This window comes from Podarcis tiliguerta (genome assembly GCF_965153285.1).
Source record: "Podarcis tiliguerta genome assembly, chromosome: 5".
NCBI lineage: Eukaryota > Metazoa > Chordata > Lepidosauria > Squamata > Lacertidae > Podarcis > Podarcis tiliguerta.
The window spans coordinates 79053485-79598055 of record NC_139538.1 but is presented as its reverse complement, the minus strand read 5'-3'; the positions used below and the strand labels follow the sequence as shown (position 1 = coordinate 79598055).

The 544571-nt window shown below is 42.9% G+C and overlaps 1 protein-coding gene and 5 long non-coding RNA genes across 26 annotated transcripts; 2 read left to right on the top strand and 4 right to left on the bottom strand.

Moving 5' to 3' along the window:
* Window positions 1-24385: 24385 nt before the first annotated feature.
* Window positions 24386-48006, bottom strand: LOC310677575. The gene is made up of 3 exons (XR_014511292.1): window positions 47411-48006; window positions 46487-46695; window positions 24386-24716 (listed from the first exon to the last, which is right to left on the bottom strand). It is a non-coding gene; the product is annotated as an uncharacterized lncRNA (long non-coding RNA).
* Window positions 39420-42403, bottom strand: LOC310677554. The gene is made up of 2 exons (XR_014511270.1): window positions 42239-42403; window positions 39420-41764 (listed from the first exon to the last, which is right to left on the bottom strand). It is a non-coding gene; the product is annotated as an uncharacterized lncRNA (long non-coding RNA).
* A 71606-nt stretch (window positions 48007-119612) lies between the features above and the next one.
* On the bottom strand, window positions 119613-144228 carry LOC310677545. 2 transcript variants are annotated; one of them, XR_014511259.1, is made up of 4 exons: window positions 144133-144228; window positions 132266-132428; window positions 131463-131595; window positions 119613-119727 (listed from the first exon to the last, which is right to left on the bottom strand). It is a non-coding gene; the product is annotated as an uncharacterized lncRNA (long non-coding RNA). The 2 variants fall into 2 exon arrangements; XR_014511260.1 differs by lacking the exon at window positions 119613-119727 and adding an exon at window positions 130853-131288.
* LOC310677593 lies at window positions 127750-132096 on the top strand. Its single transcript, XR_014511312.1, has 2 exons — window positions 127750-127799; window positions 131593-132096. It is a non-coding gene; the product is annotated as an uncharacterized lncRNA (long non-coding RNA).
* A 30851-nt stretch (window positions 144229-175079) lies between the features above and the next one.
* On the top strand, window positions 175080-543403 carry ZMIZ1 (zinc finger MIZ-type containing 1). Of its 20 annotated transcripts, none has more exons than XM_083440351.1 (26): window positions 175080-175467; window positions 257929-258046; window positions 295814-295920; window positions 339146-339227; window positions 380503-380597; window positions 397621-397731; window positions 415397-415510; window positions 424453-424558; window positions 489814-489949; window positions 504058-504126; window positions 508399-508513; window positions 509808-510025; window positions 512345-512543; window positions 514565-514852; window positions 515969-516151; window positions 519043-519217; window positions 520823-521009; window positions 523808-524018; window positions 524452-524557; window positions 524731-524891; window positions 525256-525323; window positions 526292-526360; window positions 526780-527027; window positions 529046-529212; window positions 535817-536065; window positions 538335-543403. In XM_083440351.1, exons 6-26 carry the CDS (start codon window positions 397672-397674, stop codon window positions 538440-538442), a joined length of 3237 nt encoding a protein of 1078 aa, XP_083296477.1. In that variant the 5' UTR covers window positions 175080-175467; window positions 257929-258046; window positions 295814-295920; window positions 339146-339227; window positions 380503-380597; window positions 397621-397671; the 3' UTR covers window positions 538443-543403. The 20 variants fall into 20 exon arrangements, with proteins under 20 accessions (XP_083296477.1, XP_083296481.1, XP_083296466.1 ...); XM_083440357.1 differs by lacking the exon at window positions 175080-175467 and adding an exon at window positions 190957-191168 and having other exon boundaries at window positions 520868-521009; XM_083440355.1 differs by lacking the exon at window positions 380503-380597 and having other exon boundaries at window positions 514583-514852.
* On the bottom strand, window positions 416296-419794 carry LOC310677584. The gene is made up of 2 exons (XR_014511303.1): window positions 419346-419794; window positions 416296-416415 (listed from the first exon to the last, which is right to left on the bottom strand). It is a non-coding gene; the product is annotated as an uncharacterized lncRNA (long non-coding RNA).
* Window positions 543404-544571: the final 1168 nt, after the last annotated feature.

Sequence of the window (544571 nt, the reverse complement as noted above, 5' to 3'; positions counted from 1 at the left end):
ATTTACTGTATTCATTTCCCCCAATTAGAACTATAAAATGGTGGTTTTCTTGAGTCAAAATGAGAGTACCCCTAAACATTTTTTTAGGGGGGGGGGGGGGAGCATTGGTCATATGAATGAGGAAAATAGGAAAGAAGAGCTGATTCATATATTACATTCGAGAAGGAAAGGTCCCTGTGAAGTAGCCTTGCAAATAAATCCACAAAATTACTAGCTGTTGATTTTACTTACCCATTTGTGCATACTTGGCAATGTAAGTCATTGGTGTCACCAACAACCTGAAAAGACACCAGGTGCCAGAAAATGGAGGCTCAGGTTATATATGTGTGTGTGAATAAACCATATACCATAAAGGCACTACAGTTTCCACTGTGCCTCATTTCCAAAGGAAACATGAACCCTGGATAAGTGCCTGGAACTCCTGGGATCTTGCACCACTTAGAGTTTGAGGAGGCGTGTAACAGTATTTTGACTGATAATAAGAAAGAGAAGCATACTATGAATGTAATTTCTACAACTACCCCCAGGTGTTAAGCAATGGGGGGGGGCAGAGGTGGGAGTTAGCTACTTCTTGGGGGACTGTTTCACCTGACTCAATTCTACTGTCCTGAGAAATAAGCGCACCCCCAAAGTGAACAATTGGTGCACCAACTTGTTCTCCAATTAATTTGATTCAGAAACAAAGCACTTATAGGGTAATATGCAACCCAAAAACTGTTGTGTATATAGAGCACTGTTCCTTTTAAGTCATTAGGCATAATTTGCTTTGCTTACAAGCACAGAGAGTGTGCTTGTAAGCAAAGCAAATTATGTTTTGCATTTTGCCTTAGCATTTGGAAGCTTGGAGAAGAGAAATCTTATTTTACATTTTTTAAAAAAAGATGGCTCCTGTAGGTTTTCACTCTGCGATACTTTTTTTTAACCTTTTTACTTCATCAGCTCTAGCACCGTGAAAATACTAGTATAGGTTGATTAATGCAAGTGAGAATTTCCTTCTTTAAAAAGGGCAACTCCTGGAGCACAAAACAGTTAAATACAATCACTACCAGCTTCATAATACTGTTTAATCAAGGCTGCAATGATGGTATTTTTCTTCATGCAAGATAAAGTGTTAGTTAAGGGGTAATCTCGTTGTTTTACATGCTTTCTGGTTTTAATAAGCATTAAGTCTCTAAGATGGCTGCTTTTCAGCATGTCTTAAGCATCTCAAGTGGAAATTTCTAAGGGTACTTTCAGCCATTTGGATGGAGATAGATATATATATATATATATATATATATGGCAGCTCCCTAGACTCGTCATCCTGTTTTTTTCCTCCTAGCTGCAGCTGAGCTGGGTTGTTTCCAGTATTGCCAGAAACAACTTAATTTGTTTAAAAGTGACCCCCGATGTGTCAGTCTGAAGCCTGGGTTCAGCAGGGTAAACTGCTGGAGGTTGTTTTGAATGGCTGAAAGGGCTGTTTCATGCTCCTAGGCTATAGAGGCAGCCTTTTCACAAGCATAGTGGCAATTAATGCTGTTTGTATAATGTCTGTTTATTTGCAGATATATGCAAGTCTTCAAAGCAGCAGAAATTTCCCCCAACCTGGAGAAGTGAAGAGGGACTCCACCTTAGCCTGGGTGCCTGCTTGCAAGCTAGCAGCAAAACTTCGGCTTGATTCTCCTTTGCTGGCTGATCAGTCAATGTCCACGGAGTAGAGCTGTGTTGCATAGCCAGTAGCTACCAGACAAAAAGGCTGTCCAAAGGGAGTGGGTGGGTGGGGTTTAGAGGACCTCTCTGCTTTGTCTGAGCCTCTTTGGTGCAAGAGCAGGATCCACAGTAGGGCAATGGATAGAAGCAATGGGCAGCATGGAAAGGAGAGCCACAGGAGAAGCAGCAGCCCTTTTGTGGAAGTGGCAAGCTGCTGGCTTCCCCTGGTGGCCAGTTCCCTTGGCCCTGAGTGAGACAACCAAATTAGTGATAGCCTGTTCACAAGTCAAGGCCTCTAGTATCTAAGCATAAGGAAGGCAAAGGAATGTCAGGTTTCGGGGAATCGGATCCCTCCCCCAGTGGCAGTAAATAAGCAGATCGAACGAAAGGAGTGTTCTTACCAGTTAGTTTCTTTAATAATCACAGCAAGAGTCAAAGGAATGCATATCTCTCTAGAAATGGCGTTGCTCCCAGTAAAGGTTCACCCCCTCCGACCTCATTAATTTACGTCACTCCTACGTAGAGACGGGAAGGACTGGGGGTGGCGGAAAAATTGGGGGGCAGGTTTTTTCCCTTTTTTCGTTTTTCCTGGAAAAATTGGGGGGGGGAGTGTGTGGAATATTCAAACTATATCAAACTGCCCCCCCCCCCATTTTTCCAGGAAAAAACGGCTTTGGGGGGAAATGGGGGAAGCGGGGGGGAAACCTGGTTTTTCCCCATCCCCCCCCGGCCTTCCCATCTCTACTCCTACGTTGGGTAATCTGAGCTTGTTGCTGCTGTGCTCTCTATCATATCTAGTCTTAGGCGAAGGGGGGGTCAGGAATGCAATCCAAGGACACTGAATCTGCCAGTTATTTCTCTCCTGGTGTGTCCTCTTCTAGCTGTTCCTCACCCAGTATTTCCTAGCTTTTGCCCTCTGAGCCATGCCCCTCTACAAACCACTGTTCTAAATCAACACTGTCTTCCTGCCCTTGGGAATGTTCAGCAGAAAGGGGGGGGTGGCTCCCACCATTCCTCCTCAGCCCAGCCCCTGACAAGGAAGCAGGAGACAGGTGAAGCTGAAGAGCGAGATAAGAAAGGCAGAGGACAAAGGGGTTTTTTGCTATGCTGCATGGAGCTGATGGAAGTTGGAGTTCCATAACTTATGGGGGACCACAGGTTCCCCACTCCTGCAGCAGACCCTTGCACCATCCCTCCCCTGCCTCCACCCCAGCAAAGGAAAACAAACATACAAACAAACCTGCATTTGTAAATTGGGAGCATCCAGTGTTAGGATGAGACCCCCACCGCATTCCTTCAGACAAGGGGTATCTAAATTGTCAAGCACCTTTCCAGCAACTGATCCTGACCTGCGTGAGTCTCGGCTGACTTGAAAGGGGTTGCGACTTTTCAGACAGCTCCCCTCCCCAGCCCTGCAATTCATATTCTTGCCCCCTCCCTCGCCCTTAAAGAGGCTCGTCGTCTCCAACGCAGAAAGAAATATTGTGAAACCGAATAAAGGCTTCTTTGCCTTCTGTGCTCTTCTGGGAAATAATACGTCTCTGAGGTCTGCTTGTGGAAAGAAAAGGCTTAAGAAGAAACAACAGAATTGGCAGCGGTTGTGAATCCTGGAAAGTTTGTCTCAGTTCCCAGACAGAAGGAACTGATTTACATCTAGGTGACCAGAAGCAAAGCTGCAGTCCCTTGAACATTTGCATTTTGGATGGTGCAGCTTGTCTTATAGGGGAAGAGAAAAGCTATACCTCCTTGAAATCTGGGGCAGATGGGGCTCATCAGCCTGGAAAGGTGGCCCATCTAGGAGAAGGAAAACTCTGGTCTAAACCTCTGCTGCCCTACAGCTATACTTATTCATGAGAAAGGCTTTGGGAGTACAGTGGTACCTCGGGTTATAGATGCTTCAGGTTACAGACGCTTCAGGTTACAGACTCCGCTAACCCAGAAATATTACCTTGGGTTAAGAATTTTGCCTCAGGATGAGAACAGAAATCGTGTGGTGGCGGCGCGGCAGCAGCAGGAGGCCCCATTAGCTAAAGTGGTGCTTCAGGTTAAGAACAGTTTCAGGTTAAGAACGGACCTCCGGAACGAATTAAGTGTGTAACCAGAGATACCACTGTAAACCGCAAAAACCTGTACCTGCTGCCTTGCAAGGCATCTTCATGAGAAGAAAGGGCAAAGGAGCAAGCCCTACACAAATCTAGAGTGGAGTCCCTAAGAAAGTTGGATGGCGTCTTGTACACCTCCTTCTGGCAACTCCTGCAGCCAAGCTGGTACCAAACATATTGCTCTGCTTTCCTTTGGACCACATCAGTGAGGCTGAGAGGGGGGTCTTGTTGTCTGGGCAGGACCTCCATACATACTATGCAGGTTCATGCGCCAGGGAAGTCACTTTGGTGATGCTAACCAAATACCAGGGAGGGACAGCTCACTCTTGCCAGAGGTCTGACTTAGTCACTTGTACGGGATTCCCTCCTGCTTCCTTCCAGCACACCTTCTACTTCAGGTTCCCTGTCCTGCTTTCACTCTCCTTCCTCCTCCTCCTCCTCCTCCTCTTCTGGGCCCACCTCTATAAATTCGGCTGAGGGCTACATGCATCACCCCTAGCTATATGTTGCCCAGTCCTGCCATAACTGATCACTATAGCATGATGATAAGAGACACCACATTTAACACAGACCATGCAAACCCACCCTTTTAAAGGTTGAATGACACCCTAGTTTTATTGCAATGGCATTTTGATCTCAAAATTACCTCATGGATGAGAGAAAGATCTCAAACACCCGTTTGCACTTTATTAGGGCACACAACATGGGGAAAGCAGTTTCTATAAATCACAAACTTGGGAAGCCGGTCCTAGAATGTATGAACGCACTTAATGTACGTCCAAGTTCCTAAAACTATGCCAACAGTAGGAGAAGCACACACAAAAAAAGCCCACCAGGGGAGGCAATGAATAACCTGATCTTTGCCTATTTTATCTTGCAATATTAGGTTAGTCATTATTTCACTTGGTGCTCTTCCAGAAAGAACTGACGCCATAGATCTGGCTTCGCTGTTGACATCTGTGGAATCAGTTGTACTATCAAATGCAGGCATTGTTGTGGCACTGAAGGAGGCAATTCTCGCAAACTGGAAGGTCCCAGCATCACATCATATGGGCTTCCGGTCTTAAACAGCTGCACAGTGTTAACTGCGCCTTGCCCAACAGTTACCACGTCCAGTTCAGGGACAGCCTCATTCTCCTGGAATGGGGAACCACCTCCATCAGTATGCAAGAGCCTTGCTTTCTATGTGAGAGGGACATTATAACTGTAGTTTTCAAATGTTTTCCTAATGGATTCCCTCGGTAGCATTTCCGTGTTTGATTGGAACCCACCCCTCAATTTCTATGGAAATTTACACAACCCTTAGGGATCTATTCAATTCTGCTAGCAAGAGCCTTAATTGTGAGATGTGATCTGAATGAGCAACTCTTTCCAGGGTCTTCACTGGAAGCCAAAAATGTTCCAAAGTGGAAGTGTTCCCTACAGGGGAAGAAACACGTCTCTGTCTTGAAGCTTTGCTGAAACAGACAAGAGGATAAAAGAGATTTTATTCACAGCTAGCTAGGAAGTATTTTCCAAAGTGCATTGTGAGATATATTTTCCAGAGAGTGCGTTACTGATCTTCAATTGATAGGTTAAGACATCTAGGGTGGGTAGCACCTCTGACGTCACCGGGACTTTTTTGTGTGTGTTGTCTAACAGAGGAGAAAAGAGAGAGAAAAGCAAAGGCGAGAAAGGAGGAGAAACAAATTTGGGCAGGGGGAGAAAGTCATAACAATATCTTTCTTTCTATATAGTAAAAATGCAAGAGTGTCATCATGCAGCCCCCATTGGAAGATGTAGTGCCACATCACAATCACTGCATGAAGTCAGGGCAGTGTAGGTGAGCAAAAGGGAAGGCAATGGCTGTGGCAAAGGAGTGAGAAGGGAAAGAGAGCAATAAAGGTGAGTCCCCAGTCTGGAAAAGTTAAAGATTACAGATGTAATCTGGTAGATCAGAGCCTTGGGCGGCCACACCCATGTCTACATTTGGAGGGCTGGAGCGAGAAGCTGGAGTTGCAGAAAGCAGAATGGAATCTCCTGTATGGAATGATAAACAAGAGCATTCCAGAGGCCTCGTGCAGCCAGCCAATCACGGAGATTGGCTCATCTCAGACCTTGAGGATCCTCAGAAAATGGTGTTTCTGCTGGTTCAGACTCAGGTTTCCTTGAAAATGGAGCATAGGAAGCTGTCTTATACCAAGTGAGTGCATGGTTCGTCATCTGGGCTGACTGAATGAACCTGGGACCTCCCGGATGCAAAGCATGTACTCTACCACCAAGCTCTGGCCTTCACTCATGCCACACACAGCCATGCTTAGCCGTTAGTCAGGCATTAACAATGACCCACCCAAATTCTTCACTTGATTGGCCTCTGTTATTGCTCTTAGTCCAGGGGAAAAAAACCACCACATTCTCTTCCCTGCCTAAATTGCATTCTAGTTCTCTTTCTTTCTCCAGCTTCTGAACCAACAGGGAGACATTGTGTGTGCTGCCATGCAAAGCCTTGCCTCTGAGGAATTGATGTTGACCTCGTGTTTCTCCCTCAGCTTGCACAGGGCCGCCACGGAGAAGCGATAAAGCTCGCAGTGAGAGCTTAAAAGCTGGGGAGTTTTCATTGTCTGTCTGCAGTACGGCTATCTCGCAAAAGGCCAGAAAGAAAGGCAGCCTCAAAAGTGCACCTCATTAAGGGAGAGAATGTGAAGAAGCATATTTCTTGCCTGCTGTGAGAGCCAGTGGGGTCAGGGATGCAGGGCTAGGAGACAATTCCATCCATAAAATGGGAAACAAAACCAAATATGTTGCGAGGATTTGTTTCATCACTGGATAGCTGGAAAACATTTTCTAATGACCAATTAGACTTGCCTCTGCTGTTGCCAGATCTCTCTGATAGTGCCACTATCTATTATAATAGTATTCATTCATCACAGGGATGACATTAGACATTTTTCCTCGCTGCGTGGTGCTTATGCACAGATACTTTGGAAGTCAGCAACCTCTACTCTCAGCATATTGGCCATCCGGTGGCATCACTGTTGTCAAGCTTGACAAAGTGAAGACCATAAGAGAGGTTGTTTATAGAGTTTTGGAGTCAGGTGCTATCAGTACACGGATGCCCGCAATTTCCATCTTTCTTTCTTCATCAGATCCAGGTGAGGATGCCCAGAATAGGTGCTTGGAGTCAGTAGCAGACAGGATGAAGGCTGGCAGAGGAAAGCTCAGTCCAGACACAACCAAAGTGCTTCTTGTGCTGTTTTATAATATACTGTCTATCTAGGGCAGGGTTGGGGAACCTGAAACCTTCCAGATGTTCTTGAACTGCAACTCCCAAACTTCTGGCTGGGGCTGATGGAAAATGAAACCCAGCAACATAGTTAGGATCACTGGTTTTATTTTTATTTTTGTGTGTGGTTTTAATTGTATATATATATCATTGTTGCAAACTACTTTGATATTTTTTACAATACAGCAGTATATAAATATTTCTATGACTATAAATGAAATGAGTAATACCTGAAGGCCACAGGTTTCCCATCCCTGGTCTAGGGAAGTGGTATTCAGCCTGTTCTGGTGGGGGCTTCAATCAACCTGGAGACTCAGGTGGTGCCTGTAACCGCTTGTAGTTCCTTCCACCAGCTTTGGCTAGAATGCCAGCAGCGAAACGCTGTTGAAATTCTTTTTGTTCTTCTGCAATTCTTCAGATGTTTCACCAGAGGAACCTGAATCACTTTGAATTTTACTTTAGGCAGAATCTGGTGACAACCAAGTAATTTGTGGGCCACATTACTCTGTGGAGCTTCACTAGTCTTAATGAGATTGTGTCCAAACCAGAAGTTCAGAGCAAGTTGAGAACCAGTGTGGTGCAGTGATTAAAAGTGGTAGAATCGTAATCTGGTGAACCGGTTCGCGTCTCCGCTCCTCCACATGCAGCTGCTGGGTGACCTTGGGCTAGTCACACTTCTCTGAAGTCTCTCAGCCTCACTCACCTCACAGAGTGTTTGTCATCACCTCACAGAGTGTTTATCAAATCCAAACTCCTCTTCTTTAACATTTGGCTCAAAATTCGCATGAGCCACAATCTAAAAGGTGGGTGAAACCCAACATAATTATGGTAGCAGTGGCAGACCCTCCAAGTGTCCCTATCTTCCAGGGACAGTCCCGGATTTGCAAATTTCCGATTTGATCCCAGAATGTTCCGCTTTTACTTAGGACATCCCTATTTTCATCTGAGAAATGCTGAAGGGCATAGTTGGAGATCCCTATTTTTATTGAAGAGTTTGGATTTGACATCCCACTTTATCACTACCCGAAGGAGTCTCACAATCTCCTTTCCCTTCCTCCCCCACAACAAAGGTCACCCAGCAACTGCATGTAGAGGAGCAGAGACGTGAACCTGGTTCACCAGATTACAAGTCTACTGCTCTTAACCACTACACCACACTAGCTCTCTGTTGGAGAAATGTTGAAGGGTATGGAGTTATGCAACTCTCGAGCCAAGGAGATAAGTAACCATAGAACCTTTAAAAGACATCTGAAGGCAACCTTGTATAGGGAAGATTTTCATGCTTAAAGTTTTATTATGTTTCTATATATATGTTGGAAGCCACGTAGAGTGGCTGGGGCACCCCAGTCAGATGGGTGGGGTATTGTTGTTGTTGTTGTTGTTAAGGCCATCCCTATTTCCAGCAGAGAAATGTCGGAGGGTATACATTGGCAGTTTTGGTGCATAATTCAAAGAGGGCTTACTGGTAACTGATGGTAGAAGCAATGTTCTCTCTTTTTCTCTCTCTCTATAATTTCTTTTTGTCTCACTTGTTGTTGGAGGAAGAGTGACTCACAATATCTACTACAGGAGGTTTCTCCCAAAACAGGGGCACCAACGAGACTTGCGCTTTCTTCCACAATTCAGGCTCCCTCCCCAAGTTTAGCCCAGCACAAACTTAAACTCTTCTGGACCCCTTTGAAATTTCTCAGGTATTTGCCTAGGGAGGAACCCTAGGCCAATTTTCTTTGAACTTCAGTTAGAAGACATTTCAGTGGCAACACTTAACACATATTTTCATTTTGATCCAAGCAAAAAAGAAATTACAACAGTGATCCTAATAAGGAGCATCAAAAGATTTAATCAAATGTATCAAATCCAGTCAGTTTTGAATGAAATTGTTCCTCCTCAAGGGATATTAGAATTTAGGAACTTGAGGTTTGGGGAGCAGACAAAATCTAATTTATTAAATGAGGAGACAGTAAGATTTGTTTCTAATATCATGTGTGGTAAAGGATTCCCACCTGCCGCCAAATGCATCAGGATTTTATGACTTCAATTAAGCCTTGGCTATAACTACCTGAATCACTTTTGTCATTTTTAGTAAGATCATGTTTTCTGGCTGCTCTGAATTATTCAATATTAGCTTTCAAGAACCAATGTATTTTAAGTTTGCATTTTTGATATCTTCCTCATAATTATGGCAATTTGATCAACACAGGTCAAATACTCATCCTTTTCCATGGAGAAAGGTTTTCTGCCTTTGACAGGTATTGTGAGTACACAGGCTCATTTCCATGGTCTCTCAGCATGTAGACCCAATGAACCCACTAAGCAATATCAGTGGTCCTGGAAGATATCCATCTGTGGTCTGCAGGAGAAATGGAAATGGAAAAGAACTGTTCCCATACCTGCCCTCCCTAAATAGCACCATTCCCTGTTTGTTAGAATTTCACTGCCTGAAAAAGACTTGTCCAACCTGAGAGTTTCCCTTTGGCTACCTTTTCCCCGATAGAGACGGTGGTTGCTTGATGGAGGGATGCTGGCTGTATGCTGGCTGTATGCTGACTCCTTTTTTCTGACTGAGTATATCTACCCGACAAGTTAACAGTTCAGGGAAAACCTTTGGGTGTCTGCAAATAACATATGGTTTTCATAGAGCTGCTGTATCAAAGATCTCCTGGCTGCTCAAATCGCCATCACATATATGTCAGATGACAGCCTGCCCTTTCCAGGAAGACACTTAAGAAAAGAAAGAGGGAAAGCATTCTCAGAAACCTACTCATAGATTAGGTACCACCTGATTTACACGCAGACATGGGTCTTGCAGCCAAATGCATGTGTGAGCCCCAGTCCACTCTGACGTTCATTCACATTTTCCTCTCCATTCCACTGCAACTTTTTATTTTGTACGAGTCTCTCTTCCATTTCATAGCCCACTGATGCAAAAATATACATGTCTTTTTGTGTGTGTGTTTTAAGATATTGCAGACATGCATCTTAGTCATAAACAGATATTTACAAATCACCATGTGCTCTACAGGGAGCCGGTTTGAGACACCAGGCAACTCTGTATTACAACAATGTCTGCTTACATGACCTGAACGCTGGCTACATTATTCTCCCCCATGTGGAAATCCCTTGCATGCAACCACAGTGTGTGGCAGAGGCAAATTTGGGGAGGCACCACTGGTTCGCCCGCACTGGGTGCTCAGCCAGTGCCGCAGGAGGTGCTGCAACCATGACGAACAATGGAAGGTGAGAGGTGGAGGAAGGGAACCGAATTTTGCCATCACCCAGGGTACTGCTGAAAGTTTGAAGTCCAAAGTCCGTCACTGTGCCTGGAGACAATCAGTTAGGTCATGTATCCACTGCACTGATCAGAGGAGGCATGACTGCTGGGAGGAGCGCAAAAAGAAGAAAAGTCACGGTGTATCTGCAGCAGCACAACTGGACACCTTTACCTGCCCCAGCTGCAATGAAACATGAAACATAAAATTATTCCATTTTCTCAATTAACGTTTGGCTGGCTGCCTGTTCATGATTTTATCTGTTGCTGCTTTTATAATGTATTTTGGCCATTGTATTGATTATATATAAAGGGGGGGGGATAGTCTCTGTGTATAGTACCTGACCTAAAAGATGGGCGGAAATATATTAAATAAATATGTAAACAGAGGCTGGTGACCTAGGAGACTTTTGGGGGTACTGAATGTGAAGGATGTTGAACTTTGAGGGCAGCTGTTTACTCACATATCCACTTAGCAGCTGATGCAAACAGTACAAACAGTTCATCCTCACTTGTAAAGCCGATAGGGCCGAGCTGCGTGGCTAGCATTGTTTCAACATTCATAGACTATTTGTGGGAGCGTATTCAACCCCAGTGCATCAGTGGCCATTCACCAAATGGTGTGTGAGAGAGCAATTGAGATCAGCTCGTTGTGTGCACATTGATGGCCTCATTTTCATCATGCAAGCAAATTGTGCATTGCCATTGCGAAATGGCTGCAGGTGCAAATACAAGGGATTTACAAGGGAGTGTCTGGAGGCGGTTGGAGGATGGATGGCGGCTAACAGATTGAGGTTGAATCCTGACAAGACAGAAGTACAGTTTTGGGGGGACAGGAGGCGGGCAGGTATGGAGGACTCCCTGGTTCTGAATGGGGTAACTGTGCCCCTGAAGGACCAGGTGCGAAGCCTGGGAGTCATTTTGGACTCACAGTTGTCCATGGAGGTACAGGTCAATTCTGTGTCCAGGGCAGCTGTCTACCAGCTCCATCTGGTATGCAGGCTAAGACCCTACCTGCCCGCGGACTGTCTCGCCAGAGTAGTGCATTGCTGTAGTTATCTCTCGCTTGGATTGCTGCAATGCACTGTACATGGGGCTACCTTTGAAGGTGACCAGGAAACTACAACTAATCCAGAATGTGACAGCTAGACTGGTGACTAGGAGCGGCTGCCATAACACTGGTCTTGAAAGATCTACATTGGCTCCCAGTATGTTTCCGAGCACAATTCAAAGTGTTGGTACTGACTTTTAAAGCCCTAAATGGCCTTCACCTAATGTACCTGAAGGAGCGTCTCCACCCCCATCTTTCTGCCCGGACACTAAGGTCCAGCTCCAAGGGCCTTCTGGCGGTTCCCTCACTGCAAGAAACCAAGATGCAGGGAACCAGGCAGAGGGCCTTCTCAGTAGTGGCACCCGCTCTGTGGAACGTCCTCCCACCAGACGTCAAAGAGAAGAACAACTACCAGACTTTTAGAAGACATCTGAAGGCAGCCCTGTTTAGGGAAGTTACTTTGTTGGAAGCCACCCAGGGTGGCTGGGGAGACCCAGCCAGATGGACAGGTTATAAATATATTATTATTATTATTATTATTATTATTATTATTTATTTATTTATTTATTTATTTATTTTAAACAAATAGAGCTGCTCATTTCTGCTCTCAGCCTGGCCTCCCTGAGAGCCCGGCGTGCCCCACACCCCTAGCGCCTATGGGAAAGATGGCCCTATGCTTAGTTCAGCTGTCTCCACACTGTCAAGGAGTGGGTAGAGGAGGAATGGTGGAGACCGCCTCCCCATCCTGACCCTTCCAGGGAGGAGGAGGAGGAAGACAATATAGATTTACAACAAGGGTTTGAGGAAGGTCACAGCTCAGAGGCAGGTGAGGGGGAAAGTTGGGAGAGCCAGAGCAGCTGGCTGACACGTTGTCATTAGGAAGCATCCCAGACCCACCATCTCCCAGAACCTGGTGGGCCTTAAAAGTAGGCGAGCAAAGAGCTCAAAGACAGAAGGCACATAGCAGCACCCATAGAGGAGGTGATGATGATGATGATGATGAATGAGGAAGTGGGAGAGACAGGGGGTGGAGATTCACTCAGGACAACACCATTATCCAAGAGGCTGGGTTCTACAGTCTTTCTCTGTAAAGTTTGAAATAAGACGGTAAGAAACTTTTCCTTGTCTTTATACTTTCCTGGGCAACCAGCCAGGAGCCGCTGACAGCATCCTGACACACAGAGAGAGAGAGCAAGCTCTTTACAACAACTAGCATTTTGTTGGTGTGTTAAATAGTAATCAAATCCTCTTCTTTGTATTTCTTCCATACAGAAATATCCAGCAGGTGATCTCTGGGCAGAAGGTGTGGCATTGTTCAGGGGTACTGAGAATGACAAACAGTCAGAGCATTCTCCAGGCGGAGAGGCCTTCCGTGTGTTGAGAAATCACCACAGCCTGCATTCCCGCAAGGGATTAATCCCAACCAGGGGGTGCATTTTAGCTGTAAAGACTGAACTGCCAATGTTCTCAGCTCCTGCAAGCAAGCTGCAAAGATTATATATGAAGACAGATTCAGTATAAACCACACCAGATAGTCCACAGACAAACAGGTTTGCCTTCCTTCTCCACCCCATCTCAACATGTGTCAACTTTCGCAGTCACTATATACGTCAGCAATCCGGTGGAGCTTAGTTGTGTTCAGAGAAAGCCTTGCTTTAAAACTCTGCTCATAATAGAAATTATTATTTCTCCAGTCTGCTATCAGACACATGGCTGCCATTTTATATCTGCCCAGCTCAGTGGACACTGGAGTTCAATTTAGAAAGTAGAAGATCAGGAAGTGGGGTTCATAACTAGATTTGGGGGAAAGAGGACAATTGGGGTAGGATTTTAAACCAAAGATTCTGTGTCTCTCACACAAAGATTCCTGTACACGTTCTGCAACAAAACACAAAACTCAATGCTTGTGGGGAGGGCTCTGCGTCGTAAAAATAAAATAAAAAATGTTGTGCTAAATTCCTGAACAAGAAAAGCTGCCTTTATTCGATAGATACACAAACCAAGGCTGAATTTTGTTTGGTATTTCTTAATCTGCATAATTTGCTCTCCAGTTTTTACTGTTTTACATAATTTATTCTGGTTTTGCCACTCTTGGGGAAGGGCAAGGAACTATACAGCAAAATGAAGCCCTACTGTTAGATATCTTGTTTAGACCTTGGTCTGACCTCTGAGTGTTTTCCAGGAGCCACTTTCAGTCCTTCTTGTGTATCTTAGAATCATAGAATTGTAGAGCTGGAAACGTTCTCAAGGGTCATCTAGTCATTGCTCCCCTTGCGATGCAGCAATCTCAACTAGAGCATCCAGGACAGATGGCCACCCAACCACTGCTTTAAAACATCTAAGGAAAGAGAGTCCACAACCTTCTGAGGGACTCTGTTCTACTGTCAAACAGCTCTTACTTTCAGAAAGTTCTTCCTGATGTTTAATTTGAATTTCCTCTATTATAACTTGAATCCATTGGTTTGGGTTCTAGGCTCCACAGCAGGAGAAATCAAGGTTACTCCATCTTCCATGCGATGGTCCTTTAGATCTTTGAAGATGGCTATCATATCTCCTCTCAGCCTGCTCTTTACCAGGTTAAACACACCCAACTCTCTCTACCATTCCTCATAAGGCTTGGTTTCCTGACCCTTGATCATCTCAGTCACCCTCCTCTGCTGTGATGGCCTGGGACTCGGGCTCAGACTCAGAACCAGAGGAGACTCAGTCTGCACCAGATCCTTTCCTCAGGCATCATCTGAACCAAGTCTGGGGCCTGATCCTGAAGAGTCCCAGTCCGCACAGGTTCCCCTTCAACAAACACCAGCTGGGCTAAGTCAGGGGCCTGAGCCTGCCCTGGCTCCAGATGCGGGGATTACCTTGTTGCCTTCAGCCGGGCCATCACTTACAGCTGCTCCACTACTGGTTTGGTCAAGGGAGGCTGAGGGGGACCCTGGGTCTAGTAACCCACAACGTCCCCTGAGCTGCAGAGACGAAGGTCTGAGAGAAGGAGAGACCCGAGTACTCACAGGAGGAGTGCTCGCCTTCAGGCAAAACAGGGAGGTGAGTTGCCAGGGGATCAGGACTGGCCGCTACCCCGACAAAGATAAAAGGCTGTCAGACCCTGCCCCAGGCTGCGGGAGCAACATTGCTGTATGCTAGATCCTGCCTGAGATCCTGTACCTGTCCTTGCCTGGTCTCCTGCCTTGGCCCTGTCGGACTGACTCCCAATGGAGCCTTCAGATTCTGGACCAGTCCTGGACTGCGTTTCACAGGTTACCCCTGGGCCCAGCGCATCTGCACACGTTCCAGCTTGTCAATATCCTTCTTAAATTGTGGCGCCTAGAACTGGACACAGTATTCCAGGTGAGGTCTGACCAAGGCAGAATAGAGTGGTACTATTACTTCCCTTGATCTGGACACTATACTTCTGCTGATGCAGCCTAGAATAGCATTAGCTTTTTTTGCTGCTGTATCACGCTCTTGACTCATGTTAAGCTTGTGGTCTCCTAAGACTCCTAGATCCCTTTTTTCATGTACTACTGGCAAGCCATCTTATATTTGTGCAGCTGGTTATTCCTGCCTAAGTGTAAAATCTTATATTTCACAACCATGGGGGCTATAAACTTTTTTTATCACACTTTTAAAAAAAGATACCTTCCAGCTTATGGAAGTAAGAAGCAATTACAACAGTAAAGCGAGGAATATTAGGTTGTATTCTGTCAGTCCCACCCAGGGCAAACCCAATGCAGGACTAACTCAGGGCCATTACCTTCAACTGGTCTACTCTGAGTAAATCTTAGTCGACTACAAGTCAAGGGAGATTTGGGGGATTTTGGAAATTATTCCATCAGCTAAGGGCCAAGTTAAATATGTCATAATTTGGATTCTTCTTATTTCTTTTGTAAGCAGTTACCCCAAGAGAGGAAAAGAAATGTGTTAAAGAGATAGCTGTATACAGCTGTACTGAAAATTATTTATATAATGATTTTATACAGTAACAGAAAAATGCTTTTAGTTCATTGAGTAGTATTGTAGGCTTGATATATCAGAGTATGTTCATCCTTTTTTGTCATAGAATGTGGAATGGGTCTTAAGCTGATGGATTTCTATGTACATGTATTGATGTATATGAAAAGGATCCTTTCATGGATGCAAGAATGAGATGTTACTGCATTTCTTAACATACTCCAATGCCTTTGTTTAAAACACACACACACACACACACCTTTAATAAGTATTACATTAAGCCAATCGAAAAGCCCTTGAGTACAAGGTTCTCTTTATTTAAGCTAGAGCTGCATTCTTTCTGCATAGATGAAATTCCCTAGAGTTTATTCCTGGGAACCTGAACCGTTTCTTACCCTCACAACCAGTTTTCACAGGTAGTTTCCAGAGGGCTAAATCTGAGGGTGGGAGCAGTCAGGGCTATCCTGTGACAGCTGATAGATATAAATTGTCCCAGTTCTGTTTACACAAGCGAGGCGATGCCGATTTCCAACTCACCAGTATCTGATTCATTCTTTTAAGTACACAAACAACAGTGAGCTCACCACTGGTGAGTGTTCAGGGTTCCCCATCCACCCACTCCTCAGAATACAAACGACTCTCTGTAACGTTCACAAAAACAAGCCAAGATGGAAAGAGAAAATCTTGCCATATGCCTTTCCCCCTCCCTTTCAGATTTGTTTTCTTCCTTTCGAGGGGAAGAGGAGCAATTTTCCAACAACTATGGAGCCAGGCTTCCAGAATAAATACAGCGTTGGACACAAATACAATATTGGGTAATGTTATTTACGGGCCCTGTTTCAGAATAACCTGATATCAATCATGAGTGCGGTAAAATGATGCGAGTTACTTAATGCTCCCATTTGTCACACTTTCCTTGCGAAATAAATGACAGCTGGTTAATGCAGGATTCTGAACATTTAATAAACAAATGAGGACGCTGCCAGCGCCTGTGATGTTGATCCCCTTTTTTGCTCGAGGGGGAGAGGAGACGTAGTGCAGCCCAATTAGTGGAGTAATGAATGTAAAATCTAGCCTGAATTCATGGGCTTTCTCTGGGTAGAACTATACATTACACAGTGCAGGGCTACCACCCAAACCATCTCGGGTTCTCTCCATATTTCTCCCTCAAAGCATAATCACACCTACCCATACTGTGGCTTCACCCCTTTGAGCCCCAGCTACTGGTGAGGAATGGGTGCTAGAAATTCCCTGAAGTCATGATGTGGACCTTTGCATTACAGAAAGAAAGGGGATGGAGAAAAGGTTTAAAGCAAACTTAGGTTCCTCAGATGTCCTTGGAATACAATTCCAGTCACCTCTTTCCATTAGCAAGGCTGGCTGGAGATCATTTATTCATTCTATATACCACCAAGGATCTTCCAAGGATCTCAAGGTGGTGGACATGGTTCTCCTCCTTGGTTCTCCTCCTTCCCATTTCATCCTCACAACCTTTTGAGATAGGTTAGGTTGAGAGACAATGACTGGCCCAATGCCACCCAGAGAGCTTCATGGCTGAGTGGGGACTCGAACTTTGGTCTCCCAGATCATAGTCCAATGCTCTAACCGTTATGCCACACTGCAAGCCCTCTGTGATAGGGCTTGTAGTCCAAAAATATCTGGGAACCCAAGGGGTTGGGATAAGTTTAGATTGGCCTTCAACAACCTGGTGCCCTTTATATGGGAACTGAAGGGCAGTGATGGACTTTGGCATCTCAAATTTCAGTGGCACCAAAATCCTGCGTCCTTCTCCACCTCTTGCCTTCCATTTGACCCCATATTTATGGCACCTCTTGCAGCACCCCAGAAGCTCTGTGTCCACACTCCCATAGATCTGCCTTTGTGAAGAGAGTCATAGCCCCAAACATACCTGGTTGGCATTACTTTCACATTATTTTCTGGGGCCTAAAAGTGGGGTCCTATACACACTTACCTACAGGGGGGGCCAACTTGAATAAAATATTGGGAGGGCAGCTAAACCCCACCCCACATAATCACAAGATGTGGCACACATATACCATTTTAATGGCAATACCCATCAATTTGGGGGACTGCCCCCTCAAATATTTTAGGGGGGGGCGAAGGGACCTCAGCCCCTCGGAGGTGGCTCCTATGCTTACCTGGGAGTAACCCCCATTGACTTTACTTCTGAGTAGACATGCATAGGATTGTGCTGTTTGAGCCATAAAGTTGAACCATGTGGGCATGTCCACCATTTGGGTTCTTTCTCCTTGGTTACTCAACATTTGAGGACACTAAGGGCTCCTTCACACTTCATGCGAAACAAACCTGTGTCTGATCCTGACTCCTTGAGAAGGATAAACTCTGTTCACTGATGATGGTATATTTATGTTAAATGTCTGCACATGTTTTTCTCACAAGCACACATTATATTTAACATGGTCACATAAATCATCTTAGATGTACATTTAAAGTGTAGCGTTGGAGGCAGCCCTCAGCTAGAAATGTACTTAAAAAACAACAACCACCCTACAACATCTATATATAAATATAAGAGGAACACCGAGCCCTATATATTTTTGAGGACCCTGTCATATTGCCATACTGGAGAACTTACGCTGGTTAATCAAAAGAAAATAATACAAGAATTATCCCAGAGTCCATGGAGGCCAATCAGATCAACACTTTTATTTGCATAATCAATAAAACCAAAGCATGTTGCATAAAAACTGTCTGTCTCTGCTTGTCTTTTGGGCGCCTGTATTTGTTTAGTCAGTTTTTCCAATAAGGCTATAGATTTGTTGATGCCATCGCTCAATAGATGGTTCAGTCTTGGTTTTTACGGTTTCTTGCTGTGATGAGGTGTGCTGCCCCCACCACTAAAAATGTTAATAGTTCTTTGCATTGTAAATTTTTATTGTTTCCTTCAAAAACAGAAGGCGGAAGTAAATTCAGTGGCCAGCGCTACAGGATTAGTAAGACTGAGCAGCCGAGCTGTACCATTTTTGCACATGCCTAGTAATTTGTTGTGTCCAGTTTGAAATGTGTATGGAAAGGTCTTATTTTAACCCTTTGGTCTCTACCTGGCCAGCAAAATGCCCAGTCCTACTACAAAATGGGTGTTTTAGTTGCCAAATCTATGCTTCGGCAGCCACTGTAGCTCTTGCTCCATGTTGCTCTTTCTTTATATAACAGAGAACATGTGATAACAGCCAATCAGAGAAAGATGCATCATGACACACAATGTTAAGATACATGGACCACCATGTTGTTTACAAAGTTATTGTAGTACCACCCTTACTGTATGCTTGTGAAACATGGACCACTTATAAACACCATCTCCAACTCCTCGAAAGATTCCATCAATGGTGTCTCTGAATTTTTTTTACACATCACTTGGGAAGAGAGGCGAACTAATGCCAGTGTACTGGAAGAAGCAAAGATCACCAGTGTCGAAGCAATGATTCTTCAACATCAACTTTGTTGGACTGGTCATGTTGTTCAGATGCCTGATTATTGTCTTCCAAAGCTATTCTGAACTTTAAAATGGAAAGCGTAATGCTGGTGGTCAACAAAAGAGGTTTAAAAACTCTCTCAAGGCAAATCTAAAAAAATGGGAATTGGGAAACACTGGCCTGAGAGTGCTCCAACTGGAGAACAGCCTTTAGCAAAGGTGTCATGGGTTTTTTGAAATATATAAAAAAATGTCCAGTAGCACCTTAGAGACCAACAAAGTTCATTCTTGATATAAGCTTTCGTGTGCATGCACACTTCTTCAGATACACTGAAACAGAAGTCACCAGACCCTAATATAGTGGGAGGGTGGGGTGGGGGTTTTCTCAGGAGGGTAGTAGGAGATGGGTGATTGACTCAATGGGTATGGTAAACCTGTTGACGACTGTTAACAACTGCAATTAGTCCTACAGGAAAAGCAAGGGGTAGTATGCAGATGATTAGCATATGTAATGAGACAAGGCTTTGAAGACTCAGGATGAAAGGGAGAAAGTGCTAAGAGGAAGGAACGCTTGGCAAACCCTCACCATGATCAGCTCCCACCTGGAAACAAATGTCCTCACTGTGAAAGGACGTGTGGATCCAGAATTGGCCTCCACAGTCACTTATGGACTCACTGTTAAAACTGTGAGTCTTACGCAGCTTCACCAAATAAGAAGAAGAAGAAGAAGTTGTGCATAATATGGAGGACGCAAATGCACACAAATTGTACTTCCAAAAACCTTGTAGCAACAGAGAACTTCCATCCATGTTTATATAACATTGGATTCCTGACTCTATGAGCACATTACAGATTGTGAAGGGGTCTGTTTGCTCATCGCTAGCTCAAGGCTCTGTGTTCTGTTCACACAGAGTGACAGTGAAGCACACGGGGCCTGGTCAGAGATTCTGGGAACAGAATGTGCTCCTTCAAGACTTTCCTTCAAGACTTTCCCTGTGCAAACGCGCAGGGATTTCCTTGACAGAGAAGGCAAAGCCAAAACGTGTGAAAACTATTGTTTAAACATGCGTGGAGAAGCCTGGGCTTGCAAGGCAAACTTGTTCCCTCCCTTCGCTTTTGATAAAGACAGTGGGAGAGGTATGGATTAAGCTGTAAGTGTAAGTGAGGTAAGATTTTTATAGGTGGAACTGCCTCCCCGCCTCTCCAGCTAGCAAGAAGCCACAGATAAAGGTGGAACAACGTGGCCTCCTGAGGGGGGTGGTGCCCAACCAGGGAGGTCAGCCAGAAATCTTGCCATGTGCACATATGGGTGTACACTCTCCAATTGTACCTGATCAATAGTTGCTGCCCTGTTCTCTCTCATACACTGTGTACCAGATGCTGGCATTCATGCAATGTGTGCCTAATCCTGCTGCTTACTTGCCAAGCGTACTTCTTGTCTGGCTGGCATAGCATCACCCATAGAGACAAGAGAAATGTTCCTGTTTCATGTGAGCATGCTTCCCTTGGCCGATAAGGCTGTGTGTATTATTTTGAAGTTCATCATTCAAAAATTCTTTGGCAGGGGCCCATGGGAGCGGCCCACACATTTGGCTTACTCACACTCTCATACTGCGTAAGCCTTGTTCACTTGATATAAAATAAGCATTTCCCTCTGACGAATGTTGAAGAAAGGGATATAAGGCAGGGAGTGGCATTAAGACTTCCACCAACAATATCCCTCAGTTCACTCATTTGCTTTTAACCATATGAAAAGATTATGATACTAAGATTCAGATTACTATAAACCTTTGAGGTTCAATCTCAGATCCGATCCATTCCACCACAGGGCACCCATCAGCGATGATTACTAGCTCCAGCATTGTTTAATTCATGATTTTATTTTATTTTATTTTATATACTGCTCTTCATCACAAGATCTCAGGACGTTTCACAGGATAAAAATACAAGGTAAAGGTACAAGTAAATAGTTAAAACAAAAACAGCAAAACATTTATGTCAATCCTTTAATAACTGATTTAAGTAACAATAATAGAAGAAGAAGAAGAAGAAGAAGAAGAAGAAGAAGAAGAAGAAGAAGAAGAAGAAGAAGAAGAAGAGTTTGGATTTGATATCCCACTTTATCACTACCCAAAGGAGTCTCAAAGTGGCTAATATTCTCCTTTCCCTTCCTCCCCCACAACAAACACGCTGTGAGGTGAGTGGGGCTGAGAGACTTCAAAGAAGTGTGACTGGCCCAAGGTCACTCAGCAGCTGCATGTGGAGGAGTGGGGACGCGAACCCGGATCCCCAGATTACAAGTCCACTGCTCTTAATCACTACACCACAAAAAATGGGAATCCAGGAGAGTTGCAGTACTTATGTATGTTAATGACACTATTTTATTTTCTCAAACCCAGCAAGGGTTAAGAAGATTTTTGAAACCTCTTTATCAATTGGTAGAGCAAGAAAAACTAAACATTAATTAGGAAAAGACAAAAGTTTTCGTTTTTGCTAATAGATTTTTAAAAAACACAAGCGGCAAATTGATGGGCACCCCATTGAGCAGGTGAAATCCTTTAAATATCTGGGTTTATGCTTTTCTTCAGCTGGGAATTGCAAGAAGCACTTTGTGAATACAATTAAATTGGCTACTAATGCTGTGAACACTTTATTGAGGTTCTGCTGGAGTAAATGTGGTTGGCAGATTCCTCCAGCCCTCAAAATTTATGAAGCCAGAGTCATCCCACCAATCTGTTATGACACACAAATATGGGGACCTAAAAGCAGGCAGGAGCCAGAGAGAGAGAGAGAGAGATCCTTGATTTCTGATTGAATCCAAAAGCCTCTTGGGGTGTTAATGCTGTGAGTCCCTCCATCGTAGGCTCAGGTTATATATGTGTGTGTGTAAATAAACCATACCTGGTGAAGACATCACAGTATCTGCTGTCCCCCATTCTGAGGAAACTGAACCCTGCGTAAGTGCCTGGAACCACTGGAATCTCACACTGCTCAGAGATTGGGGTGGCATGCAACAATATTTTGGGTGGGGAAGGAAGATGAAAGGCAGGCAAAGGGCAGGATGGATTGCACCGGATTAGCTGCACAAATTCCACCCAGCCACCCTCTCCAAGAGGCAATCAAATAAACACAGAACTGCACTTGAAAGATTTCTGAGTATTTATCAGCTGACTAGCTGCCTTGCTTCCAAAAAAACATTTGCAACCAATGTTTTCGGTTTCAGGGCACACATTTTCCCCTTGTGTCTTTTTTTTTTTTAATACAACGCTCCCCTATTTGAACAGCCTGTTAACTCATTTTCTTGAACTTCTCTGGTTCTTGGTTTCTGTACACAAAGAGTTCAGCCCAAGCCTGAAGTGAACTAAATCTTCCATATGTTCTCTTCATTACTTCTTTTCTCAAATATCGCCTATTCCTTCAGTTCTATTATCTCTCATTTGGCTTGAAAGCCTCCTGGAGACGAAAAGTGTTGCTTCTCTGCTCAGACCAGCTCTTGCTACAGTCAATAACCATAGTACAGTCAATAAATCTTCAGTACTCCTTAGAGAGGTAGTAATAGCTCAAAGTGCATAAAAGAGTCCCCGGATAATGAAGGACTCTTTCCCTTGCCTCCGTTTCCTTTGTCTCTGTCTCATGCTGCCCTGTTTGGGTGACATTTTTCTCCCCTCCAAAAGAACCTTCTCACAGGAGGGTATACAGTATGTCATTTGTCAACATTAGGTAACATGCTAACAGCAGCTCGCCCTGTGCAGTTAGAATATTTATGACCGTTCCATCACTTCTCTGCAGTTCCGTTTGAAACCGGAGGGACACACAGACAAATCAAGTGTGCATCACTCTCTAAATACAGTAGAGATCTCAAAGATCCTCTATGAATAGTGTAATGGAAGAGGGCAAAGAATGTTTTGCTCTTGTCTACAGCTGGCAGCATCTAGCTTACCTGTCCTTGGAGACCCAAGCAGCTTCTATTTCTACGCCAGACCCCAGCATAGGCACACAAGCAGTATGAAACCAAAATGGTCTAGCCACATGAGAAGAAAAGTCCCTGAGAGTCTGGAAGAAATGCACATAAGACCCCCCCCCCCAACACCAATTTTATGACAGGAGGAAAAAGGGAAAAGTAGAATGGTACTTTAAAATGTGATGAGGGGGGGTGAATCAGGTCCAATTGCAGCAGCTTACAAAAAGGTTCCTCACATATACTGAACTTTATGGTCTGTTGAGAAAGGTTGAAGGACAAACGGCTATGTGGCAGAAGTTCACTTTTAAGATTCTTGGCCAAGGTGGGTCTTGATTGGCGGGTGACATTGCCCAGTCACTCACAAGGCAGTCAGTAGCCAGGAGGGTTAAATATGCTTTCTGTTCCTGTTTTTGAAAATGCAATTTTTTTTAATAAAAAAAAAGATGAAGGCCACTATGGCAGACATTTGGCTGGCTGTTCTGTATTGACCTGGCAAATTGCATTTTGGGTGTGCCTTGGGGAAAATGTTTTGTTACTAGGTCTTCTGTGCCATGATGGTCTTGTAGAGTAGAGCTGTGGTTATCAGACTTCCTATCTTACTGCTCCACTGCACACTGAAGGGTTTACTAGGGAGCCCCAGCCCATTACAAAGGTTCGAGGATGTGTTCTGAGCTATTGTGAAGTCTTATTCGAGGTGGTGGGAGTGGATTGACAGGCCATAAACTAGATGAAATGTCATATGGACCACAGACTAGGACACATATTAAGGCACATACTCAGTTTCTGGATGGTACTGGCCAAGACTCAACAACCTGTGAGAAATGAGAGTGTTCCTTTGAGCACCTCCCCTACATTGCCCAAGAACAACCCCCTGCAGTCCTTCATTGCAAAGTAAGATCAACAGTCATGGGCAATCTGTCTTTCGTGGACTGTGTTCACCACTGCTCTCCTGCTCACGGAGAAATCTCTGAGAAATTTCCAAGGAACCCTGGAATCCCCCAAAAGCACAGTATGAAAGCAACTGCGTCTGTCAAGAGGAGGGAAGATGGGATTTTGTGCTTCTTCTAAGCTCCTTCAGCTGTCATTCAATGAGCTAATCACCACCGGTATGCCTGAATGTAAATATGCTTTCAAACATTAGACAGATGAGCATGCTCTATTGTCTCTTACCTAATTACCTGTTTAAAGTGCCACATAGCTCAGAGGGAAATAAACAATTAAATGATGGCTGGCCATTTCTCTGTGCCTGCAAGGAAAATAGTGGTTGCTGAGGAAAAAAATCAGATAGACACAGTTGAAAGCAAATCTTTTAAAAGCAGTCACATATAAGGAGGCAGAATAGCTTCGAAGCACAGTCAAGAGGAAGATCTAAGATGTGTGTGTGCTCATTCATGTGCAGACTATGTCTTCATCTTTCATCTTTTCGGAGCACTTAGCAGAAGTGCAATTTTCTTGGGCTGAAATAATTATGTAAAGATTGAAAACGCGGATCACCCCTAATCTGAGAACTTCCTTCCTTAGAATTAACTGAAGCATTATAGACAAAAAATTGAAGTCGGTAGCATCTTCCCCCTGAACATGATACTGCAGTTCTAGAATTCACACCATAATATAACAAAATGCAGTATGAGAAATAAAAGCAAGAAAATACAGAAACATATATTAATCTTTAATACAACGGATATGCCATCTCCCATCTTCAACCACAAGTCCATATGCAAATGCAGACCACCATGAGGCTCGTGGATCACAGTTTGGGGACCACTGCAATAGACTATTCAAAAGTTCTAATCTGTGCTTTAAATTTAAAAAAAGGTTGTGCATCTACTGCACATTTCGACTAAGGGTATGGTCTGGACTAATTAAAATAATTATCTTTTAATCATCCAAGACGCCACTCTTCCTCTCCTTTTTTCCAGGAAACCTTCCATTCATTTCTGTACACAGAGCATCTCGGTCCACAAAGGAGTTTTGTTTCATTCTGAGAAAGTGAAAATATATAAAGAAACTGCAGCAGCAGTCTTAGACAGCACAATTTTACATATCCCTTTTCTAGGACACACATCTGAACACTAAAGAGAAGGAGAACAGTCTTCACTCAGTTATACTTAAAAGGTAAATCATCATAGTTTTTAGCATGTACACAGTGGCCAAAGCACTTGGCAACTATTACGTTGCTAATCTTATAATTCTTATAAGCAGTGGCGTAGCGTGGGGGGTGCAGGGGGGGCCGGCCGCACCGGGCGCAACATCTGGGGTAGGGTTAGGGGGCGCAAATCCACGGGTTAGGGGGTGCAAATTACTTGCCTTGCCCCGGGTGCTGACAACGCACGCTACGCCACTGCTTATAAGATGCTTTTCCCATATTAAAGAAAGGGGTCACAGACACTGAGCAACAGGAACTCGCCTAAGGTAAACTTATGAACAAAGTGAGATTTCAGCCAGAGGTGGCGCAGTTTCTTAGGGCTACACTAGCCAAAATATTGTTTATTTAAAGAACTTAAAGGAAAATATCTAACTGGTGAACAAGGAAATTGAAAAATACAAGAGATAAAAAAACAGTAAAAAACACAAAATTATATGTACAATAAAAATTCTTCATTGTAGATTGCATGGGCTGCAGACTAAAAACTAAAACGTATCGGTAGATACAAAGATAAGGAAAAAAGGAGGGTTTTCAGAAGAGCCATACTACAAACATTCACTTTGACTGAGTGGAAGTAGAATTTGCCAAATGGTTTAGGGGAAGTATTGATTTATCATATACAAAAGACTAGTTTGGCTTGGGGTTCATTCATAATTGTTACTTGCTTCTATGGAGTGGATTGTCACCAGATCATGTGATCATATAGCTACATTCACTCAGGGATCATATAGCTACATTCTATAGCATTCACCACGCAGTAATTTAATTTTAAGACCCAATAGTTGTCATTTGGCAAAGCACAGGGATCTCCAGCCTTTTAGGCCACCTTTAACCCCAAACTTGCATATGGGATTCCTGTTTCATTTTTTCTTCCTCTTCTCCCCCATCCATATCTTTATTCCTCTCTCTTATGAACTCTACTTCACCTTAGCCCTTTCTGTCCCCAAAAAGATCCCAGTGCTGATAGGACAAGCCACCTGAGCTAAGGTTGCAGGACATCAGTTGCAGGTCGATGTTTGCTAGTTAATTATCTATAGACATCACTTAGAAGTAGGCTTGTGGTTATGAAGAGGTAATCAGAAGAGCACAGCAATAATATGTCCCGAGTGTATAAGCCCTCTGTCTTAGTTGACGTTATCCACACAGTTTAGTACAAATGGAACTACAGTGGTACCTCCGTATAAGTCCGCCCTGTCCAGCGTCCATTTCGGAGGACATCCACGGCAAACCCGGAAGTACCGGAACAGGTTACTTCCAGGTTTGCTGCTCGTGCATGCGCAGAAGCGCAAACCACTCCACGCACATGCACAGAGCGGTGCTTTGTCGAGCGTCCTTTTCGCTGAGCGTCCGGGGCTCCGGAATAGATCCCAGACTCATAACAAGGTACCACTGTAAATCCTTAACTGCTCAAGGACATATTGTAGCATGAAAAATGCTCCGTTGGTTAGAGCATGGTTGCAGGTTTGATCCCTGTATGGGATAGGTGCATATTCCTGCATTGCAGAGGGTTGGACAAGATGGTCCTCAGGGTTCGTTCCAACTCCTACAATTCTATGATTCAGAAGCAAGATCTATTGTGACCATATAGAAGCCGGACTGGAAGCTGAATTTTATTTCATTGCTGGCAATGGGACAATCTTCTCCACTGCATCTGAGGTCTGCAAACTAGCTCATAGGGTACAGGGCAGGCCTTGTCGTACACATGGCTGTGCTCCAACACCTCACTGCAACTTGCTCACTTCTCTGCATGGCTATAGTGCAGCATCTGTGGCACCAGTGTGTGTCATGTGAGTGGAGCAACACATGTACAAGCATCACTGCCACTTGGGCACCGGTTCAGGAGGACAGGAACATGTGCAGGACTCAGAGGAAACAGCTTGGGGTACTCCTATCACACAGAGACACTTCCAAACTTCCATTGCCTGAGGCAGCTATCTCAATCTACCTAATGTTAAGGTTGACCTTGACAATATGTCAACAAAGCCAGCTGTAACAGCAGCCTCATCTGAGCGGTCATCCAGTTTCTGTGGACACTGTGAAAGAGATGTGCTCACTGCACATTTGTATAAATACTCCAAGGTCATTGTACTTGCAAAATTGGAATATCACATTGCCATGCAAGGCAGTGAAGGAGCATGGCAGTCGTTCCTTTGATCTGGCTATATCATTCATATCTCATAGATGGTGTGTTTAAATTTAAATGCCCAAATATTTCTTGCCGATCCAAAGGGGTATGTGTCTGTAGATAGATAAACAGAGCCTGAAGCTCTTTTCATTGGACTGAACCCTGCTCCAGATATCCAACCAATGAAGAAAATTAAATTGCAATGTGAAGAGAATGGAGAAATTCCTAGCAAAAGAAAGCAAACACTGTTGTTAGGTCGTGCGTCCCTTCTAACGTCGGGCACTCCTGATAAGAGAGAGCATATATCATGTACAGACAGAGGACAGGAGAGATTGTTCTCGTTCCTGAATTCAATTAGTCTGAATGTTTGTTTTTAAGCAAGTGTGAAATTCTTCTTGTTGATTTTGCAAACAACCTATAAGGGGCAGGTTGATATCAATTTCACTGTGGCCGCAACAGGGCTGAGTGGAGGGGGGAATACTGTGGGGAAATGCTGGGCGAAGCAAGATTTTGAATGTTAGAGGAACAGCTGTGTCATTTCTGTTTCTTTAGGAACATTTCCATTGGCCAAAGAAAATATCTTCCTGGTTTTGTTCTTCTTCCACCCCACTGTTTTTCCCTCTTCTTCCCCATAGATTCCAGCACTCCTGGAATTTAATTTAATTTTTATCCAGAACCTAAGGGTCTTCATTTCTGCAGTTCTTGACCTTTCTACTAACTGGTGTGGTGACCTTTACAATGTTTGGCTCCTGGGAGATCTGCCCATGCCACATTTGCCACAGAGACTTGGCACTGTGCTGACCTCAGACCACTAATTCTTGGGGACTGAATCCTTCCATGAAAGCAGCTCTGAGGAGATGAATCAGTTCCATGGTCTGTCCCATGAGGAGACATGAGCACCAGAGCCTGAATCTCTTCCCCTGAACCCCACGGATACACCTCTGCTGCTGAACTCTGATGAATGGTCCACAGATTCCTCAGAGAACCAAGTGAGCCCTTGTATCCCCACTCCTTGAAACCTAGAAGAAGCCAACAGCTGCAGAGGAAGTCACTGACCAGATTCAGTATTTAGGAGGTGGGGCCTCTGCTCTATGAATTCCTACCCCAGGCTATAAAGATCTGCCAGTTGCTCCAGGACGCTGCTGAGATAACTGGTATGTTCTGCCTCATGGGGCAGGATAACTAACTCTGGTCCTGTGACCAACACCCTGGTCCCTGTCCAGGGTGCTGATCCTCACCTTGCCTCCCTGGATCTACTGACCTCCCTCTTGCTTGGGCCATCACCCTTCCTGTGTGATCAGCATCTTCACCAGGACAGGCACGTTGCTGAGAATTCTGGAGCACAGCTGTAATTTACCTGCAGAACTAGCCAAGTGCATCAAGCATTCATTGTTATTGCTCTTAAATTGGGTGCAACCCGGAACACACCCAGCATTCTCTGGCAGCTGCACATTATGGGGGATGGGACTGATAGTGGTAAGCAAGCTTGCCTTTCAGAGAAGCTTGTTTCCCATTACTGATCTGCTCATGGAGAAATCCCTAATAAGCTTTCAAAGAACCCTAACATTCTCCTGAGCACTTTGAGAACCACTAAACTAAGGGAGTGACTACTGAAGAACAATAATATTCCCCCCACCAGCAACAGACATCTGAGTTCAATGGATTATCCACCCAGCACCCTTGACAATTGTCCCAGCCCACACTATTAGTTTAGTTCCCAGGATCATATTTGGGAATCAGTAAGGGGGAACCAAGGTGGTCATCTTGTGTGAGAGCTGTACCACTTTTTTTTCAGGGACTGACACTACTGAGTGCTCTGTTACTCAACAAAAACAAAGCACATATGTGAAGGACAAGACTCTTGGCCTAGCCTTCGTTCTGACATGCTGGTTTTCTATGTGTAGGAATCTCCCCTCCCCCCTAGTAGTGGCTAGGAGGGAGGTGGCAGTTCCATCCCATGACCTACAGTCCAAAGTGGAACGGCCCCGACACAAGTTTACCACTTCAGTAAGATCTAGGCCTTAGACTAAAGGACTTCTCAACGAGATTTTTCAGACTCTGGGGGAGCACAGGCTGGAAAAAAGATTCTCTCCTGCAAGGAATCCTGTCAACAAAGGCACCTTGTAAGCACCAGGTGCAAAAAGCCCAAGGTAATTGTCTCTAATTGTGAGCTTCTTGTTAACGCTATAGTTAGCTCAGCCAGAGTTGCTCATAGCATCCTTTCATGTCAATGGGAGTTACATGCATGAATTGCGTGGAGAATGGGGCCATTTATGCTACACTCCCTTGATGCACACCGTATTGAGCTCGTATGCTGGGAGGTGGTTGTTTTTAAACAATATCCAACATTTGCATGTGTTAAAATGTGGCATTAAGAGTTTTCTTTCTGCAAGTTGTTAGAAGTCCAATTAGATTTCTACAGAGCTGTACCTCCTTGGAGATAATTTCCTATTATCAGAGGAAGATGCATACGATGAAATATTGGTTTTCATATGCAAATTATCTCACCTACTTCCCACCCACCACCCTTTTTACTGCTTTGGGACTAAATGCTTTTGCAAACCTAGATATTTCCACTAGAAAAGTTTGGTGTGATGGACTTTATTTAATTCCTGTGCAGCCTTTCAGTCCAAATGGATCTCCGAGGTAATATGCATAAAATAGCATTAAATCGGATTGGGACGCAGGTGGCGCTGTGGCTTAACCACTGAGCCTCTTGGACTTGCCGATCGGAAGGTTGGCGGTTTGAATCCCCATGACGGGGTGAGCTCCCATTGCTCAGTCCCTGCTCCTGCCAACCTAGCAGTTCGAAAGCACGTCAAAGTGCAAGTAGATAAATAGGTACCGCTCCAGCGGGAAGGTAAACGGTGTTTCCGTGCACTGCTCCCCAGAGTCACCCGAGACTGGAGTTAATGGTCAGGGGTCCCTTTACCCTTACCTAGCATTAAATCTTACAGTGGTACCTCGGGTTACAGGTGCTTCAGGTTACAGATGCTTCAGGTTACAGACTTTGCTAACCCAGAAATAGTACCTCGGATTAAGAACTTTGTTTCAGGATGAGAACAAAAATTGTGCGGCGGCCACATGAAAGCAGCAGGAGGCCCCATTAGCTAAAGTGGTACCTCAGGTTAAGAACAGTTTCAGGATAAGAACGGACCTCCAGGATGAATTAAGTTCTTAACCAGAGGTACCACTGTATTTAAAATAAGCAATAAAAATAAAAGCCTAATAATATGCCCATAATAGAGAGCGCACAAATGTCAGGGTTAAAATAGCAGCATTTAATCCTGAAAGCTTTACAAAATAAATGTGTTCAACCAGTCTCCTAAAAGCTAGGAGAAAGGTAACTTGGCAGTCTTCTTTGAGCAAGGCGTTTCATAGAGCCTTGCTGAAAGAGCCACAACTGAAAAGGTCCTGGTGGCTTTTAAAGCCCTAAAGGCGCTTACAAGAGAAGACCAGTGGACTTTAGTGACAGGCAGACCAATCCTGTGGGTCCTGGTATAGCTGAAAAGAGTAGTACAATGAGGCACACGACAGATGAGAATGAGAATTGGATCCCATCTCTGGATGATGGAAATACTGTAATCCCAATAAAAGCAAAGCCTACCTTGTGGGTGTAACTGAGGACAATAATAACCTGAGATGAAGATAGAGGACTAGGACCCAGATTGCTCACTCTGAAAGGTGATACCAAACTATGAGAACAGCCAAAAGAGAGTCTCATGTGTGGGGCTTTTGAAGCCCATGTCAGTTCAAGGTAAAAATTTCCAGCCAGGCCAAAAAAACAAACCAACCACTTGAGGAGGGTGCAGAGCAGAACTAGTAAGGGATGAAACCTAGGAGCCTGGGAGGAGTCCTGAAAGGCAGATAGAGGTGTCTGGAACCCTCTCTGAGGTTGCACATATCTGCAATGATCCATTGTGGAGGCTACCAAAGCATGAAGTACAGCAGTCAAGTCACCTCGGACTAGGATGGACCATAGTTGCCAAACCAGCTGTAGCTAGAAGTAGACCACCAAGGTTACATGTGATCCACGAGTACCCCAAATTACACAACTGTTCCTTCCTCACCCTTTCCCAGAATTAGGATTTCAGAACACCTAACACCTCTGTCTTGTTCTGATTCAGTTTCCCATTTTGGGGCCTACCTCCAGCCTGTTATTGCCTCCATACAATATCCTGTCTTCAGGAACAGCTACCGAAATCCAAAGTTCACACTGTTGAGACAGTTACTGCTCAAAGCTATTGGCCAAAGCATAGGCAACTGCTGCCGCCCAGTGCCACCTATATCTGGTTGTTGTTTTTGACTCCTTTCCCACCAACAATATTCCATTGCTGAATGTGCTTTCCTAAGTTAGACTGCTGCAGACACAGGGCCAATGAGAAACAGCAAGTGTGCCCCTGTGTCAGGGACCATGCTGAGGAGGACTGCACTGAGGAGGAATGGTGGGAGCCTCCCCCTCTCCCTGAATCTTCCCAGGAGCAGGAGGACAGTATACATTTGGAACAGTGGTTTGCAGAGGGACATAGTTCAGAAGGCAGAAGCTGGGAAATACTGGATGGGGAACAGCTGGGGGGGGACAGGAAGAGAGAGGGTTAACACATTCACAGTCTCTGGACAGCATCCCCCCCCCTTTCTCCAAAGTCACAGAGAGCTCAGAAACTGGCAGAACAGAAAGCACAGAGGGTTCAAGCTCAGATTATAAAACATAGAAGTGATGTAGATGAATAGGGACAGAAGGGGGTGGTGTCCTTAATTGGGAGCAATGCCATTCTGGGAGATGTGTTCGCTGCGATTACTAAAGTTTCTAACTGGTAAGAAGACTCCTTTTCCTTTATTCTGCTTATCTACTAACATGGGGGAGGAAGCTGATACCCTGAAACCCGGCACCCCATGTACCAGGCCTGCTGCCCTCAATCAGACTCTGAGTAAGCTACTACCAGCTTTTCTCACCTGACTGATCCATACTGAAATGCATGCCACATCATTTAGCATTGTTTTAATATCTGGGGACATGCTGCAAGATCTTAGATGCCCACTTTTGGTGCCTCTGCCCAGATTGCGCCCAAGGAAGATGCCCCTGTAACCGTACCCTGTTCTTGTTATCACTTCTAGGGCTGAATTGTGGTTGTTAACCTCATTTCACTACTAATAAAAACAGAGGGAGGGGGAAGGAGGAGGAGAGAGAGGGGAGGAAGGAGTAAAAAGTTGTGTTTAATTCATCTACCAATGCCCCACTGAAGGCAATATCACAGATATTAGCCAAGAGCTTCGGCATAGCAGGGTGAGCTCAGGACAAACCAAGAGACTCGATTTGCAAGTTCCTGGATTTTGTCAGCTTGAGTTACAATATTTAGGGAAGACTCAGACACACACTCACATAAGTGTAAAGCGGAAGGAAGGAAGAGAACAGGCAGGCAGAAGAAGTGCCACTGGTCATATCACCTCAGGCTGCGATCTTGTCAGCTCTCATAAGTTAAGAAGGGTCAGCCCAGGTCAGTTCATGGATGAGAGGGTGCCTGTGATTCTCATCTGTTCAACCCAGACTCAGAGCGAAGAGTACTGCAGCCTTCCTGCACGGGACAGGATGCAGCTTTCAGTGAATGTAGAACCAGCTGCATTTGGGGGGAGAGTCTAGACAAAACACCCTCCATAAGCCCCTTTCACTTGGAAAAGGGGTTTGCGTACAAACTAGTCATTCTCCCACCAGCTTTCTTGGGACCTCAGGCAAAGATTATTCCATAAGTATCCATAGGACTGCAGCCTTATAATTCTTATGTCTGCTTTTCAAAGGCATCCCCAAACACTCCAACATTTCTCCAATGAAAATTATTTATTTATTTATTTATTTATTTATTTATTTATTTTATTACTTCAATTTATACACCACCCTATACCCAGAGGTCTCAGGGCGATTCACAGAAAAGATCACAACATATATAATCAGAATAAAAACAACAACCTAATAACACACACACACCCCAAAAAGAGCCACATTTTAAAAGGGTATAGAATGTCAAACAGATCAACCAAAGGCCTTAAAAAAGAATGTTTCCGCCTGGCACCTAAAGGTGTGTAATGAAGGCACCGGGCAAACTTCCCTGGAGAGACCATCCCACAGACGGGGAGCCACTGCAGAGAAGGCCCATTCTCGTGTTACCACCCTCCAGACCTCTCAAGCAGAAGGCGCGTGAAGAAAGGCCTCAGAAGATGATCTCATGGTCCAGGTAGGTTCATATGGAAAGAGGCAGTCCTTGAGGTATTGCGATACAGGGATATCCAACTCAATAATAATATTATTTATACCCCGCCCTTCTGACCAGGTTGCCCCAAACACTCTGGGTGGCTTCCAACATATATAAAAACATAATAAAACGTGAAACATTTTAAAAAAAAAAAACAAAAAACAACAACTTCCCTATACAGGGCTGCCTTCATGTCTTCTATAGGTTATATAGTTATTCATCTCCTTTGGCTTGGGGGCCACAGAACTCCATACCCTCCCACATTTCTCTGACGAAAATAGCGATGTTCCACTGGATTGACTTTGGCACTATTGACCTTGCAGTAGCAGAAAGCCTTCCACTAATGCAAGGCAGGGCACCTACAAGAGTGTTCCATATCATATCTTATACTGTTCTGGAGGGCTGCCACCCCCATCTTGAATCCTTTGAAGAAACCTTTTGGGGAATGAGCAATCCACATTGGGACCTACAAAACCGGATGCCCCACTGCGTAGGCGTACGTGGTGTCCGCTATCATAATGCTGCGGTTGGATACAACCTATTGTAACAAAAAATAGTATGTTGTTGTTGTTGTTTAGTCGTTTAGTTGTGTCCGACTCTTCGTGACCCCATGGACCAGAGCACGCCAGGCACTTCTGTCTTCCACTGCCTCCTGCAGTTTGGTCAAACTCATGCTGGTAGCTTTGAGAACACTATCCAACCATCTCGTCCTCTGTTGTCCCCTTCTCCTTGTGCCCTCCATCTTTCCCAACATCAGGGTCTTTTCCATGGAGTCTTCTCTTCTCATGAGGTGGCCAAAGTATTGGAGCCTCAGCTTCACGATCTGTCCTTCCAGTGAGCACTCAGGGCTGATTTCCTTAAAAACAGATACGTTTGATCTCCTTGCAGTCCATGGGACTCTGAAGAGTCTCCTCCAGCACCATAATTCAAAAGCATCAATTCTTCGGCGATCAGCCTTCTTTATGATCCAGCTCTCACTTCCATACATCACTACTGGGAAAACCATAGCTTTTACTATACAGACCTTTGTTGGCAAAAAAATAGTATAGTGTTGCCAAAAATGACTGCAGCAGTTAGAGATGGTTGGCAAAGCTATATAGAGCCTTGGCTAGTCTCCTGTGATGAACAGGAGTTGCCTCAAGACGACCAGGCAGGGAAGCTTCTGTAAAATTCGTTCCTTTCAGACAATCAAGGTGACTTAAAAAAAAAAACTTAAAGTGATACGTGGGTGAGTAAAAACATGGCTTATAATTTTTGTGCTCATTAATATGGCTGAGTTAGTGGGAAGGTTTGGCTTGAAACACAGGGAAATAGAGATAGCTCATCAGATAAAGCGGGGGAAAGCGGATTTTAGTAAGATTATGAATGAACAGAGGAGGCAATGTTGAGAGAGGGCAGATATATTATCAAGTCATTAGTAAAACAGCATATTATAGTGCGCTTTATCTTGTGTGGTTTTAGATCATTAACATCAAGGGCTTGTCTGTGTTTCTACACGACACAGAACCTACCATTCTAACACAATGAAAGCATGAAAAAATATTATGGAGATTGCACACAACCATCCTACTTAATGACTACATAATATATGTTTAGTGCCAATAAACATCATGAAGAGTATTAGTTGCTGAGTCTGGCCTTGCCACTGTTTTTCTAACATTAATAACTCAGCTGTTTTGGATTTTTATTTTTTAATGCTAAAAGCAGCATGTCTGCATTATTGACTATGGAATACAGGATTTCATTAAGCAAACAACACAGCCCATTTCAATTGAGGGATTGATTTCCAGAGGAGAGAGAGCATCTGGAAGTGGCCTGCCGACAGTTCCTATTCCTCCCTCTGTAATAGAAATTGCCAACTGATTTAAATTAGGTTTCTCCACATTCACTCCTGGGCTGTGAACTTGGAGCGCGAGTTAATAAGTCCAGAGCAGACAAAAGGACGCGCATCACCTCCTCAAAGTCAAGGAGGGGAACGCAGCAGGAAAATCTGACACAATTTTGGACAGCGTTGGACAAGGGTGGCTTCAAGCATTCTGCTCTCAAACTGAGGTGAGGTTGCCAATTCTTCTTTACCAGCTTCTGTTTCGGGTCTTAGCAGGCCTTAGCAGGTGAAAGTGCCTATCGTCATGCCCTGATGTGCTCCCTTCAGCTGCTGATTTCTGGACCTCAGTGTGATCTGAAAAGCACAGGAGCAGGCCAGCTATTTTTCCCCTCATCAATTGGCAACCCTACATGGAAAGCAGCAATGATCAATTCCATATACTAGTGTGCCATCAGGGGGCTACACTTTGTATGTCACAATTCTGAGGGAATGAAAAAAGAGGCACAGAATTTGGGACTTGTCTGATACTGAAGCAGCCAAACAGAGGTTTCCAGGCTAGCCCCCATGCCATGGAAGGAACCATGAGGAGGAGAGGAAGTTGGGGACAGGGAATAAGAGGAAGACTTGGGAGATGTGTTCAATGGGTCCCATGGGTGGTACAGAATTCCACATATCACCCATGGGTGATCTAGAAGCCCAGAATGCCAAACTATAATAATGTCTAAGGAAAGCAGGGGTGTAGCAACACCACCAGTGCCGGGGCAGAGCTTTTTTTAAGAGACCAAAGTTGTTGAGCTTTTTTGGGCAGTTTCCAACATAATAAAACATTAGACATTAAAAACTTCCCTCCACATGTCTTCTAAAGGTTGTATAGTTACATATCTCCTTGGCTCAGGAGTCACAGAACTCCATAGCCCCCCCCCCCATTTCTCCGATGAAAATAGGGACAGCTTTTCAATACCCTCCAATGTTTCTCCAATGAAAATAGATACGTCTCCTCCAACATTTCTCTGATGAAAATAAAGGGAAACTCCTAAGGAAAAGCAGAACGTTCCAGGATCAAATCAGAAATTGGGACAGCTTCTGTGAATCCGGGGCTATCCCTGGAAAATACGGACCCTCAGTGGGCCTGGTTTCCTATGTTCCTATGTGCTGGTTGGATGACCCATAGCTTCCCCCATCTAAAGAGGTCTCTCCTGTGATGTATTGTATAACTAACAAGCACGGCTAGCTTAATTTTTCTGTTTCCCAAAGGACCACAACAAAAACGGCTTTCCTACCATGGTACACAGTTCCTTTTGCGCAGGTGAGTGCAGGTCGGGAGTTCTAATTATGCAGGGTGATTGCCCCGCGTAGGTTTTTCATTCATGTTGAAAATATTCTCTTAAGCATGAGTAATAAGAAAAAGACAGCCCAACATCTCTGGGGTTTCCCCCCACCTTGTTGCTCTAATCTTAATCTTACCCGTTGCAGCAAAATGTTTGCTAACATGTTTGATCAAGCGCCTGTTAAAGAGAAATATTGTGCTGTTGGTGCCAACCAGACCACCTCGACTTGGGTGTCACTGTAATTATTGTCAAGCATTATTGTTGCAAGGGTGTACAGAGCACATAGATCTTTCTTTTAATATGGAGCTGGCCAATTTAATGGAACATTAGTAATGCAGCCAGCACAGAGTCTGCTAACAAAACTTTACGTTACTGCTGGATGAATTACACCATACCTCTTGAATGTCTAGCAGCTGGCAAGAGGCCAGAATCTTTTACATCTGAAAATGGAGCTTGTTTCTTCCTCTCTCTTCCCCCCGCCCTCCCTCCCTAAAGAAAACAGAAAACAGAAAACAGAAGAACTGGCCTTGGTGCGCTTCATATATAGCAAAGTTTTCCAATAGGCAAGAAATGTAAAACATCAACCCTAAAATAACATTGTGTGTTATTTCATTGAGAGGTGCACTAATTCTTCCTTAGTTTTGATTTTAATGTAAAAACTAAAGCCAGCCATGTTGAAGGGATAGAAAGTTTCAACCAAAAAGCACCTAGATTGCATCTATATTCAACTTTCCTCAATCCTCTTTAAAGCCATGATTGTCTTTGGATTTGTACCATTTTTCTCAGTTGGTGCTTTGCCACCATTTCTAGATTAATCATAAGTATGATTCCCCCCACCCACAAAATTCAACATTAGGTACCATACTTTGAAAGGAGTGAAATGAAAATGTAAGTTTGCCTACAGAAAGCTGTTGTGGAGGGCAAGTGAGGGCAATGGTGAGTGGAGACAAGTGAAGGAAATATAATGAAATAAATGAATATTTTTTGTAAAGGGAAGGCACTTTCAAACACTGCAGAAAATGCAGTAGGTTTAGCTCTGTCTCTAATTTACTTTTACTAGCCTATAAGGATTTTACATATGAACTGGTTTTGAAAGGAATATTTTTAAACCTCAGTGACCTGAGCTTGGTTTGGAACCCAATCCAAATTCCATCATCACCTTTCACATTTGCCTAACACCCTGGCTCAGTGCGCCCAGGAAAATGCAATTTCTTTTTCTTGCAGAAGTCATTATGACCCATGAGAACAAACAAAGAAAGCTGCAAAACTGAAAATGAGCAATAAAGCCAGCTAGACCACGAAATCTGCCATCTAGCAATTTCCCTCTAAAGCAGAAAAATCAGGTAAACGTGGCCTTGCTTTCCCTTCACCTTATTATTAGCTCAGTAACATTTATCACATAGGTAGTAAATCTACAAAGGTTATAGTGCATTTGCCATATAAGGCTTCAGGGAGGTTGCTTGTTGTGCTATAAACTGCAATCAACTAATCCATTCCAAATGAAAAACAACAACAACCCAATTTAATTTTTAATTTTTGCGCTCAAGGAAATTGTGGCATCTGTTGGGGGAGTGCAAAAAAAAAAAAAAAAAGACAACATGAAATCCTACACATGATCCTTCTTCGCAACTCTCAAGTGGATGACTGAAAACCAATGACTTTGAGAAACCAGTGCTGTTTGGGAGCTACCAAAATCTCACTTATTCGCCAGTCTCTGCTAGGAGTTGCTGGAGTAGAAACATCACCATCTATTAAAGTGATTTTTAAACCTCATGTTACGTTATTGGAATTCCAAATTTGCTGCGGTAATAAAGTTGCATTTTAGAGCATTCAAAGCACTTGACATACATTCTCTCACATACCGGCCAATGAGGGGCCACCATTTCCTCCCACAATGCCCCTGGAATTATGCTCTATCAGCATCATGATACAGCATCATTTCACGGTCAGCGTTGAGATGGGAGGTGGCAGCCACTGGGCCTAGATAGGAGCTCCACTGTTAGCACCAATTATTTAAATTTCTTATTCCCCAACAACAACAAAAAGCCCACAATGCAGCCTTCCACCTTTGTACTTCTAAACAAATTCCTATCCCACCCTTCTAGGGCTGATGTACTACCAAGGACAACTTCCATCAGTTTAACCTTTTTTCAATAGAAAAACTGGCTGTTCGACTGCATTACTGCGACATGCTCCATGTGGGGCTGCCCTTAAGGCTGTCCTGGGAACTGCAGCTGGTGCAGCTTGGATGCTGTTAGGGGCAACTTACCATCAATATGTAATATAGCTGCTAAGGCAGGCTTCCTCAACCTCGGCCCTCCAGATGTTTTTGGCCTACAACTCCCATGATCCCTAGCTAGCAGGACCAGTGGTCAAGGATGATGGGAATTGTAGTCTCAAAACATCTGGAGGGCCGAGGTTGAAGCCTGTACTAAGGGATCTGCAGTAACTACCAATTAGCTACCAGGCCAAGTTTAATGTTTTGCTGTTTATTTATTAAATTTCTATCCCTTCCTTCCTTCCTTCCTTCCTTCCTTCCTTCCTTCCTTGGGAGTTGTTGGTATACAAAGCTGTAAACAACTTAGGATCTGTTTGCCTGGAAGGCTGCCTTTTTATCCTGTTCAACCCTTTTCTTTTCTTTGAATAATTTCATTTATAAGAAGATAGTGTGAAAGAGAGAGAGAAGTTAGTGAGAAAGAGAGAGAAAGAGAGGAGGAAATACGTCACAATACAATCTTACTTGAACCTTTAGATCATCAAGCGAAGCCCTAATGTGGGTACCACATGCCCCAGGAGTCTGTTTAAGGAGTTCGCAAGGCAGAGCTTTTAGTATGGTGATATCCGTAGTATGGAACGGACTCTCCCTGGAAATTAGAATGGCACCAACAACTTACTCTTTTAAGCAGCTCCTTACTCCCCCCGCTCCCCCCAGTCTTTTCCAGGTAGCACTGCTTAATGCATTTTACTGCTTTAAACTGCATTTTGTATTTTGCCTTTTTCTTCTTCTTTACAGTATTTTTCAATATTGGTTGGTACATTTTTTTAAAAAAACAACAACAACTAAATAATCACTCCAATTAGATACTGGAGTCAAAGGCACCCCAAGGAAACCATACAATCAAAACATATACTGGTAGCTATTAAGGACGACACAATTGGTTGGTTAAAAAAAAACAACGCAAGCAAACACAAACCATGTCTTCCAGTTTTCCAGTAAAGGCAGTCAAGTTGCAGTCAAGTCCAGTAAAGGCAGTCAAGATTGGGGTTAACCAATCTCACAGACTTTGCAACCACAACAGGCACTATCAGAGCATCCTACGCAAAGTCACCAAATTTCAGAAATGTATGGCGCCTATGGTCTGTATGGTCTATGCTTTGTCAGACTACAGTCTGGGCAGACAGCATGTGGGATTCCTGGTGGAAATAGCTGGCTGGCCACTGTGGAAAGAAGGATGCTGGACTAGAAGGACTTTTGATGCGCTCCAGCATGAAATCATAGAACTGTAGAGTTGGAAGGGGCCCAACCCCCTAGTCCAACCCCCTGCAATGCAGGAATCTTCTGCCCAACGTGGGACTCAAATCCACCACCCTGAGATGAAGAGTCTCTTGCTCTTCCAACTTGTTTTGTTCTTATGTGGGGTGCTCCATGTTGATCATCTCCACATCAAGAAGCTAGGCATTTCAGGAAGAAAGGTTCTAGAGCAGCCTTCTCCCTGTCATGCTGGTTTTCTGTGTTTGGGGATTCATCTATTTTTATTTCTGCAGGAGCATTCATGTATGTGGGCTGGCCTTCTTCAGTCTCAGACTAGCCTAGCCAGGCCCCTTCCCCTTCGTTTCGGCCACACAAATTACTCTTGGATATTGCAGTCCTGTGTTTTAAATCTGTCTCTTGACCCAAATTGTCTGGCATGTCACCGTAATTGTCACTTGGTCCTATTCCTGATCTCCTGTCGCAAATGCTGTGGTTTTTCAGGAACATAACGCGGAGCCCTTTCCATCTCTCAGCTGGGCCGCTGTGGCAGCAGGCATATACAAGAAGCCCGTTCCAATGTTCCAGCAAGCTCCAACGTCACACTACAGCATGACCAACAGAACACAGGATGGGGCTAGGTAGGTAAAAAGGGAGAACTATGCATCTAAGCATAAGGTTCATTCCAAACGGCTAACATGACCAGGGCAGATGAAGCCCCACGGTTCAATTTCCAATCAGGGTAATGACAGCAATGAGGATAAAATCTGCATTGCACCACAAACACTGGAGCCTAATTCATAGACATTGCATGCAGTGGGCTTCTGTGCACAAAGTACACAAACCAGGGAACCTCCAAATGCACAAAGTCTCCCTAGACACACTCACACACGCGCGCACACACACACAAACAAACCCCATCATAATGGGCTGCATTTTGCTAGCCCTGAATAAATGGGCTTAGGAAAAGGATTCTTGCACATAAGTGTTTTGATCTTATGCTAATTTGCAGCTTGGTTTTCTTTAATAGTCCCACTACCAGGGAGACAGGAGAGGAGGGAGCAGGTCTACTGGAATGAAACTGTTAGGCATTTTCCTCTAGATTTTCCATGTCAGAGTATGACATCAGCATAACCCTTGTCCTTCCTTTTCAGTCTAGACGCTGAATGTCACTTGTTGTGTTGAATTAAGGCTCCAGCCTACACAGATGGGCCCTTCACATTCATTCAGAGTAGCAGTGTGATGTCAGATGGAACTTCATACAGGCATATATCTCTCTGAATCTGAGCAGCAGAGGCTTTTGCCAAACGTACCATGGCTCTGTTAATGCCTTTATTGATCAGGCTGGAAAGTTATCATCACACCATATAACAAATAAAAACCCATTTTTCCTTGGCAGTTCCTAGTGCTTTTCGGAGAGAGGGAAGGATCTCTCTTTCCCTGTTCTTACTTCATTCAGAATCAAGCTCAGGGCATGACAAATGCTATATTCTTCAGCATAGGCATTCCTAAATAGGAATGCAGTCTGGAACCATGCACCCATTGCTACCATCTTTGCTTGCTTGATTCCTCGTCTCTATGGTTTCCCGAGCACCAGCCAGCAAATATATTTGGGATGGATCAAGAGAAAAGGATGTTAAGAGCTTTTCATGACCCACAATTTGCCCAAGGCAAGGAGCAAGAAGGTCTGATTTGATAATGGGGGTTTCTTCTCCCTCTTTCATATAAGCTGAATGTTGGAAGAGTCAGGACAATGGGTATTCCACAAAAAATGAAGGGTATCTTTTTATACGCAGCAAGAGTTCTTATCATGGCAAAATGGAAGAGTATTGAAATTCCCTCTGTACATGAATGGACCCAAAAGCTGACAGAATATGCCGAATTAGATGGTCTATCAGAAAAAATAAAGAATAAATCAAAACAGGAATTTGTCTCAAAATGGGAGGTTTCCAAAGAATATTTGAAATCTAAATATAGTAGTTTAAACTCTGTTGCAGCATTTGAGGAACTTCAATAACAGTTGCAAGTTAGACATAAGAGTTAAGATATATTAAGAAAAAGTTAAATTATGATAAAAGTGTGTATTGGCAAGAAGTAATATGAAATTGAAATAAGGAATAGATGGGAGGTCGGGTCTATAGTGTTAAGACCAACTTATGTTTTATTGTTTGTTAAGAAAACATTGTGTTTATTGTTATTCCTGTGGATATTTCTGTATCTGTGTTTACTTTTCTTTTTTTTCTTGCTGTATCAATTAAAAAAAAAAAAAGGAAAAGTTAGGACAGAAGAAACAAAGTACTTTGTCACACAGCACATAGACAAACTATGGAATTTGCTACCATAAGATATATTGATGGCCACCAACCTGAATATCATTAAAAGGGAAAGTTGAGAATGACAAGGCTACCAGTGGCTACTGGTTTTGATGGCTATGTTCTGCCTGAATTGTTGAAGGCAATATGTCTCTGAACACCAGTTGCTGGGAATCAAGTTGCTGTTGTTTGCGGGCTTCCCAGAGGCATCTAGATGGACAATGTGAGAACAGAATGCTGGACTTGGTAGATCTTTGGCCTGAAGTCACAATGCTGATGTCACAAATCACTGTTTTGTCAGCTGCTGCTTTCCTAGCAACCACAGTGGATATCCCATTAACATAGTTACAGCTGATTGGCTGAAGAGAAGAGGGGGAACAAGGCAGGTTCCTCAGGAAAGGATGTGGACAAGGCAACAGACAAAAACAGAAATTGGGCAAAGCCGACTGGGAAGGGATTAATTACTGTAACAAATATGGTGCAGTTATACAACTAAGTCACGCTCTGCTTTTCTTCCAAAATTAGGTTTTTCAATTAGCACTTCCATCTTCCCTGCCTATTGGCCATTCTGGCTGGGAGTCAGAAACATCTTGAGGACACCATATTGTCTGCCCCAATCCAAGGAATGGTGTTTCAAGTGTTTGCTTCATCCTTATCCTCTCTTATTGTGTGGGAAATAATTGGATTACAACATGGGAAAAGAGCTGATTCAACAAAGACTGTGATCACTAAGGGTGTCCACCAACTTTTGTATCAATGAATTTTAGAATGACGTTATAAATAATATGGCTGTTGTGGTCTCGGCATCACCGTAAGTCAGCAAAAGTAACTCTGCACCTGAATCATAAAAGTATATCAGCAAACAAGGTGGAATTTCCAGTGTTTTTATATGCAGGGAGGAGAAGTATAAGCCTGAAATCTGTCTTCTTCTAGCCAGACTTAACATCACATTTCTCATCCCAGAAGAGCTTCTAACTTTATAGATACAAATTCCAGCTGAGTAGTCGTGGTTGTTGTTGTTTAGTCGTTTAGTCGTGTCCGACTCTTCGTGACCCCATGGACCAGAGCACCCCAGGCACTCCTGTCTTCCACTGCCTCCCACAGTTTGGTCAAACTCATGCTGGTAGCTTCGAGAACACTGTCCAACCATCTTGTCCTCTGTCGTCCCCTTTTCCTTGTGTCTTCAATGTTTCCCAACATCAGGGTCTTTTCCAGGGAGTCTTCTCTTCTCATGAGGTGACCAAAGTATTGGAGCCTCAGCTTCAGGATCTGTAGTCAAGGTAAAGGGTAAAGGGACCCCTGACCATTAGGTCCAGTCGTGACCGACTCTGGGGTTGCGGCGCTCATCTCACTTTATTGGCTGAGGGAGCCGGTGTACAGCTTCCGGGTCATGTGGCTAGCATGACTAAGCCACTTCTGGCGAACCAGAGCAGTGCACGGAAACGCCATTTACCGTCCCGCCGGAGCAGTGCCTATTTATCTACTTGCACTTTGAGTTGCTTTCGAACTGCTAGGTTGGCAGGAGCAGGGACTGAGCAACGGGAGCTCACCCCATTGCGGGGATTTGAACCGCCGACCTTCTGATCGGCAAGTCCTAGGCTCTGTGGTTTAACCCACAGCGCCACCCGCGTCCCGCAGTCAAGGTAGGCCTGGCCAAAAGTACTTCTCCCTGTGCTGCCAGCGGAGAGGCATGCCCACTTGCTCTACACTGGGGGTGTGGCTCTGCAGATGTTGCTGGACTATAACTCCCACCACTATTGGGACCTTTGGCCCTGCTGGGTAGGGTTTGATGGGAGTTGGAGTCCAACAGCAGCAGAGGGACCACAGGTTCCCCATCCCCACCATGGAGATGCCCAATCACATGGTTCCCCAATTTGTACTACCCTATAAAGGAGAAGAAAGGGATGAACTGGGCAACCATGTGCAGTGCCCTGCCCTGTTAAAGATATCAACTCTAACAAGCCCTCCTAAACACACATGGTATTATCTGGATGGTAGAAAGGGGGGATCAGACCCAGTCATCTACCACCCAAAGACCCTTATTGCCCAGGTAAAGTCAAGGGCTGGTTGGATGCAGAGGAATGGTGGAAGGAACCAGCATAGGTGACCAGTCTATTTATAGGGTGAAGGTAAAGGTAAAGGGACCCCTGACCATTGGGTCCAGTCGTGGATGACTCTGGAGTTGCGGCGCTCATCTCGCTTTACTGGCTGAGGGAGCCGGCATACAGCTTCCGGGTCATGTGGCCAGCATGACTAAGCCGCTTCTGGTGAACCAGAGCAGCGCAAAGAAACGCCGTTTACCTTCCCGCCAGAGTGGTACCTATTTATCTACTTGCACATGGTGCTTTAGGACTGCTAAGTGGGCAGGAGCTGGGACCGAACAACAGGAGCTCACCCCGTCGCGAGGATTCGAACCACTAGGCTCAGTGGTTTAGACCACAGCGTCACCCGTGTCCATTTATAGGATAGATGTGCCCAATTTATAGGATAGATGTGCCCTATTTATAAAACAAGAAGCTAGACAAACCCATTATGGACCTAATAAAGACCTTCAGTTGTATAACCTTTTCTTTAAAAAAGCAAGCAAACAAACAAGTTGACTGTTGCTTACATAATTATTAGTGGTCTAATTTTTATTATTCCACTTTCTCCCACCTCCCTTCTTGGGATTTTTAAAAAAATTGTGTGGTGGGATATAAACCTGCCTTTTTCCAGTAAGTGTTCTTGCAAGGTCATGAAAATTATCCCAGATGCAGAATATCTATGAGGCACCGTGCCAGAATGCTTGCATTCAGCAAAATTGCAGATGTAATGTCTGTAAATAAGGCTGACTCCAAACGTCTAAACAACACATGTGATAGATGCCTTATAAATACTTAAGCAAAATTGAAATAACACTGGTTAGAATCTAGATCATTTCCTATAATATGTGGATTTGAGAAGTGTCTCCCCAATGCTCAGTGTAGCTCTTGCCTGAATTCGTAAAATCACCTACAAGGAAAACCATTCGGAGTAGAAATCAGGGTTGGGGGTGGGGAGTCTGGCTGATATTATTTTATGAGGAGAGTTGCCTTGCTGAGTTTAGCCCTGAAAAGCAGCATACAAATATACTTATAATATTCATATACCTTGCACCTTTTGAAATATCACAGCCAGGGAAGTAAGTGGCCTTGGCTGCAATTATGGGGGGCAAGCTAATTCTCAGTATCAGAAGAGAATTAACAATTTCCTCCCTGTTGTTGTCTTGAAGAAAAATGTTCCTTTGAAGCTGCCATTTGCCTTGGGAGGAAATCCCCCATTCATGTCTCCCATGGTGCTCCAGACGCTTTGCACCTCACAAAATAGGCTGGTGGATCTCAGAGATCTAGTAAAACAACAACCTAAAGTAGATCCTGCAAACTGGAAGTCAGCCCATCTGGTCTCTGTACTCCTTTCTGCTTGCTTCCCAGTTTGATGAAGCTGACTCGGAGGAGAACTCTTGTAGCCTCTCTGCTTGAGCAGGTCTCCCTGGACACAGCACCTCAATCACCCATCCGCTCGAACCAGGACCTTGGCAGGCTGAGCAGAGAGCTTGTTTGAGCAGCAACCATCATCATCATCATCACCATTTTTAATTTGTATACCGCCTTTCTATCTTACAATATTCAAGGCGGTTTACAAGCTGAAGAAACAAAAAATGTACATCTTATAACAATCTAATGCAATACAAAAATGTGATAATAAAACTTAACTTTAAAATAGGCAACCTCCATCAAAAAAGTAGCATTCAACAATCATTAGAATAGTATAAAATAATAATCAACATATAAAAGTTAAACAGAAATCCACTCAACAGTTACAATAATATCTAAACTATAATCAATAAAACAACGGCAAGCCACAGTACATAAAACAATACAATACACATTGAGAAGCAAAGGGTAGAGCAAGGCAGGTGGAAGGAGGCCTTGCCTGATGGAGTCTCTCCCCTCAAGTTCTTCCTCCAGGCACAGCTTCCTTATGAGGAGACCCAGGGCCGGAGGGTGGGGCAAGGCAGGTGGAAGGAGGCCTTGCCTGATGGAGTCTCACCCTGCATTCAGAGCAAGCTTCTACAGACCCTCTGCTGGAATGAGATGCTTTCTTGATGAAGCAGAGATGCAACTACGGTGGCTGTTCCCAAATACAGAGCCAGGAAGTAGTGGTGAGAGGGAAGAGGGAGAGAAATGGGTGGAAGCTCTTTGCCATGTTCCTTGCTGCTCTCCATTTTTTTCTGCTGCTCCACATCAAATTTCTAACCATGCTAAAATAACCACCATACTAACCTTGCTTTGAACGAACGTGGCTCAAAGTTGCAAAAAACAGAAGAGCAGAAACTCCAGAGTCCAAATACAGTCAGATGCTTGATTTCACAGATGCCTTTAGGGTTCCTGAACACATTTGGGAGAAGGGATTGCTAAACACACACAACTCTTGACCACTGTCACCACCATCAAAAGGCTCCTGGGATTCATCAAGGTAGGCTGCAGATGGTCTGGAGGGGGAAATGGATTTTTCAACATTACGCCTGAAGAGTGTGTTTTCAAAGCTTTGGAAACTAAAGAAACGCTCCGACATTCTGTCCTTTGTTTCCCCCGTTGGGCCTGTACGATGGGGCATCTCTGAACAGCGGGTGATCATCAAACCATATGTGCCACAATGCTTAGGTAAAACGAAGGACAGTGTCAGACTGCAAGCAAGGAAATAAATTAAATTGACAATACCATCTGGAAAAGTCTTCACAGAAACATTGCCTTCTGCTTATTCCCTTTTCTTGGCCTTTTTCATTTCACAGTCTAATCTTTCGTCGATCCCTTTAGAATAGGGCTGAGGAACCTTTAGCCCTGCAGATGTTTCTGGACCCTATCAGCCCCAGCCAGCAGGGTTCATTGTTGTTGTTGTTGTTGTTGTTGTTGTTGTTGTTGTTGTTGTTGTTGTTGTTATTGTTACTATTATTATTATATTTTTTATTAGTTAAACTTATTACCTTGTTACCTATAGGGTCTCTAAATGACTTACCTTTAAAAATATATACCTATACATTATACCATTGGCGAGGGAGAGAGAGAAAACCATATAAAACATTAATATTTCATAAAATATATAAAAATGGCGAACAAGGCCTTTCCACAAATAATAGGAAGCTTGGGCAGCACACCAAAAATAAAACAGGCTCACTTGAGTTGAAAGGTTTTGGTGAAGATGTTTACCTCGTCTTCTTTCTATGGCGATCACTCGTAGCTGAGTAAGATTGTCTTCCATGAACACAGATTTAACAGTGAGTCCGTAAGTGACTGTGGAGGCCAATTCTGGATCCACGCATACTTCCACAGTGGGGACATTGGTTTCCAGGTGGGAGTTGATCACGGTGAGGGTTTGCCAAGTGTTTCTTCCTCTTAGCACATTTCTCCCTTTCGTCTCTGGTACCTGGTACCGAAACTATGTCAGCCAGGGTACCATATGGATTTCACTGAGGAGGGTATTCCACAAGGGTTATATCAGAAGTGGAGAAGCTTGGGCTGTGGCGGGGGTGGGGTGCAAATGTGATCCTCCAGCTCACTCTCTCTGGCCTTGCTAGGCAACCTCCTAGTCCTCCTCCCAGAGCTACAGTTGCCAGTGTGATGTAACAATCAATCCCTCTTCACAGAGGCTTCTGGAAATCGTAGCTATGGACAAGGAATAGAGGTCACCTAACAGCTCTCAGCACCCTTCACCAACTAAAGCTCCCAGAATCCTTTGGGGGAAGTCATCACTGCTTAAAGAGGTGTCCTAGTGCTTTAAAGTAATGTCATAGTGTGAAAGTGGCATTTGCCAAGGCTCTTCTTTTCACTCCGGATCACACGTCTTTTGGAGAGAAGTAGATGTCCCTATTTTCCAGGGACAGTCCCAGCTTTACAGAAGCCATCCCAGTTTCTGATTTGATCCCGCAATGTGCTGCTTTTCCTTAGGACGTCCCTATTTTCATCAGAGAATTGTTGGAGAGTATGCTGGAGGGTATGGAGTTATGGGACCCCTCTGAGCCAATGAGATAAGTAACTATACAAACTTTAGAAGAACATCTGAAGGCAGCCCTGTATAGGGAAGTTTTTTATGTTTAATGTTTTATTATGTTTTATAATGCCACCCAGAGTGGCTGGAGCAACCCAGTCAGATGGGCAGAGTATTATTATTATTATTATTATTATTATTAGACATCCCTGCTTTCATCGGAGAAATGCTGGAGGGTATGGAAGCACTAGCAATGGGGTGGCACACCTGGGACAGGTTTGCTTAGGGGCACAGGGGACAGTTCTGTCCTCTTGCCACCTTTCCACCACCCCCTGTCCCAAAGCAGTCCCCCACTAAGCTGTCTCACTATATCTAATGTTAGAGGTGGCCTGCAACAGAGAAAATGAAGGCGGGCAAACAGAAAAAGAACACAAGCTATTTCGGTTGCTTAAGCTTAGTTAGAGTCGGGCATGTCTTTCGTCAGAGAATGCAAACAGCTGCCCAAACAATTAAATGGGCGAAGGGATCTAATATGCCACAAGAGGAGTCCTTGCTGTTCACAGCGCGCAAACAGCACCTATTTGGATAAACGGTGGCACTGCTGCCAGCTTCCAGTGGCGCCTGCGCTGTGCAAATTGATATGCCACCTTAAATGCTCCAACATTGATTGAGCACTTCTCTGCTTTTATTTTCACTGCCGCCTCCTCTCGGGAGACTATTGCCCCTGGCCTGACCCCTTTTGCTTCGCACGTCAAGCAAAGGAAAATCACCTCTTGCTACCCTTCTGGGGACAGATATTGATCTGAGTCCCACTGATACAATTCCACTGAAGTTGGCAGAATTACTTTAGGCTTGCGCTCTAGGGAGCTGGGAACAAAAGCCGCCCCGTGATTTCCTGAACCAAACGCCAAGAAAGACCACTCTCGACACATTAGCTGTATGGCACATGCAGGGCCAGAAATGAGGGGAATGTATGATTAGTTACTATTGACACTCATATTGCAGAACATTGATGGATTTTGCCCTCTCAATATATTTTCTTAATGGCCCCATCTATGCCAAATATCCCAACGATTCTTCAACATATTAAGAACATAAATATCAACATTTAATTTTCATAAAAGCTTTTTAAAGGCATCATATTGAGACTCCTCGTAACTTAACTACCACCCTCCCCATAAAGAAAAAGCTTTATTGCACCTCCTGTTTAGAATCTGCTTCTACGTTTCACAAACAAAAATTAGCAAAGTGAGTTTATGCACTTGGCGCTATGGGAGGGGGAGAAATCTGATTCCGTTTGCACTTAAAGGCAAACTCACCTATTCTGCACAGTGCGGATCACATACACAATGCACAACACACAAACTGAAACACAATCATCCTTTGAAATTCACACTGCTCCAGGTTTTGCATTGCAGTTCTCTAGCGAAATCACATGCACAAAATGCAAACACTACAGCAATGTGTGCATTAAAATGCATGTATTTGTGAAAATAACTTACAAAAATGCTTTCCATCAGGGGAAAAAATGCTTTGCAAAATTGTGCACATTAGGCAGAAATGTGTACATTAAAGAAATTCACAATAAAATGCTGGTGAATTTACATGACTTTTTAAATAAAAAAATCCCATGTGTATGGAAATGTGGGAAACATTTGTGCATTCTGTCTCCTCAGGAAATGCTAATAACCTAAGTTCTTTGAGGGGAAGGCTCTGACATGGCCAAACTAGACCTGACATTAAATGCATGAATGCAACTAAAGTACATGTTTTTAAGAGGGTGAGCAACTTCAGAGAGCAATAGGTTTGGAGGGAGAGTTTAACCCTTTCCCTCCTCTACTTATGAACCCTCTCCCCAAGCTGCTGCTTGCCTTGGGAGGGAATTTCATGGACCGGTGCAGCCCCACTTCCTTTTGGCTCTCTCCAACCACTGAAAATTCAAGCTGAAAAACTGTGGCTTGCATTTGCTCTCTAGATTTGCTGTCGCCCTATCAAGTTTGGCCCCCAGGCTGCTGCTAAAGGTGCAAGAGGGGGGGGGACAGTAAAGTAAGGTTACCAGATTTTTTTCAAAGAATCCAGGGACACTTTTTTAAAAAAAAAAAAAAAAGAGGGAAAAAGTATTTTTAAAAAACTTAATTTAAAAAAAGAAAAGAAGTAATATCTTCTCTTCTGTGGTCTCCTCTGTCGTGTGGCCTTCCTTTGGGCCCCGGCCTGCTCTCCTGGAGCACTAGCCTCCATGGAGTAGGCTCAGGTGGGGCCTGGGCTCAGCCACATGTCTTTGCCCTCTCAATGCTCTCCTACCTCTCTTCCTCAGCGGCGGCAGTGGCGGCGGCAGCGGCAGCGGCGCAGCAAGGTCGAGGCTCCATTCTTTTTTCTCCTTCCTCTTTCTCTCTCTTCCTTCTCCTTCTCCTCTCCTCCTTCTCCCTGCGTCGGGTCCAGGGTTTTCCTGGCCCCAGAGCGCCACTGGGCAGTCGGCCGGGTGACCGGGCGCTCTTGATTCCAGCTCGATTTGAGTCGCAGGGTGTATGTGTCAGCGGTTCCCCCAGTTGACGCGCCAGGCATCCCCAGTTCCCCCTCAGTAGTGGCGGCAGTCTCAGCAGCCTAGAGCCAGCCTGGTAGCACAGTTTGCTCTGGCTGGCTTCAGGAGCTGCTCGCTGCCGTGGCGTCCACCATTTTGCCTCGCCAGAAGTCCCCATATGATGTGTCTTGTGCCATTGAATCAATCACGCAACATTCATTCCCTACTAATAAATCTACAACACTTAAAATATAAATCCGGGGACATTAAATGAAATCCAGGGACATTCCAGGGATGGATTTTGTCCGGGGACATATTTGTAAATCCAGGGACTGTCCCCAGGAAACAGGGACGTCTGGCACAGGGACAAATCTCAAGTGAGATATGCTACTTAGCTCAGTGGTACAGCAGTTGAGTTTTGTATGATCAGGTTCCAGGTTCAATACCTGACACCTTCAAGTAGGGCTGGAAGTGATCCCTGTCAGTTAGATGGATCTGTGTTCTGATTCAGAACAGGGCTGCTTCCTATTCCTTGTTATTTGCTCTAATTTTAAAAAAGAGAACTTGCTCAGGGGACAGTTAAAACCACATGAGATGGCTGGAAGACAACAGAAACACACACAAAAAACCACTTGAGTTGCCTCCACTGTTCTTGCGAGCCCCAAACCCAAAGAAGCCAAGCAGCTACAGCTGGTTGAGGTCATTCCCGGGAAAGGAGAAGTAGCCAAAAGCTATAAAAGACTGTTTGGCGGAAGCAAGTGTGGTTTTTAGTGGGGTGGATGCATCTGGTGTGCAGTAATGGTGGTTTCTGTAGGCTCATATGCTAAGCCCCACAAAATATGCATAGCTGCCTTTTCATTTCAGATGTTTGTGCACCCAGTTAATGATGCCTTGATAGGACTCAGGAGGCAAAACACCTTTAAGGTTCGCTGCAAAAACTCATTTGCGATGATCAAACTGAAAAGGAGGTTGGTGAGGGAGGGTGTCTGAAAGGAGCACCCGCCCTTGACATGAGGAACAGGCAGCTAAGGTTGCTGGTTGTCATCCAGGCAACCTTAGCCAATGTTGACATCGTTGGGGCTGACTTATTTATCGGTTGCATTTGTCGCCCACTCATTCCCCAAAAAGCTCAGACCGGTTCTTGTAAGGTTATCCCCTTCTATCTTCACAACAACCATGAGAGGCTGAGAGAGTGAAGTAGTGTTCAAATGTTCATCTAAAGGTGCATTCAAGGTGGACGTGGGGCTGTGGCTGCTGGCCCTACCCCACCTTGTACACAAATTCAGCAAAAGCCATGTACAAGCTATATACACACAAGCCTAGGGACGCGGATGGCGCTGTGGTCTAAACCACTGAGCCTCTTGGGTTTGGCGTTCAGAAAGTTGGTGGTTCAAATCCCCGTGACGGGGTGAGCTCCGTTTCTCTGTCCCAGCTCCTTGCCAACCTAGCAGTTCGAAAGCATGCCAGTGCAAGTAGATAAACAGGTGCTGCTGCAGAGGGAAGGTAAAGTGTTTCCGTGCACTCTGGTTTCCGTCATGCCAGAAGCGGTTTAGTCATGCTGGCCACATGACCCAGAAAGCTGTCTGAAGACAAACGCCGGCTGCCTTGGCCTGAAAAGTGAGATGAGTGCCACACCCCATAGTCACCTTTGTTTGGACTTAACTGTCCAGGGGTCCTTTTACATAAGTCTCTATGCCAACCTAAATAAATGGTTTGACCTTGAAATGCATATGTAGCAGATTTATCTAAATAAATACAAATACTTGATCCTGTTCTACTGGAATTACTTTCAGTGAGGAACATGAGTTTCATTGAGGAACACTTCTGAGTCAGGAGAATGTGAGTGGTACAGACCTTTAGATCTGGAACTGGAACTAGGTCAGGATGAGAAGCATATTTATTTCTTCTTTGAATTATCAGATGTTGGCAAACATGACCTGGGCCTGCAACAGAGTAGGGACCAACTATGATGAAATTAGATGGGCTTCTCCCACTATGTCTGCTCATCCAACTCCCTTAAATTGCTATATTTTAAAAGTAGGCTTTTCAGCTGCGGCCTGGAGCTTACCAATCCCCCAATATGCATAAGGAAAACAATGAGGTGAAATGCCAAAAGTTTGAGCACAAGCTGAAGAGGCAAACCCCTTGTTCGTTTCCCATTTAAACGGGAAAAGCAGCTTCCTTCTTCACCTGTGCAAGAAGCTGTGATGGAAATCTCGTGCACTCTGCCTGCTTCTTTGTTTTTTGCGCATCTCGCTTCATTAGATTGCAGTCACAAAGGGCAAAATGTACCAGCTTTCATTTGGAAGCCTTTCAAATAGTCTCTTAGACGAAGGCTCTGAATGTGGTGGTTTGCAAAGAATGAGCAAACAGAGGGACAGTGGCCTTCAATACAACGAAGTATAAGAATGCCCGTAAATAGCTGCTGTTACCTCATCAAACTAACAGAGGAATATTAGCTGTGGTCTCAGCTGACATGTATTTTTAGAACATGAGTATGCAATTTAGCGTGCGAATGAAGGGATGAGTGCTCAGTACGAAAGCTGGTTTCAGGGCAATTGGTCTTTGTGTGTGGCTCTTGGATTCAGGGAAAAGTATTCGAGATGATGCTGGTAATGTGGGCCAGGTGGCCAGGGTGCCTTATGTGTGTTAGAAAGCACTTTGGGTGGTAGCTTGGCCTAGACAGACAGGCAGAGAGTTAATCAATTTATAGGCCACCCTATAAGTGCAAGGCTTATGGGATGGCATGCCATTTAGAAGATCAACAAATACCGCCAAAGCTCCGAATAAAGCAGAACTGCAGCAAAAGCCATAAAGTAAAATAAAAATCCAGGGTTGTTATCAAGACAATATTAAACCCAGTTATAAAACATTCTGAAAGGCCAGGGCGACTCATATATTTTAAAAAGTGTTTGCCTTGTTCTAAAATGATATCAAAGTTGGTCCCAGGCAAGCTTCCCTTCAAATATGAGATGTCATGTCTTTAAAAATGTGGTCACTGCTCACCAAACAACAGACAATGAGAGAGGCAAGGGTTTGGCCAGGCACATGCAGAAAAGGGCATCTTTACCAGACTGCGAGACACTTAAGGCCTTACAGAAGCACTTGGAAATATGCCTAGAAACACAACAGCCAGTGCAACTGTATAAGCGGGAGTTGGTAGCCCCCAATCCATGGACCACATTAGGCCCAGAAGGGATGCTAATTTGGCCAGTGAGGCTATATCCCAAAAACAATTCTCACCCGCCTGACCCCTGATGCCATATATGACCTCAGTTGGGACGTTTTACCATGCCAAACAAAGTGCCACCTTCTGAATTAGGGCTTCCACTTTCTTGTGTTCAAAAAGTCTGGTACCTCTTTACAGTGCTTTTTTCGGGGGGGTGCGCGCGGTACGCATACCCCTAAACATTTTGTGAATCTTTGTACTTTTGTGCATTTACTGTATTTATATTTCCTGATGTGAACTATAAAATGGTGATTTTCTTGAGTCAAAATGAGAGTACCCCTAAACATTATTATTTTTTAGGAAAAAAAGCACTGTCTCTTTACAAAAGTAAAAAAATCGCTGTTTACATTTTGGTTACAGCCATGCCTACTCACCCGGGCTTTTGTATGGGGTTGATCTGATGTGGTCGGCTGTAAGGTGGTTAGTTGTGCATCTGATGTACCGTGATATTGTCTTTTTCCATTCAATGTTTTAATTGCTTTATTTCTGGAATGGTTGTCATGCTAGTCTTCCACAGAAAAACCCCCCAACGAAGAGTCTTGTGGCACCTTAAAGAGTAACACATTTATTGTGACATATTACCTTGTCCCATGATAAATGTGTTAGTCCTGAAGGTGCCACAAGACTCTTTGTTCTTTTTGTAATGACTTTACATTTTAATAGTACAGTGGTACCTCAGGTTACATACGCTTCAGGTTACAGATGCTTCAGGTTACAGACTCCGCTAACCCAGAAATATTACCTTGGGTTAACAACTTTGCTTCAGGATGAGAACAGAAATCACGCAGCGGCAGTGCAGCGGCAGCAGGTGGCCCCATTAGCTAAAGTTTCAGGTTAAGAACAGTTTCAGGTTAAGAACAGACCTCCAGAACGAATTAAGTTCTTAACCTGAGGTAACATGTATTTGTGTTTTATGTTGTAAAACACCCTGGGAACCTGGATTTGAAGAAAAGCGAGCTAGAAATTGAAATAAATAAGTAAATAATAGATGCCTCTGAGTATGTGGAAGGTTAATTTTATTGAAATACATTTTGAAGGCTCTAAGGAGGAAATGTTTCTGGGCATGTGATAGTTACTTTAACTGCTGACAGAAAGCATTTTTTTATTTTTATTTTTATGAATATGAGGATAGAGTGCCAAAGAGAGCAAACCCTCCCGACACAAAGGTTACCTTCTATTCTCTTTCCAAAGCTCATATTGTAGAAAGTTAGGAAATAACAAAAACAATGAATGCACACATTTTCTCTGGCTTTGCATCCTCCTGTTCCAGCAGGTTCCAAGAGGGTTAAATTCTTGTTGGGTCTCTAAAATTCTAAGTAGGCAGCAAGCCTAGGTGTGTTTTTTTGCATCCGGTTTCCACTACTCAAAAAAATGAGCATTACAGAAGAACCCTGACAGTGTTTTCCTTGTTCTCTTGGTAAACTCTGCAGATTTGATTTTATTTAAGCCAGATATCTTCCCAGCCATTTGCAAGGTAGCCAGTTTGTGAAACATTGCAGCTTTTCATTAACGTGTGTTTGCCATCTTGAAAGCCCTCTCACCTAAAATACGGAACCCTTTTGGCCTTCTCGCAGCACGTGCAGTAAGCATTTTGAATGGAGAGATCTTCATCAACTTTATGCCGATGTCTTAGATTTAATCCTCTTGGCTAAATCACTCACGTTTTTAAGAGAGAGGGTCTTCGGTTGACCTCCACCTTACATTACACACTTTAAAATTGTTCCCTCAGTAGAAAAGCCACCATCCTTCTGAGGTGATTTCCCCTGCTCGATGTATCCTAAATTGTAGGACTCTTCATCTAAGCCAAAAATAATCTCTAGTCTGGGGAAGCAAGGAGGAGTTGTGGATGTGATTTGGGACAGGGTAGTGGGGTTGTGTTCTTGCACCCTGCTCCAAACAGGAGAAACCCAACCCACCAGGAGCCTTCTTGGTAATTTATGTATTCTGGGGCATTGGGTGGCTTCTAGGCTGGTCCAGGCCGCAAGAAGCATGATGGGCTTAAAGGTCTGCATATCTTACAGAGGTCTGAGGCACAACTGTCTCTATTAAGAAAGAACAAACTAGGGCTGGATCTACACAGACCTGTAAGAACGTTACAAAAAGAACGTAATATAGCTCTCAATGCAATTTCCCATTGACGACGGATCGCTGCTCTACAGCGCTCTCTGGTGTCACCTTTTTATAACGCATTTTTAACATTATAACTGACCAGTGTAGATTTGCCCCCAGTAAACCAGGAGAGAGAATGAATGGCAATGGAGAGGTGAGGAAGAATATTGGCAGGTCATCCAAATATCATTGCCACTTTTTAACCTAGCAAGTTACGGACAATCAACCCAGTCATTCTGCCAGCAGGGCAAAAAACAAACGGGCCATCAAGGGACCTATTGTCACTACAGCGAAAGTATTTGTAGCTATCTAGTCACATGGTTTTAACTAGTAAATACAGGGTTGAAAAGCAGGTTATGCTTGCAACTCATGATCTTTTGTTAAAAAAACACACCATTATATATCTATTATTACATCACACACACACACACCTTTTCTTGTGAAACCTCAAGAGTACTGAAACCTTAAAAGTACCTCAAGAGTACTGGTTCTGAAGCAAAAGGTCTGGCATCCTCAGTCATAGACCTGCATGTGGGCTGCTTTTACTTTAAGAATGCTTAGGACAAATGTCTGAAGGAGACTGCTTTCAGCACTGCTTGCTTAATATAATCTAACTCCTTAATGTAATCGTGCACAGGAAAAAAAACGTATAATGGAAATAACAATATTGGCTATGCAGACACATCAGGAACTCACTGGACTTCAGCTGTCTCTGTAGCCTACGTTAGGTTGTCAGTGGACGGACCACTCTTATCTCAGAGTTGTAAAAGCACAAACCGGAGTTTGCTCTCCAGGCCTCATTTGTACATTTCCTTCCTGTAATTCTTGCATTAGAAAGGCTCTTAAGCTTTCACACTTTCTCTGATCTCTCCCTCCCCCCCCCCCCCAGCTTCCTTTTCTTTACACAGAATTCCTGGCTCAGGGTGAGCTGCCTGTTCTTTCCTGAGAGATTAATTTCCTCAGAGAGATGCGTTTAGAAGAAAGAAAAATGGGTTCAAAACAGCAGGACTCGAGAACTCTGCTAAATCAGGTTTTTATGTAGCTCGATAAAAACAATTTTCAGTAGGGCTCAAGGTTTGTCGTTGAATCTGAGCCCAGCTGTCACAAGGGCTCAGCAATCAATATTTTGTTCTGCTAGTCTATTTAGAAGCTTCTAAGGGCAGAAATCAAGTCTTGTGGGTCTAATCACTGTACAGGCCTCAAACAGAAGGCAAAGCCACTTGTGAGCACATAAACATTGTTAGTTCCACTGTGGATTGGGGCTGATGCCCCCCATCCGCCCCACATTGTACCCAAATGTTAGCAACTATTATAGCATTCATATTATTTAGTAACTACTACTGGAAATGCATATAAACTGCTTTAATACTTTAAACTAACCTAAAATGGTATACAAAGGAATAAACAGCACACCACACTTAATAAAACAATATAAAAACAGCATGAAATGCAGTTCTACTGCTTCACAGTGGCCAATCATATAAATGACCAGCGTCAATACTCTGACAATGCTCGAGTGAACAAAAAACAGTTTTAGTTTAATCCAAAAACATGCCTAATTTCCAAAGTGAAAGTGCTCTGCTTGGCAGGTGCCGCCACACAAAAGGCCCTACTACTCCATGTAGCTGCAAGATGGATCTCAGGTAGAGATCTGACCACCCAACATCTTTTCATAGATTATCTCTTTATATGTATTAGGGGGTTGCCATGCCCTCAAGATGTATCTGTATCTAGAGCATTTAGAAGCAGTCCTATCTGCTTCGGATCTACCCTGTGCCGTCCCAGGGATGGGTCCAAACCTGATCCGTTAAATCTGAAGGTCTGTTTTGCCCCTATTAGATTCCTGAGGAATCTAAGAATGAATATTTTTCTTCCCTTTTAACGTGGAAAAACCAAGACAAGAGACTTTCCAGAAGGTTGAACACCCTCTGATCTGCCTTGGTAACAATGTGAACCAACTCAGCGATGTGAAAGAAACCCCCAACATAACTCTGATTCACCTCATTATTCAGGACACACAAATTGCAGAGATGAACACCCCTAATATCTATTGCACCTACATCATCTGCATGAGCTATCTTTGTCACACTCAAATAGGACCAAGAACACGGTGTGAGCTATGCAGAGCAACAGAAAGAGGGGTGAGGATATGCCGTTCAATGGGTGGAGCTATCATATGGGGCAGAGGGGCAGTTCTCACATAGATCTCGGGATGTGGAGGAAATAAGTGGAATCTGGGGAAATGTTGGGGTGGAGCAGCAGTGGAGCAATCCTTCCAGGCACCTGGGGCGGGGCGATCCACCCATAGGGATGGGGCATGTGGCGCACATAGGGGCAGGGCGCTAGGCGCTCATAGGGACAAGACTGTGCCCCTAGGGATGAGACGGGGCGTGCGGCACCCATGGGAATGGGGTGCGCAGCGGGGCCTCAACCTCCCTACAACTGGGGGGGAGGTGGGCGGACAGCGCAGAGCCTGCGAGTGATGAGATGCGTGGCTTGTGCATGCTGCGGGCCCCGCGGTGACGAGTGCTGCTTGCCATTTTGTCACCCCCCGTCAGGGTGGCACATGGGGTGAACTGCCCCCTTCCCCCCCTTCGTATGTCCCTGGGATGGAGAACTTGACTCGTGCCCCACCCACTGCTATCAATGGGTCCCTGTTATATCCAATCGAACACTTTCCTGACTCTTCATAATGATGGACATTTCATTAGCTAGTCATATGGACCACAGTGCAAAGCAGTGCATACATTGTGCCTCAGACCTGCAGAAGAAATGCAACTATCTCCTCAGGCCATGTCCCTCCCCAGACCACACTCCAGACTGACCCTGCTGCACACTATCCTCCAGTGCTTTTGCTGGGCCCTGAGGAACTGAGCCAGACCCTGCCATCATCATCTGAGATCCTTCTTCAGGTGCTTACTTCATGAGAGGTCCAGATGGTAGCAACACAGGAACAGGCCTTTCCTGTGGTGGCTCCCCATTTGTGGAATGCTTTCCCCCGGGAGACTCACCTGGCCCCTTCATTACATATCTTTCGCCGCCAGGCAAAAAAATTTCTCTTCAACCAGGCCTTGGGCTGATTAACATTCTGTGAACTTTTAAATGTGTCTGTGGGAGGGGTGTGCGTGTTTTGCTTTTGCTTTTATGTTTTCATTTTGTATTTTTACATTGCAAACTGCCCTGTGAAAGGCAGTAAACAATAATGATGATGATGATGATGATGATGATAATAATGGGTCATTGAAGTGTGATAATACCTCTTGCTAGTCTGAATGTATGATGGAATGAGGTGGGAGGGTCCATAGAAACGTATGTCTTTTGTGTGGCTGGAACGTAGCCTAGGGTTGCCATACGTCCATCCAAAACAGTGACTGGGCGGAAATTGTGTAAATGTCCAGGAATATCTGGACATATGGCAACCCATGTCGGAAGTTTCCCAAAAACAAAATTTCCCAAAAACCAGCTCTAAAACTTACATATTTTAGATCTAGCCTAATATTGTACAAAAGTATGAGCCATATACATTGGTCTATCCACAGTCAGGCTTCAGGGAATCTGATCCCCCTCCCTCACAGCAGTCTGCCAGTAATGGAAAGACAAGAAGCTCTTACCAATGTCTTTGATTCAATATTCACAGAGACGTAGAAATGCCAGCTCTCTTGGATAATGGCATTACTCTGAGTAAAGCCCCACCCCCTCCGTCTCTCCTATTCTATGTCACCCCTACATTGGCTGATCTGTACTTTCTGCCTCTGAGCTTTCTGTTCTCCTACTTTCAATGCCCGCCAAGTCCTGGGAAGGGGAGGGTCTGGAATGCTTTCTAAAGACATTGGGTCTGTCAGCTGTCTCTCCCCTTCTTCTTCTTCCTGCTCCTCTCCCAATATTTCCCAGCTTCTCCTCTCTACAGCCTCTGAACTGTGACCTTCTACAAACCACTGTAAATCTATACCGTCTCCCTCTTCTCTGTGAAGTGCGGGGCGGCAGTCTCCACCATTCCTCCTCAGTCCAGTCCCTGACATCCACTTTCCCTCGGGCCCTGCCCACCGCTGGAATTTGTGCTCTTAGAAGGTTGTCTGCATTCTGTTGTGGGCGATCTTCACCCACAACAGAATGCAGTCAACCTTCCAAGAGCACAAATTCCAGTGGTGGGCAAGGCCCGAGGGAAAGTGGGCGAGGGTTCTTATCAATGAAGCTGATCCTGACCTATCAGTTTAGTGAAACGGGGTAGAGACCCATTCTAAGTTTCCCCAGAGAAGCTGTAGCCCTTGCTAGAAATAAATTCCCACCCGACTCTGATAATTTAGTCCTGGTGGCTGTTTAGTGTGTCAAAGTCAGTGTCAGGCTCCTCTTAGGCATGAGTGTGCAGAGTTCAGTCCCACTGATTTCAATGGGATTTGCTCGTTCTAAATAAACGTGCCTAGCATCAATTGGGAAGTTTTTCTCCTTGCCGTCGGCACAGTACGTCACCACTTTGACTAAATTAATCAAGGCAGAAAATTGCACGAATGATCATTATTGCACTTGCTGAAAAGAAATGTGTCAAAAATATGTATTATACAACTTTTTTGGGAAAAATTAGTCTCTCTAATTTTTGATAACTGTTTTGACAGAACCCATAGGTAGCTTTCATTTAACCATGTTGCTTTTTTAAACGGAGCAAACTGAGATCCTTATGTGGGAAGTGCATCTTTTATTCAAGCCAACCTTGTTTAGCACTACACCTGTCAGCTTCCCTTTACAATATTCTGATTGTGCCGATTTTCCTTTCCAGCCCTGAAAGTGGGCGGCTGTGACACCCTCTATGCTCCAATCAGAACCTCGTGCAGTCATATCACCACTAAGTAATGACACCCTCAAGCTGACAGGCTTCCAAAATCCCCCCCTTTCTTTAAGGTCTCACAACTGGTGCAAATCCTCGTAATTGATTTGGATTATGGGGCTGGTAATACAGCACTGACTAGCAATTAATGCTAACATTTTAGTCTCATTTCGTGCTGTCAAATACTTTTGACACTTGTTTTATGTGCTGGATTGTCAAGTATGGAGCCACTTGTCTCATTATATGCTGATTGGCCTCCTCCCCTTCAGATTGCTGTTGCAAACGACGTTCCTATTTCTTTTAACACTTTATTGAGGGGTAGGGGATGCAAATGACAGGCAGGGATAGGCAACAGAGTGCCCAGCGGATGCTGCTGGACTTTATCTCCCATCGTCCACACCCACTGGCAATGCTAGCTGGGGCTGATGGGAGTCCAACAACATTCAGAGCACAACAGGTTCCTCATCCCTGCTCCAAAGGGATCTCGCAAGTCATGTAGTGTTTTTGCAATAGCAGGATTCCCTAATACAGAACTGGCGCATTCTAGTGGTGAGGAATGTTAGACAGGACATGGCCAGTCATTAACTCATCAGTAGCCTTAAGTATGGGTGGCACTGTGATCTAAACCACTGAGCCTCTTGGGCTTGCTGATCAGAAGGTTGGCGGTTCGAATCCCCGCGACTGGGTGAGCTCCCATCGCTTGGTGCCAGCTCCTGCCAACCTAGCAGTTCGAAAGCACATCAAAAGGTGCAAGTAGATAAACAGGTACCACTCCAGCGGGAAGGTAAATGGTGTTTCCGTGTGCTGCTCTGGTTTCAGTGTTCCGTTGTGCCAGAAGCGGCTTAGTCATGCTGGCCACATGACCCGGAAAAACTGTCTACAGACAAACGCTGGTTCCCTTGGCCTGTAAAGATAGATGAGCGCCGCAACCCCAGAGTCGTCTGCGACTGGACTTAACTGTCAAGGGTCCTTTACCTTTACCTTGAGCCTTAAGTAAGCCAATCTATCCCAGCCTCAACGCCTCGTTTGCAGTATGAGAATTTTATTTATTTATTGTTATTATTATATTTTTATTTTGCTAAATATACATAATTCCTAGATGATTTACATGAGATGTTAAAACCGATACCGTTACTCATTTCCCTTCCAGCAGGAGCAAGCCAGCAGGAAATCACACCGAGCAACTTGGAGTCAACTCTTTATTAGCAAAAACAGGATCTGCACAGGAGTGTCAGGCCTAATGAGCACAGCAACTCATCTCCGGTAGGTCTGGCCCTCTTGCTGAGATTGAAGGTCCCTGCCTCCCCACAGCTGCCTAAGTCCCCTCCTCTCCAGAGTTTTCTCCAAGCAATCTGAGATTGTGCCTGCATAAAGCTAACTTCTCCTCCACCCTCTTCATGCCTCGCTTGGTTCTGGGAGAACGGAGGGAGGGGAGCTTTTCACAGTAGGAGGGGGAGACACTTGTAACTCTTCACCAGCCGGACTCATTGCTGCCTCTTGGCCTCCCTCCTCTCCTGCCTCTGATTCTGGACTTCCCTCTGCCACAGACTCTCCCAGCTCACTAAGCCCTGTTACCTCTTCAGCTTCTGACACATCCTCCTCCCAGTCTTCTTCCTCTTCTCCCTCAGACCACTCATCATTGTCCCACCACCAATCCCCAGGCTCTGAGCCTTCATCCCTTCAGGGTTCCCCAGCTGGTTCCTCCTACTATTCTTCTGTATCCAGCCAGTCTGTGACACCTTACAGAGTACCTTATAAAACTGTTCAAAACCAATTTTGCTGGAAGCCGCATTGACAGTGGCGTAGCGTGGGTTGTCAGCACCCGGGGCAAGGCAGGTAATTAGCGCCCCCCCAACCCGGGGATTTGCGCCCCCTAATCTGTGGATTTGCGCCCCCTAACCCTAACCCCCAGATGTTGCGCCCGGTGCGGCCGGCCCCCCTGCACCCCCCACACTACGCCACTGCGCATTGAAGAGGGGGTTGAAGGAGAATCAACTTTCTCCCCCATGCACACTGCCAGTGGGACCCTGATTTCATCGTGTTTGAATTATTTTTATTTATTAAATTTAATGCTTGTCTTTTTTTTTTTGGCCAAAGGCAACTCAAAGCACCTTACAACCAAATAAACAAACAAAAACCCACATAGATACATTACATTCCCCCCAGTACATTAAAGTAATACATTTAAAATACATTTAAACCCTATAATGAAGAAAATCATGAATCTCTTGGTACCTTTTATATGATTTGGCATTCCTTTTGACATATACATAGGTGCCGTCATTTTAAAGACAATGATCTGATAACCTTGGATTTTGTTATTTTATTATTATTTTGTTATTTTATTATTATTATTATTATTATTATTATTAGGGGGATATGGGAGGGACGTGCACTCCAGACCTTTATTTTTTATTTTTATAGTATTTTCATTAAGTTTTCAACAAAAGTAACAAATGCAATAACATTCATAAACAAAGAAAAATATACATAAAACCATATCACTTCCATAAAGTGGGATTCTCTGAATCCCATGACTTCCCTCCCCCACTCGCATTCCTGATTCCCTAAATTTCTTATCAACTGCATATCATTTCTACTCCATTTTTTTTCTAACCTCAGATTTCCTATACTATTTCTAAAATTACAAGTGTTCTTAAAATCCTACCAATGTACAGTGGTACCTCTGGATGCGAACGGGATCTGTTCCGAAGCCCCATTCGCATCCTGAAGCGAATGCAACCTGGGTCTGCACATGTGCAAGTTGCGATTTGTCGCTTCCGCACATGCGTGTGACGTCATTTTGAGCGTCTGTGCATGTGCGAGCAGCGAAACCTGGAAGTAACGCGTTCCATTACTTCCGGGTCACCACGGAGTGTAACTTGAAAACGCTCAACCTGAAGCATCTTTAACCCAAGGTATGACTGTATTTAAATTGGGATTTTGCTATTTTGACTCGCGTGCAACTCGTGTCCTTGTTATATAGTTTTCTTATTATATTTTCAATTTTTTCCTGTTGCTCTAATTGTTCTCTCTGTTTTATATACATTATAAAATAAACTAATAATAATATAAACTTTTTTTAAGAGAGAAGCATTTTAAATTCCCCGCCCACTCCAAGAGGCCACAGATGGTTAGAGGCCAGAGGCCTGGTAAAAGAGGAATGTTTTTGTCTGGCACCTAAAGATATATACGAATAAGATAGGGCAGCTATCAAGGCAAAAACACAGAATGGAGCAGGAGATAAATGAAAGAGGAAGAGGGGGAAAGTTGGCAAGGGAGAAGACTGGCACTGTAGCAATCTGGAGTGTAATTGCAGCATCAGAGGGCCATGTTTGGGAGTGGACATTTTCAATTTGTTCCATGTTGCAAGCGATTTTCAGGTTCATTCCCAGCTGAACCTTTCCAGTAACCTTTGCTGCTTCAGTCCAGACTATGCAAGCAACTTGAGCTATATGATAAACTAAATCACATTTAAAATTGGCCATACTCTACTGTCTTCAGGCTAAACTTCCTAATATGAGCTCTTTCCACTAAATGTGTTGGAAAGTCTTCCTGGCTGTTTCTATTGGAATCAATTTGCTTTCTCTTCCAACATGACGAAATACATTTGGGGCTGCTGTAATACAAACCAAAAAGATATTTCAACCTCCTATAATTTGCTGGATTTTAGCATTGGATGGAAAAGACACCTTCAAATAAAATGTCACCGTTTTGGACACCTCCCACTTTGTCCTTTGCCTGTGTGGTATCATTGACAAGATATCTATATCATAGCTTTGTTGATGGCTTACTCACATATACTGAGCAACATGAATGGATAAAATGTGCACAAATTATCTAAGGAGGTGTGGCAGAGAGAAGGATTAATTGTTATGTAATTGGGAAGTCTCCCTGATTTCCTTTCTTAGTACAAAAGCATCACTGTGTTAGAAAATTCACAGTTGAGTTAAATGGTGTTAGAGAAGATGTAGTAAAAGCTTAATTTCTTGCTATTAAATCACATTTTATTTAAACAGCAAACACACCACAAAACATCACTAACATGACATGCGATGTGAATACTTTGAATTTGCCCTGCTCCCATTCTATGTATGTAACATGCAAATCGGGCCTCTTACCAACTAGCCTGCTATATATAGTGAAGATATATTGCAGCTTATTACGATAACTCTGTATCTTCCTTAAAAGCCAGGCTTTTCCCCTCAGACAATCTGAAGCCAGCATTTATTAGTTTTATATTCCTTTAATGATTCAAACTTCCCTCCACCCCAATCCCCTTATTTGGTACATGGCATTTTATGAATTTAACAGTTTTTATTAATTTAAGAGGCTTCCATTGAGCAATAAAATGGCTCAGCGTGACAACGAAAGTGTCATAAATGAATTGATTTGTCACCTATCAGTGGTGATTTCATTATTGCGGCTATTTCCTTTCAATTATCTGCAGATGGAAAGATGCTGGAATAACATCCCCATTATCAATTGAAAGGGATAGGGAAATGTGAACAGTTTCCACACACATACATTCCCCCCCCCCCTTCTGATTATTGATGCCTTCCATTAATTTTTATTCCTAGAGGCAGAATCTTCCTGGAGATAAACAAGATATTTTATTCAAATGGGTTTGTGTGAGAGCTGGTCTCCAAGGCAAAAGGGAGATAAGCAGCGGAAGATTTCCAGCACAGTGGCTGCATCCACATAATAATGCTGCTTGTGGGGGGGAGGGAGTGGGGGGGGAGTTGTTTTGCTTTTCCAAGTGGATGGCTGATGCTCAGCAGGTACTGGTCTGCCATTAAAAAGAAGGAATAGGGATGTTGTTCCTATTAGAATGCAATCTGCTACACTGGTCTACAGCTAGTGGGCTGTGACTTGATCTACAGTGGATCATACTAGCAGCTTTGTGGCCGTGTTTTGCAGAGTGGAAAAAGAGGGAAAGAGGGAGATGGATGCAGAGAGAGAGGTGAGGAAGGGGGTGGGTGGGAGGTGTGTGTGTGTGAGAGAGAGAGAGTGAGAGAGAGAGAGAGAGGAAATCGTATTATTGTGGCCATCAAATGAGATTATTCTCTCGTCTTTAATAGCTAAAGAAGCTTCCCCAGAGAGCATTAATGACTTAGAAGATATTTCTTTAATGTAAGTTGGTGGCTGGTGGGTACTAACAAGACACACACTACCTGTTTGGCAAAGTAGCCATATCAGAAGCTCATATGGCTGGTCACCACCTCTCACCTTAACTTAACTCACAGGCTGTTGGGAAGATAAATGGAAGGGAGCTCTTTTTGGGATACATAATAAATAAACTCTAAACTCTGTTTGAAGGGACAACACCATTATTGCCATACGCTGCTTCTATATTTCACTGGCAGAACAGAAGGTTGAGGGGGGGAAACAGCTTGAAGCATGGAAGACATTTATAAAGCTGGCATAAATTCAAGGTGAATGGCAATTTCAGCTTCTGCCTTGAACATGTCATTACCTCACTGACCTCTAATTGCTAATAAAGGTTTATTATATACCTAGTATTAAAAATAGCCTGTCTGGAGTGTGTGCAAAGAATCTTCCCTCATGTTAATTCTTTGACAAGTCATGAATGTCTCCATTAGGCAGCTTCTGAATGGGAGAAGGATTTTTTTTTTTTTAACTCAGCTGGGACAGTCCAATTGCTCTGGAATCTGTCTTCCACAGAGTGCTGAAATAGAGGAAAAAAATTTTTGCCAGAAGACATCCATCCACCCATCAGTACTTTCACAAGTCAACCCACTGAATCCAGACCATAACGAGCTGCAATCAAAGAGCAGGACCTCTGTGCTTCCCAGTGCCCCCAGCAAGTAAGCTAATAGGACACTCTAGAAGAGCGAAAACTGCCATGCCCGTGAGATATCCTCAGATCCTTCATTGCATCTGTCATGAAAGTCATCGGCATTCTCTGCTCCCATGTCTGAGGCTGAGGGTCACTTCTAGAATTTTTGCCTCCAGTAAGAGACATTGATTTACAGGCATACCTGCATTGATCAAGAAAGAAACACACAGCACAAACCTATATAACAGAGGTGGCAAATCTTTGGCTCTCCAGATGTTGTTGCATTCCAATTTCCATCAGTCCCAGTCAGTATGGCCAGAGATTAACCACACTTGCTAGCCATGGTTAAGCAGAAGTAAGTACCATTTTGTTCAGTAGGACTTACGCACAGGAACACATCTCCTGCCTACCTAGCACGTCAAAGTGCAAGTAGATAAATAGGTACCAGTGGGAAGGTAAACGGCGTTTCCGTGGACTGCTCTGGTTCATCAGAAGCAGCTTAGTCATGCTGGTCACATGACCTGGAAGCTGTACGCCGTCTCCCTCGGCCAATAAAGCAAGATGAGCGCCACAACCCCAGAGTCAGTCATGACTGGACCTAATGGTCAGGGGTCCCTTTACCTTTACAGGAACACATGCATAGTAGAACTGCAGCCTTAAGCACCTGACAGAAGAACACAATTTTTCAACATAACAATATCTGTTAAGTTTAGCTTTTAGAGAAATTCATTTGATTATTTCTAAGGAGAATGTATAGTCTTTGTTTATTAAATGGGGGAAATCTCCCCAGCAACTCAAGAAAGCACTGGCTAGCTTTTTTGTTATTGCTTCCCTAAACTAACAAGATATCCTGCGTCAAGTAACAGGATGCATTCAGCGTAAATGATTGTTGATCTTAAGAGAAATATGGATCACTAGCAAGAGCCTCTGGGTATTTTTCGTTTGCGTTCTAGGATGAGCCTTCAGCAAAAGGAAGTTAGTAATATCAACAAATTATATACTGTTGGTTGGTGTTCCACCACTGCGGACACCCCTCAGCACAAGAACCCCAGCTGGATGGAAACACTGCTGGAATTCAAGGGTGCATTGCTGTTAGTGTGCAGCAGCCCCAGTGCATATCTCCTGTCTCTAGTAAGGAGTAGCAAGGACATTAAGCCAGGAGAAGGAAGGGCACCCAGGGAAGAGATGGACGCCAGAGTTGCAATTGGTGGAACAAGTCTCATCCAAAACTGTCACCCAAGGCTGGGTGAGCTGCATCCCAAATGCCACTGGGATTTTAAATTTATGTATTCATTTATTTATATTTATTTTCATAAAAAATTATACCCCACTGGATTGTAAAAAGCCTCAACACTGTTTACAAAAAGAAAAAGCCAGTCTTCCGGGGAGGATCGCGATGCTATATAAAGGTCTCAACTGTTCGCAGATTTAGTCAAAGGAGCTGTTCCCAGCAATAACTGCTAGAAGAATTACCCAAGATATTGAGCGCTACCATAGCACTCACTGCTCCCAGACAGTGGTCTGAAGGCATATGAAGCTCAGAGGGGCTGACCCTGGATGCTGCCTGGATGGGAGATCAAAGAAACATGTGTAAACTACTTTTGATCTTCTTGGAATGGTTCTTGGTTTACAAATGAAGTAGGTACAACAAATATGTTTCAGGAAAAGTACTAGTCTTTCTGGGTGCCCAGAATCTGTAGCAACGCCATGGGTTCCTATAGAACCAGGCCTTAAGGCAGGATGGACATTATAATTTAATAGATTTTGTAATCTATTTGTAATGTAAAAGATTTTACAAACTTTGACTATTCTGGTCATTGTGCACACATCCCGACTTAATTTTGCACATATAAATTCTGGGTCCTTTCAGACCAATCAATCTCTTTCGGTCAGTAGATTTGGCATATTCCATTATTTTGATTAGATGAAGCCAACCACTGGTGGCAAAGATTCTGTATTGAAAAAAAGCATAGATGCGTTCTTGTCTACCACTGGGAATCCACCTCACCAGATCAAAGTATTGTTAAAAGTACGTAAAGGGGAAGGCCATGTTTGCAGAGCTTGCTGAAACCATGCTGAAAACCTGGGAAAAAATCAATGTGTTTTTCAGAGCTCACACCAAGAGAGGGGAAGAAAAGTGTTCTTTGAGAGCTGTAAAGTCACTATTAAACCACCACTGTCACTCTTACAATGTTCCATCTGTCTTCGCCCTCAGCAGGACGCCAGTACAAGGGCTAAGTGTGGAAGGTTTTCTGAGGTAACCAGCAATCAATAATAACCAAGCAATAAAAGTACTATGAAGTCATGGGGCAGCTAATGCCACTCCATGAGCCTTGTTTGCCATCTCATGGTAAATTTACCATGAGCACACTCCACTTTTAGGTGACATCTACTGTCCTGTGAATGACTGGAGCTACAGACCCCTCCATCAGCTGCAGAAGAGGAGAGAGTCTGCATCATTAATCAAGCGTATTTATGTAGCAGCAGGACATCGCCTTCCTGTGAAAGTTTCTGTTCCATGGCCATTAAACCCTTAAATGCAGCAATACTCCTACAGTAATCTGAGAAGGACACACAGCAATTGACTACAAAGTTGTCATTGAAATTATTGCCACCGACATTTTAAAAAACTTAACTGTATTTATCCATCAATATTTAATTTGGGGGGCTTTGCCACATCCTTTCAAAAGCTGCAAAATGAGCATTGCTTTCACTTTAGCCCCACTTCGTTTTGCCATGATTTCCTATAACCTTTCACAAGAACTGTTTACACTTGCCCACGCTTTTTCTCCTGTACTTTTAGGGTTGCCATACGTTCGGGATTTCTCGGACATATTGGGAATACAGCTGTCTCTAGCAGTGCCTGAGAGGAAATCTGCTAAATGTCTGGTAAATTTGGGACATATGTTAGCCCATGTTGACAATGCCCTTTTTGCCGATTTCCCATAAAAAATAGCTCAACTTTGCCCGCCCCCCCAAAAAATCTCAACAACATTTCTGTCCAGATTTTCACTGTTGAAATATGGCCACCCTATGTACATTTGCTTCATTTGTTTCCATTTAATAACTTAGGATGCAGCCCTCCAAAATGGCAAGTCAGATCCTACTAAAATTAATAATAATAATAATAATAATAATAATTTTTATTTATACCCCGCCCTCCCCAGCCAAGGCCAGGCTCAGGGCAGCTAACAAGCAATAATAAAAACAAGTTGAATGATTAAAAACAACTTAAAAACAAAAATTAAACTTAAACTTAAAAACAAAAATTAAAATACAACATTAAAATATTGAAACATTAAAATATTAAAATGTAGCCTCATTGAAGGAGAAAGGAAAAGAAAAAAGAAAGAGAGGGAGGGAATCAAATTGGCTCCAAGCCAAAGGCCAGGCGGAACAACTCTGTCTTACAGGGCCTGCGGAAAGAAATCAGATCCTGCAATGAGAGCAACACAAGAATATTGCTGAGCTCCCATTCCCCTTCATCAAATTTGTACATAACTCAAACCTCTCTGCCAGATTTGAGGAATCTTATCAACCACACAACCATTTTTGGCCTACTCTAGACCATACAAAGACTAGGTGTGGTTCAAAGGTGGTGCAATGTGTCAGTGCATCTTGCTGTTAATCAGTAGGTTGGTGGTTCAAGCCCCCGCAGGGATGGCTGTGGGGATTCCTGCATTGTAGGGGGTTGGAAGAGATGATGCTCTGGATCCCTTCCAATTTACAATTCTGTGATTGGGCCCTTAAAAGACTCTGGACTCTCTGGAGAAATACTGCATATATGTCTGATTATGGCTGTGCATGGAACAAATAAAAATTCTTGGAACTCTGGGACTGTCACAGTTTAAGGCCTTGTGCTGTTGTGAGAATGCAAGCCTGCTTAGTAGTAGTTCTCAGTGACATGTTCTGACAGGAGAGAGAGATTGTTTTCAGAATTTATTAGGCAGGGCTGGATCAGGTAACTGCATTCTGATTGGTCAGGGTGACAGCAGGCTCTGATTGCCTGTAACTTGACGGTTGGGGGTTTGTCAGCTGAGGAGATTATTATTATTTATTTCATTTCTATACCGCTTCACATTTTAAAGAAAAATCTCAAAGCAGTTTACAGCAGATTAAAACGTCAATAAAACAATCCAGAATCAAACATTTCTGAAGAAAATCAGATATAAAGTATACAGCCAAAGCAACATTATTAACAAAAAACTAAAATATTATCTTAAAGATTTCAAAATAAAACATTACAAAGGAGGTCAAGTACAGAATACATATTTAACACAAAGTTAACATTTCAAAAAAAAAAAAAACAAGCCCAACATTGCTAAGTGAAGTCAAATATAAAATGCACATTTAAAACAGCATAATTAACAAGAGAATAAAATATTGTCATAAGCATGACATGGCTGTTTGTCAGGCACAAAAAATATACTATTATGATGGTACAAGCAGAATTAAGTCCTGTTGATTTCATTGAGGCTTACTTCCTTGTAAGTGAGTATAGGATCACAGCCAAGCTTGAGGTTTTGTTTTGTTTGAGCACTTGCTTGGGATTTACTCAAGGGTAGACCTTGCCGTGTTGTTGGCGAATGCAGAAACCATTATACCAAACCATAAAATAATGCAAGACTAATTTTCAACAGTCTCCAAAGTGGAGAAGCTTCCAACTTTCTAAAAACATATTTATAATGCTTTCCCCTGAGCAAAATAAGGAACATCAGTTGAACCTGTTTGTTTTCAAAGCTGCTCAGAAACCTAGGCATCCTGACCTTCGTGAAGACTCAGTAAACTGACATACTCCTTTATTTATTTATTTTTTAGCATCGTTTTGATCCAGTTGTGCATATTACACACCCTTATTCATTATTTTTTGTTTTTTTGTGACACACATTTCTGACACAACTTGTGAATGGGCATAACGGAGGGGGGAAACGGTTATCATAATTTGGTGTACAATGCAAGTATTGTCACTTCAGACAGACAGCATCTTAATGATAAAAGATGCAATCGTGTCCAAGTTTTGAGCATATACATACGCCCTATTGATTCGACTCTGCACCAACCCCCGCTCCCTACTCCCCTTTTCAGTTACCAGCAGTGACTTCCATGTTGGGAAAACAAGTGAGATGGAGGGAATAAGGGGGTTTATTAGGAATAGCTGAGGGAAAAACTCAGGCCTATAGATGAATACCCAGAATGTTATTAATACGTGACTGGTGGATATCAGAAGGGAGCCAGTAGTTGAGTTAATCTGAGAGGCTGCCCTGTGTAAAAGTCTTGCCAGAGGAAGGTTACATAAGTGGAAATCCTAAATTGACTAAACTGTCCAAAGTAAAACAAGAAAAACTTTGGGCTTCGGAAGAAGATTGTCCCTGGTATCTGGACTGGATTGTGCTGTATTTTGTTGGGTTTAGGGAATTTGGCCCAAGGTAAAAACCGCTTAGAGGCTGGTGCCAGCAACAGTGTGTCTTGAATCTTCAAAATCTGTCAACAAGCACCTTGAAGACCCTTGTGATATTCCCTTATGTGTATAATATTCCTTAAAAAAAAAAAAAGGCCCCACCAAACTTAGTTAAAATTTCATCCTGTCTCTAGCGCTGGTGTCCATCTTGCACCTAAACCTAATGTACCAGCCATTGGGAGGTTTTGACAACGTTCTTAGTGAATTGGTGGCTGCAGAAAATGAAACAGTAAATACACAAATTTGTGTTTATCTGAGTGAGGCTGAGGAAACCAGCGTATTCCTGACAGACTCCCCTCAAATGGGCAGTGGCTAGAGAATGAAGCAAGCAAGGTGGCAATGGCAAGGAGAGACAGTTAGACAGCAACCTTTCCAAAGTGTGCCTATGTGGAACGTGATCCTTCCTCCTGGAGAAAATGGAGGACCAGCTGGGATGTAGGAGAGTGGCACAGCTGTGGCACATCATCATCATAACCACCACATGCCATGACCCAGAGCCCAAACATCTTCTTCAAACATCACTGTGAATGGAACCTGCCAAACACTTGTCATCATAAAATAGTTTCCAGAGGTAGAGGATAGCTTCATTCATGGCAGACGGAGGATCTTGTTCATGGCTTCGCTATGCTACTACCCTCTCGAAACTGGACAAAGTGAATCAGCCTTCACTTGAGGTGGCAGCAGGAGTTGGCAGTGGGAATTGAAGGTAAGTTGTATCTTGTAAAAAAAGATTGTGTGTTTTTAAGCATTGCTCAAAGCTTTAAAAAATGCTATTGTTTTTAACACAATGATTTTAAACAAGCTTAATCTTTAAATGAGCTTATTTTGATTTTAGTATTTCCTCTTTACTCAAGTAATTTCTGAACATTTGAGCTATCATCACTGCGAAAAGATTAACGCATAGATAAACATGACTCATTTTCAAATAAACTAATGTTAAGGGGGAAGTTTGCCTTTCTGAAATCAGAAGTTCTTTGGATTGCAGCAGAAGCAAAAACGTTGTTATTGCTTTTAAAAAGTGATGCACAAATTGCCTGAAATGAAGCACTGACAGACACAAGTGTTTGCTGTAGTGGGAAGAAAGGGGAGGAATGTTATACTCGGTGTGCGTGTGTAATGAGCATGTCTTTCCAATGATCCTTTTGCTGCTGTAAATCTTCCACAGAGCGGTTTAAGATTCTTTGTGAATGTAAATGCATGGGTGGTCAGGGTCAGGAAAGTATCTTCCCTCCTCCTTTCCCTAGACAATTGAATACTTTTAAGAAGCCCTGCCCTCCTAGTTACATTTCAAGATCTGCTCTTTTTACATCCCTCTCAATCCAGGAGGGGAAAAAATAAATGTTTTTCTGAAATGAACAAAAGCTTCAGCTAAAGAACAGTACTACTCCATAATTGTAAAGAGGGAAAGAAGGTTTTCTTTTGAGGCCCGAGAAAAAGTATGTAGGGAATGCATATAACTACCTATAACTATAGGGAAATTGTACTTATGGCTGTGAAGCCTCTGTCACCAACTGGTTCAGCTGATGTGCTTTGGAATGTCCAAAGCTGACCACAAAAAATATTCAATATTCAAAAATATTTGGCCTTCTGTGGGAAGGCCAAATTGTCTGTTTGGTGGGAATTAAATCATTCCACAGGCTTATAGATAGGGGTATGTGTGGAGCGCTGGGTGGGTGGCGCTGTGGGTAAAAGCCTCAGCGCCTAGGGCTTGCCGATCGAAAGGTCGGCGGTTCGAATCCCCACGGCGGGGTGCGCTCCCGTTGTTCGGTCCCAGCGCCTGCCAACCTAGCAGTTCGAAAGCACTCCCGGGTGCAAGTAGATAAATAGGGACCGCTTACTAGCGGGAAGGTAAATGGCATTTCCGTGTGCGGCTCTGGCTCGCCAGAGCAGTGATGTCACGCTGGCCACATGACCCGGAAGTGTCTGCGGACAGCGCTGGCCCTTGGCCTCTTTGAGTGAGATGGGCGCACAACCCTAGAGTCTGTAAAGACTGGCCCGTACGGGCAGGGGTACCTTTACCTTTTTTATGTGTGGAGCAAGCTAAAAACTGGAAGGAGCTCCCTGAGGGCAGTGAACCTCAAATACTCCAGAAAGGGCAGGGGGTGGCTGAAGAAGAGAAAGATATTTTAGTAACAGCAACATAACCTGTTGGATCAGGCCAATGGCCCATTTGGTTCAGCATCCTGCAGGGGGAAAGTTTCAATGCTAAAACCTACAAATTCTTTTCAAATACCCCACTGGCCAAGTTAGGAGTGTTTCTGAAGAAACCTAGCTCTTGCTTTCTCCTGGCAAGCATTATTGGACACAGACCCACATCTTGGTGAAGGTGGGGCACACCGCCCAGCACCCAAAGACCTTCCTTCTCTGTCAGCAATTCTGAGATCACAGTGTTTCCCCCAGTCTCATGCTTCACCCTGTAAATTAGTTTCTCCTGATTGTTGGTGGGCAAGAGTGTGTACAAGAGAGACAGAAAGAGAGGTACCGGTAAGTTTTTGGAAAATCTTTTCAGATCAGGAATGCAGACAGTTGGAAAGGTTGCAAAGTGCTAGATAATGTTTACAGAAAAGGAAAATGCACACATACTACCCACAGTCACTTCCCAGCAAAAAGATAAACTCAAAACTGAAATTCTAAAGAACTTCTCAAGTAGAATGAGGAGGAAATGGAAGCCTTTTTCTCAGAAGAACAAAACTTTTGAGAAACTGGAGGTCAGATTTTGAAAAAGCACTAATCTGCACTCCTCCAAGGAACTTTTCTGTGGTGACTTAGGGTGCTGCTGTTGTGAGTGAAAAAGAAGGATCCTGCAGAAGGAGGCTATGATGGACATTTCCAAAGTCCACTTGCTCTCTGCTTCCCCACAAGAGGGCAGAGCCAAGCCTGAGAATTCTGAGGCTCTAGGATTCCAAACAGAGAACTTGACAACACTTCCTCAAAGATCCTGGAGCAACCAATATCTTTCTTGGATGAATGCTTGGGTGATTTTTTGTTTGTTTGTTTTGGAGTGGGGGAGATATGAGGATAACTGATGCAAAAGCAAAGAAAGAAAGACCTTAATGAGGGTAAAAGACAAGTATTATAGAAAGCCTACCCCAAATATCAATCTGGTCTGGGCAGAAATTTTGGTGGTGTTGCAAATGTGCCAGATTAACCGTAGCAGATTGTGATGTGAAGCTATTAAATTGAACACGTTATTCCATTGCTACTGCCCTGCAAAGGTTTTAGCACATTCTTGGGTAAAGGGGTAGTCTTCCCCCACCCACTGCCATTACCTATGAGTCACAAAGCAAAAGCTCCATTCATAAAGAGGGGGAAACACCTCACGTGGCACGCAAGCTGTCATTTAGGCAAGGTGGAGAGAAGAGCAGGCTTCAGAGCAAAGACAGAGGCAAGGGAACACCCAAAGTGTACAATAAACACAGGAACCACTTAACACATGCCCAGTCAAGTTAACATATTTATACCAATTTATGAACGTAAGACATGTCATCCTGAATCAACCATTAATCTCTCTGGTCTCATTGCTAAACATCAGTGGAGAAACGTATTATCAGAAATACAGGGCAATTTCCCAAAATGACACTCCCATGTCAAGTTCATCTCCCCCTCTGAACTTAGCTTACTTTGGGCCCTGACATCAGGACACTGAGCAATTCCCTAGCCATCACTCCACATCACCTGTTGCCACATGGGACGGCAAGGAAATACTCGATATTATGATATCAGTTAGATCCTGGCTGGGGCAGGTGGGGGCAACCATTACTTTTGGACCAAGGGCTACATTCACTCTTGACCATCCCTCTTTGAGCTACATGCCACCAGTGGGTGTTACCAAAAATGCACATGGCCACCCCACATTTGCATATGCTCATTCTTCCTCTGATCCATGCAAATTAGGAGTAGGTTATTGTTGCCTCCTAGCTCATGAAATGATTGCTACGATGACTAGGGAGGGGATAATTTGCATCTCTATCAGAGTCCTGGCTTGGGTTGAGAGGTTTCTCTAAGCGCCTCAGGGCTGTGTCTAATTTTTTAAAAAGTGCATTTTCCTGCTGCAGCCCAAATACTAGGATCTTTGGGGTTCAGGGGGGAAATTGTACTGGAGGCGGGGGTTATATCAGTCCCCTCGGCCAGGGTTAGCCACTTCTCAGTGAGACCCTAACAATAGGAGCTGAAGCGTACTGCTACCCAGAAGTCTATGCCAATGTCCTTTGTGTGTTTGGGATGTGTGTGTGTATTACATTTTAATCAGCCCCACTGGAATGTCATTTTATAGGCTTAGCCCTTGCCTGCTTTAGTTGCTTAGCATGGATCAGTGCCCATCTGGGACATCAGATCCATGATTTGCATTGTTTCAAGCCATATCTCTGCCCAATAAGGAACAAATCCCAGGAACTCTGCTTTGGAGTGCTGTTACAACACTAAGACATTATACTGAGGGACACATTTCGCTCTTTTCACAAGCAAAACTGTTGGCATCCATACAGGAGGACAACTTACTTATTTAGTTCACATCTTTTTAGGCACTTAGGCAGCAAGATATTGAACTGGCTTACAAAAAAGAGAGAAGATTATATTACATAAAGCAAAATATAAAAACCTAATAAATACAAATTTCAGAGATAGTCACACTACTTGTTGTAGACAAATTAACAACAATACTAGAATAGCCAAAGTGGGGGGGGGGGGACGACAAAAGTGCAGCTATTGTGTGAATTTTTAGGGGAGGAATTCCCTTTGGGAGAATGACAGACAAACAAACCTAACTCCAAACCTCCTCCCAAGGGGATAATGCAGTTGCCATGGCATAATTTGATGCAGAAACATGAGGAAAACAAAATGTGTGTTAGACATTGAAGCACAGAAAGGAATGTGGATGACACAAGAGAGATGCTCCATAAGGAATGCAAACCCAAAACAATTTGTAGAAAAGCCAGCTCCCCAAGGAGTCATATTCATGACCAAGAAACAAAACTGACAGTGGAGGTATATAAGCCTGGGCTAGACTGGTTTCCAAGAAGTTCTATGGAACAAAGTAGGTGAGCTGAATTCTGGGATGGGGGGGGGGGTAAAACTCTGCCACCTACAATACCAAGTAGGTTTCCACATCTCATCTTGTTCGTACATTTTTAATTTTTCTTTATGATCTCTTCTGATAATCTCCTTAAGCAGATAAGCACCAATTATATCCTGTGTGGATTTTTCCGTTCGACCAATCCTCATATCGTGATGGTTTCCATATATCATCACTTTCATAAATAACATCGCTCTTTCCATCATTAATCTCAGGATCTGTCGTTTTTGAGTCCCACTGAGAAGTCTCACCCACAGTATAAAAACAGCTCTTTTCCTCCTCCCAGACTCAAGTCCTCCGGCAGAGCTTACCAATATGGCGACGGTATTTTTAACTGCGTCATTCCAGAGCTCTTAAACTTTCCACGCTCTTCTTAAAACATGCTTTGGTTAGAAAAATTATCTCCACACAGACGTAAATCCACAGCTTAAGTCATTAAAGCGGCATTTCTGACTTGTGAGGGGGGGGTCTTGTTTTATCACATAGAGGAAATAAAGGTTTTTTTTCCCCCTCCCCCATCAGTCCCTTTGCCATGCCAAGTCCTAGCTGTCTTCTCATGATTGATTCTTGTTCCTCCGACTCTTCTTGTTTATCAGAGAACTCTTCAGTTAGCAGTCTTTACTCCCCCTCCATCCTTGAAATATGTGCATTCGCTTCTTCCTAATTGTTCCTTTTGAAGTTCTTGCAGCTAGCGGCGCGAATCAGAGACGGCGTCCACAAGCGCCGAGATCCACAGGGGGACATTCTGCCTAGTGCCCCCATCCCCTCAAATTCAGGGGTGGTATAGGGCACAGCAGGCACGGGCAACCCCCCCCCCAATCCTGGGGGGGTAGGGAAGCTATTTACTCCCATCACAGCCTCCTAATTACCCCCTGTGGGTCGGAGAGATGTTATTGTCAGCCATCTTCCGATGTGCCCCTAGTGGCCCCTCTCTGATGATCATCCTTAGGGCTCGTCCACACTTCACTTTTCCCACACCTAGGAAGCCCTTGGACTTGTTCATGCCTTCAAACTGTTCCCTGGAAACTGCATTGTTCTACCTGTGTAGTTAGAGCTGATTGCCAGGTCATGAAGCACACTGGTGATTTGCCATCAACTCAGCCTGGTATCATCAGCACAATATGTCATCAATCACCATGCAACCCACCGTGACCACATGGGCAGAAGAATATATGTTACCATGAGCCCCGTGGGAGCAGCCAAAGAAGGAGCATCAACCATGTAACATGTAAAGGCAGCCTTAAGAGACAGAATGGACTATAAATCAGAGCTAATAAATTTTATCTCTTGTAATTTGCTAGAGGCTTCCCTCTCCAGTTCATAATTTCACAGTGTCTAAATTTAATAAAATTAAAAATTTGGACTTCTCCTGGTCTTTAATCATGCATATTCTATTATAACTTCTACCCCTCTGAGGCGTCGCTTGGATGTTTTCCCACTGTATCCATCCTCTTTCTCCCTCCCTTCTTTCCTTTCCCAGGTTGCTGAATCACTGGACTTTTTCATGATTACATTAAAATCATATGTCAAACCTCTTGATTGAAAAAGTCATCTGGGTTATAAAACTGTGGTATGGTGCCAAAAATAAGAGAAATATATAATTTCCTCTGTCGCCTTTCACCAAGGATGTGTATGAAAAGCTTTTTTCTTAGGACTTCCTCATATTTGGAAGTGTATGTGTGTGCAAAGAGAAAGAGAAGGAATGAGATTGAGACAGAGGTGGTTTTCGTTTTCACCCAGGTGTATTTCAGGAATCAAATGGATGTAGGACCTGCAAAGCAACCAGATTACCTTCTTTGTAGGTAATCCTACAAAGTGTAGCTTGGTAGCTGGAGATGCTAGTTTTAATTGGCCTTTGACAGTCAGTGGCTACAGTGCCAATTGCTTGGGTAGGGGCTGAAGAAGGAGGCTAATGGAAAGAGTTGTCCAGTTCTAATCAGACTGCCAACACTGGAGAAGAGAGAAGAAACCAGAGTCTGATTGCTTCCCAGGGAGACTAAGTGTTGCAAGACTAGTTTTACCTGAATGGGTGCATCCCTGGTCATCTCAGATATGTATAAACAAACAGATATAGTAAAAATGTCTCAAGTTTCCAGTAATCTCTACTGACAAGGAAAGCAGATCCCGGTATTTCAGACCAGTTATATGAGAACATGAAATAATACTGTAATGAAAATGCTGTTGTCTATTGTCAAGTGCAGAGATATGTTTAGGCTGTTGTCTGGCTAATAGCTAAATATGCTTTATTAATGGACACTGATGGCTAGAAGTAAGTTGCTTAAATGTGCATTAATAGCTATAGGGGCTAATGGCTACTAGCTAGAGAAAACTGTAACTCGCTCCACCTCCATGGGGGTTTGGGCACTGGAAGGCAGTCACCAAAGGAGACAGAAGCCAAAATTATTTCAGCTGACGGCAGGATTCCTAGTGCATGCTGTTTGCTTTTGGAGGGCTGATGCTGTTTTAAAGACTAGCATTGTCAAGCTAGGTGTCTGCCTGCTCCTTCAGTTCAACTTGCATGTTTGTAAATAAACATATTACAATAACACCCACTGGCACAGCTCTTTAGTACAATGTGCAAAAGGATCCGCACAAAGCAGCTACAATAGGTTGGTTATTATGTTTTCTATGGTAGCAAATTCCTGAATAGCAGGGAAATGTGACCTCCCAGAGTTCAAAAAGAATTTGGCACACAAAAGTCCATTTTGGAGCTTCTTAATGAACTCTCAAGTTTATTGGAGGTTTCCTTGAGAAGTGAAGTGTGGCTCTTGTATATGCCTGGCACACACTCAGAAGGCTTTCCCCCATTCCAAATTATAGCAGACCGTACAAAAATGCAGACACTGCTGCATATTGTGCTGCTGGCTAAATTAAAACAGGATTCATATCTGATATACTGCATCAACACTAGAAGTTTTCCCTCCATTTTCTTTCCATTTCCTGTCACAATATAGTTTTCCTTCCTTCCTTCCATCCATTTCCTCCCTCCTTCCCAGGAAGAGCATCAGGACCACTGACTGACAAGGGAACCAAGGGCCACAGAGAGGTGTTACCGGAAAAATCCGAGGGCTCCCTTGGACAAAAAGTAAAGACACCAACCAGAGTAAATTGGAGCAAATCAGCAGCCTGTAGGCTTGGCCTTTATTGAACTGTTGCAACAGGGTGCTCCCCTCACTTGCAGGAGAGAGGAAAGACACAGAAAAATGGTGTGCAAGGCCTTATAAAAACTTTTGAAATTCCCATCCTGTAGGTCAAGCCCACCCCCAGAAACATCATGCATACATCACAGAAAGGAGGGGTTGAGGGAGGGGTGGTGGTTGTAACCTGAGTGTCCTGTCACCTGGCTGGTTCCCTTCTCCCCCTCCCCATGAGTCATTTTCCAGGTGACAGAGGGGACTTTGCAGTTTCCTGCCCCCAGAGGGAAGAGCTGATTATTGTCCTTTGTTCCAGTCTGTGCTGAATCCACTCCCATATGCAAGTTCTTTGTGATCTTGATTGTCTTCTGTCTGGGACCATCAGGGTTGGCATAGCAACTGGGCAGGGCTCCTGTGGATGTGCTGGTATGGTGAAGGGATTATGGTGCCCTGTATCAAACCTTCCCCATTTTGTACTCTTTCCTTCATGGAGTAAAATAAAAGTGGAACAGTGCAAAACCGAAGTATGGTTGATTTTCTATGAATTTATAACAGAAGAGTAGCGTATGTAATGTGTGAGTGTGAGTGTGTGTGAAGTTTGTACAAACTGAATGATTGGGGGGGGGGGGTGTTTCCTGCTACAGTTGTCTTCCCTTCCAGGAATAACATTATGGCAAGGGGGAGATCAGGTTGGCCTCACTTACATTATGATTATGATTTGGATTTGGATTTCTTGCCTGCCCTTTACCATAAGATGATAAAGGATTTTACAATATAAGAAATCAGTTCTGTCATGACTTCCATCAAAGGTCACAGCATAGAAGATAGCAGCCTTCCAAACTAAGTTGAAGCTTAGCTTGGTGGTAAATCTACTGAACACATTCTTGAAAATCTTGGTTTGGAATCTTTGCTTCCATTGTGCCACCTTCACTCCTTGGCTCCTTATTTGCGAAACCAGATTAATCAGTATAATCCTTCTTTGGACAACACTTGGATCTGCTGGAGAAATGGTGTCATAAAGACTTTGCTGCTGTTTCATTTATTTAAAGTTTTGCTTATAGGATGTAGTGCAAGGAGAGAGGGTTAGAATGGCAGATGTACCGTATTTCTTTGAGGCTGAAAATACAGTTTAGTTTTATACAAAGTGTTGGCATTAAAAGAATGGGATTTCTGAGCCCTTCTTCCAGTTGCATCACCTGACTGTGTCAGCTGATGACCCAATTTTTCTTCTCGTAATCAACACAACAGCTTTTTGTCTTGTAGTTTGCCAGTGTGAGTTCTCTCCTCATACAATACATACTAGTAAGAGACTGAAAAGCAATCATTCTGCCAGCTAATATTGTTTTTAATCCATCCCTGCTTATTCCATATAATTTATTCTTATACATAATAATCCCTGCCTCTAAACATAAGGTTTGTCCTGTTTGCCTCAAACATTTGGTAAATAAATATCTTTTCCCCCAGGCTTTCTTGGGCCCATAAGATGGGATTCTGATAATACTGAATTTCTGTTTTTATAGTAGTGTTTTACTGGTTTTTATGTTTCATCTCTGTTTTTCTGAAACCATGCTATTGTTTTTATATGGTATTTTTGTATACTGCTTAGAAATTGTTAAATATTTAAGTGGTTTAGAAATCAGAGACAGTCTTCCTCTGAACACCACTTACTGGGGATAGCAAGAGAAAGCTATTGCCCTCGTATTCTGGACTTCCCATAGGCATGTGGTTGAACACTGTGAGAGAACAGATCACGAGACTAGATGAGCTTCTGGGCTGGTCCATCAGGACTTTATTTTATGTTCTTATATTTGCTAAGGAAAAACTCAACAGCCCAGCTGGTCGGGGTCCAAGTCCCCCACGGGTCCATGTGGTCAGTAAAAGAAGGAAGTTCCAGCCAAGTAATTTGGAGCAAAACAGCGGTCAGTAGACCATTATCTTTATTGTTGCGCAACAGGTCCCCACAGGAGTAAGAACCCCAAGCATGGGGTGACATTGGCTTTTAAAACTTCCCACAATCACCCAGAATACAGTTCGTGCAGCATCACTGATACATCATCTTTGCATCACTGACATGTCACAAAAGGGGAGGGGTGGACAGGGGTTACACTAGTTCAGCCTTGGAAAACATGTCCAGACAAGTCTCTTAACACCTGTCAAGTACCTATCACCAAAGAACAATAGAACTCTTTACATATCCTTGTCCTGTGGCAAGTCCGGGGATGATCTCTTGGGATTTTATGGTCAGCTATCAGCTCGGAAATTGCCACCCTTGGGCACTCCCTGGGTGGGGTGTTGTGGATGGATTATGGTGGGAGAGAAAGGTAAAGGAGTCATTTTCTCTAAGGCTAAAATGGCGTTGGAATGAAGAGAATCGGTCAAACTACTGATTTTATATGAATTTATAAAGCACGGTATCTTCCCTGAGCTGTCAAGTTGAAAGGATACATTCAGGCATAATATTGGTAACATTGTAATATCTTTAAAGATGTGCCCCCCTGTCATTTCTGTAACATATTTAAGAGCAAACCTTTCTACTTTGCTGAAATTGCCTTCACTAGCGCCTAAGATCTAGCCCCCTGTGCAGAAGAGCTGTCAGCAAATGGAGGTCAGAATTGGGCATCATCTCCACACACACATTCACTCATGGATCCATGCATTCTTTCCAAAATGTCACCTCAACAAAACAATAGTTACCAAGCTTATGGATACTGGAGTAAAATGTAAGGTTGGGAAGACTCTGGAAGACAAAGAACAATATGGATGTGCTCTAAGGATACTTCTGGCACACAAGGGAAACACAAAAACACATACACACAGCTTGCTCTGATCCAAGTCACTGATGAAGTCACAGAGCGTTCTTGGAGCTCCACGCAGGATAGTGGTCTGTTATACACAGCTTGTATCTGTCGTCTGCCTTTACTAATCATTTCCTTCATTTTTTCATATCTGGTAGCAGTTAGTACCTAAACATATCAATAAAAGTTTTGGTATGACAATTAAAAGCCTTTTTGTGTAAATGTAAAGTATTAATTCAGTAGTGAATTAAAGATATTTTAATACATCCTAAGTTCTGATAGGTTATAACCTACTTCTTCAAGTGCAGCAATGGAATTACAGCAGTACAATGGAGTTAGCAGAATGTTGGCTGTCAACATTCTGACTTTTTAAAGGGAGAATAACCCTATACAGCACGTAGCATAGGGAATAATGTGAAATGTTTGAAACAGTGCTAAAAAAAATAAGATCCCATAATCTCCCCCTTTTTAACATCTGTTTAACACAGTCAAAGGTTTGAACGCAGTCTCAGCCTACCATCTCAGCTTCCATCTGCCCATCAGAATTGATGTTTTAAAAGTTTCAAATGTTGCAACCTTCCCTCATAGGAAAGTTGATCTGGCACCTTGATCATTTTGGTTGCCTTTTTCCAGGACCTACAGTATACTTCTTGAGGTGTGGTGACCCAAACTGTACACTGTAGTAGAGTTGTCTCAGCCTGGGGGGTTGTCTATGTGCTTTTAAAAAATAGTTTGTTTCTCTAAGCATTATTTGCAATGTTTATGTGTGTTGCACAGGAAGAAGCACTGCTAAGTCCTGTCCATTTGTAAAAGGATTGATTGGCTTGGCTGTGGAAAATCCATCTGCAAAGATGTATTAACATGTGCCTGGTAAACAGTGAAAAAACACTGGCTAGGATCAGAGCGCTCCAGGCAAGCACCCAGAGTCTCTCAAAGCTGACAGGGTTCTCCATCCCTCCAGCTGAAGGCTTCATCTTGCATAAGCTTTCACAACAAAATATTACTTATGCTAAAATCCTTAATGTGAGATGCCCTTTTAAAGAGGTTGCTTCATTTAATAACATTCATTGTATTAGCTCCCCCTAAAGTAATCACTGACTTTGATGAGAACATGCTCCGTGTTCCTTTATTTGATCTGGGAATAAAATTAGCACGTCTTTGCTTTGGTATCCGCTCCTTTCGCTCAAATAAATAAACATGAAGCTGTCACTGACAGAGAAAATCCAAAGCTTCTCTCTCTCTCTCTCTCTCTCTCTCTCTCTCTCTCTCTCTCCCTCCTGTTACACACCTTTGATTTTATGTAAAGAGGATTCTCCTACAACACAGCACTCTCTTTAAAGTACATTAAGCACATTGTGTTTGCTTTCTTCTGCTGCTTGTTTCCCATGTAAGGGGAAGGGGAGGGGCAGACACAGAGTCTCCTGTCCCAACAGAAGAGTCCTCTTATCAAGTATCCTTTCCTTTCAGTACAATTGGCTATATTGTTTACTGTGGTTAATAATCAGAGGTATTAATAGCGAAGACCCACCCAAAGCCAACAGGGTTCTAGCAGTAAATCTTGTCAGAGGCCTAAACTTGCACAGACTCACAGGCATGCTTGACTTGGCTCCTTTTTCTTAAAGTGCTCCTAAACCATGCTCTTGATATGTAACACATGGGCATAGTACTGCTGCATTTCAATTACAACTATGTTTGGAATGCAGCACACAGTTCTGGCTGGCCCATCTCAGGATGGATATAACAGAGCTGGAAAAAATACAGAAAGGGCAACCAAAATGATGAACTGGATTGAAGCACTTACCTAAAAGTAAATTAACACAAATCAGATATTTTACAGTTTATTGTTTTATTTATATCCAAGCACGTCAAAGTGCAAGTAGATAAATACCTCCCAGCGGGAAGGTAAACAGCGTTTCCGTGTGCTGCTCTGGTTTCGCCAGAAGTGGCTTAGTCATGCTGGCCACATGACCCGGAAGCTGTATGCCGGCTCCCTCGTCCAGTAAGGCGAGATGAGCGCTGCAACCCCAGAGTCGGCCATGACTGGACCTAATGGTCAGGACGAGATGGTTAGACAGTGTTCTCGAAGCTACAAACATGAATCTGACCAAACTGCGGGTGGCAGTGGAAGACAGGAGTGCCTGGCATGCTCTGGTCCATGGGGTCATGAAGAGCCGGACACGACTGAACGACTAAACAACAACAACACCTTTCCTTCCAGGATCTCAAGGCAGTACATATAGTTTTCACTCACCCAAGTGTGCCTCACAACAACCCAGTGAGGAAGATTAGACTGAGAGAAAGTGACTGGTCCAAAGTCACTCACACCTGGCTGAGAAGAGATTTCAGCCTAGGTTTCTTTGAGGTAACTACTATACCACACTGATCTTCCAACCAATGAAAGATAAATAAAGGTGTGTACAGATGTAGCTGCAACAAAGAAATAGTTATGTTCATTTTTTTCTGCTGTGGGATGAGCTCTGCTTGAACTAGACTCTTCAGTATTGCAAATCCCATGAGTATTCTTTTACCTGTCTGGAATGGATCCTGGAACTCTGATAATGCCTCTTTCTTGCCTAGATGAAGGATCAAGAAAGGTGCGTGAGTGCATGTAGAAACTAGCCCACTGTGCAAGGGCTAAATCTGCATTCGTTGTTCTGTCCACTTGTGCCTCTGGTCCCACTCACCACTGGCATGTGGTCCTTCAAAGGCCACCTCTGCCCTTTTTGTTAAAACCATCTATCTTTCCTTCAGATCACTCTTTCTCAGTTAATTTCCATCACCTCATGTCTCATTTCTTCTGGGTCTCTTGGCTCTGTGTCCCAGGAACTATTCCCCATCTTTAGCCTGCCCCTGTGTAAGGTTTCAATCCCAGTCTAACCAACAAATTTCCTTTCCGTCACAGGACTGAAAGCTATTGAATCCCCTGAGCAACTGAATACTTCACACCACCACCCCAGCACAGTCAATAAATGGAAGGAGCTCCCCTGCCACACCCACAATATGGATAAGACTATGCAAAATATTCACATGCAGACATTTTAACCAAAATTCTCACGGAATTCTCAGTGGAGCTAGCTGCCTCCTTTAACATACAACCAAGCTAAAAATGGAAGACTTCTCATTCCATGCTTCAACCAACTCCCAGTAGCAAAATTTGGCACTGAGCCTCTTAGGAATAGTTCTGCTCTTTTAAGATATTGCTGCTGAAATTCAAATTTTTCATTGATGAAGCAGACTGCTGCCATCCTTTGTTTCATGTGTTAATCTGCTTTATAGAAGTATGCAAAGAGTATTATTTTAATAACTGTCAACATATATGCCATAAAATATGTGATACTCCTGTCTAGATGGGGTCTGGGGCAGGTGTCGCTGTAACCCTTCCCAAGCTATTCTAGGGCTATCTCCTTTTCCTCCTAAAATAGCAGATATGAAGAAGACCGAAACCTATTGTCTTCTCTCACAGGGATCAGACTGAAACCAGGAAAAGCTGTTGCATTAGGAATTACGTTAAGTAACATGGTTTCACTAGCATGATTTAGCACTAACATTTTTGCTAGTGAGTACATGTTTCCTCTTGTCTCTTAAGATCCTACATAGACTCCCTCTGGCTGCACTGGGATTTGGCAGGAACTCTGCATCAGGAAGAAGGGGTGATTCTGGGATTGGAAAAGGCCTCTGGGGCCAATATATCTCCTGACAGCGTACTTATGTAATAAATTGTTAGTTAGTATAAGCATATGCAAGCATAACTCTAGCATGGGAAATTGTGGTTGTTCATTCTTTATCCTAAGCCTCTTTGAAAGGAAAGCTCCAGGGATAGTGAGTACACATTTCACATCATTCTTTTCTACTGAAGTTGGGTGGAGAGGAGGGCGGAGATCTACTTCCACCTTCAACCCAGGATAAAATTGATTATTTCTAAACCATTCCCTAGTCCTTCCTTCATTTCATTTATTTAGATCAGTAGCCACACCTACACCCCTGGAATGCAGGAAGCAGTGGCAGACCTTGGAGTCTCAAATTTCAGTGGCGCCCTGTGCAACACTAAAATTCTGCACTCCCCTCTCACCCACCCCATTCTGCATCATAATTGCGGCATCCCCAAGGCTCTATGCCCAGTGCAACTGAACCAGTCCTGCTCCCCTAAATCTGCCTCTGCCGGAAGCCTCAGGTTGGGTAGTACTTCATTTTTACATGGGTATGGGGAACCTGTGGCCCTCTGGATGTTGTTAAGACTACAACTCCCATAATCTCTGGCCACTGACCACATTGGATGGGGCTGATGGAAACTGGAGTCCAATAACATCCGGAGGGCCACTGCTTCCCTGTCGGTGTCTGTGAATATAAACCTTAAAAACAGAACTTAAAATACTCTACCCCAGTCACAAATTGGCAGCTTAAAGGATTTGGAGCACTTATAAAAAATACTTAAGCCTAGACTTTTGTAGATCTCTCAAGGAAAGAAATTCTACAGTTTTGGAGCAGCCAGCGATAATGCTTCTCTTTGGTCACTTCCAAACAAATCACATTTTGAACAATCATCCCAATTTATTTTTACACAAAATTAAGTGGAGTTTATATGATGTTGACATGAAATGGTTGTTATCCAGCATTTTCCACTGTAGTTTTCTATTACTTTTCTTATTGCAAAATGCCCTCTCTTTTTTGATGTGCATTTGAGTGCACAAGTGCAATGTAACTGTTGCTGTTAGCTAGCCCTGGCAGGAGCATTACGTGATCCAGAAGAGCAGCATATGATCAGGCAGCACACCAGGTGCTGGGATGAAATCAGGCCAAATCTTTTATGGAACGCAGTAGGCGGGATAAGGGTTGCCATAGCAGTAGGGTCAGGATCAGTTCCTCATTAAACTCACCCCAAGCTGGTGGGATGGGATCCGCTGTGGATGGACCCCACCAAATGCATTCCATGGGAGTCAGCCAGTGCTGAACCCTGTCGTGGTACAAGGCAAGCTTTCAGGGTCTCACTGGGCAACCAGGGTGAGGATTCCAGCCAGTCAGAGCCCAGCCCAAGCTTCTGGGATGCCATGGCCAATCCTCCTCTCAGACCACTTATGGGGGCCCACCTTTACTATGTTGATCCTGCCCAATGCCATTTCTGCCTTTATACAAAGACAATGTTATTCTGCCTAACAAAAGAAAGCAATAAGTTTTGTTGAGGGAAAGGCAAATAAACCCCAACCAAGTGCCAACTTGACCTGAAGGTGGGTGGGCAAGAATTTCACAGGACAAAATGACATGAACACCAAAGGGAGACCATGTAACTAGACCCAAGGGAGAAGGCTTCTTCCCCCTCTCCCCCCTGTGGCAGTCCACAGGAGAGCTTTCTCCCATAGGTTCCTGCAGAATCCAAGGTGTGGGCAAATCTTCCCCATTTCCAGCTCAGTTGAGCCACACGCCACGAGGCAAAGACATGCTACTCAGATTTGGCCCAGAACTAAGCTTATCCTAATGTACCCACTTCCTTTGTGTCGGTTATGAAGCTGCTGTCTTATTGCACAAGAGTATATACCAGCATCTACCTGAATGTGTGAAGATCTGCATAAACATAAACATAAACTAGTGGGGGGGGAACCTAGGTTCATAGAATATTCTCAGTAAATGTATGGAATGCTCTTGTTGCACTTTAGGGGCTGCAGTGGAACATAGGAAACTTCTTCATACGGAATCAGACCATTGGTCCATCTTGCTCAGTGCTGTCTGCACCGACTAGCAGTGGCTCTCTGGATTTTCCTACCTGGAATGCCAGGGAATGAACCTGGAACTTCCTGCAGGCAACGGAGATGCTTTTCAACTGAGATATGGCCCCTCCCCTAATGGGACAAAGGACAGGAAAGCAGTCTGTTAGGTATGCTGTGTCCAGACCATTCTGGTTTTTATAGGTCAAAAGTGCTTGGCCTAAGGCTACCTGTTAAGGTTACCTGAGTGAGGCAAGAGATGAATCAGGAGTTGCTAGTATGCACCCAAACCTCTTAGGTAGACTAAACTGAACTAGGTTTGGATATATCTATAATGTCACAAAGCCCCAGCTAGTTCTAATTCCTTATTTGCTTATTTTAGTAGCTGTTCAAATATCTCCTCTTCCCAGTTGGTGTCAAGGTTGCCAGCATTTATCCTGACAAATTATGGACAGTCTAGCTGTTCACCATGTCAAGGGGCAAAATCAAGGGGCTTATTATGATGAGAGTATAACCATGGATTACATTGTTTTAGTTTTAATTGTTAAATAAGGAGTTGGAAAACAGGTCACTAATACCTAGTGATCATTGTGGCCTATTATCCTGAAGAGCAATTTTCATCTTCAAAGCAATTGCATTAAAATAATTTCTACAAATTATACTTATTTTTCAAGCATGCTTGCTGTTCAAGCATCTTTGCTGCCCCTACAATTTTTGTATTTCTACCTCATACACATTTTAAAAAAACAAAACAGAAATGGCAGAACGAATTGAAATTTGTGCCTGCACAAATAAATATAGGCAGACTGCATCGTAATCATGTGTTTCTATTTATTATCTTGAGAAATATGATCATGCAAAAGGAAAAATATTGGAAAGAAAAACACGAATTTATTTACTAATCTGTTTCTTTAAAAAGGTGCCCTTCATTTTCAACCCACAAGATTCTCAAAGCAGCTTACAAAAGATAACAATACAATGAAGTTTGTCACAGTAATAAAAAAAACCCAGAATCCAAGATCAACCAGTTAGTGCTGGGTGGACTGTCTAAAATATAACGGCCAAAAGGTTATGGGTGGCAACCCAGCTGGCAAACAAAATATTCAGGAAATGTTCCTCCCTGTAGCTTTGTGCATTCAGGAACTGGTCTTCTGAAAATCTGGCAATCTTCCCTGGCACATCTGTGAACACTCAATGATCATAACAAGCACCATCATATTATGGGCATAGAAAACATCAAAGGCTATTGAATATCAGAGTCCCAGCTCCCTCTCCTGGCAGAGCACTGCAGTGGTAGTTGAGCTGAGGGTCTTTGAATGCTGAGAATACCCCCAACACAGCCCATCAGGAGAACTGGGATCGATCAGAAAGCAAATATGTGTTTGGCTCTGCCTTTCCTGAGCAACCGAGTCTCTCCGTTAGGGCCCTACCAATAATAAAGCCAACATAGCTCTACTGGCAGATTAATACTGGATTAGCAAAAGCAGACTCTAGTCTAGTGCAAGACATCTGTGACCTAGCTTTAGCTGAATAACTGGATACGAATTTGAGGTGTAATAGAACGTTTTTTTCTGTACACGACTTGTAATTCTTAAGAGTGGCAGATATTTTAGTTCCTAATCATTTGATTCTTAGATGGGTGTGAGTGTGTCTGTGTGTGCACAGCACTATCTGGTCCTGAGTCCTCATGGTCTCCCTTTACTGCCTAGTTTTACAGGCAGGAGGAACTGTTTCCCAAGGTGCAGAATGCTTTAAGTGCTTAATATTTCACAGATGAAAAAAGGTACACACTAGTAGCGTACTTGTAGCATCCCTTGCTCACATCAGAGATTACTGCCTGGGCCTTGTAGCTAAAATCTGTTTTTCACCTGCCTCTTCCTGCAGCAATTTAAAGCAGAGGGAATTTGTTCCTTGGGTTAAAAAGAAAGCTTTTTAAAAAGAGCAGCTTGTAATATGTAGTCAACAAACTGAACCATGCTCATATCAATGTGTGAAAATGGTAGCTAGCATGTGTATGCTCTAGACAAAATACATTTCATCATGTATATTTTACACAGAGAAGTTCAGTGGAGTTAAAGTTGTAAAAGGAGACCTTATTTCAGTGACATTGCACCCCAGCAAGCATAAAGAAAATGTTTCGTAATATGATTTTAAACATCATGCAAATGAGATGTCATACAAAAGATGCAGATACGTTTCCCCCATATTGATCACTGCAAAAATAATAGTTGATCAAAAGGGAGAAAAGAGAAAACAGAAAAACCTTTGTAGATTCAGCAGGCCTGGTGGTGTGGGATGCTACAACAGTTAAACAATTCTGGACAAGGAGAGAGAGCACCATTGCATTACTGGAAAGATGAAAGCTATTTATTCCATATCCAAATAAAATAAAATGAAATATTGTAATATTATTTATTTAAACACAAGCACCATGGTGGTGAACAAAGGGGCACATTCCCTCATAGGCAACTTTCCAGGGGCCACATACCTGTTTTAGGAGAGGCCAAAGGCAAAAATGAGCACAGCGATGAATGTGATGTACGTTGGTACAGATAACATTACAGCACTGCAGAAATGGGAGGTTTCTACACATACACATCTCTATCCTCCTTCCAAGCAAGCAAGAGTTCAATGACACATTCCTACCACCAGGCAAAAGCACTCAAGGAGCTGATGCAGAAAGTGCTGTGGCCTGGGGGGGGGGGTGATCTGGGGAGAGCCCTGAGGGCAAAGTCAAGAGGCCTGGAAGGCCTGAGATTCCCCACCCCTGCACTAGCCCCTTGATTTCAACAGAGGCACTACACTTCCAAATTCCCAATTGGGTGGATTGGAAACTGCATTGCAGTCCTGTGCACATCATAGATCCCCTTTTGATCCAAAGGCTGGGGCTGCATACATTATTACGCAACTGCTACCAATCCACTGTTTAGACATTTTGAATGGGTAGCAGGGCTGCAGCAGGAAGTCTTTTTGATCAGGACACAGGAGATAGGCCATAGAAGAAGCAGATGATGAAATGTTTCTCCCTTTTTTACACATGCATTCTTATTATAAAATAAGATGTAAGATGCATCCATCACTCACTCACTCACTCACTCACTCACTCAGATTCACATCTAGAAATCTGGGAGAAGTATCTAAAGCCCCAAGAATGGCAGCTCTAGCATTCCATCCTAACAAAATGTTGAAAGGGATGTCCTTTCTCAAGCAGACTGTGATTTACCTGGGACAGGTAGCAATAAATAAGGACTGTCCCTACTTAAACAGGGATCCCTGGAGCTTGTGCAACTCCAAAGTGCTGCCTCTTCAGAATCTCTCTTTCTACTATTTGTGGCATGGGAGACAGGCTACATGTGGTGAGCATTGCCATATGTTCAGGCATCTGCTGTTGATCCTGCCTTTTGGAGAACATCCACATACCTGCCAACGTTTTGAACACTGAAAAGATAGTTGCCTTTTCTCTCCTGGGTAACACTCACTATCCACTGATGAACAAAGCAGCACCCAGGCCTGAGAGCTAAGCCATAGGGAGTAGCTACTTTTTAGGGTTCCCAACCAGTGAAACAATGCTTAGTTGCTTAGTGATCTCTCCTTAAACCAATTTATTGAATGTATATATTGGCAGAACTTCAATGTGTATGGGGATTTTTAGATTAAGGTATGAGATAGTTGCTTTGTTTATTTCAATATCAGTTACCACTCATTGGCAGGGCAGGAAAGGTCACCTTTTTCTCAAGTATTCAAATCCTTTTGAATACAATATGAATTACATGAATTAGACATGATTTGATTCTCACTCCCTTAAAAAAAACAACTTAGGGTAGTTCCAGAGGCACAACTGTGGCATGTAAACTAAATAATTTGTTTAGGGCTCCGGAATTTAGTGCCAACCATATAGCACCCTGAAAGCTACCTCTAAGTAGGATCTATTCAGAATTGTGCATATACAGTACTGAAATTCTGCAAGAGCAAAGAAAAGCCACAGAACATGACATCGTCTACATAGTTCAGTTTCCTTAGAAACTTAGTTCTTTTTAAAAGGAAGTTTCTAGTGCTTTTATGACTACACTGCACATGGGCAATGCATAGTAAAATCTTCAGAAGCCAGAAGGTAGAGTGAGAAGGATTTCCAGGGGTCAGAGGCTGAGGCATTAGTATTTTAAGAAATTGTGAACATTTGGTTTGAATTTTCATAATTTACAGAAGTCACAGAATTAAATTTTTCCTTTTGCAGAATGTGGCTTGCCATGGTGCATAATTGTAAGTTTATTTTATTTATCATGCTCATTCCTAGAGCTGGCGCTGCAGCACATCAAAAGGAAATTCCAGTTTGAAAAATAAGTGCATCCCTGGTTTCTCATAAGCTTAGAATAATGGTTTAATTTTCAGTTTCATTCTCTCTTCCCACAACCTCAATTTTTTTGTGTCCTTGAGGTTTCTTACAGACACTTTAAAAAAAGAAGAAGCTTTTATGGTAGTGATTATGTTCTTGCAGTAATATCATCTTAATGTATTTTGTCCTAAAGTATGCCTTGGAATTGAAAATTAAACTTTGCTCCAATGTTATCTCCTGGCAGAAGTCCACTGTCGTCATTTAAGTTGCCTCAACAAGCCATTTGGACCATTTGCTCTCTTCTTTTCTTTTCTTTTTTAAAAGTTCCCTTTTAAATAGGTTTCTGCCTCCCTTTTTCCCGTTCCTTCTTCAAAATGTGGACACCGTGTAGAATTCTGAGTAGGCTTTACACTTTTTCTCAGTGCTTTGTTTTTGAATCAGTATTTAATTGTCCATGTTGACCCTGCCCTTTCCATTTACAAGGAGCACTAGGAAAAAGCAAATGATAGTACCTGGTAGCATTCTCTTCTCTAAGCTAGTGACATCACCACCATTGGAGCAGTTCTCTAAGTGAAGCTTTTATTCACTTCTAATCTCCTAAACCTGTCAAGCTACGAGGGATGTAGCCAGGCTATTAGGAAACAGTTTGTGGTGTCAGAAACCAGAAAACATGATTCAGTGAGGATGAAAACACTGAAGTGCTTGTTCCTAAGGAACCCTGTCACTCCCTCACCACAAAGCATAATCTTCCCAAACCTGATTTGGGGTTCGGGTTCTTTCGTCTCTGAAGCAGTCGCAGAGACAACCAGCTGAGACAACCACTAATCCTACATTATTCATGTAAAAAGGCCGTTTTAATGAAACAGGTCATGTCTGCCCTGTATCTTTGCAGCAGGTCTGGTGCTAGTTTAAGGCATCTTGGATCTGACCTCTGTACAGTATGATGCACATCTTGCCTGTCGTACTTCTAACACAGGCACAAAGCTAAGGGGGGGGGGGGAAGCAAGAATGACATGCAGACTTGACATCCAATACCAGATTGAAAGTTGCCCTGTTTGTGACATAGCCGTGATTCTACCCCTGCATCTCTGCCAAAAGGCATTTAGCACCTGCCAATGGTCACATTTCAATATAATCTCAGTTCATTTGATACTGGGAATGCCAATCAGTATGTTTTAGGACAGAGCTCCCTTGGCTACAAAAGCCCTAATCAGGTACTATGAGAACCGGTATTAAATTATTATTGTAGGGGCTTGGGGCTGCCCTTTCTGGCTCCATATCTGCCCTTCACAAGTAGGGCTAATGGCATGTGGGAGGCCAGGTGTCACCATGTGCTGCAATCTATGTGAATTTTTTTGTCTGGATAAATGGCCCCATACAGTCTCCCTCTGCTTCCAAAGTGTATGTGATTGTGAGTAGCAGTTCCACAAGTTGACATTATGATAGATGACCCTTGTCCATTCTTTCTTAATCAAAGTGTGAGGTTTGCTGTTCTAGTTTTGTTTTGCAGTTCGCCTTGTTAGAAGGATATACCAGGGCAGCTTTGTATCAAATCATCTTCTTGTGGGGAGAAAATATGAATTGTGACTTTTGTAGTTAACCTTATTTGCAAATATACAGGTGTAGCAGATGGGAAGCAAGTACACCTATAGGCAGTTTTAATCCCAAAGCAACATCAGTCCAGTGCCACAATATCCCAGGCAGGCTGCTTTTGCGAGCCACAAAGCTTTGAGCAACATTTTTCAAGCAAGTTGCAATCTCATGCTGGGTTTTTTCTTGTTTACATTCAAAATGCAAAAACTGTTTCTTGCAGCCCCCAGCCAAACAGCAGGTAAGATGTGACACATGTTATTAGAGCTCAGGGTAGTAGCCACTGGTTGTCAATGACTATTCATCATGACTATCAAGTGCCAAGCTACATTAGAAAGAGCCATTCTGCACAGAATCTAGGTACATGTTTACAACTGTGTGTCTCAACTTTTGATGTCATTGTTGATTTGGCCTCAAAACCATAGAAAAATAGTAAGAAGCGGGCATAATGGCTTCCTTTAAAAATGCTGCTATGCAAATTACTTGGCGGGTTGCAGGGGAGAGTCCTAGGAGGAAAATAGATAAAAACTACATCTTTCATATCTTTAGATTATTATTGCAAGGTGATTGGGCTGTCCATACTACATTGTCTAAACTAATAACATATAAATTGTACAGTGGTACCTTGGTTTGCAACCGTTTTGGATTACAACCATTTTGGATTACAACCATGTCATACCCTGAAGTGTGTGTCCCCTTTTTTTTTTTTTTTGGATTACAACCCTTTTTTTATTACAACAATTATTATTTTTTGGGAGGCCCCATTGGCGAAAGCGCACCTTGGGTTACAACCTGTTTTGGTTTACAACCAGATCTCCGGAACAAATTATGGTTGTAAACCAAGGTATCACTGTACCTATTCCCATGGGGCAGAGTACTTCCTATTCCCATGTTGCAGAGAGAAGAGCTTTCCTAGCCTGCATATCAGTGGATAATGTCCTGTATATCTGGCTGGTTACTAACCAAATAGCTGTGCTTAATTGAAAGCAGGAACTGATGATGCAACTGCATTGAGACAGGACCTCTTGGCCTCTAACTCAAAAGACACAGGATGCCTATAACTAGAGAGTACAAGGAGCAGGAGACTGGATACCAACATGATGTACACACACTATGAGTTATGAGAACCAACACCACCCCTTGTATATCAGGAATGACAAACCTCTGTATTATTGGGAACCAACATTTGACCAAGTCTTGGTGGTGTATTATTCTCACAGATGATCAGGATGTAGACACCTTTGGCAATTAGTGAGTGATAGCTAGTGGTTGTGCATTCCTCCACTCATTTCCCACACACTTTGTTCCTGTACCACTGGTGAGTAATTTTATGCAGGAGGACTAGAAACTGCTGCCAAATCCTCAATGCTAGACATACCTCTTTTTAAAACAAAGTTGTCAGATCTCTAACTCTATTCTGCACAATAGCATTTTGCCCTCAGCATTGTTCAGATTTCAGAGGCCTTGTTTTCGTTGGCAGGAGGACATATTGCTGGATTTATGGATTTTGACCAGCACCAGAACGCTAATGCAGAGCAGCACCTTGGTTATTCAATTCTGAGCCATGTGTTATCTAGGAAGAAGTCTCAACAGTAACAGCACCAGCATCAATTGCATTTATAATTAGTAGGAAGCATTTGTAATCATATTGCGTATCGAGGCCCCGTGACCACCCTCTTCCCCAAGATGTAAATAACTAGACACCACACAAGATACTTGGTTTAGGATCAAATAATGACACACTTTATTGGTTACAAATATGAGGTTTGGTCATAGGCATTGTGGTAAGCAACTGTGCATGTCACTCCCTCCTGTCTGCTGGGAGTGTTTTGAAGGGTGAAGCGGGGGGGACGGGACATGCCATATGACCTACATCAAATCTGGGCCTCCCCCAAGTGGTTCCCATTGGAGGAGAGGTATGGCCCTAGCCCCCATCTGGGCATCGGACAGAAGCTACTCCTCCTGAATCCTGTTAATAAGATCCCCGTACCTGTGGAGGGGCAGGCAGAGGCTACAACCTCCCCTCCAACCAAGACTATGCTTACCCAATGCCTATCTGCCAATTGAGGCATTAATGGCTCGCTGCCAAACCACTCGCATATTTTGACCACCATATGTTTCAGAGAGCGTGTCTGATTGCAATTGGTCGGTTGGTTCCATGCCCAGGGGAACGCCCCCTTACTCCTGCCACCATTGACCCGTTTGGCAGCAGGAATACAATCTGGCCTGCGATAGGCTGGTTGCCAGGGAGGCCCGGGACCTACCTGCAAAGCTACCCGCCTGAAGAAAGGGGCAAACAGACTAAACCACAACAACTGTATCACAAAGCTAGCTATTTGTGTTTTGTTTTTAAAATGAAATGTACATACAGGCAGTGACTGTTTTAGGCAAGTTCGATATGTGTTCAGCAGCACATGCATGCATCAGGCAAAACCTGGAAGTGACCCAAAAAGGTCACAAAAAGGGGGGGGGGACAGGGCAGAGGCAGAACAAGGTGTCTGTAGACTTTTTCAGTGGTGTTTCAAATATATGCAGATTTGCTTAAACACGTGGTGCCTTGGAACGTAACCCCCACATAAATTGGGAGTTGCCTGTATGTAATGTAGGGAGAAAGTAAGCTGTATGTTTGCTGTAAACTGTGTTGTATCATGGTCATTAATTGAGGAAGTAATGGTTTCTCTAGTCTTTGCTTTGCTAATAGGGAATGAAAACACTATTGGCTTGAAGATGGCTACTTAAATGAGTTTAAACCATGGACAGTGGCTGCAAGCTACTGAACACACCTACCAGGCAATATGGGGAACTGAAAGCATAGTGAGTAGCACACTTGTGTGGAGCTAAACCAGAGGTGAGAAAACTATGCCCAGCTACAACTACCATCATCCCTGAAAATGTAGTGGGCCATTGGTCTAACTAAGGACTGGTTCACTGAGGATTTTTTAGGTGTACACTTAAAGCTGTTTAGTGTGAAGGAGAAAGTTAAATGTACTTAACAAAGAGTTAGGACTAACTACCACACCCTGTCAAACACACACACTGTTGAAAACCAAGGTTTGCTGCTGTGTTATGTGTAGAACAACCTTTAATTATACAGTGGAACCACGGGTTGCGAACATGATCCGTCTGTGCAAGCGCAGGTCACGATTCAGCGCTTCTGCGCATGCACAAGCGTCGAAACCCGGAAGTAACCCATTCTGGTACTTCAGGGCTCGGCGTGGTGCGCAACCCGAAATTGCATAACCTGAAGCATCTGTAACCCCTCAGTTTAAGAACAGTCCAGTTTAAGAATGATTTGGCTTACGAACTCTGCAAAACCAGAAATAGTGTCCCAGTTTGAGAACTTTACCTCAATCTAAGAACAGAATTTGAACAGTGGAAGGGCACTGGCGGCAGGAGGCCTCATTAGGGAAAGCACGCCTCGGTTTAAGAACAGTTTCGGTTTAAGAACGGACTTCCGGAACGGATTAAGTTCATAAACCGAGGTACCACTGTATAGCACTTAATGATACTCTAGGACAGCCTTTGGCAACATTGGGAGGACACCAATCAGTTTTAGGAAGAGGGAGTAATTGTTCTCCCACTTTTGACCTGGCATGGTTAGGGCATGAGGAACCTAGAAAAATCAACAGAAACAGAAAAGAGGTTATTATTGTACAAGTGTTGCGCTTCCTTCCAGGCAACAATAAATAGGTATATTATGAACGGTTGGAAATGCCATTTAGTATGAGATGAAATGCCTGGAGTTCCATAAATGAGGACTCATCTCTGCTGCAGCCTTGGACAACTCATTATTTGAGAAGGATGTGCTGTCCTTCCACAAATCTTTAGCACTATGCTCAAACAGTGGTTCCTCAGGAAGGCACTTTATCACCTTGACCATTGTGATGTTGCCTACAGACAAAGAGCTAGCTTCTGCAGAAATAGCTTTGTTACTTCATAACAAAGGAAAAACAAAAATTCAATGTGTTATGAACCATCTTATCCTCTGCTCCAATCCCAGCCAAAAAAAGATTGTGTTTTCAAAGGCAGAAAATGAACACTATAATATGTTGAAATGGTGGATCTACTTGGTGTTGTAAGACTTGTCAGGACAGCAACAAGATGGATAAGCTGGTAATTAGTTACGCCAGGCACTCCTGTCTTCCACTGTCTCCCGCAGTTTGGTCAGACTCATGCTGGTAGCTTCGAGAACACTGTCCAACCATCTCATCCTGTCGTCCCCTTCTTCTTGTGCCCTCCATCTTTCCCAACATCAGGGTCTTTTCCAGGGAGTTTTCTCTTCTCATGAGGTGGCCAAAGTATTGGAGCCTCAGCTTCATGATCTGTCCTTCCAGTGAGCACTCAGGGCTGATTTCCTTAAGAATGGATACGTTTGATCTTCTTGCAGTCCGTGGGACTCTCAAGAGTCTCCTTAATTAGCTCTTAACATTTGCCAATTCTGGGGGATTAGGTATCATGCATACAGTTTAATACAAAGGGGGCTAGCTTAATACACACTGGCTCAATATATACTGGTCTGGCACCAATTAAACACTTACTAGGCCCAGGAATTTAGGGTGTCTAGCACCCACCAATTCATAACACAATATTTAGCTGAATGTCTCCCTGCTGCGTACAAAGCCTGATCCAAGAAAGACAAAAGCTTCTCAGTTTCTTTCTCTTCAAATTATACACAGTTTTCGTTCAGTTTGCCCAGCAAATGTCATCAGGTCTTTTCTCTTTGGCATCCCTCTGTGCTATTTAAGTGACTTGTTAGGAGTTCTGCTCTAAGAGCATGAGAAGAATCATGCAGGATCAGACCAAAGACCCATCTAGTCCAGCATCCTATTCTTACAGCGACCACCAAAGTGGCTATGGGAACCCTAAAAGCAGGACCTGGGTGTAATAGCATTCACTCACCATTTGGATGATCTAAGAAACATTTCTTCCCTTGAGTCACATCTTGGGCCAAAATACCTTCCCTCTGACTGAGTTAAGCATCCTGATTCACTGATTATGTAGTAAGCATTTTCAGCTATTCAGTATATTCCCAAGGAAACATAAACCCTTGCACTTCCATGGCAGGAACCTGGCTGGAATTGGAACAATTTCGCATTTACAAATCTTCTATAAGCAATAGATTTTAAAAAGCAAATTTCTAGCAATTATGGCTGCAAAGAGATGAGCAATGCCTGCTGAAATGAAATTGTAAAACCCTGAAGGATGGCTTGCAGTCCCCCTGCATAGTTGATATGCTTGTTCTTGGGAGCATCCTTAAAACTTAACTGCTTTCTTATCCACTTGTTCAAAGATGAAGAAGTCTGCAGACTTTTTGCTCCCATTCAATACTAAGTAATTGTGGAAATTCACTAGGTGAGCTGCAGTAATTTGCACATTGGGAAATAGTAGGGGAAATGCAAAACATGCTTACTTACAAATTAGGTGTGATCCCAGCCCACAGATACTCAATTGCATTGTTCTTAACAATATATTTTTAAAATAATAACACAAAAGGAAGGAAAGACTTAACAGACTGATGGAAACCAAGCCATACCCACACAACCCTAATTGCCGGTAATAATCTACATTATAGCAAAGGATGGGTAAGGGTGAGACTAAAGTGCAGCAATCAATACAATTTTCTACATGTCAGGAGCAGAGGACACTATGCAACTAGAATGAAGCACATTTAAGGCTGCAGACCCATAGGCAGCACTTAAACGCAGTGATGGGCTCACATCTGCCTAAACATACATAGGATTGTGCTGCAAGTCTCCTTGGTTTCAGTTAAAAATAGGTAAGCACATTTTTAACACACTGAAATCAAAGGTGTTTTCTTTGCCTGGATTATAGTCAAGGTAAACTCAGAGGCTCAGAAAATGATAGTTCTCCTGTATATCTGGACTAATATTCTAAGATTTTAAATATAATTGTTTGAAGCACAGGGTATAAACAAAGTTCCGGTTGTTGCCATTTCGGTCTGGCTTTGCAAATGAGAATAAGTAATGGGCTCATTTTTCAATTAACAATGAACTGGAGTGTTGCATTTATTAATGAAATATGTGGCCATAAATAGTTATAAATCTAAAATGATTGCATTTCAAGTCCCACAGTATCAATTCTGGCAGAGCATTTATTGAGATAAGTAAATGTTTTGAAGGAGAGCTCCAAGGATTGTTGTTGTTGTTGTTGTTTTGCCCCAGTGAAGGAGTTCTGTTATAGGAAACACTCCCCCCCCCCCCAAAAAAAAACCCCCACCTCACACAAAATCCAAATTGAGAAAGTAAGCTTCTTGGAGATTTAATTTTTGCTTATGTTACCTCATAAAGTGCTGTGCACACTGATCATATTATAAAAATAATAAAAAATAATAATTTGCATCAAATCGGAGAATACTTTACCTAAATTGAGGAATGCCATAACTCTGCATCAGCTATGGGCTTCAACTGATTTGAAGTGGGAGAAGTGTTGAAATCAGTAAATGCTTGTGAGTGAATGCGAGGATTGCAGAAATTTTCTTCCTGCAGCAAATCTTTGAGAAGTGTTTGTCTAAAGACGTTTTCCTCATATGAGATTGAAGTTAGGAATGTACCTGTATGTACAATCATTTCCTAAATGCATCAGCTTGGGATCGTTGCTATTAAAATTAACAGCATTCCAGCACATGTACATTTGGTTTCCTGGGATAAATTCCTAAAGCCGCCAAAGGGAGTGGGAATTCTGCCATAAGAGCAGGATTGCCCTCCCAGTGTTTGCAGGGATTATTTAGTTGCCTTGGAAACTAGAATTGCCAACAATTAGGTATTGGTTCTAAAAACTGGCACCCAAATTAAAAATGTTTAGGAGCTGATAAGAATTCCTTCTCATGTTTGTACATGTAAAGTGAAAGTAGGACAGTGGCAAATAGACAGGATTGGATCAAACCACATCAATCTCTCTTGAAGTTAGTGGGGCCATTCTAAATTCAGTGCAGATAACTAGTAGCTATGGGGCTCTAGGGTCTTCCCATCTGGCCCTAAGGAACTTTGTATTAGCAACTTTCTTCTGCAAGAGCTAAAGTATAGGCCAAGTGCTATTTAACCCACTCTGATCCCATGTGGCTAGACCCCACCTCAACTGCTGATTCTCATTTGTCACTGTCTTGGCTCATAAGCAGCTGAGATGCATAACAAGTGGAGACCAGGGAGCAGCTTAACCTGTTTTGTTTTTTGTGTTTTAAGTTCATGGTTAGTTTCTGAATGAGGCTCTGGCTTTCTCCCTTTAATTTGCTCCTTTTTAGGATCTGAACATGCAGCCATCCATAGTGGGCAATTGCAAGCCCTGGATCAGGAAGCATTGTACTTATTTATTTAACAAAATGTCCATATCAGTTGGTTGTAATAAAGCATCCAAGTGATCTAAAAAAAAAAAAAAGCAACCACACACAACATTATCAATAAAAGACAGTCAAGACAGATATTTTAAAATATTCAAAAGATAACTAAAATCAGCGTAACCTGAAAAGAGATTAAAACGCTTGCCAGCATTCTACATTAAAACACAAGTCAACATTATGCTGTGTGCGACATATTGCAAATAAACTGGTCAGTGCTGCAGCCACCATAAGGGACTGAGCTTCGGCCATTTACTAGTCAGTCAATGAAGAATGGTTAAAGGGGCCGTGGCAGCCTATCAGCAGCCTGATGAAGTTGCAGCAGGTATGGGACATGGCAGCTGTCCTGCGGCACAATGGCAGAGGTAGCTTGGCCTCCACCCGCTTGCCCTGAGCAGTGATGCGAGCCAGCTGCCATACACACCAAAAGGGCTGCTGCACAAAACAAAGCAAAAACATCTCTGGGGTGCATGCCTGGGCAGTATGCATGGAGGTCTTGGGCTGCCCAAGGGACAAGGCAGCAGCTACAGATTGTTCCTCAGGGTTTACTTCTGAAGTCTTCCTCATGAATGGGTATAACTGCAAGGCAGCAGACGTTCAGGATCAGTTTTCCATCTCCTAGGTGGACTTCCTTCCCAGCTTGATGAGCCCCATCTGCCCCTCATTTCCCTCAACAGCACATGCAGAAACCGCCTTCTTGACTGATGGACCCGCTATTGGTCTTAACTGCTCAATTTGCCAGAGCATGTCTTCACATGCAGGGGAAGTCCCTAAGTCGCCAAGGGTTTAAGACCCATCAGCTACACTCAGGGCTTTGTTTCAGCCAGAATTTGCAGGAATTCAAGATATTTTGAGCAGAGGGTTTTTCATCATGGTACTATATTATATCACTATAGAATATTAATAATTATAAATAACATCAGTGAAATATTTTTTCTTCTTTAAAAAGAAACCCCTTACCTAAACAATATTTCATCTAGGCAAAACATGAAATGAACACAAATCATAACAAAACTGGATAAGTAAACTGTCAATAAATGAGAGCAACAACTGATGAGATCAGAATTATCATGAAAACAAATACAGTGGTACCTTGGGCTTTTGAACGTAATCCGTTCTTGAAGACCATTAAAATGCTGAAAAATACAAAACCCAAAAACTCAATAGCCAACATCTAGGTCTCAGGATCTTGCACTCAGCGGAAGCCACGTGGCATGTTTGACTCCCGAGGTGTGTTTGAAAACCAAAGCATTTACTTCCAGGTTGATGGCGTTCGAAAACAGAAATGTTCGTCAAAAGAGACGTTAGAAAACCGAGGTACCACTGTACCAAAAATACAACTGTAAGACTTGACACAGCAATTTTGTATAAACTAGAATTATGTAAAACACTTCTTTTTACATTAATAAGATTGTCTATGTAACTATCACAACTTTACCCAAACTCAGAAATTTCAAAGATCACAAAATCCAGATCGCAAAGGAAGTGCTTAAATGTGGAAGATATAAAGATGCCTTTTTATTTTTTTAAAATTGCAAGCCTTCTGCTCTGCCTCCCCATAATCACCTGTCCAAATAGTAACTGCTTGCTCAGTTCATTTTTTGTTTTTCAAAATCTAAGAGCCTTTCATTTTCCAAATAATGATTTCAAGGTGTGAAATATACTCAGAGTCACAAAGTGATTTCATGCTCTTTATTCAGCTCATAGTGGTGAGGAGGAATGAATGAAAGTCCCCTCAAAGTATCTGCTTTATATACATTATTTACACAATGGGCTGCACATGATTGGCTAATTCTGGAATTCTACTGTAAGCCAATCAGGTTGTGGATTCACTTATATCTGGAGCATGATTGGGTGGTTCCAGCCAACCAATCATACTACTGCATTGTTCTAGGACCAATCAGACTGCGGCATTCTGAATCCTATTGTTCTAGGACCAATCAGACTGCTGCAGTTTGGATCCTATTCAACTCAGTACATAACAAGGTGGCTTACAAAACAATACATTATACAATATTTTCAAATATTTATCTATTTAGTCCATTTATAGACCACAATATTGAAATAATAATAATAATCTGTAAGTTGTATACAAATGTAAAAATACAAAAACAAACCCATAACAATCACAAAGCTAGAATACCAATAAAATGAAAATACATCCTGTCAATAAAAATCCAAAATCCAAATACTAAAAATTAGCATATAACAAACAACACTCCTAAAAACAGCAGTCAGGAGAGACCAATATTAACATAGCAGGCTGGAGAACAAACTGGATGTGTTTGAGTTGCAGCTATTCTGAGGTAAGTGCAGTCAGCTCCACCGGGATATTGAACACTCTATTAGGCATTCATAAACTGTTTTTTTTTTTAAATAAAAAAAGGAAATTATTACAGCCAGTTTACTATCACAGCAGGATAGGCTGTTGCAGAGTAAACAGTTACAACATACAGACATTTTAAGAAAGGCTTTCAGTAATGTGTGTAGCAGGTGGGAGTGGGGGCTCAGATCTGCGGTGTGGGACTAGACCTGTGTGAATTACTCAACAGTTGCCCCGCTTTCCTTTGTGAGAAGTTGGCAGGTTTGCTTTGCATACAGTAGTCAGAGGAGAACCGACAGCAATGTCTGACTAAGTGTGGTGCTGAAGGGCTCAGAGGGAGATCATTAGTATAGCAGAATACGGATGATACAAGTACCTAAGCGTATCCCTGTTTTCAACTGTAAAATGTTGAGGTGTGTATGTATGTACACACACACACACATACGCATGCACGCTGTGCTGCGAAATAAAAAGGGCTGGCCTAATTTCTTTTCCATGTGCATATTCAAGATGAGAAAGGAAAAAGAGAAAGAAATCGCATGCTTTCCGATGAGGACTGGCGAGATGAGCATTCCCCATTAAGAGGGAAGTGATATGGATTTGATGTGTTCTGTTTCCTAGTACTGTGAGCTGAGCGCTCTGGAGCTGATTAGGTGAACGCTGCTTGGAAGAAGAAGAAAGCACCAGGGCTGGGTTTTCGCCTCCCTCCCTCTCTCCCCCTTTAACTCTGGCTCTTTTTATCCGTCTTTCCTTTCCTCCTCTGTTGCCGGAGGGTACAGTTGGCTTTCTGAATGCACTACTTCCTTTTCCCTGGGCCTGCTTTGATTGCATCTCCTATTACTAAAAGGAGAGGGGCAACGAGAGGGGGGCAGGTGGTGGGGCCTGCTTCTTTTTTCATTTTATTTTTAAGTCGGTGGTCTTTTTGGGGAAAGGAAAATCATTAATAAAAGAAAACCAGCCGAGAGGCTGTGCAGCTCCTGTGCAAAACCGTTCCCTGGCAGCTGACTGTGTCTGTTTTCTCTCACCTCTAAAGGGAATCAATACAGCTTTAACTGATTTCCCTGATGCCGACTATTCTTGTGTGGCATGACTGTCACTGCAGTCATTCTATTAGCCCATCATTCCTACATCCTCTCCCTCCCTCCTGGCCCCTCCTGGCTGTTTCCTCTGTTACAAACATGCTCAGATTCCCTTACTTTCACATTCCCATTCATATGCTGTTTCTCCTTTTCCCGCGCTTCCCCTTTCCCTCGCTCCACAGTCACAAACACAAGTTTGCATAAAAACTGGCCCGCTGGATCAGGCCAAAGGTCCATCTAGCCCAATATTCTGCTCCCAGCAGGGCCCACTGGAAAACTCATAAGCAGGGCCAAAAGGCAACATTTCTGGTCCCCGCTATCTGCTATTCAAAGGTACACCATCTCCCGACTCGAGGGGAAGGGATTACAGTGGTGCCCCGCAAGACGAATGCCTCGCAAGACGGAAAACCCGCAAGATGAAAGGGTTTTCCGTTTGCAGAGGCGCTTTGCAAGACGAATTTCCCTATGGGCTTGCTTCACAAGACGAAAATTGACGAAATTTTTTGAGGGTTTCTTTCCGCTCCAAAACCCCTTTTTCTGAAGCGCTAAGCTGCTAATAGCATTTTAGCAGCAAAATCGCTAATCCCTTAAGCCTTTAATAGGCGTTAATAGCCCTTAAACTGTCAATAGCGCTAATCCGCTAATGGGCTTGCTTCGCAAGATGAAAAAACCGCAAGACGAAAAGACTCGCGGAACGGATTCTTTTCGTCTTGCGAGGCACCACTGTATATGATAAGCAGCCTCCAAGGAGTTCAGAATGACATTCATGTTCTTGCATGGCTAAGTGGCAGTGGTGGCCAAAGGTGGCTTTTTACCAATGCCAGTCTAACTTTGGTCATTCATGTTTCAGAAACATCCAGATTGGACTCTATAGAGCTGTGGGGTATTCAGCAATGTCAGTTGGTTCAAAACTCACTGTCAAAATATGAACAGGAGCAGACTAGTTGGTACCAGTGGTATAGCATGGGTTGCCAGTGCCCGGGGCTGCAAAGAGGGGGTGGGGTGGGGAGGGAAGGAGGAAAACGTACAGAGCATGCATGTGCATTTGACTGCCTAATGCCACAGAGATAAGAAGAGTTATTCCATTGTCTGGAGAGGTCACTTCCTGGTTCGCATGGAGAAGCTGTTTTCAACAGAGCCCAGTGATGGAAGCGTTCAGCTGTATTGAGGCAGCACCGGGTGTTGAAATTTCACGCCCCTAACAATTTTGTGTTGAGGACAACCACCCCTCTGGGGGGCGGGCCCACGCTACGCCACTGGTTGTAACATACGTTACCCCAACTTGTATCTTCTTGTTTGGCAGACAGCTTGTTCCGAAGCCCATTTCAAAGCACTTGTCCCTATCTGTAACACCCTAAATAGCCTGAGGCCAACTTATCTTGCCTATATAGTCATACCTGTATAATTAGGTCTACATCAGAGGCCTCGTTCTGTGTCACTCCCATCATCTGATATTTGGCAAGCAAGGATGCAAAAGGGGCCTTTACAGAAGCCTAGGATTGGAAGAGGCCCTAAAGGTCATATAGACCAAACCCCTGCCAATGCAGGCATTCCATTACTTTAGCATTTCTGATTGGTAGTTTTTATCCTTTTGGCTGCTGCACACCAGAGGTGGAATGGCTTTTCTGAGTCCACTGGGCTCTCTCACAATTGGCTTCCTGATAAGTAGTCAAAACATGGCAGTTTAGGAAGGCCTTTGTGGACATGGTATTGATCATTTGCTGTATTGAACGGAAAACAGGTTTTTTGCTGTTTCAGTTTTCTATCTGTGTTGGTAGTTTTCAGTTCAGGTTCATTTTGTTTTATTATTTAGTGATTGTTTTGTGATAATTACTATCAACTGTACTAAATAGTCTTTGAAATTAAAAAGGCGTAGAGACATTTTAAAAAGAGGGAGGGGGAGGGTGCTAGCTCAGCCTTAAGGTTACCAGATTTTTTTTCAATGAATCCTGGGACACTTTTCAACTTCCTACTAAATAGATGGATTTTGTCAGGGGACCGATTTGTAAATCCAGCAGCTGTCCCCGGGAAACGGGGACATCTGGTAACCTTAGCCTAGACCCCATCCTCATCCCCTTCCACTTGGTCTACTTGGGGAGGCTTCCCATGCAATTTAGAACCCTGGTTTTTTTCTTCAGAAATTGTCCCTCCAACTTGTTGGAGTTGGGCGTGGGTGAGGTAAAGCTAATGTGCTTGTTCCCACTCTCCCTCATTACATTTTGGAAGGATCACCTGAATGCCACATTTTGAGAAACACTAATACAGTAATATGGAGAGTTTGAATATTTTGATGTAGCTGTCATTCCCGCACAAAGATGTGCAAAATGAAAGGACAGTTGGACTTCCAGATAAGTCTATGAAATTCCAAAACAAAGTGGTTTTGAATTCTAGATTTTATGGGTCTTACTGACCCATCAAAGCAATAGCATCACACAGTAAGCACTGAGCATGCGGTACTTATCCTAACTAGGCCAATTTTTTACTAAAGGGAATAAAATAGCCTAGGGAGTACTCTTGATGGGTTATTGCTTGCTTGATTCTTTATGCATTTGTTAGATGTGTAAAATGGTTGGGGTAGGAAAAAATGCTTAGAAAAACAAAGATATGTCTAAAGTAATAATTAAGATCAAAATCTGAAACAGAAATAAGCCTGATTTATACATTCACTTGCTTTCTCTTCACTTGACTAGTGCCTCAGTTCAAAATCTTTATTGTGGAGCAGCCTATTACGCAGTGACTCCAGGCAGGGGCATCTCTGTGAGGGCACCCTGCTGTGGAACTTCCTCCCTTTGGAGATGTATCAATCACCTTCATTATTGGGTTTGTATCACCAGCTCAAGACTCACCTGTTTACCAGGCCTTTGAGTGATATTGATGGGCCATCTGTATTGCATTTTTCTTTCTTTCTTATCTAACGTTCAGTGGTTAAGGGTTTATATGTACTATTTTTATTGCCATTGCTGTATTGTGAACTGCCTTGTGATCCAAAATGAATGAAAGGTGGTTTGTATATTAATCAAATAAATACAATTAAAATAAAGAATTATCCTGGTAGCCAAATGCATGAACTCCATTGAAAATCATTGTATCTAAGGAGATATAAAAGTCATGCATGTGTGAATCAGTCCTGTCCGGCCATGCACACTCTCCTGGCATGTGCACTGAAACATTACTAAATCTTTCTTTCCCCTACCTCTATGTATTATACTGTATTTCTGGCCCACCTTCCCCCCAAGTAGTTCAGGGCAGTTTATTCCCCTGTTAACTTAATCCTTACAACAACCCTTGAAGGTAGATTAGGCTGAGAGATAGCAAGTGAGGATTTTATAGGAATCACGATTGAGAGGGAACTATTCCATTTGTCCATTTACTGGAAACCTCATTCAGTCCATAAAAACCACACTCATTTTCATCATTCCCATTCATTCCCATTCTTCTTTTGCTTTTAACGGGAGACTGGGCTGCTCTTCGGCTGCCTTTAAGTGCTGTGTTTTCCATCCAACTAGTATTATATTTTTAGGCATTTTGCTGACTTGCAAAAGGGTCAGACCTGTCAAATTTCAGACAGAGAGGTAAAGGAGTCCACATTTTATATGCAGTCAAAAAAGCACACAGACATTAATTAGAATAACTCGTATCTGAATTGGTAAGCTACAAACAACAAGTAACTAACAACTAATCACAAGGGAACGTATCTGAGTTTAAGGCTCAACAGTTTACATGCCAATCCCCACTTTCCCCACTCCATCTCTCCCTCCTTCCTGTAACCTTCAACTGACCTATCCCAGCTTCTAGAGGAAAGCAAAGGAGAAAAGAATGTGTTCCAAAAGGATAATGAATGTATAGAAGATATTCTGAATTCATTCATGACTCTGGCATTTGTTTCTTAATTAATAACAAATGGACCCCATTTGTTTCACGTTTTCATTTCTTAAGAAACAAATGCACATCCCTTGTCCGATTTGAACTCAGGCCAGAGTTGGCATCAGCACCAGGCATTCTTGGGCAGCAGCTGTCACACCAGAACCCAGGTAGAGCCAACCCTTAATGCGTGCCCTGAGCCCTACCATTACCAGGTCCTGGCAGCCACCACCTTTGTTTTCAGCTTCCAGGACATTGTGAAGCCAGTCCCCAGCCCCGTGTCCCCCTTATGTTCCAGACAACAACTATGGGTTGCGTTCAGTGCAACACTAAGCAAAACCTTCTGTCGGTGCAAGAATCTCTCCTTGTGCAAGGAAACTTTCTTCCCCTCTCCTCTCCCCATGCACCCCCTAATTTGATTCTAGGTGTTCCCCAAACCTTCTGGAGCAAATTTAGGGACAGACGGGTCATGCACAACAGGAAGAGGGGGGGTACTCCATCACATTAGTTCTAATCCTTGCACTAGTTGAACTATTTAGTTGGATACTGTCACGAAAAAATATGACCACCTGGAGTTTCTGTGTCCACCAAAGTACCGTATTTTTCGCTCTATAAGATGCACCAGACCACAAGATGCACCTAATTTTTGGAGGAGGAAAACAAGAAAAAAAATATTCTGAATCTCAGAAGTCAGAACAGCAAGAGGGATCGCTGTGCAGTGAAAGCATCAATCCCTCTTGCTGTTCTGGCTTCTGGGATAGCTGCGCAGCCTGCATTCACTCCATAAGACGCACACACATTTCCCCTTACTTTTTAGGAGGGAAAAAGTGAGTTACAGAGCAAAAAAATACAGTAAATCCCCATCACTCAGCCTCCGTCAAACCCACTGTAGTAGAACAACCACCAGACAACATCTTGCCTTGGGTCTCCTCAACCCTGAAGCTGGCCCTGGCCGGGTCTTCCCAGGCCCAGTGGCTCTAACCACCACATCACATTGTCTGTCATTGTGAATGGCAAGCACTAGGAGAGTCATCCTTTCTCTAGAATTTTAACTGAAAGCATTTGGTTGCTAGGATGATAACAAGAGCAACAACAACAATTCAGCCTCATTCTAAAAGCTGCCAATTTCTGGCTTGCCTCTATTCCTGCCACCCTTTTCCACACACATTTGTTTGCCTGCAGGCAAGACTTTTCTCTAATCCTGTGACATCATTCGAGAGATGATGCTCTCCTCTTAAAGGAAGTCAAAATCACCTTCAGATGTATCTTCCTCATCTTACTTGCTGCGCCTGTATGTTCAATTTTTTATCGCGATCCCAAAAATATTTAGGTGGAAAGAAGAGATCCATTGATCTTAATTAAGCCCGTCACTGGGTAACATTGCAAGCCTTAGCATATTTACTTGGAAATTAGTCCCAGTGAAATCAATAGTATTTACTAAGGAGTAAACATTGGTAAGAGGATAAGGATGGAATTGGACTTAGGATCTCAGCCTGTCTTGAGCTACAGTTCTTTCATGGGCAAAGCCATCTGAATTGTCATTTCAATTCCATTATCAGCTGCTCATCTTCTGCAAACCAGTTCACTGAATTCAGAATTGACAATGGATAGCTCATTGACAACAGGATAGACAGGCATTTGCAGAATGTGTGTAACCATGCGGGAACTGGGAGCCAGCAATTTGCAATCGTTGTCTACTGTTGGAGGCAGAAATGTTTCTGAATACCAGTTCCTGGAAACCACAGGTGGGGAGAGGGCTCTTGTGCTTGAATCCTGCTTGCTGGTTTCCCAGAGGCAACTGGTTGGCCACGATAAGAACAGGATGCTGAACTAGATGGGCCATTGGCCTGATCCAGCAGCCTCTTCTTATGTCCTTAAGCAAGAAAGAGAATTGTACATTTTCTCCACAGTACTTCCCCCTTAAAGTTGCTTCTTTTTACCGCTTGAGTTGTTGGCAGCATCTGAACTCGCGTATATTTTGTGAGGGAGAACCCTGTAGGAAAATTCCCCTTTGCTCTTGTGCAGCTCCCATTCATTTCAAGGAGACTTAAGCACAACTGATTTGTGCTGGGTTGGGTGCCTAGTATGTTACCTACATCCCTCATTGGCAAATGGTGGTTGAAGCATGGCGATTGCTGAAATCTTTGAGCTTTGGTTACAGGCTTCCAAGTGCTCGGGCCATAAATGAAAGCCACCTCATGCTAATGGCCACGGTGCCCACCCTTATCACACAACTGAAATATTAATAAAAAATAATTTATGTCATGTGACTGCTTTTTAACTAGCTGCTTTCAAGACTTTAGATCAGGATTATAAAAGACACACATTTATAAATTATTGGCCTGGAGCACATAGGCACCATATACTATGGGGAGCACTTTTCTAGCACTTTAAATTAATTTATTGTTATTCATTCCAGCTGTCTGTGATGTAAACCTTTAGCTATAAATTTGTACCATCATCCAACACGCCATTAAACTAAAGTGGTGCCCGTGCTACAGCATATAATAAAACATATGAATAAGATTTCTGTGGGGACAGAAATCTCCCCACCCCACCCACCCTCTGCTTATGCTCTCCTCTTGGTTAATTACACAAGAGAAGTGAGAAATAATGTAAGTCATTCTACAGCTGTGCATCCACTAAAATATGGCAGGGGAAGTGTAGTGAGAGACGCACATACTGTACCACAGTACAGCTGGATTTTGACCCTCTGGCAAATTGCTCCAGTTCAAATCCTAAATCTGAAGCTTGGGCAGAATTCCTCATGAAATTGATGACAAAGGTGGTGCTCACACTAACCCATTTGTAGCACAAAAATGTCATTTTTCCTCCATCCAGAATTGTTTGTTCTCATCCTCAACATTCAATTTAGATTGATTCTAGATCCTTCTGTCCACAGGAGTGAGTGTTGTGTTTACTCCATACCTGTTTGGACTCTCTCTACTTGATCAGGTTATCTGCGCCTTTTCTTCCTTGCACATTCACCCAGGGTGAATGAATGGTGGTTGTGATCAGGGAATACACCCACCCACAACATCATGGGTTTTGTGTGGATACAACCCTCATTTCTAGGACCCCAAACATCCATTTTCATCTGTTTTCAAATAATAATAATAATAATAATAATAATAATAATAATAATAATAATAATTTATTTATACCCCACCCATCTGACTGAGTTTCCCCAGCCACTCTGGGCGGCTCCCAATCAAGTGTTAAAAACAATACAGCATTAAATATTAAAAAAACTTCCCTAAACAGGGCTGCCTTCAGATGTCTTTTAAAGATAGGATAGCTGCTTATTTCCTTCACATCTGAAGGGAGGATGTTCCACAGGGTGGGCGCCACTACCGAGAACGCCCTCTGTCTGGTTCCCTGTAACCTCACTTCTCGCAATGAAGGAACCACCAGAAGGCCCTCGGCGCTGGACCTCAGTGTCCAGGCTGAATGATGGGGGTGGAGACGCTCCTTCAGGTATACAGGACCAAGGCTGTTTAGGGCTTTGAATAGACACACTTGCATTCCTACAACATACTGTGATCTAATCCTGATGTAACTAAACCTTGTTTGTGCCAGTTTCTCCTTTCCTACAGCTTATACTAAGAATGGTTATGCCATATCCCTATAGAGAAATTATCTATGGGCTTTTTAAAAGACATGTTGTGAATGGGGCCACATTCACATTAGACATTTAATGCACATTCTTTGCCTGAAATAATTCTGGGCAATGTAGTTTACCCATCACAGCTACAACTCCCAGCAACCCATAACAAACTACAGTGCCCAGAATTCTTTGAGAGGAAGAATGTGTTTTGGATATGCTTTAAAAGTATACACAGCCTTTAATTTGCCTTTGAAGAGATAGATGGTTACTCTGATGCTAAAATCACATATGCTGAAGTAAGCTGCAGTGAAATTTGTGGGGCTGATACCCAAGTAAACATATTTGGGACAGGACTGAATGTCATACAGATGTCAGCTTTAGCACTGATTCCTCTTGAGCTATTTGCACACTTCCCCAACCCGGTACCCTCTATATTTTGTGGTCTACAAGTCCCATCAGACTGACCATTGCCCATGCAATGCACAGTGCAGATGGGCCACAGTATTTATTATATTTAGTTTAGATTAGGGATGGGGAACCTGTGGCCTTTCAGATGTTCTACACTCCAACTCCCATCAACCCCAGTCAGCATGGCCAAAGGTCAGGAATGATGGGAGCTGTAGTCCAGCATCTAAAATGTTCCTTTTCTCTGGTTTAGACATATATGTACCCTGAAAGAACATGCCAGAATAAAGCTGTTGGTCTAAGTTGCCAGTAGACCATTTGATGTTACTAACAACACTTCAAGAATATGCATGTGACAGAAAATTATGAGCTAATTTAGAATTCTCAGAAAAGATCTTTTTTTTAAGGGGGGAAAATCGTTCTCAGAGAAAGCTCATAATTAGTAGCCCAGATAGAAGTAAAGTGGAGTAGAGCTTGCACATTGCTAATGGAAACAAAAAAAAAATGCTCTGCCTCCCAGCCAGGCAGAGTAGCAAGGCTTGAAGCAAAGAAATCTCACACACACACACACACACACACACACACACACACACACACACACTAACCCAGAGAGGTGAGGTAGAAAAGGAATAAGGAAAGGATGCATAGTATCTTATCAGAGGAAGAGCCTGGATGGCAGCAAAGTATCAAAGCTGGAGATACATCCTCAATGATTTCATACTCAAAGTCACCACTGGAAAAGAGGGGGAAATGTATATGATTTGTTTTTGTGGTGATAATTTAAGGACTATTAGTTGGTTCCTATTGCAACTAGTCATCACCTTGCCAACAAAGGTCCGTATAGTTAAAGCTATGGTTTTCCCAGTAGTGATGTATGGAAGTGAGAGCTGGACCATAAAGAAGGCTGATTGCCGAAGAATTGATGCTTTTGAATTATGGTGCTGGAGGAGACTCTTGAGAGTCCCATGGACTGCAAGAAGATCAAACCTATCCATTCTTAAGGAAATCAACCCTGAGTGCTCACTGGAAGGACAGATCCTGAAGATGAGACTCCAATATTTTGGGCACCTCATGAGAAGAGAAGACTCCCTGGAAAAGACCGTGATGTTGGGAAAGATGGAGGGCACAAGGAGAAGGGGACATCAGAGGACCAGATGGTTGGATAGTGTTCTTGAAGCTACCAGCATGAGTTTGACCAAATTGTGTGAGGCAGTAGAAGACAGGAGTGCCTGGCGTGCTCTGGTCCATGGGGTTATGAACAGTCAGACACGACTAAATGACTAAACAACAACAACATTGCAACCAGTAGTTACTGACCTTCAGGTTGCTATGAAAGCCTAGATTTTAGAAGCTGGTAACCTAGGGCAAAGAAATATAGTCTTGCTGACCATCCATCTAGACCCTTGTCAGGCTCCAGCTGGCTTCCAGCCAGCTCCCTATATCAGCTCCCTAGATGAGATGAAAACCTGCAGTATGAGATGTCTTCAAATCAACACTCCTATGGCCTTCTGCTTTGTACAGTATGTCTCACTCTTACTGACATTTCTATTGCTGCCTAACTGATTGTTAAAGCCAACTTGGCTTCTTGAGTCAAATGCTTTGTTGCTCTTTAGCTAACTCCTCAGGGCTAAGGACAATGGGGTGAGCCTCCCAGACCTGAGCTGAGTTGAACACTGACAATGAGCTTGTGCTGAGAAGGGTACTAGCATTTAAAAACAAAAATGCCCACTTATATAAAAAGATCGTGGCATCAAGGGATAAGAATGGTGAACAGGCATACGCTAGTGTTGGCAGCATTCTTAAACTTCCACAACACCTTGAGGCCTGTTTCTTGCAATGCGCTCTTTCAGATTAGGTGCCAGGAAATGTTAATTACTGCAGTGCAATTTCTTGTTTTCTGTGGAGCAATAACGATTAATTTATGCCGTTTGGGAAAACACTTTCAACTTATACATTTTTTATTAAAGATCAATAAAAGTAAGTCGATATGGTGCAAAGCGTACAGTACCAAAACAGAAAGCTCTTGTTTTATATACTTGCGATGTAATAAAAATTCGGTGTTGATATAGTCAATGCCTCTCTGCTCTAATGATAGGCCGTCATGCTTCTCTTTATAATCAAGAAAGCAATTAAAAAATGCTGGCCCTTGCACTTACTAAAATAATTAGCAGTTCTTTTATTGAGTGCTAACACAATGGGGTAAGACTGATTGGGTCTTACCACATGAACTGAGTACTCAATAGGAGGTGTTCTTTTTTGAACTGTTTATTTATATCTTGTTTATTTAAAATTATATTTATAGTAAAATAAATGTTTATAAGCTGTATGTGCAGCTAGGTACCAGGCTGAACTGCAGCCTAATTTCACCTGATGACGTGTACTGAGCTTCAAAGATGGGGTAGTTGAGGTATGCAAGTTGTAATACCTCTCCAAATTCAGGCTGTGCTAAAGCAGCAGCATGCTAGCATGACAAGAATGAGAGCTGGAGCTCCATTCGACATTAGTAGCCCTTAATGGATGTTACCATGTATTAAACAAATCACAAATGAAAGGATGTGGTAGCCTAACGGTTAGTCTTCACCTCTGCAGGAGAGGTAGTAGGCTGTTGGGGCAGAGCTGTTTTTTTAATTATTATTATTAGTAGTAGTAGTATTATTAAAGGCAAGTTTTTAGCAGATGGCTGTATGTCTCCTGCCTAGCAGAAGTTTTGTGTTCTGCATCTTCCTTGCAACCAGGCCCAGCTTTACAAAATATGTTCTGCTAAATGTAAACAGCCCACAATGTGAGTGTTACGTTGTGCAGATGGTGGTTTCCACCTTAATGGATCTCCACCCTCAACTCAAAGCCAATCTGCATGCCTGGAAAAGATATCTGAGAAAAGAGCAGGGATTGGGTGAATGGTGGCTGATGTCATAAAGGTACTGCTTCTTCTCCAACTATGACTACATTTCCATATTCATTCCAGCCATTTGGTGAAATGACATCCCATTGGTTTGGGCATAATGCTTCTTGGATTGGAACCTAAATATTTCAGCTGAACCAATAAAGAGGATACTTCAAGAGAGCTTCCTTTTCAGGAAACGGAGTTAGCTCCAAGCTGATAATGTCAAAAAATAATATTCAGAAAATAACAGATTCTAGCTAGTGTGTCGGCTCCGCTAGTCTGCTTTAAGTGGAAGCTGATGATCAACTGAGTGGAGAACAGGAAAACAGCCAGTGCAGAGGTCAGCATCACTTCCTAGATCCAGCTGTTTTGGTTTAGCTTTTTAAAATTAAGTTTGGCTCAAATTAATGATGACAGTTTAAAGGGGACTCATTCACCTATTTAGCTGACTTTCCATCTGAAACCAAGTCCCTTCTGTCTCCTTGTATTTTGTCAAAGGATTTGCGGTTGGGATCCCAGAAAGTCCACTGATTATCCCAGAATATATATTCCCCCCCCCCTGTCTTTTTGTTCTGTGGTTATTTCCCTCTGCCCTTTCTTCCCATTTCCAGGAGAGTGCTGTGGTTGCTGCTACTGCGATAAGAAACAAAGTGCTGTCTAATTGATTTTTAGGAGTGGCTTCAGTTTGAGGATCATTGAAACCAGCAGGCCAGGCGCGTTTGCTCTCAGATCCTGGGTCAAACCCTAGCTTATAGCTCTTGCAAATTGGCACAGCTCCTGAGAGTCAGTGGTGCTATAGAGGTTTTACATCTGTTGAAGGTCTGGACAAAGCTTGATGAGCTGCTTGAAGGCAGCGTCCTGGAACAAGGTAGACCAAGAATAACCCTGTGCATAAGACCATCTGTGTTTACTGAATGCATGGAGGGGGGAGGTTAATGGAAGGAGTTTCTGACCCTGACTTACTTATGCTTGGTAAACTGTCAGAGCAGGTCTTGTGTGCACTGTCTTATCTATATGATCTGGAACACGTTTGGAATACATTAACCCATAGCGTGGGTGGCGCTATGGGACGCGGGTGGCGCTGTGGTCTAAACCACAGAGCCTAGGGCTTGCTGATCAGAAGGTCGGTGGTTTGAATCCCTGTGATGGCGTGAGCTCCCATTGCTCGGTCCTTGCTCCTGCCAACCTAGCAGTTCAAAAGCACGTCAAAGTGCAAGTAGATAAATAGGTACCGCTCTGGCGGGAAGGTAAACAGCATTTCCGGGCACTGCTCTGGTTTGCCAGAAGCAGCTTAGTCATGCTGGCCACATGACCAGTAAAGCGAGATGAGTGCCGCAACCCCAGAGTCGGTCACCCCTAACGGTCAGGGGTCCCTTTACCTTTACCTTTAACCCTATATAAAATCGACACTGCTTATCAGTTTGCTTCCAAAAACAATTTAAGGTGCTGGTTCTTAAATTTAAAGCTCTAATTTATGGGCCAAGAGATTCCTTCTAGTGCCCCTGCAATCCATAAAGCATTGTAGAAAGCCCTGCTTGACCACCTAAATTTAGGCTGGCAGCTCAGAGTAGTCATCTCTGTAGCAGCACTCATTCTGTGCAACTTCCTCACAAGGGAAGCTACCAGGCTAATAATCTATTTTATCTGGGTTATAACTGCTGGTGACAGAAAGCAAGGAGGGTCCCTGTGGTAATTCCCGCTCCCCCCCCCCACCCGGCGCATCACTCACAGGGACCAAATCACACACAAATCACTTCACAAGCCCTCAATAATCCTTACAACGGCCCTGTAAAATAGACTAGTTTTATTATCTCTAAGGCTGAGATGGCGGTTCGTCAGAGGCTTCCCAGTGAATTAGGGATGAAGCAAGATTTGAACCAGGAGTTCACAGAGCATTCTTATTTCCATAGCAGCTCATTTTCTCTACTGTACTAGACACCTTTGAAAACACACAATAGAAGTCACAGATAGATGGCATTCGAAAGCAGGACACATAGCCACAAATCTAAAACAGTAACGCTGACAAGCATCAACATCCTCAAAATCAATTTGTCCTGCATGTAAGATGAGTGGCGGAGACCTCGCTGGTGGAATTTCTTCTTCCCTTGCTCCAACAAGCTACAGATTTCATTGTTGCACAGAATCAAACTATAAATAAATAAAGCAAAATGCATTCCCTTCTGGAAATGGTTTAATTCATATGAAGATAATCGAATGGGACGTAAGCACTGAAGCCTTGTCGGCTCTCAGGGCTCCTTTCCTATGAGCCATGTGTGGTGTATCAGCCTTTTAAACAGTAAGACAGCAGGCAGCACAACAGATGGATCCAGCATCCATCCAAATAACTATGTTAACGAAACAGACAACGGACAAGCATTTATGCTCTTTCTGTGCACTGGCAATTTCTAAATATAGGCAAAAGGAAGCTCCACTTGTGGGGCCTCATATAGGCTATTAAAAGGAGTATTTGCTGGTTCCTGCAGGGTCTAAACAGCCTTCATCTCTTCTTTTCTGTGGCAAATGCACACCCTAAACTAAAAAAAGGCTTCCCCTTTCAACTAATAATTGAATGAAATCTAACAGGCCACATTGTCTCTTGCAATAATGGTGTTACATACTCCCTCCTTCCCCAAGCAGTGAGAAGTTTCAGAAGCAGTGCTACACAGAATTTAGTTGCCTTGTGAGGAAAGAGCACTGGAGACGTGTGCTGTTTTTACGATAACTGTTTATTTATAAAGAGACATGCTGAGCATAAAGAAGCAGAGAGGCACCCAGGCAAGCAGCGCTGGTCCGTAAATCAGCATAAGCTCTCCATGGCAAAGTACATCTCCTTGGGGCCTGTAAGGCTGGAGGTGTTGACCTGGAGACTTTGGCTGCCAAGCCCAGGCGTCTCTCCCCCCCCCCCCCCAGTTTAAATACTTTATTGAAATTCATAGTTAATATACACAATATACCAAGATGAAAACAATCACATACTAATAATCTTATATATGTTTACAAAAATTAAATTTAAATTGAATTTATGCAATCTCTTTTTTCCTATCTTTTTGCTAACATAGAATAGACTTCCTATCATTTCCCGATGCATATAACCTTTCTGGTGATGAATATACTTATCATTATTACCTTACTCTTTATGTAATTTCTAATACTTTCTTACAACAATTCGTACCTTTTTGCTTGTTTCTTAACAGTTCGTTTAGACAAGGGTCATTCAAATGCTGCCACAGATATTGTACCATTGTTATTCTGTAAATATCTCTTATACATATCCCAATTTTGAATAAATGATTGTCTTGTATCTTAGCCTGTTAGTCAATTGCGCCATTTCCGCATATTCCAGTAATTCCAGTAATTTGCACTGCCAATCGAAAAAGGTTGGAACTTTCCCCCCTTTCCAATTCATTGCGATCAGTATTTGGGCTGCAGCCGTTGCATATAGAAAATTTTCTCTTAGATTTTTTGGAATGTCTTTACCTGAAATTCCAAGCAGAAAGACTTCTGGCTTTTTTAAGAAGGTTAACTTAAAGATCTTTTTCAGCTCATGAGATTCCAAAACTCTCTATGGGGAACTCACCTTCCCCATACAGCCAACAGTTGTTTGCTATGTTTTTATATATATTTGAAAGTTTTGGTGGGGTGAGATACCATCTATATTGCATCTTTAACATGTTTTCTTTAATGGTGTAGCATGCTGCAAAGTTCATGTTTATTTTCCAGAGTGTTTCCCACTCACTCATCAAGATGTCCAATGTCCTGAGCCCATCTAATCATAACTACCTTCACCTCCTCCTCCTGTCACCACCATGGCAGCTTGCAAGTCAAGGGAATGCTTGGCTTGGTTTCTGCTGCGCTAGAATGTCCTCATCCCTGATGGCCAAATGATGGTATTGAAGAAGCTGGTTCAGAAGTGATCCAAGTACTATAACAAAAGGAGCAAGTAGAGTCCCAGCAGTTTTTGAAAGGCTGCTGATTCTGTTCTGTTCAGGGGCAATTTCCTCCAGGTCTATCAGGGCCATTCAAGATCCCTTCTTAACAGGCTTGACACTGGTGCATAAGAAACTGTCATACATTGAGTCAGACCATCATTCCATCTAGCTCAATATTGTTTACTCTAGGTGGCAGCTGCTGTCCAGAATTTCAGACAAGTGCTTTTCCTCACCAAACCTGGAGACACCAGGAACTGAACCTGGGACTTTCTAAATATAAGGCAGATGCTAAGTCACTGAGCTATGGCACTTCCCCCTGGCCCTTCGTCACCTTCCTGGTGTCTTCTCTCTAACTCGTGAAACTAGCCAGTACAGAATTAAAAAGCAGTTCGTTCTGCATAAATCAGTACTCTTAAGATAAGTCACTAACTTTATATCTGTACTTGACTGATGACTGATGATCTGATGATCTTTCCTCATTGACCAAGCATGGCCAATGGTCAAGGATTATGGGAGTTGGTCGTTCATCAGAATCTGGAGGGCAGCAAGTTCCCCAACCATGCCCTAACACTTCCTTAAGATGCTTCCCTGTTTTACACATATCTCTCTCACACACACAAACAAACAGCCAAACAGCTTTTCCTCCCACTCACCTGAAGTTAAGAAGAGGGATAGTAAAGAAAGGAAGTGGGAAAGAAAAAGGGAAGTGAAATGACCCAAGAACTTTAGGATAGATCCAGGCTAAGTTAGTTGAAATTAGTTCTCGCAGAAATGACTAAGTTCTATTGATTTCAATGGGACTAACATTCAACTAACTTAGCTACATCATAATTTAAAATATTCTTCATTATAGGGGGCTGAATGAGATCACCCTTCGGATCCCTGTCAATTCTACAATTCATGGTTCCCTCTTTCTTCCCCCTCATGTTTTAAAGCAGTGATTCCCAAACTATGTGCTAGGACATACTAGTGTACCAAGAGAGGGGAACTAGGCTGCCTTGAAAAATGAAGGCCACAATGTTATACACACCTACCTAGGAGTAAGTCCCATGGAACTCAGTGGGATTTCTTTCTGTGTGGATACGGATAGGATTGCATCGAAAGCCACTATGCTGGGTGCACAACTGCTCTTAACTGCTGATGCAAGGAAGCCCAATACCATATTGATTACTCTTTCTCTGCCAGCATATGAGCATTGACATCATCCTGAGAAATACAGTAAGGACACACAGGATTCCTTGATGCAGCCAATACTTCAGCTGACAGGCACAGAAGTGTCCCTGAAGCATCACCATTGCTCAGAAAGCAAATTAATATCCCTGAGCTGTGGCAGGACAAAAGGACAGTGAAACACCAGCAGGCAGTGCTATCTGGACAGTTGCAAGAAGGATGTATCCTGCCTATAGTTTTGAGAGCTAATCAAGACAATATGTGTGTACTTTATTTTATTTTTTTAGTATGGGGTAGTGTGTGCTTCCAATTTTTATCCAGAAAAAAAATGCCCCAGATACCAAAATATTTCAAAGATTCCACCGCAGTTCAGTGGAATTCCCCCCGCTTCACCAGCAGAATAAACCTTGTGTCAAGTCACAGTGGAAATTTATGGGAAGGAAGGGGAGGCATGAAAGCAAAGGAAGTTTGAAGGGAGCCATTCCAGTTCTTGTGTAACAATCTGACAGTTTTTAAAATAAAAAAAAGCAGAGGGATGTGGCTCAGTTAAAAATTAAACTAAAATAATATTCCAAGTTCAAACTAGGACAAATGTAATCTTCTTTAGAAGCAATAATAAAATAAGCTGGAGTAAATTTTAAAAGGAAATCTAATGGAAAGAACATCAGCATGCATATGTGTAGATACACAAGCTCTATTGAACTCTTGTCCGGTCAGAGATTTATAGATGCCTTTCTTCACAGAACTGTTGGCAGAAGAATGGTCCCTTCCCAAGTTACTAAATGGAGCATATGCTCAGCTTTAACAGTACGAGTCAAAATGCTATTTATTTCATTGTTATACCACTTGTCCCGCTGCCTGTTCACCCCATAACCCCCCAGCTGAATAAAAACATGGTACAGGGCCTACTACTGACTCCTGAACTGCCTCCTTACTGTGCCCCATGTTTATGCCCTGAGAGTGAAGAGACAGGGTTGAGAATCAACTAGGCAAAAGTGACCAGTATCACCAAGGGGATCTTTCATTACACTCCAGTCACATGAGTTTCATCACCTACATAGAAGAACTGAACAATTAGTTACTTCCAGGTAAGTAGAATTAAGAGGTGTGAATGGAAAAGATTATCCTCTTCTGTTGACGGATCAGGCTAGTGAGGGAAACTCCACCCTGGAATGCTTTGTATGTGACAAGAGGGGAAGTCATTAAGTTAAAAGTAGAAGATTTTAAAGGAAAAGGTACTATTATTCCCAAGGCTCTTCACACTTAAAAACCAGGATATGGAACCAGAAACTAAGAGTAATTCACATACAGGAGCAGCAGAGCAACTCCCTCCACAGGCAGTTAATTCTTGCTCTTCCGTATTAAAGGAACACTTTAGGGCAGCCTTTGCCAACCTGCTGTTCTCCAGTTAGCCAGCATGTGTTTACTGGGGCTGATGGGAGTTTTAGTCCAAAACATCTGGAGGGCACCAGATTTGGGAATGCTGGCTTAGGTGCAGGAAGAGTGAAGTACAGCTCCAATTTTAATTCGGGGGGGGGGGGGGAGTGTGTTGCAGCTATCAGAAATTTTGCCCTGTTGGAAGGCAGACCTGTGGAAGTCCTGTGAGATTTGTATGGCGGAAGATGATCTCTTAAACAGACAGGTCCTAAATGGCATAGAACTGAATAAAAGTGGCTATTGTGCTTAAAAGCATAAAAAAAACAGTGTTTAAACTACATCCATGTCATGCGCTGGGAATGTCTGTTGAGTGAAGGGAGTCCTGGAGTTTCTACAGGCTGCTTTATGTACCACCATGATTCCAACAGGATTCTGGCTTCTGTTCTCCCACCTCATCTTTTGTCAGATCCCTGCTTTTGGGAAACTGGCCATCAGACATTTGCCAAAAAGGAGAAAATGCCATTAGCGCACGATACTGAATCTGAAATGAGTATTCCAAAATAATGAAAATTTACTTAAAATGTGAATGGCAAAATTTGGAATGTGGCCAGGCTTTGCATGTGACATTTTGCCTGACAGCCTGAAATTCAAAAGCTTTCCACTGGAACCTCTTGAAGGCTTTGATTTTGGCAAGCGTCAACTTTGAAATCTCGTAAACTGTCAGCTGCCAAAACACAATTGCATGTCATTTATCAAATGCTGTCAGTTAGTAACACAGTGATTCTGTCCTCAATGTACACCTGTAGTGAGTGGAGGTGAGATACAGCAACCTAACAATACCGCTGGGGCTCCACCAGCTCAAGGGGGAAACGGGACAGAATTCAGGATGTGGTGGAACCAGAGTGGAAGTTAGGCTTTGCATACACACCCATTTGCTCCTCATCCAGTGCACTCCCATTGCTGGTTTCGGAAGTGGCATACACATGCCATTAGCCACAATCAATATCTGTCCTGTTGTTTCTTGTGAAATACTGCATATTGATGCATTCCCCCCCCCCAACAGTGCTTAGATCCAAATTGCGTATAAGAACCACCTTGCTGTGTTTTAAGCCAGTAATGTGTACACTGTCTTAGTAAGAATCCTTTCCTTGTGTTAAGCATATCAGACAACATAGCGATTCTTCAAACAGCTCTTGTTTATTCACAGGCCAGAACAGAACTGAACTGAAGGGTTCAGCCAGCCTGCTTATATAGAGCTCCAGTACAACGTAACTGTAACAACTTTCTGTAACTATCCAATCACTGAATGTCACTTTGATCCCTTAATTGCATATGTGGACCTGAACTATCTACAGTATCCCCCTGCTGGCCCAGGGTGAGAACTTCAGTACATTACACCTTGCTCAGGGGTTAGATACTCCTGAACAATTGCACCTACAAAAAAGGTTGCATGGCTTTAAACACTCTGATGAGGTCAATGTTACATGTAGCCCCAGTGTAATTCCAGATGTAAGCTTCTCCAACAAATAGGAGTGCCAACACAAAGTACCTCTAGGCATGTTGATACTACAGACGTAAGCTAGTACAATGGTCATTCTTCATACGTAATGACTAGAGATTACTAACAGAATTCCCATTTCCTTGCCAAACTACAAGGCCCAGGATTCTTTGCAGGAAGATCTGCCAGCTAATAAAATATATGTTTGCGGATGAGGCCGCAGGATAAGTATTTCCTGCAACAGGGATTTATCTGGTAAGGCATATAACATCACTATGCCATACTTGCAGATCCTGTTAGAAAATCTGGACCAGTCTTAATCAGACACTTTACAAAGTAATCTACATAGAAGTGCCCCAGCACCATTCTAAGCATATTTCCTTGGCAGCAAATCCTGTTGGTTGAAACGGGATATTTAAAAGGAAATAAGTTTAGGAGTGCCTATTTATCTAGTAGCTTTGAAAAATGCAGCCTTCCAAATTCTATTGACATGCCTGTGAGTAATATAGCAGGGGAAACACAATGCAACCTATATTATCATCTAGTGGATGTTATCCAGACTCTGCAAGTTGTGACTTCAGCAATATTTGCTGAAGAAAACCCTGTTTGTGTGGAGTTGGTGGATGCAGAAATACTGGCAATTGGGAATGCAGGAAGTAAAATACCGAATGTGACAATGGGAGAGAATCTTCCAGGCTACCCTGATCTGTTTCTGTTTTCATTACGCTAAAAGACAGCCAATTTCAGCAAACAATATAGTAGATTTATTCATCTGCAGAAGAGCTAGCCGCGTAGGGGCCTTGAAGGGGTGGAGAAAAGGAAAGCAGAAATGGGAAAAGGCTGATTAAACAAAGCAGTGGGGGAGAACACTCTGGAAGGTTCCTGCACGCAAGTCTGCTGCACTAATGCTTTATGTCACTGCAGAACATTAAACGAGCACTTAAAAAGGTAATTAGCACCTTTTCATTGGACCAGAAATCAAAGGTGTAATTTACCAAAAGTCAGTGAACAATGTAAGAGATCTAATTGAATCATAGTGTACAGCTTAGCCAGGGTGAAAAGTCAGAAGAACATCTTTGGTGTGCTCTGTGGTGGTTACATTAAAGCCACTGTCCTCCGAAGCCCACTGCTACTACCAGCTTGCTCTATTCCCAACCAGAAATGCCATGAATGTATTCATGAAGAGAGCTGGCCCAGCCATGATCCTGGAGTGTTATTCTATCATTGATTCTGTAATTGGGGGTTTTCTACAGTCTGCAGCTGAACCCCTAATTTCATGGGCAAAATTTAGTTACCTAATGGTGCTTAGCACATCATGGAGGCTTAAAAGATGTTAAACATCAGCCGTAGCACCGATGCATTTTGCCTTCCTGAACTGCCCATAACTGTCTCCTTACTTCCCCCTTCTTGCTGTTATTCCAGGTGGAATAAACCAAGTGGAGGCTGTGGAGGGATGCTCACTTTAGGGATGGGTCAGGAAATGCAGTCAGGAATTGGACTGCACACTCCACTTTAAAAACTGTCATGATTTTTAATAATAATAATAATAATAATAATAATAATAATAATAATAATAATAATTTATTTGTACCCCGCCCATCTGCTTGGGTTTCCCCAGTCACTCTGGGCGGCTTCCAACAAAGATTAAAAATCCTTGCACTCTTGCTGCCACTCCTCATTATTGCTAGTCTTCTTCCTCCTCTCTCCATGTACCCCACAGACAGGCAAAAGTGCAGTCACAGCCCCAAGAGCAAAGGAAGGAACAAAGATGGGAGGAGGGGAATGCAACATGGCCTTCACTATTAGCTGGCCACCTTACTCCAATGACATCCCTCACTCCTCCTCTTTTCTACCTGCAAGCTAGATCTGTAAACACCAGCTGATCCAGCAGCAAACAGAGCAGGACAGCTCTGATAGCAGCAATGCGGCAAAGAGCCCAGTGCAACCTCTTCCCACCCCGCTTTTTTAAAAAAGCACAAATAAGTCTTTGCTGTGCTAAGCCTCCATTCATTTCCACTGAAATGTCATCTACTGGACGAATGTGGGAGTGGCAACAATACCAAAAAGTCATCATATTGCTGTGACACCCTAGCACTGTAGCGCAACAAAAGTGAGATTTTTTTTTTTAAAATGGAACATTTGGCTGTGGTTGAGGGGGAACTACAGACCACACAGAGATGCCATGTGACCATCGAGAAAGATGTGAGGGCACAAATCTAAAAGCGGAAGCGTGTATCACCATCTCAATATCCTCAAGAGCATAAATTGCCCTAAATGCACATTAAAAGTTTTGTCTAAAAGGACGCCAAGTTGCCCCATCCTATCATCCTTTCCAGCCATATGAATTTAGATTGTAAGTTCCTTGGATTGTAAGTTCCTTGGATTGTAAGTTCCTTCATTTGCTGAAGTTACTCTACATAATGTACTATATATCATTACCACAGCTATTACATTTACACATAATAATAATAAAAATAATAGCATCAATAATAATAGATGACTGGCTATGTATGGCCTGTTAGCCATGGGGGGTCTCCAACTGAGGGTCCATGAGGTGACTTGAGCTAGTTGCAAGAATTTAATGTGCAGCAAGCAGAATACACTGTTCTCTTGTTCAGACTAGGGCTGCATAGACACCATACATTTAAAGCATATGGTTTTCCCCAAAGAATTATGGGAACTATAATTTTTAAGGGTACTAGGATTTGTAGCTCTTTCTGGGTGAACTACAGTTCCCAGGATTCTTTTGGAATAAATCATGTGCTTTAAATGTATGGTGTGTGTGCAGCCAAAGGCAGAACATTAGGCTCCTAGTGTTTATATTATAGTCCAATCCAGATGGTTCATACTTCCTGCCAGTCACTTTGAGGAGGGGCACTATTGTGCACCCCTAGACTTTTCAGTATTCAAAGTGGGTTCTTAGTACAGACTTTTCATAGTAACTCACAGCCTTAGACACTTCAAGCCCCAGAGTCCCTGACAGTAACCTTATCAGAAAATACTGGTAGACCTAATCCACTTGAAGGACTTTGACAAAATTGCAGATTCCCTCTTGTGTAGCAGATCGCTTTAGATAAAAGTTGGATTCCACCCAAAGGCAAGCATTTATTCCCTTATTATTTCATAACTGTGGTAGATTTTACAAGTACCAAATGATAATGGCTGTTCAGTTGATCTTTACAGATGATATTGAAGTAATGGCTGATGGTGAGGAAGATTCAGTTTGGATGATTAATGTCTGTGGCCTCAAACTAAATAAAGACCAAGGCCATGTAAGTGAATCATATGAAGGAAGAAAAAGGCTGAAATTTCTGAAAGCAAGGAACGAAGTTTCCTCTGTTTAAACTGTTAAAGGGCCTCTTCTCCATATTTCCTTTGTTCCATTTCACAGGTCTCTGAAATAACATGAAAACCTGTTTACAAGGGGCAGAATAGCCCAATATAAAGACAGCAAAAAAATGCAAACTAAAATTGTGTGTGTGTGTGTGTGTGAGAGAGAGAGAGAGAGAGAGAGAGAGAGGGGGGGCCAGCTATGAATGCCTCACTCTTCAAATCAATCCTATGCCTGTCAGCTTGTAAGTAAGACTGTCTACTGCATTCAGTGAGTTTTATTCTCAGATAAGTGTGCACAGAATTGCAGCCACCATTAGTTGAGCAGCCGGCAGCATGGAGGAGCAACCAGGGGAACAGGGAAAACAACAGTCCCACTTTCAGAACACCCTTCCTCTGGGGGAAACAAAACCCTATCATCTCTCTCTCTCTAGCCTATTTAGCATGTATAAATATTTATTTATTAAACCATACATATGGAGTGGAGCTGACTGGATGTGAAGCGTGGGTGACAGAAATGGAAGAAGGGAAATCGGGCTCAAAATGTGCTGTTAAAGGTGAATGGGTTCCTTGATGAATTTTACACAAACTACACAGATTTATTAGCACAAGCCTCAACCAACTTACAGTGTGATTCTGCACATGTCTGCTCATTGGGTGATTACCATAGGACTTACTCCCTGGTGTATAGGGATGTGTCCATGTTCAACTTACCGTATTTTTCGCCCCATAGGGCGCACCGGCCCATAGGACGCACCTAGGTTTTTTGGGGGGAAATAAAGGGGGGAAACTTTATTTCCCCCCCAGGCACGGGTCTGGGGCGGGGGATGCCCGAGCTTCCCCCGACCCCAGCCCCCAGAACAGGCTGCTATCCACAAGCCTAGGGAGCCCGGCAGGAAGTCGCGCCGGTCTCCCCAGGCTTGCGGATATCTGCCCCCGAGCTTGTGGGGCTGGCGCTGGGGAGAAGCCCACTTCTCCCAGTGCCAGCCTCCAAACCAGGTCGGGGAACAGCGGGATGGCAGCGCTCCGCCTCCCCACTGTCCCCCGAGCTTGTGGGGCTGCCCGATATCTGCACAAAGCCCGGGGCGCGCTGTGCAGTGCGCCCCAGGCTTCAGGATGTAGGCTGCTATCTGCAAGCCTTGGGAGCCCAATGGGAACTCCCGTGGAGCTCCCAAGGCTTGCAGATAGCTTCCTGAAGCCTGGAGAGCGAGAGGGGTCAGTGCGCACCGACCCCTCTCGCTCTCCAGGCTTCAGCGAAAGCCTGCATTCGCCCCATAGGACGCACACACATTTCCCCTTCACTTTTGGAGGGGGAAAAGTGCGTCCTATAGGGCGAAAAATACAGTAATACTCTTGCAAGGTACCGTACCAGACGCCTGCTCAGATGTGAACATTTATGTATTTGTTACTTATTGACTTTCACAGACTCAAAGAACTGTAGAATTGGAAGGGACCATAAGGATGATCTAGTCCAACCCCCTGTGATGCAGGAATATTTTACCCAAAGTGGGGCTTGAAGCAACGACTCTGAGATGAGTAGGAGTCTGAGCTATCCCTCCTTCCTCCCAAAGAAGCCCAAAGTGTGGCAAACACCAAAAAGTTAATACAATTTAAATAAACACAGATGTTGTAGATATAAAGTAGCCATCAAAAGCCTGGGGATTGTTTCTTTTGCAAAAAGTCTTTACCAGGCCCCTACACTTGGTGACGCGGGTGGCACTGTGGGTTAAAGCCTCAGTGCCTAGGGCTTGCCGATCGAAAGGTCGGTGGTTCGAATCCCCGCGGCGGGGTGCGCTCCCGCTGTTCGGTCCCAGCGCCTGCCAACCTAGCAGTTCGAAAGCACCCCTGGGTGCAAGTAGATAAATAGGGACCGCTTACTAGCGGGAAGGTAAACGGCGTTTCCGTGTGCGGCTCTGGCTCGCCAGAGCAGCGATGTCACGCTGGCCACGTAACCCGGAAGTGTCTTCGGACAGCGCTGGCCCTTGGCCTCTTTGAGTGAGATGGGCGCACAACCCTAGAGTCTGTCAAGACTGGCCCGTACGGGCAGGGGTACCTTTACCTTTTACACTTGGTGAAACTAGGCACTAGGAAAATGTTCCAGAGTTGGGATGCCATGACAGAGGAGGTCCTCATTGCCACGTGGCTAACCTCAGGTGCTGGGTGCAAAACAGATTTTAGGTTGCACCAAGGATTATTGGGAGTGGAATACAATGGCTGTTCTTTGAAAATATTGTTACATGCCACCCCAGTCTCCAAGTGGTGTGAGGTTCCAAAGGAACCAAGGCGCTTACCCAGGGTTTGTGTTTCCTCTGGAAATAAGGCACAGAGGAGACTGTGGTGTCTTTATGATATATGGTTTATACACACATATATCCAACCTGAGTCAATGATGGAGGGGCTCACAGCTTTACACTCCAGGAGGTTCTTGCTTTTCCCATGGCCTCAGTCTTGGGGAAATCAGCCATGGCCCTCTGTCTCCTTGCTCAGCTTGCTACGTTTAACAGACTGCCATTTTTCCTCTCTAGCTTACAGCATCCTCAATTGCAATCCTAAAAACAACTGCCCTCCTTCTAACTCTAAAACTCCTTCAAAGGCTTTTGTCTGTGTAACTAATTCTGAGTTGAGAGAAGAACTCCTTCCATTTGCCCTCGGGCATAGAGCCACACATCCTTATGGGCCATTACCAGGCTGGCTCCTGGCTTATAGTTTAACATGCTAAATCCAGTGTCTGGAACCCAGAAATGAGAAGCAGGGTCCAGGAATTAGAAGGGGAGTCCAGGCACCCCATAAACTCATAACAGTATTAAAAAACAGGAGCAGTTTGGATTCGCCTCTTGTACTGATCGGAACACATGGGTTTGAAGGACACAACCTTTGAACAGACATGGTATATACATGAACTTCCACAGTTTATGTCATTAGAAGAAAACAGTGCAGTCTGCTCTCCCCCGGGCATATCCTCCATCATAATACATTTTAATTTCTTGAGCACCGGTTTGAGACTTTGCCTCTGATTTTACCATTCCATTGTTATTTGCTGTTGTTTTGTTTTCTGATGTTTAGTATTAGCAGGATTTTTTCTAGTTAGAAATTATGGCCATTAAAACAAATGTAAGCAGCTTAGGGAATTTGTAATTGCTCAGGCAGGGTATACCATTTCTTAAAGAAACAGATAATAAGCCATCACTAGCAGCTTTTCTAATAATATATCACACATCTTACTCTACAAGCTTAGGGTCTTCTTAAGGAAGGAATGTTATATATCTTACTGATGGAATGTGGATTTTGTTTTTTGTTTTTTATAATATTTTTTATTCATTTTCAAATACAAATTTATACAACCATATCAGAATTTATCACAAATTCTTCTTTTTTTGACTTCCCTCAGTTTCTCTGCCAATCTTCCATTTTAATTGTTTTGTTTACGCATTTCTTAATTTTACTATTGCCTTTAAATATACCCTCCCCAGTCTTATTCCCTTTTTTACAATATTCCTCATATTTTCACAGAACATCTTGAAAACCTACAAGCGTTGTCTGTTCGTCACATATACTTTTCAGATAATCTGTAAATTTTCCCCAGTCTTCGATGAACTTATGGTCTCGCAAATATCGAATCTTCCCTGTTAATTTATCCAGTTTTGCAAAATCCATCAATTTCATTCTCCATTCTTCAACCGTTGGTAATTCTTCCTGTTTCCATTTTTGGGCCAGAAGTATTCTCGCCGCTGTTACTGCGTATTGGAAAAGTTTACAGTCTTTTTTATTTATTTCATTTCCTACTATTGATGGAATGTGGATTTTGAATGTGAAAAGACTCAGAGACCACAAGCACCTAGAAGACCCACTGCAATCACAGTACTGAATCTGTTGCACAACTGAGTCTGATTTAGTGCTACATAACTCACCTCTTCAGTTACCTGTGCCTCTCATGCAGAAAAGTGGTCCATGCCATAGAAATGGTCCGTTCATTTCTTAAGCAGTCATCACCTGTTCATCATAAATCATTCTACTTATCTTTCTCCCAATTTGTCACAGAACCTGTCAACAACCAGCATAGCATGAATGCTGCAACTTCCTTCCAAGGGCTCTTCACAATTATTTATCCTGATGACGTAAGTGCCTGGTACTGCCTGCACCAGATGTTAGAACTCGGAAGACATGGAGAACCTTTTTCCAGAAGCAGGATTTGAACCAAAGGTCTGATTCAGCAAAAAGAAACAGATTCACCATCAACACAAGGACCCAAGCATTGGATAGCTTATCTTTCTCTCTGGGCAGATCCTTAGTTGCAAACCCCTTCACCATGATGGAAACATGGAGGCTGAACTGTGATGAAAGTTGTTTATATTATCTTATTTCCCCACATGCACAAGCTGTCTACGGTCCCTACCAGACAGTCAGGATTTTGCAGGAAATATTCGAGCACTATCCTGGGAATTTAGGTTTGCACAATTAAAGTGGATGAAAGTGTTCTGTCTCCCTTGGGCGACAAATCTACTTTTTACTTCTTTTTTAAATAAACTTTTTATGATTGGGAAAGTGCTGGCAAAATGCTCTGAAAAATGTGGAATGAATGAATGTTTAATGGGGAGACATATAAATGCCATGCAGGCAAATCAGAATTAATGCAGGATGAATGCTCATCGCCATATAACATCTCCGCAAACAAATCTGAATGAATTCTCAGTGAGGATGAGACATAGTTTACCTTCCGTATAAGCTCTGTGCAAGCAAATCAGGATGAATGCTCAATAAGCAGGTCATCTGAAGGAGCCTCAGATCTTGGAAGAACTTGCAAGATTTGCTGGAGCCACTCAGAAGTGAGATAACAACACAGCAAACAATATTCAGAACAGCTAGCTGCTGGTTGTCTGGACGAGAGGAAGAACAACTTTCAAGGGCCCCTTAGAATTTTTAGCTGGAGAGGCAGGAAGAAGGGCACATCCCTGGATGTCCCTATACTAACCTTCTGGAATAGTTCAGAACAATATTTTAAAAGACTAAATTGTTCCTGTGTCCCAAGTTTAACAGTCGCCTTGGGCAAAAGCTGTTGGAAAATTCAGAAATGCATCGGATTGTTTCATGATGCAGCTCCAACTTATCTTGGTGGTGGTAATGCAAGAGAAGGTTCCTTGCTTTCATGTGCTTGCTAAATTGTTTCATGAGCACTCAAATGGCACATGCATTGAGCAGAATAGTAAACCATGAGAAAAGAAAATATTTGCTACAAAGGCTACAGAAAACATTTCTAATGGTGTGAAATGATCTGACTGGTCATCACTTGTAGGATTGTGATACTGTTGCTCATTCCACTTCCATGCAATGACTCCAGGGCCAGCTGGACAAACTTGTAAAGTGCAGGGAATAGGACATAGCCTTCCATAGGAGTCAGCTACAGTGGTAGCTCTGGTTGCAAACGGGATCCGTTCCAGAGCCCCGTTCGCAACATGAGCAGAACGCAACCCGCGTCTGTGCGGGTCACGACTCGCTGCTTCTGCGCATGCACGTGATGTCATTTTGAGCATCTGCACATGCGCGAGTGGCGAAACCCAGAAGTAACCCTTTCCGATACTTCCGGGTCACTGTGGGACGCAACCTGAAAAGATTCAACCTGAAGCAAATGTAACAAGAGGTATGACTGTACTAGGGGTGATGGTGGCTTCAGCCCCCACAATAAAATATTTGAGTGAGCTGGGCCCCCACAAAGTTGATGGGCATTCCCATTCTAATAGTGTGTGTTCACTGCATCATGTGATTGATTATGTGGGGCAGGGCTGACCTGGACACCCACAATATTTTATTCAAGTTGGTACCCCTGTACCCTTCCATTTCAGCCCTACCCCAGTTGCTGAATCATTTATTTATTCCATAAAGAAAATCAGAAACAGCATGGAAAGTGTGGGAAAGGGAGCAGAAATCAAGAATGGAGGCATGTGTGGTTTAGGGAGGTTCAGTCGAGAATCGGGCCCTCAACTCCCCAAATCTTTCAAACAGACACCTCCTCTTCTAATTCTTCAACCGAAACCCATTGCATAAACTTTCAAAATCAAGAAAGTCCCTGTTGGATCATGTAGCATCCTGCTCACATAGTGGCCAACCAGAAGCCTGCAAGCAGGACATGAGCATAATGGCCCTCCTGCAAAATAGAAAATGCAGGAATCTTAGAAAATGATTTCAGAGCTTGTCTGCTTCTGGGTTCATCCTGGTTCCATGGCACAAGTAAACTCCAGATCTTCTGAATACATACATATTGCAGAAAGACTGGTTAATCCCTTAAAGCTAATCATTTCCTTCTTTTGTTTATGGAAAACATTTGAAGACATTTTGTCCCTAATTCTCTGTAGAGGACTTCTGTTCCTGATTTTAGAGGCGCACAGCATGAGAGAGGTATCGGGAATAGTGCAAGCCAGAGCAGTGTCATCACCCTGTGTGAAATGCGAAGCCGGTTTTAAATTGGGCAGGAAAGGGAGAGGAAGTCAAGCAGCAGTGGAAGCAGACAGAGGCCAAGTCAGACCTGGAGCCCCAGCCTGCTCTGCAGAGCTTGGTTTTCATTCCCTATCAGGAAAAGTCAAAAGAAAACAGCTGACTATGGAGTAAAATCAGAATTGGCCGGGCCGCTTTGGTAGATCCTTAGCAGGAAGGATCCTTCCACCATGCCTATGGCTGTTCTTTATGCAGCTTACCTCCTCTGCACTTCAATTTAAGGTTCCTAGAATTGCCAGCCAGCAGGTCAAGGGGGATAAACTTTCACCAGAAAGAGAGGGCAAGATCTCAGCTGAGGCTAGTCATACAGCTTTCCTTAGCAGCAGCAAGAGTTTCCAAGAGAGTCTTCCAGAGAAGGCAGATGAAAAGAGGCCATTGTGTGTGGCTTTTTCTATGAAGAGCAGAAACTCGCCAGAGAGTTGGGGCTCAGTGATTTTGAAATTTTCTTAAACTGTGAAACACGAGTCCTTTAATTTTTCAGGAATGCTTCAAGGGGGCAACAAATCAGCTCTACAGGATTCTGTTAACCATAAATCATTTTCTTAGCATGCAATGAAGGCCAGTGTCTACTCCTTACCCTGAGCTGCAACCAAAGTAACACACGTTGCATACGAAAGGATTGTAACAAAACTCAGGTGATTCCAAACCACTCCACGATGCAAAAAAGCATTGATGTGGCCTCACTTCAGGGTTCTTGCACATTTTGCAGTCCATTGTACAGAGTTAACTTGGAACTTAAATATAGACATCCTGCTTTTCAGAATTGTGAGAGCAGAAGAACTCCTACCTTGGCCGTAGTCTGTTAGATTTTCAGAGATTGCACTGCAGGACAAAATCACTATACTATCAGGCAAACAAACTATATAGAGAGATAGTATCATTCTTGGTGTCCATTGTGTGGGAGACAGCAGAGGACACAGCAAATAAAACATCAACTGTGAAACACCACGACAGGCTCAAGCTAAGTGGGATGCTTTCACCACAATAACTATATCCATTAGCCTGCATTTTTCATCTATATACCAGCAATCAGAAATGCTAGCAGCCAGGTCACTGTACAGAAAGAAATGGAAATTGGAAAACTGGAAAGGTGGCCTCACAGGAAAGTAGGGAAGAACACAGATTAGAGTAGGATGAATTCTGAAAAAGGAGCCTGCCCAAATCAAAGCAGTGGTTTGTTCAATTGGACATTGAAAGCTGCAGTCCTAGGGATACTTGACTGGGAATGTTGTTGTTGTTTAGTAGATCCCTTTAAATGCAGTGAGATTTACTGCCATGTAAACATGCATCAGACTGCACTGTAAAAATAATGAAATGTAGAAAACTTGAAACAGGTTGCCTGTGTTTTGCAACACAGTAAATTTGTCAGTTCATACTTTATTTCAAATATGGAAAGGACATCTTTTCACCCAGAGGTGGTTACTATCTGCATGCATTGAAAAGCTGTGATGGAGAGAGCCTGGGGCTGCTGACAGTATTTCTAGAACCTTCCTTTTGAGCATCATCATATGTATCAAGTAGAAATGTCAAGTTGTTAGAATTCCAGCAACGAATACTATATGACCGAATATTCTTGGTGTGAATATTGTCATTGACTCTTTACTTCCCTGAATAGTAAGAAGACCAAGCGTACCACGTTTTAGTTTCCTTTGGATGAGAGACTGGGGACTGGGGACTTGTTGTGTTGTCTTTAGAATATCTATATACAGTGGTACCTTGGTTTATGAGCAACTTGGATTAAGAGCGCTGAAAACCCAGAAGTAGGTGTTTTGGTTTGTGAACTTTGCCTTGGAATAAGAACAAGTTTGGCTTCCTGTTGAGTAAATTGAGTCCCCCGCTGCTATGGGAAAGCACGCCTTGGTTTAAGAACACACTGGTTTAAGAACAGACTTCTGGAATGGATTAAGTTCGTAAACCAAGATACCACTGTATATGTGTGTGTACATGTGTGCAGCTGTGCATTTATTTACTAGCATCAACTGCTGGTTTTTAAGCAGAAATTGGATGGCCATCTGTTCCGTATGATCTAGCTGAGATTCCTGCAATGCAGGGGGTTGGACTGGATGACCCTCGGGGTCCCTTCCATAAGAATGCAAATTTATTATAATGTCAGATAAATAGAATATCTTGTAGGAACCCACCCACAAAAACCTATGCTTCTTTGGGAGGAGGGGTGGGGTATAAATTTAATAAATAAAGAATTAAAAGATGGCAGGAGTCTTTAGTATGTGCCAGAAAAAAAGGCTGCATACACATCATGCCTGTAAAGCACATCCCCCAAAGAATCTTGGAAACAGCAGCTTTTTTACGGGTGCTGGGAAATGTAGCTCTGTGAGGGATAAACAACAGTTCCCATGATTATTTTAGGATGTGTTTGTTTTCAATGTGCTTTAAATGTACGATATGTATGCAGCCAAGGTTGGTATCTAAGGGGAAAATAACCTGAGGTCGTAGCTTTGCCTTCTTTGGAATGGCTATTTGGGAAGGTATTCTGTTGATTTTGATTTTGGTTGATTTCTGAGTCACACTTTTTGTTGATTTGTGCTCAGAGTTTGAGCTTATATATTTTACCACAGTACATAAGCATTATTACCGAAATGTAGATCTAGAAAATTTCCACTTCCTGCCTACCTTGAGAAACACCATGCGCCTATTTATGACCTTTAGGTCATCAACCCTCCCATCTCGACTCATGGAGATAAAGGATACCCTATGGTGGCTCCATTCTCTCCGCCCAGTGAGGGTATTTAAGGACGAAACTAGGAGGCAATTGGTCCCTTGCATAGAGTCAAAGCTAATGCGGATAAAGGAAACCAAGCTCAACACTAGAAATACTAATTGCCCGAAGGAAGAAAAGAACTTTGTAAGCCTAGAATTACAAGACCTGAAGAAGAGGCTAATGAGTATAAAGACTGAGATTTCTGCCCAAAATATAAGGACAGTAGAGCCTAGAGCACAATATTTAAAGATGTCCAACAGCTCTTTATCCCATAGAAAGACATCAGTGCAACTCCCTGTTCCCTTTTTAAACGACACCAAATTAGATGAGGAATTTGGCGCCTCCAACATTTCTATGGCAACAACACCTAAAGAACTCTATGTTGCTGACAATCTGGAGATACCCAGCACCAAATCTACATCTGGACCTTTGCCTAATGTTCCAAAAACGTATCAGAATGATCAGCCTTCTCTACTGTACTCCTGGCGAGACAGGATGGACAGATCTTTCAAATTTGAATCTGGCTCTTTGTTGGCCAGTGATCCACATTTTATAATACATACCTCATTAATACTTCCACAGCCACAGATAGAACCAACAATCCTCCAATTAACCCAGGAGGGAGAGGGGGATTGACAGTTAATGAAACACCATGGGACTGTCCCCCCCGCTTGGGGTGCGGTTGGTTGGGTTTTATCTTCTAGGGATACTTACCCTATCAGACCTCCACCTCTTTCCCATACCATTTTGACCCAGGAGTCCTGGCCCAAGGATGACTTGTTATTGAGGGGATGTTACCCATCTATTGAGGAGGCTAGTATGGGATCTGGGATTTCCACAATTGAAGGGCTAGGGAAGAATGGCGGTGGGGCTAGATATCTCTATCGGCGAAGGGTTTCGAGATGCAGTGATCCTCGAACCCTTTCCAATCTACGCCCCATCCCAAGGGATAAGGGTAGGGAGAGCAAGGATTACACACCTCCGTCATTGGTGCTGTGCAATGCCAGGTCCGTAGGCAACAAAACCGCCACCATGCGTGACTTTTTTGTCTCGCAGGGGATTGACCTGGCTTGCGTGACGGAGACCTGGGTACGGGAAGGCGAAGTAGTCTCCCTACATGAGATAACACCCCCAGGTTTCTCTGTCCTCCATCAATCGTGGACTGTGGGTCGGGGGGGAGGAGTAGCGTTGTTATTCCGGGAGGATTGCTCTTTTAGAGCTCTGCCATCACCGGCGATCTCCGGCATTGAATGTGTTGGTCTCGTGTGGGGCACCAAGGGGAGCTTGGCTGTCTGGCTGGTGTACCGACCACCCAGCACACCTGCAGCCACCCTGTCAGACCTGCTGGAGGTGGTGGCGGGCTGGGCCTTGGAGTTCCCAAACCTACTAGTTTTGGGAGACTTCAACGTCCATGCCGATGCCACTCCCTCCCCACAGGCTCTGGACCTAGTGACTTCCATGGCAACACTAGGGCTCTCCCAGTTTGTTTTGGGCCCCACTCATCAAGCAGGCCACACGCTGGATCTGATCTTTGGGGCTGGCATAGATGTGATCATGCTCCCCGCTGTGGAAGTGCCATGGTCTGATCACTACGCTCTGAAAGCCAAGATTGACTTCCCGCTCCTCCCTGGCTCGGGTGGCGAACCTATTTGGGCTCGTCCGCGAAAACTGATGGATCCTGATAGATTCCGACAAGCCTTGCGAAACCCTGCTCCTCCTGGCGACTCATTAGATGACCTTGTTGAGGACTGGAATAACCGGCTCTTGGCAGCCATTGATGAGATCGCGCCTAAGCGCCCTCTGCGACCCCGTCGAAACCGGGCACCTTGGTTTACTGAGGAGCTCCGGAAAATGAAGCGGGATCTCAGACGGCTAGAGCGAGTATGGCGACGAACTCGTGACGGAGCCTCAAGAACATCTTATAGGACGCTTATGAAAGCCTATGAGATGGCTATGAAAGCTGCTAAGAAATCTTACTTTGCAGCTTCCATTGCATCCGCTAGCTCTCGCCCGGCACAACTTTTTAGAATAATTAGGTCAATAACGTCCTTAGGAGGACAACCAAATTTAAGCACAAATTCGACCCACAGCTGTGAGGCATTTGCGAGCTTTTTTGCGGAGAAAGTCCTGTTGCTCCGTCGTGACCTCCCTGCCAATTTAGATACAGTGACTGAACTGGAGGCCCCTCGACTGACTTCAGGTCCAGTGTTGGACCATTTCGATCGGATACTCCCTACTGATGTGGATAGATTCCTCCAAGTTAGTAGGCCCACCACCTGCCTCCTTGATCCGTGCCCGTCTTGGCTGATTAGGGAGTGTCCAGATGTTGCGCGGACCCCCCTGGTTGAAATTATCAATTTGTCCCTTGACACCGGGACATTCCCAGGGGAACTGAAGGAAGCTGTGGTGTGTCCACTCTTAAAGAAAACTTCATTAGATCCCTTAGACCTATCCAATTACCGCCCAGTTTCAAATCTTCCATACCTGGGTAAGGTAATTGAGAGAGCGGTTGCTGAACAGCTTGGTAGGTTTCTGGAGGAAACATCGGCATTAGATCCATTTCAGTCCGGTTTTCGTCCTGGTTTTGGGACGGAGACGGCTCTGGTTGCCCTAACAGATGATCTCCGTAGACAACTAGATCGAGGCGGGTCAGGACTGCTGATCCTTTTAGATTTGTCAGCAGCCTTTGACATGGTCGATCATGATCTTCTGGACCACCGCCTCACAGACGTGGGGATACAGGGCATAGCCCGTAACTGGTTGTGCTCTTTTATCTCTGGTCGGGGACAGAGGGTGGCACTAGGGAGGGAAATGTCATCGCGCCACTCCTTGGTGTGTGGAGTGCCGCAGGGCGCAATTCTCTCCCCGATGCTTTTTAACATCTTTATGCGCCCCCTTGCCCAGATTATCCGGAGCTTTGGGCTGGGCTGTCACCAATATGCTGATGACACTCAGCTCTATCTGCTGATGGATGGCCACACCGACTCGGCCCCGAACACACTGACCAGATGTTTGGAAGCTGTAGCTGGATGGTTTCGTGGGAGCCGATTGAAACTAAATCCTTCGAAGACAGAGGTCCTATGGCTAGGTCGGAATGGCATGGGGATGAGGGACCAACTCCCTTCTCTTGCGGGGGCCCAATTAGTGCCATTGCCTTCCGTTAAGAGTTTGGGTGTAATCCTTGACGCCTCCCTTTCCATGGAGGCGCAAGTTACAGCAACAGCCAAGGCGTCATTTTTCCACCTTCGCCGCATCAAGCAGTTGGTCCCTTACCTTTCCCGCCCCGACCTGGCCACAGTGATCCATACGACAGTCATCTCCAGGCTTGACTACTGTAATTCGCTCTACGCAGGGCTGCCCTTGAAGCTGTCCCAGAAACTCCAGCGGGTACAGAATGCTGCAGCAAGGCTCCTCACGGGGTCTCTGCCATGGGAGCATATTCACCCAGTGCTTTTCAAGCTGCACTGGCTCCCGGTGGAGTACAGGGTCAGATTTAAGGTGCTGCTTTTGACCTTTAAAGCCCTTCGCGGCCTAGGACCCTCGTACCTACGGGACCGCCTCTCCTGGTATGCCCCACGGAGAGTCTCAAGGTCCATAAATAACAACACCCAATGGTCCCAGGCCCTAAGGAAGTTAGATTGGCTTCAACCAGAGCCAGGGCCTTTTCAGCTCTGGCTCCGGTCTGGTGGAACGCTCTGCCTCATGAGACCAGGGCCCTGCAGGATCTGATTTCTTTCCGCAGGGCCTGTAAGACAGAGTTGTTCCGCCTGGCCTTTGGCTTGGATTCAATTTGATTCCCTCCCTCCCTCTCTTTCTTTTTTCTTTTCCTTCTCCTCCTACAATGAGGCTACATTTTAATATTTTAATGTTCCATTATTTTAATGCTGTATTTTACTTTTGTTTTTAAGTTGTAATAATTCATCTTGTTTTTATTATTGCTTGTAAGCCGCTCTGAGCCCGGCTTTGGCTGGGGAGGGCGGGGTATAAATAAAAAATTATTATTATTATTATTATTATTATTATTAATCCAACAAGACTCAGAGCCTAGCTGGATCCACGTGACAATGCTATCTCATATAACTCCAAAATATTTCCCCTCATCCCCAGAGGGATATGTCCACACTTCATGCCACAAAAGACTCTCTGCGCCATATGGATATCTATAATTCCTGTCTATAGAAGTTTTTACTCAGAAAAAAACTTAACAAAGCTAAAATGCAAAACATAACCAGCTGTAACATCCGGCACAGTGAGGTAATTCACCTCAAGCAGCAGATTTTAGGAGACCATTAAAAGGCAGAACATTTATTGTTACATAACAAATATAACAATAAAATTATTTGTTAAATTTGTTAAATTTCTGGGTTGGGGAATCCACAGCTCTCCAGATACTGGGCTCCAACTCCCATCAGCCCCAGCCAGCAAGGCCTGTGGTCAGAGATGATGAGAATTGTAGTTCAACAACATCTGTAGAGCTACAGGTTCCCCATCACTGAAACAGAAAGACAAGGCAAACAAGAAATACGATGGGTTTAAATTTTTAAAGAATAGAAGGGACTTTCAAAAAACCTCAAGCTTGAACCAAGTGTTTGCTTCAGGTGGTCACTTCACAACTTTAACTTTTTGATCTGTGACTTGTTTCACTTCTTAAATCATCTCCGATTATGCCTTTAGGCCTTTCCCTCAGAACTGTGACAACCAGTGCTATTTTCTAGAAGAATAAGTGCCGGCACTCAGTGTGAACATCTCCCTCATTCTTTTTGAATGGTAATGGTCCCACCTGATAGGTGCCAGAACTGAGTTCCAGCAAGTTCCAGTTGTAAAAAATCTTGTTACATCCCATTACCTCTGAAAGAACAGAAGGGTTTTGCTTAGATGTTAGCCTTCTGCACTCGGTGAGGACCTAAATTCACCTCATGCATTTGTGCTTCTTGCTTCTTCGAAAACCTCCCTGTGTATATGTATTATTTATACCAGTGTGCTAAAATAGGCAAACTAAATGCTCTGTGAGTGCCTTACACTCCTTGTCAAAAACTGTGGGGAATATCTGTGAATCCCTCCTTTCTGACCATTAGCTAAATGTTACCAAACTCTTGGCATTGTGTAATATTTGAAGACCGACATAGTTCCACTGACGAAGGGGGGAAGTGTTGTGAAGGTCGTTAGAGAGAAAGTGTCCTCTCATTAAATCTGCTATTATGTCATCCTGCAGCAAGAAAAGGTGGCTGTGCAACCAGGCTACCTTCAAATGCTGAGGCTGGAATTCAAAATAAGTTGTCACCAGGGAACCTCAAACACACACTATCCTCTAGATTGCTTTGGCACAAGACTGACAAGTGCACCTTGTTGTTGGGCTGGTCTTATGTATACAGTAAGTCCCCAACTTACATGGTGATTACGTTCCGGGGATTGCGCCAAAAGCAAAAATCGTGTACAGTGGTGCCTCGCAAGACGAAATTAATTCGTTCTGCGAGTTTTTTCGTCTTGTGAATTTTTCGTCTTGCGAAGCACGGTTTCCCATAGGAAATGCATTGATGGTTTCTCATAGGAATGCATTGACGGTTTTAATAAAAAGGCGCAAGACGTTGTCATCTTGCGAAGCAAGCCCATAGGGAAATTCGCCTTGCGAGTTTTTCGTCTTGCGAGGTACCACTGTATAGTCAAAACACACTAGGTTCAATGGTTGGTGGAATAGCCAAAGTCATTTCTCCAAAACCTCACCACTTTTCACTCCACCTTTTTTGGGGAGGGGCACATATGTAAAGCTGAATGCACACAAGTTAAATGCACATACTGAACTTAACTGGGCAACAGTTGTTTGAACTTGTCTTGGCTCACTACATTCCTGAAACTGCAGGTCCCGGTACAACCTATATCTGACTAGAAATATTAACATTAAGTACAGTTCTTAGGATTCTTTGGGGAAACAGGTGAGGTGTACACAGCCAAAACATTTATCTGAAAAGAATATGCATTCTGGATGGGAGCTTATGACTGTGTCAGTCCTAAAAGGTAAAGGGACCCCTGACCATAAGGTCCAGTCATGACTGACTCTGGGGTTGCAGCTCTCATCTCACTTTATTGGCCGAGGGAGCCGGCGTACAGCTTCTGGGTCATGTGGCCAACATGACTAAGCCGCTTCTGGCGAATCAGAGCAGCACACGGAAACGCCGTTTACCTTCCCGCCGTAGTAGTACCTATTTATCTACTTATCTACTTGCACTATGATGTGCTTTCGAACTGCTAGGTTGGCAGGAGCATGGACCAAGCAATGGGAGCTCACCCCGCCGCAGGGATTCAAACCGCCGACCTTCTGATCGGCAAGTCCTAGGCTCTGTGGTTTAACCCACAGCGCCACCCACGTCCCTCTTGTGTCAGTCCTAGCTCCACCATAATTGGGAGCCAGGACCATCTTTAGCCACCAAGAATAGATCTCTTTTCTCTAAGTAAGCAAATCTGAATTAGAGGAGTAGGGGTGGGGCTTACTTAGCCCACTTTTGTCTGATTTCATTGTGCGGCTTATCTCCCTGCAGTCCCCCGCCCTTCCTTTAGTAGAGCAAGATAGTGGTGGTTATCAAGCTGAAACTCTGCCCAGCGTCCCCCCAAGTCCAAGACCCCACTGAATGTTCCTGACATTGTGAAAAAAATGTGAAAGGGTAATGAACTCAAAGTACTGGCTGCCATTCAACTTACCTTTACATTATCCTTTTTGGGAAAACACAGTAACCACCTGATTCATCTATCAGTTCTAAAATCAAAAGTGTTATTTACAAGGTGTGAACCTTAGTAGATAAAATTAATGGATAAGATTAGTACAGTTAATTGGTAGATTAAGCAACCAAAGTTTTAGTTGATTAATTGCTTGAGGTAATTTTAATCATCAAGGGCAATTTTTAATCAGTGCGGTTATGATTTAAAGACTATTATTTTTGGAAGCCATTTTCTTCATGTGCTATTGTAATAGAAAATAAATGGGGAAGTAATAAAATGTAGCTTCTGTTTTGTTAAATTATAAGTTACCTTGCATTTCTTTCAATAGCTCAAACCAGAATTAATATTAAAATATGGTAATGTGCACATTTGTTTACACTTAATTGATTGGTTAGACAGATAATTAATCAAATAAAAAACTTTTAAATGACTGACAGCCATAATGCTGTATGGTCAAAACGATTCAAGTCTGCTTAATATTTCCTCTTTCAAAATGAGTGTTTCCCACTAACAGCCAACCCCAAAAAATGTACTTGGGTGAAACTGCAGGGAAGATTTTCTTATTGACTTAAGAGGGAGTATCCAAATAACGAAAGAATCCTGCGGTGCTGCCTATTTCTACACACATGAACTCTCACAGATCTTGGTACACAAATACTCACAGGAATTAATGGTGGATTAGAAAACCAGTGTGCTTAGTCAGAACCTGGCCTGTTAATTCCTTGGTTCTGTCGCAACAGATCTTAGGTTCCCAGTGTAGTCAGAAATGATTTGCCATAGCAATAAAAGCAGAAGATTCTTTGGGTGTCACAAAGGGAGAGTCAGTGGTTGAATGAGACTTTGAAGCCCTCTCTCTAAAGGGCTCTCTTAACAGCCATGCCTTCTTCATTACTAGTGTTATAAGAACTTAAGGTGTCATATACAGTGGTACCTTGGGTTAAGTACTTAATTCGTTCCAGAGATCCATTCTTAACCTGAAACTGTTCTTAACCTGAAGCACCACTTTAGCTAATGGGGCCTCCTGCTGCTGCCGCACTGCCAGAGCACAATTTCTGTTCTCATCCTGAAGCAAAGTTCTTAACCCGAGGTACTATTTCTGGGTTAGCGGAGTCTGTAACCTGAAGCATATGTAACCTGAACCGTATGTAACCCGAGGTACCACTGTGTATAAAATGAATGCTCATAAATAGTATGGGAGAGCAATCCTGAAACCATTTTGACTCTCCCAAATTGACCTCAATTTTTTCTCTGCAAGGAGGAAGGAAATGGGAAAGCCTCACCATTGTTTTTTGCTTACCTGTCTTTAGGGCATCTTTGTGTATTAAAAGGGTGAGCCTGTGACCTGGATTCAGGAGTTAAAGTATTTACCATCACAAACGAATGGCCAGGCTGCCCAAGTAAGCAACCACTGGCCATTGTCAGGTATTCTGGCAGACAGGATTTCTGTTGTAGACCACCTCCTTCTGTGATGTATGTATGATGTTTTGTGGGGTGGTCTTGAGCTACAGGGTGGGCAATTTCAATAGTCTATATAAGGGCTTGCACACCATGGTTCTGGGTTCCTCCTCCCTCCTGCATGTGGTGAGTGAGGACCCTGTTGCAACAGTTTAATAAAGATCAGGCTTACTAGCTGCTTTGCTTCTCAATATTCTCTGGTTGGCCTCTGTTATTTTCTCCTACCGATAGGGAATCCACTTAAGGACTCTGTGTGGGCTCTTGGATACCCCATAAGGGAAAAGGAGCCAATGTTTTCTACATCACTACGTTGTCTTACAGTGCAATCCTATACAGTGGTACCTCGGGTTAAGTACTTAATTTATTCCGGAGGTCCGTTCTTAACCTGAAACTGTTCTTAACCTGAAGCACCACTTTAGTTAATGGGGCCTCCCACTGCTGCCGCGACACTGCTGCGCGGTTTCTGTTCTCATCCTGGAGCAAAGTTCTTAACCTGAGGTACTATTTCTGGGTTAGCGGAGTCTGTAACCTGAAGCGTATGTAACCTGAAGCATATGTAACCCGAGGTACCACTGTACATGTCTACGCAGAGGCAAACTCAATTCAATTTAATGGGGCATATGTCCCAACTAGATTTGTATAAGATTGCGGCTTTTGTCACTGTTTCTGATTAATGAAAATAGGTTGGTTTGTTTGCTTTTTAAAGTATAAGAAGTTTCTTATCTCTTTTAATATCTGTCTAGGTATTTGGGCAACTGCATCTTACTTTGCAGATGCTCATGGTACCTCTGTCCTCCTCAGTATCTGGTCACCTGATTTTCAAGCAACACATTTAGCATCACATACAGTTCAGCCCACAGTTATACATCTTTTGTAAATGTTTAATTTTCCAAGGATAAAAAGCAAAATCCATTTGCCGTATTTTTCGCTCTATAAGGCGCACCAGACCACAAGATGCATCTAGTTTTTGGAGGAGGAAAACAAGAAAAAAAAATATTCTGAATCTCAGAAGCCAGAACAGCAAGAGGGATCGCCGCGCAGCGAAAGCAGCAATCCCTCTTGCTGTTCTGGCTTCTGGGATAGCTGCGCAGCCTGCATTCGCTCCATAAGACGCACACACATTTCCCCTTAGTTTTTAGGAGGGAAAAAGTGAGTCTTATAGAGCAAAAAAATGGTATTTTCTGCCTTCATTTCTCTTTCATAGAATTGGCTTTTCCCCTTTCTTGAAACAAAAGCTGAGAGAAAAATCTAGAATTAAAAAGGCAAAGGGACTTCAGTGCTATCTATCGTATATCTTCTCGTTTCCTAGAAGGGAAAAGCAATAGCTCATTGTTACAAATACTTCCAAATATTTTAGGGTATGTCTCTGAGTCATAGTGCAAATATTCATGGTACATGATTTTTTCCAGGGAAATGCCAGGATAATGTGTGAATTTCTTACTAATTGCCTACATAGCTGGGGTAGGTGTGGTCGCATTTAAATACAGGAGGGGAGAGAGAGAGAGAGAGAGAGAGAGAGAGAGAGAGAGAGCAAGTATATTCTTACTCCCTGCATGAATGAATTTAATTTTGCTTGTTAGATGATACACAGTGAGGAAGGTGAAAGAGTGGTCACATTAGGGCTGGTTCCATTGTTTTCCCTAATTGCATCTTTAAGAGGGAGCAAATTTGTCTGGAAAGAGCTGTGAAATCCAGTGTCTCCGTGTTTAAACCACAGCTCTCCATGTGCCTCAGAGGGAACACAGGGTTGGTGTGAAAAGCACGTCTCCCAGATCATGTTCTCCCATCTTCTCACCATAACATGTAGTTATGGAAATGTGTGAAGTGGTATCTTCAAGGACTGTATTTCCTAACAGCTGCTGTGGGGCTGGCACTCTCATGAAACAGTCCATGTAATATTACATGGAGAGGAGGGGAAACCCAGTACTTGGTGGCCATTTTCAGCTGCAATTCCGTTTTGTTGTCACCTCTAAAACCTGTTCCAAGTGGGCCCAAAATTAGGAACTTCCTGGCACTGGCAGAGGAAGAGGAGTGCAGAGGGAGCGCACCGCCCCCGGCAGCACAATCCCAGTGGGGTGCCATTGCGGCTCCCTCCCCCCCCCGTGCTGGGCGCCATGCCCCCACAGGCGGCATGCCATGCCCCCAGGACGTGCGCCAGCCCCGCCCCCACCTGCTCTCCTCCCCCCCCCCATGCCAGAGCATGAAGCTCCGCCACTGCTTCCTGGTACCTACGGGACCGCCTCTCCTGATATGCCCCGTGGAGGACCTTAAGGTCCACAAATGACAACATTTTGGAGGTCCCAGATCGCAAGGTGGTTAGCTTGGTCTCAACTAGGGCCAGGGCCTTTTCAGTACTGGCCCCAACTTGGTGGAACGCTCTGTCACAAGAGACTAGGGTCCTGCGGGACTTGACAACTTTCTGCAGGGCCTGCAAGATCAAGGGAAGTAATAGTGCCACTGTATTCTGCTCTGGTCAGACCTCCCCTGGAGTACTGTGTCCAGTTCTGGGCACCACAGTTCAAGAAGGACACTGACAAACTGGAACGTGTCTAGAGGAGGGCAACCAAAATGGTCAAAGGCCTGGAAACGATGCCTTATGAGGAATGGCTAAGGGAGCTGGGCATGTTTAGCCTGGAGAAGAGGAGGTTAAGGGGTGTATGATAGCCATGTTCAAATATATAAAAGGATGTCATATAGAGGAGGCAGAAAGGTTGTTTTCTGCTGCTCCAGAGAAGCAGACACGGAGCAATGGATCCAAACTACAAGAAAGAAGATTCCACCTAAACATTAGGAAGAACTTCCTGACAGTAAGAGCTGTTCGACAGTGGAATTTGCTGCCAAGGAGTGTGGTGGAGTCTCCTTCTTTGGAGGTCTTTAAGCAGAGGCTTGACAAGCATATGTCAGGAGTGCTCTGATGGTGTTTCCTGCTTGGCAGGGGGTTGGACTTGATGGCCCTTGTGGTCTCTTCCAACTCTATGATTCTATGATTCTAAGACAGAGATGTTCTGCCTGGCCTTTGGTTTGGACTCAGTCTGACCCTTATGTTTCCCCGCCCCCCTTATGGTCTTGATTTATCGGATACTTTTAAAATGAGTCTGCATTTTAAATTGCATTTTAACCTGTATTTTAAATTGTCCCCCCCATTATGTTTTTACTGTGATTTTATTGGTGTTAGCTGCCCTGAGCCTGGCTCTGGCTGGGGAGGGCGGGGTATAAATAAAATTTATTATTATTATTATTATTATTATTATTATTATTATTATTATTACCTCTCCTTGGTAAATTACCATTCCTCTTCTCTCTCTCTCTCTCTCTCTCTCTCTCTCTCTCTCTCTGCAAATAAGAGCTTCTAGCGTTGCCTTTCTTCTAATTTCAGCCCCTTCCCTGTGGAATCTAGAATAATTCACCAAGTTGAGTGCCGAGTATAAATTTATTGCTTGTTCACATACATGGAACTGCACCTTCTTGAACACAACTAGCTCACCATTCAGAACCCAGTCTGCTATTTCACATGCTGCAGCAGGGAAGGCACATTTTGAACTGTAGAAAAAAATAGGACAGCGTCTCAGATTTCAGCCATATTTCTGTTCTTTGGGTTAAACACCCTCTGTCTTTCTAAATATTTTACTGGGGTTATAATTTTTAACAATGCATACTTAAAATATATATCTTCTCATGCATATATTCTCAGCTTCCCAAATAATATGGACTTCTTTATAACAACTTAACCTCTAACTAGAATATTCTCAAACTGCAGTCTGCAAACCACAGGGCGTTTGCAAGCTTTGCTCAGGTGGTCTAGACTCCAGAGACACATTGTGGAACTGAAAAGGATATTTGTACCTAGTCATATGTTCATTAAAACGCGAGCTATGTATGTGACTTGATTTGTACAGTGGTACCTTGGGTTACATACCCTTCAGGTTACATACGCTTCAGGTTACAGACTCCGCTAACCCAGAAATAGTACCTCGGGTTAAGAACTTTGCTTCAGGATGAGAACAGAAATTGTGCTCCGACAGTGCAGCAGCAGCAGGAGGCCCCATTAGCTAAAGTGGTGCTTCAGGTTAAGAACAGTTTCAGGTGAAAAACAGACCTCTGGAACTAATTAAGTACTTAACCTGAGGTACCACTGTAGAACAAAACATATTAATTAAGTGGCCCACCATGATCCCTAGCAATTTTCAAGTGGTTAGGTGGGCAGCTTGAGAACCACTGATTGTGCTAACCTGAAACTCGGATTTGGGTGGGGAAAGGTGAGTTTGTACTACAGGTGAGAGAGGGTGAAATCAAATATAGGGCAAGAAATTCAGGTTAAGGAAGAATAAGGAAGTGGGTTGCTGGGAACATCACTATTTATGCTGCTGCTTGATCTTATAATTGCTGTGTTTGCTTTTAAATCAGTGCTGAACAGGGTTTTGCAAGATAAATAAATACAACCATGAGCCTTCAGCAATATTTGATAGTATGTGCAGGGGGGTGGGGTGAAATTAGGTTGGAACAAGCACAAAAGAATGTCACTGTTTTCATCTGTGCAATCACAGGTGGAAAGTTGCTCTGTAATGGCTGGCTATAAATCTACCCCAGATGACTCACTGAGAGCAAGGTTACTTCAGTCCACTGCTTTTTTTGGTTGCAGCCAAGAAATCCAGGCCCATGGGAAGGTAGGACAAGGGTATCTTCTAAAACTGGACATGGAATTGCTACCTATAGGAAGAGGTGCTTTGGCTGGTCTGTGGCAGGCAGACCACCTCCTCTCTCCTGCTCCTTCCTCAGATTTAGGCCTGGTACTAACACTCTGCACCATTTCCAGCCATACTGTAGGTGTGGTCACTCATAACATGGAGGTATCCGCTTGCCTCAAGCAGCTCAGTGCCTCATATAAATTTGTGGGGGGGGGTGGCAGAAAATGAACAGTGTCTGATCATACTACATGTTCTTGAGTCCTGCTCAAGAATTGGTAGACTTCCTTGGAAGAGATTTTTTGGTGGTATGGTATAATCATTGGGGTGTGGAATAATCTGTCCATGTAGGAAAATGACAGAAATCAAGCAGCGTAAGTTATGTGTATTTTGCAAAGGGGGGTGTATTGTTATAGCAGTAGATATTTCACTTAACAATTTCTGGGGGGGGGGGCATGGTAATAAAACGTCTGCTATATTTAGACTGGATATTTCAGTACTGTTTGAGAATCATGACTTGGGGTTCTGGTTTTGGTGATGATGATCACCAAAAAGTATCATTGAAATCATTATTTTTCTGCATCCTAGATGCTTCTAAAGAAAGGCAGCATTAGTAGCTACAAAAAAAGAACATGGCATCATTAGAGACAGCGTTTAAAATTCTATTCTTGATGCTACCAATTAAAATGTTGCAATGGCCTCTATATAATAATAATAATAATAATAAATTTTATCTATACCCTGCCCTCCCCAGCCAGTAGTAGCCATATGATCATGCCTTAGCTTTTCTATAACAAGAGCTATTTTGTGTTTCTTAATTTGTGGTTTTGTAGAAGTCATTTGAGAAATTGCTGCCTCAAGAGGCCAGCTCCAGAGGTCAGCTTCCATACCAGCAGTGATCACACATCTATAAGTGAAACAAGAGATATCTCCTGGATCTGAAAGGTGGGATGTAATCAGTGGCTGGAGTGTGGAACTTGGGAAGAAACATACATATCTCAACAGCCAGTGTGGTGTAGTGGTTAAGAGCGGTAGTCTCGTAATCTGGGGAACCGGGTTCGCGTCTCTGCTCCTCCACATGCAGCTGCTGGGTGACCTTGGGCCAGTCACACTTCTTTGAAGTCTCTCAGCCCCACTCACCTCACAGAGTGTTTGTTGTGGGGGAGGAAGGGAAAAGGAGATTGTTAGCTGCTTTGAGACTCCTGAAGGGGAGTGAAAGGTGGGATATCAAATCCAAACTCTTCTTCTTCTTCTTCAGCCATAGACTTTCCTACTGACCTTAGGCAAATCAATGTCTCTTGACCTCTGTTTTTGTAAAATGGGAATAAAGGTGACTAACCTGATACAAAAAACTACAGAGTCTTGTGGCACCCTAAAGGCTGATGAATTCATTAGGGCATAAGCTTTTGTGGACCATAGTAATCAAATGTGTGATGTGTAATCCAGAGTTATAGGTATATGTACACTTGGTTTGAAATTCAGAATCATATGGACAGTGATAATTATATGATTAACAGTGGTAATTCACAGAACAATTCTTGATGATGATGCCATCCTTGCATTGGCAAGGCAACTCACACATGTAATATGCTTGAAATCCTTTGTCTTGGATAGTGTTTAAAGTGATAGGGTTTAAACTCTTGATGTAGTATAATTCAGTGGTTTCATGTTGCTGATAATTAACCTGATAGTATTACTGCAAGGATAAAAAGTACCGGTAGATGCACAATATCTCTTAGCTATGGAGTAGATAGCAGTTTTTAATTGTGTTTACTTGGAGAATTTATAGTCTGGTTTTCAACACTTTTTTCAACAAAACAAAGTATCAATAAAATTAACACAGTAACAATAAAACACTACAACGATAAAAACAGAGCAGAAGCTTTAAAACAACATGTTATAAAAAACATTCTTGAGGAGATTGATGTCGGCAACTCGTTTAAAAGGTCCATGTCACAGAGCCTGCTGTGTGCTTCCAGCCTGCAAGGGGGTAAAGTGTCAACCTCAGCTCCAAAATTTGGGTAGTACTACCACCACTCCACATATAAGCCTCTGGACATCCAGACTCAATATCTGCCAGCATGAGCAAGTTAGGATCCGGGCGACTCCTGGTGCAGCTGAGCTACACTGGCACAAGGCCCCATATCCCTGGTTGGCCAGAGATACTATGGTGTAACTCCTTCATCCTAGCTCAGCCAAGACAGCCAGCTGAGCCAAGTTGGCAGATCTTGCTGGCATAAGCCCTAGAAAATGAGTGCCCCAGGGGCGGGGGATGAGACTGGGCAGGGGGTGCTTAGGCTGGATCCTAAGGCCATTCATCTTGGTCATGTGACCTGGCAGCCAAGTAATAAATAATAATAATAATAATAATAATAATAACCACCTTTATTGTCACTACACCACCTGTGTGCAGTGAAATTAAACAAGCCCCGCCCCCTCCATACACTCAGTCTTGTTCACGCTCGGAAGTCAATTACAGCATTTTTTTCCATTCAGCAGCCCAACAGCCCACGGATAAAAACTGTTCTTTAACCTGTTTGTGCAGCTGACTATACTTCTGTATCTCCTGCCCGAAGGTAGGAGACTAAAGAAGTGCCAGCCAGGGTGTGAGTCGTCCCTAAGAATTTTCCTCGCTCTCCTGAGGCAGCGGTCTCCTGCGATGTCATCTAGCGAACTCAGAGGACAGCTCATGATGTCATGTGCTGTATTTGCCACCCTCTGTAGGGACTTCCTGTCCGGGCTGTCAAACCACAGTGCCACACTGTTATACAGTATGAAAGGACACTTTCTATTGTGGCCCGGTAGAAGGAGATCATGATTTTTTGTTTGACATTGTTCTTTCGCAAGACCCTGAGGAAATGGAGTCTCTGTTGGGCCTTCCTAACCACCTGGGTTGTATTGATTTTCCAAGTGAGGTCTTCACTGAGGTAAACTTCCAGGAATTTAAAGGAAGAGACTCTCCCTCCACACACACACCCCTGATATACAGTGGCGTAGCGTGGGTTGTCAGCACCCGGGGCAAGGAAAGTAATTTGCGCCCCCTAACTCGTGGATTTGCGCCCCCTAACCCTAACCCCCAGATGTTGCGCCCGATGCGGCCGGCACCCCCTGCACCCCCCACGCTACGCCACTGACTGCTGCCCAGATGACAGCCCCCCTCTCGGCCTCACTGATGAAGGTGTTCCAGGTGCCATCCAACCATGTTGGGGACTCCACTCGGTATTTGTGTAGTGTTTACTCCTGAGCCTTTTCTTCTCTCATAGAATCACAGAGCTGGAAGGGACCCAAGGGTCATCTAGCCCAACCCCCTCAATGCAGGAATCTCAGCTAAAGCATTCATGACAGGTGGCCAACCGACCTGTTTAAAAACCTCCAAGGAAGGAAACTCCACCACTGGGAGATCTCTCCCAAGGCAGCAGATGTTTAGGATAAGAGTTTTCTTTCTCCTAGGTGGGCTGCCTTTCCAGGTGGACAAGCTCTTCTGCCCAACCAGAGGCTACTCAGGAGCAAACCACATGGAAGTTAGGGTCAATGTGGGGGGTCGGTGCCCCCTGGGACTGGTATGGCAGGAGGGAGACAAGCGGTAGGGGGGCGCCAGAGCCAAAGAGACTCCGCAGAACCAACTCAAACTAGTTTTGCCCTTCTCCGCTGAGTTCTCCAAGGGGGAAGGAAGACGCGGGCCGGCAGGCTGTAGCCGGCCGCCGGCGCCTGTCGAACCGGAGCCCCGATCGGTCCCGAGCATCGCGCCTCCTCCTGGACGGGCCCGCTCTCCTCCCGGCTTTGCTGCTCCACCTCCTCCTCCTCCACCTCCTCCTCCCTGCTGCTGCTGCGCGGCTCTTTTCCCTCCCGCTTCCTCGAGGGGGGCCGGCCAAACGGAGATGACGATCCCTCACCCCAACCAAGCCTCGATTGCTTGTCCCTTCCCTCTGGACTTGCGCCCCCCCAAATGTTGCGCCCGGTGCGGCTCGCACCCCTGGCACCCCCCACGCTACGCCACTGCTGATATACAACGGGGCTAGTTCCTCTCAAGTCTGAGTTGAACAGCAAACATGGTGATATGAGGGCTTATCCACACTTACCTTTTGCCTCACTCTTTCCAGGCATGGGCCCACACTTTAAAGTTCTGGGTCCAAGTGCCCCCTTTTTCTTTTGCTCCAGAACTTCCCCTGCAAAAACTTGCTCTTTAAAGTTGAATTGGAGCAAAGGTCAATTCAAGTTTTCTGCGGATTGCTGTATGCTCCAAGTCAGCTTTAAAGAGTGGGCTTTCACAGGGAAAGCTCCAGGGGGAGGAAAGGGGGCACTTGGACGCAGAACTTTAAAGCGCAGACCATGCCTGGAAAGCAAGGAGACGTGGGCTGTGTACTCGGCATATATTTGGTGCACATGACTCCTCCTCCCCCGCCCTGGGAATTGTAGTTTAGCCCTCACAGTCCCAAGCACCCTTAAACTACAGTTCCCAATATTCTTTGCAGGAACTCATGTGGCCACTCCTAACTTGCTGGCTTCCCACTGGAACTATTTCAGGTTTGTAGTTGTTATTTCCACTTGCAGATGGGAAAGAGAATTGAAGGAGACTTGAACCAATGAGCTCAGGATTGAGCAAGGATTTACGCCAAACCTAGGTATACTTATACCAACCCTAGTACTTGTCTGACAGATCCATACAGCCTGTCTCAAAGTAAGTGTAGATCCTTCAGACTTCACATTCACATAAGCTGAAGATCATGTACACCTAGCCTTTTCAGTGGCTACTTTCAAAGAATCCACAGTAATGAAGTTCCATCTCATAATATCAAAGAGCTTTTCTTTTCTTCAGCACCCTCTTTCTTTCTCCTTCCTTCCTTCCTTCCTTCCTTCCTTCCTTCCTTTCTAACAAAAAGCAAGCATATTCAAGCTTGCTTAGGTTGGTGTTCCTCCTTTGGGAGTAGAGGACAAAGGTCAAATTGGATTAGATAGCATGAAGTGTGTGCCTTGGTTTTGTGAACTACATGGAAGAAAACACACAAAATAACAGCCAGCAATAAAATCATTACAGACTTCAAGAGGCACAAAAGGCAGAAACTAAATGTATATGCAATACATAAACATAGCATGGCCATATCCAGGAAAGATTTGTGCATGGTTAAACCCATTGATTTCAATTGACTCCTTAACCATGCTTAGCTCCATGGGGTGAGGCCTGATGTGATATTGAAAGAAAACTCTCTGCAGATTCTTCACCCATGGTGTGAGCTTGGTTTCCTTCTGGCTCTACAGTTTTCATTACAAGCTTCGGGTGAAGACAGATACAAATTTCTAAATGGGATGGAAATGGCTTGAACACACTTTCTTTGCCCAGGAAACAAATTCCTCAGAATGCAGTGTACAAACCACTCCTGACACACTCGGAATATATAGCTGTCTTCACACTTCCATTTTAACAAGTTGAATGCTATGTTGGCTATTATCCTTCCTCACCCAATGTTTTAGACAGGTTTGCCTGCTCCATTGTATTGCCACTAATAATAATATAAGTTGCACATACATTTACCAATGAGAACATTTTCAAACCACCCCAAATGCTCTACAAATGTTACATCCATCTCCACTATTTTGTTGGAATATGACCCTTGCCTCTTATTTCAGAAGAGGATTAAAATATTTTTATTTTTTTAAAAAAAGATATACAGTATTCATTTAATAGCCTCATCCATGTTTGTTGGATATGTTGTTCCACATATACCATGTGACAGCTTTAAAAAAGAAAGCTCCCTCCAAAGAATTTTAGAAAAGGCAGAGTGGCAAAGAAGTGCAAAAACTCAGGAAGTCATCAATTACCCTCAAGGGAGCTGCCTGGTTTTCTTTCTTTTTATTCTTGCTATTGCAAGAAGCAATAGCATCAAAAATAGCAAGAAATAAAATGGTCTCCTATGTTACAATGCAGCTCGCAAAATAATGTTTGGTTTGGTTTGTTACCTTGTTTCAGCGTAACTAAGAAAAATTCAGTGAAAGAGTTATTATGATTTGATTTCACTTATTTATGTGTTATGGCAGTTCTTAAGGAAGAAAACGAAATGTAAAATTTCTACTTGGTCTTTCTTCTCCAATTCTCTTTCTGCAAAGGTTGAGGGGAAGCAACAGCTTTCCCTAAGAAGGCAGCAGGGAAATACAACCATCTCTGCACAATATTTTGCAATTGATCAGTGCAAGCTTCTGGAGCAGGCTCCCTCAAACTCGGCCCTCCGGATGTTTTTGGCCTACAACTCCCATGATCCCTAGCTAGCAGGATCAGTTGGCAGGGATAATGGGAATTGTAGTCTCAAAACAGCTGGACGGCTGAGGTTGAGGAAGCCGGTTCTGGAGGTTCCACCAACTCCCTCTGCAGGCCAGAGCATAATAAGACTTTTTACTGCCTAGAAAAGCTATACAGTAGACCCTCCGGATATGAATTAAATATGTTCCAGGGGTCTGTACCTAACCTGAAAAGTCCATAACTGGAGGCACCGCTTCTGTGTACACGCGTGGTGTGATAGAGCGCTTCTGCGCACACATGCAGGGCGAAACCCGGAAGTATACACTTCCGGGTTTCCCACGTTCGCAACCCGAAAGTTACATATCCAGAACAGTACATAACTCAAAGGACCACTGTACATGCTAGCTGGTACTTCGCCTCTTCCATACTTGCCCTTGCCCTGCCGCTTTCCCCTGGGGAAACCCAATTGTTACCACTGATTCGGAGCAAACCTCAATTGGGTTTTCTCTGGACTGACGTTTGCTCCCGATTTATTGCTAAAGAGTGGGTTTTCCTAGGGAAAGTGGTGGGGCACAGGACTCAAGCCCAAGTCTGGATGAGCCCAACTGAGTGGTAAAATGTTGGTAGAGAAATAGACTTTTTTGTCACAGATTAGGCTCTAAAAAGGCCTTTAATCTCAAGGGGTTTTTTGCCACTTGCACTCTAGTCACTATCCTTAGAAAACTAGAGAACTGATTGAACTCTGTGGCTATGTTAGCACATCCCACTAAACCAAACCATGGCTAAGTGCAAACAGGGAAACATACTGGTTCCTAAGGTGGAGATGACAGCCACCTTGCACCCCCCTGGGTTTTTTAGGTCAGTGTAGTGTGGCTACTAAGCTAAGGCTTGACTTAGCATGTTGTTGTAGCCAGGATTATGGCCACGGTCTCTCCTCCTCAATCTGTTTTTTCCTATGGTTACAGGTTGTGGTTGAGAGACAACCACAATCCCAGGTCCGGGCAACCTTGGATTAGCTGCTGTCTCATGCTGAACTAAAAAGCCTATAGAGGAGCAAAGTGGGTGTGAGCTGTTATCCAGGACTACCATGATGGGAAACTTGGCCTAGTATTTGGGAGAGGACACCTAGGAGTTACTGAGTGGTATCCAACTACATTTTTCTCAGAGGAAATATATTGAAATTAATGAACATGATGAAGATAGGTCCATTAATTTCAACAGGTTTACTCTGAGTAAAACTTCATTGTAACTACCACCAAGGCTAATTCCCTATTCCCGAATTTGACCTTGGCATCAACAGAACCAGCAGACATGTCAGAAGGAAAATGCCCCAAAGATGTCATCTGAATCCTTTGATGGGTAGGCAATCCAAATAGGTATCCTACCCTTGCAGCACTCAGATTGTGGTGAAAGGTGGAAACTAATCATATGTTTATCACCCCACTAAAAACTACTAGGCTCATATGTGGCACATATGTGGTTATCTGAAGGGTCTTTCCCACGGTCTTAAAAAAAGCATGTTACAGAGAAAAGCCCAGTGCCCACATCGCTTAAATCCCAGTTTTAGGCTTAACCGCAAACCACACTTCCAATGAATTCTGGCCATTAAGCATTTCCTTACATAACTCATTTGAAGAACAGATACACTCAGCGTAAAATGACTTTGACATTTTCCGCATTAAAATATTGTTTTTTCCCTCCAGAAAGAATATTGTAACATCTGTAAAGGACAGGTGTACAAACTCGCTCGTTCCTTTCTCTTATATAGGGCCAATGCAGAGGAAATTTCACGTGGTACATTAATTTAAGGTATACCTAAGATGTGCACATTCAGACATAGGTGTACACTGAAATATAATGTGCAGATGAGACAACTGAACTTGTATGTGTGCTCTGCCCCATCCCCATGTTTTGCATGTTTCTTCCATACAATATAGGGGTGTTGTCTGGGTGCTAAAAGAACAGTGGCCCCAGCATAAGGAGAAGCACCATCTTCCAGGAAATTTCCCTTCTAGCGCCTGATCTCAATGACACTGCTGTTTACATAGCATTTTTTGTGTCCAAAGCACTTCACATACATTATCTCAGCCATCTCCACAACAACCTTGTAAAGTAGGTCAGCATTACTGTCCCCATATGTCAGATATACCATGACCAGCTAGTGTGAGGCAAGGTTTGCACCACAGACCTCTCTTAGCCCCGGCACTGCACCAACTCTAGACTCAGCTATGGCTGTGTAGCAGAGCCTCAGTAATGTCATTTAGTGACCAACAATTATGATTTTTAAAGTGGCAGTGCAAAAAAAATAAATCATTGGCAGTAGCTGGGATGAAACAGGCCAGAATGAAATCAAACCACATGGAGCCTGATAAGATTCAAAAGTGGCAGACATGTGAATTAGCCTTAGTGGAAAACTGTAGTCAACTTTCTAGAGAAACAGAACTGGGTGGTCTGTATCTCTAGAGCCAAATGTTTCATTAGTACAATGCTATCTCTTTAAAACTGTTTTAACATCTTAAATGTCCACCTATCCCTCATCCCATTTTCTTGGTTTATTTTATTTTTTACCAGCATTCCATGACAATCCCCTCCGCTCCAGTGACAAATCCATACATATTCCAGAAATCTACCATGGAAAGCCCTTAAGTAATTATTGTGCATTTACATAATTAGTGCAAATACATGCAATTATCATGTGTGCCTACACAATTACCAGCTACAATAGAGTCCTAATAATCCTTTAGTAAACTTTATGGCAGGGAGGGGATTGAACATGTCCTTTCATAAATAATATTTAAAGCACTCACCCCGTTGGCAATTTGCTAACATAGATTGGCCTCGCAGATAATAAGAAAAATCAACCCTCATCATGAGTTGGGTATCAAATACATTGGTACAATGGTCCTTTGTGCCTGGCTTTACCCACAGCTGATTTGCTGGGATGAATTTATGCCCAATAACCATGAATTAAGCAAAACTGGTTAAGCAAAACATAGCGATAACAAGCAAACTGGGATCAGAAAAAAAATGAAATGCTGTGCTGCCAATATGAAAAAGAAGATTTATAAAACAAATATAAACATAAGACCCCCAAACATAGATTATTTTTTAAAAAACAAAATGTGTCTTGACCAAAAGGTCTTATTCAGTGGTCACAAACATGGGGTTTTTGTCATATACATATGTAATGCAAAAATATTCCCAACAATAAAGCAAAATTATTTAAAATAGCTGCATTTTTGTTGTTGTTGGCAGACAGTGGAGAAATCTGAAGTAGCAACCCATGATTTATTCTAAATCATAATAATTTAGAATAATATGAATTGGTTAGGGGGGATCAATGTGCTTATCTTTTATTTAAAAACCTCACCCAGTTAGAATAATTGTAATCAACCTTATCAAGCCAAATGGTTGCCCATATATATATATGTTAGTATATCAAAAATTACTCTGAATTGAAGGTGTGGGATTGCAAGGAACTCCAAAATAATCTGTCCAAAGTGGGGGAATGGGTAGCAAAATGGCAAATGAAATTCAGGGGGAGCAAGTGCAAAGCGATGGGCATTGAGGCAAAAACCATTCCTAACTTCATAGGTTATGAACTGACCAGGGCAAAGATCTTGGGGTCCTGGTGTATAGCTCGATGAAAATGTCAACGCAGTGTGCAGAAGCTAGGACAAAGACTACCGTAATTTCCTGTTAGGGAGCAGCAAGAAAGGGATTGAAAAGAAAACTGCCAATATCATAATGCCATTATACAAATCTATGGTGAGACCACACTTTGAATACTGTGTACAGGTCTGGTTGCTTCACCTGAGAAAGGATATTGTGGGGCTGGAACAGGTCCAGAAAAGGTTAACCAACATGGTTGAGGAGATGGAGCAACTGCCTTATAAGGAAATACTGCAATATTCGGAGGGTTTTAGATAGAAAGAAGGCAAGTAAGGAGGAACATGGAGGAAGGCAAGACCTCAGTCAGGGGTGCATCCATATTTCATTTATTCCACCGCTCTCCCCATGCAAATCTATGTTAAAGGGTTAATAAATGGGTCCCCAAATACCTGTTAGGGTTAAAAGTGGGGGCTGGGTCTGAAAATGTTAGAGACTCCTGTTCTAACCAATATACCACACTGTCTCACGTTACTCCTGGCAGGGACCTTGTGCTTTTAAAAGCCGCATGATAGGCAGAAATTAAACAGATCTGTCTTTCCTCCATAAGAGAGATGCAGGGGTAAGAAGTGCTTCACCTGTGGAGCTTCTGACCGCTCTATATCTATTAAAATACACAGGGGTATTCTCAGGGGGGGAAAATGGCAACCTTAGTTTATTCATATTTTAGACCATTATTTAATCTAAAAAGTAATTGAATCATGATGCTTATTGTGGCATGCATTTGAAAACATAGCCACAGACACCTTCCTTGTGAACTAAATCTGTAGTTCAATAAAAAGAAGCATGTCAAATTGTTCTAATATTTTCCTTGGCTTTCTTGCTGCTGCTGAATCATAATGTGTGTGTGTGTGTGTGTGTGTGCTTATCTGGAATGAGATGATCTTCACCACAAGGCCTCTTTAGCTGTAATTCACTTCCACTGTCTGTCCTCTTAATAATCACATGCCAGATTGGGCTGGGCCTGCTTGGTTTGGTGTCACATGTAGGGTTGGATTGCATAATTTGGGAGAGATTAAAAGGAAAATTCTGACTCTTGAGGTCACTAAAGCTCACCTGACACTTTTGGTGTGTGCACAAGAACAGGCTTGTTAACAAAGCGTATTTTCAGATTAGGCTAATCAGGCTCTGAAAGTTCTCCTGTAAATGTAACAGATACTTGCCTGTTCTTTTTGTCCTGAACTGTTGCTTAATGTTGTTACATACATGCCCTCCCACATTTAGCAGATGGGAATAGGGATGTGCCTGTATTCTTACACCAAGGATCACAGGCTGAGCTCCCTTCCTCCCACTGTTACATGTTGCTGAAGCTTTTCTGCCTGCTGTTCATGTTCATTTACTGCAATGTTTACTGACTGGATCAGCACTTATGGGGGGGGGGGTTGGAGGAAAGGAAGCAGTGCCCCAGCATTTTGTATCTGCATGTATACCTTTACAGCCATACACATGCAGGAGAGGAAGAGGGAGAAGACTGAAATCTGAAATGATGATGATGATAATAATAATAATAAATTTTTATTTATATCCCGCCCTCCCCAGCCAAAGCCAGGCTCAGGGCGGCTAACAACAATAAAATAATACAACATTTTAAAATCATTTCATTATAAAATTAATTCAAATCAAATTGATGGCAACCATTGGGCTAGATTTCTGTGAAGATTGTCAAAGGAGGGAGTCAGGCTGTGCCTTGGCCAAAGGCCTGGTGGAACAGCTCTGTCTTGCAGGCCCTGCAGAAAGATGTCAAGTCCCGCAGGGCCCTAGTCTCTTGTGGCAGAGCGTTCCACCAGATCGGAGCCACAGCCGAAAAAGCCCTGGCTCTGGTTGAGGCCAGCCTAACCTCTCTGTGGCCTGGGACCTCCAAGATGTTTTCGTTTGAAGATTGTAAGTTCCTCTGTGGGACATACCAGGAGAGGTGGTCCCGTAGGTACGAGGGTCCTAGGCCGTATAGGGCTTTAAAGGTTAAAACCAGTACCTTAAACCTGATACTGTACTCCACCGGGAGCCGGTGCAGCTGGTATAGCACTGGGTGAATGTGATCTCGCAGCGAGGACTCCATAAGGAGTCTTGCTGCGGCATTCTGCACCCACTGGAGTTTCTGGGTCAGTCTCAAGGGCAGCCCCACATAGAGCGAGTTACAATAATCCAATCTGGAGGTGACCGTCGCGTGGATCACAGTGGCTAGGTCAGGGCGAGAGAGGTAAGGAGCCAACTGCTTAGCTTGGCGATGAAAAAATGCTGCCTTTGTTATAGCTGCAATCTGCGCCTCCATGGAAAGGGAGGTGTCGAAGGTTACACCCAAATGATGATGAGCTGAAGCTTTAAAAAGGCACCCCCAAAATCTTTTCAAAAGACAAAATAAAAACAATGATTTTCCAGGGTCAGATACCAGATATTAGGGCAAGGCTCACCCAGTCAGATGGGTGTGTGTGTGTGTGTGTGTGTGTGTGTGTAATCATAACTGGCAGTCATGGGTGCAGCAGTGCTCTTGAGATCTTCACCTGCCCCCTGTGAATTTTACGTTATCATTATATCATTATTATAAAATCCTCATAAAAATTCATCAGCATTGTAGTGCCAATATCTTCTAAAATACACATTTTTGTATGCAATTAATTTTGCCCATTATACATAATTTTTGCAAAGCAATTTCCCATAATGTAATGCATTGTTAGGCGCTCTTTACCCTTGTATGTGCATTTTAATGCACATCACTTGACCAAAGAACTACAGAATTTAGAGATGTGCACATTTCAAAGGATGGCTGTGTTTCAGTCCACATATTATTTTGGAAAGCATGAACTACACCTTTAAATGTGAACTGAATCAACTTTCTCCCCCCTCCCTCCCCAAGTATACTTGTAATGCAGTCAAGCGTGCATGGAAAATTAGCATCTATGGACATGAGTGCCAAGAAATTAGTATCCTCCTCAAGTCTTGGTGAGGGTGTCCTCAGGAATGGTTGACATGTGATCCTGAGCATGGCTACTCTTCCATAAGTTCCACTACTGAATGCCGTGAGACTTCCTTCCTAGCAAATGTTTTTCGGCTTGCAGCAATAGCCATTGCGACAAAGCTAGAATATTGCGCAGTTGACTTTACTCACTGTTACTACAAGCCCAGAATTCATTATAATGAGAGTGTGCACAGCCAAACAAATAACTTAAGACTGCAGCTGGTTAGAGGGGGTGGCTGGCGGGGGGGAGAGGTTAAAGGGAAGCTCTGGTTTAACGCACTGTTCTCTAGGGAGAAGGATTCCAATCTGTCTTCTGTTATATGAGAGAAATGAGTTTAGCAGAATCAGCCGGGTCCCCTTGTGGCTAGACCCACCGCAGAGTGCAGCTTGATTTGGCACCGTTGTCTGTCTCTGCTTACTCAAGAGGGCCTCAGTCGTACCACACCGACAGAACACTACTGAACCACTAGTAGTGCGGTGCATTTGAAGCCTGCACACTGGCTAAAGGCTGGCTGCAGACACTGCTATCGGTTACAATCTTTCAGACAGGATTGGTTTGCGGAGATGACCTCTGATCCTTGTAAAAGCCAGTTGATCTGGCCTAGCAAGGATTCTCCTTGCAAGGGAAAACCTTTGATTTGCCTTTGCAACTACATTGACTCCTAAATTGCCCCTTTCCCTAAAAGTGTTGTTTCAGGAAAGCTGTTCTGATGTGTCTGTCCCTGGTTACAGGTTTTATTATCCCTTGTGGCTATCATCTGCTGCTCCAATATAAACAAGGCTGGATCTAGGTTTGAGGGGAAGGGGGTGGTCAGGGGTAAGGGGTCTTCTAGGGAGCTCTCTTCTCCATCACTGAGCCCTGGCGAGTTAACTTGCCGCCACTGGACAGCAGCAGGCGTCAACAGTGCTTGCAGCAGCACCACATGGCTGCTTTGAGCCACCATTTTAATTTCCCACAATGCACCAAAGCAACACTGTATCACATGCATTATGGAATATTAAAATGGTGGGTAGGTTCAGCTGCTTCATACTACTCAGAATGAGAATCAAGACAGGCAATAAGATAAACAATAAAATGTTTGCTTTGCCTTGAGAACATAAGAGCCATGCTATATCAGATAAAGAGAAACTGGTAGTCAGAAAGAGACTGCCACTGACCATGGAAGCAGAGCTGAGCCATCATGCCTAGTAGTTATTGATAGCCTTACCATCAGTGAATTTGTCAAATCCTCTTTTAAAGCTGTCCAAATTTGTGGCCATCACAACATATTAAATCCCATCCTACTGAGAGAAGAAATGCCTCCTTCTGTCCTGTGTTTTCCAACATTCAGCTTCATTGCCCTTATCATCATCTTTAAATTCTAGGCACAGTCCAGTTGAGGGCAACTCACTTCTGAGTAGATATGCTTAAGTTTGTGTTGTGTCTCCCATTGAAGACTGTGGAATGAGATTTAATTAACATGGGATTCCTAACTTACAGAATGTACTGCTACAAGATATGAGGATAGCCAATACATAGGTTTTTTGTTTTTGTTTTTCAAAGGATTGGGTATGGAGTCAATAGCTGCTAGCCATGACAAGCTAAATGGAACCTCCAGGCACAAGGGCAGTATATCTCTTGAAAATGACCACCAGCTTCATGATCTGCTTATGAACACCAAGACACACCTTATTGGCTACTGTCAGATACAGAGTGAAGGACTGGGTGATGATTCAGCATGGCAATTCTTAATTTTCATTGGGACTTCAGCCTGAGTAAGTGTACAAATGATTGCAGCCATTCATGATTAACTTTTCCTAGACTATGTACTGGGGATAGGGGAGTAATTTGATTCAGTGCGTATTTAAAAGCAAACTACCTAATTTGTACTTTCCAAAAGAATATGAGGAGAACAACAACCCCATATCCATCCATCAAAATCTGCACTTCTCCAAATTTTGCAGTGCTGTTTTCCAGCCACGTAGTGTATAGAAAAATGTGATTACTGAGACAACGTGTTCATAACAATGCATATATTAACAAAATAACATTCCAGAATGTTACACATATTTGCGCAAAGCAATTTCTCCTAATGCTTACTAGGCAAAATTGCATATAAAGTGTGTAAATTAGAAGATACTTATACTAAAATGCAGTAGAATTTTCATAAGGACTTCAAAAAGAAAAAATCATAAATGATGTGGAAATGTGGCAAACTGAACCTAGGACTGGAAAAATGAGAAACAGAAAGAAACCAAAATGGACAGAGTCACCCATCCCTACTAAATACCAAGTGAAAGTGTGCCATCTAGTCTTATAAACACATCTAAGAAACGACCATTTACTTATCAGACCTGCAAGTTCCCCAGTGGAAGTCTTTGCAGAATTGTTGAGCCATTCCCTTAAAGTTGTGACTCGTTAGCAAGTTGATTGTTCAATAAGAAAAGAAAATTAATTGCAAATTAATATGCTATTAAGGTGAGATGCTAATGGCATATCATCTGTGTTATTATAATGAAATGACTGCATGGGTACAATGTCATCATCACTTACTTAAGAAGGCTGGGTTTATTCATCCCACGCTTTAATAATGGGCACCAAAGGCAGTGATTTATAGCTCACGTTGACTAAACAGTATCCATCTTTTTAATCTCTGGACTGCTGGGTAAAATTATTGGGGTTTATATTCATCTCAAAGGAAGGGCAATGAAGTGTAAAAATAAAAGGGAAGGAGCCACTATACTTCAGTAAGATCTGGCTGCTGTGATAGTGTTATCCCAACACTCCCGGGGCCTCTTGAAAACATTGATGGAGAACCTGAATCAGATATGGTCTATCCATAAATTACTGGCATGCTGTCACTAGGTTACAAACTTTGCAGAACCATCCAGCATAGGAGTAGGATTGCAAACTTTAACCAGTAGGAAGGTGGTTGAATTCAAAAGACGACAGGGCTCCTGCACTTTTAATGATTGCAGCAAAGAAGGAATTTCAGCTGACTTCCCATCTTCTTGACAACTGTGGAAGGTGCAGGAGCCCTCCTTCACGCCTGGCCACCCATATACATATATATTCACGTTTGAATCCAGGGAGGAAAAAATCTTTAGATCAAGTAAGCATAGGATTTATTTCTGAGCTCTTGGCAGTGAGCAAAGTTTTGCTTCCCTCCTTTCCTATCATCCTCTTTCTTCTTGTTGTTTAGTTGTTTAGTTGTGTCCAACTCTTCGTGACCCCATGGACCAGAGCACGCCAGGCACTCCTGTCTTCCACTGCCTCCCGCAGTTTGGTCAAACTCATGCTGGTAGCTTCGAGAACACTGTCCAACCATCTCGTCCTCTGTCGTCCCCTTCTCCTTGTGCCCTCCATCTTTCCCAACATCAGGGTCTTTTCCAGGGAGTCTTCTCTTCTCATGAGGTGGCCAAAGTACTGGAGCCTCAGCTTCATAATCTGTCCTTCCAGTGAGCACTCAGGGCTGATTTCCTTAAGAATGGATAGGTCTGATCTTCTTGCAGTCCACGGGACTCTCAAGAGTCTCCTCCAGCACCATAATTCAAAAGCATCAATTCTTCGGCAATCAGCCTTCTTTATGGTCCAGCTCTCACTTCCATACATCACTACTGGGAAAACCATAGCTTTAACTATACGGACCTTTGTTCTTCTACACAACTGTTAAAGGTACAAGAGCCCTCTTGTCTTGAACCTGGGCATCCTTATTAGCAGATGAAGTGAAATCTTGTATAGTGTGAAATCTTGTATAGCCCTCCCGTTCCAGTTCATAGCTACAAAGCAGGCATGGAGCATCACTGTTTGGCTCTTCATTCCAAGGTTGAGGTGGAACCTTGCACACTTTACCTACAACCTCTGCAAGCTCATGCTCCCTCATGCTTCTGAACTTCTCTGCCTGAGAGTAGATTTCTCCTGTGTGAGAATGAACCTAGGAGTACAGTGGCACCTTAGTAGTCAAACGGCTAGGCTCCTGAATAAATCTACTCCTGAACGCCACAAACCCGGAAGGGAGTTTTCTGTTTTGAGAACGTTTTTTGGAAGCCAAATGTCTGACGTGGCTTCCAGTTGAGTGCAGGAAGAACCAAGATACCACTGTATCTGTAAGGGAGGCACAGCAAAGCCTGCCACATAATGAGTACTTTGGTGGATATTGCTCTACTTAGCAGTAAGGAGATGGCCCTGCCAGTACAATGCCCCCGGAGTACAGGTCATGATTGGACAGTATCATACACTCCTTTCAGTGTGTGAGCGCAGCAAGATTGTACCTCTAAAGTTCTGACCAATTAATGGCTTGACTAACACCAGTTCTAGCGTAATTGTGCTGACTGCCCATGTTTCCAAGCCTAATTACCAATGTTGGTTTTAACCTGGGCTCAGGACCCCAGCATCTAATGGAACACCATTTGCAGACTGAATATATCCGGACCCTGAATTCATCATCTGAAGCCCTTCTCTTGTTGCCCCTTCTGCGAGAGGTTTAATGGAAGGATAGGTGCTACCACTAAAGGCCCAATTCCTCCATTGTGTGGAACAGCCTTCCTGATAAGATGGTATATGCAGAAGGCCCACACCTGAAGTGCAGTGATCAGTTTGGGTATATAAGGGATGAGATGATATTTCAGATATCCTGGTCCAAAAATGTATAAAGCTTTATCCGCAAAAACAGCACCTGGCAGCCAGTGCAATTCTTTCAGTATGAACTAATGGAGCTGAGATTAATAGTCATTTTGGAGGCTGTTGTGATTCTGGTGTGTTTTTTCAATAGGGAACAAAATACTTTGAAAATTCCTTTTAACAATGAGTAGCAGCATTAATTAGCCTAATTGTACATTGTTTCACACTTCCTCAAATATCTCAATAGGGCATTTATGTTGAAGTTTTCTTAATATGCAGATTTATTTAAATTAAATCAGTTAATTTATTAAATGGCTAAGAAGACAGGTGACAAATCACCTAAAATTAGAGATTGACACCTCCAACTAACTAGATTTCTGTAATAGTGTTATAAGGAACTATACTAGGAAGGAAAATGATCAAAACTTGCTCATTTAACTAGTGCTTTAAAACTTTTGAATGTACCAATAGGCCATTTCACTAAAATGACTGGCCTGATGTACAGTGGTGCCCCGCAAGACGAATGCCTCGCAAGACGAAAAACTCGCAAGACGAAAGAGTTTTTCGTTTTTTGAGTTGCTTCGCAAGACGAATTTCCCTATGGGCTTGCTTCGCAAGACGAAAACGTCTTGCACCTTTTTCTTAAAACCGTCAATGCATTCCTATGGGAAACCGTCAATACACAGTGGTGCTTTGCAAGACGAAAAATTCACAAGACGAAAAAACTCGCAGAACGAATTAATTTCGTCTTGCGAGGCACCACTGTATTCAAATCAATCCTTATTATTATCATCATTAAATGGTATATAGCATGCACAGTTAGATAGGGACCAACATAGAACATACCGTGCCCAGAATCCTATTAACAATTGTAGGTAATTCATGCTTGATGGAACTAGTAATCAGTCAGTCAATCCAATCACCACCATCCCTGATCTTCTCTTTGAGGAACCCGATTAACTTCTGAGAAACCCAAGGGCTCCCAGGAGCACAGTTTGAAAACCACTGTGCTAGGTCATATGAGTAAGGTGAGGGAAAATAATCAAGATAGTTATTCCAGATTAACCCAGAATAAGAGTTTCATCTATCTGTGCCATAAGAGATCTGTGTACCCCAGCAAGAGTGCTTCATGCTGGAGGTGAAACATGATGGGTAGGGGGAAATAGGCACTTAACCGTATCAGTTTTGTTCTTAGATTGAAACTTGTTGCTAAGCACTATGCTCATTAAATAATCACCTTGTAAACTTGCGGCACTGCACGCAAATGCTTTGAAAATGGTAAAATGGCACACAATGCCATTTGCATTTACCATTAAAAACTGATTATATCTGAGGAAAAGAATAGGTCTTCCATAGATGGTAAAAGGGTTACCAACTGTGCATTGCTTATATTAGACACTGGTTTTCTGCACACTGCTTACATTGGGCAAAGGTTTCCTCGAACGTGTTTGGAAGGCAGCGATGGTGGCTGCTTCTGCTCCACATTGCAGTCCACTGGCTTTGTTCACCCACCACCTTTCTGGGCAAGCAACCAAAGAGCAAGGAGGAGAAGCAGGAGGCACCTCCTCTCCACAGGTGGCAGCACCTATGAAGAGGACTCCGGAAGGTATTTTGCTGAGAGTGCCTTAAAAGAAGGAGCCAGTAGAGGGCAAAAGGAGGAAACTGAGGCAGGAAGAGAATTGATGCTAATGAATGAATGAATGAATGAATGAAGAATTCTCATGGTCCTTGAGACCAGGATAGGGCTTTATTTACTTATTAAATTTCCATCCCACCCTTTGCAGGGAGCCCAGGCACACAAACAACGCAGCAAAATGATACAAGTAAAAATAAAATAAGTAAACATTTTAAAAAATGTTTTAAAAACATTTTTAAAAATGTCTTTTTAAAAAAACAACAACAAAGCAAAACATTAAGAACAATTTAAAACGGCCACATAGTGAAAATTGTCAGCACAACTGGTTTGGCAACAGTGGGTGCTGACGTCACAACAGCGATGCAGAATGAAGTGCAAGAGGCAGGGGGCACCAAAAAGTCGCACAGGGCGCCACTGAAATTTGAAAATCCAAAGTCCGCCACCGAGTCTATGTTATGTGTGGAGGGAAAGGAAAGTCCGGGTGGGCTGCTTCAGAGACAGGGTGGTTCTGAGGACAATGGGTGGTGGAAGCATGGTGCTGAGGAAAGGTGGCGCCCAGTTGAAAGCAGGACTCAGTCAAAAAATGCAACACAAGGTCTAGGGGCCAGGAGAGGTTTTGCATTGCTGGCAGGAAGTGAGTAGGCAGGGGATGTTTGGAAGGCCTGTTCAGAAGAGTTGCAGACCAGGGAGTCATCATTACATAGCTCTAGAGCAGCCTTTCCCAACCTGTTTTTTTAGACTACAACTCCCATCAGTCCCAGCCAGTGTGTCCCATGACCAGGGGGGATAGAAGCTGTAGTGCAAAAGAGCTGGAGGTCATTCATGTTGGGGGAGACTGCTCTAGAGTTTGGACCCTAACAGGGAGGTTTCATTTATTTATTTAATACATTTAGATCCCACCTTTTCACTTGATCATCAAAAGGAGATCATAGTTAATAATAATAATAATAATAATAATAATAATAATAATAATAATAATAAATAGATTCTGCGCATTGTGGCATCTGTTATCTTTGTACACTGCCAGCTGTAAAGGGGTGATGAGGTCCAAACTTCATTTAATTTTATTTATTTGACAAAAAATATTTAGATTCCTATTGCAGGGGGTTGGACTAGATGACCCTCTGGGTCCTTTCCAACTCTACAATTTGTGACTCTACAATTGCAATAAAACCTCAATGCAGTTTATCAAAATGGGCAGCGGGGGCAGATGTCACATATTAATTTGAAGTACCCAGCTAATTATTTGGTTTCAGGCTACTTTTTAATTAAACAATTAATTACTTAATTAGTTGGCAAAGGCAAGAGTTCTGTGGCACCTTAAAGAGTAGCAAATGCTATTACTGCCTAAATTCTTGTGGACTAGTGGACTCCAGTCCCTGAAAGCTTTATGTCAGAATAACATTTGCTAAGTCTTTTAAGGTCTCACAAGACTCTTTGTTGCTTTTGTTGGGAGAGACTGACAGGGCTGGCCCTCTGGAAATCAATTACTTAAGAATTACTTTTAGGCTCACCAAGTTCTTTGGAAAGAGTTTACTCTCTAAAGCTCAGCCATCACGTCTGGGGAAAGTTGCAGGACTGAGAACTTTTAAATATCTATTTAATGGTGAAAACAACCAATCTGTAATTATGTCTTAATACAGCATCTTAACTAGGCATATGAAAAAGCAGCTGTCTACACACACACACACACACACACACCCCAGACGAAAACAATATCCCACTGTATTTTCCTTTGGGGGTGGGGGACATGTCCCCACTTAACACACAACTTCGCCTGCATTATTAGTGGCAAGCGAGGTGGCGATTCAAAAGATTAAAAGCAAGAGCAGCAGCCAGGCTCAACTGGCTGGCTAAATAAAGGGGAAGGAGGTGGGAAGAGCTTGCAAAAAGAAGCTCCTCTTTGGAGAGCCGAGGGGCATAAAGGGCCAGTGTCCCTTTAAGGATCTGCATCTCCGAGAGCAGAGCCCTGTTTGTGTGACCGAGGAGGAGCTGCTGTGTGTGCGTGTGCGAGTGTGTGCGTGTGTGGCGAAGAGGGAAAGCTGTTGGCACAGGCATTGTTCCCTGACGTCACTCAGCCAGCTCTGCTGCTGCTGCGGCTGCGGCTGCTCTCAAACTTGTCTTTGTTATTCAGAGCTCTCCATCTGACACGGCGGTTGCCTGCAAAACGCGGAGCCCGGGATAGCGCCACAAGCTCCGGATCGGAGCCGTGGCAGGCTGCAGTTAGCATCGGGGAACTTTCCCTTGCTTTAAGGATGGAACAGGGCAAGGGAAAGGCACTTATCCTTCCTCGTGGGTGGAAAGGACACGCGCGCACACCCTTAACGCGTTACTAGCGAACGGGGCAAGCCTGTCCACCCCAAACAACCCTCCAGAAAGCGATCCTGTTCATGTTTGCCTGAAAGTAAGAGCAATGGGGGTTTGCCTTTAAGTAAATTTGTAGGATTGCAGCCCAGCTCCTTCCCTCCTTACTTGAGGGAAGAACCCCTGGCACCATTGGGACTGCCATAGGAGCAAGTCCTAGAGGCAGAGGCCCCTTCGGCACCCCCAATGAAATCTTTGAGCTCCCCCCTCCCCATTAATGGACATTGCCACCCAAATAGTGTGTGTACACCTCATCGTATGATCAATTATGCGGGGCAGGGCTTCCTTGCCCCCCCCCCCAGTATTTTATTCAAGATGGCACTCCTGAGTGCACGCAAGTCAATGCCTATTTAGTAATGAGTAAGCCCCACTGAATAGGGACGTGGGTGGCACTGTGGGTTAAACCACAGAGCCTAGGACGTGCCAATCAGAAGGTCGGTGGTTCGAATCCCCACAACAGGGTGAGCTCCCATTGTTGGGTCCCTGCTCCTGCCCACCTAGCAGTCCGAAAGCACGTCAAAGTGTAAGTAGATAAATAGGTACCACTCTGGCGGGAAGGTAAACGGTGGCCACATGACCCAGAAGCTGTACGCCGGCTCCCTCGGCCAGTAAAGCGAGATGAGCGCCGCAACCCCAGAGTCAGCCATGACTGGACCTAATGGTCAGGGGTCCCTTTACCTTTTAAGCCCCACTGAGGTCCACAAAACTTGCTGTGGAGTAAACAGACACAGGATAGGAACCTAGGAATCTGTCTTCCTCCGTGTCAGGCCACTGCTCCATCTAGATTTTTTTCTAGATTTTTTTTCAGTGGCTCTTTAGGGTTTCAGATGGGGTCTCTCCCTGGAGATGCCGAGGACTGAACCTGGGACTGCCTTCTGCATGCATAGCAGATGTTCTTCCACGGAGCCAAGGCCCTCGTGTATCACTCACACATGATGGGAGCTGTTGAGTTGCTGGCAGTATTTATTCTTTATTTGTGTAGACCAGAAGACCTGCGTAGTCCTAACTCAGCCACTGGTCCTGCAAGAGCTCACAGCTTAACACACAGAGACACACAGCCCTCTTTTCTGGTGTAGGGCTTTTCAGACACCCCTTCACAAAAGCAAATGGGAGGCAGAAATACTGGCGTTGGTCTTGGGAATTCGGGATTAGGGTTAATTAGGAACATAGCAATCTGTACCGTAGAGCCTTCGGGGTGAATGAATAGTAGGGAGGCGAAGAGAAAATAAAGAACCAGTACCCAGTTTTCCTGAAATGTTGTTATTTAAATTTGTATACCACCCTTCCTCCATAGATCTCAATATTTGAATTTAAGTAGATTTCTAGCCTGATCATAAGTATTAATCTACTCAATGGGGCTCAACTTCTAGCTAACAATAGGAAGGATCTCGGTGTTACTCAGGACTTAGATTCAAGCATTTCAGAGCACAATATCCAGCCTGCTGTTTGCCCGGAGGTTCCACCGAGTGACGTGAATTTTACTGCCAAGTAAAGATAACGCTACGCCTTTTCACTTGGAAATCTCTTTTAACTCAGTGGGACCTCCTTCCGAATAAACACCGGATCGGGCTGCACATCAGATTGTTGCGTGGGTAGGTAACTCTTACCAAAATTAAATCAACAGGCGCTCTCCTTCGGTTCGGGTGGCATCCAACTCTTTAAATGGCCATTATTTTGGAGGGGTGCAGAGGACTTAGGTTGGGGGGGGGGAGGGGGTTGCCAAAGAAGAGGAGTCAGATTGTATCGGTTAAAGGCGTCTTTAATTGAGGGGAAAGGGATGCGGTGTCAGAGAGCACGGGGAAACCCGGCCGTCGGCAACCTGGCGCCCTCCAAATGTTGGGGACTACAACTTCCGTCTGCTACAGCGGGCGGGGGGGGGGCGCTAGGTTTGCGACGGCAGCTCTAAAGGACCCCCTGCAAAGAGGATTGAAAAGACGCCTCGAGATTTCTTTGATCCATCTGCGGAAATTAAAGCGCAGCGCTACCAAGATGTACCCTAAATGCAGAAGTCCCGCCGGATCATATAAAGAGCACTATAAAACTCCGCAGCTCTGGGCCTCCTTCCAAGTGTGAACGCTGCGAATCTGAACCTCGGAGTAAGCCCACCCACCGTGAGACCCACGTCTGGGATCCGGACCCCACGTACCCGGGGGTAAGGCCCCTTGCGTTCAATAGGACTTGGCCCTGAGCTCTGTTACTTTCGAGTAAAGGATGCACCGGGCCCCGGGTCTGTTAACCGGGATAGCTGGGTGTATAATTCCACCCCCCCCCCCCATTTGCTTCAAAATCAATTCCTCCCTCCTTCCCCCAAGATAAACGGGGCGGAGCCTGCGCGCTCTTTAAATCGCTTCTCTTCAATTGCATAATCTAACAAGCCCCGTTGGACTCGACGGACGTGGAATATATATTCGACTTCTTAATAGCTCGTCGTAAAACGTTGCTAGGCCTGCAAATATTTTGTCAGGGGGCGAAGGGATGGTAAGGAGGGTCGGGGCTCTTAGAAGACAAGGACGATTTGGCGTGGTCATCTAAATCAATCTATCTATTGGAGACCCGGCTGGAATCCCCCCATTTGGAGCTCATTAACTCCTCGCTTCTTCCGCTGATCCGAATCCGCCAGCTTTTCAGGGCAGCCTGATGGTGGTATTGTGCGCCTAAGCTTGTATGCAAGCCCTGTGTGTGAAACGCGTAAGGGGGGGGGGACAGAGAGCAAGCCCCACTTAAAAAAAAACCCGGCGCTGACTTTCGAGGAAAACGTGCGCTAGGATCGGGCTGCTGCTGCAAAAAAGGGGACTCGCGCCAAAAATACTTTTAAAAATCGGGGGTGGAGGGCGAGAGGAAGAGAAGAGCCGGTTTGCCTGCTCCCCCGCCGCCTAACGGGGCATTGGATCGGGTTGCGAATTTAAAGGCAAGGAGGACGAGGGAGCCCCAGCGAGAGCTCTTGTGTAGTCGGGAGATTTTCACAAAAAAAGGCGCACATCCACAAACCTCTCTTTCAATTAACATCGAGACCCAGCAGCCTCCTCGCTACCGGGGCTCTGCTATTAAAACACACACACGCAGCTCCTCCTCCCGGGATCTGGTTTCCACTCCCCTCTTCTCCCCGCTCCCGGTTCTTCTCAGAGGAAGATCCGGGTGTTGTGCAGATTTAGGGACATCCTCGCCTCCTCCTTCCGCCTCTCTGTGCTGGGCGTCTTGCAAATCCCGCTTAAAGGATCGGACTTTTCCTAAAGAGGAAAAAATACATTTAAAGTCAACGCGTTTCCTGCCATTGGCTACCCCCCCCTTCCGATTTTATTGGCGCTTACTCAGAAGTAAATCACAGCTGGGTTCAAGTGGGTTAAATTCCTGGATAGAAGGGGGGGACGACGACGGGTTGCTCGTCTTACCTGGGAGGAAGCCCTATTACACCTAAATGAGATTTACCTCCTAGTAAGTAGGTCCAGGCTGCACACACCGTGCGGGGCTCGTGGATTAAGCTGCTGGTTTTCTATTAATTAAAAAAAATACAAACCCACAAAACTCCCTCCTAATAATGTATCTATAAAGCACACACACACCCGCGCGCAAGGACTGTGTCAAAATACAAAATGTTTAGAGCGCACTGGTTTCCATTCACACGCAGAGAGTAAAACAATGGTCTTAAATGGCCGTGTAGACTGGGAAGCGTTGCCAGTTTAAAAGTGCACTGGATTATGGACGTCTTTCTATGGGGGGGGGGGCTTGGAAATTGCAAAAGGGTGTGTGTGTGTGTGTCCCTCCACACCCCCCTTCATTAATTTTTATAAACAGTCGGGCAATGGTGTGCGCGCCGCGCTCGGTTTCTCTCGACAGGAAGTTCTTCCCTTTGATGAGGGTGGCGGGGAAGGGAGGGGGGAATCTCGAAAGACAATTATTTGCGTTGTTCAACTTGGCTCTTAAAGATTTTAACTTTAGGTGGTCAGAAGGTGCGGTGGGAAGCGGGGTGGCGGGGAGGGGGGAAGAGGAGACAGGCACATGCAGGGAGAAAAAGCTTCCTTCCAGGAGAGACAGCTCCCTTTCAGATAGGAATCTGGGACAGATTTTGCCAACAGCCAGAAGCAGGGCCCTTTGGTAATAAAATAGCCAATGTAATTTGACACTTCAACTTGCTCTGCTCTCTGCTAGTTGATTCACTTATTCTCCCACTAACACTGAGCTCCTTTTCACTGTCTGTGAGAGGTTTTTTTTAAATTTAGATTCTATATATATATACATATATTAAAGGCAAGAAATAAGAGATTTTTTTAAAGTAAAATTTAAAAAGCCACCTGAACCAGACCTGCAGCAGATCCACTGGAAAGAGGGAATATTTTGCTTTGCCTGCTTTCTTCCGTGTGATTTTTTTCTCCTTCTTGCAAGCCTTGCTCATTCCCCCCAGTCTGTAGGTAAGTTTCGTCTCTCAGTTCATTTACATCTCCTTGTGCTTTTTTTGGAGGGGAGCGGGGGTTACTCCGGCCAAGGTTTGTAGAAACAATGGAAGTAAATGCGAGATAAGGAAATACACCGAGATCCATAGATATGTTTTATGTTTGGTGTGAAGATTGGAAGCGGCGGCGGCGGCGCGGGTGCGGGGGGGGGGGGGCAGAGAAGAAGAAATCCAGGAAAACAGTGTGAAGACTTCTTAAAGGGGCAGCTTGTGTTTCTACGTTTGGCAATGTGGGGGGTTCGCGAGACAGAGGCAAAACCCGGGAGATCCTGGGAGAAAGGCGGATGGACTTGAATCGTAGTTTGCTGTATTAATATATTGCTTTATCTTACGATCGTGAAGGGGGGGGGAGGCGTGAAGAAGCCAGACGTTTACCGGGGGTCGCTTTTATTAAAAAAAAAAAAGAATCGAAAAGCGGTGCGCACGTTAGAGCGTGGGTGGGTCGGAATGAGTGCAAAAGAAAGGAGACCCATACAATTATATACATCTAGATCGGCAAAAGGTGTTTTTTATGTGCGCGCGTCTCAAGTTTGAAGAGCCCAAACCACGTTCCTAATTTCGGGCCCCTTGACTGGCAGGGGTTGGAGCCGCGATCTTGCGCCCTAAAAACAAAGGAAGGTTTCAAATAATCCGGAGAGCTTCTGGTTCGGGGTTTTGTTTTGTTGTCCTTTCTCCCTGCCCTCCCTCCTTGCCTCCCTCCTCCCCTCCTGGCCGGCTTTTTATTTTTATTTTTTTTACTTTTGCTAACTGGTTTTGAGAAAAGGCGATTCCTTTAAGATCCTCCCCGGCGAGAGCCTAATCGATCGATCCGGAGGAGGGTTTGCAGGGGAAGATGTAAGAAAGGTGGGTGGGAGGGGGAGGAGGGGGCGCCGAGCTTCCTTTCCGGGCGGTGGGAAGCCGGAGCGAGTGCAAATTCCTTGTGTCTGGATTCTGAAAGCCAGTTGGGACTTGGGGCCTCTCTCGCCGGGCAGGAGGGGCGCGCGGGGAGGGTCTCCCCCCACCTCTCCCTCTCTCTGCCTCCCCGGTCTCTCCCTCCCTCTCGCGTTCATCTGTCCAGGAAGCCAGTGGAGGAAGGTGGCGGGCGCGGGGGGGGGGGGAAGCGTCTAGCCCCTGCTTTCTTGGTACTGTGAATCGAGGGTGGGCGCGCGGAGAGGGAACGAGGGAATCGTTTTCAGGGGAGAGCAGTTTGGGCTCTAGCTGGCTGCAAGGAAGAAAAAACAAAACCCGAAAAGCAACATGGCAGTTAAAAGGCACTTGAGGAATGTAAACATTAAAAATAGGAGCCATCTGAGTTGAGCCTTGGATTCCTGGCCACGAACTTTTTGGGCAGGTCTCCTAGGCCGACTTCCAAAGGAAGATCATGGGAGGGGACCTAAAAGTTCCTTGGTCGGGTTTCTTCTCCTGCCCTGGAAACTTTTTTGGGATATAGGTGTGTGTTGGGCGCACGTGTGAAGGTTCTAGTCTGGTTGCTAACTTTGGTTGTAGGAGGGAGACCTTCTGAGATGCCTGTTGCCTTCTTCTGTCTTAATAATTATGAGCATCATTAAATAACTGAGGAATGAGGAGGAGGAGGAGGAGGAAGAGAACAACCGCACACAATATTTTCTTTTCTTTGCCTGATTGTGGTTCTACAGCCTGTGCAGCTGGGAAATGTGTAAGCCTGCAGTCACAGAGGAAATTGAGACGGTAGCCAGTTTTTAAAGTCTCAGCCCCCTGTCATCACCACAGTCTGCTTTTCTGCACTGTATATACATGTTGGTCTTTAGTTACTGATCTGAAAGGGCTTAATGATTCTCCAGGGCCAAAGTAATAGTGTGTATCTGTGCATTGGCTTCAACAGGCCTAAGAGACGCTGGGTGTTCTGACTGCTCCCCCCACCCAGACTGACATGAGAGTGGAGGATTTAACTTGGCAGCTTGAACAAATGCCCTCTCAAAGGTTTCCAGGAGACAGTAAGAGAGCAGGAATAGGAGTAGAGGGGTGGGGGAAGAGATGAATGCCTGGGTATAGTCTTGGGGTGCTACCTAGCTGTGCTTTCTTTCAAATATGAAATGGCTATTTAGGCACCGTGAATACAAGTGTGTGCCTCAGTGAGGCAATGGGCTTATCAAATTTGAAAGGGCAAAAAGCCTGTTCAAAGCTCTGGCGCCCCAAGTTCTAGATAAGTGGGGCTTCCAGCTGCCAGTTTTTTCTTTTAAGCGTGTTTAGCAACTCATAGCTCACCTTTAAACTGCAATATGGGACTTGGCCTTTGGAATTGGAAAGGTTAATGATGGAGTCACCTCCACCAAGTTGTAATGATTACTTTTTAGATATTTGGGGGGGCGGGTGGGAGTTTACAAGGGAGGATTATTGGGATAATGGAAGCCCAGCCTGGTGCTAGCCTTAAAAGGGCTAGAGTTGGACCAAGGTTCAAGTGGAAGCTCAGCCGTGGACTTGCTGGATTAGGTTGCTGTCTCTTGGCTTCTGCTGCTTTTCCCTCAAAGCGATACCTTTTCTCAAAGAGTACTCGTGAGGATGTATATCATAAAAGGAAATGTGGCCTGCCTTGGGAATAAAGCAAGAAACAAACCATCAACAATGAGGACTAGCGGCTTGACAGTATGGGTGGTTTAAGTTATATTACTTCCCCAGTTAGTGTAACCAGGCTTGTAAATAGCCACTTGCCTAAATGCCTCTGGTGAGTAAGAAATGCCTCCAAGCGATCAGACAGGGAAGCTTTTTAAAGATTGGCTCTCATTCTTCTTTGGCCACAAACGTCTAAGGCAGGAATGTTTATACATAGGCTGGTAACTTCAGTGGATGTTTGCAAGGCTGCTGTGAAGTATTTGTTACTGTATCTTTTTCTACAGGAGAAACTTCTTATTTATATTATTTTAAAAATGTGGCTATCACCATGCAGGAAAGTTTTGAGAAAGATCTTCTCCTCGCTACTTTCCTTTTAAGCTAATAAGTGATTGACACAGGTCTGTGTGACTGGCTTATAAAGAAAAATGTAGACCTATTTGCAAATCTGCTGTAGCTGTTTCCTCCCCCCTCCCAAATCTACATATGCACATATCACTGAGGGAAAGGTTTTGTTGAAGGGTCTAGCTAAACCACATGCTTCTAAGCATTATTGTCTCTCCCTTTAGGAGAGAATTGAGATTCATCTTGCAAAGTTGGTTTCTGCCTCCAACTGTCCCTGCTTTTGATCAAGGCAAATTTACTACAACATCAATCTTCCTTTGGCAGGGCCTGATTCAGGTTTATGAATGCCAGAAGACTAGGGCTGACCTTTTTCTGTTCAGATCGAGGATGTTGAAACACCAGCCATCAAACAAAAGACACATTGAAAGCAAGGTCTTGCAATGGAGCACGTGTGACTTTCAGACTGGTTGCAAGCCTTTGGTTGATCGTTTTCAGAGTATGGAGGCTATTGGGGGAGGGGCTGCAAGACACTTTTTAAAAAGCTGTGTAAGGTTTGAATCTTCTTGAGGGGAGGGATCTTAAACAAGAATGGGCTATCATGAGTGTAATAATTACTACATTTAGTGATTGGGCCCATAACTTTTAAAAACAATTTCCAGCCACTACAAGCTGTTTTCATTTGCTTTACTGGCTCATTTGGTGATTTCAAACCTAGAAATTAGCTTGGGTTCTTTCAAGTCTTCTTTGTTCAGGTTTTCTTCCCTGTCCCTGTCTAGCAAAAAAGTAAAAATAAAAAAGGCAGAAAGCAACACCAGAAACACCAAAGTCCTGTGGAAGCCAGGGTTTAGTTGCCAGATCTAGATATCTGTCATAAACAAAGACAGTCTTTTAAATGATTTCAACTTGAAGGGAAGATTTTGCTTTCGTTGTAAAAGGGCAATTGACTTTAATGTCTTACTTGATGAGGAAACTTAGGAGAGAATCCCATTGATTTGCAGTGCGTGTGGTCCCTAACACTTGATATTTGTAAAAAAGCAAAAAAACAACAACACCCTTTAATAATATTACTGAGCTTGGTATTAACTGAGTATTGCTTAGTGTGTCCAATATGCATCTGTGAAAGAAATTTTTCTCCAAAAGGAGTTTGTTGCTGCATAAGCAACAAAAGTGTGTTAAGTTTGTTGCTGTGCAAGATTTAAGCCTGTGCACACTTTTAAGATCACGCTGGGCAAACCAAAATGAATAATGCTGTGTATCTTGCTGAAAGGCAAGACACAAGTGTCTTCTGTGGATCATACCCCCCCCCCCCGCCCCAAAGAGGGGATACTATGGAATTCTAAGTAGTAAAATTCTGCTACATATGTTTCTACTCAGAATTTTTTTCCGGTGTGTTACATTTGCTCTTGATGTAATGCTTCTTCCACTGCCAGAGTTCTCAAAGATTTTTGTGATACTACTTGCACCTCCCCTTCTTCAAGTGTTTGAGAGGGGAGGAGGAGGGGGATTGCATCAGTGGAAGCCCTGTGGAGCGAGACTGTAAGGTCTTGTGCAGTTTTAGTATGTGTTTCAAATAATAGGATAGCTACATTGATGCAAACCCGGGACCATATATACTTTTCACTCTCTCAGTACAATAATGGGATGAGGCACTACTGGTCTTACCACACCTGCTTTATTTTTACAGAATGATTCTCCACTGTCAAATTTTGTAATCTTGTGGGGTTTTGAGCTCTGACATTTGATGACCAGAAAGATGGGAGGTATCATAGGTCTCAAAAATGGGTTCTTTGGATTTTATTATTCCTAAACTTGGGTCTCTGTTGTCAGGAGGCTTTGAAAAGTCTCTTTAGATGTAGTGGTAGCTGCTACACTCAAGCTGCTTTTCCATGGACCTGCCACCCCACATACATTTTTGGCATCTTAAATGGTTCATTAAGATAAATAAGTTTGCAACAGTTTAGTTAATTAGAATTTGCAAGCAGAGGCAGAACAACAACCATTATAAAACATGTTGCCATCTCTGTTAAAGGCCCACCAGTGGAAGATTGCATTGCATTTGTTTTGAGTGGCACCCTAGGAACTCTTGGGAGTTGGAGGTGCAAGACATAACTTTACCACATAAAGAAATGTATGCACTTTGATGTACATATACAATTTATGAACTGAGTGAGTGCAATGACTAAAAAAGTACTTGAGCTAATTTGATTGGCTTTGTTTTCAGTTTAGGTGAAAATATATGGGTCAGAGGACAGCAGAAAATGACTTTTCGGTATTAATGTATTGACCAAGTGAATGTGCTTATATATTCTGCACTCTGTGAATATGAATCTCTGGTTTCCCTGGGACTGTCAAAGATAATTTAATGGGGAAAATCTGTAGAGGTGAGTTTTGCTTTAGATTATTAAAATGGGATTTGGTCACAGCTCTGGTTGAGAAGGGAGGGAAATGCTCTGTCACCCCCCCCCCCCATACTGGGAGATCAGATGCAAAGGACAGTGGGACTATTGTCCCTTTTAAGAGTTATGTCACACCTTACATTTAAAACACTATTATACCACTTTTAACTTTCATGGAGAATCCTAGGAACCTGTAGTTTGTTAAGGGTGCTGGGAACTGTAGCTTTGTGAGGGTAGCACCCTAAACAAGCTACAGTGCCCAGGATTCTCTATGACTGCAAAGAGTGATATAACAGTGCTTTAAATGTATGGTGTGGATGTGACTTTAGTGTCAGCCCAAGGAGACCTGGGCTCCGATTCCTTTCTCAGCCATGCACCTCACCTATTGCTCAGCTTGACATACGTTGCAGGATCATTTGTGGGTCACATCATATATGCTGCCAGGAGCATGGAGAAATAGTAGATGAAAAAGAAGTTGGGGTGGGAAGGTGTGCCTTGTAATGCCTTGTAATGCCCAGGTGTGGGCAGAGAGATGCACCTGATTAAATGCTCTTCTACTTAGTAGTTAATGGTACAGAAGCGCTCGTCTCCTTTGCATCTAGTCACATCTGTGGTGTTGTTTGTTGTTTAGTTGTGTCCGACTCTTCGTGACCCCATGGACCAGAGCACACCAGGCACTCATGTCTTCCACTGCCTCCTGCAGTTTGGTCAAACTCATGCTGGTAGCTTCAAGAACACTGTCCAACCATCTCGTCCTCTGTCGTCCCCTTCTGCTTGTGCCCTCCATCTTTCCCAGCATCAGGCTCTTTTCCAGGGAGTCTTCTCTTCTCCTGAGGTGGCCAAAGTCTTGGAGACTCAGCTTCAGGATCTGTCCTTCCAGTGAGCACTCAGGGCTGATTTCCTTCAGAATGGAGAGGTTCGATCTTCTTGCAGTCCATGGGACTCTCAAGAGTCTCCTCCAGCACCATGTATAGTGGGACAAAAATGCAGCCAGCACTGGTTATCCAAAGCTTGTTGGGGTTTGGGATTTCATGTTCTTAACAACTGCATGGTGTTCACATGATGGGTTCATCCTCTGGCGGCAACCATTTCCCGTCTACTCACACTGACTTCCAGTGGCATCAGCTTGTGGTGAGGCAATTGTGTGCACACAACCGCCATTGAATACAGCCTGGGTCAGCTTTTTGGCATGGCATTGTGAACCTACAGCTAGACTTCCAGTAACATGCCAAAAAAAGGGAAATCAAGCCATGGCTGTTCTTGTATGTAAAAGGGCATGGCGTTGGGACTGACATGGCTAGAAGTTAGCATGAGCATCCTACAGCTTCCTTTAGCTGTTCTAGTTACATGAAGGGGTCCTCAGGTGAGTGGCCAAGAGTGCAGAGAGAAATCTTTGAAGTTTGCTGCAGTACTGTACTCCTTTGAATGAGAGAGTTCCTCCTGTTTGGGTTTCAGAAAGCTCACCAGACCACTGTTCAGTCTGCAGATTTGTTTACTACTGTCATCAAGTGAAGGAGAAAAAAGCAGTGGGGGAAATGGTTTCAGAACAGAGTTAGGTTGTATGGTAAAAATGCTTCCTAACTGTGAATACAACAGTAGGCAATGCTTTCCACAAGGAACACTGGTTATAGGAGGGGTGGATTCTGAAATTTGGTCTCGTACCCCCCCCCAAAAAAAAACCCCAACAAGCAAATAAGTGTTTTATAGCACAGAAGAAATAAAACATGTGTCCAAGTAATTGCCAAAGCAGTGTGGAACACTAATCAGCTCTTAATTTTTCTCATAATCCATTTTTTTTTTACATGTGCCTTCTTAAGAGGGTATGCAGATTAAACCAATAACTGGCTAAACATGAAGATGAATATAAAATCAACAAATACAGGTGCCCAAATAGCAAAAACATAGCCTAATAAAAGCATTCATGAACTAAAGATCTAAGTGAACAAAAATATTTTCCCAAGCTGCCTAAAACTCTACAGTGAGTGAAAGCCTGGTGGGTTTCCCTGGGGAGGAAGTTCCACAGCTGCAGTGCCACTACTAGAATGACCCTGCTCCAAACAGCAGAATTTGTCCTTTTCTCAACAGGAGAAATTCCGGTGCACAGCCTCTTCTGATGTTCCTAAACTCTAGGACAGGGATAGCCACTGTGGTATCTTCCAGATGTCTAGAGTTGCATCTTCCATCATCTTTTGGCTGATGGGAATTGCTTTCCAGCATCAGGAGGGCATCTTATTGGCTACCTTGTGCAAGAATTATAGGTGTAGAATGTCTTCTCTGTGAAGGTGCTGGCATGCGTCTTGACTCTCATGGTTAATATACAGACAATTCTCCCTGCATTTGTCCACTTTATCAATTTTGTCCCCCACCAAGACTGCTCTGTTTACTGCAGAAGGGGGAATCAAACATACTGTTTAGGAACCGATATGCCAGTTTTCTTTCCAAGTACAATGTTCGCCAGGAAATGTCCCCCCCCCCCATTCCTTAACAATAACTGATAAACTTGCCTTCCTAATAGTGATGCTATTGAATCTGTTCAAACGAGCAGCAGTGAATTCAGAGCCTGTGAGATTTGGAGGTGTTGTGCCCTAAGCTCTTCTCTCCGCCTTCCCAAAAAGGAGAACAGAAGCTTCCAATGCTGATTTGTGGGAAACCACAATTTGCCAAGAAAGCAGAAACCCAAAGCATGTTTTGATGCTGTTTTTGCTCAAATCATAGTTAGTCAGGTTTAGGCAAAATGGGAAACTATGGTTTGCCACAACCCAGCACCAGAAGTTGCTAATCTCTTCTCCTTGCATTCAAGCCTGAGCTTGTGTTTGTGATCGGAAGTGGATGGTTTGCCATATTGTGAACTTCCCTGAGACCTGCGGATATAGGGAAGTATACAAATTAAATCAATAATAATAATAATTCTACATGAATGAGGTCCACATAGAATTGTAAGGGATCTCAAGGGTCATCTAGTTCAACGCCCTGCAGCACAGCAATCTCAACACGGGGTCCCCCATCCAATTTGAACCATATGTGCTATTGGTTTTGTTGCTGCACCACTAGGAAGGCTTGGTCCATTTGAAAACGTGCTGTATATCTGCCTTGGTTTGCAGTTCGTAAAATGGGAATAACCTAAATTTGCATAGATATTGTAGGAATATGCAAATTCAAGATTGGAGGTCATGCCTGCACATCTTGTGTCCCACTAAGCTGCATGCTTCCCCGCAGAACACCTTAATGAATCTTATTTTGCTATTTCATAGAACTGAGGGAAAACTGGGTGGATGACTGGGGGTAGGTTTTCATGAACAGGCCAAGCAAGACTATGGTGTTGTGGTCAGCTTGGTGGCCTGCAGGCCTGCAAATAGGTGTGTAGTTGTGCTGACAATGGCCTTGCTCCGTTACACAAGCAGCAGAATGCAGGGTAGGACAGACTATGCCACTTTAGAATGGAAGTGGATGCCGTAAATGAAATAATAATTGCAATGTTGCTATTCAATACTCCAGTATCTTCTTCCAAGGAGGAAACTAGCGCAGCGCGCACGCACACACACACACACACACAGGAACAATAGAGAGTTCTCACTTTCTTTCTCCATGGTTTCCTTGAAGAGAATCAGCGATACCTTCAGGAGCTGTAATCCATGGACACAGTGCTGGCCTGCTTGGGCTTTTTTTGCAGTAAGAATCAGAATGATTTTGTTACTTTTAAATGTTTGCTACCTCTGCTGACTTTAAGAATGAAAGATTTTAAAGTGGCGGGCGGCGGGGAGGGACTAGCACAGCAGAGGGATAGCTGTGTTAGAGGACTCCTTGCTGTCTTGGGAGATTTGGGCTTGTTAATTTTGCTTTCAGGGAATTCTTCCGGACAGGCAATAATAGTAATGATATATAAAAATGCTGCAATAAAAAAGAGAAAAAACGCTGCAGTCTGAAGTGGCACAGTCCACTCTATCACCTTAGGTTTATAGTTCCTCACTTCCACTGCATGCATAGATCAGGCTAAAGTCTGCCCACAGGAAGGAGAAGTTTATACCGGGACCAGAAAGGGTGGTGACGCTACATGGGGCAAAGGTTCTTGGGCTTTAGAAGACCTGTATAGTTTTCTGCAGATAGGCAGTCTTTGTGAGGAGGGCTTGTGGTTGATGCTTGATCATGGCTGACAATCCTGACAGTTTGTCTGCATAAGGAATTTGATTTTCCTCCAGCTAAACATTTATGTCGGGGGTTGGTGGAAAGCTGATTTATAAAACAGATGTCCTCATCCGAGGACATCTTTTCTGCAGTCCTTTATAGCCTGGCTTGCTGAAATCACACACCACCCATTCTGTGATTTGCTCCCTGCTTGGCACTGGAATCTTATCTCCCTTTCAGAGGCAGCATTCAGTTCCTTCCCACTTGATATCTGTTACAAGGTCAGAGACATTACTGTTTGCTCCAAGCCTGCTTTGCAGGAGTAGGAAAACATTCAGGTAGTACTTGCTCTTGCCAGCCTAGCCACCTTGTGGGAATCACAACCAATCTTTCAGACACTGTATTTGTTTTGAAATGGGAAGGGTATACGTTTCGTCTTTCCATTGTCCATGACACTCATTGCTCCCTCAAAGGCTAACATAAAGTAGGGACTGAGGTTCCGGTTCCAGTCGCGGACAGCGAGGAAGCGCAGAAAAACCCCTGGGGGTTTTTCTGAACAACGCGGAGGCTTGGGGGAGTTGCAAGGGCACTGCACCCCCCAAAAATCCCAGGGGGGGTACTGAGAGGTGATCCTGCACTGATCCCCCCCCCATCCTAAAATGGACTCTTACCATAACTATTTCTTAGCAAATCATAGTTTGGGAACAAGCTGGCTGCAAAACAACATCATGTAATTGCACCTTAATGAAGTATCCCATTAATATTGTTAAAAGTACCAAAATAATGGTTAAGCACAAACACAGAGACTCAGTTCTGTTGTTGCAGGAAATCATGGTTTCCTGCTGTTCAAACAACAACAACAAGTTTATCCAATGCCTTTTTCCTTGATGGGACTCAAGACAGCTTACAGATTAAAAGCAGAACCTCTAAAAACATAGAAAAATTGCAAGTCTTTAGGACCTTCCCCAAACCCTCACGTGTTACAGATCTGAACTACTGGAAGTTCCAAAACCATGGGATCACCACAGAGAAGCCCCCGTCTCCGGTGGCCATCCACTCCACAGACCTATGGGATGGAGACACCAAGAGGGCGTCCTGATATTCAGATTCTGTCTTGTTTTCACTAACACTCTGTGGTTGGTTTAAAATCAGAAGCAGATACTTCTCCTCCTGGGCATGAAACAATGTTTCCCATGAATCAGGCAATAATGTGTATTATGAGACAGGCAACAATCTTTAGTCTAATTTATCCGTATGCATTTGTCTTTTTGATTAGTATTTTAGTAATGAAATATAAATAGGCATATTAAGGAATATTAATATATAGACTGAAATGCGAACAAGAAATGTTCCAAATTGTCCAGACTGTATAGAAAGCCACTAATGCATTGGTCTTCAGTTGGTGGGTCGCAACAGGAGCACTCCCACCATGCAAATATATGGTAAAAGATTAAGAAATAGGTTCCCACATGCATGCTTGGGTTAAAAGTAGGCATTGGGTCTGAAAAGGTTGAAGTTAAATGCACTAGTGGATGGTGGAGAATGTACACAAATCAGATGTATTTTGTACATTCTCCAGATTGGGAGTGTCTTGACCTGTGGGTGGACCACCACTCCCACTGTTCTTGACCATTGATTATGCTGGCAGGGCTCATGGGAGTACAACAGCATCACAGCTTAGCTTCCTTTGGCCTAAATGATATGCATAGATTCCAAACTGGCTGGGCAAAATTCATGTCTCCTAAGATGTGAGGATGTATACCCTGACCGGGTTACAAGTAGATACTCTTATGCTCATTCTTGGACATCACCTGGAGACCAGGCAATGTGCAGTAACCTCTGCACATGTTCTCAGTTTGCGCAGATTTTCCAACGTGGACTTGAACTGGTGACCTGAGCAGAGATTGAGCCTGTGTCCCAATTCTGCTTTGGCCAAAAGATGAGAACTGCCAAGGAACTCTCCTTCCTCCAATAAACCAGGTCAGGTCAGGAATATTTCCAAGTCAGGCTTGGTATTTGGGCTCTGAAACCAATACATGCTCCTGTTTCCTGTTTTTACCCCTGTCATCTGCTGCCTGGGAAATAGGTCTGACAACATGATTTTGGTTGGGTGTGTGGTAGTTCTGCCAAACATAATGAATTGTGCATGTTTGTTTGTTTCTTTTAAGCTCAGAAAGATGGATGTTGGCAGACATTTTTATCTTGTGATAATTTTAGGAAACGTTTAGCATGTGTGTAAAGATGGAATAAGCGCAATCAAATTAAAGGAGCTTGTCTTACCTTGAAGATGCACTATAATTTATGTATGACAAAGATAATGTTACCGTCTTGTTAATGACTTATGTAAGACGAGTACGGTTTGCTTTTGGTCAGAAACAGACACTTGATTTCAGAAACGTTTAAAGATGAAGAGCTGCTTGCTGGTTGTGAAAGTTATGACAGTTGGTTTCTGCTGATAAGAATAAGTGTACAAAGATTAGTATGGCTTCTTATTTTGATAAAAGTATTTGACTGTCAAAGCTGCTGCTGAGTTTTTTGTTTGTGAGGATTTTTAATATAATACCTCTTGCCCAGAAAGTAACAAAATCAAGGTTGCATGTTTCATTATTCTTCCTCACAAGTAACACTTTTGTATGTGTGTCTTCATCTAATGGTTCTTAATCTATGGGGAAGCCCCCCCCCCCTTTGAAGATGCAGGTACCTTAAATTGGGAGGTGGTGGAGGAAATCCCAGAGCAGGATAGTATCTTGAGACAGGTGGACACTTTTTCCTCCCTACCAGTTACAGCCTGAGTGGGTTAAATGCCCCAAGACTTGTGGTATTGACTATATCACGACTGCCCCGTCATTCCAATCTTATATTATGAGATGCACATAAACCTGGTAGTTTTTTTTTTTTATTAAACAGCAGGTTTAGGGGAAGGAATTGCTCTTCATTTTGTTCTCTACATAACTAGCTGCCTCTTCTTCCACTTTCCCAGTCACATTCAGGTTTTCTACGTTTTGTCCACCTTTATTGCTAAAATGAGGACTCCGCAACTTTTGGTTGGCCTTAGTAGCCAATCTAAAATTGGTAGTTACCAAGACCCTGCTTCTCTACTGTCTGGTCTCCACCTTCCCTGCTCTTCCTCTTTTCTGAGAGCCTCATCAGCACAGAAGCCAAGGAATCCCCTTGCTCCAAAGCAGGAGAGGGTATCAGTCTTTCAAGAAATTTCAGACCGTTTTAGGAATCACAACAGCTCAGTTGAGAAAACATGTCAAGCTAGGCTTATGGGAGCTTAATAGTTTAGTATGATGATTTGATTTCATTCAGTGGACAAACCAGAATAGTAAACTAGGGTTTGTGCTAACTGTGGTTTGTTATGCTGTCTGAATTGACAAACCATAGTTACAACCACTACTCTGCTTTTAGAGGTATCTGAACCTAGAAGCTGGATTGTTGAGCAGGGAAAAATAAATTATGGTTAGTAAACACCATGGTTTGGCATAACATCTTAAGCTAAGCTCTAAATATATTAATCTGGAAAGCTGTTTAAATCTGGCATTCATCCTTCTGATTGCTTTACTGGATCAGACCAAAGGTCCACCATAATGTTTTCAGCTCTCACCAGTCAGATGTTTTGAGGGGGCCCAAAATGAGGCTTTACTCCAAGGTACACAAGTTATAGGTTTGTGGTCTAAAAAGGTCAAGACTTTCCATAAAGACAACAACTGCCTTCTGTGAGTTCTGCAGCAGCAACTATTCAGATATATTGTCTCCAAACACAGAAGTTGCATTTAATTATCTTGGCTAATGAGCATTGCCAGGCCTATCTTCCACGAATCTGTCTAATACTTTTTGAAAGCCATCTAAGCTAGTGGCCATTGCAACATCCTGTGGTAGTGAACTCTGTAAGTTAATTGTGCATTGTGCTAAGAAGCACTTTTTTTTGTCTTTCCTGATCCCTATACTGTCAGTCAGTTACACTGGATGACTCCAGTCCATGTTCTAGTGCTGTGAGAGTGAAAAGCCTTTTTGCATCCACTGTTTATACCTTTCTAAACCTCTATCATGTCCTGCTTAGTCACGTTGCAGGGTTCGGGGCAGGGAGTGGACTGAATCTCTAAACTGAAAGTAAATCATCATCATCACCATAATTTTATTTGTATGCCGCTTTTCCACAATTAAAACAATGCTCAAGGCAGCTGACAATATGAAAAATATTATATAGTTACAAACATAGCAAGGTAGTCATAAAAATAAATAAAATTGCTGTGGTTTTTTAGGCTGTAACACTATACCCACTTACCTCATTGACTTCATTATGATGCTTGTTACCTAATAATTCCTGACACTGAATTTGCCCTTTTCACTGTGGCAGGCCATGCAGTTCTTGGTTTTTTATTTCCTGTGAGCTTTACACTATCTTATATTTTTATACATTCACTGTCCATGGAACTTGGGGTACTTCTTTTCATCTACTCAACACACGTGACAGGTGGACTAAGGCTGCAATTCTGCACTCACTTCGCTGGGTGCAAGCTCCATTGATAGCAGGGGGACTTAATTCTGAGAAGCAATGTCTTGCACTCCATTGTGAGGGTGATTTGTTCCTGTCTACCCTTACGTTTCATAATTGAGTAGAGATTTGTACCTGGTTTCTCATATCTGATCCCAACCGAAAATCTCCTCCCTGGGGTAATGAAAGCTGGTATAAGTCCCACCAGCAACTTTCTGTATCCTAGGTTGTATCCTTTTGCACTTTGTTTCCTTCTATTTCCAGGATCCCTACGAAATATATTACTTTGAACACAACAAATGAATGATTTTTGTTGTGTTGTTACAATATATACACTTTAGTATTTGAGTTCCTTCGGAAAAGCTTTGGGAGTGAATGCCATCTGGCTTTGGTGACTTATTTGTTTTTATTTTGTCATTAGTGTCATTAGTTGTTATATCCATTGTAACCTCTTTGACATTGTTCTTTTGATGTAGATGCTTGAATCTATTAAACATTTTGGCCACGAACACTGATGCAGATAGTTTTTCCCATGGGGGATGTTAATTAATACAGGAGGCACACTCTATCTTAATACCTGAAAAAAATGTTTGAATTTAGAGTGTGTAACGGTATGGATTTTGCACGCTTTCAGAAGAACCTGCCCTATGGAGTTTCTGCTTGAAAAGAGAGTCAGTGTGGTGTAGTGGTTAAGAGCAGTGGACTCGTAATCTGGTGAACCAGGTTCAATTCCCTGCTCCTCCACATGCAGCTGCTGGGTGACCTTGGGCTAGTCACACTTCTCTGAAGTCTCTCAGCCTCACTCACCTCACAGAGTGTTTGTTGTGGGGGAGGAAGGGAAAGGAGAATGTTAGCTGCTTTGAGACTCCTTAGGGTAGTGATAAAGTGGGATATCAAATCCAAACTCCTCCTCCTCCTCCTCCTCCTCTTCTTCTTCTTCTTCTTCTTCTTCTTCTTCTTCTTCTTCTTCCTGGGTCACTGTTAAAGATGTTTGGCCCATGTGGGAGGAGGCATGTCCACAGGAGTGACTTATGCAGAGAATCTATGGTCATCTCATATGAGGCACTGGGAGTAATTGAATTATCTTATTATACGTGATGCAGAAATGTGGCAGGACTACGTGTTCCCAGCAAAAGAACCTGATTGGGAGGGGACTAGGCAACTGGTACCTTCCAAGTCCAAGAAGCTCTGAAAGTCATGACACAGGCTAAAAACAATTTGACTTCTCCCCCCGCCGCCCAGTGAACAGACTATTTGGTAGAGCCCTGAAGGGCCTCCAAGACCCAAATCAAGGGCTGGGCATGAGTGGCAAGAAGCATTGTCAATGTCTCTTTAGCCTACCTCAGCTATTCTCTCTCCTGTATGAGCCAAGCCTTGGGCAATGCCAGATAATGAGTACTTGAGAGGTGGAATGACTCTGCTGCAGCTCACACTCCGTGGTGTGGGAGAGCAGGGACTGAGTGTCACCACTTAATTTCACAGTGTGGTTTACGATGTCATGTCCCTGAGCAGGATTTGCCAATCTTTCTTGGAGAGAAACCCACCAAAGAAGCTGAGCAGATCAGCTGACGCTTAGCAGAGCGGAAATGGGTCTAAATTAATCCCCATGGAAGCAGTTCTTACAATCTTTCTTATGACATATCCACAAACACGGTGGGGAGAATGGGTGAAAAATCCTTTATCTCACCGGTTCACAAGATTTCTGAAGAAAAATTCTTAAAAGTGCCATGTCGGGTAAGGATAGCTTCTAGTTTGCAGATGTTCCCCTGTGTCTTCGTGACTAGTAGTTCTTCCTAGCAATCCTGTTGCTCTTCCTTATTGCTCAAACTTTACATTGCTCAAACTTCCCTTTTTTGTTGTATAAGAAGGGATGTGGCTATGGGAATTGCCATGAAGAGCGCCTGCATTTCAGAATTTGATGTTGCGTCACTGCTTGCTGCAGGGTGGGTGGTCCAAAGAGAAGTTTGCCTGTGTTTGGCATGCAGTGAAGTGTAAATGTAGCCAATATCGCTGTCCCTTTATCTCTCATGCTCAATTGACTGAATGCACAATTGAAAATATATCTCCTATTTTTAAAAACCAGTTGCCAGCCAGGGCTCTTAAGATCAAGCAATGCTCCCAACTTCCTCCCCCTAATTCGTTCTGCAGTCCAACCTGCTGTTCTGCCTCATTGCTCCACCAAGTTCTTACTGAGGGGTAAATTTAGTCTCTTATACATGGAGCCTCTTATACATGGAAACCCATGTGGAACCATAAACACAGAGGATTAATTTCTCAGGAGAAAGGGTTGCAACCTAAGTCTTCTCACCATCACACTAGTCTTATATGTGAAGGATAAGAGTATTCAGCTACATGAGACCCCCCTACAGCCCCAAATGGGAAAAGTTAAAAACAGGTTAACTACCTTAAGTGAGAACTAGGCTGCCTTCTCTGCTTCCTTCCAGAGCAAGCTGAACAATCCCTTCCTTCTTGACCTGTTAACTCCTTTCTCTCATTTTTAAGTCTCTGCCTTTCTCTTCACCCACCAAAGGAGTAATGGTTTCTAGCTGATCTTGGCTGATGTCACATTGGCTTATAGGCCATTTGTGACCTACACTGGCACCCTAGCAACAATGACATCACAAAACAAGGGTTAATGCTTGGGTTAACACTTGAAACCACATGTGAAGCTGTGGGGGGTGAAAGTTGGGTAGGCAAGTATAGCTCTGAGCCTGTACAAAGCATTGCATTGCAGCCAATAGAACATGGGTTGCAATGTGTTCTTGACTGCCAGTTCTCCAGGTTGCAAATAGGCCCATGGTCCCCCCAAAAAGGTTGGCAACCCAATCCCTGGTGTAGAAATTTCTCTTTTATTTTTTTATATCTTAAGGTAGTTTTAGAGTGGAATTTATTGATATTTAGCTTGGGCTGAAGTTATAGATTAATTAGCTTTAGATTATCATAATCAGTGGGGGCCAGCTTTAATCTCTGAAAATACATTTTGAACAGGTGGGGCATTGCATTAAAGGTACCCTTGTTTTTTGAGGTTGACTTTGTTACTGACATGTACTGTTGTACTGAAGATAGCTAACGTACTGAACAAAATGTGAGATATAAGCCAATACACTTAGAGTTAAAAGCTTAATTGGTTAAAATGCAGGCACTCAATAGAAATTACTTAATTGGCTGGTAGCCCTAGGTCCTCGAGAACTCTGTGCAAAGTACTTCCTAGTCGTCCCCCGTTTTAGTGGGCCTTGTGTGTTTACTTGACATCAGTGCACCAGGCAGCCAATTCGAGCTGCCATTTAAATGTTCCACAGTGCCCCAGTTAAATCTCCCACAATACTCCAGAGTTAATGCCACATTGAGAAAAGTAAATGGGGGCTAGCTGTGGTTGCCTAGCACTGACCATTCTGCCCCCCCCCCCCCCGGAAAAGAAAAAAATAAAGGGAAACCAGGGCAGGAATTAGCAGTGGACTCTGCCAATGTACCAAGGCGCTGGCAGCTGCCCAAGGATACCAGTTGCTAACACTCATGCAATAATTTATGACAGGGGTCATAAGTTATAAGGTCTTGGTCATGTGATGGGTCTATGCAAGGTTTGACAAAGGAGCTCTTTTCAGATAATGCCTGAGTGATAGGTCCCTTAATGTTCCTCCATTTGTTGCGGCCTCTTAAAATATAATCTGCCTATTCTGGTGCACATTGATTGCTGCTTACTTCTTTCTGAAGCCTTCTGCGACTTTTAAGTGAAGCTCCAAGGATAGGGATAACCCAATGCACATTGTACAGATTCCATTGCAATGTTGCCTCTGATATTGGCTTTGATCTGTCTGTCCCCCCTGTCTGAAACTTCCCTCGCAGCCTTGTGAGTGGATGCTGGTTGTAAGTTCAAGCAGCTAGTTAAAATAATCTCCTTGCTTTCAGCTTTACGAAGGTAGGGACGTGTGGCTTACCCTTGTTGAAAAGCTCCTAGAAAAAGACAGGCCAGGATATCTTGACTACTGACTCTCAGTGCTTCCTTCCTGAGAGCTTGTGTGGGGAAATGGTGCTTTTGGTCCAAACAACTATCTGCAGGCTATCTTCAGCCTCCTCAGTGCTGAGATGCTGTTAAGCCTTCGCACCACTGCACAGCTCCAGTGGCTTCTCTCCACAGCCCAGGGAAGGCTGAGAATCCTGCCTAGCTGGTTCAGACACGACGTGTAAATTTATCATTTATGAGCCAACATAGCAGCACCTCTGCTTTCCTTGGGCTAGAATGGGGGAGAGATTTCAGAGAAAAATAGAGAGAGAGAGATTATAGAGCTGTGCAGTAATGGAGGCCCCCTTAGGAAAGGAGTTGAAAATAAAACTTTGTTGTGCCATTATACTAATTGATGGTGCAAGTGCACTTCAAATATCGTCTGCTGTTCTAGTTGCCTTGCATTGTTGTAGAGTCAGAAAAGATTCAGAAAAAGGCAACCAAAATGACAAGGAGTTGGCGCAACTTCCCTATGTGGAAAGGTTGCAACATTTGAGGCTTTTCGGTTTAGAGAAAGGTGAATAAGGAGGGACCTGACAGAGGTGTATCAAATTATATACAGTGTGGAAAAACTGGTTAGGGAGAGGTTTCACTCTCTCATAATACCAGAACTTGGGGACATTAATGAAGCTGAATGTCGGAAGATTCAGGAAAGAGAAAAGAAGGTGCTTGTTCACTCAACACATAGGGAAACGATGGAGTTCACTCCCAGGTGATGCAATGATGGCCACCAATTTGGATGGTTTTAAAACAGGATTAGACAAATTCATGGCGGATAAGGCAACTAGACTGCTTTAAAAGGGAATGGGGTAGACACATTTGTGAAAAGGGGGGTTGCCGACTACTTCTAGTCATTTTCCAGTTGTGGTAAAGTTCCTAACAGGCCCCAAAGCCACCTTAGAACCATAGAATGGTAGACTCTCCAAGGACCATCTAGTCTAAGCACTTGCAATGCAGCATCTTTTGCCCAGCGTGGGGATCGAACTCACGAACCTAGGAGTCTCATCTTGTTCAAGACAGGAAGGTTGTGGGTGGAGCTTATGCTTCTACACACTCGCTTCTGTTCCTACTCACTTTTTGGCCTCATGTACTGATACAGACTGGGACGCGGGTGGCGCTGTGGTCTAAACCACTGAGCCTAGGGCTTGCCGATTGGGAGGTCGGCGGTTCAAATCCCCGCAACGGGGTGAGCTCCCGTTGCTCGGTCCCAGCTCCTGCCAACCTAGCAGTTCGAAAGCATGTCAAAATGCAAGTAGATAAATAGGTACCGCTCCGGAGGGAAGGTAAATGGTGTTTCCGTGTGCTGCTCTGGTTTCGCCAGAAGTGGCTTAGTCATGCTGGCCACATGACCTGGAAAAACTGTCTGCGGACAAATGTCGGCTCCCTCAGCCAGTAAAGTGAGATGAGCATTGCAACCCCAGAGTTGTTCGTGATTGGACCTTTACCTTTTAAAAGGGGTCCTTTACCTTTACCTTTTTTAAAACTGATACAGAACAGCTGAGGAAGTTGACTTCATAAACCATAGTTTAAAATTGGCATGCTTTGAAACAGTCCGTAGTTGGTTTTAAACCAGGAGATCAGTTCCTCTGATATGCCATGTTACGGTAAAATCTGGGTGCGAGGCTGCTCTGCCACCCAGCTCATCGGACCTAAGTCCGCGGATCCCTGCGGAGGAAAATGAGCTCAGCCGGAGACAGGAGCAAAACTGCAGAAGATCCAAGTTTATTGCGCAATAGCTTCAAGGCGAGATTGAACAGCGAGAAAGGGGTGACATGAACTTTTGAAACTTCCCTCCATGTCCCAGAATACAGTGCAAAATACATCCCAGTTACATCACAAATACATTAAGAAGAGGTTGGGTTCACAGGATTAACATATGGAGGAGGGAGGGGGGAATATGCAGAGCTGGAGATATGCGCAGATAAGCACATCCTGAGAACTGGTGATGAGAAGACAATGGTCCATGTATGCATAGTCTGCCACCTGGCATTGCCCAGAGGAAAGGCTTGGCAGAGTGATTTGACAGGATTAGGGTCTTGACACCTTGCTTGAGGGATTATGGAGGACAGGAGAGGTGTCATGGAGTTCTAGAGAAATTGAGCAAATTGGCACGTTGATTTTCTATGAATTTTATAGATTTTAGTCCCTTTTGACATTGACAATTGGAAATAAATGGATATATTGTAGTGAAGAAGGAGGTGAAGAAGACATGTCCCCCCTTCCGTATCAGCCAAGACAGGATTAGTGGGATGTGAAACTAAACTCTGGCAAAGTCCTCTTCAGCACTGTGGGAGCAGAGTGTATGTAAGTCCAAGGCTCTGTTCTGGCCCACAACACTAAACCATAGCTTAGTAATGCATTGCCAATGCATGTTCTGTGAAAAAACAGGCCTGTTCTGTGCCCTACACTGAGCCTGGTTTTAAAATTACTCAACAGTTCATGAAACAGAAAGGGGCAACAGAGGTTGCATTCCCTGCTGTGATGAGAAATAATGTGAGAATAAAAATTGGAATTGATTTTTTTAAAGAGTGCTTTGACTGTATACCTGGCTGCTGGTATACTTGCTTAACCACCAGGACACTTGGCTATTCTGTTGTTTTCTGATTTCCCATTTCTCATGTATATCCTGGCTCATTAAAAAAATAAAAATCAGATATGCCAACTGAGCTCAGTTAAGTGGCACAAATGAGCTGCTGATGGTGGGGGGGGGGAGGAAATATGCACATTTATTGTTCACTGCTTTTTTTATATACTTTGAGGTGAGTGATATACTGAATTAATTAATGATGATTGAACATGCATGTTGCTAGATTTATTGACCATCTTTTCACACAATCCAATGCTCATAGGATCACGGTGGCAAGACCTGCCATATGCACACCTGCATAATACAGTGGTACCTCGGGTTACATACGCTTCAGGTTACAGACTCCACTAACCCAGAAATAATGCTTCAGGTTAAGAACTTTGCTTCAGGATGAGAACAGAAATCGTGCTTCGTTGGCACGGCAGCAGCAGGAGGCCCCATTAGCTAAAGTGGTGCTTCAGGTTAAGAACAGTTTCAGGTTAAGAATGGACCCCCGGAACAAATTAAGTACTTAACCCGAGGTACCACTGTATCTACATGGACAGGCTTGCATGACCCTATTCAGATGTAATGCTAAACTATGGCATGTGCTAGAGGAGGAGACTGGAAGCACTTGCCGGTCCTTGCCCATTTGTTACTGTGTCTTAACTGGGAGCTGCGACTGGTTTATGGTGGCTTATTAAAATAAGAACAAACCAGTATTAGAAACCACAGGATGATCTTGGCTGGTTTGAGTGAACAGTAGCTTAAACTAAATACATTTTGTGCTTGTTGGATATAGCAACAAACCCGGTTTAGTTTAAACCTTGGAATTATTCTTTGAGTCTTCTCTTCCTCCTAGTGTGTGCTGCAGGCAGAGGGGAAACGCTGAGTATATAGCAGGCCCATTCCTGTAATGCTAAAATATGGTTTGGCACTGTATCTGAAGCAGCCCGTTCTGTGAAAGCACAGTTCCTGACCACATACATGTGTAGCATTAGTATACACAATACTGTACCACATTTCAGACAGGCCTGTGAACTTGCTGGGTCTAAGATGCACTGCCATGATCTTGCTTTGCTGTCAAATGTGCTATCCTTCAGAATGAGGGAGGATAGTTTCTTATAGAAAGATGGTTTTTATTGCTTGGGTAACCTTAATTCGTATGTATATGACATCAGAACTAAATTAAATAATGAATAAAGGTAAAAACAACAACAACAGATAGCTTATATTGCCTAAGAAGCAGAACAGCAAAGCATGGGTATGGTTCAAAAAGTCAGCGATAAGCTGCTGAAGCCCATTTCAGTTGTGACATCATTTTTATGGAAAGCAGTTCCTGCAAAAAATGGGCTTGAAGTCCACACATAGGCCTATGTGATAAATAAAAATGAAATTTCCGAGTTATGTCTCTCCAGCCATTTTGTGACCACTTCCCTTCTCGAAATACAAAGTGAACTCAGAATTAGCCATTGGTAACTTTGGCTGCGGCAGCAGCTGCTTTCCATTTTGTCTTTTGACTGCTCTGCAGTTCCTCGTCTAGCTTGTGATGATATCATCACTCCACTTGCAACCTAATAAGTGTGTTAATTGTCTAATGAAGATTGATCTTTACTGTGATGTGACACATTCTAAATGAATTCCCCATGATGCTCTAATGAAATCTCCATGTTTAGTGCTTGTTTTGAGACTAAAAGGTTGTCTTGTGTGAAGTTCGCTGCAAGACGGTTGGGCTAGAATGAATGGGTGCCCTTCATTTTGAGGCTTCAGCCCTGTCTTGCTTCTGCTTGAGAGATTGTGAGCTTCTTGGGGCAAGGACCTGTCTCTTTGTTTATGCGACTGGCTAAAGCAGCCTTATTTGCTCTCACCCCAGAAGACAAAAAACTCAGAACTCGCTTGCTCCCACCTCAAGGGTCCCCTCTGTCATGTTCCAGTGTTTGGAAACCGTATCATTCGCTAAGTTAACCCTGAAACCCCTCAGTATGAAACTAAGGGCTATTTCACAAATGTACATTATATTCCGGAGATGGCCATCCTGAATTAATGAGTTACCACAAGCAGAATTTTCACGTGGCCTCAAATACAGGGATTTTACTTGGCTTCAGTTTGTGCATTTGGCTGTGGAGCAAGTGGGGTGAACCTGCCTTCAGAAACCCATTTTGCTTGGCAGTGCATTCACAAATGTGGCGCATTTCAGCTTTATTTAGTTGCAGAGACGTGAGGGCTTGGGTGGCAGACGGTGTTGTTGCTGGGGAACACACACACCAGCCTGGATTTTTCTGTCCCCTCACCTCTCTGGTTCACCCTTAGTGATGTAACAATTTGTAATATTTTAAATTTAATATGGAATATTAGATTAAATGCCTTTAAAAAAATGAATAGAGTGCACGGGATTCATAATGAATGTGGCTAGTAGCCTGGTCTTGCCACGCACACCCTCAAAAAGTATAGCAAAATTGTGTCACTTTGAACTGTAAATGCAATAGGCTGCAAAGTAGGGAATAAAGTTAGATTTTGTTCTACTCATGGGTTAAATTGTATTTCTATCTGAGTCTAGTTTGAAATACGATTTTTTCCCCTGCCGTCAGATTGGCAATATTGAAGTCCTCCTACGCCCATATTAGTTTAATGTAATGATTGGCAGGTGTTTGCGATTCTCCTTTTGTTGTTTTTAAGTAACTAGAATAGGGAGCGCAAGAAACGCGGCAAGCACATTCTAGCGCTGTGTTAATTTGCATTATTTAAAACAACTTTTGGTAAACATTTAAGCAGAAGGCCATGTAATCCCATGCTTGTTTACTTGAGAGTAAGATGCACTGAACACAGCAAGACTGATTTCTGAGTGAACATGCTTAGGATTTCATGCTTAGGACTGTGGCAAAATGTTTATCACAAAATGTTATTTTTGAAATGAAGATGCTTATCGGGCAACAAATGGGAGGTATGCACATGATGGTATAGCAAAGATTAGTAATTAAGAGGAAATGAAGACACACTGACTGTGTTAGCATTTAAGGCTAAACCATGGTTTGGTGTTTCATGTGCAAAGGAGCCACTGTGAGTCTTGGGCTCACATGCTCCCCCTTCCCTCATACAGCTGGAAGGATAACTTCAGCAGAGTTAAAATTCACTTTCCATGAAACTTGGCTTGTTGGTACATACAAACCAGAAATTCTGGTTTAAAAGGCACTCTGTTCTGCTTCTCAGCAAGCCATCGTCAAACCATGGTTTATGAAGTGGGCTTGTTTAAGTAACCAGGGTTTGTTCGAAACCAAATAACAAACTGGGTTTCCGGGGAAATGAAACTAAACTTTGCCGAAGCTCTCCTCACATGTTCCCCATTCCCCTCTCCTCCTTCTGCATGACCAGTCTTGTGGTGACTCCTTTCAGCTCATGTGCACAATGCTAAGCAATGGTTATGCATGGACCAGGCCACTGATTACAGCGCTTAATATATCTTGAATAAGCTTGTGAGGCCATTAAAATAATACAGTATAAGGTGTTTGCCTCCAGGGAGCAAGGATTGATGTCCCACAGAAGAAGCAAGGAGGCTTGGGCTAAGCACCGGAAAATCCGGATGTATGGCAGCCCTAGGCCTGACTCCATGCTGAGGGCAGTCATGGGCTCCTCCTCCTCCTCCTCCTCCCCAGGTGTGCCACAATATCTCTTTGCATGCATTCCTTGTGGCACGGTTGCTGCTTGCCCACCCACAACACCACCAAAGCCGGAGAATCATAGGCTCAAATCCTTATTGGCTGCTGTGATTTCCTTGGGTGGCCTGTTCCCCGGGTGGGCTTGTTTGAGTTGCTTTTTGATGCCGCTGTTAGGCTTGAGGAAATGGCAGTTCTTGGCAACCTGCTTTTCTGTAGCTGTTGTAGGGATGCGGAAACAGTTGCAAATGCACTGTGCTTTTTTACAGCTAGAGAGAATCTCAGTGAAATGATGGTTACAGGTGAAGCACCCTCTAAACATGCTATTGAAATTTTATTATCAATATTAATAGGCTTCAGATGGGTAGAGCACTTCCTTTTCGATCTACCTGACACAGGAAATGTTCTTGCTCTTTTTGCACATTGCAGTGTGTATAGTGTTGTTTGATGGAGATATTTAGCTGTATTTATATAGCATTTCCCCAGTAATCATTAAAACACCCCTGTAAGGGAGACCACCATTGTTTCCTTTCTGACGGATCCCTTGGTGGAGTGGTTGTTGTGGCTTGCCTAAGGCCGCCTAACAAGTTTTGAATTGGGCACTTCCAGGCTGAGGCTGCACAGTCTTGGCTGCTGCGCTTGCGTTTAATGTCTGCCCAAATTTGTGGCTGCACTCTGCAAGTCCTTCACACCACTTAATGCAGCCTGCCGATTTGGTTTGATTAAAACGGTGTCTCTGGGTGTGTGCTCTAAATACCTTTTTGATTTTTCACCTACAAAACCAACTGTGGAATTGCCGATAAGAGTGACAGCTGCAGGCAATAAATGAGAATAGTAATAGAAGGTTCAGTGCTGGATAGAACATCATAAATCATGAGGAGAGAGCGGTGTGTGTGCTGACAAATCGCGGAGCAGCTGCAAACAGCACTTTCCAGGTAAGAATTATTGCTCTAGCTTCTGATCTGTTCAGAAACCACCTTTCCCTGCGCATGTAGGTGACTTTCCCCATCGCACAGCCAGGCACGGCTAGGCAATTAAGAGAAGTGCCGTCGCTTTGGGGCTCGATGTGGTGTGCCTACAGGATTATGGACTTTCATTTTTACTCGTGGTGCATTTAATGGTGGCATTTCCTTTCTATTAGGTGCATTGACTAAATCGAGACTCTTTTTCATTTGAAAACTTATTTCAGATGATTGTCTAGGAAGCTGGTAGAAAACAGTTCTCAGCAGTTGGGGCAATTATGGATTGTTTTCAGCTGTCTTTAAAACAGCTTCTCTCTCTCTCTCTCTCTGTGTGTGTGTGTGTGTGTGTGTGTGTTTGTTTGTTTTTGTGTGTTTTGTTGTGCTGTCTGGGCACAAACGACCAGGAACATCTAAGCAAGCTCCATTGTAGGGGTGGGAAACCTGCGGTCCTTGAGATATTGCTGGACTTCAGCTTGCATCAGCCCCAGCCAGCATAGCCAATGAGCAAAGAATGATGGGTGAAGAAGCCTAACAGCATCTCGAAGGCCACAGGTCCACCTGTCCCAGCATTTCAATTATTTGGTCAGGGTGCAGTTGTGGCTGGGAAAGAGCAAATAATATTGGTGCCCTCCCCTTATTGCTTCTGAAACAGAAACGTCAAGAGTAAAGAAGAAATGTCAGTGCTTAAATGCTAAGCTGGGAATGAGCATGGCCTTGACATTGCCTAGGTACATGCCTGGGGCAGCCCTCCTGCTGCAGATGGAGAGGGCTCTGCATTCCTGGCTCCATCTTAGTCATGGGCTGTGTGTAGTCTGCGCTATAAATTTAAAATTCTAATTCCAGGCAATATAAACTTAACCTGAACTCTGTGCCCTGTATAAATTATACAAATCGAGCACATTTTGTATAATGTCTCTTAACTTTGCATAATGCATTCCTCCATTTCTGCTGTTTTGCATCCAGGTTAGTTCTGATTTTGCCAGTCGTGGGGGGAACATCAAGGGCCCTGAAAGCCCTCTCCCAACCACTGGGGGGGGGGGATAGCCATTATTCAGGCTTCTGAGATTTCAGCAGGTGCTACTCCCACAAATTTTCAAAAGACGCATGACTTAACTACCACAAAGTCCAGAAACTTGCTCTTTTTCTGAAAAGAAATGACAGCTAAGATTCCCAGGAAGCTGAAATCTATGTATAGTGTTGCGCTGTCTGCCAGCTTCTGCACTACTCCAGAAATGCAACCTGCACATAGCCCTGATCTTTGTGAAAAGAAGTAACACAGAGCTAATTTTTGAGGGAGGGGCTGCTAGAGGGTCATACTTAGGGGAAGTGATACAAGTAGATAAGGATGGGTATCGGGTTCACCCTAGTTGCTCTGAAGGGTGAGTAAAGGGCCATTGTACAGGGAAGCAGACTTAATCACTTCCTTCTGTCCGTTTTTCAGTCAGACAACATGGGAGCTGAAGATCAAGGCATCAAAATCAGGACATGACAAAGTTGATTAGGGAATTGTTTTCCCCACTATGCCCAGCCTCCTTTTCTGTCCCTTGACTTACCACATTGGGGCTCATGACTGCGATGCTCTGGAGCTTAGGCAGCGGGGAGCGAGCAAGGAAGCAAGAGAGCCACCTATGGAGTGGAGTGGTGAACACAGTGCAGTGTTTTGTTCCCAGTGTTTGAAATTTGCCAGGCGCATTTTATACCTGGCTATTGGCCACTTGCAACCAAGTGAAGATGCCTGGGTGCCAGGATGGTGCCCGACAGCTCCACCATTTGAAGGTGCATGCCTGAGGATCATTGGATCTGGACTGTTTTCACACACTCGTATCACATCCTGTAGGAATAGGCCAGTCTATAGGTGAACTGTCCCTGGGTAAAGTGAACTTTCTTCTTTAAGTTCTCATAGTTCTTAACCTAGCTCAGTGTTGGCACCTGAACTAGCCAGATGTTTGACTGAGAATCAACCACAGTCAGTCCATCATTTGAAAAACAAGGCTTTAGAGCTGTCTTGCCCCAAAATGGCAACTAGACATTCCGCTTTGGTGATTGTAATCTTGGTTTAAGGAGCCATTTGGTGCCTAGCTTATATATCCTGTTTCTAACACCTTGTTCCCCAGCTTTTATACTTCTCCACTGTGTGTATGTGTGTTTGTGTGTGTGTGTGTGTGTGTGTGAGAGAGAGAGAGAGAGAGAGAGAGAGTGTGAGTGAGTGAGAAAGAGATGGATGTGATTGACGTTCTTATAAGTATGGTCAGAAAGCTTGCTGCATCTATTGCTGAATTTTTGTTGCACATCTTAATTATTCTTTTGTGATACATTGTGAGAAATTGAGAGCACCTTTTGGGGATGAGTGTGGGATGCAATTTTTTAGATGCACAACTTTATTGCTTACGTTTAAACGTTGTTCACTTTTGGAAGTACATGTCTGGTCCCAGCCCCCCCCCCCCCCAGTTAAAGACTCTGGTCCCCCCTCCGCAACAGGGATTGTTAAGTGGCTTCAGATATATTCTTAAAAGACAAAGAATGCTTTATAGATAAGCACCTAACTTTCAGATGCACCTGCCTTGGCTGAAGAAATAGAAAGAACTTGCTCTTGGCAAATATTTCATTTAAGATGTTTCAGAAATTCTTGAATTGAAAACGTGGATTGAATGAAGTCAAATCTCACTGTTGTTTAAAATGAGGGTGTTATTTTTGTTCTCACAATGTGTGATTAAAACCTTTTTATATATCAAAGTTTGGGTTTTTTGGAGTTTTTAACCAGGGGAGTTGCTACTAACATCTGCTGTAATGTAATTGCTGCAACAACACTTGGTTTGTGGAGTAAGCAAATACTGAAAATCTGTAGGTGCTGGGAATTTTGAAATATTATACAGCAGAGGTCCATTTCATAGATTCCACAGAGGCAAACCTGGATTTCTCCCTATGTATACTTCCATACATCAAGGAGCTGCAGCCCACCATGACTTCTGGAGAAGTGTATCTGTATAATATAGATGCGTGCAAACACTTAGTATTACGTTGGTGTCCATTTTTTTAAATGGTCACGAACAAGGTGATGGCGACAGCAAAGGAGCAATGAACCATGTTCTCCAGCTTAGTGTTTATGTCCAAAATGGGGGGGGGGTGGTTTCTTTTTCCTCAAATAAGCATAATCAGGAAGCTTTGATGCAGGAGATTCAGAGCTAGAGCATCCCCAAGAGATCGATGGCTGCCCAATCTCTGCCTGAAGGTCTGCAAGCAGTGTTGGCTGCCTGGAGGTACTCACTATGGTTTCGAATGTCTGCAGTAGTGGTCCTGTTAGGGGGGTCTGTTGACACATCCCTGATCATCACTCAACAGCTTCCATGTGTGAATGAGTCATCACAGCTCAAATACCACAGAATTTCCATATTGTCTCATGGAGCTGCTTCACACAGTCATTATGGATGTATACGCACATTTGAATCAAAGGGTGGAGTGTTTGACATGAACAGGATTACCCATGGTGGTGGTGGTGGTTTTTCTGTGGTCGAATGAGGTTTAGTAGACAGTGCATTAGATCAGGTACCCCTGGATTCAAATTCTACCATTCCCTTCCAGCGAGTTATCTCAGGGGGGGCAAATCACCATTTCCGAAGCCTCAGTTTTCCATTCATAGGCACAGGCATACTAATAGCATCACACTCAAAACGTAAGGCACATTAGTGTGTCAGATACAGTACTGATGATAAAATACCTCGAGTTGAAGCTTTTCTCAATTAACAAACATGTATTTTTGTTCAAACTGCTTGGTCATTGTTAGTTATTGTGATTTTTTAAAAGCGCTTTTGGATATTGAGTAATGTAATTGCTTGAATAGGTCTGTCTCCTAACCTGTAACGTAAATGGGTCAAAGCCACTGATTATTCAGGGGCTCTTATCCTTTATTTTTTCTGCAGCCTCAGTCCTCCCACACTCTTCACTGGACTATAAATCTGGGAGAGGTGGAAGGAAATTAAGGGGTGCTTAGGAGGAGGAGGCAGCTGGTTATCACATAATGCATATTTTAAATATTAAGTTTATTGCCACAAGAGATGGTAATGACCTCCTAGCTGAGATTGCTTTAAACAAGGATTAGGCAAATTTGTGGAGGATAGATTGAACCACAGCTATTAGTAACGACTGCTTACTGCAGCCTCCATATTTGGAGGTGCTATACTTTTATCAGATGCTGAGCACAAGCAAGAAGGAATGGCTTTCTCTTGTCTTACTCTCCTTGTGAGCTTTCCAGGGTCATCTGTTTAGCTGAAAACTGCTGAACTATTTATGCATTTATTTATTACATTTATAGCCTGACCTTCCTCTGAGATTCTCAGGGTGACCTTATGGTGAAGAGTAAGTAATAAATTGAAATATTGTTCTTGTTATTATTGGTAGTAAATAATAACACATGGTTCTCGCCCACCCTGCCAAAATCTATCCTCACAACAACCCTTTGAGGGTGAAAGAGAATGACCTAAGGTCATGGCTGACTGGGATTTGAACTTGGGACCTCTCCGGTCCCAGCCAAATGCTCTTCAAAACTACACAACCCTAGACTAGATGTACACTTGGTCTGGTCCATAGTTCTAAGCATGCATGGATTTGGAGCTCCTGACTTGAGAGAGAGAGTGGTGTGCGTGTGTGTATGCTTTCTCATTCATTTCTTACCCCCCACATTTGTTTTCCAGGGTTGGGGGCATGTATGTGGAAAGAGAGCCTGTTGAACAGTGATAACTGGCCTCTTGCTCTTTTCTAGCAATAGTGGATTCAGTGGCAGAGCTTCATGCTCCGGCACCGGGGGTTCAGAGAGCAGGTGGGGGTGGGGCTGGCGTGTGTCCCGGGGGCGTGGCACCCAGCGCGGGCAGGGGGACAGCCACAATGGCACCCCACCGGGATCATGCTGCCGGGGGCGGTGTGATCCCCCCGCACTCCTCTTCCTCCGCCAGTAAGTGGGTTCAATGTACCTTAACAGTGTAGCAACCCAAAACAGAAATGAGAGGGTAGGAGAGGTTCTTGGGAGGGTAGAGATTGTGTAGGGAGCAAGAGGGAGAAAATCTGTTTGTTCTGTGCTGGGTAAAAGTGGAGGGATTAATCTGGAGAAATGGTCTCCTTGCCAAAGTGCAGCATCTTCTCTCTAGTCAGCTCCCCCAGAAGGACCAGGGCTCCAGAGGAAGGAGTTCAGAGCGATGCAGAGAGGTTGGTTGTGCACACAGCGCATCTGACAGAAATTCAATGCAGGCAAAGAAGAGCAGCTGGTTCTTAGCCAGTCTGCCTTTAAATGCTTTTTGCCGCACAGCTGGAAGCTGAATTGAGTTTGCTTCAATGGAAGAAAACTCACCCTTGGCACTTGTGTAAACACAGTTTGAGAGACAGCGACCTCAACAAAGGAGCTGCAAATGTATCTTGCAAGGCAGGAACATGGAGCGCAGGAGGCCTGATATACACAAGTTGGGTTGCCAGGTTTTCTTTTTACAGATGTTGGCCATCACCCTGGAGTAGAACCGGGGTAAAAAAATGGGCACTTGACTCTTGTCTCAGTTCTCGGCTTGGGTCTTTTAGATGAAGATGATGGATCATGACAGAAGAACCTCAGTCACCTGCTAGACTTCTCAAAATGTGTGCTGCTTCACAGTTGCCAGGTTTGCATATATTTAAACCATAGCCAAGCATAGCTATATTTTGAAGGGAAGCATGCTGCTTGCTGGTTCATGGGGCTTAAATTGCAATTGCCTCACACCTCCTGCTGGGAAACATGCCATATTCTAGCTTGGTGTTATGTCTGAACTTGCAGCATTCATGGTCTATGTCTCTCTAAACAAACCACGATCTGTAATCAAGGTTTGTTCCTGGCTTACTGTTCATGGCTTCTTTAGGGGAAACAATCCATAAACCCAGATTTGGATGCCAAACCATGGCTAAGCTCTGAGTGGTAGAGGAACAAAACAGTCACCATTTTAGCCCATAGCACTTTCATGCTGCTCGTTCACTTTTAATCTATTTTTAAGCTTAGCTGTGGTTTAAAGTGATTTGTGCACCACTCCACCATGTTTGGCTACAGTGAAGTTGCCCTCTGCTTAATCATTAAATAAACATATACCTATGCCTGGGAGCCCCAACTGGGCTGCCTCACGCATGCCCATTGCATGTTCCGAACGTGCACAGACTTTTCACACTTTCCATGCTTTGCATGGTAGCTGCAGCAAATGCAATTGTCATGGAAAGGGGCCCTGAGCTTATGGGGCCTGGAGGATAAAATAGTGTCAATTCTGAGCCTTCTTTCTCGCACCTTAAAACACCTCATTTAAAAAATGGTACATAATAAAAGGAAGGGAAAGCAGGGTTCATTCTCTCCAGGGCACTTTCCTCCCCCCTGCCAAACAACAACAACAACAACAACAACAACTGTCCTGGAGAGTAGGCAGCTGGCATGCATATCTGGTTTGCAAAATGGTGGGCACTTCAAGAGTTCTGGGTGTTTTGTTGTCATCCCCACTGATTTAAGTGGGGGGAACTTAAATCTGCAATTAGCGCTTGAGTTGATTGATTGCTGTATTAATTACAGCTTGCAGCCCAAGTAATAATTAGTGATCTTATTGGTGCTCTGCTTTTCTGCTCCATTTATACAATAGCCACTGTGTAAATGGCTATTAGTCAAGGTAGCTGAAGAGCATTTGCATGTTCGGAGACAGCATACCAGAAGCCGGGGAGAAAGGATGGGAAAGGAAGGTTGCCGTCATGTCCTCCTTGAAATCATGGCAGAGGCACGTGACTGGTCTCTGCCAGGAAAAGGATGCAGGGACCAGCTGCTCTGATCCAGGAGGGCTGCTCTTGTATACAAGGTATGCAGTGTTACCAGATCAGTAAACCCAAATCACTGCAGCAGGTTAATTGTAAGTACGCCGTAGTATGCATTTTTATCTAAATGGGCTGTGCAGAGATTGCTAAATTCCAGATTTTTGTTTTCTACAGGCATACGGCTGTGTGTTTTGCCCACAGAAATAGCTTTCATGGGCTGGCAGATTTCTCCTCTCTCCCTCTCCTTCTCCCCCCGCCTCTGGCCCCACTTCCCTTGCCCCATGTTGATCCAGCTTGTGGGGAGTGCGGGTAGACATGGTTACATTGGTTCTGTAGCGCCCTTCCTATTGGTGTATGTTTCCAGCCATAAAAAGGGTGAGCGGTAATTTTATTTATGTTGGTCTCATTTCAAGCTGTCACTGTAAATCTATTTTACTTGTCACTTTGTAAATCATTATACAGGATTAAGCCTTTTACCAGCTTTTAAGAATTCTGCAATCATTTTAAGCACCTCCCCACCCCACCCCCAAGCCTGGTTCAAGTGCCTGGTTCTCCTATTACTGCTCCTTTACAACTCTGACAATATTGTACGTGCTTAAGAGGAAATAGTTTGTCTTCAGAATGCGGCTGACATTCAGGAGCAGAGACTGCAACAAAGGAGGCTTTACAAGTTAAATAATATTTTGAATGTTAGAGTTGTAGTGTTTTTCCTATTGTTAAGGGAGATTTGGCTCGCGTCCCAGGACTGCAGTTAACTTTGCCAACAAACCTTATTTATCACCACTCAGAAGTTCAAGTTTTGAAAGTGCCGCTTGCTCACTCTCTCTTCTGCCCTTCGTACCAAACAGCAGTGAAAGTGAATGCCTACATTCAGGTGTAGAAAACCAGCACAAAGTTGTTACAAAGTAGGTGTCTGAACCAGGGCTTTTTTTTTTCAGCCAGAACTTGCTGGAACTCAGTTCTGTGCCTCTCAGGTGGGCGCCATTGCCATTCTAAGACAACAAGGGAGAGTTCCAACACCATTTTTCTAGAAAAATATCACTGGTCTGAATCCATATGCATGCCCAGCACTCATGTGTATTCATGCACACACTACCAAGAGGTTTGGGATCTTTTGCTAGAGTATGATGTGCATCCATTATGTGTATATGTTTGGCCTTAACAAGAAGTTCCGACACAAAGGTAATAGAGAAATAGGTTTATTATATGAAATGAAAGTGATGGAATATATAAATGCTGCCCAAGACAGCCAAATTACAATTTAAATAGGCAGCAAATCCTATAACATGCAGCTTGATCTAAAGAGTGAAAGAATGCCTAACTATTCTCAAAAGCCTATAGGATGTGAGCATGACAATTTCCCCACAGAACTCACACTAATAGTCAATCCAGAAATGGAGGTGGGGGAAGGGAATACCTGTCTTTAAGGTGGAGTGGATATTGGTTTTTTGAGGGCACTGGGTAAAATTCTTGTTGGAGCTTTGAGAATTAAAAAAACATTTAGAATATATGGTTTTTAATCCTAAAGTCAGCCAATGCAGTAGGAAGGATGATGATGATGATGATAATAATAATAATAATAATAATAATTTATTATTTATACCCTGCCCTTCTGGCTGTTTCCCCAGCCACTCTGGGTGGCTTCCAATCGAGTGTTAAAAACAATACAGCATTAAATATTAAAAACTTCCCTAAACAGGGCTGCCTTCAGATGTCTTTTAAAGAGAAGATAGCTGCTTATTTCCTTCACATCTGGTGGGAGGATGTTCCACAGGGTGGGCGCCACTACTGAGAAGGCCCTCTGTCTGGTTCCCTGTAACCTCACTTCTTGCAATGAGGGAACTGCCAGAAGGCCCTCGGCACTGGATCTCAGTGTCCAGGCTGAACGATGGGGATGGAGACGCTCCTTCAGGTATACAGGACCGAGGCCGTTTAGGGCTTTAAAGGTCAGCACCAACACTTTGAAGGATAGTTTTACTGTTCTGTTGAATTTATTTCAAAGTTTACTATCTATTTCCCACTTTGTCCATTTGCTCATTAACAATTGAAGAACGTGATACTAGTGAAGGCGAATAAACTGGCCATCCTTTTCTGCCTTCTGTCTCAAAGTTATCCCACCATTATCTTGATGGCGTCCATTCAGATGTTGAGTAGATTTAAGTTAGCTTATCCTTATATAGGTTGCAAGGAACTCAAGATATCTCCTGAATTCCTTTTAGGACATGTGTTTGAGATCAGACTGGTACCAGGGTTAAGAAAGTTCATAATGGTCTCCTGTCATGTTACGTTATCAGTTATTGAAAACTATTCAAGATACTGCTGAGGTTTATGAGAGGGTGATTAAATTTGGAGAAAGGTAGCAGTGCTGGCTTTCCACTGACACCTTTCTGATATTGAAATTTACAGGGAATAATTGCCTGGTTCAGATGTGGTCGTCTCCCTTTCATAACACACAATTTTCTGGCCCAGGAACCAGCCATGTGTCCACTTGCCCCATTCCTCTGGCACCTCCCCTCAAAGACCCAGATTCAGCAAAGTTATTGTGGTTTCTTAAACTGTGATGTCTGAACCAGAAAATTGTGGTTTATGGCCCCCTCCAAACCAGGGTCCCATCCTGGTTTCATAGTTTGGAAGGGCTCTTTAAATTAATTTGTAAGTACAGACATCCTAGGAGACTGACAATGATACCATGGTTTCTTAAGCAAAACTCAGGTGCCTAAGAGCACTAGGAAAGGGCAAGGAGCTGCAGAGGTCGATGGCACACTACAGTTTATCTGCTCTGTATTGTTGTGTGTCTGAATCAAGCCAGTTAGACATGTTTTGGCAAACTATACCATCAATTTGTTAAGAGACACCAAACTTCCAAGGTGCAAGTTTTGTTTTATTAGTATTGCATCAGTTATGTGCTGATAATTAAAATAAGCAAAAAGATAAACCCCTGCCCCAAGGAGCTACAATCTGAATGTTTGAGAGTGGAGATCATGAAGGGTGGAAATACAATGGTACCTTGGGTTAAGAACTCAATTCGTTCTGGAGGTCCATTGTTAACCTGAAACTGTTCTTAACCTGAAGCCCCACTTTAGCTTAACCTGAAGCACCACCACTTAACCTGAAGCCGCCATGCCACCACCGTGCGATTTCTGTTCTCATCCTGAAGCAAAGTTCTTAACCTGAGGTACTATTTCTGGGTTAGCGGAGTCTGTAACCTGAAGCGTCTGTAACCCCGGGGTACCACTGTACAGGCTTGCATGCCATGAAGGTGAGCAGATGCTGCTTTTAATTTAGGTGCATTTGACTGCTGCTGCTACTACTATTTATTAAATTTATATATCACCCTATACCTGTAGATCTCAGGGTGGTTTACATAATAAAAACAGCCCTATCATGCCCCCTAGGTTTTATTGGTATCAAGCCAAAAAGTTGGCAGCATTTATGAGTTTTCAGATATCTGATGGGGGGGGGGAAGAGGTGGGAAATGTGAAATGTGTACCTAGGAGGGAGTTTTAGGCAGCAAGGGAGAATGGATGGCACCAATTAAAAGAGCGTGAGACTTTTGGGTAGCTGAGGAGGGCTGAGTTGAAGTGTGGAGGTCATACACAGGAGAATACTGGAAAATGAAGGAGAAAAGATAGCGAGATGAAAGACCTCAGGGAAGAGGCCTGAGCTGGTATAAAGGCAGCTTCCTGTGGTCTAAGATTTAGGCCCGGATCCAAGCAACTTGGTGCACTAGGGGAAGCCAGTACAAGGGCTGTCTGCTAGCTCAGTGGGGCTTCCTCCATCCTTCCCCCGTGTGCCCCACACTTTCCCCAATGCACCATGATGGCAAGTTCACGTTCAGCAATAACCTTCCAGCATGTGGCAACTTCTTTTCTTGCCCCCCTTTTTTTAAAATGTAGACCTGCTTTCCAAGTTTGCTATAATGTGTTTATAGCATTGCATGACTTAAATGGAAAATAGGAGTGTCACATGGATTTAAATTAATCTACTGATGGGAAGTAGTGCTGAGCACATTTCTTACGTCCTTGTAGAATTCATGTCTTCAGATAATTAGCTGCTTTTCTTAAGAAGCCGTTTGTTTGACATAAGCTGTCATTAATAAGATGTCTTCTGTCTGACATGGTGTCTTCCACACGTGGTTGTCATGACAGCATTCTGCACTTGCAAACTTCGAGGATGTGGGTCTTGGACTCTTACTGGCTTATGATACGTCCCCTAGGTCTTATTTCCTGTCCATTCCCTGGAGTCTAATTGTTATTGCCATTATAAGTAATAACGGATTATCAGACCAGATTAAGGCTGTGCAAACTTTCTTGAATGCGTAGTAAATTGTAAAGTTGTTTTGAGGGTTGAAGCAGAATGAAAGGGGGTGGGGGAATCTCTCATATCGGTCACTCACTCTGGGTCAGGGTTAACTTTTTCAAACTCTTAATCTTTATCAAAGAGCTGAATTGGATAAAATGTTGAAGAATTGTCATCAAGGATTGACATGATAGGGATTTAGGGGCAATATTCTCTCTTTCACTCACAATACTTGAATTTGAGGTTGTTCAATGAAATCGATTGACGGGAAACTTAGAACAGTCAGCCAAAAGAAAATACTTCTTCACACAAAGCACAATTCACATATAGAATTCACTGCCACCAGTGTTAGAAACTCAGAAACTCAGTGTTGGTACCTCAGGTTACATACGCTTCAGGTTACATGCGCTTCAGGTTACACACTCCACTAACCCAGAAATAGTGCTTCAGGTTAAGAACTTTTCTTCAGGATAAGAACAAAAATCGTGCTCTGGCGGCACGGCGGCAGCAGGAGGCCCCATTAGCTAAAGTGGTGCTTCAGGTTAAGAACAGTTTCAGGTTAAGAACGGATCTCCGGAATGAATTAAGCACTTAACCCGAGGTACCACTGTAATCTAATTGCCAAATGGCACCTTAAACATAGGTTGTGGTCGCTACAGTACAATGTCTAGGTGCTGTTTTTTGTTTGTCTTTTTGCAGTGCAATCTATTGTTGTTGTTATTTTCATTGTTTTCATTTCTCTGCTGCTTTATATTTTAAAGAACAAATCTCAGAGCAGTTTACAACACATTAAAACATCAAATAAAACAATCCAAAATAAAACAAATTCAAGCTTCAAGGAAATTTTTCCAGATCCTTCTCTAAGTGACATTTTGCTTTCCCCAGTAACCAACCTGGCATCCAGGGACCTCCGTGTGATCGCAATTGGATCCACACCAGTTGCAAAATGCTCCTAGCTCCTGGCTGCTTTCTAACACTGGCTGCTGCAAGTTGTTGTGACAACCATTGGCTGAACTTTAAATGGGGACTGGACAAATAACTGGTGACAATGATTAACCAATAGAGCAGAGGCATTATGTCCCAGAATGCTAGTTGTGGGGTCACAAATACATAGCTATTGTTTTCATGGTGGGCTTGCAGGTTTCCATCTAGCTGGTCATAATTGGAAATGGGATGCTGAGAAAACATTCTGATCCCACAAGACAGTTTTTATTTTTCTAAGGTTGTGGAGTAAGAGAGCTGAAAAAATGCCAATATATTTAACATCTGGCAACCAGTAATTTGGTTTCAGCTAGTACATGGGTAGACGAATCCAAAAAGCCTGGGACACAAATTTCCACGGCCCTCTGGTAGCTATGGTGCTCATTTACCAAAAGTAATTATTTAGTGTTAACTGTGGAAGTATATACTCAATTCTGACCAAAATAAGCCTTCTGATGTATATTTTGCTCTAGGCAGTAGATTTCAGGCAGTAGATTTTAACATTGAAGGAGAACAGGAATGACACCCAGTTATTTTAATTAGGGTATAATTGTAAACTGTTTATTATTGTTGTTATTGTTGTTGTTAATATTGGTTTCTATTGATTTATTGGTTTGTGTAGGATATTTTGTTTTTTTAATGTTTGATGTTTTGTTGTGTTTATATACGTTGTAAGCCACCCAGTGTGGCTGGGGAAACCCAGCTAAATGGGTGGGATATAAATTAAACCATCATCATCATCACCACCATCATCATTATTAACAACAACATTTTGGTGTGGTTAATATGATTAAACACACCTTTGTAATAAACCAGAGGTGTGGTCTGCAGCATTGTCCCTCCCTGCTAGGTTCATTTGCTTGATCTTTACAACTGACTGGTCCTGTCGCTGGGGGCACTCCCATGGCACCCTGTCGTCTTCCCCATTTCTGTGGGCTCCAGGGGGCTCACTGTTTGGAGGGACCCAGAATTAAAGACACAGATTGGATGAGATAACCTTCAGGTGCCTTTCACAGCTATGTTTCTAGACGGTTGTTTCAAATTCCTTTGTCTATAGTACTCGGTGTGCTAAACATATAACAGAAGGCACCATACAGCTGCTTCTTGAACTAGGTAAAGATCCAATAAATCAAACATAGGGGAAGAGAGAAACTCATCAGATGCTTAGCAGGATCTCATGAATATTAAGTACATTTGCAGTTAGGCTGCCTCATTCTATGTTTTTTTCCCGTTTAAGAAAAATCCAAAACAATAATGTGACTGGCTAACACCACTCCAGCTGTACAGGAGAGATAAAATATTTGACTTAGGGTGATTTTTATCAATTTACTCCAGCTAGTGTTTGATCGACAGGAGAAGACCTTACATCAGAAGGATTTGTAGTGCCTAAGAATTGGTACCACTAGGTTGGACAATGGGCAGCTGTTAGATGTTGCAAATGTCCAAGATGGACTGGGACAATTGACTGGTTTGTCACGTATTTATTGCAAATTTCATATTGAAATGGTCTCATCGTGATTTGGGATGTGAGATTACATTGTCCTGAACTGAATATTTATCCTAAATGACCCTGCCATACTCACAATAATGTTTATTTGTTAAGAGTAGCGAATATTGTTCAAAAATATGCACAGCTGCTGGAAGAGGGTGGAGAGTGTAGATTCCAGAATGGAAGTGCATGTTATGTTTTCAGTGGGCATTCTCCTGAAAACTGCTCCTTTCCCAAGATCCTCTGGGAGACAGGGAATATAAATTTAGGGCCCATGCACACTTTCATTTGTCCTGTAATTCCAAGTGATTTTAAGTCATGGGTTCAAGAGGATTTTCACTGGGAAAATCTGCTGAATCGTAACAAACATCATTCAAATTTTCTATGGATTGCAATTTGATCAAGTGGCAGGACCATAAAAAAAGCAACCCTCTTGGACCCATGACTTTGAAACCATGAGACAAATGAAAGTGTGGATGTACCCTTAGTCATAATAATTCATCTGATCTTTTTTCCTGCTTCTAACTGTAGTATGAATTGCCAGCATCACATCACACATTTCCACGCTTCTTTTCCTTTGACCACACTCAAAGCAAGTGGTGGTTCAGTAAATAGAAGTGTTGGACTGGGGAGTTCTGTGTTCCCATCAGTATGATGTGAGGCTGTTTCTCTCCATACTATTTTGAGGATAAAATTGAATAATTGCATGTGCAGCCTTGATCTCATGGGGCAGGGGTGAAGGCCAAATGCGACAGAAATTTCTCTGAGTATCCCTAGAGTGAGCATTGGGTTCCTGCATAGTTTTTAAGGACTATGTAGGATTTTACAGAGGACGGTGTAGTATTTTATATGGATTGTGTATAGCACTCTAAAGTGTTCAAAGCATATCACATACATTATCTCAGTCTGTACAACAACCATGTAAGGGAGACTAGGACTATCATCCTTTATTGCAGATGTGGGAGTGCTCTGTTTGAGATCATCAGCTGGGTTTGTGGCAAAAGTGAGATTAGAAACTACTGTATCCAACTTGCTGTTAACACTCATGGTCTCTAGACTCACATCAGTTCAAATCACACACACAGGCCTAATTGTTGTCTTGCAATACCACTTTTAAAAAAGATCTCGAGAGGTACCAACTGAAACTCAATTTAAAACGGGGACTTGATACTCCTGAGTCGTACTTTGGTGATTTGTAGAAGAGAAAGCTTAATTGTGGGAGGAGGGGAAATCTTTCAGGATCCCGCCATACCTCTGAAGCATTATTATTAAAGACAACTACTGCCTTATTGTCCCTCTTCCTTCCATTCCCTTATACATGCTACAGGGTGAGTTCTTATTTCAAGCCACACAGAGCAACCTCTTACCATTTGTAATTTATACTGGCTTGCTTTTACAAGAAACAAGATCTGTACTTCCTGCTTGACCGATAACGATGCAGTTTACAACCAAGAAGTTAAGAGCACATCCGTTAAATCGAACAAACAAGAGATGAAATAGATCCCCTCATCCCACATTACCTTCTAGAGGCCGTGATTAGCACTTCTGTGACTGGGGGAGAAAAATCTGTAGGGAAATGTTGTATTTGCATATGATTCAGCTTCTGAAACCACTCGCCACATTTTTCTTTAAAAATAATACCCATTTGCACTAATTCTATTAACTTGGTTTTACTGAAACTGCTGTTCAGATCTACAGCAATAATAAAAACTAAATTGTCTGACCTAGTTGAATCATATAATTTGCATCAATCTGTACTCTAAAACAGTTTTTGAGAATTGCATAGTCAACTGACTCTGAATAGTGTACATCTGATGGCTTTAACCTTTGAACTGCAGCTAAGAGGTAGACCACAAGTTCACACACTTCTCATAAAATTCTCCCTCTCACCTTTAATTGTGTTTAAAATATATGTTGGCAGTGACCTTGTGGTTAACACTAACCAAGTCCTTTCTTATCCAGGATTTGCTAGCCAACTGGCTAACAACTAACTAAAATGGCTTCGGTTTGAATCCCTAGCTAGGCACCCATCCCCCCCCTCTCTCTGTATGCCACTAATTCTGTTACTCCTCTAGCAGGTTATATGAGCCAGGCTATTATAGGGCAGGCTATTAAAACTAGTGGGTTACTAATATCAGTGGACTATGGTTTTGTTGTAGGAGATTGGATGACCTCTGTGGGGCCTCTGAATGTTTGAGGGGTCTTGACCCAAAATATTTGGCCACCTCTGTTTTCAAGTACTCCGTGAAACTCTGTTTCACAGCTACAGGTTCCATTTTGGACCTCCAGACTGGAAGAGTAACTATCAGCATGCTCTGTTTTATTGCACTGCAGTATGTAAGTAAATCAGTGGTAGGCCAATAACTCATCGCCAACCCAGAGGTGCCTGGATGGGCCTGTGATTTCATGCTGAGAAATGAGGGAGTGAAATAATACAATGTAACCAAATTTGAGCCCTGATGTATTGCATGTTGGCTATTTAACTGTTTTGGTTATTGCTAAAAATTGTGGTAGGAAGCCGCCAGAAAATGAAATGCGAGGAACTGTGTATAATAATAAAATCAATTGGACTGTTTCCCCAGTAATTCTAGAGACTGATGCATCATTAATGCTGGTAATACAGTGGCTGTCAGACCACAAAATTCTCAATAAATGTGCAGCTGGCAGGCTTTGATGGAAATTGGAGGCAAGCAGAGAATGAGATTTAGGGCTTTGATATATGGGGTGTCAGGCATGTGATGAAGGTTTTATCAATTTCTGTCGCTTCTGTGTCTTGTGCTCACTACACTTGTGGCCTTCCTTGCCGTTTTCTCTGGGTGGCTGCAGTGCTAACTGAGCTTTTTAAATGCTTAGCACTGGGAATATGATTTTAAAATGAAGAGCTGTTGTTTGTGTTTCCAATGGGCTGCTCAAATTTCCCCACAGGAGAGTTTTTTTCATTTCAAAATTAGCAGTGGTTGTTGTGTATCCGTGTTTAGGAAAGGCAGCCCTCATAAACTGAGTTGGAGGTAGCGTTATCTATCACCTGCACTGTTCAAAGCCTTTAACAGGGATGTGAATGTACCACAGGTGTGCCCAAAAATGAGGGAGAAAAGAACACCATATGGGCAGAGGAATCGGTTTCTTGAAACTGTTTTCCTTTTCTTTCAAAGCAATCTTCTAGTCCTTTTGACTGCAGGTAGATGTTTAAGAAAAAGAAGAAGAGTTTGGATTTGATATCCCGCTTTATCACTCCCTTTAAGGAGTCTCAAAGCGGCTAACATTCTCCTTTCCCTTCCTCCCCCACAACAAACACTGTGTGAGGTGAGTGGGGCTGAGAGACTTCAGAGAAGTGTGACTAGCCCAAGGTCACCCAGCAGCTGCATGTGGAGGAGCGGAGATGCGAACTCGGTTCCCCAGATTACGAGACTACCGCTTTTAACCACTACACCACACTGTGCAGGTGATCTCAGAAACCAAACAGGTGGCTGAACAAAACTTCTAGTTATTGGGAGCAGAGCTTCAGGGAGTAGACCACAGCCCCCTGCCTCTTCCAGTAACTAGGAAATTAAATAAAACACTAACATGGTAAGATAGCATACATACAGTCTTGAACTGCAGAATTTGTCTGAATTACCTTGGCACAGAATTTGTATAAGCTTTTGTGTACAGTGTAAACACTGCTGTGCTTTGAACTCCTTGTGATAAAAGAATAGCAAAGGGTAGTTTTTTCTCAGTAAGTAAGTTGCAGTGACGTCGGTGAACCACTTACTTTTTCCATGGATTCCCCCCCCCCCCCTTTCATAAGTAGTAACAATGAATGGATGCCAATTGCAAATACAGTATTGGGCAAGCTTGGCAGTTCCAAAGTTTTTGGCTAGGTTTGCTATATACAAGCCCGCAGGAGAGCACAGTCAGTAGAGCATGAGACTGTTAATCTCAGGGTCTTGGGTTTGTTATAAGAAAATGCTGCTCCTTTTCCCTTTATGGGGTAACCAAGAGCCCGTATAGAGTTACTATGTAGGTTCCCTGTCGGTAGGAGAAAATAACAGAGGTCAACCAGAGAATATTGAGAAGCAAAGCAGCTGGTATTCCTGATCTTTATTAAACTGTTGCAACAGGGTGCTCACAGACCCCCTCACGCAGGAGGGAGGAGGAACCCAGAACAATGGTGTGCAAGCCCTTCTACTGTATAGACTTTTGAAATTGCCCCCCTGTAGCGCAAGACCACCCCTTAATACATCATACATTTATCACAGAAGGGGCGGTCTACAGCAGAGGAAGCGGTCTGGCAGGAAACCTGTTGATAGGTTTACCTGGCTGTTAATGGGTTTACCTGGACAGCCTGGCCATTATTTTGTGATGATAAATGCTGTATTTTTTGCTCTATAAGACTCATTTTTTCCCTCCTAAAAAGTAAGGGAAAATCTGTGTGCGTCTTATGGAGCAAATGCAGGCTGCGCAGCTATCCCAGAAGCCAGAACAGCAAGAGGGATTGCTGCTTTCACTGTGCAGCGATCCCTCTTGCTGTTCTGGCTTCCGAGATTCAGAATATTTTTTTTCTTGTTTTCCTCCTCCAAAAACTATGTCCATCTTGTGGTCTGGTGCGTCTTATAGAGCGAAAAATACGGTACTTAATTCCTACAGGCTCACCCTATTCATATACAAATGTACCCTTAAGGCAGGATGCTGATGACTGTTCTCCTGTACTATTTCAGACACATAGTTTATATACTTATGTATATGTTTGCCTGGTACATTTATGAACATTTATTTTATATCTTAGACCTTACAATTCTCATAACAGGTTCAAGCCCCACATTGGGCCAAAAGATTCCTACATTGCTGGGAGTTGGAACAGGGGTAGCCCATTCCCAAGAGACTGCAATCTACTCTGAGTTCAAAACTGGCAGTGATCTACCCCCTTGTGGGGGTGCAGGGCAAAAATACTCAGCTTTTTTAGGGGAGCCAAAGTTCTTGAGCAGGGGTAGGCAACCTAAGGCCCGTGGGCCAGATGTGGCCCAATCGTCTTCTCAATCTGGCCCACAGACAGTCCGGGAATCGGCTTGTTTTTACATGAGTAGAATGTGTCCTTTTATTTAAAATGCATCTCTGGGCTATTTGTGGGGCATAGGAATTCGTTCACACCCCCCCCCCAAAGAAAATATAGTCTGGCCCCCCACAAGGTCTGAGGGACGGTGGACCGGCTCCCGGTTGAAAAAGGTTGCTGACCCCTGTTCTTGAGCTTCTTTGGGGGGAGCCCGTGATCTATCAGGGATCTACCACAGATGATCTACCTGTTTGATCTACCACATTGGCTAGCCCCGCACTCCGGAAAATTTTCCAGTGCAATGTGGAGTTTTTCTGATGCAAATTACTGTAATCTGCATGATAGGTTTTGCAATTATTTCCCCCAGAAAACTGACATCACTGATTATTTGCAGTATAGTTTAATAGCAAGCATGTGTCTAGATATAAGATCTAACAGTGTACAGAGGAGAATATTCTGCTTTGTAGAGCTGCCTCAGTGAAAAAGACAAGTAGGTCTCATAATTGCTTACCTTTCACTAGATGGTGCAAACTTGTTTTCTAAAACCATTTAATTGGTTGCTTTTTTACATTGTTTTGCTTCACTTCTTTTCAGCTTTATCATCATCATCATCTACAAGTTGAGTTTTGTTGGTTTCTATTTTTAGTAAAATATTTTATTCTTCTTCCAAATTGACTATTCCTTTTCATATTTTGTGGAAAGAAAGAAAGGTATTTCATTTATAAAATTTATGTTTCCCACCAAGAAGCCAGCTTATGGTATGGCAGTTTTCTGTGGAGTTGGCTAGGATGAAGGGTGAACTCAATGAGGACAAAACAAGTATCAGAGTAAACTGGCAAATTTTGGGTGCCAGTCAAATTCTACAATGGCAGCAGAAGAGTGTGCATCAGGAGGCAATTGCACAGCACTGATAGCCATGGAAGTGATACAGTGAAGGGTCCCATCCAAGTGTGCACCACCTAACCCAATTTAGAGATGACTGTGTCACAGAAGAACACAAGTACCACCGGTTGAAATTGGATGGGGAATATATGTTTCCTGTGGCCAAGTTTAGCACTTGCTTGTTAGTTATTGTAAAGATCAAATGACAGCCTTTTTTGCAAGGTTAGGTCAGGAGGGCATAAATGGATGGAAAGTGGGACAACTATCTGGAGGTTTAAGGAAAAATAAATAGAGCCGGTTTGCTCAGAGCAAATACTGATAAGGCAGGTTATGTTGGAACACAGCTCATTTACCGGCTGGATGGAATACATAGCCAGGTAGCTATGGTCTGTGGGATTGCCCTGGTCTAGTCTTTTTGTTGAGCTGTTGTTCTGTCCATTCGCTCTATAATTTAATAACAAATCAGGCATTTGACAAGTAACCCCTACTTTAAAAAATGTTAATTAACCCATTATAAAAGAGCATTAAAAGTAATAATATGTCAGAGTAGTAAAGAACAGAGACAAGCAAGCTGATTCCAAAAGTAACTGTTTTCTAGGGGTCTCCAATCCTTTCCCTGAAGCTTTACAGTATACAGTGCCAGAAAATATGGGTGCCCCTCCTTGCAGCAGAAAATGCAATGGACTTGGTGGTAGCATTGTCTTCTGCCAACTGCATGACTTCTTACACCTTGGTTTTCTGCTTCTTCCTGAAGCCTCTACTCCTGTTTCTAGACAAGATTTGCTTGTATTGGGCACTCCCAGTCTAGATTGAAATGGGTTGAGAATTTTCTACTTTGCTAGGCAGTGCTTTGACGTTTTTAAAAACCTAATCAGCTTGTAAAAGTTTGAGATGAAGGTGCTTGACGGTTTGGAGGACAGCCTTCTGAAGGTTTCACAGAATATTTGCCCAAGCTGCCAAGCAAACCCAGTTGAGTGATTGGTGTGATCAGTTGCCACTAAAAAGTGATGGCTACAAAACGAGAAATAAGTTCCTAAGCTGAGCTCGTTTTCTTTTCCTTTCTCTTTTTTTAGGGATTGGGGAGGAAGGTTTCTCAGTGCCTGTGAGCAGTATAACTTATGACATCAGTAGAGAGCTCTGAATATATGTATGCTCTCTTTCTTTGCACATGGTAGAGTGTCAAACCGGCTGAACTTTCCATACCCTTCAATATGGTTGGCATCCCGGCTGCTTAGTCACATGCTCATTTTGAAAAACTAGGTTGTTGCCTCCTCATTTTTTCAATAAGAAACAGTTACTGAGGTCCCATGGGTGCAAAGGGCAACAGCCACAATAAGAGGGAGCAGAAGTTGCTTCAAATTTGTTGCTTCAGAGCTACTAGCTGAACTCTGTAGTCTTCTGCTGGAAAACACTCTCTGTCTCTCTCTCTGGACAGCTCTGCAATCATTATATATCAGAAGGTGATGCAACTTTGAGTATGTCTTAACTCCCCCCCCCCCATTCACAGATCAACAGTGCTGTGTAAATACTGCCCTTCAAGGCAAATACTCTTCCCTTCCGGTTTACTTTGTCCAAGTGGGAACCAGTTCAAAATTGCTTGAACTGTGGTGTGCCTGAAGAATAGTGATACTTCATTACAGAGATGTGCTTGCATTTCTACCAATACAGTGGTACCTCGGGTTAAGTACTTAATTCATTCCGGAGGTCCGTTCTTAACCTGAAACTGTTCTTAACCTGAAGCACCACTTTAGCTAATGGGGCCTCCCGCTGCTGCTGCTGTGCCACCGGAGCACGATTTCTGTTCTCATCCTGAACCAAAGTTCTTAACCTGAAGCACTATTTCTGGGTTAGCGGAGTCTGTAACCTGAAGTGTATGTAACCTGAAGCATATGTAACCTGAGGTACCACTGTACTCATGCTTGTACTTGAAATAGTGGTGAAAAGAATTTGGGCTAAGAATTTGTGGCTTCACAAGACCCTCTCCCCTACTGTGGTTTCCAGTGACTTGTATCCAGAAGCGTTGCTGCCTCTCAACTGTGGAGGCAGAGCGTGACCATCATGGCTAGTAGCCATTGATAACAGTCTGCTCTGAGAGTTGTCTAATTCTCTTTTGAATCTGTGGTTCAACTATGTGTTGCGTGAAGAAGTACTTTCTTGAAACTTCCTTCCAACTCTCAGCTTCATTTGAGTTCTAGTGTTATGAGAGACGGAGAGAAGCTTTTCTTTGTCCACTATTTCTATGCCGTGCATAATTTTACAAACTTCTAACATGTCACCTCTTACTCACAATTTCTCTAAAAAGTCCCAAATGTTGCAACTTTTCTTCACAGTGGAGTCACTCCATCCCCTTTATCATTTTGGTTGCCCATTTTTGATTCCCCCCCCCCCTAACTCCTATAATATCTTCTTTGAAGTGAGGCAATCAGAGCTGTACATAGTATTCCACATGTGGTCACACCATAGATTTCTATAATGACATTATGATACGGGCAGTTTTATTTTCAATTCCTTTCCTAATGGTCTCAAGCATGGAATTTGCTTTCTTCACAGCTGCCACACACTGGGTCAACATCTACATTGAGCTATATAAGCTGAAGTCTGGATATTAGCTAAGAATTTAAATACATCTGTGCCATCAGTTATAACACACAGTTAACTATCTCTGGACGATTTCTTGTTTTGATTGTTGAAGGTTAAAATCATACATATTTTTCATTCACGTTTCAAATGTTATGCTCAAGTGTATTCAGAAAATGGAAATCCATAGTTGATCTGCATTATAAAAAATAACTGGTAAATATGTAACAAGAAGGCAGAAGGGGAGAGTGCCACCATTATCCAATAAATTTAGCTGTGCAATAAATAAATAAGATTGCCCTGCTGAAAACTTTAGATTCGGTAGAAAAGAGAACAGGCTAATTCTGTTCCCTAATTAGTCTTAAGCAAATTAATTTTGGCTCCTTCTGCAGTCCTAAAATAAATCATTCACCTCTCATCTGTTCTCGTTTTCCTTTGGAACTGTAGAATCAGCAACTGTGTGTACGTGGAAGAAAATTATAAAGCAAATAAAAGAATGCCGTACTAAGTGCTTGGCTTATGGCTTTCGCTGGCTCTCCCCCCCCCCCCCCGCAACCTCACGTGGCTCTGCCAGTATTGTCATAAGTCTTAGCTTTTATATAACCATTTTTCTGGGTGTTTGGATGACCTATCCTGGAAAGTAGGTGAATATTTATTGAGTGAGTGTTTGAGGGCACTGCTCTTGCCGCTTACCACCTACCTGGCCCAGAAGCACTGTTTCTGGGGGACAGGAGGCGGGCAGGTGTGGAGGATTCCCTGGTCCTGAATGGGGTAACTGTGCTCCTGAAGGACCAGGTGCGCAGCCTGGGAGTCATTTTGGACTGTCCATGGAGGCACAGGTTAAATCCATGTCCAGGGCAGCTGCATACCAGCTCCATCTGGTACGCAGGCTGAGACCCTATCTGCCTGCGGACTGCCTCGCCAGAGTGGTGCATGCTCTGGTTATCTCCCGCTTGGACTACTGCAATGCGCTCTACGTGGGGCTACCTTTGAAGGTGACCCGGAAATTACAACTAATCCAGAACGCAGCAGCCAGACTGGTGACTGGGAGCGGCCGCTGAGACCATATAACACCGGTCTTGAAAGACCTACATTGGCTCCCAGTACATTTCTGAGCACAATTCAAAGTGTTGGTGCTGACCTTTAAAGCCCTAAACGGCCTCGGTCCAGTATACCTGAAGGAGCGTCTCCACCCCCATCGCTCTACCCGGACACTGAGGTCCAGCACCGAGGGCCTTCTGGCGGTTCCCTCACTGCGAGAAGCCAAGTTACAGGGAACCAGGCAGAGGGTCTTCTCGGTAGTGGTGCCCTCCCTGTGGAACGGCCTCCCACCAGATGTGAAAGAGAACAACAACTACCAGACTTTTAGAAGACATCTGAAGGCAGCCCTGTTTAGGGAAGCTTTTAATGTTTGATGGATCACAGTATTTTAATACAGTGGTGCCCCGCAAGACGAATGCCTCGCAAGACGGAAAACCCGCAAGACGAAAGGGTTTTCCGTCTGCAGAGGCACTTCGCAAGACGAATTTCCCTATGGGCTTACTTCGCAAGACGAAAAATGACGAAAAATTTTGAGGTTTTTTTTTTGCTCCAAAACCCCTTATTCTGAATCGCTAAGCTGCTAAAAGCATTTTAGCAGCAAAACCGCTAATCCCCCACCCCTTAAAAAGCCGTTTTTAGCCCTTAAAGTGCCAATAGCGCTAATAGCGCTAATCCATCAAAGGGCTTGCTTCGCAAGACGAAAAAACCGCAAGACGAAAAGACTCCCGGAACGGATTCTTTTTGTCTTGCGAGGCACCACTGTATTCTTTTGGAAGCCGCCCAGAGTGGCTGGGGAAACCCAGCCAGATGGGCGGGGTATAAATAATAAATTATTATTATTATTATTATTAATTATTATTATTATTATTATTATTATTATTATTATTATTATTATTATCCCCATATGACAGATGGGCAGCTGAGAGATGTGTCAAGGGGGACTGGATGCTGGAGAAGATTCCAATGACGACAACAAATTGTCATTGGTGAACTCCTGTTGTGTTATGATGCTACCATGCCCTTTACCCCCCAAGAGATTGCAGCTTTGTAGGATTCCCAAATTTGGTTAGCTTCAAAGGTAGAACTGCATCAGATGCCTTCTAGCTATTTTGCAGCAGTTGCCTCATCCATCCTAGACTACAGTGGTACCTCTGGTTACATACTTAATTCGTTCCAGAGGTCCGTTCTTAACCTGAAACTGTTCTTAACCTAAAGCACCACTTTAGCTAATGGGGCCTCCTGTTGCCGCCACGCTGCCGGAGCACGATTTCTGTTCTCATCCTGAAGCAAAGTTCTTAACCCGAGGTACTATTTCTGGGTTACCGGAGTCTGTAACCTGAAGCGTATGTAACCTGAAGCGTATGTAACCCCAGGTACCACTGTATTGGTATGCTTAATGGTGCAGGAAGGTCTATCAGACTGTTCAGGTTACCCTGTAAAATTGGTGTGCTAATTATTTGGATTACTGGCTATGAGCTGGCTGTAGTTGAACTACCAAATATGCACTTAAATTCTCATCCTGTACAAAGTTGAAAAGGTCTCTGAATGTCCTTCTAATGTATTTACTGGGGAAATGTGTTTGAGCTGGAATTAAATGGACTCCCTATCTGTCACCGACTGTCTCTACTATAGACAGAAAGATCTGATGAGGAATATCTGTCGGTGTCAGGAAGAATAGGTGATAACTTTTATTAAATTATGTAGTCTCGGCTAATCTGTTCATACAGCTATGTCTGTTAGAAGCGACAAACTAATATGTCATCAAACTTGACAGCCCCCTTAGTTGACTGTACAAACGTGAAGCAAACTGTCATTTAAATACTTTGGAAGTGATGAGTTTGAGATAAAAGAAATGCATTCCTCAAGCTACAGTTCAGAAAGTGTGTGTGTTTGCAAGTGAGAGAAAGAGTGGATTTGAGTTACAAAGTTGGGTGTAAAGGTAAAGGTACCCCTGCCCGTACGGGCCAGTCTTGACAGACTCTAGGGTTGTGCGCCCATCTCACTCAAAGAGGCCGGGGGCCAGCGCTGTCCGGAGACACTTCCGGGTCACGTGGCCAGCGTGACATAGCTGCTCTGGCGAGCCAGAGCCGCACACGGAAACACTATTTACCTTCCCGCTAGTAAGAGGTCCCTATTTATCTACTTGCACCCAGGGGTGCTTTCGAACTGCTAGGTTGGCAGGCGCTGGGACCGAACAGCAGGAGCGCACCCCGCCGCGGGGATTCGAACCGCCGACCTTTCGATCGGCAAGCCCTAGGCACTGAGGCTTTAACCCACAGAGCCACCCGCGTCCCTACACAGTTGGGTGAGTGGGGCACAAATGCACAACTTTTCTATATTTTTTGTGTTTTCTGCTAAAGGACTGTTGTGGAGCTGAATTTTGCCCCTAACAAATGCTGGCATTCATGAGGATCCCTTAAAGCTAAGAGTATATATATTTTTTAAAAATACCATTTTATGCTGCGTTTATGATGTGTTTTATAGCATATCAGAAACAAAACATGACAAGGGAGCTCCCCCCCCCCGCCTGACAAAAAAAAATGAGGACTGCGATGGTGGTCAGAGAGAAGAGAGTCATATAAAGGGGGTAGCAAGAGATGAACATGAAGACAAAGAAACATTTATTTGTAAATTTCAGGGATTTGATGGAAGATGGGGAGAGAGGTGACATTTGAAGCATGAAGTTTCAAGCACAAGTGGGGAGGGACAACAAGGGAGAATGGGAAGGAAGCTTCTGAGTGAACAAGAGATATCCAGGAGGCTGAGAGTAGCAGAGATGAGTGGAATGATGTGAGCCATTGGTGCCTCCATTGTGTTGAAATAAAAGCAGCAGCTTTTTTGGGCAAGAACTCTGGGGGAACTGAGTTCCCTTACCTTTAAAAAAATTAATTTTTATTTTTTGTCTGAGGGTGTTCAAACTGATATACACCCAATGCCTGAGGCAAAAATACACCTCTGTCTGTACACAATGAAGTTGTGGGTATTTCTAATCCAAATCAATGCTTGAGTCACATCTTACATTTCAACACTGTCAAGGGTGGGTGGGTGGCACTGCGACTGGTCTCACAATAAACAAACAAGCAAACTTTGTTGTGAGTTCGCCCCCCTTTTTTCCAGAAAAAAAAGCACTGAATACAAGTGTTTGACACATGCTTGTATAATGGGTGGTCATGGACATTTTTATTTTCAGGTGATCAGAATAGGAAAATTGTGGGTTCTAACATGAATTTCTAGGTAATGAACTGCGTTCTAGCAGTGGGATAAAATATTTTAATATTTTTGCTCACAGTCTGTAGTGGAATATATCAGGGCTGATTTTTGCCAAGGGCACATTGCAGAGCAGATTTGCATTACGAGTCTGGTGGTTGAGTTTTAAAAATCTGATTTGTTTCTAAAAGAATGAGTCTCCTGCAGTAGGAAACCTCACACTTCTCCCCACTCCTATTTCCTCAAGCTTCATGGATATTCCATATATTTTGAGAGATGAGTCATAGGGTGAAGGAGCCTGGAAAGCAATGAGTACTGATTGCCTCTTTAGCCCCAGCCAATAATTGCTTGATCCAACTGCCACCCATTTAGAGTGACTTTAATTCTCACCAAAATGAGGAGCTAATAGCACTGCCTTAAGCCAAGGCAGATGCTGGGCAAGTTTCCTCAAGTATTCGGCCAATGCTTCCCCCTCTTCTTCTTTTGGCCCGTAATATCCATGTTGTTATGTTTCTGGCTCCTTTCTTCGTTGTGTCTGCCAGCTGTGCCAAACCATGCCGTGGGTTTGTATAACTGGTCGATTACATTGTGGCTGAAGAAATATATTTCCACTGATCGGTTCCAGCTCCCAAACATAACACCTTTTGGCTTCCAGGGAAAAAGTTGACTATTGTACTTCTACTTGCTGAGTTGAATAACCATCGCTATCAGGGGAAACCCAATCAGTTTAAACCTTTTTGTGATCAGATTTGTTGCCGTATACATTTCAATCTGAATTTGGGTCAAACCAGGCACTGCCATCAGCCAGCCATCACCAGCCTGCCTCCTTAGTTACAACCCATCTATCCAAAGGGCGACATAGTTTCCTCCTCCTCGGTGTTGCCTTTATAGAATTCAGCAGCGAGGAGGATGGGAGCAAAACCAGAATTAGTTGGCTCTGCGTAACAGTTTCTCTGGCTCTGCTGCTTTTGGCATTCATGCCCTCTGCCCTACCACCAATGTTAAAAAATCAGATATATAAGCTAATTGCCAAATGGCTCCTTAAACCTAGGTTATGGCTGCCACAAAAGAATGTCCAGGTGCCTTTTTGCAGTTGAATTTATCATTATCAATCATTTCATTTCTATACTGCTTTATAGTTTACAGAAAAAAATCTCAAAATGGTTTACAGTACATTAAAGCATCCAATAAAACAATCCAGAATAAAATAAATTCAAACTTCAAGGAATTTTTTTCCAGATCTTTCTCTAAGTGACATTTTGCTTCCCTCATATTTATTTGCCTACTTAATCTATGCCCCATAGCAGAAGTACTCTAGGAAGCCAGTGTGGTGTAGTGGTTGCAGTGGTTCTCAACCTGTGGGTCCCCCCCAGATGTTGTTGGATTACAACTCCCATCATCCCTGACCTCTGGCCTTGCTAGCTAGGGATGATGGGAGTTGTAGTCCAACAACATCTGGGGACCCACAGGTTGAGAAAGGCTGGAGAGTGTCAGACTAGGATCTGGGAGATCAGGGTTGAAATCCCCACTCAGTCACACAGCTCACTGGGTGACCTTGGGCTGGTCACAGCCTCTAGCCTACTTCACAGGTTAACTGAGGAGGGGGTGAACCATGTACTCCTTGGAGAAAAAGGTGGGTTTATAAAAGCAATAAATACGTTTTTCTGCTTACCTGCTTAAGAAAGCTGGAGGGGCCAGCCAGATGGAGATGTCGCCAACCTGGTATCCAGAGATTTCCATGATCTAAATTTCTGGCATTACATTTGTAGGTTCCATAGGGAATGGTTCTCTATATACACTCTATCCCTGTGTTTGAAAGAGCTACATATCTTCCTTTGGAAGTTAGCAGCGACAAGTTAAAACAAGTTGCAGTGAGGTCCATGCTCCTTTGCCAAAATGGAAACAGCAGTTATTCAAAGGATAAAATGAGTTTACCTTGTCCAGAACTCCTTGGAGGAAGAGCACAGCAAAAATGTAATAAATAATAAAGCTACTACATTATGAAACCTCAAAATGCAGGACTTGGAGATAAGAGTGGGATTGTGTGCGCCTTCCCTCTCTTAAATACCAAAAGTCCTGGAAATGTGAGGGAGCCTTTCTTTTCCAATCAGTGGAAAATCTGCAGCGCAAAGGATTTAAAATGTACACAAATTCATCAGAATCTTCCTTAGTTTGCATACATTTTGCAATTCCTTCATTTGTTATTTTTCGGGGGGGGGGGAGTTTGAAAGTTTCTTTGAAAATTCCGAATGAAAAGGATATCTCTTGTGTCAAGATAATGAATGTTTCATTCTGTATGTCCTTATGTGTATGTTCACCTCTTCCCCCCACCCCAAAGTCTGATTTTGGAATTAGGGGGAGCGACACTTGGCTTAAATCCTCACTGTTTGTTTTATTTAATTATCTTGTTCCTCCTTGTGTGTTAAATTGGAATACAGCCAAACAACTAATGTTGTATTAAGTTATTGCTCTATTATTTTGTTCAAGGAACAGCAAGCCTGTCTTCCGTGGAGAAATGGGGCCACTTATTTTTCATCCATGGCCTGTCTGTAGAAGTTGTCATGAGTTAATGTGACATTTTTCTTCTTCTGCCCCCCCCATGCTTTTTCTCTTATTAAAAATTACAGCAAAGAGCTGATCCAGATTAGGAAGGAACGGCACATCCGTGAAGTATCTAACATAATAAAATTAATGTTAACATATAAGATCAGGACCATTAAGATCCTAAGGTAATTAGAGATTGAATTAGCCTTGAATTGCATCTGATTTCATCTGTTTGAGATGGAAGACAAAGGAATAGTATAATAACTGAGCAGACCAGGCTTTTTAAGGTCAAGTTTTTCCTGTAGGGGAAAAGGAGGTGGGGGAGGGAGGAAGATGAGAATAAGATTTGCTTTGTTTCTTTCTTTTATGGAGCTTGCTGTTCAGTCTCATGAAAGATTAATCAGACTGGCTACAAGGATAGAGAATCTCTGTTGCGGTGCCATTGCAAAATGGTGGGTTGGGACCTGGGAATGTTTGGGTGTTTGAGAAATTCAGTTTCTGTTAATTCCGAAGCAAAGCAGCCTTACACACACCTCCTGAAGTAGCATGCGGATTGGAACAAAATTATCCACCAGCTTTTGCACATCTCCAGATTTTGTGATACAATTTCCACCTAAAAATTAAAAACCCACATTTTTAAGGGTAAAATACATTTTTGGAAATTTGTGTATTTAGATTATATAGTTATATAAATACTATTGTGTGTTGTAATATGTGTGTCAATGCATATTAAAACAGGGATTTTCATAAAGCTTTTTTAAAATAAAAAAACCCAGATTTCTGTTGAAACAGGATAGAAGTAATTTATGAGTGAAGACATGCAAAAGTGATTCAGACTGGAAATAGATTTATCCATAATAGCAACCGGCCATAATCACACCAGAAAGGTGTTTCGTTTTTTAAGTGCCAGCGAAGCAGCAAAAGGGAAAATAATCACTGCAAGCAGTAGAGAAAAAGGCATGGTTTGGAAAGTTGGTGGAGAAGAATTGTCCCCCACATATATAATAACTGCTTAGATGATTATAGGAGGAACATTCAGTTGAATCAGATGAACTGGGATACATTTTCCATATACAACACATGTGTACATACACAAAGTACTGATCTTTGAAGTGCGGTGTGTATAGCAGAATGCATTTGACATCATTTAGGTCATCAATGGGAGGGACGCAGGTGGCGCTGTGGTCTAAACCACAGAGCCTAGGGCTTGCCATTCAGAAAGTCGGAGGTTCGAATCCCCGCGACGGGGTGAGCTCCTCTTGCTCTTTCCCAGCTCCTGCCAACTAGCAGTTCAAAAGCACATCAAAGTGCAAGTTGATAAATAGGTATCAGGGAAGTTTTTAATGTGTGATATTTTAGTGTTTTTTGGTTTCTATGGAAGCCACCCAGAGTGGCTGGGGAAACCCAGCCAGATGGGCGGGGTACAAATAATAAATTATTATTAGTATTATTATTAGTAGGGACACGGGTGGCGCTGTGGGTTAAAGCCTCAGCGCCTAGGACTTGCCGATCAAAAGGTCGGCGGTTCGAATCCCCGCGGTGGGGTGCGCTCCCGTCGTTCGGTCCCAGTGCCTGCCAACCTAGCAGTTCGAAAGCACCTCCGGGTGCAAGTAGATAAATAGGGACCGCTTACCAGCGGGAAGGTAAACAGCGTTCCGTGTGCTGCGCTGGCTCGCCAGATGCAGCTTTGTCACACTGGCCGCGTGACCCGGAAGTGTCTTCGGACAGCGCTGGCTCCCGGCCTATAGAGTGAGATGAGCGCACAACCCTAGAGTCTGGCAAGACTGGCCCATACGGGCAGGGGTACCTTTACCTTTACCTTATTATTATTATTAGTAGTAGTAGTAGTAGTAGTACCACTCCGGCGGAAAGGTAAACGGCATTTCCGTGCATTGCTCTGGTTCGCCAGAAGCAGCTTACTCCTGCTGGCCACATGACCCGGAAGCTGTTTGCGGACAAACGCCAGCTCCCTCGGCCTATAGAGAGAGATGAGCGCTGCAACCCCAGAGTCGCCTGTGACTGGACCTAATGGTCAGGGGTACCTTTACCTTTAGGGCATCAATACACTTTACTGAAGAACTTGGTGGAGTAAGATGAAGTCCAGTGAGCCTGTTCACCTCATTTCTGTTCTTTCTGTTTTATAACGTCTTTGCCACCAGAGAATTTAGTCCAGTACTAAAGCCCTTTTAACTATGATTTGTGGGGGTTTTAGGGCATAAAGTGTGGACGTAAGGCAGATCCAAGTTCTCCTAGTAGATCTCTGGGTGACTAGCAGATTAGTGAAGGTTTCTGACTTCTCACTGTTTGAGAAGAGCAACAACTATAAGTCTGCCTGTTTCTCTGGCAACTGAAATGAAGAAAAAACTCAAATGTTTTGTGTGTGAGGAAAGGCTGAGAGCTCAGTTTTGATAATGAGAACAAATTCCTGGTCTGAGCATGTGCTCAGAGACACCTCTATTCTTTTATTCTAAAGTGTCTGTCTGCCCCACTGAACCCACTTTGCAAACGCTTAATCTTGGTGGCTTATGGGGGTTGTTTTTTGAAGCTGTAAACTGCTAATCACCCCTCCTTCCCTGGTAAGCTGGATAAATTTTAAAAACAAAAACATGCCGCAAGAAGGTTTTGAGTGATAGGTGGGTGCATTGGCCTTGCTAGTTCAGAAACTGATCATTCTAGCTCAGGTGGTTAATATCCAGCCTTGTACTTAGAAAGCAGGTGCAAGATTTTACAGAAGTTGATTTTTTCAACATTGCGTTATTAAAAAAATTATTTCAAAATAAGTTATTCAGTTGTTCTGCTCCTTCCTGCAGGGCCAATTTGAGAGAGTAACATTGACGATCTGGTAGTGTTATTTGGGGTGGCACAGGGCAAGAATTTGTTCCAGTGCTATTTAACATCTCTATGGAGCCATTGGTAGCAGCCACTGGGAGATCTGGAACATGATTTCTTCAGTATGCTGATGAAACTCAGCTTTGTCACTTCTGAATGCAGAGTGGATGTGCCTGTGTCTGGATGCAGTGGTGGACTGGATGAGGACCAATAAACTGAGACTAAATCCTGACAAGAAACTGGCCATTTGCCTGTTGTGTATGGGGTCGCACTCCCTCTGAAGGAGCAGATTCCTAGCCTAGCAGTATTCATTGATTTACGGTATCTTTGTCACTAGAGGCTATAGTGCCACCAGTGGCTTAGAGTGCCTTCTACCTGCATCGTTTGGTACACTAGCTGCAGCCATTGTTGGACAGGGATAATGTGGCCACAGTGGTCCATTCCCTGGAAACCTAAATATTTGATTGTGGCAATTTTTTGTGGTGTGGGGGCCTCCCTTAGGATTGGTCTGGAAGCTGCAGTTAGTCCAACAATCTACAGTCATACATCGGGTTGAATGTGCTTCGGGTTGAGCGCGTTTGGGTTGCTCTCCACGGCAACCCGGAAGTAATGGAGCGCGTTACTTCCGGGTTTCGCCACTCGCGCATGCGCAGACGCTAAAAATGACATCACACGCATGCGTGGAAGCGGCAAAACACGACCCGCGCATGTGCAGACGCGCTGTCGCATCTTACGTTGCATTCAGGATGCAAACGGGGCTCTGGAACGGATCCCGTTCGCATCCCAAGGTACCACTGTACTCTTTTAGATGTGTGTTCAGGGAAATTTGTGAACAATTGGGTGTGCTTCCCATTTGTTAGGTGACTTTTTTGGAAGCAAAACAGTGCAATGTTGACAAACAATAGTGTCGGTATTGTAGTGTATCTGTTAACTCTCACATTCTTGCTTATTTGTTTTATAATAATTTGCTTGTTTTAAAATGTCAGCATAACGTTCTATGCCACAAATGCCTTGAATTTACACAGGAACAGATCTCAGCAGAGTTCTTCCAAGTTTCACTACTTTTTTCAGGTCTATAGCAGTTTAACTGTGGAGGAAAAGGCAGATACACCTTGACTTTAGTGCTCTGATAGATCGTGTGCCATCCATGCAGAAATTCCCTATGTTCCATTAAGGGCTGTCAGGAAGCCCAGTTTAGGGAAGTTCATAATACTTCATTGGATATTAGAGACAATGTATCGAATTCTCTTTACAGGACTTCTGTTTCCTTAATTTATTCCCGACTCACTATATTGTTCTGCAAAGTCTTTCACAAAGCTTTGTGAGCTGGATCTATCCCGCCCTGGTGTTCCCCCAGGTCTCGCCCAGCAGGAATGGATGCAAATTGCCTGCTGAGCAATAGGTTTGCAGATAAAACAATGCCAAGTGTACTGTTTGTGAGAACTTGAAGGGGTTCCTGCCTGTCCCCACACGTCTGAGTGAATCCAGACGATCGACTTGCTCACCTTGCTGTGGCTTGTCACAAGAACTGCACAGTGGTGTTCGCATTTGGCAAGGCTGCTGAAAAGGCTGAACATCTGATAGGCTCCAAGGCTGTCACGCTTTTTGACAAGCTGCATTTTTGAAGCTCACAAGAAATTTGATTGACCCTGGAGACTGTTCCTTTAACTCCCAAATTACATTCCACAAAAGGACTGCTAGCTTACTACAAGAAAGCAGGAAAATTCCATGAGTCTGAGGCTTTCCACTGTCTCTGCATGACTCCCTATCCTGGTTGTATTACCTCCTGGTTAGCCTCTACACTGCATGGTATTGGATCATTCAATCACTCCAAATACAGATAATGGCTTGTCCATAGAGGGAGCTGCCAGTTGTTGTTGTTGTGCACGAATCACTGCCCTGATCTTTCCACTTTCTAGTTAGAATGATGCAGCTGGTTTAGAAAACTGTGTAGAAATTTGCAATGGGCAGATACTTCTGTGAGTAGATTACTTTTGCCCTAAAGGTTTGCAAGTGAATGTGTGAAGGATATCTCCAGTTTGGGTGGTGGCAATTCACTTGTGGAACTCTACTATAGAGGCATACTGGGTGCCCAGCCTTTTATCCTTTTTGCGTCTGTGTGATCTAATATATTTTTGGAGTTAATTACAACTGATTTATTTTAGTTTGAGTTTTCTTTAGTTATTGGGTTGCAGGTCATTTTATGGTTTTATCTTAATTGTAAGACATCTGGGAATTCTGTTTGTACTGCATATTGGGATATAAATGAAAAAAGTGTGCTATAAGTACCAGACTTTTGGAAACACTGCTTTAGTTGATCTGCTTTCCCATGAAACATGCAGGGTTTTTTTAAGTGAGAAAGGAACTAGGTAAAAATAAATGAAGCCCAGTGAATGAAATAAATGTTTGGTGTATTTTGCCGGAACCCCCACCCTTTTCCTATTCATTAGGTATATTTCCTTTGCTGATTTGATTACTCTTTATAATATTTTTTAAATTATTTTTTTAAATACATGATCGTATGCGCACACACTCATAGAGAACCATATAGAATTGTGAATGACTCTCTGCTAAAATTTCTACAACTTAGTTTGTATTGTTATTGTATATCAACAATTTTATATTACTGGTTTTTATTTTATTTTTTTCAAAATAAAAAAAAATACTGGTTGCTGTCTTACATTCCTTATCTATCTGTCAGTGCCTTGTTTTTTACCTTCCTCTTCCCTATTCACAATATTTCCATCTTGCCTCCTCTATTAATTTTTCGCTCTCTTTCTCTGATGGCTTTACTTTATTCCTTCTGCCCTATGTGCTCTCATCTAGGCTATCTTACATCACTGTTAGTTTCCTCCAATTCTGTCTCCTTCAGTCCTATGGCTATTCTTTCTTTCACAAAGTCTGCAGCAGTTGTGAATGGGTAGGTACATGTTTCGAGATTTATTGAGCTGTCAAAACAACTGTTGGCCTCCCCGTGGTCTAATTTTTCTCTTTTTTTTTTTTTTTTTTTTTTTTTTTTTTTTTATAATATATTTATTGAAGTTTTCAAATAAAGCATATATTAGATAAGCACAACTTGTCATTGTCCATTTAACATCTCTCAATTGTTACATGGGACTCCCCCACACCTCCCGCATACACTTACATCATTATTAAATTAATTTCAAACAAATTATCATTTAACTCATCTTAATTAATAATCTTAATTTGGTTTGACATATAATTCAGCCTTAAATCTAATTTAATGGTAGACAATTATCTGCACTGGCATCCAATTCAACACTCAGCCAAATTACAATATTTTTGTAAATAAATCTTAAATTCCCTCCAATCTTCTTCCATCCTTTCTTCTCCCTGGTCTCGAATTCTGCCGGTCATCTCGGCTAATTGCATATAGTCCATCAGTTGCATCTGCCATTCTTCCACAGTGGGTAGCTCCTGAGTTTTCCAATTCTTGGCAATTAATATTCTTGCTGCTGTTGTTGCGTACATAAAGAATGTTCTGTCCTTTTTTAACACACTCTGGCCGACAATACCCAGGAGAAAGGCCTCTGGTTTCTTAGTAAAGGTGTATTTAAACACCTTTTTTAATTCATTATATATCTTCTCCCAAAAGGCCTTCACTCTAGGGCAGGTCCACCAGAGGTGAAAAAATGTTCCTTCATTTTCCTTACATTTCCAACATTTGCTATCAGACGAATGGTATATTTTAGCCAGTTTAACAGGGGTCATGTACCATCTATACATCATTTTCATCACATTTTCCTTCAACGCATTACATGCAGTGAAGTTCAGCCCAGAGGTCCACAACCTTTCCCAATCTTCAAACATAATATTATACCCAATATCCTGCGCCCATTTTATCATTGTTGATTTTACCATTTCGTCATGTGTGTTCCATTTCAGCAGCAAGTTATACATTCTTGAAAGTACCTTAGTCTTAGGTTCTAACAGTTCAGTTTCTAACTTTGACTTTTCCACTTGGAATCCTAGCTTTTTGTCATTTTTAAACACTTCTTTAATCTGAGCATATTGTAACCAGTCTCGCACTTTGTCTCTCATCTTTTCTAAACTCTGCAATTTCCAGTTGTCACCATCCTTTTCTATTATCTCCCAATATTTTGGCCAGTTGGCCTCCATATTGGCTCTTTTCCAAGCCTTAGCCTCCAGGGGTGACAGCCACCTCGGAGTTTTATTCTCCAGTAAGTCTTTATATTTTGTCCAGACATTAAAAACTGATTTTCTGACAATATGGTTCTTGAAGGCCTTATTTATCTTAGCTTTATCATACCATAGATATGCATGCCATCCAAACGCATTATTAAAACCTTCCAAATCCAAGACATCCGTATCTTCAAGAAGTAACCAATCTTTTAACCAGCAGAAAGCTGCAGCTTCATAATACAACCTTAAATCTGGCAGGGCAAAGCCCCCTCTTTCTTTCGCATCTGTTAATATTTTGAATTTGATTCTGGGCTTTTTGCCCTGCCAGACAAATTTAGAAATATCTTTCTGCCACTTCCGAAAGCACTCTGTCTTGTCTACAATCTGCAGTGTCTGAAACAAAAATAACATTTTTGGCAATACATTCATCTTGATGGCAGCTATTCGGCCTAACAAAGAAAGATTTAGTCTTGACCAACTATCCAAGTCTCTCTTAATCTCTGACCAACATTTTTCATAATTATCTTTAAATAAACTCAGATTTTTTGCTGTTATGTTTACCCCTAGGTATTTAACTTTTTTAACCACATTTAGTTCTGTCTCTTTCTGAAGCTGTTCCAACTCAGTATCTGTCAAGTTTTTCCCCAAAACTTTAGTTTTTTGCTTGTTTAACTTAAATCCTGCCACTCGACCAAAGTTTTGAATCAGTTGTAGTACTCTTTTCAAACTAGACTCCGGCTCCTGTAATGTCAGAACTAGGTCATCTGCAAAAGCTTTAAGTTTATATTGTTTCGCTCCGACCTGAATCCCTTCCACCAACCGGTCCCCCCTAATCATATTCAGGAGCACTTCCAGAACCGAAATAAACAGTAATGGGGAAATCGGGCAGCCTTGTCGTGTACCTTTTTCAATTTTAAACTCTTCTGTAACCACATTGTTAACTATCAGTTTAGCCTTTTGTTCTGAATATATTGCCTCAATCCCGTTCTCAAACCCCCGTCCCACTCCCATTTCTTTTAAATTCCCCTTCATAAATTTCCAAGATATGTTGTCGAAGGCTTTCTCCGCGTCTATAAAAATTAAAACTGCTTTAGTGTTTATGTTTGTTTGTAAAAGTTCCAATATGTCTATAATGTTCCTCGTGTTAGTAAACATATGTCTGCCCGGGAGAAAGCCTGCCTGGTCTTTATGGATTATCTCACTTAAAACTTTCTTAAATCTTCGTGCCAAAACATCTGCAAATATTTTGTAATCCACATTTAAAAGGGAGATGGGACGGTAGTTCTTGAGTTGTGTCTTTTCAGTTTCTGACTTTGGAATCAATGTGATAAATGCTTCTTTCCACGATTCAGGCGCCTTCTTCCCCTCCATTATTTCATTACTGACCTCCAACAAAGGTTGTATCAAATAATCCTTCAATGTCTTATAGTAGTTAGAGGTCAGTCCATCTGGCCCTGGTGATTTGCCCTGTTTCAGACTCTGGATGGCCTGTTCAATCTCTTGTCGTGTTATTTTGCCATTCAAAATTATTCTATTTTCTTCTGACAGCTTTGCTAATCCATTTCTCTCCAAAAATTGTGTAATCTCTATTTCATCTTGTGGCCCTTGAGTGTATAACTTTTTAAAATACCTCTGGAAGCACTTTCTAATCTCTCCCGGGTTCTGAATGTTCCTTCCTTCAACCTCTAAGTTTGTTACTGTATTTAGTCTTTGTCTCCTTTTCAACTGCCAGGCTAGCAGTTTCCCACATTTATTTGCCGATTCAAAAGTTTTTTGTTTCATTGTTTTAATCTTCCATTCTATTTCCTGATTTATCAGTTTGGAATATTGTGCCTGATAAAGTTTAATTTCTCTCAGAATCGGTTGGGACTTCGGGTTAGATCTTAACTTCTTCTCCAACTCTTTGATACTTTCCAGAATTTTATCTTTCTTTTCATTTTGCAGTCTTTTCTTTAAAGAATTCTGTTGAATCAAGAACCCTCTCATCACAGCTTTACTTGCATCCCAGATAGTTCTTTTTTCCACCGTAGTGTTCAAATTAATCTCAAAATAGTCCTTTAAAGTTTTTTGGGCCTTCTTTACAATTCTTTGGTCTCTAAACAGGCCATCATTCATCTTCCATCTAAAGGAGCCGGTTGGGATCAATGTCATATCCATTCTCAAGGCGTTATGGTCGGAGCATGTTTTAGGGCAGATTTTCACCTTCCTCACCTTAGGTGCCAGACTTCTAGTTATCCATATTTGGTCGATTCGTGTCCAAGTCAGTTGAGCTTCAGAAAAGAATGTTCCTTCTCTTCCCAAGGGGTTTCTAACTCTCCAGATGTCAACCCAGTCCATATTGTCAGTCATTTCAAAAAAGGTCTTAGGTAGTCTTCCCTCTTTAGTAATGTTCTGGTTCTGTGACTTATCCATATTTGTTGATGCGACCCCGTTCATGTCCCCCATCATGATGACGTTGTTGTAATCCAGATAATCCAGCATAGTCTCGTGCAACTTCTTATAAAAATCCGATTTTCCTTCATTTGGAGCATAAATTCCTAATATCAAAATTTTTTCTCCTTGATACTGTACTTCTATTGCGAGGATTCTTCCACTTTCATCTTTAAAAAGAAATTTTGGTGAAAGGCTCTCTTTTGCATAGATCACTACACCTCTCTTTTTAACTGTATCCGATGATATAAATTCTTGACCAAGCCTTTTATTTATTAACACCTTTCTATGGAGCCTAATCACATGTGTTTCTTGTAAGCATATAATGTCCAATTGTTCCTTTTTTAAAATATGAAAAATTTTAAACCTTTTTTCAGGACTGTTACAGCCATTTATGTTCCAGCTCAAAAGCTGCAGAGACATCCTGGATAGGTCTGGTTATTCTTTCTGGGGTGGTACCTTGTTCTCCGGTCCTTGAGGATCCGAGGGGGCGGGCTCCCCTGGAAGTTCTGGCGCTGGCAATCCAAGTCCTTTGTGGAGGTCTTCTCCGTGTGCTCCCAAAAACTTGTCTCTATCTTCCACTGTTTTGATTTTGATCTTTCTCCCTCTGTAGGTAAAGGATAATCCTTGTGGAAACTCCCACCTGAAGATAATTGCGTTGCTTCTCAACAGTCTTGCCAATTCCGTGTAGTTAGATCTAAGGTCCAGCAACTGCTTAGGAATGTCCTTGTAGATTTCAATTCTCTTGCCCAAAATGTCTAGTGACTTTTCGTAGTGCAGGCCCAAAATCTTGTCCCTTTCCTCCTTTGATCTCAGTGTTATCAAACAATCTCTGGGCTTCTCTGTCCTTCTGACTCTGCCAAGCCTGAAAGCAGATACGATTTTAAAGTCTTTTTCCTCTAACTTCCAAAACTTGGCAAATTCCTTAGTTAGAAATTCAATAAAATTATCTTCTTCCACCTCTGGTATTGACCGTATCCTCAAGTTGGTCTCCCTGTTTCGCAGTTCTGTCATCGAAAAGTAAATCTGATGTTCTCCAACTTGTTTGCTGAGTGGTCTTACTTCTTTCTCAAGTTCTTCCAGTCTTTGACTAGTATCTTCAGCCAGTTTACGATTTTCACCTACAGCCTCCTTTAATTCTCCAATAGACTGGGCATTCTGTGCAACTTGTCCAGTCAGCTTGTTCAAGCTTTCTGTGTTCTGTTCAATTTTAGCTGTATGCAAATCAGCCTTCTTGTCCAGAGCCTCCAGTTTCTCCAAAATTTTCTCCAAGACAGAGCTACTTGTCCCTGAAGCCATATCTCCCAGGTGCAGCTCCTCTGTCTCACCCTCCCCTGCCTGTATTAGGGAGGCCGCCTCTATGTCTGGAGGCAAAGTGGAAGGCAAGGCCGGCACAGAAGATCTACGCTGTGAGGCTGCAGATAAAGTTAGAGTTGTTTGTTTGGTCCTTCCTCTTCTCCTTGCGCCACTCATTCCAAAGTTATCTGTAATCCAAGGTCAATCCAAGTTGTTCCCATGAGAAAGCAGAGTCCCAGATACAATAGTCAAACAGAGGCCGGGAAAGGGAAAGTAAAACAAAGTCACTGCTGTAAATCCAAAATCCTCTAGAGGGAGCTTAATACGTCTTCAGGGAAAAGATCAAATCCAATACGTCTTCAGGGAAAAGATCAAATCCAAGTTAAACTTATAAATTTAAATCCATGTCCATCGCCTCCACAATGTATTATTTTTAGCAGAGTAAAACTTAAAGCAAAACAGTGTTTCTTACAGTGCCTTGACTGCAACAGTTTCAAAGTATCCAGTTCCAACTCAGAATGTTTCAAAACCTGAATTCAATGTATCCAAAGTTGCAAACTGGTGTTCATCCAGGCAGCTCCAGCACCAGAGATTCTTATTTATTTTGTAATCCACTGGTACCACAGAAGAAGGATATCAATGCACCCCCAATATGACCAGCAAAAGTCAATAGCTCAAAGTCTTTCACTCAGAAAACTGCTTTAACAGGGTGCCAGCATTTAGTTAACGCATAACTTTTTGTCTCCACTCCTCCTGCTCTTTGCTTAAAGTTCAGTATAGCGGGAGATGGGCTTCCTGCTTATCCTCACTCCGTTTTCAGCCAGATTTCAACTTTTTTAAAAAAGTTTTAAAAGTTTCAGAAAGTTCTCAAAAAGTTTCAGAAAGTTGACAAAAGTTTCAGAAAGTTTTCAATGTCCAAATTTACTCACGGGTTGTAGTTTCCAAAGTTCAGAAAAGTTGCAGGAAGAAAGGACAGCGCTGACCGGCCACAGCAACGCGGCTTCACTTCGCTGTTTGCGCAACGACCCACAGCGCCGCTACCCCCTCCGCGATCCGGAGCCCCTTACGGGGTCCCTTCAGCGTTTTGGGGGCTGCTTCTGGCGCCCGCCGGGTCCCGAGACCACAGGCTTCTGCCACCTGTGGTTTTCCTGAATGGGTCTCCGCTTCGCCGTAGCGGACGACCCGTTTACAGCGAAGCTCCCTTCTCCTTACTCGGAGAAGGCAGCCATTACCGGTCGCGCCGCTCCGATTTTTCTCAAGCAATGCATTTCCCCCCATAGATCCTCCATGTTCCCCATCTATTCTGAAACACTGTCAACTTCGTTTGTTCCTCTGCACATGTTCAGAAATGTGGAACTGCACAACCCACACTTTCAGATAACAACGCTATCTCTTTCTCCCCTCCCTCCCCTTTTTAAAAAAATATGCGCTATCTTGAACTGGTAGAATAACAGTTTTGTCTCTTGTGGCATTGACTGAGTGGAATGTGAGCGAGGCAGACATTCCACTCAGGCATTCCTTGTCTCCCCACAATGCATCTTGAGGCCCTGCTTGGTGTTCCACCCTTTCCTCTCAGGCTAGGTGTCCTCTGCTTGCGCCTGCATGCTGCCTTCAATTGCCATCATTTGTCCCCAGCATCTTCCAGCTGGGCATGCACACAGCTAAACCATTCCTCTCTCATTTAGGTTCTTTTAAATATGAACCTTCTCTCCCCCTGCCCAGCACCTGCCTCCTCCTGAAACATGCTTCATTGTCATTATTTATTATTTCTTTATCTATTGCACTTCTATCCCACCTTTCCTCCAAGCTCAAGTTGGCATACATAGTTCTCTTCCCCGTTTTCTCCTCACACCAGCCCTGTGAGGTAGGCTTGGCGGAGAGTGAGTGGCCCAAGGTCACCCAAGGTGGGCTTCATGGTTGAGTGGCGATTAAATCCTGGTCTCCCAAGACTTAGTGCAGCACTCTAACTACAACACCACACTGGTTATTTTGGCACTAGGCAGTGGCGTAGTGTGGGGGTGCAGGGGGGGCCGGCCGCACCGGGCGCAACATTTGGGGGGGCATGCTCACAGCTCTCTGCCCCTACCTGGCTCACTCACTCTCTCTCACTGCAGTGCTGGCTGTGCGAATCCGATCCGAGCCGCCGGGTCGCCGCCCACTGTCGAGGGGGGGGGTGCCAGGCGTGCGGTGCGGAGAGAGAGTGAGGGACTATCTGGGGGAGGAACAGTGCAGCGGGGGGCGCAAATTACTTGCCTTGCCCCGGGTGCTGACAACCCACGCTACGCCACTGGCACTAGGTGCATCCATGCAGGGCACCCTGCTTAACTAATAAGGGAGTGATGGAGTCCAGCTACAAGAACTGCCACTGCAGCTTTTTCCTGTGTTGCAGGGGGTTGGACTGGATGACCCTCAGGGTTCCCTCCCAACATTACAATTCTGTCATTCTATGATCCTCTATTCAGAAAGGAACTCAAGAACAGAGCTTCCTTTTAGTAGGTCTCATGGACTTATCAATTCGTAGCGGGGGGAAGCTAGTGTCCTTGTTATGACTTGCTACGACTACAAGCTTCATTAAATTTGTCCCACGATAATGTGGAATACTGCTTTGTAAGGGAAAAATTGAAAATTGCAGTTAAGATAGCCGGATTCCCCAGAGGACAAGGTTCCTGTGCTTTCAGCGGCTGGGCTGGAAGGAGATTCTCCACAGCTGGATCCTTTCCTTCTGTTCTTGTCTCTTCTTGAATCTGGCAGTCTGAGCTGCAGTCGTTCTAGGACAGAGTCATGTAGTGGCTAGAGGGCAGGATCTAGATGAGAACTGGAACAGCATAGTGCCATGTGTAGGTTGTAAAGCAGGAAGCGGCTCATTCAAATCTTACCCCAAGCACAAACTCAATAGGTGGCCTTAGACAAGCCACTGACTCTGAGCCTCCACCTGTCCTCCCTTCAGCCTGCAATATAGGGATAAATTGGCATGTTTGAAGGGCTGTTGTTATGATGACAGTGATAATGTAAGTGAAACTCATATTACTATTATATGTTGAGCTGAGATTTCAGATCTTTGTGCAATGATGAATCGCAGTTGGTGGCCTCAGACAAATCACACTCTCATCTCATCTTTGCTTTCCTGCCAGGGATGTTGGGAAGATACAAATGGAGTAACACCACTTGTGCTATGTTTGACCTCCTTGAAGGAAGAAGGGCAGGGTACAAATTCAGCAAAATGCAAAAAAGGAAACATATTCAGAATAGTATAAGAAATGGAACAGGATTAAGACATGAACACATTGAGAGTGACAGAGACCAGAAGTAGGCTCATCCTATATACTAGGTAAAAAGTAAAGGTACCCCTGCCCGTACAGGCCAGTCGTGTCCAACTCTAGGGTTGCGTGCTCATCTTGCTCTAGAGGCCGTGAGCCGGCGCCGTCCGAAGACACTTCCAGGTCACGTGGCCAGCGTGACGAAGCTGCAGCTGGCGAGCCAGCACCAGCGCAGCACACGGAAACGCCGTTTACCTTCCCGCTATAAAGCGGTCCCTATTTATCTACTTGCACTTAAGAGTGCTTTCGAACTGCTGGGTGGGCAGGAGCTGGGACCGAACGACGGGAGCTTACCCCCCGCCGCGGGGATTCGAACCGCCAACCATACGATCGGCAAGTCCTAGGCACTGAGGTTTTACCCACAGTGCCACCCGCGTCCCCCATCCTATATACTAGTTGAGTGCAAATTTTGGCTTGCTGATTGTCATTTGTCTATTGTGAATTCCCTCTTTAAACCATTTGGCACTGGATACCTCTTCACACATTACATTGCTTGGCAATTTACATTAAAGCAATGTGCATGAGAAAAGCGTATTTTTGTAACCGCATAATGTACAGGTATACTTGTTAGGGAGCTACGATTGGAGCTGTAATCTGTGTTGAATTTATATTCAGTGGCAACCTCAGATCTGTCTCTGTGTCTCCATACAGTGTGAATTAAATGGTTATTTACCATGATAGCACAGTGGAACTTCCAGCTGCAGGGGCAGTTTACCTCTTAATTCAATGCACTGGGGAATAAAGAGGGGTGATCTATCCATGCCCCGTTTCTGCTCTTCTAAAGACATCTGCTTGGCTCCTCTTGGAGGCAGAATGTTGGGCTTGATGGATGGACCTTGGCTTGATATCGCAAGGCAATTTTTCTGATCTTGGAATCAGGTTTACATTGCAACTACCTAAATGACATAATGTTGAAAAATGGGCACGGCAGCCCAATGTTACGGTAACGTGTTCATGTTGCGTTTGTTTCTCTGTATTTTCACACTTCCTGACTAGTAGTCTGTAGCAGAAATACTCTTTATGAAATAGCATGGTGAGGTGCAACGAAAGGTTCAAAGTGCAGTTGGCTGAGAAACAATAGCCAACAGTGTCTGTCAAGGCCCAGTCTTCCTGGCACCGCTGTTGTGGCAATCTGGATACAAGGCAGGTGTGTGTTCAGAAGGATGATTGGTGAGGTTTTAGAACACGATTCATCATACACCCAGAGAAAGATAGAGGAAGCATTATATTTTACAACATACGGCAGATTACATAATAAAGTATCCCACAACCACAAAACTCCGATGAAAATGCAGAAGCCATGAGAGATGTGGATTTACAGATGCACAATGTTGTAGTGACCCTCAGATCTAGCTTTCCTTTTGAGAGGACTGTGTTTAAATGCCTAACTGGCTGTGAAGTTTACATGGAGGCCTTGGGCAAGTGGTTGTTATCTGCTAGCCTACCTCACAGGGTTGGTGAGAGGCTAACCACTGCTCTGAACCCCTCAGCAGGAGGGTGGAATGCAGGTAGAAGTAAGAAATATAGATTTGAGGGGAGCAATTGAAATTGTTTCTACAGAATGTTTCTAGTTAGGGGGATACAGCTATATGCTAAGAGAGTGCATGGGCTCCAAGATTTGCATTTTATCCATACTTGTGGTTTTTGTTTCGTTTTGTTTAATCCAATCTGTTTCTGATGCACTCTGTGTTTCCCCTTGCTTTCGTCTGCGCTTCTGATTCTGAGCCACTGTATAAAATGTAGCGTTGTGCTCCCCATTCTCTATATTGGGGAACCTAAAAGTGGCTGTAACTTCTCCCATTTTGCTAAAGTGGATGACATCCACAGATTCAGAAGTCCCTCTGGAGTGGGTTAAGTCTGCCAAACAAATAGGTCCAGTTTTTTGTTGTGGAGGGAGTAGAAAATGATCTCATTTTCCTCCATCACCCTTGTTAGGACAATATCTTTATAAGGCCAACTAAAAACAAACAAACACAACCCCTACAAAATCTGTATTAGTGGGAGTTTGTATTTTATTCTTCCTTTCTTTAAAATAATTACAAGGTGTCCGAGTGGTGTGTATTGTGAGTTGTGCATTAAAAAACAACTTTGCAGCCTTACACTGCGCTTTTGATGCTTGTTTGTGCCCTCCAATAGAATACCCTCTGACATTTCTCCAATAAAAATAGAAACTTATTCTTCCTCCTCCCTCTCCTCTATTATTATTATTATTATTATTATTATTATTATTATTATTATTACCCCGTCCATCTGACTGGGTTGCTCCAACCAACATATATAAAAGCATTGGAAGCATTTATATATGCTTCCAACATATATAAAAACACAAGAAAACATTAAACATTTTAAAAAGTCCCTATACAAGGCTGTCTTCAGATGTCTTCTAAAGGTTGCATAGATACTTATCTCCTTGGCTTCATACCCTCCAACATTTTTCCGCTGAAAATAGGAATGTCCTAAGGAAAAACGGGACAGAAACTGGAATGGCTTCTGTAAATCTGGGACTGTCCCTGGAAAACAGGGACACTTGGAGGGTCTGCAAAAGACCTTATAGGCCTCTTTATAGGCCTTCCAATGTGAGGTTGTCTAGAATGCTGCCTGCAGAGAATATCTGGTTGGCCTGCTTAGCTTTGCAAATGTGTTCGCAGTTTTATTGCTGCACCACAAACTACTACTCTTCCCCCCTTCTCTTGCCGCTTCTTCGTACTGCTCCCATTTTCTCATTACCTGTAAACATAAACGAGAAAGCTCTACTGAGATTGGCACTGCTACCTCGGCAAGTGTGGAAGCGAAAGTCTATTACCAGTTAATGTTTGGAGTAATTATTACTGCAAAAGTTAAGTTTTAACTAGTGTAACTCAGAAAGTGTATGGCGTCTCGGATGCATTGTCTTAGTGAATTGTCCTAAGGAGATGGGGGAGAAAAAGGTGGAAGGAAAGAGCTTGACAATTTACTGTGATCAAAATTAAGTCTCATTCAGTTAAGTGTGTGAATTTTGTTCTGCCACTTTTGGTAGCCAAAGGTCTGTTTCCAAATATGGAAAACTTGTGTTTGCAAATACATGTGTCATACAGGTAAACTCATCAGACAGCCAAGGTTGGCCGCAGCTCCACACAGAGTGTGCACGTCTTGACAGACCCAAGTTTGCTGTCACATAATGTATAAAATGACTTTCAGCGTGGTTGAGTATTCAACTCTTCTTAGCCCTGCATTGAAAGGTTCATGTGTATATGCTCTTGGCTGGGTTAATTGTGTCAAACAAAAATTTCCATTCCACCTCTTGTATCTTGAGCCCACAAGTGTTTCCCCCCCCCCTTTCCTTTCCTGCCAAAAATAAATGCATGCCTCCTGGGTTTGTGTTCTGTGTACTGCGCTATGCAATATCTACCCAGTGAGATGCTCCAGTGGAAACTGCATTAATGATTGATAAAACCTGAGAGCTGGTTTAATTCTCTCCCCCTCCCCTGTTTAATGGCTATCAATAATTTAATGCACTTACTGTGAGTTTTTTAAGAAATGGTACCCACACTTAAAAAAACACACACAAAAACCTGGCCTGGATTTAAACAGGCTCAGAGATTTAATGATTAAAATGCTCTTTGGGAGGAACTTGAGGAATCACCCACTGTCCCTCTTTGTGAACACTAAATCTAAAACATTTAATAGAAATATTTTAACCAAAAATAATACACCCCGCCCCAGTTCCACAATCTTGCAAAATAATATTCTGAATTGCAAAACAAAAACAAAAACAGTTATAAAGGTAAACAAAGGTCTCTGTTAGCCATAACTTCTGGCTTTATAATGGAAAGTGTTGTCATAAGCCTAACAATAGGAATCCCCAATAAATTACCATTCCATGGGTGACATTTGTTTTCTGGTCTCTCCTTCTCTGCCATGTATTCTCTTAGAGGCCTAATGTTTTGCAATCACTTTGTTTTGTTTCGTTCTTTGGTAGTTTGAACCATAATGCCTGCTGTGTTTTTTCCTTTTCCCCTTTCCTTCAAAGGAAATGCTCTTGGACCCCATTCATATGTACTGTTCCTTTACTGTTATAGATACCACTCCCCCAATAATTATTATAATCCGTGCTTTCTTCTGGGGGTACGCAGGGGTATGCATACCCCTAAACATTTTGTGAATCTAAGTTGGGCCTCATTGAGTGGCAGTATTTCAATACAGTGGACGCTCGGGTTGCTAACATGATCCGTGCGGGAGGCACATTCGCAACCCGCAGCGTTCGCAACCCGCATTGTTGCCTCTGCGCACGCGTGGGTCGTGCTTCTGCGCATACGCATGGCATCATTTTGTGCTTCTACGCATGCACGAGCTCTGAAACCCAGAAGTAACCCATTTCGGTACTTCCGGGCTCAGCGCCATGTACAACCTGAAAACGCGCAACCTGAAGCATCTGTAACCCGAGGTATGACTGTATGAGTAAGAAAATGAGAGTACCCCTAAACGTTTTTTAAGAGAAAAAGCACCTATTATAATTATATTATTTATTAAATGCATATACAGTGGTACCTCAGGTTAAGTACTTAATTCATTCCGGAGGTCCGTACTTAACCTGAAACTGTTCTTAACCTGAAGCACCACTTTAGCTAATGGGGCCTCCTGCTGCTGCTGCGCCACTGGACCACGATTTCTGTTCTCATCCCGAACCAAAGTTCTTAACCTGAAGCACTATTTCTGGGTTAGCGGAGTCTGTAACCTGAAGCGTATGTAACCTGAAGCGTATGTAACCTGAGGTACCACTGTACCGCCCTTCATCTGAGGATCGCAGGGCTGCTTACAGTATAAATGACTGCCTCCATGCTGGGCCAGGTACATGTAAAGACTGCTCGAAGTGCTTTGACTTCCTGACATCTTTACAAACCATGCAAGCAATGCCTGGCCTTTTTGAGAGGCCCATAGCTGGCATGGTTTGCTAACGTGCCAGGAAGCCAAATCACAAGGCCTTTCACATATCTGGTTTGGCTTGGGAGCAACTGCATTATAGCAACCACACTGGACTGTAAAGGACATATAGTGTAAAGGGGTGCTGGAAAATAGACAGGTGTCCAGTTCCAAACCCCCACGGAAAACACTCCAAAGTAATAGTTGAAAATGATCGTAAGCATTTGCAAGTGACAAAGGAGTAAATTCTCCCAAGGCCAGAGTGGGGGAGCAGGTAGAGAAGCAGAGGGGGAAATTTAGAACTAATCATTCTAATGAAGAAATTTGGGCTACCAATTAGTACATAAGAATTGTGCAGCACAGTGTTCCCTACATTGACTGACACCAGCTCCAGGTTTTCAGGCAGAGGTCATTGCAGTCCAACCTGGAGTTTCTGTGAGAAACCTGTGACCTTCTGCTTGCAAGGAAAATGCTCTGCTATTGAGCCACAGCCTCTTTCACTGTGTGAATATTACCACACAGTAAGAAGAAGAAGAAAAAGAGTTTGGATTTGATATCCTGCCTTTCACTCCCTTTAAGGAGTCTCAAAGCGGCTAACATTCCTCCCCCACAACAAACACTCTGTGAGGTGAGTGGGGCCGAGAGACTTCAAAGAAGTGTGACTAGCCCAAGGTCACCCAGCAGCTGCATGTGGAGTGGAGGAGCGGAGACGCGAACCCGGTTCCCCAGATTATGAGACTGCCGCTCTTAACCACTACACCACACTGGCTCTCAGTAAGGTGGTTGTCTGTATGAACCTGCCAAGTAATGGGGGAAATATTATCACACTTATCACTTGATCAGAAATCTGGACAAAGGGGCCAGGGGCAACATTTCCCACAGCAGTTGTGGGAAACACTTGACTGGCTAAAGAAGTGGGTATGTAAACGCCATGGTAAGTTAGCATCTGATTTTCTCAGTACTATGTTCATGCAGAAGTCCAACTCATCTCCTAAAACCTTCCTAAGTGAAGGCTTTGGGCTAGTGAAACCTCCTTCAGTCATCTATCCCTACATGACATATATTCCATCTGCATTAATTCAGAGTCATTTCCCTCAAAAATGTTGCTACCTCCGCGTTTGACTCTGAATTTAACCACAGGCAGAAATTAGCGGCAGCTCCAATCTTATCAGCTTGGTCTGCCCTGGACTCCCAAGTGGACATCCAGTTTTAGCGAGAGGCAGATGGTATTTATTTACAAGCATGCCCGCAACACAGCTTGACCGAAAACCTCCATTAATGTGCTCCTAAATTGGCATTTGATAATTTCCAAACCTCATCTTGCTCTTCTCAAAATTCTTCAGTCGTTTTTGCCCGGGCAGGAAATTGTCATTCTTCCCTCCCCCCTCCCAAAATGTTGTTGTAGATGAAATCCATTGGCAGCTCTTGCCTTGAGGATGGTGAGCAGGGAGATGAAAGCAGGTGGAATAATTACTGCATGGTGCAGCAGGATCTCTCGATCTCTCTCTCCTTAGGTTAGTTGAGAAGGCAGCATCACACTGTGAAGTTTCCCCCCACCAAGAATATACCTGCAATCATGTCAAGCAGCTCATGCTAGTAAGAGGAAATTAATTTCGCTGGCAGCCAATGACTACCTGATTGCAAAGCTGGTTTATGCGTGGTCAGACGTTTGTCCACTGGCTCTGTGAGAAACAGCTGGCAGTCATTATGGGCTGATGGTGGCAGGAAATACAGCTGTGTGGGAAACATAACTGCTACTTCTGAAAAGGATGCATATGGGAAGGAACTGTGGTTTTCGGCAGATTGCAATAATAAAGCAAACTTTCTCCGTTGTCTGCTTTATTAAAAAATATGGACTTTGGTCAAAGTTGCCTCAGCTAGAAAACATGGTTCGCTTTAAACCTCTTAGGTATGTGCGTCTGACTTTTGAAGTCATTGTAAATCCCCTCACCTTTCGTGATGGGCAGAGTTTAAAGAAGACCTGCCGTAATTGCAACGTAAGGAATTGAGATCCACGGAAATGTCCGATATTCTGACACTCGTGAAAAGAGTCGACAGCAGAGCAACGAAAAAGACACCACTGCAAAATACACCACTGCTCTGTTATAGATGGAAGCTGCTTTCTTTCTGCCAGAGTTATTGTTCTGTAAGTTGCAGACATTGTTTGTAATACCATCAAAATAACAGATGTTATAGATGGAGGTGGAGCCTGGCAAGGAATGTTCCACCCAAGTTCTTCTGACAGTAAAAGCTCAGCATTGAATCAGAGGCAAGAGTTTTACCTGAAAGGTGGCAGCTTTAGTGGGGCAACTTTATGATGCGGTGATAAAAGACATCTCCCCAGGGTGCTACCTGAGGCACAAAACAGGCAAATATAATACATATTGACAGTTATTTAAAACAGTGTTAAATAATGCAATGCTTGCTTTTTATTATGGAGCTAGTGGTGTCTTTGTTACAACCTCCTTTTTTTACTTCTACTAATACTAGGCTTCATTTAGGTTCACAATAAAGCTTGGTGAAATATCTGGATTTTCTCCCCCCATCCTTGTGCATTTACAAACTGTAGCTGCAGTATTTTCCTCTCCCCGTGCCTGTAATGTTTTGGCATATATGGTTATTACTGGATTAGTAAGGCTACGCTGTATAGCAAATATTTTCTTTTGAATTTATTTGTGCTTGCTTCTGATGTATATAGCATTTATAACTGCATTCTGGCTGGCAAAGACAGATCTTCAGGATACACGTTTGTTACAAACTAAGACACTGTTACTTGTGTGTCAAACCCCGCCACCCACCCAAAAGCAGCATTTCTAGGTGGAATATTAAAATTGGCTCCTGAATACAGAATAAATGAGTTCTTTCTGCTGGTAAATATTATCTAGTACATGGTATGAAAGAAGAATTTTACCAGTTTGGTTGACTGTGCATTCATTTTGGTTTGTTTCCCAGCTTAGAGGATCTTGTGTCAAGCCAGGGTTATCCCACAATTCGCAGTGCATTTTCCTGCCACTTTATTGCAAAAGGTCTGATCTTTGGGGGAAGTGGGTTTTTTGCACAAGACCTCCTAATCATCTATAATGGTGCAGTTGTGAATTTGTCAGGATGTGAGTGAAAATGGCCATTTTCGGAAGCTCTTTTTGTGACCTGACCCCCCCTCCAAATTTGAGTGCTGTACTAAAGGGACTGCAACCTTTCCATTGAAACAGCGCTCGGGCAGATGTAATTGTCATCACTTTTCCTCAGAATTGAAATGTTTTGGCTGAGTAAGATTGACACATGTGTATCATACTGCCTATAGCAGAATTGATATGTGTGCCACTCTGAAGGATGGTGTTTTTGTTTTTGACACACAACAGCACTCAGTGTGTCCTGCTATTCTCAATAAATTTTGTCACACAGCTGTTTTCTACATCTCCCTGCTTTTGCTGAACGTTCATTTTGTTCAGCTTTTTTCTTTTCTTCTCCTTAATAACTGATTTCTTTTAGAATTCTTCCTCAGATCTACTGTTTGCTAATCTGTACACTCACATACACGCCTTGGACGGCCTCTCCTCTTTCTGCTTTTGGCATTTTCCCGCCTTTTTGTAATTCTGTTTTCTGGATACAAGCCGCTTTAATTCCTGCAGTTATCTTCAATGTTTATACTATTGTACAATGTTACTGTAAGCTTATTTATCATTATTGCCTGTATGGCAACATAGGATCAATTTTGTCTTCTGTTTTATATGCAGCCTGGCGTTCCTAGATTAATTTTATTTTTTATATACACCTTTTATGTCACTGCTGTGGACTGTTATTAATGTCTGATGTCTTAAAGCAGAATTGAATGGGCCATTTTTTTATTTATTTTTCCTTATTGCTGTCTCTACATTCCCAGCTTGTTTTTGATTTGAGAACAAATTTGCATATGCTTCGTTGTACTATATAAATTTCTCCCACATCTCCTTAATAGTATATTTATACAATGCTCTCTTCTGCTTCCCTTCACTCTATTGTATGAATCTCCTACATTGTTTTTTCCTCCCCCCTCTCACTTTTTTGATATATTTCCAAAACACAGTCTATCTTTTTTTTAAAGCCCCCCCGCCCATCTTCTGTCAGTCTTTCTTGGATTATTATTATTGCCGGGTAACTAAACCGAAATCTAAAACATTTCTTCTAGCCTTGTTTTTGCAGTACTCTTAAGAATACACAATCTCTTTACTCTATTTATCAGATACACACACCATTTTTCTCTCTTCCTCCTCCCCATGGGAAGTCTGTCCATTTGGAGGGCACCTGTTTTACTTAATTGAATATACTAAAATAATATTATCAAAAATGTAGATGAAAAGGTAGAAATCAGATTCTCAGAGGCTTAGTGAGGGTAGCTGGCCAGGCAGAGTGACACTGTTGCTGTTTTTAACTGACCCAGAACCCATATCCTAATATACTGTATAGGATGTTGCATTGGATATTGCTGGTGAGGAAGATTTTTTTTTTATAAAAGTGACCACTCTTCAGTGCAATTGGATTTAGCAGCAGTCCCCTCGAAGGGCCATGACTGACCTGAATTCACCATAGTGCTTGTCTCGTGCAGTAAGCGAGGGGTGGTAGGAACATGTAACATTGGTTGCCTGCCTTGGCGTAATTCGTAACAGCACTGAGCCTGTCAGTGCATCTGGTGTGAAGCTGAGGATACTTAGAATGGTGTCCTCAGTGATTCTGGAGTTCATTATTGCAAGAGGTTATGCTTCAGCTTTTCTTCTGAGCTGTGTGTTTATTTGGGGAGGGTTTTTAGTGCTACAGTGTAGGTGTAAAGGTTGATTTTAGTGGAAAATATACACATATTTGGTATATTTTTAGTGACACATAAAAGATGAAATGTTTTGTGAGCTGTTGTGAGTCTACAGGGGTGATGGTGGGCTATAAATCTGAATAAGGGAATCTTAAGTGCTGCCAAACCCACATTCAAAAAGCACCTGATTTAATTTTGGTTCTCTGGGTCCAAGCTCTGACCAGAAATTACCCTGCTCAGCATGAGCTCTAATGAAATCCTGGCTCATGCTGGTTTGGCTGCAGGCTCATTTTTGCTAATGGTATGGCTTAGGAAAATGATTGGACTAAACCCATTAGAAAAATTTACAGTTGCGGATCTTTGTAGGAGGATTGTGAACACAGCTGTCTTCTCTTCAATTATCGCTTAAATTTGATTAGATTGAACCTTTGGGTTCTCTTGTCATGCTTAACACGCTGTTCTCTAATTTTTGTTTGCTTGCTTGTGGTACGCTGGGTGTCCGTGCAGCTAGGTGTGTGGCTTAACAAACTGAACTTCCATAGTCTTGCAAGTTGGTGGAAAATGGGTTGGTTTGTAGAGTACATCAAGCAGAACCTTCAACAAAATTATGCAGTGCTGTTCAGGACTCCTGCCAGTCCGTTCCATTATTCTCTGCTTCTCCCCTGCCCTCAATTTTCCATCTCCTCCAACAGTCAGTCAGCATTTCATACTCATTAAGCATGCTCAGTTCTCATTGGACTGTTTCCAATTGAGGGAGGTGTTTCTCCCCTAAAGGTTTTGGGTGTGGGTGGTGCTGTTTTGGCTTCATAAAGACTGCGCTATGGCACAATGTAAAATGTCTCAGCATAGTGTAATTCAGTGTTAATGGCCCCAAACACTGAATTCCACCAACTTCTCCCTTTTTGTCATTCCCACCCACCCAAGCCAATAAGCATTATATTGCTATTGCACACGCCTGGACTTCACTTCAGAAGAAACATAACAGCATAGCTGTCAACCTTTCCCTTTTTAAAAGGGAAATTCCCTTATTCTGAATAGGATTCCTCGCAAGAAAAGGGAAAAGTTGACAGCTATGCACCGCAGTCTCATGTATAGGTGGGTGATGGCATTTTGGCTGTAAAGTAACTGACACTTGGAGAATTGAGGTCACTTTAGGTATATATGATGGTGTGTGGCCAGCCCTTTAATTCACATCACATTTGATTTTACCATTTATAGTTAATGTTGCTTGGATCTAAATTGTGGATGTTGTTTAACAGAATCATCTTTATTCTGACCCAGGTTTTCAACACTAAATAGAAAAGGGTGACTACTTTGTCAAGGCATATCTGCATGACAAACTTAACCTAGTTTAATAATCCCTTGTCATGGCTGGATCCCTTCCTATTGAGATTTAGGCTTTCAGAGGCTTTTTTTTCTCCATAGTGGTGAGGGACCCGGAGGCTGATAGTTCTGATTGGTTTGCAGATATAGTGGTACCTCAGTTTATGAACTTAATCCTTTCCTGAAGTCCATTCTTAAACCAAATCCATTCTTAAACCGAGCCGCACTTTCCCTAATGAGGCCTCCCACCACCAGTGCCCTTCCACCATTCGGTTTCCGTTTGTAGACCGAGGTTAAGTTTGCAAACCGGAACACTATTTCCAGTTTTGTGGTGTTTGTAAACCGAATAGTTCGTAAACAGAACTGTTTGTAAACCGAGGTACCACTGTATCTCTCTGGGATTTTCTAGCCCAGTGCTTCTCAAAGAGCCTAGGACTTGCCGATCGGAAGGTCGGCGGTTCGAATCCCCACGACGGGGTGAGCTCCTGTTGCTCGGTCCCTGCTCCTGCCAACCTAGCAGTTCAAAAGCATGTCAAAGTGCAAGTAGATAAATAGGTACCTCTCCGGTGGGAAGGTAAACAGCGTTTCCATGCGCTGCTCTGGTTCGCCAGAAGCAGCTTATTCATGCTGGCCACATGACCTGGAAGCTGTACACCGGCTCCCTCGGCCAATAAAGCGAGATGAGTGCTGCAACCCCAGAGTCGGCCACGACTGGACCTAATGGTCAGGGGTCCCTTTACCTTTACCACCCTATACCCTGAGGTCACAGGGCGGTTCACAGAAGAGATCGACATAAAAACCCCAATGTATAGAATCAAAATAAAAACAACAACCCAATAACAACCCTCTCCCCCAAAAAGAGCCACATTTTAAAATGGCATAGATGACAGTCAGATCACCCAAAGGCCTGGTTAAAAAGGAATGTTTTTGCCTGGTGCCTAAAGGTATATAATGAAGGCGCCTGACGAACTTCCCTGGGAAGAGCATTCCACAGACGGGGAGCCACTGCAGAGAAGAACCGTCTTCAGAGGCAGCCCTACGTATAACGCTTTGCAATAATCTAACCTCCTTCTACCTTATCTGTTGTGATGGACTAGCAACCTTTCTCCCCCAATGTACCAGGGGTCTGTCTGTCTGACTCCAGCTGCAAAAGCTGAGGCCACTGAACAGAATCTTGGGCTGGGGTTGGGGTGTTGCCGTGGGTGAGGGTTGTTGCTGTTATCGATATTAAGTTTGTGTTTCTTTGTTTTAGATCTTATTATGATTGATGTGGGAATTGTTTTATTAGGTTGGGCATTTTATTTCTTGCCACCTTGAGCATGGTTTTAACTCTGGAAGAACAATCACTTTGTGCTGACTCCATTGCATCCTCTTTGTGCCATACAGCAGAGTTTTCTCTGGTGGTGCCAAGCCTTTTACATGCTGGTCCAAAGGCACCTGTGGAACTGACAGCGGTCCACTGTGTTTTTTGAGTGTGAAGCATTTCAGGTTGCTTAAATATGCCCCAACAGTGATTCTGTTGATGAACCTTGAAAGGTATCCAGAGCACCGTTTGATCCAGTTTTGTTGGATGAGTTACAGTCGGTGCAGCTCAAGGTTGTGGACGAGGGGCTTGGATGAGTATGGGTGACCACTTGTATTCTTGATCCTTGACCCTCATAACTGAAAAAAATGAGTAGGGGATGGAGACAGCCGTTTAAGCCAAGGAGATGATGGTTGTCTGTATATGGGAGGGGTCATTGCCCTGAATGGTTGTGCAGAATTATTCCAGGGACAAAGACCAAATGAATGGGCAGCAGTGACTGTGGCAGAAGGAGGCCCTATTCTGAGGGAGGTCCACTGAGGGATTCCCAAATGCCTGTAGTGGACACGGGTTCTAAGGATTAAAGGTAAAGGTAAAGGTACCCCTGCCCGTACGGGCCAGTCTTGACAGACTCTAGGGTTGTGCGCCCATCTCACTCAAAGAGGCCAGGGGCCAGCGCCGTCCGAAGACACTTCCGGGTCACGTGGCCAGCGTGACGAAGCTGCTCTGGCGAGCCAGAGCCGCACACGGAAACGCCGTTTACCTTCCCGCTAGTAAGCGGTCCCTACTTATCTACTTGCACCCGAGAGTGCTTTCGAACTGCTAGGCTGGCAGGCGCTGGGACCGAACAGCAGGAGCGCACCCCGCCGCGGGGATTCGAACCGCCGACCTTTCGATTGGCAAGCCCTAGGCGCTGAGGCTTTTACCCACAGATTACTGGAACCATATTTGTGAAGTGATGGGAATATTTGTGATGTGCTGTAAGGATGCTTAGTAGGTAGTATCTTTCCTCTCTGTTCTCTGATAGATGGGAGACTAACACTGCAATCCTAGCCCTATTTACCTGGGAGTTAGCCCCACCGAATTCCATGGGACACATTTCTAAGTAGACAAGGGTAGGATTGTGCTGTAAAACCTACAAATGTTGAGGCACTTTAGATTTAACTAGCACAGCAATTATAAACTGGCTCTGCCACCTAGGTATCTGTGTAATTTTTTTCTGTCTAAGGTCATGGGAGACTTCATCATAATATCGCCTAAAGCATCTTAGTGTTATAACAGTTTAATTGAGAGGGATGTATCACTGATTACACTGTCTGTCTCGGCTCTTTTACTTGCATTTTTATTATGTCAACACTGGTCAATTTTGGAAAGTTGAGTTGCCATTTGGTTCATTGATTGGGGTGCTGCGTTTGGACTGGTCAGATATTGGTGAGGCTCTCCCTGGGTGGCCTTAGGGAAGAAGCCACCATTACTCAGCATCAGTTCCTCATCTGTAAAATCAGAATATTACTTACCTCTTAAGGTTTTGGCAGGGATGACTAAGAGAATGGTCATAAAGCACTTTGCATATATGTGTCTTCCCTCAACTCACCTAGGGATTACATTCTGGGGGTTGTGCCTAAAGCCAGAATTGCATATAGTCAAAACACAATGGGCGCAATGGCAGGTGTGATTGCCAAAGTCTTTTTCCTCCTGGACCCCTACCCCCTTTCCACCCACTCTATCTATCTATCTATCTATCTATCTATCATCTATTGTGTAAAGCTAAATGTTCACAAGTTAAATGCACGTGTTGAGGGTTCTCTCTCTCTCTCTCTCTCTCTCTCTCTCTCTCTGTGTGTGTGAAATATATATAAACACCTTGGTCTGCCTAACAGAGGTAAGACATTTGGTAAGGTACTTCTACAACAATTAGCTAACTGAAATTTGGTCTTGAAGATACATACAACTTTAAATGCGTTAAAATGTGTGTTATTGATACAGTAATAAAATAGCATCTTTGTAGTACTGAGTCCCAGCCTATGTTGTGTTATCATTGTTTCCATTTTTAGTGGTTATCATATGCTCCATCAAAAGACCTGAAAAGGGATAGCTAACTACTTTCTTTTTTCCCTTTTGTTTCTGTTAGGAAAAACCTTGTGCATTGTGGATTCAGGCATCGCTTCCAGCTCCCTTCCACCTTTTCTCCCTGTTTGTTAAGAGCTCCTGTAAGCTAATTGATGGTGACCTCTTCAGAGAGTTAAAAGGTAATTATTTGCCCGTTTAGGTGTTCTGCCTGTTAAGTTTCTTCCTGTTAAGTTTTCTCATGGGGCAAGGAAGAGCAATGGATGAGGTCTAGATTAGTTTGTCTGTGCAGAAATTTTTATTCATACGTCACTTCTGAGCTTACATTAATTGCTGTCCCTCCCTTTACAATATTTAATATTTTTTATGTATTAGGAGGCAGGGCTCTTGATACATTTTGTACACACATTCCAGTTTGTATTCCTTGCATGGACAGCATTCCTTTCGAGGGCTAGGATAGACATCATGCTGGGAGATCATTCAGAATCATGTGGTTCCTGCTCTCCTCTTCTCCTCTCCAGCAAAATATTTTCTCTGCTGGTTCTAACTAGATGCCCTTAACTAACTTCCAATCCTAGCTAAGGGGGACCCTGGTGAACATTTTTCATGGTTAGCTGAGATGCTGATGTAAATCTTAAGTGGAAGAGAGGCACTTAGTGGAACGGGCTGCCTCTTACCAAAGCCTGCTCCCAATATCTTAAGTAGGGTGGTGAGTAGTGGTAGTTATTACTTCAGTTTGCATGCTACCTTTCCATGCAAATCTTCCAAAAGTGACTCACAACACATCAGCAGCCATACAACAACAAAACTAATACAATATTATAGTGAATAGTCTTATACCAACTCACTTCAAAACATATAACATCCAAATATACAGTTCATTTTTATTGGTTAGAAACAGAATCATATAACAAATTAACACTGCCTTCCAAAATATTTGGTCCAGAATAAAGTCATCAAACTTTTTCTCATAAAACTATATCCCCCTTCACATATATTTGAAGGTCAAGGAAGGCCCACTAAATATCTTTACATTTATTCAGAATTTCTCTTTTTATACAAGTCATTTTCTCATTGGTGGCAAATTCCTTAAAAAATATTTGCTTCAGGATTTGTAAAGAAAAAGTAGTGTTTTTCTTTAGACATGTGACAGGGCAACTTATTTTCCCTTTAATACCTTGCAAGGTCAGCAAATCAAACTTTGAATTATGAGCAGTCTGCCTAGTAGTGGGATCTTCTGCTGATACATCTTCACAGATTATCAGTGAAATAATTTCTCAAGACCGAGGGATGCCAACAACCACAATTTATAGAAGTTAAAATGCAAAAAGCAATCGGCAAAATAAAACATTACAAACAAAATTCAATTACAAAAAGTCAAGCAGAATAATTAACAGCAAGGCAAATATTATCTGAAACAAAAGAACAACTTTACAAGTATAAGTTAAACACAAAAATACAAAAAGGAAATCTGGGTATAAAGTATCATTAGCAACTAGACAAAATAACTGAGCAGAAGCTACAACCTACTTCTGTCCCAGAGTAACATATCCCAAACACATCCTTCACATTCCCTTACATACAATGCACACTCTCAAGCATTCCCACCAGCCATACCCATGGTGACACAGTTAACTCCCAGCTTGGCATTTGTCACAGACTGTTTCCTCTACTAGCTGCTGACAAGAATTGCGAATGCATGTAAAGTGAGCTAATAATTATTTTTGTTGGCTATTTAACTTTGGTGCACTTAATTTCCGTAGCTAACCCACCCATTTATCATTGCCGCCCTTCTCCACTTTGCCCCTCCGAAGCCTTTGCAGGCTTTTAGCTGCAGATGTGCTTCTGTCTACAAGTGTATGGCGTTTCAGGGTTCCCATTTTGTAGGCAAGATGTGTAAGTGTATTTTATGCCTGATTATATTGGGCAGGTGTTTTTTGCTTTTTGAGAGGGATGTTCTCAAGGGTACCAGAGGGGAATCCTGGATTTGACACTTGGTTTTCCACAAGGGTCCTTCTGAAAATCCTGTCCATAATCCTTTCCAAGCATTAAGAAGCATTCCTTTTAACCATTTGCAATATTGGGAAGGAAAGAGCAACACTTCTGGTAATAAGGGAAGTAATTTGTAATTGTGCACTTTCGGTAGGATATATATATATATATATATATATATATATAAGTACCATATAGTACCACTTTGGTTGTCAAGTTGCATAGAAGCAGGTGAATATGGAAAAGTCTTTCCCGCTTGGTTCACAGTGAAGAAGATGGGAGGTGAGGGAAAATATTATTCAGCCTCTTATAGCTGGTCATTTGTGTACTAGAACAAGCACCAGGCTTTATAGGACTAGCCCTTCTTTGAGAAGCATTTGGGAACCAGCTGGCCAATTGAAGGCTTCTTCCAGAGCCAACTGGATTTCCTTGAAGCTCATGCCATGTAATTACCTGTCTGTTGCTTTGTCTCTTACTTCCTTATGCAAGAATGTGTGCCAAATTTGCAGGAGACTTAATCTGCAGAGAGAGAGAGAAAGAGAGGGAGGGAGGGAAGGGAAATATGTCCCTCCCTTTCTCACACTCTTAAAACAAAAACAAAAAAAGCACCCACCACCCAACTGATCCCCAAAGTCTTGACTAAAAGTACAAGGTTCTTTCTGCTTTAGTCAGGTAGTCCATGAACCACAGAGACTGGAAGGAGCTGAAAAGATTTGGGAGGAAAGGGAGAAAAAATGCTCATCTGAAGGAGCAAATTTGTAAGACTGAAATTCATTCAGACTGGAGCTGTGTCTGGAATTGGTAACTAGATGAGTGAGTGTGCATGTCTGGGCTGATCTGCGTACCTGGGTGGCAGCTCTTGCAAAAATCTAGCATCACCAGGAGAGTTCATTTCTAGTTCTTGGGTCCTTTGAAGCTGCCGCAAAATCATACAGGTGAGACTATCTACGTTTTTGAGCTTCTGGTGCCTGGTTTACTAGTTTTTCTAACCAGGGTCCCTCCAGTTCTCTGGCATTCTGACAATACCACTTATTTGAAATCCTATATACAACTAGCAAGTTCATTGTTCAAGTGAGTAATCTTATGTAGCCAAAGTGGCTAGGGATGCAGAGAGGAATTAGCAGTTCACAAAACAATATACAACCTGAGATCTTTCAAAATTTGAACTTTCCCAAATTTTGCAGTGCAGTTCTCCAATCAAAAGGTGTGTGCTAGAAATCATGTATTAGGGGAAAGTGCACATAAGAATTCTTGTATTGCACATACAGAGTTCCATAGATTATGGGAAAGTGTGTATAGAGGGAGAAATATATCCTAAAAGGCTGGTGCATTTTCAGGTCAGCTTTTTAAACAAAACAATTGCAGACTGATTGATTTAGCAGGGATATAAGTAAGGTGGTCTGTGAGATACCCTGGATCCACGTTGTTAAGGGCCTTCTAAATAAATGCAAGAACCATGAGCCTGGCCTGGTAGCATAGGGGCAGCCTGTGCAAGCTTTTGGGCACTAGTGTTGTGTGCTGGCAATAGACCAGGCATAGGCAAACTCCGGCCCTCCAGATGTTTGTGACTACAACTCCCATCATCCCTGACCACTGGTCCTGTTAGCTAGGGATGATGGGAATTGTAGTCCCAAAAACATCTGGAGGGCCGGAGTTTGCCTATGCCTGCAATAGACTGTTCATATCTAGCAATGTTTTGCATCAGCTGGACATAGGCCTAAGGTTAGCCTCCCCGCCCTACCACATTGCAATAAAGCCTTGAGGCTACTGATGCAGGAATCACCATGGCCAGGCTATCCCTGTTCAAGAGTGGCCATAGTTGGCATACCAAAAAAGCACTTCTAGTCACCAAGTCTACCTGAGCCTCCAGCGACAAAGATGGCTCAAGGGGGATGCCCAAACTGACCATCTAGAACATGGACTGGCCAGTCTCCCAAACACAGGATCCACCAATCCACAGTGCCTCCATTTCCCCAGGGTTCAAGCTCAGTTTACCAGCCCTCATCCAGTTCACCACTGTTTGCAGACCATGGTCCACATCATGCACAGCCTCTCCTGACCCAGATGTTAGGGAGAAGCAGAGCTGTATGTCAGCATTGTATTGTATTGTGGCAGTGGCAGGTGTGTGTGTGTGTGTGTGTGTGTGTGTGTGGAGAATCTGAGGGAGCAGGCAGCAGAAACCTCTTGAGACATTTGGCTGAGCTGCTGGGCTTCCATAGCGCACATGTGAGCAAGCAGCAGCCCTATGGCCACATCTTCCCTCAGTGTAATCTGAAAAATGGTGGCTGTGGGTGAGAGAGGTGGCAGAGATGAAGGGAGAAGTGGCAGAGAGTGAAAAGGGCTGATCGTGCCCAGTGCTTGTATGTAGCATTCTACCAACTGACAGATTACCCCCTGAAAAAATATGGCCCTTGATGAAGACAAGGGTGCCAGTCCCTGTCACAGGATGATCTGGGAAACAGATGGCATATGCAGGGGACTTAAATGTATCTGTACTCTATTAGGAGGGTCATTTACCATTTTTACTATCATAAGTACTTTGTTCAGAATTTGAAAAAATCACTATCTTTCACTTTTTAAAAACACAAATCAAGTATTTTCTTCTTCTTAACCTTCGTTTATATCTCTGCAATCTCCAAACTGAAAGGTGATACTGCTTCTAGCTAACATATTTTAGGTGTGTGACACTCTGGTATGTTAAGCAGTGTCTCTAATAACTTATCTTTTGGTGTGGTAAGCCTGCTTTGTTTGTGTTTTTCTGTGCTGTTACATAAATCAAGTGCAGCGTTCCAAAAGCTTAGAGCAACCTTTCAGCAGGATATTTACTTAGTGTTTGGATTTTATTTTAAACCAAACCTTTGAGATACGTTTGAAGTTGAAATTCCTAATTGGGCAAGCACAAACCATTTCTGAGGGCACTTGCAGCGATGTAGGGCTGTCTTCTCAGTGCCGATAAGAACAAATATTTATGCGTGAGTTGGGTGTGCGGTTTAAGGTCAGCATTATGTATAGACAGCTAGCATTTGCATAGTGTTTTCTCTACAAAGTGAAACTTGTAAAAACTTGTAAAATTCAGAATTCAAGCCTGATAGAAATTCCACAAGCATCACCATAAGATTAGCCTTGCTGCATATGGGAAGTACCATATAAGCTTTGCTAAGACCCTTGGCAAATTTCAGTCCCTTGCCGTGACCTAGTTATTTCGTTGCTTTCCATTGCTAAGAATGTGCTATGTATTTTTCCTTTGCTGCTCATCTTTAAAATTAGGGATGTATGGCACCACCCCCACAAGCCAAATATTTCACTAGTCTTCTTGATTTTCTTTCTTTGCTTCCCTTTTAAATTCCTAAAAGGTTTCATCTAAGCAGGAGTCTCCAAATTTGACTCAAAAACACTTTAGCTAGAGCTGGTGGCATTTTCTATTGAGAGTGATCCACAGATCACTAGACTGCCATTGTCTTGTACCTACTAACACAGGGGTCCCCAAACTAAGGCCCCCTGGTCAGATAAGGCCCGAGGGACTCGTTTATCCAGCCCATGGCAACTGCCACTGCCCGCTCTAACCAGCGCTGTGCTGCACGGCTGTCGACTTCTGGGTCAGAGGAGCACCAGAAATAGCTTGTGCACATGCGCAAGCATTATTTGCGCATGCACAGGCGTTATTTCCGGTGCACATCTGGGTCAGAGGAGGCCCTTTCACATGTGCACAAGCTATTTCCGGTGCTCCTCCGACCCAGAAGTGCGCCGGAAATAGCGTGTGCGCATGCGCTCCCCCGCCGTCTGGCCCACTGTGCGATTGGTGTTGGAGACACCAGCCCAAGGAGCAGTAAGTTTGCTGACCCCTGTACTAACAGGTATAAGCATAACTGTGGTTAACAAGAAGATGAGCTCTGAGATGGAAAGTCCCTGGTCAAAACCTTACTTGGATGCAAATGTACCAGGTGGCCTTGGAGAAAAGCAGCTGTTGACCCAGTTCACACACAGTGCTATGCTAAATCATACCTTAGCAAGAACTAGCAAATGTGTAGGTTCCCAAAATGAAGGTTGTGACCACTGCACCCTTTCCCCCTCCTGCTGCAGCTATGTTATCCAAGGCTAAGCTATGGTTAGTCTTAGAATTATGCTCTAACCCAATCTTGTGTTTTGTCTCATTCCAGATATATATATCATGAGCAGGAAGCCAAAGTTTATTCTTTGTTCACAGCTCCTGGTTCATTCCAGAGAGACAAACTATTAGTTGCTAATCTATACCATGGCTTCCCTCCAGATACAGAGGGCTCTGTTTTCCTGAGGTTGCACTGAGCCTCAGCAAGGCATTTCACTGCTTTCTGAATACCTCTGGGGCTCAGTACAATAGGGGGTGAGCCCATTCCCCTTTCAGCTGGTGAGCAAAGCAGGGAGAGACTTGCCCTTGTGGTTGTAGTGGGCCCTGGCCATGTTGGAGTGCCTCCAAAGCTCAGTGTGATGTGATCTGCCACCCTTGAATAGTGGAGGCAGCATGAGTGGTGAACACAGGCCTTGGTCAGCTCCCAAAGCCAGCCATAATTTGCAGCACTTTGCTTACAAGTCTATTGATTACTAAGATAATGTTTGTAGCTTTTGCAATTGCAATGTATCATATGATTTTTTTGTTAATGAATTAGAAGTGTAGATCTGTATAATTGTCCTGTGGTGTGTGTGATATAGATATAGATCACAGCACTACAGACAGTGTCTACCCTGAATCCATCACTAGGGAAAACAAAACTGTGGAGATTAAATAGGCAAGTTTCTTTTCCTTTATCACCCATAGAGGCCTGTCTTGATTATTCTTTCTTGCCAGTACAAGATAAATATGCAGTTCTGATGGAATCTGCAGGGTGAAAAACATCACTCCATCTGTGGTCTACATATGAGCTGAAGAAGTTTGTGTACTTAAGTTGCCTGCTTTGTTCTTTATAGGAGAGGGATCACAGGAAGGGAATAATGTGTATGTCCATCATCTGTCCCCAGTTACTCTCATCAATTTGTGACACAACAACTCCTATAGCATGGGAGTGGAGAAAGAGAGAAATAATTTCTTAATCCTGCTGCTGACATGATATGTCATTTTGTAACGAGAGGCCAGCAGTGCTGAATTCAAAGGCAGCAACTGAGTTTTGTTCACCATTTAAGTCGCCTGGCTTGAGCCCCATAGTTTCCTAAATTCTACTGTGTGGTTTTTCATTTGTGATACAGAGTTTATAGTCATTTCCTTGTATAAAAGCACTGCCATGAAAGAAGTGGTCATAGTTTCTTGGTGAGTAACCTCCAATTTTCCGCACATCAAAAAAATAAAAGAATGTAGGAGGCCTGTTTTAGGATTCCAAACCCCCCCCCCCTCCTTTATTATTTACTTTCATAGAGCATGAGGGCAGTTCATATGGGATTTTCGGTGTTCTCCTATCCAGGCACCAGGTCAGCCATGCTACAGCAGGGGGTACTCCTGGGATATGCAGAGTAAAATAATAAAAAAGTGGTTTTTTAAAACACCTCTGCTTTAGGCATGACAATGTCATAAAGCCAGCACTGGTTAAAGTGTTTGATCAATCAGAAGTTCAGTGAGTTGCTTTGGGTAAGCTCCTGTCTCTCGACCTGTTGTATTTCACAGGGTTGCTAGCATAACATGGGATAAGACCTGGTGTAGGATACTGTTTCAGGCAGGGGTCTCGCTAACCTGTTGCCCTCCAGATGTTGGACTAAAACTCCCATCATCCTTGAACTCTGGTCATGCTGGCTGGGACTGATGGAGTCCAACATCTAGATCAGGCTTCCTCAAACTCGGCCCTCCAGATGGTTTGAGACTACAATTCCCATCACCCCTGAGCACTGGTCCTGCTAGCTAGGGATCATGGGAGTTGTAGCCCCAAAAACATCTGGAGGGGTGAGTTTGAGGAAGCCTGATCTAGATGACCATAGATTGGCTACCTCTGGTCTAAGAAACAAAACTGAATCGGGAAGTTCACGTATTCCTCTGCCATGGAAGACAGCCACCTCCCGTCTCCACTTCCTGTCTGAAATAGGACAGTAACAAACTTTACCTACCTTACAGCGTTATTGGAAGGATTACAACGCAATACTGTATGCGAAGTTTCTTGAACATTCAAAAGCATTTACCCGTATATCTTAAGCATTATCTCTTCACTAGAAATATATACCACCTATCGTGTGAGGATCTCTGTGTGTACATCACATTAAAACTCCAAAGATGTACAGTGAAACAACAAATGGGGAAACAATGTTTAGAAAAAATGTCTGCCTGAAATACTTTTATAACCTGCAGTATGTTGGGATAAACTGCTAGGAAAAATGGGTGGGATACAAATGCAACAGATAGAGAGAGCTTCTGATTTTCCCCCCTGGATTCATAGATGTGCTGGTGCAGAGCCAATGCTAGTTTCCTTTTAACTGCAGCTATGAGGTTGGGAATAAGCCGCAGGAGTATGAGCTCCTTCTCTTTCTTCCCTTCCCTTACAAATGCAGGTAAAGGACACATCAGTATTTATATTTGCCAAGGCTAAGACCAGATTGGGCTTCCATTTAAGTAGGATTCAAAGGCATGGTTTAATACTAGTTTTGAATCCTAGTTCAATGGGACTCCTGGTTATCCCAGGAGCTAATGTTGATACCAATGTATCCTGTAACCACAGTTAAGAAGGGGCCACTGCTAACACTTGTTGTGGCCTTAAAATTTTCTAACTTGCTGTTTGGGAGAAGCTGGCCTAGGCTGCCTCTTGAGGAACAGGATAAGGTTGCATCTGCTTGGGAATATTCCCATGGCACTGCACTATATAAAGTCTTCTGAGACAAGCGTGATAATGCACTATAAAGACTTTAAAGTTCAGTACCATGCGTGCCTCATCAGAAAGTCCCATTGTAGAGCATATTACCTTAGAAAGTGTTTGTTAAATCTGCAGCCATGCCAAAACAACACTGTTGTCCTTACACTGATGCAACACTGGCGTAACTTAGTCATCATCCTACACATGCTCACCGCAAAAGCTGAGAGAAAACTGCTGCTACAAAAAGCACAGACTCAAACAACAAAGGCCACACCCTGTGGCAGCACTGCTGGAACAGCAGCAGGCTGAAACAACTGCTGCCTCCATGGCAACATTCCTGGTGCCCCCCAGTCATGGGCTGGCATGACAATGTTGGCCCTGTATGAGGCAGCTAATGTGGGAGCCAATATACTCACAGTGATAGGATTTATCCCAGTCCCATTTCACACGTAACACATACCCCACTAGGCACAGCAAAGCCACAGTGCCCTGCATAACAGAAACTGCCATGGCACAGGCAGCATGAACTCAGCGACTGAAAGCAAAGCACAACACCTGCATGACCTCTTTTGACACGCAGATCTGAGGCTAAGCTGTTCTTCTGCAAGCGAAGGTACATGTAAGAGTATGGCAAGTCGAAGCAGTGGTTGGGACAGGATGCCTGGCATTCAGCCACAGTTTGCTTACATACCAGTGAGAGTGCATCCCCACCCTTTGTCTCCATTGTGGGAAACACATATCCCAGCTGTTTGGTTGTTTCACTCATGCCAGATATAGCTCACCTGTGTGCAATACCCATTCAGCATGTTTGCCACACTTTTTGCACATTGTCGTGTCGGGGAAAAGAGATGTAGGAGTCTTTTGAAGCCACAAGACCTTGAAGCATAGAATTCCCCCTTCCTTTCTTTCTCTATGAGGGGTCCCAGCAACCAAGTTCTCCCTTGTGTCATGTCGGGGAGGTGCAAAGCTGACCACTGCTGGGGTAACCTAGAAAAAAATAGTCATCTGCTGTCTATATAGATATATATATCACACACTGTTTAGATAAGAGTTCAAGTCAAATCACCTCTTGGCTTTAATTGAGTGTATATTACAAGTACCCTTAACCTGTAACTGGCAAAATACTTAAGGAAAACATAAGCATTGTCAGTATGCTAAACAGAAATCAATTACTTTGAGTTTTGTTTTTCAAATGTACAGCACCTATCTATTTATTATGGCACTTTAGAATTGATGGTGATAATTGGTGCACCTGTACCCAGGATTTGTGGAGGAGACTGGATGTGTGCTAGAAGGTTAGGAAATTACCATATTTTTCGCTGTATTGGACGCACCGGACCATAGGAGGGGGAGAACAGGAATTCCCCCCCCCCCTTGTTCTCCCCCTCTAAAACAAGGTGCATTCTGTGCGTTCACCCAAAGCCTCCGGAGCCCAGCGGGAATTCCCGCTGGGCTCTGGAGCCTTTGGGTTCCTTTCGACCTGCTCTTAGGGGCTGGCGGGGGGGAGAACAAGAAAAATTCTCTCTTGGAGAGAATTTGAAAGATAGATTTTCATTCATGCTTAGGATCAGATTCTGATGAGTCACTATATTCAGCAATGAATATTTCCATAGCTTAAAAGCAAAATGATATGAACATTAATTCCTCCATGAATTTGACTGACATGGAAATATTTGAATTCCGTACTTTTCGGCTAGTACGCTGGACCATATGCCTCTCATATAAAGTAGGAAAAGCCAGCAATCATTAAGCTTTGCTGCTATGGATTTGTCACACAACTGTCTGCGGTAGTAAAATATGCAGACTCTCTTCAATTGAAGTTATCTGTTGTATCTCTCTCAATTTTTTACACTGTTTTCTTTGTAAAATATTGGAAGGTGTGCTTAAATTGATGTAACGTTGAAGTGTGGAGACTCTGCCTAAATGAACTTGCCACCCTTATGTTCTTCTTGACACCTGCATTATCACTCCATAGATCATTGCCTGAGTATCCTTAGCCCTGCACACCGTCACCATTATATTTTGTTTTAAGTTTCCCCAGCCTGCTACACTGATCAAAAAGCTGAGGGTGTTTCTTTAGTGCTCACAAAAAACATAATTGCCCTATATTATATGTATCAGCAGTTTCAAGTTCCAGATTTTTTAATTTTCCCTTTTTCAGAGAAGGAATTAAGGTGCTTACAGATGTTCTAGAAAGGCACCCAGACTTAACACCCATGGCATGTAAACAGTAAACATGTTCTACCATGTGAGGTAGCACATGCTCACTTACAACTTGGGAGTCATCATTTACTGACACTTCATGCTAGTTTTTGCCACCCTAATCTTCCTCTGCAGGTTGGAGGAAGAATGGCATAGCCAGAAAAGTAGGCTGTAGACTCCCCCTTAACAACTAGCTCCCTTCCCTCCACCAGCAAGGTCACTTTGAGGAAGTCAAGCATAGCACTCCCCCTCCCAACATTTCCCAAAATAGACTGCCTGCAAGTCCCATTGTCACAGCCATCACTCCCACTGGTCTGGCAAATGGGGCATAGAGTGCTGGGACTCAAGGGGCCTGATTGGGCCCTGGCGCCCCCAGATGCTGATCCCTAATGTAAGCAAAAAAGGAGCCTCAGATTTTACGGACAGCACATATAATGGATATTCTCCTTTTATAGAAATATGCCTCCTTTCACTTCTGTTGCTTTTCCTGTTTTGAAAATAAATCCCAGGCTTCCAAGCAGTGGCGTAGCGTGGGTTGTCAGCACCCGGGGCAAGGCAAGTAATTTGCACCCCCTAACCCGTGGATTTGCGCCCCCTAACCCGTGGTTTGCGCCCCCTACCCCTAACCCCCAGATGTTGCGCCCGGTGCGGCTGGCCCCCCCTGCACCCCCCACACTACGCCACTGCTTCCAAGTTCAGACATGCAAATCATTCAGCTCTGCACACATTGGGTCCTTTTCCTTTCTCTGCCTCCCCCCGCCTCTCTCACATTGTGCTTGTGATCTGTGTTAATGCATTGATGGCACAGACTCTTGACTGCAAAGGGCTTGTACATTTTTAGGTCAGCTGTGGATTATGGCATCTTCCCCCTCATCACCCTAATAGCATTTGCATGCCGTCGTCGCTTGGTTTGAGAAGAAAGAGGGGGAAGCTGGATGGCGGAAGCTTGAACACCACATTGGTAATAAAAAGGGATGATTGGAAGCGTGTGATCCATGGCTCAGCAGTGTGTGATCCATGGCTCACCAGCGTCACATTAGTAGCATCCCTAAATCAAGAGCTCATTCATTTTAACCAGAGGTTAATTAATCAAACAAGAGTGCATAAAATTATAAGCAGCTTTTAATGAAGTGAAGCAGCATTATTAGCAGTAAGCAAAATGCAGGCTACATTCGTCTGAGGCACTTGCGGCTTGGAGTGGACCAGCAGTTTGCCATCGGCACTGCAAAGAAGTGTCTTTTGGAAGCAACATGTGTCTTGCTCAGGGAGGTGTGCCATTTGTGTGGAAAGGAGAGAGGAAGCTTTTGGCAGGCTTTGTTTTCAGAATGCACACCTCTTCAGATAGCCCTGCGTATATGCAGATATTCTTTCTCTTGTGTGTGAATAGTTCTTAAAGACAACGTATCCTTGTCTTATGTGCCTCTCTGTGTAGGGCATGATCCCCCTTCTCCATCTGGAGGAGAATGGAGGATGGCTCTTTATCAATCAGTCCCTAAGCTTCTCAAACAATTAGCCAGCTGTGGGGGCCAAGCTGGGCAGTAATATATCTCTTTAGCTTCAACCGCATGCTAGGTGGTGGACTGGGTCCAACACGCGTAGGCCCAAATGGTGTAGCCAAACTTACCCTCTGCCTTGGCAGTGCTGAGCATTGTGGTTTGCGTCTCCCACCTCCAGGTAGGCTGGAGTGAAGCGGGAGTGATCTTAAGTGGTGTGCATCATCGTTCTGCTCATTCCCAGTAAGCCATGTTTTATCTTTTACTGACTGTGACATGCAAACCAGCCCATAGTAATCAAAGTAGACCAGCTCTCTAGCTCTAGAAATATACCGTATTTTTCGCTCTATAAAACGCACCAGACCACAAGACGCACCTAGTTTTTGGAGGAGGAAAACAAGAAAAAAAATATTCTGAATCTCAGAAGCCAGAACAGCAAGAGGGGTTGCTGTGCAGTGAAAGCAGCAATCCCTCTTGCTGTTCTGGCTTCTGGGATAGCTGCGCAGCCTGCATTCGCTCCATAAGACGCACACACATTTCCCCTTACTTTTTAGGAGGGGAAAAGTGAGTCTTATAGAGCAAAAAATATGGTAATGACTTTTGTTTTGCATTATCCACACTCTGCCTTACAAGGACCGATGGCTGGGTATTGGAAAGGTGCCATGGTTTCTTTGTTTTTCCTTGTCTGGCTGCAATTTCTTTTCTACACTGCTAGATAATGCTGTGGAAGTTGGCCTACATTACCCAGAATGCATTCCAGATTTATCTCTGCATCTGGAGATGTAAATGATAGTTTTGTTATTTTTGTGTGTGTCACTCACACCCGGGCATAAGGCAAAATTCTCTTGAAACTACTGTATAGTAGTGGAGAGGGAAATATGCCCTGCATTTTAGCTGTATTGTGTTTCCCTGAAATGTTTCCTACCATTTATTAAAACCTTTTGGGCCCTTGATGCAGGCTTAACTTGATCCTACTGGCAAGGACAGTTTGTAATGCTATTAGGCTACCCCAGCTCCACAAGCAAACCTACTGCTCTTTGTATAACGAAACACTCAAAAGCGGCCAGTCTTACTTCACACGTTACAATTTTTTAAAAATGGGTTTTATGGCTACACATTACAAAACTACATGGTATTTTTCTAAAACTTAAGCATTTGAAACAGACCCTTTCTTTGTGCCCTCCCTCGGGTTCTGACATCTCTGTCAAAGTGCCCAACTTCACCACCTACAATCCACCTGGGCTCATCAAGGTCTGACACACTCTTCCCATGCTTCCTGTGGATTGGGCCATTTCTTCCATGCGCCCCACCAGAGAAGCGGACATGGAGCAATGGATCCAAACTACAAGAAAGAAGATTCCACCTAAACATTAGGAAGAACTTCCTGACAGTAAGAGCTGTTCGACAGTGGAATTTGCTGCCAAGGAGTGTGGTGGAGTCTCCTTCTTTGGAGGTCTTTAAGCAGAGGCTTGACAACCATATGTCAGGAGTGCTCTGATGGTGTTTCCTGCTTGGCAGGGGGTTGGACTTGATGGCCCTTGTGGTCTCTTCCAACTCTATGATTCTATGATCTCCACGACAGTGTTCAAAATTAGCCAGGCATTGGCTTTCGACCACTTGCAGCCAAGTAAGGATGCCTGGGTACAAGGATGGCACCTGACGTCTCTACCCTCTGGGGATCATTGGATCTGAGCTGTTTTCACACTCTGATGCCCCATCCTGTAGAATTCTATCAGTTATTTCTGGAACCAAATTGCCTCTTCTTTTCAGCCTGAGCAGGAGCAGTCACCAGTAAGAAAAAAGAGGTCTGAATAGGCCAGTACATATGTGGACTGTCCCTGGATCAAGGGACATTTCTTCTTTAAGTTCTCAGTGTTCTTAACCTAGCTCATGGTTGTCATCTGAACTAGCCAGATGTTTAACTGAGAATCAGTCAGTCCATCATTTGAAAAATAAGACTTTAGAGCCATCTTGCCCCCAAATTAGACATTCCGTTTTGGCAACTGTAACCTTTGTTTAAGGAACAATTTGGTGCCTAAAGCATATATATCTGAGTTTCTAAAGCCACTCCACAGGACTCATGACAGGAAGCCTGCACAACTTATAACCCAGCAAGCTGAAATCACAAGGATGGTGCCTGGTGAGCAGTCCTTTGCAGCCATCAAAAGCAGGAGATTTTGAGAGCTGCTGGTGGGCCACATTCCATGGTGATGGGCTGCATTTGGCTTCAGGGGGAGCAAGTCCTGGTGGCCTGATTATTGTATGTGAACACAGTAATGTCTAAGCTTCTCCTTTTTTTATTCCTTGGACTGTGGGCAGTGTGGTATTGCACTGTATACTCAGGCAGCATTTGACAGTGGAGAAGTCCACCGTGAAGCATTGAGTGAGTCCTTATTCCAGAAGGTCATTAACTCCCCCAAGCCTTTAAAATGAACCAGTCCCCTTCATGTGATCCCTCCGAACATCAGTTGCAAAATTAAACTGGGCAGAATGCAGAGTCTCTGAGGGCTGTGGTAATTCCCTCAGCATTCTCTGATATTAATGGTTTGCTATGGAAATAATTGGGCGGCCTTGGGGTGGGGAGTACACCATACAGTCCAGCCAATTGGAGCTTGTACCCTCTTATGAGAGGCAAATTATATTCTTTGTGGAACTCTGAAATAATTACTGAGTTATTACTGAATTGTCATGCTTTAATGCCAGTCTGGAATAGAGACATTTAAAATTTACTTATGACTTGATTTAAAACAAGGCTTTTAAATGCATGACTCTTAACTATTAATTTGCTCATAACAATCCCTTGGTATGCAAGGTCCTTTAAAGCCCTGTAGGGATAAAGTTAATGCACGTCTGTGAACTGTAGAAATATATCCAGTCATGATTTGGCAGTAAGGTGCAAGTTGTGGCAATGAGTGGTATCCCCTTTTTCTTACCCCCACCTCCAAATGCCAAGTTGCCTGTAGCTATTTAAAGTATTAAATTCCCAGGAGCAAAGAAAGCCCAAGTCCTCAAGCAGCTCAGGGTTTTAGGAGCTACTGCTGTCATAAAGATACTGATGCCTATCTTTCATTCTACCGGTGCTCCCCTGTTTACAAAAGCTACGTTTGCATTCACACATGCATCCCTTGGTTTTTGGCCACTTGATTACTGTACATTTGATGTCCAGTAGTAGAATGTGTGAACTGACCCCATAGAAAAAGATTCCTGACCTCTTCATACTCGCAGGTGTTCACTTAATGATGAAAATCCATGTGTGAATGAACTGTGTCTGAAAGCCTTCAATGAACGGAAGGGCATGCTGCTAACCCTCAGTACAGTTCCTAATACACTTCATTTACACTTTCGAAAGTCAGCTTCCTCACCCCTATTTCCCTCATGTCTTTAAGATCTTACACTTAAGAGACAATGACTGTCTATATATTATCTGAAAGCAGTGTACATATTTCTGAATGCCAGCAGCCACAGGACACAAGAAAACAATTTGGAAAAACAAGGGCTTCTGCCAGTTCTTCACAGGCCTAAACCACTATGGCAGACAGTGGGGCGTTTTATAGTTGGCATGGTATCTGTATGACATGTGAAACTGCTTAATACAGTGGTACCTCGGGTTACAGACGCTTCAGGTTACAGACTCTGCTAACCCAGAAATAGTACCTCAGGTTAAGAACTTTGTTTCAGGATGAGAACAGAAATCGTGCGGCGGCGGCACAGCGGCAGCAGGAGGCCCCATTAGCTAAAGTGGTGCTTCAGGTTAAGAACAGTTTCAGGTTAAGAACGGACCTCCAGAACGAATTAAGTTCTTAACCCGAGGTACCACTGTACTAAGTTTCACCCTTAGCAGCTCAGTATGACTGACAGCTGCTCTCCAGGATCCCAATTGCTCAGGTTCTGTTGAACTGGAAATGCCGAAGACTGAAGCAGTTGTAGGACCTTCTGAATGCAGAGCATGTGTTCAATCCCTAAGCTGTGAGTGTTGCATGTTGGCTGCAATGAATACTCATTAGTGTCTTCCATAATGAAGTTGGCACCAGCTAGCCACAAAGACCCTCACAGTGGTGGAGTGCTTACAGATTCCAAGAAATGGATACCTCAGTTGCCTACACAAGAGTTTGTCATCTCTTCTCTTGGAGTGGAACAATGGCTAAATGTTTATCTATGTGCCATGATTTAAATTTAATAGGAATTGATAAGATTGATGTGGAGGCCATATTTAAGAACTCATTGAATTATTAGAACATCAGGAAGCAACCACCTGAGAGTGCCTCAGAAGTGAGATAGATGGTGGTTCAGGATACGGTCTTCACAGTTGTGGTTCCCCAACTTTGAGATACTTTCCTACCACTGAATCTAATCTCTCTTTGGCACTGGAAGACCTTAGCTTAACCTGTTATGCATCTGATAACATAGCGTCCTGCCTTAAAGCTCACGCTGGCATAGAACTGTCACTCTTTAATCTTAGGTGGACTCTTTGGGCTTCTTCAGTCACAGATTTGCCTCTGAGATTCTCTTGGGAGGTTGAGAAAAGTTGGGAACAGCCTCACACTTGTCTCTCCTACCTTACTCTGCTTCCTGCATGAGTAGAATGTATCATATGAAGCAGGAGAACTCATAATGAAGCAGGGATTTCACTCACTAAATAGTTTTTGAGCGCTTCTCATAATTTCCTGCTTATCGAAGGTTGGGATTTCACAATCTCGCTCTTGGTAGAATCCTTGGATCAAAATAGTACCTGGATGGGTTCTTGGTTATTTTCAGAAATATCTGTTTTTAGAGAGGGAGGAAATGAATGTATAGTTAAGAAAGCCTTGCATATGTGTTTCAGATACATTTTTCAGGGTGAAGTCTCTTTATCAAACAGTGCTTTGAAAGAGTTTAATGCAAACCTTTGCCATTGTGTGAGATGGATTAGGTTTCGTATGCATTCTTCCTTCCATAATAATAACCCAGGAATAATGGCTCTTGCCATAAGCTTTGCTTTGCTTGCCAGTGGTGATGGCTGTCACCGTTCTTCTCTCGACCAAGTCTGGATGCTGCAATGGGAGGAGGGGGCATGCACGCACACACACTCATGCCAAAAAATAATCTGGAATATGGTAGAACATTTTTGAAAGCTAGCAGATCAATGTCCTGATAAAGAGCGTGATAATAGGCATTAAACACGATTGCAGAAATACTACGAGTTGAGGCCAATGGGTAATCCATAATATTGATTAAATGCTTGGTTTCAGTACAAGTTTAGAAAAGCCAACACATCATTTTTATTTAGCTTTTAAATCGGTCCAAGCTTTCCTTGTCTTTTAATGTCTTCTATTTTTAAAGGGTTGGTTTTCAAAACACATCACAAAAAATGTTTTTTGTACAATATTAAAGACAGCGTTGACAGGGATAACAAAGGTATGTTTATCCATGCAGGGTGAGGGCCAAACTAGTTTAGCTTAAGGCTAGAAGGAGGCTACCTAGGGATTCTAGTGGTCATGCTTATCTCATGACTAATACTCCCTTTTGTCCTTACTGTTCACTGAAACATAAGCTCTGTAGCCTTCCCTCTCCTTTCTTGCTTTCTGATGCTGCAGCTCTTGCCAAAACCTTTTTATTTCCTCAGATATCTTCATAACTTATTTTAACATATAGTTTTCAAAGTAGCTAACTATATATACATTTATTTGCATCATTTATTCTGTGTGCAGATGTTGCATTTGTATATATGTTTAAGAGAGCATTCATGCTTAGGAGCATGAACTGTGTAGAAAGTAGTAGCATATTGATCCCAGAAAGGAGAAGATCAAAAATGGATAAGGTGATATCCTCATATTAACGTAATACAATAAATATGTTGTGTTTCTGCTGAGGCAACATATAACAGTTTAAAAATATAAAACCCACACAAACCTACAATCAAAACTTTTAGTGTTACAAATACTCCATTACAATGTTTTGTTATGCCATAATAAGGATCAATACATTCATTATGGCATAAGCTTCCATAGACCAGAGCCAGCTTCATCAAAAATGTTTGTTTTTTTAAAATACAAACAATTGAACTTTTATACCTCTTGCATTTCATGGCCTTTGGATCCCACTATTTTACAAACAGTTTTTCTCTGTCACCCAACTAAGGGGACTACTTCACGCATCAGGCAAAGTGGACTCCAATCCAAGCAGGGAATAAATCTACCACAAGAAATCTGTAAATCTTTGAAGTGCAACCAGACCTGGTAGTTCTTGCCTCAGCAGACCAATGTGGCTATCCTTAGAAGAGTTAAAGGGCCAGCCATTGAAGAGCCAATCCATTTCGTTAGGAATGTGCATGTTTTTATGCTACATAGCATTTTTCATTCTTTTTGAGACAGAACTCTGTGCTAACTTGAAAGTTTACATACTCCTATCACAACTCAAAATTGGTCCAGTAACCAATTTCACATCACTTGAAGGTATGCTCTGGTTTGTAGCATTTGTAAAATGTGGTTTTTTTCCCCTTTCTTTCCCACTCTTGGTTGAAGCCTGGCAGGAGATTGTTTGAGGTAAATTGTGTTGGTAATCTGTCCCTCAGGCACATAACCCTGCTAATGAATTACTAGAAAAATCCTTTGTTTACTCACTGTCACCATTCCTGGCTGTTTAAAGATTTGCTAGAGTAATGCAAGGCTTGTAAAGCTTTGACACAGCCTTTAAGAGCTTAAATGTTTCTTTTGTGTGTGGACTTCCTTGCATACATAGGCTGGGTTTCACTCACCCTGCCCCCTTCACCTGTTTGATGTTTTGGATTTGAAATTTTCCACCATGGAGGAAAGGACAGTTGACTTTGTTCAAGCCATAGACAAAATAGGGTAAGCCCCCTTAAGAAACACATAAAGGACGCGGGTGGTGCTGTGGGTTAAACCACAGAGCCCAGGACTTGTCGATCAGAAGGTCGGTGGTTTGAATCCCCGCGACGGGGTGAGCTCCCGTTGCTCGGTCCCAGCTCCTGCCAACCTAGCAGTTCAAAAGCATGTCAAAGTGCAAGTAGATAAATAGGTACCGCTCCGGCGGGAAGGTAAATGGCATTTCCGTGCACTGCTCTGGTTCGCCAGAAGTGGCTTAGTCATGCTGGCCACATGACCCGGAAGCTGTAAGCCAGCTCCCTTGGCCAATAAAATGAGAGGAGCGCCACAACCCCGGAGTCGGTCACGACTGGACCTAATGGTCAGGGGTCCCTTTACCTTTACCTAAGGGCAGGAAAACTGTATTCTCCATAAAGGTAATTTTGCCTGAAATGGTGCTTGATCTCCAAAGGGCACCAGTGTATGGATCTGGACTATGTCTGGAAGGGGGACTGCCTGGGAATCCAGTACATGTGGCCTTGAGTATCATATTGGAAGAAAGGCAGGATATAAACTTCCTAAATAAATGCAAAGCACACCCTTGGCTTCTGATATGGATTCAAAGGCATCACATGGCCAAGCCTCCTCTGAAACTATACAGGCTTTCCTATGAAAGGGACCTGGTTATATTTATCTAGCTGGAAACTTATATGCTTTCTTGGGTGGTCGCTTACAGGAGGGATAGATAATTTTGTCCTGCATGCCCATAGACCTTTCTGGTTCAGACATATTAATGTCCTACTTGAGAGACACTTCCAGCAACACTGGAGTCAGTTCCAAATGGAACATAGAAAGCTGCCTTCTACCATGACAGACAATTGAATTGATTCAGTATCTGTCTAGTTCAGTGTTATTTCCTGAACTTACCTGGAGGTGCACTGCAGAAAAGACTCACTCCCGTGTTGCCATCCTCTGAACCTCTCATGGAGGAGGCACACGAAAAATGGCCTCAAATGATGGTCCAAGTCGGTTCATATGGGGAGAGGCAGTCCTTGAGGTATTGTGATCCTATCTCCTCTATTACCATAGTGTGATAGCTCAGGAACAGGCATATCTGTTCTAATAGGCCACCCCTACTCAGTCACAATCTTCTGTTCCAGTGGGGTGATGATTGGACATAAGGCACCCACTTGATTGTGCCGTGTGTGTGTGTGTGTGTGTGTGTGTGTGTGTGTGTGTGTGTGTGTAATATTGATTTTACCAAAGCCAACTGGCTCTATCAAAGGAGGTTGTGTGTGAATGGGTCCATTGGAGTCCTCAGTATCCATCCTTAGGTTTTTATGAAACCTAAACCCAGAGCTTAATTTATGCCAGTGATCAGCTCCGGAATCTGTTGACAGCCCTGAGATTTGAAGGATGATCACCGGGAAAGCCGCAGGGAGAAAGTGTGATTTGCAGCAAAGGGGCAAGTAAGGGTGTGTAAAACCCTTCCCGTGCTTGGTCCCTGCAGCTGCCTCTCCCGGCCTCTGAACACACGAAGACGCTGTTTCAGTAACCAGCACCCACAGGTTTCGGATCTAGGGGGCTGCTGTGTGCAATGTCTTGGTAAAACCCGGCACCTACTTAAAAAACTAAATAAAATGGAAATAGAAATTTCAGCCTGCCTGAAAAGTGCTATCTTTTCTGTTGCTTGTTTCTCATTGACTAACTTGGATGTAAAAAGGATAATCCATTATGAAATATTTCCAGCCAGCGGAGGAGGCGGTGGCGACTTGCAAGTAAGAGTCTGCAGGCACAGCTTGTGTACATATTTGTTGAAAGCTGGTTGGCAAATGGAGTCGCTTTTCAAACGTGTTCTTTCACCTATCAACAGAGCACAATTCTTGAGTACTTAATGTTCTGCAGATTGCATAAGCGCTGCTCTGGAAATATTTGGACAGGCTGAGAGCTCTTGTTTTCCTACTACTTTGTTTTGCTGCTGCCGTAGGCTGAATCCCGTGAAATAGAGGCCGGACTACTGGTGTTGCGAAATAAATTCCATCGTAAGGTTTATTTATAACACTTGGAAGGATAATTTATCCCCCCCCCCTTTTAGTCTGGTGTGTATCAGACATGTTGTCATCAAGAAGAGCAGCAGCCTCCTGGTCATAACTGGGCTGTTAAAAGTCTTCACCCAGTAAAATATCCTGCACTTTGCAATGGTTTGGCAACTATCAAACGTGCTGAAGCTCAAGAACAAAGCTGTTCCAGAAAACTCTGTGCCGGTGCCAAGGCTCCAGGGCTTCCTGCGCTACATTTGAATGTTTTATTTAGTTAGTTATTTAAAATATTTATAAGCCGCCTTTCCGGGTCAAACCCTCTCAAGGTTGTTTCTAGCATGCAAGCCACCATAAAAATTAAGACTACAATGCAATGCAATGCCAACAAACCAGTACTAACAATATAATGTAATCTTAGCATAATAATACAGAAAGCAAAGCAAATGATCATGTAGCACCAAACCAAAGAGTGGCACAATCAAACTTATGCAAATGCAGGTTTAAACAAATGAATCCTGAAAGCCTGATGGGGCCAGTTAGACTTCACTTGGAATGGAGTTCCCCAGGCATGGGGCCATCACAGAGAAGGCAGCCCTATCTGTTGTACTCATCAATCTAATTGATTTCACAGGTAGGCACCCAAGAAGGGCCTCTGGGATATTCTCAAAGTGCAGGCATGTTAATATGGATGAAATCAGTACTTTCAGATAACCTGGTTCCAAACCGCTGAGGGCTGGAAGGCAAATCCCATCGCTTTGAATTGAGCTTGGACGTGCAGCAGCAACTAGTGCAGTAAAGGTGTTACCTATTCCAACTGAGGGCAACCAGAACTATTCAGAGTATTTGAAATGCAGCTGCAGTGTGTGTGTGAATATGAATAATTTAGGCATAAATTATATTGATCATTCTAAATCTCTCTCCTAATAAAACCATCATTGAATTTAATGCACACAATGTTGATGCTTTCTTGGCCTATTAATTCAATCTCAATACCTCTTTTCTGGGTTGATCACTGGCAGTTCTAATGCCATATGTGAAATCAGGATTGTTTGCCTCAGTACGCATCCCTTTGCACTTATTTCAGGGAATCTCATATGCCACTTTATAGCCCTTTTGCACAGCATACAGAGATCATTTTAGAGCTCTTCACAGCTGGTTTGGGACAGTTCAGTCCCTCCTGAATAATTGGGTACCATCGACAAATTTGGCCACCTCAATGCTTACCATATGACTCCATATCATTTGTGAACAAATTAAATAGCACCACTTCCGATATAGATTCTTTGGGGCAAGGGAACACCACCGATGTCTTCTCTCTGTTGTGAGAATAGTTTGTTCTTCTACCCGCTGCTTCAGTATTTGAAACTCCCATTGTTCTAGGCGCATTTTGCGACAGGGAATTTCATTAGTGCAAGCTGTTTCTGAGCTCTCGGTGCAGTACTGCACTTTAGATTTCAGATTAAAACTGCAGAGTGGAAGTAAAAGAGGAGCTTTTTTCTGCCTCCTCACTTCCAGTTACTCTCTGAAGACTGGAGAAGAGACCCCCTTAAGAATATTAGGGGGCTGGGCAGGGGGAGGACTAGAGTGACCATGCGAAAAATGAACATAATATTTTAGCTGCAGTTCATTCATTTTCAGCTTTGTATTCTTGTTATTAAAAAAGTGTGGCTAGACATTCCATTGTGGCGACCATAACCTAGGTTTAAGGGCCCATTTAGCTCCTAGCTTTCATATCTCAGTTTCTAACACAGCACTGCTTCCTTTTTTTGTTTTGTTTTGCTCCTCATATCTTAAAACCACTGAATTAACTCCAAGAGCTTTTGGAGGCGAACTTTGTTTTTTTTAAAACGGAAGTCCACATCTGCTCACCCCTATCCAGATGTTTGCCAGCATTCTGACAGAATTCTCAAAGCTTAATGAGTCAGGGCTTCCCTTAACCAGAAAAGGCCATGCTAATTCTTCCTTGGTCAGACTTGTTCTTCAATCTATTGATATAACAGTCTTGGCTTTAGAGATACTTTCTGCCAATTTATGCTGAATAAACTTTTTTCTTCACTCACCTGGAATATCATGTCTTCTCTTTGATTCCCCCTTTTAAGATCAATATTATTTTGCTTTCCAGGAGTCTGGAACAAAGAACAAAAACCTCACATCTGATTTCTTAATGAAGTCTTGAATATATGCCATCTAGATCTAGTGACTTAGTGGTTTTTAATTAGCCTCAGAATTTCATTGTGTTCACTCCATGCTCAACCTAGTTCTTCAAATGCTCCCTCTGAAAAGAGTTCAAGCATGGGTATCTGTCCAACATTTTTCACAATTAAGACCACTACAGCCTTCACGTTGCTCCTAGAGACTCTGAGAAGCCCCAGCCAATTCCTCAGTTATTCTACCCTTAAAAATGTATGCCACTACTTTTAAAACTTATCTCTCTCCATTAAGTGCACGTTCCTCCTTAATATAAAAAGAGTTAATATAGAAAGTTTCACAACAGCTCTAACAGGCTATATTGACAGTTGCTGTCAGAAACCTTCCCAATGGACGCCACATGCGTATGTTTTCTATTTGAAAGAGCAATGCAGAGAAGACAGTGGTGCAAAGGATCTTTGAAATGAGAGCCTCAGTTCATCCTGTTGCAATCAGTCCCATCACGTTGCTCTGGGTATCTTCTTCAATTACATGTGGGAACTAAGCCAGGTTTCATAGCTGGAAAAGTCTTTGGGGCTCTTCTATAATCTTTTTGCTTATTTGCAGGATGGGGTAGGAGGTTAGCAAAGGAATGTATAGTGAGTACAGCTTCCTAATTGGCTCTTGTTATATGGTTTTCTGTGGAGGATATATCTGATTCTGACCTTGTTGTTAGGGTACTCACAGCAACGATGGCAAAGATAATCTAAAATGGACTCGATTGTTAAGCTGTGTACAATTGCATGGGGTGGTGAAACATAAGCTTTAATGGGCTATAGTCCACTGTGGCAAAATACAGAGGCAAGGAGAAACATCAGAAACCTCACTCTTCACTACACTGGTCCTTCAGTTCTTCTCCACAGAAATTGGCAGTTGTACTTTTTTCTCTTGGGTGCATTAAAAAAGTGGATTCTTCCTTCTTTTTGAAACAAGTTGGAAACCTGTTTTCTTTGCTTCAAGGAAAATCAGTTTTGCTGGCATAGCTTAGAAGTGTATTACTTATCGTGCTTTTTGTGGCAAATCATGAGAGCTTCCCCTCATCTTCTCCCCCCTTCATTTTCCTCTACTGACACGTGCTGCTCAATTGTGGTGTTATATTTAAACAAATCAATTTTGTTGCAGAGTTTTCCCCTGTCATGATGATCACTTTTACAGCACAAATCCCATTGATTTTTCCCGCCCCACAGCCCTGAAGGAAAAGGGAAGGGGGGGGGGGAGGAGAGAAGAGAAACCAGTTGATGAATTGCATCAAGATCTCTGGAGAGACTAATTTTGTGGCTTCTTGGAAGAATCCGGCTCCTGGCCGCTTTCCATTCTTCTGTTCCTCTTGCTGGAACAAGCCTGCGCTCCTGATGGAAGTAAAATGGTACCCACACGGGAACGTGAGCTATCGTAGAGACGGATAGAGAGAAAGCCTAAGCACGAGAGAGGCGAGGGCTGCAGGGTTGAAAGACTATTCCAGCTGAGGTCAGCAATGGCTTGTCAGGCAGGCCATGAACTTGGTCAGACCCCAACCTTTTTACCAAAGAGAACCCAATTCTCAATAGTAATGGCAGTCAGTATGAAGCCCTCCTCTGACCGCCCTGACAGTATGCCCTTAATGTTTACATTCTGTGGACTTGAAGGCAGAATAATTGGTGTGCTACATGCTGACTTTGATTTTTCCTTCACGATTTTCAACTGTTCTTTCCCAACACCACCTTTTTCTTTTTCTTCTTCTGATCGCAGAAACAGCTAAGTGGAAGGGGATGCCTCAGTCGGGGGGGGAGGGGTTGTGTGGTCAGTTTACTTGCTAATATAATTGCTTGACTATTTTTTCACAAATCCCCCCCCCTTAAAAAGCAATCTCTATTACCAAGACTTCATTTTTAACTTGCTGTCTATGCTAAGCAAATAAATGATTGTAAATTTACCCGCTCTTAGTTTTTATCCCCTAAAATAGGGGTGGGCAACCTTTTATTTATTTAGAAGACATCTGAAAGCAGCCTTCTTTAGGGAAGTTTTTAATGTTTGATCTTTTATTGTGTTTTTTATATTCCGTTGGGAGCCACCCAGAGTGGCTGGGGGTATAAATAATAAATTTTTATTTTATTTTATTTTTCATACTGAGGGCCATATTTCCTCCTAGGGATGCCAGTGGGGTGGGTGTCAGAGGAGTGTATGAAACTAACAAATGTATTTTTGACCTTTTGTGGGGAAGGTTAGTGTTCCACACACACTGTCCTCCATCCAGACAAGCAACAGTTCAAGGGTGCATTCCTGTCAAGACAGGGTGCAAAGTAGGCTTGGTTAAGTGTGAGGCCTGGGGAAAGGAAGTATTGACTGAGGAGATGCCGTAGCCTAGAAGAGTCCCAACAAGAGGGGTGGGTTGCATTTGACCCCTGGGCTTGAGCGTGTGCCCCCCCCACTAAAAGGTAAAATAGCCACAGAATGTAGACTTAACCATGCAACTTGAAGCTTGACTTCTCAAGCATAAGTCCACCTGATTCAATGGGATTTACTTTTTCGTAAGCGTGTCTAGGACTGTAGCTTTAAAATACTTAACCCTAACAATCCAACTCACACAACTTCACAGGCTTCTCAAGGCTTTACAGCATAGGTATGGAAAAATTAAGTCCTGGGGGCCAGATCCGGCCCAATCGCCTTCTAAATCCAGCCCACGGACGGTCCGGGAATCAGCGTGTTTTTACATGAGTAGAATTTGTGCTTTTATTTAAAATGCATCTCTGGGTTATTTGTGGGGCATAGGAATTCATTCATTTCTCTCTCCCCCCAAAAAATAATAGTCTGCCCCTTCCAAGGTCTGAGGGACAGTGGACCGGCTCCCTGCTGAAAAGGTTTGCTGACCCCTGCTTTACAGGGGTACTGTTCAGATGGTCTCCCTCCTCTTCCACTGGCCCCCTTGGTCCTGGTCAGCAATGGCCCTCAGACTTTTGACTCCTTCCATTTTTAGTTGCCCTCCCTGTGAGAATTAATTAATAACCAGGAGACCTTATTTCCTTAAAAGTAAGATGCTCTCTTACCCTGGGAGGTTGGTGGTTGTTGTTGTTGTTGTTGTTGTTGTTGTTGTTGTTGTTAGCGTGAGCTGAGAGTTCAGTTGTTCCAAGACCTCTCATTTAAATATGGGAAATCCTGACTCCATTGTTTGGCTGAGAAAAGAGAGTGAGACTGAGGACTGCTGCTGCTGTTCTCCCCATACAGTCCTGAGGGAGCATCTTATCTGCAAGAGAGATTTCCAAAACTGCTACTTGGTTAATGTACTCAAAACTAAAAACAAGGTGAAGGGTTAGTTCCCAGTGCGGAGAAGGTAACACTTTCATTTGCATGCTGCTCTGTTTTGATTTCCAACAGCTCGTTGAAAACATTTTAAATTGACCCAAAATAGTTTTAGTTGCAACATTCTCCCACTCTCTTGTTTTTATTCTCGTTCCAAACGATTTTTCTGCCCACCGTGGACCAGTTAAGTTTGCTTTGGAGGTAAATCTCATTGTAGTAAACATCCTGCCTTTGCAACTCTCCCTTTTCCTCCCTCCTTGTCTAAACAACTCAGAATTTAGTGCAGCAGCTGTGGGGGCTGCACTGTAGAGCCTGACAGGAGTGCTATGCTGCTGTTGGCTGTTGTTTGCTGCATGCCATCAATCATCCTCACCACATGGTCCTTAGCTTCCAGCTGTGTGTATGTGTGTTAAATGCATGGTGGACAATAATAATCTGCAATAACCATTTTTTACACTATGATGGAGCATTGTGCTGCTGATACCTGGATTATAGCACCATTGCAAAGTATCAAAACTAGAAGGCCAGTCTCTCATTCACAAAAAGGCATGGTCTCTAGTATTCTGGCTCTGGAAACCGACAGCACAGCTCCATACTTGTAATGTGTTGTGTGTATTGGAGCAGAGAGCAAAGCATACAACTCACCTTGCAGAGTTAAGTCACTGATGAGAGGGTGCTTTTTGACACAAGTGTGGGTTTTGATTAGCCAAGAAAAATGCCTAAAAGACCGAATATAAGCATTTTTCTTTTTTAAAAAATGCTAAAATTATGAGGGTTTTAAAGTGGGGTTTTTTTGTGTGTTCCCAGCAATATCTGTTTAATGTTTCTTGGTATTTGGCACCAATTGCACTGCAATAGTTACATAATGGCGTTCACAAGAACCAACAAAAGACTATCGACTCGTGAGAGCTAATCCAGTATAACCGACAGAGTGTTGGAGTCTAGGGAGACTTAAGTTCACATTGTTTCTTGGCCAGTAACATTATTAGAAGATCTTAGTGACAAACCATGATTTAGGGACACTTGCCTGCTTTTGTTTTACATTCTCTCAACCCTCGGCTTCATAAATTCAACACCATCTCCATAATGCAGCATCCTCTGGAAATGGAGGAAATAGTTTGCCAAATCATTGTTAACCTTTCTTCACCATGCTTTGGTGTGATGTCCAAATAGAGCAAGCATAGGCAAACTCTGCCCTCCATATGTTTTGGGACTACAACTCCCATCATCCCTAGCTAACAGGACCAGTGGTCAGGGATGATGGGAATGTCTCAAAAAACATCTGGAGTTTGAGGAAGCCTGAAATAGAGCCTTGGATTATAATCTGGGAAAGATTTAGACAGTCTTTTCTTCTAGAAAAAAAAAGGTGCCAGTATTGCATATCCTTGAATTCCCCCAGAAAAAAAGCACTGGATTTAGGTGCTGGTTGTGATTTATAACTCTCCAGATACTTTTCGGCTCTGGCCTTACCATGCCATAAAAATTACATATCCTTCTTGATAATACACTCCATGTACTGAATATAAATGATCCAAATGTGAGTTCTTGGTGGCTTGTCTCATATCTAGAATTTTGTTTAGGATGGAATTCTTTCTGAGCCAAGCATCTTCTGGGGGCTTTTAATCTCTGGGAAAATACTCACGGAGTTATTTCGAAGTATATGTTTATATTTGTTGTCACTCAGTCTTTAGCACTATCATTAATTAACAGTTTCAGTTTTCCCAAAACCAATTGGATACATCGGGATATAAACTGAAATGGAAATAAGTGAGGCTGGGGTATAGAAGGGGACTGTATTGTGACAAGATAATGCTACCGACTTGGCATTGATCTCAGAGTTTGGAAGGGCTGGCAAAAGAGGCAGGATTTTGAAGGGTGACCAATTGCTGCTAGTCATTATTGCTGTATTCTACATCCAGTGTTGGAGGCAGCATGTGTCTGAATACCAGTTGCTGGGAATGACAAGTGGGGAGAGGTCCTGTTTACAGCAGATGCCCACAGCATCTGATTGCCCACTGTGAGAACAGGATGCTAGACTGAGTGGGGTTTTGGCTTATCTTCATATGTTCTTATGCGATAACCACCTATCCTAGTTGCACCCGTTGCACTTCTTTCTATCTATCTGTCTATCTCATCATCTATCTACCTATCTCTCTCTCACACACACTAAAAGTTAGAGCAGAAGTATATAGTAAAAGCTACTGTTGGATATAGAGGAAGTAGCAGGGGTCAGCAACCTTTGTCAGCTGTGGGCCGGTCCACCATCTCTCAGCTCATGTGGTGGGCTGGACTATATTTTGAAAAAAATAATAATGAATGAATTCCTATGCCCCACAAATAACCCCGAGATGAATTTTAAATAAAAACACACATTCTACTCATGTGAAAACACCAGGCAGCCCCCACAAATAACCCAGAGATGCATTTTAAATAAGAGGACACATTCTACTAATGTAAAAACACGCTGATTCCTGGACCATCCGCAGGCTGGATTGAGAAGGCGATTCGGCCACATCCGGCCCCCAGACCTTAGGTTGCATACCCCAGCTATATAACATATTGCTTCCCTCCCCCATCTGCACCCAACCCTAAAACATAATATTTAGCCACCAGATCAGTTCAAGATGCATTCCCCACCCCACATCCCGAGGAAAAATATAACGCTGGCAAAGCATGCTTGATGGAGGATTATTGGCCATGCTCAAGAACCTCAGTGTCATTAGCTTGTAAAGAGGCAGCGAACTGCTTCTTGCTGAGGCTAGTGGGCAGAATAAAAGGCAGCCTCACACGGTGGCCTTTTCTCTCCATCTGCTCCATATCGTGCTCCATACAAATTAGATTTGGCAATGAACCCAGCTATCAATGGGAGTGTTAGATACCGGACCTGTGATTATGCTTCCCAGGCCTGCCCTGGCGCAAAAGAGTGATACCAGCAACCAGGCAATCAAAGGCTGAATGTGCTCAGTGGGTAGAAGGCAAGGGGAGAGGAGGGCTGGTATTTCTGCAGTGCTTAAAGGTGGTTTCTGAACATAAAAACAATTGATTTGTAAATGGCAATTAGGAAAGCATTATTTTGTACATGGCTTTGGTGCATTGACTCCAAACAAACAATTTGCTAGGAAGCTTTACTGGTTTTCAATCTTATTTAAAATCCTGTCCTCCACCCCCACCCTCCACACCATATATGAACAAACCTGCTATTTCCTAGACTGTCCAAAGCTATATCAGTAGGGGGTAACGTATACTTTATAAAGTACAACTTGTAAAATATATCTATCTCTCTTTCAAACAAAGAAACACGCACACCCCCCCCCCAAGTTCAGATTAATTTCAAATTATTATAAATCCTAAGGGCACCATCACCACTACCCCCCCCCCCAAAAAAAAATTAGACATGCCAAAAACTTTCTGCCCTGCTGTGACAACATACCAGGAATCAAGAGAGGTGAGGCAAGGAGGGGTGGAGAAGTGGCTTCAAAAGTGATGAGGCCACTGGACGAGAAGAGAAGGATATAACATAAATGCACCCCACCCCCCAAGATATTCTTAAGTAATTTTAAACAAATTTATAATTTACAAAAGTAGAGATTGCCCTTTACTTGGCCTCATATGCATTAATTTGTTTTAGTGAAATAAACTTAATTGCTTCGTTTACAACTGACAGGAAATCATTCCAAGTGGCGGGATTTATACCTACTCTTTTAGAACACTTTTAGATAAACATAGTAATTATTTGCTTTTCTGCTTGTAAAGTCCTTTGTATCCATTGGTAAGCAGGCCTTGGCTTCTTTTATTCTTGCCCTCCTGTTACCCAGGAGGAACGAAGAAATAATACTATTCTCCTTTTTAATTTTCTTCACTGAACCCATTAAAATCTGTGATCTGAATTGCCTCTTTCGTGGCATTAATATTTTTTCCTTAAAAAAAGATGTAAACATGCATAATGTGTAGCATATTCTACATTGAGGACCTGTTTTTTAAAAAAAATATGAATAGGAAGACAACAGCTAATTTGCATGTTCTAGCTACCATTTTAATTTGGGTAATTATTGTTTGGCTCTGGCTGGGAGTGCTGCACTCAGTGCATCAGGGTGTGTGTGTGTGTGTTCCGAAAATGGTGCTCTCAGACATGGGGAAAAGATGTCCAGCACATGCTCTCAAAAGAATTTCCAGAAGACTTGGGAAAAGAAACCCTGAGAGTTTCAAATCATAATGCACCAGATTGTCTTTTTCTTTGTAGATCTCTACAACTATGAGGACCTGAAGCATTCTTTTAAAAATGACAACTTGGGTGTCTTTGGTTTGGTTTTTTGGCTTTTTGTGCCTCCCTGCAACCCCTGGCTTTCATCACTTCCTTCACAGAATAATAGAATTGTATAATTGGAAGGGCCCCTAAGGGTCACCTGGTTCAACCCCCCCCCCCCCCCGCATTGTAGGAATCTCAACTAAAGCATCTATGACAGATGGCCATCCACCTCAGTCTCACCTCCCTACTATTCCTTTTTCATATTCTTTTATATTTTAAAGAATACTTCCTGAACAGAAACATCAAGGTGGTAGTTTGGAGGGGGACCACTGGTGGTCTAACAGCAGCTACAGTTATGGCACAATGGAACCACTTGACTTACTGGTAGTCACAGAGTTGCTGCTAAAAAAAAGTAATTCCTGCTTCGCACCCCATAATGGGTGGTTAGAGAAGCATGTGACACCATGGCAGGTGACTTACACATTCTCTAGCTTCTCTCCAGCTTCACGTTACAGTGGTACCTCGGGTTACATACACTTCAGGTTACAGACTTCACACTAATGGTGTGAAGAATGGATCAAATCACCCTACTGAGGGTAGGAGGGAGGAAATAAGAGATCAGCAGCCACGCAACTTCATCAGGGCATGGTGAAGTCAGAAACCGGAGGGGTTTGTGGGGAAAGAGAACTTCTGGGGTCTTTTTTATTGTTTGCCACTGGGTGTGGGGTAAGTGGCATCTTATAGAGTGACAGCTATAAAATTAGATAATCGGTTAATCGCTGGCAAATTAGCCTCATGTCTTTTGCAGAGAACAAATACGGTATTTATGTAAAAGTTGTTAATAGTTTCTTCCTTTTTTAATTGGCAGAAATAAATGCAAAATGCATGATAATTAGGCAGCTGATGAATTCAGTTGTACAATTATGCCTAAAGCTATGCCCCAGCACTTAATGCTGCATGCTCTGAGCAATCAAAGGGAACCTATTTATATGGTTTATTTATAAAACAAAGTTACAGATGAAGTAACAGTGGCAGACAGACTTCAAGCACAGCAACTTGAAGTCAGCATTCTAAAATGTTTATATAGTATGCAGGATATACCTACCCACTGGGTTGGCCAGCTGATGTGTCCCCACCCCATTTTTAAAGCTGGGATTCGTAGCTGTAAACATATCTAGATAATATTGAAAAAATAGCCTTAGTTGGTAGGTGTGCAGCCCCAGTGCATGTCTGTGTGGCACGTAGGAAAACATAGAAAGTGAGTACCTCTGAGGATAGTTATAACTCTGATTTTGTTGACCTCAAATTGCAAAAGAGAAGTGGGATACCAATTTTAATTCAGGAAAAGTGACTTTCAACTGTCAGTTGTTTGAGGAAAGGCCCTCTCTCTGTGTGTGTGTGTATAAAACAATAAAATATGGGGAAATAGGTTGGCAGAAGTGGGGGGGGGGCACTGACAGTTATCAGATTGTGGTCTGTCTGAGGCTGTTGTCTGAATGATGGATATTTCCCTATTGAGACATCTTTTCAGGTTTTGAAGAGGTATAATCTAAAACCAAATCAACAGACCCAGCTTTTGCCATAAGCAACTCCTTGCCTTGCTATTCTGTACTTCCAACCTTGGGCTTTTCATCAAGAAGCCTGCTATTTTCCTTCTGACAACCACACATTACAAACATAAAAATTTACTAGTCCTAACAGAGTAGAAATTGGCACTTGCTCATTTTGAGAAGGCTGCAATATAAAAATCCTTTCTGGGTGTGTGTGTTGGAGTGGATCTTCCCAACACTATTAGAGAGGGGCTTCATTCCCAGTAACTGCATGATCTAACACGAAGATGACAGTTGGTTACTTTGGTGCCAAGAGGGCTGTGCAAGCCACTGAAGGGTGATCTTCACCCATAAGCCTGGCTTCCTTCTAGTTTTGCAGTTAGCCTAAGAGTCACATGTAACAGTGTATTGAACAGTTCAGCTGGCCGTTTTACCCTTTCTCTTCCCATATTTACCAGTACAGTGCTACCTCAGGTTACATACGCTTCAGGTTACAGACTCCACTAACCCAGAAATAGTACCTCGGGTTAAGAACTTTGCTTCAGGGTGAGAACAGAAATCGTGCTCCTGCGGCGCAGCAGCAGCAGGAGGCCCCATTAGCTAAAGTGGTGCTTCAGGTTAAGAACAGTTTCAGGTTAAGAACGGACCTCCGGAACGAATTAAGTACGTAGCCAGAGGTACCACTGTACTATTTACTGTTGAATGGAGTCCCACTCAACAGGATGCACTGGGCAAACATGCTTAGGATTAGGCTGAAGTCCTATGCATACTCATTTGAGAGTTGAGTCCCATTGGAATCAGTGGGAGAACATGGTTAGGATGTGACTGCTAATCTCTAGCCATACTGACTACGCTAATCCTGCAGTGCCTCTGGACCTAAAGATGACTGTTTCTTAGAGAAGGGCAAGTCCCTGCCATGCCAATACGATGTTAGCTTGAAAATAAACTCAGCTACTTAAAAACAATGAAGCGGAATATGGCTTGGCTTATTTCCGAGACTATCAGATCCACCATCCTAGCTGTGCAGCCTACAAAAATGGACACCCCCCATTCTATTTCTTTAAAAGACTGCCTTACTGAGCCAGTGACAGCAGCTGCAGTAAGGGGGGAAAGACACCAATCCTTTCCTCCCTTCTCCTTAAGGGTTGTGGAAGGGGGTCCTATGTCCTAGCACAGGGAGGAAACTAAAGACCCCCTTCCTCTCACTCCCCTGGTGCTGGAATGTTGCCCCAGCTCTTGTGGTATGTGGGATATTTAAAGGAAGGGAAGGGGAAAGGTTGTTTATTGGGGGGTGGTATTGAGTGAGTGGATCAGATTTTAATCTGAGCCAGATAAGAATTTGGATGTGTGTGATGCCTGGCTGCAGAGTTGCCAGAAGGAGGAGTGCAAGGCATCACCCAACCGTCTTAGAGACTCAACTCCGGGTTTAACCTTTTCATAATGATACAAATTGAGTTACAATCCATGTGCAAACTCTCCCCCACTTTTTTTCATACTGCAAATGGAAATGCAACTTTGGGAGGGAAGGATAGCATTGGGGGAAAACCCAACCCAACCTATTCCATCTGACCTTTTGGTGGCAACACTTTACATAAATTGGGTAGTGCCTGCTAAAGGAATTGGGCAGCATGTCTGTAGAATGCCATTAGGCTTGCTAGAAGAGAAGAGAGGAAGGTTAAAAACTTGCCCCTTTCCTACCTTCAAGTCCAATTGGGTCAGCGTTGGACAAGAAAGCAATATCCAAGTGTCTGTTAAGGACATAGACTCTCTGTTAAGGATTTTTGGCTGCTATATAGTACTGTACTCCAGTTCAAAACCCACATTTTAGTTACCTCTTCCCGGGAGTAACAATATCAGAAAGAGAGTAGGATTCTGGCCAACTGGGAGTAAGATGGAAGAAGAAACAAACTCCTTTTTTTCCCCTGGAGACATGCGGACTGCCATGCTTTGGAGTGAGCAAGCAAGTGGTTGGTTGTTCTGATGGAAAATTTAAAAATAAATAACTTTTTTTTTCAAGTAACCCTTATGAAACAAGAAGTCTTTTTCCCACCCGACCGTTCTCCTCCACTGGTGGTGTTTATTCTCCATCTCGGTAACTTGCAGAAGAGCTGAAAGTGTTATTTGTTCTAATTGCTTGGAATTTTGGCAGACTAGATGAGACGCCACTCGTGTGTGCCTTGCCTGGGCATTTATAAGTTGCAGCTGTGCTCTCCTGGTCTAATCACACTGTTGGAAAGTCAATCTAGTCCTGCAAAAATCTAGTCGCCTTTGTTGCAGGCTATCTCCCTTCCATGCTTTCTGAAAGAAAAAAGAAAAGAAAAAGAACTTTAGAAGAGAAGTGATTGGTTTTTTAATATACAAGGAAGCTTTGTTGAGGCTTCACTTGAAGGGAACTATTTCCATCAAATGCAAGCTTTTGTGTCCCATGCAATGGAATAATGTGCCGGATTATTATTGTTATTGCTATTATTTGAAGAGAAACTAAGTAGCTTGGAAAAATTAGGAAAGCAAAAAAGGAAACCAAATTCAAGAAAACAATTTAAATCATGTGATTGAGTCAGAGATCTACCTTGCTACAGTTAACTGGTTCCAACCTTATAAATGAAGTGTTGATTTTTCAAACAGTGTAACTACCACTACTACCAGGAGCCAAAGACTTTTATCAGTTATTGCTTATTAATATATGAAATTCAGTTCCCAGTCCCTTGGCCTTCTCCCCGTCTCTTAGTTCCATGCTAAAAGCACGCATGCCTTCCTAAGCCTGGGTCCAGTGTGGTGTAGTGGTTAAGACTCCTAATCTGGGGAACCGGGTTCGCGTCTCTGCTCCTCCACATGCAGCTGCTGGGTGACCTTGGGCCAGTCACACTTCTTTGAAGTCTCTCAGCCCCACTCACCTCACAGAGTGTTTGTTGTGGGGGAGGAAGGGAAAGGAGAATGTTAGCCGCTTTGAGACTCCTTAGGGTAGTGATAAAGCGGGATATCAAATCCAAAATCCTCCTCCTCCTCCTCCTCCTCCTCTTCTTCTTTTCTTCTTCGTTGACTTCTCTAATACTCCACTTTCACTTCATCAGCTCTGAAAACAATCTTTAACTTGGGATGGCACACCTAAGAACTACCGCAGATTGCCTTTTGGTATAACTAAGTGTTGTTGATTTTTGATTTTTTTTTTACATGTAAATCTGAAAATGTAATGTGCATATGAAACTAGTCTGTTTTTGAAAATGTGTGCATCATGCATCTGATAAAGTATTTCATAATGAGCCTATGAAAGCTCATTATTAGTACTTAAGATGCCTCAACACTCATTTTTGCTGCAGCAGTCCCTGCCAACTATTTGGATCGTCATTCATCTGAGAGCCAGGAATTGGCTATAGCTCCCCTTCAAGTGCACACTCATTGGCAAATCTCTTTGCTGCTGCATAGTGATGTGGTTTACACAATAAAATCCTGACTTAATAAGCCAGGGCAAACTTCATATCCATACAGCCCCTTCATGCAAGTAGGGCAACAAAACAAGAAGTCACAGTTAACCACAGTTTTCAGTTACTTGTAAACTGGGAACTGTGGTTAATGGCTTCTTTGTTTTCCTGCTTGCACAAAAATGGCAGTGAAGCAGGAATGAAAGAGCTGCATGTGAATATATAGATTTGTTGATAGCCTCACTAATTAAGCTAGTATTTGGCCCTCTGAACATGGTCAATGTGCTGAATGGCTGCAAGAGCAGCAAAGGAATAGTAAGCTCTGGTGTGTTGCAACACATGTATCCGGTAGAAGCTTTACTCCATCACCCAGCTCTTCCCATGTGTATAACAAAAGGTAGAAAATACGTACCTTCAGGGGCACAAGCAGCCTGATCTGAAGTTAATTCAATTTGAAATTAAAGGGATTTTCTTAGAAAGTTTGTAAAGCCACAATGCTGCCAAAATCTATCCATAACTGTAAATGAAGGTGTTAGCGTGCAAGAGCCTCCTGCATTGCTCTGTAATATAAATAACAACATGATAATTGACTAAAAAGGCACCTTCTCATAATTCCTTGGCCCTAAGTATTGGCAACAGATCAGCAGCCCCTGAACATTTCTGACTGTTTGATGGAAAGGCAGCTATGCTGAGAGTTGGCAAGAGAATATTTTAGCATTCAAAGGCAAGAGAAGCACGGAAGTGGCAGAATTGTATTAGGAGCGACATTCATACCTCCTAGATTCTTCTGTATTTAATTCTTTCAAAATGCAGATGCCTACAAATTCCTGAGCCTTAGCATTTTCATTGTGCAGATGCACACCCCAAACTAAGATATAGTCAACCAATTTATGAATTTTAGTTGAGTAATCATGACCTTTTGAACTGATTGATTAAATTTAAATGAGCCTCTAACCCAAATCTTTGATGCGGCTGTCTTTTTGAGACGCTGAAGGAAGTGTTAACATAGTTGCAAGTGAATAAAATCTGCCACTTACCCTTTCCTCTAAAGAAGGGTTCGATTTAGCATTTCTTTTTTCATTCTATATTACAGTTACAGTGTATCCCCAGCAGCAACATGGTGTAAAATCAGCAACAAATTGTGCCATTCTGATATAGCCACCTACCTCTCGCTGCCGTTTAACCAATTAACTTACTGGTTAAAGTTTGCAGTTCTGAGAATTTCATCACCTTGAATGGGAGGAACTTGGATATTCTCAACTAGCTTCAAATAGTTTTGTTTCCTCCAGAATGTTTTTTCTTAAAGCAAATCTAGACATATGCCCAAAGATGAGAAATTCCATTTGTGCATTGTCAGTTTGATTTTGGCCTTCTGTCAGACACTGGAGGTTTTTTTTTATTTAACTCAAATACTAGATCAGTTAAATAAGAAGATAGCCCAGTGGTTCTGCATTGGTGAGCTGCTTTACTGCTCATGTGATGCTTAGAAACCATCAGAGTTGATGGAGGTACAAAAGCTAGTGCAAGGACTTTTGGCCACACAAAGAAATTCCAACTTCCCGCACACCCCTTAAATCTATTATGGGGGTTCCTCCAACTCTTTGGAACAGGTTTAGGTTGGGCACATGGGGAGAGAAGAGTCTCTGCCAAATCCTTCTGAGAAACATTCTATACTTCTGCCACTGAGCAGAGAAGAACTTTCAGCCAGTGTGTTATAGCTAGAGGGCTCTGTTTCAATGTTTCCGGGAGGTTCAAAGCTCTACTTGGCTGTACGGTTCACTGAATGAATCACTCCCTCTTGGGTTTGGGCAAATCACCGTCTCTGCCTAAGCTACCTCCCAAGTCTGTTGGGAGGCTAAAACGCTCTTCTCATCTCCCTGAGTGGGAGAGCATAGTACAAATGGGATAATTTATCAGAAATTTTGTTCTACTTTTCTCCTTGCAGAACAAGCCTGGGGAGTTTGCCATCAAGTTGCACATCTTACCACTGGTATTGAGTGAGAGATTAATCAGACCATCAGTTTTTGTTCCTAAATGCTGAACCACCTAAAGGTAAAATTTCCACTTGCGCTATGAAAAACTGACAATTCAGAATTTTGAGGTGTCTGTATTATGTTGTCCCTTGTGGATTATGAGAGTTTATTTTCATTATGACAGGTAGGGTCTATTTTACAGAAATATGGTTGCAGCAACGGTTGATGTTGTTTGATTAACTTTTTGACCTTCCGAATTTTGTTTGAAAGTATCTGCTGTATAAGAATTAGGCAGATTCATGGAGAGTAGGTCTATCTGCTGCTTTTAGGCAGTGCTAGGACTTTGGTGGTCTTAAGACAAGGCACCCTCAGTGGGTTTCCTTAACTGGTAAGAAGCAGGGAATATGAGTTGAAGTCTCTCTTTTGCTCCCAACCCACTTGGTTGCACCATGCAAAGTAAAAATAGGACAGAGGGCCCTTTACTGGTCTTGGAATCTCAGGAAAAGCCTGATCTCACTGTCAGCTGGAGCCAGCTATGGTTATTAACTATGACAGCTGAATGCAACTTGCATGTTTGGAAGTGATGCATGCTTGAGTGTTGGATGTTTGGAATAAAAGTCACCATGAGAACTAGAGCCCTGGTGCTTGTTCACTCTCTGCACTTTCCCCCCTTGCTTCATGTATGAAGGGATTTTTTTTACATGTCAGGGTCCCAAACCTGGTTTGAGATCCTGCTTTGATATCAAAACAGTTTGCTGTGTTGAGGCAAAATGGCAAACAGTGGTTTGTTACAAACTGGAAGTGAACCTTGGTCTAACCATGAAAGGCAATTCTGTCTCTTTTATCCCGTGTTTTTCTTCAACATGGCTAGTGTAGTTGAACATCTGTCTGCTTCCTAATGAAGACAAAGGATAGATTTGTAGCCCTAGTGTGAAAGAGGGGATAGAAAAAGGGAGTCAATAGAATGAAGTTCATTGGTGAAGAATCTTAAAAGGGCTAATTTAGCTAGGAACAGAATACTCCTTCTCAATATTAACTTCTGTGGAAGCTGACTTCTTGTTGTTGTCATCACTCCTTTGTTTGGAGCTGTGTGATAACTTTCAGGAATGAGCCACTGAAGGGTAAGGAAATGCTGGCTCCTGTGGTTTAGTATTAAGTCATCTTCATGCTTGGGTGGAGAGGACTGGATAGCAGCACACAGATGGTGGTTAGAGGCAGTTGGGAGATAAATAGATGGCCTAGGTTACCTTGAAGCAAAAGAGGATGGCTGCTAAGCAATTGCCCACATACTCTCTCTAGCTTCTTGTCTCCTGGAGTAATCATTAGGCCAGATGTCTCTAGGGGGAAGGTGCTAGTCTCCCCCACCCAAAATGTGAGGGGGTACACTGGTGGAGGGGGTGAGCCACAAAATCATTCCCTTGCCAATAATCTTGTGAAATCCACCGTGTTTTTAAAATTCCTTTCTTCCCTCTCCCCACTCACAATTTAAATTAGTTATGTGCAATATTTTGTTTCTTTTATATAGGTTGTCACTGCATTTCCAAGTGTGTTCACCTGATGCATGTGCTTGTGGTAGTGTGGTAGTGATGCTTTGCCCTCATAGTTACTGATTTGTAGCACAACAAGTGATGTACCAGTACTTAAACATAGTCCCCCATATTTCAGCAAAGCCATGTTGCGGTGAAATTTCTAATCCCAAGAGTAGCTTGTATAGCACATTTTGTGTACTTTTTATATTAATTATGAAGATAGGTGTCCTTAAAGCACCCACAAATGAGTTTAAAACATGGATCTGTTGGAATTAAGAATCAGCTGATGTGACAGGTCCATCTGGTGCAATAGGAGCTTTGTACCAGCTTTGTGCTGATACAGAATCCACATGACATAAAAGTTGATTTTTTTAGAATTTCTAACAATTTGTAAGATGAACAAAAGTTATGCTACAGCATAGTGTATTCTGTGTGGCTGAAATGGTGCTCTGGTTAAAAGGTTGGTAACTCTTACATAACCCAATATTTTCCACAATCTTCTGTGCATTTATTAGGGCAGTCGTCCAATTAAACAATTTTAGTTGAATAATTGTTTCCTCTTTATCTGATTAAAATCAGATTAAAATTTACAGATATTTGCATATTCTTATTTTTTTAGAAACTGCAGATATGAGCCTGCAGTTTAAACAAAAAAGCAACCACAAATGGTTAGGTGGAAAGGCTCCTAGCATTTTCGGTTTAATTTCCTGTAACAGTAGAAGTAAAATAGTTGTAAAATAATGCCCTTAACTCTCAGTCCCACAGATTAAAAATGACCCCCAATGATTAATCAACTGAAACTTTGGTTGATTTAACTACCAATTAATGCTTGAAACTTTTTTTGCTGATTCATACAACAATTAATCGAAGTAGCACCAGAATCTTATTTAACCGAATAAAAAGGTTCAGAACAATTAAGGATCCTTAACTGTCTATTTCATCTTGGGATATATCTTGGGATTAGATAGTCAGCACCCCCTTGGATATAACGGTACTTGCACGGTATCAACAGTTACCATCCCTTTAATGTTTTCGTTTTGACAACCTTTCCCCCCACAAAGATGCAGTTTTTTAAAGGCCACCTCAGAAATGGTCACAGGTGACTATCCTTCTAGCAGTACAATCTGAACATGTATATTTTTTTCTAGATAAGAATTTCCCAAACATAATTTTGTCGGGTAGTTTGTCTTTCTCTCTCAGCCTCAGCAAAGAGGAGAAATTCCTCACAGCCCATAACAGATTGCGTGCTTGCTTATTAATATGTTGATATTTAGCAAAGCAAATATTTCATGTTATTTGTTTAGGTTGCCTGGATTTTTAGCTGTTCATTTGTTGTGAGCAATTACACTCTCAGGACTCTTCAGCTCACATAATTTCCATGCAGAATCTGTGCTTTAAGGAAGGAAGATAAAGATCACATTTTTTTTGCAGGAGGAAGGAACTGTGCTTAGCCACTCGGAGTAAATGTGCACATTTCTAAATAGAATAAAAAATATACCGTATTTTAAGAACAGTACGAAGAATCTTTAGTTCTGTAAGGAGCTGCCGTGAAGAAGGGGGCTAGGGCTTTTACCAGGATGCATGAGAGAGCAAAAGCAATAACATCAACTTGTGGAACAGCAAGCTGGACATGTCAGGAGATGCTTTGACAAGTTGAGTAATTGGATGGGATGCACAACATCCCATTCAAATGTTTTATTTGAAAGACTCCAGGGAGACAGATGCAGGGCCACTTTTGGAAGGATATGAATAGTGGGCAAGGGCAAAGAGGCTTGATTCCAACTCCCAAAGGGGCTTGCCACATCTGTACTGCTTCCACATCCTGTTTTCATCTTTGGATTGGCAACAGGTAGTCTAGGCAGTATCTCAGGGAGCCAGATTTGGCTCAAAGATTGCCAGTTGCTGACCTCTGGTCTAACAGGATTTCCAGGGATCAGCACACATTATGTGGATCGGGTCCCATGCACACAAACTCCTGCTGTTTAAAAAATGTACCCCACCTATCTGACTGGGTAGCCCCAGCCACTCTGGGCGGGTTCCAGCATATACAAAAAGATAATAAAACATAATTAAACATTTAAAACTTCCCTATACAAGGCTGCCTTCAGATATCTTTTAAAGGTTGTACATATTTTTATTTTGTGGTGACTGCATATTAACAAAAAGCAGCCCTTTGATGACAGACTGGTAGTGGCTATGTGAGAGACAAGTCAGAGGGTGAGTGCTGCAATATCAATATTTTTTCTTGGTATGAAGGAAACTTCATTTATTTCAAGGGAGTTACTTCCAAGTAAAACGTACAAAGCCAGCCAGTTGTGTTTTCGTCTGTAAAGGCAGGGCATTTGAGGTGTGTGTGAATGAAATAATGTAGGAATGAGGAAAGTGCTTAAACAAACATGCCCCAGTATCTCCCACCATCCACTGTTCAGCTAGCAGCAACAAGCAGTTTCTGGTGTGTTTTTTCTCCTGCTTTGGAAGTGCCCTCCTCTCAACATTCCTTTCTCAGATTGCTTAGCAGCAGTGGTCAAGTATCCTTAGCAATGGTGCTGCTTGCTGAAGCCTGAGAGTTGTCTCCACATTTTGTTTCCTAACTTTCATTAGAAATGTTTGATTTACTTCTCTTTTTTGAAAGCAAAGAGTCTGTGTACCCACCTCTTGGCAGCCCTAGTTGGCCTTGTTATTAGTGAATGTAGCAGCTACTTGTACGGCTCCTTTACTAGTGCAGCTATTGTCCTTTTTATTATTTATTAAATGTTTATCCCACCCTTCATCCCAAAGAAGCCCAGGAGAGGACAGCCCACTTTTGAATTAGCATATAAATGTGTTAGCTGACTTGAGCAACACTTTTAAAAAGCAGTCAGTCATCTTTCCTGTATGTGAACCTTAAATCATTCTGTGTTCTTGCATGACCTTTCTGCTTATAAAAGAGAGCTGCCATATGTGTCAGGAGGATCTTGGCTTTGTATCATTTCTCTCTGCCTTAGCATTTAAACTGACTGGAGACAGAGGCTGCTGCCTGACCCAGAGTGTTGCTGCATGTGAGCAGAGCTCTCTTGGGTATAAATACATCATGTTATAAAAGGAAGATGACTGAGAGCAACATGCTCTCTGGCGTGTTGATCTTCTTCCTGGAACTGCTAGCGATGATTCCCTTCTCCTGAGATCATCTCTCTAGAGTGATTCTAAGGACAACATCAGTTCCGAGCCCCCTGTGTGGAAAACCACACTAGAGGAGGTGCAAATGAACCCTATGGGATTCCATGCTCTCAGGGTGGTGTCCAGGCCTGTTGATTGTACTTCTTATCTGTCTCTTTCTTGGTTTGTAATGCTATGCCTCGTTCCTCAAAAGAAGCCATTCTGTTTGTGTGATCTGTAAAACAGTGAACAGAGAAAAACTGTGCCTTTTCCACATAACTGGAGCACCCTCTGTAAGTTTATACCTGGGTTGAGGATTTATTCTTAAACCAAATGTGGTGTAGATATGTGCATGCAATGTGATATAGGTATGGAATTATAATTCACACAGATTTCAGTTTGTGTCTTGAGGCTGGAGGTTGTCCTTCCCATCTTCCTTGCCTCCCATTACAATTACACTGATTATCTGAGAACAGCCCTTTCTATCAGCTGCAAAACAATTGCTTCACACTCCACATGGCAAGTAATTTCCTACTTCTGCAGCATCAAATCCTTTCTTCCTCCTGGCCTTGAGCAGAAGCATCAAGGTGACAATAAGATGGGGAAGTCTGTTCCACCAGCAGCAGGACAGTCTCCCACAAAATGGGCCTGGAGGAAGCTGTGTAGATGTGAGGCTGGCTCTAAATATTTTGCTTTTACAGCCCCCAAAAGGGCCACTTCACATTTTTGACAGTATACAGGTCCCATCATTGGTGTTCTAGTGTTTCCTGTAGAAACCACATTAAGTGAAAAGCAGTGAGGGGTGGGTGTGTTAGCGTGAGCTCATGTTCCATCTGAGTGTTTAAGGATGTGTGTCTTCCCTTCAGGATTTGCATATTTAACTTGGGGAAACCCCAGTGTAGTCCCAATGCTATGAACAGTTTAAAGTTGAAACTGTTACGCATTTTGCATTTTAAAAACAACATCACAGCACTCTCTGCACTAGTTTCCCTGAAGCATTATTAAACTCTGGGTATTTATTTTTAAGTAGTGCAAACCTTTCATGCTTGAACTTTTGTTAGCATCTCCAGTTGAGAGATCTTGGGTGGCAGAGCTGGGAAGGTCCTCTGCCTAAGATGTTGGAGAGGCACTGCCAGTTAAAATAGATCCACTGGCTGGGGCTGATGGGGGTTTCTTAAGTCCACAATATCTACTGTAACAGTTTGGGGAAGGCTAGGAGGACCAGCTTATGTCCTTCCTTTACACCAGTGGTTTTCAACCAGTGTGCTATAGTACCCTGGGGGGGGGGGGCCTTGAATGATGGTCAAGGGTGCCGCGGGCAACACTGGCCTCTGTCCCTCTTTCCTTCCTTCCCTCCTCTGATGCCCTCTTGTATCTCTGCCTCCCAAAGACTTGTACAGCTGTTTGTTGCAGCAGCCCTCCAGATCAGGAAAACAAGCTTTCTCCATCTTCCATGTGGCAGCCCTTTAGATATTTCAAGATGGCTATGATATCTCCTCTTTTCCAGACTAAACATACCCAGCTCCTTCAACCATTCTTCATAAGGCTTGGTTTCCAGGCCCTTGATCATCTTGGTTGCCCTCCTCTGCACACGTTCTAGCTTGTCAACATCCTTCTTAAATATGTTTGCCATTGCTAGAATCCTCTAATGATACAATTTCTAACGATTCATTTCCTGATATTTAGGTATCCTAATGTTAACATCAACTCCTGACAGCCATTGTAAACTGTGGCTATTAAACCCTATGTTTCACATTAAGCCAGCTCTATTGTTTGAATATAGATTAATAATGAAATGCCTTTTTATTGCTTTCTCAGTGAATACTTTTTTGTACAAAGTTAATTTGCACTGTTATGTCAATTCTGTCTAAATTCAATCAAGGTTTTTCTTTTAATTATGTTTTCTCCACATTAATTCCCGTTTGATTTCTCATCTCCTATTAGGTATTTAAGCCTTTGCTGGGTGATTTTTTTTACCCCGCTCATCTGATTGGCTTCACCTGAAATTGGAGGCACTCCTATTAGGAATGAATTAATTTGATTTTCATTCAAGCAAGGTTTGCTTTAATAATGATGAATTGCACAAAATGTAATTTGGAATCATTATTCCTATGACAATAATGAGCAAGAAATAAATAAAAATAATGGAAGAAACACATTTGATACGGAACTTCGCACTGTATCTTTAGTTTTGTTGATGTTAGTCTTTTAGTCTGATGTTAGTTAGTTTTGTTGATGGCAGTCTTTAATCAGGAGGATGCATGCAGGTGATAAAATGGTAGCCTTGGCCACTGTCTTATGGGCAAACCTGGATTTAGCGGCAAGTTACCAACTGAGGATACTGGATGTGGGGATACTGAAGTGTCTGTCACAGGCTACCTGCTCAAGTTCCATTTAATAGATGAGCAAAAATATACAAACACTTCATCTTTACTTGCTAAGCTGGCAGCACTGGCCTGCAAGGCCAGCATTGTGTTAAGATTCCTACTACTGCTACTTCATCATCACCATCACCATTATTATACTTAGGAAAATTTACGGCATCAGTGCCCATTCAACAAATGGTGAGTGGGTGTAAGAGCTTGTCCTGTGTGCAAATTAATTATATGCTAGGGATCACCCACACATGTCAATGGTGCATCAAAATTGTGAGATGGTCTACCAACGCAATGCAAAATACAGTATTAGAAAGGATGATCAAATTGGCAACTCCATGGCTGGGACATAATTTTCTCTAGGACTAGCCCTACTCATGGCTGACAAAATCTGGGAGGCCTGACAATATTCTGTAGCTCAAAACTTTTAGAAGCAATGCTGGACTCCACTGAGACTTGATACAACCCAACAGAGATCTATGAAGTTTTATTAAGAAATAAAGGAAAGAGAAGGAGGGCCCCAAAAGCTGAACTGGAGAGGTCCAGAACAGAGTAGGTGGCAAAGGCTGAACAATCTGGGAATGTGAGCTGCACCCAGTTATAGGGGGAAAAACCGATCTGTAAACCTCAACAAGAAATTGAAAAGGAGCTTTTGTAAAAGTTCAAGGAAGACATGTATAAATGCATAAGAAAAGGAACGGATGAATACAGGGCCATCATTTTAAGAGTGGATAGTTGACGCTGGGTGGCAGGCAGATGTGAATAACTGCAGGATCAGGAGTCATAACTGCTGAGGAGCTGGATGAGCAGATGGCTTGAGATTCAAGGAGGTATTTTCAGAAAGGAGGAGCCCAAACCCAAGTCACTCTTTGCCAGGATTCCATCTGAAAAGAACAGGATGCAAGAAGGTATCAGACAAGAGGTGAATGCAAGAGGGTAATAAACCAGATCAGCAAGATCTAAACCAGAACTGTTGCCTAGGCCCAATGTGGAATTATTTATTGCTAGCCCTGGTCAGGAGAATCAATAAGCTGTCTGGGGGTGAAGCCATGATGCAATCTGAAGAGGATAGGTCTGTTCTTTGATAGTCCTGTTCTGTTGCTCTGAATTTCTGATAGTTCTGTTCTTTGATAATTCTGTTCTGTAGCTGTGAATAAAGGAGGAACCAGCACACAGGGCCGGAGGTTCCAGGCTGAAGTCATGGCTAATGCTACAATGGATCATGTATCAGCAAGAAGTGCTCTGGAGACCTGGGGAAATGAGTGGCCTATAGAAAATCTTCTATCATTTTTGTCAGAGAGCTGAAGTTTGGCACACACACACACAAAATCTGATACCCTAACTTAGGGTTACTAGACGCTCCCAGTTCCCAGGGACAGTCCCCGGATTTGCAAATCTGTCCCTGGACAAATTCCGTCCCTGGAATGTCCCCAGATTTGCAAATCTGTCCCCGGGAAATGTGGCAGCGGCAGCCTCAGTAGCCCGGAGCCAGCCTGTTAGTGCAGTTGGCTCTGGCTGGCTTCAGGAGCTGCTCGCTGCCATGGCACCCACCATTTTTCCTGCGCCACGGCAGTGAGCAGCTCCTGAAGCCAGCCAGAGCCAACTGCACTACCAGGCTGGCCCCTCCTGGCCCACGGCTACCCACCCGTGACTCCTGAGCCTCCCGTGATCTGTCAAAACAAAGGGGGAAGGGGGAAGGAGATTGGGGAAGGCTCGGGAGTCATGGGCACGCGGCGTGCCATTGCCCAGTTTTTTTTAAAAAAAACTGCGCATTTATGTTTCACAGGGTGCAAAAAAAGGGCTTTGCACGTTTATACAATATGCAATGTGTGCTTGCCTCACCATCCCCACTACTGACTCCCTGTTGTTACTCAGCTTTAAAAAAACACAAAAAACAAGTGTCCCTGGATTCACTAAAAAAAATCTGGTAACCATATCCTAGCTGCCATCTATTGGACAAAGACCTCATTTCCACATCCGTATAAATGATTATTTGTTTGTGATTGTTACATGGCTAAATTCTAAAATAGTCTAATAATAAAGCAAAAGGACAAACTGTGCTGTAGTGAAAGTACGTAATAGCTGTAATGAAGGATCAAGGGAGCTGAGATCTTGTGATGGTGTACTGAACGGTTTGCAAAAAAGACAGCCACAAGGACTAGTCATGTGCTCTTGTTTGCAATGGCTAGGTTTGATCATAGTCCAATACCAAATGTCACTACAGTGAAATGGTACATGAATGCCCTTGGTCGTAAGTGAGCTGCCATTTAATTTACTGCAAAAATACTTGAAATGGGGAGATACAGGGAAATGTCCAACACAGTTCCTTGCATTGCATGGTTTCTTTCATGCTGGCTGAGAACATGTAACTGGTTGGTAAAAAAACCCCCGTTATCTAGCCTATCTATTATCAGGCAAAACCTGTTGTCTAAACTTGTAATTATTTTAGAGTTCACACAAATTAGGTAATCCACAACTCAGCTGAATTCTTCTTTTTAAGACTTAATTGAAGCCTTTAAAACAGTGGGATTCTTCCAGCCTTTCTTTTATGCTTACATGTGGACTGGTGTCTTTTAATCTCCATCGTTGATCATCTGTACGGAAGCAGGGGGTGTACTCATAGTTCGATATTAATTAATACAGAATAAAAAGGGTGCGATCTTGTGCATACACCCTAAAATAAATGGTGTGTTATTTGGATCGTTAGCTTTGTCAGCTGGATTTTCCCTTAAGCTGTTGGAGAACAAAAGTCCTTCTGGCAGATATTTTTAGACGCTGAGAACTTGCGCTTGATGTTACAGTAAGCAAGAGGAATTCTGGACTGTTGCTTCAGGTTTGTTTTTTTCTCTAGGCAGCTCAGGCTGGAGAACATATCCAGTGACCTGAGAGGGACCTGTCCTTTTCCTTTTTCCTGCCATGCCACTGCTCTGTAAAGACCTTTATCCACATACATAGAATAAATGCACATATGACTGTCTGTGATTAATACAACATCACCAACATAGGCGGTGTTTTTCAAAGTCACATAAGCAAAGGACAAGTTGTAGCTTCAAAGAGCTTGCAGTCTAAATATGAGGGGTGGGGTTGGGAAGATGGATTTAACTCTTAACCAGGAAGAAGAGGAGAGGAGAAGGAGTCACACCAGGTTTCATGTCTGAAGGGGGTTTCAAATTCTAATTTCTAGTAACTCTGTGTTACTAGAAAATTGGTGCCAGCATAATCATTAACCAGGATTATGGCTGCTATACGTCTCAATTTTCCCAGACGTTTCAGCAAGGGTCGAATTCCAGCTATGTCTGGACGTATGGCAGCCCTAACCATGATTAGGGCTGAAAGAGGGAACTCATGTGTGAGCTAGGGTCTTGGGAGAAGGGCTGTGTGAGCGTGCGGCCTGCTTTTCAATCTCTTAACCAGGGCTTTTTCCCCGGGCTAGAACTTTCCAGAACTCAGTTCCGGCTCTTCTCAGGTGGGCGCCATTGCCATTGTAAGAGAACAAGAGAGATGTTCATGGTGAGTTCCGGAAGCTATTTTTCTAGAAAAATAGCACTGTTCTTAACCATGGTTAACAGGTTTGGCTGCAGTATGTCTGCACCAGCACTGGCCAATAAATATGATTAACCAGGAAAGGAAATATGGGATAAAATGAACCATTATTGGAGTTCTGCAACCAATAGCTTCTTTTAAACCATTAAGGTTTTTTTTAAGAAATACCATTCCATTTTAGTCACATGAACTGTGAAAGTAAACATGTAGTGGAGAAGTGGGAAAAATACAACGGCATTTATTACAGTGCAAACAAGAAGAAAGGCGCAGTAGCCAACACTTCACAGTAGCCTTGCAAATAAATCTCTGCAACATTTATGAACCTGCAAAAAATGTATTATCCTGCCTACTGGAGCATCTGTATGTTTGTAATTTGTGGCCTAAAAGGAAAAAAAGGAACCAATTATTGTAAAGCTTCCTTGACTGGTTACCTAAAGGCCATTCATTGTTGCCATAGGCAATCAAGTACAAGTGGCGATTTACAAGCTGGCTTCATAGGCAAACTTTTAAAAAGACACCTGCAAAAAGCCCTCTTGCTCTTGCACCTACTGCCACATTTTTAAGGTTCTTTGGCTGCAACAGAAAATATCTCTTCCTAAGGAAAGAACAAACCTTGTCACATTCTTGGGACAGTTCTTTATGCCTCAAGAAAAAGAGAGGTTGGCGAAGTTCTGAAACAGAACCAGTATTTTCTTTGCTGAATCTTTTCCAAGCAAGTGAAGTTACTTCCCCCTTCTTTTTCTGCCACTCCCCTCCCTTAAGAGGGAAGCTGTGGGTTTTTGGGTTTTTTTAGGGGGGGGGGTCAAGCAGGAGGAATGTCATTAGCACACATGGATACCATGACCGATGCTATTTAGAAACCTGCACGTGTCACAGTGTGCATTTGGCCGTTTGTCACATTGCTATTTTTGTCTCTTTGGTACAAGTGGTAGTATCTGGTTATTGGGATCGGGAGGGGCAGTGGTGGATGAGTTTTCTTCAAAGATGAATGTGGGTTGTGCCATGGGAGGGCAATACGTTTGAGCAAGATAGATAGATAGATAGATCTGCGCAGCATTAGAAATATTAGAAACAACAACAACTTATTTGTACCCTGCACATCTGACAGGGTTGCCCCAGCCTCTCTGGGTGGCTTCCGGCATATATAAAAACATATAAAAACCTTAAACCTTAGAAAGCTTCCCTATACAGGGCTGCCTTCAGAGGTTTCCTAAATGTTATATAATTACTCATCTCCTTAACATCTGATGGGAGGGCGTTCCACAGAGTGGGTGCCTCTACCGAGGAGGCCCTCTGCCTCAATCTATTCTGTGCCTAAAGCTGGGGAGTAGATGGGGCCTTTCACTGGTACACTGCCAGACTGAATGCAAAATCAGAATGATCTTTGGTGGCATGTTACCCTCCTATGTTTGGGTCTACGAAGCCTTTGGAAAAATTCAGTGCCCTACTCTTGCATGCAGACTCTCCGCTGTGTGCCTGTGGAAGAGGAAACAGCACCAAACACTTACAGAATGTCTTCTGCCATAGCTCTCTGGTGGCAGCCCTATATGCATGTGAGACTCTGAGTATTGTATATGGAGTGTGATTAGTGAACGATGCTCTTGTTCTCCGAGTAAGCATTTTAAAATACTGTAGTGCTGTACACTGGTACCTTGGTTGTCGAATGGTTTGGCTCCTGAAGAAATTGGCTCCCGAAAGCCGCAATCCCAGTAGTAGGTGTTCCTGTTTGCGAACATTTTTTGGAAGCTGAATGTCCAATGCAGAAGCTCCTGCAGCCAATCGGAAGCCGCGCCTTGGTTTTCGAACAGTTCCGGGAGTCGAACGGACTCCCAGAACGGGTTAAGTTCGACAACCAAGGTACCACTGTAGATGTCTACTCCTGCAGCTGGTCCTGAGACAGTAAACAACTTCTTCACAAATAGAGAGACAAGCTAGGAATAATACCAGGAACTGGGGGCTAGTTCTAATTTCACTCTCTCCCCATTTCTCCCTTTTTTTTTTTTGGTTAGATGAAATGTCATTTATGCATATGAAGTAACTAACCTGTAGCCCTTCAAGTGTTATTGGACTGCCACTCCCTGTCAGCATTAGCCAGCATGGTCAGGGATGATGGGAGTTGTCAGTGCTTTGTGTATGTGTTTGATAAAACATGGGCGGTACTCCAATGGGGTGAGTCCCATCACAACAAAACCCACTAGGAGTTACAGATTGGGGATGAAATTCAACATTGCAGTATCCCAGTCCTTCCATTTACACAAGCATTGCAGCTTGCCAGATGAAATACCTTCCCCTCCCCAGTGCTGCTCTGAGGCTTCTCCTGACCCCCCTGACTCAATTTGTGAGGAAGAGGAGAGGTGGGAAAGCTCCATTGCATATGTGGAAGCCTTTGTGCAAGGCACCTGATGATGGGGCTTGTTAGGCGAGTCCCACCCTAGGTGATTAAATGTGTAGTGAGACTATAGCTTTGGAACTCCCTCCCTAGAGAATGGCTCCCTCCTTGCTGTCCTTCTGCTGGCAGGTGAAGGAGAAAAACAGGTCTTAGGGAATTGCCTGCTTTTAATGAAAGGGCTGGTGCCGTGCTATTTTTATTGCAGTTCTTGTTTTTATCTGTAAGCCTTCTTGAGTCACATCAGGGGAAAAGGGAGGGTATAAATAAATATAGGAGCAGGAGGTGGCGGAGGAGAAGCCCCCACTTCAAATCTCACCTTGGCTATAGGTGAGCCTGGGCAAGTCACTGTCTCTCCGCTTACTCTGAAATAATAATGCTGGCCCACTTTACAAAGCTGTTTGTAGGAATTACGGTCTTCTTGGGTTTGAAATGCTCTGAACATTCAAAGAGTGCTGAATAAATGGCCAGTTAATTTGACAAACCTTTTTCCTAAATCTGATTGGACATTTGGCAGTTAGAAGAATAACTTTTCATAAAATTCCTCTCAGCAAATATACTGTATTTTACAAAAGTTAAACCAGACGGGTTAGGTTCTCACGCCCACTCGTCCTTGGACAAACCCTGTAACTGAGATCCTCTCTTTTTGTTGTTGAGTCTATTCATAGGATTGTTTTTGGAAAGGGCTTGGCATTTCCAGGTTTTGGAGACTGACCTGAACTTCAAATGGTTTTACTTACCTTGTCTCAGAGTGATGCATGAAAAGGAAAGGGACACTTTGCTTTGCCTGGCTTGTAAGTTTCTGCTATTAGCGCCACACCCATGTTTGCCCCATGGCATATGAGATGCCACTAGACATTATCTCTGTCCCACCCCCAGCATGACTCACCCTGATGTATTCTGGGCTCCTTCCCCTGATTGTGAGATCTGAGGCTCTGGAGAACGGGCAAATCTACCAGCTAATCCATTGCAAGTAAACTTTTCCCCACTTACATATGCTCACACAATTGTGGTATAATATGTTGATTCAGTTGGCCACAAGTAGAAGAAAAATCTAGTCATTTTTTCAGTGATTAGATTGGAAAACAGAATCAGTTGGGCTTACCTTTGCTTATTTTCCTTTTTTGTATTGCGACTACTTTATTTTCCACAAAAACTAGAATGAAGGCCAACCTAGTCATGAAGTGGTCTTATGGTCCTGCTTCGAGGGTGAAAATATAAAGCATCAGTCTAAAGGTGGCAATTGGACCTTTTTGCCTCTTGCACCAAAAAGGCTAAGACCAGGTCTGTAGGAGTGGTGGATGGAGGAAATAGTTTGCAAATGTATGTACAGAGGAGGGGTCATAATGAGAATACCTGGGTTTCATTTTGCTGTGTTCAGAGCCATGAGAGCCGAAACCCTGTTTTGACTTTCAGATTCATGGAAAAGATAAATGGGCTTCACACTGTGCCACAAACATTCGATTTTGTCTCTGATGCTCACTGCCTCTCATGCTTATAGTACAATGGGTTGTGCAATACGAACCTTTGGTTTGTTGCATTTTCCCCCACATTGTCCTTGAGCAGTTCTTTGGAAAGGCATTTCATACATTTCTTAAATAAGGTGATAGACATGAAACCTAAATAAAAGTCAATCTATGTAGTACCAGAATTTGCTATTTTTCTTATATTGTATGCATACTGCACAACTAATATTTGTTTTCATTTTTTAAAAATAGTAATATTATAGTACCTATGATGAGGAGTAAGGTGAATCCATTCCTGATTTTATTTTATTCTGTTTAGTATTTCAAAAGCCAGGTGTGTTTACACTTCTGTCAGCCATAACCCAGCCATTTGGAATTATTTTTTACGGCTACTGGCTATTTATATTTTCAGCCTGTATATCTCTTTTAAATGCAGTTCTGCAGGACAATGGCTGGAAAACTAAATGTTTTGTTTCCTTTGGGTACTAGCAGTTGACACTGGTGGGATTTGTCAGCCACTTTCTGGGCTCCTCTCATATTACATAATGCAAAATGTAAATTTAACATGTGTAAAGGCAGTTTTGGCTAAATTCTCTGTCTCTAACACGTATACTTTCAGCCTTGTGACTTTATTATTACTATAGAACCACCTAGGTGCCCTAGCTCAGTGTCAAGATTCCTTATTTATTGTAGCAATGCCTGAACCCAACATGAGACTCCTATAACTTAACTTTGAAGGTCCCCCCCACAAGTTGTTCATTTTCACCTCATAGAAGACAACAATTAATCATTTTCAAATGTGTCCCTTTAGCTTTTATAGACTTCATGTCCCTCCCCAAAGTTCTTTATAGTGGTGACCTTCACCACTATAAAGACTGAACATGGAAAGAGTGTTGAATCTGTTTCCTTTGGAAGCCATACAGCAATATCTGCCCACCATTTTTTCTCTGCTCTGGATTGCATTTCTCTTTGCATCACATGCATATATGATTATTCATCTCAAGCAGTATATCAAAAGCCAGAGATTAATCCTAAATTGTGCCTCTTGGCCTTCTCCTTGTCAAGAGATTTCATAGGAATGTCATTACTGACATCTACTTGGTTGACATGCTGTTATTGAGAACTGAACTTAGAACATGGTGCTGGGTTAAAATTGGAGACTTCTCTCTCTTCCAGTCCTCTCACACATACAAACAAACCACGTTGCAACCAACTGAATGTAAGTAACCGAATTCTGGACCCTCTAATCTCTCACAATGCCTAAATAAATAAATAAATAAATGACTCACCCATGTGATGCTAGCACAAACCCTATGCAATAGAATGAAAGAGCATTACAGTGGTACCTCGGGTTACATACGCTTCAGGTTACAGATGCTTCAGGTTACAGACTCCGCTAACCCAGAAATAGTACCTTGGGTTAAGAACTTTGCTTCAGGATGAGAACAGAAATCGTGCTCTGGCGGTACGGTGGCAGCGAGAGGCCCTATTAGCTAAAGTGGTACTTCAGGTTAAGAACAGTTTCAGGTTAAGAACGGACCTCCGGAACGAATTAAGTACTTAACCCGAGGTACCACTGTACTCCTCATCTCTCTCCCTCTCCCCTCTCCAGATGTCTATCACAATAGTGTCCCATACCAAATGCAAACGAACTGGGAAAAAGACTTTACATATAGTGTCTCCTTTTTTGATTAATACTTTTCCTTGTTTGTTTGTTTTATAACACAAGAAAATCTCTTTTAAAAACCAAATTTAAAAAATATTCAGAAATTAAATATTTTTAAAAATCCAATACATCAGAACGATGATCAGGCATTCTTCTTGCAACTGTCAAACAACTCAGTTTATGCTGTCTTCCAAGGCCCCATCCTATCCTTTGCCCAGTAAGGGTTCAAGGATGAGACTGTTATTCTGGATCCCTGATTCTGTTAGTTGTAGTCCGGACTGCATCAAAGTACCCTGATGTGTTGCTATGACTTCCCTTAAAGTAAAGTAAAGGTACCCCAACCGTTAGGTCCAGTCGTGGACGATTCTGGAGTTGCACGCTCATCTCGCTCTATAGGTTGAGGGAGCTGGTGTTTGTCCACAGACAGCTTCTCAGTCATGTGGCCAGCATGACTAAGCCACTTCTGGTGAACAAGAGCAGCGCACAGAAACACAGTTTACCTTCCCGCCAGAGTGGTACCTATTTATCTACTTGCACCTGACGTGCTTTTGAACTGCTAGGTGGGCAGGAGCTGGGGCCGAACAACGTGAGCTCACCCCGTTGTGGGGATTCGAACTGCCGACCTGCATCCCTTAGGTTGATGCAATCACCCATATTTGGGTGGGTGGAGGGAGGAATCCATACTGCACAGAGGATGCATCCGACATGCACATTTTAATCTTTAATAGTACATTTCAGCCCCTTTCATGGCAGATAGCTTTGGAGTCAGTGGTAAAGGAGAAGAAGCCTTGAAATCTCAAATAATTGACTAGGAATGCTCGACTTCATAAAAATCATCATCATCACCTCCTATTATTAGTGCCTCAAGACAATTTACAAACGTACCATAAAACAGTTAAAATAGTTTTAAAAACAGCACAAACAACTAAAGAGAATTGCTCTTATTAAATCATGAATCTAGATTGTTTACCAAACATGGTGACTGACATTCAGAAGTTAGCAGTTTTCATGAAATTTACAGAATCGTTTGAAGGATCTAAAGAAAAAGAAAGTCAGTTTGACAGCTTAAAAAAAGAGATATATATGGTGGCTCATATCTTGCATTAAACATAATCTGGTGCTTACTCCCCTTTTCATGTTTCAGCTCACACAATTTGCTGCAAGTTTCTTGGGGATTATGTAAACAGTTATTAGTACCATGTGGTTTTAACTAGCAGGGGAAAATCCTGGCGTGAACCTGCTTTCCAACTGACCTTTATTTTTCTTTTCTAATACTCAGATTAAGCAAGGGAGTCTTATAACAAGAGTATCTCTTTAATGTAACACTATTTGCAAATCAAAAGAGTGACCTGCGCCAATACTGTCTTTAGAAGAGGATGCCTGTAGGTTAATACAAAACTATGATGAATTCAACAGCTGGTTCAGAGGCTTCCAAAGTAAAATCCATCCAAATGAAAGAGAATCAATATATGCATAGGAACTAAACGCTGTGTTACAAAGTAAGGTTTTATTTTGCGGTTGGAATTCAATCTAGCTCCTGCTTGCATGCCCCATTACTGCTGAAGGTATTTTGAACCTGGCCCTCTCAAAGATGCTTGTTAAATGACTGATTCCCATAATGGCAGGCTTCCCTGACCCATTTCAGCACCGTTATCTTAATTGTGAACCTGTAATTTCTCATGTTAGGTTGCAAAGGTGGCATTGCAAAGGTTTGTATAACATGATACTTTATAGCTGAGAGTTGGCCACCCCTTTGAGGGTCATGTGTTGCATGTTTGTGTACCCATTCCCACAGCATACATATAATAATAATAATAATAATAATAATAATAATAATAATAATAATTTATTTGTAGCCCGCCCATCTGGCTGGGTTTCCCCAGCCACTCTGGGCGGCTTCTATAGAAACCAAAAATACACTAAAATATCACAGATTAAAAACTTCCCTGAACAGGGCTGCCTTAAGATGTCTTCTGAATGTCAGGTAGTTATTTATCGCTTTGACATCTGATGGGAGGGCGTTCCACAGGGCAGGCGCCACTACCGAGAAAGCCCTCTGCCTGGTTCTCTGTAGCTTTGCTTCTTGCAATGAGGGAACCGCCAGAAGGCCCTTGGCGCTGGACCTCAGCGTCTGGGCAGAACGATGGGGGTGGAGACGCTCTGTATAGGTATATAAAGGTAAAGGTACCCCTGACCATTAGGTCCAGTGGCGGACGACTCGGGGGTTGCGGTGCTCATCTCGCTTTGATGTGCTTTCGAACTGCTAGGTTGGCAGGAGCAGGGACTGAGCAATGGGAGCTCACCCTGTCACGGGGATTCAAACCGCCAAACTTCTGATCGGCAAGCCCTAGGCTCTGTGGTTTTAGACCACAGCGCCACCCGTGTCCCTTGTATAGATATATAGATACACACAGATTCAGATTTCACACACAGAGGGTGAGAGGGTGGATCCTTTTTGCTCACTTTTCTCCCCCCTCTGTCTTATCTTCCCCACCCTCAGTGTAATCAGTGCTTTTGGAATGTTGCTAAAGAAAAAAAATAGTGGTGGCATTATTGACAGTCCTCTCATGACTGTGTCACTCAGGGGCACTCTCCTGCATAGTAATTTGGAAGTCTGGGCAAACAGGGTGGGAAGGAAAGAGATCTGGATGCAGGGAGCAGGGAGCTCCCGTTCACTGCTTAGGGCGGTGAATCAGCCTTTGCAGTTATTGGGGAGCTGGGTTCAGCAGAACGCACAGGTGACCATGACAATGGCATGAGCTTTTAAGCTGGGTTGCCACCACCCTCTCCTATGGATTTGAACAAGATTGCTATTTAAAAAAAAAAGCTGCCAACGTGCCACCGAAATGTCAAAAACTACATGGGCCACCCCAAACCTCTTGGTGGGCCATACATGTCCCGCAAGCGACCAGTTAGCACCCTTTTTTATAGAATAATATAATGAAAAAATGAGTCCAGTCAGTTGGTTCCAGGCTTAGTCGTGCATAAATTAGACCCACTGAAAGGGGCGCTGTGGGACTTAGGTTAGGCATCGCTAAATCATGTCCCATTGATTTCAGTGAGTCTAAGTACAATTAAGTCTGGGTCCAACTTTATATGAACTCGCAAGCTGAATATAGAAGAGAAGTGATACTGCTCAATTGCAGAGGATATGGTTTCCTTGCCAAGGTCCACCTCCCAATTTCTTTGGCATCCTCACATTAAAAGAATCTCAGGTAATAGGGGGAAAATGCTACAGTACTTGAGACCTTGAAATACCTGCCTGTGTGTGTGTGTGTGTGTGTGTGTATGAGAGAGAGAGAGAGAGAGAGAGAGAGAGAGAGAGAGAGAGAGAGAAGAGATAACTAAGTAATAGATGGAGAGGACCATATTGAGATGAATGCGAGTAAATGTAATCACACTGCCTTTTGTTCACATAATCTTCTTCCACCAAAAGACTCTCTTTTTATACTGCACAAAAATACGTTAATAGCATTTAATATTAATTGGTGCTGAGAGCGGTGCAATTAATCAGTTAATTCTGTCAAAAAGCAGAGATTCCTAATCATATTTAATCAGATTCCCCTATGCCAGGTGTGCCATTAATGCTAAATCAAACAATAATAACAATGATTTGTGTGATTTGTGTGTGACGCGGCAGCTAAAAAAGCCAATGCAATTCTGGGCTGCATCAATAGGAGTATAGCATCTAGATCAAGGGAAGTAATAGTGCCACTGTATTCTGCTCTGGTCAGACCTCACCTGGAGTACTGTGTCCAGTTCTGGGCACCACAGTTCAAGAAGGACACTGACAAACTGGAACGTGTCCAGAGAGGGCAACCAAAATGGTCAAAGGCCTGGAAACGATGCCTTATGAGGAACGGCTAAGGGAGCTGGGCATGTTTAGCCTGGAGAAGAGGAGGTTAAGGGGTGATATGATAGCCATGTTCAAATATATAAAAGGATGTCATATAGAGGAGGGAGAAAGGTTGTTTTCTGCTGCTCCAGAGAAGCGGACACGGAGCAATGGATCCAAACTACAAGGAAGAAGATTCCACCAAACATTAGGAAGAACTTCCTGACAGTAAGAGCTGTTTGACAGTGGAATTTGCTGCCAAGGAGTGTGGTGGAGTCTCCTTCTTTGGAGGTCTTTAAGCAGAGGCTTGACAACCATATGTCAGGAGTGCTCTGATGGTGTTTCCTGCTTGGCAGGGGGTTGGACTCGATGGCCCTTGTGGTCTCTTCCAACTCTATGATTCTATGATTTGATTGGGAGGTATTGCCTTATCTATTAAAGGTTTTCAGGGCTTGAGATTTCATAAGTTCTGAAGGTAAAAACAATACAGCATGTGTCCAGGTAACTGGAATTCCCCAGAACATTATTCTACTTACATAAATTTTTATTTTATTTTTATACAGTGCTGAGCGAATTTGCCAACTTATAACCAACAGCAGTTGCTTCTTTTTTTTTGCTTTCTATAATAATAATAATAATAATAATAATAATAATAATAATATAATTCCAGGTGTTAGAACTTAGAAATGTGTATGTACAGAAATCTTTGAAAGATTATTACAGGAGAAATTAAATAATTGGAATGGGGGCATGCCTAACAGACTCATACTGAAAACAAATGCTGTGAGATAGTCACAGTTCCCTTATCCGTGTTCAGTAGATGTTTTGGGAGCAAAGTTGGAATGCTTGCAAACATTAATGGGTATATTAATGGGGATTGTTGGTTTTTCAGTTAAAGGTTTATTAACAAGAATGTAATCAAGATAGAACAAAATGTTTTCTTGTGAAGTTGATTGTTGGTAAATGGTATTAATAATAGTTATTTTAGTATTTGCTTGAAGGAAAATGGGACTTAAAACTGGACATAACAATGTATTTTCACAGTTGTCAGAAAATGCCACTGATTGGACATAAGAGGTATTGCAATGGTCAACCTTCTCTTTCTTCCAGGTTCCCCTCCACTCGCTGAATGTATCTTGAAGCCTTGTGATCTGTTCTTGTCTAGCCTAATACATATATTAGCTTGGGCAGTGGATTTTTTGTGCCTCATACCAGCTCTGCCAGTTATGCTGAGCAGCCAACATATTGCTAATCTCCATTCCTCCCTGCTATTGCCAATGCTTAATGCTGTCCTTGCCTGGCCATTTTGTTGGATAACTGCAGGGCCCTCCCACGTCTCAAGAACAAGGCAGCCCAACTTTTCATACGGAGTGGGCTGCAGGGGTACTTCTCCATGCAAGCCATGGGCTACTCACTGCCTTGTTGTGTGTGCATGCTGGTGCAGAGAGTGCAAGTCCAAAATTTGATGGCCCTACCCTGGCTTAGTGAGGTGCTGGGCTTTGGGGGGAAAGTGCAAGGCTCTGGCAGGGTCCTAGAGCCCTTCCACTTCCTTCCCAAAGCTGAGAAAGAGCTAACTAGGCTTTGAGAAGGAGGAGAGCAGACTCTAAGACCCTGTCAGAGCCCTCATGCCTTCTTTCGCAAAGCCCTGTGTCTCACTTAACCGGCTAAGCCAGCGTGAGGACTGAGGAGGGCGGCCATCAAAAAGGCATTGAGGGCCACATGCAGCCCTTTGACTATGTGTTCGACCACCCTGTTTTAGAACAAAGAGCCATTGGGGTATGTATGACACTTTCCTTGAGAGTGTAGAATAAGGTTACCAGATTTTTTTCAATGAATCCAGGGATACTTTTCAACTTCCTATTAAATACAGTGGAACCTGTATCTCTTTGTGACCATAATTCCATTCCAGAGGTCCGCCTGGAGGTCAAAATGGGTCGCTGGGAGAGGTGCCATTGTGTACAGGCGTGGGCAGTGACTGCCCACTTTTGTGCATGTGCGAACAGCGATCGCCGCTCCTGCGCTTGCGTGAACGGCGGCAAACCCTCCAGTTACTTCTGGGTTTGCCGTGGTTGCGACTTGGAACGACCGTAATAAGAGGCAGTGGTAAGTAGAGGTTTGACTGTAGATGGATTTTGTCAGGGGCCTGATTGTAATTCTGGGAACTGTCCCTGGAAAACGGGGATGTCTGGTAACCTTGGTGTAGAAAACTTGCAGACTGTGGTTCTGGTGGAGAATCTGGTTTCCTGAGCTGTCACTCTTCATGTTTTTAAAACCAGACTTCTTGTCCTCCTGATTATGCTGTTGTAAACATAATAGTAGCAGAAGAAGAAGAAGAATTATATTGTGCAAATCATTTAAATGAAATTAAAATGGTTATATAAATGATATAAATTCTGGTCAAGTAAATCAAATTTCAAATTGGATAAAAATGGTTAAACTTGTCCTTATACAAAGAATATCCATTAAAATAATTTAAACAAAAATAATAATAATCCCAGGAGAAGGTGTCGAAAGTTAAAATCAATTAATGTGGTAATCCACACTGTGGATCTTTTAGAAGCTAGCCCTTATGGCTGCAAAACTTTGCATTGAAGGATGTGTGGACAATGCTTGCATGCATTTCAGAAGCATTTTAGAGGATTAAATAAGGCTTCCAGTGTTTGGGGCGGACATGCTTGCTCCTCCCCATAACTAGCAAAATCAAAATATATTTTGTATTGTAGAATAAATTGTGCAAAACAAAAGAAACTCTGCAGATTTGCATCAGTTAAACGGGTCACAGATCTAGCCTCTCGTCATGTGATTTGGCCAGCCTAGATGCAGAATTGTACGGTTTTTTTTGCTATTATTTTTTTTTTAAGTGAGGAGTACACACAGCTCTGTTGACTGGCTGCCATGGGAACTGTCTGGCCTGAAGCATCAATGGCTAGAGAAGGTTAGAGAAAGAGGTAGAGCTCAGAAGCAGTGGAGGAAGTTGCTTCCTAGAAGAGTGGGGGAGAGGGATAAAGCTGAGTGCCACCCCCTCCTCCCCCTTGCAGGGTGCCCTGAAGCTCAGCACCATCTGTGCTTAGCGTAATGCATTTTCTTGTTTGGTTTGGTTTGGTTTGTTTCTTTCCTTCTGATTGTTAGAGTTTACTGCGGCATTGTACACAGCAGAATGTATTGCTGGGGTCACTTGCAAAGGATGCTGGGCAGTACATGATTTTGAGCTGGGCACTGTCCTATTTTAGCAGGAGTTTTTCAGCTTGTGGCTAAACGGTTGTGCAACACTTAGGAAATGTGCTTTCATCGTTTAAGTTTTCAGTACCAGGATTAGCATTGTGTTTCCAAATCCTCCCCAGATTGACCTGGAAACATTTCCTGTAGTTACGTAAGAATAACCTATTAGGGAATGAGAAAGAGAACATTTATCTCCACTTAATAAAGAATATGCCCACAATCTCATCCATCTGAAAGATGTGATTTATGACCTTTATCTGTCTTGCTAGGATTAAACTGTTTAGCCTGCCATTTGCTTCGTGCATTTAATTTGTTTTATAATATTAAATAATAATATTTCTCTAGCTGTGCAAATAAGGGGGGGGAGAGAGATCTTCATAAAAATCTTAAATCTGATTCTCATTTTTTAAATGTTTGCTTGACATGTTAGCATAACAAGGGGATCAGTTTTACAGACACTTTTATGTTCCTATCAAGAGTCAGTATCCCAGGGGGGTAAGGGTAGATTTTTCCTTAACAAACTCTCGTGGGAATTTCTATCAGCAATGATATGCTGGAATTGTAGCAAACCTGAATAGCTGCTTCCTGCTTGGGCTAGTGGCTCCCAGATATTTTTCACAGGGTTTGTGGATTATCTTATTAAAAACAACAGCTCTCTGACGTGTTCCTCATCAGTACTGAAAGAACACTGGGCACCTAGCTGCTTAAGAGCATGAGAGAGAACCAGGCTGAACCAAAGGCCTATTAACTGAGATAGCTCGGTCGGTTGAGCATGAGATTCTTAATCTCAGGGTCGTGGGTTTGATCCCCACATTGGGCAAAAGTATTCCTCCATTGCAGGGGGTTGGACTAGATGACCCTCTTGGTCTCTTCCAACTCTGCAATTCTACAGTTCTAGTCCAGCATCCAGAAATAACAGCCAGGTGCTTTCAGGAAGCTCAAAAGCAGGACAGGAAGGAAATGTCCTTCCCTTGTTAATAGCCCCCAGAAAAGGGTATTCTGTTTGGACTGGAAAATTTCATTTAGCAGCCATTAAGAGGACTATTATCCATCAGAGTCAGTGATGGGAAATCAGGAAATTGATTTTCAAGTTCCATTTCAGTTGGGGTTCAGGCATGGTTTTGGCACAGAAACTCCTTTCGTCACCCTGTATCATAACCTCTATTGGGAGAGAGGCAGGGAAAATGTGGCCCTGTCGATTCTCTTTGACCTCTCAGCAGCTTTCGATACCATTGACCATGATATACTTCTGGAGCAGCTTTGCAGTAGTTCCAGTCATACTTGGATGGTCGTCTCCAGAGTGCGATGCTTGGGGAGTGGTCTTCAGCTGTGTGGAACCTTCAATGTGGGATTCTTCAGGGTTTGGACTGGCAGTCACAGAACTTTGAATCTAGGCCATTACAAACTGCTTACATAACTTTTGTTATTAGGAAACCATAAAGGGAGGGAGGGAGGGAGGGAGGGAGGGAGGGAAGGAAGGAAGGAAGGAAGGAAGGAAGGAAGGAAGGAAGGAAGGAAGGAAGGAAGGAAGGGTTGGATCCAGTTTAATTTATTTGAACTTAGTTTCCATTGAAATCAATAAGAATTAACTTAAATCATGAATAATATGTCCCACTGACTCAGTGGGGCCCATGTTCAACTCACCACCAGCTTTCTTCATCTTAGAAGCCTCACATAAAACGAGGGGGGGAGCCCTTTTGTTGTTACTGTGGTTAAACTGAGAATCAGAATTCTTTCTGATCTACTGCAAATTATTCTGAGCTCTGTCAGTAGATTCCAATCTACTTTCCATCCCTGTGGTAATGTAATTATTAAGAGATTGAGCCAGTTCACATGTAACAGTAAACCCAAACCATGGTTTAGCTGAGGGTTGCGGGTTAGGGAGGGAATGAGGCAATATTGCAGCTGCTTCACTCCTTCCCCCGGTCTTGCTGCTGCTGTGCTACCATAGTGTTGGATTACCATTTCCTCTGAACCTGGGCTCATGATTTGTCTGTCCTAGACAAACCACAAGTGGTAAACCAAAAGCAAACCTTGGTTACAGCTTGTCAGGAGCAAGACAAACCACAAATCCTTGTTCAAATGCTAAGCTAAACCAAACGATGGTGTAGCCCTTGATAGGGTGACAGCAGCGGGACTAGAGGAGGAGTGAAAATTGATTATCTTACTGATTTGCAGTAAGTCATGGTTTGGCTTTGCATTACATGCAAACCGGGACACAGAGATTTGAGAACCACTAAGTGTCTGTTTCACATCTTTCCAATGTAGTGAACTAGCCATGTAGCCTTAGGGAAAATGCTATCTATGCCTCAGTTCTTCATCTGCAATTTGTGAATGACAATACTATTTTACTGGGCTGTTGTGACATTTACCAAGATTATATATCAAAACATCTTTAATGTTATAAACAAGCATGGGGAATCTGTGTTGGACTCCCATCATCTTTCACCAGTGGCCATGCTGGCTGTTGCTGATGAAAATTTGAGTCTAACAGCCTCTGGAAGGCCGTAGATTCGCCATCGCTGACCAGAATGCAGCAAAAGAATGCCTGTTAGTAGCAGTACTATTAGTACTACTACTAATACTATTATTAGTACTACTGCAAAATAAGCCACACTGAAGGAGTCTTTTTTAAAAGTGGGAGGGAGAGGACCCTCATCACTTACTATGAACATTTTGTGCCAGCAGTTTCACTTTATGTGGAAAGAAAGCAGCTCTTAATGTTTAAGGTGGAAATCTACATTTTACCAAACCTATCCCAGGATGTTTGCTCCTAGGACTAAACAACCTGTTGAAAATGCCTAACACAGTCAGACACCAGAGGCATTATCTGCATGCGTACTTCACGTCCTCTGAAATCGTCTCTTGGGCTTGGGTCTGGAGGGTTTCGATGCTGTGTCAGAGATTTTGTGGCAGATGAGCAGCAGCTGTTTTTCAGGTAGACCTTGGATACATGAGACCAGTCTAGGACCCTGAATGCAATGCACAAGCATGTATGATATCATTGCTACACTGTGCATTTGTTGACATTTTGTGAAATGTCAAGAACTTGCCTTTAAACTGCTTTTCAGTCTCTTGCACAGCTTTATCCCATCCTGTGGCAGTGCTATCCTTGGCCTCCAGGATCCCTAGATCTCCCAGGACCCCAATTCTAAGTCCTGCAAAAGACAAAACTGGATCCTCCAAGCTAGCTGTTGCATACCCTCCAACATTTCTCCGATGAAAAGAGGGGTGTCTGGTTCCATAATTTTACTATTTGTACCCCGCACATCTTTGTGGGTTGCCCCAGCCACTCTAGGCAGCTTCCAACATATATAAAAACATAATTAAACTTTAAAAAACTTCCCTAAACAGGATTGCCTTCAGACTGCTTGATACCCTCCAACATTTCTCCAATGAAAATAGGGACATCCTCAGGAAAAGTAGAACATTCGGGATCAAATCAGAAACCAGCATGGCTTCTCTAAATCAAGGAAATAGGGACACTTAGGGTCTGGCTGTTGCAGGTGATCTCATGACAACTTTGCTCAGAGATTACTCACCTCATTCATTGGCCAGGACTTCCTTTGTGTGTGCCTAAGTTTGATGTCGTCTGCAAAATGAATATATGTATTTATACTACTAGGGGAATCCTGGTGTATTCCTACCAGAGCACAGATAATGCTTCTCCTCCCACTCTCTGTCGCTGAAGGATGAGTCTCTCTTGATGAGGCTCGGCTGCATGCTTTTGATGGCTTTATTTTTATATAAGGACTGTGTTAGTTTTTTCAAAGGTCAGGTAGCTTTTGTCCAAATGTACTTTCCCGGTTTTAAGAATGATGCCTCTTTAATATGATTCAACCATCTCCAGAAGCAGCAGCCTGTCATAAAGTTACTCTATTGATCTGTCAATATCACCGTCTTGTCTGCCAAATGAAAGATGGTTTAAACTCATAACCCAGGCCAGCAGCTTTCTTATTGTAAGTCGGACAAAAAATGGCATTGATCTTCCCAGCTGAAGTGTTCTTTTCACAGCTTGCCAGCACAAACACACTGTTGTCCCTTAGTCAGGGCTAATTAGCTAATAATTTAAGGCAACGGAGACAGCAGTCTTAGTTTAATTCAGTGTTGGGGGGAAATAGGCAGTAAGGCTTAAAAAATGGAGCAACTTTTCTGCTCAGCTATGATTAAAAAAAAATGTGTCCCAACTTTTTTGCTTGCTGTTTTTGATCTTTCCTCAGCACTAAAGAATAATGTTCTTGTTGAGGCAACTAAGTGGAGCTCTTTGTTCAGGCTTTATAGACAAAACAAAAGACAGAGGCTTGCTATCTGTAATACATAGTATTTAGCTATCAAGTTAAGAAGAGCTTCATGATTATTTGTTTAATGAAATCAAATCATTGGATTGATATGGCATGCAAAAGAGAAACTAAAACTAGGGACTGAATGCTGTATTATGTGTCACATCGGGGCTGCCCCACCTTTTGGCACATTTGGAAATCTAGGAAACTGTTGCGGACACCACAGATGGCCATTTCACAGAATGAAAGCTGGCAACACTCCCCACGCAAATCGGCAAAACATGCATACCCCTTCTTAAACAAAAAAGCAGGTGTCCCAGCCCTTCAAAAGCACTTGTTAAGGGTTTTATTGTTAAAAAAAAGAAGAAGTTCTGAGGAACCGGGCATTGGTGGGTGTCTGTGGGTGCCATGGTGCCCAGTTTAGAGACCACAGTGTGAAATAAATGGCCAGGTGGTGTCCTAGATGACAACAAAATCTTCAATCAGCCACACTCAGTGGCAGGTTCTGAAGTTCATTTGTGGACTACTTCCAGGGTTTGGTGTTGCCCTTCAGCAAGATGCTGTCTGCAGGTCCCTACTTCTCAAAGACTTGACCTCATCACTATTCTTGCAGCTGCCCATTTGCTTACCTCTCCCTTTGGGGCCCAGTCCTCACCATCTTCCAGGGGGAGAGGGCAAGGGATGCGGAGCTTGCAGATTTTCCTCTTGCTGTTCACTCCCTTTCCTGGAGAAGAGAAGTGAACAGGCAGCAGGAGGTGTATGAGCAGTGACAGGGAGTTCTAAGGCCCTCTTAATAGAGCCCACTCAAAAGCATGAAAGGGAGATTAGTTACTATGAAATACATGCAAGTCAGCTCTTAGTCCTCATAGTCGATTTGGCAAAATGTGGATATGTAGAATAAGTGCATATGAGCTGAATGTCTCATTCTCTTAAACGTCCAGCACACATCATTGTCTTGCATTGTAGAATTTGCTGCTACGTTTTACAGGAATAGTAAAGGACCTGCTTATGTAGACTTCTGAATGCAACTGGAGTTGTTGCGTGCAAAGCAGAGCTCCTACATCCACACCCACATACTAGTGTGAATTGGCAGAATATTTTTTCTTCTGGTTTAATGACTCCAGAATAAAATAGAGTTGATTTGACTATGCATCTTATTTTATAAAAGCCCTATAGAAAAATTGTGATCAATATCTCACAGAAGAGCTTTCTCAAAGGCCCTTTTTTGTTTTTTAAAGGGAAGTTTCATTCATGAAAGTTAATGTGTTCTGAGTTATCTTCTGCTTTTTTATGCCTAAAGATCAGAGGGTATCACATTCACAATGAGACCTCTGAATGCGACTTACTTGCAACTCCCGCTGAAAGGGGCAGCATATATAAACTATGATTGTCTATAAGCCTATTTTTGTCCTCATCTTGTAGTTCGTTCTGACCTATAGTAGAGAGAGAGACTCTACTAATCCTGAGCTATCACACCTACCTGGCTGCAAAGACCTTGGGTTGCCTCTAGCAAATGCTCAAGCTGAGACTTTGGCAGGCCTCCAGTAGGAGTTTCCAGAACAGGGAGCTTTTTTGTCTAATTAGGGAAGAAATAATATACAGGCAAGTGTTTGTCTTCCCTGCAAAAACTCCCATTCCCCACCAAGTTAATAGTCTGATGACGCAAACAGCTGTGCAGTTCTATCACTTGGCATGTGCCTATCGGATGAAATTATTGTGATGACGTCCTCTTGCTTAGCTGTGACACCAGAAAGATTTTGGAATAAATTCACCCTTACTAAGGTCTCTAGAATGTACCATTTGAATATAGGGACTTGTTTCCTGTGATGTGCACATAACAATCTTTTAATGTTTGGATAAGCATCTTCTTTAGTTTGTATACATTTTCTTTTATTTTAAGCACACACAGGCTGTTGTGGCATTTTGGCTCTCTTATAAATAGGAAGGGTTTTGTTTTTTTATCCTTTAAGTCTCTCTTCTGAAAATTCCCAATAGCAAATGTATCTAATTTTCAAGACTGCACTCCATCTGTCAGGGTGAGGGAAGGGGAGGGGGAAGTACATTAGTAGTCTACACATGAACAACTTATTAGTTCATTTGGTCTATATGGAGTACGGTGATTCAAGACTGATTTAAAATATTCATCCTCAATTACTGGTGCAGCACAGTTCAAAGTGCTGCAAATCTGCACATTTGACTGAGAATTTGAAGGAAAATCACTGCAAATGTGTCTCTGTGTAATTAATGAAACTATCATTCTTATATAAATACTTGATGTGTGGCTGTTTTGTTGTTGCTTTTCTCTTCCCATAAAACATAGGACATACATCCCTTCTGATTTCCTGTGCATTTCATATGAATATAGGGCAGTCTCTCTCTTGGGCATGCAAAATTACTTCTATGAAAAAATAGGGCTTGCGTACAGGGCTCCAATGTTGAGTCAGAATTGTCCACGGAGGAAGTTTGAGGGGGCACATTGCAGCCACCTTGCTGAAAGCAAGCAGGTCTAGTCAGTAGCAAGATGGGAGACCACCTGGAACTCCCAGACACATGGATCGTTTTGATAAAAAAAGGCAATATATAAATGTACTAAAAATAAAGACAACCAATTAAAATAATTTAATATGGGGGTGGGGAACCTGTGACCCTCCAGATCTTGCTGGACTTCAATTCCCATAATCCTTGCCCAATGGACATCTAGAAGGCCACAGGTTTCCATCCCTGTTTTTTTTTTTTTTTAAGGTTGAAGAACTCCCCACAGAGCTGTCATCTTAACATCTGATTATGTAGGTTGACCTAGTGTTTGAACGTGGTTCTCCAGGGCCTTCAGGCTCAAAGACCTTACTCTGCCTTGCTACTCTGCCTGCATGCAACATGCTGCATGCAACATGCTGTGACGTCATGTCATGACAGTGAGCTGGGGGTGTACACTGTGACGGCAACTGCACTGGGGCCTGCACCTCTGCCAATGGGGCCTCTGTTAGGGCCCTCTGTGGCCATGGTCACCCCCCCCCCCGAAGATTTCCTTAGAATTCACAGAATTCACCTTATTGAAAATCTGAGTTGTTATTTATTTTATTTTTTTAAAACTAGACTATGGGCTGTATCCAGTGCTGTAGCTCCACCAGTGCAAGGTACTTCTTCCATGCACACAATGGAAAGTCATTTCCTGTCCCCTGCAGCCCCCTGGGTCACCCTCAAAATCAGCTCACCAGGGTTGTGGCAGGTGGATTCAGTGCTTGGGGGAGGGAGGCAAAATGGAAGTCCCATTGTGCCAGCACAACCCCACTAACTAGTGCAGCACTGCATACAACCCTAGGACTGCAAGGAAATTATTGGAAGTATATGGACATCTCAGAAGGCTGAATAAGATTTCCAAAGGTCATAAGTTGAGCCCTTTGACCCCCACCCTATGCCTACCAAGAAGAGAATAATATATGTAAAACGAGAGAAATCAAGTACTTATGTTAAATGTACATAACTTATGCAGGTCATGGAATCCCGCTTTTTTTTAGCCTTATTTTGAGGTATTAGTGCAGATTTTTGATCTAATGCAGCCCTAGCCATATTTGCTGGGGTGGACAGAAACGCCTTGGGAAGTGCCCAAGCATCTGGATGCCATGGCAGAAGCCTGCTAAATCACTCTGTTGTAGAGCTCAAAGGATTTCTTTGCCATCTTTATGTTTAGCTAAGCTGGCTAAAAAACAGCCTCGGTGGGAAATAAGCCGTCCCCCCACAAACGGTCACGTGAATTGGCCTTAATTATCTTTACTTTTTTCTGCACTGTTTCTCCGGTTTAGAGGGGCCTGCTGTGACTCTTTGAGAAGCCTTGCTCTGGAGCATGCATGTAATACCCGGCTTGCCATCTGTTCAGGTTCCTTGTTGAAAACGGCAATGTAACTCTACGTTTGTGTATAGAGAGAATGATACCAGGGTGAAGCTAGCGCCACAGGTTTTCACAACTGCTTTTTACTGTCAGGCTCAGCATCTTGCTTTCGTGTGGCAAATTGTCATTGACATGAGTTTCCCGGTAAGTGAGACAGCCACAGTGAAAGAGGCACTCTGTTCTCTCTCTGAAAATCTCTGTTTTGTTTTCAGAGTCCCCATAACTTCTTAAAAAAACTGCAGCAAGGTGGGATGTCTTTAAATAATTTATTTTACAAATAAGATTTCTGAACATTCAACAACCAATTTTGTAGAGTTTGCTAAACATTTACAAATTAATGTCCCCCCCAAAATCAGTTAGAAGCATAAAATGCTAATATTATATTTTAGTACTAACAAAAACCTCCAGTTAACCAGGGGACTATGGAATCTTGTGGGTAAATTGTAGGGTTTGCAGGCCATTTAAGCTCAGATCCTGAGAGTACAAGTAACATCAGAGCCGGGTAAATTTCTTAATGATGCTCAGGGCAGGACCATTGTTACCTCTGCAATATTTTTTCAGTTGCTTTCATTCATTTCATTGGTATTTACACCTTCCTCTTCTGCAGAAAGTGGGGAAAAGACCAGAAGAATGTAGCTGGAAGAGGAAGCTTGCTTCCATTGCTTCTGGCTTCTTGCTCTTGATATATAACTGCTTCTCCTGAAAATCCCGAGAAGAGGGCTAAAATCTTGAAACCTCAGCTAAAACCCTGGAGGCATAGCTGGTGAATGAGCTTCACACTCTTTCTGCAGTAGAATCTATCGGGAATTGACAACCTGTAATATATAGCAGATCTTTCTGAGATATAGGATGGGCTTTGCAGAGAAATACTGGTCAGTTAGCAGAGGCCACCCCGTTAGTAACTTAGATGGACTATAAGGTAGAATGCTAGTATAGGAGTGCACCTATTTTGGTGAATTTCATGATTTTCCAAGGCACCTTGGCATTTTGTGGGCTAATGAAGCCCTACTCTTTCCGTTCTTTCTTGGTCTGCTTTACCTCTAGCTATACTGCAGTATTTGAGGCCCAAGCCATTATTTTCATGACCGAGGATGGAAATTGGCATACAACAACCCTATAGTATTTTCTGTGCTTTCTAGCTGTCTCATTGGATTGTCAGTTCTTCATAAATTCTATTTCTTCAAGCTGACAGCATTTCATTAGGAAGGGAAGCCCCAGGATTGTATCCTAAAGCTTTCCCTTCCTGTCTTGGAATGTATATGCAGGGCTACCAGTCAAGGGACAAGTTGCGTAACTTCTCCTTTGATAAATCACTTGAAGAGAGTTCTGAATATCATCTGTTGTAATTGAACAAATTGCATGTTGGGGTCCTGGGGATGGAATGTCTGCATCTAGCCACTCACCCCCTGGTTATGAAGCTCAATTCCTATTTCCCACATGTATTCTTGTAGCCAAGATGTTGGGGCAATCAGTTTCGTGCTGAGTGGTGGGTTTCTTTTGGACACTCATCAAGCACTTCATCACTTGAGTTAGTGATGAAGCTTAGTAATTGATGTGTAGAATTCATCATTTCCAGGGAGTCTGGGCGGTTTGGAAGTTGCCAGACCTCTCGCTCATCACTGCAAAGTTGTTTATTTAGCAGGCTGACACAGGAGAATTAGAATATGCATATGATACTTGTGAATACACTACATACATGTGCCTTATGGAAATTGTGTTATTGGTCTTTGTGTTTACGAGGACCTGCTTTTTCAGGTACCAGCTGTCTTGGATGTTTTTGCTATATACAAAGGCCTCCATGACAGCCATCTGGGTGTTTGAGTTTGTGTGATTGCAACTTGGGGATGGCATTCATATACCTGAAGGGTGCATATTGTTACCACACATTTTGGTATACCTATTTGGCACAGCAGTCCAAGCAGAGAGTTATGTGCACTTAAAACAATAACAGGAGAAAGAAATAATAAGTGATATATGTTTTACAACAGTGACATGGAACCTTTCAGAGAGAATTAACAAGTTGCATATTCCTAATGTCCAGTCAAGTATATATTTCTCTCTTCCTTCCACTCATTATCTTTCCCCTATGTTGGCAAACTTCCTGTTAGTTGTATTGACGTCTTAGTATTTAAAGGTTTTTGGCATTACTGATTCTGGATTCTGCTTTTTTTGTTGGGTTGAAATTGGGATAGATTTAGCAAGTGTGTTTTAAGGGGGGGGGGGAGAGATGGTGCTTGGCTTATCTACAGGTAAAACTCTCCCAGACTGGAATCCTTCAATCAAATAAGTTTGTCTTTTGGATATTTTTGTCCTCCTTCACACTTTAAAATAACAATTGCCTATAATTGCTATGTGCAAAGTTAAAAGCACCCTCTGTGTTTTGAAGGGTAATAATTTTGGTGTCAAAGTTACGCTTATTGCATTTCACCAGAGAGAAAGAGAGAAACTGAATGGTTAAAAACAAGCAAGTCTAATCTTGCCCCAGCATTTATGCACCTATGAGTGATACTTTCATTTGAAAATTAAAACTGAGGCTCGCACTTAGGTGGGTGGTTAAGTGCTGTTATGTAGCAATAATCTGTTTAAGAAGACACTGAAACACTCTTGCCCTTCCCCTTGTTAGACTTTCATATCAACCTTGTTCATGCAGATTTGGGCTTTCTTTCTTGGTCATCCACCCATCACTGATTCTCAAAGCAACAAAAGTTGCCAGACTAGCTGATGAGTCACCTGCACTAGCAGTTTTTTTGCTTTTAAGTGTTAATTCTGAAGGACTCCTCCTGCCTACAGTTTCTTATTTCATCTAAGGCGACTTCTGCTCTCAACAAACAAGCCTTTGGGGCATTCAGTCAGCCCTGCCTAAGAGAAGCCTGATGTGACACAAGCAGAATGTTCATGCCCACCAAGTATTAGTGCCAACTAAGCTGAACTGGGCAACTGTGGCTACATTCACATGAATTGAAGGAAAAAGAGCTTCTGTAGGTATTCTAGTTAGGAATCTGTGTCAAGGCCAGGCCTAAATATGGTTCGGGATCCCCAAGTCCAACAGAAAACTCTGCTTTGTTGACGATACAAAAGCACAGGATCCTGCTAGAATCTATGTAGTAGGCTTGGTTAATCCAAAGGCTTGACACTGCCTGCTAATTGCAAGGGTTATTGCTGCACAAAACTATTTCCTTCCATGTTTGAAGTAGACTCAAAGGATCTGTGTATCCACAGGCCTAGTTCCATCTAGGCTAGATTCTTGATTCAAAATGAGGGACTAGGTTCCTTAGTCTTGTGGTCTTTCCCATTACCAGAAGACAATCCAGTTCAGTGGTCATATAGGAGTACCACAGGACAGCATCTTGCACAGTTTTGCTGAAAAGGACAAGTTCACAGGATTTGCACTGTTTTATAACCCCACATTACTTATTCCTGTTTCAACCCATAAGGAAAGGGCAAGATGGTGGCATGGCCATGGAGCATTTTGCATTGCTTTGGCTGGTACCCTCCTTGGCTTCCACTGGGTCCTCGTGCCTGCTATCTATACACTAGGAATAGCCCTGCTGGATCAGACCAAAGGTCTATGGAGTTCCACATTCTGTTTCCCACAATGGCCAACCAGATGCCTATTGGAAGTTCACAAATAGGACGTGAGGGCAATGAACTTCTTTTGTTGCTGTCCATCAACAACTGATATTCACTGGCATGCTACCTTTCAATTGGGAGATAGCATATAGCTATCATAATTAGCAGCCATGGATAAATCCATCCTTCCTGGATCCACTTTTACAGCCATCCAAGTTAGTGGCCATCGCCACATCTTTTGGCAGTGAATTTCATAATTCATTGTGCACTGTAAAAACTCTTCCCTTTGTCTGTCCTTCATCTTATGACTTTTACTTTCATCGCACTGCTAAAGCACTGTTAGTGTAGGGAGGGTTTATTTCAATTTTAAATGTGAAATTTTCTCAGGCAAGAGAGAGAGTTGGTGAGATCCTCCAATATGTATGTCAAATCCCCTTTCCCTTTATTAGAAAACAGAGCAGCACCTCTGATCCCTGAATTTTAAAAGGCTAGTGTCTGATCATCAGTATTTTAACTAGTACTGTAAGAGAGGACTTTCTAAAATTGAGTAAGAAAATAGAAATGAAACTTGCTCAAACATTCTTGGGGAACACAGTACAGATTTAGATGTAGCACCATGCCAATCTGTGGACCATCCAAGAATTTGAGTCGAGGGGCTTCATAGTTAGCCCACACCTAGGAGTTGTAGGAAATTTGATTAAATGCAGCTGCTTATTAAATGTTTGGGCATTCTTTTGAGTCACAAACCGGCTAGAGTGTCAACACTTCAGTAAAATTAATTTCCTGAACCTTCTCTGCTGCCTGGAGGAGAGGGAGGTACACAGGCTATGTGACTCCAAAGGATTCTTTGATAACTCCCTCTTTCATAACAAACCAATCTCACTTCTTTCCCTCTCTGGGTTGCTGGGACTGGACTTCAGGGACCTGTACTACTTCTTTTTTTGATGCAGAAAGCACCTCATTGCTGCTAAGCTCGGAAACCAAATGAGTGCCAGGTACTTAATGCCATAGTCTTTCTGGGACCCAGAAAGGCAGGGCAATGGGTAGCAATTAAGTGAGCATATTTAAGTGGCAGGCAGCTAAGGGACAGCTAAATATCTTTCCTCTGTGATCTGTCTGCTGCTCAGTCTGAAGAGGAGTTGCACTGCTTAGGGAGAAATGGGGGCATATAGTTGGTTCCTCCCAATCACCGAACTCCCAGGCTAGGGGCATTCTCTCCCAAAGGTTTCTTCCTGTCTTTATTCCCTTGTAAATATTCCCTTGTGTTAACCTTGTAGCACTTTCCGTAAAGCTCTAATGCCTTACTCCCAGCGCTGCTTATTTGAGCTGTACACTGCCTGACAAGGGAGTAATACTATTAATACACTCTTATGCTCCACAAATAAATGACAGCATCTCCTTCACCCAATTTCAATGTTTATTGTTGTTCAATATCAGCCTCCTTATAGTTCAAAAAGTACAAATTTTGAGGTGAATTTAAGGAAATCTTACATTATTTGTATTCAGGATTTGTTGCATTTTAATCCATGCCAGCGTGAGGGGGATTTAGGTGTGATTTGCTAGGCATTTTTGTCTTTTAATTAGAGCAGAAACATTTTGGGGAGAAAGGGAATATAAATGCACTCAAAGTAGAGACGTACACAAAATCTGAATTTCAAATACCCCAAACCATGAAGTGAAATATTGCATATTTATTTTTCCTGGTATGGCATTCTTGGTGGCAGCTCCCCAGCTCTGTAATTTCTCTTAGGGGGGTCATTCAAACCCAGATTTGGTTCCTTTTAGGACTGATCTACAGCACTTTCAATCACAGAATCCATCGTTTATTATGACCTGCAAGAAGAGGACTTTTTTTAAAAAAAGAAAGCATGTATGCCCATATGATTAGGCAATCCGTTCAGATGGGTGGGATACAAATAATAAATCATCACCATCATCTACCTTTTTCCCTCTAGGTTTATAAGATGAAGGGGAAAGTGGGGCTCTTGTATCTTAACGATAAGGAGAATTGCTTACCACATCAAGGTGAGCAAAGGTGCACCTGCTGAAATTTCTTATTCTGCTTTAGCATCAGTGGCGTAGCGTGGGTTGTCAGCACCCGGGGCAAGGCAAGTAATTTGCGCCCCCTAACCCGTGGATTTTAGCAGGGGGCAGAGAGCTGCGAGTGCGAGCGTGCCCCCCCAGATGTTGTGCCCTGTGCGGCCGGCCCCCCTGCACCCCCCACGCTACACCACTGTTTAGCATTAAAACTACAGAAGACTTGTCTGCATTTGCAGCTAGTCACCCTCTCCCTGTGAAATCCTTTTTAAAACAAAAAAACAAAAACATGATGTACAGGCCAATGTTGCACTGCATACAAATCCCCTTCTGTGTGCCATACTACCAATATGACCAGTGGCCTAAGATGTTTGTTTTAAAGCAGCCATCTATCGCAAAAATGACAAACCTGTGCTGCCCACCCCAAATGCTGGTGGACTAAAACTCCAGTCCTCACTGACCTTTGGTCATGTAGGATGAGGCTAATTAGAGTAGTTACTTAGAGTAGTTAGTTAGTTAGTTAGTTAGTTAGATAGTTAGTTAGTAGCCCAGGGCAACTCAACACAACTTACAGCCAAGCAACCAGACAGACACAAAACCCTGCATAGATATATCAAACAAAAAAAAAGAAATACACCAAAAACATTCCATCTGATTTTAAAAGGCCATAGTTAATCAGCCAAAGGCCTGGTTCAAGAGAAACGTTTTTGCCTGGCACCTAAATGAAGGTGCCAGGCAAGCCTCCTTAGGGAGAGCATTCCACAAGCGGGGAGCCATTGTAGAAAACGCCCATTCTCATGTTGCCACCCTCCAGACCTCTTGTGGAGAAGGCACATGAAGAAGGGCCTCAGATGATGACCACACGATCTGGGTCTGTTGGAATTGGAATTCAACCCCACCTGTAGTTCCATAGGTTCCCCGGATATGTGTAATGATTGCTGTTCAATCTTCATGTATTTTTCAGTCCATTCATGTAGACAGTCATTTGTCTGATTACCTGTATTGAATAAAAAAATTATTGCAGATTTTTGAATATTGAAAGAAACCTGTTTCTTTTTTCTGTCAAAAACATAAATGTGCCACCAGTGATTAGCGTAGGCACATTATACCCAGTGGAAGATGCTAGGGGGGAAATATGTTTTTGTATTTTCCAGTATGTTTATATATAATCATATACCTATGTAAACTAAAATACAAAAAATAATGGTTTTTTTAAGTCTTCTGCCATGAGCCAGTGCATTATAAATAAATATTATTCAGCCTACGACAGGAGGAAAATGTTCATGTTAGCATTGCATCTATTAGCACCTTGCCAACAGGGCATTAAAAACCTGTTCCACCAGCTTAGTATGAACTTTCTCCTCTGCCAGACAAGGACACGAAAGCTTTCTGTAGTAGTAGAAATGTGTGGGTGATAGGTGTGCTAAGAGGCAGGAGTGCACAAAAGGTTTAGTACTAGATTGATTCACTGTTCTGCTGCTCCTTACCTTCTGAAACTTAATAACTTGGCTACCCAGTTTAGTTAACACCAACTGCCTATTCAGAAAAAATGTGTTTTCTGCATGCTGCTTACCCTGAATATTGATATGCAGGTCTGAAGATGACTATTTGAGCATATTCCGCCAAGCTAGATCTTCTAAACTAAACACTTTATAGAGTGAACTAAATAACCAGAAGAAAATAATGTAGACTTTTGTCCACTGGGAATCCTTTTCCCTTTCAGCTCGGAGCCTCTTTTCAGAATTTGTTTTGGGAAGGAGAAGGTTAAAAGTTTCAGAAGTTGCATTTGAGAGCCATGGTGACCATCAGGAGGCAAGGTGGAAGGGGCACCAAAGTATCTGCTCTGGGGTGAGGGGAATAGTTACCCACTGTAGGCTTATAGGATCAAAGCCCTGTAAAGGGTCCCCAGGCCATGTGCTACACCCAGAGACATACCAGGCTCCTCACAGTCTCTAGGCCCTTTTCTAATTCCCTCACCATCAATCACTGTGGGACAGCATCTAAGAGGAGTGGTTGGCTGGCAGCCCCCTCCCCTTTAATGGTCACTTAAAGTTTTATATGCTAGTACAGACCATTTTCCCAGCCCTTTCTTCGTAGCACACAAGCTACCCCCTTCCTCCCCTTTGTCTCGTCTATCGTTAGGATGATGATGACGATGACTTAGAAGTAGGGGTGCAGGAAAAGAATTGTTTTAAACCACGATTGCCGGGTTACAATCCTGGGCTTCAGTCTGTACCTTTAAAAAAAAACACCCCAAAACTGATGAAGGATGAGACAAAGCATGTGTGGCTTCTCCTGCAGAGTTCTTCCCCTGGTCTTTTTGTCCTCTTCTCTCCCTCCTCCCTCCTCCCCAATACCAAATCTGCCTTTCGCTGCAGGCCTGCCACAAAGCCAGGAAGGCAAATGTGGGAAGGGGGGTGTCTCTGGGCAGGGAATGAAAGGAACAGGGAGAGGGACTGAGACAGGAGAAGCTGCAAATGCTTCATGAGGAATTGTAAAGGGTCTGGGCAAATTTCTGGGTAGCAAACTGGCAACCCTGCTTGGAGCAATGATTTGTGCATCTAGAAATATATCCTTGTAAGCCTCTAGGTATTCAGGGCAGATTTTTTGGAAGGCCTCTGAAGCTCCACTCTTCTGGAACACCACCTGTTCTCTTGGTGCCAAGTCTAACATGTGCTAACAGGCCCTTATTAACTGCTTGCCTGATTGCCTCTCTCTGGGTAAGCACCCGAGAACCAGATCCTGCAATATCCTAGCAGGGCCTCTCTGAGGACACACAGGTTGCTGAAAGAATTAGCGACATCTTTTCTAGCCTTTATATGAGGCTGCCTTAGGAGAGAGTTGATATTTACTCTTGCAATACAAAGATGATGTCCCTTCAATCTGTGTCCCGGATCCTTCACACTTTTGCTCTTGGGTATGCTGTCCCTCAAATGAATGTCTCTCATTTTAAGGGGGCTTAGCTTGTGGGCGTTTTTTCTGAGCAGTTGGAATTGCAGAAAGCACCCCTTTTGGATCCATATGTATCTGAACTTATTTGTTGGCAGTTACCCTGCATCAAGCACAACGTTGTGTCCCTGCAAAGTGACTTGTGGGGCTGGATTAAGGGTGATCAGCACCCACCACTTCTGCCCTGTGCTATAGAAGCCTGTCTGGAGACACAGTGTGCAGGGAAAGTGTCACTGTTCCAAATCTGGCTATGTGTTGCCCTCTTTTGGCCCACTTTGCCTGGGCACCTGCTGAAGATGGTTGACCAGTTTTCTTAGTCATAGGAAGTTGGAAACTGCACAGTGGAGTGTTCCAGGTGCATTTCCTGTCCTCACTACTCAGGAAGAATCGCACCTTTAAACTGTATTGGAAGTGAGGGGCAGATGATAGGGCTCCCTGTTGCTGCCACCTGAGGTGAGATGAAATAACCTCTGGGGAGCATCCTGGCCATGCTTCTCTTGGGCCCTTTCATGAGGCAAAGAAATGGCATTTATTTATTTAATGCAGTCATATCTCACCCTTAAAAATAACCATCCAAGGGCAGGATCAAGGATCAATGCACATAATAAAACACACCAAGAAAGCAATAAAATCAAGATATAGTGCTGCTACTAGAGAATGAGGAAAGTGTGCCAGAGAGGTTGAGGCTGGGAGTGTCTGTCCCCACCCCTCGCACCATTATAATTTCTCTGAACAAAATCTAAATGTTTTCCAACTGTTGGCTACATATCTTTTCACAGCTGCAAAACTTCTTGCTTTCCAGGACCTGTTGTTGCTTCTCTTGTGTTAATATCTTTCCATGGCCACTTTTGGGCTTGAAACATTTCCACTGTTGCCTTCTACTTGCTAGCTCTTCACTAGTCCATTTTTCTCCACATCTGCTTTCCTGGAAACCTGTGGTTTGTTTTGTGCTTAAAATATCCCTTCCAATCTAACCTTTGAAATATATACTTCCTCTTTTTTTTTAAGTTGACTTTGTATTCATTGCTATGATTTGACCCAGGGCTTGTCTGAGCTCTCTTCACTGTTCCCAGTTGATTCTGATCTCCTCTCAACAAAATTACTCCCAATACATTGCCTGACTGTGGTGTTCCTGGTAGCTGTCATCTTCACTGTGTTCGGGCTGTCTAATTACTCTCCTGCAGAATCTGTAGCTCAGAAATCTGTACTTCCCTGATGACAGAAACTGCAACAATTCACTTTGTTTTGCTGGACACCCAGGCCAGTAAAGTAAACATACGTCAAAACCTTTCCTTGTCTTATGTTAACAGTGAGCCTGGTTCTGTGATCAAGGAACAACACGCCCTCTGCTTTATTGCAACACAGAGATCTTCCCTGTAATAAATACTCAGCATCGCCTACAAATAAGGAACACAAATTATAATTTTGCTTTGCCTCCACTGGCTGTTTCTGTGCTCCCCCTGCTGGATCAGGAAGCACACGCTGCCCCCAGAAAACCCCAAAGATTGCAGTAGTGCTGAAGCTGTATAAAGAATAGGGGCTGTTGCATATTCATACTGACATACAAACAATATTATTGCACATTAAGACGTGCAGTTTACCTGAAAGGGGTGGCAAGCAAAACAGTTTGCTTACAGAAAGTAAATATCTCCGGCAGTTTATGTAGACAGCTTCAAATAAACCTTCAGATTTAGGGTTGTTTCAGTTAATCAGCAGTAATGGTAGGTAAAGAAGAGAATACAGAGATACCTTTGGAGCATGTCAGCATTGCTCTTGAGTGAAAATAATTGCTTCCAAATAAAAAAAAAAATGCACTTATAAGGTATTGTAAATGACAGGGCCATTTCAAACAATATTAGCAAATTTCAAGCAAATATATATATATAACTAAATTATATTATTTAGTTATATATAACCAAATTGAAAACAAAATGTTTGTAGCTGGCATCTAAATCAGTATAGTGAGTATCCATGTAATATTAAGAGGCAGGGAGGTTGAAAGAATCGAACTGCTGAACTGAAAGTTTGCCTCCTAGCATATAATGCAGAATGACTATTATATGCCCCTGGTAGAAGTGCAAGTCCTACAGATTGAAGCCATCCAGTAGGTGATCCTTCAAATAGGCTGTTTTTGAGACAGGGGAGTGTTTCCTAGAAGACCGGACAAGGATCGTGCTTTTTGGCATTAAGTCAAGATCGATGGTCGTTTGAAAATTCATAAATATTTCTGTGGCATTCTCCCACTGTGGCTCTTCAGACCTATGGAAGACAGCCTGCTAGGAGACCATGCTTGGCTGCTAAAACAGCACATAGAAATCAAATTGCCTATAAGCAACCCATTGACAAAATAGCTTTCCCCAGAAAACTCTGTGATTTGCCAGGGTAAACTTTGTCTTCGTCTTGATGGGAAAATGTCTGGAGGGCACCTGGTTGGGAAAGGAGGCTCTAAAAGAAAGAGCAGCGTATTGACTGTGGCAGGGCTAGCCAACCTGGTACCGCCCCCTGGCCCATTGCTGGCATCATCCCTAACCACTAGCTATGCTGGCTGGAGCTGATGGCAGTTGGGAGTCCAGCAACACCTGCAGAAGAGCTACATTGGGTGCCCCTGCAGTATGGGCTAATGGTAGGGTTGCTCAAAGCCCTGCTACATAGACTGTACATGCCGTGCTACAGTGGAATGGCCACAGAAATGGAGTGGCACAACTAGCAGGCCCCCCAAAAGGAAGTGGAAATTCCACGTGCTACAAATGGCATTTGCTGTGAGCTCAAATAAATGTTAATTTGTAGCACCTGGAGTTCCTTCATTCCTTCACTCCCCCCCTTTTTTTTAACCTGCTTCTGTGGAGCTAAACACCCACGCTTCCCTATTGCATGTAAGAACTTTTGCTTTGAATGAGATTAGGAGCCTATGGAGAAGTTCCTTTTCAGGCAGCCCCACACACGTGGTCTGCCCACTGCAAAACGAGAGTATATACTCATGCTTGTGTAGGGATTCACATACGTAGGTGCCTGTTCTCACTACATGGGGCTTGTCACAAGAGCATGAGGCTTTCTCCCCCCCCCCCCCAAGAAAAAAAATATGTTCCACAAGTACAACCTGTATGCAGGGAAGATTTATGAAACACCCCTATGGGGCAGCTTTGTAGAGGACATCCTGGCTTCAAGGGAGTGGCCATAACTCTCCCCAACATGACACGGGTGCCATTAAACTGCTACTTGGGAGCACAGGATGAAGAAAAATTGGGAGATCCATTGTGGGTAGCAGGCAAGCCATCCTAGTGCCATTGAGGGAAAGTGGATGTGTCAGGGACAGACAACAGCAGCCTATTGAGCTTTTGGTACTTGACATTGTATATTCTGTCCTGCAATCAAATTGTGAGCATGCAGATGCTTGGTACCTTTGGTAATAATGTGCCTTTTTATTGTAGGAAATTGGATCTTGTTATGTGAAGCTTCAAAGGGCCTAGTCATTAGCTGCCGCCAGATAGGAAGTGCTCGTGGAACACTCTGGTAAGATATTTCTCTTTTGACCAGTTGTATGCATACAAGTTATTTGTTCATACTTGCTCCATTATAAGAAATTAGGGTAAGGATAAGTATATCTTGCACGCTACACAGCTGGCCCTGCCATACAGCAGAGCAAAGCAGCCTAGTCCTGGAGGCACCATAGATAAATGGCAGAAATTGGTGTCTGAATGATACAGCAAGACTTTTTGGCATGTTGGCCCTAGCTGGGGGTGGTTTGGTATGCCTTTTGCATTATGCCTTGGTCTGAAACTATGCACACACATACCCATGATAGTTCAGGAATGGGGAACTGCAGGCCCAGGTGCCAAAGGCAGCCCTCCAGTGCTCTGTACCTGACCACCAGAACTCAGTCCATGTCACTCCTCCTTCCCTCCCCATGCCACACCATCACCACCCTACTCTGCATTCTCCTTGAGTGTTTTTGCCTGTCTGAAATGTGTCCTTGAACTATGACTATAACAATGGCTCTTGCTTGTCTGAATGGAGGACAGAGAGGGCGGAGATGTGTGGACACTACTGTACTATACAAAAGTAAAAATAATAGCAGTTGTGGCCCTGGGAGGATGGCCCAGAAAGCCCAGATAATGCACTAGTTAAAGAGCTATTGGTATGATTCATTTCAGGCATAACGACACCATGCACTAGGAGCCTTGGGCTCATGGCTCATATTCTGCCTCTTCCCCATGTGAGGGATGAAGATGAGAAGCTGTTTGATGAACCACAGTTTCTCGTGTTGAGACAAAATGGGAAACTGTGGTTTGTTAAATACCGTGAATAGAAATGTCTCATCTTGTGTGCATAAGGGGGGAAGGGGATGAGGGAGTGCACATGCCTGAGGCTCAGTAGACCTCTTCAGCGTAACACTGCATAGTTGCATATTAGCCAGGCCTATGCTGGGCCTTGAGTGCTGTCAAACATTCCTGAGGTTCTGCACAGCCCTATTTTCTCTCCTTAGGCTCCTTTTCTATAAGAATGTCTGCTTATTTTGTGCCGATGTGAGTGGCTGATCTAGTCTAATATGACAGTAATCCTAGCAAGCAGATGTGCCTTGGTCCTGCCTGCCATCTGCTCAGGTTCTTTAGCATCACATGAGGCTGGCCGGGCAGGGGGGGGGGCACAGCCCTTTGGATCTGCATGTAACCTATGTAAAGTTAAAGCACAAAACTATTATTACAGCCAGTAAAAAAGAGCACCTGGAAACATGGGAAGCATCCAGGTCAGACTCTTTGTCCCAATTATCCTAATATTACTTACTCTGACTGGCAACAGATCTTTAAGGTCTGGGACAGCGGTCTGTCTATTGCATCACTTGCTACCTGATCCTTTAAATTGGAAATGCCAAGAATTGAATCTGACATCTTTAGCATGCAAATATGTGCTCTGTCAGTGAGTTTGTGGCTTCTCTCTCATTGGATGCAAATTGGTTGGTCAGTTTCAGAGCTTTTTGAGAGACAGGCAATAGTGGTTGCTGTGGATAAGGAAAGAGGTGGATTTCTATTGCAATCTGTGGCTGGTTCTTGCTTGTCCAGACAATTTGTACTCTGTTGTTTGTTTATGTGCTGGCCTGGTTTTTTGGTTTTTTTGTTTTTTTGTTTGTACCTGATGCTCTCTAGGCAGGGATTGAACTTTAAGAAATAAGAGATTTAGTTTGTTTGTTTTTACTTTATTCAAAACTGTTGATTTCTAAGGTGAAAGACTGCAACCGGCTCAGAATGTAATAGGTGCAATTACTGCAAAGGAAAGTTGCATAGCCTCTGTTCCCCTTATTAACCAAACTGACTTCTCTCCCACTCAAGATTGTTTTCTACCTCCACATCCATCTGCAATCATTAGACATTCCTCCTGGCAGTACCAGTCACTTACACAGATGGAATAAACCATACATTTACTGGCAGAGCTGTTCCATCTCCCCCACCCCAGGCAAGGCTTTATGGAGCCTGGAGCTTGCATAACAGCTGACCCCCGCTCAGGATCCAGTAGATCGCAGGCTAGCTCAGTTCTTCCCCACCTGTTTCACGGCCTTCCGCAGGCTGACACCAGTGGGAACCCCACTTGCCTCCAATTCACACTATCAATAGCAGCTGTTGCAACTATTGGCGAGCCAGGTTGCCCTCCTAGGATCATTGTCTTCATTCCTGGCCTTGGAGATAATGGAATCATAGATCGGTAGAATTGGGAGGGACCCCCTGCAATACAGGAATCTCAGCTAAAGCATCCATGACAAATGGCCATCTAATCTCTGCTTAAAAACCTCCAAGGAAGGGGAGGCCATCACCTTTCTTGGACAGTGTTCGAAACTCCCATTGTTCTAGATGCATTTTGTGACAGGGAATTTCATTAGCGCGAGCAGTTTCTGAACTCTGGGTGCAGTATTGCACCTAGGATTTCAGAATAAAACTACAGAGTGGAAGGAAAGGACCTTTTTCTGCCTCCCCACTTCCAGCTACTCTCTGAAGACGGGAAAAGGGACCCTCTTAAGAAAATTGGGGGTGGGGGTGGGCAGGGGAAGGACTAGACCATGTGAAAAATGAACACAATATTTTAGCTGCAGTTCATTTTCAGCTTTTTATTCTTGTTATAAAAAAGCGTGCCTAGACATTCCATTGTTGCGCCCATAACCTAGGTTTAAGGTGCAATTTAGCTCCTAGCTTTCATATCTAAGTTTCTAACACTGCTTTTGGGAGTCCATTCCACTAACACATCTTACCATCAGAAAGTTCTTACTGGAGTTTAGTCGGAATCTCCTTTCTTGTAGCTTGAAGCCATTGGTTTGAATCTTACCACACAGAGCAGGGGAAAACAAGACTTGCTCAATCTTGCATGAAACAACCCTTTAGATATTTGAAGATGGCTATCATATCTCTTCTTAGTCTCCTCTTTTCCAGGCTAAACCTATCCAGCTTCTTCAACCGCTCCTCATAAGGTTTCCAGACCCTTGATCAACTTGGTAGTCTCTCGTGGAGAGCAGCTGTGGTGTCACAGGCCACATTTGCAATCTGAGTGGGCCTGTTAACATTCTCTGATCTTATGACTGACAGCCCTGCTCTAGATGCTCAACTACATCATCATACATTACCAGATGCTAGAGTGATATATTTGGGCCTGCTTCAGCTTAGGTTATTTCCTTCAGTGCCTAAGTAGTTAGCTGACACATCTTTATGCCCAGGAAAAGATAGAACAAGCTTTTTTGTGTAGATATATTTCAAATATTATATAGGGGGAATACAGTGGCCGCCATCTCTCCTGGTAACCATATGTTTGTGTGTTCAAGCTAAGTCATGGATTTGAATCAATTTATTTAATTCCTCATTATATTCATATCCTACCTTCCCTCTAAGGTGCTCAAGGTGGCATTCACGGCTCTCCCCCTCCTCATTTTATCCCTGCACCTGACAGTAAGGTATTTATATTTATTTCAGAGACAGAAAACAAGGTGGCATTGGGCAGTGTTTCTTTCTGTGTTGATGAAATGTGTTTTTAAGCAGTCTTGTGCTGGAGACAGGCAATTTCCCTTCCCCTCCCTCCGAAAGTTCAGGGCGGTTTAGAAGAAGGACCACAGCTCGTGGTGTGTGCACACATCCCCCTCTTTCGCCTCTTGTTTAGCTAGATTTCGTGTTGCTTCGAAAACCTGCAAAAAACATTTAACCAAAGGTAAGAGAAGGGCATCAGAAATATGGGGAGCTGAGCATGCAAACCAAACCTCCTGTGTGTTCGATCCTTCAACGGTTCATTTTTGGCGAGTGTCACCATAAGCAACATCCACTAATCTGATTTGATAGCTGTCATCTTGAGAGCTGCAGTAATGCAAACAAAAGATGATAACTCAAACGAGGTTAGAGTGAAGAGCTGTTCCCCAAGTCTTGCTGTTGCCATGTGGAATCCCCAAGTCAAATTAGAGTGTGGCATTCGTTCCTTTAGCTCCTGGGAGTCTGCAGTTAAGATTCAGACCAACTCTCTCTCATTTCCACTTGGAAACACAGTTCTTTGGAGACTCCCTCTAAACACCAACTGAGGTCTGATTCACGTAACTGAGAGGCTTATTTTCAAAACGTGTTGTCCTTTTTTTCTGGCATGGCAAACTAGTTCTGTGCATAAGGTTCACTACACTGCTAGATGCCAATATACCCAAAATTGGTTGCATCAGGAAGCAGTTGTGCTGCTTTTCAATTTTGCTGAGTGTAGTCATTATAGGCTGATATTCTTAGACAGGATGAGGCTGGAACTTTTTCACCCTTGAGAAAGAGAATTTATGAACTGGGTGAAGTAGTGTGGGGCTTGAACTCTGGCCTACTTAGGGGTTTCAAAATGGAGATATTTTTTGGCCCTCTGCCTACTACTTTAGAAATGCTTTTCCTTTGATGGTAACTCTTACTGTTCTGAGAAAATATATTTGGGTATTTTGTTTGGCTTTATGTAGTTACGCCACAAATTCCCAAGAGAAAGAGAAGAAATAATTCACAATAACAGACCAACACAGAATATACAATTGACTAAATCTTGGGTGTAATTTTTTGTCTGGGAGAACTAATACGTTGATACAGTGCAAAACACTCTTCATTGGCAGCCTGACCTGCACATACCTATTCGCAAAGAAATTGCACTCTGTCAAGTGGGGCTTTTCCTGTGTAAGTGTCCATAGGATTGCAGCCTTGTGGTAAAATAATTGCAAGATGAGCCTGTAGTTTCTCATGTCAAAGAGTGGTACTTTAGCCGAGCTTTCTTCCTGAAAAGGTAGTTTACACATGCAGGAAAGTTGGTGGGTTTGTTTGCTTTGTTTTTAAATGTGAGGCTTCATTCAAATTATATGATCTACCCAAAAGAACTGTACCACATGCTGTTTCCTTGTTCTGCTGCCAATCTCTGCTGAGAGAGGGTTCTTCGGAAAGTATTGCTTTCTTGCCTGAGTTGTTTAAGTCCAGCTTGTTTTTTACACACTTCACTGGGCCTTGATATTGCAAATGATACAGCTTTTTGTATGGCAGTCCCAACACATGGATAAATTTCTTTTCCTTGCCTCTCCTACGAGCTCCAGTGCACACTCACAATGCAGGCTGGATCTTAGTTCAGGCTCCTTTTCTCTGCGTTGATTTAGATCTGTTTCTTTGCCTTCCTTTAATCTAGTTCTGTGGTGTTAAATTTCCTCTCTGGTGATTACAGAGGTATGAAAGGCTGGGGGGGGGGAGTGAGAGAATCTACTGCCAGTGTGGTGGGTTATATAAATATGAATATGAAGTTGGGAAGGGGAGGGGAGCTGGCGGTGTAGAAATTTAGAGTGGTGTGCAGAATTGGTTGCGCTCCGTTCATTACTTCAGTTTTTTTTAAAAAGTATTGGAAATGCTTGCCACATGAATGGCCTGACTGATCTTAAGGCTTGGCTGCACCTTCCGTTGGTAAGACCCGCCGACAGTTGCACCAATACAACACTGATATATTGCCTCTCACATTGCAGACACATCTCACACCACATAATCCCAAATGGGAAAGAAATATTTGCCTAGGAAGCACTGATTGACATGTAGAGGAAGGAGAGCAGGTTCCATATTGAGAGTTGTGGGTACTAATATAATTTTGCAGCAAATGAAATTCGTCTTTAGTGGAGAAAGGCTGTAGCTCAGAAAGCATCTGTTTCTCATGAACAAGGCCCTGGGTTCAATTGCTGGCATCCCCAGGGAAGAAATTGGAGACCCTGCCTAGAATCCTGGAGAGTGGCTGTGTTGTAAATAAAAATATGCCCTTTTCCCTTATGGGGTATCCAAGAGCCCATATAGAGTCCTTACATTGGTAGGAGAAAATAACAGAGGCCAACCAGAGAATATTGAGAAGCAAAGCAGCTAGTAAGCTTGATCTTTATTGATCTGTTGCAACAGGGTACTCCCCTCACACGCAGGAGAGGAAGAGGACCCCCAAAATTGCTGTGCAAGGACTTATAAAGACTTTGACATTCCCATTCTGTAGATCAAGACCACCCCCAGAAACATTATGCATACATCACAGAAGGGGTGTAACCTAAGACCACCCCTCAGATACATCCCACCTACATCAGAAATTTAAATGTTGTTTTTCTCCTCTCACAGTTTATCTCCTGTCTGGCAAGTTACTTGATTGGATTGCCTGGGGTGCCTGGCCATTCTTTTGTAGTGGTAAAATACTTATTTCCTGGGCCAGGTCACAGGCTCACACCTTATTCAAACAGACATATCCTTGAGACAAGATTTGTGAGGAAAGAGACAATGGGGAGGCTTTTCCAGTTTAACCTTGCAGAGAAAGGATTTGGTCAGTTTAGGAATCAAAATGGTTCCAGGTTGGTCTTCCTGTGTTGATCTATGTATGTGCAGTTATGAACATTACCATATATCTAATACCATAAAATTCCTATCACAGCTGCCAGTCCGTGTAGACAGGACTGAGGTGGATTAGATTCATGCATTGCCGGGGGTTGGACTAGAATGAGCCTTCCAAGTCTACGATTCTATGATTCTGTGGGGTTGACAAAGAGTCGGCCAGTATAAGACTGCTTCCTGTATTTTGTAACTGGTTAAAAATTGCATAATTTACATGCAATTCACAAATATTTACATAAAGCCACTTTTCAGAATTTATTTTGTGTTTTTGTTGTTGATGGTGTGTGTGCTTTTGGTTGCTATTTTGTACCTGGCAAGGAGCAAGGATCCCTGTAGGATATTAAAAGCCAGCTCCCAGCCACTGTAAATCTTCCTCAGCCACCTCTCCGATTTCTAAGATTTAACCCAGAGTTGTCCACACACTTCCAAGCATTTCTTTGTATCCGTAGGGTCTATCCGTTTATTTATATTTTGGCATTTGTGTGCTGCACTGTAACACAAATACCTCTCTCGGGCTTGCAATGAAAACAATGCAAAATGAAACATAAAAGCATAAATTCAATGCTAGATTAATGCAACAAAAACAGATTTGGAAACGGAAAGGTCCAGGCTATATCAATTGTTTAGGAGGCCTGGGTAAACAGGTCTTGACTAGGTGCTGAAAAGGCCCTCTCCCTGGTGGTTGCCTGCCTTACTTCATTAAGTAGGGGCACATAGAGCAGAAATGTACTCTTTTTAAATCTGAGCGATGGGGTGGTGGGGAGGTTTCTTCCACACACACACCCCTCCCCATCTGAGCAATCCGATGCCTCAGCAGCATTGGGCTTCGCGCAGCTGGGGCGTAGATCCCAGCTAAGGGATCCAGTGCTGCTGAGGCGTCAGTGTCACTCAGGGGGAGCACTTTCACGGAACCGCCACCCCGCTGCGCCACCCCAATGTGGTGGTTTCATCAGCGATATACCGCTGAGTGAAACCAACATCGCGGTCTGCCCCTCATACCGGTCCTGGGCGATATATTGATGTATCACCCAGGCCTAGGCAGGATGTAAATGTACTAAATAAAAAGGCGGTTATTGTTCAGTCAAACTGAATGCAATGTTTTGGCAAGAGGGAAGAGAGGAATCCCTTGTCCTCCAGATAATTAATTATGGTTTGGCAAGGGGAATATGCTTTGCCTTCTTGGGAATGTAGGCTGCTTGCTAAGCTTCCCATTCATGGACTTTTCCCAGTCACTCCTTCTGTCCAGGCTACATGCCTTACCAGCTCTGCTTTTCACCTTCCTTGAGTGTTTTTGTCAGTCTGGAATGTGCCCTTGAACTTTTGTTAATGCCTCTTGGTTGCTAGGATGATGAGGGATACACATGGAAACTAGCCCCCTGTACAGAGGCAAAATTCACATTTGTTGCCTTGACTGCTTTTGCCTTTGGCCCCGTTCACTGCTGGCATGTAGAAGGGAGCATGACCCTCTGGCTGAAAAAGGTTCCTAGCCCTTGTCCCAAGGGGAGAGGAAACCATCTTCCAGGTGGAAGGCTGCAAGATCTTCATGAAATAGCAAAACCTGTCAAGAGCTTTTCTGCATGGTCACTTCTCTGAAGTTCAAGAAGGTTGTCATCAGAAGTATGTTTAAAGTATTTTCCTCTCAACACATTTTAGAAATATATATTTATATATATATATATTAGTTCAGAACAGTGCTGGAACATTTGGGAACTGGAAAGCTTTTGTGTAACTAAGTTCATAGCTGCATATTAGTCTGGAAGGTCAGAGCAGTTCATACTGGAATTTGTAAAGCATCCTGAAGGATTCCTAGCAGTAGCTAACGAAGCCCACCTAATATGTCTACAGCTGGGCAAATATCCTCCCAAATAGCACTGTCAGCCTTCTCTCTCTCTCTCTCCCTCTCTCTCCCAGCCTTATTAAACCAGCTTGATGATCACATCTGTGATCAGAACAGAGTAATCAACTGTGCTCAGGAATTAAATATAAAACTGCAGCAACCCTGAAAAAAATATTTTAGCAGCAGCAACATAATCCTATTCGCTGCACATTATCTGCAGCCCGTATCTGCTGCTAGAAGAGCTCTCTATGTTATTTAAATGACTTCATCACATTTGGATCATTAGGAGGCATTTTATAGGATTGAGGTTATTTGGCAGAAAGTCAGGGGTGAATTTTATAATGTGCCTTTACTTTTTCCTCTCCAAATACACAGATTAGAGGTTTTACAATAACAATTACACCTTGGGTTGCAGCACTATTTCCTCTGCTTCAGACCATCGTGTAGATCATCTGTGGCCAAATTCACTGTTAACACGTATCTAAATAAACGCTCAGGAGAAAAAGGAAACAGAAATATTGTGTGGTGTAGGAGAAATTGCTGGATTTGAATTTTTTTAGGATCCATACCTTAAGGACAGTTGCCCTGTGATTCTGTAATTTTGTTTGTAGGGGTGGGAAAAATTGTGTCAAAGATGATGAGTCCAGATTTGCAAAAATGTATGCAGGACGCCGAATTTTATGGTGAATTGTTTGTCTATGTATGTTTCTTCACAGAGTACATGCAGGCTGCATTCAGACAATACTTTGTTCCATTTCCTCGACATTTCCTTATTATTTCCACCTTTTTATGTGATCTTTCTTGTCTTGTAAAAGCCACTTATAGGTAGGTGGTGTTTAAGCTGTCCTGGGTGTGGTGGCATTTTCCCTGGAAAGATCAGGTGTGCACTTTTTTAGTCCTTTCAGATCCAGTTTTCCTGCGGTGGCCCAAGTGGTCTCTCTAACATGGAGCACCTTTCACCAACTAAGGCTGATATGCTAACTGTGAATCCCCCTTGGCAAGCTCTCCATATTCTGGTAGCACCTCACCTAGGCTATTGCAGCACATCATACCCGGAGCTTCCTTGGACAGCTATTCAGAAATCACAGCACATGCAAAAGACAGCATCTGGTTACCAGCCTGGACTGGGTGAAGTAGGAAGCATATATTAACAGTTCTGAAGTAGCTACACAGCTCCCAGGCCATCTCGGAACACAATCCATACTGTTGCTTCTAACCCTTTAAAGTCCTAAACTGCTTGGGAAGTGGGAACCGAAAAGATTGCCGGCTCTTTCAGGAATCTGTCCTAATATTCAGCCGAAGCAATCTTCTACAAGTGTCTTTTCCATCACCATCAGACGAGCATGCTGTGACTGAGCCTACTCAGTCATGTATTCCATCTTTGAAATTTCCTCCCAAGGGAGGTTCGTCAGGTACCATCCCTGTACTCTTTTTAATGTCAGGGGGAAAGTTGCTAGGCTTTAATATGATTTTTTTTAATGCTGGAATTTGATTGCTGCTGTTACCAGTTTTGGTGTACTTATTATATTGTTCATTCAAACTGTGGATAAGCACTTCAGCTGAAGAAAGGCTAATATATTTCTTAAATAAAATGGAAAGAAATATTTAATAGGCATTGCTACTCTGTCTAGGGATTTAATTGGAAGCTACTTAGTTAAAGCTATGGATGTGCACGTGGCCAATGCTGCCTGGATGAAATTTGTTGTCTACACTGTCAGTTCATTTTATCTTCACTCTCGGATCAGTGGACAGCACATTTGCTTGGCTGGTATCAGAGGGAGTTCTTCTGTCTTATGTGTAAGGTGCCGAGGGAAGGGGAAAAAAGTGTTTCACAAAATGAACTCCCTAAATAAGTTATGATCATGGGTTTATATAATTTATGTTTGTTTCCCCCCAGGACAAAATATAAGAGAGATGTTTAGGTAAGAGAGCATAGAGATGATGCTATCATCAGCTGAATTTGTATCTGCAGCCAAACATGAAGCTATGACAGAGAAATACTGTTGAATGTATGGGATTGTCAGTGGCGACCAGGCAGGCAGGCACTCCCTGAAATTTAATTTCAGGGGGCAGAATGTTAATACCTGGCCATGCTGCCATTCTATCCCCATATTTCTTCCCCATCATACATTCCCATTTGAGGGCACACTCCTGGCCTGACTACATGGCCAACTGCATGAGTCCTATATTTGGGCGTATGTGCACACAGACATTTTTCAAAACAACCCATTTTATTTAGCATGTTAATTGGTGCTTTGCACCACAAATTTATGCTTTGACAAAGTGCTTCTCATCTTTTCAAAAGCAAACAAACATGTATGCTCCATAAAATAATATATGCTATTGGACTTTTAAGAAACTTGCCAGGAGAACCTGAACCATGTGCTAGAACATTATTAAGGCCAGAATGAATTGCTGCAGAACTCTATACTAAGCAAACGAATTGTTGCATCCACACTGCTAGGTAGCTGAGATTTTGCACAGAGATGCTGCAGGAAGAGCGTGGTTCAGTGGGACTTACTTTTGAGGCGGCATGTTTAGAGTAGGTCTAAGAGTTTGGGGTTTATTTCTTACATTGCTGAGCTACAAAAATATGTTATCTGCTGTTTAAAAATGAGTAATCGCCATTCTGTACCAAGACAACCCAATTTTTGTACTAAATGAAGGCAAATTCTTTGATGTATATAAAATGCAGTTATCTGCTTAATTTGCATCATTTATTCTACTTCTGTGAGTTATGACAGAGGGCCAAGATGCTATGCAGATTATGTCCATCTTCTCCTGTGATCACTAAGTCCTATTGAGTACCAAGGTAAAAGGTAAAGGTAAATGACCACTGGATGGTTAAAGTCCAGTCCAGTCAAAGGCGGCTATGGGGTATGGTCCTCATCTCATTGCCACCACACTACCAAAGGGCTAAAACTTGCTTTTTTTCTTTTAAGGCTAGGATTCTTAGGGTGCTGTAACCAATACTTAAGGTTGCTGTCAACATCTTTCTTCCTGCCTCCCCAACTCTCTGTAATTGTGCAGATTTGTAGAATTTACACAGGTGTGTAAATTCTGATTATGTTATTACCATGCTGTCTTACTATGCTTTTTATTAATGTGCTTTGTAAAATGTGTTCTCAATGTTTTACACTGCTCTGGGATCTTTTGATAAAGGAAGGTTTATAAAGGGTGGATTTTCCCAGTTCACATAAGAATCTAGCAGTGTAATACATCCTATGGCAAAGTTATCCTTTATCTTCAACATTTGTGGAAGCAGAGGTATTTTCACAGCAACTGGTGTAGTTTTATTGCCACTGCAGACTGAAAGGTTTTTTTCAGATGCTCCCAGAAGTGTGAAACAGGTACTGTTGCATGAAAGGGCTTTCTATTTTTTAGTGTTTACACACTATTACTGGCATTATAATGACAGTTATATATTTGTGCCTCCCCTCCCCCCAATTTAATTTGGATTTATCTACTTGCACAGGTGTGCTTTCGAACTGCTAGGTTGGGAGCAGCTGGGACAGAGCAATGGGACCTCACCAGCATTGCGCAGATTCGAACCACCAGCCTTTCAGTCAGCAAGCCCAAGAGGCTCCTGCCAACCCAGGAGTTTGAAAGCACAACAGTGCAAGTAGATAAATAGGTACCACTGTGATGGGAAGGTAAACGATGTTTCCGTGAGCTCTGGCACTTGTCACAGTGTCACGTTGCGCCAGAAGCAGTTTAGTCATGCTGGCTACATGACCCAGAAAGCTTTCTGTGGACAGATGCTGGCTCCCTTGGCCTGAAAAGCAAAATGAGCACCACACCCCATAGTTGCCTTCACTGGACTTAACTGTCCAGGGGTCCTTTACCTTTACCTTTTTTATATACTAGAATTAGTGCTAAACCTCCAGAACAGTGGTTATCTTTGGGTAGGTAGATTCAGATGCCTATTTTTCTTTCTGCCTGGGTGATTTTTATGTAATTACTGTGCGGTGGGATCTGTGAGGAACTGGGTCACATAATGGATATCTGTTACATCTGCAGCTAACTGAACGCTAAGTCAACACTTTGAGTGCATCATGTGACCCATATCCACTGTGTAGAAATTGCAACCTTCCCTGCAAACAAACAAGCAAGCAAGCAAGCAAAAAACACAACTCTTGCAAAATCGTCTTCCAATGAGGATATTGACTAATGGACTTTCCTCAAAGAGCCTTGAAGGGTTAAGCACACTATGCAATTAATTTTTGTCCACACTATTGTAGTGGTAACAGGAGTGCCAATTTATGGTTCATTAAATACAAGGGCTAATCAGTAACCAGTCTGGTTTTAATTCCACTGGCTTCATGAGCACATGAAGGTCACCACAGGACTCAATGAAGCTTTTAAACCAAATTAATGTTACTGTGCTGAGCTGTTTGATATTTGCAGAAAGCATGCCAGTGTGTTGGAATGTGCTTTGACCCAAAAATGTACTTGTTATATAACCCACTTAATATGTGTTTTTATTTCCAGCGGTCATCTGGTACTAAGTTACCCTGTTCTAGCATTGCAATATAACTGACAAGTGAAATTCTATTGTAGTTCCAGCATAAGAAGCATCTGTATATGTTTAAGTGAATGGAGCACTTAATCACACACAAACCAATACTCTAGGGAAGGGGTCGCCAATCTTTTTTTGGACCAGTGGGCACATTTCGAATTCTGAGGTAGTCACAGAATAACTGCAATGGGGGCGATTATGACAGAGTACAAAATGGCTGCCTTAGCAAATGTGGCATAGCACAAAATGAGAACCTTATGCTTTTCATGAGAGGTCAGCTATGACTTGCTGGTCCTGAGTGTGGAAATCCCACAACATTGATTTTAGACACACACACACACACAATATTCCTCAGTACCAGGAAAAATATACAGGGTGGCTGTACTATACTCAGGGCTTGGCCACACTTCCTCTTGTCCCACCACTCCCCCCCCCCCGCCCCCCAGAAAATTGTTCTTTAGCACTCAGTTGGAGGAAACGGCAACCGGATTTTCTGCAGAATGGAAGTTGGGATGAAAAACGGAAATTGCAGAATGCACAAAACTATACATTTCCTTCAAAAGAGACACACAACTTTTGATTCCTGTGCCAATATTAGAAATTAAAGAAACCGCTCGAACCCATGCCTAGAAATTGCAGGAAAAGCGGGAAACCACTCATAGTCGTGCTTTCTAGGCACAGGAAAAGTGGAAGTGTGGACAAGCTCTGGCTCCCATTTCACAGAAGCTACTTCAAAGGTAGCTGCACATTTTGCGCCATAATTTTCATTCTAGGAGGGCTAGAGGCTTGGTATTTTTTTAAAAAAATGAAAGCTCAGAGTCTGGGGCACCTGCGCAGAAACACAAGTGAACACCATCATTCATAATGGGTTGGTGACCCCTGATTTCGGGCATGGCTGCTTCCATACAAATCCTCCTACTTCTGAGGCACCGGGAGAGGCATTCCTCCATGTACTGCCTAGACTGATATTGACAAGAAGTAGCGTTTTCTGTGATGGCCTCACAGCAGTGTAACTGTCTCACAGCTAGATCATGGAACAGCCCCCTCCATCACCTATTGAGGGGTTCATATGTATAGCTCAGGACACCCTTAAAACCTGGCACAATCCAGAGCAGCAGTAGTGCTGGTTGATCCTTGGTTGTCTCTTTTGCCTGACAAACCCTAGAAGTTTGTTTTGCTCTGGCTGTAATTAAGATCCTATCTTCCTGCTGTGACCTGGAGGAGGTGTCAGCAGTTCCTTTGGACCTTTGTCACACTCGGCATTTATTTTCAGAATTATGTCCATTCAACTTGGACAGTGGAATTTGCTGCCAAGGAGTGTGGTGGAGTCTCCTTCTTTGGAGGTCTTTAAGCAGAGGCTTGACAACCATATGTCAGGAGTGCTCTGATGGTGTTTCCTGCTTGGCAGGGGGTTGGACTCGATGGCCCTTGTGGTCTCTTCCAACTCTATGATTCTATGATTCTAACTTAAATCAGGCTTGCTTCATATAAGGACTTCCACATTTAGGTCTACTTCTGCTCTTTGGCTAGTGTCAAATGACCTCTGTTTTTTATATTTGCAATGAGCCACTTGTCCCAGCATGCTTTGCTATAACCTGATAGACTTTTGTACTAAGTACATGCTAGCTTAACATGCAGTCTGAAAAGCATATCCCCTGTTCCAGCTCAATACCATTGCAAACTGTAGAGTGGAACTTCTGTCATGTTTTCTCTTGGATTAACACCCACCCTGCGGGGGATCTTGCCAACCTGAGAGCGTGCATATTTTGTTGTTGTTGATTGTGCGTGCATGTGTTTTAACACTCACTGTTTGGAATACCCAGCACTGAACCTGAATAGTATGTGAGACTATGAAGTCCTTCAGCACCCCAGAGGCTAACAATTTTATATTGGCATAAACTAGTGCTACAGGACTCTTCGTTATTTTTGCTATGCCTCTGAATAATGAAAATTGCAATTTTCAGTTATTGACTTTTTAAGATCTATGTGTTAAGTTTTTGTCTCTGAGGATGCTAGGGAGTGCTTGTTTATAGGCAGTGGTATCAGCTACTACTAGGAAGACAACATAGGGGTTGGGCAGACTTTAAGAATAGAAGTTTCACACTTCAAAAGACTTTGGTGCAAGGATTGTGGATAACTGGAGGCCTTTGTAATGGAACAAAAATAATACGAAGGCACAAATGAATAAATACATGAACATTGTTTAATATTCGTAAATTGCAGTTTCTCTTTGTTTTTGGTGAATGCAGTTGTATATTTTATTTAGTTTGCTTTTTATTTATGTAAAATCAGTTTTGGAAATATTAACTTTCAGAAACATAGGGGTCGTCTGTATGTTTCTCTGCCCACATGTAATAGGGTCAGAGACATGCCTTGGGTTTGCCCACACTCCTCATTTATTTGAACACTGACTCTTCTGATCCTGAATATTAAAATCCATTTTCTCCAGTGTGGATCAGGCAGTCTTCTTCCTGTGTATGTAGGATGTGTAGATTGCGCCTCCCAACCAGACACGTGTGCCTCACAGAGATCTGCATGCGAATGTGGTGTGCACTGTATATGTGGAATCTAACATTAGTAGGCCTAAAAAGCTTGACTGCTTTCCCTTGTACAGTGCAGGAATCAACCATTTGTAAATGGCTATAAGCTTGCCACCCATTTTTCATATATTTGCCTTATTCAAATGTCCCACCTGCTCAGATGTTATTTGCATGGAAGGGGATGCGCACTTGGTGGCGCAGGCAGGAAGGAACCATTTTGTTCTCCCAACTCATAAGCAGAAGATCAAGAAGAAAGTTTGTGTGTGTGTGTGTGTGTGTGTGTAGAAGGCATCAATAACCACCAGTATTTAATGTACGATTTTCACGTTAACAGAGGACAATACACCACAAAAAGCAACATATTATTTTACTTACATGACTACATTGCATAAATAAGAAAGTACATTTTGATCCAGGCCCTAGTGGTCTCAGTGTCTTGCAGTCACATAAATATGCAGACTTCCCAGTTTCGGTATTACCTTCCGTGTTCAATGAGATGGCAAGGTGAGAATTATGCTCCAACCCCTCAAAAAATAAAATAAAATACTGCACAATCAAGTGTTTCTATCTAATACATTACAAAGTCATGGGTTTTGTTGTACCTGTCCTTAAAAAAGAAAGAAAAAAAGCTTTGTAATAGTGAGTCCCTGGCAGCCTTAACAACAAATAACGGTGTTTTTTGGGCCGGGGGTGGGTGGAATAAATGCTTTTGAAGGCACAACAGTATTTTAACTGTAGCTCATAAAAATTGTGTGGTGTAATCCTATCGAACAAGATAGAAGAAATCTGAAAAAGCTCTGCTCAATAAACTGATACATTCTTCAGGAAATTGATGGTAGTTCAAAAGCTGTTTCTTCAGATAGCAATCATTGGGCTTAAGCTTGCTCAAAATGAGTGCTCAGTTGGAGCATGGCGAGGGGCCCCCAGATCTGCTTTAGAATGGTCCCTGTTTAGTAGACAGGGTTCATGGCTTTATCTGAAAGGGGATTTTGACACCTGACACTGCTGCACAGAGGGAGGGGGCGGAGGCAGGAGAAGAACAGCGAGCGAGGAATATAAATCCATTTTGAACTGAGTGTGGTTTCTTGTGCCTTAAGTATCATTTGGGTTTTATTTGTACGTATAAAGGTTTATTCAAAGAGGATTTCACTTTTATTAAGTGGCCAGCCGGGCTGCCTTAAAACGTGAAGGTGCAATTAAAAGATAAGAAGTCAAAGGAAAGGCGTAGGCTTTGCTTCTTCTAGGCATTTTTCCCCTAGTTCATTCAAACCTTCTGTGGCTTGGGCATAATCCCAGTGCAGTTTTGTATGTTAAGGATCAGCAACTTCATGTCCTGGAGCTGAATCTGACCCACTGGGTGTAACCAGCTCTTCCCACCCCCGCCTCAGTTGCTAGCGCAGTGGTGGTAGAGAGGGACAAAGGGAGCAGCGGTTGTGAGAATAGCACTTACTACCTTCTGCTGCCCTTTCTTGAAACTGCCCCTTCTGTAAAACCTGTTGCTGGTCAGAGTTGTATATGCACTGAGCCTACAAAGAAAGAAATGATCCCTGTGTAAAAGGACAGAGGTGGAAGTTGCCTCAGTGATCCTGATCACAACTGCTTTCCATGAGTTGTTTCTACAGTTTTGGAACAACTGAGAAAGGTTTCATAGAACTTGAGGAAGAGTGAAGACCAACTCAGGTGTTCTGCTGTAAGTACCGTATTTTTTGCTCTGTAGGATGCACCAGACCATAGGACGTACTTTGTTTTAGAAGGGGAGAAAAAGAAAAATTCTCCCCCTCTCTGCTCAGCGCCCCTTCAGCGAAGTGGCAGGAGAAATGGGGCCCCTTCCATTTCTCCTCCCGCTTGGCTGAAGGGGCGCTGTGCAGCTCTCCCTCTCTGCTGAAGCCAGGAGAGTCTTGCTCTCCTGGCTTCAGCGAAAGAACCTGAAGCCTGCGGAGGGCAGCGGGAATTCACACTGCGCTCCGAAGGCTTCAGGCAGCTATCCCTGAAGCCTGGAGAGCGAGAGGGGTCGGTGCGCACCGACCCCTCTTGCTCTCCAGGCTTCAGCGAAAGCAATGCGTAGCCTCCAGAGCGCACAGGGAGCGCTCCCACTGCGCTTCGGAGGCTTCGCGTTGCTGTCACTGAAGCCAAGGAGCCTGCATTCACTCCATAGGACGCACACACATTTCCCCTTAATTTTTGGAGGGGAAAAAGTGTGTTCTATAGAGCGAAAAATACGATAAGTTGGTTTGTTTCCATCTTTAAAAAGACCCCCATGTGTTCTCATCTCACCTTTCCCCATGGTGGGCTCTGTTCTTACCAACCCTCTACCTCTCTCAATTACGGGAAACTAGATTGTAATAGGAAAGGCAGACTTTTTTCAGCAGTGATCCATCAGTGTCACTGTAGCATAGAAAGAATGGACATGCAAATTACTGTATTTTTGTTACTAGCATTATTTTTGTATTAAAGAAAATTAAAGATTCAATATCTGCCTTTAACCAACTGATTCAATGCGGTTAAACAAAAACCACATGTTTCCGGACTTTCAGTATAAGTAAATCCTTAACATGCTGAAGGAAGTGCAAGGTAAACTAGTAAAAAAGAAAGAAAGAAAAAGGTTCCTCTCATTATTAGAGAGGATATCTTTCCTTTTTGCATGCCCTGTTTCACTGAACTCATCAGAAACAAAATAGCCTCAAATAAACTAATGTGCTTTTAATTCACATTGATTAATACTCCCTCTGTTTACTCAGCTAACCCTTTTAATTGATTAATCTAGTAGATCAACTGATTAAAGCCCTAATAATTATTTATCCAGAGCTTTTCCTGAGTATTCAAAGCACTTCGCATACATTATTATGACAACCTGTAAGATAGGCCTCGCTTCTTAGCAATGTTTGAGAGACTAGTGGATTCCCTAACGACGTCTAGTGAGTTCATGTCTGAGATGAGATTTGAGCCAAGAATTTCGTAACTCCTGGCCAGTTTCTTAACCGCTACAGTGCAACAGCTCAGAGAATCTAGAACACACAACATTTCCTCCTATGGGTGACTTTTATTTCACTACCTTTTGTTCTGCCAATATGCTAGCTCAGGGGTCAGCAAACCTTTTCAGCAGGGGGCTGCTCCACAGTCCCTCAGACTGGTTGGGGGCCAGACTATATTTTGTTGGGGGGGAAATGAATGAATTCCTATGCCCCACAAATAATCCAGAGGTGCATTCTAAATAAAAGCACACATTCTGCTCGTGTAAAAACACCAGGCAGACCCCACAAATAACCCAGAGATGCATTCTAAACTTTCTACTTTCAAAAATACGCTGATTCCTGGACCATCCGCAGGCCGGATTTAGAAGGCGATTGGGCCGGCTCCGGCTCCTGGGCCACAGTTTGCCTACCCATGTGCCAGCTCAAGCAAGAATGTTCTTTGAAACGAATAAAACTAAATTCACACTTGTACATTTCTGAATGTGTTTTATGTGAAATGATGTTGTTAGATAATATTAATAAAAAAAGATTGATCTGTGAAGAAACACGGCTGGTTGATTCTGAGTTTCTTTCTGGGAACATTAGGTTTTGTGCAAGCATTTAACCAAAATGCTTTTCTTGCTTTTCTCATAAAATTTATTGTTGGTGAGAGATGATAGTTCTAGCGCTGATGCCACAGAAATAGATTTTTTTCTCTTGAAAAGGCAGATACTGGCTTGCTACTATTCTTCATTAACAAGTTATTGTGTTAGAGTTCACGAGCAATGCACCGTGTGTTTGTCCACCAGTCATGCCTCATGAGTATCAAATTGGTATATTGAGTGGATCCTGGAAGTGAATAACTTGAAGAGTTATATTGGGCAGTGAATTGATTGCATGAGCCTCCTTTTGCATTCATACAGAAAATACATTATTTGAAATTGAGATCCATTCATTGAGATCAATTGACAATCAGAAAATTAGTAAATGGGTCACGAAAGTTAACAATCAATCACTTTATACAAAAAAGAGTGGTTATATTAAAAGGCAATATTGGTTAAAATATTGACTGACCATAGTCACTCTTGGGAGTGAAAATATACGGTTTCTAAACTGTTGCAGAAAATTGTAAGGCTGCCCCTTCTCAGACAGCAAAATTAATATATTCCTGGGTCCTAGTGGGTGCTTCTACCTAAATGTCTCAGTTGACAATAATCTATAGTTTCTGGTCTATTTTGCTGTGAAAGCTTCTCTCTTTAAAGGAAACAGGAATCAATTCACCATATCCTGCTTCTGCATATTGGACCTATTGGATTTGCATACAAAATGTATAACCTTTGGATTTAGACTGATTCACCTTACAAGGCTGCAGTTACATCCTACACTTATGCAGTATACCTCCAACCAGATATGCAGTGCACTGGGAGATGCAGACAGCTGCAATTTCCTCTGTCCTGTCCCAAACACAAATACTTCCAGTCCCACCCAACCACCCTCCACTTTGTGCCAGGCTCCTTCTGTCTCTGGAGAGAGCTGTCTCTCGTTTGGGAAACTCTGCACTTAGGATAATGAAATCCTTATTTCACCCATATGAAAATAATGCTTTGATGAATAACCAAGCCTCCTTTAAAAAAAAAAAAAAACAACCCAAAGAAAGATAGTGTTTCTAAGCGGCTGGGGGCACGGAGAGTGAAAAGTGCAAAGCCAGAATAAGAAAAATAAGTTATAAGCACGCTAGGCTTGTCAGTTTAGATCATGTCATTCCTGTTAGTGCCTAGTAAATACAACACCAGATCAAGAGCCAGAGGATAATCTTTCACTCAAAATCGTTCTCTTGCAATAATCCAGTATTGGGTCCATAGTGGAGAAAACTATTGTCAGTGTCTTGCTTTGTTTGCTGACACGAGCATCTTTTCAGTGTATTAAAAATTTATCTATTAATTGTAATAATACCTAATCCTCTTCTTTTGTAACTAACAAAAGAGTTCTTAAAACAAAGGAAAACCCCAAAGTGAATATATTGGAGTGGTAGGGTAGCTAATTTAATTTAAAGGGAGGGGAATGTGACTGCCCCTTGGAGGGACTATGGTGGCACCTAGGCTGGTGATACCAGGAAATGCTTTGAGCTGAAGCTCCAACCAAACTGCTTCACGTTTCTTTCCTGTCCTACTAACATACTGTATTTTTCACTCTATAGGACGCACCAGACCATAGGAGGGGGGAAACTGGAAAAAATATTTTTTTTTCTTGTTCTCCCCCTCTGAAACAAGGTGCATTCACCTGAAGGTGCATTCACCTGAAGCCTCCGGAGCCCAGCGGGAGTTCCCACTGGGCTCCAGAGGCTTTGGGTTCCTTTCAATCTTCTCTTTGGGGCTGGCAGGGGGAAGCGCTGCTTTCCCCCACCTCCAGCCCCAAAGACCACGTCGGGGAGCAGCGCAAAGGCGGTGCGCCGCCTTCCCACTGCCCCCCAACCTTGTGGGGCTGGCAGTGGGAGGAAGCGTTGCAACCTTCCCCCCACCTTCGTACAGCCTTTGTAGCCTTCACAGGGCAGCGGGGTGAAGGTACCCCGCTGCCCTGCAGAGGCTTTCCATAGCCATCCGCAAGCTAGAACAGCGAGACGGAGGGCTCCACAGTGCTCTGTCTCCCTGTTCTGGCTTTGGGCTTAGCCGTGCAGCCTGCATTCACTCTATAGGACGCACACACATTTCCCCTTAATTTTTGGAGAGGAAAAGGTGCGTCCTATAGAGCAAAAAATATGGTATTTTCCGTAGGGCAATAATAAAGAAGAAGAAGAAGAAGAAGAAGAAGAAGAAGAAGAAGAAGAAGAAGAAGTCATTATACAATTATTATAGGCAGGCAGTACAGGGTTTCAATGCTTTTACTAAGCAGACATGTCTTGTCTTTTGCAAAAAATGGGGAGGCCAAATGAAACTAACAGATGAGGTCAGGACATGTGCATGTTCTTGGAGAACTTTAAACCATTGCTTGGGACAATGTGGACTGAAGCTTTTTAATTCAGTGTTCCTTTTCATACTTCCTGCATGTTGGTTGTAATTATTATTGTTTATCTCTTTTAAAAAGTGGAGATAAAATAAAATGGATGGAGATGAATATTTTTTTTTTTTGTAAATCTGTTTTGAAAACTGAAGTTGCTAAATACTAGCAAATATATTGTGAACCTTCTTAGTCTAGATAAGATTTTTGTCCCATGTCTAGAGCTGTATATGGCATAAAGTAGCGACAGGCCATCAGTCTTTACAAATCAAAATCCAGACTAGTGTAGGATCCCTGGTGCCCAAGCAAAAGAAGGGTCCCCAATACACCTGGCTGTGTCTGCATGTAAGACTGTTTACTTTGCATAAAATATTGCAGTATACAATTATAGGCATACCTTTACATATATCAAAACATAAAGAAAGAATCTGCCAAATACAAATTCAGCTAATTCTTTTTATGTGGTTCCTATCCTCAAGACATCATTCTCCCAAAGCAAGCAAAGTCATTAGAGCAGGATTAGCAAAATGGCTTTTATGAGGCCATTCTGTCCTGTTCTTCATTGGGGGAGGAGAATAATACAACCAGAAGAGCTGAGAATACCAGACACATCCTGACTCCTGCTGAGGATCGGAGATGCATTTGCTGAATGTCTGTGTTACTGAATACCACCTATTGTGATTATACGGGAAGTGTGTGGGTGGCAATTTTAAATGGTAAATAAAACCAGGCAGAGGAGAAGAATGGCGTTACCTATGGAGTTATAGAGAAAAGCTATGGTTAGTAAAATATAAGTAATAAAAATATTCAGGAAATATATGCAACTACAATAATGGTTCTCAAGCTTCAATGCTCCCTTAGCAATTTCAATACATACTCTCTGAATCCTAGCCTTGCGCAAATGCAGGTGTGCCAGGTTTTCCTCAGATAACTCTGGCCTATAAGCAGACTTTCTTCTCCTTTTCTGCCATTGCACCTTTGATGTGAAGCCTTACTTTTTTATAGATGCATTCCTGTCTTTCATTCCTCCCTCTTCTTTGCATTCTGTCTGTGATAAGGAGGGGCACCACATTAAAGTCCACAAAATTAAGATGTCAAGCAAGTTCTTCACCAGTTTCTGTAGGGGAAACTGGAGGAGGACCACTCTCCCATAAATCTGCTAAGCTCAGAGTGGCCATTTGAGAGCCTCACTGCAGACCAGTGACAATGAAGTACTAAATCAACAAGGTTTGGTGGGCGGGTGTATGTGGGCTTCCATTGATAGGACTGTTTCTTACAGAACTGACTCAGGAATAATATGTTTAATTCACTGAGAGAGTAGGTGTTTCCTATTAGTTATCCTTGAGTTTCTATTCTCTGGGCCCATTTTTTTTTTTTAATGGGGAAACTGTGTGGCTCAAACTGTTAGCGACTAAGGAGAATGGAAAGATACTTTGTCGCAAAATCACACTTGGTTGAGGATCCCTAGGGAACTTTTTCACTGTTGGAACTATTGATTATCTGACTTTCCTTGTTCGTGCTGCTTTTGAAGTCCATATGGAAACTGAGAGTACTATGTGCATGCCAGTTGTATGTAGCTGCTCCAGTGGTTGGCTGGGAGAGGAGAATAATGTTCCCTGGGTTTTGCAGAGGTCCTCTTCGTCCACATGGCAGGGCTGAGTGATGATCCATTACAGTGTTGGCCATCAGACGTTTCTCAGCCTCCAGATTTGAGCATGCCTGGCCGTTTCTGAGAAAGGGATGTTCTCTTCAAATCCATGTAATTATCTGTTAGGAAATAAAATGCCTCTTAATAGAATTAAATGAAACTGTATCTATGGACCACGCGCAATGGACTCATCCCTGGCTTTTGTTAGTTAAGGAATATTTCAGAGACAAATTTCACTGGAAGTTGGTTTTGTGTTTTCAAGAGGCTAACTTTCATGAGAAGGTTTCTCTCTTGCCACCTTCCTCTGCCTTTGAAATCCTGGTAATGTCTGGAAAAATCTGTCTGTATGGCAGCCATAAATAACACATACCCTCCAACATTTCTCCAATGAAAATAGGGACAACCTATTCCATAATAATATTAATAAAAAATTAATATCTACCCCGCCCATCTGACTGGGTTGCCCCAGCCACTCTGGACAGCTTCAAACACATATAAAAGCATACAAAACATACAAGGGCTGCCTCTAGATGGCTCGGGGGTCAGTCCATTCTCTCCAACATTTCTCTGGTGAACATAAGAACCTCCTAAGGAAAAGTGGGACATTCCAGGATCAAATGAGAAACTGGGATGGCTTCTGTAAATCCAGGACTGTCCCTGGAAAATAGGGACACTTGGAGCGTCTGACAACATAGTCATGCACTGGGATGTTCCTATTTTCATCTGGGATATGTGGGCCACAAGTATACGAAGGCTAGAAGGTATGCAAATGTTGGCTTTCATAAAGGGTTTCAGGAACGAAGAAAGGGTTCTGAGTAGCAGAATAATGTTTGTGCTGGAGTTTTCTTTTTTGGAAGATGAGAGATCAAGTAGCCTTGCAAATAATTACAAAACATTGCTAGTCCAAAGCTTCCCTTCTCCTACTAGCTCATCTACCCATGCATATACCGGTGTTAGTAATTTGTTAACTAAATGAGGAAAGAGCCAGCTCCTTTAAATCTTCACTGCCTGACTACCTCAAGGAGGGCAATCCCCCTCCCCCCACTCCAGGCAGGAGCTTGAAATAAGTGCCAATAAAGATGGGGGAGAGAGACACAGCATTCTCTATAGCTCAGCCTTCTGGTCCTGGCACTTGCCTGGACAACTGAAAAAGCTACAGCTTGACTTGGATAAAAGATCCAGTGCAACAGAGACATCATCCAGCATGGCCATCAAGCTACACGTGGTTTGCTCTCTACTGCATGGACCCAGCCCTGATTTGGAATCCATTTATTGCTTTTTACAGAATCTGATCCTTTAAAATTTCCCCAAGCCACCTCTTAGGAGTTGATTTTTATCAGTTTCATTTTATACAGACCTTTTAAAAATGCTGAGACGATAATGCATCCTGGTACAAAAACCCGACTTCTCACTAAATCAATGAATAGCAATTCTGATTGCTTTCAGGGCACTGGCATTGTTACAAGGTTAACTGAAGGCTAAGGGGACAGATCAGATATTGGCTTTGGTAAACTCCAGTAAGGAAAGTGGAGAGGCAGACACTCTGCATGGTAAATGACTGCTGGTAGTTTGCTGACAATGAATGAATTCTGACCTTTGCTGCAGTAAAGTGCAAATATATTATCTAGCTTAATATGTAGGAGGACCCCTTTTGCTCAGTAGGAGAGAACTACCACATTAATTGTAATTGGTACTTTGTTAAGAGGGCTGGATTAACTATTACACTCAGTACTCCTTAGAGTAAGCTTCTGGATAAATCAAGGCTTCCTATGCTCCAGAGAGCCTGTTGAACACATCTCTCATCCCTTATGCCAGTGGCCAATGGAAACAATGGCCATATTCTCAGTTGTGAGGAAATTTTAAATACTGATATCTAGTATAGCATGAAAGGCAGATCAGTTGCCTTCCCCCTCAGTTTGGGCAAATTTTGAATGTGGAATTAAGTGGAACAAAGGGAGGGAGTTTGTGTATGTATGGCTAACTGTGAGCTGCCAAAGTTCTTGGTTCAAACTGCTCTTCTGCTTTAAAGGTAACTTTACGTAAGCTACTTTCACAACCTCAGCCCCATATCTGTAATAAGAGACAGTACTAATATTGACATACATTTATAAGGTTGTTGTAAGGCTTACTGAGATAATGAATGTGGGAGGCTTTAAAATACGCTGTATAAATAGCTGCTATTAGTGTTCTTGGTTTTTTTTAAATTAAAGGAGTCTGTTGCTATGATATAGTTCAGCCATGTTTCAGATAGCCCCAAGAATACTTGTCATGGTAGGATTTCTTGTACATTATAATTCTTTGCCTGTTTAATTATTCTGTAAAATATCTCATAAACTTTTGGTTTCTAAACATTTTTGATTGGTTGAAAGTAATAGACATAAAGTAATAGATATGTCTCAAAAAAGTCACACTCTTTAAAAATTAATAAAGATAAGAACAGAAGACATTTTGTATGCCGTGTAAGACTTAGAATAAAACACCGGGGAGATATTCCTCTTTCTCTCTCTCAAATTATAGTTGTGTAGTACCGAGAACATTACAATTGTTTAACCCAAAGGCTGCAAAATGATGTCTGATATTGTGAACTTTGTCCCTTTCTCAGTGTATAAACAGGCTTCATGAAAAAAATTAAGATTCCAAGCCCAAGAAATCCAAATTGTGCACCAAGAAAGCTTGAATCAGTTGACTTGTTGGAATTATGCAAATTTCACAAATGGCATAATTTATTTTCTGCATATTTTAATCTGCATAATTTATTTTGTGTAATTCTGCTTTTTGGCAGTTAGGAGGAGGGGAAGGCACTTTGCAGGGCATTGAAGCCTTTTTTTCCAACCACTGGAAATTTTATTAAGCCCCCCCCCCTTGTTTCTGAAATTTCAGCAAGCCTTGCCCATGTATTTTAAAGCTTATATTCACAGCCATAAAGGTTAGGAATTTGTTTCCCTTCCCTTTTAAAGTGATATTAGCTGGGAGTGCCTGGCACTGCATGGGAATTTGGAGAAACCCACAAATATTGGGATTGTAAAATGAACAGTACAATTTGTGAGTTTGGACCCATCATACCCAAAATCAGATGAGGTCACACTAAAGCCACATTTGGGTCTGCCTTCTTGATTCAAAATGGAGCCTGGCATCTAAACATCAGTGAAGATGGCAGCCCCACCACAAGAACCCTTGAGCCCAGTTTCACTTGCAAACCTATGCCAAAAAAATGGTAAAGTCATGCCAAAGTCATGTTTTGGTCTGCCATATTGAATCAAAATGGCACCCAGCATCCAAAAGTCAGTGAAACCTGTTGTCCCCACCTTGGGAACCCTAATGCTGATTTTGGTGGTGATATCTCAAGAGGTGGCCAAACTTGTGCCAGAAAATGCGCACTAAAGTTGTGTTTTCATCCATCATCTTCATTCAAAATGGTGCCTGGTATCCACATGGTGATGAAGTCCGCTGCCTCCACCTTAGGAACTGTTGTGTTGTGTTTTGTGATCATATCTCAAGAGGTGGCTGGACTTTGCCAAAAAAGGGGGCAAAGTCATGCCAAAATCATGTTGTGTCCGCCATATTGATTCAAAATAGTGGCTGAGTCTAAATGTTGACAGTGATTGGGAACCCTGGGATTGGGAACCCTAACGGCAAATTTATCACTGATCACTTGAGAGGTGGTTGAACCTATGGTGAACAGATGGATGATCAGATCACTTTCCAAAATAAGTAGTAGAAGATAAAAGATTCCCAAAAGATTCTGATTTCCCTCAGAATCTGTGTGCTTACATATACAGCTTCGACAGTAAGTACTTCAGCAATGGTCCATTCTAGCCCAATAAAGTCTGTAATTTTCCTATCATCTTGAATTCAGCTCTCCAAAGTCTTTGTTAAATATCAAACCTGAGGTGTTTTGTGCTTATGAAGTATTATATTATGTACCAGCTGGCCTGTGTCCTCTTCAAAGGTGATTGTGTAATCACACACTTCAAGTTTGTTAAGGACCAAGTCCTCCTGCCAAACTGTATGAAATGATGCAGGACCGAACTATGTATGATGGGGCAGGGTATGTTAGCGATGCCTTTAGAAACCAAGTTAAAAGCCATTTTATGTCACATATCTTAGCTACGTTGGAACTTCAGCTTAGCATGAGATGACATGATTGTCTGTTTTATGGTGTCATGATTGAAGATGTGTGTGATTCTCAGGAGTCTCTGTAGATGTGAGAATACTCAACTCGGATGTGACCTCCTCCTTTGTGAGCCTTAACTGGCTTCTGGTAAGCTCATTTACTTTACCAGGCCTTAGCAATCAGAATTAATTTTCTCAAGTCTTGTGAATAATTTCATCTCTGAAATCCAAATTTAAATCACATTTCTTTCTTTTCCGAAGCATTTAAGCTAGTGAGTTGCAATATAAAAGAGTGGGGAGAGAATGTCTATTTAAATCTCTGCCCTTTTTTGCATATCACAAGCCAGCAAGTATCCAGGATCTTGGAGTGGAGATTGTGGCTACTTTGTTTCTCCACCGGTTCTGCTACTATGCTGCACTGTGTTAAACCACGTTTTTACTTGGCATGTCTTCTAAACCTGGGCACATGGTTTAGCTGTCCTGGACAAACCTTTGAGGTCCCTTCCAACTCTATTATTCTAGAATATTATTTTGGAGCTCTGGTTTAACAGAATACACATTTTCCATGGAAGTGTGTGGGGTGGTTAAAATGCCTTTTGTTGCAATACCTTACTCATTTAACAAACTGAGAACAATCCCTAGCTTGGGGTGTTGTGTGAATCTTAGCTGTCAATGAGAGAGGGAGTAAGAGTGAGAAAAAATGTACCCCAAATCGGAGATCTAATCCATATCAACATTAATTCTTTTCTCCATTTAATTTCCTGTATAGATTCAGCGGGATTCCATTGAAACAACCCAGTTATGTAGGGCTGTGTTTACAATGCATTTTACCACCAGTCCTCCCTCCCATCCTTTCTAGATACTGTAATGTATTTATGTGCAGCAATGTGCCACGGTAGCATGCAAATGCACCTCAAGATACAGTCATTTATAGGGCCTGATGGAAAACAAGGTGACAGCAGCAGATCCGACTGGATTTCATTGCTTGGAATTTGACTCTGGTTTTACTTCCAGTAGGCTTTTCAGTGTGTATATGTGTTTCCTTAACCCCATGGTGCTAGAAAAAATAATTAGAAGTGATGTCGGGAAAAGCAATAATAAAGGAAGCCTTTCTCAAATTCAGTTTTGTCAGTTAATAGCGAGTGTCGGGAACAATACAGCAGATGATTAAACGGGCTCATTCTGGTCTGAGGATATAATCAAAGGGGCTTTTGGATATCAACACCAGCATTACGGCTAAGGGAGAATAGTAGTGTTCTTCTGGATAAAGGATGAGAAGGGGGCAATGCCGGCCAAGTGATCTGCAAGTATTTGCATTCCCTGCTGGTGGTTCTTAAACTGTGGTCTGGGGACCTCCAGTGGACCTCAGTGCATATTCAAATGGTTCCTGAGACCATAATAAAGGAGAATACTGAATAGAATTTTTTTGATTGCTTCATCAGCTCTAATAATCTTAAGTTATTTACAGAAGATCAGCATGAAAGAGAAAAGTCCTTGCAATTACATGTAATGCTGGAGATAAAGGAGACAGACAGGGCTGTCCTTCAAGAAAGCTGGGTATCTTACTGATAAGCACCATAAATGTCTTAATGGCACGGAGCAGGAGCCAACACAGCGATACTTTTCCTTTTCTTTCATGTTGGTTCTTCTATGCTTTTGGTTGCTGCATAGTAGAGTAGCATTGTGGAGAGAGAAATCCTTCTTTGTGACTTTGTCAAGTCCCCATCATCATATTGTGTTTCGTCTGAACATTTTGGTGAATATTTCAGAGGAACAGCAAATTATTTAAATTGTGTTGAAGTAGCAGCGGATCTTTTTAGAAGGGGGGAGCAACATTCATGAATTTATTTGCCAGCTTGTCTTCAAGGCATTCTTTAGCTCTCTTGTTTTAGAAAGTCTGCATTTCCTCTTTGAAAGAAAGTATAACTCTAATTAACATATTTCCTCACCCTTCGAACACTATTGGCAAATTGAGACTCGTGCTGGATGACCCATAAGGTGAATGATGAAATGTAGCATGAATGTTTTCTTCCTCATATTGAAATTTGAAATTTCCTCAACACTAGAAGCTATCCTCTTGCTCCTGGTTTGTGCTTAATGAAAAACCTCCCCCCCCCCCGTTCTTTCTTTTTTGCACTGTATAGAATTTTAAACAAGCCTGGCAAATAAATACTGTAGAGAAGCATAAGCCTCTATCCTTGTAGAAACTCTCTCAAATAGTTACATTAGAACCTGACCCTCTGTTTGGTGGAGGCCCTAGCCTAGAGCGTACTGATTAATCCAGCCCTCGTTGTGACCCGTTCTGAACATGACACAAGGCAACCTAGAAATGTAGCTTCTTCGGTATTTAACTTGAAAAACGTTGAAAGTGTCTCTTGATACTGAAGTGAAAATAATGCATTATATGTGGAGATCACAGAAGCAACACTTCATTACGATTCCCATCAGCAGAAAAATATTCTATCAAGGCAAAGATATTTACATTTATAATACACTAGGGATACAAGTATCTGTGTTCTCCTTCAAAGAGGGGAGGGAAATACCGTGTCATTCTTAATTAAGGCTTATAATGGACCTAAATCTTAATGAGGGGTTTTTTGTTTTTTTTTGTATGTGCGCATTAACTCACAATATTGCTAACGTGTGTGGTTAATTTATATGCAGCCATCAACAATAATTCTGGCAGAAACTGGATGCAAAATGCTCTTTAGCAGATGCCGCACCCTCCAAATTTTCCTCTTCCCAATGAGTCCTTGTCTAGAAGATAAACAGAAGAGAGGTCTATCAGCAGCTGTTAGTCATGATAGCTAAATGGAACTGTATGCATTGCTAGAGGTAATAGTCTCCTGAGTGCTAGATGCTGGAGGCAACTAACCTGGGAAGACTCCTTGCCTTCTTTGTGGGCTTAATGGAGGTATTGCACTGGCCACTTTTGTAAAGGGAATGATCTGATCTGTCAAGGCTCTTCTAATGTTCTTAAGTCTATTCATGCCTATTCATCAGTTTATCTCATCATTCATCTTGCAGCTAAACTTGTAGATAGCCTTTCTTGCAAAGTATTGGTTAAGGTAAAGGTACCCCTGCCTGTACGGGCCAGTCTTGACAGACTCTAGGGTTGTGCGCCCATCTCACTCAAGAGGCCGGGGGCCAGCGCTGTCCGGAGACACTTCCGGGTCACGTGGCCAGTGTGACAAAGCTGCATCTGGCGAGCCAGCACACCACACGGAAACGCCGTTTACCTTCCCGCTAGTAAGTGGTCCCTATTTATCTACTTGCACCCGGGGGTGCTTTTGAACTGCTAGGTTGGCAGGCACTGGGACCGAGCAACGGGAGCGCACCCCGCCACGGGGATTCGAACCGCCGACCTTTCAATCGGCAAGGCGTAGGCGCTGAGGCTTTTACCCACAGTGCCAATTGCATAGTAACTTCTTTGGCTCACCAATTGAGGAATATTTTAATTTTTTTCCACGTGTTTCACCAGAAAAAAACACCCCCCACTAAAACCCAAATCTTATTTGTTTAGTATATATGCCACTCTTCCCCATACGTAGAGTTCTCAAGCAGTTCCAACAATGACCAAACCCAGACCAACTTTGCTTCAGCCAAGTCAGCTACATCCTTAACTTCACAAAAAGGAACAATAAATAAATGTGGTGAAACTTTTTAAAAGGTTTTTAAATAATAACAAAACCCATTGTATAGTAATCAATTGTGTGTTTCTCATTGGAACTCAGTTTTTTATACTATTGATAACATTCACTGGAATCAAAATTTTGTTAGCCTTGAAGGATATATATATATATATATTCCTTATGTTTATATGTTCGGCATTATTTTTATTCATTGAAACCTACTTTATAAAAACCACACCATGTATCTTCCAGTATAACTTTTTATGTTGTTCTTAGTGGTAAATTTCAGGTTATACTGGGAGACTGAAATTGTGCAACAGTTAGAGAAATAACACATCCTTTCATTGAATTAGTCTTTTGTAATGTAAGTAAATTATCCAGAAACCATTCATGCACATTATTCTGATAATACAGGTGTTTAAATGGTAATAGCAGCTGAAATCACAATGTGAGTTGAAACAATAAAGTCATTAGGGTGTTGCAATATGAAATTAAACCATCTCTATTGCTGTGCACTACTATAAACATTGTACCCCACCTGCACACACATTGCACAAATGAAAGCAATGTCACACCCTTTTAACAAGAGTTTACATTAGGGATTTAGACTGGGTTGGGTGTTTAGCGGTCGTAAGGGTGGCACAAGTAGAATAGTGTGCGAAATATGGAAGGTTTTGTTGAAAAATGTTGTGGTTCAGAAAATCTCAGGTTCTGGGCATATAACCAAGGTTACTGTGATTAATGCCTTTAACTTTTAGTATTCTCTCGGATAAACTTGGAGTTTTGTTTGTTTGTTTGTTTGAAATACAATACAAAAATAAGAAATCCTATCAAATAACAGCATCTTAATACTCCTGTCCATACACAATATTACAAAAAACACATTTTGTTAGAGAAAAAAATGTGAATAAGGAGATATATATTGCTCCAAAATAAAATAAGTATTGACCAACTGGAAATATATTTGGTTCCACAAAGGAGAACTGAGTTTGTATACAATGTGTCGATTTTGTCATTGTAGTGATGTCCCAGATTCTTTAAAAAAAATGATGAGTGAAACAATCTTCTCTCCCCACAGTATGATATAGACTTCCTTGCTGCATTTACCAGGCTAGTTACAATTTCAACATCATCTTTCTCCATTCAGTTTATCAGTATAACAATGGGTCCTCCAGTAAATTATATCCTGTAATTTGATCAATATACCTCAATATTGCTTCCCACAACTTCTAACTGAATCTAATTTTCAAAATAATAAATTGACACCAAATTCACCACACCTCCAACAGATGTAAGTCTCTAAATTTCAACTTACGTTTGCTCAAGTAACATTAGTAATGTATTTATATACATAACTAAGGATATATATAGTTCGTATATTCTCTTAAGGTAAAGTTAAGGGAATATAAGATACAGACACTGCTTTCTCTTCCTCTGCCGTTCTCTTAAGAACTTTTCTGTTCTTGTTCCTATTTTGTGTTATGGCATTCAGAGGAGACAGTATATACTTAAGTCAGGCATGGCCAAAACAGCCTCCAGCTGTTTTGGGACTACAATTCCCATCATCCCTGACCACTGGTCCTGTTAACTAGGGATGATGGGAGTTGTAGTCCCAAAACAGCTGGAGGGCCAAGTTTGGCCATACCTGACTTAACTTGACTAGTAACCATTTAGTTTCCTTATTCCCAATGAATGGGTCTAAACCCCCTTTAAAGCCATCTAAGTTGGTGGCTCTCATCACGGTTTGTGTCAACAACATCCATAGTTGGTTGTGTGAAGAAATACCTCCTTTTGTCTGTCCTGTATCCTCTTCCCTTGACTTTCCTTGAATGACCCTGGGATCTAATATTGTGCATGGGATGTGGATAGGACTCTTTCCACCATTTCCACACCACAGGAGTAGCCTTGTTCTATTCTATCACCCCTTTCTTGATTCCCCCCTCCAAAATAAACCCCTGCCCCTCCAAAAAAAAAAAGAAACATTTCTCATAAGTGAGTTCCTGCAGTCTCCTCATCATTTCAATCGACTCCTTCTGCACCTTTTCCCCAAAAGCAACTGTCATTTTTGAGATGTGGCAACAAGCACTGTATACAGTATTCCAGATGTTGCTGCATCAGATATTGCAGATATGAATTTCATTCTTGATCCCATCCCTAATGATCCCTAACATGGAATTTTCCCTTTTCACTGCTGCTGCACGCTGGATCGACATTTTAAAATTATTATTTATTCTTATTATTTATTAAATTTGTATACCATCCTCAGGGTGTTTCGCAACTTAAAATTACAACATAAAAACTACAGGATAATAATAAAAATAAGAACACCAACAAACCAATAATATCGCTCCCATAACTCCATTACTGATTTCAGGCACCAGAATTTCCATGAATTCCTTAGAATGAGATGAAAAAGCAAGCATATGGATGGCAATGAATACCAAATCTCTCATGGTGTGTCAAACCTGACTTGCATAATATCAAGTTTTGCAAGCATTTTGTTGTGAAGAAGCCTTTTGGTGATCACAGTGAGATGCACAAGTTTTATGCTTGAGTAGTAAGTCTTATGGGATCCCCAGCCATTTACATATATTCAGAGTCAAACTATGCTGCAGAAAATGTGTCAGCTTTCAAATTTGCTGTAATTTTTGGCTCTACTACAATCCTATAACGTGAGTCAGTGTTAAAATTGCTGAAATTTTAGTGTGGGGACAATTCTCCACATGTGTTCCAAGGTAAAGAAACGATTTGTGGTGTTCTGCTGTTTCTAGCAAACGTACTCTAAGGTAACAGTCAGATATAGTGAAGTTAAGGGCCTCCTCACACAGTATGTCATGTAAGATTTCACAAGTGTACGCCTAAAAAAATGTGAAAGGTGAAGGTGGAAATAAGGTAATTGAAATCATACAGGTATTCTCATTAGAGAGCCAGGATTGGCTGTGGCTTCCTATTGAGTTTGGTGGCAAACCTAGGATTGCTGCTGTGTTACATGCCTTACAAATTCACTCCAAACAGATTTTTGTGATCCCTTCCCCAACTGTTTGCAATAATATTCCATATTGGAAAATGGTGGCCATATGAAAAACTTCTTAGCTTCTGTACCATCAACAAAACACTGCCTACTTCTGCAGTTGTCCTCTGGCTTAAAAAGGTTGGTAACCTGAAGCTGATCATTTGTACAAAAAATATGGCTTGATTGCTCTTTGAATGGGAGAAATTGTGCTTTACACATTTTTTTCTGTTCAGTACCCATTTTATTTGGAACACTAAATGGCCTGAATACATTTTCCAAGGGAAATAAAAATCAGCCCTTCTTACATTAATGAGTGTGTCTATGAAATGTAATAACTGTAGCTGCACTTAATTGAATATGTGAACTATAAAGAGAAAGCATGATTGTTCCTTTTTTCTAAAAACTGTATATCAATGGCAACTGAATGTGTGAACTTGACTGCGCTAGAAAATATTGTGTGGGAAGGAAGGCGACAGATGTCTTATTCAAACGTGTGTCACCATTGGAAGTTGTGTTCATCATAAGAATGTAACAGGAGCCCTCTCCTCATAGGGGAATTGTTCTAGCACCAACAATTCCAGTATCAGAGGGCAGTATGCCTCTGAATACCAGTTGCAGGGAGCATAAGCTGTTATGCTTATGTGCTGCTTGTGAGCTTCCCATAGGGATCTGGTTGGCTGCTTTGAGAGCAGGATGCTGGACTAAATGGACCTCTTGTGCAAACATGCCACATATGAACCAGCCCCTACTTTCAGCAGATAACAGTTGGCTGCCTCTTGTTTTGCAAAAACAACGCAAAAAAAAGATACCTCTTTCAAGTTGTTCTTTCCCAATGCTCCTATATTCAGTACTGTCACTTGAGATGATCATCCAAATGTCATAGACCAAATGGAGCAAACAGCAAGCAGACCTAGTGGTGGGAGGAAAAAATCCTTAAATAAGAGACACGGGGGAATGACTAATGGACTTCAATGTCTGTACACTAATGCACAAAGCATGGGAAATAAACAAGATGAGCTTGAGCTCTTGGTACAGCAAACTAAATATGACATAGTAGGCATCACTGAAACCTGGTGGGATAAGTCCCATGATTGGAATGTAAAAATGGAGGGATACAATCTATTTCAGAGAAACAGACCAGACAAGAAAGGAGGAGGAGTGGCGTTATATGTCAGGGATGTGTATACCTGTGAAGAGATCCAAGATTTAGAACCTCAAAGCCAAAGTGAGAGCATTTGGGTCAAAATTAAGGGAGAGAAGAATAACAGTGACCTCATTGTGGGAGTTTACTATAGATCCCCAAGCCAAACGGAGGACATAGATGATGCCTTCCTGGAACAGATGGCCAAGCATGCAAAAGGAAGGGAGATAGTAGTAATGGGGGACTTCAATTACCCAGATATTTGTTGGATGTCAAACTCAGCCAAGAGCATAAGGTCAAACAGATTCCTCACTGGCCTTGCAGACAACTTCATTGTCCAGAAAGTGGGAGAAGCAACAAGAGGAACAGCCATTTTAGATCTGGTCCTAACCAATGTCGATGACCTGGTTAATGGGGTAGAAGTGGAAGGATCATTAGGCGCAAGTGATCATGCTCTTCTGAAGTTTACTATACAACGGAAAGGAGCAGCCAAGCATACTAGGACTCAATTTCTTGACTTTAAGAAAGCCGACTTCATAAAACTTAGGGAAGTGCTGGGTGAGATCCCATGGACAGTAATACTAAAAGGAAAGGGAGTTCATGATGGCTGGGAGTTTGTTAAGAGGGAGATAGTAAAAGCACAACTTCAGGCAATACCAATGAGACGGAAACATGGAAGGTGCCTAAAGAAGCCAGGGTGGCTATCTAAAGAACTTTTAACTGAGTTAAGATTAAAAAAGGATGTGTACAAAAAATGGAAAAGGGGGGAAACCACCAAAGAGGAATTCAAACAAATAGCCAGCACGTGTAGACACAAAGTCAGAAAAGCTAAAGCACAGAATGAACTCAGGCTTGCTAGAGAGGTTAAAAGCAACAGAAAAGGCTTTTATGGGTATGTTCGTAGCAAAAGGAAGAACAAAGAAACAGTGGGGTCACTCAGAGGAGAAGATGGTGAAATGCAAACAGGGGACACAGAAAGGGCTGAACTCCTCAATGCCTTCTTTGCCTCAGTCTTCTCCGATAAAGAAAACAATGCCCGACCTGAAGAATTTGGAGGAAATGATTCAGTAGAGAAAACACAGCCCAGAATAACTAAGGAGATAGTACAAGAATACTTGGCTAGTTTAGATGTATTCAAGTCTCCAGGGCCAGATGAACTGCATCCAAGAGTATTAAAAGAACTGGCAGATGTGATCTCAGAACCACTGGCAATCATCTTTGAGAATTCCTGGAGAACAGGCGAAGTCCCAGCAGACTGGAGGAGGGCAAATGTTGTCCCTATTTTCAAAAAGGGGAAAAGAGAGGACCCAAATAATTACCGCCCAGTCAGTCTGACATCAATACCAGGGAAGATTCTGGAGCAGATCATCAAGCAAACAATCTGTGAGCACCTAGAAAGGAATGCTGTGATCACCAATAGTCAGCATGGATTTCTGAAAAATAAGTCATGTCAGACGAACCTGATCTCGTTTTTTGACAGAATTACAACCCTGGTAGATGAAGGGAACGCAGTGGATGTAGCCTACCTTGATTTCAGCAAGGCATTTGACAAGGTGCCCCATGATATTCTTGTAAAGAAGCTGGTAAAATGCGGTCTTGACTATGCTACCACTCAGTGGATTTGTAACTGGCTGACTGACCGGACCCAAAGGGTGCTCATCAATGGTTCCTCTTCATCCTGGAGAAGAGTGACTAGTGGGGTGCCACAGGGTTCTGTCTTGGGCCCGGTCTTATTCAACATCTTTATCAACGACTTGGATGATGGACTCAAGGGCATCCTGATCAAATTTGCAGATGACACCAAACTGGGAGGGGTGGCTAACACCCCAGAGGACAGGATCACACTTCAAAACGACAGATTAGAGAACTGGGCCAAAACAAACAAGATGAATTTTAACAGGGAGAAATGTAAAGTATTGCACTTGGGCAAAAAAAATGAGAGGCACAAATACAAGATGGGTGACACCTGGCTTGAGAGCAGTACATGTGAAAAGGATCTAGGAGTCTTGGTTGACCACAAACTTGACATGAGCCAACAGTGTGACGCGGCAGCTAAAAAAGCCAATGCAATGCTGGGCTGCATCAATAGGAGTATAGCATCTAGATCAAGGGAAGTTATAGTGCCACTGTATTCTGCTCTGGTCAGACCTCACCTGGAGTACTGTGTCCAGTTCTGGGCACCACAGTTCAAGAAGGACACTGACAAACTGGAACGTGTCCAGAGGAGGGCAACCAAAATGGTCAAAGGCCTGGAAACGATGCCTTATGAGGAACGGCTAAGGGAGCTGGGCATGTTTAGCCTGGAGAAGAGGAGGTTAAGGGGGGATATGATAGCCATGTTCAAATATATAAAAGGATGTCACCTAGAGGAGGGAGAAAGGTTGTTTTCTGCTGCTCCAGAGAAGCGGACACGGAGCAATGGATGCAAACTACAAGAAAGAAGATTCCACCTAAACATTAGGAAGAACTTCCTGACAGTAAGAGCTGTTCGACAGTGGAATTTGCTGCCAGGGAGTGTGGTGGAGTCTCCTTCTTTGGAGGTCTTTAAGCAGAGGCTTGACAACCATATGTCAGGAGTGCTCTGATGGTGTTTCCTGCTTGGCAGGGGGTTGGACTCGATGGCCCTTGTGGTCTCTTCCAACTCTATGATTCTATGATTCTATGATTCTATGAGGCTCAGGCGGCCACTGTGGCTAGGAGTGCCCCTTTTCAGTTACAGTTGGTTCACTGTCTATAGCCTTTTTGGGCAGCGATAACGTGGCCACTGTATCCCATGCTTTGGTAGCCTCTAGATTGAATTATTGCATTATGCTGTACATGGGGCTGCTCTTGAAGATGTCTTGGAAACCACAATTGATCCAAAATGCAGCGGCAAGATCACTGGCTAGTGTTCCATTTAGTTCACAAACAGCCCCTGTTTTGAAACAGCTTCATGGGCTGACAGTTTGTTTCTGGGCCCAATTCAAGTGTTTAAAGCCCTCAGCCATTCAGGGCCCAAATATCTGAAAGACTGCATCCCTCCCTAGAGACCCTCTCAAGTGTTAATATCAGCTGAAGTGGCTCTTCTTGATAGTTCCAGCACCCTCAGAAGCTCAGGGATGGTGTTGGCCCAGGAATCATAAAATCATAGAGAGGACATTCTTTGTGGCAGCCCCTAAATTGTGGAACTCTCTTCCCACAGAGGTGTATGAGGCAACTTTATTATGCATCTCTACCCTGGCCTTTAACACCTGAGATGTATATGTTCAGGACCCAGTTTATTTTTTGTAATTTGTCTTTGGATTAGGGTGAAGTGCAGATAAATAGTAGTAGTAATTAATAATAATATGTTTTCAAGAGTGGACTGGAGGACATTTGGTTAACTTGATGACTCGTCCCACTGAAGGGTATAGGCAGGGCCCTCTGAAGAATATCTAGTCCTAGCCTCTGACCATTTCCTTCAGATGCTAGATATCATCAAAACTAAATCAAATCAATAAATCCTATGTGATGCTGACTTTGAGCCAGTTAACATGTTATGTGCTGGTTGCATTTCTTCTGTGGCCAGCATTTTGGGGATAGGATGTGGCATATGACACTATCATCTCCATCTGAGCTACTAACTCTGCTGTAGGTAGTACCTTATGTTTCGTTGTGAGGTTCTACCTTTCAAACATTACTAGACCAATGTAGAATCAAGCCATAGGGAAGGCGCAACCTAACCACTATGGTAATGTATGAAAGGAAACTTTGAGAACTGTTAACTGCAGGTGATACTCACTTGCATCCAGATATGGACACCTTCTTGGAACTTTTGTATGTGCACAGGTATCCTCGAGATGTCTAGATTTGGGTTTTTATTGTTACATTAATTAAAGACTTGGTCCAGCTGTTCTAATAGTTTAATGAAGTTTCTATCTCAAGCATGATTTGCATCTGTATGAAATTCAGATCTGTGTGTCAACAAAGGCATGTATAGAAAGACTGTCAATGAATGCTCCATTGGTTTTTATAAAGATTTATTTTAATCACATGGTGTTGGCTATCCAAAGTCCTTGGGATGGTATTGTGAAAGAAATGTAAATAGATAAATAGAAGAAGTTCCTAAAAGTTGGAGATAAAACTGAACTATTTATGTAATTTATATTTCGTGCCACCTGAAAGGCTCTGAGTAGCTATAAAATGTTAGGAAACTAGACAAGAGTGACCTTAAAGTGGAAGTGACAGGAGTGAACCCACTTCTGAAGCTCTTTAGGAAACAATTTTTGTAAATGATTTTACACAAATTTCAGTGATGCAGAATTGTTTTTGGGTTTCTTGGTATTTTCTGCCATCACATATTATTCTGCTTAGCAACTATATGGATTTAACTAGTTCAAAGAAAAACAAATGAATGCTAGAATGAGGGGAAAGTGTTTCCTGCCCATTTAAAATCAATAATTATTCACATACATTTGTTCTGAACCACTCTCATTTATTTTTGTTTAAATGCCACTCCTGCTTAAGAATTGAGAAAAGAGGCACATTAAAAGGAATATCTGAAGTGTCTGTTATCAAGTCCACAAAGGCAAAAAAGTATCAACAGCAGAAAAAGTATTAACGGGCTATTTGCCGTTTTTACATACAATGCGGTGTGAATATATTTCCCTGCTGTTTTCTTTGGCAAAGTCTTTAAAACATAGGAAATACAATCTCACATTTGATTAATCTGACCACTACCATAATTATGGTTAAATGTGGGTGTAACATTCTCTCTCTTAGGAGCACACCATGATGTAACTGGTACTACAGAAAACCTGATTATATTACCCTGCATTCTGTGGAGCTGTTAAGCAGAAGTCTTCTCCCTTTTTTTGCTCCAAAACTCATCTAAATGGAAAACACATTGTCTTCATTATACTCCAGTGTTGAATGAACAGGGTTGCCATAGCAACAGCCATCTGAGGCCTTGCTGATTTCAGGCCAGTGAATGGGGTAGACAAACAAAAAAAAAAGTACCTTGAAAACCAAATGGGAACAATTGCTATTCATTCAAGCCAGGTTTAAGATCAGCAAATGTCTTTTAGCAAGAGAGAGGCAGATAAGGAGGTATCAGACATGACCGCGGAATAATAACAGAAAATTATCATAATCTCGAAAGTTTTCATCCTGGTTGTGTAGCATTAGGAATCCTTTTTTTTATAAGTGTAACATTTTTAAAGTGCTGAAATGGACAACAAGGTTTCGTCTACACAAGCTTGGAAAGCAGTTGTGAGGATGTGCAATTACATTGGGACTTCCTTCTAACCTCAGCAATCATGAAACATTGTGAACATTTTAAATTTAAGAAGGCATGATTACTAGCTGGCCTGGCGCTTATTAATGCCAACTGGAGAATCGTTCTGTAGTAGCACTTTCCCTTCCCTCCTCCCAAAAGAATGTGTTATGAAGGAAGAGGGGATAAGCCAGGGGCACTGAAGTGCCCTACTTTTCTAACTGTAGCTATTTTCTCCTCTGTTCCATTTGATTGTGATTAATTCTGGAGAATATTTCCTAATCCCCCCTCCCAAATTTGACTGGTAGAAATACCAGCTTTTTAGCTGTAGTAAACAGTATGTGGTAAAGTTTGGAAATCTGAAAATCCTAATAAATTAGCACTTCGATTTATATACTAGATTGTAGTGTATTTTTTTTTTTATGTACCCACTTTTTGTGATGCTAAGGACATATCAAATTAATTGTTTCCAGCAGTTGGAATTTTGGTGTAGTCTTTAAAATAATATTCTAGTCACCGGACCCATTTTTCCATCTGCCCCCCATGAAATATGGCAACCTGATTTTCAGCGACAAGCATGTCAGTTGCTGACGTCATTAGCCCAGTTCAGATACAATACTGTGAAATGGCACCAGGCTTTGCATTGTAAAGGAATGGAGGGAGGTGAGCTCTCCTCCCATACATCATGTAAATAAACTAATTCACACATATATCCAGTTAGTATACCAGCAATCATTTTCTGAGAAGAAGAATTGTGGAAGTCAAGGGCCTGCGCAGTTTGGTATTTGTGTGGTGTCCACATCATACTGATGTTATCTGGAGGGGTGTGGTACACCTGTTTCACTAACATGAGAAGAGTGTCCCCAACCGAGTTATGTTCTGAGCTAAGCCACTCTCTAGAATTAGTCTAGAGATAATTCTAGAATTAGTCATTCTGGCCCAGAATTAGTAACAAGGAGCATTTATCTAGCTTTATTAGTAACAAGGAGCATTTATCTAGCTTTATCTAGCTTCATCCCTGATAGATGGCCATCCAACCTCTGTTTAAAAACTTCCAACGGAGAAAAGTCCATCACTTTCTGAAGTAGTCCATTCCACTGTCAAGCAGCTCTTACTGTCAGAAAGTTCTTCCTAATGGTTGGTTGGAATCTCCTTTTTTTAAAAAAATTGGATCCATTGGTTTGGTTCCTACCCTCTGGAGCAGCAGAAAACGAGCTCGCTCCATCTTCCATATGACAGCCCTTCAGATACTTGAATATGGCTATCATATCGCCTTTCAATCTTCTCTTCTCCAGGTGAAACATACCCAAGTCCCCCAACCATTTATGTACAAGAGCTAATTAACAGACTATACTTTGGCCACAAGTCCTAGGACCAGCTGTTGGAGTTGGTAAGTGATGTGCTCTGGTAAGAAAGAACCACTGTCTGTGTACAAATTAACTGGGCACACAGTAGACCCCACAGACACCTTTTTACCAGTTCATTTGCTGTAGTCACAGCACATCTGACATTTAGATTGCACAGAAAGTGGGGAAGGAATTAAAAGAAAATTATGAAATTGGACAAGTCTGTTTGGGATGACCCCCTCTCCTATATAGATACATATCTACCTATAATCTGTCAGAATTGCCCGATAACATAATTGTTAGCTGAATGCATAAAAACAGAATTTGGCAAGCTGTGTATATCTGTGGTAGAAAGCAGGAGGACTTCTTAGACTCATTTCCCATTGTTTGATTTAATGGCACAGGGGTGTATCTGTGGTCATACCCTTAAAGGACAAACCTGTGCAACTAGGTCAGAGAAGGATGGACATCAAGAGGTTGCAGAGCCTCTTGACCATTAAAACAGTTTCTTCACCCTCCTATGTACACATACTTCCATGATTTGGATACTACAAGTAGAATGCTTCTCAGGTTGTGAATCATGCTTTATGTAGTGATCAAAATGTAAATGCTTATTTTCTAGCGGAATTCAGTAATTGCTCCTTACTGTTGCATGTATGTACTAATAGTTCTAACTTGCCCAGCAATTGGTCAAAGAGATCCGGAGGGTTCAGAAGCAGGCCAGCATATCAGTCATTAGTAGCTGGAGAGAGACAGAGAGAAACATTATGCTTGAGGCCTGTGTCATCTCTTATCTAATGTGCCCGCTCTTGACAAGAGGTTATCTAGAGAACTAAACCAGACCCCTGCATCCCACTCTGGAACATATCTGAGCAATTCTTTTGACTTTAGGTAGTTATTGTTTTTTGTGGGGGTTTTTTTTAAAAAAGAGGGGATGGGGTGAGCGCAAGGCTCTCCACTTGGTACTGCCTAGCCTAGGTAAATCAGTCAGTGTGATAATATAAACCACTTACTGTGACAGTTGGGGAGTTGGAGACAAGGTGCCTTTGTGAGGAGATCAAGCTCCTCCATAATGATAGGCAAATTGTTATCTTGGGAGGCTTGTCTCAAAGATGGAATCTGTCAGGTTTTAATTAGTTTGCCTACCATATTTCATACAGATACAGCCTGCATGTATCTGAGAGCAAGTGGGTGTGGGGTGGGATAATAATTAGTGGACAGCCACCAGGTCCATTTTTGCTTTCTGGCATAAACAGCGATCTAATGTTTAACCACGTTCCAATTAATAGCAATATTGAGAGAAATGCTGCAGTCGTGGCTACAAAGACAAACTGGTGTAGACATACATCTCTTTAAGTAGAGAACCAAGTGAGTATATAGGATGTGATACTTCATTAGGAGCAAAAGTGAGGAGAAAAACACTCAGTTAGGGGGGCAGCTACATCACTTGATTCTTAGAATGTTTTTATATTCTTTAAAAGGGTAGTGTATTTTCTAGAGCATTTAGGCATGGATGTAGTAGAAGCTGAAAGAAAATGGGAGAGAGAAGGATGGCTGTCAATGTCCCTTAGAGGTTCTCAGGTTACAGGTATGGCAAAGACCTTTGTCTGTGAGATCTTGGAAAGCTGTTGCCAGTTAAAATAGGCATTACTGGGCTCTGTTGTCCCAATAGTCTGTCTCAGTAGAAGGCACCTTCCTATACTCACAACAGCATTATATATACACTATATCCTTATGACATTATGTATTATGCGTTTTTGTCAGAAAACTGTTCATTCAGGACCAAAAAGTCAGTTTTTCCCCATAGATGAGCACTGCTCACCATATTACACTTCAGAAAGAGGGAATTAACAAAATTTTAAAATGACTAATTCCCATTTTCATTCTCTGAACTGTGTGGTCTCTGCTGCCTCCATACTTTCCCATGCTAGTTGTGATCCATGTAAAGGCTTCTGGACACATCATTTTTCTAATAGCATACTTAATATATCACAAAAGTGATGCCCAGGCAATAACCTTCATCATTATTTTGGGGCAAGCCAGAGGCCTTTAAAGTTGCTGTTGAGGATGAGAAAATTCTAACCAAATTTGCTATCCATGTAGTTTTGATGTCTTTTTACTCTGCTTCACATAATGTTATGATCTAACAGTGGATGGGCCTACAACAATTTCCCTGTCATTTTTAATCCACAATGAGCTTTGAAATGTGGAAACTAAATGGGATATTAAAACCCGTTGTCTAAAAACAATTTCCCATTATATGCAGTGACCTGTCCTGACTTCCTTTATCGGCTCGCCCTCTTTCATCTAATAGGTGCATTAATCCATCTCCTTGCCTTGCAAAGACAGCATGATCAATGGCACATCACTGCATGTCAGCTGTACAACATGACAGTAGCCACAAATGTGTGAGGCTAGATGAAACCCCAGGGATTCTTATGGTCACAGCCCCTGCGGAAAGGTACTTTCAGAGCAAATTGCTTAATACCTATGTTAGAAGAGCTTTACCGGATCAGATCATGAGCCCATCTAGCTCAGTATCCTGTTTGTGGCAGTATCTAGCCAAATGTCTATGAAAAGGCCACGAGCAGAGCATGAAGGCCGCAGCCCTCATATCCTTATCACCTGCTATATTGTCTTTGAGCATAGAAATTCAGCTGTTAAAACTAGTAGATGTTTATAGAGTTGCCCCCCCCCATGAGTTTGCATAATCCCTTTAAAATACTGTCTGAAGTAGTGACCTTTTATATATAACCAGAATTAGAATAATAAAATTGTAGAATTCGAAAGGACCATGAGAGCCATCTAGTCCAACACCCTGCAATCCAGGAACCCTTTTTCCCAACATGGGGCTCCACCCTAGGACCCTGGGATTTAGAATCCCATGGTATATTTTATATAAATTTTATTTTTCAGTTTTTCAAAAATATGTTGACAAAAATACAATCCAATATTTTCCAACAAATATGTACATTTTGACATCCCCACTTATATTTTTAATTTGTAATACGGCATTTCCTTCAGTACTTCAATTACAAATTACTCCCTAGTTTTCCTTTAGCATTAATTTTAACTGTTTGGTTTAAGTTAATCCTGCTAATGAATTTATATGTGTACAATAACGTTTCAAATAATCCACAATTTTCCCCAAGTCTTTGATAAAGCCCCCCCCCCCTTTGGTTCCTTATTGCTCCCATAAATTTTGCTATTTCAACATAACCCATTAGTTTACGGTAGTCTGTCACTCCTCATTGGTTGGTACTGAGTCTTCTTTCCAAAGAATCCCATGCTCTACCAACGTAGCATTCTGATGACAGCACAGCACATCTAGCCTGAAACTTTCAAGTTTGTTAAAAACCAATATCTACAACTTGACCAGAAGATATGTAAAATTATGAAGTAACCTCTCTGTTTTATGAGAGCAGTGCTCATCATTGGATTCAAGAATCATTGGATGCATTTATGAAGACTACTTGGGGCTTTTTGATGCCTCAGTTGTCCTCGGATGCCCAGGGAGGTCAGGGGTTTATGTTTACCAACTTTAAGATCTTGCATTTCCACTTTAATAGTGATAGAACAGTAGTTTGAATTGTGTGGAGGTACCCTTTGCTAGATTTCCCTTATAAATATTTTGTGAGTGGGATTTTGTTCATGTTCATTGTTTGTGTTCTATTTGGGGCCAGGAAATAATCTTATCCCCAAAGCGAATTGGTGGTGATAATTGAGGGTAGAGGAGAGGGGTTTACCTACTTGTGCTGTCTGTGATGCTTAGTTTATAGTATACATTTGGTGGTAATGCCAATCCTGTACTGTACCATTTTAAGTGTTGCTTTGTTTCACATATCCCCCATGTAGTGGGGGAGGGACTTGGAAATGCTAGTTTTGTACATTTTAGAAATTGGCTTTGCTGAAATGTATGAACTGCCCCAGACCTGCCTTGCTTATGCAAGTCATTTCAAGCAGTTTGATGAAAACAAACAAACTTTCGGCAAAGCATCTGCTGTCTCTAGTTGTGATACAATGTGGCATGCCGGATTGCATAGCATGAATTGTAAGGTTGATTTTGGGTGGATAACCATGTCACTTTGGATGTGCTTTGGGTCTATGTGGCCTTTGTGCCATGTACAATTCTGTGATTCTGCGGAATGGCTGTTAGGAATCAACCTCTTGTGTTCAGTGAACTCTGCTAAGTTTGGTTAATGGTATTGCTTTTCTAGGGGGTGGATAATTAAGTAAAAGAAACAATGGCTTTGATTGCTCAGTGGTTAGTAATTAGCGCAAAGCTAACAGCCAATATATCTTGGGCTGCCTTGGTATGAATTGTAGGCTACTTAAGAGCAGCCGTCATACAAGGACAGCGTAAACATGGCAGCCAATAACCTGATGGTGAATTAAGAAGCACAAATGTTAGAATATTGAAGGTGAGGCAGGGTGGTGGCTTGTCTGTCCCTAGGAATTCATTGCATTGCTGCATTTCCCAAGCAAGCTGATAAGGAATATTTGTGTTAAAGATCTGCAGTTCTGTTTGTTGCTGATTTACAACATGGAAAGTAATCATTACTAATAGGAGAATGCTGTGGAAAGAGCAGAATGTATTAGGGGGTACGCCTTAATGGTATGGAGCTTTTCCTGATTATTTCCTAAGGAATTTTTTGTAACAGAAGGCTTGGGTGGGTGTGTGAGAGGGAGGGGGGAGTTGATGATATTGAAGTGAATAGGAAGCAAAGATTAAGCATTGGAATCTCTTGTGCCTTTGTATTGCTGAAAAGGTAGGTCTGTGGCTTGCCATGAGCAGACTAACAAGAAAAGTGGTATTAGCCATTTTATAGTAATAGTAATTTATAAAGCAGTTTTTGGAATGTTCAAGGAGTCAAGCCGTTTTTGGAATGTTCAAGGAGTGTCACATACATTATAAACTGAGTAATTCTTACAACAATCTTGTAAAGTAGGTCAGTGTTGCTGGTAAAATATTAAAGCGATAAATAACTACCTGACATTCAGAAGACATCTTAAGGCAGCCCTGTTCAGGGAAGTTTTTAATCTGTGATATTTTAGTGTATTTTTGGTTTCTATGGAAGCTGCCCAGAGTAGCTGGGGAAACACAGCCAGATGGGCGGGGTACAAATAATATATTATTATTATTATTATTATTATTATTATTATTATTATTATTATTATGTTGCTTGGTAAAATATTAATAAAAGGGTGTTGGTTTTCTCTTTTGAACCTTGCTTAGGTTTTAGACAGCAGCTTGTTGAATGAATGCCTATATAATTATAATTAATTGACACAAGCTTTAATCGATAGCAGATCAGATCATGAAGCTAATAGTTTCTCCTACCACTAGTTTCTGCTCTTGATATGTAACTTTTGTATCCAGATTCACTTGGACTAGCTTACCTCAATGCCAGTCTTAACCCACTTGACATGTCACCAGAATGTGTTTTGTGCACTGACACAGCCAGGCATGACCATGCCTCTCGTCCTGTGCATTTGTAATGTTTTAGATTCTGCATGGCAGCTGGTTAACCAAAACTGATCATGTGGCCATGAGCAGATATTCTACAATCCCACATCCTGGCTTTGATCTAATGAGGGACTGCTTGCTTCAGGAGCAGCAGCTGGCACCTGGAAATGATGTCATGGCCTGCTGGGTGGCCACGAGCCAATCCAGAAGCAGCTAAATAGGCAGAAAGGTGGGAGGCAAGGAGAAGGAATAAAGTGGTTGGTAAACACCCCTAGAAGGGAAATATGAGTTGGCTGGGAGTGGACGGCTGGGCTCTCCTACATAGTGAGGAAAGAGCTGAGGCAGTATATCTGGATGATGCTATATAAGGGCTGCAGAACAGGAAGGAAGGAATAGCAACAGCTTGTGTAATTGGACCATGCCAGTAAGTTTACTGTTCTGCATGATACTTACGTGGTCATTTACTCGGGGAGGGGGAGCAGTGATGTCAGGCGACCAGAACACAGGCCAGCAAGGCAAGGTGGCGCTGTGGGTTAAACCACAGAGCCTAGGACTTGTTGATCAGAAGGTCAGCGGCTCGAATCCCTGCAACGGGGTGAGCTCCCGTTGCTTGGTCCCTGGTCCTGCCAACCTAGCAGTTTGAAAGCACGTCAAAGTGCAAGTAGATAAATAGGTACCACTCTGGCGGGAAGGTAAATGGTGTTTCCGTGCACTGCTCTGGTTTGCCAGAAGTGGCTTAGTCATGCTGGCCACATGACCCAGAAACTGTACGCTGGCTCCCTCGGCCAGTAAAGCGAGATGAGCGCCGCAACCCCAGAGTCGGCCACGACTGGACCTAATGGTCAGGGGTCCCTTTACCTTTACCTTTATAAAATCTGAAGTCACAGTTTCACTTGCACAGTTTCACAAATGGTGAGAGACGGAGATTTCACATTTGAACCATTCAGTAAGGTTTCGACGCTTTCACTGCCGAGGCCTGGCTATGATTCCAGGTCAGGGAACACTTCTTTGAGCTGCACAGGTAGCTCAGTTGGTTAGAGCGAGATGTGAATAACGCCAAGGTCATTAGTTTGATTTCCATATGGGCCAACTGCATATTCCTGCATTGCAGGGGGTTGGACTAGATGACCCTCAGTGTCCCTTCCAACTCTGATTCAATGATTTCTTTTGCAGCTTTTTTGTGTATAATATTTTCTATGTGCTTATGTGCATGTGATTGATAGGTGTGAGGCTATTACTGCTTGGTTGCATCAGCTTTACTATAGAGCCTGGCCACGTTAGATGGAGTTGGCTTGTGTGGGAAAATACGCTGCAGGGAGAATAGAGGGGCCCCTGAGAATAGAAAAGCAGGCTGTTTCAGTCTGGACAATTCAACTAGGTTGTCTGGATAAGCATCCTTGAGTAATGTTTTAAATTCAATCTCAAAATAGATTAAACCATAGTGAAGAAGAGAGTATGTATGTGCTGAAAGTGTGCTATTAAAAACCCAAGCAGGAAAAAACAAAAATGAGTACTACTTTTATTAGAATGATTTACATGCATTGTGTATTCAGAGTTTACTGAATTCTTCCTTAGGATATTAAGCAAAGGAGGAGATTTTGTGAGTGGGAGTATTTTAAGGCGCATGGTGGTAGGCCTATTCTAAGCGGGTGATGGAGGCAGTTCCTTGCAGTCTAAAACTGTACCTTGTGAAAAAGAACTTGTGATTACACAAAAGCATGCTGGGACAGAGGAGTGATGGAGGCTCCTCCTTTGTAAATGAAGAAATAGTACTTTCAGAATCTTTGGCACTAAGATTTCTTGGTTTCTATTCCAAGGGGCCAAATGGCTTACTTATTTTTGACCTATTGGACAGTTTCAGGGTTGCAGCTGTAGAATGTATGTGGTAAATTGTATGTTTACAGGTATTTAATCTGTAGTATCAATGCCCTTCTTATAATTTGTTGGGGGAAAATATGTTGGGCAATTTCAGTTTAATGTTTTATGTGTAAACAGAAAAATGTGTGGCTGGGTGTAAATGAGGTACTGTCAAATATTTGCATTTTTCTCAGCTGTTACAATCTCATCTTACAAAACCTGACACAAATCACTTCCTGCACTAATTTGCTTATTTTCTTCTGCTTAGAGCAGAGAAATGGTTTCCCTTCATTTTCTGTTGAAGCTTCAAATCAGCATGCCATTTATCTATTTATATACTGCTTTTCAGGTGGCCCTCAGTTTATCAAAAAAACTATTGAAACAATGAGTATCAATGACAATTATACAATTTTTAAAAAGGCAAGCAAGGGAAAGAGACCCCTTTTTGAAAGCCTGTTTCTGCTTCTTCCCTCTCCTCAGGAAAAAATGGTTCCTCAGATGCCCCTGTGGTGGCAGTTGTTGATTTTAATGGGTCTATCCTGAGTAAAACTTAGTTGAATACCACCCCATGTTAGCAAGAGTGGGAAAGTCTTTTACCTGAGCTCATTGAGAGACACTGCTTTTAGTCTCCCTCCCTCTTCCCCATCTGCTGTGTCATTGGAAAACATGGTTAAGGGAAAGATAAGGTTGCCAGGCAAAAACAACAAAAGAGGGTATGGTTAGACTTACTCTGACTATACTTACGTGTGTGTGGACTTGGACATTTCTGTGGTGGCCCCAACAATTATGTAGTGCCCCTATCAAAGAAGGTTGTTCCTCTTAAAACAAGCATTTTATCATGCTTTGGGGAAATCTTTTTTAAAAAATTGTATTACAGATGTGCTGTCTGGCTTTGTCACAAGAAAGGTGGAATATAAACTCAGGGGAGTTAGAAATCAGCCATGTTCATTTCTCCTGCTCCCAAATTGCAATATTACAAATTCTAATACCTGGCAGCCCCAATGAAAGCTTGAAAAACAGCCATTGTGACAGTTCTTGGGTAAGCCTCACATGGAGGTGGCAGTCCATACAACTGAGCTGTGAGCCTGCAGGCAGTACCCACATAAGTTGCTGGGGTTTATTTTTATTTTTTACACCTCACTTCCACCTTTAATTTTATGTCAGTCTCTCTCGCTGTTACAAGATACTGGGTTCCGATGCCCTGTCTGCTCTCCATTATCAATAACAAATGGACCTATATTTTTTCCTTTCTTTTTTGCATGTTGAGAGGTTAGAGGTAAACTCGAAAAACCCATCCATCTAAGCAGGGCAATTTCTTGAAATGAGGATCTTTTGCTTTTAGTACATATGAAAGCCATCCATTTTAATTCTGCAGGGCAGAGGTGAGAAACACTGGCATAAGACAGGAGTCAAAGCTTTATTGCACCAGCGAATGACCAGCATGCAAGGACTGAAAGCCACGATACACTTGGTTGGAGATGCAGCATTGCTCTGTCCCTGTGAAAAATCCGTCGTGTGTGTGTGTGTGTGTGTGTGTGTGTGTAATATTTTCATTCCTTCTTCCTAGCATAGGTCACATCACAGGCCTGCCTGCTCCGCACAGCCAACCTCGCCACCTTTTTGCTTTTGTAATCAGACTGCAGATGTGCTTGATGATTGAACAATTTCTGCGCACCGCCGCTCCTGCTCCCAGCGGAGTCCAGCAGGCTCGCTTATGCAAGCTGTCATCTCTTCTTTTTTTCAAAGCTTATGGGGTTGTGCCACCGTTGTGGCGGAGGCTGGGGGGGGGTGGGAGTTCGTATCTAATAGACATGTATGGGGGAGGAAAAGAATTAGAAAGCACAGGGCTGCAGAAAGGCTTTTCACAGCCCAGCATGACCGCCCTCACTCACAGCTCAAGCCACCATAAATTAAATAAATCCATTCCCACCCCTCGCTGAGACTGCGTGCGGGCAGACACACACACAGACACACACACACAACCCGCTTGCTTGCTCTCGGAGACCAAAGATGATAGAAAGTCTTCTGGGGATTATTGCCCATTTGTAGAGTGACAATGGAAAGCCGCATCGCACAAATATCTATTCTCCGGCTCCTGGCATGACAAGTCCTTCCTTTGCCTTGCATCTGGTCCCTTTTTAATAGCCCCAAGCCAGCCACGGTAGCTATTTAGTTGCTTGTGGTAAATAAAGCTTTATTAAAACCGACTTCCTCTCCCCCTCAAGTGTTTAATGATTAAAATGACCTTTCACCTGACATTTTCATGCTGCTTATTTTGTTTCTGAAGTACCATTTCTACTAAGGGAATAAACCAGTTGTTGTGGGTGGATTTTTAAATCTCTGGCAGCCCCACAACTTTTGAAGCGAAATGGTATTCCAAGTGCATCCGGGGGGGGGGGGGCGGATCTTAACTTAAAGGAAGTGTTTTTTGATGTATTAACTATTCATGTCATCCAATCACCTTCTTGACACACTCAGACATGCACAGTGCACACATAGGTGTGGTGATCTTCAGTTTTGGAACAACTTGTGTGTGTGCCTGTTTTATGTTTTACTTATGATCTTCCCATACACCCTGAGATCATAGCACATGCCTTCTGTAAAGCAAGACAATTGAAACAAAGCGGTAATACATACTGGTACATTTAAAGGTAAAAATGAAGCCCAGTTTATTTTTAACCAGTTCATGTTTGCCCAGATTTAAAGAGATTTGTTTTGTCTTTAATTTGATGCTTAGGTAAACCTCTCATAGGCATTAAGAGTTTCTGAACTAGGGAGCAGACATTGTGTGGAAGTACTCCCTGAGTTTACAGAAGAGAGATGACACTTTTTATCCTTACTCATTCCTCAGGCCAGGTGGGATACAAAATGGCTTTACAAAACTCACTTTGCTCCAGGTGGTTTACCTGAATGCAGAGAGAGTTACAGCCTAGCAGTTCTTAAGGGTTGTGGTAACTTTTGTCTGAGCCAGGGGTCAGCAAACTTTTTCAGCAGGTGGCCGATCCACTGTCCCTCTTACCTTGGGGGGGGGGGCAGACTATATTTTGAAAATAATAATGAACGAATTCCTATGCCCCACAAATAACCCAGAGATGCATTTTAAATAAAAGGACACATTCTACTCATGTAAAAATATGATGACTCCCGGACCGTCCGTGGGCTGGATTGAGAAGGCGATTGGGCCTTAGTTTGCCTACCCATGCTTGATCCTTTCCCATGACTTTTTATATCCTAAACCACACACTACAAGAACTTAGCCTCCCATCCCCAACATTCAGGAGCTTTCCCCATTTTTTCACCTGAGTCCAAGCAGGGTAGTCATGTCCTCCAGCTCATTTTCTCTGAACTGCAGCTGTGGAAATCTGCCTCCATTACTTGGCTTTTCTCTGATAACTCACCTAGGAACCTCTTTTTAGTAGGCACTTGGTACAGTTGAAGCCCCTCCTGGTATTGGTTGGCCTGTGAAAGCCCAAAACACACTACCCTTTTGATCAAAGTACCTGAGAGGTACAGGCAGGTGTCCAATTATGACAAATATTTTTATTGTGTACAAGTGGCTAAACATATTTTTGACATTTTTTACCTAATAGCTTTTAAAAACCTTTTTCGTGCAAAGCATGAATAATTTTTAATGCCCTCTGTGTTTTGTGCTTGCGTGGAAATAAGTTGCTTCCCTAGATCCACATTTTACCCAATTGCATACTCTTTGTCTTCCATTCTTATTGCTTGTGCCTATGGAAAGCAGTTTTAATATTGCAGCAGATTTAACCCCCAGTTTCTAGGGCAGACAGGTATATTGATAGTATTTGAATGCAATATTAAAAGATACTGTGATATCAATCATGGCTAAAATCAGTGACATTAAATAGTCGTAACCTGTCATCTTTCCCTGTCTTTTGCTTTTGGTCCAGATTTTAATATTTGCTGTTACCCCTGAATTATTCCACCTCCCTCCTTGTTGCTATTTGTGCTGCATTGGCCCAGCAAATGTATATTAAGCTGTACAAGTTGTCGGGATCTGCGTGGTATTTAGTCTTGACATTAGAACAGCATTTGATCAAACGGCACTTCCCGCCACATCTCCAAAGGCAGGCTTTTTTGAGCATAGCTGTCATGGAGTATGACTGCTACTCCTTAGCTCTCTATTTGCTAGCGCCAGAGGTGTGAAAGATGGCAGCGAATGGGGAGATAGTTAATCAATAACCACAAGGTCAGACAGACAGTGTCAGTTTTAGTGCTCCCTGTTAGGAAGCAGAGGCAGAGGATTTGTAGGGACTTGTAAAGGCTTAAAAGAAACACAAGGCAGTGCTATGTGAAAGGAGAATGGAAACTCGCTCGTCTTCAGTAGAGAAGGGAGACCTCTGCCGGCTTACTTGGGAAAGAAACTCTTTCCTGCCCAGGGGACATGGTAAGCAAAGGCGTAAACCCCTAAAGCCCTCTAAATGTCAACAAGCTTTTCGTGCACTTTTTATATATAAATTAATATGTCTCTCTTGACAAATGCTACATACCTGTATTATACTATTGGTATATACCTGTGTTATACTTACACACACACACACACACACACACACATTTCTATGTAATATGTGGTGTGGGGGGTTTGTGTGTGTCTTTCACTATGAAACCAAAATAATGCATGCATTTTCTTTCTAAATAAAGCTTTTGGAAGCCGATCAAAACAAATCATCTGTGATGTGTGTATCAGTGGGGATGATTCATGGTTGCTCAGAGTAGAATTTTTATAAGCCCCTGATAGGTATTCATTTATACAATATTAAATTAACTTGGGAGCAAAATAGAATGCGCATAGGAAGAAACATACGACTTCCTTTCAAAATTTACTTTCTTAATTAAGATTTTCATATTTGATATTTGTGCATTAAGCTCATGAGTAAGCGTTTAATTTTTGACCTTAGGTGCACAAGTTGTTGGCAAGGTTGAAGTTTCAACAAAAAGAACAAGTTTCAAAATTGAAACGTAATATTTATTTGCTATTAAAAGCAAGCTGCTCCAAGAAAGTACACTGTGTATTATTGTGAGCTCTATATTGTGCTGATGAAGAGAAATGTTTAAGGAGGAATTCAACATAGCACTAGGCAGATCACCAGTGCCAGCTTTCTACCTTTCTGCCTTTTCCTCCCCTCGCATGCTGTTCCAAGGGTTATCCTGACCCCTTGAGCCAAATTGGAGGACACAGTAGGGGGCAGCCCTGTTGTATTAGCAGATGTTCTTGTGCAGGCTTCCACTGGTGGGGCTTGTTATTTAACGCCACCCCCTTAATTTTTTAATTAAAGACCTATTTGCCCAAACCCACCACTTAAATTCACATTTTTTCAAATCCGCACATTTAAAAAGCAAAGATGGGTTTAATATAGTGAAAATCCTTCTGTGTCTTATGTACACATAAGATGCAAGCCTTGCAGGCCTTGGAGGAATGGCACTTCAAATGTATTAGTTGTTCTTAACCCCCCCATATACATGTCTGTAGTTAACTCCACCCCCTAACTTGAACCAGCTCTTATCTGATTATATAACTGATCAATTAGTTAAGGTAGTCCCCTCCCATCCTGTTTGTAGCCTAGCTCAGTGCTTAATCAAAGCTACTCAATAGATAGCAATCATCTGCCTTTGCGAACACCTCTCAGCATATAGAGAAATAGAGCAAATTATTCATTTTTGTCTGACGGATGAAACTTCACCATCTGTCTGTAGGCATAGATTTTTGTGCTGTTTATTGTTTCCTTTTGCTCACTACCAGGTAGCAAGAAGAGGGAGCAGATATTGCAAAGCTACGTGCACTGGGGGTGGGGTGGGTGGGGAGAACAGCTCTCAGTTCTTTACCTTGTGACCCTTCCTGGGGCTACTTCAGAGATCATGCTTGCCACTGATTTGTACACTTTTCTCACATACACCCTCTGGGTCTGATCATGATATTGCATTGCATTTGTACAGATATTAACAATATTTAAGATCTAGCCCCTAATCCATCATTAAATCAGGGAGAACCTTTCCATTCTCCTCTCCTTTCTGCACATCTGCCTTTAAAAAATGAGTTTTCATTGTAGCCTTTACCAGCAAAGAACTAGGCTACATGTTAACATTTATCATCTAGAGGATGTTGTTGGGTGTAATGTACATGGCATGGTACTTTGGTAGGGAATACACTGTAATAACTCTGCAGACTGCCATGGCATTTAGAACAAATTCTAGACCTGCATACAAAGGTGTCTGACTCAGCTTTTCAGAGCTCGCATTTCCACCTCAACCTGCCTACTTAACAGCATCTTTGCAGCTGCCACAGAACCACTGAAGAGTATTCTGTTGCAGAGTATTCTGGAAAGAAAGATGCAGACCTTGGCAAGTTGCTTAATTTCCCCCTTAACTCCTTCCTATCAGTCATTCACACATTAAGAAAATGGGATGGGTGGGTCTCATTCCTACACACTTCAAATGCCCTGGGATGAGACATGCCCCCATCACCATCTCAGAAAGAAGTAATCCTCCATCACAAGTTTGAGAAAAATTTCCCTGGAGCCTTGTCCAAATAAGAGTCTAAGTATTCCCCTCTCCTAGTGCTAGAAGACCAGCTTGTTTATGCTTGTGCTAGGACAATTTACATAATGCACTTTTTAAATGCCTTAAAGTCAGGAGTGGGGAACCTGCAGCCCTCCCAGATGTTGCTAGACTCCAACTCCCATCAGCCCCAGCCAGCCTGGCAAGGAATTATGGGAGTTGGAGTCCAGCAGCTTCTAGAGAGCCGCAGGCTCCCCAGCTCTGCTTTATTTTGCATTCATTATTATATTGTTTATTTAAATTGTTACCTGTCCCAAGTCCTTGGGGTTGGGTGGAAGAGAACCAACTTTAGTAATACAGTGGTACCTCGGGTTACAGACACTTCAGGTTACATATGCTTCAGCTTACAGACTCCGCTAACCCAGAAATAGTACCTCGGGTTAAGAACTTTGCTTCAGGATGAGAACAGAAATCATGCTCCAGCGGCAGCAGGATGCCCCATTAGCTAAAGTGGTGCTTCAGGTTAAGAACAGTTTCAGGTTAAGAACGGACCTCCAGAACGAATTAAGTTCTTAACCCGAGGTACCACTGTAATGATTTGTTATACCCAGACATTTCATTGAGGTTTAGCTATTTATTTACACTGCTGTTGCAGTGGCTGCTCTTACTAACCATGGAATTGGGTTTCAGGTGTTGCCCTCTCCAAATTGCTTCCCACTATACCAGCAAGATCAAACCACTCTGTAATTTTTGTTCCCAGTCTTTCTATTTGCCTATTACTACTAAGTGCAAGCCATTTTCCTCACGTATGCTAGATCTCCCTGCTGCTTTGTGGGCCCCCTAATCTGCCAGCAGGAGTTGCTTGATAATATTGGCTGACAGCATGGAAGTGGGGTATATCTCACTGCTGGAGAAAACAAGGCTTTCGCCAAGTGATTTCTATGTTTTGACCAGATCTTTTAAATAATTTTAAGCTAATCACTGAATAATGTAGCAAGGTGGTTAAACCAAATGGTCACAGAAAGAAGAGTTGGGTGGAAGTGGAGAGAGACAGAGACATTTCTCACAAAATCAGGGTTGGAGCCATTTTGCTCCCTAATGTCCCATTGCCTGATCAAGACCTCCTCTTTGACTCTCACTCTTGCAGTAGACTAGGAGGGAAAGAAAAGCCTTTTAAGGTGGGAAGATCTGTTTAGATAATGTTAGCTGGGCTGAGATCTGACAGGGGTCAGAATAGACCAGGGGTCAGCCGTGGGCCAGTCCACCACCCCTCAGAGCATGTGGCGGGCTGGACTATATTTTTTTTTGGGGGGTGAACAAATTCCTATGCCCCACAAATAACCCAGAGATGCATTTTAAATAAAAGGGCACATTCTACTCATGTAAAAACACACTGATTCCCAGATTGTCCGTGGGCCGGATTGAGAAGGCGATTGGGCCGCATTCAGCCCTTGGGCCTTAGGTTGCCTACCCCCTGGAATAGACTCACTGAGGTTTGATTCCAACTGCATTTTGGATGGAGGGATTGGTTGGAAGTATGGGAGAATCACTGCTACAGTGTTTGGCAGAGCTTGAGGGACCTTTGATGCTGCTCCCCTTTCAGTTACCCAATTTAAAAACTCCTACATGAACCAATTGATGCCATGTGTAAATGTGATCTATATTTTAGGGGACGTTGTTGTTTTTAACAGCATGGGCTCTATTTTTATTTATATATCTCCTATCCCCTATGAACGAATTGTAGTATTTAAAATGGATCATTGCTGAAATGGTGTCGTGTCTGGGTTAATTTATCGTGTAAGTAAATACTTCTGCTTTGCACTCAAATATTAAATTTTTGAGGTGCTTTGAGGGTTCTGCAAATGAACAGGTGCACGTGTAGGCCATAGACTAATAGAATTGAGTTGGAAGGGATCCTGAAGGTTATCCAGTTCACCCCCTTCAATGCAGGAATCTCAACTAAAGCATGACAGATGGCCATCCAGCCTCTGCTTGAAAACCTCCAGAGTCGAAGAGTTCACAACCTCCTGAAGAAGTCTACTTCACTGTCGGAAATTTTTTACTGTCAAAGTTCTTCCTAGTATTTAGTGGGAATCTCCTTTCTTGTAACTTTAAGCCATTGGTTTGTGTCCTACCTTCAGCAGTAGGAGAAAACAAGCTTGCTCCATCTTTCATATGATATTCTTTAAGCCAAGTTGTGCTTTATATACGCCACAATGAATGTCTGAAATTTGGGGGATGTCATCAACAGTTTTTGAGAATGTCTGAAAGTATGCACTGGTAACATTGGCAATCAAAACGTACACAAATAGGAGAAATTGCTATTTTCGCATTGCTGAAATTCATCCGGGATTGTCCATATTCACCACATTTGGGACTATTTATCTATAGGTCTGTTGCAAGAGACTGTGTTTATCTGTAGGTCGCACCAAGTATTCCACCCAGGTATATTTGTGCTAGCTCTAATATGTCATTTGGTTCCTAGCCATTTAACACATCTCTTTCCTAGTGTGTTATGCTGAAACTTTGCTTCGGCAACCTTTGGTATAGGAACCTGGCATTTTGTGGAGGGTGGGGAAGGGTCATAGCTAAGTGGTGGAGCATCTGTTTTGCATACAGAAAACCTCTCAAGCTCAAGCTGAAAGAAACCCCTGGGAGCTGCTACCAGTCAGTGTAGCGGCAATACTAATAGGCCAATAGCAGATTCCTCTGTGTGTCTGGGGGCGGGGGGGTAGTTTGCACACAGCATCAACGTAAATTTACAACTGAAGTTTGTTGTATGTTGTGATGTTAGTATCCATCCCAGGTGCCTGCAGAAAGCATTTTGTGGTGACATTTATGTCAGACACCCTAATTCCCTCTCCCCTCCCTGCTGCTGAACCAACAGCTGGATTTGAAGCAGGAAGAAGAGGAGGAGTCTTTGGGATAGAGTTGATGGCACTGACATGATGGGAATATTGGTGGAAGGGATCTAGTATAGAGTGTCTCTAGGTTTGTAGCTAGCCACCCCTGAATTATGTGACTTTGGGATGTCATTGTTACTTGTTGGAATGAAAAGGCATTGCTTTCAAGAGGGCATCCATCCTCCCTTTAAATAGAAAAAACTACCACAAAGGGTACACATCTGCTGTGTAGTATTCAGCATCTCGTTCGTTTTAGTGTTGCCAGGACTGTATTTTACTTTTTGTCGTCTTAATGATCTTTCTTGTTCTTTTTATATCTTGCAGCTTGAGGGATTTTAATGGCTTTCAGGTAGAATCCAAGTGGAGACAATCAAAATGAATTCTATGGACAGGCACATACAGCAGACCAACGATCGGCTGCAGTGCATAAAACAGGTAAGCCAAAGACATGTCATTAGACAAACCTGACGGTTGAAAGCACCCATAACATTGCATGTCAGCCTGTGCTCTTCATGGCGTTTGTGTTGTAACAGACCTTATTTCACTACTGCACTGCTTCTTGATCTTGAAACTCCATTAAAGCTGAACACTACCTCATCCTTTTGTGAACATTTTCTAATCATTTAAGTTATTTCTCAAGTGGGGGATGGAAATGTTAATATATATTGTCTTGCCATTTTCTGACACAGACAATGGGCATCTTTATATTTTATTACAGGCTTTTTAATATATAAATAGTATTCATTTCACATTCTGCTATTCCTCCAAGGGCCTTGGGGCATCGTGGATGTCTCCACCACTCACAACAGCTCTGTAAGCTAAGAAATGGTGACTGGTGTGAGGTCACTTTAAGTGAGCTGAGTGGTGATTTGAACTCTGGCTTCAGTGGTGTCGGATGTTGTCTACCACACCATGCCAGTGTTGGACTATTGTAAGCATAAAAAATGTTTCCAGATGAGCAATGGACATGCACCAGTGCATATGTGTTACTGCATCTAGTCATGGTGCCCCAACAAATGTGCACCACATGTTCCTGAGTGTGATCAAAACCAAAAGCGGTTAAGAGCAGCTGTGAAAGGATACCTTCAGACTGGGGAATGGGAAACAAAATGGTAAATATGGTTCAATTTAAATGTGTTTAAAGTGAGGCGCACTGGAGCAAAAATTTCTAATATTGTATATGCACTGGTGAGGTGTAAATTGGTGGCATAACTAACCAGGAAAGAGATCTTAAGACTGGAGGTGGATAGCTCACTGAAAATACTGAGATCCATGGGGATTGTTAGGAAAGGGAATGGAAATGAAATGGAAAACTAACTTATCAGAATGCCTTTATCCATGTTGCAGCCACATTTGAAATATCTTACAGTTTTGGTTTACCCATTTCAAAAAGACAATATAGATCTGGAAAAGGGTGGATTAAATGACCAAATTGTTAGGATGCACTCCCTGAAGGAAAATGTTTAGAGGGAGTTTCAATTAGAAAGAAGGTGCCTGGAGGCATGATAGAGGTTCATAAAACTATGCTTGGTGTAGAAACATGGAACACAGAGAGGTTTTTCTCCCTGTGTCCTAATCCTAGGATTTGGGGTCATTCTGTGAAATTGAGCCTTGCGTTCTCATGTTCCTCTCTTTTGTCTTGAAAGTTTGGATTCACTGTCCTGTATGTTCAAATCTACGCCATTGTCCTCTATGTGCAAGTCTACTTCCCCCCTTTACTTAAACATGTTTAAAAGTATTTTCCTAAAAAGATGTGTGAAATTTTGCTTAGTACCATGGGTAGAAGCTAAGAAGAGGCAAATTTTGCTTTTGCTTCCAGTTGCTACACATTTTGTAGACTTGTTGGCAGCAGTTACTGCTCCAAGGAGGCAGACAGCCCACCGTGGCCCCCTCACCCCCACCCTGCAAGAAGGGTATAAATGATGTTCTGTGTTCTGCTTGAAGTGAGTCAGGTTACAGCAGAGGGTCAAGGCAGGTTTCTTTCTTTTTAGCTCAGACTATGTTCTGGCACACAGACAGCACATTTGCTGTAATGTTTTTAGACTCCCTTTAGAACTGTGTAACTTCTCTCCCTTTCAGTTCAAGAGGGAAAGAACCCCAATTAGACAGAATATAAGGGTAGGTTCAGAACAGAAAGCACAACAATTAGAAATATGACATTATTTGCCCTTATAAAAATCTTATAGAAAACCTGAGGCAGTTACCTTGCATTGTCTGCCTGTAGGGACACATGGGACTGCCCTATGAAAACAAGGTTGTCCTGTATTCAATTTGTGGCATTTTTGTTCTTGCTCTATGGCACCTTGCTCAGGCACCTTGCTACCTGAGAGAAAGTACTACTTGAGTTTCTTTTATGCCAAGCTTTCTAGGGTGTTTTGAGGCTGCTGCTCCCCAAATTTCTAGACATTGTAGGGTGTTTTGAGGTTCCAAGAATGGTGTCTAAGCCAAAAAACCTCTGGCTTAAATTTCACGTCAGCCATACTAGGCAATTGTAAGCTCTGACGGCCTCCACCCCTTCATCTCTTATTCAAGAATAGTAATTTTGATGATAATAAAAGTTTACAGGAAGGTATAAGGATTACTGAGTGCAGCGTGTTCAACACTTAGGAAAAGTGTGTATGTGTGTGTGTATCACGTTGACATTTGAAATAGGATGATATGTTGTTTTTAAAATTATACACACACTTTATAACAACAACATATTACCCTATTTCAAATGTCAGTGTGATGCATGATTACAGTTGGATGCCTCCCTGCTAGAAATAACTAGATGTTCTCTGTTACCAGGAGCCTTTTTCTGAGAGAACCTAGACTCTTGTTTCATGTTATATTAGGAGGTGTTAGGCAACATCTCAGCAATCCATACTGTATCACTCAGTTGATCCAACTTAGTGAATGTGTTCACACGTAACCTTAAACCGTAGTTTAGTGTTACATGTGCAAGTAGAAAGGAGCCCAGGCAAAGTGCTGGGCTCATGTGCTCCTACCCCACCTCCTTCCACAAAACTGGGAGAAGGAATAAACTATGATTCACTTTTGCTTTCAGTGAATCATGGCTTGTTGTTACAAGAAAATTAGGAATTGTGATTTAACATAAATTCTGCTTAAGTACAAAACAAGCTACATAAAAACCAGGGGTTATAATCATGGCCCTGTTGTACTACAGAGAGGGAGTTATGCGCTCGCTGTTGAGAGCACATTTGGAGGTGGCACAACAATACAGTTCTATGACTAATGTTGGAAACAGCCAGGAGGATGCACTCTGAAAGTTTGGTTCACACAGATCTGGGAGGTTGCTCTGCCTGAAGGATTGATACATCAAGTTCGATGGGCAAGGCCTCAGGGGAAAGAAGATATATTTCTGGAGAGTTGGTTTCCATTTTTCACATATATAAATGGGCAGTAAGGAGAGGCTCAGAGGTCTTTTTGGAGGGATATATTAAACCAAGAGCTTGATTTCTGACTTAAGATCTTTGTAACTGACAATGCAAAAAGACAAAACAAAGCAGAATTTGTTTTAAACCAGGATCCATGGTTTGCATGTCACAACAAGCCAAGCATCTTTGAAAATGAAACTGATCTTTGTTCATATGGGAAAGGGTGAGTGGGAGCACTTAAACATAAAGATTTGTTCAGTTTCCCTCACATTATGAAACTCTGCTAGTTCTAGCAAGTAGTTTGGCCTTTCACTCTTTTTTTAAATTTACCAAGCATATATCAAGTCTTGAATTGAACAATATACAACCTGTGCAGTTTCACACTCCCATCCCATCCTGTACTTGGCTGCAGTCTACAGGATTGTCTTAAAATATCACAAATCACAGTATTCATCAAGGGAAAAAATAGGGACTCGGTCCATTCAAACAGACACATTTATGTCCTGTTGATTTCAGTGGGAAATTTAGATCAAGGGGATTTTAAAATGTGCTTCATTTTGACCAGACCATATGCATAATTTATCTCTTTTGTTGCAAAGTTACATTTATAAATGTATTTGGAAAAATGTGAAATATTTAGAAACAATGAAAGCAACGAGGATCTAGATTTCATTGTGTCCTGCTTTTGTGAGTTTGTGGTCCGTATATCAATATTTTTCCATGACTGTTGAGCATTCCCATTTCCGCCTCGGCCCCCCACATCCGAGTGTAAAAATGTTTGAGTTAGACTGTTGTTACATGTTCACTATGTAAAACTAGGCGTAACATAAAACATGCAAATTGTACATAATTAAATTAAGGGCTGTTGCTGCAGCCCTCTGGCATATGTGTTGCCACAGATGCTGCCTATGTTATGGAACATGGCACTTACCCATGCCCTTAATGACAGACTGTTTCACATGTATTGTTTCGGTCTGAAGTGTACAGTCAACTTTAGACGCAGTCAAATCTGATTCCGTTTCACTGGTGCTTTTAGGCATGGAGTGGTGTCACTAATCTCAGTGTCAATATCCACCCACGCTTTAAAGCAAAGGCATCAATGCTGAAGCAGTCAGATGTCTTGTACGTTGTTTCGCTCTCTTCTAAAATATCCCAGCGTCTGTCTAGCTTTGTGCGACCTCTTTAACAAATTCTTTGTCTCCTTTCCCCGTCTGGCTGACTCTTGGAATGTGCTTCTCCAACAGTAAGAGTATGTTCAGGGGAAAGCTGCACTGATAACAGCCAGCCATTCTTGGCTTCTCGGGCAAATCACAGGCATTCGACTGACATTCCAACCATGGTTGAATCTCCCATCCTGGTGGGCTGCCCTCTTTGGCTCCGGCAGTTGATGAGCAATGTGAAGATAATGACTAAAGAAAACTTCTTTAGTATTCACATTTGCTAGGTAGAGTTGGGTGGCCTTCTGAACAATATGTTGAGTCTCAGCCTATGCACCCACCCATATATGAGCTGTTTATTTAAGGTGATATTTCTGCCTTCTGGATTAAGTGTATAGATTACTTTTTTAAAAATCATATCTCAGGTAATAAAAAACCATCTTGCTCAGAGGCAAGAGGAAAGACAGACCAAGGAGTTAGAACAAACAATGACTGAGGATTTAGCTGCCCTTGGAAATGACAGTTTAGTGCCATATTTTGTGTTTTGTCTTGTTACTGGCTAATTTGAATCTGTGTCTAAGCTCAGTACTATGAGGTTTAGCATCAGTAAGCTACGACTTCTGAGCCAGGCTGATGGCCATTGGCTCACCCTATGTCCTAAACCCTTGGCCTACCTGGCAGCAAGTCAGCGTGCCACATCCAAAGTTCAGTCCACACAAGTGAAGTCCAAAGGTCAGGAAACGAGTTTCAGGGTCAATCCAAGTAGTCAAGGCCAAGGTCCAGCAGTCAGGATACAGTCCAGAGTCAAACCGGAGCACAGTTCCATAGCAATCCAGGAGCATCAAGGCCAAAAGCCCTCAATATGGGCAGTTGAGTAGACACAGCACCTCAGCTCTGCTGCCCTTTTTTTTACTTTGCACACTGATTGCAGCACCTGGGCTTGATGAGGCATGTGACCCTCACCTGTTCTAAGCCTACTCCAACTGAGAAATCACACACCTGCTCCCAGGGCTAGTGAGCCTTACTTGGCCAGCTAGTGAGCTTGGCTGTGGGCCCTTGCCTGCCTCAGCTCCTGGAGTATCCCTCCTGCTGCTCCCTGTGCCTCAGAGCCCACCATGTTTGTGGAGACAGAAGCCCCTCTGGCTCTGATGATGAGTCCTGCTGCTCTGGTTCCTGTGCACCCCGTGAGTACTTCCCGCACCAACCTCTCCCTCCCCATTCTCAGCTTGCCCCAGTTTGTCCCAGTCCCAGCTATACCTCTTGCCAGGCTCCTCTTCTGCCTCCCAGTTGTCCTGCCGGTTCATGACACCCTAGCATTCTGTGACCTGGAAGCCTGAAAATTTCTTTATTGAGAAGCTGCTTTCTTAACTCTAGGCCTTTGCAATTCATAATCATCTAAGCCAGGCAAGGCCAAACTTGGCCCTCCAGCTGTTTTAGGACTAGAACTCCCATCACCCCTAACTTAACAGCACCAGTGGTCAGGGATGATGGGAATTGTAGTCCCAAAACAGCTCGAGGGCCAAGTTTTGCCATGCCTGATCTAAGCCAAACTCAGCTCTCCATTGCGTATGGCAGCTCATATCTCTCTCCCCGCCCTACCCGCGTTTCTTTTTTCCTGACTGTCTTGAATTGCAAAAATGTGACCGGGCACAGGGTTGCCAAGCACTTGGATGCCCAGAATACATTGCTAGTCTAAAGTCATGCAAACCTGTCCTGAACAGTCCTCAAAAAAATTATTTAATCTGCTTTGATGCCCTCTGACGCGTTCACAGTTTGCTAATTTAAAGTGAGCAACTTCACTCAAGGGAGACAAGAAAGAAGCCTTTTAGTGATTAAGAATGGTTCCTGAGCCTGTTTGTTGATGTATCTCATTTATTCTATCTCTGCAACTTTTAAGTTGTTAAGTTACTTCCTTTCCTTTTTAGTTATCAGAATGTGCAAAAAGCATTTTTAGCATTGCGTTCTAGAGAAAAAAGAATTTACTATTAAAAGTCAGAAGAGTTTTTATTAACTGTGGTATGGAAGTCAAGCTGTTTCTATCAGGCCCTTTTCAAGTTGGTGGGTGGAACACCCATGTTGTTTTTGAACAATGCATGGTGGTCTTTATAGGAAAAACTTAGTCTGTGTGACATAATAGAGCATTTCCTCTTGAGCAGGTTAGAGCTTAGCTGCCAGAAACCTTGCCTCATGCTTGCTGCTCTGGGATATTGGTTTCTAACTGACAGAGAAGCTGATATGGCATGGCCCCCTCCCCCCCACTGAAATACACAGAAACCCGAAGAATTAACTAGCGCTATTTCGCAGGGGCAGGCAGGGGGTTGGGTACTTCCTGTTTGGATAAACTACTTACAGAAAAAACCGTAAAGGAGAGGTTCTGCTGCTAGTCAACAATATTTTCCCCTCCGCTCTGACTTGATTGCTCTGAGATGGTTGATTACATTGCTGGCTGTGGCCTTTTGCTCCTTTTCCTGGAAATGTGAGTTTGGTTTTCCCTCTGAACGGACCATCTCTGTTTTTATTTGCAAGCTGTCAGTAAGAAAAGGTATGGCTCCCAAGAAGAGAGATGGTAGGGCTTATCAGCATCACGAACCATATGGAACTTTGAAAGTTCCTTCGAGTCCAAAGTTGTTCCCCCAACTGCGAGAGCAGGTGGAAAATGCACCCAGGACCAGGCCTCTGTTGGCAACTGACCATCTATCCATGGGCTCCCTAGCGCAAGCAGGCAACGAGGAACAGGAGAGTCTGCATGCAATCTACGTTTTGGAGGAGAGCCTTGGGCAGGTAGGCTTTGCTGCGTGGTTTTTTTTTTCTTTAAAAAATCTAGACTGAAGAGGAGAGGAGGATGTGGAGCTATGTTAGAAAGAGTCTGTATTCAGTAATTATCCACGTTTCCCATGAGGAAGAATGGAATTGGTGGGTAGCTTCAATGGTGATGTGGAGATATTGTTAGAGATTTTAAAGATTTAACTGGGTGTGTTACTTCAGGTTTGGAGGAGAGGTAGAGTAAAGTGGCAAAGACACCAGTGGTACTGGTTGGAGATAAGATTCACTACAAGAACTGTCCTTTTCCAGCTGGTGTTTGGTGTTTAATTTCATCCGTTCCTTTATTTGATTTTGTATGTGCATTGGCACTGGCAATAAAACATTTTGGTTGTTTTATGGCTCTGCCTTTTAACTTAGCGTTTGTCAGGAAAGCTTTCAAAGACACACATGATAGGAAGCTAGATGAGAATTTTGCTGTCTCAGTCAAGAGCAGAACAATCACATGAAACTTCAGACTCTACCCAGCCCAGTGCCATCTAGTGACTAAGCCAAATAATGACACTATCCACACTTCATCTTGTCTTGGTTGCTGTTACATTTTTTGATGTTTTATCTCCAGTTAAGTTGCATTGCATGCATAATGCAGCAAGGTGGTGTGCAGTTAAGTCAATAGAACTAAATACATTTCAAATGCCTCCTGTTGTACTCTGCGCTTGCTGGAATACTGTTTATGCTTAACAATAACAAAATATATTCATTTGAGAAATAGTCACAGGCAGTTTGAAGTGCTTTCTGCAGGAGGGGTAAAAATGCCTTGTGTGCTAAGTGGTACCCTTTATCTAACAAGCACAGAGGGTTGACCCCAGAGGCAAGTAGGGAACCGAGTATATGTCATCCATAGTTACCCCAATTGAATTCTTATTTCATTACATTCTAGATCTTCCTTTCAATTTCTGCACTTGTTTAATTCTCTAGGGTTTTTTCTTTTTCTTTTTTAATGCAAATAAATTATCTTGAAGTAGCTGCACACAGAGCAGGAGCTGATAGCCTTTATCCAGCCCACCAAGGATTTTTTATGCAAACCATCAAGAACCCACCAAATTTTGACAGTGGTGGCAAAAAGAAATATAAAGGAGCCATAGTGCTGGGGTAGCCCTGATGCAATGCAAACCATCCCTCCCTAGTCCTCCGATTGATCATTTGATGAACTCAGAGGGGTAATAATCCCCCCTCCTCAATGACTCTGTTTAGATCAACTGAGGAGGGGGCTGTGTACACACTAAAGTGTAGGGTGGTCACATTCACAGCTAGCATGATGCCCTGGTTTGATAACTCCCCTGGTTCCCCTCAAAAAAGAGTTCATGGTTCAAGCCAAAGTGACCATAAATGAGCCCATTTTCCACTGCCCCAAAGAAGGACCATTCAGACCAATTTTTCTCAGCTTTGTGTGTGCTTAGGTTGAATCATATTGAAGCCAGAAAGGAGTGTTCAGGTAACATGCTAACAATCTATTTGTGTGATAGAGACCTTATTTAGTTGTGTCTTTGTTCAGATTATATCATACCCTATCCCAGGGACCCAGCTCTGCTAAAACTGTAGTCCAATGTAGAAGGACACACAAATCTAGACCAGTGGTCTGTAAGCATTGTTCTCAAATTGCTGGGGAGGGGGAAATGAGAGAGAAGTGGGATTTGAAGGATTATTGTGAGCCACAGCTGCTGTTCTTAGCCATGATGCAGCATTGTCTTTTTTTAACAGGTGGAGTGGGGGGGGGTTCTATTATCAGTTTCTTTTTTGAACCATAAAGAATCCACTTGCCTAAAGAAGATATTTGTCAACCTTGGGCAGTTCAGGTTGGTATGTGGTACTCAGTGGCATAGCGTGGGTTGTCAGCACCCGGGGCAAGGCAAGTAATTTGCACCCCCTAACCCGTGGATTTGTGCCCCCTAACCCTAACCCCCAGATGTTGCGCCCGGTGCGGCCGGCCCCCCCTGCTACGCCACTGGTGGTACTGAAGAAAAATGTTGATGAGCAGGGACAAGTGAGACTCAGTCTCATTCATATATTTCCAAATATCTGTTGTTAGAATCATGGTGGCAGTTTGTCATATAATTCCTTCCTTGCTTCACTGTAATAATGTCGTAATGCAGTAGTGACCAGTTTGTCTGCTCAGGATTGGTTTCCCCTCCTCCTGTAATTTAATTTAATTTAATTTTAATCACGCTCTAATTTTTGCTATTCTTACTGCGTCCTCAGACTTGTACCTATTCTGTGACTGATCAAACCGTCTTGCAATGCATCTTTTTTCTGTAAGGAGCTGTGCATTCTGCTGCTGAAGAGGAACTGTCACAGGTCTCCAGAATCTAAATTTGCTTCAACTTCATGACTAGACTATTGCAGCGGAGCTGCTTGACTTCTTCAACACTTTTGGGATCTCACATAGTACCTAATTAATTTGCTTTTGCTCAGCTCAGTATCATCTGTGGGAGAGGCTTTCAGACTTTTAACTTCACTGAATATCCCCCTCTTTGGTTGCATTTGCACATCATGGCAAGCCAAACGGACTTGGCACAAATGTGCTGGCTCCTGAGGTGGAAATTGCATCCACTTTGCTCCTCCCAGGACTTTTTAGCATAGCACTGCATCCAGCATAAGGTTTGGCCTCTCCTCTTTAACCATGATCTGTATCCAAGGTTTGTGCTACAGATTGAGGTTAAGGAGGAGAAACTTTAACCATGTGTTCTGGGTTCAGATGGCATGCTAAGCCAAAACATCTTGACTTAGCTGCTGTCCCACAGTGAGATAAAAAGCCTGCAAAGGAGCAAAGTGGGTGTGAGCTTCTCACTGGGTCACTGCACATTTACACTGTGGAGGTAAGCCATACCTTGGCTTACCAGTGATGTGTGAACCTGGCCAGCAGTCTTCTCTGCCAACCCCCACCTCACACATTGCAGATGCTCCTGTGTAGAGCCAACTTCTAGGTGCACTGTTCATTATGGTTTCTGCTGGGCTTCACAGTTGCACTGCATAAACTAAGAGTGCAGCCTAGAACAAATTTACGACTGCACATCCCAGGATAGTGTCATTATTTCCATGTTTAATGGAAGGCTCTAGTCATTGAGAGCTTCTACCATCTCCTGAGCAAAAGCAGAAAGACTGAGCCCAAGGTATCCATTTATTCAATGCCTGGGCATCCTGATTTGAGTATATAGGCTGCAGCCCCTATGGACTATTTTTCTTAGGCATAAGCCCCATTAAATTGAGCGTGCTTCCCTTTTATAGGATTGAGCTAAATGTATCAAATACTGGGTATCATGCCCCTTTCAAAACCCATACCCATTCTTCTGCCAACCTCCATTTGATCACAGATAAACTTCTATTTGATCACACATACTCTCACACTTATAGAGGAAATATTCAGGGTCTGCATGGGTTTAACTTGAAATAAAATAGCAAAATACAATGTTTTGAGAAGGCTTGCTTCAGATATTGCATTGTAGGCCATGCTTGATCTTTTGCTTGCAACAAGCTTCATAGAGGATTGTGTCATAAATGTGTGTAATATGTTTTGTGGTGGTATCCCAATAGTTAAGGTAGATAGATTGCATTACAGGGTGTGTTACATCTTTCCTACCTTCTTTTAAAAAGGGTCTAGGGGTCAAAATGTTGTTCAAACATAATACAAAGAATTGTGTCCTGAACATCCATATCAAAAATGTTTTCCAGTATCTCAGCCTGCTGTCCCATTTTAGTTCCGTAGTAGCCAGGGAAATTAATGTCAGGGAGTGAGGAAGGGAAAGACTTTGTGAATGAACTGTTTCCTGTGCATACAATGGAAGGGGGTTGAGATCACAGTACTATGATTGCTAACACAGCTTCTTAATGTCTGGGGCTTTGGACTAATAAAAAGCTACATTAAGAATTACAGTGAGTGATTTGCAAGCCCTTTATGGATTTCTTTTGGTCCAGAGAAAACCATTATATTCACATCTAACATTTTATTTGACTCTCTCTCAGACCCACACTTTGTCTCTCTCTCACACACACGAAATTCATGATCAGATGCTCACTAGCAATGGTGGCTGAATCGCAGCTGCTTTGACATTAAAGGTAAAGGTAAAGGGACCCCTGACCATTAGGTCCAGTCCTGACCGACTTTGGGGTTGCGGCGCTCATCTCGCTTTACTGGCCGAGGGAGCTGGTGTACAGCTTCTGGGTCATGTGGCCAGCATGACTAAGCCGCTTCTGGCGAACCAGAGCAGCGCACGGAAATGCCGTTTACCTTCCCGCCAGAGTGGTACCTATTTATCTACTTGCACTTTGACTTGCTTTCAAACTGCTAGGTTGGCAGGAGCTGGGACCGAGCAATGGGAGCTCACCCCGTCGCGGGTATTCGAACCACCGACCTTCTGATCGGCAAGTCCTAGGCTCTGTGGTTTAACCCACAGTGCCACCCAAGTCCCTTTGACATTATTTTCAGCCAAATCCTAGATGTGCATTATTTGGAAGTAAGCTCCATTGCTTACTCTCAAGGAAGTTTGCATAGGATTGCAGCTTAAAGGCATATCCATTATCACGGTTACACTTTTATCAATCCCCACACCCAAGGAAATCCTTTGGAAAGATGCTACGTTGTGATGTAAAGTAATAGAGAATGGGAATAGCAGACACCAGTCATCAGACACTCAGAAGAGTTTTGTTAATGTTGCTGCCAGGCAGTGGCAAAAATACAGTTTAAAAGAAACAAACTACTTCCCTCCATTTGTGTGTGTGGGGGGGGGTGACTTTTAGACACTGAGACTCAATGCCAGGATTTTTTGAAAGGTTGACGCTGATTGGTAGCAATTGCTTTTTTCTTTCTGAGTGGTTTGTATGTGTGAATTTGAGGTGTCATTCAAGTAGTTTTGGGGAGAGGCTGCCACCCACTGCTTTCCTAATGGTTGACTGTGTATGTAATTTTATTACTCGACTGGTTCCTTCATACATTACAATTATTATTCGTTTTATTTTATCTTACCTTATTTTATATTATATTTATACCCCACCCATTTGGCTTGGTTGCCCCAACCACTCAGGGCAGCTTCCAACACATATAAAAACACAATACAGTGGTGCCTCGCAAGACGAAAAGAATCCGTTCTGCGAGTCTTTTCGTCTTGCGGTTTTTTCATGTTGCGAAGCAAGCCCATTAGCGCTATTAGCGCTATTGACAGTTTAAGGGCTATTAACGGCTATTAAAGGCTTAAGGGATTAGCGGTTTTGCTGCTAAAAGGCTTTTAGCAGCTTAGCGCTTCAGAAAAAGGGGTTTGGGAGCGGAAAAAAAACCTCAAAATTTTTCGTCAATTTTCGTCTTGCGAAGCAAGCCCATAGGGAAATTTGTCTTGCGAAGCGCCTCTGAAGATGGAAAACCCTTTCGTCTTGCGGGTTTTCCGTCTTGCAAGGCATTCGTCTTGCGGGGCACCACTGTAAAACATCAAACATTAAGCATTTCCTGGAAGAAGGCTGCCTTCAGATGTCTTCTAAAAATTGTGTAGTTCTTTATCTCCTTGACATCTGATGGGAGGGCATTCCATGGCAGTGTTGGGGCTGCTTCTCTGTGGCATCTTCTTATGAACACCCCAGTAATATTGCAAGCATGTGTGTGGCTCCAGCCTCACAGGTCCTTTCTACCAGATCATCAGCCCTCATGATTGGCCCCACCCATGTGTTTTGGGATTCCTAAGTAGTACCGTGGCAGCAGAGGGAAAAAACCCTCAGAAAGCAGCTTCCATGCCACTGCAGCAATATATGAAGGGGCCCTAGGCGACCCTTGATTGACGTAAATGCAAACGCACTCATTCAGCACCCACATCATTAGTTGTGTTGCTGTTTAGCAGTTCAATTAAAGCAAGAAGCAGAGCAGATGTAACTGGGCAAAACAAACAGGCAGCTTGAGTCAGCCTTCATAATTTGGCACGGCATCCCATAAATAAATGCAGTAACTTGTTTAGCATAGTTAAGTAGTTTGCTACTCAAACAGGCCATATTTGCATGACATTCCTTTTGAGGAGCAGTTAAGATGTGGCAAATTAGCTCCATGTCTTCAGAGTCTGACATGTTTCAAAGAAAAGAAAAAAAAAACCCTGCCCCCAAATATGCATTATCCTATATTAAGATTCTGCACTTATTTCCTTCAGCAGCAAATCAAGCTAAGCAGAGAGCTTGCAGTGTGATTATTTTGTTCCATATTGTTGCTGTCATTCTTTTGTGCCTTGATAAGATAACTTGAGCCCTGAGTGCTCTTCATTTGAACTATTACTGCTCTTGTGCAGAATCTAAAACATATTGGCATGTGATACCATCTGTTTTGTCTTCTCTGCTTAAAGAAGTGTCTCTTGTCACACATCTCAAACTTCATTCTGCACTATAGGTAGGTTCTCTACCTACCTCTGTGATGCCCTTCAGATTTCAATCAGATTTCAATCTGCAAAAGTTCTATTTTTATTGGCTTCTTAAAACTCAGTGCATACATACATTTGAATTCAGTGTTTTAGGGCCTTGGTCTGTTGAAAGTGTTGTGCCATTGTGTTAATTCTTCTCTTTCCCTGCCCTTTCCAGTCTGGATGTTAGCCTGGATAGCTCAGTTGGTTACAGCATGGTGCTGATAACACCAAGGTTGCAGGTTCAATTCCCACATTGGGTAGCTACATTTTCCTGGGGTTGGACTAGATGATCCTCAGGGTCCCTTCCAACTCTACAATTCTATGATTCTAAGACATTTCAACACACTCCTGCAGTGTGCCCCGTTTGCCATCAGATCTGCTCTGCCTTGGAATGTAAGCTCACATGAGGCCACTGTAATTTCTTTGCTTTCTTTGGCTCTAGTCTCTCCGCAGCTCCTGTTGGGCTCCTGCTTCAAGCTTCATGTCTGTGCCTTGCTGAGTCATTTGTTTTCCTTTGTCTTGTTGCTCAGCCCCATGTCTCCCTGAATACTGTCTGGTCTGTTTGCCTGCTCCCTGGCTCTTTGCCTTTGCCTTTCTCCTGATCCAGCCAAGTCATCTGCATCCTGGCTTCCTACCCCCAGCCCCAACTATGCACAACAGCGAAAGATGCTGCGTGTTGAAGCTTGCTCTGCCAAGGAGTCCACCTTGGGGTAGGGATATTAATGAAGGTTTTCCAACTACAGTGCAGTAAGAGAGAAGTCACCCCTTTGACTGATTTTTTTTTTTTAAAGTACTATACAGTACTTTAGAGGAGCTGTAGCGCTGCTAGTCTTGTGGGGTGTTGCAGGCAATAGCCTCACTTTCAGCGAAGTATGGTTTGCAGAAAAAAGTGAATCAGAAAGTTTTCCAGAAAGTATTCTGCTACCCTAAATTGATGGAGATTTGATTTAGCATGTTTATTCGATTTACATTTAGTAAGCGCAACTAAAAACACCTGAAAGGATTTCCCAGAAGTATTTGAACAGAATTACTTGATTAGGAAAAAAAGAATCAATAAAGTGTAGTTAGTGTGGTTTAAATGTTCAGTTTTCCACTTGGAAAATCATGTTAAGCGTTTTAAGGCATGACAACTGTTACATTTAGATTTATGAAAAAAAGACATTAAGAAACTGAGAATTGTTAACATACTATTTTAGCAAGCCTCAAGAGCTGTGCACATAAATTTGTGTGCTTCCTTGGGGTAGTCACCTGAAAAAATGTTAATTAGAACTTTGGCTAACATTGACCTTGTTTGCACATAATGATAAACCACAGTTAATGGCTTGTCAGGATCACTCGTGCTTTGTTCCTACGTTGCTGCAAACAGGAGCACCAAGCCATTAAGCCTTGGCTTGTTGTTATGTTCAGACCCAGGATCATGGTTTATGTCTCCTGAACAAACCATGCTCACTACTCAACATGAAACCATGATTTGTTGTTGACTTTATGATGATAATGATTTGTTAGGGAGAAACTATGATCACAGTTCAGATATAACAACAAACCATGGTTTATGGCTGCTCCCAGTTGCACCTGGGAAGGAGCAAAGTAAGAGTAATCAGGCATAATCCCTGTAAATCATTTAGCCATGGCTTGTTAAATATGAACAGGCCCATTGTAGTCATTCCACTTGTCCAATTTGACCCTATTGCATTCATTCACAATTCACATGGAAAAATATGGGGGGTGGGGTGAATTCCATGGACAATTCCCCAGCTTCCCCCAGGATTCCTACAGAATTACTCCTATCCCATCTAGCACTTTCACATATATTGTACACATAGAAATGCAAAGTGCAATTCCAGCAATTCAGTATAGGGGTTTGAATGTCCAGAACCATAATACTCACTCCTAACACAAAACTCCTAAACAGTAGAAGCTCTTGCTAGAGTAATGTTGTCTGGAAAATGCTCAGCAGACTACCAAGCACCAGGTATTCTGTACACCCAGAACCCCACATAGTTCAGACAAGCCTAAATACCAAATAGGCTTCACTTGCTCAGCATAGAAATTGCAGCTAAGTTGAAATTGAGGAGAGTCTACATTATGGATTTACTGTGGGAAAGCACTGAGTTTAAGCTGATTCAATCAACAGATCCCTTTTCAACATCTATACTGAAATATTTGGGTACTGGCACCTGCAGGCTCTGTTTATATTCATGGGGCGAGTTGCACTGCCTTGAAGAGAGGCAAATTCTCCTGCCAAAATATAACACCAATAAGCATAATAATCGGGGCAGACTTGGGTCTTTCAAATTTCAGTGGTGCCCTGTGCGAGGCCAACATTCAGTGCCTGCCTCCTGCCTTCACTATGTCATAGTTGTGGTGCCCTGCGCACCCCCTAGGCTCAGCACCCAGTGCGGCAGAACCAGTCATGCAGCCCTAAACCCACCTCTGTAGTAATAGTATTTATGTAAGGCATTGCAGATGTTCAAAGCATTTAACTTACATTACCTTGGTAATCATTATGACATATCAGTTAACAGTATTATGTTTTATTTAGATGGTGGGCTGAGGGAACAGTAACTTAGGGCACGAAGTGAAATTTAACCAAGGGATCGCAGCTCAGATTTGACAATTATGCCACTCCAGTTAGCTGAGTTATATCTCCTTATATATGCCTACTGTCCACACTCTTTGTTCCCTCTAAAAAGTCAGGTTCTGTCAAAATGATAAGGTAAGAGTAAGGATACAGTATGCAAATTGCACCACAGGATGCAGAAGAATAGTTCTTTATTTTAGTTTTACTGATTAATAATTTTCCTGGTGCAGAAAAGGAGAAGTGGATGTTTCTCTTACTACTAACTATAGCAGTGTTTCCTTTCTCAGGAGAACAACTCAGTAGATGGTAGGGGTGAGAATGTGTCTTTTATATAGCTAGTCTACGGCTTTTCTATTCTAGAAATGTATTTTAGTGTTCCCCTAGTTTAACTGCATTGGCTTTACCCCCCAAAATTGTTCTGAATCATTGTTAAGTGAGCATTACTGTCAATGAACTGTTAACAAGCCCACAGAACTGCCGCTCCCACCTTTCCAGTTGAAGTTACTGTGTTGGTAGGCCCTTATGTATTGTATGATATATATGCAGTATAGTCCTCTGTTGTGGTACATATTATATTATGTTTGCATTTATTGTATAAGCACCAAAGGAATATACAGAACTTTAGTTACTGAAGTGAATACCAAGTCCTTGTAGAAATTACTTAAGATAGGGAAAGAGATGGAATATATAAACATCCATCACAGTGCTCTCTTCTCAAGGGGTTTGAAAGCAAATTATGTAGAGATTTAAGGGCAAAATCCTTTCCATCTTCTAAATTTCTTAATAATTTTCATGGTTAGAGTACTTTGATGTAAAAGGGCAGAAACCGAACTCCGTAGAACATGGCTGTGATTTGGTCAGTCCCACAGAGAATGAGATAGTGAAGAATGCATTAACTCAGCAGGTGTCCATCAGGCACAAATTCACTTCTTCCTCCTAGGCATAATAGGAGATAAATTCTTTTTTCTGCTAGGGTGGAGAAGCACTGTGATCTTTCTTCTGTAATCTTCAATATGTTCACTTATGTCATCGTCATTGAAATACTTAGATGCAGTAGTTTCCCTCCATTTATTATTTTTTCCACTTTATTACTATTGTACCTCGCCCTTCCTTCGAGTAGCTCAGGAGGGCTTGCACCACCTTTCATCATCCTAGCATGGGTAGGTTAGTTAGCGTGGGAGACTGAGGCGGACCCAGTAAACCCAGATCTCACTGGCTAAGAAATGCGTAGACTATTGGTTTAAAAAAAAAAAGTGTTCAGTGCTGTGAAAGACCACGATGGATATATGGCATATGAGAGAGAGAGTCCAATTTGTATGCTACAGCTTTGTACTGTTAGCATATTTAGCATATCAATGTTGTAACCAAGAAGGAAGAGGAAAGAGAGCAGATGGACGTGAACTCATTCTATTGCTTTATATATATATACAAAGGAGTAATTGGTAAGCTTAGCCCATGTCTCTGATTTTAGACATAGTGTGAAAGGATTGTCAGGATTCTAGTGAGAATATGCAGACAAATATTGTAATTTTCAGAACTTTGAGGCTATGTGTCTATTAGCAACACTGTTGGGTCCAGTTGCCAAAGCAAAGATGGTGGCATTCAGCCAGGTCAAATAACTACAGTTGGACGTTATGTGCCAGGATTGGTTACGGATTTTGGTACATATCCGTGAGAGAGAAAATTAGATACTGTGTATATAACCTGTGCCAGCTGTACCTATAAAATACCTAATCTAAAACACATTTAGTTGGAGAGCATCTATTTACCTAATTATATTTAATTTCCCTTCTCTCCCAGCACTTACAGAATCCTGCCAACTTCCACAATGCAGCTACAGAACTCCTGGATTGGTGTGGCGATCCGAGAGCGTTCCAGAGGCCCTTTGAACAGAGTCTGATGGGCTGTTTGACGGTATGTCAACTCTGGTGCAGCAGAATATTTTTCCACTGGCATTTTAAATTGCTGCCTGCATCCCTAAGGATGGCTGGTTTGGGGAGGCGGAGGTGGAGGCTGTGCAGCTAAATACACTGATTCATTACCATCTTATTCCTCTTCCTTTACCTCTCCATCCCTTTTCTAACAGAGCACCTGAGTTTTCTCATCCTATAAGTTGTGGGGTAAGAGATCATTAAAGGTTAGAAGATGTTGGATTTGAGAGGTGGATTTGTTCCTCCTCAGGGCTTTAGGACTAAACTCGGGGATTTTGACTGGCTTTGCAAATCAGTCAAGAAAAGCTACCAGTCCATGAAAAAGTTTACAAGCCCATTGCTTATATATATATCTGTGTTATTCATATGGTCTAAACGAAATAAAAGGAAATTGCTTTCGTGTAGTTTCTGATCTTCATTGCTTGGGCTTCTGACCTGGCTCAGAGGACTTGTTGAGTGGCTATTTACAATCCTGTTTTAGACCATGCATACATTAGCCTTAGCTCTGCCTTCCACCTATGTCTCCCCTCTCCCCTTTCCTACCCAATCCAGCTGTGTTTGGGACGGTGCCATTATATTAAATACTAGATACTGCATAGTAGTGTACACACAAACATATTCAGCAAGTGAGCTGCGGTAAGGTGACTGAGAATGTGTGGTGTGAACCAGGAAGTCTCCAGTTCAAAGCTGCTATAGCCACAGACTCGCTGAATGGCCACAGGAAAGCCACTATTCTCTCACACCAACTGTAATATCTCCACACAAAAATGGTATGTACATTACACATCTTTACTGCTGAAGCTACGTTTGTTCTGGCCTTGTAAGCTGCTGTTGCCAAATCACTGCAGTTCAGTGTTTGATGTGTTGTTTATCCATGGTTTTTCAGATCTGTTTTAAAATATAATATAATATAATATAATATAATATAATATAATATAATAATCACTATTTAAGCACTAGGCTGTCTTGTGGGAAGCAGTGGCGTAGCGTGGGTTGTCAGCACCCGGGGCAAGGCAAGTAATTTGCGCCCCCTAACCTGTGGATTTGCGCCCCCTAACCCGTGGATTTGCGCCCCCTAACCCGTGGATTTGTGCCCCCTAACCCTAACCCCCAGATGTTGCGCCCGGTGCGGCCGGCCCCCCCTGCACCCCCCACGCTACGCCACTGGTGGGAAGAGGCAGAGTGCTAGTAAGGCCTACTGAGCCTTTAATTGAACATTTTCTTCTTGTAGCTTCCACTTCTGTTATTTCTTCCTGTTCATTGTAACTTGGGGATTGCCCCGTAATTGCCCCTTAATTCATCAACTTCCGTTCCTTGCAGGAGGTATATGGACTGTTGGCTTTAGTTCCTGATATCCTTGCATCATTATATATGTGTGTGTTACACAGTTTTATGCATGTTTTAATTATATTATAAATCATTCTGGGATGCCTCGTGAGAAGTGATTCATGAATGAAATAATATTGTTGGTGTTATTGTTGTTAATGCTAGTTTGGTTTCAAAGAAAAATAAATATAAATGGAAACTAGTAAGGCACTCCCCCACCAACAAAAGCTGACAAATTAAAGAACAATTCATCACTAGTTCCCCAGCTGCTCTGAGAACAAAGCAGAAACAAAATGGGCATAATGTGCAAAGAAAAAAGTTTTAGTGTAGAAGCAACCTGGATTCTCAATCCTCACCTCCATTGACAGTATCCCTGCCTCTTGAGTGTTACTAATACCATTTATAGGCATAAAAGCGTTTTTTGGAAACACATTCTTTTTGTAACAAAATATGGAAACAAAAAACAAAACAAAAAAACCTTAACAATGTGTCTTATAGCTAAAGACACATTGTTACCAGTTCTTTTTGGTTTTTTTAATGAATGGCCACATTTGCCTCTGAATATTGGGGCAAGGATATGTTAGAAAACTCTGACTCTAAGGAACCATATCTAGGACTTCTCTTTAGAAACCTTATTCAAAATGGAATGTATGTAACATAATTCCCTTATCTACTTACATCTTTGTTATGTGTTCAATGCTCTAGAGTATTTTTTCTACATTGGGTTATTTAATTATTATACCTCAAGTTATTATTAGCTAAAAGTTTCTGATTTATTTCTTGTTCAACATTTAAATTTTTATTTGTTGTCAAAAGGAAAACTGAAATTACCATCCAGCCTGCAAACTTTATTTGCAAATATTTCTGTTGCCACCTTTCATTTATTCTGGTTTAGTGCTGGTATTTTTAGTTTTCTTTTTACGTGTGTTTTTGTTCTTTTTACATGTGTTTAATTTGATTGCATGTTGCTTTGAGATATTGTAGAAACGTGAGAAGACAATAAATATTCAGATAATTTCAAGCACACTCAAGTGCCTTAAAACAGAACAATATGAGTTAGCAGCTGGTTGCCATTTTTTCGGTAACTGAAAAGCTTGCAAAATTAAATGAGGAAAAATTCGTTCTGACACCAGCAGGGGGGGTATGCACTTGTCTCTTTCTACCAGTTATGAGATTCACTGAGAGTTTTGTAATTAGCGGTTATTAAACTCTTGATTAGCAGGAGAGTTAGGTTAAGAGACATTTTCCTAGCAATATGGTGATGTGATGAGGGAACCAGAGAAAGCTGCAGCCAAGTGATCAGTTTTCTATTTGAAAATATAAAGGGAACCCTTGCAGGCTGCAGTGTGAAAAAGCAGTTTTTCCCCCTGCAGAAATGAGGGGGAAATGGTGGACTGATCTGCTTTGTGTAGTTAACTGTTGTCAGCTTGCATCAGACCCACGTCTTCTATCTTCATTTGCAAGCTATTCTTTCATTATGATGGGATCAGCACTAGGGAGAAATTGAATTCTGAACTTTCTGGGAATGGAGTTGGAATTTCAGCTTGCAGAGTCTGCTCATCCTTCCCCCTTCTTTTTTCAGGCCTGAAAACCTCTCTTCAGCTTCCCTTATCATGCTTCTCCCATTGCCCTTTTCTTTTTCACATTCTGCTTGTCCATACTAGATTCTCAGCTTGGATCTCTCAACTTATAATCATTTCACCCTCTTGTGAAAAATAAATATATATATGTTGAGTTTTAAATCTTAGTTCTGTGTTTCTCAAAGTTGGGTCTCCAGCTGTTGTTGGACTACAACTCTCATCATCCCTGACCACTGGTTGTGCTAGCTAGGAATGGTGGGAGTTGTAGTCGAGCTAGAGATCCAAGTCTGAGAAACACTGCCTTAGCTGGCAACTAATGTTTAACAGGTTCCATATTTGGATCAAGCAAGGACCAACAGCATTGGTTTTGGCCACTGACTCACTCCCATCCAAGCTAAGGGCAAAGGGCCCATTAACCCTCTCTGCAGCTGCTCTCATTTGCCTGACGCCTTGGATCATCCAGCACCAGAGCCAGCAGGTGGGATGGATAATAAAGAGACAATGTTGCGAGAACATCTGTTGCTGTCCACACTGGTGGAGAAGATTAAAAAGCCCCTTGCCTTTACCTTGGCTTGGAAGGAAGTGGCTAAGATGCATAAGGAACAGGGTTTGGGGTTCAGGGACCGTGCTTGGGGCCTAGACTTGGCTCCTGAGCTGCCAGTTGTCTCTCCCAGCCTTAATTTGTAAGACTGCCTCTCTTCTAAGTGTAGAATAATGAGAGCAGACTATTTTATAAGTGCACTTTAAGGGTTCTGATCTCATAAAGCAGCAAATGGAGCATTCGTTCGGCAACTGCTGCCAACTTTCCCACTAGTTTAATTGAGTTAGAATGCAGCGCCGTGGTTGCAAAGCTGGTGCATTTAATTAACTTTAGGAGACAGAAGGGTTGTAGCTCACTGGCAGAGTACATACCTTGCATACAGTTCAAACCTCTTTCCAGGTTAGGCTGCAAAGGCACCTGTCTGTCACCCTGGAGAGCCACTGCCAGTTAGCATAGACAACACTTAGAGAGGTGGACCAAGGGAAGGAGGCAGCTGCTGCTCTGCCATGCCTTGTCTTCCATGCACTTGTTTGTGACATCAGTGGTTCTAGGTCACATGGGAAGAATCCATGATGCAGCCAGGTCTGTAGCCGGGGTGGGTGGAAGCTAGAGGGGGCTGCCATTTAATTTTCTGTGCCCCCCCCCCTAATATTCAATCACCTGGAACCCATGTGTTTAAATGTCCTTTTGTCCTGGTTGTTGTTGTTTTTCTCAGCAAGTTTGTGAGTGTGAGAGGCATTTTTATTTTATTTTTTGACCACGAGGCAGTTGACAGTAGCTGCAGGTTTCCTTTGAGCAGAATGACTCAACAGCACATCTTCAATTGCTTAGTGTGGAAATACGTATTAGCAGTACTAACTAACATGAAATTTGGCCCGAACTTCCTACAAATCCTCAAACAAATATACTCCCAAGCCTCAGCAAGATGCAGAACTAACAATATGGATTCTAATACTATAGCTATCGAAAGAGGCACGAAACAAGGGTGCCCACTGTCTCCCTTCTTATTTATCCTGGCTCTGGAACCCTTAGCAATCTGAATCCGAACAGCCACAGACATCAAGGGAGTGAAAATAAAAGGCAGAACCTATAAATTAGGGCTCTTTGCAGACGACCTAATGGTCACAACACCAGACCCCATAAACAACAACCTCCCTAATCAGAGAACTCAACACATTTGCAATGGTGTCGGGCCTACAGGTAAATTTTACAAAGTCAGAAGCTATGTGCTTCAACACCCCTCCTCACACCCAAAAAGAACTCACTAAGGTCACCAAAATAAAACTTTGCCACACCAAGTTCAGATACCTAGGGGTACAAATAACCAGAAACCTCAATAAATTGTACCTCCACAACTACAAGCCCCTGTGGCGACAAATTAACAGACCTAAAGAGATGAAATAACATGAATTTCACTCTCTCAGACAAAATAGCCATGATCAAAATGATCAAAATAACCTACCTATTCCAAACCCTCCCAATCTGGATCCCCTCAACCCAACTCCGCAGTTGGCAGAGAAAACTACATTCTCTTATCTTCTCACATAAAAAACCAAGAATAAGCCCCAAATACCTGCACCTCCCCACCTCAGAAGGAGGATGGGGAATCCCCAACATAGAAGCATATTACATTGCCAACCAAATACACCATATAATCCCATATATATTATAAGATGTATTATGTACATTGTGACATCATAATGCTTTGTGTGGAGAGGAGTTGGGTTGATTGTCATGACAACCTGACCACAGTTATCCATGCCCTTGAAACATCTCAGATTGACTACTACAATGGGCTGCCCATGGGGCTACCCTTGAAGACTATTTGAAAGCTGCATTCGATTAAGAAAGCCGCTTCTATTTTTCCACTTCCAAGTGATCATTTTGAACCTATTACACCACTGCATAAAGAACGTCACTGGCTACTAATCTGCTTCTGACTGCAATTTATAGTGCTAGTCTCTACCTTTAAAGCCTTTTTATAGTCTGGCATCATCACAATCATCATTATATTTATACCCCACCTTTTTGCCCGAAGGAAGCTTTGCTTCACTATCAACTTGCCTACGTATTGAAGTTGTCCTTGGTGGTTCTCCACCGTGTGCCTCTGCCTCCAGAGAAGTTTGCCTGTTCTGCCTTTTGGTGCTGGGCAAAGCACCCCCTCCCCTGGCTTTTTAATGTTGTTTTAGCATAGTTCATTTATATTTTTGTATTTTATCCTTTTTTTGTAACATATCCCAGAAGCACATCTAAAGATTGATATATAAATCTTTTAAGCAAACTGATGGCGTTACTACAATGTTTTCTGCATCCCTAAAAGAAGCCCAAGCTTGTAAAACAGCAAGCTAGAATAGGGGCAGGGGAAAGGCCCTTGTTTGTGCTTTAGTGAGGATGTTTAAGGATTCTCTTGATTTAGAAAACTCAGGCATGGATGTTTTTCTGCTCACCTCCTGGTGTTCAAATCTGCTTTATTTTTAATGAAGCAGCCGAGGAATTGCTAATTCCTCTAGAATGTCAGAGCTGCGGAAAGGAGTTGGGGGAAGAATGGAGAGACTTAAACTTCTCCCTTTCCCCCCTTTGTCTTTGAAAAATCTTCCTAGAAATGTTTCTGTGAATGTAACTAGGAAGGCTGAATTCAGCATTACAGTGGTACCTTGGTTTACGAACTTAATCCGTTCTGGAAGTCCATTCTTAAACCAAAGCGTTCTTAAACCAAGACGTGCTTTCCCATAGCAGCGGGGGACTCAATTTACAAATGGAACACACTCAGCAGGAAGCGAAACATGTTCTATTCCAAGGCAAAGTTTACAAATCAAAACACCTACTTCCAGGTTTGCAGCGTTCTTAATCCAAGTTGTTCATAAACTAAACTGTTCTTAAACCAAGGTACCACTGTACTGCTTCATCACTGAAGAAGAGAGAGCAATTTGAAGGCTAGCACACAAAACCGTAGGAGCCTACACCTAGGGGCCAGGGGGGTCTTAGCCCCCTCCCCAATAAAATATTTGAGGGGGCTACCCCCCCTAGTTGATGGGCATTGCGATTCAGATGGCATGCATGCACCATATCATGTGATTGATTATGCTGGGCAGACTTACCTCCCCCCCCTTTCAGTATTTTATTCAAGTTGGCACTCCTGCACAGAACTGAAAATACGTTTGTCCTGATTTCTCAAAGAGACCACCACAGAAATGTTATCCAGAGTGATTTCCTTGTCATAAATAAAGTTTAATCTGTTGATTAAATAGGAGAGATTAAGTTGTTAAACCTTTTGCATTGTGTTACCTGAATTTATAGCAGGCTTATACATAGCCACTTGCTATTAAGAATTAAGAACTGACTTCTGTTAAGCAGGCAAAATAGCAAGCTTTGCAAATGTTGGTTCTGTTAGACCCCAAGTGACCTAAGAATTATATATAAGCGGACTGGACAGTAGGACTTGTGAGCTAGTAACTTTTGTTGAGTAATTTGCAGCACTGATTTATAGACAAGCTTAAATATGTCACTTCTATAATGCTATGCAACTCACACTGAAATTCAACCAACGCTCTTTCTCCTCTACTTTGCTTGCCCTGTAAGTTAAGAATGATGGTATAAAGAATGCAGCACTTGAAAAAGTGATGTTCTCTCAACTGTTTTTTCCCAGGAAGACAGAGGTTAGGTTGAAACTAAGAAGAAAACACTGCTTCCACTAAGATAATATGAACATGAAAACTAAATCAGATGTTTTTAACCAAGAGTTTTGTGGCACCTTCTATATTGATAAACCAAATCTGACACAGAAAGTATGCATGTTATAAGTAGATGCAGTCTAAGTGGGGGGAGTATTAATTCAAAAGTGGAATTATTTCTACACATCCGCTTCCCCTGCAGATGTTTAGCTTTTAATTTTCAAATTGCAACAGGAATGAACTAGCCATCCATCAGTCTCAGTGTTATTCATGTTGTGAATCTTTATTGTTAATTAGGAAAAGTGGGTACTGGAGGGCAGTTCAGATTAATAAGAGTCATGCAATTGTGCTGACTAGTTAACGTAGAATAGGAAAATTTCATTACCATTTATAGGTTATCACATATCTTGGTTTCCCATTCTCTTCTCTATCATTGTTTTATGGCAAGCTAGTGTTGGACACAGATAATTGCACACTAATGAGTGCCCTCTTTAATTCATCAAAGGTCTTTCGTATTGAAGCAGAGGTGACAAAAACAATTTATTTCTTGAATTGTAAGCTCTTTTGAATAGGGTGTAGCTGGAAATAAAGGTTTGGTATAAAAGAAAAGAAAAATAATGCCACTAAACGTCTTACTATTCATCTTTAACTTCTGTTTTAAAGGAATGTTGTGGCAACTCAGAAATAATACACATATGATATAGTGTGTATGAACGGAGGCTACTTTTGGATTCTGGAGGTTCTGCTGATCTGATCACAGCTGTGAGTTGGAGGACATGGCCAAAGGTCACATAAAAGCTGTAGTCTTCATTGTAAAGCCATTATTTTGATAAGTGGTTAAAATCAATCAAATGTGTTCCCCTTATTTTCATTGTGCTGCATTGGCATGTTTTGTTCTAAATACAATAACTGAGTTTCTGAAGAGCACATTTGATCATTTTTATAGGGTCCAATGCCATGTGAATAATAGTCCCTGCTTGTACAGGGTGAGTCTTTTAAAAGAGACCCCGTGGAATATGTGTACTCTGTATCCATGGGGCTGCTTTTAAAGGTCTCACCCTGTACAAGCATATCTCTGTGCAGCATCAGAGGCCCATTCTTCTCCCTGGATAGAAAGTAGCATGTGACCTGACGTACTGCCAGGCTTATCTATACCTAAGATCTTCCTGAATCTGTTGTGTCTTCCTCTCAGCTTCCTTCCCATCCTGATAATGATGAGACAAATGTGTGTATATAAGCAGGGCAATTCTGGTAGTTAAGGTGCAGTCTGGTAGTTAAGATCTCAAGCCAAGTCTCAAATACAGTGAAACATGAAACAGCTGTCTCCATTAAAATCCCCTTTAAGAACTTGCTTATATTTAAATCTTGGTAGTTTATTTTTATGTTTAAAGAGTCTTTCTCTCGTGGCAAAAAGTCAAAATGATGGCTCTCGGATTCAGTGTGTGCTCTGCTGGTAAAGCTGTGCGAGATGGTGTGTTCCGGTAAGTCCGTGTTCATTCCTGGGCAATCTGGATGACGCTGTGCCAGCTCTCAAAACTCTCCACTTCAATCCTGCAGAATGTAAATAGGAATTGTAGTGGCCTGTTTCACAGGGTTGTTGCAATGTGGCTAAATGAGAAAGAAATTAATGCACATCTTGCTTCACAAAAGCTCTATGAAAACCACAGTGACTTTTAAAAAAGAGAGAGCAACAAACCTCCTTGGTACTGTTCTTTATATCGTGGGTGATGCTGCAAACACGTTGGGTAGCTTGCTACAACTGTGCTGTAACTCTCCGTGAATGATTCCCTTTCTTCCTTCTTCCCAGGTTGTTAGCAGAGTGGCAGCACAGCAGGGCTTTGACCTGGACCTTGGATACAGGCTGCTGGCCGTTTGTGCAGCCAACAGAGACAAGTTCACGCCAAAATCAGCTGGTAAGAAAATCCATTTTTCTTTCTTGCAGTTGCCTGTTGACAGAGAGAATCTTGACACACTTTGCTCTGCTGTAGGAAATGGATAGGCTTCTGCCATATAGTTTAGCATTAGTAGTATGAAGTACTGAAACAGGATCCCTGGCATTCATTCCCTTTCTGTATTCCTCAGGCTATATCATTTATTTGCCACACCAGCTGCAGAGAAGTGCTGTCTGGGTGTGCATGTGTGTACTGGACAGACAGACATTTTTGGCAGTTCTTTGACATTTCCAGAGGAGGGATGTTGCAAATATGATTTCCTGCTCCACATAAGTATCCACTGCAAATTTAAAAACATTATCATCCAATCCATGAAAAAAGCTGCTACAAGTGGATACATGATATTATTATCAGTTAAGCCAACTACTGAATGGTTTGCAACAATGCTACTTTGTATTGCACAACAATACAAATGGGGAACATGATGCACAATTAAACCTATTGCAGTTAACATGCATGTGTTGTGAACCTTGCATATCAGTTTTTGCAGATGAGTGTCTTAAACATGATGTTTATGTGTGGGAAGGTGGCAATATCTATGGCGGTTAAGGAGCAGGTTTCATTGTGACTGGAGAGACAAATAAAAATGGAAAAACTTCAGCAATGTGTGTGACTGTTGTGGTGATGATGAATGTCAGTTAGGCTTTCAGGTCTACATGTGGTTATCTCTGGACTTGGTGTTGTTTCTTAATATGTTTTGGTTCTAAGAACTTCGAAATATTAAGGGTTGTGCACATGATTCTTACAGCAACTTTATACATAATAATTTCCCTCCCAACTCTCCCATTTCATTCTGTTCTTCTATACCTGTGATTCCTACCTAGCAGGGGCTTGGGCTAATGACCCTTGAGGTCCCTTCCAATTCTGCACTTCTAAAATAAGGAGTCTCTGATACATATGTTGACGTCTTCGTAAAATTGGGTGAAAGAATAAAAGAATTCCCTGGATGCCTAGATCCAGGTTTGAGGCAAGTTGTATTTGGTGAGAGCACCACAACATAAATTTACAATCCCCAAACAGGCAGGAAAGCAAAGTAAAGCATGGAAATATAGGCTGTTGGACCTTTAAAATACCCCCTTCTAAGTTACTTTCAAAGTCTCCTGCTTCCCTTAGCATAGAAAGAGACTGCGCATTTGGAGAGTTAAAAATGGCTTGCTTACAAACACGTCACATGCTTTATTAGCTGTGATCGTGCATTGCAGGAAGGTTGAACTAGATGGTCCTTGGGTCCCTTTCAACTGTAAAGTTCTATGATTCTAATTTCTGGACAGAACTACATGTTTTGATGGCAAACATGTTTTCCAAATGCATGTTTGCTGGTTAATAGTAATGGAATGACTGAGTTTGGGCACAGTGCTAAATTATAGTTCAACATTATAAGAACCGGCCTTGGGTTCATTCACTCACCCCTTCCAACATGATCACGGGGAGCAGATTAGACTTCTGATTGAAATTTAGCATTCTTTCTGGACCCAGAAAAATGGCAGCTAGTATTAGCTGTTATTTAGAACAGCCTTTGACAACCTGGTGTCCTCCAGGTGTTTTTGGATGTTTCAGCTGGCTGGAGCTGATGTGTGATGTTGACCAAAACATTTGCAGGATGCCAGGTGTTTCCTAAAGTTTATGAATAAATAAAGGTAAAACCCAGATAAACTGTGGATACACAGCTATGTTTTAGAGAAGCAAGGAAACTTCAGATTGTGGTTAATCACCCTGGCTTGTTTCCCAAAGTATTGTTGTATACTACTTTGTGATCATCAAATGAAAGGTGCCCTAGGAAGAAGAAGAAGAAGAAGAAGAAGAAGAAGAAGAAGAAGAAGAAGAAGAAGAAGAAGAAGAAGAAGAAGAAGTCGTCTAAAAGGGGTGGTAGTGAAGATTTTATAAACTTCCCAGCATAATCACCTATATGAGATTCTTACTAAGATCACACAAATGACTATTTACAAGCTTGGGTTATTGGAGTAAGAGATGTCTGCCTTAATCCTTCTCCATTAGTCACTAAGCCAGCCTTTCTCAACTTTGGGTCCAGGCCTGTGTAGAGAGGGCAGGCAGCCAGGTCCACTTTTCCTGGGCCTCGAAGGGCTCAGATAGCCGGGGACCTTGCCAGGGGCCTGCTGAACTTGCCAAGAACAAGACTCCTGCCATGGGCCTCAGACAAGCTCTGCACAGGCTGCTTGGGTCCCTAAATGTTGTTGGACTGCAACAACATTTCCGAGCACAATTCAAAGTGTTGGTGCTGACCTTTAAAGCCCTAAACGGCCTCAGTCCAGTATACCTGAAAGAGCGTCTCCACCCCCATCCTTCTGCCTGGGCACTGAGGTCCAGCGCCGAGCGCCTTCTGGCGGTTCCCTCACTGTGAGAAGCCAAGTTACAGGGAAGCAGGCACAGGGCCTTCTTGGTAGTGGTGCCTGCCCTGTGGAACACCCTCCCACCAGATGTCAGAGAACAAGAACTACCAGACTTTTAGAAGACATCTGAAGGCAGCCCTGTTTAGGGAAGCTTTTAATGTTTGATGGACTACTGTATTTTAATATGTTGTTGGAAGCTGCCCAGAGTGGCTGGTGAAACCCAGCCAGGTGGGTAGGGTATAATTAAATTATTATTATTATTATTATTATTATTATTATTATTATTATTATTATTAATTCATTATCCTGTGGCAGTGATCAGGGATGATGGGAGTTGTAGTACATCTAAGGACTCAAGGTTGAGAAAGGCTGCACTAAGCTCTCTGGACAGAATCTTCACAGATGATTTCCTTTAAATCTGGCTGTTAACAAATTTCCTAGTGAGCTATTCTATGGAGTGATGGTATCAAGTTTTTGCACTGTGGATCATACAGGAAAGTTACAAGAGCTGCATTTCAAAAAATAGCTGTGACCCATTTGTGGAGCCCAACCATCAGTTAAAAGACTAATGTTTAGTATTTAAGACCCTGCCCCGTCGTGTCTTTCTTCCACTATTTCTCAGACCAATAAGGGAAAATAAATTAGGGTGTATGGCTTTTCTCTGCCTTTTTTTCTGGTGCTTATGAAATGGTTGTGAGTTCAGTTAGCATCTTGGTCGCCAGAAAGAAATATAGATACATTAGCTAGATTTGTGGCTCAGTGGTTGTAAAGAGAGATACTTTCATGTGGATACAGTTAAGGCTAAATAGAGAAAAATCAGGATAAATTTTGACAGCAAACTTCCAGCTGCACTTCCCAATACCCGCCTTTCTAAGAAGACAAGACCTCGGTCATTTTTACTTTGTCACTGATACAGCAGCAGCAGTGTGCTTGTTTTTGTGAGCTGAAATTTTGTTATTTGAACCAGTCACTTTTAAGAGTTGACATTTTGTGCTACTTCTATGCTGCCAGTTCGGAAAACATTTCCTCCACAGGGAGCTTGTTGTGTGAACTGTTACAAATAGCTCTGCATTTAGCATGATGGGCCTTCAGAGAACATCATTGCACAAGGGAGATCAACTTCCTTATCTTCTTAATAGATCATATCCAGCTTTTCTAATAGAGTAATGTTTTAAAAGTAACTGGCATGAGGAAAATGTCACAGTCATGACAAAAATTAATTTGCCATTGGCAACAAATGGCTTCCAAGTGTTTGTACAATAATGGAGCTGGATTTGAATTAATCTCCATGTTTATTGGAGTGAAATTAATTCAACAGAATTGGTGGGAAAGTGTGCCCGTTCATTCAAATCCCTTTCCATTTTGCAACTTTCTATAAGTTAATGACTTGGTAGTTGCTTAACTTGCCGTTTTTAATTTTAGTCATGTCAGGCTTTAACTGTAGAATGTGTTCTTAAGAAGTCATTTGCAATCCTTGAACAATTTGCGTTCATGATCCTTGCAACTCTGTAAGGCAGGTTATTATTATGATGCCTGTATTGCAGAAGATGGGATGGGTACAGCCACCCAGCAAGTTCAGGATAGAGGTAAGATTTGAACTGGCAAATTCTCTGCTCAAGGTCTCAGCCACTACACTACACCTGAAGTGATTCTCCTGAACTACTTTGGATCTTTTCTGACATTTAAGGGATCCTAGGAAGTCAGCTACTCTTATGATCAAAGTTACTTGCTATTAATCAAAATTTGCCCTTTTCATCTGGGACAAATATCTTTGTGTTTGGGGGCATTCCCAGATGCCCGTCCAAAATAACCCATCCAGGTACTGTATTTTGACCAGTGCTCTCTTATCTTCTCCCCAAGATAGTTATCAATATTGCAGTGTTTGCTTTTCCATTTGCAAGTCTTTACAGACTTCGGTTCCTGTATGATCAACTCCTATGAGTGCCATGTTGAAAAGTGTTTTATCTCAGATTTCAAAGAGAAAACACATGTTAGTGTAGTTATGGGTTTTTTTTAGAAGAGGACATTCTGCCACATTTTAGCTTAATGGTCTTCACATTTTAGAACTCTTTGCTCTTCTTATTTTGGTAAAGAAATAATTCCTTTTGGGGTCATCTGTGCTGCTAACCAGGATTTTGAAGTGATGGTTTTAAGTCTTATTTGTTTAGCCTAGCTAATCCCCAGTTATCCCTGTGGTTAATTTGAATTGTTTTTAAGAACGCTAAGGGCAGGAGTCAAGTGGTGTGAACAAGCATTCGAAAATTAGAGTGCAATCCTGAAAGAAGGATATAATAAAGTTGTGCCTGTGCTACGCCCTATGATCTGCTACTTTGTCAATGTAGCCTTGGCATTTCCTCCTTTATTAACAAGAATAGTGCTTAGTGTTTTGGAGTATTCAAAGCACATCGTCAGGCCTTTCCGTTGGGTCCTCTGGAGCTGGCCGCCCCTCTCCGAAGCTGGGCAGTGTGCCAGGCTGGGCGCAGTGGGCTCCCTCAGGGGCACGCTCAGCAGGCGCCCATGCTGGTGCCAGGCACAAACGATCCCGTGGCATGCAAAAAAATGTGGGTGCCCTGGCCCTTCATGGGGAATGTTGTGGGGGCTGGAGCACCCACAGCCCCACACACTCAGCACCTATGAAGCACATCATATAGTGCATTTAAGATGGAATTGTATTATGATCACCCTCCATATTGCGGATGGGGGAACAAAGTGAGACTGAAAGACTATTATGTGCCAAAGGCCACTTAATGCATTTGTTGATTTCCCATTTCAACGCCGGCCTCTTAGTCACTGCAGAGCCCAAGCTCTGCGCTCGACTTGCTCCTCTCTCTTGGCAGGAGGTCAGATGCAACATTTCCCACCTTGAAGGTAAATGAAACACAGCTTCTTCTAAATACACATGACATTTGGTCCTGAAACAATTGTTAGTGAGTGGCATTGGCTTGTTACGGCACAGCAGGTAGGTCATGAGCTTGTTTGCTTCCACACTGCAGACCTCTACACTGTTTGACTCTACGCTGCCTCCCTCTTTCATTGAGCCACATTGAGACTGCATAATGGAAGAAGTAGGGACAGTATTGTCTTTCTGGGTCCTGGCATGACTCCACTTCCCACCACTCTATAGCTCATTGGTGCCTTCTCACAATGCTACAAATTCCTCCAGGTCAGACATGTATCTTTGCCTAGGCAATATCCATTATTGCTGCTTGCTTTCTGCCTGTCAGCCTGCTAGACCCTCTGTATATCCAAGCATACCAACTTCCTTTGAAAGCTGGAAGGATGTCAGTTTCCTTATCAGTCTTCCTGCCCTCCCTCTAACAGTTCCCTTGCATCAGACCTTGGCCTCCAATTGACTATGCCTTTGAATTGGCCCTTCCTTCAGGAAATTCCCATTCTTCATGTAGCTACCAGATCAAGGCTTCTAGTACTTACACTTTAGCTCTCTGCATGTTCAGGTGCCAAAGCCCAGTGCTGAGAGTACATATTCAGAGATAATGGCAATAAAAGCAAAAGTCACATGCATATCCTTTGTATTGTATTGTATTTCCTGTGTAAGGTTGTAATATGAAGTTCATGCATTCTCCCCAAAGTAGGTTTCCTTTGTTGCTCTTTCCATCCAGAGATGCTTATTCAGATTGCTAGAGCAGAGTCATGGTACCCTCCAGATGTTACTCATCAGGTGGACCACAGCATAGCTAGTGGTCAGGAATGTAGTCTAAAACATCTGGAGTACACAGTATTGGCCACCCTTGTGCTAGAGGCTCAAGGAAGAGGAGCATTGTCCGCCTCCTCTATATTTAAACAGCAGAAGGTGATACATTGCTTTCAAAGGATCTGTCTCAGCAAAAATAGATATATTCCTTTTGGCACTTATTTGGGATGGGGTGGGGGGCTAAAAGAAGGAAATAAACCTGCTATACTTGAATGTTTTACAGAATAATTTAATGGTGTGCTGTGGTCCGTTTGTTCATTCCTCCTGGTGCTGCTTTGCTCTTGGCAGAAGGGCAAGCAGGGGCCAGGCGAGGGGACTGAGTGCAGGATGAGATCACACACGAAAGCTTTGTCAGTGAGAGACACTGTTCGATATCTCTGCAGGCAGATGAAAGGGAGAGGGGAGGTGGGAGGAGCAGCTCCAGGGCAGGAATGTGCAGGAGAAAGTACCTTTGCAGATACTGGAGCAAATTAATCTTAGACCACCTGGATAGGAGGCTCAATGTGAGATGTTTGATAGCAGAAATAGCAGTTCTGTTCTTTCCTTCAGCTCACTTCAGATGTCAGCCAAATTTCAACCTTGATAGAGTCAGAGTGACTTTATTAATTTTTTAATATAGTGAGAGGGGTGTGCCGCTGAATCATCATTGTGATTGTCAGCTTTGTTAAAAAAAATACTATTTAGTAGTTTTGAATGTATATGATTAGGTAGTCTTACAAAGGATGTGTCTTACGGTACAGTCACAAGAGTCATATCACACCTCTATCACTTTAGGTGGAACGTATTGCATCTTTGACTGGTTCACCGTGCTGCAACCATGTCAGGAAAAAAGAATTTTAGCTGCCTCTTCAGTATGCTAACTTTCCATCTGCAGTGATTTTGGTTTTGTTCAAATGTATGAAGCTCTACCTGCAGTCTTCAGTGGGACAATCCAGGAAGGGGCAGTGTTCAATTTGGCCATTGTTCTGTAATTTGTCAAGATTGCTCCTTGCCCTTCAGAGTTTTGAATAGGTTTTCTGTAATATTTAGTGGAAGTAAACTTTTTTAAAAACTAACACAACTTGGTTGCTCTGTTTGTTCAGTCTGTTTGTTTCCTAAGTTATTTAGAGTGCGTCTGGGGACGTGGCTTAAAGAAAGAAGAATCTTATGTTTGTGGTGGGCTAAGTCTCTGTGGGTTTTCTGTTTTGGTTTTGTGTGTTAATTTTCTAAGAAGTCTCAATTTAATATGCTGAGAATGACATGCTGGCAGTAAAAAGGGAGGGCATATACACCCTGAAGGCGGGATTCAGACAGAGGATGAGATGAAAGAGACAACAGTTTCCTAACAGAAATGCCAAATGTGACACAGATTGATTTAAACCTAAGGTTCTCTGGCTTTGTCTGATTCAAGATCTGAATTCCATAGTATGAGCTTGCCTCTTTGTTGGAATTTTCCATGTTTGAAATCCTGGGTCAGTGCTGTGTGTGGAATCACTTCAAGCCAAAAGAGTCAATTTCAGTTTTGTCATTGGCTTTAAACAGGATAAATGTCTTTTGGAAGAATGATTGTGGTCAGAAGCATAGAGTCCTAATGTATGGTAAGCCAATAAGTATCGAGTTCCTTTCCTCCTTTTTCCTTTTAACCTACAACGTGTCTCCTTGGCTAGGTCACTTAACCTGCTTGCCCCTCTTACTTTCTGCTTATAGGAAATTACCTCATGCAAGCAATCGTTTGTTTTTACACAACCAGGTGTGAGGTATTATGGAGACTAATCACCACTGGGGCAGGGGTAAGGGGATTTCTTTCACTTCTGTAAATTGGTAATATTTCCCTGGTCAGCCACTAATTATGCCTAGAGAGATTTGGTGGCTCTAATTATTGTGAGGGTATTCATATCAGCAGAGTTATAACATCTATGAGCAATGTTCAAAATTTGCCAGGCTTTTTGTGATCCACGTGGTGATCACAGGATGCTAGGTTGGCGACTGACATTTCCATCTGGTTTGCCCCTCTAGCTTTCTCAAGCAGGTAAGCAAAAGAGCTTATATATTGCATTGATATCCCACCTTTTTCTCCAAGGAGTAGTAGATTGCCCATGCCCGTCCTCAGTTAATCCCTGCAATGACTCTGTGAGGCTAAGAAGCTAGTGAGGGTTGGGGCAGGCAGAAGGCTAGAGAAGGAGATGTGAAATAAGGAAGGGTCCGAGAAGGAAGACTGAGTGAGGACATATTATTGGAGAGAGAACATGGACAGGTCAAGGAGGTGGATTGAAATGACCAGCTGCTAAATCTTTGCCTGCAAGAATTTGGTGGAAGGGAGATTCAGTGTAACTCCCTCTGTCCCGTTATAATGAGCTGCATCTTCCGTATTCTCTCATGCATGATGGGAAAATGAGTACTAATTCTCCTTAGAAAGCCTAGGGAGGAGAAATAGGATGAAAAGAATGGTGGTCTGTGGAAGGAACTTTGACTTCAACAAAAAAATTACGAGGAAATAGATTGAGCCTAGATTGAGTTAATGCATATGCATCCACAAGTTAAAATAGCAATACTAGCGTGGAAAAAACTGGTAACTATTTTAATAAAAGTTTGAAGGCACTTCTCAACACCACTGACAAATAATCTATATCTCTTAAATGGGACAAAGAAATACAAAATACCAGTCCAATGTTTTTGCACACACAGAAATCGCTTGCTCTCTTGATTATTCTTCCTTTCATCACAGCTACCAGCAATCTCACATAAGGGAAGACATGTTTCTTGGGGAATTTTTACCAGAGTTGGAAAGAACAAATTTTCAAGTCATCTCCATGAATTTCCATCAGTTAATCTAAGACCCTTTGTAAAAGAACCAATTGATCTAACACAAGCCACACCAGTCCTCGTGCAATGAAAATGTATAAGAACCCATTTTCATTCATTTCAGACTTCATTTTGGAGAGGCTTCAGCATACCAGGTTCTTCCCTGGGGATGTTATTCTGAATATTGAATATCTGAGTAAAAAGTGGGACAGTTGGTTTCCTGTATGATGAGCTCTCCTAAATCAAATTTGTCTTCTTCGCTTCAAACATCATGGCTTTCCCATCATGGAGGGGGAACCCTAACAAATCATATTATTTGATGTGCTTACTGCAGAAGCAATTTCATTAAGACAAAAAAATATAGCAGCTTCTAGGATCCCAGTGTGAAAAAATGATTTGCTGCTGGTCTAAAATGAGATCTGTAGATGCAAATTGTTGGGAATTTGTAATGGTAGTTGTCTCCCGCTGGGAAATATTGAACCAGCCTCATGGCCTTGAAATACAAGACCGCAATGTGAAAAGGATATTTTAAAAAGACAACTGGGTGTTCTCTGTAATACTGCAATCCAAAATGTAACTTTCTCCAAACAGTAAGTACTCATGAAAACTCGACTGCTTCCAAAGTGCTATGTATCATCCTGTCAAATCCACTTTTTTGCTGAGTTGGTGGGAGTTATGTAGGGCCTTGCCCTATTGCTGAAAACCATCTACTAGCTGGGGCAGCAGTTCTCAACCTGTGGGTCCCCGGATGTTGTTGGACTACAACTCCCATCATCCCTGAACTCTGCCCTTGCTAGCTAGGGGTGATGGGAGTTGTAGTCCAACCACATCTGGGGACCCACAGGTTGAGAAAGGCTGATCTAGGGTCTCCTCTGTGACTGTGAAGTAGCAGAGGCTCCTTCACTGACCTGATAACTTTATCATCATTATTTACATATTTTTTATTACATTTATATACCACCTATTAATAGAGTCAAAGAGTTGGACGGGATTGTGGGGGTCATCTAGTCCTACCCCCTGCAATGCAGGAATCTCAACACACAGCCCCCCATCCAATGTGAAACCCTGCTTTGCTTGCAAATGTGCTAGCAGTTTTATTGCTGCACATATTGCATGTATTTTTTTTTATATTAAAAAAAAAACACTTTTTGTTCTTTTTAAACAATGCGGATAAATGTTTCTAAAAGCCAGCCAAAATGCAGAAGGATAAAATAATTTTTAAACCAGGAGTTTTAAAAATGCTACCCAAAAGATCATATTATGGGCACCATTTTGGGGAGGGCATTCCATACGAGAGATGTCACCACCAAAAAGTCCCTCTTCCTTGTCGCCACACACTCTTGGTCAGGGGAGCCTAGAGAAGGAGCTCTGATAGATTATAGCAGTGCTTTTCTTTGGGGGGGCACAGGGGTACACGTTGTGAATCTTAAGATTGGCCTCATTGAGGGGCAGTATTTCAATACGAGTAGGGAAATGAGAGCACCACTAAACATTTTTTAGGGGGGGGTGGAAAGCACTGGATTATGGAAGAACTTCCAGTTTTTCTTTGTTAAACAGATGGTTGTCTTTCACTTACAGTGGTACCTCAGATTAAGTACTTAATTCGTTCCGGAGGTCCGTACTTAACCGTACTTAACTGTTCTTAACCTGAAGCACCACTTTAGCTAATGGCGCCTCCTGCTGCTGCCGCACTGCCAGAGCACGATTTCTGTTCTCATCCTGAAGCAAAGTTCTTAACCTGAAGCACTATTTCTGGGATAGCGGAGTCTGTAACCTGAAGCGTATGTAACCTGAAGCGTATGTAACCCGAGGTACCACTGTATTATCCTAACCTGTTATGATAGATCCCTAACTTTTCTGACATACCTCCCATTTCCAGTGTGCACTCACTCGAGGACTAGAGCAACATGGTTTTGGAATCTTTTCAAATTATCAAGTCCTGAATGAGGGGTTTTTGGGGTGGCAGTGGGTCTGGAAATGTGCTATTTTATTTAGCTAGGGCACAACCATCAGAAAGAATTTGTAAGTAAGTGTTGCGGATAAGCCAGAATGATGACAAAGCAGTGTGATGGACATAACCAAAGTGATGCTTTTAGACTCAAAATGCTGAGCTTACACTGACTAGTTATAATCCTTTCATGGCAAGAAAATAAAAGATGACTACAGATTTTAAAGCCAGATCACGGGGGGTGGGGGGTTGGAGCTAAGAATTTTGAAAAACAGGAATGTTTGTTCATACGTGTTTAATAATGAATATGTACTGGCTCATCCGAGCAAAAAATAATAATTGCAATAATCAGAATAGGGAGCACTTGCAGCTCATGTACATGAAATGTATTTAGCATTTGTAAATGCTGTATAAAGAAAAGGAGATTTTTGTGTGTAAAATTTTCATCACACATGTTTCCACGGTGGTTTAAATGGTTTCAGTGCTCTTTTTCTGGCAGTCTGGGCGCAATTCTAGATATAGATACCTCTTTATAGGAAAGTATGTAAGCTATGGGGCCCCTGTGAGGTTAGCTGGTACCCTTAAAGCTACATTGTGCTTCCATAAACCTCACAAAAACTAGAGAGAATGGGGAAATGTAGGAGAGAATTGATTTAAAGAGGCCTGGCCATCTTAAACAAGCATTTATATTAATTTGGCTTTTTGTGATTCATATTTTAATACCACATAAATAAATAAGTAACACACTCCCCAGCTTTATCTCATTAAGGAACTGGTAGTTAGTTTTTTTTCCCCTACCCAAGGGGAAGATGCAAAGGACACTATGATCTTCTCCTTACACAAGTAGTCTACTCATGGGACCTTCTGTAAAGCCTCCTAAATTAGCTAGGGCTGATTGTTAAGCTTTTAAGCATTGTTCTCTGCTTAAATAACATTGTAAATTTGCCCTGATGTACTAGCCAAGGGATTAACCAGAGAGGGAACTCTGCAAAATATCAGATTTCTTCCACTTTGTAAAATTTATGCCAGAGGGATTGATGGGCTGCTAGTGAAGCTAATAAAGTTATCAACAGCAATTAATTCAAAAGGGGAAAGCAGGTAAGAGAGCTAAATAAATCATCACTTTTATGTTAAAATAATGTGTTTAACATTCTGATCATTTACACACATCTTCTAATCTTTACCTGACAGCCTGCAAGTTAAATATTTAAGGCTCCTTAAGGAAGTAGAAATGAAATAGGATATGTGGGTCATTGTGTGTGTGTGTGTGTGTGTGTAGGGGGCGGCATATATGAAAATTGAATGATTACTTCTTTTCTGCAAGCTGTGCCTCTTTCAGGTCTACTGTGGGTACATGACTTGAAGGCCCCCAAAATCCTTGAGTTTCTATTAAGGTATACTTATTAGAACTCATATTCACATTTTCATTGTCTATCTGAGCCCTGTTTGAAAGTCTGTGCTATGCTTGATAACTTTGGTTGCTCAGGATAACTCTCCATTATTAAATCCAGTTGAAACTGGATGCTGCCCTCATATTCAATTGTAGTTCAATCATATTTGAAATCACCATGATGATTATTAGTATTATTTTAGCTTTAAAAAATGGGGGGGGGGGGAGCGAAGCGGATGACTCAGCATTAATATTCTGGTTTTTATTTTCCTTTTTCTCCTAAACACACAGCGTAGGACGTGACATAATTGGAAGTGCTTTCATTTTTCTCAGTTTCATGTGGTCTTCAAACAACTTCCTTGTATGTTGGTGGCAGATGTTCAAAATTGCTTCCTACCAGTTAAACATCTGGTGAAAAATGACCAAGTGTTGGGTTGCGTATGTTTAAAGGACCAATTATATGTGCATGCCTTTTTTCTTTAGGGACTCTCTCAAGAAAAAATGGAAGCAGCTAATATGGAAGCTTTGCCTTGTGACTAAATGCACAAGTGGCTCCAATTTATTGGGCTCTGTGTGGGGAGAATATATGGAGTGACTATTTAAAAATATTCTTCCTTGCTCGTTTTCAGTGTCTGGGTTGGTTCATTTGGGAAGAGGCAGTCCTTGAGGTATTGCGGTTCTGAGCTGTTTAAGGCTTTATCGGTCAAAACCAAGACTTTGATTTGGACCTGGAAGCTAATTGGCAGCCATTGTTGTTGGGCCAGGATTGGTGTAATACAGGGGTCAGCAAACTCATTGTCCACTGTCCCTCAGACCTTGTGGGGGGCTGGACTATATTTTGAAGGGGGAAAATGAACAAATTCCTATGCCCCACAAATAACCCAGAGATGCATTTTAAATAAAAGGACACATTCTACTCATGTAAAAACATGCTGATTCCTGGACCGTCCGTGGGCCGGATTGAGAAGGCGATTGGGCCAGAACCGGCCCCCCGGGCCTTAGTTTGACTACCCATGATACAGATGTTAAACAGCAAAGGGGATAAAATTGAGCCCTGAGGAACTCCACATTGAAGGTTTCACAGTGCTGACTACCACTCTTCAAGTATCACCCTCTGGAAACAACCCTCCAAGTAGCACTGGGACCATTGAAAAGCGTTGCCACCCACCCGCAACTCAGACAGCCGCTCTAGAAGGATATAACAGTCAATGATATCAAAAGGCCATGGAGATGTAGAGGAGAAATAACAGGGGCACATTTCCCCTGTCTCTCTCCTGACAGAGGCCACTGTACTCAGCGACCAAAGCAGTTTCTGTATCAAAACTGGGGCTAAATCCCAACTGAAATGAATCTAGAAAATCAGTTTCTCCCAAGAGAGCCTAGATCTGGTCCACAACTGCCTGCTCAAGAACTGCTTAATTTTAGGTACATTTAACATGAAACAGTTTAACATTTAAAGCCAGCACTTGGAATTGTGTTTGGAAAAGGATCAGCAACCACTGCAGCTGTTTTAAAACTGAGAAGATATGTTTAATGCAGCCATTCCTAGTTAGCAACCTAGCAGCTATATTTTGAACTAACTGCAGTTTCTGAACATCCCCAGATGCAGTGCATTGCATTAGTCCAAAAGCAACATTACCAGAGCATGTGTAACTGTGGCCAGGATATTTCTGACTGGGAGGGATTTGCAACTTGTGCACTAGCCCCGGGTTGTGGAAGTTACTTCATGCCACTTGGGTTTCCAAATATAAGGCCAAAACAGATTTTATAGAGGGAATTCTATTCAGAATAAGTCAAATACCACCACTGCAGTTTAAAGTGAAAGCAAAGCAGCAAAACAAACAATAAAGCAAAACAATAACAAAAATAATAAAAGGTTGGGGCGGCAGCAGCAATTAACAAAGGTGATGAGACATTCAATCATGGCTTATCATGGAAATCATAGTTTTCACAAAATGCTGAATATGTGAGCATTTGTACACATTCCATTGGAACTTATCCCTCCCTCTGCAATTGATTCACATGTGGAAAGGCTGTTAAAGTGCCTGAAGAAAGCATCTTATGTGAGAGGATGGCATTCATTAAAGTTTCACTGTTCTGCTGCATTTGTAATTCATTCACTGTTCCCTTTCCAAGTATTTGGTCTCCAAATCTGTGGTTTGTATTGTCTCATTCCCACCCAGCATTACTGTGCTCATATTTTTTGGAAAGAATGGATAGCAGGAATTTTTTTTTCCCAAAGCAAAAGCTGGAAGATCGTAACCTGACTATTTTCTCCAGTTGCACCCTGGAGCAAGAACTTTTGGCTTGCTTGCCCCAGTTGGACAAGAGAATATTGGCAGGAGTCTTTTTTTAGTGGCTGCCGACCATCAGAGTTTGCTCCTGTGCCATCTCTCCTACGTGACTGGAAAAAACACAATCCTTTTTTAAAAAAATCGTCTGACAGTTCCTATATCAAACAGCAATGTATATTGCCATCACTTGGCGATTAACGTATATTCATGTTGGGCATTAATGATTTAATGCAGAAGTGCCAGTGCTTCAAAATGCAGGCTGCTTGATACTTATTTCTCTGTATAGCCACTATGTTTTTGGTAGATTAGCTCTTAAGAAGCTTCCTCGTTTTCCCTCTCTTAAACCCATAAGATAACAACATCAAGACTTGTCAAGGAATAGATGATTTGTCTGGAAACTATGCCGTGAAGTGGTTTGATATGGCTATGCAACGATATGTGTCAAAAGCGATAGTTTTTAGCAGACCACAGGCACAAACCAGGAAGGTCTCCTGCACAAGCCCCATACTTGAAATTAACACTCCTCCTCCTCCTCATTTCAGTTTGGTTCACACAGGAAAACTTGTCATATTGTGGATGCTGTATCAATCAAAAGGGAACAATAGTGATCATTTCTAGCATCAATATAATGCTAAAGCATTAGAGCATTTGATGACTTTTCACATACCTCCATTCCGTATTCTTTTTTACTGTAGCCCAGTGAGCCAGGTCAGTATTATTAACATACTGCAGATGTAAGACGTGTGTGTGTGTGTGTGTGTGTGTGTGAGAGAGAGAGAGAGAGAGAGAGAGAGAGAGAGGAAATATTGGTGTACCTCCGGTGACCTAATGAGTTTGTGTTCAATCTGCACTGTTTAGATATCTTGACTCACAGTTCACACCCTTAGCCACTATATGTTACTTCAAAAAACAATTGAACAAGATGTGGTAATGACTGCCAATTTAGACAGCGTTGAAAGGTGGTTAGAGAAATCTATGGAAGATAGGGCTATAAATGGCTACTAGTCATGATAGCTATAGGTTATCTTCAATATCCAAGGCAGTATGCCACTAAATGCCAATTGATGAGGAACCAATTGTGGAGGGCCATTACCCTAATGTCCTGCTAGCGGATTTCTATCTGGCTGGCCACTTTGAGAAACAGGGTGCTAGCCTGGATAGGCCTATGGTCTGATCCAGGGGGCTCTTTTTTAGGAGCAGAATTTCCAAGCTTTTGTTTAGGGGGAAGTTTGTTTACCATCTGCTGATAATGAAAACTTTTTGAAAACTTCAATCTCCTTGACCCTTGTACTGTACAGACTTTTTGTAATATCTAATAGGTCTATATAATGTATTTCAGTATTTACATTCAAATGCAGATGTAGTAAAGCTATTAATAGTGTGTCCTATCAAGTACAAGGGAGTACTAAATGTGAACAGCTGTACCAATGCAATATGAGGCTCATCAGCAAATGCATGGGGGAATTCTGTAAGACACTTTTTGCCTGATGGGAACCATAGCTAAACAGCCTGAAAGACCCTGCTGTATGCTTGCTTCCCATGCCAATCCAATAGCCTTTGAAGGAAGTGGACTGGCTGAATGACATGGTTGATTTCTACACCAGTGTAATTGCTCATTGATTGGTGCATGGTCTTATTTCATTTATGTAAGTACAGTATTTCCAAAAGTGGGCCATACCACCCAGTGGGGGGTGCTGGAATGATCCAGGGGAGACGTAGCCTCGGGTGCAGTTTGTGGAGGCATTGAATAAAAATAAAGGGGTGGGAGAAGAAGAAAAAACCATTCATATAGGTTTCATTTGTTGTGTAATGACACTTACTGCCATGTCAGGTGTTGTTGCAGGATGGCGACAACACCTTCCCTGGATCCGGCAGTTGTGCTGAAGGCAACAGGTTTTCCTGAGTTTGGGTGAACCCATTTCAGCTTCACTCAGGTTCAGGAAGTGGATCACAGCTTGCCCGCCTATTTGACCAATGGCATGCAGGCTGTGACACAGCCCTGCTTCTTTGCTTAAAGAAGGTCGATTTCCAGGGGGGCGCTGAGTAATGTTTTTTCCCTGAAATGGGGGAGGTAGGCCAGATAAGTTTGGGAACCTCTGATGTAGAACGTGTAAGAGCAAGAATCTTTCCCAGTGCCTGGAAGGGACTCTACCTATTCGTTATTTTCTTGAAGACTTCAGGGCTGGGGGTTTTGTGTGGCACTGGCTATCTTGATGCCAGAGGGCTGAGGGCATTAACCTTTTGACCAGCTGGTGGTAAGTGGGTTTGTGGGCATCTCTTTGTGATATACACCAGAACAACTGGAGGTGGGGGAAGAGTCCTAAGGAGATGTTTCCAAAAGGAGATAAATAAAAGCAAACCCATTTCTTCATTTACCATCAGCAAAGATGAGTGTGTGCAGGTCTGCTAGTTCTTTGGGACTAGACTGAATTAGCATTTGAAATGGAAGCATCTTCATGGAACCAAAAAAGAATAAAATCAATAAAAGCATTACATTAGAAAAAAACAAAAAACCTGCCTGTTTCTGCTTAAAATATTGTAGATACTGTGTCTTGTTTTTGTAACTTGCTTGTTGCAACTTGCCTAATAGAAAGCAAAGAGTTAAAGCCCTGAAGTCTTATAAATGGAGGTAAATGCTGACACAAGGTCTTCAGTACTTTTCTGACAGAACACCCATCTTTAATTTCCTTGTCCCTTTACCCATATAACATTGTACATCTGCCCTTGAAAATAGCTCTTGCAAGCACGAGTGTAGCCAGGGAAGTCAATTTCGCAGAGGTTCCTGTCTGTGTCCTAGCACTGCAGGCAGACAGCCTGGAGCTAGGAGTTATTATCGGCTAAACAGGTATATGAATAATTACTAAAGAGAGAAGCCTAGGTTAATTGCAGTTTTTAATCTTGTTCTCATAAATTCTTAGATTATTTTTTTTTCCAGGGGGGAGCATTCAAAAAAGCTTCAGTAAGTGTTTTCTTTTCCCCAATGATTTATTATTTCTTTTTCCTATCATCATTTTACATAATACCTTCACTGTACATGAAACGCCTATCAATTTTGTTTATTTTTGTAGGACATGTATATCCCACCCTTCTGTTAAGTAAGCTTAGATAGACCTCAGGTTATATCGTTTCTCTCGTCATAGAGGAGAATTTAAACCCCAGTCATGGGGTTCCAAGATGTTTTAGCATTGTGCACAGTTTGATACACAGGCCCTTAGCTAAAGTCACCTAATAGCTGAGTGGGGATTTGAATGACATTGGACCAATGTGCCCCCCCCCGGGGGGGAGGGGAAACCCTTGGGGAAATCTGAGGGGCTGCTTAGAGGATATGAGGTAGTCAGACTTCAGTGCAGGCCATATCTTTTCTTCACGTGCCATATTGTAGTCGACTTCAGGAAAAAGTGTGCATTAACCACATTACCTTAATGTGCCAGGTGTTTTATGACACCTTCCATAGGAGTTTTTAACATTACAATCCTACACTTCAAAACAAACATACTTAGACATGAAAAAGCCAAGACATTTTTATATGTGGCCTTTAAATTATGATTATAGGGGTATTTTATTTCCCTAGAACAGTCTATATTTAAGAGAGCAGTGGGGAAACATAAATATCACTTATTTCCTGGAACTGTTTCTTGGAGCTCTACTCACTGCTGAACAAACTTAGTTTCTCATTGCTACCCCACAGAGTTAATATACCTACTTTTCTCTCATTCTCATGCTACTTCTGGAGTGAATGTGTGTCTCATCTTTTTTGAAACACAGACAACACTCAAAACCATACTCGTTTGGTTTGGCTGCTTCGTATGTGGTTGCTTTTCCCTTTCTTTTTTTAGTATACAGATATAAGGGGCAAGTGCTGTCATCCTGAAGTACTGTGCAAGAATTTGCACAGCACCTGCATACAGCTTGTGACCCACCAAGCCAACACAGGTTACCAGCCATGTGTAGTTCAATAAACCTCTTGTTTCTCCTGCCTGCCTGAAATGCCAAATGCAAGGCAGTGTGTTCTTATAGGACACTTGTGAGGCAATAATATATGGCTGGTATGGGTTCCTTGAGGGCCACAGGTTGTGTATGCCTGGTTTATATTATTGAGAGTTTTTATCTGAACAAGTAAATGTTTAAGAGGGACGCGGGTGGCGCTGTGGGTTAAACTACAGAGCCTAGGACTTGCCGATCAGAAGTTCGGCGGTTCAAATCCCCGTGACAGGGTGAGTTCCCATCGCTCGGTCCCTGCTCCTGCCAACCTAGCAGTTCAAAAGCACATCAAAGTGCAAGTAGATAAATAGGTACCGCTCCGGCGGGAAGGTAAACGGCGTTTCCGTGCGCTGCTCTGGTTCGCCAGAAGCAGCTTAGTCATGCTGGCCATATGACCCGGAAGCTGTACGCTGGCTCCCTCGGCCAATAAAGCGAGATGAGCGCCGCACACCCCAGAGTCGGCCACTACTGGACCTAATGGTCAGGGGTCCCTTTACCCTTTACCTTTAAGAGCCTGCTGGATCAGGCCAGTGGCCCATCTAGTCCAGCATCCTGTTCTCACAGTGGCCAAGAGATGCCTGTAAGAAATCCACAAGCAGGATTCGAACACAAGAGCACTCTCAGAAGCATTCCTGCCTCCTACTGTGATAGCATAGCCTGCAGCTCAGCCAGTGAACTAAAAACATTTGTACTTCATATGTGAAAATGAAGTATTTTTCTTATAGTGGGGTATATGTCCATATAGGGGAGAAGTCATACATTTTATTCTTGTGATTGCCCACTGTACCTTTACAGTTTAACTTATTCAGGCAGAGGGTGTTTTCGGTAGTGGCACCTGCCCTGTGGAATGCCCTCCCACCAGATGTCAAGGAAATAAACAACTACAGGTACCTGACTTTTAGAAGACATCTGAAGGCAGCCCTGTTTAGGGAAGCTTTTAATGTTTGACGTTTTATTGTGTTTTTAATATCCTGTTGAAAGCTGCCCAGAGTGGCTGGGGAGGTCTGGCCAGATGGACAGGGTATAAGTAATATTTTTTTTATATATTGAACTCAAGCCTACATGTGTACATTTTGGATATGTCTGCTTTAAAATAATATGAAATATTTGTTTGGGGTATGTGTGTGTGTACTTGTGTGTGTTATCCAAAGGCAAAATCTACCATTACAAAACAGAAGCCATGTTTTGTAGGTTCTGGAGCTAATCATCACTCTTGGCCCAGTTCTTCTCTATGGCAATATTCCGCCCCAATACAGACATATACTCCTCCCTGGTATAAAAAGACTTCAGTGGGAGCTTTTAAATAGTTATCCCTGTGAGACAACATTTCCCATGATGTAATTTGACACACAGTCGTCATTGGAGCTTAAACATAGTAATCTTTGAAAATGATTGGGAATTTGCCCTGGAGGGGGGAAGACCTGTTATGATTAATTTCTACCAATGATAAACCACTCCTTGTCCAAAATGCAATGTGCTATGAAGTATGATTTAATCCATTTAACTACAGTGCCTGGTGCCTGTGACAACTGTGACTCAAATGTCATCACAGAAAGTGATATTTCAAGTGGCATGGTGGGATTAGAAACCTGCTGAAGATTTGTCAAAGGAAAAGTAAGTACATAATTTCTAGATAAGTGATTTGTCTACTGTGAACTGCTTCAACTAAAAGAGGGAGAGAGACAGAAGGAGAGTTGGGGAGGGACGGACTGGGAAGCAGTTTTTAAAATGAAGCGTCCCTGAACTTTTGCACTTGACCATGGATATAACTGCATAGGAAGTTGGGGGAGAGAGAGATTTTAAAATCTAAAGTGGATATAAATTGGGTATAAATTTATTAAAAACATACTTTGCTGGTGGAAATGAATGGGATGCAAGATCAGGGGCTTGAGTAGAAGTCCTGGTGAATCATGCGTTTAATTTTTCTCCTTAGAAGTCTCAGCTCAGTTTGACTTTTGACATAGGATAGTGTGCAATCTTGGAAGGGTATGTGTGTTTTTGAAGAGAGACTGGTAAGTGTGAGGCAGGGATGAGTATTCGGCTCTGTGGTTTCTGCATCTGAATTAATGGATTCCCAAACTGTATGCTGAGTCAAAGTAGTGTGCTATATGAAGGGGTGAAGCTACACCTTGAAAAACTCTAGCCGCCATGCATCCAGTGGTCTCTGCCCTTCAGAGCACAGGAGTGTCATTTCAATATTGACTGAGAAATTGCTAGAGGTGATATTGCAAGGGAGAGGGTTAGGATGTACTGAATCGTACGAGGCATTTTATGCTGTAATTGAAAGGTGCAGGGGACTCCCAAAAACGTCCTCATTGCCCATGGTATGAAAAATATAGGGAAAAGCTTCTTTATCCCATCAACCCATTTAGTTGCATAGCTCCGTGGGTGAGGCCCAGGCCTTAAGCGAATTGCAGTCTTGTGCCTTCTGGATTGCATAGTTAAATCTTGATTGTACAATGCCACCTGAATAAATGTTGATATGGGAGAGAAGCGCTGTGAGGCAGTTGGAGTCATTTCAAAGGCTTAGCGAAAGTACCATTTAAAAATGAGTAAAGTAAGATAAACCACAGAGCCTAGAGAGCTCCCGTTGTTCAGTCTCAGCTCCTGCCAACCTAGCAGTTCGAAAGCATGCAGTGCAAGTAGATAAATAGGTACCACTCCGGTGGGAAGGTAAATGGCGTTTCCGTGTGCTGCTCTGGTTCACCAGAAGTGGCTTAGCCATGCTGGCCACATGACCCGGAAGCTGTACGCCGGCTCTCTTGGCCAATAAAGTGAGATGTCTGTGACTGGACCTAATGGTCAGGGGTCCCTTTACATTTAAGATAACACTCCCGAGTCATCCACTGGCTAAGCTAACCAAGGCTTACTCAAGACATTCTGTGCTTAGAGGCTGACCAGATGGCAACCCTCACCCCCAATTCCAGATACAGAACCCAACCAGATTGACAGTTGAGTCTCTTAACATTGGAGACACTGATGGGATAGTGTCTTCCACTGCAGCTGAGGACAGCATCTGCTGCTTCAGGCAGCTCTACCACTCTGCCTAGTGGTAGCACCAGCTCTGCTTCCGAAAGAGCAGCTATGTGTGGATACAGTTCCCACTTGCGGATGCAGACCCAGCAGCATTATGATGGTTACCCGACTCCACTGACCAGTTGCGTGAGTCCTTTGAGGCAGATGGGATTGTGGGATTCTCTTCCGCATCTGGGACTGTTACTTGTTGCACCTGGCTGTAGTTGCCCATGGGTAGAGCAGGATTAGGGTCATAGGGTTACTCAATTCTTCCTAATGATGCTGTTGCTTAGACTTTGGTTGAGTGCACCTCCCTCATGCGCTTACTATCCAAACCCAGCACCTAGATGGGGAAAGCTGGGGAAAGCTTAGTCATTAAGCTTCATTCCTAATGTCTGTTGGACCCAAACCTGTCACAATGAGTGGAACCATTTAGGAGCAGCCCTGTAAACACCTGTGTGATTAGTGCTGAGTCATGACTCCATTTATCAATTGCAGAAAGATCTAACAATCAGTAGGGCTCTGTATATAAGCCCCTGAAACATATGCTATCCACAGACCTGGCTAAGGCTCAACTCCTAATTTTAGACTTCAGTCTTGGAGGGCCACCCCACACACCCATTTTCTCACTTCCTCCTGCATGCACTCTTGAGCAACTCTACTGTCTACATAATTACAGTTTTTAAAAGAGCATGAGTTCTGTTTTAATAAAAAAAGAGTGACATTCCAAATACCCTGCTATAATGTCATACTGTGGGTTTTATTTTATTTTATTTTTTAAATTGAGAACAACAATTCCTGTGATGTACAGCAGATGCTTGCAAAGGGACGCTGGTCCTTTCTATTGTAACAATTTCCAGATGAGTAGGTGCGTTAGCTGGAGAAACATGGAATAAAACTAAAGGGTCTTGTGGCACTTTAAAGACTAACACATTTTATTATGCTATGATCTTTCATGGACTAGAGCCCACTTCACCAAAATGAAGTGGGTTACAGTTCACAATAACTCACACCATAATAAAATTGGTTAGTCTTTAAGGTGCTATGAGATTCTTTCTTTGCTTTTTTAGTCTGAGAGAAAAAAAGGCAAAATGCATTCTTGGCAATTTTCTGTTCTTTTAATTGAAATCGGCAAGATAGCCCAGGCAAGCGCATCTGTGGCAAGGCTTGATAGATTTTTTGAAGGTTGCGCTTGGATAGGAAGTGGGTTTTTTACCACAGGATGCTGTGTCAAGGAAAGACTGGTTCTTGGTTGGCCACAACTTAAACTGCCACTTTTCCCTCCGAGAAGGGGAAAGCTCTCATTGGCTTCCTGTTTATGTACTTTTCAATCATTCACTCCATACAGAAAACATGACTTCTTTTAACTTGAAAATCTCTTGAAACGAAAGCCAAGTAGTTGTTCTTTAAAAGGTCGGGGATTCAATTCCCATTTTGAAATTTAAACCTTGTATAAGGAATTCATTAAAACTATTATTGAAAGTCTTGTTAAAAGGTATGGTATGTGGAACTGTAAATAATTTGTACAGTTGGAGCAATGTTAAAATATCCAAAATTCGTTCTCTCGAAAAAATATTCAGTATATTCCTATCTTGATCCTGAAAGCTGCTGCTATAAGAGGAATATAGTACTCTTGCTAAGTGCTCAAAGTGTTTCTTATAAATGATCTCAGTAACCTTTGCTACAGTCCTGCATGGTGGCCAACTTTATCCTCATATTAGTAATCTGGGTGTTGAGGGTTAGTCTGGATGAGGCTGCTGTTCAGAGTGTAAATTATGGCTCAGATTTTTTTTTTCCTGTTGAGAGTCACATTATCTTGGAAGTAATATGTCAAGGGAAGAAGTTCCAGAACAACCAGCAGTGGGGCAGAAGTGGCCTGGCTTTCAGCTGGAGTGTTGCCCCTCCCCAATAAAGGTATAGGTAACCATTAGGTCTAGTCGTGACCGACTCTGGGGTTGTGGCGCTCATCTTGCTTTATTGGCCGAGGGAGCCGGCACACAGCTTCCAGGTCATGTGGCCAGCATGACTAAGCCACTTCTAGCGAACCAGAGCAACGCACGGAAATGCAGTTTACCTTCCCGCTGGAGTGGTACCTATTTATCTACTTGCACTTTGACATGATTTTGAACTGCTAGGTTGGCAGGAGCAAGGACCGAGCAACGGGAGCTCACCCCATCACAGGGATTCGAACCGCCGACCTTCTGATCGGCAAGTCCTAGGCTCTGTGGTTCAACTCACAGCGCCACCCACGTTCCCCCCCCCCAATACCTTTGTGCTAAACCTTGAAACTCCTGGAAATTTGGCACAGCTTTAATTTGAACTGGGGACTTCCCAGTGCTGGATTGCCAAATACAGTGGTACCTCGGGTTAAGAACTTAATTCGTTCTGGAGGTCCATTCTTAACCTGAAGCACCACTTTAGCTAATGGGACTCCCGCTGCTGCCGCGCCGCCGGAGCACGATTTCTGTTCTCATCCTGAAGCAAAGTTCTTAACCCGAGGTACTATTTCTGGGTTAGCGGAGTCTGTAACCTGAAGCGTATGTAACCCGAGGTGCCACTGTAGGCAGAGAGGCCTATGGGCCCCGTACCTTTTTACAATCAAGCTTTCTTAGTTTTACAAGGGGGCCCCCAAGAATTCTGCTGCCTAGGGGGCTCCACAGGGTATATATATTTCTGGCACTGGGATTTCCTAGCCCATAAAATATTCTCTTAAGTACTATCCCTTTGTGGGGCAGTGAAATTGGTTTGGGACTCCTTTATCTCCATTATGATTCTTCACCTTCCTCACTTGTTCAGAACATCAGAACCCTGATTCTTTGTTCTCCCTTTGCTATGCTCCTGAGTATCTGGGTAAGGAATCTACAAGCTCAGGATCATGTGCTTTTGTAAGAAACATCAGATCCTGAACTTAGGCATCTTCCTAGATATCAGACTTGTTTATACTGTAGTAGTAATTGCACTGACATGCCTTGTATAGGCTCCTGATCTACTGCTTGGAGGATTAAACAACACACCGCAGCTCCACATATCCCAGATTTAGTAAATTAAATAAATAAATTTAGAACTGTTTCCAAGCAATCCATATTTCATTCTGGGTGGGGGGGGACGGGGAATCTGAGTTCTGCGACCTGTATAAAATATACTGAGTAAATTTGGATAGTTCTGATAGTCATGGGAAGGACAAGGAGCTGTGGTTCAACCACTTGAAATTCTACACAGTCACCTCTCCTGAGATTCCTTCAGAGTTTGTTTACATATTACCAAGCATATTTTTGAGCCATAAGAGCTAGAAAATTGCTTTTTAAAAAGCTGAGATTCCAGAACCTAAATTCTGTGCTCTATTCTGCACCACAGAATTGTGGAGTTGGAAGGGACCCCATGGGTCATCTAGCCCAACCCCCTGCAAATGCAGGAATCCTGCCCACAGCCATCCCTGGTTAGCAGACAGACCCATTGCATCCTTTGGGGTTCTTTGCCCTGTGATCTTGCAGAATTATAGCATACACACAACTCTCCTTGAAGTATCCTAAATGTTCTGCTGCCCTTTGACAGCTTCCCATTTTATAATCTGCTGGCACAAGAATGGTCCCACAAGTCACTTCTGGATCTGGGGAATGGGTTGGGGCAAATAATGTGGAACAGATGACAACTAGGTCAAAGAAAGCCATAATTACTGTAAATTTGGCCGAGCAGTAAAAGTGTCTTTTTCCATTCCAATTGTGTGTCTTGCTCCTTTCCTGCGTTAAGCTTCCAGACATGTGTGAACGCAGGCCAAATAATTAGACTGCAGTTGCTTCTCACATGTAGTTTGTGCTGAGCTTTGAGCACATAAAGGTTTGCATAAATACTGGATGTTCCCCAGAGAGTAACCTGCTGGATGTGAGGAAGACAGCCAAATGAAAGCTCGGCTCCAAATCCATCCACCTCAACCTTCTTTTCAGGTGTACTAGCTGACGAAATGGCAACAACCCTCTTTGTTTTGTCCTTTCAAACAGTGATTCATGCCAGAATTACGCCAATATGAATTTCTGGTACAGGTGGCGTGTGTCCACTTCCTCCCCTTCCTTTTTGTGGGCTGATTGCCTTCACGCAGGAAGCCACCAACGTCGCTGCTGTCTCCTAAAAAGCAGAACCTTCCTCCTCTGGACGCTTAATTAGCTTGACTAGTTTGATGGATTTAGTCAACAGTATTTCTAAATAGGGGATGCGGGGAGACCCTGTACACCAGCTCTTTCTCAAACAGAAGCCCTTTTTTTGACCAGGCGCCCTTAATGGCTTGCTAGACACACTCAAACAAGTGTTGCTTCTGATTAATTGATCGAGGGGGGTAATTTTAGCCTCTTGGCGGCGTTCCAGAGAGCAACCCTTTGTCCTAATATTCCTAGCACCACCCCTCCTTGCAAGTTTGAAATGTGAGATGCCTGGATTCCCCCCCCCCCAACCCACCCCACTCCCTCTCCCGTTCTCTTTCTCTCTCCCTTCTGGCAAAGTGGCTGTGTCTGCTTGTGTGTATCTCTGTGTGAGTGTGTGAGTGTGCGTGCGTGCGCACGTAAGTGATAGATGGGTATAATGGGAGAGCAAAGGGATGGACCACTAGAGACAGCAAAAGGAAACCATCAATACCAGTAACATGCAGTTGAGGTGAGAATTTTCCTAGTGTTTGATTCCCCCCCCCTCCTTTATTTCTCTCCCCCTCCTCATCTCTTTCCAGTCCTTTCAAGCGGCGTTGGGGAGGGGGAGAGAGAGAAGGGTGTTTTTCTTTTTTGTTAATGGAGCCTCCTTTCATATTTGCAAGCGCTGCACACAGACACCCGCCCGCCCGCCCACCCTCTCCCAGCAATGTCATGCGGACGCCACTGCGTGCCCCCTCGCTTGTTTCAGGTCTGTCCGCGTAGATGTGTGAAGTTCTAAAGCTGAACCTGATTCTCCCTTTATTGTCTCTGGAGGGTTGTCGCTGGCAGCACAAATAGCCTGTTGGCAAGTACGGCATGAGCCCATTAGCAAGGCTCCATCTGTGATTGGTTTTGCCTGGAAACCGGGAGACAAGCGATGAATAATTGATGTGTGTTGTGCAGGAGCTGGACAGGCAAAGAAAAAGAGCGAGAGCGCAGGATGCCCTCGGAGAGGGGGGAGAGAGAGAGCAGACTCGAAAAATAGCTACTGGCTGCCTTGCGCTGCTGAGATTAAGGTAGCCCTGGCTTTCTTTGTTCTGCAACTACATGCTTTCTTTCTGCCTAGAAGTGTTTTCAGATAGATGTGGCCTTCCCCCCCACCCCACCCTCCTTGCAACAGAAGAGAGGGAGAAACACCTCCCCCCTCCAGGTTGGGGAGTGGAGGACGCCAGTTTCGACTGAAATAGAACTTGTGGGTAAGTTGGCATCTGCGTGGGGGGGGGTGCATGTGTGTTGTGTGTGAGTGTGGGCTCACTCCAGCTTCTCTGACCTGTGTGTGTGTGTGTGTGCAAGAGAGAGAGCATGTCTCTGGGTGCGTGCTTGCGCGTGCGTGAGGCAGAGAGAGAGAGATTGAGAGAGAGAGCATTGTGGGTAGAAGTGTGTTGTCAGATGGCAAAGGCAGCACCAGGGGATGAAAGACAGGACTCCACTCGCAAACTAGGGCATGTTTTTATACAGCTTCTGTTCAGATTGCATTCCCATTTTTCGTGAAACAGTCTATATGGGTTTTGGGGTGTGAGTGCGGTTGGGATATGTGTTTGTGGTTTGCGGTTGTTGGTTCCCCCCCCCCCCCATTAGTGTGTGTTTTTGTCTGGGGGTGATTTTATTTTAAGGGGAGAAACCCTGCCCTGTGCAGCCAGGTATTTGACAAGATGTTGATACTTTAATTTATTTAGCTAGTAACCATGGTGAACAGAGTGCATGCAAGGCTACGGTGGCCTTCCTCTTCAACCTCAGCATGTCTGCGCTGCCCAAAATTACTAGATTACTAAATACCAAGCAGCTGGGATATCAGGCAGCACTGTTGTGCTTCAACTCTTTCAAGATCATTGCCATCATTTTGAAAATTAATTGCTTTGTATCAGGCTTTTGGCAAACATGCCTCCGTGAACAATCTTTCAAGGATGCTTCTTAGTTTCAGCTGGGAAGGTATCTAAAAGTTGAGTGTAGTTTGTATTGTTGACATTTCATGAATACATTTAAAGGCTATTAAGCAAGCCTAAAATCTGCAGTCACTGGAAGAACCGAGATACTAGAATTCCACATGCTTGTTCCAAGGGACGTGTTTTGTTTTAGTTTTGAGTATTGAATGAATTGGGGGGGGGGAGTGTGATTGCTCACAACTGGCTAGAGAAATCAGTCCTTAATAGGACCCGAAATCTGGCACTGCAGAGTTTCAGTTTTAGCTTAGCAAGCAGCAAAATAAGGGCTGCAGCATGTTAGGGAAAGCTGTGCCAATGTTTTGGTTTGTGCACCTGAGTGACGTCACCGTTTAACTGAGATGGAGTTTCAGCACTGGCAGCCTCCATCAATTTGCTGAGTGAAGTAGGTGTGCTTTGCAATAAACGGCTTGATTTGCAGGTTTCTGTGGCTGGATAGAGCATTGTTTTTTTCCTATTGCTTGGGGCCTGATTCTTAGAAGGGGTGGGATTCATTCCAGCGTTCTCGTGCAGGTCATGCAATTAGCAGCAACTGATGCGTAGCTGAACTAAGGCCAGTTGGGGCCTTTTAATGGCCGTTAGCAAAGTCTTGTCATCCCAGAGTGGCTTTAACTGAACTTTCAATGTAATAAATTAAGGGGAGCTATCATAGTCTTAACAGGTGTCAGGCTGAAGAATCATATAAATGTGGCATTTACTGAGTACAAGAAATGTTTTGCAAAATAGTGTGAGGGGGAAACAGTCTTTCAAAAGATCTTAATCAGTTATCAAGATACTATTAAGAACTTTGTTATCTCCCCATGCCCTTTTTTGTGCCCTTTTTTGTGATGGAACAAGAGTCAGGTTGAGGATACAGGGGCCAAGTAGACCTTCTTGGCTTCAGGCTCTGATATCAGTCTCACTACTACATTCAGGGTCATGAAGTATCAACACACACACACACACACACACACACACACACCAGCAATATAATACAATTACTGTATTCGGGAAGGTTTTGTTTTATTTTGATTGCTACCATTTCAGCCTTCCTCTGTAGCATGAACTGGGCTTGTTGTCTGGAAGCACCTGTATTCCTTAAATTTTGTAAGCACTTCCTTCAAGAGGCATCCTTGTTTATGCCACAGATAAGGCAGAGCAAGTTGTAAAAGGGATTTTTGTTTAGCGTTGGTGTGGAAGGTTTTGTTGCAAGGGGAAAGGGTTGGACTGGATATCCTTTAGGTCTGTGGGAGCCCTGTGAGGCAAAGCTTTGAAACTTTGTGTACATCACTGCAAAAGGTCTATTGGTATGATGGATGGAGCATGGGTGCATGAAGGCAGGAAGCTTTCAGGTGCAGTGCATCTGTATGAACTCTGCTTACAAAAGTACATCGAACCTCTCTCACACGCATACAGTCATACCTCGGGTTGAAGTAGCTTCAGGATGAATATTTTCGAATTGCACTCCACAGCGACCTGGAAGTAATGGAGTGCGTTACATCTGGATTTCACCGCTCGCGCATGCGGAGATGCTCAAAATGATGTCACGCGCATGCGCGGAAGCGGCAAAACAGGACACGCAGACGTGCAGTTGTGTGTTACATTCGCTTCAGGATGCGAACGGGGCTCCAGAACGGATCCCGTTCGCATCCAGAGGTACCACTGTATACCATAAAGGCTGAGCCACCCAGCCTTCAAAGGGGAGGGCCAAATTTGCCTTGCCAGAAAAAGTGCTCCCAAAAAGTACATTAATTTACTTTTCCCCATAGGAATGAATCTTGGGAGTGTGAGCTTGCCATCCAGGTGTTTTTGCTCTATTGCATTTTTTAAAAAAAATGATGACTATATTTACATATATTCATTTTCCCATTCAGATCTGATCATTATTTCAGTTCATCTTAGGCTCCTCAGAGCTGTTTTACTTTATACATTTTTGAAATAAAATGTATGACAGCTCACAGAATTGTTCAGACATCTTGGTAAGAGTCCTGGGTGCATGCATGCCCCTTACTAAACATGAGGAGAGAGTAATATCTGATCCAAGCTGTAGTACATTCAGTATATCATTTTCTTGATGGTACAACCAAAAAAATCCCTCAGTCTTTACTGGGATGAACTGGGGGAAGGGATGAAGCTGTGACCAAATAAATGTGGTACGGTCTGGATTAGATTTTATTTCTGCAGTGGGGAGGCAGCAGGACTATCATAGGATTTACTCCTCCCCACCCCCCAGTAAGAAACCAATGAAAGGCACACCTTAATTCACTTTTCATTTGACAGAGGTCTGCTCCGTGTATCAAACTGTCAGATATTTCACCTTCTCTTTAGCACTTTTTATTAGAACTGTAGTGTTGGAAGGAATCCTGAGGATCATCTAGTCCAGCTCCCTGCAATGCAGGAATATTCAGATCTCACATATGGGGATCAAACCTGTAATCTTGATGGTGTCAGCACCATGCTCAAGCAGTTCTGAAGCTAGGAGCATGGCCTGAGAAAGGAAAAGGCTGAGTTTTTCCAGGTAGCTGACAAGCAGCAGATTTGGGCATCTGCAAAAATCTATTACTGTACAGTCATACCTCGGGTTGAATGTGCTTCGGGATGAGCGCGTTCAAGTTGCACTCCACAGCAACCCGGAAGTAACGGAGCGCGATACTTCTGGGTTTCGCTGCTTGTGCATGCGCAGACGCTCACAATGACGTCACGCGCATGTGCAGAAGCTGCAAAAAACGACGCGCACGTGTGCAGGCGTGCAGTCGCTGGTTACGTCTGCTTCTAGATGCAAACGGGGCTCTGGAATGGATCCCGTTCACATCTAGAGGTACCACTGTATCTCTTTTTCAAACTAAGGACTAGACTAGTAATGGTTGCTTGGATGCCTTCCTGCTCCCTCATGCTATACTTTTATATTTGAAGTAAAATAGATATTACAAGAACACCATGAGTCTTGACTACTCTCTCATCACAGGAGAAGCCTGAGCCCCCTCTGCTTCCTAGCCTCCCTCCACTGCTGCTTCAGTGCCTCTCTGCCACAGACTCTCCCTGCCCCCTGAGCCCTGCTACCTTTTCACCTCCTCCTCCCAGTCTTCTTCCCCTTCTGACTACTCACCCTAGTCCCACCAAAACTCCCTGGACTCTGAGCCTTTTTCCCTTGGTTCCTCCCACCATCCCTCTGCATCCAACCAGTCCCTGACACCTACAGGCAGTCCTTACATTTTGCAGCCAGGGACATGAATTACAATTCACATTACTGCATTAGAATGAATCGCTGTAGGTCAAACCAAGAATACCATCACCATTTTGAGTTTTTTACTGAAAAGCTATCTTATCTACACACAAACACACACACACACACACACACACACACACACACACACAGTTAGATGTTGAACCTTCATAAAACTATCTTTCTTTTGCTTCCTTTTACCTCAAAGGCTATTTCACACATTCCACAATGGCAAACTCAGATTTCCCCCTACTGTATTGTCACTTTGACAGGGAGATACTGTCAGTCACAGTTCTCTGCTCAGTGTGCCTATATGATGCACATGTCTTTGCAACACCTGTCTGTCACATTGCATTTGAGGTACGCACACCCAAAACTTGATACACGTAAAATTAAAAAAGTTATCTGTGAAATCGTCCTAAACGGATAGGCATGTTAGCATCATTGTTAGCGCTTCATGCACCTGATGAAGTGGAAGGTAACCTATGAAAACTGATGCCATGATAAAATGGTTAGTCTTTAAGGTGCAACAACACTCTTTGCAAGTTTCACCGTCACCTTTTCTTTTCCCTTGATTGTGACTTCCTGCGGGAATATTTCCCATACTGGGGCAGCTGTCCAGCATAATGCTATTGTTCCAAATTCTATGGGAGCATATCCTTGGAAACATTTTCACACCACTGGAATTTTAAAATTTGATCCCCCCCCAAAAAAAATTTTTTTTATAGCAGCAAGCATTTTACCTTTGCACTTCTCCTGCACTTTAGCCTCTCTTTAGAGTACCACAGAGAGCAATTTAAGGATTTTCCCAGCTCTTCCAACAGGAGACCTGCAAAAGAGCTTATAAACACAAAAGGTATCCATCAGTCAGTTTTCAGAGTCCTTCAGAGGCTACTGAGAATGTAACACTTGTGTCTTAAGATACTTACACATGTCTTTATCCAAGCAAAGATGCATATTTTACAGAACTCTGTGAAAACCACCTGGCTGATACGCATCTTCCATGGGAAAAGTGGTGCATTGCACTATCCTCCTATATAAAGTTTACACACAATTTTTAGATCTTATGAAATAAACAATGGAAATTCCTGACGGTCAGTGCCCCTCCCAGGAAAGTCAGGGACAGCCACACATTTCAACTATCACATTTTTTGTGTGTGTGTACACCTAAATGTGTAATGCCTAAGAAGGTGGAACATGAATGCAGGAAAAGTATGTCTGCAGACTTTTACGCACCTCAGAGAGCTCAGATGGCCCATGGCTCCCTATCAGGTGTGCACTCAGTGGGAAACTTGGATAGGTTTCAATGTGCCCCTTGGAGAAATGTGAATCCCTCGGAGAGAGGGGCAGATTCAATGATAGTTCTGACAATAAACCATCCAGTAAGGAGAAGTGTGTGGATTTTGAGCCCCATCTGCTTTACAGACCACCTTCCTCCTAAAGGCGTGTAGGAGAAAAGGAACAGTGATTGTTTCATCTGCGCCACCCTGTAGCCATGGTCTACAGGGCCTTTAGCTGACGTTCTCCCTCTTCCTTAGCAAACTCCATGGATAGTTTTTATATCCAGCACCTTCCCCCATTCCTCCTCCATCCATGGTCGAAGCAGAGCAGCTGGTTTCCAGTTGCTGCATAGTAAGTTGCCGTAGAGGATTATTTGTGCACAATTGTGTAGAAAATCCCAGTTAAGGGAGACAACTTTGGTGACTAAAGCAATGATGGAGGCAAAACACTGTTGGGAATAAGATATTGTGTGGCTAGGAGAATGGCCACTAGAGATGTCATTTGTCCAATATCTCTTGCTGCAGTAGAAAAATTGATTTCTTAGAGAAACAGATTAGAAATTAATCCATTTATTTGGATTCCAGGGACCACCTAAATAACGCTTGGTGGCTGTGAAATCCCTGTTATCCATGTGGTCCAAAGTGGGGGTGTCTGCCTGGAGGATGATCACTGACACCTGGCCTCATGATCCTTGGACAGTGTTTCTCTTCCTCACTTCATAATAGTTCCATAGGTCACCCTGGAAAGGGCTTGAACAAGCCAACAGAGACCTGCCAAGATAGATAAATGTCTGAAGAAAGCTGGCCCGTTATCAAAAGTGTTGGAATTAGCTGAACAAGCCCCTGAGCCAGGAAATTCACGTAACCTTAAGAGTTGGTTGGGCTCTCATGAAACGAAAGCGTTCTGCAATGATAAGAGGCACACAAACGTGCCATAAAATAACACAGTGATTACTGTTAAGTTGCGGCGAGGAGAGCACATCATTCATCATCCATATGAAAGCAGCCAGCTGGTCTGGCACACACCTAGGCTCTTTTGAGGACTAAATCCACTACTCTGTCTTTTCATAGTCTTAATTTAGGATGCAAGTTTGCCTTTTTGAATCATGCTAAAGCCCATCTAACCCAACGTTCTCTTTCCAACAGCAGCCAGACAGATGCTGCTGGAATCTTGTAAGCAGGGCCTGGTGGTCGCATTCTTCCCCAGCAGCTGGTACTTAAGGCTGAATCAAACTTTATAGTGTCAGCTCAGGGCAAGAAGCTGCTTTGTTCTAATGAGGTCTCCCTGTGCATGATTATAGGAAGGTGCCTTGCACTTTTACTCTCCTAATGCCAATGTTGGTTTAGTTCTTCAACTGCATGCGAGGAGCTCCACCTGTGGAACAGATGGTTGGTGCTTAAAGCAGAAGAGGGTTTTTAAAAAAAAAACTTTGAGAAGCACTAATTAAAGTTAATAGGCCTCTTTCATATAGTTGACATCATAATATTGTGGTACTTTTGGTTTAGAAATTGGCTCCATGAGATCATAGGGCAATATGGAGCATTAGTGAAAATCCCACATGTATAATATCATTTGGCATAGCTTGCTGCTGAAGCTCAAAGTAAATGTGATTAGAGGCCAGTTATCTCGTTGCTTTCCTTCCACTGCCTTAGCTTAACACCTGTTAAATAGGTTGACAGAGAGGTGCCTCTTTCCAGACTAAAGGCAGGTTTGCACTCCTTGGACATATGTGAGGACATCATGTGCATATATCTACTACAGAAAGATGCATGTACAGTGTGACACTTTTTTATGAGGCAGACACGTGTATTTTGGCTCTGATCCACCCTGCCCTCACCCATTACCCACAGTCCCCAGGCACTGAGCTTTCACTTTAAAAAGAGAGAGCCAACTTTTAGCATGCGTAAAACCTGAGATATGTTACAGAAAGTACAGTGGCTGTTCTCATTTTTGTGTGTGAGAAATTAGTCTTCTCTACTCTTTCCGTGTCTTACTTTTGCCTCCTTCCAAAAAAATATGGCAGATGCCCATATCTCTGAAATTTCTGCAAACCTCTTGAACAGAGATGACTTGAGAAGAATCCTAGATGGCACCTCTCCTGTTGGTAAAATTATAATGAATGATTGACCATTTGCTGTACTTCTGAGATTTTTCCTGCGGCCAGAAATGTCTTTCAAAGGGTCATTACCTGGATTTGCCACTGAGAGTACACTCAAACGGAAACGGTAACCCAGAATAGTAAAGTGTCCCATTTAGACTTTACGTATTTTAGGTTTACACACAAAATATCATATGTGTAGACCTATGCAGCATGGCAAATTACGTTTGAGTCTGAGGAGAATATAAAAAGCAGTTTGTGATATGGAGCAAGTCTTAACACCAGAAATGGTGCTAATGTCCTAAGTGACCTCAGGTGCTTCCTAATTCATCAGTTGGAATTTGGGTTCTTCTCTTTTAAGTTGCAGCTCTGATTGTGTTTCAGTAATACTGTTGTGCTTTCTGTTATCTGGCAGCTTAAGAAATTTCAATCTGTCTTCATAGCAGGGCATATCACCAGGACTTCCAGGAAGAGACTGCAATGATTTACTTATTCATGCAAACTCCGCCGGTTTATGGAGTCTTGATATTGCTTGATCTGTCAGCAGAATTTGATTCTATTGATCATGGAACACTATTTGACTGCCTGGAGCACCCTGTCAGTCTCCAATGCCCTGTTAATGGAGTTCACTTGTGATATTTTCCTGCTACCTCATTTTGCTGCTGTCAATAGTTCTATCTCTGATCCTTTCACTATACAAGATGATATGCTAGGATTGAGGGGTGGGCGGGCAGGAGAGATAACTTGAAGCCCTAGAGGAAATATCCAAACCACAATCTGAGGTTTATGACAAACTCCATATGTATCCCGACCCACACATCTGTAGGAAGAAGGTAATTTGCTCTTATCAGTAGGTATTTGCTCTTAAGTGTTGGACAGCCTTTCAATTCTGAAGTCTAATAAAAACAGGAATGCTCGAGACTCTTCATTCCTTATTGCCAGGAGCAAGGAAAAGAAGGCAGAGAAGGGCTGCCCTCTCCTGTCTTTCAGACCACGTTTCATTACTCCTTAAGAGCATATATATTTCTAGTCAACTAACACTTTCTGAACTCTGAGGCCCAGTCCAGATGTTTGGGTCTGCAACAATATCATTTGCATAGTGGAAGCTGAGACAAAGTATGAGAACATTGCATTCCTTGAACCATGCACACAACCTCTTGTGCAATCCAGTCAATTGCATGCATACATATATATGTGATTTACCACATCTTTGTGATCATTGCACCGCTTTGGGGTAAGAATAGGATCACGCCTATCAAGCAAATCATTCAAATATACTTGCCCAACTTGCTGCTGTGGGCTCAGACATCTGGTCTTGAATAACGTAGATGTGTATTACAGGCATGCCTGCCAAAGGCACAAATCCCTTTGCTTGAAAAGGAGGAGGGATTGTTTTGATCAGCATTGAGAATATTGCTGTAGTAATTTTGAAGGATAAAAATTATCTTAAATACAGTGCAGTTTAGTCTTGAATATATCCAAGAAGGAACCTTTGAAACTTTGAAATCTCCCCTGAAATTTGAAATGGTGCCTCTACTTCTGACTTTTCCTTTACACAACTTCTTTCTGCATTTCACCCCCCCCCAAAAAAAAATCCTCTTTCACGAATAAACAAACCCAAAGGTTATCTTTGGAGAAATGTCCAAACTATGCCGTCAAGCTTCTGACCATGTATGGAAATTTGCTGTTTCTATTTTAATCTGTTCTTCAGATGATGCTCAGTTGTGTTCAGACTGAACTCTTGAAAAATTAATAGTCCGCTGATTGGCCTGGTAACATAGGGTACAATGCAGCCAGTGTTAGGCACTGTCTCCTGTAGGAATCAGTGGGACTGAATGAGTTTTACCTTTGCCTGGATCGCAATTGAGGGCATTCACAGGCCATCTAATCACTTCCATTGTCAACACGGTGACACATTTTTCATACAGAAAGGTGAAGAATAGGACTCGCTATGTGTCACCTGCAGCGCAATAAAGCATGGGTAAATTGCTCCATGCCACGCAATTATTTGGGTTATCAGGAGAAGCAAGTAGCTTTGAGTGAAATGTGTGTATTTAAGTAGAGGGCTTCTTCGCACATTGCATTTTATATATTGTAAGTACGAACAGCCTATAGGGATAAATTGGCTGCATCATTGAGACAACTGGGTCCAGACATGTGTATTATAAATACATTCACTCAGCTGTCTGGATCCTTTGTGACACTCTGTTGAGTGTATTTCAGTGGCCTTGTCCCACTGCCCTATTCAAAGAAACCCATATATTCTAGTAACAGATGTTAAAAGCTTTCAGTGACTTGAAATGAAGTTAAAAGGTTACACCATCTTAAAATCTTGATAAAAATGTCTACAGGCTATTGTGTTGCAGGTTTAAATTATTTGAAAATAAGGAATTGCTTTGGTGAATAAAGATTGGGTAGTGAAAGAATGTTTACTTTCTGTATATTATGCTGCTTTATCATATAAAATTACTAAAGATTAGGGATGTCATTTCAGATTCTGTTGGAGAGGTTTGGCCAGATTAGTTGGCCAGAGCATAGTGCTGATAACCCCAAGGTTGCAGGTTTGATCCCCATAAGGGGCAGCTGCATATTCCTGCATTGCAGGAGGTTGGACTAGATCAGGGGTGTCAAACTCAAATTCATCGGGGGCCGCATCAGCAGTTTGGTCACCCTCAAAGGGCCGGTTGTATCTGTAGGATTTACAGTACAGGAGAGAAGGGTTCAGGCAGCCGTTGGATCTGTCACATCACAGGATGGCATGCGCTCAATATAAAAACAAGTGGAGGTTTCCTGAATGCATGTAAAGTGGAGGTTTCCTGTGTAGAACGGCCGGCGCCGCTAGAGGGCAGACGTTCTCTGGCTTGTAGGCTGCCGCGCATGCGCTGAAGAGGCGGCTTTCTTGTGTCAAAAAAAAAAGAGTGAGAATAAAAGGTGAAGGCTGGCGGCCGGCGGCGGCTACATGGGCCACATGATGAGGTCTGGTGGGCCGGATTCGGCCCGTGGGCCTTGTGTTTGACACCCGTGGACTAGATGATCCTCAGGGTCCCTCCCAACTTTAAAAATTCAGTGGTTCAGGGTTCTTCAGCAAGGTTTAGAGGCCCGGTTTTGACTGTATTCCAGGCTAAATTGTCTTCTCTCCTCTGTCTTCTCCACTCAGTAAGTGCTAAAGCCTTTGCCATGTACATTTTCTTCATAGAAAATGCATAAGCCACCAATGCACTTCCCTGGATCATAGCCAGTCATATAAAGCTTGTAGCAAATAAGCACTGTCGGGGCTCATTGCCCTTCTTACCTTTTTTCTTCATTTCTAGGCACAGGTCTGGGCTGTCCAGGTCTGTTTCCGAGCAGCGGTGATTTCCCTTGGAAAACCTGGTTTTTACCTCTGAATCGGAGCAAATGGCAATCAGGTTTTCTGCAGATTGCCATTTGCTCTGATTCAGCAGTAAAACACGGATTTTCCTGGGGAAAGCGGGGGGGGGGGGGAATACTCAGAAAGCACAGAGCCCCAGGTAAGTGTGGATGACCCCTCAATAACACCTCTGCATTGCAGTCGATAGCTGTAGCAACTACTGCAGGAAGTAATAATAATAATAATAATAATCAGATAATTAATAATAACATATTAAATTTAAAAAATGCAATCTTTTTATTCCCACGTGCTTAGTGGCAAGATAGCGCAATATCAGTCATGGCTTGTAACTTTTAATTTCCTGGGGCAGCACAGTGTTTCTGATTATTGGCAGGTGCCCGTTGGCGCTCTTTGCCACTCTCCTTGCTATCTGCAGACTTATTGCCTACAAATGGTTTGGTGATCACATTGTCCATTCAAAGCTATATCTGTTGTTAGACATGGTTGTTATGCACTCCAGATGAGGCAGTAGATTAGATCAGTGTTTAAGGGCGAATGACATCTAGTTTGTAATGCAAAAGACAGAAAATACTGGAAGGGAACAAATGAGTTAGTTGCTTGCACAGTATAGTACGGTAGTGAATTCAGCTGAGCTGTGGAGTTTACACGAGCCACTGCTACTGCTTAGCAGTGGAGGCTAATAGCAGGCTGGGCACCAGGATCTGTCCGTCAGGATGTGATCTAAGTGCCTTTTATTAACAGACTGCCTTGAAATGAACTTTAAATACAACAGAATTAGCTGCTTTCCATTCTGATTGGCAGAAGAAACACACGACACATGCCAAACAGAACCGAGGAAACAAACAAAACAAGAATGGCAGCTTCGTATCGCTTGACTCCCTGCAACTTTATCAGTGAAAACATCGTCAATCCTGCTTCCAGCTACAGGCTTGCAGATGTCAAAAACATGAGCACCTTTTGGAAAGGATGCGAGAATTTTTGATAAATTCAGTGGATAATTAATAAAACAAAAGAGAACCAGTTGGAAGGGGAAGTAGTCTCAGCAAGGCACTCTGCCCTCTTCATCCTAATGAAAGTGCATTAGGGGAAATGGGCAGGAGTAATTGTTCTTTTTCATGAAGACCAATTTAAAAGTCTATATCTGATCCCAGGCAAGGATTCTTGCAGCGGAGTCAGCCTATCAGTTCCAAGTACAGCAGCTCAGCAGGCTGGCTGTTCATCCAAGAGTGGTATTTTAGGAACCTCCTGAAATGCATTGCTTGGGCAACTCGTTCTTCAATTGCTGCTTTGCACAGGCCTCCTATAGATACTAATAGCCACTTTCAGACTCCAACAGAAGGTGTCTATTATGGGCTCTGTGAAGTTGCTCACTGAACATCAGGACCAGCAGGGGGAAGGAGGTTGCATGTATTTGTGAGGCTAGTGCAGAAGAGAATTGACAGAAAAGGGGACAACTTTGTAGGGAGCCCCCTTGAAAGAGAGTCCCAGAAAGTACAATCCACCTGGATTCATTCCACAAAAAAGGCTACTGTCCTTCTTCCTATTTATCCCAGCCCCATTTGTTTGTGGGGGTTTTCTGTGTATGTATAGGTTTCCCAATAACTTTGTTCTCATATCCTCCTCTCTTCTTCCCCCTATTCTCCTCCTTGCCCACATGCCTGCTACTTTGATTCCCAAGGCCTACTTTGGCAAAAAGCAATGATTATGAGCTTGCTGCTGCCGACTTGTCATGTCAAACCCCAAACCTAATCCCATGCTCAACAGCTCCAGCGGATGTCTCTCCTTGTTTTGTCTTCTCCAAATCTACTTTCCCTCCTTGGATTCTCTCAAATCCTCCTGTAGTCTTCAAGTCTTCCCATTGCGCCCGCTGGCCTTTTGTAAGGGCTAGGATAAAAAGATCTATGCAGTCATGTGACCAGGGGATTTTGGTGCATATGATCGCAATGCCCTAGGTTTTGACCTACAACTTCGATATATTTCTCTGGGTCTCCAGGGGAAGGTGTAAATATACAGGGACAGCACCAGGAGGGTAGCCTTTTTTTTATACTTGGCTTGAAATATTTTGCTGTTTGCTTAGCCCCATCCCTACGTCCAACAAGCTCCCCCCACCCCCAGACAAGCCTGGTGAGATCCTTTGTCCCCATCTGTTTCCTCTGAAAGCCACCCCTATCTCAGAATGCAGTCATTCCTTTGCTTCAAGCTCTGTTCCTGAATCTCGAGGTCTGAACCTTGGGGGATCGTGCCAAGCCTATGAATGAAAGTGGACCTCCTGCTTTATTAGAGGACCTCAGAGTAGAGTAGTAAAGTTTCTAATAATTTAATTAATAACTAAGGGAAGGTAACAATTATGATGATCTTGTGATGGGCTTGTGTCCATAAAGTCCTGCATGAGTAGGGTCATCTGCTTGTTCTGTCTACCATCTCCTCTTCCTCCAGCTTGAGATGAGAGTACCCTGCAGAAGAAGTGTGATCCATCCACCCTTCCACTTGCACGGAGGACCTGATAAGGCTGCATGGTTTCCTCTCTTGCATCCCCTTTCACTGCAAAATGAAAAGGATCTGGATCACTGCCCTCTCCTTTCACTGCATTTCAAGGAGGAGGAGGAGAGATGGTGATGGTTTTTTCCTTTGCACATCAGCAGTGCAGCATCCTCTCTCAGATGCCCACAGAATGTGAAAGAATATTCTACATCTCCTCTACTCCATTGTAACACAAAGCGGATTTTGCAGCTCTTTCTTTACCCCACCTCTAGCAAGTGGGGGGGGGGGGGCGGCAGCAAAGAATAATGATGATGGGCAGGCATAAAAACAGGTGAACTTGTGACCAAATCGCAGACATTTCAGAGCACAGAATATGACTTTCATTGCTAATGTATCTGATCTTTTGATTTTGTTTTTATTTATTTATTTATTTTTATTTAAGTTTGTTTAAAATGTTTTAACCTGCAGTTCATCATTGTGCACTGTCCCCAAGTGCTCTTATCACATTCAATTGGAAAATGGCACTTTAAATGAGAAACCGCTCCCCCTTGCTAAATGACGTGTAATTTAATATGTGAGGCAGAGCTAACAAAGTGATTTATTTGCAGTCTGTTCATCAAGCTTTTGACACAATCTATAGCATGCCCATTCTTTTGGTTTGGACTGACTGACAAATTAACAAACTTGCTTGTGCACTGCCACCATTAAGCATATTCATTTGGTGTGTCTTTTAAACTAATTTGTTTTGAGTGAGGTAAATTAATATTACATTGCCATTCATCAGTAAGAGGGAGGGGCATAAAAAAATTTCCCTGCCATATATCAGTTTTGGAGGGAAATAATTGTTGTATCAATATGGTTTTCAGGTTACCCTTCATTTACTTTCTACTGTGTTGTGCTGAACTATATAGAGCCAATCTGATAAAGCGTAGCCTTGCCCAACCTCCAGGGCATTTTTGGATTACAACTCCCATATGCCCTTGCCAGAATGCCCAATGGTCAGGAACAGTGGGATTTACTAGCATGCTGGGTGAATCCCAAGGTATGTAGAAGTACTAAAACTTTTTGGGGTGAGGGGAGCTGGCAAAAAACCCCAAAAACCACCAAATATGGCTCAATGAGCAATGAACATGCTCTGCAGCCTTTTAATGTCAGTTGTGGTTGGTTGGTTGGTTGGAAGGAAGGGGTAATGCAAACAATTACCTGAATGGGGCAACTGTGCCCCTGAAGGACCAGGTGCGCAGCCTGGGAGTCATTTTGGACTCACAGCTGCCCATGGAGGTGCAGGTCAGTTCTGTGTACAGGGCAGCTGTCTACCAACTCCATCTGGTATGCAGGCTGAGGCCCTACCTGCCCGCGGACTGTCTCGCCAGAGTGGTGCATGCTCTAGTTATCTCTCACTTGGATTACTGCAATGCGCTCTGCGTGGGGCTACCTTTGAAGGTGACCCGGAAACTACAACTAATCCAGAATGCGGCAGCTAGACCTGTGACTGGGAGCGGCCGCTGAGACCATATAACACCGGTCCTGAAAGACCTACATTGGCTCCCAGTACGTTTCCGAGCACAATTCAAAGTGTTGGTGCTGACCTTTAAAGCCCTAAATGGCCTCGGTTCAGTATACCTGAAGGAGTGTCTCCACCCCCATCGTTCTGCCCGGACACTGAGGTCCAGCGCCGAGGGCCTTCTGGCTGTTCCCTCACTGCGAGAAGCAAAGCTACAGGGAACCAGGTAGAGGGCCTTCTTGGTGGTGGCGTCTGCCCTGTGGAATGCCCTCCCATCAAAGAAATAAACAACTACCTGATATTTAGAAGACATCTGAAGGCGGTCCTTTTTTAGGGAAGTTTTTAATGTGTGAGATTTTAATGTATTTTTAATCTTTGTTGGAAGCCGCCCAGAGTGGCTGGGGAAACCCAGCCAGATGGGCAGGGTACAAATAATAAATAATAAATTGTTGTTGTTGTTGTTGTTGTTGTTGGAAGATTGTAGGGATGGCTGACTAGAACCCTAAACAGGAGCACTCTAGACTACTGGGAAAAGCTCTGCCAGACAGTACAGTGAGGATGCAATGGAGGCAGCAAAGTATGCCTTGTTTGTTGCCTTCACTGCCACTGAGTAGGCCAAAAGTGTCCAGAGTCAATGCTTGAGATTGCTTCTTTGCCATTGAGTCTAATTCTAGATTATACACGAACGCCGGTGGCTCAGGAGTATTGGGTATCACCGGTCTGTGTAAGTGTTTGGCTTTAGTACAATTCAAGGTTACTTTTTAATCTTCTTTTTCTGAAACAAAATTTTGTAATTGTTTTGATTTAGACCATGGAACACTTTGTAATTATAGTGCACACATCCTTTTCCTCTTGGTATGCTTTATTATTGACTCAGTAAATCATATAACTGTATCCTATATTTCTTTATTGGCAATTGTGACAACTAATCATTTTTTTCCTTTCTTTTAAAAAAGCTAATTTTTCTTTGGCACCTGTAAAATATTTTGGAGAGCCACTGAGAACTACATTTATCTGGAACCATTTCAACGTAGTACATTCCAGCTACATTTAAGATTGTGCCAGAACTATTATCTTACCAGATTTTTTTCCCATCCATTGCCTGCCCCCTGCTATTTGTATTACAAGACTGGGAACTTCTAGTGTAGATGTAAAAGGTGCCTAGGGTTCTAGCAGTGTGCCAATATATGCTGTAAATCCAGATGGAAATGCCAGTGAAATCAAGAGTGCAGGAGGATAAATCGGAATGTTGCTTTCTCCTGTCTTGAATAGCCTTGTGTTTGCTGGTTTAATGCTTGCTCTTGGCATCGCGCAGCTTGAAATGTTTTACAGGCTTGCATCTATTTAACCTTTAATGCTTTTTGTCAACATGTATCATGGCCTCCCGACCTGCAGTTAGTACAGCATGCCCTTGCAGGCTGCCAGTTGCAGTAATGGAATTAGCATTTTAAAATAATCAGACCTGTCAATGGAACATACAATCTCTATATAAGTTCGTTTAGTGATTTCATACCCATGTGTGAATATATTACCTACCTTGTTACAGATACCTCTTACAAAAATCTTACAAAAAGCTTGCAGGAATATCTATGGAAGAGTTGTGCCTCCTCTCATTTTGGATTTGCAGATCCAGCTGCTTCTACATCTGCATTCATGGAAAAAACATTTTGTCAGAAGGCATTTCATGCATCCAGCTCCAATACACATATAAACCTGCAACTACATATACAGTATTTTGTAATTCTGCATAAATACAAGGATGTAAAACTGGTGCTAGTCACACAAGTCAGTATCCTGGATATCACACTATGTTGTGTTTTTTTCTTCAAGAAGTTAAAGGTTTATAGACCTTTATACTGTCAGGGTAGGCTTTAAAGTGTTGAGACAATTCTTTTTGAAATTCCAGCAGTCAGAAGGCTGGGATTTAGTGTGTGGCATAGCTGACTGCTGCCCTTCGTTCATTCATTTATCATTCATTTGATACGACAAACTTGTGTAGGTTGTAGAATTTTTCTTTCTGTGATGCAGAATATGAATAACCCTGGTGCAGTTTTGTTTAATTAGTTTAACTAGTGTATTTATGAATGGCTTTCTACACAATTGATTCAAGGCAAAGTAAAATCAATACAGTTTTTAAATGCCCCTAAAACTGATACAGTTTTTAAAAGCCCCTAAAACTGATACACACAGAGCCAGTGTGGTGTAGTGGTTAAGAGCGGTAGACTCGTGATCTGGTGAACCGGGTTCGCGTCTCCGCTCCTTCACATGCAGCTGCTGGGTGACCTTGGGCCAGTCACACTTCTTTGAAGTCTCTCAGCCCCACTCACCTCACAGAGTGTTTGTTGTGGTGGAGGAAGGGAAAGGAGAATGTTAGCCGCTTTGAGACTCCTTAAAGGGAGTGAAAGGCAGGATATCAAATCCAAACTCTTCTTCTTCTCCTCCTCCTCCTTCTTCTCCTCCTCCTCCTCCTCCTCCTCCTTCTTCTTCTTCTTCTTCTTCTTTATTTAAAACAAAACTAAAACAATACAAAATAGATGCTTGTGTCAAAGACCCATTTATCCAACTAGGAAAGCCTGTCAGAACAAAAATGTCTTCAGTTGCTTGAACAAGAACGTTACTCCACAAAACCACAGGCAGCCACACTAAAACTTTTGCCCCAAATTAATCTGATATTAAATAAGGGATAAGGTGGTCTCTCAAGTAACCTGACTCTAAGCTGTAGAGGGCCTTATATGTCACTAACATGCTGAATCTGGCCCGGAAGCAGATTAGGAACCAAAGCAAATTCCTCAAGGTGTTACATGTTACCTGTTAGTGGTAGTTTGCCCCCCCCCCCAGCAACCTAGCTGCCACATTCGAGACCAAATAAAGCACATTGCAGTAATCCAATTGTGAGCTCAGCAATTCATGGAAAACTGTGGTGGTCAAGCTATCCTGATCCAGGAATGCCCATAGCTGTCTTACCAAAAGAAGCTGGTAAAAGGCAATCCTCGCCACCTGCACCTCTAGTGGCAGAGCTGGGTGCAGAAGGACCCCCACACTGAGCACTTGCTTCTTCAGGAAGAGTGTGACCCCTTCCAGGGCAGACAATTTACCAGCTTGCCAGACCTACCCACAGAGTCTCCATCTTGCCAGGATTCAGACTCAGTTTATTAGCAGTTTACCACTGCATCTAGACACCAGTCCAGGTTCTTCTCAGCCAATCCTGATTCGGATGTTGCTCAAAAACCCCCACTCCCAACAGCTTCATATGGATGTCAGATAACATTGGAGACAATGTAGTGCCCTGCAGCATCCCACAGTTCAAGAGTCAGGGGTCTGAAAAGCACTCATCCAATGCTGCCTTCTGGAACCAGCCTTGGAGATAAGACTTGAACCACTGCAGAACAATACCTCTGATACCAGGAGGATACAGTGATAAAAAAAACCCAATGAGAAATCTAGTAAGAGATACACACTCTGCTGTCCCCTCCCAATAGAGGTCATCCATCAGGGTGACTAAGGCAGATTCAGTCCCAGACCCAACTTTGTAATGAGTCTAGATAATCAGTTTTCTCCATGAATGTCTGCAGCTGCAATGCCACAAACCTCTCAAGTAGCTTGTCCTCAAAGGGAGGATTTGCAACAGGGTGGTATTTGTTAAATACCGTCAAGTAGAGTTTTTCCAAAGGTGGCAGAGAGAGAGAGAGAGAGAGAGAGAGAGAGAGAGAGAGAGAGATGAGAATGACTGTATATATGTGAGTTCCCTGGTAACAGTATTTGCTGTTAGTCTAACTTATCTGGGAAAAGGGAATTAATTGCCCTGGTCTCCAGGAGACTTACAAGATTTGGAAGTTTAAAAGCTTCCAGACGTACTTTCTACAAAGGTACACTGTCTATTCTGTTCTGTACAAACTTCTGGATTTGCGCTGCTGAGATAAGCATCATTTGTAATGCAAAGGAAGTGGAAAAAATAAATGAATACAGAGATATGGGCAAAGATTTCAAATTAATTCCTCCTGTCTTCACCATCCACTTATACCAGGGAAATCACTCTAAAAGTAATTCCAAGATTGTATCATACCCTGGTAAAAATGCATTGTTAAGAAAACAAACAAAAAGAATCCGGATAAATGTTGGAAGAGAAGACTGCAAGTGTGCTTAATCTCTCAGTCGACAACTGGCTAGTCCAGAGCCTCTCCATCTCTGTTAATTATGTTCTCACATCAGGCCATATTTTAGGCACCAGATTCCACAGCATCCTTTGATGGTCTCTGCACAGGTGAGGAAGCAGTGCCTTCAGGAAGAAACAAAATCTGCAAATATATAGAGGCACACAGACAGGGATGCAAGAATGTTTGCATGCAAAAGGTGACGCCCCTGCCTGTGGAGCTGCTGTCTTGATACAACTGTCTAAGGATAGGTCTAAGCTTCATTTGTGCAGCCACTTTCTGCAACGGCAAACACAGCTCATCCCCACAAGCCCTCGCTTATAGACCCTATGCAGTGCCTTGCTGTGAACAGCTACCTGTCTCATGTCATTATTTCTGCTGTTATCTGGCAATATCTCTTTAGTTATATCATAAGCCATGGTTAGTGCGCCAGTAAGCTTTGAATAGCCTGAAACGCTGCAAAGAGATAAGAATCTACAGATCCTCTTTATGTAATCATTTCATGACACTGGAGTTCCATGACCTTTGGAAAACATTAGAGGGCATCACGCTCCTTGCTCTTTGCAGCTTATCTTTAAGATGCCTCCCAAGCAGAGCCACACGCACACTTGAGCAGCTGCAGATTGGATAGGTTTGATCACTTGATTTTAAAACCCACCAAAATGCCTCTGAGCCAAACTCTGTTTTAAAAGGTTTTGCTGGGGACTACTGGGAGAAAGAAAAATGTTCCTTTGGCAGTCTTGTTGAAGGGTACAGAAGACGTATGGCTATGTTGTAGATCGTGATGGTAGTGTTACTATTTATTCATTCTTATAGCCCTTATCCAATGTACTTGACAATTTGCAGTGTAGCAAGGCAGGAATGTGCCCCAAGGAGCTTACAAGCAGGATATAAACACAAGAGCCACCATTCTCTCTTATGCTATCCATTCTTGGAACTTTTGCTTCCTTTCTATTGCAGAATCAGGGAGCCTTAAAAGGTATTATACATAATGGTATCATTGCACCTGTCTGTATTTAGTTGCCCCGTGTATTTTTATTTCAGAACAGGCTTTACCTGGTACCCTTTATTGTGAATTAAATATTGCACCTTTTCCTGTGATTTCCCACCCAGAATTAAGCATGTTTTGTATTGCATCTTTAAAGGGTAAGCAATCTTTATATGAAGTTGAATCCGAAGTGATGCTATTTAGAATTCTACCACCTCATTCTGCATGAGATGTAGACTGGCTTGAATACATTAGATCAAACTTGAGAGGTGAAGATTTTTTTCTTTTCATTTGATCAATTCAGGTTCTGTATTAATGAGTGAGTTTTTAGGGCTCAGAAAACCTCCAGGAGAGATTAAAATAAAATAAATAAAATAAACTTATTTTAGGGCCCCCCCCCAACACCTCTAGAGCAGGCCTTCGTGAGCCCACTATTCCAATGCAGCCCACCAGCTATGGGTGGCAGCTTATTAAGGGTTTGTTGCTTAGCTAGAACTGCAAAATGGGGGAGGTTGTTAAGCAACTGGCAGGTTATCAAATGTTGCTTGTGGACAGCATTTGGCAGCCTACAGATTGTGGAGGCCTACACTAGAAGGAAAATCAGTTATGTGAAAACTGACAAATATAAAGGGGATTGTTTCTTAAAGCATCAACCTACATTATGATTTTGCTATGAATTAGTAAAGTCAGTATTCAGTTCTTCTTTTCCTCCAGCTGGTTGTTTAACCATGTTTCAAAAAGCATTTGGAATATCTCTTTAGAGACAAACAAGTCTCTAAAGTCTCTTTGTCCCTCTATTTGGCTTCTGTAATCATGGGTTTCTCCCCCTCCCCCCTCTTCTAATGGTGAGTAAATATCTGGTTTTCATCTAATGAAAAATCCATCAAGTAGAACTCTTTCTCTGTTTTCAAAGTCCAGTTAAGCTTGATCACTCACTACTTCTAGAGTTTTATAATCTCTTCCGGAATTTCATGTTTTGCCTGATTTAATACTTCGTTAATCCCAGCCACGGTTTCCTACAGATGATACATTAAGCAAAGTGAAGCTATAAAATGTTAATCCTGCTGAATAAGGGTAGCTGTTGAATGTTTTGGCTTTATTGCATAGAGCCCAATTTAAGAATAGATAGCTTTTATCTGGATGAGAATTCCGTCACATTCTTTTGTAATAAATAGTCATCATTTTCATAGTAAATTGTAATAAATAAGCAAACACACCTATGCTTTTGATTGCCTCTACCTGTGTTCTGAAGTGTCATAGTCTCATGAGGATTGTGCTGTGTGTTTTCTGTGTGTGAATCTGTTAGTCCATTTTCCAAAGCACAGTACTATTTCTTGGACCCAACTGTAGCCTCCAAGTGGTCTTCAAAAACAGCCCTGTGCCTACAGCATTACAATAGCCGAGGCTTAAAAAAAAACAACCAGAAAAAAACCCCAAACCAACGAGATTTTCTTAAACAGGGAGTTTGTGAAATGTCTCCCTGCAACCTTCCTGTCCATTTGACTCTGTGGGTTAAAAATGTCCTAAAGCTGTCAACATCAGGGACTTTGGGAGGCCAAGTCTCAGTAGTGGCAAGTGTCCATATTACATATCCTGCTAATCTTTGTCTGTAATCAGAATCAGATTATCAATATCTATTTGTTTCTTTAAACAGTTGCATTCCTCCCTTCACTGACAAAACGTATCACCTTATGTTAGTAACATTCATAGCAGCACAGAGTAAGAAATAAAATAATGACAAAATATACACATTAACACCTGAAACCAGTACAAATAGACATTCATCAGTCAGCAAAATCCTTGATTGGAAAAAGAAAAGGTTAGTGGCTCATTGGGTGCAGCAGCCCACAGTAGGTCTCATGATATGGTCCAGTTTTGAACCAAAACTTATCACAGAGGTGGATGAGTTTCCTCTCCCTCCCAAATGTGTCAGGTGTTTCATTGGGCTTCTCCAATTGCCCTCAGATAGCTAATTTTCTGTGAACTTTGGCTTGTAGGAGCACCCCAAAACATGTCCTCCAAAACTGAGTGTTGCAGCTTCCAGGTGCAATATTAATAGCACTAATCAGGAGCTGCCTGTGGTGCTGTTGGCAGCCAAAACTCAACCATCACTTTCAATTGCTGCAGAAGGCATCACAATGCTTGCAACTTTTGACTGCTCTTTGTTGTTATTGGTGAAGATTGCCCCTCCCAGCAAAGACAGAAGGTGGTGGAGAGAGACAGGAAGGTAGGAAAGACAACAGGAAGGTACCATCCCATCCTGTTCTGCTGTCCCGCCACTCTAAAGAGAGATCTAGGCACCTACTCCACCTGTTGTCTTTTACTTAGAAGCATGATTTACACGGACACCATTGTAAATCATTCCAAGGCAGCTAAGGCCACACTTACCTGTGAGTAAGCCCACAAGCAAATTTGTGTCAACTAACGTTTTAAAAGTATGTTTGTAGGGGGAGGAAAATCATGATCATTATTGTAACTATGCTGTAATTGGAATTCATTGTTGGTGCTTGTAAGAAACCATTCCAAGACAATTAATTCATTTCTGTTTGTGTATATGTGAGTGAGTGTGCTTGTATGCATACCTGAATGTATGAATGTGTATGTGTGCACGCACGTCTCCCTGTCTGTATGTGTATGCTCCCTTCGCTTTGTGTATGTGTGTGTGCATATGTACCGTAAATGGATGTGTGCAACTCCATGCACACATGTGAGTGTGTGCATAGATGTTTGCTGGCCTGTGGTTGCCAGGGGGGCAATGAACCCTCAGTGTTACCCTTGAGCCAAAAAACGAAAAGAAAAAGTAAAAGCTTTAATCTAAAATTCATGCAGGCAAGATAATTCTATACTTTGATTTTGTTTAACAGTCTGTGGAGCTTAAATGGGGTGTTCTTTTGTACATCATACGAAGCAGAGACAGGTTGACCATGCTGTCCATAAGGCAAGATAAAACTGCAGCACTGAATTTTGCATTTCCTCCTGGTTTGCCCAGTTAATTTTCCGAAGCTTATACCTTAACATTATACCTACCGCTGTTAGTATGTTTATTCTTCACCAATGAACTATATACTTGTTTGTTAAACAAGAATGCCTTAGGAAACAAAGATATTATAAGCACTAGTCATAAACACATTGAGTTACCATACAATTACAGCCTGGAAGCTTCAGCCAAAGATATAATCATGTAGACAAGAAAAGTACAGCAATAAATCTCAGAACAATTGTTACGATTTACTGCGGAATTACATGCCAAATTCATCCAAGATGTGTCAAAATCTTAGCAGAGTTAGGGCAGGTGACTTGAAAACCGGCACTTAAAAGGGTGTTTTCGCACTTCACCTCACTTAGGAAATCAAACAGATTTTTCATAGTCATCGGTTGCCAAAGACCTCGAGTGCTTACCTTGCATTGTGTGATCACTAACATGGCAGCTGGCTATGAAACCGCTTGCTCCTGTGGCTACCATGTTTGATTATCTCCTAAACATTTGGTTTAGTACCTTACTTACAACCATTTAGTTGCAGACAATTTTTGCTTGTATTCCTACCAAAGGGACTTACTTACTCACAGAGCACTGGGTTTCTTTCCACAATGTATCTTCAATAATGATGCAAGATTTATAAATGCTCAGTAGGTCAACCTTGACCTGGGCATCATCATTCTAGAGGGATTCTGGCTAAATAGACTTTTTAATTTTGGGTTTTGTTTGTTTTAGGATAACTGAATTTGGCCCTTAAAAACTGCATATCTGTGTAACCTCCTGATGTAATTGGATATTTTCCCTGTACTGAGATTGTGTCAGTGATTGTTGTGTTCTCAGGGGTGGCACCCATACGTAACTACCAGCAACTGAAAAGGCAGTAAGTAGCTTCTCTAGTATTGTTGAAAGCAGCAGTTTCAGAATATCATGGGCAAATGCAGATGAAGCCGATTCCTCTTGCTATATCAAATGTACTGTTCTAATAGCCAATGGCCTCTACAGTAGTGAAGTCTTCATATATATATATATATATATATATATATATATATATATCATATGTGGATATTCCCAAAAAAAAGGGGGGGGGAGAACACGAAACTTCAAAGGACATAAATGAAATTATTTACGGGCCACTCTGGTTGGCATTTATTTTATTTATAAGATTATTTTGCTGTGCGTGTCAAAATTCAGTTCATAGTTTCTCATAATTTTCCAGGACACTTTTCAAGTCTTTCTCAATTGCTAGAGGTGTTTTGTTACTCACTGGGAGCCCAGGCCATACATGCACTGTGCATGTTGCATCCAAATTTAGTTTCCTTGTACATTTGTGTTTCCTTCATGGCTTTCCAGTTTTTAAAAAAGTTTTGTAACTATTTCATTATTTCATAATTGTGAATTTTTTTCATTTCTCTTTTCCCCCAAAATTATTAATTTCATGTTTTGAAAAGAGAAAATAAGAACGACGGAATAGGGAGTTTGGGGGCTCGGTTGACTCCTACATTTGCAAAAGATGCACACACACTCACACAGGCTTGAAAGTCCCATAAAAATTAGCAGTTTGCTCATTCCTGAAATATTAACATTTTGTTTGCTCAAGTATTAGGTTTCTCTGTTTAGTTCTGCTACATTATTTAATTTCCACAGCAATGACCAGTTCGTTCTATTGTGTGACTACTTGAACATGAAAGGCCAATTTACCTTTTTATAAAATGATTTTATGCCTCATTATAGTCTCATTCTTCCAGTCATTGAATTAAATAGACTCATTCTTTTCATTCTCTCCTCTTTGAAGGCCTCTAATTATCTCACATACACACACCTTCCTTTCTTTGAAAAACAGATAAACTAAATATCTACCTACCTACCTACTTCCCCTCGCAATACCGGTCAGTTATGTTTTCACTTGACAATTCATTGTGGCATTTATGGTTGTAGTAGATAATCTGGAACAAAAATGATACTTAAATGCCTTTAAAATGGTTCTTTGTGCAGTCCTCGATAATACTTTTTAATGCATGCGTGTTTTTTAAAGTGTCGGGTTCTAGCCTGGGGGTTTGGTAAAAACAACAACCACATTAGTCCAAAACCAAAAGGTTTCTTCTGCCATCCAGTCATTTTGTTAACCACTACCATCCATATCTATATCAATGGTTGCTGCTGGCAGGGAACTTCTTTGCCAGATGGTCCAACATACACAGCAAGTTTTGCTTTATGATATATGGTGGGAGATGGAAACCCATTTAATCTCAAGTAAGATGGAAACCCATTTAATCTCAAGTAAGATAGTCAGGCAGTGTAAGTTGCTCCCAGTACCAGTCGCCAGACAGAAGCAAAGACCAGTTCAGATAGTTTACTGCTGCAGAAGATAAGTCTCAGTAAAACAGTTCTGGACAGAGATATGTATATATACAGCTTGTGGGGTTTACAGATACAGATGCATACAATACAAAGTAACTGACTAACACAGAGACGGACGAACAGCAGACCAACAGACACTGCTGAGCTGGCATGCATTAACCACAGATATAGTCGGGGCACTGAGCTGTTACCAAAGCAATGGCTTGGCTCACCTTGCACCTGGGGTGATTTACATACATGAAGGAAATTAATTCCTTCTCATGTCCAGTTACTCCAACAGGATATGGATCCTAAAGTAATACCTCCACCAGCTCACAAAGGAATCAAATAGACAGAGAGTCTGTGGTGGGGTGGAAAATGGCAATGGCAGAAATTAAGTGACGGAGAGGGGCAATCAGGCATTCAGTCAAGTGATGCATAAATCTTCTGCATTGTTACTTAGAACAGAGTAAATGAATGGCAAGGGAAAATGTATATAGAAGCTATGGGAAGTGGACAACCAATCTGAAAAGGGGTTTAATTAGCACATGGTGCAAGCATCAGAATGAGATAGAAATACCAGGATTTGAACATGATGTTAGGATGCTAAGACGTTGAGATTACTTAGGAGTAAGCCCCATTGAATTAGGTGGGACTTACTTCTGAGTAAACTGGTATAGGCTCGCACAGTTAGTCTGTGTTTAAACCTTGTTTAAAATTGTATATAAACTGAAAATTTTTTAAGCACCCTTCGTGTCCCAATATTGTAATTGAAAGATAAGTTAAAATATAAATAAATAAATGAAAAGAATGCTGCCAGAGGACTTCGAACAGAGCTTTCCAAACTGTATGTCGGCTGCAGTGTGTAGGTGTGTTGTGCGAACGCTCCCCATGCTCCTCCTGGGCTGGAAAGGGGTTAGTTTCACCTCTGGTTTGGTAGTAAAACTGAACTACTTTGTCGTGGAAATGATGCATGTCGAAAAAGTGTGTTACCAACATATGAAAGGTTTGGAAAGCTCTGACTTAGAAGGAAATTTGTGTCCTGGACCAGCTTGGGGAAAAGAGACGGTTCAAACCCCTTTATAAGTCTCCAGAACACACTAGCAGACTATTCTTTCACCTATCTATAGTTTATAGAATATTAATACCTTTGGCTGGGTTTTCATGATTGATACTTGGGTGGTATTGGGGTGGATTTTTATATGTGTCTTGTCTATTTTATTTGAGAGAAAGAAGAGAATGTGGGAGAATAATATAAAGTATGTTGTTACCCATCTTTAGGATGTGGTAGGCTTATAAAGCAGATGGATAAATGAAAATTCAGGTTCCAGAATGATCACTTTGTGATTTTGCCTGTCTTGAAGATTACTGGTCATTTTCTTTTCTATTTAATTTTCTAACTGTTCTACAATTTCTGATCTGCAATAATAATTCCCCTCTCATCCTTAAATGAAATAAAGGATGCTCATGAGAGACATGTAATATGTTCTGTTGAATCACTCAAGGAAGTCTAGAAGTATAACTTATTAAATATGTATATTTTTGACGGCATGTACCAGCATCATTCTTAATGTCCTATTGTGTTGTGTGTTTAAGGTACATGTATGTGCGTGTATTTAAGGTTAGGACTATATACCTTGCTAATGTATGTGGGTGAATAAGTATTTATTATGGGGGCCAGTATATCTTGTTTGACTCTGTTCCCCAGTAGAGTATAAATTTATTTTGGATGTTCAGGATTTAAAGGTCTGGTTTTGAAGTCTTGAGGTTAGGTTTTACTCCCCCTAGAGGCAGGAACCAGTTAGGCAGAGAGAGGTCATTGTTGTTCCCCTTGAATTCCCTCAAATTCTTAAAGGCACTGGTCACCATTCATTGTTAATTCATTGTGTGCTGTGTGAACAGGTACCGTATTTTTCGCTCTATAAGACGCACCAGACCATAAGACGCACCTAGTTTTTGGAGGAGGAAAGCAAGAAAAAAAATATTCTGAATCTCAGAAGCCAGAACAGCAAGAGGGATCGCTGCGCAGTGAAAGCAGCAATCCCTCTTGCTGTTCTGGCTTCTGGGATAGCTGTGCAACCTGCATTCGCTCCATAAGACACAAACACATTTCCCCTTACTTTTTAGGAGGGAAAAAGTGAGTCTTATAGAGCAAAAAATACGGTACTTCCTTTTGTCTGTCCTAAATCTCCCACCAATCACTTTCTGGTCTTAATGAGGAAAGGAGAGTAACATCTCTCTATTTACTTTGTCTGCAGACTACACCATGTATGGCTTTATAAACCTTGTATCAGGACATGCCAGCTTCAAATAAACCCAGTTAACCCATTTCACTGCTTGCTTTTGTCAGGGTGGGGTAAGAGTGCATACATACTCAAGATTTATACCAGATTGGGGCTTCTCCCTAGAAAGTCCTCTGTGAACAAGTTGGAATAGAGTGTATCCCACCTGCTATTCTATTGTATTGTGTTATATGTCTTACGAAGCTCCAGTTTTTCTGTATGTTTTGCTTGTGGCCAAATTCTCTTTTCTAGGTAAGGAGATAATCATTTTCACATTTAAATGTTCATTTTCTCATATTTAACATTTTTTAAAAAAACACTTAAAGAAGCATGTGCAGTGTTTAAATGTTTGCCTAGATCAAATTAATGGTCTTCTGTTTTAGAAAGCACAGTCGCTGAAATCATTAGTCTCGTCTTCTTGCTCTGACAAAGAGATCCAAGAGCTGTAGCACTATCGTTCTTCTGAAATATCTGAGCTGTTTCCCTAATGGTTATATTGCTTTACTATGTCTCTCATATTCTAATCAATAGCATCCTGTCAGACTGAATGTTGTAGCAGTGCTTATAATGAGCTCCTCCTACCAAGCTTAGCTAAGCCTATTTAAATGTTAGCAAATAAGAATCTTTCCTCAGCAAGTGCCTTAAGCTATTGTGCTCTCGTAGGCCATGTTCTCAAATTAAAATTCCCATTCCAGGGGGAGCAAATTTTTTGTTCGACAAATTAAGCTGTAGAGATTTTAAAAAATATATTTGTAAAGCAGGGGGTGGGGGGGTGGAGATTGGATTGCAAAAAAAAGCAGCAGCCTGGGGAAAGGAATCCTATGGTTACCACCAATCATCTACAGTGGTACCTCGGGTTAAGTACTTAATTCGTTCTGGAGGTCCGTTCTTAACCTGAAACTGTTCTTAACCCGAAGCACCACTTTAGCTAATGGGGCCTCCTGCTGCCGCCGCGCTGCCGGAGCATGATTTCTGTTCTCATCCTGAAGCAAAGTTCTTAACCCAAGGTACTATTTCTGGGTTAGCAGAGTCTGTAACCTGAAGCGTATGTAACCCGTGGTACCACTAGTTCCCTATTCTGCAGTTGCTCTGTCTCTGGTCAGGTGTTGTATAAAGGGTCAGGTGTCACTTGTGTGCATTTTGTTAATATCTCTTTATTAGCAGAACCATGTGGGTGGAAACTTTTACATAGACTCCCCCCATTGTGGGACCAACCAAGGATCCCAGGTTATATGTAAATGAAGCCTTGGGTTCAAACTAGATTTGTGCTGTCAAATATAGGATTTCCTTTTCTCGGCTGCTACTTTTCTCCTGCAACCTCCCCCATAGCTGTTCCCTCCCATTTGCCCCCGGGCATTTGGAACCCCAGGAAATTGGGGGGGGGGGGACAGTGGATGGGAGGGGCAGGTTGCAGAGGAAAATGACCACCTTCTTACCTGTCTGATCCCATTTTGCCTGCTTGACAGTAGACATGGGACTAGCAATCCAGCTTTGCCACCAGACTTGTAACTCCATTTTAGGATTGTCTTTCTGAGTCTCTAGATATTCCTTTATTCCTGGAATTTCCCCCTCATGTGAGATTTGGTGTGGGCTTTGGGCTTGCTCTCTCTCTCTCATCCTCAGGAGGGCAAGGAGGGCACGAGGAGAGCAGGCATTTATTTGGACATGGGATCTCCTTCTGTGCTTTCTTCTTCTCTTAGACCCTCTGTTGGCTAGGTGACCTGTCTTATCATAGTTCCTCTGCTGAGTAGGTGATCTACTAAGGCATTCCTTGTTTGGAATGCCCACAACAGGTTCAGCTTCCAGGTAATGCAGGTTCAAGTCCCTTGATGAATTCTTTAACCTATCAGGACAGTCATTTACATTATTTATGCCCCTGTTTCACCCCATATTTTATTGTTTCAACTATTGATACCTAATTTGTATGGGAATAGCGTTCCAAACGTAAACAAACTACCCTATGTTTCTTGCCTAATGGCATGGCTTGTCTTCTAGCACAAAGCAGACGTCTACTCCCTCTTCATACTGGTAATACTTTGCAGGTTTTATCTGCCACACTATTTCTTTCCGTGATATTTTGGTAGAAACACATACGTGTGCATATGGTCTCTTTCTTACATTTGCTATCTCCTTTGTTGGGTATAATAATTATCTAAGATCCTGTACTTGGCTGAGTTGTGTCTTTCATTATCTGCTCTGCCTCCTAATTAGGGATGCTTTGAAACTTCGGCAAGCATCCTGCATTTGCTGCCAACAGCCTGTCTGGTTCTAATTATTCAGCTTGGCTAATATGGACACTGTATATGCCATGTTAACTGCTATTGAGTGCCAGATTTTTAACGTCAGTTACCATGCAACACTGCCTACAAGAATGGCACTGTTTACCACCAGGCCTTCTTTTTTTAAAGCAGTGATTGGTGTACATCTTCTGTCACTTGGCCTTTGCCATGTGGGCTATATGTTTGGAGGACGGCTCAGTAATAGATTACATGCTTTGCATGAAAAAGGTTCCATGTTCAATTCCTGGCATCTTTCAGGTGCGGCAGGAAAAGACCCATGTCTGGAGAATTGGAGAGCTGGTAACAGTCATAGTTGACAATACCGAGCTGGTTGGATTAATACCTTATTGCCCTCTCTCCCATGATTCCAGGAACCTCACTGACCAACCTCACAATCTTAAACAGAAACAAATATAAGTGAAACTGGGTGTTGGAATATAAATGTATAAAAACACAAATCAATTACTTATTATGTATGTTCCAACTTCTTATGATTCACATCTCAAATTACTATAAATTCATAGGTTACCAAAGGCCCCTAGTACCATTGGCTGTGAAGAAGCTCCTTCAGATTTTGTGTGCCTATGTTTAAAAAACCAAAATAAGCTGGGTTGCTTTGTGCAGTTTGGAGGGAAGGGGCTTTGACTATGTTGATGTCACTGATGGTTTGAAACAGGCCAGGGATATTTTAAAAAGTATATCTGGGTCAAGCACTGTGGCAGTAATGAATGGTAAAAATTATGTTTCTCCTTCATATTTTCCTTCTTAATAATGGGATCTGAGTATGTTATCCACACATCCTTGAGTTAGAAGGCACCAGTACTTTCCATTGAAAAATTGGCCTTGTTAAGTAATTTCAAAGCTGTTGATGTCTGTATTTGCTGACCCGGCACCTACCTCAGAATCTAAAGGAGGAGGAAGATGTTGGGTCCGGCAGTTTAAAGCATGTGGAATCCTTTCTGCATTCTTCAATGCCGCCTTCCTATCTCACCTCTTTCTCTGAATCTGTATCTTTCAGAGGTACACACTTTCCCCCCAATGATTGAGATGCCGTGTCAATTAGAGAGGTGGGGGGGGGGGTGCGTTAACAGAGCTGCCCAAGAAATCAATTGTCTTCTTTTCTGTCCTGGCTGTGTATGAAGCAGCACATGATGAGATTTTACACAATACCCAGTTAATGCTGTAGTCAGCAGCTTCAAAAGCAGCCTTTCTCAGCCTGGTGCACTCCATCAGGTATAGCTTCCAGAAGCCCCAGCCAGCACTGCTGTCAAATCTGCTGATGGGGGTTGTAGTCCGAACATTTAGAGCAGGGGTCAGCAGACTTTTTCAGCAGGGGGCCGGTCCACTGTCCCTCAGACCTTGTGGGGGGCCAGACTATATTTTTAGGGGGGATTATGAATGAATTCCTATGCCCCACAAATAACCCAGAGATGCATTTCAAATAAAAGGACACATTCTACTCATGTAAAAACATGCTGATTCCCGGACCGTCCGCGGGCCGGATTTAGAAGGTGATTGGGCCGGATCCGGCCCCTGGGCCTTAGTTTGCCTGCCCATGATTTAGAAAGCACTGGGTTGGGTAAGGGTACTCTAAGAAAAGATGTTAGGAATAAGGATGGTGACACCCCCTCAAAAAAAATTGGGCATCAGTTGTAAAAAGGAAGGGGAAAGTAGACAGTGCTGGAGTGGGTGAAGCCCCCTCCCCAGCCGTCAGATTGATCCTTTGAGTGGGCAATTGTCTTCCTCCTCTGAAGATATGTATGGAGCAGCTCCTGTGTGTGTGCCCATATGTCCACTATATGTGTGCATGTGACAAGTTTGTGTGTGAAAGAGGGTGTCTTGGTCTGATATACACACTGCTCAAATACATCCCCCAAGAGCGCATGTTACCCTCAGGCCAGAAAACTGTTAATTGTGCCTGCCATATGGCATCAAGGGAAATTCCCCATCAAATATGGGCTACTTTCTGCCTCAACTCAAACTCCCATTTCAGAGAGGGCGTGAGAGCATGCTGATGCCATCTCATCCAAGTGGTATCAAATAGGATCTGTGGACTGAAATGGGAATTGGAGTCTATGGGAGTAAGCTGCCTGATTCTGTCCTTGTTGGTCCATGAACTGACAGGGAGAGCAAACATTTTATGTTTTTGAGAGAGTCTGAGGCAAAGGTTTGCTCAGGTTAGAGAGGCTGAGGCCTGGATGCTTCAGAAAATGAATTTGGCAGTAGAATACTTGTCCCCTTCCCCGTTTGAAACGTTATGCTTCTGAATTAATAGGAATTAATGTGCCCCCGTTGTATTTTCACATTTGAAAGAAGTGGTGTATTAATAATTGTTGCCATATACAGTGTGTTTATGGAATACTTCTCTGGAAAATTCATATCAAAGGCCATTATTAGACTTCCTCCCTTTCCCTTCTGCCATTGTAATATATATAAGTAATCTGCTGGAGACAGAGCAAATTTTGAAATCCATGTGTGTGCCGTTAAGCTCTTAAATCCATATTGGTGCTTACAGAAAATTGGCTTGTGGTTTAAAGGTGCTGAGCACCTGCCATTTCATTCACTTCAAGCACTGCAGGAGTCCTGGCTGTTCAGTATCCTTTGAAAATACTTCCAACAGTGATTTACTTATGGGTCTAGATATAGATTAGAGTCTAACATTAGACTCTAAATTCTGTCTGGGACAGCCAGCAAGCAGCTATGTGGCTGAGAACCCAGGCTGAGCATCAGTAGTGTTAGTAGATGGGGAGGAGGTTAGGCAGTGGGCTAGGGTCCAGAGGTGTCTGCCAGGTTTTCTGACCTCTTGGCAGTAGGGTATGTCAGGGGTAACACAGTGCTCACCCATTGTTGTCGGACGACAGCTCCCATCCTACATGACAGCTGAGCACAGTGGCTGAGGCTGATGGGAGTTGGAGTCAGACAATATCTGAAGGGCACCACTTTGGCTTCTCTGGACAATGGCAATCCAGTTTATATAATATAAACTCATAAAAAGTGTTCTGTAGGGCTGCCATACTTCCAGGTATAACACCATAACTCCGTGATCCTCAGAGAAAGGGATAAATAACAAAGATGAAAGTTAAATAAATAATTTTTTGTTGCATAGCTATTTGAAATACGTGCCTGATGGACAGTGTCTCTTGAATTTTTCCAGTATCGCACTTAAAATGTTGCAACTATTTTGTGACCAGGACAACGCTCTTTTGCCCAAGCTGCTCTGTTTTCTCTCTTTGTAAACAGAATTTAAGTTTTTGCCGGGATGCAGCAACTGTGTCAACCGTTTCTGCAACTGCTCAGCAATCTTCCATGGAATAGAGTACACTGTGCAGTATGCAGGATTGCACATCTGTAAAGGGTGCCATTAAGGGGGGTGGAAGCATTTATTGGTTTGTTTTGCCTATAGCAGTGCATCCATTAGCATTGGGTGGCTCCACTTGCTGTGAATGAAAAGCAATCAATGCAGAGATGCATTTATCACAACCAAACCTTGCATCTTCTTTAAAGATTTCCTGGAGCAGCCAAGAAGGAAATAGTGCTGTGCTGCCTATTGAACTCTTGCTGCAGCTTAACCGCAGCAAGAAGCTGTAATCCTATTGTGCTTTCCCTGCTGTCTCCTGGGAAGCAAAAGGCATTGAAATGACTGAGCTGCTGTCCTGCCCCTTCCTCACCTGCCTTTCTAGCTGTAAATATAGTGTACGCCTATAAATAACAGTTTGTCGCACCTTGAAGCACGTTTCTTAACAAGAGGCGGTAATTTACTGAGGTGATAAACTGTAACTAATACTAGGGTATCATAATGGGTAAATAGATTAGCACCATGAGCCTCTGTATTTCACTTTCCAGGGAGTCCGTTCGTTCATTTAGTCTCTCATAGATGCTTACCACAGCGTTTTGCAGCACAGCAGCTATGCCTGATGGTTCCAGAATCAATAGTCACATGTGTTGTGTTAGCTTGGCGCACATTAGCAAATTTAGCAGTAACTTCTGGTCACTGAGCCTCTTTGCCATTCATCCTGGGTTCTGCCTACCCCCCCCCAAAAAAGGGGGAATTTATTGGCCCTGTCTATTATTAAATCTTCTGATTTGAAGGCATTAACTGCCCCCATTGTTTTGTTTCATAAAATAAGCATGAAAACAGATGTAAGCTCTTCATTTTGAAGTATTCGTTTTGAAAGGGAGCAATGGTCACTGGGGAACCACACCCTTGTTTAAAGATCTCTAAAAAAGAAGGTTTCGAGCTTTAGTTAGTAGATCAATCATGTCAAGATTGATTAATTGCTCAGGAAAAATTTAACAAGAAGGGCAAGTTTTCATTGGTGGGATTGTAGTTTAAGAAGGCCCTTGTTTCTATTTTTCTGAACTATTTTGCCTACTGTAATTGGAAATTACAATGGCTATAGTTGTGTATTAAATTGTCAATTGTCTTACACTTCTTTTAATATCAAAAAGGTACATATGTTGAGGTTTGGGGTAATATGCAAATTTATTTACATTTTAAAACTATTTTAATTTGGTTAAAAGATATGTGAATAATAAGATAAACATTATTTGATTAGTTAATAGCCCTAATCTAAACATAGTATTGGAACTATAATACTATAATGGGTGGGGGCTGAACTGGAAGATGAACTAGAAATCATTCAAAGTTTTGTCCCAAAATGAATTTAATTCATCTTTAGTTCACCCCAAAATTATGGGTGGTAATCAACTAAATTGGGCCCACTAATTTCAATAGCTCTACACTGAGTAAAACTTAGCTGACTACTGTACTATCCTGTGGGAAATATTTTCAGGTGTAGTTTAGAATTTTTGTTCATTCCAAGCACGGAGCTCTTGTGGTTCAAGACTACTTCAGTCTTGAGGTGGGGAATTGTAGATTTGAATTATAATTCTTGCCATCTATCAGAGAGGAGGGTTCTGGCCTAGTCCTCTCTGTGGGCTTCTTGTTTTCTGTATGCAGGAGCATTATGCAATATGTGGCAGAATCCATTTAAAACCTGTACCTGTCTGATCCTTCCACTTTTCAGAACAGGATGATGAACCTCTAGATTCTTTCTTGCTTGACTGAAGATTGTACCTGTTTAGGCACAAAATAGATTAGGGTATTTAATCTCTCCACCAATTGCTCCCCTTTTCATCTGTTTGACAAGCAGGTCTCAACTGTCAATATTTAATGTTGCATAGAGTAGATGTTTGTACACAAATAAGCTCTGTTTTCTTTCTTAATCCCCCCAAAATGAAACACTTATCCAGAACCATCAGTTAGCATCCCAAGTTTGACCATGTCTTGAGTTTTTATCAAGTGAAAAGACTTGGCCACCTCTTGTGCCCATCAGCCTTGCAGATTATTTATTGTAGGACTGTTTTAAAACTGTCAACCTTTCCCTGTCCTGTGACGTACAGGGGAAACCTTGGTGGCTGAAAGATTGGGGTGGGGTGGCCGGGGTGGGGTGGGGTGGTGGAGATCAGGCTGTCTTTGAGTGCTTCAGCCAAAACTTTCTTCATTTAAGGGATGTCAAGAGGGAGATGGTTCTTAATGTTCAGTTCTGCAATGCCGAAAGCAATGCAGCGTAGCAATGGGCTGAAATCCAGGCATTAAACTGCAGCAGAAAGTAGAGCTGAGAGGGTCCATCTGTAAAATCTGTGCTCCTGTTTTATAAGGGGGGGGGGATGGGGGAAACGCAGCTGCTTGGCTGCTCTGTGTGAGAAGGAGAAACTGACTGTTGGCACCATCTGCGGCTGTCCTTTGTGCTTGCTGCTTTATCTGTTCATTATAGTGTGATACTGAGTTTCTCGTGCTTTGAGTTTCAATGAGATGAGATGTGCCTAAATACAGTTGGGGCCTAAAAAGCGGCAGCTAAAGCATGCTAAAGATGAATAGAGCAATCTGCAAATTAATTTTCTGTTTGTTTCATCTGACTGGAATGGGCAGAGCATGGTCATGTTCTTCAAAATCCAGCTGCACCAGATGGGTCTGTGGGTGGCCTGTGTGTATTCAATTTTCCTGGGCCACATGCAGCCTGGTACAGTGGAGGCAGGCTTCTGTAGCAGAGAGTGGTCTGGAAACTCTTACGTTTCCTCCCTGTCATTCTTCTGCGGCAGAGGGAGAAGATAGGATATGCTTTTGTTTCCGGTCTATGCTCATTTAATGTTCAGTCACAAAGACTTTGGAGGAGGTGGAAAAGAGGAATAACGGCACCATTTCACATTTCAGTAGGGGAAAAGATTATTTGCAGGGTTTTCAGTCCCACTATTAGATACGTTCAGGATATAAATTGCTCATGCAAAAAAAGAAAAACTTTTTAAGAGCATTGTTGCATTTACTGTTTTATGTCCCCTCATTATTGCTGTGTAATCAACACACACACACATTTTAAAAGAGACGTGTGGCTTTGGACCATTTTGTTGTTGATAAACGAAATTGTAATTATAACCAGGGAGTGGACAAGAAATACAGGTGCTTTGGAGGAATAATCACATGTGGGTTGAATTCTGGGGGCCAAGGTTCCCTTCTGTCTCTAAGTAGTACACCTGCCAAAAACCGAGAAACACTAGCCAATGAGAGCACAGGATACTGTTGCCTTGGTTGTTGCCCTCTGTGGAGAGGCTGGCCTCCTTCAGTCTTTGCTGAGGATTACCGTAACTGAGAAACTCAGTTTTTGGAGTTGTTGCATTTAAATGCACTTCTGTTTTGCTCGTTTTAGCTGTTTTCAGTGTGCTTTTAATGCCTCTGCATAACTATAGGCTCATAGTTAACATGGAGAGGCAATTTATGAGTATTAAAAATAAAATAACACCAGTTGAGAGGTATGTGCTTCATGTTGCATTGAAGGACAGCAGAGTGGGAGATCTTGCAGAGCTCCTGTTCATTTCTGTGATGCTTGTGCAAGAGAACTTCCCCAAGGACTTGTACTCCAAGATCGAGCCTTTACTAACACATGCAGGCCATTTCTCCCCACCATGGGCGTCATAATATTTCTGCCTTTATACAAATGTCCAAAAATCCCAGAAGTAAAAGATGGCAATGAGTAATTTCAATATCTCTCTTCCCTGAAATTCTTGCTTTAACAAAACCCAAACAGCCACCTACCACAAACACAGATGTATGACGCATCTACCTAAAGGAGGGCCATGCTGTGATGTTTTATGTTTCACAGTTGCAACATATATGAATCAGATATTTACTTTCATGGATATTGATCTCACCTTGTTTACGCTGGTGAGGGGAAACTTTCTTTCAGGTAACCAGGTGGTATTCTGCTTTTGCGACTCCTTTTCTTGCTTTTCCCCTTGTCTGTCTCCCACTGCAAAGCAGGTTTACTGGCACTCCTTTGCAGATTCATGTCACAGAATCATTAGACTGCTTCCTCCTTTTATCTTTATTTGTCGAGAGCATTATATGCTCACATTTGAGGAACAACTCACCCCTTGCATCAAAGCTACACTTAAGATGGATGGTTTCCATTCGACACCACCGTAATTGCGTTCAGCTTGTGTGGAGGTGCTCTGCATTTGCTTTTATGCCAACACTGGCTGCATTTACAGTTTTTCCAGAACACTTTGTTCATTTCTCCCCCTGCTTTTCCCCCTCAGAACTCAAGTGGCCACAGTGTAATGTTAGATAGTGATTGTTATCTCCAGGCAACATAAAAGAGAGGGGAAAGAGGGAGGGCGAGTACCCTTTGTTGCTGGCACATTAGTAATAATGTGCCAGGGATAAAGGGTGAGCACAATTTGATCAAATGCTTGTTGACAGATTCTTTGGCTAATAGAGAGAAGGAGCTCACAGTAGTTCTCTGTGCTTAGAATACATTAGTCCAGAGCATAGTGCGCATGCTGTCTTTAAGGGATTAATCACTAAAAGTGAAGAGGGGATATAGAAATTCTAAAAGAAAGAAAAAACAGTGAGCTTCCTCACTAAGCAACCCCTTCAGTTGTTATACCTACCCAGTTTTAAACCAGGGACCAGCAACTAGGGAGATCGGTGTTTCTTAACTTCTTAATCAGTGGGCATGGTTGCATTTTCTCATATCCAAATCTGTCTGGGTTTGGGACGTCATCATGCTGACTACATGATCTCTGATGGTCTGGGACCATGTAGCTGGCAAAAGAATTATGTTGAAAGACATGACAGTGGAAAATTGGGGGGGGGGGGTATCTGAGGAGTTGCCAAAGCCTTCCTTTCATGCTGAAAATATTTTGCTTACGAAAACTTGGCGCAGCCCATGAAATGTAGTCATTTCTCAGGGTGCTAAACACTAAAGTAAGGCCTTGCATTATTATTGCTTTAAATAATAACTGGAGACTATTCTGATTTCAAATGAAGTGGTAAGGCTAGAAAGGACAGAAATGAAGGAAGAAGAGGGTTATGGTACCCAGTTTTGGTGGACCAAGGTTTTAATCACCAAGGCAAATGAAATTACAGCAGAATACTTCAGAATAAAGTTTAATAAAACGGTTTATATCAGAGATGAACCTGTGGCACTCCAGATGATCTTAAATTCCAGCTCCCATCAGCCCCATCTACTATAGCCAATGGTCAGGGGTGATGAGTTGCTTGGTTTTTTTATTGTAAGCATTATACTGGTAAATATCTAAACAATATTCTTATCCATATATGTGTGTGTGTTCATGACTGTAATACAGAATTCATTCTTCCAACCGCTTTTGTGTTTTTGTTTCCAGCGCTGCTCTCGTCGTGGTGTGAGGAGCTGGGACGACTCTTGCTGCTGCGTCACCAGAAAAGTCGGCAAAACGACCCTCCTGGGAAGCTCCCCATGCAGCCGCCCATGAGCTCCATGAAACCCTCCCTTTCACACAGGTGAGTCCCATGCAGGCCTTTGCCCTGCAAGAGCACACACAGCATTAGTTACTGTGATCAGTGGTGTAACTGGAATGCCTGCTGCTAAATAGGGCATATAGCTGCATTTTATACGCAGGGAAGAGCGATAGAAATCCAAGCATCTTTGGAAGCTTGGCTATAATTCTGCTGCGTTTGTACCAGGCACTGATGTGAAGTGCATGAGTATGTGTTCTGATCAAACTTGAACCTCAGCCTCTTTGGATTCCACATTGCTGAATTCCTCTTATTTAGTAAATTGTTTCTTATATTTCTGATCTGTGTGGAATGGCCATGTTCAGATGTACTGGTGGCCAGGAATTATACTTGGGGAGATGAGCCAATGCACAAGCCCCTCCTCTCTTCCTGGAGTGGGGAAACAAACCCAGGAGCAGCTGGTTTAGTGCTAACATGTGAACCAGAGCTTATGGTTTGTTTCTCTCCATGAGTACTGGTTCATACGTAATGCTAAACCAGCTGCTCCGGGTTATGTTTCCCTGCTCTAGGAAGTGAAGAGCCAAGTGGAGATTTCTTCAACTGCATTCATCGGCCAATTTCCCTAACCATGGATTTTGGCCAGCCTTGCATGCAAATGAGACCAATCAGTATAGGGGGGTTATGGAAAGGAGTGAGTGGCTCCAAATGCTTGCACTTTGGCACTTAAGATGGAAATCCAAGCTGGAGAAGAATTGATAGTTTTGCCCCGTGTGGTTGTCCTCCTCCCACCCCAAAGTTCTGCAAGCTAATGGAGTGGCTTCGTTCCATTTGCTTGTGTGGGGAGTTTAGAAACCCTGCATTGCTGAAATTTGAGGATGTGGGAGGCAGAGGGGCCTCCCTCTACATGCTAAGGGCCAGGAGGAAAGGAGCTCCTCTTTCAGCCTCAGGTTTTGTTCCTGTAGGGTTCCCCCATCCTTGTCAGTTTAAGCTAATGGAAGAAAACTTCTCCACTAGCTTGTATAGGGGTGGGGTGGGCAGAGCAAATAATTTCCCATAGCTCTTGGATTGGGTTTGAAAAATAACCTGAGATATTCCCCTCCTAAATAAAAAGATCTCAGGTTTTCTTTCTGTTAATTCAAGGCGTTCGGAGAACTTGCTTATTTCAACATGGCGCCCTCTTTTCCCTTTCTCTGCTCCATCCTTTGAGCAAACAAGCAGGTCGAGAGGGTCATTTGGAAAAGTAAGCTCTACCTGAAACTTTCTGAATCATTTTTGGGTGATGTACCCCAAAAAGCAGAGGTGAAGTCAGCAAGGAAGTGGGTCTGCAGCACCCTCCACTCTCATTTGGCTCTGCTCAGAGTCCTTGACCACTCAGATCACTAACTCCTCTCTCTGCCTTTCTCTCTCCTATCACTTGCTTCCCCCTTATTTCCTGCTCTAGCCCCACCACCCACTTAGGACCCTGCATTCCACAGGACTAAGACTCTCCTGTTTTACTTGCTGATCCACAATTCCTCCATACACTTAACCCTATCAGCAGCACAAGGTGGCAAGGTTACACCACAAGGCAGGAAGGGTCCCCACTTTAACACAGCACACATTGTCATGAGAGTCACTTAACCAAACCCATCAAATTTCCCTCTCTCTGTGGTCTTTTGTTACAAGCTTCTCACTGAGGATATTCTGTGATCTGCCCTCATTATAATTGTACTCAAAAGATCAGAGTGTTGTCCTTTTTTCCCTGCTGCCTAGTCAAAGTTATCTGGATTCCCTCCCCTCTCTTTTGCCCCTTTCCTTCCCATGCACATTTGAGTGATGAGTGAAAAAAATAAGCAAGGACATAAGCTCCCAGGGGCATATTTATTGCATGTTTTCTTAAATACTCAAAAGTTACAGGAAAGAGACCCAGTTGCACAGAATGGAAGCTTGGCGATCCTTTTCTCTCTATATGTGTGGTGGTAGCTCTAGGACAAAGAAAGCTTGGCACGCTGGCTAGAGGTAGGCAGCCAGGCAGTTGCATGAATATTAAATATATGAAATTTGCCACAAATGTTGATGGGTGCCTGGCAGAAGAATTGAGGGCCATGATCTCAAGGAAGTGATATCCACATGTTCTAGCTGACAGTTATATTAAAGAGTTCACAGTACCTCTTTCTAAGGATATTATAAATAGATCTTTCAATTCTGAAAAAATATGTACCGTATTTTTTGCTCTATAAGACGCACCAGACCACAAGACACACCTACTTTTTGGAGGAGGAAAACAAGAAAAAAAATATTCTGAATCTCAGAAGCCAGAACAGCAAGAGGGATCGCTGCGCAGCGAAAGCAGCAATACCTCTTGCTGTTTGGGCTTCTGGGATAGCAGCGCAGCCTGCATTCACTCCACAAGACGCACACACATTTCCCCTTACTTTTTAGGATGGAAAAAGTGAGTCTTATAGAGCAAAAAATACGGTACTTTTTAGTGTCCTGAAACCATCAATATGTTACAGGGACTTTCCAATTTTGGTGACATTCACACATTCAGATTGATTGTCAGAGGCAAATTCTGTGAATATTTGAAAGCTCAAGAATACATCTTCAAATGTTGACAGTCACCTGTCAGCATGCAGTGGTGAGTGTCTGAAAAGTAATGACATTTCTACATTTGGACGTTCACACACATCATCTGAGATTATCAGCATTCACGTGAGAATGTCAACATTTTGCACTTGTACCATTTCCCCCCAGAAACTTCGTTGTGTAATGAGCATGTGATTTCTAAGGTCTAAGGTAACAGTATTCAGTTATACAGCTGCTGATGTTTATAGTAAATATACCAGTTATTATTGCTATAATTCCCAGATTAACTGAAACAGAAAATAGTCTGTTCAGAGAAAACAGTCTCTGAAGTATTTTATGGTCCCCAGCTGAAGTGTAGATTTAAATTCTGGAGGCAGAGTTTCTTAGAAGACAAAGCTTTTCTGTAAATCTAGTAAGTTATCTTAAGAGAGAACTGGGAGTATTGTTGTTTTTTAGGATTTGCACAGTCTTAAACTCAGAATAAATGTTCAAGTAGCTTGTGGGTTATGTGTGCTGAGCTGTAAAAGGGGTACAGAACGGAAAACAAATTGTGGCCAGGATATGCATTGATTTAATTGGATTGTGTGTGAACTACATTGGGAAACTACACTTGCAATTAAGGGCAGCATAGAAAATACTTATTAAAATTGCTGAATTGTGCCCAGTATATTCCTTTTGATCCTAAAAAATAACGAAAAGATGAAAAAGGAAGGTCTAGCATGTATATTTTGCATTTATGTTGTACATTTGAAGTGTTCAAAACAATTCCCATGCATTATCTAAATTAGCCCCACATCAGCCGGGTCAGTTTGCAGAGGAGCGTGAGAAGGCTTGTCTAAGGCAAGAGAGTATGTGGCAGAGACAATATTTTAACCAGGGTGAATGTTATACCCAGCTCCAACTGCTTCAGCTACTACACGGTTTCTCGGCAGACCTTTGTGCATTTAGCATGAAGGTCTGAAGGGGATTTCTAAGTGCATTCCGTTGAACCAGTCCATGATCAGGAACCCTGATAAGACAGGGAAGAGAAGACTTGTAGGTTCAGAGACTTTGGGGGCAGGGTTTGTGTGCCCCACCCGTAGTTCAACCCTTTGCATGGTCAGGCGGAGACCTAGACATGCTTAATGTGAATTCAATTGGCAGCAGGTAATTAGAGCATAATTTTCTGACGAAATCAAGCTTTTAAAAACAATTGTAAATTAAAGAAGGCAGGCGCACCCCAAACCCTGTCCTGGTTTCAACAAGAGCATCTACTTAGTAGTCATTCAGAGCCATTCCTTACCCTGTTGTGCTTTGTACACTTAGTAAGGTGCTTGTTGCAGCTTGTATAGCACATGTTAATGCTTTGCAGTGTCAGTAACGATGTCTGCAAACACACAGCTGCTCATTGCAGCATTTTCTGTTATCGCAAGTCTTTTTGGCTCCTTTTTTATCTCCTATCATCCCCAAATTTGCCTTCAATAGTAATTAAATGGCAATTTCCTTACAACCAGTGATCGTATTTGGATGCTTTCTTAGAGAAATCAGAATTGATTAAAATAAAGAGATGAAGGTTTTTTTTATTAAAAAAAAATACAAGTGATTTGATTCCAGAGGTTTGATAAAATTAAATGGAAGATGAAATTAACTACTAATTCAATTAGGGGCTTTATTATTTATTAGCATTATTAACATTAATATTTTTGTACCAGTCATAGGAAGAACCCCTTTGATTATGTGGTTTGTTGAATCATATCTAGAACATAATAACCGTTTAAAAAAATACAGAAAGAACCATGACCTGGAAATGGAACTGTGTCCACAGCTGACATCAGTGCTTACAATTCATAAGCTAAATGTAGACTTACTGCATTCTTGTAATACGTAAACCATAGTTTATTTTGGTAAAATCATTTGATAAGCACCTGCTTCGCTCTTCCTTTTCCTCAAATGATAGTGAAACGGAGAGGCTGCATAGGTCTTGATTCACATTTGAGCCTACAGAAATCAAGTGCTTGCAATCATTCCTGTGAAGATGACACAGCTGTCTTGACTGCCAAGTTACCTACTACTTTTTGAAGGCTTCTAGAAAAGGGTGGGCACAATTTGGCTAAAATTGAAAGGAAGCCAGGGGGTGGGACTTGGTGGTTTTCATTAAGGTCCCCCTACATCCTCCCCCCCCCAAAAAAAAATAATAATCAAGCATTCTCTAGTCTCTAGATTAATCAAGCACGGAGAACATTAACTGAGAAGATTAATTTTGTTGGGTGAATAAATGTTAACTCCAAGAATATACTTATTTGGTGAAGGGGTAGGCTGCTTTGGTGCTGTTGTTCATCTGTATTTTTTAAAAAACGAGTGAGAAAGAAAATATTAAAATATGAATTCTAATAATGAGCTGTAGCATTGTTAAATGGTTTCCTCTTATGGCCCAATTCAGTTTTGAGGACAGTAAGTGATTTGCAGTCAAGAAAAATGGTTACGTGAATCTAGTCATGGTTTTCCTTCACATGAAGTGATGCTCAGGCCCTTTCCAGACAGGAACACAACAAGAGCAATAATGTGTTGGGCATGCCCTATGTCTCCCCCTCATATAACACATGAAGACCCATGTTTGTTTGAATGAGGAATCTACCTGCGTCTAAGATGCAGATCAGATTAGGAAGCAGGTGGACTCGTAACTCAGGGATTCAAGGGATGTAGTTGGGAGCTAAGGTGCAGAGCAGGACCAGCCCAAGATGTTTAGCTGCTGTAGGCAAAATGCCCCAATGATGTCCCCATCCCCACTATGCCAGCCCCCTCCCGGCTTCCAGCCCCACCACCGCAACTGCACCCTTGCCTTAAGCTGTGTGTGCACTGCCACCACAACACAGCAACAAGGACACAGCAGTGAGGGCAGCAGCACTGTGGTGGCAGCATGGTTGAAGGTCCGTGGGGCTGACAGCGGCAAGGAGGGGGTCCGATCTGCCTGCCGAGGCAAATGGCTTCACCTTGCCAGAGTCTGGTAGGGATAGCACCCGATGGGTCAAGAGCCACACCTGTGTGGGTGTGGGGTGCTTATAGCAAAAGAGCAGCTCATGACAATAAAAATACATGATAAAATACCCCACAAAGTTAATTAAAAATCTTTAAACCAGCAGGCAAAATGCAGTTCATTCATCTGTTCATTCATTTGATAAACCAGGTGGATCCATTTGGCTATGGACACACTCACCATTCCTGAAGGCCTGTAGGAAGAAGCATGTTTTCTGCTGATGCAGAAAACTAATCATCCAGATTTTGAGGGAATATTATTCCACAATTTGCTTGCCACCACCAGGAAGGCCCTGTACCAAGTACCAGGTCCCCAGATTCCACATATAGCAAGAAGGGCTTTCCTGGCAGATCTTAAATAATGGACTGGGCAATGCAGAGATAATTGCCCCTTCAGATAATGGATTCCCAGCACTTAGGACTTCATATGTCAACACTATAACTTTAAATTCAGCTTGGTAGCATTTAGGAAGCCAGCACATACCTTTTATAACTGATGTGATGCAGCTGTGAGTGGCCAAATCAGCCTGGCAGTCGCAGTTTGCTCTGGCTGTGATCTCCAGGCCATTCTCAAGGGCAGCATCACATTGAGTGGATGTGGGAGATCAGATTCTTACTCTGCCAGGAAATTTCCTGAGTGACCCTGGACTAGTCACACACTTTGAGCCCATACCACCTTACAGGCTTGTTGTTAAGGTTAAAAATTGATAGCTCCCATATATGTCACACTGAACTCATTGAAAGGACAGCACATGAAGCTGGTGAATATGTAAATAAATACAAATAGAAATAGAGATGTGATAATAGATTAACGTTGGAAAGAACTGATTCCAATAAAAAGTTAGTTACTGCAAATGATTAAGCTATTAAAATTAATCTAAAATAGATTAATCAGCATGGCATGTGGGGGGGGGGGCAAAAATGCTAAATAATAGTGTCTTGTCTCTTCTTTTCAAATGCTATTTTTGCTGTTCTTTGGGCATGCATACTAGCATACTAGCTGGATTTACAGACGCAAGTCCATCAAACCCTTCATTCATGCTGCCTGCTATACCTTCTCTGATTCACTCTCCCTGTGGATCATCCTTCAGTTCCCTGGTTTCTGTGCAGAGGTTTTTTCTTCTTCCTCTCTCTCTGGTTTTGGAGGCAAAAAGAAAAACAAAACAAAACCCAGAAGTGGAATCTGTTTCAGTAGCTCCTTTCCTGATTGTTGTAGCAATTGCTGACCTCCAGGCACTATGAATAAACAGCAAAGCTGGGAACAAAAGGATTCTTCTGGCTGCCATTATCTCACATTAACATAGCAGAGGCACTGCGGTGTGAACAATGCCATTCCCATTCACCGATAATCAGTGAGTTCCTGGGCGTTTGGATTACCAAGGCAACAGGCAATGGTAGAATACTGGGTGGGTGTCTTGGTTTGGTTTTTAAAATTATTGTTATCCTCATTATTGAAGGATCAACTGGATATAGAATCCTAAGGTATTTTGATAAGTACAAGTAAAATTAATGCCTTGCTACTTAACGGGGTAAACAGAGAAATTTCCTTTGAATGCTGGCACATGGGTTGAATAAATCATGGATGAAACAGGGCTGGCTGATGCTGTGAAATGCAATAAAGATGAAATTGTGTATGTCAAGCTGCAAATGATTGTGAGGCATTTTTAGTGTCTTTGGAACACAGGTAACAGGTGGGATGTTAATAGCAGGTGGGATTTATCGTAGGGGGGCTGTAGCAATGTGTGTATGTGTATAGTCTACCTGAATGCCGGAATTGAGTGCAACATTGGAATCTTTTTTTTGGAAGGGGGGGGGGAGGTGATTCTATCCCATAATTTGAAAGTATGGTAATAAATAAATCCAATATCTGGGGTGCATTTTCTGTAACAACTCTCTTCCTTTCCAACGTAGTTTTATCATTTTCCTAGCATGCTGTGTATGTTTTTCTGTGTAGAGTTTACGTGGGCACCAAGTGTTTATGGGGTTGGCCTCAGCTATACACTCTTGGCTGGGCTCTAAAGAGTTCTTTGGGGCACACTCAAGAACTTGGGCATGGCCATTGGCAGATGACTTCTTCGGCTTTAAACAGCAGACACCTGTGCCATATCACAAACTGCTTTTGAAAGACCCTTTCAAAAGTGGAGACTGCTGTTTGAGAAACACAAGACCTTTGGTGTGTAGAACTAATTGTGCCGTTCTTTGGATCCCAACTGCTTTGCTTCCAAATCCAGAATCATCTAAACTGAGCTTCTAAATAAAACTTCAATCTCTTTCCCTAATCTAAATTTAAGAGGGCCAAGTTCTGCCATCTGCTTGCATGATTTATAGCATTTTATTCTATAAATGGATATACAGTGGTGCCCCGCAAGACGAATGCCTCGCAAGACGGAAAACCCGCAAGACGAAAGGGTTTTCCGTTTGCAGAGGTGCTTTGCAAGACGAATTTCCCTATGGGCTTGCTTCGCAAGACGAAAATTGACGAAAAATTTTGAATTTTTTTCCCGCTCCAAAACCCCTTTTCCTGCAGCGCTAAGCTGCTAAAAGCATTTTAGCAGCAAAACCGCCAATCCCTTAAGCCTTAAAAAGCCGTTTTTAGCCCTTAAATGTCGATAGCGCTAATAGCGCTAATCCGCCAATGGGCTTGCTTCGCAAGACGAAAAAACCGCAAGACGAAAAGACTCGCGGAACGGATTCTTTTCGTCTTGCGAGGCACCACTGTACCAACAACCTCATTAGGTCAAGGTCTTTATTAGGGTCAACTAAAGTATCACAAAATGGTGAGAAACCTTTTGAGTTCTCCATAAAATCAGGCTGGATGTTAAGCAAAGAGGGGAGACAGATGGGGTTGGGGAGAAATAAGCTGCAGTGGTCACAGTGTTTAGACAATGTTTAGTAACCCGATTTCCAATGGAATGGTATACTCTTGCTTCAGTGCTCATACTTTTGCTTCATCATTGAAAACATTCTCTAATAGAAAGAGTTGGCAGACTTAGACCACGTCCACAACCCAGTTCATTTTGTTGTCATGACTTTCCCCTACCTGTTAAGTTCCACATTATCGTTGAACTTTCACACAATGTAAAAACCACTTTCGGAACTCTAGTTGAATATAGTGGAAGTTTAGTGCTTATTTCTGTGTTATTTGCTTCCAGAAAAAAACACTGTGCAGATAATATGGAAAGGAGTTTTATATTCCACAATAGTTCCAGAAGTGAAATCTCCAATATAGTGCAGAACTTAACAGTTAGGGAAACATCATGGTGGATTAAATTGTCATGGGAATGCAGCCTTAGTTTCTACTAGGTGCTCTGCAGGTTACACCTAAGGATCATAATGTTTGCATTGGTTACAGTGAGTTTGTTCTTGGCTACAGCTTGTGATTAGTGAGGAGAGAGCTTAAGCACAAGCCCAGGTTTGAATGAGACCTCAACTTAGCATAGTGTAGGAGTAAAAAAACACCAAGGGAGGAGTAATGTGGCTGTATACTGGGAGCAACCACATAGTTTGTCTGTCTGATGTGCAATGCGGAATTTGCTAACGTGGCATACCTTAGCACATAAGTCAAACATGTGAGTATTTCATCATATACTGTGCTTAGGCTTTGTAGGTCTAAATATACCAAATCTGAGGCCAAGGGGGTGTAAAAATTTGAGCATTTTATGCAGTGGATAAACTATTGAACGTGGTGAACCAAGAATCAAATACTTGCTCAACCATGAAGTATTATCTTACTACATTTTTATCCTACTTCCCCCTCCAAGGAGCTCAGAGTGATGTACATGATTACATATTTATTTTCACAGGTAGAGGCAGAGGCAGAGGTATCATCTAGTGAGATTTATGGTTGAGTGATGATCTCCCTGGCCTAACTCTGTTATTGTACCCACGACACCACACCAGCTGTCCATCAGAATAGTGTTTGGCTTTTGACAACTCACTCTCTTACATCCTAGTCTCACCTCAGAAGGTTGCTGGGAGGATAACAGAGATAAGGGTTGAAAACAGCTTTAGGAATAGAACACTATAGAAATAATTCAGATTGGGACACAGAAGTCTCTATTATATGAAGATTAAACAAAGTATATGTAAGAGACATGTGAATGAGTTTTACAGAAACAATTTTATTTGCATATCTCTCACCTGCACATAGTAAAAAAAAGAAATTCCTCTTTTCATTTCATTGATAGATATCCTAAACATACTCACTGCATTTATCTGCAAAGAATTGCCAGGTGTGCCTCCAGCATCCCCTTTACCAACAGCATCTTACTAGCTCATTACTTTGCAACTTTCGGTTGGTCCTTCCAGAGTTGTTAAGTTTTTGCTTTTCTTTGGAGCCGTATATTAATGCAGTCAGAAGATACAATCTTGCCATGAGGCAAGGTGAAGCCACCATTTTGAGGGCCAGACTTGGAGCAACAGAAGGTATAATCTACCAGAGTAGTTATCCTCAACATTTTCCATTTGTTTTGTTAAGGCTTGCACAAGATGTTCTGCGTGGGCACCAAAATGTCCCGGACTGACCCTGCAAATGCCCAGATAACCCACTGTGGGCTAGAACCAGTCCCATTGCCTTTCAGAAAGGCCTTTAAAAGGCCAGTACCTCAGGACCATTGGTTCAAATGAACGAAGCCATGTGCTGCAGTGCAGCAGAAAGACAACTTCCTCACCTCAGTCACTGCCTAAAGGACAATTCTTCACTGCCCCCAAGTGTAAGAGTCTGACTCTAGGAATAGTCAAAAGGAATTCACCAATTGAATTCTCATGGAATTGTCATCCTGGAACTCTCCACTTCAGAAAGCAGGCAGGGCCCCAAAGGCACAACAAGGGCATGTCCACACATATATTTTACCCTACACTCTCTAGGCACAGACCCATGCGCCAGGGCAAAACAAAAATAAAAAGTGCTCAGACACAGACCTGCAAAGCCCAGACCTGTGGCTAGAAATGCAGAACAAAGCCAAGTGTGGATGAGCCCTTAGTCACAGTTCTCATCATGCACTATCTTAAGAGGCTGGCAGGTTTGGTTAAGATATACCTGTTTCTCTTCAGTGAACAGGAAGGTTAATGTCCGGTGACTTTTCCAGCGTATTGGGTCAAGTCCATGTTTCAGGCATGTGTAAGTGAGAGCAAGTCAAGTGCAATCGCATCTCACAATCATGAGAAATCTATTGACCTGGTTACCATACATCACAGTAAAAGAGGTCTGGTTTCATAGTTGCTCAGTGTACAGATAATTCTATCATTTCTTTCCTGAAGTCAGCTTACTCTTCCTCTGAAACTTTTGAGCACAGTTGGAATTTCTTAAAATGAATGTATGATGTACTAGTAGCAGGAACAGATAAATGGTGCAGAAAAATTTAAATTAGCTTGCTTCTGGTATGTTGTAGTTCACTGCAGTTCATTTCTGAGGTGTATATGAAGAGCTTTTCAGAAGAGTCAGTACATGTTGCTTTATTATAAACGTGCAAGATGACCCGTAAATGATGAGAATGTTTGAAGGCTGCAGCATTTACAATCTGAAGTTTTCAGATATGTAAATAGTGAGATGAACACAAGGGAGAGGGTGGTTTATTGAGTGCTGCTGTCAGTGTGCCCTTAAATCTATATTGAGAAACTTTTCTTCATTGCAATTCCTAGTAGGATTGGGCTCTTCCAACTGAAGAGCTACCTTTCTACCGGTAGGGCAGGGGCATGGGCACAGCCAGGATTTTTGTTAGGGGGATGGGCAGAACCTCTTACTGGGGGGCAGCTACCCTGCCCCCCTGGGCTATGCCCATGGGGGGTACAGGAAGGAAACAAGGTTGAAAGGGGGCCGTGGTCAGAAAAAGGATGGGAAACACTGTTTTAAAGTAGGCACATGGGGCCCAGCCCATTGAACGAAGCATGCTACCAAAACATCTCATGTGGCTCTGCATGGCAGGGATGGATTTGGTTGTGATAAAGATGTTGTCTTGGGCAGCTTGCCCACGTTTCCTGATTTTCTCATTGAAGAACTCTAGAGGTCCCCAGAACACAGTTTGAAAAACACAGCAATAAAGAACCAAGCTTTTGAAGCTTTCAGTGGTTTTTAAAAGATGGAATCTTGACAAGTACAATTTTTTCTCAGTCCTGCAGCGGTAGTATGACTTGTCAAGCTGCATGCGCCAAAGTTTCCTCTTCTGCACAACTGGTACAGAGACAAGAGAAATGTCTTCTGTAGCATCTTGTCATCTAAGCCCCCATTCTGGCATTATCCTGGCAGCGGGGAAGCTGCTGCTTTTCATGCTGCCCTAATAATGCCTGGAGCCCAAGGCAACCTGGGAGGAGTCAGGGATTCAGCTAGTTCCTACAGCAGTGTTGCCTTTACTGGGAGCTGCCTCATTGATTAGGATTCCCAGCATAAAAGGAGCAGTGCAAGGAGCCAATTCCAGAAGAGACTTTACATTTACCTCTTTGCAACAGGATGCACTACAGAGCACCCCAAGGTCCTCACCTGAGTTCAGTGAATTTGAGTTGGGTGAGGAAGGGACGTAATACATGCATATTATTATTTAGACACAAAAGGGATGAGGGCAGCATTTAACCTCACAACAACCTTGTGAGAGGAGTTAGGTAAAGGAAAGGTCAGTCACCCACAGCTCATCATAGATTTGAACCCAAGTCTCTTGGGTCAAAGTTCAACACACTAAGCAATACACCACTCTGGCTTGCCTCAAAGTTAGTTAGTTTTATCTTATATTGGCAGGTTTCTTATAGTTCAATTCTTTAGAATGATTTTTTTTTTTTTAATGTCAAGTCCCTGTTGAACACTCTAGTCTAGTGTGTCTGGTCTGGTCACAGTACACTGGTTTCAGTCAGTGGCATATGAAGCATAAGGGAGAGATGTGGCTGGTGTCTTCTTCAGCTATACCTGGTATCCCCTGGCATGGGGATCAGGTCCACTCTAGTGCTCACTTTGTCCTCCACCTTTCCCCTGGCCTCCTTTCCTAGTCCTGTCTCTCTCCCCTAACCTCCCATCCTGCTTTCCCCCTATCAAGCTCTCACTTCGGAGACAGCGGCTGTAGCTCCCTGAGGCAGCCCATGCCTTGCACATGGTTCAGTCCCTGGCATTTCCAATTACAGATATCGGGTATCAAGGCTGTGGGAGACCCATTACTGAAACCCTGGGGAGCTGCTGTCAATGAGTAGCCAACACTGGGCAAGATGAGCCAGTGGTTAGACTCGGCTCCGTATGAGGCAGATTTTCATGCTTATATGCTCAACTGGTCTGTCATACACATACGCTCTAGTCCTCTGTGCTGTTTTTCACTTTGCTTCTGAGAAAGCCTCCACTCTTCTTGGCACACCAGGCAGAGTGAGAACGATGGCACAATCACTTCACTGGGCCTTTCAGAATGGTCTGCACTCCAGCACATGCCTGCCTGAACCAGCCTCTGGCACCAGCCCTCACAGTTACGGATTAACTCTACTCTCCAATTGTTTTACTACCTGCATTACTCGTTTCCCCATCAGAGCTGCTAAGTGGTTAATGTCCAGTGTTGTGACTCTGAGATTAATACTGTTTTTCACAGATGTCTTTGGGAATGTCAGATTCCTCGCGCATCAATTCACATAGTCTGCAGAAGTGTTTCCTTTGTGTCTTGGGGCAGAACTACATATTCTGGAAGCCGCCCAGAGTGGCTGGGGAAACCCAGGCAGATGGGCAGGGTATCAATAAAAAAAGGATTATTATGAGCAAGATGATAGGTATCCCCATGTCAAGTACTCTCCCTTTATACCTGTAACATGTAGAAATGATGGCCTTGTGTCATGGTTGCAGCATTCCGTGTCTTTCTTCACTCCCAGTCCATGCTATTGGCTGCTGCTGGCAGTGGTGGATTTAGGGTTGTGTGGGATGTTCCCCTGCACAGGGCGTGCAAAATGGCAACAACAATTTATATGAGTACCTACTGAGAAGACCAATTTAAAAAGCAACTGCACCAAAAGTAATTACTGTGAAAATAATAAATATTGGGGGGGGGGGGGAGGCGCCAAATTTTGCCCATGCTCAGGACACCATATTACCAAAGTCTGCCCCTGCTGCTGTCAAACGCAGGGAGGGGCACATGATGATGCCATGACATGGGATAAGGAATATGATATGTTGCAGGGGAAAACTCAATGTGAATATGGTCTTTTCAGAACAGCACCTCCACGCCCCCTGTATTGTGTAGATACATATCAGACTGTAGCTTATTCTTTGTGTGTTAGAGAGTATGTAACAAAATATTAGCAATTTATCAAGCCTTGTGATTTGCTAATGTGCTCCTTTTCCTCTTTGGTGGTAAAGTAACGGAGGCTGATTAGATAATACTGCAATTTTCCTGTTTGAAAGCAAAAATAAGTTGGATGAAGTGAGGAAAGCCAAGAGTGAGTGAGTGAGTGAGTGAGTGTGTGCTTGCCTGCCCATTGTCTGGAGTAGCTATAAGCATAACTTAGCCCCAGGTCATAGATGACATCATTGTGAGGACCACATGCAAAACAGGGTAATCAATGTGCTTTGTTAGGGCTTTCAATTTTTATTCTGGACCTACACTTTCCCTTCTGATTCATAGGTGCATATGTGACGGCTGCCATCTTGACAGACCCCAGAGATTGAAACGGGGACCTCCAGAGCTGAAAGCGTGAGTCTCTACAGCTTGCGCTAAAGAGCCAGGCTCTGAAATAGGCTGTAAAAGACTCCCTTGTTCTCTGTGGATCAGCCACAGAAAGGGATAGTTCATAGATAGATTTACCCATAGCTATTCACCCCCAGGTTCTTTCCCTGCATTTAGTTCTTCAGGAACAGTTCTCTGCAGTGCTCTGTCCTTTGATAGCTCCCTCTTTGTACCACCAAATCCATGCTTCATGTGTCAATCCTAAGGAAGCTCACCAAAAGCTGCCTTTACTTCTTCACTGGCATTACCAGTGGGGCATGTGGGTAAACAGCACCAGAGCAAAAAGCTGCTCTCGGATCAAAGGTGTTTTCATAGCCAAGATGTGCCAATGTGAATAGGGAACAGTTACAGTGACTGTAACCAAAGTCAGACAGAAATGTCCTAAGGACATTTCGGATAAGGTGGGGTAGTTGTTTAATAATGGAGACTTGTGTCTTGCCCTCTCACTAAGCCCCAGGGGGAGAAACAATATTTTTACTTCACTTATCTTCACATAATACTTCTGTGATGAGATGGGTCACCATTATTTATGCTGTACACATAGAGAACTAAACCCGGGGAAGGGTTTTTTTAAGGCTATTCACTGAGTCTAGGGTTGCCTAGGGATCTGAACCCAGGTCTCCTGATTCCACCTTCCAGCCCATGACCACTGGAGTTTTCTTAGCTGATTTTGGGAAGTTTAAGGAGCTGTGCTTACCTGCAGTGCTTCTTGTTAGCATGAGACCCCAGCAAACCGCCTAGCAGGTAATTTGGGGTATGAAAGAACAGGACCACAGTAAATGTGGCCATTGTGAAGAGGGACTGCAGAATATGTGAAAGCATTACCCTACAGCGAAGCATATAGACACTAGAGTGTTCTATAAAAGAATCAAGGAAACACCGGTTGCAGTGACACTTAAGAGACTCAGACTGATAGAATGCATTATGCTGCCAAATTAAATTTCCAAAGCCTAGGTGCCTCTTCTCAAAAAGCAGATTTGGAGGACAAAAGTTGTGTGTGGAAGTGGGCCTTCCATACCCTCAAACACCCTCTTCCATTCCCCATGCACCCCACTCCATTGTCTCCCCCCTCGCCAATATTCTAGACCAATGGTTCCCAATTGGTGGTCCGCAGTTTGTAGGGGGTCCTTGGCACCATTCCCATGACAAAAGCTACTACAGAGGTATCAAAATTTGCAAAAGTAGGGGTTCCATGCCTTGGCTTCTGAAAAATGGGGGGGGGCACAGAACTTAGCTAATTGGAAACCACTGTTCTAGACTCATGACTGATACATGATGCTGACACTCCAGCTGAGAAAAAAATGGCAGGGAGAATTGCAGTGGGGAAGTAGCTGGCAGGGAAAGGATTAAGCACCTCTCCTCCCGCTTTCAAATCACCCCTTCAGTGGAGAAGCAGCAGCTAGGAGGCCGAAAAGTGAATTGGCTGTAACCTAGGGTCCCAGACAATGAGGAAAACTAATGTCCCAGCTGACTGCAAGCAAATACTTTGTTTGCAGTTTCTTTAATTGTTTGATTTTAGTGCTTTACTGTGCTATTGATGGAAGGATTTTGCTACAATGTTTTCATAAAATCACACTGTGATATAAAAACTAGTATCCCGATTCTTGGCACATTTACTTGATAGCTTTTACTAGATAGCAAGTTTCAGTATTCACAGTGCAACCTATTTCCATGTTGTGTGCAGTATTCCCTACGTAAAGCTTAGTCTGAGAATGAGGGTCTAAATAAAAGTGTTGACGGACTAACAGATTATTTTCAGTCCTTGGTGTCTCATGTAGCTTCATCATAGCAACACCTATTATAAGTCTCAGGTTGCATTAAAGTAGTTGTCTTCAACATTTTTGTTCACCTATAGCCCCTATCTGCAACATGGAGCCCACCTTTATGTTTTCTCTTTCTTTCCTTTTTATTAAAAAAGAAAAGAAAAAATGATTGTGATGATGCTATTGGTACAATTCTTCAGGTTACACAAGTTGAAAGCCAGTGTCTTTATGCTTATTTAGGTTATAAAATTATCCACAATAGCATTGTCCTCCAAAGGAAAGTTAATGTTAAAACTTCCCCCATTGTTACTCTTGAGAAGTCAGCCTGTTTTAAGTTTTGCAGGAAGCTAAACACCCTTTAAATTGTGTTTCTGTTCCCATTGCATCCCCTCCAGTCATGCACAATATCCATTTCAAAGGGATGCCCTCAAAATAAACATCTGCATTCTTAATTATGTCTCATGGTTAAGAAGATGTTTCCGATCCAGTTTGTTTATTCCATTTGTATTGTTACTTTTATTTTTGTCCATTGCTCATTTTCAACAGGTAGGACCTGCTAGGTCAATTTTGATTGTGAGCTGTTGCCATGTTTGGATCCCCATGCTGTGTACAAAGAAAACTTAACTGCTGGTTTTTAATTATTACACGTACACTCTCATTTCCAAGCTTTATGTAACACACATTTTGAGTAGGAGTGCTTCAGCACTGGAAATCATAGCAACCAAAGTTAGCAGAATCGTACTTCAACAAAAAGATAGCTTGACTTTGTCCAGTGCCATAACCCCTGTATTTATTCATCACATTCATACCTGTCTTCAAAGGTTATTTAATTTATACATATTGGAAAGCTTGAAATTTTATATTTTACATTCCTGTGTTAATGGCTTGCACCTATTTAAGTTTAAAAATATGATATGCATGTATGCCAATTAACGCAGAGCTGACGCACATCAAAGAACAAGCTGTAAGTTGCAGGTTTTGAGAATACAGTAAATAAATAATAATAATAATACATTTACAAGTGGCTATAGTGCCTGCGGGCATGGTCTGTCCACATCTGCAGGTGCAGCACTTGTGCATGGAGGGTCCCAAGATAGCATCCTACAGCCCTGATTCCCTTTCCCATTTATGTGTGAACAGGCAGCATGATGAGATGTTAGGAGAATATTGGGCTTCTTATGTCCACCATCCAACTCTCTCTTGTGCCTGATACAAGAGGAGGGAGGTGAGAGACATGTGCAGGCCTCCTGTTCTCCTTATTATCCCATCAGATTGACTGTGCACATGCCTGTAGATTTGGTGCTCCAGAAAGCTCTGTTGAGCTGCATTGGAATCAACCCTACATCTAGGTCCTGCTTGTGATGCAAATGGATTGTGACATTTGTAGAGTTCTCTACCATATGTGATCAGCTACATAGCAAGGTCATGGGGATTTTTTTAGAGCATGTTGTTTATGTCTATATCAACCTAAGCTCACAGAAAGAGAGGCTAGATCTATTTAGCTGTATGCATGAGTTTATTTCATTGTGGGGGTGGGCAGATAAGCCTGGCTATCATGTGTCACAAAATATGTAATTTTATTACATCAGGGTTTTATAGTAATAAAAGCTTTTATGCAGCGCTTTTCGAATGGCCAAAGTGCTTTGAATATATTTTATCTCAGCATACGTACAACAACCACTGTAAGGCAGGTCAGTGTTGTTTCCCCCAGATTGATGATTTGGGATGATGGACCAAAAGAGAGAAGACCCTTACCTAGTAAATTCATTGCAGATTTCCTGTTTCGCAGCTGATTCTTAGTCTGTGTACCACAGTAGCTCTCATAGAACACTTAATAGGGGTTTTTGGGTGTGCTGCTTATGCAACATGTGAGAGGATGCCCTCTGAATTCTAATTTTAGCTCATGTAGCAATTGCCGTTCCTTTAAAGGATTGCTGTGAGCCAGTGCAGGAAGAAAGAGCTGGAGTCTAGACCTGATTGAGCTGGGACAAGGGAGCTAAAGCCATGGTGGCTCAAGAGCTTAAAAATAAATGACATTGGCAAAGCAAATGTATCCAAGCATCCACTTTGCTTCATGTGTTGCTTCAGTTGCTAAAAATCCACTTTCGCAAATTTATTGCCATTTGCCACTTCTGCAGGTAGCATAGTTTCAAAAGTGAAACTCTTCATGCTTCAACTAATTTCATTGCCATTCACCTCCATAATCATTGTCATATGCATTTGTGCTTCACTGTCAAACGTATTTCTTCCCTTCGCTGATGCAAAAGCAATTGCTCTCCTTGCAACCAAACAGAAGCTATTAACTTTGTAAATGTTATCACTGTCAGGCAGTTCACCAAGCTAGTGTATTGGCTGGGGAATGAAAATTAAAAGATTGCTCTTCCCACCCAGCCCAAGCACTCCTTTAAATTATAAAGTATGACTTTATATACTAGGTGTATCTCTTCTTCCCCCCTCCCCATTTTCTTTTTTGCAGTGATGGGACTTTCCCGTATGATTCTGTTCCTTGGCAGCAAAACACCAATCAACCACCAGGCTCCCTTTCAGTGGTCACTACAGTATGGGGTGTGACTAACACCTCCCAGAGCCAGGTAAGCTTCAGTTTGTGGCTTCTCTCCTCGGTAACCATTCTTTGGATCAGATAAGGCAGAACTGCTGGATGCTGAAAAAAAATAATTCCTGGGCCCTAGGAGGCTGGGGAGATTGTTTGGCTTCACTAAGCCTACCAAGTTCACGTGTCCGAAATTTGTGCTTCTCCAAATCTTGTGACACACTGCTCCAATTCGTTGTCGGAAGTGCACACAGAGATGTGCACGTTTAACATAATGAAAATGCATTCTATGGGGAAATTGCTTGCAAAGATGCGCATATTAGACAAAGGAAAACTGCAAAGTGACTGGAAAAACCAGGCACTGTGTGAAACTGAAATTGAGAGATCCATCCATCTCTATTGCGCCTAAATTTGGCTTTCAAACAAGGTCTGTCTGCCCATAAGGCAGGCTAAGGCAGCTGCCTCGGGCAGCTTCCAGCAGTATCCCACCAAAATCTTGTGAGACCTCGTGTACTCTGTGAGATCTTGACCATCGTCATCGCTTTGAGGGTACTGCTGTGTGACCCTGGTAAAGGAGGCAGTGGCAGGGCAGGGTGGCCCCTTCCTGTTTCACCTCAGGCAGCAAAAGGAGGCACACCCATGCTTTCAAAGGCAACAAGTCCTGTAGCCTTAGGATCTTTCAGTGCAGGTGTGGGCAGAAGGTAGACCACTGTCCACCAGGGGATTTCAAGTGGATATCCTAGTAATTGCTGGTTGATGGGATTTAAAAATAAACTAAAGCTGCACTAGGTGCATCTTGATCTTATTCTGCAACACATTCCTTACGTTCTGAAGCAACAGCGATCACTTATTGCCAATTCATTATATATTTAACCTTTGAGAGATCCTGAATTTGCATTCTTGCTTTGCAAATGTAAAACACCTTAGTGGATCTCATGGAGATTCTAGAGGAGAAAATGAGCAATCACCAAGACTGAATTTAGTCATCCCTCTTCTGGGGACTCTTACATGGTTCCAGATAGCCCATGCTCTAAGACCACTGGATAGGTAGGGACTTGAGATAATAAGGGAGAGCAATAAGGGGAGGTGCCTTAGACAGAGTCAGGCCATTGGTCCATCTAGCCACAGCGGTGTTTCAAGATATCAGGCTCCCCACCCCTGGTCCCCCCAAAGATCCTTTCTCTGGATCTGCCAGAGATTGAAGTTGCTACTGTCTGCACAAAAGCATACAACCTGACACAGAGTTACACCTCCTGTAACGGAATGAGTGCTGCTATCAGAGCTGTCAGAACTGTTCAGATGCCACTTCCATTTTTCCTCCTTCTTTCAACCAGGTGCTGGGAAATCCTATGGCAAATGCTAACAATCCTATGAACCCAGGAGGAAATCCCATGGCTTCTGGGATGACTACCAGCAATCCTGGCATGAATTCACCTCAGTTTGCTGGGCAACAACAGCAGTTCTCGGCCAAGGCAGGCTCCAATCAGCCGTACATACAACCGGGCATGTATGGGCGGCCCAACTACCCAGGGAGTGGAGGCTTTGGGGGAAGGTAAGGCTGGTTTGTGTAGAATAGAACCTGGCACTTCTCAGGCATGTAAGTAGGCAATGAATGGATGTATTTTAAGCAGGAGCATCTTAAATGACAAGGTCCTTTGCCATACAACACATGGACCACATACACATGTCTAAGAGGCATATCACGCTCCCTCCGCTCAATAAGACATGCAAATAAAAACTCACCTGCTAGATCCAACCCAGCATTCTTTTCGCAGCAATTGTCAGTCGGATGCCTTTGGGAAGGGCACAAGCAGGACATGATGGTAATGAGCTTTTCTTGTTGCTTCCCCTAACATCCAGAATTGGGTGATACAGTGCCTTTGTAGATGGAGGATCCATTTAATTCTCACAGTTAATAGGCACCAATGGATTGATTCTCTGTGAACTTGCCTGATCGTTCTTAAAGTCGGGGATAGGGAACCCAGGGCCCTCCAGACACTATGAGACTCTGATTCCCATCAGCCCCAGCTGACATGGACAGTTGTCGGGGATTATGGGAGTTGTAGTCCAGGAATATGGAGGGCCACAGGTTCCCCAGCCCTGTTTAAAACCCACATTTAGTAGTGAATGCCATATTCATACAGATGCATGCAGAGGAAACTCTTGGCAGTTAGCCTATTCAGCTGATACTTCATGCCTATGTTGAGTTGGGAGTGAGCATTGAGATCACATGTTTCTCTTGCCTACTCCTCACTGTGGGGAGGACCAACCACATTAATCTGAATATTTGATCTTCCTGGCCTTATGAAATAACAATCAAATTCTGTTTCACAAGGACATGGAGACTGCATATGGAAATAAAGTCTGGTGATTTCTGGTTTGGTTGCTCACTTATCATCCCAAGATGAGGAAAAGAACAGGCAAACCTGAGGGCCACTTCCAGTCTCTTAATCTGATCAGACCCCAAGAGACCCATACTATCATAAATCTGACATGCTAGAGAGATTATAGTCCTTCTATAATACGGTTATAAAATGGTTGTCTTACTGAAAGTTATGTAGTTATGGGGTCTTTGAACCTATATTATATATAATTATAAGATGCTTAGCTTACTGAAATTTCACTTTTCTTATTGTTCATCACCTTTGCAATAAGGGAATAAAAATCACAGTCCCAGCTTTAGGGCATTCTTGAAAAAAACAGTGAAAGAAGAGGGTGACATAAACAAAGGAGCTGGAGCCTTAACAGTATAGTGTACGGTTAATGGATAATCATGCCTCAATTTTTTTTTCTGCTTACGCAAAAAGTCTGAAGGTGTTACAGATAACTATGCCTAGTAAAGCTACATAGTTGCTTTTTTAAAAAAAGGCTGTCTAGACTCAGAGGGAAATTAATCACAGGAGCAGGAAATGATTTGCAAATGACTTAGGTCAATCAATTAACTCTAATAAACACCTAAAATAAAGTTTTAATTAACTCTGAAATTGTGACACAAACCACAGTTTAGCCATGATTAACATTTTGCTAAGCTAGGAGGAGAAGGATATTTATGGATACAAGTGCAGCTGCTTTGCATGAGAGAATGATCTTTGAATGTGACTGAATCCGAGGCCCAACAATATTGTGCTTGCGTTCGAATTGTCACCACAGAAAATTCATCTGACAAAACATTGCATCGTTCAGAAACAATTCAGGCACGTCTCGTTGATTTATGTTTATGCAGACTGATGTCGTTATCAATCTATGTTGGCCCACCTAGACCCGCCAAGTACCCGACGTGCTGTCATTGCCCCCACTGAGGAGGGGAAGCCCTTCCTTCCTCCAGGTTGCCTGAAGATGTGGCGGTGGGGTGCCTGGTGAATTTTTCTGGAGCCACCACATTTCTGAGAAAATATGCAGATGGATAAAAGCAATTCCCTGCAAAAGTTCTCAGCAGACGGGAGTTACAGAATTCATGAAAGGGAACAAAAACAATCAGGAAGCTGGGACTGGGGTGGGTTTGGGAATTGAGCATGAATGTAAATAGTACGTTTGCAGTGGATACTCTTGGGAGGGGAGAAGAGTAGAATTTGCAAAGGATTGCCACCTAGAATGAGGTGTGAGAATTAAAGTAGCAGAAGAAATCAGCAGAGAAGTATAAAGTGACTCAATTCTGTGGGGGGCAACGTTCTATTTGAAAGCATCCAGAGTTATGCTGCAGTTGCAGAATTCCCTAAACTCTGTACGGGGATTATCAAATATTGGTATATATCTGTATCATCTCACTTTCATTCTGCACATCTCCCCCCCCCCCCCCCCGGTATTGTGTCTGTTATAGTCCCAAATGCAAGCTCGAACACTGATGCCTTTTAATTGCATTTCCCTCCTTTAGCTACCCAGGAGGCCCTAATAATCCTGCAGGAATGGGGATCCCACCCCACACCAGGCCGCCTGCTGATTTCACTCAACCAGCCGCTGCCGCCGCCGCTGCTGCAGTTGCAGCGGCGGCAGCTACAGCCACAGCTACTGCCACAGCAACGGTTGCAGCCCTTCAGGAAACACAGAACAAGGAAATGAATCAGTATGGACCGGTAAGAGAACCAGGCTACTCCCATCATGCATAGAGTCATTTCCCCTTTATTATGCTTTAGGTATAATTGGTAACTTCAAGTTACAAAAACTTGGTCCATTTTCTGGAATGTACTGCATATGCAAGAAGCAGGTGATTGCTGGATGAAAATGCTCCTTCGTTTTCTTTAATTCTTAAATACATTAATCACCCTTTCTGGGGGGAAAGGTTGACAAGTTAAATATACCGTCAGTCACAATTGGAACTATAAAGTCAAATAGAGGAAAAACCATAATTAATAAATGTGTAACAGATTAAAACCAAAGAAAGCAGTAAGAAACACCATAACTTTTAAAACCCAAGAGAAACAACCAGACTTCTAGGAATGAGATGGCATAGAGAGGTTTCTGGGATGTTGGTTTTAGAGTTATAAATAAGGCTACCACAAAGAGCCGTGTTCTGAAGATTTTGCATCACAAAAGGAAGGAGTCTGAAGCAAAGCCCTCTCTAGATATCTCAAAGAATTAAAGGGGCAGAAATGTTCCTGAATATATATGTTGGTTATTATAGATGACCTATCTTTGCTGCTAACACACCCAGCTTCTAGTTGCTCAGCCACTTTTTGAACCCAATGTTTTCTGCAGCTTCCTAGCTCACCACCAGGAACTTACATACTTGTAAACCTATGAAGCTCCCCTTTTTAGTGAAAAGAAAGCATCACATCTGTATCTTAAGTGTTAGACTCATTTAGGGTCCTGGAAGAGAGGCCTGAGAAATAAAAAGTTCATACCTAGATTAGAGCATGGTGCTGAAAATGCCAATGTTGCAGGTTTGATCCCTGTATGGGACAGCTGCATATTCCAGCATTGCAGGGGGCTGGACTAAATGATCCTCTGCGGCCCTTGCAACTCTATAATTCTATGATTAAGCAAGAGAGAGAAAGTCTCTTGTATACATCTGATGGCTGGCCTGACGTTTTGCACCAGAGCTATGTTTTCTTTACCTTGGAGATTTTTTTCACCCTGTAAGCCAGTCTTAGACCTTTGCTCCTGAGCCCTTTGTTCTAAAATACAACCACCTGACCTATAAGAGAAGCAGTGGCATTTCTTCCCACATACATGAATAGAAGGGTTCAATGTCTTTTCTTGGAGACCATTCAAGTGTTGTGCACCGACAAAGAAGTCTTTGGAAGTTAGTGGTTTACTACATTAGATGAAGCAATTCAGTTTAAGAGAGTTTTGTTTACGTACCTCAAAATTTAGATTGTGTAGCCTTTAAAGCACTCAGCTGGTGAGTTGCTCTGTGACATCAGAGCAGCAAAGCCAATGGCATCCAGAGAGCTGTGAAAACCTGCCAATGCAGAAGGACTATTAGGCAAAAGCATAAAGAGGTTCTGAAGGAGATGGAAAGAGACTTGAGGGAGGACTATCAATCAGATTTGGGCAACACAATTGTTGGAATAAGAGTGTGGGTCCTCTTATGGGATGACAATGGGTTAAACCACAGGATGCAGAGTGTATGAGTAAATGGAGAAAAGTAAGAGGGGGTGATTCTCCAAGAATGGGGGAAGCTCAGTGATAGAGAACATGCTATGCATGCAGAATGTCTCAGGTTCTGCTCCCAAAACTTACCTCATGACTTTTTATCCCTTTTGAAAAACCTAACTATAGTAGGTAGTGGTGCGTTCCTTTATTTTTTATGATGTGGTACTTCAAAATAAACTCATAATAAGTGTACAACTTACACTTATTATGAGTTTATTTTAAAGTACCACAGAACAAAAAGTAGAAGTATACAACATACTGCAGGCCACAACATGGAGTTCCCATGGCTCTGAGAAACTTACTAACCTTTGCATACTTTTGAGTCACTTTTAGAATTCCAGTTACCCCTGCCGCAAGCAGAAATAGAGGCGGAGGAACCTACCGCCCTCCCCATTGGCTGATTTTAAAATGCGACATATCCCCGACTCCCTTCAACTTGGCTCCCCCTCCCATTTTAAATGCATGTCGCATTTTATTCTTTTTTCTTCTTCTGTTGAAGGTTTGTTCCTCTTTCCAGATGGGTCCAACTCAGGCTTACAACAGCCAGTTCATGAACCAGCCTGGCCCCCGTGGCCCGGCTTCCATGCCAGGCAGCATGAACCCTGCCAATATGGGAGCGGGCATGACGCCTTCCAGTATGAGTGGGCCACCTATGGGCATGAACCAGCCCAGGCCGCCTGGAATGAATCCTTTCAACCATGGGCAAAGGATGCCACAGCAAGCCTACCCTGGCCCTCGCCCCCAGTCTTTGCCTATGCAGGCCATGAAGAGACCGTATCCAGGAGAGGTGAGTAGCAGCAGAGGCTTCTCCTGCTCTTATGCATGCTATACAGATGATGTGTTTCTGAAGGAGTGTGGCCAACCCCCGTCATTCAGCTTGGACACTGAGATCCAGCACTGAGGACCTTCTGGCAATTCCCTCACTGTGAGAAGTGAAGCTACAGGGAACCAGGTAGAGGGCCTTCTCGGTAGTGGCACCCACCCCCTGTGGAACGCCCTCCCGTCAGAGGTCAAGGAGATGAGTAACTACATAACCTTTAGAAGACATCTGAAGGCAGCCCTATATAGGGAGGCCTTTTAACATGTAATGTTTCATTATGTTTATATATATATGTTGGAAGCCACCCAGAGTTAGATGGGCAGCGTAAAAAATATTATTATTATTAGTAGTAGTAGTATTTCATTATATGGATGATAGATAATTTGCAAAAAAACTCACACATGGTTTATGCACCAGTCACTGAAATTTAATACATGGCTGGGTGTGTGTTGATGATAATTTCATTTACTCTGTGAGGCATACAACTCCACAGCGATATATATGGTTATATATTTTAGGTCTCCAGACTGTGCACTGCTATTAAGATTTATATGTGCTTTATACTGCCTTTCCTGAAAATCAGTGTTTTTGTGGTGCTGTAAAATATATAATTGATGGTGAGTAAATTATGCCTCATCATTTATAATAGGAACAGTTCACATCAGAGTTAAGCACTTTTAAGTCCCATTGAATTCAATGAGAGAAATTTGAGGAAGTTTTACAGCATTGTGGGCATAAACTGGACTTTAAAGTGCTCCGCTTTGACTGGATTTTATCCCATTTTTATAAATGAATGTTTCTTTTAAGCCCTACACTTAAAACCATCAGAAACATCACTTTCTTGGCCTGAGCACTCCATTTGGGCTGATGGGACTTGCTAATATTCAGCAGAGCCTGGCAATTAAACAATTTAGGTTTTTAATTACCACACTAACATTTGAAAGTGTCAGCCAAGGTATAATGAAGTCAAACCATTTGCTTGTGATCATTTTTGTTTGAAGTCGATTCTACTACATAGGGAGATCAGTTGCATTCAGCTGGAATGCAAACTTTCTAATTTGCCTTCCCTTTTTTACACAATAGCCAAACTATGGAAACCAGCAGTATGGACCAAATAGCCAGTTTCCATCCCAGCCTGGTCAGTACCCAGCTCCCAACCCTCCCAGACCCCTGACATCTCCCAACTACCCTGGACAAAGGATGCCAAACCAGCAAAACACAGGGCAATATCCTCCTCCAACGGTCAACATGGGACAGTATTACAAGGTGAGAGTGATCCTTCATTGATCTCCATCTCTTAGGAATTAATCAGAGTTCACAAGCTCCATTCTGAAATCTGTAAATAAGTATAGTTGACTATTTGGAGCTATATTCAACTAGATTTTACTTAACACTAGACCCACTGAAATTAATGAACACAACTGAGGGCCATTAATTTAAATGGGCCTACTCTGAGTAAATCTTAGTTGAATAACACCCAAACAATCAGATTGCAGAAGGCTCTAGGACCCTGCAAGAGCCTGGTGTTTCCTTCCCAAAGTCTGGTGCCTCGCCTTCCTGGCTTTGGGAAGTCAGCGCAAGGGCTGGAGGGGAGGGTCATATTTTTGCTTCGTTCCCTCCCCCCCCCCCCGGCGTATGTGTGTGGCCTGCGGTTTCCCTGTCCATGTACTCTTGTGGCCTACTTGGTATGAAAAGCTGGGCCACCCTGAAATGTAGTAAGTTCCTGTTGACTTAAGTTTGTATCTCTTTTTCTCAAGTTTCATAAAACAACTGTTGCTTATCTGTATATTTGCCAGTATTGTTTGTATATCTGTGAGATTAAGAAATGGAGTGATACTATCACAATTATCTGTCAAGTTTCCATGTCTTATAACACTTCTAAAACAGTAAGGACAACAGTAGCCATAGTGTAAAATGCACCAGCCCAGTGATGTTGAACCATTTCTCCACTGTACTACAGTGTGGATGGATGTGATGACATGGTTCTGCATATGGGATGATGGAGCATCAAAGCTGTCTGGGAGTCATGGTGAATCAAAGATTCCTGGGCAATGCAATGCTGTTCTTCCAAGTTCCTTCTGGTGCTTCATTGACCATTATGAGCAGATGGTTTGCTACCAAAGGACCTCCATCTCCACTGGTTGTCTCTGCCCCACCAGCAATTACTATCAACATTCCTCATGAACATATGAGCACCCCATGCAAATGTCCCTATTTTCATGCAGAATGTTGGAGGGTAAAGCAGAGTTGACCATCTTTCCTCTCTCTGGATGCAGCTGGACTCCCAAAACAATTTCCCCAAATATAAGGCATTCATGTATGTTATACAGACTCATGATATATGCACTTTCCTACACATTACTTGCCTGGAGAACTGCATTTCAAAATTCAGAGGCATGCAAATTTTGAAGGATGCCCCTGTTCCAGTCCTGACATTGTTTCTGAAAGGGTGAATTGGGAAACTTCACTTTTCAATGGGAACTGAACTAAATTTCTCCCCCTTTCTAGTCAGGGATGGTGCAAGTTGTTGTCTTGCGACATCTGCAAGGCCTCAGGTTAGCACCCCCTGGCCGAAAGCATTCCCCTTTCTGAGGTGTAAAACATGCCAAAGAGTACCAGGATGACTCCTGAGAGGCATTGCTTCCATCCAACTAACTGTGGCTTAGGGGAAACCAGTTTTCCTTCCACCACTTGTATGGTATCAGCACACACCAGTGGTGTCCAAACATTTTTCAAAGAGGGCCAAATGTGAGGAAGTGAAGGGCCGACCAAAGTCGTTAACCCTTTTTAGGATTGAAGTTGTTAAACTTTGTTTAGGGTTTAAGTTGTTGAGCTTTTTACAATGCTGAGCCACTGAGAATCTGAGAGACCACTGACCATGGAACCACAAGTTATAAGGAGCAAGGAGTCAATAAAACATTCACTCCATACGGAGTTATTTCCTTCCAGCTTTGTTTTGTGTAGTGCATGTGTTTCCACACCCACATCACTGGACGATGAGGAAGTGAGGAAACAGCATAATAAGGTCAAAGTGTGCAGTAATTTGTAACTAAACTTGTAAGAGAGAGGCAGGGCTGCAGTTTCTCTCATTGGGTAATGAAGGTAATCACCAAGGGGTATGGCTCCACCTTGTGGTCAAAGGTAGAAAAGATTAACTGAGGGCTGGCTCTCCTGGAATCCACCAGCTTGTTTTCCTGCCCACTTGGAAGCAATTCTTTGTCTATTGGCTCCCCACTCTCCTCAGGACATTTTTCCCAGTTGGTATGCTTCTTTGGACTGTAATAGCTTTGTTGCGTTGGATTCTATGATGGGTTTGATGGACGTACTTTCTGAGACAATGAGTTTCTTACCTTTGCCTCTGTTCGACTGTGGGTGTCTGCCATTTTAACAGCTGCCACCTTCTATGTTCTCATTTGTGTGTTATTCCCTTGAGTGCTGCCATCCTTTCCTCAGAGTCCTCCTTGTTAGTTTCTTCGTGAGCTCCTTCCCTCTTTGAACAGCAGAATCTCCTTCCATTTTAAAAATGCCGACTTTTTTGTGTTTCCATTTCTTTGCTTTGTTGCAAGACTCTGCCTCAGCTTATCAGGACTTTGCGGTTATAATTCCACTCACCAGACTTCTGTTTCTATTTCCCCTCAGTGTGTTCCTGTTTTTCACCGTTTTGGAGGCCCGCTTCTTAACTGTTTTGCGGTTGTTACTTATAGAAAATGTAATTGTGTGATTACGGTGACATTTCGAGCAATAGCTTTCTCAGCTTGACAAGAGCTGCCAGGAAGTCCTAATGTTCTCAAATTATAGATCTCCCTGTGTTAGGCTTGCATAGTTTAATCCACCAAGCAAAGTGCGCTCATCAGCTCTGTATTGTGGCCAGCCAGAAGCTGTTGCTTCTTCCTATTTTAAATGTAGGCACTATAGTATCCCAGGCAGGCAGCAAAATAGGGTGTTGATTAAGTCCCTGGTTGGCTGCCACATATGGCTGGTGTGCTTCATTTGACATGGTGGATCAAGAGTTGTACAGACCTTCCCTGTGTCATTGCGTGTTGTGTTAATACTTCTGTGTTCGCATCACCTGGTGTTTTAGTTCACATTCCACTGCTGTAGGGCATTTGCAATAATTTTCTTCTCTTCTCTTTTCAATTGCAATTACCATTTTGCAGCCATCAAGGCCTGTTCCTGTGGCGAATTACCCTCACTCACCTGTTCCAGGAAACCCCACGCCACCTATGACTCCAGGGAGCAATATTCCTCCATACCTGTCCCCTAATCAAGATGTCAAACCGCCATTCCCACCTGACATTAAACCAAATATCAATGCTTTACCACCACCTCCAAGTAAGTAAAAAATGAAGCTTCCTCAAAGTTTTCCCCGAAACCCTGCTTTCTCCTTTCCACAAACTGCATGTCACAGAAACTTTGCTCGGTAAATACCAGCCTGCTTGCTGCCTTCTAGACAGAAATGTCGATTGCCCATTGATACATGGGGTGACCGGCAGCCTTACGAAAGGTTTACTAAATAGAAGAAAACATAAATGCTTCAGTTTTTGGCATACTTGTCTGGAAGCAAGTCTAATCAAAACCAGTAGAACTTATTTCTGGATAAAAGTAGATAGAATCAGGCTGAAGTTGTCATAATGGAGGAAGAGATCTGCAGTGTACAGCAATGGGAAATGGAGGGTGGATTCCGCCCCCCCTTATAAATATATTCCTTTATTTGCCTTATTTAAAGTCTCCTTGGGTGAGACTAGGCCAGGTTCTCAAGTGCTCTCTCTCACTCCTGTCACTATAGGAAGACGTACACAGCCTCACTAGGCAGTCCCACAGTTGTGCCAATGCAGGATCTCCCCTGACCTTGGGGGATCCCGTATTCAAGTAACTGTAGGATCTTGGCTGTTTGGCTGCAAGGTGCAAGCCACTCTGCCAAGCGACAATCCTGAAGGAATGTAACGTCCAAAGAGCCTCTTAAAACACTATTTTCATTTGTATTCTCGCGGTATTTGTTACCTAAGAGTTTGACTGTTGCTGCATATTTACAAATCTCTATACAGTGGTACCTCTAGTTGCGGACTTAATCCATTTCGGGGTGCCGTTCGTACCCTGAAAAGTCCGCAACTAGAGTGCCTCTTCTGCACATGTGCGCTGCGCGATCGAGCACTTCTGCGCATGCGCGCGTAGCTGCGTTTGTAAGCTGAAAGTCCGTAACAAGAGCGGAACGCAACTAGAGGTACCACTGTAGTCATATGGGCTGGAAAACTAGATTTATCATTTAACATGAAAGCAGAAGATCTTGGCGTTCGAAGCCAAAACCTGTGGGACTGTGATAAAATTCTCTGAGGCCCAGGGGCAACAAGCTGCTCATCCTCGGAGTCACTAGGACATTACTTCTTTCTTCCCCATCCCTGTGCACAGCGAGCTCAAACCTGTAAACTTTCTTCGCTGCCCTATACAAAAGCAAGTTCTGTATCTCAAGGCAGGGAAGTGACTGAGAGCCTGCATGGTGTAATAGATAAGAACTACGGCTGGAGAAACCAGTGAGTCTCAGTGTTCACTGGGTGACTTTTGGCCAGTCATAGTGTCCCAGTCTAACCTTCCCCACAGGGTTGCTCTGGGCAGTGGAGCAGAGGGAATATAACAGGATTATTCTGATGATGAAAGCGGGGGGGGGGGGAGGGGGGAGGTTTGCAGTTATTAGCAAAGGATGGGTAAAGTCAGATATAGCAGATTCTCAAATAAACACAGAACTCCCAACTTGAGCATTGCATTATAGGCACGGTGAGAGGAGTCAAGAGGGGCAAGGCTGGTGCGGGTGAGCCCAGTCTCACTGCATGCATGTGCGTGGAAGGGTGATGCCAGAATAGGCCGTAAGATCAGCCCAGCAAAAGATCAGTGAGCCGTGTCATATTGTCCAGTATAAATATATGCGTTGTTATCGCACTGCAGATGCTAAAGGGAAAGTTCACGCTTTCTCTCCCTCTTCGATCCCAGCCAACCATAACGATGAACTGCGCTTGACGTTCCCTGTGAGAGACGGGGTCGTATTAGAGCCTTTCCGGCTGGAACACAACTTGGCGGTCAGCAACCATGTCTTTCACCTACGGCCCACGGTGCATCAGACGCTAATGTGGAGGTAGGTTTGTGAAGTGGCGTGGGGCAGACCTTGAAGGCTCGAGAACAAAATAGCAGGCGAGATGCTCTCTTCCTTTGGTGGCTGGGGGGGGGGGGGGGCTGTAACCTATTTTGCCTTGGGAAGTAGGGTCACATTCTGACATCCAGACTGCATTAAATCAGTGGTTCGGAAGCATGTACACACCTCCTTCAGAAATCTAACAGACAACAATACAACCTTTAAGACAAGTCCTGGCTCTCTCCCTTTGCTGAGAACAGGTGAAAGAAGATTGGTGGAGATGTTTCCTAAAATTGAAGTACTTGGCTTCTAGCTGATTCTGCTATAGCAGCAGGATTTTATTGTGACTTTATGCATCGTGCAACTTTTCTCTTGGAAATAATTTATGCCAATATAAAATTGTGTTTAATTCTCTTGTGAGGACATAAAAAATTAAGAATTTAAGTTGACGGTGGTGGTTCACTCATCTATTGTTCAGAGAGAGAGCGCACACATCCATCTTCTTAGCTTGCACAAGTTATCCAGGCAGCACAGAACACCATGGAAACAATTTTATTGCTTTAATCTTAATATTGCACATATATTAACAGCCACCATAGTAGCAGGCAGACCAGGAACCCAAGCGTTAGGATTTTGAGTGTCTTAGAGTAGCTCCACACTTTGCGGCAACCAGATTTGCTTTGGATAAACATGAAGTATTAATGACATACATACCATGGGGAGGGGGGGACACCTCAAAGCCTTTTAACAAAAAACAAAAACAAAACCCCACCCCAGCATAATAGCCTAAAAATATAGCACAGCACCGTTATACCAGTCTTATCAAAATTTGGCTCTCAAAAATAAAAAGTCTGGGAAAATAAGATGGTCTTAGCTTCCAGCACAAGCTTCAGCAGTGTTGCCTGGTAAGCCTCCATGGAGAGGCTCTTCCATAATTACACACCAGCTGTCATAGTGGCAAGAGATACAGTGACATGAAACCGTAGCTGAGACTGTCTTTATTATGTTTACTATTGTTTTGTTTGTTGTGTTTTATTTGGTCACTTTACCATACACAGCAATACTCAAAGCAGCTCACAATGGTAAGACAAAAACAGTCCAGTAGATATAATTTATAAGTATGCCAAATACTGTTAAAACGTTTAATAAATAACAACATATATTTAATTCAGTTATTTATAGCCTGCTCTTCACTCAAAGGTCCCATTCTAGCCAGCTAACTAAACAACATTCCACCCATTATATTTCCATAAACATATATAAAAAAAATACTTCCTGGCTCCCTAGTTCAAGTTGCTTTTCTTATACAAGCACCATATGGCCGAGATCTGATTGGAATTTGCTCTTGTGGAAAACCCCCAACCCAATACACCTTTGCCTCTCCAGCCCAGCCTTTCAGGGACTATGGATTTGTTATGCTTGCCAAACATATGTTCTCTGGGGAGCCAAATGTATGATGGGGCCCACTGGCAATGTGTGCAGGACACACTGTCACCACTGTGTGGCAGCCAAGTGGGGAGGAGGACAACCCTTGATGAAGGCACAGATGGGCCAGATCTGCAACTGGCTTTATAGCGGCTCGTAGCCACTAGCATGGATCCAAAACCAACACTGATCGGTTGTGCTTCTGCACAAGTCACAGTAGGTGTTTGGCTCACAATCTCCCTCATCCCATCAGGTGTAACCAGGACTTCAGAAACTTCTCCTTTCTGATTCCTTTAAGTGCAGCTTATCATTTTGTCCAAACGAGGTTATTAAGCTGGCTTGTTTCAGTACCACAAGCCCCAGTTTGGTTGCAACAAGCTGCATTTAAGAGCAGCAGAAAGCAAAAGCTTCCAAAGGCCTCCTGGCTGTGCCAGAATTTGGGAATCACAGAGCTCTAGACTGCTGTCTTGGTCTGCCATCTTTCAAATTCTTCAGCTCTCCTTTTCAGCTTTCAACAGGTAATCCTGGTTCTTTCTGGATGCTTCAGCACATTAGGAGAAAATGAAATCTCAGTTCATCTTTATCCTTCCTATGTGTTTCTTACCTGTTTCTAAAGCAGAGTGAGAGAATGCCATGAGCACTTGTACCTTACGCAAACTCATGTTTAGTGGCATTTCAGGGCTGATTCATAATGTAGCTTTTTTAACCAGGCAGAAGATGTACCCAAGTTTAAATGACAAAAACACCTGTGGAACTATCAAATGTGATTGGACCACACATGTTTAAATGCCTGTGTTTCTTCGCAATAAACACTGAACTGGCAACCAGGAAAGGCTTGCTGCTTGTGCTTGCTGGATGGTGTTTACTTTTGGGTCAGTTATTTTCTGCTGGTCACCTTTCTAGTGTTGCTTTCTGGTGAACAGAAGGGAATGTGATTTAGGCAGGATGAGACTGTCTATTTACTCTTTGATTATGGTAACATATTTTACTTTCTCATTTCTAAATCCTAATTCTTGAGGACCTTCCTGACCGCACCTTTCCCCCTCTCTGCTGCTTAGAAGCCCACCTTTGCGTAAAGCACTTTGAGGTCAACTATATGAAAAGTCGTATTGAACTGTAAAGTATCGATATTATTACTACTCTCAAAATATATAACACCACACTCTTCTCCTTATGTAAATAACCAGCCCATACAAGATGTGTGTCATGTGCTTATTTGTCAAATAATTTAAAACAGTATCATGTTGCACAAAACAAAATTAAGGGGGCAGAACAATGTATCCACGGCTTTCGGAAACAAGGGGAAATTGACATTTGCCCCAGTTGTATGAAAAGCAGTTGCTTATGCCAACCGAAACATACGCCTTGCATAACAGGTCAGACTTGGAGTTACAGTTCAAGTGCTATCACCATGAAGACAGACAGATGAACACCAACTGGCCAGCATCAGTCCAGGTCAGCGTCAACGCAACTCCGCTTACCATTGAACGTGGCGACAACAAGACATCGCATAAACCGCTGCATCTAAAGCACGTCTGTCAGCCAGGAAGAAACACCATTCAAATTACCGTCACAGCATGCTGTTGTGTAAGTACACCAGGCCTGCTGCGGCTGCTGACTCTGGGGTTTGGCTGTATAAAAAGAAATGTGCTGTTGCTTTTAGTGTGATGCAGTGTTCCATCAGATCCCTAGTAGGAAAGGCCCTTCAGATGTTGCGAAACTGCACTCTCATCATCCCTGCTCAATGGCCACATTTACTGGGGCTGGTGGGAGGTGGTGTTGGCGTCCATCTGTCTCGAGAGAAAGTGGAGTGCATCTCTTGGGGTGAACTTGAACCACTGCGCTTTCCCTAATGATCTTAATGGGTGGAAGGATTCCTAAAGGTAGGAGCTGTGCCTTTCTGTGTAGCTGCCTCTCCATCATGAAATATAGTACCCAAAGCCAGGATCTCTGATTTGTTTAATGGCAGATGTACCCCACACAGATGAATTAATTTTGACTCTTTGCTTTCCCCCCACAGTCACATTTGTTCGTATTGCAGTTAGTACACCGGCCATCAGTGCGCTCTGTACTTCAGGGCTTACTAAAGAAACGCCTCCTTCCAGCCGAGCACTGTATCACTAAAAGTGAGTAGAGTGATATCTTCTCTGCTTATGCTCATAGAATGAGCTAAATGTAGGGCTGAAACTCAATTCTGTCTTGGGAATTTTATACGGGGCACAGAATTCATGCAGCAATGTTAAGATGGTGCCCCATATTCATTGTATTCTCACCCCCTTGCGCCATCTTTCTTGAACAGTCAAGAGGAATTTTAGCAGCGTGGCAGCCTCCTCTGGCAATGCAACTCTTAATGGCGAGGACGGAGTGGAGCAGACAGCTATCAAAGTGTCCCTGAAGTGTCCGATCACATTCCGGCGGATCCAGCTTCCGGCAAGAGGCCACGACTGCAAACATGTACAGGTGAATGCCTTCTTCTGTCCTGTTGATGCAGGCCTGCACATCTTGTGACAGCTGAATGTGCCCTGTGGCCTGCCAAGCACTTGACAGCACGCAGCAAACCCCAGTAAAATATGGAGAACTATCAAGCCCCTAATGGAGCACCATACATGGGTGGTGTGGGCTTCTCTTTCCTGGTCGATCACAAATTCAAAGTAACCCTCAGAACAGTATAAATTTAGCATGAACATGAATTCCAATGAGTCCTCTTTGTTCACTCCTTAGTGTGTTTGTTATTAATTCTCAAGGAAGTTGAAATTTATTATTAGTAGTAGTCAATTTGAAAGTAGAGTTGTGTAGCTAATATCACTGACTTCTTGTTCTACAGTGCTTTGATCTGGAATCCTACTTGCAGCTGAACTGTGAACGAGGGACGTGGAGGTGTCCTGTATGCAAGTAAGTGTGGCTATTCAATATAAGTTGCAGTGAGAATTTTTAAAAAAACCATTTTTTCCCCAACCACTGAGATTATATGTTTTAAGAGGAGGAAGAATAAGAGATGATTGAATAAGATGCATGAAAACGTAGAGAGTAATAGGAGAGGCCACTTTAAAAATTCAGGGTGTGTATTTTCTTTTTTACGAGAGATGACCCATTTGACATTTGAAGAGCAAATGGTTTGGAATGCATAAAGGCTTTTCCTTGGAAATCCTTGTGTGGGGGGAATGGCTGGAAATTATTGAGGACGCAAAATGTACAGTAGTGTTTAAAAGAAAACCAACCACTACTACACAAATTCTGCGTTTTTGCTCTTAAATGGAAAAGAAAATGTAGAGTTGAAAGTGTTTTAGGGCATTGTTTCAGCTCATACCATGAGATCAAACAGCCCTGGCCAATGCCTGTGTGAATTGTGTGCCATTACATATTCTGCGGAACCCTTTATGATGTACAAGGATTCCATAGCAGCATGCTGATATTGGAAAGGTTCTCTGAAGATGTTTTCAGTCTCTGTCTTAACCTAAGACTGTCCCTTTCTGCAAAATCTGAAGCTGTGATTAGATGGTTTTCTACAAATCGAACATGAATTAGTAAGGCCCACTACCAGGAACATTCAGTCTCCTGCTGCTTTGATTGGGAAAAGACCCCACCTGTCTCAGACACCAATCCCTCCTTAGAATTTCACAAGTGCACACACTCTACAGACCTCAAGTGATGTTGTTTGAGAATTACTGATTAAACCCCTTCATAGTCCACACCAAAATGAACTCCATGCAAATACAATCTAAATTCAGATTATGAACATTAGAAAAAAATATTACTTGTAAGTTCTTCAGGGCAGAGGACGGACTTTTAGATGTTCTACAGAGTGTCATGAACATGTGTGTGCCCATGTTTGTAAATAAATGTGCCATCTTCTCTTCCAGTAAAACAGCTCTGCTGGAGGGCCTGGAGGTTGACCAGTATATGTGGGGCATTTTGAACGCTATACAAAAGTAAGTGCAACTTTACCATTGGAAAATGTGCAATCCTTTTGTTTTTGATTCTGTTCTACCGTGGGTTATACTTGCGGCACATCTGTTGCCTGCTTGGCCCAGTAAAGCGACTTTGTATTTAACCTGCTGTTAACAACCTCACCCCATCAATGACAGTCCTATTAAGTGGCCAATGAGAGAAAGTATGTTTGTTCCGAGAAAAGCGTAGCTAGTTTTGCAAGGCTATACAAAGGAGCTTATGCTGCTGTGGATTTGTCTGAGTAAACAGACATGCTTGTTGGTTCAGAACCATCCAAGCAGAGCTTTTCAGATCATGGGTTTGTGGACCTAATTTAAGAATGGCAACTTCTACTTGGGTGTGTGTGTGTGTACAGTATCAAGGAGACACAGTAGTGTGGAGCGCCTCTTTTATTTTATAGCTCAGAGTTTGAGGAAGTCACAATTGACCCAACGTGCAGCTGGAGGCCTGTCCCAATCAAGTCCGACATTCACATCAAAGATGATCCAGACGGCATGCCTTCCAAGAGGTTTAAAACCATGAGTCCCAGCCAGATGATCATGCCTAATGTGATGGAGATGATTGCAGCTTTGGGTCCAGGCCCATCACCTTACCCCTCAATCCCACCTCCACCCGGCGGCAACAATTCCAATGAATACAGTAACCAAGGTGGGTTTAAACGTTTTGAGTATGTGTGTTTGCATCTATCAAACAGTTTCTGCCACTAACCATCTACTGCCCACCTCAGAAGCAGTTGTGAGCATATCTTCCTCTTCCAGGCAGTTGATCTGAAACAGGTTGGTGAAGCATCCGATTGGTAGAACAGGAGGCAGTCCTTAAATTGAGTGACAGGGATCACAGGTGTTCTGTTTATGGTTTGGACGGGAGATTACACAGCGAAGAGAAAAATGGCTTGATGTTGCTGTGGGGAGAGGGGAGATAGAGCTATTTGAGAACTTTCATGTGTCACAAAAGAAGTATGCATCAGATGCAATTTTTAAAAGGATTCTACAGGGGTGCAGGCATGCAGAGAAGTGCAGAAGATGCTTATCTGCTGGTTTATGAAGCACATACATACTAACCTGGTGCCCTTCAGGTGTTTCGCACTGCAGCGCTCATCGTTCCTGACCATTGGTCATGCTGGTTGGGGCTGATCGGTGCTGTAGCCCAAAATGCCAGGAGGGCACTAGGTTGGTGACAGTTGATGTATATGCAGCAAAATAGATGGTATGAAATGGGAGCGTGTTTTTGTTTATTTTTCTTCCTTTTTTGTTGTCTGATTGTTCTAGATGATTTAAAGAAATGTGTGCCTTTACAATTCCAGTAATGATTTTTTGCATATTTAGTAAAAATCAATACAAATACTTTTTTTCCAAAAAAAGCTTAGTGACAGGGTTTAAGCAAAATTGCGACCCTTCCTTTCTACCTGCTGATCTTTGGTCCCCACGGAGAGGCATCATGGAGCAAGGTTTTAATCAACAAGTTTCGCACGGGTGATTTAGACTTAATTATTAACCTTCACATTTCGGCATACTGCGCTACAACTTATAGAAAATGTGATGTGTACATAAGAGACATGTAACAAGAGCTTCCTGCTCTTAAATCAGTGCTGCGAAAGGTAGGGGGGGCGGGGGCTGCTAAGCTCTGCAAGACATGCAACCTGATCATATGTATATTTCTTAGAAGCCAATCCCACTGCGTTCAGTGGGGTGCACCCCCCGAGTCAGCATGCAAGGGATGGCAGCCTTAGCCGGTTTGCAGATTAGCAAAGTGAGAATTAGCAAGGCTCTGCTGTATTTACATGACAGATCAAAGCCTCCGCTTCCCCAAGAAATAGTCTTACACAGCTAATGACTTCTGTTCCTCTGAGATTAAATTTCTCCTCAAATTGAGCTTGTGCCGGAAAGCAAATGATGCAGATGCTTCAAGTCCCATCAAACTCTGTTTTGGCTTGACTGTTGTAAAGCTGCTGCTCTTCAGTTGACAAAACTGTATCCCCTCTGGGCAAGCTGCAAAGCTGCCCTATTATTTCAAAGCTCAACATGATCCTGTTCAGTGGCTTATGTGAAATAACTTAGCAGTTTTAGTTCTGTTCCTAGTTCACAGCGTTTAAACCACAAGGGCTGCCATTGCAGTTAAGAGATTTAACTGAGATGCTCAAGGAGTAATGAAATAAAGAAAAAAGACCCAGACCTTTAGCATAGGTTTGAGGGACAGTTGGCCAGGTCAGGGGGGTAGTAACAGTGGGAGAGGGGATACACTGCTGAATATACCCCAGTGTGTGTTAAATGTGGGGTTTGTTTTTGTCTGCATCTCTTTCTCCATACCATTTCCCCTTATATTTTCATTTTTATTAGATGGCCTGAGCAAGCAGCCTTTGAAACGTTTTTTTTTTTAATTGACACATGCTGGTTCCGCTTTTTCAACACAATTTATTCCACAGAAATCATTTGTTAGGCGAGCAGTCACATTACAAGTCAACTGTTTATTTATTATATATTTTCCTTATATAATGCGTGTGTGTGCGTCAGAATACATATTAGACTATGAAGAGGCAGTAATGTTAACTTCTATATAAAGAGCTCTTATCTCTTATTTTTGTACAACGATCACATTGTGTGTTTGGGTAAAGGTGTGGATTTGAAGTACTCTTCTAAAGTAACTCTCCCTTTCTTTCTGCTGTCTAGGTAACAGTTACCAAGGTCACAGCAATTTTGATTTTCCACACGGGAATCCTGGTGGAACTTCTATGAATGACTTCATGCATGGGCCTCCTCAGTTGTCACACCCTCCAGACATGCCCAGTAACATGGCAGCTCTTGACAAACCTCTAAGTCACCCCATGCAGGACACTGTAAGTAATATAATTTCTCAGTTTCTTCTTTGTGAAATAATGAATTATTTTTTAAAAATTATGCCCAGCCAAGTCTTCAAAGTAGCTGACAGCTCTTAAAAGCAAAATTACTACACTAGCATAAAGAGCAATGGCTTAATTTTAAAACATGAAATGATAAATAAGCCAGTAATAAATTAACCAATCACAGATTTCTGAAGAAACCTTGTTTTGAGAATCACCTGCACTTTAACTACCGTATTTTTCGCCCTATAGGACGCACTTTTTCCCCTCCAAAAATGAAGGGGAAATGTGTGTGCATCCTATGGGGTGAATGCAGGCTTTCGCTGAAGCCTGGAGAGCGAGAGGGGTCGGTGCGCACCGACCCCTCTCGCTCCCCAGGCTTCAGTAGAGCCGCAGCGCCAGCCCCAAAAGGTCGGGGGACAGCGGGGAGGCGGAACGCCGCCATCCTGCTGTCTCCCTTTGTGGTTTGGAGGCTGACGGCGGGGAGATGCAAGCTCTGGGGACAGCGGGGAGGCGCAGCGCATCTTCCCCCTGTCCCCGGACCTGATCTGAAGGCGGGCGGTGGGGAGAAGAGCGCTTCTCCCCGCTGCCTGCCCCACAAGCTCCGGGGACAGCTGGGAGGCGCAGCGCGTCTTCCCCCTGTCCCCGATCTGAAGGCGGGCGGTGGGGAGAAGAGCGCTTCTCCCCGCTGCCTGCCCCACAAGCTCCGGGGACAGCTGGGAGGCGCAGCGCGTCTTCCCCCTGTCCCCGATCTGAAGGCGGGCGGTGGGGAGAAGAGCGCTTCTCCCCGCTGCCTGCCCCACAAGCTCCGGGGACAGTGGGGAGGCGCAGCGCGTCTTCCCCCTGTCCCCGGACCTGATCTGAAGGCGGGCAGTGGGGAGAAGAGCGCTTCTCCCCGCTACCTGCCTCACAAGCTCCGGGGACAGCTGGGAGGCGCAGCGCGTCTTCCCCCTGTCCCCGATCTGAAGGCGGGCGGCGGGGAGAAGAGCGCTTCTCCCCGCTGCCTGCCCCACAAGCTCCGGGGACAGTGGGGAGGCGCAGCGCGTCTTCCCCCTGTCCCCGATCTGAAGGCGGGCGGCGGGGAGAAGAGCGCTTCTCCCCGCTGCCTGCCCCACAAGCTCCGGGGACAGCTGGGAGGCGCAGCGCGTCTTCCCCCTGTCCCCGGACCTGCTCTGAAGGCGGGCGGCGGGGAGAAGAGCGCTTCTCCCCGCTGCCTGCCCCACAAGCTCCGGGGACAGTGGGGAGGCGCAGCGCGTCTTCCCCCTGTCCCCGATCTGAAGGCGGGCGGCGGGGAGAAGAGCGCTTCTCCCCGCTGCCTGCCCTACAAGCTCCGGGGACAGTGGGGAGGCGCAGCGCGTCTTCCCCCTGTCCCCGATCTGAAGGCGGGCGGCGGGGAGAAGAGCGCTTCTCCCCGCTCCCGGCCCCACAAGCGCCTGAGGGAGAAATAATTTTTTTTCTTTATTTCCCCCCCAAAAAACATGGTGCGTCCTATGGGCCGGTGCATCCTATGGGGCAAAAAATACGGTACATCTGCCAGTAACAAGCACTGTAACTGTTTACTGTAATGTCAAGATACAAGGTAATATAAAAATAAGCTGTTTTCCCTGAAGCATCTTTTCTACACAAATATCAGGCCTTCCTAAATTGGGGGTTGTGAATCATACAAAGGAGCCCTACACTGCCTAGAATAGGAGTGGGTAGTAGGCCTGGGCGATATATCGCCCAGGACCAGTATGAGGGGCAGATCGTGATGACGGTTTCACTCAGCTGTATATCGCTGGAGAAACCACCACCGAGTCCCTCTGCCTCCAGCGCCCGGCTGAGGGAGATACAAGCTGCCGGCGCTGGAGGCAGAGAGACTCAAGCGGCAGTGGTTTCCTCAGTGATATACCACTGAGTGAAACCGTCTCCGTGGTCTGCCCCTCATAACGGCAGAGACTGAAACAAGTTGCCTGGGTGAGACGTAAGCTTGTTCCTCCCTCCACTTCTTTAAACTGCTTGGCTGAGGCTTGCGCTGCTGCCCTTGCCTCAGCCAAACAGTTTTACAGAGTCCCCAACCTGCTGGTGGCCTGTAGAAGCTGGCGGCGGCAGGCTCCATTAAAGTGCTCCCGCTTCCCAGCTGAGAGATCTCCAACCCAGTTCCTGCTTGCACAGGAGCTGGATCAGGGCTGCTCAGCTCGGGAGGTGCAGGCTCCACCACACTCTTCTACTTAAGGGGTGCACGGCTGTGCTCCCCTCAACAGGGAAGTTTAAAGGAGCACTGCCTGAAGGCAGCCAGGCAGAGCAAGGGCTCTGATGCGGAGGTGAGCCTCCTCTAAACTTCCCTGTCCAGGGAAGCGCAGTTTCCAGGTTGGGATCCCTCAGCTGGGAAGCCAGGGCTTTTCGCCCCCCCCCCAACTGAGCAGCAGGCAGGGGGCAGCTGCATTGTCCCCAGCCCACAAGACGCTTCTCAGTTCCCACCGTGAGAACTGAGGCAGTTTTTCCCAGCACCTTGCCAGCTGGGGCCGATGCCCCTTGTTTCAACATCGCCCAGTCCTAGTGGGTAGATAGTTGCCCTACTGGTAAATCTGTGGGTGATCTGCACCAGGGCTGGGCGATGTCAGCTTTTCAACATCAAAACATTGAAACGGAGGGAGAAACAAGCTGAATTGGCCAGCCAAGTGCATGCCTGTCAGGCTCCGTTTGCAAGGCTGCCTCCCTCACAGCATCAGCACCGCTCCTCAAGGTACAGGGGGCAAGCCACCCTATCTGCGCCTTGTGGAGCAGGGCTAGCAAGTGCTGGGCCCAGCAGCCTCTGCACTGCCTGGCTGCCTTCCCCCAGGAGGAAAGACCTAGCCCACCCTCCCGGGTGAGGCAAGTGCAGACCTGCTGCCTTGGCACAGAAGTCTAAGGGAGCCCCCCCCCCCCCAATCTCCAGCTTGCACAAGCTGGAGGCTCCATGAGGCTGCTGGGGGACACGAAGCAACCCGTTACCCAGCTGAGGGCGCTCCATCTTTTTCCTGCTTATCTGTGAGCAGGAAAAGGATGGGGCTCCCTCAGTTGGTGAGCAGGAGCACTTTAATGGAGCCCCCACCCCTTGTGCAAGCCAGTGGTGGTCAGGATCTCCGTCAAACTGCTTGGCTGAAGGAAGGGCAGTGGCACACTCCTCAGCCAAGCTGTATCACGCCTCACCAATGCAGCTTGCTTCTCCCTCTGTGCTGATATGAGGGCAGACTGTGATGGCAGCTTCATTCAGTGGTATATCTTTGGTGAAACCACCACCGCTCCCGAGTTCCTCTGCTACTGACGCCAAGGGAGAGGTGGCAGTTTCAGCCGCCATCACGATCTGCCCTCATACCAGTCCTGGGCGATACATCACCCAGGCCTAATCTGCACTAGATCAGCAAGAATGTCTCACTCCCAAACGTTCAACAAGAACAAGCCCATTTCTTCTACTTATATCAGGCTAATAAAATGAAGAAAGCTATCCTTTCTGTTAATTTCCTGAAAACAAAACCTTAGATTCAGAAAGAGCTCAGAGGCACCCTGTTTAATTCTGACTATGTATTTTACACCTGGCTCTTATTGTTATATCTTGGGGGTCTAGTGGGGGGGGGGAATATGAAGTGCTACTACTCTGCCCTTCCAAAAATGTTCTTTACCCAGTGCTTTATATTTATTTATTTAAAAAACTTCCCAGCCTATTAGCATCTGTACTGGTGGATTAGTAAAGGAAATGTCTTATCTTCCTGCTTCTGCAAGGGAAGATACCAGATTCCTCAGTTTCCAGCCTTGGCTGGGAAGGAAAGGATCTAAGCAGCAGGCCATTTTGGAGTGTACTGTAATATGGGGTATTGGCCCATGTGTGCCTTCTCAAATGATAGCACATACTTTTTGTATTCTTCCCTCTCTCTGTACTGATGGGAGGTCCCACTGCTATCACCCCTTCCCTTTTGACTTCCTCAGGTGTGAGAGGCAGAGGGAGGCATGAAGGAAAAGCTATAGGTCCGTTGAACTCCCCAAGTATAGAGGGAGGGCCAATTTATGAGCCTGCTCCTTTGGCACAACCACATAAGGAAATCAAAAGGGCAGGTGATGGCAGAAGGGAGCATGGAAACTGTCTAGTTAACTTTTCCATCTCTCACAGCCTCTCCCCCTCAACTTCCTGCTTTACATACTGATGGAGAGGGGAAAGAGGGAAATTAAAATGAAAACAAAACAGCAGGTCATTTGTAGGGAAGGCATGATCCCCTGCATCTTCCCACCCATGCAGATGTGGCAGACCAGGGTACGATATACCCCAAACGAAACTGGCAAATTAAAGGTTGCTGTCTTAGAGATGTCTGCATGTGCAATGGGGCTATTTGCCTCTGTGCTCCTTTAAATCCCTTTGGAAAGTCGAGAGCAAAAAATTGGCTCACCAGGAGCTGCCTTCTTGGAATATGGAGAAGTATAAGCACGCACTGCCTTCTCTCACACCTGATGGCATGGAAGTCTTCAATTTTGCAGCATTCACCTGTAAGGAAGAAAAGAACTGATGCTAAACTGGCCAATGTATTTGTATGTATCTTCCCCCTGTATTTGTATGCAGCTAATACTCTCGTATGGTTATGTTTTTGTTAAAAATAAATAATTTGGCGAAGCACTGAGTTTCAGCATTATATAAACCTACTTCCACCCTGCTACTTGAGTTTGTTTCCTAGTATCATTTTTTTATCACCAAGCATGGTATATCAAAGCACATGGGCGCTGCTCTAAGGATGCATATCTCAGTTTTAGCATTGTACTTCCAACACTTTTCAATTTATTGATTTGTTGGAAGAAGCAAGTAGTCCATCTTAGGGCCTAGTCTTTGAAAGTGGTTGGGTCCCTTAAATGAGTAAATGCCACCAGTGATATCACCAGTGATAGACAACTGAATAACTTCTTCCCAGAAGATATTAGAACTTTAACCTCTGCTGGCACATCCAAGATAATTCAAAATAGGTGCAGTATAGACTGCAATGATCAGTTACTTAAAATATAAGAATGCCTACTTGAGTGTTCTGATAGTTTTAAAACAACTTTATTGTAACCAAATTTAACTAATTGCATACTATAGAAATGTCTTTTATATTAATACGTCTACTGTGTTCTAGAATTCTTGCACTTGCTGTTCATTTGCATTGTGTTTTTGTGCTCATGCTATCTTTTTGCATCTTTATGTCAGCTGAATGTAGGGGACATCCTTTAAAACTATTCATGCACTTATTTTTCTCCATGGTGCTAAAGTCAGTTTGCAAGGCATGCTCTGGCATTAAAAGGAGGCCTGGACAAAAGGAGGAAACAAACACACGTTTCACTAGATACAGACATGCATGCTCATTAATCTCTGTGTGTGGCCCAGTAGCAATATTTGGAGAGTATTTTTATTTTTATGAGAACTACATGAAATGCCATGTTTCAGTTTCTGTACCTTAATTGGCTTAAGGTGAATTTGCTGTGGAAGCATCTGTCAAGAGCTGCTTCTTTGATGGGGATGCCTTTTTGCCCAGAAGATGTGACTAAATGAAAACCACAGCAGAACTGATTAAGTTTGCCCACTCCAAAGAAATGTGCAGAAAGCCATTCTCCTCCCAGATGATTAAGATCTGTGTTATGAAAGTACCGTATTTTTCGTCCCATAGGACGCAGCTAGTTTTTTGGGGGCGAAATAAAGGAAAAAAATTCTTCCTTTATTTCCCTCCCAAAAGCAGGTTAGGGAAACCGAACCAGGTTGAGGAACAGTGGGATGGCGGCGCTGCGCCTCCCTGCTGTCCCCCGAGCTTGTGGGGCTGGCCGATGTCTGCCCAGCGCGAGGGGCGCTCTGCTTCAGGGCGCCCCGCCCACCGGGCGGCAGGCTGCTATCCGCAGCGTGGGGAGCCCTGCGGGGAACTCCTGGAGGGCTCCCGACGCTGCGGATATCTGCTTGGCGCGAGGGGCGCTCTGCTTCAGGGCGCCCCTCGCGCCAGGCTGCTATGCCTAGGCTGCGGATGTGTTCCCGAAGCGCTGGGCGCTCTGCTTTCAGGGCGCCCGACGCTCCGGGAAGCAGGCTGCTATCTACAGCCTAGACATCCCTGCGGGACCTCCCGCAGGGCTGCCTAGGCTGCGGATGTCTTCCTGAAGCCTGGAGAGCGAGAGGGGTCGGTGCGCACTGACCCCTCTCGCTCTCCAAGCTTCAGCGAAAGCCTGCATTCACCCCATAGGACGAACCCAGATTTCCCCTTCATTTTTGGAGGGGAAAAAGTGCGTCCTATAGGGAGAAAAATACGGTAAATGTATACTTCCATCTTTTCCACCACCCTAACAATTTCAGGGCAGGATCTGGATAAAGAGAATTTTGGTCCCCTACCAAGCTACCTTTTATCCCATGCATTTATTTATTTCTACTGACGCCTCCTAAATTCTGAGGGCTCATGATCCTGCACATTATTTTCCCCCTGGCGGCAAACACCTGTCCAAGCCTAGCATTTTGCAATATGAGTTTTGCATTAATGCAAAAGTAATTTAGAGTGACAAAGATTTTATTTCCTCCCCCTGCCATTTCTGAGCCTTGTACCATGTAGCCTCACTTTTCCTTTCCTGCTTCTTTCCTCCTCCGCAGATCCCTCATCCCGGCAGCACTGATCAGTCCCATAGTTCCATGCAGCAAGGTTTGCACGTACCTCATCCCAGCAGCCAGTCAGGGCAGCCATTACATCACAGCGGTCCTCCTACCCAGCCGTCCCGGCAGCCGCCACAGGCCGCTCCTAGCAACCATCCACACAATGACCTGGCCTTTAACCCCTCCTCAGCCTTAGAAGGTCAGGCTGGTGGACAGGGGACATCTGATATGCCGGAGCCTTCGCTGGATGTAAGTTTGTGTCATTCTGTCATCTGCTTGCTTTAGAATGTGCCTTGAGTTTCTGCAGGAATTAATAAAAAGAAAAAGAAAATAAAAAGAAAGGAACAGCTTTCATAGCACATGCCCTCATTTTATGCATTGTTTCTTGCATTTCTTCACTACAGCTGACAACTCAGACTCCATGTCACGCAAGTGGTGTCTTTCCCTTGACAAGGGTGGGTAGGCAGGGGCTGGGTTTGGGGAAAACAAGCTTTCTGTGTGAGAAATAGGCCACAAAACATTTTCGTTATTATTGATGTTGATATAGCACTTATCTGACTAACATACATTTTTAAAAGGGATGGGGTGTAGAAGTTGAATACCACCCTGAGCAATCAGCTACTTACTTACTTACTTTATTTATTTAAAACACTTTAATAAATATTTATTTAGACTTAAATGTCATCAGGCTTGATTTTCAAAAAGAATCATTTATTGGGCCAACCAGCTGTTAAAAAGCTGAAGGTCTGAGTGGTAGAGAGATTTTTCTTCCGACAGACGGAATGTTGAAATCTGTGGCTGAGTCTGGGAGCAGACTTGTATAGGTTTCCATTTTTAAATGTGTTTTGTTTCTGAATGGGAACATCTGAATGATTCTCCCTTCTCGACTAGTGTTTTAAGATGGCAAGGCTTGTTACCAGGTTGTGTTGTAGTTTGGCACCTAGTGACAGAAACCATGCATTTCCCTCCTAGGAGGAGGAGATGCCATTTAATCCACAAGAAAACCATACATTCTATTGCTACTTAGGACAAAATAAGCTATAGGCAACAAAGGAACAGGTTTTGCAAAAAGAAGGACATCTTAGAAAAGAGAAGAAAAGCAGCCCGGTGTGCAAAAGACTTTGTAGAAAAGTGCTCCAGAATGTGTGCCCGGGTGGGGTGGGGAATTCTCATCCATACAAAGGTTTCATTACAGTCAAAAACCCACACAGTTTCATATCAACTTACATTCTACTTGTCCAAGGATATTGGTCACTTGAGTGCCCTGAAAACAAATGAGATTGTTGGTGAAGGCTATGACAACTATACAGCTACCGTCTCTGTGGCCTTGGCCAAAGAGAACACTATGAATTATAATTGCAAGCCTTTTTGAATTGCTGTCAGAGTTGAAATATTTTCATTCAACGGGTATCTGACTTACATCTGTTCATGTATTTCAGGACTGCTGTAAGGTACAGTACAGATGATTCAAAGGGAACACGTTATATTGGCTAAACTGGACATAGTCACACCAGGCAGCATTGATTCACTTTTAACTATATTAACTAGTTGGCAAGTGATGGTGGAATTTAACCTTTTCAGAAATAGAACCCACAAAGGGTAAACAAACTATTTCTGAATTTCCAACAATAGGATTGTTTGTGAGATCATGGCATATTAATCTGTACATGGTATTTACACTTTCTCCTAGGAAGTATCATAGCTGAAACTAAAATGCAGAATATTTGTGTGTGACTTTTAAAGAAGCCCCTACAGACCATCTTATATACATGCTAACCTTTTCAGGTGGTGATAGCTCATAGATGCCATTTACAGAATGTGCTGCATCATCTGTATGCCATATTTATTTATTTGCAGTATTTTTAACCTGCTTTTCACCTGTAAAGGCTCAGAGTGGCTGGCAAAGATACGCTGACCACAGTGGAAAACTGCCCATAATATTGTGAGGCTGCTGTACCACCTCATCTTGGTTTTCTGCCACACACTTGAGTACTACCTCGGCACAAAATAACTTACAAGGCATGTCAGAGTGTCCTAGAGCTAAAACAAATGGGCAGAAGCCCTGTGTATTATTGAACTGCACCTTTTCAGGTGGGAGTGAATATTTGAATGCTCTGCCCCATGAAAAGCTCCCCTGTGCACACAAAGCAACATGCTAGGGAGAGAGATTTGAGCTAGATTCCCCACCACCGCGTGCAATTTTTTTGTAGGTGTAGAGAATTTTTTATATGGTAGGGAGAGGGCCACTCAGAAGTGTTTCTTGGCACAGGAGCCCATATAATGCTTCAGTTACATGGGGGATCGCAGTGCCAACAGCCATGTAGCGCTGGAGTGGAAATTCTTCCTGTAATTGGGCTGGCTATCACATATAAAGGACTCTTTTCTCTACCCATCAAGAAAATTTACAGACACATTTTGAGAGTTTTATCTGCCAGCAAATGTGGAGCGAACATGCCATTTGCCGGCTACTTCACGCCTGTGATGATGCTGCCTTCAAAATTTCCTCTTTCTTTTCCAGCTGCTTCCAGAACTCACGAATCCAGATGAGCTACTTTCATACTTGGATCCTCCTGACTTACCGAGCAATAGCAATGATGACCTTCTTTCTCTTTTTGAGAACAACTGAAGCCTTCTGTGTTTTGTCCCCAACACCTCACACTTGTTTGACAAGTCTGTAGCTTCACGGTGAGGAATCCCAAGCCACCCTTTTTTCACAAGGACAAACTCACAACTTAAGCAAATGGTGCACACTCCCTACTTAACTTCATCTCAGAACTGCTTGAGTCAAGCTTCATCAACTGCGGTGGGGAAAAGCAAGAGGACAATAAGGTGGTGACCTCACAGACTGCCACTCTACTTCACAGATCGATTGTGCAGCTGTGGAAAACCTCACTTGTTAATTATGCAGAGAGATAAAAGAGTTTTGGGATATGCCTAGAGAGAAGCAGCAGTAGAAACCAGTCTCAGCAAGGGAAGAAAGGCAACAGAACTATGCTAAGCGACCAGTTTCAGAAAGTCCTTCCAACTTGTGTTCTTCCATTAAGTTCTTTCTCCCTCCTGCCCTAATGCTGTATTGTCTGTTCCACTATGTTCCTTCCCTCCCTCTCCCAGTACACTTCTGTCGGACACAACAAGGACAAAACTTATTTGGCAGCACATTTAGACTAGCCAAACAAACTCAGAAACAGAAAACAAATACCAAAAAGCACAAAAAAACCAATAAAGATGTCACAAGTAGGATAAAAATACAAAATGCAGCCAAGGGAGGCATCTGTTTCTTAAGACAGTGGTTTCTCCATTGTGGAAGAGTCCAGTGAATCTCCAGGGTATGGCAAGCGTGCTTTTCTAAATCGTAGCAATTTTTTTGTTTTATTTTTTCTATTCTTAGAGGAAGGGTAGTTACCTTGCTCTGACACAGATACATGGACACCTTGTTTTCTTCTGTCCTTCTCTTTCCCTTTCTGTTTTTCTTCTTCTTAAGGGATTTGGTTTCAGATTACTGCCTTTTGTGACAATAAAGCAGCCATCTATTAAAAGGGGGCAGACCATATTCACATATGAAGTAGGAGAAGAGAAAAACTGTAAACCGTTGATCCATCACCAAGAGCTTTCGATTTTTGTAACCTGCGAAGTTAGATCACTGCTCCGTTCCTAACAGGAAAATGTAGCAAAAGTGTGGAGAAAAAGAGCTCTCACTTCTAGATATTTGGGGGCGGGGAGAGAGATAGAGGGGAAAACTGTTCACAATTGTTTGGAATTGAAGGAGACGTTTGCAATAAGAGTCACCTTATCTCTCCCCCCACCCTCCGATGGTTTGCTTTGCATTTTCCAAATTGTGTTATGTGGCTCTGCCTTTTTGTTTCTCTTTTTCAGTTTTATTGTATCATTTAGCTGCCAGGACCTTTTCCCTCTTCTTTTCAAAAAATATATTTCCAAGGATAATGGGCACGGGAACAGTCAGTTCCTTTGGTACCACCGTACAGCAGGCTCTCGTGCCACAATGCTTCCGTGGTATTTGTGCTTCTCATGTGGTTGCTTCCCTCCTGCATGAGCTTCCAGTCACTTCTGGGCCCATTTCTGCGTCCTCTCCGTCGTTCTCTCTTTATAAATTTTGTATAGTACCTGTGTGTTAAGACGTGCATGTGTGCCAACTTTGCCCTTGCGGGCCAACATTTCATCTTCTGCCTACTGTGTACAGAATATTGCTTTTTGTGGATAATACACCTTGATTGCTTCGTCCCCTGTTCGGAATCCAATCCAATAGTCCCATCTTTGATTTCAGCAGTAGGCTTTCGATTTTGTGCCAGATGGAACTCTTGCGTGTTGGTTTCAGTGTGTAAACTCCACCCACCTTGCCCTCTGCGAATGGCATGACCTGTGCATTTCATTCTGAATTTGCTCTCCTCACCAAAGTCATGCTTGTAAATTCTTTCAGCATTTGTTCTTAGCATCTACCACCACTGCTGTATTTGCATCTTGTTATATATATATGCTAGTCGACAGCACCTTGCTGTAGATATTACAGGAAATGGCAGTTTTAGTTCTTATATTATTTTCCAGTTAGGAGTGTTGAATTTGTAAACATTTTATGTAGAGATGTTCCTACATTTACCTTTCCCCTCCCCACCCTTATTATTGAGGTTTTTATTTTGTTCCTTTTTTCAAGAGAAGCGCTGTTCATTATGCAAGATCAATTATTTTAAGAATTGCTGTTGTAAATACCTTTTGTGAATATTTTAGTATTGTCTTTGATTATTATATTCAACATTTTCACAATCTGAATATACATGTGTTTTTAAAATACATAGTCAGGGGGAGCGGGTCTTTTTTCTTTTTCTTTTTTCTTTTTGTAAAGGGTTCTTGGACTAAGGGAGCATCAATTTTTCCTTCTGATAAATTAGCCCTATCAGTTTCTTCAACAAATATTCTACATCTGGCCAGTGTCCTCAGCAGCCCAGCAAAGAAATTGTTATGAGCTAGGAAGTGTGACTGTCCTAACCTGTATCACCCTAGACTTCTGCTTTGTAGGCAAAGAAGCTATTTCTAAGGCTCTCACTTACATCCCTCTGAAAAGGATGCTGGCCTATGCGTAGAAGAGGGGAAAGCAGTACAGAATATAGTTTCTTATCCTGTATATACATAGCAAAGGATCTTTATTATTGGACACCTGGTGCCACAACTATTAAATGGTGGCACAACTGAGATGGGACACCACTGTGACACTGAAGTCTAGAGCTTCCTTCCATTAAAAATGCATTTTCTTTTCTTTTCGTTTTAGTAGCTTTCCCCCTGCACCATTTTGCTGCATCATTTACATAATCAATGAAATCATTTGTATGAGCAGCTAAGGCTAATAATTTGACACATTATTCTTAATTTTTTAAAAAGCCTCTCACACACAATCTATGAGCTCTAAACCGAATGCCACACACTTGTCGTTGCCATGTATTGTGGCCCACCAGTAGTGCAATAAAGCTTCCGGTTCCACTGTTTATTGAAAAAGCAAAAAAAAAGATAAATAAAAATACCTCTGAATACCAGTTGCTGGAAATCACAAGAGAGGAGAGTGTTGCCGTCCTCATGTCCTGCTTGTGCGTTTCCTGTAGGCATCTGATTGGCCACTGTGAAAGCAGAATGATGGACTATCAGTAGTCTTCAACCTTTCAGACCCAGGACCTCAAACATGCATTTGGGGATCTATTTCTTAATCTTCTGCCATATATTTGCATGGTGATAGTGCTCCTGTTGTGACACACCTCAGATCAGGTGAGACCCACTAGTGAAAGACTAGTAGACTAGACGAACCTTGGCCCTTCTCCAGCAGAGTTGTTATGTTCTTAGTCGAGCAACTGGTAGGCTACAATACATGGTGGGTGGGTTGCATTCAGTTTGATGGATCACAAGTTGTGTAGGCCTATGTTAAGCCATATACTGTGCGTTTGCCTGTTCAGCTTCTAGCACTGAATTTTATTTTATTTTTTAGCATTGCTCCTCCACTGTTAGATATGCATCTATCAAAACTAGTTACTTGAAAATTGAGGGGGGGGGGTTCTGTGTAACTGGAAACGGAACCATTTTAAAGTCAAAATTGTTTAGCTTTTGCTGATGGCAATCAAAATGCATCGTTATAAAAAGGTTCCTGTTGAGGAGGCATAAGGTGAGACTCACCTGAGACAAACATATTTGGTATAATAAGGCTTTCTATCATTTGATGAAATCTTCTCTCTAGTAACAGTTAAATGCACATTTTGGCAGCTGTGGATTTCATGTACACTGATTCGTAGAAAGAGACAGATTGACTATGCACAAGGGCTACCTGAGCTGTGTTTGTGAACGGATGGAAGCAGATGCTGAGATCTAGCCATGTACTTGCGTAATAGTTTATCAAAGGGCATATTTATCAAAGAGGCAGCCTTTGTGAAGTCAACCCAGAATGCCCCCAACTTTCTCTCTCACACGACCACATTAGCATCTTATTAAATTACTGGGACTGTTTAAGGATAGTCAAAACAAAAAAAAGGTTGATGGTTTTTTCTTATCTGCTCACTGCCATCATGTTATAATGTGGAGAAAACCTGTTAAATAAATAGCAACCCCATGCATGTCTTCTCAGAAACAAGGCCCATCAAGTTGGTATAGTGTTGTTTAAGAAATCTGCAATCCTATGCACAGTTAACTGAGAAAAAACCCTGATGAATGCTTCTGAGTAGACATACATAGGATTGTTCTGTAAATTAGTTGTTTTTGTGTTGAAGGGCAAAATTATATCACCAAAGGTTTTTTTATTTTATTTTTAAAAAATCCTTGTTTCAGGGGCATTTGCTTTGGGGTTTTGTTTTTTTCATTGTTTCCCTATAGACACCCACCTGGAAAAGAACCCACAGAGATTTATACTTCTACTGCCAAGACATTATTATTGTTGTTATTATTATTAATTATTATTAGAGGATTATGAAAACACACTAATGTCTGCAGTGGAGACTCCAGGGACATCTGTACATATGTAAATGGCAAATAGAGACATGTTAACAGAAATGCATTCATTTTCCTTGGAATGTGCATTGTTTTTATTTCGCAGGAAAAAAATAAAGCTTGAAGCTCCATCTTATGTGGAAAATGAATCCTGTTTGTTAGCGTTTGTGAAGTCTCCACATTTGTTTCACTTCTTGTAATATACTCTGGATCCTTTGTGAAAAGAATTTTGTTGCATTTTTTGTTTTTCCCTTCATGTAATAACTAGCTTAAATGTACTAGTCTTATCACCTGTGTATTTTTAGGGTGCTACAAAAATAATGAAGAAAATAAGGGGATTAAATAATAAAAAAGATTGTAACCAAATTCACTTTGTACAATTTTTTGATATTGTGATCAGAGGAGAATTTTAAAAAGTACAATCGGAATTAACATGCAAAAATGGCCATTGTCTTTGTTTGTACATTGTATGTACAGTACAATGCAATCATTTCATACTTTAAAACTGGTCAGAAAAAAATAATTGTGATTTTTAGTCTTGAAAAACTGTATGTAGTTAGATGATGTGACAACCTAATATTTATCTAATAAATATGTATTCAAATGAAACCTGTATATTAGGTGTTCATGTGGTTATTTTGTATTTAAAAAAATCAGATTGACTATTGCTAGACATTTATATACTTTCTTGTAACACTGAAAGTACTCTCATTTTTGCTCATGTTATTTTTTTTCTTAAATAAATTTGGAAAATGATGGATGGACTAGTGGGCAAATGTTTTGTAAATCTGAACTTCCTCCTACTTCTCTTTTTTAAAAAAGCATTGCAAGGTCTTGGAATTCATTATCTGGTATTTATAATACTACTTGGTCCTAATGAAGATCATGTTCTATGCCTATTATGTACACAATTGTATATTTACTTGAGGAATAGCAAAGGAGGCTATGGGAAAGATTCATTGCACTACAGGAAGCAGGGCTGATACCAGATTCAAGGGGTCCTCAGCATGGTCTGGCCAACGGACCATACCACTATCAATCCTCTTCTCTTGCCCCCACCTCCAGCTGCTGACAATCCTCTTCCCTGCAGCAGCAGCACTGTCAATTCTTTGCCCACTCAACACGCTCAGTCCTCATTATACTATTTTGGAATTGTTGTTTTTCTAAGTACCCCCTTAACTGCCCCCACCCCAAGAGTTTGTGTAGTTCTTGCAAACCTCTCAGTTATCTCAAGCATACTGATCCCTCCCTCTTCTGCATGGGTGGTACCATTTTGGTTAAATAAGAACTGGTAACTCAGATTAAAAGGTAAAGGACCCCTGACAGTCCAGTCGCAGACTTCTCTGGGGTTGTGGCGCTCATCTCGTTTTACAGGCCGAGGGAGCCGGAGTTTGTCCGCAGATAGTTTTTCCAGATCATGTGGCCAGCATGACTGGCGCAACAGAGCACCAACACCAGAGCAGCACACAGAAATGCCATTTACCTTCCCGCCGGAGCAGTACCTATTTATCTACTTGCATTTGGGGGCGGGCATGCTTTCAAACTGCTAGGTTGGCAGGAGCTGGAACTGAGCAATGGAGCTCACCCCGTTGCAGGGATTCGAACCGCCGATCTTCTGACTGGCAAGCCCAAGAGGCTCAGTGGTTTAGACCACAGCGCCACCCACGTCCCTGGTAACTCAGATAACAGACTGCTATTAATATATGATACCATGCCAGGTGGACATATATCAAGTCAGATATATGTCCATTTAGTTGGCCCATCTAGTTCTGGATGTTTTCAC

Coding starts and splice junctions, on each gene's coding strand:
- ZMIZ1 (XM_083440354.1), top strand. CDS start 397,672: ATGAATTCTATGGACAGGCACATACAGCAGACCAACGATCGGCTGCAG. Junction 504,127..508,398: donor GGACCTCCAGAGCTGAAAGC/GTGAGTCTCTAC, acceptor TCTTTTTTGCAG/TGATGGGACTTTCCCGTATG. Junction 510,026..512,344: donor AGTGGAGGCTTTGGGGGAAG/GTAAGGCTGGTT, acceptor TCCCTCCTTTAG/CTACCCAGGAGGCCCTAATA.